This window comes from Rhinichthys klamathensis, unplaced genomic scaffold, assembly GCF_029890125.1.
Source record: "Rhinichthys klamathensis goyatoka isolate OS25496 unplaced genomic scaffold, OSU_Roscu_1.1 h1tg001043l_1, whole genome shotgun sequence".
Taxonomy (NCBI): domain Eukaryota; kingdom Metazoa; phylum Chordata; class Actinopteri; order Cypriniformes; family Leuciscidae; genus Rhinichthys; species Rhinichthys klamathensis.
In genome coordinates, this window is record NW_026607318.1 from 1 (window position 1) to 528,326 (window position 528,326).

At 38.4% G+C, this 528,326-nt stretch overlaps 25 protein-coding genes and 1 long non-coding RNA gene across 44 annotated transcripts; 15 read left to right on the forward strand and 11 right to left on the reverse strand.

Annotated features, from left to right (window-relative positions):
• The first annotated feature begins 67 nt into the window (after positions 1-67).
• On the forward strand, positions 68-3,475 carry si:ch73-14h1.2 (putative ferric-chelate reductase 1). 2 transcript variants are annotated; one of them, XM_056244665.1, is made up of 6 exons: positions 68-136; positions 297-489; positions 1,191-1,315; positions 1,523-1,617; positions 2,939-3,041; positions 3,147-3,475. In XM_056244665.1, exons 2-6 carry the CDS (start codon positions 297-299, stop codon positions 3,264-3,266), a joined length of 636 nt encoding a protein of 211 aa, XP_056100640.1. In that variant the 5' UTR covers positions 68-136; the 3' UTR covers positions 3,267-3,475. The 2 variants fall into 2 exon arrangements, with proteins under 2 accessions (XP_056100640.1, XP_056100639.1); XM_056244664.1 differs by having other exon boundaries at positions 2,939-3,475.
• A 1,504-nt stretch (positions 3,476-4,979) lies between these two features.
• On the reverse strand, positions 4,980-32,810 carry si:ch211-267e7.3 (ADAMTS-like protein 2). 2 transcript variants are annotated; one of them, XM_056244669.1, is made up of 18 exons: positions 32,491-32,810; positions 29,908-30,045; positions 27,925-28,000; positions 27,598-27,700; positions 27,124-27,269; positions 26,018-26,141; positions 25,436-25,516; positions 25,171-25,346; positions 20,483-20,915; positions 18,684-19,032; positions 17,287-17,390; positions 17,066-17,192; positions 16,708-16,921; positions 15,413-15,568; positions 15,143-15,313; positions 14,773-14,949; positions 9,735-9,879; positions 4,980-5,181 (listed from the first exon to the last, which is right to left on the reverse strand). In XM_056244669.1, the coding sequence occupies exons 1-18, from the start codon at positions 32,496-32,498 to the stop codon at positions 5,060-5,062; spliced, it is 2,850 nt and encodes a 949-aa protein (XP_056100644.1). In that variant the 5' UTR covers positions 32,499-32,810; the 3' UTR covers positions 4,980-5,059. The 2 variants fall into 2 exon arrangements, with proteins under 2 accessions (XP_056100644.1, XP_056100643.1); XM_056244668.1 differs by having other exon boundaries at positions 29,908-30,050.
• Positions 32,811-36,174: 3,364 nt separating this feature from the next.
• olfml2bb (olfactomedin-like 2Bb) lies at positions 36,175-45,096 on the forward strand. Of its 3 annotated transcripts, none has more exons than XM_056244671.1 (8): positions 36,175-36,685; positions 36,991-37,257; positions 37,447-37,554; positions 37,956-38,117; positions 38,541-38,730; positions 42,456-42,905; positions 43,015-43,191; positions 44,189-45,096. In XM_056244671.1, exons 1-8 carry the CDS (start codon positions 36,542-36,544, stop codon positions 44,785-44,787), a joined length of 2,097 nt encoding a protein of 698 aa, XP_056100646.1. In that variant the 5' UTR covers positions 36,175-36,541; the 3' UTR covers positions 44,788-45,096. The 3 variants fall into 3 exon arrangements, with proteins under 3 accessions (XP_056100646.1, XP_056100647.1, XP_056100645.1); XM_056244672.1 differs by having other exon boundaries at positions 42,459-42,905; XM_056244670.1 differs by having other exon boundaries at positions 37,956-38,114; positions 38,538-38,730.
• Positions 45,097-77,899: 32,803 nt separating this feature from the next.
• On the reverse strand, positions 77,900-82,183 carry dusp12 (dual specificity phosphatase 12). Its single transcript, XM_056244656.1, has 6 exons — positions 81,896-82,183; positions 81,363-81,476; positions 81,161-81,279; positions 80,916-81,003; positions 80,412-80,595; positions 77,900-78,074 (listed from the first exon to the last, which is right to left on the reverse strand). The coding sequence occupies exons 1-6, from the start codon at positions 82,159-82,161 to the stop codon at positions 77,925-77,927; spliced, it is 921 nt and encodes a 306-aa protein (XP_056100631.1). The 5' UTR covers positions 82,162-82,183; the 3' UTR covers positions 77,900-77,924.
• A 9,913-nt stretch (positions 82,184-92,096) lies between these two features.
• rxrga (retinoid x receptor, gamma a) lies at positions 92,097-108,016 on the forward strand. 3 transcript variants are annotated; one of them, XM_056244661.1, is made up of 10 exons: positions 92,097-92,254; positions 98,083-98,288; positions 101,670-101,808; positions 101,924-102,103; positions 102,230-102,390; positions 103,643-103,772; positions 103,869-104,001; positions 104,181-104,272; positions 107,271-107,376; positions 107,535-108,016. In XM_056244661.1, exons 1-10 carry the CDS (start codon positions 92,224-92,226, stop codon positions 107,680-107,682), a joined length of 1,326 nt encoding a protein of 441 aa, XP_056100636.1. In that variant the 5' UTR covers positions 92,097-92,223; the 3' UTR covers positions 107,683-108,016. The 3 variants fall into 3 exon arrangements, with proteins under 3 accessions (XP_056100636.1, XP_056100638.1, XP_056100637.1); XM_056244663.1 differs by lacking the exon at positions 92,097-92,254 and adding an exon at positions 92,524-92,624; XM_056244662.1 differs by lacking the exon at positions 92,097-92,254 and adding an exon at positions 96,575-96,685.
• A 3,793-nt stretch (positions 108,017-111,809) lies between these two features.
• Positions 111,810-120,892, forward strand: prg4a (proteoglycan 4a). Its single transcript, XM_056244686.1, has 13 exons — positions 111,810-111,889; positions 112,997-113,097; positions 113,178-113,294; positions 114,284-114,397; positions 114,580-114,633; positions 115,534-115,599; positions 118,033-118,302; positions 118,579-118,665; positions 118,749-118,888; positions 118,978-119,134; positions 119,220-119,327; positions 120,002-120,130; positions 120,268-120,892. The coding sequence occupies exons 2-13, from the start codon at positions 113,025-113,027 to the stop codon at positions 120,372-120,374; spliced, it is 1,422 nt and encodes a 473-aa protein (XP_056100661.1). The 5' UTR covers positions 111,810-111,889; positions 112,997-113,024; the 3' UTR covers positions 120,375-120,892.
• arpc5a (actin related protein 2/3 complex, subunit 5A) lies at positions 118,645-229,642 on the forward strand. Its single transcript, XM_056244687.1, has 5 exons — positions 118,645-118,655; positions 227,090-227,309; positions 227,860-227,942; positions 229,193-229,369; positions 229,455-229,642. Exons 2-5 carry the CDS (start codon positions 227,159-227,161, stop codon positions 229,515-229,517), a joined length of 474 nt encoding a protein of 157 aa, XP_056100662.1. The 5' UTR covers positions 118,645-118,655; positions 227,090-227,158; the 3' UTR covers positions 229,518-229,642.
• tpra (translocated promoter region a, nuclear basket protein) lies at positions 120,407-149,183 on the reverse strand. Its single transcript, XM_056244684.1, has 51 exons — positions 149,005-149,183; positions 148,411-148,515; positions 148,256-148,311; positions 148,061-148,157; positions 146,825-146,928; positions 146,537-146,701; positions 146,354-146,446; positions 146,183-146,263; positions 146,010-146,097; positions 144,156-144,296; positions 143,936-144,030; positions 143,623-143,820; positions 143,426-143,533; positions 143,093-143,313; positions 142,771-142,931; positions 142,556-142,683; positions 142,133-142,281; positions 137,136-137,298; positions 136,906-137,040; positions 136,678-136,818; positions 136,356-136,524; positions 136,107-136,279; positions 135,745-135,897; positions 135,530-135,646; positions 135,224-135,427; positions 134,285-134,475; positions 134,024-134,171; positions 133,601-133,738; positions 132,056-132,187; positions 131,760-131,890; positions 131,455-131,665; positions 131,214-131,360; positions 130,242-130,440; positions 129,378-129,574; positions 129,100-129,173; positions 128,817-129,007; positions 128,484-128,732; positions 127,975-128,123; positions 127,284-127,364; positions 126,986-127,189; positions 126,780-126,920; positions 126,519-126,609; positions 125,788-125,975; positions 125,593-125,664; positions 125,414-125,505; positions 125,218-125,327; positions 122,339-122,437; positions 122,079-122,238; positions 121,889-121,998; positions 120,975-121,070; positions 120,407-120,685 (listed from the first exon to the last, which is right to left on the reverse strand). The coding sequence occupies exons 1-51, from the start codon at positions 149,153-149,155 to the stop codon at positions 120,627-120,629; spliced, it is 7,056 nt and encodes a 2,351-aa protein (XP_056100659.1). The 5' UTR covers positions 149,156-149,183; the 3' UTR covers positions 120,407-120,626.
• Positions 150,064-156,880, forward strand: odr4 (odr-4 GPCR localization factor homolog). Its single transcript, XM_056244680.1, has 13 exons — positions 150,064-150,162; positions 150,239-150,376; positions 150,472-150,567; positions 150,757-150,863; positions 150,970-151,006; positions 152,132-152,269; positions 152,396-152,491; positions 152,579-152,638; positions 152,735-152,866; positions 153,321-153,408; positions 153,777-153,962; positions 155,472-155,588; positions 156,161-156,880. Exons 1-13 carry the CDS (start codon positions 150,064-150,066, stop codon positions 156,226-156,228), a joined length of 1,362 nt encoding a protein of 453 aa, XP_056100655.1. The 3' UTR covers positions 156,229-156,880.
• Positions 158,337-160,726, reverse strand: pdca (phosducin a). Its single transcript, XM_056244683.1, has 3 exons — positions 160,617-160,726; positions 160,304-160,452; positions 158,337-159,360 (listed from the first exon to the last, which is right to left on the reverse strand). The coding sequence occupies exons 1-3, from the start codon at positions 160,660-160,662 to the stop codon at positions 158,842-158,844; spliced, it is 714 nt and encodes a 237-aa protein (XP_056100658.1). The 5' UTR covers positions 160,663-160,726; the 3' UTR covers positions 158,337-158,841.
• On the reverse strand, positions 187,852-191,944 carry ptgs2a (prostaglandin-endoperoxide synthase 2a). Of its 2 annotated transcripts, none has more exons than XM_056244678.1 (9): positions 191,803-191,944; positions 191,547-191,663; positions 191,309-191,452; positions 190,558-190,862; positions 190,362-190,445; positions 189,705-189,951; positions 189,330-189,616; positions 188,862-189,009; positions 187,852-188,498 (listed from the first exon to the last, which is right to left on the reverse strand). In XM_056244678.1, exons 1-9 carry the CDS (start codon positions 191,861-191,863, stop codon positions 188,086-188,088), a joined length of 1,806 nt encoding a protein of 601 aa, XP_056100653.1. In that variant the 5' UTR covers positions 191,864-191,944; the 3' UTR covers positions 187,852-188,085. The 2 variants fall into 2 exon arrangements, with proteins under 2 accessions (XP_056100653.1, XP_056100654.1); XM_056244679.1 differs by having other exon boundaries at positions 188,862-189,005; positions 189,326-189,616.
• pla2g4aa (phospholipase A2, group IVAa (cytosolic, calcium-dependent)) lies at positions 193,209-209,055 on the forward strand. Its single transcript, XM_056244676.1, has 18 exons — positions 193,209-193,312; positions 193,543-193,633; positions 194,374-194,455; positions 194,544-194,692; positions 197,134-197,247; positions 197,372-197,409; positions 197,550-197,694; positions 197,804-197,940; positions 198,036-198,258; positions 200,076-200,190; positions 200,798-200,935; positions 201,716-201,805; positions 202,950-203,015; positions 204,428-204,667; positions 206,254-206,438; positions 207,503-207,692; positions 208,460-208,617; positions 208,712-209,055. Exons 2-18 carry the CDS (start codon positions 193,601-193,603, stop codon positions 208,841-208,843), a joined length of 2,235 nt encoding a protein of 744 aa, XP_056100651.1. The 5' UTR covers positions 193,209-193,312; positions 193,543-193,600; the 3' UTR covers positions 208,844-209,055.
• A 5,218-nt stretch (positions 229,643-234,860) lies between the features above and the next one.
• On the forward strand, positions 234,861-244,484 carry ivns1abpb (influenza virus NS1A binding protein b). The gene is made up of 15 exons (XM_056244677.1): positions 234,861-235,006; positions 236,599-236,747; positions 237,861-237,981; positions 239,222-239,394; positions 239,491-239,566; positions 239,652-239,825; positions 239,916-240,041; positions 240,800-240,907; positions 241,188-241,305; positions 241,615-241,839; positions 242,314-242,435; positions 242,518-242,644; positions 243,485-243,616; positions 243,719-243,892; positions 244,038-244,484. The coding sequence occupies exons 3-15, from the start codon at positions 237,871-237,873 to the stop codon at positions 244,292-244,294; spliced, it is 1,923 nt and encodes a 640-aa protein (XP_056100652.1). The 5' UTR covers positions 234,861-235,006; positions 236,599-236,747; positions 237,861-237,870; the 3' UTR covers positions 244,295-244,484.
• A 9,475-nt stretch (positions 244,485-253,959) lies between these two features.
• On the reverse strand, positions 253,960-264,272 carry rnf2 (ring finger protein 2). Its single transcript, XM_056244682.1, has 7 exons — positions 264,177-264,272; positions 263,253-263,365; positions 262,435-262,595; positions 257,840-258,055; positions 256,994-257,266; positions 256,675-256,846; positions 253,960-254,835 (listed from the first exon to the last, which is right to left on the reverse strand). Exons 2-7 carry the CDS (start codon positions 263,337-263,339, stop codon positions 254,734-254,736), a joined length of 1,011 nt encoding a protein of 336 aa, XP_056100657.1. The 5' UTR covers positions 263,340-263,365; positions 264,177-264,272; the 3' UTR covers positions 253,960-254,733.
• A 2,147-nt stretch (positions 264,273-266,419) lies between these two features.
• Positions 266,420-289,577, forward strand: niban1b (niban apoptosis regulator 1b). The gene is made up of 14 exons (XM_056244685.1): positions 266,420-266,617; positions 278,068-278,198; positions 278,331-278,459; positions 278,551-278,665; positions 279,053-279,217; positions 281,302-281,417; positions 283,736-283,840; positions 284,144-284,306; positions 285,272-285,459; positions 285,699-285,845; positions 286,106-286,216; positions 286,337-286,444; positions 287,806-287,917; positions 288,019-289,577. The coding sequence occupies exons 1-14, from the start codon at positions 266,563-266,565 to the stop codon at positions 288,987-288,989; spliced, it is 2,616 nt and encodes an 871-aa protein (XP_056100660.1). The 5' UTR covers positions 266,420-266,562; the 3' UTR covers positions 288,990-289,577.
• A 979-nt stretch (positions 289,578-290,556) lies between these two features.
• kifap3b (kinesin-associated protein 3b) lies at positions 290,557-329,283 on the reverse strand. Of its 2 annotated transcripts, none has more exons than XM_056244674.1 (20): positions 329,123-329,283; positions 328,542-328,673; positions 328,290-328,441; positions 328,066-328,127; positions 327,455-327,596; positions 327,112-327,211; positions 325,594-325,718; positions 325,399-325,497; positions 325,117-325,295; positions 322,423-322,585; positions 318,972-319,072; positions 311,723-311,831; positions 311,428-311,540; positions 311,072-311,237; positions 304,811-304,936; positions 303,254-303,352; positions 301,651-301,736; positions 297,802-297,967; positions 297,372-297,453; positions 290,557-290,941 (listed from the first exon to the last, which is right to left on the reverse strand). In XM_056244674.1, exons 1-20 carry the CDS (start codon positions 329,152-329,154, stop codon positions 290,857-290,859), a joined length of 2,319 nt encoding a protein of 772 aa, XP_056100649.1. In that variant the 5' UTR covers positions 329,155-329,283; the 3' UTR covers positions 290,557-290,856. The 2 variants fall into 2 exon arrangements, with proteins under 2 accessions (XP_056100649.1, XP_056100650.1); XM_056244675.1 differs by having other exon boundaries at positions 325,399-325,492; positions 325,589-325,718.
• Positions 329,284-359,424: 30,141 nt separating this feature from the next.
• On the forward strand, positions 359,425-364,972 carry prrx1a (paired related homeobox 1a). Its single transcript, XM_056244666.1, has 4 exons — positions 359,425-360,116; positions 362,632-362,807; positions 362,984-363,165; positions 364,157-364,972. The coding sequence occupies exons 1-4, from the start codon at positions 359,870-359,872 to the stop codon at positions 364,287-364,289; spliced, it is 738 nt and encodes a 245-aa protein (XP_056100641.1). The 5' UTR covers positions 359,425-359,869; the 3' UTR covers positions 364,290-364,972.
• A 28,751-nt stretch (positions 364,973-393,723) lies between these two features.
• Positions 393,724-403,335, reverse strand: mfsd12a (major facilitator superfamily domain containing 12a). Of its 2 annotated transcripts, XM_056244657.1 has the most exons (11): positions 402,740-403,335; positions 402,058-402,268; positions 401,803-401,935; positions 401,063-401,269; positions 400,776-400,868; positions 400,578-400,670; positions 397,142-397,312; positions 396,778-396,872; positions 396,499-396,629; positions 396,322-396,372; positions 393,724-394,895 (listed from the first exon to the last, which is right to left on the reverse strand). In XM_056244657.1, the coding sequence occupies exons 1-11, from the start codon at positions 403,008-403,010 to the stop codon at positions 394,819-394,821; spliced, it is 1,533 nt and encodes a 510-aa protein (XP_056100632.1). In that variant the 5' UTR covers positions 403,011-403,335; the 3' UTR covers positions 393,724-394,818. The 2 variants fall into 2 exon arrangements, with proteins under 2 accessions (XP_056100632.1, XP_056100633.1); XM_056244658.1 differs by lacking the exon at positions 396,322-396,372 and having other exon boundaries at positions 402,740-403,332.
• A 3,764-nt stretch (positions 403,336-407,099) lies between these two features.
• csnk1g2a (casein kinase 1, gamma 2a) lies at positions 407,100-428,930 on the reverse strand. 4 transcript variants are annotated; one of them, XM_056244644.1, is made up of 12 exons: positions 428,777-428,930; positions 426,108-426,845; positions 421,913-421,982; positions 417,273-417,421; positions 416,948-417,182; positions 416,587-416,672; positions 415,449-415,533; positions 415,216-415,361; positions 415,043-415,126; positions 413,497-413,598; positions 412,752-412,858; positions 407,100-408,449 (listed from the first exon to the last, which is right to left on the reverse strand). In XM_056244644.1, exons 2-12 carry the CDS (start codon positions 426,345-426,347, stop codon positions 408,395-408,397), a joined length of 1,359 nt encoding a protein of 452 aa, XP_056100619.1. In that variant the 5' UTR covers positions 426,348-426,845; positions 428,777-428,930; the 3' UTR covers positions 407,100-408,394. The 4 variants fall into 4 exon arrangements, with proteins under 4 accessions (XP_056100619.1, XP_056100617.1, XP_056100621.1 ...); XM_056244642.1 differs by having other exon boundaries at positions 415,216-415,364; XM_056244646.1 differs by lacking the exon at positions 413,497-413,598.
• A 4,321-nt stretch (positions 428,931-433,251) lies between these two features.
• LOC130079410 (uncharacterized) lies at positions 433,252-434,492 on the forward strand. Its single transcript, XR_008806452.1, has 3 exons — positions 433,252-433,352; positions 433,444-433,527; positions 434,136-434,492. It is a non-coding gene; the product is annotated as an uncharacterized LOC130079410 (long non-coding RNA).
• Positions 434,493-440,266: 5,774 nt separating this feature from the next.
• mknk2a (MAPK interacting serine/threonine kinase 2a) lies at positions 440,267-453,779 on the reverse strand. Its single transcript, XM_056244667.1, has 14 exons — positions 453,532-453,779; positions 452,951-453,124; positions 452,759-452,843; positions 452,472-452,573; positions 452,294-452,391; positions 447,734-447,813; positions 447,187-447,260; positions 446,178-446,282; positions 446,026-446,081; positions 445,695-445,790; positions 442,386-442,580; positions 441,753-441,917; positions 441,601-441,641; positions 440,267-440,810 (listed from the first exon to the last, which is right to left on the reverse strand). Exons 2-14 carry the CDS (start codon positions 452,999-453,001, stop codon positions 440,531-440,533), a joined length of 1,428 nt encoding a protein of 475 aa, XP_056100642.1. The 5' UTR covers positions 453,002-453,124; positions 453,532-453,779; the 3' UTR covers positions 440,267-440,530.
• A 1,690-nt stretch (positions 453,780-455,469) lies between these two features.
• znf414 (zinc finger protein 414) lies at positions 455,470-459,312 on the forward strand. Of its 3 annotated transcripts, XR_008806450.1 has the most exons (7): positions 455,470-455,504; positions 455,590-455,700; positions 455,851-455,956; positions 456,520-457,055; positions 457,758-457,828; positions 458,465-458,617; positions 459,082-459,312. XR_008806450.1 is itself a non-coding variant. In XM_056244659.1 (6 exons), the coding sequence occupies exons 1-6, from the start codon at positions 455,498-455,500 to the stop codon at positions 459,156-459,158; spliced, it is 990 nt and encodes a 329-aa protein (XP_056100634.1). In that variant the 5' UTR covers positions 455,470-455,497; the 3' UTR covers positions 459,159-459,312. The 3 variants fall into 3 exon arrangements, 1 of the variants encoding a protein (XP_056100634.1); XR_008806451.1 differs by lacking the exon at positions 459,082-459,312 and having other exon boundaries at positions 457,645-457,828; positions 458,465-458,542; XM_056244659.1 differs by lacking the exon at positions 457,758-457,828.
• A 609-nt stretch (positions 459,313-459,921) lies between these two features.
• Positions 459,922-470,071, forward strand: mllt1b (MLLT1 super elongation complex subunit b). Of its 4 annotated transcripts, none has more exons than XM_056244650.1 (12): positions 459,922-460,056; positions 462,033-462,217; positions 463,688-463,770; positions 464,301-464,444; positions 464,650-464,775; positions 465,991-466,599; positions 466,683-466,767; positions 466,854-466,962; positions 467,173-467,272; positions 467,370-467,444; positions 467,541-467,612; positions 468,208-470,071. In XM_056244650.1, the coding sequence occupies exons 2-12, from the start codon at positions 462,109-462,111 to the stop codon at positions 468,334-468,336; spliced, it is 1,641 nt and encodes a 546-aa protein (XP_056100625.1). In that variant the 5' UTR covers positions 459,922-460,056; positions 462,033-462,108; the 3' UTR covers positions 468,337-470,071. The 4 variants fall into 4 exon arrangements, with proteins under 4 accessions (XP_056100625.1, XP_056100626.1, XP_056100629.1 ...); XM_056244651.1 differs by having other exon boundaries at positions 467,370-467,435; XM_056244654.1 differs by having other exon boundaries at positions 462,033-462,213; positions 467,370-467,435.
• A 687-nt stretch (positions 470,072-470,758) lies between these two features.
• sap130b (Sin3A-associated protein b) lies at positions 470,759-488,931 on the forward strand. The gene is made up of 21 exons (XM_056244647.1): positions 470,759-470,855; positions 471,805-471,933; positions 473,165-473,430; positions 473,575-473,736; positions 474,433-474,556; positions 474,635-474,756; positions 474,847-474,971; positions 475,060-475,201; positions 475,296-475,386; positions 475,511-475,615; positions 479,491-479,632; positions 479,788-479,906; positions 480,019-480,291; positions 480,423-480,570; positions 481,282-481,386; positions 481,500-481,861; positions 482,080-482,301; positions 484,923-485,048; positions 485,157-485,260; positions 485,351-485,464; positions 487,651-488,931. Exons 2-21 carry the CDS (start codon positions 471,828-471,830, stop codon positions 487,807-487,809), a joined length of 3,117 nt encoding a protein of 1,038 aa, XP_056100622.1. The 5' UTR covers positions 470,759-470,855; positions 471,805-471,827; the 3' UTR covers positions 487,810-488,931.
• Positions 488,932-491,273: 2,342 nt separating this feature from the next.
• Positions 491,274-511,273, forward strand: myo7bb (myosin VIIBb). Of its 2 annotated transcripts, XM_056244649.1 has the most exons (47): positions 491,274-491,346; positions 491,512-491,613; positions 492,462-492,614; positions 493,748-493,932; positions 495,524-495,645; positions 495,720-495,862; positions 496,009-496,122; positions 496,371-496,524; positions 496,649-496,725; positions 496,850-496,969; positions 497,460-497,602; positions 497,856-498,066; positions 498,154-498,289; positions 498,374-498,543; positions 498,631-498,771; positions 498,865-499,023; positions 499,610-499,702; positions 500,211-500,305; positions 500,385-500,469; positions 500,572-500,790; positions 501,562-501,759; positions 501,993-502,280; positions 502,398-502,550; positions 502,981-503,055; positions 503,168-503,316; positions 503,433-503,559; positions 504,224-504,343; positions 504,427-504,600; positions 504,707-504,934; positions 505,040-505,207; positions 505,334-505,451; positions 505,900-506,026; positions 506,191-506,354; positions 506,817-506,998; positions 507,528-507,655; positions 507,805-507,950; positions 508,093-508,246; positions 508,333-508,488; positions 508,582-508,687; positions 508,770-508,883; positions 508,967-509,054; positions 509,162-509,268; positions 509,531-509,716; positions 510,160-510,276; positions 510,360-510,443; positions 510,536-510,655; positions 510,772-511,273. In XM_056244649.1, exons 1-47 carry the CDS (start codon positions 491,329-491,331, stop codon positions 510,862-510,864), a joined length of 6,510 nt encoding a protein of 2,169 aa, XP_056100624.1. In that variant the 5' UTR covers positions 491,274-491,328; the 3' UTR covers positions 510,865-511,273. The 2 variants fall into 2 exon arrangements, with proteins under 2 accessions (XP_056100624.1, XP_056100623.1); XM_056244648.1 differs by having other exon boundaries at positions 508,333-508,687.
• Positions 511,274-519,323: 8,050 nt separating this feature from the next.
• On the reverse strand, positions 519,324-526,357 carry amotl2b (angiomotin like 2b). The gene is made up of 10 exons (XM_056244655.1): positions 526,215-526,357; positions 524,639-525,373; positions 524,236-524,398; positions 523,320-523,521; positions 521,899-522,194; positions 521,555-521,742; positions 521,380-521,469; positions 521,103-521,272; positions 520,499-520,636; positions 519,324-520,305 (listed from the first exon to the last, which is right to left on the reverse strand). Exons 1-10 carry the CDS (start codon positions 526,253-526,255, stop codon positions 520,220-520,222), a joined length of 2,109 nt encoding a protein of 702 aa, XP_056100630.1. The 5' UTR covers positions 526,256-526,357; the 3' UTR covers positions 519,324-520,219.
• Positions 526,358-528,326: the final 1,969 nt, after the last annotated feature.

Here is a 528,326-nt window from a genome sequence, read left to right on the forward strand (position 1 = left end):
CAATAAGAATTTACACATTTACACATTTACACTCCTGTTATCAAGAACATATAAATGATAAATCCCTCCTCTTCCTGACACAAATCAGTGACATTTTCTGGAAAGCAACACAACATTGCTGTTTGGTTTTGTCAAGGTTGGTAACTCTTGGTTAAAATATTTAATGCTACAAAAATAGTGCACTTAACTTTATTGTTTTCATTAAAATGTCGATAATTGTCATTTGGAATATTTATATATGTTATCTATATGCTATTAAAATTGAAAATCCATCTTTTTGATTTATCCTGTTTTAGATGCATGTACAGTTTCTCATCCTGGTTTTTGGGCTAAATCTTCATGCTGTAACGGCATTCAGAAATGGACAGGTAACTGTGGCATGCATGTCTATGACTCCTGGACATGGGACTAACTTAAACTCTACATTAGAACCTCCATATACTGTCACCTCAGACGCCTCAAACTACACAGATGGTCAGGTGATCACAGGTTAGTGACAGCCATTCATCTATAAAAACATGTATAAATTACATTTCATTAAACACAATCTGCAAACACATGCTTTTCTCAGAAATAACCACTTTTGCGGTAACACTTTACAATAATGTTCATTAGTTAACATTAGTTAATGTATTAACTACCATGACCTGACAATGAGCAATACATTTGTTACAATATTTATTAATCTTTGTTAGTATTAGTTAGTAAAAAAAAAAAAATCCAGCTGTTCATTGTTTGTTCATGTTAGTTCACAGTGCATTAACTAATGTTAACAAATACAACCTTTGATTTTAATTTTAATAATGTATTAGTAAATGTTGAAATTAATATTAACTAAGATTAATTAATGCTGAAGAAGTATGGTCATTCTTCATGTTAACTAAGTTCATAATGTTACTAATGAACTTTATTGCAAAGTGTTACCACTTTTACTAACCTTTTTTGGCAATGATTTTTAAGCAACACTATAAAGAAATCTTTTTTTATATCAAATTGGCTGTACAACTAATTTAAACTTAAATTATACTAAACTTAAAGAAATCAAGTTGGATCTCGTAAACAAAAACAAGTTGAAATTAAATTATTTTGATGATTTTTTTTTTTCAGTGTGGAGTCTTGTAATCTTTTGTATTGGATGTATGTGTCAGTTTCCCTCAAGTTCACAGTTAACATCACTGTTTTATTGTCAGTGACACTACAAGCAAATAACACTGGATTCAAGGGCTTTCTTCTTCAGGCCAGGAATGAGAAGGGTCCAGTAGGAACTTTCACAGTCATAGGAAACAATACTCAATTACTCTCCTGTGGAACAGAGGTAAAGGAACAGTGAACATTCCTGTCATTTGCTCACCCTCATGTCATTCCAAACCTCTATGACTTTGGGAAGCTTCCTTCAGTAAAGAAGTTTTGGCCTTGCATTACATAATTATAGCTTAAAGTGACTGGATACATACATATAGCAAAGAAGGAATGAAGATAGGATTGTACTTGTTGATGTGAACCAGCATACTCTGTCTTTCAGGGCTCAGCTGTCAGTCATACTTTAAATGATGTCAAATCAACTATTGTGGCTCAGTGGAAAGCTCCCAACAGTAACAACACAGATATTCACTTCAGGTAAAACTTATTAGAGGCCAAGCACCAAAGGTGTGTAGGCACCTATTGTATCTGTTAGTGTTCCTCCTTCTTCTTCTTCTTCTTCTTCTTCTTCTTCTTCTTCTTCTTCTTCTTCTTCTGCTCTTGAGTCTATGGCAACTCATAGAACCGCTTGAGGGAAAATTATGAAATTTGGCACACTGATAAAGGACAGTCTCAACATTAACCACGGCAATTCTGGATTCTCTAACTCAATCCCTCAAGCACCAACTGACTTACGTTTACGCTAATAACTTTTGAACTGTAAGGCTAGTAAAAAAAAAAAAAAAAAGTTTTTCCTCTGATTGGCTCAAGAAGATTCGATTGCACGTCATGCAAATGATTTAATTTCCTGTCATGAAAATTCTTCTGCTATTTGGAATTTTCTGAGAAACCTTTTTCGAACTTGTCCAATAGGGTTCATCTGAAAAAATGGCTAAGTTTACTTATACAGTTTGCCCAAATAACATAAAATTTCTCCCCTTTAATTCACTGCAGAATACAGAGTCAAACGATTTTCCCATAGCAGCAATTTTGGGCATTGGCCATTTTGAGGATTGTCATAAAATGCTTTATTTTCTGAACACATTAGTGTATCGTTATGAAACTCATTATGTGTCATAAGGACCATGTCCTGAAGGTTCTCAAAAAGGTTCACCAATTATAATGAAATTTCAAATAATGCTAAAAGCTTTTGATTAATTTTGCCTATTTTAATGAAACTGGTCTTGGTAGATTCCTTGCGTCATACCGATCGAACTTGCTGTCCGCCATTTTGAATTTACTTTTTGAACTCATCCTAAATTGTTGGTCTGATTTTCAAAAATAAATACAGATATATTCTCAGATCATATTTAGACCATGCTGGCCAAATGCTATTACAAGCTTTTTGGTTGAACAAACCGTCCTTGAATAAACATCAACGAAATTGTTGGCATGGTGCCAATCTGATTCTGAGGCTGTATCTCTGCAACGCTTTGGCATATTGACACCAGACTTTGTACATGTCATTGTCTCCTCACACTAACCACACAACATCAATTTGGTTACAGCGGCACCTATTGGACAAAAGTGATAAGCAATTTAATCATATTTCAAGTGATTAATCATATTTCAAGCATTTTTAAACATTGCATTCATAATGCAGCAATTGAGGATTTTCACTTCCCTTGCCTCGTTACCTTTGAAATGACACACTGAAAGATGCTTTCAACAAATAATTATGATATGAAGTGCTTTTTTCAGTTAACTGCTTCTTCCTGCTGTCATTGCAAATGTAAATGGATTTAATTGTTTTTTGCAGGGCAACATTTGTGCAGAATTTCTCTCTCTTCTGGGTTGGTGTTCAAAGTGATTCTGTTAGATTTCTGGCAACAAATCCTCCAAACATGACAGTCTCCCCACCGAACGTGACAGTCACCACAACCAGAGTGACAGTCTCCACAACCAAAGTGACAGTCTCCGCAACCAACGCAACAGTCTCCACAACCAAAGTGACAGTCTCCGCAACCAACGCAACAGTCTCCACAACCAATGCGACAGTCTCCACACCCAACCAAACAACTGATGATAGTCCATCAATATCTCTCACATGGTGTCTTCTTTTTCTACCTCTGCTGGCAATTATTTAAAAAAAAACTGGACAAAATCCTTAATCCAATCAGTTTTTATAGGCTTTTAGTTTAAAATTCAAACAGGTTTATATTGTTGAAGTACAATGGTGTTAAAAAAGCTATTTTTATGGTCTCAAAATATATTACATTTTTCAATGATATGCTGATATTGTAATATAAATATTTTTTCTTTTAATAGGGCAACATAAAAGCCTCATTATACCCTACTGTCATATTTATATTTACAGTATATAATGAAGCTTGTATCAAATGTTAAGACTTATGTAGCCTGTTAAAGGAACACTTCGACTTTTTGGGACTTTAGCCTATTCACCTTATCCCCCAGAGTTAGATAAGTCCATACATACCTTTTTCATCTCCGTGCGTGCTATAAGTCTGTTTGACGCACCCACCGCTAGCCTAGCTTAGCACAAAGACTGGATGTAAATGGTTGCAGCTAGCATACTAATCCAAATAAGTGACAAAATAACGCAAACATTTTTCTATTTACATGTTGTGATTTGTATAGTCACAGAGTGTACAAAAAAAACAAAGTCACATGAGACACAGACATATTTTAACCCTAACCGTATAAATACTGGGAACTATATTCTCTGAAGGCGAAGCACTGCTACTTGGGCGGAGTGATAACCGCAGCACCTGAGACGCGCTCTCTGCTACTCACCACGGCGCGTCTCAGGTGCTGCGGTTATCACTCCGCCCAAGTAGCAGTGCTTCGCCTTCAGAGAATATAGTTCCCAGTATTTAAAATATGTCTGTGTCTCATGTGACTTTGTTTTTTGTACACTCTGTGACTATACAAATCACAACATGTAAATAGGAAAATGTTTGCGCTATTTTGTCACTTATTGGGATTAGTATGCTAGCTGCAACCATTTACATCCAGTCTTTGTGCTAAGCTAGGCTAGCGGTGGGTGCGTCAGATAGAGTTACAGCACGCACGGAGATGAAAAAGGTATGTATGGACTTATCTAACTCTGGGGGATAAGGTGAATAGGCTAAAGTCCCAAAAAGTCGGAGTGTTCCTTTAAATGTCAGTGTCTCGGTAGTGGGACATGGTGCACTTTTTTCCTATCAGATATTTTAGTAATCATCATAAATTAGGTATCATGTGAAAGCTTAAACACTCAAAACTTGAAATAAGACATTGCCTTACATGAAAACGGGCTTATTTTTAATCAACAACTTGGTTAGACATAGGGCTTTGATTTTCTAGCAATTTGAGAGTCCACTTAGTTCAGTACATTTGCTCTCATTCATTTTACTTCTGCAAGAGTGTATTTTACAGGTTAGTTACAAAAGCATGAATGTTTACAGTATGGGTGAACACAAGAGTCTGGATGTATGAAAAAAAGACAGCCCAGATCTCAAATCCGCTTTAGTTTTATTTCTTCTTCCAGTCCAAAAGTGGACACAAAATACAAACAAAAACAAAACAAAAAAACTTTGTACATACATATCATACAATGTGTTTAGAAGTATGTAAGAGCAGAATCAAGGCTTCTACAGTACACAGGAGGAGCCTGTACAGTTGTTTGATCAGAGGACAGTGTGTCTCTATCATCAGTAGACCCACGGCTCCTCCGCAGTCCAGTTACAGGAGCTGCCTTTCCTGGGACCACTTAAGGGCCAGTACCCTTTTGATATAGCACCTTTCTTTAAGGAGGGGTAGAGTGACAGCAATGAGGGTTGGAGGGCTGGACTGGTAAAGTTCTGGGTTCAGTGCGTCCAGTATAGGGAGGAGGGTCTTCACATTAACTGCCAGGCCACAGTGAAGAGCCAGACAGACTCTACTGGCTCTTGTTCCTGCAGGACAGACAGCAGGCCTTCCTGTAGTACCAGTGAGTGCACAACTTCACCCGCAGGACAAGGGCACAGTTGGCTGTCGCTTTATCCTGACAAGCATCCTCAGCTGGGGAAAAATAGAAAACAGACTATTTTAAAAGACATAAAAGATGTGAAACTTTATTTAATACAAATGAATGATGTAAGAATCAATACATTAATTATATAATTATTATAACTTTTTAAATGTTAAAATCACAATAGCAATAAATAAATAAAATGTTTTTTGCTAGTTTAATAGCAGAGAGAGTTATAAATACATAAAGTACATAAATTTCAATATTTACATTTATATTTCCCATGTAAGAATCAGTTTACTGTAATAGTAGAGAAAGCTATATAATAAATACATACATACATCCATTTAAATATTACAAAAAAATTCATGTAGAAAAACAAGAGAAAACTGTATTATAAATAAATACATTCGTTAATTCGTAAAAAAAAATTTGCTGGGAAACGCCAATCTTCTGATGAGCTAATCAGCTCAGCGCACCTGAAGCTCATCAGTCTTGCCTTTATATCCCGTGTGTTTGCTCTTGTCTTTTGTCAGATCGTTGTGGTGCTCATGTCTGCTGGTTCTCTCTGTTCAGTTTGTTGTCAGTTCTCTGTGCCAGTGTGTTTGCTTCCTGTTCTGGATTTTTTCTGCCTCACTGTTTGCTGGATTAGGCTACTTGCTGGATTTACCGATCAGCAGACGACGCTCGGCCCATTGCAGTCTCCTCTCTGCCAAGGCCTACAGTTCTCCATTTTCAACCCATGACACCTGACTCCATCTCTCTGATTATTTACTGTTTATTAAATAAACTGTTGAACTGCATTCATGACCGAATCCTGAGTTATTTCCTTGGCATAATTAAGATTTCAAAAGATTTATCTGTTTGTTTGGTTTATTATATAGGACAGTGTAGATGAGACAGGAAAAAAATTGGGAGGAGAGAGAAGGGAACAAGACAGGCAAAGGACCACAAACTTATAGTTTCTTGTAATTGTGACTTTCATTTCTCGTAATTGCAATCACATAATATCTCATAATTGTGGCTTTATCACACAATTTTGCATTTTTATCTTCTCACACGACTTTATGGGCCTCATTTATAAAAACATATGCACAGCACACCCAGACAGAAACATAGTGTCAGCCCAGATCCGGGCAGAGGTGGACAAAGTACACAACTTCCTTACTTGAGTGAAACTACAGATACTACTGGTCAAACATTACTCCGTTACAAGTAAGTCGTAAAGATCGATTTTTATTCAAGTAAAAGTACAGAAGTACTTAAAAGAGTTAGTAAAAAGTAAATGTCAATGCATTGTTGTATGTAATACTTACAGTACCTTATGCCTCTGAATCTATGCCTGCCCTCATATCAATATCAAATTTATTTCTAGAACACAGTTCCAGTAGTGGGATTGAATGTGAGATTGAATAAGTGCACTCAATAACGTCCACAATGGTTTCAGACACCCAAATGGTTGTTCCCTCAAATAGTGCCCTATTTTAAAAAAATGTTAGTCTTTTAGTATGAATATGTTAACCTTACTGTTATCTATAAGATAGTGTGCTCTAAAACAATGACAAAATTTGCATTTAGAAGACCAAATCCAACGTCAGATTGACATTAATCTCCAACGTTGGACAGGCGTTGTATTGTGGTTGAAAATGAAAATCGGGTTGATGTCAGAAACCAACATCCATCATTGGATGTTGACGTCAATCTGACGTCGGGTTCTGACGTCAACCCGACTTTCATTTCCAACCAAAATGCAACCCCTGCAACCAAAATCATCCCCTGACTGACGTTACTACTTTCTACCCAAGGACCTTGACAGAAATGTAGTGGAGTAAAAAGTACGATATTGGTCTTTCAAATGTAGTGAAGTTAAAGTAAAAAGTTTCCAGAAAAAATAATACTCAAGTACAGATACTCAAAAAGTGTACTTAAGTACAGTACAGTAAGTAAATGTACTTTGTTACTGTCCACCTCTGGATCTGGGCCACATCTGGTACATGTGGATTTAACGCATACCAGATGTGGGCCGGATCTGGGCCGACACTATGTTGCTGTCTGGGCAGATTTCAACTTAGAGTGTTGAAATCCACGTCAACGTTCATATTTATAAAAATGGTCTTTGAAGTGGAAAAGTTAATTATATTAATTAGGTGGCATTTACAAGGTGGAAATCTGAAATCATTCAGCTGCGCAACATTTTAAGATCATTTGCGATGTATAGATTTCACATTTGGAAGAGAGGCGTACTATGGAAGCAAATAAGAGACATAACTATTTGAAATTTAACAGCCACTGAATACTTAGTTTTGAAATATTTTATTTTGAAAAACATTTATCTGAATTTATTTGCTCTGAATTCACCCCTTTGAAATTATTTTACTTTGGAAACCATGTATCTGAATTTATTTGTTTTGTTTAAAAACTTGAATTTCAATTTTAATATTTTTCAATGCTCACAAATTCAGATACAAAAAAAAATCAACTTACAGAATTTCAGATAAAATAGATTCAGGTTGATCAAATTCGACTGCTCAAATTCAGATCTCAAATTCGACTGCTCAAATTCAGATCTCAAATTCGACTGCTCAAATTCAGATCGAAAAATTCAAGTTAAATATTCACATGGGAACATCCGGGCTATACCCAGGATAGGAAAAACAGCTGAGCCTGTGTAGAGACAGAGCGTATTTAAGCCACGCCCACACGGGGCAAAACAATCCAACCGTCTCCATTGACTTTGCATTGCGAGAGGCTGCCTCCTTATAACATATAACAAAAGACAGAAAAATGCATAAAAGCTGCTGTGTGACAATGTGTACAGCAAATAAGCTAAAAAAAAAACACACCAGAAATACAGTTTTATAAGCTTCTGAACATCAGCAGGAAGAATGGGTGTACATTTAATATATCTCCTCTTCTCAGGTTCACATAGGGTGGTGAAATAAGCAATCGACATGGTTAAAATTATGAATAATTTTTTTTTTTTTTTACAATATCATGTCGCGTTTTCAGTGGGCGTAGTTCTCTCAGAGTAGTTCGAGAAATAGTTGCGCTCTTTCTCAATTGATCCACTTTTATGTCCTGAAAACAAACCGTTTTTGGGGTCGACAGCGTATAAAAAATCATTTCTGGGTTATTTAGCTTGTTTGCTGTACACCTTGTCTCACAACAGCTTTTAGACATTGTTTTGTTTTTTGTTATAAGTCATAAATGACAAGGAGGCAGCCTCTCGCAATGCAAATCAATAGAGACGGTTGGATTGTTTTCCCCCCGGTGTGGGCGTGGCCTATCCTGGGTAGCCCGGATGTTACCATGTGAATATTTAACTTGAATTTTTCGATCTGAATTTGAGCAGTCGAATTTGAGATCTGAATTTGAGCAGTCGAATTTGATCAACCTGAATCTATTTTATCTGAAATTTTGTAAGTTGATTTTTTTTTTTTTTATCTGAATTTGTGAGCATTGAAAAATATTAAAATCGAAATTCAGGTTTTTAAACAAAACAAACAAACAAATAAATTCAGATACATGGTTTACAAAGTAAAATAATTTCAAAGGGGTGAATTCAGAGGAAATAAATTCAGGTAAATGTTTTTCAAAATAAAATATTTCAAAACTAAGTATTCAGTGGCTGTTAAATTTCAAATAGTTATGTCTCTTATTTGCTTCCATACGTACGCACATTTTCTGTGTTGACATTCATTCTCTGAATCACCCATAGGACATTTGAGAATTGATCGTAAGATCAAATGTAGTATGGAAAACATTTTATAAATGAGGCCCCATTTCCCATAATTGTCCCATAATTTCCAACCAACGTATAAGTTATATTTTTGCCATTTTATGCCTTTTTTAGAATCAATGAAGAGGAGAAAGGGGACCGGGACAAGCATAGAACCGGTGCTAAGATTTGAACTGAGGTTCAAATTCCAGAGGACTGTCTATTTGACTAAAAAACGTAACAGTGGAATGGCTGGAGTGTTTGGGAAACCTGTTTGGAAACAATCATGGTTTTTGCAGTACGGCTTGTTGCACAGAGATTACACACTTCCCCTTCATAAGGCAAGTCTTTGCAGAGATGTAGAGAAAAGTGCTTTAAGTAGATCTCGATGAACATCAGTGACTGCAGGTCTGTACCATGTTCTCCCAACTAAATCTCTGACTGAGAACAAGGAATGTCACTGCTGTCCAAAAACACAAAATTCGCTGCCAAATTGACAACATGCATGATGCACTTGCCCTGCAAAGCTTAAAAACAACAAAGCATTAATCTGGTCTAAATTTCACAGGAATTAGCTTGTGTTGTGCCAAGATAGATTCACATGTGCTTTTAATTGAGCCAAGCGTTTTAACACGCACTCGTTGCTGTGTTTCATTAAAAGGTACAGCGTAAACTACTTACAACTGGCATGATCAAATAATCGCCTTGCCAGAGTGCGTCCTTATAGCATCTTTCCAAATAAAGATAGATTGGATTTCTTTTCAGTTCTCTCAGGGCCTGTCTTGTTGAAAATCTGCTGTCCGTATCAAAGCTTAGACCATCTCAAGCTGGTCTGGAAACCTCAATCTATTTGTATTGTAGTGCTGTGGTTTGCTTTAACAGTACCTGGTGGCTCAGTGGTGCAGGGCTGCACCTCACAGCTCTGTCTGGCCTCTGGTCTCAGTGTTGAATCACAGCTATGGCCCAGTTCTTCTCCTTGATAACACTTGACCTCTCGCACACGCACTCCAATCCCACATGTCTTACTGCACTGCATGGCACAGACATACACACAAACACATGTGTGAGCGGCTAACATTTTAATGAACTATTAACCAGAACAGAGAAATCACAGCCTGTTTGCACTGATGACTTTCAAAGAGGTGCAAAAGCAAATATTTTCTAAAATGTTGGTCTTACAGAAGCCCTGTATAATTAGGCTGGGTTAGTCATGTGCATCAGACACCATACAGAAGTGTTTCTTAAAGTGCTGACACATTCATTTCAGGTCTGTTGTCCTTGATGCATGTAGCACTCCTCACATAGAAGTCACTTTTAAAACAAGCAGCTGCCTGTTGGTCAATGTGGCAAATTTGTGTGACCAACCTGCACATGAGCAAAATCATCAAAATTGTGGGGAACTTTTACACCGTCACATGAAACTCCAGATCGTGCGGATTCCTATTTAAATGACAGGATTTCACTCGCAAAATTACCCCAAGCAAATGTGACTGCACCTTTAGGAGGCGTTCACATAGGACATGTTCTTGAGCTCACAAGTGCGATTTCATGTCTCAGAATTGAGACTTTATTTCTCACAACTGCAACTTTATTTCTAGTAATTGCAACTTTTATCTCTTGTCATTTTAATTAAATCCCACAATATCTCATAACTGAGACTTTCTCTCGCAAGTTTGACTTTATATTGTCTCACAACTTAATTTCTTGTAATTGTGATTTTAAATGTCACAATTTCCTGTAATTGTGACTTTTTATTGTAATTGCAATAAAATTCTATACTATCTCATAATTCTGGCTTTATCGAACAATTTTGACTTTTATCATCTCACACAACTTATTTTTGCATAATTGCGAGTTTAAATCCCACAATTTGTTGTAATTGTGACTTTATATCTCACAATTGCAACTTGATTTCTCATCATTGTGGCTTTTTTTCTTGTAACCGAGGTTCCCTTTCGTAGTCACTTCGAGTTACGTCGAAATGATGACGAAATGGGGTTCGCTTATCATCCTCGAAGCCTATCATCTTCGAAAGGAATAAAACAAGCCAATGGCCAGGAAATGCCATGGGTCTGCGGAATTTGCATGGCGTAACTCTGCCCCACCGTGTGGGTATAAAAGGAGAACGCCGGCAATATGCAGATATGTTTTCACTTCTCTCCAGGTGTTGGTGTGATGGCGATTTCCAGCGAGTGCACATTCCCTGCGATCTGTGCAGTGATCTGCCAGTGTGTGTGTGGTCTCCCTGGTCGCTTCAACACTCTGCGGAGATTTAATCCTCTCTTAAAAGAGCAGTGCGTGGCACGTTTTTTTAAAGATGCATCGACCGTGCACTTCTGGTTGCGGTCGACTCCTATCTGACTCTGATGGGCACAAGTGTTGCTTTGCGTGTTTGGGCTTAGAGCACGCTAAAGCAGCGCTTGTGGATGACTCATGTTTTCATTGCGGGAAACATGGCCATCGTAACACTACGGTCAAGACTCAGTGATCTTGCAAAAGTGAGAGTCCCCTCATCCACACCCCGATCTACTGTTTCCACGGGAGCTGGTACTTCGGCTGGTGGCCAGGGTGACCTGAGGGTGACGGTGTGGCACCAACAACCGACGATTCGTCCTCGGGCCACATCCCTCCAGTGTTACAACCCGCAAGCTGTCCGGATGATATCCCGTGCTCGTCCTGGTCACATGACGCGGGTGGGCCGCGGGTGTCATTCGACGGTCCAGAGGAGGATGCCATGTCGATTGCTGCATCACTAGGTGGGCAGGAGTCCTCAGGAGATGACGATTCGGCATCGCTGCCGCCTTCGGGTGCGCCAGCATTGCCCGAGTCAGATCCCGAGCTGACGGCCATCCTTTCCCGGGCGGCCGTGAGCATTGGGTTAGAGTGGAACCCTCCACCCTGTCCCGAGCGCTCACGGCTAGATGATTGGTTTTTGGGTGCGGCCGCTGACCCCCGTCGGCGGCCAACCCCAATACCTTTCTTCCCGGACGTGCATGAGGAGGTCACGAGGTTCTGGAAGACACCCTTGTCTTCTCGTGATCGCTCGGCGACCTCCTCCGCCTTTCCTCCCCTCGATCAGGCCGCTGCTAAAGGGTACACTGGGGTCCCCATGGTGGAATGCTCTGTTGCGATGCAACTGTGTCCACAGAGTGCTTCTTCCAGTGGTGACCCAAAGCACCCCTCCAAAGCCTGTAGGTTTTCGTCTACTCTGGTGGCGAAGACCTATAGAGCCGCGGGGCAGGCAGCCGCCTCACTGCATGCCATGGCCACTCTGCAGGTCTACCAGGCCCAGATGCTCAGGGACATGCATGAGGGGAGGACTGACCCAGGGCTCTTTGATGAGCTGCATGCCGCCACTGACCTCGCCAAAGAAAATGACCGCACGCTCCCTGGGTCAGGTGATGTCCACTAACGTGGTCCAAGAGAGACACCTGTGGCTCAACCTGGCTGATATGCGGGACGCTGAGCGAACTCGTTTGCTCCACGCTCCCATATCCCAGGCTGGCCTCTTCGGCGGCGCGGTTGAGGACTTCGCCCAACAGTTCTCAACCGCCCAGAAGCAGACTGAGGCTATTAAGCATATTCCTCCCCGACGGACGGCTGCTGCCACTACCCAGCCGTCGACACAGAATCCTCAGCCTGCTCGGCACTGAGGGCGCCCTCCTGCGACTCCCGCCCCTCCCGCACGGCCCCAGCAACAGCCTTCACCCGGGCCGCGTCATGGAGGAAGCCACAGGAAGGCGCCACAGCCCTCTCCAGCCCTGCGCCCTGCTAAACGCCAGGCCAAGCGGCGCTCCTAAGATAGGCTGCTCAGAGATGGTCAGCAGTTCTTTCCAGGAGATGGTAGCAGGACCACTCCTTCCCCCGATGGAGGGCCGGGTGAGCAGCACCCTAATGTAGTTAAAGAAAGAACTGACATACCCATCTCTGAGCACACAGAGTTCTCGGATGACAGTGTGCGCTGCCCACGGGCCTCGCTTCTCTCGTCCCCCTCTGTCACAGAGTTCTCGGATGACAGTGTGCGCCGCCCACGGGCCTCGCCACTCTCGTCTCCCTCTGTCGCCAGACCCCTGGCAGAGCAGGCCCCCGTGGAACGCTGGTCCTTCCCTGGCCTCCTCTGTCAGGACGCGGCTAATGACCGTGCACCGGACCGCTATGCCACCCACGTCCGGGGCGGTCATTCCGCCTCGCTGCACCACCGAGGGGACGTCTGTGGTTCGCATGACCCCGCTGGTACAGTCCTTAGGAGCCTGACTAGAGCTTCCCAACCTGTCCCACTGGGTCACCCGAACCATCAGGCTCGGCTATGCGATTCAGTTCGCACGGTCTCCTCCCCGCTTCAGGGTAGTCCGCTTCACTATGGTCGGTGGCAATGCCCCTGTCATGAGACCGGAGGTCGCCACCATACTGGAGAAGGGTGCGATCGAGACTGTCCCTCCAGCCGAAATGAGGTCCGGCTTCTACAGCCCCTACTTCATTGTACCCAAGAAAACCAGTGGGTTAACCGCCTCTTGAACCGTTCCCTTCACAGGCTTCCGTTCAAGATGCTCACGGCCAAACGTATTTTCGAATGTGTGTAGCCACAGGATTGGTTTGCAGCGATCGACCTGAGGAACGCCTACTTCCATGTCTCCATTCTTCCTCGACACAGACCGTTCTTGCGGTTTGCTTTCGAGGGGCAGGTATACCAGTACGCGGTTCTTCCATTCGGGCTAGCCCTGTCTCCTCGCGTCTTCACGAAGGTCGTCGAGGCAGCTCTTGTGCTGCTACGGCAACACGGGATTCGCATCCTGAACTATCTCGACAACTGGCTGATAATAGTTCACTCTCGAGACCAGGTTTGCGAACAAAGGGATCTAGTGCTCCGGCACCTAGCTCGTCTGGGCTTTCGGGTCAACTGGGAAAAGAGCAAACTTTGCACCGTGCAGAGGATCTCTTCTCTCGGTATGGAAATCGACTCGGTCGCCATGTGCGCGCAGCTTACGAGCAAGCGCACGCAGTCACTGCTGACTTGCCTGAGACAGTTCGAGGGTAAGAGTGCGGTTCCACTGAAACTTTTTCAGAGGCTCCTGGGGCATATGGCATCCGCAGCAACGGCAACGCATTAAGACAGCGCTCCTGGTTGCTTTGGCCTCCATTAAGAGGGTAGGGGACCTGCACGGATTTTCTGTAGATGAAGCGTGCCTGGAATTCGGGCCGGCCTATTCTCACGTGATCCTGAGACCCCGGGCTGGATATGTGCCCAAGGTTCCCACCACTCCCTTCCGGGACCAGGTGGTGAACCTGCAAGCGCTGCCCCTGGAGGAGGCAGGCCCAGCCTTGGCATTGCTCTGTCCAGTACGCGCCCTCCCTCCGTGCTTATGTAGACAGAACGCAATGTTTCAGGACCTCTGACCAGCTCTTTGTCTGTTATGGTGGGAAGCTGAAGGGAAAGGCTCTCTCCAAGCAAAGGTTGTCTCACTGGATAGTGGACGCCATTGGCTTGCCAGCAGCGAGGTCGACCATGCCCCTTTGGTGTGACAGCACACTCCACCCAGACGTAACGTCTCCGTTCCCTACTTAGGGAACGAGGGTTACATCCGTAACCGAGACGTTCCATTTCTCACGGCGTGACTATGTCTCACAATAGTGACTTTATTTCTTATTTTAAACAGGCTTCCATAAATGACCAGTAGGATGTTGAACATCTACTCAATGGAAATCAAAATTATAACTGAGATTTTAAATTGATTTGTAATGTTTAAAAATGGCACACGACATTTTGTGTAATACATAGTATTTTGAACTACACTGCCACAGCATGAGCCTAATAAGTAAAAATCCCAATGAAAATGCTACATATGGCATAAATTGAATTCTATAGAACATATAAAATGTAATAATGAGTTTCCAAACCAGTTAAACTATAATAACCACTCCTAACCTGGGACCAGGAAGTGGTGAACCACTTGGAGCAGGGTCTCTCGAAACAGGCCACACTGTCTGCAGGCCTGAGGGATCTGTCACACATCCGTTCGGGGAACTCCTTGAACACACCACCCTCCAGCCCTGCACACACCACCTGACGCGTCTTCACCCCACGGCCACATGTGGCATTACACTGGGAATGTTCAAAACAAAATACTACAGTAAAAAACTCATTATACAAATAGTGTTGTTATCGTTCACTAAAACTAAAATCGAAGTAATTAAAAATATTGATAAATATTGTAATAGTATATAAATAATGCTAATAACACAGCATAGGAGATGGATGGGAAGAGTTAGCATTCATAAACTGCAGTTCAGCTCACCTGTTCCCACTCTTGTTCCACCCAGTGGGCATGGCAGTTTTTGTCTCCGCACGGATGCACCGCCAGCGGCTTGAGCTCTGGATCACACTGCCCATCAGAAATCACCTTCCCATTACTGTTCTTACACACCACGTAGCGTCTCATCCTGCCCTCCCCACACGGCCCTGAGCACTTAGAGAGGGAGAAACAAAGACACATAATGTCATGTTTAATGGACAATCTATTTGAAGTTTCTATGTGATATTTTACAGGATGTTTTCTGAAACCCACCGGCCCCCAGTCAGAGACGGTCCACCTGCGGTCACAAGGCGGCCCCTCGCACTCTCTCTGGCTGGCCGGTCTGGTGGATTCGTTACAGAGTCTGGCCTCCATGGAGCAGCGCACCTCACGGCTCCTCACCCCACGACCACCGCACCGCGCTGAACACTGTCACAATGAAAAACACTACGGTTACTGCCACATTCGGCTCACTATGGACACTTTTCATGGACTGTGATGACGCATTTCCACAGTTATCAACATCACACATCTAGTAAAGTGTTTAATAATTTATTTATTTTTAAATACACATTTATGACTCTAAACTTTGTGTTATATTACCTTGTCAGTAAATTACAAAAAAATTTATTAACGCTGCTGCGAGGGTGTTGTGATGGGAAATCTTTCTCTCTTCTGACTGCTGTAATCAATCTCTCTATATTTTTCCCTCTTATGGAAAGTCGTGGAAACACTATTGTGTATTTTTTCTTTTGCTATTGCAAATGCAAATGCAAAAATGATATTTGCTGTCTTCTCTCATTCACCGCTATAGAAGTTTACCCAACTATGACGAATTTTGCTTCTGAGAACGGAGATGTGGGTCCATTGGGTTTGAAAGGCACATCCCTTGTGAAAAATTGTACTGAATGTGAACTTTTAGTGTACTTCAAATCTTCAAAGTATATGCAGATAATATAATATTAATGAAATAAAAGACCACTTAAGTGTACTTAAAGAGAGTATACTTTTATGACTGTTTCTTAAAACACTTGATCATTACAAATATGTAGTTACAAATATTATTAAATGCATAACATACAGGTTTTAATAGATATTTAGTTAACGATAAATGTTTGTCAGTACATTTGGCAGTACACTTTAACCATATTTCAAAGACAATAGAAGTATTGTCAAATAAATGACTTATTACATAAAAAAAGTTGTACTCAAGTGGGTTAAAAAAGCTCTCTAAAGTTCAGCTAATTGCATTTAATTTAATTTTAAACTATAATACATTTTTATTTAATTCTAATTATCATGCAATTAAGTGTCTGAAAACATTACATTATGTACGCACTTAAGTATATTCTTTTAAAGTATATTATTTCTGTAATAAGAACTATTTTTCTCTTTTTTAATTTCCTTTCCACAAGGGTTTTCTGTAAAGCTGATTTGGAGCATACAAATAAACTTAATTGAGATCAATGCAACTAACTGTGCAGGCATACGTCAATTTTGGCATCTAATATTCAGTTCACATGCACATTTTAAATAAAGTCTTGAGACTAAAGGCTTTACACACTGACCTCAGACCAGTCTGAAATCTCCCACTGCGGGCCGCAGCTTTTGCTCTTGCAGGCTTTCCGTGTCATGGGCTTCTGCAGCTCGGCAGCCTGACACAGCTCATCATACACAGTGCTGTCGAATCCCGGTGCCATCATCTTCCAGCAGCGCACCGTGCGGAACTGAAACCCCTCCCCACATGTCCGGGAACACTCGCTCCAGCGACTAGTTTCCCACCTGCCTCAGAATACAGAATACCTATAGCATCTGCATCTATGGTTAAGATGCTGTTCCAAACATCTATGCTTAAGAATTGACTTACTGTATAATGAAGCAAATTATATTAAACTCAATTCACAGCATTAAGTGTCAGTATCAAACCTGGGCAGGCACTCTTTCCCTGTGCAGAACTCATGTGTGGGCTCCGGCCTGGTCAAAGCGTCACAGTAGCTCTCATCCACCTCTGACCCATCATACTTCACACATAAGGCATAAGAAGTGCTTATACCTACAGACACAGAGCATAAGGTCAGGTTCATTGTGTGTTTGCAAATGTGTATCAGTGTCTGTGTATATGTTTCTGTGTGTGCTTGTAATTTCACCTGTGGTACACGTTGAGCTGCAGGGTGCATACGCAGATACCTTCCATCTGTACATGTCGGACATGCTGATGTCATGATCCAGAGATTCCACCTCAAACTCATTACTGCCGGGGTAGGAGAAAAGAGAGAGAGAGAAAGGACAGAAAAAAGTTTGTGAGAAGTGCTGGTTCAAATGACTGATTCTTTTTTTTTTTTCAACTTTTGAAATGTCACAGAATTAAAAATTATGTATTATATACTATATTAAGCTTATACAGTGTTAAAATAATGTTTTTCATCAGTCAACATATTTATATTTACAGGGAAGAAACAAGTATATTTTAACAAGGAAATAGACCTTTACATACTATCATACAGTATAGACAAAATATGCAGATTTTTTTTGTTTTCACTTATACATTACAGTTATATTGTAGCTGTATAACTGTACAATTCTATACTGTACAATTCTTTTTTTAAAGTAAATAAATTGGTTTAAAGAAAATTGTGTAAATAGTTTTTTTTTGTAAAACAAAAAGGGAAAGTATAGAAAAAATTCATAAATAAAACTTAACATTACATTTAAAAATATATATATATTACATATATTATATTAATATATGTTCATTCTTTTGTGGTTGGGACAGTGAAAATATTGGCAGGCCAAAAAACAAAACAAATAAACAGCTCAAAAAAAAAATCCTGGCGTAGTTTGGAAAATTAATCAGAAATTAGTTATTTCGAATTAGTAATTTAATAACAACAAGACAAAATATGAGATTTCCACAAGAGTTTATATGCCATTTAACTGAATAGGGTGAGACTGGCATTGGTCAACTGAGTTCCAGTTCCAGCTCTTGGTCCTTTCCCAATCCTGTTCCTGTGATTCCTGTCTCAATTCAAACACATTGAATAAAGCCAGAAAGGCACAAAAATATAGCTTTAAAATAAATAAATAAAGCCTGTTGGTTTAGATTGCATAGGCTAAAATAGTGCACATAACTCATCAGACCTTGAATTCACCCACCCTGACACTTTTGTCGCTTTCACACTTATATGTATGTTTGCTTAAGTCTGAACCAGAATTTGAATTATTGAACTACATTACCATCAATACAGTTACAGCAGAAAATGTAAATCCCATGAGTTCCTGCATATCCACAATTTAAGAAAAGGCTCATTTATTTTTCATAATTTCATGTTAACTTGCCCTCTGAGAATAGAACATTGAAGGCTGGGAAAGGAAAAGTGTTCTACCTTTTTTCTACCCTAACACGCACATCTGTGGAAAGGATGCAGTGACGTTTGGAAAGATTGGTGCACATTTCCATTCATAACAACTCAAGCCAGACCATGGCAATAAATATGTCAGAGCATTCATTAAAAGGCTCAATCCTCTCAAATGCCCTCTGTCTGACCTCTCACTGTGGGGGGTCTGCACTGGCTCCACCTGGTGGAGCAGGAGGAGGTTGGACTGGTGCTTTGTGGAGTCATTAGTCCTGGGCTCCGGCTGAGGCTCTCCATCTGAACCGTGCATGTCCAGGCTGCCCGGGTAAATCTCCAGTGTCAGGCTGTTGTCCAGTGAAGAGCTGGAGTTGAGCTTGATGATGGCACAACCTGAGAGTGCAGAATCGTCTTTACAGGGCTGTCTGGAGCCTGAGGGCCATTGCGCCCCATCATAGAAGAGACTCTTCAGAACTGGCATAGAGGTGTGATTGGAGTCACTGGAACTAGACGAATCACCGTCAATCAAGTTGGAATCAGGACCTGGACAACAGCAAAGCATGCTTAAATGTGAAATCAGTCATTTAGTCCTTCGGTTCCCAACAGGGGGGTCGCGGCCCACAAGGGGGCCTCAGCGAGCTCTGTGGGAGGTCGCGTCATATTTTGAAAGGTTTGAGCAATGAGCATTAAATAAAAGTCCTTAACTTTTTTCTGTTCAAAATTTACAAAATGTCTATAATGAGCGAGTTCATAATGAATCCATTTTCCAATCCGTGTTTTTGCCTTATCCTGAACCACTATGGTACACCTATAATAAGTGTTTACATTGGGACTATTTTACACTGGTTCGGATCGCTGCCGCTGCGGAGTAGCCCAGTACCTGCGTGACTAGTCATAGACGTGCACAGAGAGATGTAGTTCTGGCAACAATGTTCTTCCGAAAGACGCATTATTCTGTTAATAAATGCAAGTTTATTATCGCTCGCTATAGCGCCAAAAGCGTAAAAAATAAAGCCTCACATTGATAAAGCCTCACAAATAACATGCAAGTATTGAGGCCCCAGACAACAGTCATTTAGTAATAGCCTATATTCTTTCTTTTTTTTTTACCTACACACCAGTGTGAATATTTTTGTTTTTGCATTTCAAATAGGGCCAATTTATAGTCTTCTCCTAGGCTTACGTTTTTAAATTACAAAGGGCCTACTGATGTTTTTGTTATTGTATTTTCAGTATTATAGGCTATTATTTGTGCATAAACATACCGTTTGTTTGGAAAAAAAAACCCATATTTTGTCATCCTTGTCATCCACGAATACTTCTATTCAGCGAGCAAGGATGCATTAAATTGATAAAAAGTTACAATAAACACATTTATTTTATAAAAGATTTCTATTTCAAATAAATGCTGTATCTTTAAAAATGTATCACGGTTTAAAAAAAAATTCAACATTGACAATAATAACAAATTATAATGAGTTCTGAAGCATATTGTGACACTGAAGACTCTAGTCCAGCTTCACAGGAATAAATTACTTTATATATATATTTAAATAGAAAACAGTTATTTTAAATTGTAATAATATTGCACAATATGAATGTGTATACCATGTGTGTTTTGATCAAATAAACGCATCCTTGGTGAGCATAAGAGACTTCTTTCAAAAACATTAAAAAAATATCTTACAGACCCCAATGTTTTGAAAGGTAGTGTATTTAATTGTACAATGAACAATGTTTGTTTCATATTGGCAAAATATTCCCGCATTTGCATCAATCATGAACCATACTGTAGTTCACATGAACAGAACCCCTTTTTCCGAACAGACCCATGGGTAATTCCCAAGCAAAACAGCTTTTACACAAATCAAACTAAACTAAACTTTACCCTTGTCTGCACCAAAACCTGTGTGAAATGCAGACCTAAAATGTGAAAGCAGAATGAAATGCCAACGAATGAACCCAAAAAATTTTCCCCCTTAAAATAACTTACCAAAACTGCCTTGTGCCTCAAGATGGTGCATTTCATCATCAAGCTCGTTCTGGAGGACCTCACTGGCAGGTCTAAACAACACCAGACCAGGGAGCTCACTGAAGTTTACAGAGGCCTGAAGTCCCCACAACAGCTCCTCATGGCCCACATGCACCTCCACGTTATCTTGGGCTACCAAAGAACTGCTCTGATTGTTTTTCTTTCCATATTCCTTTCGAGCCTCGATTTCATTATGAGTGGAGAAGAGCTCCGTAGAGGACGCGTTAACCTTCTGCTCTGCCGATGAAGGGTCTTTGGATGTCTTTGACATCAGATTGCTTATTTGAGGTTGCTCAGGGGTGGAGGCCATGGGAGGTGCCGCTCTCAACTCTGGAGCTCGAGGAACTGTGTATTCATATGTGATGTAAGGCATCTTTCCATTGAGGTTGTAATACTGCACATAAACATACAAAGAAAAAAACAGACTGTACTTAAAAAAGTCAAGCCACATTTATTATCGCTTTATAGATTGTTTTAAAGCAGCTTCACGTTATTAAACAGGAGAATAACAGTGTTAATGTAAAATTCATCATTTATGAAACAAATTCAATTTTAGCTGTAAAACAACTCTACAGATAGCGTCATTATTCAGCATAATTTAATTCAATGTTGTTTCAGTTCAGTAACTGCCAGGGCCCTATCTTGCACCCGGCGCAAATGACTTTGTACACTGACGCATGTCTCATTCCTATTTTGCACCCTCGCAAAGCGGACTTTTCCCTCCACAGACACACGTCGGTTAACTAAGAAATACACTTGCGCTCCCCGCAGAGGCGGTGCCAGGGGGGGTCTTGGGGGGTCTCAAGACCCTCCCAAAAAATGCTTTGACCCCCCATTTGACCCCCCACCCCCTTCCTGATTAAGAAAATATATATCCGGGATAAATATTTAAAAATGTTATCTTCAAACTACGCAGAACAATAATAATTAATAATTTATTCGACATACAAAATATATAAACATAAGAATCACGTTCCCTCTAAGCTGCGCGCGTGCGCGGTCGTGCACTTCTGATGCCGCGGCCGTGCAGAAAAGAATAATATGCCACGCAGAGGACTGACGCGAAATGTGTGGGGAAATCCATTTGATTGTATGTGAGAAATAATTGCAGTGCTCAAACTGGTGAGTGCAGTTAACAGGTTTCAAAGAAAGAGAATGATGTGAGCGCGTGTGATTGGCAGTGAGTCGTGTGTGCGGAGCAAATATCTCAATACGAGAGGCGACGAGAAACGCAAAGACATGTGAAATAAAATCACAATATCATGTTTTACAGAAGAGTGTTTTGATTAAAGTGGTGGAAATAACGGATGATGGACACAGGACGGTAACAATTACACACCCACCCGCGTGCAAACTCAAAATACATCATTAGTTTACATAGACTTAAATAGTTTCAGGCATGGTTAGATTAGGCTACTATAAAAGAGTTCACATATTCACTTTTCTTGAAAATATTTAGCTATTAGATCTAGCTATTTACAGTAAATGCTTCAGTTTGTTTTCATATTATAGTAATATAATATGAAAACAAATTGAAGCATTTAAACTGATATATTATATCACTTCAAATACTTCAATTCATTTTTTATATATTATATTAGGCATATATTTTATTATATTATAAGCCTACATAAAGAATCTCACAAGGGTATTGTTTAGGGCTCATTGCCATTAAAAAGTTTGAACCCCCCTGCTAAAGAAAATATAGGCTAGGAAATTCATAAGCTATAAACAATCATTTAACTTTGATGGTTTAATGCTGCCTGTACAATTAATTGACTGTACAAAAACACTTTATGGTTTTCCTAAACCATCTCAGTGTAACAGCTTAATTTTCTTTCATAATATATTATATTATTGTAAAGAATTGAACTGTCCTGCAGAAGATTTTGTAAATAATTTTTCATAGGATTTCTTAGTAAAGACTGGAAACAGAGGACACCGAGGAATTGGAGGATGAGGAGGATATAATTTTGTAAATATGTTTTCTGTCATGGGTGTGACTATGGCAATTAAAGTTCAAGCATATTGTTTGCAAACTGCAATTCATTAATTAATTAAAAACAAAGTAGTTGATATGCTGTGTTGTTTTTGTTAAGTAGCAGCAATATGCAGTTATTAGCCGTCTTCACTGTATTTTTTGTTGGTTTTCATGAGACCCCCCTTGAAATGACCAGGACCCCCCATTGCCCCCCCAATCAAAATTGTCTGGAGCCGCCACTGGCTCCCCGGGGTGGTTCAGCGCAAAGAGGAGGCGTGTTCCGGCGCAAACTTTCCCTCATGCTATTTTGCTGTTCTATAAAACAATTGCGCCACTGACCAGAAAAAACCTAGTCTAAAGTCAGTGGCGCGTTGCGCGTTGTTTATTATGCTATTTTAAGGGCGCATGCTTGACCATAATCAATGTAGCGTGTGCACAACGCGCATACACGTTGATTCTCTCATCTAAGCAGCAGTTTTCATTTTTGCAAATCATACATTATTACGATAGACAGATAGATAGACAGATAGATAGACAGACAGATAGATAGACAGATAGACAGATAGATAGATAGATATGTAGCAGGTGACATCAAGGGAGTAAAGTTGTGAATCAAGGGGGTGTGGTTAGCCTAGTATAAAGCTCAGTGGTAGGAACGAGAATAGTAGGTGCGTTTGTTTCTGGTCGGCGGAAATCGATCGACACTTGTGGTGTTCATATGCGAGAGGTTCGCCTGTGGATTTCTTTGGATCTTTGAGACAGGTATGAGTTGATTCGAATTATTAAATTGTTTTAATATGGGGTGATTGTTTTAATATGAATAATAAAGTGGTTTTAATGTTTGTATTTTCAGCTCTATGGAGCCCATTTGTTGCTCTTGTTGTAATTGAATTTGTTTGGGGTTTTTTTGTTTGTTTATTTGGTTTGGGTATTGTCTAGTCCGCCTGGGCGATTGAGCTGGTAATCGGGCCCAAAAGAAATGGGAAAGGCCTTTGGGGCGGACTAGTTTTCTTTTCTTTTTGTTTGTTTGTATATTGTTTGTTCCCCCACTATTTATTACTGCAGCACGAGGATGCTACTGGCTTAGTGTTTGAACAGAGGAACTACTTTTGCATGTAATTTATTTTGGATTAACTGAGTGATTCACAAGGTTTTGTTTGATGAATTTACCTTATGGTTTTTTTTATTGTGTTTTGATTCTTATTTTGCTGGGTGGTTTAGAGGCTCCTTCTGTTCGGGTAGTTTGTGATGAAAGCATCCTTGTGTGTGTGATATACTTTTTGTGTAAGCCAAAAATAAACCTTGATGATTTTTCTATTTAATGAACCTGAGTCGTGTTTTGTTTAGTTAACGGTGGGTCATGAGATAGATAGATAGATAGATAGATAGATAGATAGATAGATAGATAGATAGATAGATAGATAGATAGATAGATAGATAGATAGATAGATAGATAGATAGATAGATAGATAGATAGATAGATAGATAGATAGATAGATAGATATAGATAGATAGATAGACAATTTATTATAAAAGCATACATGTAGCTTACACATTTACCCAAATTATCATACGCCTGTTTAACAGAAGTTAATTTGGGTGGGTTTCTCCATCCCCAATGTCACTTCTCTGTGTTTTACGGCCCTGACGAGAACTTTGTTCTCCTCGGCTGTGAACCGCTCCTGGCGCGCGCCTGGCAAATCCGCCGTTATAATAGGAATCCGCTTTAGAACAAGCGCACCTGCTCTTAAAGGGAATGTGAGATGACGCTCTGATTGGTTTATTTCACGTTACGCCCAAACCACACCTATGAATAATGAAGCTACTTCAGACCAACCCCTTTTAGATTTGCGCCAGGCGCAAGAGGCATTTATCCCGCCGGGAAAATAGCAACAGCACCGGGATCCACCCACAAAGTTACTTGCGCTTTGACACTTGCGTTTCAGATCGTTAAAATAGGGCGTTAAAAGTCAGTTCAATGTTGATTCAATTCTGTTCAATAATAGTGTTGATGTTGCAAAGTTACAGTTATTATTCAACTCAATTCTGTTCAAATTTTGTTCTCATCCGATAGTGTCAGTGCAGTTAAATATGACTAAATATTAGTTGACCTCAGAATTAAAATATTTGAATAATTTACTTACCCCCACGTCATCTTTCTACAGTCGAAAAGAAATTAAGGTTTTTGAGGAAAACATTCGAATTTTTTACAAGGGAAACATTCGCATCGCAGAGCTAGTGCAAGACGAGCATTTGTGGTTAAAAAGTATGTAAATGTTAATTTTTTTTAGAAAATGACAGATCGTTTCGCTAGATAAGACCCTTATTCCTCGGCTGGGATCGTGTAGAGCCCTTTGAAGCTGCAATGAAACTGCAATTTGGACCTTCAAACCGTTGTACCCCATTGAAGTCCACTAAATGGAGGAAAATCCTGGAATGTTTTCCTCAAAAACCTTAATTTCTTTTCGACTGAAGAAAGAAAGACATGAACATCTTGGATGACGTGCGGGTGAGTTAATTATCAGGACATTTTAATTCTGAAGTGAACTAATCCTTTACTTGTCTTTAATTATACATACTACATACTGCTGTCTGAGATATTATCAGATGGTCACATATGAGATAAAATAAAAACATGGTTGTGATTTTTACATACCTATATACCTACCATGACATTCAGGGCCTGATGTGTGGGACCCTGAGCCATGATGTACTCAAAGCCATCAGAGAAGAGGTTAGCCGGCCTCCTATACTTGAACACTGTCCCAGCAACATGGAAGTTCTGTGGATTGTCAATCACACTGTTCCCATTGAAGAAGAAGTGACCAGCTTCATCAGAGAGAGCTAGAAGATAATGAAAGATACATTTAATCACTCTTTATTGTTCTCTTTGCCCAGCAGAATTTTGACTGATCCACCAATGAAACTCTGACCCAAAATATTTTCAGTTTTCCGCCGCTCTATGATTTGGATATCAGTGGCACCAACTGGTATATTGGTTAAGAACACATAACCTAAATACACAAAGACAAACGAAAACATTTTAAATTATTTGTTAAAATAATGCTTGTGTTTAATGACTGTGTCAAATGAAACATCTTCATTAAGGGATAGTCCATCCAAAAATAAAAATTGTCATTATTGACTCACCCGATGTCATTCCAAACCCATATGACTTTCTTTGTTCTGTAGAACATAAAAGAAGATATGTTGAAGGTTGAATGTTGGTAACCAAACAATTTCGGTTCCCAATGACTTCTATTGTATGGACAAAAAACAACAACAATGGATGTCAATGGGAACCAAATCTGTTTGGTTACCAACATTCTTCAAAATATATTTTTTTCTCTGCAGAAGAAAGAAATTCATACAAGTTTGGAAGAATGTGAGGGTGAGTTAATGATGACAGAATTTTAATTTTGTGGTGAACTATTCCTTTAATTTATTAAATGCATGGAAAAAAGGAAACTCTAAGGTCTACTCTAAGCAACCCTTAATGCTAACATAAGATATACCTAACTGTGTGATCCCTTTCCGGTAAGATCCTGAGACACGATAACAAGAACCTCCGTTTCCACCACAGACTCCACATTTGTCTATGGTTTTACTGGAATACAATTTCCCATCACACCCTACTACCTGCAACAAAGACAACAGAACAGTTAGCACTGAACTGAAAGTTTGCAGTGATCACTTTATGACACCAAAGAGCTTAAACCAGCCGGTTGCATAAACAGCTTAGCCTAGTCTTAAAATTTAGTCACCTAAATTTTTTCCTCAAGACTGGTCATAACTTTTTTAAGTAAGTTACATGAGATGGTAGATCGGTCTAATTTGAATTGGAAAAGTTAGATGGAGATTACCCGTTGGTTAACAGCAAGTTGGTCAAACTAGTTCTTCAAACATAGTCTTAACATAGTTGCTAAGTTTATGCAACAGGCCCCCTCCATCCCTGATCTCTATCCCATTAGGTCACACTTCCTTCTCATTTCCTCTATTTTTACATTCAGATTACCTTTGCTGCTATCTAACACTATTTTAAAGTTAATCTTTAAAATCACTAATAACTTAATAACACTGTTAAATGTAATCTCTAGAAATACTAAAATTAATTTCTAATTTTCTTTTTTTTATATTATAATGTTGTGATGCCTAAATACATGTGTAGTGAACCATTTTTATTTATGTCAGTTTTTTTAAATGTACACTATGTAACTGGACAAAAGTTACATAGTGTACGTTTAAATTAATTTTAATATTAGGGGTTAGTTATTTTAATTGTCAGCCTTAACATAAATAATTATCGGTCAGAATTTAAAATATTAGAACATAATCAATTTATATTTAAATGTTAGCCCAACAGATTCCATGTTTCCATGTCTGGCTTTATTATAAATGTCGAATAAATGTAAGTGTGAGCTTATTGATGATTCATGATTTCAACACAAAACGGTTAGCTGAGACCCAATGCTATCAACCAATAAAAATTCAATTGAAAAACTGCTTTTGCTACGATGTCAAGCATCCTACATATAGCATTAATGTAGCCTTCTTGCTTTTCAGGACCTTGGCTTCTTGAAACTTGGAAATGATCTTTGCACCAAATATTATTCTGACACACCTGACACTGTCTCTCGATGCAAACACCCTGGTAGATGCCGTCCCTGCAGAAGGTCCCGTCATGGGCAGGCACCAACAGCTGCCTTTCTCCTGTGGTTGTGGTGCACTGGAGGTCACATGGCTTATTGGAGATGTTGATGTAATCATCTGAACAGGAGGTGACATCAGCAAAACATCATTACGATCTAGGCTTTAGAGAATTCCTCTAGAGATAATAGGTCTTTATGGCATTGAGAGGCCTCTTTTGTACATAGGGGACTATGGGCTGAGGAAATAATCCTAAAGGGGCATCTGTGAGCTATAATAGAGCTGGCCAGGGGCCAAGACAAGAAATTCAGAAGAGTCTAGAACACTGAAAGGCTAAAAGATGGAGAAGGAGAGCAAATGAACTCAGAACACTAGAGTGATTTTTTTTAAAAAAACAGAGAGAGAGAGTGAGGTGGAAAAAGAAAACACTGAGAGACGTTTTTTTTACCCGGATAAAGTGGAACCCACTCATAGTGCTTCCTGCCGAAGGCTTTGGCATTGAATTGAGAGCACTGGTGCTGTTTGAAGCTGATTCTGCTGTTTGGGCACGGCTAGGCAAACATCCAGACAACAATAAAGACACAGCTCGTGAGCCAGGCAGCAGGTCAAACAGCCTGCAGATATTAGAGCTTCAAGCCAACAACATGTGTAAAAATGCACAGTTATGCCAGTTGGCCTGGATGGAGTATTCCACCCAGTAAACACAGTCACATTATTATGGGTTATAATTTAATTATACACAAGCATCTTTATGAAGATAAACTTTAGGTCATACCTGGTTAGTACACAGCTGATACTGTTTGGATGGTCCAGTGCAGAAGGAACTGTTGATGTTGTGGGTCGACGTCAGTCTGAAAACAGTTCATCTGTATATAAGTCCATCTTGATGGGACATAACATTTTTACTCATTCATGAAAGGATCTGCTATGGTGGACAACCGATCAATTAAATACCTAATATCAGCAAATAACAATAAATCTTTAATATGGACTGATCACCTTTATGGACAGGTATCCCTATAAAATAGCAATGTTATTTCAGGTGTTTTTAGTTTTTTTTTTTTTAACTACCTGACACCAGTATTGGACCAAACCGGTCAAGGCTGGGTTTTTTTTTTTGGTTAGCACTTATTTTAGTATTTATATTAGCCTATAGTTTTTATTAATATTTTGAATTAGCTTTAATTAATTTTTTTGTCATTTTGTCATGTGCTTTTGTCTCTTTTTTTTTTTTTAAATATTCCAATTTGGGTTAGTTTTCATTTCAGTTTTAGTTTCAGTTCAGTTTTAGCATTTATTTATTTCCAGTAAGCAATTTTAGGGCTTCATATCAAACTTATTGCAGTTAGATGTCAAGGCAAAATTGCTGTTTAGTTAAAAGTTGTTCATCTAATATTTATTGACTTTTGTGAATTGAAATAAAGCTAAAATAAAATTCAAAATAAATGTGTTTAATAGTTTGTGTTTTAGTTAACGATAATAACCCTACTGGGAACCTCAGCACACTAGCATCCCATACCTATGGTAACCACCATGCAAAACACAGCATGTGCCACTGGGATCTCTCTAAACGTATCCATATATGATTCTCCTCATCTTTCTAGCTCTCTCCGCTCCGCTCCCTCCCCCCACACACACACCTTTCGCTGCCTCCACCATACTGGGAAGTGCTAATGGGAGCCAGCTGGACTGGCTCAGCCAGGGCCCTTATCTTCAGTGGAATCTCCTCAAATTGTTTGACCATTTGCTTTAAGAGCCATTTTATAAATATGTTTGTCATTCTGAGCAGAATTCCCTGTGTCATGTGGGCCAGTGGATTGATTTTAATTCCACATGACATTCCTCTGGGTGCTCTGGAGGATATTAGTCAAAGGGGAATTCTCTCCCACTTCCCCCCTTTCTCATGTGAGGGTTCACTTGGGTTAGTCTGGGTTCTGGTATAGGCTGAGGAAGGGAAACTCTGTTTTATACACAGTTTATCTTCAATGGATGGGATAATTGTTCACTATTTTCTCTCTTTCTCTTAAGTAAATAATAAACTAAAATAAATACTAAGTGTAAATAAATTGATTAAAAAATAATAATAGTAATAATAATAATAATTAAAGTCCCCATGAGCAAAATTGACAATTCTTATTTTCATGAAATATTGTCGTATTCATTATTAATGATTTATCTATGCACATCATTATTTTTTAAATCCATGTGCTCTCATAATCTTTCTCTTGCAGCAACATCTCTACTCTTCTCTGATGATGTTTACTGGCGTGAGGGCTGGACAACCTGTCCCTCACATGAGATCACAGCAATAGCAAACCACAACTATCAAAAGATCCAATCAAAATCAAGTCCCATGTCCTACATTCTTTCTTGTTTGAGAAGCCGTTTGACCCGGACATACATCACAATAGGGCAGAAAAGACTTTCACAACTTAAAGTCATGCTGACTTTAAATGTAAACCAGTTACAGATCAAAATTGTTCATGATATCAAAGTAAAAACGTTAAACAGAGACTGAGCATTCAGGGCCAAATAATCCAACATTAAATTAATTTTGTTAGTTGATCGTGAGTGACATTACCCGGTGTGAAAAGTGGGTTCAGACCAGGGTCAAATTGACAGCTCTCAACCCATAGTGGAGAACCTTGCACAAAGCATCAGACTTGTCACTTCTGATTAGTACAGATTCAGAGGGTCTTTTTTCCTCGGGTGAGCTGGATCTGAATGAGCATGTGTGTACTAGTTAAGAGTGGGTTACCTCTGCTGCAGACAGTGACGCTCTTGAGAGCGCACTCCTCCTCCGCAGGTACGGGAACAGGTGGACCAGCTGCTCCATTCACCCCACCACTGAGCTACCTCGTCTGGCTGCCTCTGGAAATCCTCCCTCCCCTCACTGCTGTCCTGGCAAAGACAGAGACACAGTGCTTCACTGCTGCACACTTGCATGATAACATGGAAAATCTGTAAACAATGGCCATTATTGTCAGACACAACCACTTCTCTGTGTAACTTGTGGATAAAAGCTGTCATGACTCTCAAGGCACTAATCAAATGTTGTTGTTGTAGTACAGGTCTTGTTTACTAAAGTATGTTGGACTCAAGTATTAACTCAAGTATTAAAAACTGTTAAGACAAAAAGCAACTCAAGACATAAATAGAATAGAGAGAATAGAGAATAGAGAGCAGAATAAAAAAAAGAAAAATAGGACAGTAAGGAAAACACTTTGGCTGAAATTGGAAACAGACTGGCTGTCTATGAATTCAGAAACTCAGACAAGCCTAGAGACATTAAAGATGAGATAGACTTTGTTACTTAAGAGAGAGAAAGTGGAGGGCAGTTTTAGGGAAGAGATGGAGACGAAGGTGGATGGAGCCCCCCTAACGGCCCAGATGAAAGGGCAAGCGACTGTAGGCAAATTAAGCAGACTCCTGTTGTCTAGACAGCAGGTTAATCACTCCTCTTCAAGCCGTGCATCAGTGAACTTTAACACAGGCACGGCTCCTTGGAAAGTCTTGTGAAGCTCTCAAAGAGAAGAGCTGCCCAGCATGGTTGATCTCAAACCAGCTTTAATGGTCAACGTTTGGATTTTGGTATAAGGAGGCGGATTTACACAAAGACCATTTTCTTCCTAGAGCTTTATGCACCCGTTGACCCATCCTGAATAGTGTGCTGTTTAGTCCACAACTGACATTTGGAAAGTTATGGTATATTTTAGCATGAAATCCACTTATTTGAAAGTGACATTTTCACATAGATGTGCACTAACTGTCACGACTGAGTTTTTTCACGACTGAATCTTTTTAGAAGCATGGTTACAGTAGAATACGGACTAACAGTAGAATATGACCCTTAAAGCAAGAACACTGACTATTACTGCAGGCTTGTAGAAATGCATAATCATGGGATGTTTTGTAGTAGGCTACGGAGGTTTGGCAGCCCCCCTCTACAAACCCAAACAGCTTGGCTAGAGCCACAGTATCCCCCGCCCCAAACAGGGGATCTTAAGGGAATCTTGTCCAAACAAGGGTATGCCCATATGTTTTTTATCCGAATGCCCTCTAGATGTTTATATTCTAAATAGACAATAGACTTTTCTCCACTTTCTAATGCAGTCCTAAAATGGAGACCCCCTAGGGAGACCACATGGGCCCAATGAGTTTCGAAATGTCACTTCAGTTGAGTTTAGTCTGCTGATGCTAGAACACGGCGCCGGTCAGGTCGAACTGGTTATATTAACATTCTCAATGAGCATTAAAACATCTTTTAGTAACAGTATTGCTTTCAAACAGCATGTATAACGCCCATAAATGTTAGACCAAACAACTGAGCGAATAACAATGCTCTATTTATGGACAACCATAGGGATTCGTGAACGAATCGTTCTTTAGATTCGGATTTTTTTAGTGAAGCGGTAGAAAAACCTGTTACAAAACCTGTTTGAACCATTCACGAAACGGACTGAATCAGCGCCAGCGGTTCTCGAGTCAACATTGAAACCGCTCTATCGAAAATGTGGGGGAAAATAGTATGATTGACAGCTTTATAAACACAGATGTTGGTTTTAATAAATAACATCCAAAAACGTTTCCAGCCGAGCGATGTAAATTAATTTAAACCAGTTTAGTATAAATAGGCTACAAATTATATTTACGATCAAAACTACTTTTGTTTTGCTGAATAATGCCTGAAACAAAACGAACTGAACACAAGAAAATACACAAGAAAAAAGGATAATAGGAACGCGCGGTGACGTATGTCGACTGATTCAGACTTTTAACAAGGTGCTTTGAAAATAACTGTTCGAAAGAACCGATTCACGGAAATGAGTCGGACTACCCATCACTAGATTAACCTCGAATCAACTCATGCAACAGAAAGAAAAGTTGTCACCTCACCGGCACGGAGTAACTTTACAGAACAGAAGGCAAGTGAAAAAGACATTTTCAATAGGCAAATAAAAAGTGCTCACTATTTGATATTCTCGCGAATGTCTAAAACGTGCGTGTGGGTTAAATCGCGAAGAAAAAAAAAGTTATATTAATGTGCAGTTTTAATTATGAAATTCCAGACATAAAAACTCTGTCTGGGCTTTGATCTCAGAATCCAAATGAGCTCAAAACGCTGTATAAAAGAGCAATGCCGTGCTCGTGGACGTGGTCAAACCCGTGTTTTGCTGTGAAAGTTTGACGTTACTCCCGCCACAGAGGCTCTTCTCGCTTCCCGCATTTTAACCGGCATTTGTAACTGAGCGCTTATTCAAAGCAGCGTTAGTAGATCAAGCTTACGACTTCAAGCCCAAAGAGTGTTTCACAGCGATATACAAAAATGAACGCGATTTACCTTAACATTTGCACCTGCTGCTGTATTAATAATCCATAAGTGTAAGACAAAGTAGTGTAGAATATGTCCGAATCTTGCAGTCCAGAGACAGTACATGGTTCATTTGAGAACAAGGAGACCTCGCCCCCCTGATCTTAACCAAAGACTAAAGAGAGAGAGGGGCTCGCACTTTGAGGTCTAACGGTGAACCAAAGCCTTGATGCATTAATGGCTTTACAACCTGCTGGAAGAAAAGAAAGGGGGCTGGTCAGACCCACTGACTGTGATTGACCTTGTAGATTTCAAAGTACTGCATCCATCTCTATGAGGACCCAGAAACAGAAGTTTGCCTACATTAGTCATGTCTTAGACTTAGTGAACTACTACTAATAACAGGACAAAGGCTACTCACTCAGAATCACCTGGCATGTTTCAACATGATATCCTGATCACAGCCTGTCAGTTTTATGCTATTGCCATATTTTACATAATCAATTCGAGCCATAAACATGTGTAGAAGAAAATGTTATAAGAGGTTAAATCTTAAGGGGTTATTGGACCATTTCCATGCAGCAAACTGCTTTTATTATGCTCAATGGCTGTAACATGATGCTTACTTTCCCCTCGAAATGAACATTGTCAGTCACAATATGAAATATAGCCTATTTAAGTCTAAACATCAATATCTCAAGGTATCCATCTTTTGGATATATGATGCACATTAACATGCAAATTGAATATTGTATCATGATCTATTGCACGGGACGTACACTACCATTCAAAAGTTTAGGGTCAGTAAGATTTTTTTTCATTCATAAATTAATATTTTATCCATTAAGGATGCATTAAATTGATCTAAAGTGACTGTAAAGACATTTCTAATGTTACAAAATATTTCTATTTCAAATAAATGCTGTTTGTTTGAAATTTCGATTCATCGAGGAATCCTGAGAAAATATATATCACGGTTTACACAAAAATGGAGTACACAAAAGACTGGAGTAATGATGCTATAAATACAGCTTTGCCGTCACAGTAATAAATTACATTTGAATATATATTAAAATTGAAAGCAGTTATTTTAAATTGTAATAATATATCACAATATTACTGTTTTTACTGTATCAAACAAATGCAGCCATGGTGAGCATAAGAGACTTGTTTCAAACACAAAAAGTGTGCATGCCCTAAAAGTCCATAAAAATTACACAATCTTAGTTTAATTACCTTATTATTTATTCACCAGATTAATTATATTTAAACCAACACACAAGGCATTATATATCGTTCTCATGCCACCTTAAATTTAGGTTTCTGACAACAAAGGCATGTTCAGACACTCCGCCAAAGAGCCTTGTGTCCTTTCACTGATTTCCCTGACTGTGCTTTTCCATTTAAAAATAACAGCTGGATAACTAAAGTAAACCCACTATTCTGTTGCTATTAATTCCAATATATTATATTTGCTAAATAAAACATCAAAGCAATCCATCTAGCATAATAAGTTGCAGTCAGTTAACATTGAACAAGCATATATGTCACGCATTTGTGTGTGTGTGTGTGTGTGTTCCTGGTAAACCCCACGTTATGGGGACCAAATGTCCCAACAAAGATGGCAATATCCAAAATTCTTGTTCTTGTGGAGACATTTTTTGGTCCCCATGAGGAAAACAGCTTATAAATCAACAAAATCATCATAACAAAAAAATATGTTTTTTGAAAATGTAAAAATGCAGAAAGTTTTCTGTGATGGGTTTTAAATTTAAATAAAATGAATCTGAATCTGAATCTGGAATGTCCCCGTAGAACATGAAAACCCCACGTGTGTATGTGTATGTGTGTGTGCGCATGTATTTTTAGACTCCATCATTCATGACATAAAGAGAATAAAAACTCCACACTGGAACAATGCCAGCTTGTTGCAAATACTTGATATATGAAACAATAGACACCTGTGATAAAAAAACATGACTTTTGATTAAAGACCTATAGCAGCATACTTGTAGGTGTGAGTCAATGTCAAGAACAGCTTCAGTGCTGCTTCACACTGCTGAAGGGCATTGTGCCTACACAATAGACTTTTGTTTGGAGCTGCCAAACTAAAGGAATCTTTTTCTTACAGATACTGACATATGGACATTCCCAGTAATATAAAATGAAACGTAGATCAAGCATTACCAAACACAAAGAGCTATCTGTCAGGCATTTTAGAGACACCCTAAAATCACTTGTGCTGATTTAATGTTAGACATTTATGACAGTATTGGATTGGTATTTGTACATTTATTTTATCTGATGCAATGATGTAAAAGGAGTTATGATATACATCCTTTTATAATGGAAGCCAAAATTATACACAGACCACTTTTCTTTTCTTTTTTTTTACAAATTCAACATTTACAATTAAACTACAGTGACCCCAAAAATGTATTTGGACACTTTTGTTGCATTAGATACAAAATATCCAAGTGGCCATGTGATTTGCCTCAAGTTTACACAGGCATCCTAGACGAGTACATAACTGTAGTTAACTGCATGTTTCTAGAAAGTGCAAATACTTCATTTTTTTCTAGCCATTCTGAACTATATCTTTTGGTTTATTATCTGAAACCTATGAAACATTGTCTTTTTCTTAATATTAGTGCCCGAGCACCGATGGTGCGGGAACCCTCTTGGAAGTACTCTTGTTTATTTTGTAATGTTTTATCTTTCGGAAGTTTAGAGTTTTTATTCTTAGCTGCTCAAGTAGTAAATACTAACAAATTATATGCACTTTTTGGTAAGAATGGTTCTGCTAAGAACATAAATGTAAAATCTGAGGTCTCTGCAAAACATTGGTAACAGTGCTCTAGTCTGGTATAGGGTGAATTAAGGTAATACAGGACATTTTCCCCCACACTTTTGACTTCTGCAATTAACTGTTATGTCAACCCAACTCTTTATACTGTACAAACAATTTGCATCTCTTTGAAATTGTCAAAATTTATATACATAACTTTGGTCAAAATAAATGTTGTTTGCTTTTGGTAATTCAGGACAGTTCACTTTAGGACAGTCTATATCCCCCTAATTCAAGTGTGTGCATTGCGCATGTGTGTGTAAGAATGAGTAAATGAGTGAGAGTGATATGGAGGGGAGATTTCAAATAAATCATTAGTTGCATATACTGTTTTATAGTCATTCATTGGATAAGGAGGGATACCTGCATCTTTTTTGATAATATCATAAATATATCAAATGGATTTTTGCTTAATATTTTGAACACTTTTTTCATTTTGAAAAATAAACATATTACCCAAAGTTAAAATAACCAAGTAGTTTAATAATAATATTGTCACACAGGTAATTTGCACAATAACATTTTCCCATTTGTTTTGATACCTTGCAATTCGTCTAAATGGCAGTAGATGGCGTAAACGCTCTACTTCAGATGCAGCTTCATTGGTATTTGGAGACTTTCTGTCTGTAAATCATGATGTCTTTCAAAAATAGATAGATGTTTTTTGACTCATAAACAACTGGACAATATCTAAAACCTCTAGAGAATTATTTCATAATTAAGACATAATTAATTTCCACAGTGAAATGCTTTTGAATACTTTTACCATGAACATGCTATTGGGCATTTTAAATTATTTATATCTGTACTGTTTTGTTTTGTTTTTTTCTTTAGTTTTTTGCGTTTATTTATTGTAGAGCAGTAAAAAGTTTGGGTCATTGATCCAATGGCAGAACTCCTCCCTGTCTTCAAACACTGCTTTAGGTTCCTGCCCACTGACTTCTGTTCATACAGCAAACCTTTCAAATATCCATTCATCACTGGCTATCCAACACACTGAAGGTCTTCTTTCTGTCTGTAAAAACCATAAGCATCTGCTTTCACCAAACCAAGGACCCTTTTGACGTCACCAGGGGCACTTTTTACATCTTCATTAATTAATGGACCATTGATGCATAGATTACATGAAGAATAATTGCATTTTTTCTTGGACGAACAGACAAAGAAAATACTTCACCTTGACATCTTACTAAAATTGCTTTAGCAGCTCTTCTTGTCTGAAGAATTTTTATAATGGAATTATTGTTTTTGATTTTTTGCTGTGGCACGTTTTGTTTTACACGTGCAAGTGTGACGGAGCAACAGACTGCTGACAATATAGAAAACCGTGCAACTCTAGAAGATGAAATGGACAATCAGGAAAACATCTTAACACAGGTAATTTTTCTACATCTACATTTTTAAAAATCAAATGATTACATGAACATACTGTATGATAGTTAGTGAGTGTATTTTACATTAATAATAATATTAACAATAATTGTATTATATTATTAAAGAATTTGCATTACCAATTTATGTATCTACATGATATAATATATATGTCATGCAAGTCATATGTACATAATATAATCTATAAAGCACTATTTTGAAATATTTGAAAACTTTAATTAGGGTTAATAAGGGTTTTGTTTTTATTTATACTTTGTAAATAATAATGATTCCATTCTTGACTCTAATAGCTCATTGGGGACTATGATAAGGTGAAGACTCTCTCTGAGGGCTCAGACTGTCGGTGTAAGTGTGTAGTAAGGCCTCTGAGCAGGAGCGCATGCAAGCGCATTGAAGAAGGTCATGCCAAGCCTGAGGACTTCTACACAGTGGAGACAGTCACTGCAGGACCCAGCTGCCAGAAGTGTGCCTGCATCGCCCCTCCGTCCGCCCTGAACCCCTGTGAGGGAGACTTCAGGTTTAAGAAGCTGCAAGACGCCGGGCGGGACGATATCAAGGTAAAGGGAATCATCCATCACAACAAAAAACAACTGCACTGGTTTTAATAGATGGTCCCTAATAATACTGGATCAGTTTTAAAACCAGACTTATCCTATTTCTTCTGATGACTTGTTTTAGACTTAAATAAATGAGTATTATAAATAACTTATATTAACCCTCTAAACTCTTCATTTTAAATGTTTCAGCTTTCAACCATAATGGACCTGCTAGAAGGAGCATTTTATGGGATGGACTTATTAAAGCTTCACTCCGTCACAACAAAACTTCTGGAACGGGTTGATAATATTGAGAAAGTAGTGAGTTATATATATAGTACATTACATTTATTAATATTTTACACACTCAATGATAAATCAATAAATTAATTACCTGCTGTGGGGGCCATAACTTTTTTTATTAGTAAAAAAAGTGTTGTGTTAGTAAAAGGGAAAAAAAGTTAAGCTTCCTTTACCATATTAGCAGACCTATCCAGTCATGGTACATTAAGAACAAGAACAGGTTGTCACATTATTTATTTTCAATCATACTGTTCCCTAAAACAACAATGTTGCTTCTGTGCACTATTCAGTATTACCATGGCAACAGAAATCACTGTGTCCTTTCAAATGTTGCCACTGGACAAAGGGGAATTGAGTTCAGGTGGTTTAGGCGGAACTGCCACCCATGGACTATTGTGTTTACATTCTCCCTACAGTCGTTTTCCGGAAACTTGACAAAGGATAAAGTGAGCGTGAAAAGTGAAAAAGCGCAGGGGAAGGGGCCTCGCTCCAACCAGCGGCAAGAGAAGAAGAAGCGTCTCAGTGTGCTGGAGCCCTCGCTGCAGAAGAATGTGGCCGCTGCGTTTGCTCACACCGTGGTACAGATACAGGACACACTAGCACAATCCATTACAAATGCCTTAATATTTGTCTCACTTCACATAGATGGCAACTGCCAACATGTAACGAATACACACTGCAAATGTCATTTATAAAATTCATGCAAAGGGCAAAGCCACCAGTACTAAACCCTGCCCAGTGGAAACAGTGGTTGAATTTACTGTGAGCTTGAAGACATGTCAGTAGAGAAAATAGTCGATTACAGCCATACTACTTTCCCACAGCATGCTCAAGTCATTAATACACCACAAATTCCCCCATCTCATCCAGGAGATTTATGCAGCCACACAAAAATGGGCGGCTTGGAAAGAGACAATTAATGCTGCTTATTTGATGCAGTGATAATTACATACATTTGTGAAGATAATAATTTAACTGACAATTTCACTGTTCCTGAGCAGAGGAAATATGAGGAGAAGTTTGTTGGGAATCAGGGCCCCAGCAAGCCTGTGCTGAAGAGAAGCAACTCTGGGGATCAGGAGGAGCCACATAAACCTGTGAAGACCAAAGCTGGTCCCAATGGCATGGCCATCAGAAGCATGACCTTCTACAAAGCCAACACGATGGAGGAGAGTGAGGGGGAAGAGCACAGTGAGTGTCCAACCTCTCATTTTACTCACCAGAATTTTTTACTTTATTATATCCATTTTAAAAATGTATGCTGTTACACTGGGACCTCAAGTTGCAGCTCCTACGTTGATCAAAGATATTAGCAACTGAGGAAAAAAACTAAGAAGGAACAACAAGAAGTTCTTGTGTTTCAACAAGAAGCTAAATGAAAGTTCAACACTGATAATCACTCATTAGCATTACATAGTGACCCCCCACATTATTTTAACAGCAACCTTGTTTCCAGAAGTACTACTTTCCCTATTTATTTTATCCATAGGGTTTTCAAAAAACACTTCAGTAATGAGTTCTAAACCATGAACTAAACCAACCAGTTTTGAAATGAATCACAACATTACAAAATTCAATGTAAAACAAAGGTATATGAAAATCTGAAGAAAAAAAAAACTTAATGTGTACTTAATGTCTTCTATGAGGCAATGAATTACTGCAAATGATGTAATCAAATTAAAACAATATACAACTATTCATTTATTGCAAAATATTTATGCATATAAATAAACTACCATTCAAAAGTTTGAGGTCACTGTTTTTATAAGTCTCTTTATGCTCAGCAGGGCTGCATTTATTTGATAAAAAATACAGTAAAACAGTAATATTGTGAAACATTACTACAATTAAAAATAATTGTTTTCTATTTTAGTATATTTTAAAATCTTCAGTGTCACATGATCCTTCAGAAATCATACTTATGCTGATTTGGTGCTCAAGAAACATTTTTTATCAATTATTATTATCATCAATGTTGAAAACAGTCACTTTTGATCAATTTAATGTGTCCTTGCTGAAGAAAGTTTTAAATGGCAGTGTAAATGCATAAGAAATGTAAGGAGCCCCTAAAGGGACGTGGTGGTGGAAAGAATTTGGGATGGGAGACTTTTTTTTTAATCTTTTGCGTTCCCTCGCAAAACTTTTGCGTTCCCTCGCAAAGATATTTGCGTTCCCACGCAAAAACTGTTGTGAGCTCGGACAGACACTTCCTGTTTAATGTCCCGCTGGCAGTGTTTCAGAGCTCCGTACGGTAACAATGAAGCGTTTCATAGTGTTTGAACTTGGACTCAAATATAAAGAAATGCGGTCAGTGCTTAACTCAAGAAGTTCAGTGAATTTGGCAATATATTCACAGATTCGAACTTCCCGGATCAATATTCGTGAGAAGTTCGTCAATATTTAACACAAATGACACCTATTTACAATCATAGTAATGTAGACAACGAGCTACAGACCAATTTTTCTCAAAACGAGCTTTTAATATATAAATTGATCTCTATGAGCAGGCGGCTGAGAGACCTTCTGGTGCAATATACCCCCAAAAAAGTGACTACAAAAATAGTCATTAACTTCAATGTTACACACTGTAGTGTCACCAAATTCAGTTTACACATCAATGGTCTCCCACTGGTCAAACTACAACACTTAGTTTGGCAAGTAATGGCACATAAAAAATAAGTAGGCCTATTCTTTACACAAATTTGGTACGCAGCTAACATACTAGTTACAACCATAGCTTTTGCATGATAATTGCTTACTGAATTTGATGGCATTACACTGTATAACAGTGTGAAGTTATTGAATATGTTTTCTAATAACGGTGATTTTGTTTCATAATAAATAATCATAAGAATTATGCATTTTTTATCAAACTAAGTGTTGTAGTATGACCAGCAGGAGAGCAGTGATGTGTGAACTGAATTTGATGACAGTACAGTGTGTCACAGTGAAATTATTGAATATTTTTCATAATATAAAATGTGCAAAGGGGTTTTGCACTTTGCAGACGGTCCCTTATTCGGACTTGTCTCTCAACCGCCTGCTTAGAGACAAATTTGTGTTATAAAGCTCGTTTTGAAAAATATTGGGTTGTACTGTAGCTCGTTGTCTACGTTACTATGATTGTAAATGGGTGTCATTTGTGTTTTAAAAACGTTTTGCTCACGAATATTGATCTGGGAAGTTCGAATCTGTGAATATATTGCCAACTTTACTGCCAACTTTACTAAGCACTCACTGACCACATTTCTTTATATTTGTTGATAATATACATCTTCTATTATCCAAGTTCAAACTCTATGAAACGCTTCATTGTTAACGTACGGAGCTCTGAAACACTGCCAGCGGGACATTAAACAGGAAGTGTCTGTCCAAGCTCATAACAGTTTTTGCGTGGGAACGCAAATATCTTTGTGAGGGAATGCAAATATCTTTGTGAGTGAGCGCAAAAGTTTTGCGAGGGAACAAAGTTTCTCGGGGGAACAGAATATCTTTGTGAGGGAACATAACGTTTATTGTGGGAACACAAAAGTTTTATGAGGGAACGCAAAAGATAAAAAAAGAAATAAAATAAATCTCCTATCCCAAATTTTTTCCACCACCACATCCCTTAAAGGGGTCATCGGATGCCCATTTTTCACAAGTTGGTATGATTCTTTAGGGTCTTCATGTAAAGTTTGTAACATACTTTGGTTAAAATTCCTCAATGGTTGTGTAAAACAACACCTTTTTTACCTCCTCAAAAACAGCTCTGTTCACAGCAACCCGTTTCAGTGCATGTCTCTTTAAATGATAATGAGCAACGGAAATATGCTAATACGGGACAGTCCGTCAGTGGTCATGGGCGGAGCAAGAGCAATATGACATCATATTGCTCAGAAAATCCAAACGGCTTGATTATTGAGAGTGTTTAGGCTTTTTGAGGATTAAAAAAAAAGGAGTGAATGGATTTTTTTCATTGTATGGTGGTTGTGCAAAGACACATTTATATGCAAACACCATATAAAAGTGAATTTTGCAGCCGATGACCCCTTTAAGGGGCTCCGTAAAATGTGTCGGTGGAGAGAGACTTTTGCTCCATGAGGTTGGACAGACATTTGGAAAGTGTCAGATTTAGGATTTTTGCATTCCTTGTTTTTAAACGATCCAGCATTAACAAGTGCATTACATGGTGATGTGAGAGACAGAGTCAGCGTTGGATTATGCAGATGTATTTTGAGGTTATGTTTTACTATTGCACCGCAGCATATATTTTTTTGACGAATCAGCTTTTTTTAAGTTCAAAATCACTCTCATTGGTTGGTGCTTACTTCTTTACTGTTTTGAGCGCAATAAAGCGTACATTTTGGAGTGTAGTGTAACGTTTGGAGAGTGTGTATGTATTAAATATCGCCAAAATGTCAAAAATACAGTCAAGCATATTTTCATTTTCCAAATCCACGAGCAAAGCTGATGGTGTTTCTGATCAAAAGAGATCCCGAAGATGGAACTGCTAATACTAATCAGGATAGTGGGAGACACATGCAATGGGAGTTAGATCAGTCATATTCAGAAATCGATGTAATGAAAGGCAATAACGTCAAAAGTGAGAGAGAATATCACAGATCAACGGAATAATATTTGGTCTCAGCATAGCTATATACATGTAATTAGGGCCATGCAGAAAGATATGATGCTCTTATAGTTGTGAGATCACCATTTAGTACATGATACATTCCAGGAAAACTTGTATGGTCTTGTACTACTTGTAAGTTGTATGTATGGTCAGTGTCAGTCACAGAGCCTTTTCATTGCTGTTTTTGATCCGGCAATTATTCATTTCCAAATTAGGCACTGTGTAAGACCCATTATTTTCAGACTACAGGTGAAATTTCACTAACAAGTTCAACTTAAGCATTTTATGTTTCTTCTCTCAGTAGTTGCCACAGCACCACATGAGGTTGTAAGTGGCGATGGCTCTGTGGATTTAATAATTGAGGACGAGCTCCATAAGAAAGAGCCATCTGCATCTGTGACAAGACCTGGAACTCCTGCAGCAGTGACCCAGACACCCTCAATGAACCTCAACCCACAGAACGGAGACCCTTCTGCTGCAAACATGCCAAATGTGACAAAGCAAACTAAAGGAGAGACTGTAAAAGCCAAGAAGTCAGGCACAATTACAACAGCAAGGGCAATCCTGCCAACCGCGGTGACTTTAACTACCACAACGACACCAAGCACTAATACAACAAGCATTGCAACTCCTCTTGCAGTTCCAAAACAGCTGGCCAGTGTTACAGCACCCACAAAGAAGTCCAAACTTAGTTGGGATGAAGCTACGACTCAGACAAGCACACAACCCCCAAAGAAGACCAAAGAACAAGGTAAGCTTGAATCTAGATCCCGCTTTGATGATTATTAACTAAAAGAGTTTAGAGGGGCTGTATTATCTGTGATATATAGATTCTTCCCATCTGTTTTTATCGTTGACAGGGATCTGCAAGGACACATTAGCAAGCATTGCTGATCCTGTTACACACAACACATATGGTAAAAATGAAGGTGCCTGGATGAAAGACCCAAAAGGCAATGGAAAAGTTATTTATGTGACCGACTACTACTCTGGGAACCAGCTTCTGGAATTCCGTGATATGGACACCTTTAAACAAGGTACATATGACTTTAAAATGGCCATTTGAAACATACTGTACTGTATATTTTCGGACAGTGTAAATTAAAAAAAAGATTATTTTTATGGTTTGATTGGAACTGGACTGGTTGGAACCATAACTGTACAAAATAATAACAAATTTGCATATAGCCTACACTACTGTTTAAAAGCTTTAGGTTAGAGCATTTTTTAAAGAAATGAATACTTTTATTCAGAAAGGACTCATTAAATTGATCAAAAGTGACAGTAAAGACATTTATAATGTTACAAAAAATTCTGTTTTTAAATAAACACTGTTCTTTTGAACTTTCTATTCATCTAAGAGTCCTGACAAAAAGTATCACGGTTTCCACAATAAAAATAATAAGCAGTTTTCAACATTGATGATAATTAGAAATGTTTCTTGAGCACCAAATCAGCATATTAGAATGAATTTATGAATACATTACATTTTGAAATATATTAAAATATAAAACAGTTATTTCAAATTGAAATAATATTTCACAATATTGCTGTTTTTAATGTATTTTTGTCAAATAATTGCAGCCTTGGTGAGCATAAGAGACTTAATATTAAAAAAACATATAAAAAAAACGTACTCACCCTTATTTAGATTTTTTAGATTGAAACTTTTTCTCTTCACATTTATACATTGTAATACAGTAAACGTAATTTATAAAGTAATTTAACATTACTTTAGTAGTACTACAAAAAATGTATGGTAAAAGTACCAAAAAAAAGTACATCTTACAGATAATATCTTATTAATCATTTCAGCTACAGTAGTACAGTTACAATATTATAAAAAGCCAATTATTCAATTTTGAAGACAACATATCACAATATCATACTTTCTTTTCTCACATAGGACAAATGATTCTTTATACATGCAAATATACAGCTGCCTTTATATTTTACGAAGGGGGTCCCTTGCAACAGGATCATGATCGACCCCTGCAAGATATATGACATTTGTTTCTCTTCTTTTTCTCACAGGGCAGTTTAGCAACTCCTACAAACTCCCTTATAACTGGATTGGCACCGGCCATGTCGTCTACGGTGGCTCTTTCTTCTACAATAGAGCTTTTTCTCGTGATATAATCAGGTTTGATCTTCGTCTCCGGTACGTAGCAGCCTGGACCACCCTTCATGACGCAGTATTAGAGGAGGAGGAGGCCCCCTGGGGTTGGGGAGGACATTCAGACATTAACTTTAGTGTGGACGAGAGCGGGTTATGGTTAGTGTACCCAGCTCTGGACGAAGAGGGGTTTCACCAGGAAGTGATCATCCTAAGCAAGCTTCAACCCTCTGACTTACAGAAAGTGAAGAGCTGGAGGACGGGCCTGAGGAGGAACTACTATGGAAACTGCTTCGTCATCTGCGGCGTTCTGTACGCCGTTGACAGTTTCGAGCGCACGCATGCCAATATTTCCTACGCGTTCGACACGCACACACACACCCAGATGATTCCCCGTCTCCCTTTTATAAACAATTACAGCTACACCACACAAATCGACTACAACCCTAAGGAACGTATGCTTTATGCATGGGACAACGGCCATCAAGTGACTTACAATGTAGTATTTGCTTATTAACAGTAATTTAACACTTTATTAAGGTACTGTGTGCAGCACTTTCTGTGTAAAATAGTCAAATGATTGTGTCTTAAGTGGGTTGTAGATCAGTCTACATGACAAATATTTTTATGAATATTTCATCGTATCTTTTTTTTGGTCTGTTGCATGTCTTTTGTATTTGCTTTTCAAAGGATGTTTCTTATTCTCAAAGGGGTACACAAATATTATTGAGCAATTCGTGACAAGGTTCTCACTGCTTTCTTGAAGTGTACATGTATGTTGTATATAATGTAATTTAAAATAAACTTTATAGCAAGCTCTTCTAAACTTGTGAAGTGTCATTACCTCAGTCTAAAGTTATTTTAAGGTCAACATGAAACGTCATTCTCAAGCAACCCATTAAACTTCCATAATATGGTGTATTTTTGAGTGAAACATAATGAGACAAAGATTTTCATCTGAAATTGGATCGTCAAAGAAGGTTTTTGTTTAGCAGGTGGCTGGAAAGGAGAATATGACATTTTTATCAATCAAACATTTTTAACTTTGAATAACATGCACTGATTAATTTTGCACTAAAAGACTAGGAATGTGCATTAAATACAGATTTTGATTTCACATTGATCTCAAGGATTGGCTGATACTACTTTAGTATAGGCTACATCTGTATGTTACGAGAGTCCGCAAGCTCTACTGTAATCTCCCCTTTCCTCTGAGAAATTCCTAGGAAAACCAGCTGTGAAAGAGGAAGGGGCTAAACAGCACCTTGTGGAATTGATAAATATCACCATTACAAATTACTAGTGTTGGCACGCTACCAAAATTTCAACCGCTACCAATACCAGTACGTCACAGTTCTCTGTACGGATTTCGGTACCATAGCAAAAATATTGGAACTACTTAGTTTTATCTTACAATTTTAAAATAAAATATATGAACTAAATTAAATTAGTTAATTAATAATGATAATAATTATTAGTAGTAAATAACACTACAAAACAGCTCGCACTGAACCTTGAAGATTTTTTTTAAAAACATCTGATCGGCCATTGCATCTTGCACTAAACAGACATGTCAGTGGTTGGCAAAAAAGCTCAATGCTTCAAAAAATGTGGGAATATTTTTGCTATATATGCAAGCAAACAAACATATTTATTTATTTGCTGGTCTCTTTTCATTCCTTTAAACATTTAATTCCCTCAGCTGTGTGATAACTCAAAGGGAGATCTGTGATGTGAATATCAGTTATAATAGAAGGCTATTAATAGTTATAATACTTTGCAGACTCATTGAAAACTATGGTCTCAATGAAAACAGCATGCTCAGTCTTTCTCTTTACAAAACATGTGCAATCAGTTTCCTTTTTGGAAACCTTCCTGTGAAAGTTAAAGCTGCTCCATTAATGTCAGTCTGGTTTGAGAATATGCCTTTCTGAGTGAAAAAGACAAAACTCACTCAATACCTGACAGCGTTTGAGTGTTAGACAAGCTGAAGAAGTGACAGCTCTGATATGCCATTGACACTCACTCCACATATGACAACTGAAAGACAAGAAACACAAATGCCCCTGGTGGTTTAAATGGCCTTAAAGCATTATGAGAATGGTAGAAAACAAATTGGCTGTCCAGCAGGGCTGTGGGGAATCATTCAGACAACTACATATTAACAGGGCCCTGAATGGCGGCCACATCTGCAGAACTTTGGAGAAGTGGGATTTGAAACCCCAGAGGTCTCCACAAAGGCTTTACTTTGGCCAGGCCCACCGTCTGTCTGGGCGAGCTGACTGTGTCACGCTATACTCCAACGACTTCATATGTTCACTCACTCCAATGTCAGCCAACGCAGTCATTCATTCATGCTTTAACGTTGATGACGAGATTCCCTGCTCTTATTCTTTTGAGTTAGTTAATATTGGTCTGACTTCCTTCAGTTGGTTCAGGCTTTCGGTTGGATAACTCAGAACTCTTTTACCATATACCCCAGACACAAGACTTACGTCAACCAAAGTCCAAAATTAACACTCATCAAATGCCAAATAAGAGTAAAATTTGGCTTTCCCAAGTAAAGACAACAGAGTTACCCGCCAGTTGGCCAGAACTTCACCATTATGTGCTTTACCCTGTTAACTGTCAGTGTCCTGGTAAAGTGAGATACTTGGCATGCTGTTTTCTTGCCTTTTTTCCTTATCACATATAATTAGGTCATTTGAAAATCATTTGAAACACTAAAAATTCTTCCTGTGAAAGCCCTTTTGAACACTGGACATTGCGGTACTATGGAAACTGTCCTTAAAATCCCTTTAGTGTGCTCAATTTGTGTGATTAACTTTTGGATCACAATTAGGTTAGAACTGCTGTATGGCTTTGATTTTCTAGCAATTTGAGAGTCCAAATTATTTCGTAAAATACATATTTTGTTTTAAATCAAAAATAGTTCCCTAAAACTTAAAATGACTATTTTAACTAAAACTACACTTTCAGTGCCATTACTTCTGCAATAACTGAGTGTTGTCTTTAAAAAGATCAATCTTAGGTCTGTATTCCAAAGCATTCACAAACTACAAACATTTAGGATCAATGCTCTATGACAGGCTGTTAACAAGTCATAGCCTACTGATAAATGATAATCGGATCCTTAATGCAAGTGGCATGTGCGTGATTAAAGAAATCATCAGTGACTGTCATGACTTATGCATCTTTTCCCGCATTTTAATATTTAATATTAAAGGTTAATCCGACTTGAATTGGACCACCCAATTGAATAGGCTATTTGCCTAGTATATATCTCGAGAAAAAGTAGAGGAAAAAGCAAGCTGAAAGACAGAGAGAGGTGAACATTGAGAAGCTCCTCAGAGAGCTGACCCTTAACATATGAGAGGATGGCGAGGGGATGTTGTTGTCATGCAATGAGCTGGAGTGAGAAATGCTCCCGCTGGGCGTATCTAAGCCCATCATACATGCTCCCTCTTAAAAAGACATGTCTTCACAGTATGGGGACCATTGAACTTGCCTGGGTAATCCTCTGGAGCAAACAAAACATATAACAGGACAAAGACAGTAAACCCATGGGTCAAATTCAGCTATAATTCCCTAACGCACTTCAAATGCAATCCAAACGAATGAGGTTAAAAATGTCATGCAGAAAAACAAGGTAAGATGAGAGAGTGGAGGTCATAAATTTCGCCAGATTGTCAAGAACTTCTGGAAATACTCTTGGGGTTTTGACTGGTTAGGACTGTGGGCCTCTTCAAACTCAAACTTACCAGGTGGTTTTCATGGACCACTAATAGTTTTAGAATTACAAAAAGTGTATAGACTTTATAGACTGTGTGAAATGGCTTTACAATGTCCTTTCCTGTGTTGATGCATTTCCAATTGAAATAGGATGACGGGGCAGGACATACTGTATCAAATGGGCTTCTTTTATTTATTTTTAATAAGTGAAAAATCAATTTTCTTTTTAAATGGAATAGTTTACGTGTTGGTTTATGGAACATTTAGACAAAATATAAAAAAAAAACATTTTAGAAAAGTTTGCGTAATATGTGTTTCTTCTTGTATCATACTGAAACAGGCTTATATGGCTCATAAAATAGTGAGTATGGAGCTCATACTTGAGGAGTAAATAAAAATACCTACATTTTATTCTGAGGCCCAAACCGAGCCAAATCTCCAATTTGGTGCAGTTGCTGATATATGGCCAAAAAGTAAGAGGAAATTCTGATAGCTTGTCATATAAATAAATGAGGTCTTTATGACTGCATAGCCGATTACTTACATCAAATGCTTCTAATTATCAGTCATCACTCCCAATAATATGTCTTAGGAAGATGAAATTCAAATGCTTGCTTTTCTGATCAAAGCTCTGTATTGTGGAGGGCAAAACATAATGCAATGCAATACAATGATAATTGAGATATGTACAAATAAACACCCCTCAAAAGCCTGGTGTATCTTATTTGATAACATGATTTGTCAAAAAAAAAAAAAAAAAAAGATGTATGGAGTAAACCTAAGATGTTTCAGTCCAGTATGTACTCATCTTCAAATATTACTATCAATAAAAAAGTTAAAAATCAGTAAAGATTTCACAGCAAAAAAGCCACAGCCATGGACCATGATCTGGCACTTACTATTGCTAATGGCAGGTAATATTAGGGAATGGGACATTATCCTTCTGGAGAGCAGTTACACCCTTAAAAGAAAATACATTTTAAATGTGTATATTGTTTGTCGAATTTTGATGTATCCAAATCAATTTCACAATCTTTCTCTTTGGAAATTGGACCAAATATATGAATCCTCCTGCAATCAAAGGAATAACAAAGTGTGTTTAAATTTAAATGAGAAATATTCTGTTTAATATAAAATAATTTAAGTGAAAGAACACAATAGCAGAACATAGAATAACAGAACAATTCAGTCCTCTACTAAATCAATATGAGTTGCAGCAAAGACATTTAGCACATGTCACAAGACTTGGGAGAAACTCTGAGCAAATTACACTCAGACATTATGGAAAACAGGGTCACATTAGCTGGATGTATTTTCACAAATGCTCTCCAACAAAGCCTTTAGGTCCAGCTTTTATTTCCCACAGCAGCTGGGTTATTACCAAGCCAATGCGGTCCCAGTCTGTGCTTTCTATCACTGCGTCTGTTGAATATGTGTATGTGCTCTGGCCATTCAATCAGCCAGTGAAGGTTCTGGGAGCAGAGCTTCTTTTCTTTAGCTTTGACCCAAGAGGAACTGTATCTTGTCTCCTAGTACTCTGACTCAAAGATAAAACAACTGGTCATCCAGACCTGGACAAGTTTATTCTGTTTAGGCTACCACCGTGTTTACACTTTGTAGAAATATCAATCTACAAATGGTTTACTTAGTTGTCAGTTCAAAGTCAGCATGAAACAGAAGTTTCTTCCCTATTGTGACGTATATACCAGAGTGAAACGTCTTCTCAAACAAGAAATAATAGGGGGGTTCTTGATTTTGTCCATCAGGAATTGATTGAATGGTTGTGGTTTCCTATTGCTGTGATCTCATTTGAGTGACAGGTTGTCCCGCCCTTGTGCCAGAAAAAACCAAGAGATGAGGGGAAGTAATTTTCATTAAAGATTACAAGGGAACATATATATATTTTATTATTGATGTGCACTGATTAATCATTTACAATAAACACTGCTATTCCATAAAAAAAATCCATTTTGATTTCATGGTGACTTTAAGATGTAACTGTATGTTGCATAAGAAGTCAAGAGCATGAAAGAAAACAAGTATCCACACACATGCATAGAAACCTCAGAGGAACTGCCACTCCTGGAGACTTAAAAAGTCCAGAGACAGATATCAAGCATGGTGCTTTTCTCTCTCAAGTTCCCATGAGCCCCATTCTGGCATATCATCAGAAACACATTCGTCTGCTCATCTAGTAGTCATCGGCTTGAAATAATGCTGAAAATCAGGTCTGAAACTTCAGAGGAGCTGTCTGAATAGGGCTAATTGTGGGAGTGTTATCCCTGCATGACATTAGGACTCCTTTCACAGTGAGACTCAATGCTGATTTATCAGATTAGCATCAAGAGAATGCTTTTACCAAACCTCATCGGACTGTTTATGCAGCCATCAAACACATGGCATTCCTGGAGACCTTTCAGAGGGGAACTCAACACGCTGTATCTGTATTAGATCAGGCATTACAGATCATTCTTTGAAGTGAACACAATTATGCTCATTTGGGCTGAAAGGAAGGCATGCTTTTACCAGCACTAAGCACTGCAGGTTATAAAAGCCAAAAAAAAAAAAAAAAAACCTATAGCCAAAAAGTTTTATTTTCCTTTTCAAACCTTGGTTTTCAAACTGTGGACTTCATTGTGAAATTTTAGAACATTTCTGACATATTTAAGGAATTTTATTTTATTTATTTTCACATTAATGGAAAAAATCTGATATTGCACACTAAAAAGAATGTCTTCGTATTGTTATGACAACACATCCTCTGAGATTAGTGTGTCTAACTCAATAATCATTAAATATTACATCAATTGTACCCGAAGAACAAGCAAGTGTTAATAAATATATCACAACTACATTGAAGAACAAATTTTATTTTGTAAAATCTATTAAAGTAAGTCATAGAAATGTAGTAAATATAATATATGCACTAAAAAATGAAGAGTGTGAAAGTTGCAATCTATTGTTTTGCATTACACATTTAATCTCCATTACAAAAGACGTTTGCAACCATTTCATAAAACCATTCAGTCAGCATTCACATAACTCTCCATGTGAAAGCAACAAACAAAATATAAAATATTCCACCCTGAATGTAATATATATATATTTTAATTTAATGTTAATATTCCCACTAAAGTGACAAAGCAGTCATAAGTCATGACCATTTTCCACTGTCTTTCTGACCCTTAGAATTAAAAGGCCCATTTTGGCAGAGGGTACATGCCCAGTATAGTTTTTAACTCCCAGTCCAACAACAGCCTCTTCAAATATAGGCTTTGCATTGTATGTATTACATTGACAAGATAACAAAGCAATCCATTCCTAAACATTCAGTTCAATGTCAAATGACAAAATGTCAAAATCAGACTGAAATTAGCATACTCTGTATACAGTGTGTTGAAAATAAACTTTAGTCTCTTGTTTCCACATACTCATCTGCGCCTTCTAACCCTTCTAGCCCTTTATCTGAAACCAGATGTGTAGAGACTGAACAGGAAGGGGTCTGGGACAGTCCCCTGAGGGGCTTCTGTGCTGCTGACCATTCAATCAGCCTTACATACTGTATAAAAACCTGTTTCATGCAATGAACAGTTTTTCTAAAATGCAGTGTATCAGGGATGTTTTAGCTGGAACTGGGAAACATTTCAGGTTTGACAGAAGATGGATAATGCAAATTACATGTTTTACCTTCAGTCATCTGCTGGGAAGTTAAAATGGAAAGATGATTCACCGTTCTGCATGACAGCACAAAACAAAAGAGTAAAACCAAAGAAACTACATCGATTCAATTTTTCCATAACTGCAATGCTTCTACAGTCAATTACTTGTTACAGCAGCTCCAGTGTCCTTTTAATAAAGAACTAAAATAAATAACTAAATTCATAGTGTCTCAAGGGAATGACGTGGGCTGATTCTCCATATTTGCTCTTGCCTGTTTTTCATTTTTCCACATACCGTTTTTAAGAAATTAATACTTTTATTCAACAAGGATGAAAAGTCCAAGGATCAAAAGTGAGTAAATAATATTTCTGTTTCAAATAAATGCTGTTCTTCTGAACTTTCTATTCATCAAAGAATCCTGAAAAAAGTTCATATGATGTTTGATGAAATTGATTTTAAAAAAATGCTACTTGAGCAGCAAAAAATTATAAAACATATTAGAAAGATTTCTGCAGGATCATGTGACACTGAAGACTGGAGTAATGATGATGAAAATTCAGCTTTGCCATCACAGGAATTAATTACATTTAAAAATATATTAAAATAGAAAATAGCTATTTTAAACTGTAATAATATTTCACTGGGCAGTCTGCATTGCTTCCCACTCTTTGCCTCCCTCTCCAATAGTTGGGGCTTAAAGTACGGACCTTTATACCCTTGGGATGGGGGTTCTATTATTAATAAAGCCGGGTGATGAGGCAGAACGCCAGCGTATCATGCCCCTCTTTTACCACCCTCTCATGTTATATACAGGGGTTTCAGGGCTAATGGCTTCCTTCCTGTCTTCCTTAAGGGTGATACAAGGTAAATGGAACTGTGTTGTGGAGTCCACAGAGAATGCTTCCATTCCATTTATCTCCATTCCCAATCATGGTTGGGCTTCAAGTAAGGATGTACGTTCTCCCTTTGGGTTGTTTGGTAGTATGAGATGAGTCATGATTTGGTTTTATTAACAAAGAGTTGATTTTATTAACAAAGTTTGGGAGGAACACTTTCAAATGATCTATTCAATCAGCATGAGAAGAGGCCTATATATACGCAGTCGACTCACCTATGTTCCTCAACAGTTTTCAGCATCCCTCCACCAGCCCGTCTCCTCACACTTGCTTGGTTACTATCCTAACCAAAGATAAGGGGGAAGAACTCAGGGTTTGGGCCAAAATACAGAGCTCGGGGCCCTCTTCTTGAACAGAACACCAAATACGCATACTTGTATTATTTGTAAGGGTGAACTCGTGAATAGCCTTTTTTCCAGGCTTTCAGGCTAAGACCTGTCTGGACTTCCCTCATCTGAAGTCAGAAGTTTTAGGGGTTATTCCCTAAAAACCTGTGGAGACTGGCTTAGGGAGCAGATCCACTGTGCATCTCTTGCACAAGTCACATAGGATGTACCCTGCATGGTGTTGACACGCTTTTTTCACTCAGAGTCAATTAAGTGCTATGCTCACTCTGTTTGTGCATACTCGCAGCATAGGGGCAGGTATTTCTTTATCGTGGCGTCATTAGTAATGCACCCCCCTTTGCGCCAACATCTAGATCTCCTGGGCTGCCGTCTGCCAATGATTATTGGCGTTTGTTTACACATGCTCAGACATCGGTCACCCTGATGACGCGGCGTCTCATTCTCCTTCACATCCAACTGTGTTGCATTTGCAACCTGAGACGTTACTGTCCGATAATAAAGATACTCAAGTCTCTAAACATAATTATATTCATATTATTATTTGCATTATTATATCTAAAACTCATTGTAAGTCAGGGCACATACGGTGCAGCTGAATCAACACATGGTCACTGATCTGCAGAAATCAGGCCTCATCACATCCAGGATTTCCACTGACATTCCATGACCCTCTCAGGACTCTCCCGTTACACAGAAGAGGGGGATTCTTCCGTCTACAGCCGCTGGAGAATGATGTGAAGTGAGAACTACAGTGTGTGTGGGGTGATTAATGAAGTCACGGCAGGTGGAGGAAAGGACTCCCATGTAGAGGAGAGGAAGAGTGGAAATTTTCCAGTCTGATGATTGTGTGACATAGAAAGCTCAAACAGTCTGTTTAAAATGAGGCACAATCTATCTGATAGAAGTGAAAGAGTTCCCTTTCGTAGTCACTACGAGTTACGTCGTGACGACGAATGGGGTTCGCTTAGAAGCCTATCATATTCGAAAGAAATAAAACGAGCCAATGGCAAGGATATGCCATGGGTCTGCGGAATTTGCATGGCGTAACTCCACCCCATCGCGTGGGTATAAAAGGAGAACCCCGGCAATGTGCAGATATGTTTTCGCTTCGAAGCCAAGTGTATGCTTCACTCCTAAAGCCATCCTGAGATCTTCTCTTCCTCTTCGAGACGAGCTTCTCTCCAGGTGTTGGTGTGACGGCGATTTCCAGTGAGTGCACATTCCCTGCGATCTGTGCAGTGATCTGCCAGTGTGTGGGTGCGATCGCTTTTCTTGGTATGGAAATCAACTCGGTCGCCATGTGGGCGCAGCTTACGAGCGAGCGCGCGCAGTCACTGCTGACTTGCCTGAGACAGTTCGAGGGCAAGAGTGCGGTTCCACTGAAACTTTTTCAGAGGCTCCTGGGGCGTATGGCATCCGCAGCCGCGGCAACACCGCTCGGATTGCTTCATATGAGACCGCTTCAGCACTGGCTTTGCGATCGAGTCCCGAGGTGGGCATGGCAACAAGGCACGCTCCGAGTACCAGTTACTCCGACCTGCCGTCAGACCTTCACCCCGTGGATGAACCTCAGCTTTCTACGGGCCGGAGTGTCCTTAGACCGAGTTTTCAGGCATGTTGTTGTCTCAACAGATGCCTCCACCACGGGCTGGGGTGTCATGTGCAATGGACATGCTGCCGCGGGCTCCTGGACAGGACCCCAGCGCCTATGGCATGTCAATTGCCTTGAGTTGCTGGCAGTACGTCTCGCTCTGCACCGCTTCCATGTGTTGCTCAAGAACCAGCACGTACTAGTCTGATTAGACAATACCGCGACAGTAGCGTACATCAACCGACAAGGTGGTCTACGCTCCCGTCGTATGTCGCAACTCGCCCGCCACCTCCTCTTATGGAGTCAGAAGCATCTGAGGTCGCTTCGAGACATTTATATCCCGGGAGACCTGAACTGTGCAGCCGACGAGCTCTCACGGCTTCAGCCTCTTCCTGGAGAATGGAGAGTACATCACCAGTCGGTCCAGCTGATTTGGGATCAGTTCGGGGACGCACAGGTATACCTGTTTGCCTCCCACGACTCGTCCCATTGCGACCTGTTTTATTCCCTGACCGAGGGCAAGCTCGGCACGGATGCACTGGCGCACAGCTGGCCGCGGGGCCTCTGCAAGTATGCGTTTCCCCCAGTGAGCCTTCTTGCACAGACCCTGTGCAAGATCAGGGAGGACGAGGAGCAGGTCATCTTGGTTGCGCCTCATTGGCCCACCCGGACCTGGTTTTCCGAACTTGTACTCCTCGCGACAGCACCTCCCTTGCCAATTCCTCTGAGGAAGGACCTCCTTTCTCAGGGACGGGGCACTTCCGCTAGAGCGTCATCCACCAGACATGCCTACGCGTTGAAGTGGAACCTCTTCGTCTCCTGGTGCTCTTCTCACCGAGAAGACCCCAGAAAATGCCGATCAGTGTCGTGCTTTCCTTCCTGCAAGAGGGGTTGGAGCGAAGGCTGTCTCCCTCCACCCTGAAAGTCTATGTTGCCGCTATCGCCGCACATCATGACGCAGTTGAGGGTAAGTCCGTGGGAAAGCACGTGATTCTGATCATCAGGTTCCTGAGAGGAGTGAGGAGACTGAATCCTCCTCGCCCTCCTCTCGTTCCCTCTTGGGACCTCTCAGTGGTTCTAACTGCCCTGCAGAGTGCTCCCTTTGAGCCTCTGCAATCAGTGGAGCTTAAGTTCCTGTCAATTAAGACAGCGCTCCTGGTTGCATTGGCCTCCATTAAGAGGGTAGGGGACCTGCACGCATTTTCTGTAGACGAAGCGTGCCTGGAATTCGGGCCGGCCTATTCTCACGTGATCCTGAGACCAATGTGCCCAAGGTTCCCACCACTCCCTTCCGGGACCAGGTGGTGAACCTGCAAGCGCTGCCCCTGGAGGAGGCAGACCCAGCCTTGGCATTGCTCTGTCCAGTACGCGCCCTCCGTGCTTATGTAGACAGAACGCAATGTTTCAGGACCTCTGACCAGCTCTTTGTCTGTTATGGTGGGAAGCTGAAGGGAAAGGCTCTCTCCAAGCAAAGGTTGTCTCACTGGATAGTGGACGCCATTGCTTTGGCTTACCAGCAGCAAGGTCGACCATGCCCCCTTGGTGTCACAGCACACTCCACCCGGAGTGTGGCTTCCTCTTGGGCTCTAGCGCATGGCGCCTCGCTAACAGACATCTGCAGAGCTGCAGGCTGGGCGACACCCAACACATTCGCCAGATTCTACAATCTCGGGGTGGAGCCACTGTCCTCCTGTGTACTCGCTTCAACCAGTCGGTACTAGGACCCGCTCAGGTGTCTTCGCTTGCTCGCCATTCCACTCCATGGACTGGATACGTGCGATATTCTCCTCAGGTGAGTTTCCCCGAGAAGCCCTGAGTTCCTCCAGCGCTGTTGACGTCAACGCCAGAGTTATGCCTCCGGCAGCTTTCGCGATTAGCTAGGCGCCGCCATGTGCATGGTTCCCCCTCTGGGTGACCCCTACATGTGTATTTCCACTGTAAGCCTCTCTGAGCATGAGTCTTTCCCTTGGCAAGCCACTCTGCCACCCCTGGGGTTGAAATATTCCACCCTTCAGGCTGGACACCCCAGTGTCAGGCACTGATTGCATATTTCCACTGAGATATGCTTCCCAGTGTACCTTGGTATACCCCGTGCTAAGTAGGAGTCCTTCGTCCGTGCTAGTCTCACGACAGGGAGCTCAGACTTACCCAGGGCACTGGAAGACAGCCGAGGTGGCGTGATTGGACTGGGAACCCCATTCGTCGTCACGACGTAACTCGTAGTGACTATGAAAGGGAACATCTCGGTTACGGATGTAACCCTCGTTCCCTGAGTAGGGAACGGAGATGTTACATCTCCCTGCCACTTCCGCTGTACCGCTGGAACAGCCCAGTTCAGTCTTGGCTCCTCAGCGAAGAAACATATCTGCATATTGCCGGCGTTCTCCTTTTATACCCACGCGGTGGGGCGGAGTTATGCCATGCAAATTCCGCAGACCCATGGCATTTCCTTGCCATTGGCTCGTTTTATTTCTTTCGAAGATGATAGGCTTCTAAGCGAACCCCATTCGTCGTCACGACGTAACATCTCCGTTCCCTACTCAGGGAACGAGGGTTGCATCCATAACCGAGACGTTCTGCTGGCCAGCTGTGTGACACGTCACTATCTGCCTGAATGCATGATTTTGCTATATATTACGGTAATGTGCCTGCTGGGGCACATGAGAATGTTTAGCACGGATGGGACTGTTTTTCAAGCTTGTCTGTGATATGAACATGTGCATAAGATTTTTTTTCTTTCTCTCTGCTCCTGCCCTCATCCAAAAAGCAATGTTTATGCTGATTTTCAAAACTCCTTAATTAAGTAAGAAACAAGAGAAACTCTCCAAGCCTGTGCTTTACAGAGCATTTCATTGAGCTCATGTGGTGTTACAGTTGAGGACAAATGAAACTAATAGCTATAAAATATTCATTAAAATACTTTACAGGGTAAACTTCACACCTGCAAACTACAGAGAATTCAAATGACACAGATTAATTTCCAACAAATTAGTGGAAAGCCTGGGATGAGTTAAGAATGCAGTAAATGTCAGATGTGTAATTCTCACAACAAAGTTGACATTTCATATAGTTGGCAAAAAAAACAAAAAAAACATAAATGCACACCTGTGACTGCTGGTTGAATAGCTTAAACAAGAACTTACACCACTCAGGGTATCTGTTCACATCCGTTTTTACCAATTAAATCTATAAAAAAATTATTTTAATGCAAAAATAAGACAGTGGCTGTTCATGCAACTGGACTTCCTTGCACCAAAGTCTAATAAAAAGTCGATTTTAATTATTACAGTTCAAAGATTTTTAGGGATTTTCACATAAGTTAATAAGTGGTTTTGACAGATCAGCTCTCCCTATTTATCTGTGTTACGATCTTTTAAAGTCTAGGAGATGTTACGCAACATTTGTTTTATTAGCACTGCTGATGGAGGAATACGGTGGAGAGAAAACCATGACAGACTCAACTTGAAGAGAAACAAACTGGATTTTATTGTCACAAAGCCGAAGCCACTAGTTCCAGTTTGGAAAAATGAGTGTACTATTTACAATGTTTACAAATATTAAATAATAAGGGAAGAGAACCAAAAAGTGGCGCCAAAGAAAAGAACAGAATATAACAAAACAATCCTTATACTACACCTAATCCTAACCAAAGAAAAAGGTGAAAAGAAAACCGAATTCTTCGGTGCATCCGGCACCTAAATAAGCTAACTACTAAAACAAAACATACACAGAGTGGCGCTCACTCCTAACCTAGTGTATCTAACAAATAAACACTACGGGCATGATGTATACCGCGGCATACTGACCTGTCGTTCTCTTTCCCAGAGAGAGAGTCGAATTACAGGACCCCACAGCGTCACACTGGGATACACATTGAAACTATGATCTCTACAACTAAAACATACTGAATATCAAGGTACAGATAAACAAAGCATACAGCACCCAACTCATTCCACTACAAAGAGCCAGACATCACTATATGAATCTCCAGTCACAGGTTTAGTAACCTCACAACGCTACACGAGCTCATGGCCGCTTCCGAGAGATCGAATGAATGAAAACGCCATCCTTTTGAACCCAGCTGGTCAACTCTGATTGGCTCCCGGGCGCCGCCCCAACGATGAGTGACGTCCCGCTAGGCCAATCACAGCAGCCTGCCAGCCAAGAGTGAGCTAGAAACAGAAACAGATAATGAGCATATACTATCAACACGTGCGAAGTATACCAACGTGCACAGACTAGTGAAAACAAAACAAACCCCCACGTGGAACGTAACACTTCCCCCCCTAAGAATCAACTATATGGATTAACTCAACAAATAGTTGATCAAATGCATTCGCTCAAATGCCACCATAGGCAGCTCTAGACAGTGCGTCGGCTATTATATTATCGACACCTTTTTTATGCTTAATCACCAAGTTGTAACCCTGTACAATCAGAGACCAGCGCATCAAACGCTGATTCTGATTATACATGCGTGATAAAAAAACTAAAGGGTTATGGTCAGTAAATACGGTGACCGGAATGCTACTCGATCCGACATACACATCGAAATATTGAAGTGACATTAAAAGTGCTAATGCCTCCTTCTCGATCGTTGAATAATTCAACTGGTGTTTGTTGAACTTACGTGAGAAATAACAGACCGGATGATCAATTCCATCCTCACCCGTCTGAATCAATACAGATCCAGCACCAACAGAACTCGCATCTACATCAAGTTTAAAAGCAGTGTCGTAATTTGGTGCGGCTAAAACAGGTGTATTACACAAAAGATCCTTGATCGTACGAAAAGCATGTTGACAATCATCAGACCATAGAAACGCACGGGATGGACTAAGAAGCGCAGTTAATGGATGTGCAATTGTCGAAAAGTTTCTACAGAAGCCACGATAATAGCCAGCCATCCCTAAAAATCGACGGAGCTCTCGTCGAGTGGTTGGAGCAGGAAATTCAGCTATAGCCGTAACTTTCGCTTCTAACGGGCGCACCTCCCCTTGACCGACTTCCTTCCCGAGATACGTAATAGTGGCCTGCCCAAACTCACATTTGGCTAAATTTAAAGTCAACGAAGCTTTCTCCAAACGCTCGAAAACTGTTCGCAATGACGAAATGTGTTCTATCCAATCGGTCGAGTAAACTACTAAATCATCTAAGTAGGCATTACACTTAGGCACTCCAGACAGCACGATGTTAATAAGCCGCTGAAAAGTAGCCGGAGCGTTACGCATACCGAAAGCCATTACCGAGTACTGAAGAAAGCTATCAGGGGTAACAAATGCAGAAATGTCAGAAGCACGACTCGTAAGAGGCACTTGCCAGTAGCCTTTTAACAAGTCTAACTTACTGACATAACAGGCTGAACCGAGGTTGTCAACACAATCTTCCATGCGCGGTAAAGGAAAACAGTCGGGCACCGTCACCGCATTTATCTTTCGGTAATCAGTACAAAATCGCGCTGTGCCATCACTCTTCGGCACTAATAAGCATGGAGAACTCCAGGGACTACAGCTGAACCGAGCAAGTCCATGCTCTACTAGATACTCAACCTCATTTCGCATCACATCTCTTTTCGCTGCATTTGCGCGGTATGCATGCTGTTTAATCGGGGTAGCATCACCCACATTACTGTCGTGCTCCAAAACTGTAGTGCGAGAAGGTACATCATTAAACAAAGCAGGAAAATCATCAATCAACTGCATAATATCACATCCTTGTTGTTCAGATAAATGAGATACATGAGATGTAAGATCAGACAATACCTCAGAATTCTTAAGTCGAGCACATTGTTGATGTGTGTGACGAAGAACGGCTCCATCATCCTCCGGATCAGTGATCTCGACAGCAGCACAAGTGAACACAGGAGATGACACAGGAGATAACACAGGAGCAATGATTTCTTCTGCAAGTGACATATTCTGAACAGCTTCCCTACTGTAAAAAGTCTTTAACATATTCACGTGACACACTCGAGTCTTCCTTTTTCTATCTGGAGTTCCAATTACATAATCTGTAGTACTAAGTTTTCTTACCACCTCGTATGGTCCAGAAAACCGCGCTGATAAAGCAGACCCTACCATAGGCAGCAACACCAACACTTGATCGCCCTTATTAAAGGTACGCTGTACAGATTTACGATCATAGAGACTCTTCATTTTACCCTGAGCCACTTCAAGTGACTCTCTTGCCACGGAACAAGCTTGATGCAAGCGCTCACGGAACTTACTCACGTAATCCAGCACGTTCATTTTCGGGCTAGACTCAACAGATAATAGATTCTCTTTAAGCATTTTCAAAGGTCCTCTGACAGTGTGTCCGAATACTAGTTCAGCAGGACTGAATCCAAGGCTTTCTTGAACTGCTTCTCTGATCGCGAATAAAAGCAATGGTACCCCCTCATCCCACTCTTTCCCTGTTTCCATACAGTACTTTCTAAGCATTGACTTTAACGTTTGATGGAAACGTTCGAGTGCCCCCTGACTCTCCGCGTGATATGCACTTGCTACCCTATGGGAAATATTTAAACTCGACAACACTTGAGAAAAGATTTTTGAAAGAAAATTGGTGCCTTGATCTGTCTGCACAATTTTTGGTAAACCAAACGTAGAAAAAAACTTAACAAGTGCTCTAGTTACGACAGGTGCCGTGATCTTTCTCAATGGGATCGCCTCAGGAAATCTAGTGGCAGTACACATTACGGTCAATAAAAACTGATTACCGGTCTTAGATCTAGGCAAAGGGCCGACACAATCGACGATAACGTGCTCAAACGGTTCTCCCAACACTGGAATAGGAACAAGTGGAGCACACGGAATGACTTGATTCGGTTTGCCAGCGATCTGACAAGTGCGGCAAGTGCGACAAAATTGTGTGACATCAGTTTTTATTCTAGGCCAAAAGAAATGTCTCAAAATTCGGTGATAAGTTTTTTTAATTCCTAGATGTCCCGACAGGTCGTGATCGTGAGCTAAAGATAGAACTTGCTGTCGGTAAAATGAGGGAATCACGATCTGATACACACTACTCCATTCAGCATCTCCAGTCTCCGAACACCATTTACGCATCAATAAATCGTCCTCAACGAAATATGCAGTTTTTCTTTCTTGAGCTTTCTCTGTGGAAACAGCAGCAGCAAAGCACTTCTGGAGACTTTTATCCTGTTTTTGAGCCACAATAAGTCTCTCGCGCGTCACGCGCAGCTTTACACTCATAGTATCTGGAACATGCGCATTCTCAACAGCTTTAACGTCATCAGATACAACATCACTGATAAAAATAGGTGCGATAAAAGATGTAGCCAAATCATCAGCATCCGCTTTACGAGCTTGAGCCCGCGTCACTACACAAGTTGAAAATGTTTCTGGATATGACTGGGATAACTCATCAGGCTGTTCGAGCGCCACTGGTTTGTCGAAGACTTCCAGCAAAGGCATAATTTTTCCACCGGCTAAATCATTGCCCAAAATAATTTGTACCCCACTCACCGGTAAACGTTCACGAACAGCTAATTTCACAAAACCCGTACATAGTTCTGATTCTAAGTGAATCTGATGCAACGGAACTTGAACGAGACCCATCTCTATGCCCTGTACTAGAACATGACTGCCACAAAAAGTTTGCTCCGAGAACGGCAGTACATCAGCACTAATAAAGGACTGCATGGCCCCAGTATCACGGAGCATCTGAACTCTTACCCGTTCCTCAGAATTTCCCGCAACGGAAATTAACCCTTCCAACAGAAAAGGTACGTAACTGGAATCAGGCTTGTCGTTACACTCAATTTTTTTAGAATCAATCCGTTTCACAAAACCAGCACTCTTAGGTACAGAACTTGACTGTTTTCGTTTCAGTACAAAACATTCGGCAATTAAATGGCCAGGTTTGTGACAATAAAAACATTCTCGATCTTCCTTTGATTTTGGAGTACCTGATTTTGGTCGAGATGGACTACTCGAGCTCACTTGAACAGTAGCTTTCTCAAAACGCGCAGCAGCAAACACATTTTTATGCGTCAATGAAAACTCATCTGCCAGAACGGAGGCCTGAGACAAAGACGTCACTTTTTGTTCATTCAAGTAAACGACAACACGTTCAGGAATACAATTCTTAAATTCTTCCAAAAGAATTAACTCCCGCACGTCTTTTAAATCATTCACTTTACTAGATGTACACCACTTGTCAAACAAAGTGCCTTTCTCCCTTGCAAATTCAACAAAAGTCTGACTAGAATTTTTCTTATGACCCCTAAAACGCTGTCTATAAGCTTCAGGCACCAGCTCATATGCACGCAAAATCGCAGCTTTCACTACTTCATAATTCACGCTATCCGCTAAGGACAACGTAGCACAAACATCTTGAGCTTTACCGGTCAGCTTGCACTGCAACAGCAAAGGCCAAACCTCTTTAGGCCAATGGAGTATGGAAGCAATCCTCTCAAACACACTAAAATATGAGTCAACTTCTGTTTCTCGAAACTGCGGCACAAGGGAAATATGCTTACTGACCTCAAAGGTGGTTCTCACCGGCCCAGCCCCTGCCGAAGCATCAGCGGGCGGTAAAGGTTGCACAACTGGAACAGGTGTTACTTTGGCTGCATTCAATTCAAGTTCACGCAGCTTAATCTGCGTCTCCGCCTCGATTTCAAGTCTGCGGACTTCCAGTCGAAAATCCAAATCCGCTCGACGGACTTCTGCCCGTTCGCGTGTCTCCATCTGGAGTCGCGCTATACGAACCTTCAGTCGCGCATCACCTCCTATAGACTCATCTGAGTCCGGCGAAAAAGGTTCGAAGGGCGGCAAAACAGCTTTGGCTTCAGAACCCTCTACCTCAGCCGTCTCGCTCTGCTCCTCCTCCTCAAGGCGACTATCAGCACCAGGAAAAACTTCCCCACCACCTGCAGGCAACACTAAAACACCAAGTTCAACCAACCTTTGGGATACAGCAAACTTAATCTCTTTTTTAAGCCGCTGCTTCGAAACAGTAACCTGAACATGAGCAGCAATCCGCAGTAAATCATCTTTCCTACATTTATTTAACTGCTCAACCGTAGGTGCACTCAAAAAGGTGTCTAAATCAAAATCAGCCATTACTCTTATCAGAATCACTAACCATACAATCAACCAGCCCATCCACTAATCACTGCCTCGCGAATTACCACTCTACAAGGAAAGTACTGAACATGGTCATTCCACCACTCACATCAGCAGTAAATAATAACTCGGGAAACAAATAAAATATAAAGTTATCCCGGACGAGCCCCCATTAAATGTTACGATCTTTTAAAGTCTAGGAGATGTTACGCAACATTTGTTTTATTAGCACTGCTGATGGAGGAATACGGTGGAGAGAAAACCATGACAGACTCAACTTGAAGAGAAACAAACTGGATTTTATTGTCACAAAGCCGAAGCCACTAGTTCCAGTTTGGAAAAATGAGTGTACTATTTACAATGTTTACAAATATTAAATAATAAGGGAAGAGAACCAAAAAGTGGCGCCAAAGAAAAGAACAGAATATAACAAAACAATCCTTATACTACACCTAATCCTAACCAAAGAAAAAGGTGAAAAGAAAACCGAATTCTTCGGTGCATCCGGCACCTAAATAAGCTAACTACTAAAACAAAACATACACAGAGTGGCGCTCACTCCTAACCTAGTGTATCTAACAAATAAACACTACGGGCATGATGTATACCGCGGCATACTGACCTGTCGTTCTCTTTCCCAGAGAGAGAGTCGAATTACAGGACCCCACAGCGTCACACTGGGATACACATTGAAACTATGATCTCTACAACTAAAACATACTGAATATCAAGGTACAGATAAACAAAGCATACAGCACCCAACTCATTCCACTACAAAGAGCCAGACATCACTATATGAATCTCCAGTCACAGGTTTAGTAACCTCACAACGCTACACGAGCTCATGGCCGCTTCCGAGAGATCGAATGAATGAAAACGCCATCCTTTTGAACCCAGCTGGTCAACTCTGATTGGCTCCCGGGCGCCGCCCCAACGATGAGTGACGTCCCGCTAGGCCAATCACAGCAGCCTGCCAGCCAAGAGTGAGCTAGAAACAGAAACAGATAATGAGCATATACTATCAACACGTGCGAAGTATACCAACGTGCACAGACTAGTGAAAACAAAACAAACCCCCACGTGGAACGTAACAATCTGTCTATTTATCATAAATTAACATTTATAGTTGAATTCTTTTTGTCTTTTGCTTAGCATAAACTATAGGCAACAAGGAGTTCTGATTTGAAAGGAACTGCTGTGATATACTTTTGATTTGTATATAAGGCAGAAAGAGAATCATAAAACCAGGCCAAAAGGCTTTGCTGTATGTTCTGAGAACATTACGTGCTGAGATGAGACTGATAGATGATGTCATTACACAACAGAGTGATCTGTTTACTGCTGCTTGACAGCATGCTTATATATTCTCTGGTGTGCAGACAGCTGCTTACATGCTCTGAACAGGCCTACAAAAACACATCAAAATAATAAAGGGTTCCTAAGAAAAATGGGTCCAGAAGTAAGTGGACCAGTATAACCATACTTCAGTGTGAGGTTTCTTAAACAATACAGTTAACAGGGAAGAGTTTACACCGAGAGCTCTTGCAGCCATTTCCACTGTTAATTTTAGCTCCACTGTTGACAAATCAAACAAGTGTGGCTTTGAACAATAGATCTCATTGTTATAATGAATAAACTTGAATTGTTTACCAAAAAAAAATCACTATTACATTTAACCTGAAGGAGTTTTGGGATGAAAAAGAGAGAAAAAAGCAACAAGCCAAGGTGAACTTGTGACTTAAAAATGGCTATCATTGAGATTCCTGTACAGTATATTGAAGGTCTGCGGTGGCTGTGGAGTAATTTTGTGCCATCAGGGAGCATGCAGCTCTACAGCAGAAGGGCTGCCAAAACTAGAAAGCTGGGTCATAACTCAGTGAGAGACTCACATTGGTTATATAAGCAGGTCCTGCTCTTAATGTGTTCTGCACACTCCACTTCTCCATCACCCGCGTTCACACAGACCAACTGCATTACAATCTTCATATGTCACCTCGATGCTCACCAAATGCACCACTGACAATTAACACACAGAGACTTACCTAATCTATCTATCTATCTTACAATTTGATCATGTGCTAAAAGTGTATTTGGAGATGTGTAAGCTGTCTATAGGGGTACCATAAGTCAGGACGGTCTGGTGTTTCCTGCTCTGTTTAGATGAGCGTAAGGTCCAGCAGATGTCTGCTGTTATCCAGACTGTCTGTGTCCTGAGCATTTGAGGAACAGTTGCTCTCCAATGTAGTGAGGGGTGTAGTTGCAGAGAAAACCCACCAGGGAAATGAATGTACAGACAACACTGACCTTCAACTTATTCAAGTAAAATTCCACATATCCTGTGGAAAAATACAGTTTAGAGGGAAGAATTTACCTAGTCTAGTTTGTTAAGATAAAGCCAACAGATGAGTGGTAAGCAACAGTATATCAATATAATATCAGTTATATCACAATTATCGGCAACACTGTACAAAAAGGTCCCATTTGTTAACGATAGTTGATGCAAAACTATTCAATTAATCTAAAACATAAGTAAGCTTGGTAATTAAAGTCATCTGGAAAACTAGACTACTGTCACCTTTCAGCAACTTTGAAAGACTCTAAAAGTCAAGATGCTAGGTTTGCTTTACTCACACAACACTAGAGCACAACATCTTCTCTAGCTGTAAATATTAGTCTCGCGTAGCCAAACCTTCAGACTGACGGCAGAAAGTCTGAACTCCATAGCTGCCTTCATTGGCCAAGGACCACCTAGAGGGCTGACATGTAAAGCAACCATTCACAGTTCATTTTGTTCAGCATCATGTTTAGGGGCGTGAAAATGTAAAGTCTATCGCTGCGTCCGAAATCAAATACTTCCCTACTATATAGTATCTGAAAAACAGTATGCCAGCAGAGTAGTACTTCCGAATTTCATTCATACTACCCATATTCATATTATAGAGTATACTTTTTATGGTCGCAAAGTAAATTCAAACTCAAATGTAGTTCCTAGACAGTAAGGACGCAGCATAAGTCCCTACAATAACAGACCAAAGTGTAAAACTCTTGGATGTATTTTAAAGAGTCTATGCCATAAACTTCACACACTTTTGAAAATCCAGCGTTTAGTTAGTAGTTGATCATAATAAGCGCTCATTGTCACAGTTGTAAACACAACGGCTTTCTTCTTCCATAAGGGGGTTTGGCGTCACAGTGGCTTTGTTTCCAGGAGGACCGTTAAAGAACATGACATGTCTCCCAGAAATCCTGGAGAATTCAATTCAGATGACGACTTTGAAAATCTCAGACGTTCAGCCAACGGTCCATGGGCATGATGTCTGAAGCTTAGACTATGTACATATAGACAGAAGTCAAATGACTGACCTTTGGCTTTGAAGTAATCAAAAACACTCTTCTATTTGACTGGGGTACTTAATAAAACTTGTAATGGTAAACTCTGCAAGGTTTTGTTAATAAGCAAATACTTGGCAGTCAGCGAAGAGAGCCAAACAACAGCACTTGCCGATCAGCAGCACAGCCAGGAAAAGCTTACAGTATATTCGTTCTCTCATTGTAGTTTATTTAACAAACATTGGAGATGGATTGGAATGGAAGTGGCAGCTTGGGTTCGATTGAGCACTTTGGTTCTAAATATAAGCGCGTTTGTTTCATTGAGCCGCCCCTGGTTGACGTCTCAGCGTTCCGAGAAGCCTCAGCGCATGGAAAGTCGGAGCAGCCCACAGCACCGGTGGGCCAACTTTCCAGAGCATCCATCAAAAAGTGCTGTTTCAAAGGTGGCTTTTCCACACATTTCTGAGAAGAAAGAAATGAAAATATGACTTAACTCAAGCAGTTTGTTCACGGAACAACAGACGACATGCAGCATTGAGCATCTCTCATTCATTCACATCACGACTGGAGCAGACTATCAAGGAACCAAAGTCAGACTTGCTTGGACTTCTCTCAGGGTTTCCACTCTTTCATTCCATTAGCATTAACATTTCTGGCAGAGGACCCCCGGAAATCTGCCATTTGAAATCTGCCATATTTGCTCATGGAACTATGTTTTTGTGCTGCCATGTGACCAGTCACTCTGGAGCATCATGAAAATGACATCATGATAATGTTAACTGGTGGATGGTGGCATCATGAGAACACACAGACCCAAACTCTACTCTAGCAAATTTCCTGAGATGTGACATCAAAGGCAGAAAGTGATTCCAAGTCACTGACATGTCATTCAAAAACCTGATATATTATGAAAATTATCGTCTGAAAAATACTATTTTTTTTAATTGAACAGTCTATTGAAACTTTAGACATTATGTATATATATATAAGACATTTGCAAACATTTTTAGAGTTTATTTAGATGTAAATTTATATATAGGCCCTACTCTAAAAATGTCTGCATATGTCTTTGTTGTGTAGCTACGAGGAGTGCCATCTACATCTGAGCCTACTTCACCTTTAAGACAGCGAGTGAAGCGGCACCTGAGGCTTCTGATTCCCAGGACACATATTTCATCACTGGACTATAGTAATGAGACTTCCACGACACAAATCGGCACAAAGCCAAATGATTTTGTCTCATTATAACAGCAGAAACAACTTAAATTACTACGTCTTACTCCGTAAAGACATCATTAGAAACTATGAAGGGTCTATTTGTTTTTGTGTAAACTCACAAAAAAGCTAAAAATTGTGCTTTTGTAAAATAAAGAAAACAAACAGGATGCCGCTTTCTGCCGTCCTAGTTTCCTTTCTGTGAAGTTTGTGGAGCGTGTCACTAAAATTAATCAAAACTTGTCACAGTTTTTCTTTCGTTTTGTTAACCTGTAAGTTAAAGTTTCGTATGTTTAAGTTAAATATACCTATAAGTTAAAAAAAAATCATTCTGTTGTTCTCCATTTACAGAAGCACTGCAGGTGCATGATGACAATGTGAATTTGCATGTTCTGTTTTTTATACTGCTATTTGCACCAATGGCTGGCCGACTCCTGGCCACCCCACCCACCCCGATGGCCAGAATAAATTTTAGTAGCATCAGTTATGCATTTCATAAATAAGTCAAACATATTCTTTAGTAAAAGAAGACGGGGCATTATGTGTCGTGACGTGCTTTTTAAGTGCCAATGGTTACAGTATACTGTTACAGCAGCTTTTTGATGTGTCTTTGCCACGTTTTGACAAGCAGGGATGCAAACAGCGCGCTTTTCGGCGCCTCTCGCTTTTTTCACGTCAGTTTGGGTGACAAAGTCATCTGAAGTCATTCCATAGCTTAATGTGAGGGACAGAAGTCTATTTACATCATTAAAGTATACGGAAACTCGTTTTCCCTCCTCTGCGGCTGTCAATCATTCTCCATTCATATTCAAACAGCGCGCGCGCCTCTTGGATGCATGGTAAAACTCTCTCCAATATGATATATTCACATTATAATGCATGATCTGTAGATAAAAGGCTGTAGATTTGCATAAAATTACTTTATTTTGTTGGAGTTTGTTGTTGTTTTTAAACGACTCACTACCGTGTGCTTGCTAGATCATCACACACACATCACTAAGGACTATGAATCGGCATCAAACGCACAATAACTGGAATATAAAACTGAAACAAAGGAACAAATCGCACTAGGATTATTTTGTGCGCTCGACATTTCTTCGCTTTGTGACGTGAACTTTTAAATGCGCACTTATGCAGCGCAGCACACACAGAGTCACCATGTTGCTTTGAGCACATCATTCTGCACCCGCGATGCGCATACACACTGTGTGCGCTCTGTTTTTCATGTTATCATCGGTTTGCGCACTGAAATATTATTAAAAGCCAATATATTTTGTTATACCTAGCCTGCTCAATATATTTAAAATAAGCATAATTTAATTGTATATTATTTCTTTGTAGTGTAGGCTATATATGCACTTCTGAATTCTTGACATAATATAAAATTGTGAAATGTATGATTGCCTGATTGAATTTTATAAGAGATTTATGCACTCATTAAGTTTATTAAAAATTCATAGTACATTTATGTAATATTTAAAGGTGTTAACTGTAATCTTACACTGCAAAATAATAACTTAAAAAGGATTAAATTCATCACAATTATGTAAGTATCTGGAAATTTGCCGCGGGGCGAGGGCCCTTATATATATCATATATATATATATATATATATATAATATATATATCATTATATATAATAGAATATATATTAATAGGGCCCTACTAATATCATTAGTAAGCTAACATTAAGTATAACACAATAACCCAAAGTATATCAGTAGGAGTTTCCTTAAGTCTTTCTGATAGTTTTCTACAGGCCGGTTTACTACAACAGTAGAATAAAATTCTGAAATTATGATTTATAGTTTTGGTGTGCCACCCCAAGATTTTAAGTGGCCCCATCTGGCCACCCCTATGAGAAATTTCTGGAGGCGCCACTGATTTGCACATGTAAAACTGAACAAAACAAATGGGTCACAGACACCATTCTAATCAGGAAAAATATATATTGTGGCCCCCTCATTTTAAGATGAGACACCAAAAAAAATTAATTCTGGTATAACACAGCAGACTACTTACTGTACATAAAATGTATATAAATACCAGTTGTCACTCTATATATCCCAATAATTTTTCTTAATGAGATTATATTTAAATGCATAGTTTTATGATCAAAGCTCTGTAGTTTTTTATTGTGTATATAATTATATATTATATATTAAAATTGAAGTAAAAAAAACATGGCTTTTTTGTGGATATTTCAGTAATTTTATCATTTTCCATGAATGTAAAACTGTATTACTGCACCCTTTTCTTTCGGACATAGCTCAATGGCTTGTGAAAGGAGGAAATGTAACACCAGCTCTCAATGTTCCACAATGTTCTCTATGTCATCTGGTTGTCAAGCCTCATTACAACAATCAGGTTGCATTAAACCTTCCTGGATAGCTATATCCAGGAAGGTTCATTGGGCATTGGTGATAGAATCTCAAAGGTCGTTTAAGGTTCGTTTCATGTGGTCAATGTTTTCAGTTAGGGATCTGTGCTTGATGCAAAAGACTCCTGATAACTGGTTGATTACAAGAGACTTGAAGAATAAAGCCATGCACACAAATCAAAATCAGCTTGTACCGCAGGAAAATGCACAGCAAGTGTGTCTGACAGGCGGTTTCGACGAGTTCACTGATTACAGAATCTGAGCCTCCTGTATGATATGATGTGTGGCAGTGGACTCAACTCACAACACTCCAATGCGATGTGATGTGAGCGACTTACATGAAAAATAATTTGCATTTAGAAAAAAACAAGGGGTTTGAAGTCAACGTAAGTTGGAAATATAAGTCATGATGTCATGGATTTTATGTTATCATTTTCTATTCTCCAAACTGACCCTGAAAACTGTGGCCAGACAGCAGCTTAATGTCATACAGCTGGTTAATGCAACTGTCTATATTTTCCAATGTCTTTACTTTGCAGAATAAGTGTCCGAATATATGTAGTGAAACCAGAAATTTTGTTAATCGACAAACTACTATCGTACTAACACGTATGACAAGTTCCAGAGTTCTATTCTATGGAACATGTCACATGCAGCAGTGCTGTATACGTATGAAAAAAACACAGCTATTGACCAATCAGAATCAAGGAGTGGGAACTAACTGTTTTATAATGAAGGCCAACACATGTGCAGTGATTCACGTTCCAGCTGCTGCCATCCACTGTACCGCACAGCTGAGAAAAACAACACCTAGCAAACAAGTGCAGCTGCGGCAATGGAAAGAATGACATGCAAACATTAAATATACCTTAATTACCACAGCCTGTCGAAAAATAATTAGATACAACAAGCATTATAGCTGTCATATAAACTGTGGAAAAATTAGGTAATTTTATGTATTACTTAACTGGTTATCTAATACGGTCAAGTAAGGTAAAGAGAAATCACTAGATGGGGGACAGAGTATGTGAGCGGTGTGAAAGTGGAAAAATTACAAAGTGTTCCTTCCGCATATTAAAATAACTATATATATATAGTAAATATTGGAAATAAAATGTATATACCATTTATAAGTTTGGGGTCCGTAAGATTTATGATTTTAAAAGAAGTCTCTTATGCTCACCAAGGCTGCATTTACTTGATCAAAAATACAGTAAAAACAGTAATATTGTGAAAGTTATTTCAAATAAATATTAATCCATTTTAAAATGTAATTTTTTCCTGTGATTACAAATCTGAATTTTTCTTCAGTGTCGAATGATCCCTCAGAAATCATTCTGATGCTGATTTCCTGCTCAAGAAACATTTCTTATTATTATCAATGTTGATGAATAGAACGTTTAAAACAACAGCATTAATAAAATCATTTTGTAACAATGTACATTTCTTTGAAGAAAAAAAAACTTTTGAATGGTCATGCATATATAGAAGTCAAATATGCATGCAAATTTTACGATGGAGTGAACTCTGAGAGGGGTTTCTCTCAACAGTGAATGGGGAGCAACAAAGGAACAGGAAATGGAAAACCCAGAGCGGAGAGATTACACAACACTTTGGGAGGGGAGGACAAATTGCCGGTGCTCCACTTTACTCATTTGCTTTTGTGCCGAGGAGAAAAAGAAAAGGACTTAAACATTAAATTCTGTCCAAGAGTTGGTCTATAGAATAAACCATATGACTAGCGCCTCAGTGGTCCCCACTCTCCTGTCCATAAACAAAAAGTCACAAGAGAATGTCCTCGTGCAGCAGAAAACCCTCAGTCAGCTCATCTTCAGACCTGCTCTAGGGTCAGTTTGTGTATAGGCCATCTAATAGCTTTGGCTTTATAGCAGTTTAGGTTCCAACCACAATGTTGTATTTGGTTTCCAAAGAAACCTTTTTAAATCTGGGAGCACAGCCATCTGTGAGGTCTGTAGAAAAAAAAAAAAAAAAACTTTTCTGGAATTGGAATAAAGGACTGATATGTATGAGGAAAAACCATGAGCGATCATGCTCAGCAAAAAAAACTAATACGGTTCCTGTCTTGATCTTTGCCATATTGACAGCGGGTGCTGCAGAACCGTATTCTGCTTGCTTTTGTAAACACAAAACTATAGAATCTATGCTGTCCAAATCATAATTGCATTTTTAAATGCTAATTTGAGGTTGTGCAAGATTGCGGCTCTATTAGTTTCTTCTTTGCTCTGCTTACTGGAGCAAAACTTTTTAAACAACCAATCCTCAATTGAACACACTTTGCAAAGCCTCTCACATATCCTCTTCTGGAGATTCTGAGGCTGACCTGAAATGACCAATGACACAAGATCATTTTTACGGGATGTCTCTTTAGCCATTTAAACAAATGCCAGATAGCTAAATATTTAGACATAACTGCACTTTAAAAGGGGTGAAGGAGTTTTAAAGACCCCCCTAAAGAACCCCTTTTTACACACGCATTCAGAATGATTTGAATACTGAATCATTATTAATATACTGTAGTAGCACAATAACTAACTAAACCAATAGAAATGTCATGGCCACAAGAGTCAAGATTTGTGTCAGAAGAAAATCCTTTTTTTAGAAGAGAGATTTCATTCTGGGCTTTGACTTCTACCTCCTCAATAACCACAGCAACAAATCTGGCTTTCAAAGACTAAGATGCAGTAAATTTCGGGGGGACAGGGGGATCTGAGAGCGTTTCCACTGACCGCATCCTCCATTACAGATCAAACAGTCCTTAAGAAAAACTGGACTGGACTATAAGATTAATAAACCAAAACATCCAATATAAAAGGCAAAAATACACAAAGCCTGCAAGTTTCACTCAAATTACATGAATGAGTATTAGTTGAGTGTAACTGGTGAATTTTTATATAATATTTGCATACATAAACACATGTATACAAAAAAAATAAAACATTTTTAAAGAAATGATTTACTCTCCAAGGATGAATTACACTGATGAAATGTAAAAAAAAATGCTGTTCTTTTGAATGTTCTCTTCATCAAAGAATCCACAAAAAGATATTAATTGATGACATTACTGGCTTGTGATACAACTACATTGCATAACTGCTCATTCACAAGAGAAGACAAAGAAGGAATCAATAGTTCATGTTTAAGTCAAGTCAAGTCACCTTTATTTATATAGCGCTTTTTACAGATTGTATCAAAGCAGCTTCACAGTGATGACATGAAAATAATACAACAGGCAGGCAGTTTAAAAAGAAGCTTCTCATTGCAGATCCTGCTAAAGATAGAGGCAACAGATCAATTGTAAAATATGTGCTTTGATTCAATTTTCTGCAGCTGCAATGTGGCCACTTACAGTATGTGTTTTGGGATGAAAGAGTTATATCAATGTGACACATCTTAAAGGGAGCATTTGGAGACGTGGCATGAAGAGGTTAATCCCCCTGAAATCAATTAAAACTAGTCCAAGGTTGTTTCAGTTAAGACTGTGTGAATCATAGACATGCCATGTTTTTGATTCAGACTGCAAAGGAGAGCTGGCTCTAGACACATGGACAAAATGAAATCTGCTAGACATACTTGAGAATCAGATCTCCTCTTCTCTAGTTCAGCTGCATAATCGGATTAGACAATCAACAACATAACATTTAACATGTTAAAGGAATAAACTGCTAATTCACAATGCAAGATTGTCTCAAAGGAATAATTCAACCAAAAATGAAAATTCAGTCATTTACTCACCCTCAAGAGTTTCTTTGTTCTGTTGAACACAGATGATGATATTTTGAAGAATGTTGGTAACCAAACATTTTCTGCACCCCATTGACTTCCAACGTATAGAAATAGTACTATGAAAGTCAATGGGAAATAGTAACTGTTTGGTTACCAACATTCTTGCAATTATGTGTGTGTGTGTGACCCCATTGACTTCCAACGTATAGAAATAGTACTATGAAAGTCAATGGGAAATAGAAACTGTTTGGTTACCAACATTCTTGAAATTGTGTGTGTGTGTGTGTGTGTGTGTGTGTGTGTGTGTGTGTGTGTGTGTGTGTGTGTGTGTGTGTGTGTGTGTGTGTGTGTGTGTGTGTGTGTGTGTGTGTGTGTGTGTGTGTGTGTGTGTGTGTGTGTGTGTGTGTGTGTGTGTGTGTGTGTGTGTGTGTGTGTGTGTGTGTGTGTGTGTGTGTGTGTGTGTGTGTGTGTGTGTGTGTGTGTGTGTGTGTGTGTGTGTGTGTGTGTGTGTGTGTGTGTGTGTGTGTGTGTGTGTGTGTGTGTGTGTGTGTTAAAAAGTAAAGAAATAAACTCATACCGGTTTAGAACACCTTGAAGGTGAGTAAATGATGACAGAATTAAAACAAAAAAATAACCAAAAACTCATGTATAGCAATCTAGATCTCTGAAGAAGACCAATTTAGCAGTGAAGACAGTCCATCCATGTGCTCAACATCTGATCCATACACATGTGGTTTGCTACTGTTGTTACGCAAATGCATTCACTTCATAGATCTGCAAGAAATAGCAGGGAAACTGTCTACTGCTTGTTTGTGTTGCTACACGGACTCATCTGATCTGAGAAGAATAAATACTTGTCTTGCATGGTAATCATTTTCGTTCCACATTTGAAAACAATTAACATATGTTAGTCTACAATATTGGTATCATAGCATTTTATTTTAAGTCATTACATTTGCAAGACAAGTTAAATGAACATTTTGACTGTGATTACTTTTGAAAATGCTGACATCTAGAAAAAACAACCATTGTTTATTGATCTATTGATTTTAAATCTGTTTAAAAAGAGTCTTACGACTGATACACAAAGTAATAAAAGGCAAACTACACTACAAACTACACAACTACACTACACTACACTAGTCTTACACACCTAACCGATAGCAATTTCACAGTTTGGGCAATACAGCCTGTTCCATTTGTAAGAACAGCATCTTTTCTCATTTCCAGATGTATGGCATGTCTGTAAAAATGGTTATTTACACTAAATACTCTTGAAAGGAAAGAATAAACAAAAACTGGGTATTTAAGGCCAAATTGCTACTATTGAAAAGGTCAAGACTGTCACACACAGCTTAAGTGGGTCTCTGAACCAATCAGATGTCTAGCTTTTCCACACCTCCATCTCAGCTCTAACCAAGACCATGATTGCAACATCGGGAGTGGGTTGACCAAGCACACTTTCCTGGTTTCTCCTTTATATGTGATCTGTGTACCACATATAGCCTACTCCTTTACCATTACATTGATATTTAATGTTCCTGAAAACGCAAAAACAACCGCATATATCGTGTTAGTGAATATCATTTTGAGGAGATAGCCTACATTAAGTTTACTCGGCTCCTCTCTCAACTGATGTCATCTCTCTTGCGCAAATACACAGCAGGCGACTCTTCACACTTCACAGAAAGAGTTCAGGTCATTACATAGAGGATATGACCCTCATAAACACAACAGGATTTCACAACTCAATGCCATAACCACCCACAGTGAAATGCAGACTCTCTCAATGAACATCATACAAACATGCGCTGGGGGTCAAGAGGAAACTACATGCCCATGAATCTGAATTAGTGCTACATATCATACAAATACAAAGTACATGATGACAATTTATGGACCAAATTCTGTGGCAGCATTACATTTTTTTTTTTTTCTCATTTTGTGAGAAGCAGATTTAGCAAGTCAGGAGCCAGGTTTGTTATATCGTCCTCATACGTCTATCTAGTACTTCTCAACCAAATCAAAGTGTCTCACATTTCCATTAAATGATGATCATCTGTCATCATCTATAGTGCAGGTGTAACCAAGAACTCCTTAGTCTCCACTATTTTGAATAGCAAGCAAAATGTAGTCCAATGCAATTGCACAGTACTAGTTATTTGTCGCCACCTACTGGATAGAAAACCCACCTTGCAATACATGTAAGATCTTTGCTTATTTATGAATGCAAAAGTTCATCCAAATAAAAATTAAACTGGTTAAATTAACCATACATACAATATAATATATAAATATATTTATTTATTTTTTGTAAAGAAATTTGTACTTTAATTTAGCAAGGATGCATTAAACTGGTCAAAAGTGACAGTAAAGGCATTTATAATGTTAGAAAATAATTTCATTTCTAATAAATGCAGAAATATTAATCAAAGAATCCTGGACAAATGAGAATAATGATAGTTTCTCGAGCACCAAATCATCACATTAGAATGATTTCTGAAGAATGATGTGACACTGAAGTCTGGATAAATTATGCTGAAAATTTAGCTTTACCATCACAGGATTACAGTTTTTACATTTTGAAATAAATTAAAATAGAAAACAGTTATTTTAAATTTTAATTTCACACTATTTTTATTTTTACTGTTGATCGGTGTTGGGTGTAACTAATTACTAAGTAGTGCAGATTATGCAGAAACTGCTTCTGTAAATTTTATGATGAATCTTATGATTTTATTAGGTAAATTCCATATCCATAAGAGTAAAATAAATAATTCTAATCCTTGTTTGAAGGTTTTTTTTGGCCGAATTTCAGTTGTATACTGAGTCTCTCAAATGTATCGATAACAAAAAATGTAGTGATACAATTGTATTTGCTAAAGAATTGAAATGTGAATTATGATATGCTGTTTTTCTTTCAAGTAATACCGATTACTGGTTTCTAACTTTCTCTTAAGTCATTATTTTATTTACATAATAGATAGACTTATACCCTTTATTTATTTATATTATTATTATTATTACTCTTTCAATGTCCTATTTTTATTTGTCTCTTATTCATTTATTGTAAAACTTAAATTCTTGATTGTTATCTGTTTGGATGTAATGTTATTATTGTAATTTGTTGTATGTTATGTCTAATAAAAAATAAAAATAAATAAAAAAAATCCGATCACACGGTAATTCGTATGCATTTTATGAGGTGGCTAAATTGTACGACCTAAGTCGTACAAATTCGTATGAATTAACCACCTTGTAAAATCCGTATGAAATGTCCCGAGTTCAGACTGGTACAAACCAGTGGTTCTCAACTCCAGTCCTCACCCGCTGCTCTGTACATTTTGTATGCCTCTCTTATCTGACACACTCAGTTCATGGATTATTAAATTAGTTATTTTAGAGTAACTTACCCAACACTGCTGCTGATCAAATAAATGCAGCACTGGTGAGCATAACTTTTTATAAAGGCCCCAAACTTTTGAATGGTAGTGTAGATAAAATAAAACTTGTATATCAAAACATTTAACCAAAGTTACAATCAAAGTAAAGCACAAGTCTTTTTACCTGGTATTTCTGATATACAAAATGTTTTTATGTATTATTTCAATTTAAAACACTAACAATGACAAAGATTTCAGAGCATACAATACAGATCTTTATTTGTTGGTCATTTGAGTGCAGATATACTGATGTGTTTGATTTCATCCACTCGGTTCTTGTGCATCTGGAAGGCCGGTCTCACCCAGCGCCCACACGAACACTGTTCACCGTACCAGTTAAACGAGCCCAGCTTTGAGCTGCACTTGGGACACAATAGCTACAAGAGAGATATTACAAAAGCTTTTACTTTGAAACATTAAAAACACCAACAAAGAAACAAAATGGCATAGCCACTACAATCTCTAGCCACAACCTACCCACATAGAATATCATCCAATTATCAATCTTAAAGGTACAATATGGAGGATTTTTGTACTAAAATATCCAAAAACCACTAGGCCAATGTTACATATTTTGTTTAGTTGATTACTTACATATCCCAAATGTTTCCAACTATTTGTAAATCGTGAGAAAATTGCGATTTTAACCAAGGAAACGGGACGTGTGAGCATGGGTGAGGAGTCGCCAGTCAATGGCGTCATATCCGCGTTACCCTCGGTTTCCGCTCGTACTGCCATAGTAACCATGGCGACAGACGTGGACAACTGAGTTATGCCTAGCAGGATGCTCATGCTGTTGTTGTTTTGTTCAAACATTATGGAACATGGCAAGCAGACTTTGAGACAGAAAGAGGACTAAAACGAAGATCAACATCTTTCGAGATGGCGAGAGCTCCACGTCCGCGACTAACTTCGACTTGACAGAGACGCGAGTGTTGCATGTTACTTTATTAGACAGGTGAGCAAATGTACATAAAACGAATCAATGTTATGTAGTTCAACATGATGAAAAGTTAGAATGTGATCTGTATGTTATTTTAAAGCTCCAGTCCGTAACTTTTTTAAGTTAAAAATAATCCAAAATAATTATATAAAAAAAAACGTATTCTGCCAGTGGTCAAAACTATCTGCTTGCCATAGCTAGATTCAAAACGGTTAGCTTGTAATAATGATTTTAATTCCAGTGGTACTGGTGGGTTTCCGCGGGAAATTCGAGCATGTCTTTGCGTCATTACCTCACACCCGTACATATTAAAGAAAGAGTTTCGGCTAGCCGGCTATACTGCGCGTGACGAGATGTTTAGATGTATAGGCTTTTCTCGCAGCACTTTACATAATTAAACTTATGGCATCCAGAAAGATACAAACAACAATCATCAGTGTCAACTGGAGATTCAGCAGTTATAAAACCCAAAAGACTTCGTACTTCGGATTTAAGGTGGCTAGAGAAAGAGAAAGAAACCGTCTCATGCGAATACAAGGATTTAAACATCGGCTTTTGAAAAGTGCGTGAACTCCGTGTTTTGAAGGGGTTCAAAACGGAAGAAGAGACGGCTTTTTTCTGCTGAACAAGTAAGACATTTCAATAGTTCAATCGTGTAACAGTACGTTTTCTTAATTCACACAGTTATGGAGTTTCCTTTGTTGTGCCTTTCTCATTTTGCTATTATGGAGAATATGAATTCTGAACTACACTGCTAACCATAAAACACATTAAATTTAACATTAGTCACGCAATGCTGATGTTGTTAACATGAACAATTTGAGAACAAAGTAGGCTATAATTTGCACGGTTGCTGTAAATCGCGTTGATTAAATCTAACAAAGCTTATCATGTCGAATGCTTTTTCCCCCTTAGTTGGTCAGAACAAAAATGGATTTTACTTACTTGTTCAGAAGACATTTTCTTATGAAAATTCTTATGTTGGTCAAACTTTCAAAAAGTGAATCTGTGATTCTGTATGACAGTATCCACACAGCGCGGTGACTGACAGCAGCACTCGCCTCAAAACACTGTGTTCATCCGCGCTGTTTCATGCCGATTTACAACCCACGTAAAGATAATAATTCCGCGAATCACTGCAGTTACAGATTTCGAACAGAGAGATGGCGACAAAGAGGAAAAGATACGGACTGCAGCTTTAATGCTGATCTAGCTTACTGTCTAATACAGCCAACAAACAACCAAACTAACAACATTCAACACACTCAAATGCCGTTTAGTGTGATAGTGTAAGGGTTCGAGCAAGTGAAAAGGCGCTGCATTACCTCAAGTTTAATTCGTCTAATAAACTGACCTGTGTGAGTATTAATTCAGCGCTTGGGTGTAGTTCGGTAGAATGAAATGTCCGTATTCCTTTATATCCGCGGGAATCGTGTTGCGTGTGGCGCTGGTATACGTCTATCATTAGCAATCGCGCCCTGCTTCACACCACAGTCACGTTAAAAACATCAATGTTTTCACTCATCCATGAAAGATCCATCAGCTTGACGACAAGATCCATAATTCCGCTTAATGCTTTGCGACATTAGTATCCGCCTTTGTTATTGTAAGAGGTTAGCGACCCCTGGTGGCGAATAATCCTACATATTGTACCATTAAAGCCAATAGTTAAAAAAATATACTTGTAAAAAAGTAAATGGACATACAGGAACAACGTTTTGATCATTCTATTTAATTGTGTGTCCAGATGTGTGAAGCAGTCAGGTACTACCTGTCCATCCAAAACACCTAGTAAGGCCTGCTCCATCCATTGCACCGGCTCTATGAAGAAGGATGTGCACTGTCTCTGATTTTCAGCTGTAAGGCTCACTATCCTCGTCTTCTTATGAGAGAATGAAGAGGCTCCTTCTCCCACACAGTGACTGAGAATGCTGGAGTGACGGAAAAGTGTGCGTCTGTTGGGAACGAAAGAAAACAGCAGGTTAAGATACTTTAGTTGGTGAACGTCGCGCTTTCACAAAAGTACAACTTTGTTGATCCTGGAACAACATTCCAATCAACCAATTAGATTTGAGGTTTACAGTTTATGTCAAGTTTAGGCTTATAACCAGGGTTAGGTGCTTCTACATCAGTGTTATTCACCTATCATTTCCCTCTGATATTAGGGATACCTTAAGGGTAGGGGTAGGTTTAGGGTTAAGACTAGATTTTCGGACAGGAATGTTGTTCCAGGATCAACAAAATATGTTGTGTATAAAAAGAAATACAAATTTACCTGCACTTTCTACATCTGTATACAGCTTCTGCATTCTGGGTTTGTGCAGGGTCAACAGCGAAGACTTCTTTTGGCACATTTTGGAGCTCTGAATTTATCAAAATACATGACTTTAATATAGGCCCTTGTAAGTGTCTTTCATTACTGTATTTAATAAATATATAGACCAATTAACTATGGGTGTATAAAGCTGAAATTAACACATTTTTACCAAATATATTAAGCAAGTTTAAGTATGTCCATACCTGGATATTTCTCTGTAATTTTCTTCAATCTAAACTGTTTGTATAAGGGATTTGTGGTATCTACTTTACAGTCCATTAATTCATAGAGTGCCAGCTGGTCCAGAAATTCTTCATTCATTCTGAGAAAATGAGCGGAACGCTCTTCAATAATAATGCTCTTCACAAACGAGTAATCACAGGATAAATAATGAAAAACACTCACTTAACATCTGGTTTTAAGTTTTGGAGTTTAGAATATGCATCATGAAGATTCAGGTGTTGTGTTTTCATCAGGTAAGCAGTCACCACTGCCGCACTTCTACTTTGCCCAACATGGCTGCAAACAATCAAACAAATAAATATCAAGAAAAAAAAGTTGAATTCCAGGTTCTTTAAATAAAATAGCCAAATAGCAATAGAACAATTATATATATAATATTTATAAATATATTTAATAAAAACATTTTTATATATATATATATATATATATATATATATATATATATATATATATATATATATATATATTAGAAAAGACACTAGTAACACTTTCTTACAACTTGCATACCTATGAATAAACATTATGCTAAATAGGTCAGTAGTTATATATATATATATATATATATATATATATATATATATATATAAGATAATATAACTCATTTTACTTTATTAACATCAACAATTTATTACATTTGTGAATGCACTGTTATGTATTATATACTGTAATTAATCATAAAAGTTTTTATAACCTACCAATGCACAAGAACTGCTGGTGATTTGGACTCATCTTGTGTGCTGAGAGCGTCACGTATAAAGCTGACACAGTCATCCAGTCTGCTCAGGAGATCTGTGGACGCATCATCCAGAGCTCGGACAAATTTCGTGTCGAATCCAGCAGACACAGCAGGTTCCTCTGAGTCAACGCTGAGTATGTGTGTTACACCGGCGTCTGTCAGGCTCTGAGGATCCTTCACATCGGACACAGATCCGATGTAGAGTCCAGCCTCCACTCCTATCATGGTTTACTGGGTAAACACAACAACACTTCTCATATCAATAAGTGTAACTTCTTAACTAACGTTACGTCTCTGTTACTGCTACATTTCCAGGGTTATTATTAAACTTTTTTATAAATTCATAAGAGAGTATTATAATAGATTTGATTAATTCAAAGGTATTTCCCCGCAGCTCTAGAGCTATGCCTGTAATGTAAACATCAACGCTACTGAACTCACGTGTTACTTGCAGGTTGCTGAAAAAGATGGAGGTCCAGTAAAATAAAAAAGTCCGTGGGAAACAAAAATAACTTGTTAGTTCCGGACAGAACGCTGTTATATTATGGCTTCACGATGCCTCTAGATGGCGTTAATAGGAAATAAATACTTCGTTGACATTCCAATATGGAAAAACGTGGTGTTATTTGTTTAAGTCTTGTCATTCCTGTCTATGTGATTTATTTTGTTAAAAAAAAAACAATTTAAAAAAAACATTATTCATGTTATTTTTTCATTTGTGGACTTCAGTTGAGTTTGTAATCATTAAGGTAGCTTCTGGGGACACTTTTTAAAAGTATAGTTTAAACATAGGCATATATAATTGACATTAGCAAATAAAATAAAATAAAATAAAATAAAGGAACCCTAAGTCAGAAACACTCTTACAAACTTAAAATTGATCTACAGTCTGCTCTGTTTTTAGAATGAAAAAGAAAACTAAAAAGCATGTTCAGCCAGAAGTTCCTTGAGAACACAGGCTTGATTTATTGTAGAACCATTACTAAAGCAGTTTAAAAGAGAATTTATAGAGCTGTACCTTACAATATTAACTCAGGGAACTGTGCTGTATTAGATTTTATTTGAGCTTTAAATCTTTTTTTGCATCGAGTTCCCATGGTGTGTTCTATTTCTGCCCTTTTGGAAGGCTTTCGGCTGTCCTGCATGTGTTTAATGAAAGCCAAGACTATGACATTTAAACAGGAGTGAAGAAATTCAGTCCACTGCACCTCATGTCAGACACATGCTGTCATTTCAATTACATAAATGGCTGCTCATCTAGCCTATAGCATGTCATACATAAAGCATTAAAAAACTGTCTTAGTCATTCATGAACATTTCGTATTTTCTCAGAAATTTACTGAGATATTATAGACTACAGTGGGATTAGAAGTATTCGGTGAGCATGATGGTGGAGTATTCTCTATATGGCATATGATGTGATCTTGGTGGACACAAAAACAAGTCACTGTCCCATACAGAGCAGATGCCTGTGCTTTAATCTGACTGGTCCTCTCAGGACAAGTCCAACTTAGCCTCATATGGTCCCTCATGCAGAATCCCTGCCCAACCTGTTGCACGTATGTCTTTCTTGGGATGCACAGCATTTGTACATTATCACATGAATCCCCAATCAGCAGAAACACACACATTGTTCTCTTTTTTCTTTTGTAAGCAACTGTCATGGGATGATTAGGGTTATTGATTTTGATAAGAACATTAGAAGTTTGCACCAGAATCTTCGATTTGTCTAGACCCACAAAGGCAGATTTAGGATTAAGAGCTTAAAGCAATGCAAGGACTGATGCTTCCTATGAACATCTGTGTGGACCTTCTCCTGCACTCTTTGTGATTGCTTGAGACATTAAGAGTTCTTCCTTTGCTCTTGCAACAGGACATTGATAGGAAATGATTAGTACAGATCATTGTCAAAAGTTCCTCTTTGACTCAATATTTTCCATGAAATGTCATTTACACTCAATGATTCTTCAAAAAGGCACATACAAAAAGGCATATTGCATTTACATAAATATGTATGCATTTAATGTTAAACTTATATTTCTCACTACTAGTATTCATGATCATAGTTAGGCCAAGAGACCAGCTTTAGTTTTGTCTTCTAGGTGTCACATATTGTCCTTTGTCAGAACTGGTTTTCTTTTTCTCAGAGAAACCCAATTCTGTGAAGAATTGGAAAGACTGTTGAAATCTGGACTATTTCTCATTTCAGCCAAAGATCTGCTGCTCTGTGTTGAAGCTGGTCTCTTGGTCTTTCTTACGTTAGGCTTTCTTGTCAGTTGTTAATTTACTTAAAATGTATGTAAATGCATTTTTAATACTGAATTAAAAAAAACAGCTATCAAAAACAAGTCTGCAAACAAATGGTGTAAGACCATTCTCAGAACTAACTAACATTTCTGAGTATCTCTCTCTCTCTCTCTCTCTCTCTCTCTCTCTCTCTCTCTCTCTCTCTCTCTCTCTCTCTCTCTCTCTCTTATTAAATATTAAAATATTATTACAATTTAAATTAACTGGTTTTTGCTAAAATATATTTAAAAATGTAATTATTCCTGTGATGGTAAAAGCTGAATTTCCAGCATCATTACTCCAGTCTTCAGTGTCACATGATCCTTCAGAAATCATTAAAATATGCTGATTTGCTGCTCAAGAAACATTTCTTATTATTATCAATGTTGAAAATAGGTGTGCTGCTTAATATTTTTGTGTAAACTGTGATTTTTTTTCCAGGATTATTTGATGAATAGAAGGTTAAAAAAAACAGCATTTATACTTTTTTGTAATATCTATTAATTTCATACATGTCTTTACTGTCCTTTTTATCAATTTAATGTGCGTTAAAGTATTAGTTTCTATTTTTTTCTTTTTTCTTTTTTAATCTTATTTACCCTTAACTTTTGAATGGCAGTATATTATGATTTAAAAAAAGAAATAAAATAAAAAAACAGCTAAAACTTTTTTTTAACATTAATAAGAAATGATTTTAGAATGATTTCTGAAAGATCATGTGACACTGAAGACTGGAGTAATGATGCTGGAAATTCAGCTTTATCATCACAGGAATAAATTATATGTTAAAATATATTACAACAGAAACCAGTTAATATAAGTTGTAATAATAGTTCACTGTTAGACTTTTCTGTAATTTCTACAGTTATTTACTTTAAATCACCCAGTATTATACTGCTTTTTCTCTTTACAGTAAATAACTGTGATTTCCATTGCCTCATGGGAATTTTCTGTGACGTCAAACACCACATACAGAGACTTACTGTATTTTTTAAATTTGCAGTATACTACTGTATTTGACGCAACGGTCTCTCTGACTGGCACCATTCCATCGTGCTTTTTATTTCCTAATTTTTGCCTTACACCGCGTGTCTATAACAGTCAGAGGCTTTCTATATTGGACACATTGAAGCGACCGGACCATTAATGCAAAATGCTAACCTGTTTGTCAGAAATAGCCCGAGCGCTTGGACTCGGAGTACGTCAGAAATATAACAGCGCATAACTATACACTGTCTTGGATTTTTTCGTGTCGCGCCGAAACATCCAGTGTAATATTACTGGGTTCTGACTGTCTTGTTGGACCGCGCCGTTCGTGTCTGGCCCGGGGAAGAGACGGAATTCACTTCACCGAGAGAGAGAGACCAGAAAGCAAGGTAAAAAACATCTGTGTGTTGACAGGTTTGTGCACCCTAGTTTAACATTATACTCGTCAACATGGCAGTAACGAACTTTGCCACGGTAAACTGTGCTAACGTTTCATTTTACAGACTCTGTTAGATTATTAAATTGTATTTTTAGATTATTGAATTGTTAAAATACGCCAAGGCGCAACGCTTAGTTTACACTAACTAATGTGGAATTCTGTTTTGGTTAGGCCTAGCCAATGTTGGCCCACTGTTGAGAAAACATTGTATGTTGGCTAACAAGTTTTATGGCTAGCGGCCACCTTTCTAGTTTTAGCATTAATTTGCAAACTATAACGTATTATATATTATTTATTTCATGGAATTTGATGTTTACTGCAATTTTGTATGTGTTTAAAAGGGCAACTGCAACAAAGCGCCAGTGACGTCTAGCAAGATTCCTGAGGTAAGCCTAAACTGTAATTGAAATCTTTTATATATATATATATATATATATATATTGTCTTGACATAAGTTTGCTAAAATGATTAGCATTAGCGATAAGCATTTTGGAGCCACTGGTGCAGGTAGCATACAATATCTTATAAAATCTCTATAAAATTGGCCAACTTTATATCAAATAGGCTTACATCATGTCTAACATTATATTTATTACACAGCAAATGAACCAATCAGAAGATGGACCCTTTTCTATGTTCAGTCTCACCAGATTAAATGTATCCAGGTAAATATTGCAGTTAAAAACTCTCACTAATTCATTCAATGTAGCATTTTAACAACTCAAGTCTATATATATATATATATATATATATATATTTACATTATTTTGATATTTTATTAGGCAGAAGACTCTACCATTGCAGTCCCACCTGACCAGGAAGGTCCTAGTATCAGCGCACAGGTGGGTTAACGACTGGAAGGAGAACGATCATCACTCAGTGATTTCTTGCATGTGTCTTACTGTGTATTTGTCTCAAACAGGACCCCAATCACTGCAGACAAGCTGAAATGGGCTAAAACATCAATTTCAGTCTTTCTCTCTACGGATCTCAGCATTTTTGGACAGAATTTAGCATATGTAAGTATTCAAATTTAATCTGGCATAATTTAATTTAGTTCATCTGAAATGTTTGAAAAATGCAATTGACAAAAAGCTGTTTACAAATATATATATATTCTTAAGTTTTAGTAAAAATAATAATAAAAATGTAAAAAAATTGAACTAATGGAATTTTCTCCCTCTCTCTCTCTCTCTCTCTCTCTCTCTCTCTCTCTCTCTCTCTCTCTCTCTCTCTCTCTCTCTCTCTCTCTCTCTCTCTCTCTCTCTCTCTCTCTAATATATAGTGTTGGAACCGGGATCTCCTCTGAAGGACTGAGTACATTTGTGTTTGTGGACACGCATGCAGACCAGGGAGCATTCTGATGTTGTCAGTCAAGTTCTGAACAGGAACCAATCTTTGGAGAAGTTTGTTTATTCACAAAGGTGGACAAAAACATTGTGTTGGCTTTTTAAAGATTATTTTGATGACTTTTACTCCTATGCTGTGGAAAAGATGGAGGAGTAGACAGTCAGACATTGATAATAAAAAGAAAAGTTTCTTGAGCATCAAAGAGACTTCTAGACTTGTATAAGCTAAACAACCAATGCCTCTACAATAATTTTGTCAAATGCTAATGTTTTGTTTAGGATTTTATGTACTTTTTTTAACAATGTGTGCAGTGATGTACAGCACATAATGTGTTAATTTAACATGTTTACACATCTTTGTGCTAACCTTTCTGACATATTTACTTTGTTAAAATTAACACAAAACCCTAAACTCACCCACCTAATTTTTACACGTTACCCAGCAAAAAAGGAAGTTAGTTTAATCAATTGTTTAATCTTTTCAAACATGATTAGGTGAAATGTTTAGCTTAAAAAGTGTGCTATATTTATTTAAAATAAATTACAGTTAAACAATGTTATGTAATGCAAAGATTTGTGGCTGAAGTGTCCAAATATTTTTTTGTGGTAACTGTACGTACAATAAAACTTCCTCTAGCCTACACTACCTTTCCTCAGATGCACCTGGCCTTGGCAGCGTACTTGAATCCTCCCTGCAGTGCTCGTGATTGTTATTCATTCAAATGACTCTAGCAGAGCTGAAGCAGAACGCATCAGAACATTAGTTCTCCTCAGCTGGCAGCCCAAGACGTGTGCGTTCTTGAGGCACAATTGATTTTGCCCTGTTGCTTCCTCTTTAAAGTTCACTCGGGGTAGCCCTACTTCAGCTGTTTCTATTTCGGTGCTTCAAGAAACGAGAGCTTCATTGCCAAGTGTGTTCCTGCATTTGCCTATGTTGATTCATTTAACCATTGTGTAATCTATTTTTTGATCGCTGTTCTTTCCTCTTTTCTATTTATATGCATTTTTGAACACGTTACTGACACTGGAGAAAGTGTCCCATGATCATGCTGACAGAACTTTCACTTCACATTTACTATTGACTGATTTCAAAATTACTGTTTCATTATTATTCTCATGTTTTCCATAGTTTGGGAAAAAATTCGGTATCTCTATAGGCTATGTTAGTTTCAATCAATCAATCAATTAATCAATCAATCCATTTCAATTCAAGTTACATTTTATTAGAAACCAACAAATTAAAGCCAATCAAGAAGCCAAAATCAAAATCAAGACTTGAGAAACTCATCCGAGTCATCGGATTCGGACATGCACTCTTTACAAACCTTTAACCTCAATTTTTAATACCTATTCATTTGCCGGTTTTACAATGGTTTCCCCAAATACACTTCCCTTGATATATATTTTATACTCCTCTTCATGGTCGTGCATGTTGGCTTAAGTTTAGCACCAATGTGTTGATCAGTATGTCACGGGTCACGTCCCATGAGCTCCTCTGTCATTCAGCTTGAGTAAGATTTATGACGCACATCCTGTGGCGAAAGAGTAGTAAGACGCCTCTTGTGAGGTAATTCTGGCAGTCCTTTCTGGAGGTCAGCTCCAGCTCTCTTGCTTAAGTCTTTCTCTCGCTCGGTCACAAAGCATTTGGAGGAAATGTGATATTCTGACATGATACTGTGGATTAACTTCCGATAAAGTTTAACCCAGTTTTCGAGTTTTCGATAAGTCAAATTCATCTAATAACTCATTTGAAGTGCGAAATGTTTGGCTTTTCTTGTCTTACACGTTCTTGAGTGGCTGAATGTAATAATTACTATCATGTACACAAATAAGTTAGTGTGCAACAACATTGAGGTCCCTCATTAAGGGGGACGTCTGAGTTTACCAGTAAAAGCAATAAAATATAGTGATTAATGTTTTTTTATAGCTGTGAACCAAATTAATAAGTATAAAATTCAAGAAGTTTGCAATCATGGTTTTTATGCAGTACAGCACACAAAATTTAAAGCAGATCAACACGCTGTATTTTGTGATTTGTCGAATTGGTCTGCATCAAAAAGAGGTTTCACACCCCAAAATTGCAGCATGTTTTGCCTTTGTGCTCAGAGATTAATGACCTGTGAGATTGATGATATATGTCGTTGTTGAAGCCAGTGTGGTTTCACTCGTGTGTGTGTGTGTGTGTGTGTGTGAATGGGCGTGGTTTGTGTATAGGGACTGATTAAAACATGGTGGGGCTCTGTTAATGAGTGTTTGACAGATGGAGAACCACCCCCCAAACACACACAATCTATTCGATACGATCAGTTGAGCAAAGAGGAAGGTTGTTTCTCAAAACAGGTTTTCAATTCACTCGATCAGATAAAAAAGCTGAATATTATTACAAACAGGCAATAGTCTAATAGTTTAACGGAATATTCCTGGTTTGATACAAGTTAAGCTCAACTGACAGGACTTGTGGCATAATGTTGATTAACATAAGTATATTTTTAATTTACCTTAAAAAGTACAAATCTGTGTTATAGTGAGGCACTTTAAATAGATCTGAATGCTCACTGTTAAAATTCTCACGGTTTTAAAAGTATAGCCATAAGATGAACATAATATGTGTTGAAATGAAGTGTAAAAAATAGTTTACTAACCTTTTCTTTGCAAAGTTTCATCTAATTTTACAGCTTTGTTGTCGTAACATTGTAACACCAAAAAAAAACCTAACTATTTTACATCTCATTGATACATTTTGTGTTAGAGTTGGGTTAGGGGTGCACCTCCCCTAAAAAAAAGCCTACGTATGAATCAAATCTTATTAATTCATATACAAACTCATAAAATACCTCATGTCATTCCAAAGCTGTATGCATTTCGTTCTTTTGCTGAACACAAAAGATATTTTGGAGAATGTTGATAACCAAACAGTTTTGCTTATACAGGTCAATGGGAATAAAACATTCTTCAAAATATTTAGATGACAGATTATACCTTTAAGTGCTTTTATAATATTCTAAGCATTGACCAAGCATTCAAACATTGACCAAGCGCCATTTTTGCTTTTTTTTTTCAATGAGGGATGAGGGATATCAACCACAAATGCTGTTGATTGAGCTTAACTAAACTTTTAATATTCCTTTAATAAGAAAAGGATTGACAAACAGAGTGCAAATCACTTTATCAGTCCATAAGAGCAAGTTAGGGCGTGAGAGTCAGTGAGACCACTCTCGCATGGAAAACAAGCTTGAATATGCACATTTCATAAATTTGTGGCACATTTGTCTGGCTATGTGTGTATTTGCCACATGGTGCCCCCAGACACGGGCTGTTGTCTGAGGGAGAGATGACCAGACTGCTCGTTTCTCTCGGCTGGTCTCAGAACAGTGACTGTTAGGTTAAGGGGTGGGCCGCTCTGCTTTTAACTGGTGATAGATGATTGCAAGGGTGAGGTCTCCGACACTCTGCAACTGAATGGTCCATTGGCAGCCATTGTTGTGGACAAACAGCAGGATAATCCCGCAAGCCTTCCCTCAAATCTGCTGTGATTTAGGGTTTTTCTGGATCTCTTGACCACCTGATCTCCTTTAATTTCATAATATTTACATTAGCCATATAAAAAGCAATTACACCTTGCACGGTGAAAAGTGTTTGCCGTTCTCCTCATTAATGAAAGCAACAGGATTGAATACATCACCAGGAATCATTACGTCGCTCATGTTCGCACTGAAATCTAAACCTCATTCTTGTTACCCCCTTTTCAGCTCTAATATACTTTGCAGATCAGGGCGATTGTAATGCTCTGGAACATGTGGCTCCATTAGAGGGATAAAAGGGTGGTTGATAAATTGTCCTTTTAGTCCCTTTCTTTGACTCCACAAATTTACATTATCTAACAGGGAACAAATGAAAAGGCCCTGATTAGTGTGGAATGAGTTGGAAGAGAAGCCATTCATCTTTGTTAGCATCCCCCTGTGTTCTTTTATGTTGTGTTTTTACAAGGATGGGAGCCAGTGTGCTTTTTCCATTCGACAGCCCAGCTCATGGACTGACAGAGTGGTCATCACTAACGCTCTCTCTCTCTCTCTCTCTCTCTCTCTCTCTCTCTCTCTCTCTCTCTCTCTCTCTCTCTCTCTCTCTCTCTCTCTCTCTCTCTCTCTCTCTCTCTCTCTCTCTCTCTCTCTCTCTCTCTCAGTGTCCCCCTTGAACAGGAGTTCAACACTCTGAATGCCGGTGACTTCTGAATAACCTCCTGAGGTAGTGGGAGCTCACCCTTAAATGACCCCTCACTCTGAAGAGATCTTGGGGGGCGTCGAGGGGTCTTCAGACCCTCTGGTAGCCTTGTGGGGACTACTGAGTGCTTGGAATTTGTAGAATTTTTTTCCCCTCTCCAAAATCTCAAAGGCCATGGTCAGCAGATCTTGCACTAAGCAGTTTGTGGACAAAGAATATTATGATAATCCCCCGACCCAGTAAAACTGCAAACAAGAATGCTAATCTAAAATAATTACTTGGTGTTGATACAGGTTTAATGAAGCCTCTTCTGATTATTAGCCTATACGCTAGTAATTTTTTTGTATTAAACATTTTATTGTTTAGAAATTATGTATTTTTTTTCATTTGACAACCCTATGGCATCTTCTTGCTTTCAGTCCATATATTTATCTGAATGAAAACGTTTAAATGAGCATTCATTTTAATATCAAAATCGCTTTATTGACACTACACATGTGTTACAGTGTGCCAAAGTCTTTAGTGCATGATTCGCCAGCACTAGTCTGAGTATAAGACAATAAATAAAAAGAAGAAATATTATAATGAAGCTGAAAAATGTTAACATGTTTTAAATCACATTCACACAAAAACCAAAAAGTAGCATGTGCATGGTGTACAACCTATTGCATATTACAAAAAATACTTTGTGTGTGATGGTTTACAAAAATACTAGTAAAAGTATTTCAAGGTTTTTTTTTTCTTTTCTTTTTTCTTTAGTGAATCATAATACGTTATTATAAGAAAAAAAAATGTATTTCGTATAATTTTCATTTTGTGAATTGTACAGTTTGAGTAGGCTGTCATTGGGAGAGGTCTTGGCTTCGCCACCCCCTCGGTGGGGCCCCAAGTGTGCGCAGCGAATCCTCAGTCAGATCGCGGACAGCAGCGGGGAGATGCTGCCGTCCACAACGGCAAAACAAGACACTTTACGGGAAAACTGGACAGTTCTTTCATAATCGCCAAAACATGGATAATAACGACACATATCTGCATCTTAGTAAGTGCTTCGTAGTTTTATGTCTTATTTTATTCGCGGAAGTCTGTTCTGTTTTCTTTTCAAGCCTCTGTGTTTGAGTGTCCCCCCGTGCCGTATGTTATCTCAAGTACGGATTCTTCAGACGGACTTTGATATGCTCATAAATTGTACGTGCGTGAGTTATCGGCGCAGTCGTGTCATGTGTATTGACTTGGAATCAGTGCCAATGTTAAAATCAGGTGATAAAGATTGTGCCTCTCAGTCAGGGTCAGGGGTTGGCACTTTAATTGCGGTTATGTAATTTATAGCTTTCCAGAGCGCCTCTTGTTAAACTGTTTGCTGTCGGGTAGTTATTAATGGCTCTCAGTTGGTATCTGGACAGCAGTGTGTCGTGGGTTATTTATTTATTTATTAATTTAGCAACAGTTTGAATCTTAGAAGGTGTAGGCTAAAAAGAATACCCAGATAGGACCACCATTCACGGGTAGCCTATAGAATTTCAGAATTCAGAAAATCAACTATGTGGAAAATGTCTATTTTTACTCTTCTCATGCAGAACGAATCTCTACGTAACGTCACACGCTCGGTTTGTGTCATGAAGTGATGAAATTCTTCAATTCGTTTTTCACCGTAAAGACTTCACAATCTACCCTGTGCAGTAGCCTATAGGGGTTGTGAATGAAAATCATTATTTTGTGACATTATTAACATTTTATTTATTTATTATCATTTAAGGACTAAGAGGACGTTATTTTAACCACCACGAACGACTTGTTTGGAAATCCTCCTGAGAATGTTTTTTTAGCTACTGCTCTCTCAGCTTGTGAATGACTGAGGCAACTCATTTGTGTGAATTCTCAACTCATTAGTGTGAATTAAACTGCTGAAATATTATTCATCACCTGTGCAGTCAATCATTCAGGTCTCTGGGGTGAAAGTGTATGGACATTTCTCACAAAGGGCCCGAACTGCTTGTCACAGCACATAACATCCAGCCTGGAGTCATTCTATTGCCTTCATTAACACCCTCCTTGTTGTGTTTATTAATCTCACCCCGGATACCGTTGTTATTCGGAGGCAAATTGTGGACTATGAAGTCTATTTTAAGATTTGCTCTGGCTCTCGATGAGTTGCGCGCTCTTTTAGAATGTCATTCGCTGCCTCGAGCTGCGTAATTTGCGTTACGCGCGTGTCATTTCACGCACGGAGAATTTTCGCACGCACACGGCCACAACGGGGTCATGCTATATATATATATATATATATATATATATATATATATATATATATATATATATATATATATATATATATATATATAACTAAAACTAAAACAGTGGAAGTTGTCACGCTATTCATTTTATACAAATGTGTATAGGATATATAAGGGGCACAGAAGAAAAAAGAGAGCTGCCTACAGCTGCATATAATTTCTCCTAATATCTCCAAATTTGGAATGGACAAATCATATACATCTGATGATTCATGACTTTGGGTATTCTGAAAGAGAGAGGCCTTGGCAGGCCCTTCTGCAGTGTTGTAGTGTGTGTTTAGCTCATGTTCCAGTAAACAGTGAATAGAGGGCATGATGAACACGTACAAGTGTTGTGTCTTGGGTGTTTAAAGACCCTTTTTTCTTCCTTGTGTTTGTGGTGGTCTTTTTAGATAAAGGCCGCCATATCCTATTCCACCTTCACTTTTGCAACTAGCAAGTGTTGCCCTTCTCATGTTCTAAAAAGAAACATGGCAACCATTGCTAAGACTGACCTCTCATCTGTGTGTGCTTGCTGTTGAAAAAGTATGGAATGATTCAACATTTTATAGAATTTTACTACAATCATATAACACGCGCTTAGCTGTTTACCAAATCTGTTGGGATCAGGCTCTGCATGCATTTGCTTGCATTAAATGTAGATTGTAGCTATTCTAGACCAACACAAAAACACTGGAACGTAATGCCTGATCCATTAGATAACATTCAGTTGAAAAAGCCCCCTCCACCAATGGTGAGTACCTTCAACTGGGTTGTTATTCAGCTTGCTAATCTAATTGACAATTTTTCTGCCCCAGTTATGACAGTCTCTCCCAAGGACAGTCTCAGAGAAAAAACATGTTCTAGATCGCTCTTGGTTGTGTCACTCCTATTCCAAGGTCATTCCTAGATAGAAATTTATTTCAGTAGCTTCTTTACTTACTCATCTGCATCGCTTTCTGTGATATCAAATATCACGTTAAATTAAAAGCAAGTCCCGTCCCACATTTTTCTTGTTCGAGAAGCCATTTCACTTGGATATACGTCACAGTAGGGAAGAAAAGCCTATCGCAAACTTTTTTTTTTCATGACGACTGTAAGAATTTGAAAATGTTTGTCTTTGAAACAGTGATTGATAGACTGCCTATCAAATAGTTTTATTAAACACACTACCACAAAGCCAAACCAGCACACATTCCTTCCCTGACATTTAGAACTAAACCTTATTATCAGATTTTGGGCTTGCATCAATAAACCAGTTCCCCTGTGAGCCACAGGATGATAATCTCTTTAATCTGAGTAATCCAGCATCAGTCCGCCACACATCCCCAGGGGAATTCTTCCATCCAGCCTCACCCCCTTATTCATGGATACTTTAGGATCCAGCATATCTATCTTCCTGAAAGATAAACGAACAAATCAACTGCAGGTTGTCAAAATTGGGAAGAAGGTCATGGCGATAGCAAAACAGAAAAAGTCAACACTCTCATGGCGATTTGTAACTATTTTACGCTTTGACAAATTGGTGGCTAATTTGAATGAATTCGTACAACCTCATTTCTGCTTACACCCGACTGACAGTTATAGGTTTGGGGTGGACTTTCATCCTTCACCACCCTCTTTTTTTTGTACGTTTCCATTAGAATCACATTATACGAATTCATACAAAATCCCCACCTCATATTTTCTCAATGGATTGGGTTGGGAAAAGTTGTCCACGTTTGCATGATGGCATGATGTTCTCTGTTTGAAAACCAGTGCCAGTCTTGAAATATGTACAAAGCAGCAAGTACAATCAAATAACAAAGATGTTCTTACAAGGTCTTACTGAACGCTTAGAAAACACAATGTTCTCTATCCTAGAGTCAAGGTTTCTTCCTTTTTATTTTTTCAAGCTAGACATATTTGTTTTTGTGTTAATAGCATTGTTAAAATACTATACAATTGAACTGAGTCATCTCAGATTTTTTTTTTTTTTTACTTGTTCACTGAATTCTATTTTATATTTTACACCCTTATAAGTACTCCAAAAGAGCCCAGTTTAAAGGGTTTTTTAAATTAATTCAGTTTCTTATTGCTCCTAAAATCTAGGTTACCCACATTGCTACGATATACCATAAATTCTGTATATAAATATATATATATATGTATAAATATACATTATATATATTATATATATAACTGTATATTATATATATTATAGGTTTAATTGTGCAAAACTCCAAATCCTATCGAACCATTTAGCAATGACAGCCTCATGTGGCTTTACATGATGCAGCCATATGGTGTTCTGCATTGCTGAAGCAAGCTTATTAAATGTTTGAATGAATGAGTGTCGGTATTGATCTTTCATAATCTTCTCAACTAGAAAGCAAATTATTGCTTATCATTTTGTCACAGAGATCTGCTGAAAAATCAACAACACGTGATCACTTCTTATAGGATCCTTGACCATATGGATGTGTTAGGATTTCACTGAAGAATTGTACTCCGTATGGGGTTCATACGAATTTTTAAATGTTTTTTGAATGAAACCACGGCTGCATTTGATCAAAAATAGTGTTTCTTAAAATATATCATATATTCTTTTAATATATTTTAAAAATTTAATTGATTGTTTGATGGCAAAGCTGAATGTTCAGCATCCATTACTCCAGTCTTCAGTGTCGCATGATCCTTGAAAATCCATGAAATCATTTAAATCTCCTGCTTTGTAGCAGTTGTCTGAGGCTAAAAACACAGTAATGGCTAATCTTGGCTCTGATTACAGTGACACAGAACAGTGACACGAACTCTGCTGACCTGCTGAAGTTGTGTGTTTGAGTATCTACTTCCGGTTTCCTTTTTATCTGGCTTTACGGTGGAATCTGTTTTAATATCACGTTTCGTCTGATCTCCAACCAGCAAGAGTGAAAGAAACTTGATGTGCCCTTTGAACATATGCACATCCAGTCATTCCAAGGATAGCTGTTCCTTCAGATCAGAATGTGACATTTAGAAGTCATTAATACCAGCAGAATCTAGCCAGGACACGGAGACTAACAGGATTGAGTAAGTGTGGGTGCTGAGGATAGCTTTTACATGGTCATTCAGGGCATGTCACGGTGGCAGAGACATTTCTGTGTGAGGAGCAGGAGGCACCACAACAAAGATACACTTGGAAAACAGCCGGCCTATCATGCCTTTAAAATACAGTGAGAGTGAGTGAAAATACCTTGCTGGAATGATTTGACTGACTTTGAATTAAGTTTGTGCACGTGGTTGATTTAACATTTTACAGCGTGTGTATTGTGAAGGTTTGGTGAGGGTCTGCATCCAATCTCCATATTGCATGATAGACTCTTTATAATTTAAAAGCCCATGTTTGTTTTTTGGTGTTAGTATTTAAACAGAAATTTCAAGGTACTTATCTTAAAATAAACTTTGCTTATATAGGTTCATACCATTTTAATCTCTCTAAAAAAGGAGTGTTAACTCTATTAGTCGACCAATCAGGATTTTCAGTGACCAATGCCGACATCCAGAGAGATGATATAATGCCCATTTGCAGTATACATTTTACAACTCAATTATGACAAATGAGATAGAGTCCTATTTTACACATTATTTACTCAAAATTCACTTACAATGTTATCCATTGACAAGGCTATTGGTAGATATTGACACAGGCATACTGTAATGTTAATCTCCAAGCTTAGGTTAATTGTCGTTTGTTAATTTACAGACAATGAATTTATATTCATTTATATAATGTATAAAATAATGAATATGTGTACATTTTGCACCAAAGAGTGAGAGATCTGAAATTTGATGTGTGTCTGAAATTTGATGTGTGATGATCCATGAGTGCTCGCAGTCATTGCTAGTCACTTTTATGACCCCTATACTGTGCAAATGCCACCAACCATTACCCCATCACTGACACGGCCCCCAGATGTCTCACAGCATTTCTAGCATGAAAATGTCAAACTGTCATAACACATCTTCTGTATTTATATAGTGGATGAATAGAGAAAATAGAGAAATATGAACAGGTCAACCATGTATTCAAATCTTTTTCAAGGTTATGAATTATTATCCACATTATTAATCATTGTTAATTAATTAATTACAATTATTTTTGTTTAATATTTACATTTTTAATATTAATAGTTAAAAAAGATTATTTTTCTAACATAATAATGAAAAAAGGTTTATATTAATTTTCAGTTCTGTTGATGGCGGATACAGACCTAGCTAATAAAAATATATTCTAAGAATGTTTTGCTAATGTTTCCAATAAGAAATAAAAGTGTTATTTCTGAATGTTATCTGAATGTTAAGCATTTCCAGTGTATTAAATGTTTTAAAACAGTTTTTTTCTGGTTTATATGAACATTAAAGGAACATATCACCCAAAAATGACAATTCTGTCATCATTTACTCACCCTTAAGTTGTCCCAAAACTGTATGAATTTCTTTCTTGCAGAAGAATATGATCAGACATTCTATTAACGTTACTGGAAGAATGCTTGTGCATAACCTTCCCACATTGTTAGTCAAAGTTCTGAGAATGTTCCCTGTTTGCTGGAGACTAATCACCGTTTTCTGTTCTCAGGTTCTTCTTTGCAGGTAACACATGGTCACCTGAGCTCTCCTCCGTCCCAGCCTCCTCTCAGCTCCATGGTGTCCCACCATCACCCCTCCATCATCAACGGTCTAGGGTCGCCATACTCAGTCATCACTTCCTCCTCCCTGGGTTCGCCTTCAGCCTCCATGCCCACCACCTCCAGCATGGGTTATGGAGCACTCAACAGTCCGCAGGTACAGTCCAGAGAAAGACAGTGTCTATGACAGTGGTTCTCAACGCAGGCCTCAAAATGAATTAAAATGATTTTAAATAAGAGTAAGCTATTTCTGAAAAACGCTGTTGAAAGTCGATCGGACCGAGCACAACAACGCACTTGTAGCCAATCAGCAGTAGGGGGCGTGTCCGCTCATGATGGGGGAGGAGATAGAGTGAGCAAGAGACTGTACAAAGAGAGATGGCTGAAAGACATTACAATAGAGAAAAAGTCAGAGGAATATCTCTGGGAAAAGGACAATAATCAGGCAAGATATTTAGGACCTTACTTCAGAAAAGCTTTTCGCTTTATTTTCGCAAAGCTTTATTTTGCTTCGCTTCTGCTATGATATTTTTTTTTTTTTTTTTTTTGCTTCTGCTATGATAAATTGCTACTCTTGCATTGCGTGTATTTTGGGGGGTGGAGCAATGAAGAGAGGGGTGTGTTTTTTTTGGGTTGATTTCTTAAATCAACAGTGTTCAACAATGATTCTCAGAAATCACTTACTGCACCTTTAAAATAAGATAAAACAACTAAATCAAGATATTTCTATGTTAATTTAGCGCCTCAAAAACAGGGTTCCCACTGTCTAGAAAAACCTAGATATATGAGGTAGCCTAATTTTAAAAGTCAAACCTAGAAAGGTAATTTAAATGAATAAAATCTTAAAACTCGATGGGCATTTTTATAATGAATATTTTACTAGTTATGCCAAGCTAGTAAATCATGAGCACGTCATGTAAATTCATTGGTTAAAAACATTGGGAACACTGAAGAACATTCAGCTACTAAAACCTTTGGAATCCTGAAATTGTATTATTTTATTTTTTTTAATAATTATACTTGTTGTAGTTACTTTTTAAAATTACAGAAAGGTGTTCTCTTTATAAGAAGTTGAGAAAGAAAGAAAAACTAGGACTAGGGGGCCTTTGAATATTGTTGTGGACAGTTGAGCGCCTTGGAGTCAAAAAGGTTGAGAATCTATGAAAGATTGTAATGTTTATATCATGAGATGGAGCACAAAGTCAGCTTTTAACATCAGAAATGACAAACATGACATTTAATGATTCGTGTACTATAGCATACTAGTGCAAATTCTCCACGATATCCTCTCTAAAAGAGCACAACCTCTTTTCTTTGCTTTGGATAATTCGTGCTATTTCATGGAAGAGTTAGCGGAACATCCAAGCTTCTGATCTGAGAAACTTTCACTGCAAGAGGCAGCGAGGCAAATGCAGAATGCAGAATGCTCTTTTAATGCATCTCTCCTTTCCTCTGCAGGGCCTCCCTCCAGCCCGAGGGAGAACAGCCCATTCAGTTTAGTCTAGCCTAAAAAGAGCTAATGAAGCGTGACGGACAGCCCTAGTATAACCTTGGCTCACATGGAGAGAGATATCATTGCATCTTTGCTGCGCTACAGCGGGCGCAATATGCAACACTTCAAGAAAGCTGTGGAAACCTGCCATACTATTAGCTGTAAATAGTGTCATGTGTGAATGTCTTGCCTGAGAGTAGGGACGCCTCTATAGAGGAATGCTTCTCGTGAGCGAGGGCCAAGAGCTCTGAATAATATATGGGCTATAGGCAGCAGATTAAAGAGAGTGAATGTGATGGTGGCTGCTGTGCATCACCTTCCCGGCGTCTTTCTGCCTCACTGAATGGCTCACCGTGTCAGGATAGCGCTCTCAAAAATCAACATGTGTGTGTGAGTGTGAATGCGTGAGTGCAAGCAATTCTGCAGTGCTCTCCTGTACTCCAAAGCAAATGACGTTTCACAGTGAAGTAGCTCACCAATACCCACAGCTAAAAACACAATGACACTCTTCCTCCATGCTTCACTGTAGTAGAGATGCATTTATTATTATATTTCTCGGTAGATTTTCTAAGACACCGCTCTGGAGCATCATTTACTTGTGATTCATCACTCCACACACAACTTCCCATATTTTGCCAAAAACTTCATTCTGTCTTTGATGTTTATCTGAGACAGCAATGGCTTTTTAAGGAGTGCATTTGTTAAAATTTAGCTAATTTCTGACCAATTAATTGTGGTTAAGACTATTAAAAGCCTATTTTTTTTTTTTAAGCCTTTTTCCCCCCCTGGAGTCTACTGCCGAATATACTGACAAGTATTTATAGTGAGTAAATATGTCATGTATCATATTTAAATATATTTGTAATTATGCGCTTGTAATGATGAGGTTGCGATTTAATACATTTATATTAACTTCAATCAAATAACACACAACAGTTAAAATTATAATCAAGTACTTTACATGTGCTTTGTTAGTCAACACATCAGAATAAGTGTTCTTCAAACGCATGACAAAAGAGTATTAAAACATTGATTTACAATGTACTTTAAAGTAAAATGTTTATTTGACATTATTGCAAAGTGTGAGTTTTAAGAAACAATCTTGAAAGTGTGCTTTCTTTGAGAACACTTTTATTAAATTAATATTACTGTATCTCCAAGTACAGTTATTTTAGGTATACTTTCAAGATTTGAAGTACACTACAAGTGCACATTCAGTACAATTAAGCAGACTTCTTTTTCACAAGGGTAAACAAGCTCATATTCAGGTCTGACACTATTCTGGTATGGAACTATCCAGTAAATTCAAGTAAAGTTGAATTGTCAAAAATACATGAATTAAACAGCATTTGTGCAGCAGGTGTTGGTTTATTGTTGCTATCCTGCTTGTAGTTTGAGATTAGTGCACTGTTGAGTTGAAAGCTAAATACTGCTTCTTTGCAAAGTTTGGGGAAAGACAAAATTTTATGAAATATGCATTAACAATTGCACAGCTCTAAGTTTCATTAAAAATGCACATCCTGACATTGTAGTTCATGATCGACTTTTTAAGCTATTATTGGTCTATTAACCCGTTGGGGTTTAGTTGGTTTGTTTTCAATTTCCATTCCTTGACCTTTCTATCTCTCTCTGGGCATGCGTGTCTAATTCCATAACAGCCTTCTGATCTGATCTTGACCATCATCTTGTTTCGCTCATAAAACTTGCCATGCCAAGTCTTTGCTGCCCTCTACTGGTGAAGACAAAGTTCATTTTACACTTAGCCAAGTTTGATTGCAATTAATTACAACATTTAGCTGAAGCACTCTAAAGCACTCTGAAGCACTCTATTCCATTGTTGCAGTATGTCACATTTCGATCACGTAAACACCTTGAAAAATGTATACTAAAAAATGTATACTACACATGTCTAATAAGGCTCAAAGCCACAGAAAGGTGTAAATGAACATTCCCATTCAGCCAATCACGTGATTCAAAGAGGAGTGGGAAACCACACGCACAAACACAAGCTCACTCCATTGTTTGTTTCTCTGTCTTTCCTTACAGATGAACTCTCTGAACAGTGTTAGCAGCTCAGAAGACATTAAACCTCCTCCAGGACTGGCGGGACTGGGCAGTTACTCCTGCGGCAGCCCGGGGTCCCTCTCCAAACACATATGTGCCATCTGTGGAGACCGATCTTCAGGTAATGACCCTCATACTGCACACTAGTGCATTTTTAGCCATGCTGATATTCTCTTTGACTGGAGCCAGACTGAAATTGGATATGTTTATAGACAGATATATTTCTCTACCTACAGGGAAACATTATGGTGTTTACAGCTGTGAAGGATGCAAGGGCTTCTTCAAGAGAACCATCCGGAAAGACCTCACATACACGTGTCGAGAAATTAAGGAGTGTCTGATAGACAAGCGCCAGCGGAACCGCTGCCAGTACTGCCGCTATCAGAAGTGTCTGGCCATGGGCATGAAGAGAGAAGGTGAGTGACACAAATGAAAGAGACCTTCATCAATGATTTGTGCAGGTCATTTGAACCTTACTTGAATTTTTTCGCTTGTGTATTATGCGATTATTGTTTATTATGAAGTTTTTTTCGTGTGTACAGCGGTGCAAGAAGAGAGACAGCGGGGTCGGGAAAAGAGCGATAATGAGGTGGAGTCCAGTTGCAGCTTTAATGAGGAAATGCCAGTGGAGAAGATTCTGGACGCTGAGCTTGCAGTGGAACCCAAGACTGACGCTTACATGGAGTCCAGCACGGGCAACTCGGTGAGACACCTCATGAAGTCTTTTAGAAAGCAATATGATGTCCCTGTGAACTGGATTTCATTTTTACTTTTTAACATTATGGAATTCTGATAAATGTTAAAAATATTATAAAAAGCTTTGAAAGGTACAATACTGTTCGAACGTTTGGGGTTGGTGAGATTTGTCATTGTTTATCGAAAGAAGTTTTTTATGCTCACCAAGGCTGCATTTATCTAGCATACTGTAAAAACAGTAATATTGTGAAATATTATATCAATGTAAAGAACTGTTTTCTATTTTAATAGATTTTAAAATGGAATTAAATCCTGTGATGGTAAAGCTGAATTTTCAGCAACATTACTCCAGTCTTCAGTGTCACATGACCCTTCAGAAATCATTCTAATATGCTGATTTGCTGCTCAAGAAACATTTCTTAATATTATCAATGTTGAAAAAAGTTCTGCTGCTTAAATTTTATTTATTTTTTTGGAAACTGATACATTATTTTGATGAATAGAAAGTTCAAAAGAACAGCATTCATTTTAAATAGATATCTCTCCTAACATTATAAATGTCTTTACAGTCACCTTTAATTTGTCCTTGCTAAATAAAACTGAAAAATAACTTCAAACAGATATCTATTATGATTACTCATCCAGCCAAGAGAAATAATAGCCCACTTATGAAGTGTCACCATGATAGTGATGCTAAATGTATATATATTTTTAAACTGTCTGACCTTTAATCGCAGACTCAGGTGCACTACAGAAATATTTGTATTGATCAATATTTTTTATCTTTGTAAAATTTATTTTTTATCTTTGTTATCTTTCTAGAAATCCTTAAAAGAAGATCAATTTCAGAAACAAAAAAGTGTATAAGAGCAAGACCTTTTTCTTTTGCAAAGAATATATCTTGAAAAAAAAGTATTATTTTTCATATTATTTTTGTTATTATATTGTATTTTTAATTGATATTATCTTTTGCTATTATATATTATATAATATATTTCATATTGGTTTAATTTTTTTCACTATTAAATTCTTCTTGTTTTAAGGATGGGGTAACAAGATATTTTGCAGTGCAATATTAGGGTCTTTATCAATTTGACAAGCAGGAGAAATACCTCTTTTCAATCAAACCTCTCTAAATCAAATGTTGGCGCTGTCTTAAGAAACAATTGGGATATTAGAGAGAGATTTAATTTTAATCGTATTTTTCTTCCATATGATCAATTCTTTAATCCGTACGTATTTCTGTCTCTGATTCTCAGACAAATGACCCAGTGACCAACATCTGCCAGGCCGCAGACAAGCAACTCTTCACTCTTGTTGAGTGGGCTAAAAGAATCCCGCACTTCTCTGACCTCCCTCTGGATGACCAGGTCATCCTGCTTCGAGCAGGTCAGTATCCCTCTATTCAGATGTTAAATGTGTCTGTAGAATGTACCACACGCTCTAAGTGTGTGTGTGTGTGTGTGTGTGTGTGTTTGTGTTTAGGTTGGAACGAGCTGCTCATCGCTTCGTTCTCACACCGTTCAGTGACGGTTAAAGACGGGATCCTTCTGGCCACCGGCCTACATGTCCACCGCAGCAGTGCTCACAGCGCCGGGGTGGGCTCGATATTTGACAGGTCAGGTCGCAACACAGAATCCATCTCACCACCTCAAACCCACACTTAAAAAATGACATTCCATATGACCTTGTCCACTATTTTTATCATTTTAGCATCACTTAGATTTGACATTTCTTTATATTATTCATTCCTTGTATATCCAATACGCTAATCTAAAATCATAATAATGTTTACAGGGTATTAACAGAACTGGTGTCTAAGATGAAGGACATGCAGATGGACAAGACAGAGCTGGGCTGTCTAAGAGCTATCGTCCTCTTTAACCCAGGTAAAGACCTGTCCCGAGCCTTCAATTCTCAAAAACACACAAGGTCCAGACAATTTCAGACAGACAGATCTGCCTAAAGTCAAGTCACCTCTATTTATACAGCATGGAAACATTGTTTGAAAGCAACTTTACATGGATAAACAGGAAAATAATGATTAAATGATGCAAACAGAATTCATTTCTGCTGTAAAGCCGCTCTAAAAAGACAATTGAGACAAAAGTGTCATTATTCAGTTCAGTTCAGGGTTGATTCAGTTCCGTTCAATAACTATGTAAAGTTCATCAATTATGGAATGAGTTCAATTCAGCTATAAAGCAGCTCTGCAGAAAGAAGTGATGTCATCAGACTCAGTTCAGTTCTCATCCAATTGTGTCAGTGAATTTAAGTCAATAATATTGCTGCTTTATATAAATATCCAGCTTTTACCTAATTAGCCTAATGCGTTTTGAATTATGGGAGACTCTTCCAGTTTGGGGAAGGTCCACTTATCCGTCAGTTTGACTGAGTGAGCTGTCCATTTTGCTTCATGCTTATTTTCAGATGTCAGGAGAATAACGTATTTTATTGCGACATGGTATCACAAGAATATCTATGGCAATCTATGGCACTGCATCTTTTTTCCTCCTGATTATTAATTTTGTTTTCTCTTTGTATACCACTGTAACAATATGAAAAAAGGCAACCTATACTGCGCACTTATGGTCTGCTCTCTTAATTTAATTTGCGATATATATCCCACTGGAACGCACTGAGAATCTCTCGTTTTTCTCCCCAAATCCTCACGTCTCTCTCCAGGTTTGTTTCCACACGGATTCTTTAAAATGTAATTGTCTCCCCTTTTTACTTCTAATCCCTATTAACAGTGTTTACTGGAATGTTTCTGAAGCATGTAAATACAATATTTGTTATTGTAATGAGGTTAGTTGTTGTGGGAAGTAGGAGACGTGAACCGGCGAACCGTAACACTTTAATTCCAAAATAAACAAACACTTTAATTCCAAAATAAACAAACACAAAAATGAAAGTAATGGCGACAGCCCCTCCCAGGCCTGGTCCTCTCTCATCCTTCACTGTCGTCGCTCCTCATTTTATGCTTCTTCCGTGAGAGATACGAGACTGGTGCAGTGTGCAGGTGTCGTTTATCATCATTCACACCACCGGCCACCGCCGTTCTCTCACGGTTATCGGCCCTGCCCTGCTTGTCACAGTTATTTGTCAAAATGACGGAAAGCACTTTGAAATATTATCACTCAATACTAAAGTTAATGAACACTTTTGATTAAGGCAACGTATGTTACATAATATTGACATACTACCTGATAGAACACATACATCTCGGAGACGTTGATTTGATGTCATTTTTTTTCATCTGGAAGACGTATTTTTACACATCTAGGAGACGTTTTCTGTCAGATGTTAAATAGTCATTTAGAAAACATCTTTAAGATTTTTATGTTTTAGAATGTATGTAAAACTGACTTTTTAAAGATGTTTATCAGATGTTTGTACACAGCAGATGTTTTCCAGATGAACCGCTCTTTAACAGACATCTTGGAGACGTACGTGTGCTATCTCCGTAATATTGCTGCAGAAAGAATCAATCTTTTGGGGTAGTTTGTGGTCTGTTAAAAGTTCTTTGCTAATGCTTTTACACTTTAAAATTTCCTTTTAATGTCCGATGGTTGAAGGGTGAAGAATAATGTAATCTCATTGCACCCCGTTTTTGAAAATGCTTATTGCGTTAATTTCACTATTGTTATCAGTTTCCCATAATTTGTGTAAAGCGTCATGGGGCGTAGGAAAAAGGTGGATACAAATACAAATAAATGTCCCAATACAGTTTATTTTATCAGAAATAATGGTAACCGTTTACAATAAGGTCTCATTTGTTAACATTAGTTAATGCATTAGCTAACATGAAAAGCAATATATTTTTTTAAAGAATTTAATAATCTTTTTAAACATTAGTTAGTAAAATATAGCTAATGTTAACAAATAAGTTTTTTTTTTTTAAATGTAGTAGTAAATGTTGAAATTGCCATTGACAAAGATTAATACATGCTGTAGAAGTATTGTTCATTGTTAGTTCATGTTAAGTAATGTAGTTAACTAATGTTAATAACACAGTCTCATCCCAAGACGTCATATGACTGACGCTTTTGACCATACGTCAACATCCGACGTTTTAGGGTACCCTTTAACGTCAGTTAGATGACGATCCTAGGGCTCATCTAACTGACGCTTTACCTTTATCGTCAGTTAGATGACGCGGGTAGGTTTAGGTCTGGGGTAGGGTTAGGATTAAAGGGTACCCTAAAACGTCGGATGTTGACGTATGGTCAAAAGCGTCAGTCATATGACGTCTTGGGATGAGACTGGGCTAATGTTAACAAACTAAACCTTACTATAATGTGTTACCGAAATACTTTTTTTGCATCGCAATATATGATTTTTCTGAATCAGAATATAATGTTAAATTAATATTTAATATAATAGATTAATATTATTGATTAATATATTCTTATATTTTATTAGCATAATATATAATACTATTTTGGTCTCTAAGGTTACTGTTTGATGATTTAGTGCTTTTACAACAGCTTGTCAATGGGGCTGGACTTTTCTTCGACCATTTCTCCCCTCTAAAGGGTAAATGTTAGTACCTTTGTTAGACCTTTTTTGGTTACACTTTATTTTACAGTTCGTGTACTTACAGTGTTCTTACCCAAGAAAGTACTGATAATATACGGTAACTACTTGGGTTAAGGTTAGGTTTAGGGGTAGTACCTAGTTATTACCCAGTTATTATAATTGCTATAATAAGTACATAGTATGTACATGCGAAACAGGACTGTAAAATAAAGTGCTTCCCTTTTTATCTAACAGTGTAGAATGATTGAATAAATAAATGTCTTGTTCAGGCAGCAACATTCAGTTTTAAGTCAGGATGATGAAATGCATGTGTTCTTATGTTTTATGTAACTGTCCCTTTTATAGATGCGAAAGGATTGTCAAACCCATCAGAGGTCGAGGCATTACGGGAAAAGGTGTACGCCTCACTGGAGGCCTATACCAAACACAATTACCCCGATCAGCCCGGCAGGTAGTTCCCGCACTGCCACCTTGATATATTATTGATGCAACAGCACTGCTGTTCTTCTGTATTTTAAGACAGACTTTGGCTCTTTATTTGTGTAAATACATACAGTATGTAGGTCATGCGGTTAGTTGTGGAGTCTGAGTGTTTTTTTCTCTTTTCAGGTTTGCCAAGCTGCTCCTCCGTCTGCCCGCTCTGCGCTCCATAGGACTGAAGTGCCTGGAGCACCTGTTCTTCTTCAAACTTATCGGAGACACACCTATAGACACTTTCCTCATGGAGATGCTGGAAGCACCGCATCAAATCACATGACAAAAGTCTTGCTGCATGTAAATATCCCCCAGCGCACACTTAACCCCATTATAACAAAAAGAAGTTCTTATTTTTTACCAAGCACAATGTGAAGAAAAAAACAAACAAACAAACAAACACAAAAGATTTGTATTGGTATTTTTAAAGAAAGAGACACTGTTGAAGTAAAATGTAAGAGTACTGTAAACCTTTATTTTGTACATAGACTTTACCAACTGTGATAGCTGCAACAACAACTAAATGTGAAAATATTTAATTCAAAGCAACACTGTATAAACAGTCACCAGCAATGAGTTTAGAATTCTGTGAAAATAAAATAAAAAGTCTTTTAAAATGTTTTGTTCTTGCCTTATTTTAAAATAATCTTCAGTGGATGAAATGTGAGACATGCATATTTCCACCTTTAACCTTTAACAAACAAGCTATACAATTAGTGAGTTGTAAAATAAAACCCAGATTCACCTTCCTTTGTCTCAGAAACAAATTCACAACCAGTTTTCTTGTTTTATGAATCATGTTATTTAGGTTTTTGGTGTTAAAATATGTCACTGCCATTGTTTTGTCTCAAGATGCACATCAGTAATGTTTTTTCTAAGGCACGTTTATAAAAGCTACTTAAATGTCCGAATTGAACTAAGGCCTCCTGGCTTAATCTAAGCCTTGTCTGTGAAACTTATATTTTTAATTTATATCTAATTCTAATTATAAAAAATATTTATTTAGTGATTAAAACTCTTTACTAAACCAACTAAAATATGAATTTAATACGACAATGTTTCATTAACATCCATTTAATTATAAAATGAGCCCCAGTGCTGTAACTTTATATAAGTGAGGTGTCATAGTGTTGTTCGGGTCTGTCTGATTGTTCTAAATCAATTATTTTGTGACTCACTGGTTGGGAAACTACTTTCTTCCCCTAAAATTAAAAAGCACTTGTAAAATGTCTGGAGCGGTCAGAAAATAAACACCATTAATGCGTTTCTCAGCAGGCATGAATGAAATGTGCTTCTTTCATCTGTCCCTGTTGAGTGTCTAGACTGATGGTATTTATGGAACTGAAAATGCACTTTATGTGTCCATGTGTTTTGATAACAATGCCATAACAATATGTGATTTATATGATTTCTTGAATAACCATAGACATAAGACAAATGTAACAAAACAGAAACAATTTAGTCTCACCTGTGAAATGGCTGCATCAAAATTTGTATGTTTCAGTGCCATCAGTAACATGTCCTGCTCATTCACATCACTGGTGCAAATTAATGGCGATGGATATAACACACATGAACACTGGATTTAATTCATACTTGGTCCTAAAATACATTTTTACAGATTCTACCAAATCTAACATTCGTTATATGAATTTAATCCACAATCCATCTCCGTATGTGCACAATTATATAGCGAATGAAAAACCTTGAAATGATATCACTATTATATCAATATTACCCCTATATCTAGATTACTGTAGCTAAACCGAGCTCTTTATCTTGCCATTATACAGGAACATTACAGAGATATAACAAGTAGGCCTATAAATAACTACAACATATTTAATCCATTAATGGCTATTTTGTCTATTTACAGCTATTTCTAACACATACAATATATAAAAAAGTTTAGGGCCAGTAAGACTTTTTTTTTTTTTTTTTTAATACTTAAATTGTAATAATATTTCACAATATTTCAGTTTTTACTGTACTTTGTATAATTAAAGAAATGCAGCATTGAAACTTCTTTTTAAAAACCTTAAAATATATATTTTTTTAACCCCAAACTTTTGGTAGTTTATGTATTTGAGTTGTATATTTAAGAAATGTATTTAATAAAGTTATGTACACTGCACAATTTATATAACATTTTGAAATTCAGTTAATAACCATTTAGTGTCCCGATCACTGGTTGCAGCACAAAGGAAAGCTTCTTTTTATTAAACAAACTCAAAACTTTACAAAAGACTCTGGAACAGAACAACCAACATTTGTAATGACGAGGACAGACAGAGAACTGAAAGAAACACGGGGTTTAAATAACAAACTGAAACGAGATAATTAATCAAACACAGCTGAAACAAATTAACTCATAGTGATAGTGACCATGGAAACAAAGGAGTGGCGGGAAACTGAACAAAGGAACATATCAAACACAAAAACAAACTGAAAAAGTGACATTTAGAGCATCAGTAAATATAGGTGTTAATAAGTCTGCAAGATATACATCTTTGGCTTTGACGCGATGACTGAGCAATCAATATTACGATACAAACCTCACAGTATCTGTGTCAATAACATGACTAAATCTGTCAACCTAAGCTGTAATAGTGCTAGAACAACACTGATTTTGTGATGTGACACTCAATGATGTGGCCTAAACTGCCCTTAAATTGTCTCTTTCTAAACAAAAAACGAAAACCCATACTAAGCACATGATCTAAGGTTTTGCTTTTTTTCATTTTCTCAGACTATTAACAACAATGTCTGAACAGAGTCTGACTGTATTGGCTTGGATTGTTGGGGACATGTGGACTAATGCGTCTGAATAGTGGGCGTCCCTGAGGCAATGTTGACTTTTTGAAGCACAAGACCAAACCAGAGGATCGAAATAATCACTGCAGTGTGTTTGGAGGTGTGGTACACTGCTTTAACATCTGAAAGACATTACTTCAGAACAAAAACCACTTCCCACAAAGAGGATGTTTTCTCTCTCTCTCTTAAGTTTCTTCGCAGCACATGGCCATTTTATTGCGTCAGGAGCTGAGAGAAAAGCCGAAACATTTATTACATAGCACAATATATTTTTTTTAATGACTACATTGTTGGATTTGGTTTGATTTTGGGTATTAAGAGGTCATTACGCCACCGTCCTTCTCAGTTCGGCTTATGAAACAACCTCGCATACCTTATCAACCACCCAAACAATCACCAAACACTCAAATGGCCTTGACCTCCTACATAAAACCAAATCTTGGACCACATTGAGTGACTCATGAGAGTGAAACAAGAGAAATATGCTGGGCTTTTTGTTGATAGTTACATAGTTTAATTTGCATGACCACATTAGAAAGGTCAAACACCATCTGTGACAACTAAATAAAGTCTGGGAAAAGTGCAGGACCTCTGCAATGACATGGTTTGGTTTCTCTGAATTTGATTAAAAAGTTTCATTTTGACCCATAAGCTGACCGCATTAGGAACATTTATGCACTAAAATCCAGTATCAGAACCACTGGACACTGACATTTTAAAGCCATAATAAAAAATTACAAAATCTAATTAACCGCTCATCCCATTTGTGCAACATTGATATCCAAGGACATTTTTACAAGGGTCACTAACTCTTCTGTCAGTACTGGAGACAAATGCACTGGTGTTGTCACTTTGCTGCTGTTGTCTAGTGTGTGTGTGTGCGTGTGTGTGTGTGCGTGTTTCTGGTAAACCCTACTACATTATGGGGACAAAATGTCCCCACAAAGATGCCAGTATCTGAAATCCTTGTCCTTTGTGGGGACATTTTTTGGTCCCCATAAGAAAAACAGCTTATAAATCATAGAGTGATGTTTTTTGAAAATGTAAAAATGCAGAAAGTTTTCAGGGATGGGGTAGTGTAAGGGGATATAATATACAGTAGAAAAATCATTATGTCTATGGAAGGTCCTCATACAACTGAAGACACAACGTGCGCGTGTGTGTGTGTGTGCTCTTGTTTTTATTACATTGTGAGGACCAAATGTCCCCACAAGAATAGTAAAACGTGAAATCACCTACATTGTGAGGACTAGCCAATGGTCCCCACAAGGGAAATTGATTAATGAACATACTTAATGATGTTTTTTAGAAAATGTAAAAGAGCAGAAAGTTTTCTGTGATGGGTAGGTTTAGGGGTAGGGTTAGTGTAAGGGGACAGAATATACAGTTTGTACAGTATAAAAACCATTACGTCTATGGAGAGCGTCTATGGAGAGTCCCCACAAAGATAGTGGACCAGACATGTGTATGTGTGTGTGTGTGTGTGTGCATGCGTGCGTGCGTGCGTGCGTGCGTGTGTGCTTGTGTGTTAGTGTGTGTGGGAGGTTTGATCCTCTAGTCTGTACATCATCATGCTTTAATTGGGCTGCAGTGGTTAATTAAAGTTTCAGGCCAACAGGAGAAATCCAGCTGCCATACAATATAAAAGAGACAGAAGAGCCCAAGGACAGAACAAGGTGAGTCCACAAAGACGCTTCTTTTCGGTAAGTCTTTCTCCGCATACACTCAAAAAAATTTTTTTTGATGCAGTTCACTTTATTTAAACAATTCATTTTTCTTTAACACCATTGTATCAGGTTTCTCATTCAAACGTGATTTCTTCATGTTAAATTGTCTTAAAAACAGTTTCTTTTTTGCTTAACTCTTAACAAACGGTTGAAAGAAAGTTTCAATAAAGTAGTTCAATCAAAGACGACTTCAATCACGGCTTTTCAACGCAAAACTATAAAAACGTCGAATGTTTTGTGATCTTTCTTAGCCATACCTGTCAAAAGTTGAAACATTCAAATGTTTTAATGTTTTTGAAAGAAGTCTCTTTTACTCACCAAGGCTGCATTTATTTAATCAAAAATACAGTAAAGACAGTCGTATTGTGAAATATTATTACAGTTTAATTTTTCTTTATATTTTAAAAGGTATTTTATTCCTGTGATGGTAAAGCTGAATTTGTAGCATCATTACTCCAGTCTTCAGTGTCACATGATCCTTCAGTAATCGTGCTGATTTACATGCTCAAAGAAACATTTATTATTATTATCAATGTTGAAAACAGTTTTTGCTGCCTAACATGTTTGTGGAAACAATTATACTATTCAAACATTTGTGGTAAGATTAAAAAAGAGAGATATATTAATGTATTGACAGTAAAGACATTTATAATGTTACAAAAGATTTGATAAATGTAATAAATGCTGTTCATTGAACTTTATATTAATCAAAGAATACGGAAAAAAGAATCACCGTTTACACAAAAATATTAAGCAGCACAACTATTTTCAACGTTGATAATAAGAATTGTTTCTTGAGCAGCAAATCGGCATATTAGAATGATTTCTGAAGGATGTGACACTGAAGACTGGAGAAATGATGATTAAAATGCAGCTTTACCATCACAGGAATAAATTACATTTTAAAACATATTCAAATAGAAAACAGTTATTTTAATTTAATAATATTAAACAATATTACAGGGTTTTTTATTTATTAATTAAATAATGCAGCCTTGGTGAGCATAAGAGACGTCTATCAAAAACATTTCAAACGTTTCCCATCTTTTGACACAGGTGTTGTTTATCAGTGTGCACTGTTACCATGACTGGATCCGCTCTGGTTTCGTCTCTCCTGGCACTGGCCTGTGTTCTCCTGCCGCTGTGTGCTGCTCAAGGTGAGTCGGATACTTTCTAGTGAGGTCCATCGTGGTTCTGGTGAGTTCTGGTCGAATGCAGCATGTGTTGTTGTGTGCAGGCAGCTGTGTGGGCAGATGTGGGGACCCGTTCGCCCGCGGACAGGTCTGTAACTGTGACTACAACTGTTTTGTCCACGGCGAATGCTGCAAGGATTTTGATGACGTCTGCACCGTTAGTAAGACCCTCACCACCACCTCACAATAAAGTTGCTACTCGTTAATTTTTATAAGGCTAATAATTTACTTATTTATTAAAAGTTGAATAATAGTATGCTTTTTAACACATTTAAAGGGATAGTACAATTGATACTAGATTAAATGATTCAATTAATTACAAGAAAATATTTGGTGAACAAAATTTTTGGGTGAACTATCCCTTTAAAGGTGTTTAAATGTATGCTGGATACTTGTTTTTGCTTTAGTCATTTTAACTGTTTAACGTTTCTCCATTTTTAAACCTTCACCAAATATTTTCTTGTAAATAATTGAATCAATTAATGATGTAAAGCCTGTCATGAAATAATAGTTAGATTTTTTTTTTAATTTAACAGTTTATTGAATGTTTAGAAAATCTGTAAGAATTAAAGAATTATGAAGAATTTTGATTGTGCTTTGTGTATTGCATTTTAATGGTCAATTGTATGGCCAATATACTATACACCCCAGTTTTTTTCTGAGGCCCAAACTAAGAAAAAAATATTTAGTTATTCATATGACCAAAAATTAGGTTGTAATACAAAATCAGTACAGCAGATTGCACAAAATGCATATAAATATCAGTTGTGTCTTAATAAGATGATATTTAAAAGCTTAGTTTTATGTGTATTTAAATGCATTAAAAGCTCTGTAGTCTGATGTATCATTTGATATTTTAACTTTTTTTTTTTTTTTGATAATCAAGTAGGCCTAAACCTAAGTTGCTTCAGTCCAGTAAATGTTCATCTTGAAATATTAATAACAAAATTAAGTTATTCTTTATAGAAATCATGAAAGATTTTACTGCAAAAAGACACTTGTACCGTGTGAAATCATTGTGCACGATTGTGTAAACACTTTTTTTAGCAACATTTTGATCATGTTGATCATTTAGAGACCTTAGAAATGCATGTGTCATATATGATAGGGTAGGTTTGACAGGGTTAAAAGTGTTGTGTGTGATTGGCAGGGGACTCGTGCAGGGGTCGCTGTGGTGAGCCGTTCCAGCGCGGGAGACAGTGTGAGTGCGACTCTGACTGTGCGCTGCACAACACCTGCTGCCCGGACTACAGCCCACAGTGTGGTAGGACAGGCACAAGCTTTACACTACGACAGGGCTTTTACAGTATAAAAACACTACCTAACATAACTATATGCTACTTAGATAGCATTCATTCGAATTGTTATAAATGACATGAATGTCTTGAAAATGTACTGACTTGATCAGATACCAGTTTTATTTTAGTTTTGACTTATTTCCATCAGATGCTTTCTCCCAATTGCAAGCTGCAAGAAGCTCAAAACTGAACAAACCAACAGGTATTATTTTTTATGTATATTTAATCCTCTTTTTTTTGTATGACTATGACCTTTCCCTTTGGAAAGTTAACCATGATTTTACTACAAATAAAACCAAATAAACGTTATTGTACTGAAACCATGGTATCCATAGTTATAGTTCTATTCAAACATGGTTACTTCACTTTTACTTAAAAAAAATGGTTAATTTTGGTGACAGCTTGAGGGACCCCTTTTGATTGGCTGTAGATACTGTAAATTCAGGAAAAGGTCATTGCCTCAAGCTACAACATGTTAGACATTTACATTTATTCATTTAGCTGACGCTTTTACCCAAAGCGACTTACAATTGCTATATATGTCAGAGGTCGCACGCCTCTGGAGCTACTAGGGGTTAAGTGTCTTGCTCAGGGACACATTGGTGTCTCACAGTGGATTCGAACCCGGGTCTCTCACACCAAAGGCATGTGTCTTATCCACTGTGCCGCCATCACCACCAACACCCCCCCACCCCACCCAAAGTCAAAATTGTCTTCAGTCCCTCCAAAGACCAAAACACCAAAAATGCCTGATCTGAATCCCATCAGAGCTTACGAACAGCCTTCAGACAGTGAGAGTGAGAAGGAACGTACAGGTTTATTTAATCTGTGGAGATTAATTGCAAAGACAGACTGTATTTTAAAGATTACAGGTAACTGAACAGGATACAGACCAACCCAATCTAATGGGTTATTGAGATTTGTTCACTCGCACAAAAGTTGGGACCAGAAGATAAAACAGGACATATTAGTGAACGACAGTGGTTTATGAAACCGCAATCACCAATGGTGAGCCCATCTGACTGGAAGACCTGTAGCTCTCATTTTATAATAACTTCAGATTGAATAATGACAAAGTGTATTTTTATGTTGTGTTTTTTAGATTATACTCAGAAGTGTATGGCAGCGTGTCTCGCAGCCCAGCAAAGCCCAGATCTCATGAGAGATGGTAAGTTCAGAAAGCAGACTTGCATGTCTTCAGTGCCTTTATTACATATATTTTATACATACACACACTAAGATTTATTTGGCAAGATATTTTTTTCTAAGAAGTCTCTAGTGTTCACCAAGGAGGAATTTATTTGATCAAAAATAGTTAAAAACAGTAATAGTATGTGATATTACAATTTAAAATAGCTGGTTTCGATTTGAATAGATTATAAAATGTAATTTATTCCTGTGATGGTAAAGCTGAATTTTCAGCATCATTACTCCAGTCTTCAGTGTCACATGATCCTTCAGAAATCATTCTAATATGCTGATTTGTTGCTTAAGAAACATTTCTTAATATTATCAATGTTAAAATCAGTTGTGCTGCTTAATATTTTTTTTGGGAAAAATTCAGAATTCTTTGATGAAAAGTTCAAAAGAGCAGCATTTATTTGAAATAGAAATCTGTAATATTTGTAATATTATAAATGTATTTACAGTCACATTATGTATATATATTTTTGTGCAACTAAATAACTTTATGGCTCCATCTGAAGCTCCACCACTTCCTGCTGGTGGCCCTTCGCCCCTGGACATCGTCCTCTATGCTCCTCGGACACCCTCTGACACACCAGGTAACAGCTTCATGTGCTTGCTTTAAAAGAATTAACTTATTCAAATTAAAAATAAATATACTTTTAATGGGAAAGAGACAACTTTCAAATACATTACACATGGGATTGCATGGCTTAGGGAAGAATTTCAGAAACTTGGTGGGGAAGCACATTATCTTGTAATGGTTGGTTAGACTTGATTCAATTCATGATTCATAGGGTTTTGGCTGAATTCAAAAGCAATTTGTGCAAATTTAGAATGATTTTTATTAATTTCTTTATAATGTGTCTTGAGCAAGAAAAAGAAACTACTTTATTGCACCCAAAGTAATTTTAAAAGTCAGCATTAAATATATATAATTTTGCCGTCTCAAGTTTACCCTTGCAAAAAAAAAAAAAAAAAGAAGAAAAAAAAGGGGGACAGTGCTTTTTTATTCAGTTCTGGTATTTTAAAATAAGCTATTTCACCTAACAAATGTTTATATATATATATATATATATACATATACACTCACCGGCCACTTTATTAGGTACACCTGTCCAACTGCTCGTTAACACTTAATTTCTAAGCAGCCAATCACATGGCGGCAACTCAGTGCATTTAGGCATGTAGACATGGTCAAGACAATCTCCTGCAGTTCAAACCGAGCATCAGTATGGGGAAGAAAGGTGATTTGAGTGACTTTGAACGTGGCATGATTGTTGGTGCCAGAAGGGCTGGTCTGAGTATTTCAGAAACTGCTAATCTACTGGGATTTTCACGCACAACCATCTCTAGGGTTTACAGAGAATGGTCCGAAAAAGAAAAAACATCCAGTGAGCGGCAGTTCTGTGGGCGGAAATGCCTTGTTGATGCCAGAGGTCAGAGGAGAATGGCCAGACTGGTTCGAGCTGATAGAAGGGCAACAGTGACTGAAATAACCACTCGTTACAACCGAGGTATGCAGCAAAGCATTTGTGAAGCCACAACACGCACAACCTTGAGGCGGATGGGCTACAACAGCAGAAGACTCCACCGGGTACCACTCATCTCCACTACAAATAGGAAAAAGAGGCTACAATTTGCAAGAGCTCACCAAAATTGAACAGTTGAAGACTGGAAAAATGTTGCCTGGTCTGATGAGTCTCGATTTCTGTTGAGACATTCAGATGTTAGAGTCAGAATTTGGCGTAAACAGAATGAGAACATGGAACCATCATGCCTTGTTACCACTGTGCAGGCTGGTGGTGGTGGTGTAATGGTGTGGGGGATGTTTTCCTGGCACACTTTAGGCCCCTTAGTGCCAATTGGGCATCGTTTAAATGCCACGGCCTACCTGAGCATTGTTTCTGACCATGTCCATCCCTTTATGGCCACCATGTACCCATCCTCTTATGGCTACTTCCACCATGTCACAAAGCTCTAATCATTTCAAATTGGTTTCTTGAACATGACAATGAGTTCACTGTACTAAAATGGCCTCCACAGTCACCAGATCTCAACCCAATAGAGCATCTTTGGGATGTGGTGGAACGGGAGATTCGCATCATGGATGTGCAGCCGACAAATCTGCGGCAACTGTGTGATGCCATCATGTCAATATGGACCAAACTCCCTGAGGAATGCTTCCAGCACCTTGTTGAATCTATGCCACGAAGAATTGAGGCAGTTCTGAAGGCAAAAGGGGGTCCAACCCGTTACTAGCATGGGGTACCTAATAAAGTGGCCGGTGAGTGTATATATACACACACCACAAGAAAAAAACAACAGAATTTACACAAAAGACCCAGTTCAAAAGTATAATGTTACCGGATTTGATAATCAAAAAATTAACCAAACTGCATACATGGCTCCACAGGTATTGGTTCCAACCCGTCCGGTTTCCCTCTACCTGAATCCGGTCCTGCTCCTGCAGCTGGACCACTACAGGCAATGGGACCTTCCTCTGGGGCACTACAGGCAGGGGGACCTTCCTTTGGGAATCCCCTAACCATCCCTGTGCAGGTCTCCCTCTCTGTCAGCGGACAAGGCGACGGGCCGTCCAGCGGACCTGGCTCTGGTTCAGGTCGACCCAGCACTCCTACAGACATCGCCCAGGCCATGCCAACCAACAGCCCTGCAGGAGCTGGTATGTAAAACTTATGAATTTGTTCGTTCCTGAAATCAACATTGATGTATGAACATATTTGAAATTAGATGTATTCAGTATAAAAAAACAAAACTTTTTTCATTTAGGGAGAATGATTATAAAAAAAAAGGGGTAAAAAAATAGGTATTTTAACTTTATTAGGGCATAATTTAACATATACTGTCAATCTTTCATGGTATATACTTCTGGTTATTCAGTTAATTCAAATAAATAAAATCTGAATATATTTGAACCATTTTTCTGGGGTTTTTTAAGATGCAAACTCAGACCCTGATCTCTGCAATGGGCTTGCCATCGATGGAATGGTTACTCTCTTCAACGGCACCATCATAGTTTTCAGAGGTAAAACTTCTGTATATATTTTGTTGCGTATTGTGCCGTTTTTTTCTAAAGACACTAATTAAGAAAAATGCTTTCCTTCTCAGGTCACTACTTCTGGCTGCTGAACCCCAAGACCAAAAGGGCCGGTCCTGCTCGTAGAATCACTGAAGAACTGGGCATCCCGTCTCCCATCGACACGGCCTTCACACGCTGCAACTGCCAGGGCAAGACCTACATCATTAAGGTACTGAAGAACATGCAAAATGTTGCAAACCAACTGTGTGTTTGCAACCCCTAAAAAAAACACAGAATTGTAAATTTTCCTTCACTAAGGGTGACAACTACTGGAGTTTTGAGAATGGTGTTAAGGAGCCTGGATATCCCAGATCAGTGTCCCAGGACTTTGGTGGGCTCACCGGGGAGATCACTGCTGCTCTGCCAATCCCAGCCACCAGAAAGAGGCCCGAGTCTGTGTACTTCTTCAAGAAAGGTGCTCTCGGCCCCCTATGTTTGATAAGCATCATTAGAAATAACTAAAATGAGAATATTAATCATTATTAGCATTTTCTAATCAGGAGGCACAATTCAGAAATCCTCTTATCCCCCTGGAAGTGGACCAACTTGCAGTGGAAAGAAATCCAAAAATTCAGTCTACGCCAAGATCCGCCGTGCCAGACAAGCAGGTACTAAATGAACAAAGTACTAAATGCTAAATTGAGGTACTTGAAGATAATGGTCTCAACCAGTGCATTGAAAATAATAGCAACAGAACAGTTATATGCTACTATAGTATCCATTTTGAATTTAACTTGAACTTTTTCACTTTTCATTTTAATTTAAAGGATAAGTTCACTTCAAAATGAAAATTCTGTCATTTTCTCACCCTCAAGTTGTTTCAAACCTGTATGAATTTCTTTCGTCTGCAGAACACAAAAGATGATATTTAGAAGAATGTTGATAACCAAACAGTTTTTGGACCCCATTGACTTCTATAGTATTTTTTTTACTACTATAGAAGTCAATGGGGTACATCAATGGTTTGGTTACTGACATTCTTCTAAACATATTCAGTGTTCAGCAGAAGAAAGAAATTTATACATGCTTGAAACAACTTGAGGGTGAGTAGATGACAGAATTCTCATATTGAAGTGAACTAATCCTTTAATAATTTTATGTACCCTTTGTAATAGTTTATATATATATATTTAAAAAAGCTTCATTTTAGAAATTTGAGCACTTCAGCCTAAACTCAATGAATGAAAATTATTTTTAATACTATTAGTTTTAGTTAATGACGACAACACTGCAAACAAATAAATACAACCTCAAAGGTCATTTAATACGTCTCATTTAACAGAGATCCAGTTGTCGGGGGAGATCAACATCACACTCAAAATGAACGGCTTCCCGACCCCCGTGACATCAGCCATGTCCATGCCCAACCCCAAGAAGCCCGATGGTTTCGATTACTTTGTTTTCTCATGGCGTAAGTAACAATATTTTGTCTTGCAACAGATAAAAACTAATACTTGTGTGTTTAGAAGTTTAAAATTTCAGTCAGTTTCTTTGAATCGGTTCATTAAATCGGTATATATGTAATAACACAATCTCTGTCATTTACAGCTAAAGTCTTCAATGTCAAGATTAGCGGTGAGCTGCCTGCTTTGACAGCCCCTGTCAGCCATTCCTCTCAGCAGAATGACATCAGCAAGTGGCTCAACTGTGCCTGAAAGACCCGCACTAAACAAACACCACCTGCAGCTGCATGGCGAGAAAGATTCTCCATTTATTAGCAAAACCTTTGAACATAGCGTCAGGATGATTACTCTCAAAATATAAAACAACAAATCGAACCAACATTGAAAAGAAACATTAACCAAAGTAAAAAAAGCAGTAGGCTGATTCCGGGGTCTTTGAATAGTGTCGATCATGGGCGTGTGATCAGTGTTTCTGCTGGGCAGACGCTGTGAAGGCAGGCGGATTTAGAAGGGAGTGCCTCTGTTGAGTCCTCGACCCCGGCCTCCACGAGGAAAATCAATACCTATAGGATAACATTGAGATACCAAATTGAATCTCACTCTAAACAAATTGAAGATTTTTGTAGATTAAGTTTCTACAATAAAAAAAATTCTACAGAACAAACATCCAATTTAATACAAACTGTTGAATAATGTCCTGACAAATAAAAAGCTTCTGTATACATTTCAATTAACCTTTGCTTCAATAAAATAAAAGCTTTAAAAATACAGTCTGTGTGGTGTTACTATACAGTACGTGAGAGAGTGTGAGTAATGAGGATGAGTGACATGAGTGAGTACTGGGATCCTAACCTCTCCTGATGAGCTGGTTCCTCCGGGGCAGCTGGTGCTGAAGGAGGAGTCGGCTTGCAGGCTTGGCCTGACCAGTACTGCTGCTAGTGCTGGTATCTAAAGACAACGAGAAGCGGGGTGTTGTTGGTTTCATATAGTTTCACATTTTCAAGAAAAGTTTAAACAATCTCTCAAATGACAAAAAAACGTCATGTTTTTGTCAACTATTTTAAAGTAAAAAAAACAAACACTTTCATTACACCTTAAATACATGTGCAAACGCATCAAGATTTTAAAAAAAGCATTTTTGTACAAATAATACATACTCATAAATACCGTGATTTAGTTAAAAGTGGAGGTTTTATTACTATTATTTTTATTAATATAGCCTTGGGTGATACAATGATGATGACAACAATATGCTTTGCTTAACAAGTACAACTAATTTTACTAAACTACTTACTGTTTCTTTTCAAGAATTTCATTCTTTACTGAGGCTTTTTCTGAATTATTTCAGAAATTAAATACATTGGTTAGTTACACTTTATTTTAAGGTGTTACACTGTCATAATACATTTCAGCACTACATGTACTTACTTAGGGTTAGTTGCATGTAATTATGAACAATTTTAAGTAATTACTTTAGCAACTACATGTAACAAGGAAACTGTAAAAAAAAAATAAAAAAAAAAATTTGGTGTTACTTTAACTGGTCCTACTGACCCACTCAGAGAGGGATTTGAACCGTGTTCTCCAGCGTGGGAGGCGGCGCTCTAACATGGACGCTAAAGGCCGCAGCTTCTAGCGTCAGTCGCTCTTGAGATCAGGGGAGGGAGGTTTACACGCACAGCTCTTACTGGCCTACGACAGTTACATTGCCAATAGATTTTTTCTTTTTTAAATGAACATAGATACAAGTATGAAATGGTGTGTACCTGCGGAGCTGGATGTGGGCTCTTGACTAGTGGAGGGCATGCTGGCATCGTCGAGCGGCTGAGTGGACTCCATCTCCGACTGGCCCTCTAGACACGCCTCACTACTCGCCCTATACAGATAGCACAATTACTACAAATCCATTGAAAAAACTGAAAGAGAGGTGAACCAATAAACTGAGTGAGCACCCACCCTTCACTCTCAGCCTCAGCCACAAAAACATCATCTCCATCATCTCCCGGGACAGCTTCGCCTGGGGCGGTCAGACTGGCGGTGGACGTGCTCACCATGGGAACCGACTGAGAGGCTGTCTCTGACACATCAGAGGGGTGACTCTCTGTGAATACAGTCACTGTCCAGACAGATGAAAGTGGTAGGAGAACAGTTAGGTTTGACTAACAGACATGTATATCGACCAAATGAACATAACCTGACTTCCACCAGCTGCTCACCTGGAGCAGCCACTTGTAGAGGGGTGGTGGGGACACTCCTGCCTCCAGATTCTTCATCGTGAGTGGGCAGGAAGAGAGGACTTTCATACATGCCCAACCCTGCCAAAGACAGACACCCTCTTACTTTTATGCGACCCACATAACAGGAAGAATGCCGGGTCTTACCCTGCATTCACATCAATTACACTACTTACCAGAATGATCACAATTACCAATATCCAAATAGTAAAAAAAAAAATCAAATAAATAGGACTTATTCCATTTGACATCATGTAAAATCCTAAGCAAACTGAATGTTTTGCGGTCATTAAAGCAGTACATGGCTTATTTAGCATTATGGTAACACATTAATGTAAGGTTCTGTTTGTTAACTAGGCATGCATATTGGTCACCAGATGATATTTAAAGGGTTAGTTTACCCAAAAAATGTAATTCTGTCATTAATTAATATACGTATCATATTAAAATGTGATATTTTACAGCATTTACTGATCATGGTTAAAGTTAATTTATAATTATACTGTTCATAATTAGCACATGCTAGTTTACAATGCATAAAAATTGCGTATAACCAGTGGAGGACGAAGAACACAAATTGAGTACTTTAGTTAAAGTACAGGTACCCTCATAAAATTTTATTCTAGTAAATGTATTAAGTACACCTTTTCAATTGTACTCGAGTAAAATTACAAAAGTACTTGATTTTTACGTAATCAGGATTTAACAATTTTATATTAAAGGGGTGGTTTAATGCCCCTTTTTACAATATGTAAAACAAGTCTCTGATGTCCCCAGTGTGTATGTGAAGTTTTAGCACAAAATACCCCACAGATTATATATTTTATAGCATGTTAAAATTGTCCCTTTTTGAGGGTGAGCAAAAACAACGTCCTGTGTGTGTCCCTTTAAATGCAAATGAGCCGCTGCTCCCGGCACAGAAAGCGGAGCTTCAAGAGCTCGTGTGTTAGCAGGCAGCTTGCAGACATGCACTAAAATGTCAGAAACTGTTCTGCCTTTTATGTTCAAACCGAAGTCGGACAATGATGGAGAGACTCAAGAAGACGTAGAATGCAACAGGACGTTTCTGAATGGTTAGTTGAAGATAGTTAACACCACATCAGCTACATACATTCATCAAGTCATTGACTAGCATATTCTGCCATGATAATCTATAAATCACTAGTGTGAGAACTGTTGTAAGATGCCTACAGAGTAACATGCTATTGCATTTGTGTTACATACTGTATTGCAATAAATGTGAAAAGACGGATGCGACAGCTTGAGCAGACTCCCAAATGTGCTCTATACAACTCTTCCTCTACTCAAGGACTCAGCCCCTTTGTTGGGTGTTCCCAGGGGCAGGGTTTATATAAATTTTAGGGTTTGTGATGTCACTAACCCGGGAGGACGCTTGTGTAGTCCCTATCAGTCATTTGTTGTAGTCCAGGGATAGGCAACTCCGGTCCTGGAGGGCCACAATCCTGCTGAGTTTAGCTTCAGCCCTAATACAAACTCACCTGTCTGTATCTATTTAGTAATCCTGAAAACCTTGATTGTTCAGGTGTGTTTAATTAGGGTTGGAGCTAAACTCTGCAGGAAAGTGGCCCTCCAGGACCGAAGTTGCCTATCCCCGCTGTAGTCCTTAAAAAGTGATTTCTGTAAAAGAAAATCTCTCTTTGCTATGAACTTTGAGCGTTGTAACTTTGCAGATGTTGGGGTGGTGGGTCTGACATCATGAATTATGGATTGTCAAGTAGCCAGCACTAGTAAATAAGGAAGATTAGTGACTGCAGATACATAATATGTATTGATCTGCAAGTGAGAAAAAGCTTAATTTCATTACCAAAACATGCCATACACTATCAAAACATTAAATATATTAAAATATAAATTTAGGTTACTGATAATTCATGTGTTCACACAAGTGAAAAAACTAAATATAACACAGTATTTAAAAATGAGGGGGAAAAAAAATGAGCAGCTGCAATCAGATCAGTCCAATTTGCGAATTAATCATTCGGTGTGATTTGTGAACCGATTTAACAGGTTCCTTGAAAAAAATCAGCTCGTTCACGAATCGGGGAGCAGGTGACGATTTCTTCTGAGGAACGACATGTTTTAGGAAATCTAGTGGAGTAAAAAGTATGAAATGTAGTGAAGTAAAAGTTTCTCAAAATAAAAATAATCTGGTATAAAGTACAGATACTTGAAAAATGTACTAAAGTAGTAAAAATACTTTGTTACTGACTCCGCCACGGTGTATAACTTATATTCAATGTTAAAATGTACACTACTGCTCAAAAGTTTGGGGTTGATACAATTTGAAAACTGACAGTAAAGACATTTATACTGTTACAAAAGACTTTCTATTCATTAAAGAACCCTGAAAAAAGAATCAGTTTCCACAAAATATTAAGCAGCACTACAGTTTTCAACACTGATAATAATAAGAAATGTTTCTTAAGCACGGAATCAGCATATTAGAATGCTTTCTGAGGATCATGTGACACTGAAGTAATGTTGCTGAAAATTCCGCTTTGCCATCACAGGAATAAATTACATTTTAAAATGTATTAAAAAAGAAAACAGATATTTTAAATTGTAATAATATTTCTCTTACTCTATTTTTAATGAAATAAATGCAGCCCTGGTGAGCGTAAGAGAATTTTTTCAAATACATCAAACTTTTTGAACGATAGTGTATTAATAAATAAAAAATAATATAATAATAAATACTGTAAAAAATATAGTTCAGAGTTTCCACAGAAACTAATGTTTGAGCCAAAAAGACATGAACTGACCTAAAACAATCTCCGGGTTGTCATCTTGTAATCTCGAAAAAGTAAAAGCATCATTAACTGTGTAATGCTGGTTCTCACCTCCATGTGTGGCCAGATGGCTCAAGTCAGAATGAGAGGAGCTGGCCTGAGGCATCATGTCCTCAGGAGGGCCGAAACGGAAGCGAGGAACGCCAGCCACCTGAGGAGAACTGAGATGGAGAGACGCATCATTAACAGAGGTGTTTAATGATGTGTCCCTTTTTGCTATAAAGAGTGAAAAGCTTCTGTGACTCACTGAATGGCCTCTGCAAAGCCGTCTGTGCGGTGTGGCACCACAAGGGTGGGAGTGCTGGGAACCATTCTGTCATCGTCATCAAAGAAGTGTTGCTGTAGGAACCAAAAAGATGGTCAGAAACTCTGAAGGTCTAAAGACGTGGGATGTTTGCATTGGTATTACACACAAAGTTCACTCACCATGCTTCCGATTCCAGGCGTGAGCTGGGGTGCACGACTCATCGAGGGCCGCCTGCTCTGTCCTGGCTGCCTCTGTGGAAAATAATGGTAGAGTCATCAAAATTATTTAATAAAGAAATGGAGTATGTGAATTATGTAGTGACCAAAAAACAAATCAAAACTCTTATGCTTGAGGGCATGGTTTGTCGTCCATACCTGCATGATGGGGGGTCCAAGCTCAGGAATGGGGTGGATGTTGAGACGTGGGGGTGGGGTGTGATGCGGTCTCCGGGGGGATTGGGGCAAGCGTAGGCCCAGGGAGGAGGTGGTGGTGCTGGGGACTGGCTGGTGCTCTCTCACAGGCTCAGCAGGGAAGGACTCCAAGGTGCTGACACTAGCTTCACCTGTGAACAGAGTTAATTACTATTGCTAGATCCGATAAACATATTCTTTAGAAAGAGCTATATTCTACACTTTCATAATCTAGTCGTCATTGGATAACCTTTTTTCTATGATGGTGATCAAAGAATCCCGAAAATAAAATGCATCACGGTTTACACAAAAATATTAAGCAGCACAACTGATTTCAACAGTAAAACAAAAAGAAATGTTTCTTGAGCAGCAAATCAGGAATAAATTACATATTAAAATAAAATATAATAGCTGAAAACAGCTCATTTAAATTTAAATGTTTCCCAATATTATTGTTTTTACAATTTCGATATTTTTTTAAATTCCACCTTGGCGACCATAAGAGACATTTCAAAAACAATCTCCACAAACTTTTCAATGGCAGTGTAGGTACAGTAACATTAGCGACTCTGAGAAGTGAACGTGTTGTGTGTGTGTGTGTGCGTGTGTGTGTGTGCGTGTGCGTGTGTGCGTGTGCGTGTGCGCGTGTGCGTGTGTGTGTGTGTGTGTGTGTGTGTGTGTGTGTGTGTTTGTACCACTGCTCTGAGAGTCTGCTTGCTTCTGGATCGACTCAGATGCTTCTTGACTCTCTTCATTGTCAATGCCTGGATCATCTCCCCCATCACCCTGCCAACACACCAAAAACCACATCAAAACCACCATAACATGTTAAACAGTCAAACTCACTAGAATAATAAAAGAATCTCAAGTACTGTAGTAAATTAGAATCATCTACTAGCAAACAACAGTAAAGCAACTTAATCGTTGTCGTTAAGTGTTCTAAAAGTAGGCGTCACCTCTGCCTCATTCCCCTCATAGGCCTCATTGGCATCTGCACTCCCACTGCCTTCATTACTCTCCTCAGCTGCTTCTGCCATCCCTCCATCACCATCTTCATCATCTTCATCTTCAGCATCATCATCATCATCATCTTCATACTGCAGAAAGAAGAAAGGTTAATACATGTTGGTAATTACATAGCTTCTCTGAGAAACACACTGACCTGTCCAGGCTCCTCCTGCTCCTCCTCCTCTTCCTCCTCAGTGCCACTATCTGTCTCTATGATGATGACGTCATGCTTATACTCCTCGGATGAGTCGTGTCCGCTGATCTGAGTCTCGGATGGTTGGGACTCACTCACTTGATCCATTGGGACAGACTGAGACAAAGATTCTTCATCTCCCTCTCCTAACACGGGATATGCTTCCTGTGAGCGATGAACAGACATGATTAGTGCAATGGTGGTTCATTGCTGGGATGAATAGTTAGTTAAATGCTGTTAAGGGATAAATGGCTGGTACCTCACTGGCATCAGAAGGCTGCTGGACTTCTCCTGAAGCTTCACCCATAGCATCATTACTCTCCTCAGTACCTGAAGCATCCTGCAAAAAGGGCATTGTGGGATGACGTATACATCTAAAGAGTACATTTTCAATGGTCAAAGCACTATAACTACACAAGTGTTTCCTGCACTGCAAATGGAGCATCTACAACAAAGAAATACATTTTACATGAGCTGTGAGTTTTCAAAGACTGTAGAAAGATGTTTTGTCTGTTTATTTTATAATTACCAGACACATATAGTGTGACCAGTGTATCGGATTCAAAAATGAATGAGCACATTCCTTTTTCCTCCTAATGCATTCTCAATCTGACAACACCTTTTTCATCCCTGGTTCAGTTTTGACCCGGTGTAGTGTAATCTTCTAATAACTCATAACTTAATTTTTAACTACAAAAAGGCCCATAACATCATGTGCAAAGCCTCAGTTGATATTCAGGTCAAAATCAGCCCATGACACAATAAGTGATGCAATGTATACATTTTTTTTAAATGATTATATCTTTAAAAAAACATTCTAAAAAAAAAATTGTCTTAACCCATTTCCAAAGTATTGCTTCCCTACTAAAAACTAGTAGGATTTCTTTTTAAAATGATGTACTCTTTTCCGGGATTCTTAATAAACAAGCATCAAGGTATACTCTGCTCACCTCCAGGCCCAGTCTTCTTATGATGCGGAGCTTCTTAGTGATGGGTGGGTGGGTGGGGTCGTCCTGTGTGGAGTCGCTCACCTCGGTGGAGCTCTCCTGCTCTTCCTCTCGCATTCGTTTGGGCACAGATGAGCCTGCTGTCGCTGACACTGACAGAAGAATGGTACGTCAGTAAGAAACCTCATATTAATAAAGTGGAGGCAAGGGGTTTCTAGGGGATCAGTGTAAAAGTTCTGAGAAAGTGTAAAAGTTGTAAAATAACAATAAAACGTTAATAACCAAATCTGATTCATAATATCGTACTTAACATTGTGGCTCTTATTATTTGGTTACTAGTTAACATTATTTGGTTACTAGTAAAATATTTCTGACCAAGGCCAAAAATCAATGTTGCTGCAATAATTTTTTTATATTTGTAATAACATGCACAGATACATCATGTAGAGTAAGATTGGGAACTTGTATGAATGTAAATAGATGTTGACTTGAAATATCTTGGTTATTTGTACCTGTCCCAAAGACAGCAGTGGAAGTGGACGGCCTCTCCATCTGTGAGCTATGTACTGCCTCCATAATGGTCGTTGCTGGTTCCTGACTGGCCTGCTGCTGAGTGGGCTGGACAAAAGCAGTGGCTTGACTCTGCTGCAGGCTGAGGATTGGCTGTGTTGTCTGTATGTTAGGGCTAGTGGAGCGCACTGAGCCGCTGGTGCTGCCATAGACAGTCACATGCTCTAGTGGACCCTCTATGGATGGCAGAGCTGATGGGACAAAACAATGACAATTTACCACTTATGCACTAAAATAAATCATAAGATTTCATGAAGCCTGACCTCCAGCCATACCTTCCTGCGTTTCGACCTGTGTGGTGGGCATGACTGTGGCTGTGGGCGTGGTTACAGGAGCGGGTGTTACCATTGGGCGGATGCTTGCCCTAGGGGTGGACTTGCTCCCTGCAATCGGTGAAGGCTTGCTGGGGGTGGCAGCGACTGGTGTGGGCTTGATGTTAGCGGTGGGCGGCTCGGATGTACTGGCACTGGTAATAGATGAAATATGAAAAGACAATATTGAACACTGCTGGAATAAAATATTTATCCTCTTGAATTTCAGCTCTAAATGGAGAATTACCTTCCTCTGTCAGCCGCAGGTGTGGGTTTGAGAGTGACCTGTCGAGCATCTGATGACCTCTGTGCCTCCTGAACCTGGAAAGATCACAAGTACCTTGATCAATAAAGGACAAACGCTTAAATATTTACCTAAATCCTTTAAAGCCAGATGTCTCTGGCCAGATATATAAAACGTAATAGTTAAAAACCCATGAATGAAATGGAATACAGACACAGTATTTCTACATATATCTGTCAGAGTAAATATGGGCAGTGAGTACAGAGTTTGTGGTACTGTACCTTGCTCTGGCCAGGCTCCTGAGCTTCATCTCTCTGTTCTCCGTGTCTCTCCTGTTGCTCACGGAGTTCCCTCAGCTCTCTCTCCTGTCGGCTCAACCGGCCTTCATACTGTGACTTGAGTGCACTCATCCTCACATCCAGCTCCTCTCTCTGCTGCTTCAGCTCCTCGTTCTCTTTCGCCAGCTGCTCCTTTGCACCTAAACACACACATTTAGATTTTAAATAGAGACTTTTATTGTACTTAAAACTGTGCTTGTAAAACCAAGGGGTCTTTATCTTGTGCAAACGTTTGGGGTCAGAACAATTTTATGTTTTTGAAAGGTCTCTAATGCACACTAAAGTTGCATATGATCCTTCAGAAAACATTTCAATATAATGATTTGATGCTCAAGTAACAATTCTTATTATCAATGTGTGTTGAAAGCAGTTGTGCTGCTAATATATTTGTTAAAACCATGAATTTTAAGTTTTTCAAGATTCTCTGATAAATAGAAAGTTCAAAAAGAACAGCATTTATTTCAAGTAGAAACCTAAAAATAAATAATCTTACTGACCCCAAACTTTTGAATGGTAGTGTGCCATCCAAAACAGGATGTTGAAGTAGGATATATCAAAAGGCCAACCACCTTTAGTTTAAAGTAGTTTTTATTTTTTTATTGTGTATTTAATTTCCCCCCCCAAAAAAAGCATTATTTCAATTCAAACCATCACATACTGCTAAAGAAATTGATCTGTAAATGCCAAAAATGTATTTGGATCTTTGTCTTGTAAATAATGGTCATCATTTGCTAGACGGACTAAACTGCTTTGGACTAAGAATATCTGCAGGAATAATGTGCTTGGCATGTGTTCTGGTTTACTAACAGTTAAGCTGATTGATCTTCTGTTTGGCTCCCATGAAAGCTTTTTTGGTCTTCTCCTCTTTATCAGCGATCTGCTGTCGGAGCTGCTCCTCCAGGTTACCCTTCTCCTGTAGCTCTGCTTTTATACGGTTGAGCTCTGGCTGCACCTGTGCCAGCTGCTCCTGCAGGCTCTTCAGCTCCGCTTCACGCTCCTGCACCGTCTGCACCCAAACATCACCACATAAATGTTTTGAATACGCTGCTGGCAGACTCATTGAGTTATGCCCTTCATAAGGAACAATGACGGAGGATGCAAGAACACCTTCTTATTCAAACTCTTTTCCACAAAGGCCACTAAAGCCCAACAATAACTTTTGTCTCACTCCATCAAACTAACTTCACCATCTCAAAAGTTAATGAACAAACACTTCATTACTGTTTCACTTCCTGGAATAAACGCTTTATTACCATTATATAAAATGAGCCAAACCAGAAAAGCCGGACATCCCAGAGAACTGAGGGATTATACAATGTGGGTCTGTAAAAGTAATCAGGAAGCTTTAATTGTTGGATTTGTACTTTGGAGGGTTTCAATAAAGATTCATCTAATGCAGACATAAAAGGTTAGTTCCCCCCAAAATTAAACATTTCATTTACGCTGGTATTCACTAATAAACATTGATCAATACACATACAAAGAGCACATCAAAAATGGTAAACAGAAGCTCAAATATGCTTGCTTGAGATGTAAGAATCAATGAGGTTTGTTCTTGAGGTAAAGTATGGTTGAGCTTCCATTTACCAGATTTTTTGTGCTCTATGTGAATTAAATGTTTATATGTGCATAAAATTCTAAGTTAATTTTCCTATATTAAACGTCTCTTCAGAAGACATTGACTAAACCGCTTGATTCGTGTGGATTACTACTACAATGTCTTTACAAACTTTTTTAGATATGATTGTCAGAACAGCACACTAAGCCTTAAATGAGTACCTTCTGTATGCTGTCCAGTTGAGTTTCCAGCTCTGAGGATCTGTTCTGTGCCTGACTCAATGAGCTCTTCAGGTTCTGAATCTCCTGCACCGAGGCCTGACGGTCTTCCTGCTCCTGTGCTGGTTTAGAAGCAGCCTCTGCCACCATCTGTGAGAGAGATGTGACAGAGTCAGATTCTCAGACTCAGACCTTTTCAATGGTTAAAAAAAATTCTAAATGATAACGAGCTGTTCTGGTATACCTTATCATGCTGATCTTTGAGCTCTTCGTACTGAGTTTTGTAGCGACGACCTATCTTCTTGACTTGTGTGATGGTTTTGAGTTTCTCCTGGATGTCCAGTGTCTTTGCCTCCAGCTCCTTCTTCAGATTATCCCTTTCAGTGGTGACCTTCCCAAGGCTATCCTGCAGGTTCTGCACCTGGCTCTGAGCTGTAGTGATTGAAGCTTGGCTCCTGTTTGGTAGGTAGAAAGAAGACTGCTCTGTTAAAAAAAAAAAAAAAATCCCAATTTAAAAAGTTATGATTTAATCAAACTGCACAAACTGACCTGGCCACCTCATTCTTGAGTTTCCCCGTCTCCTCTGTGAGCTGCTGGATGCGTTTGAGATTGGCCTCTCTCTCAGAATTCAGCTTCTTACTTTCCTCCTGATCGCTGTCCTTCTGCTGACTCAGCAGTTGCTGCATGACCAATAAAATTACAGAGTAAGATACTGAGAACCACACTACTAGTCAAGTTTGATCATGCTTGACTGAATAAAACTAACCTAACATACTAGTATTTAATATTCTACATGTTTCATCCAATGTATAGAAGTTCATGCATGAGCAGTGAGATCCAGAGACCTGTGTGCGGGCCTTCAATCGCTTGACATCATCCTCCAGGAGTTTCTTCTCAGCCTGTAACATGCCACTCTTCTCACTCAGCTCAGCATTGGAGTCCAGCAGGGGCTTGATGTCTGCTTCCAACTTACGCATCTACAAAATGGCATACAATCAAAATCTGATTAGCAATGTTTAAGCAAATATACACCACTATACCTGTACGTGCACGTCAATCGACTTCTATATTAAAACCTATAGTTAAGCTAATCTGACTTCACTATTACTAATGGAGGACTGATGTTTTATGAATAATTTATTTGGTTTATGACAGCTATAGGACACTCAACTTTTTAGACTTAAACCCCCTAATTAACCAATTTAAAGACTTTTTAGTTATCCCACAGCCCCCTAGTGGACCCCAGCCCACTGGTTGAGAACCAGTGTTCCACCAAGTTGGGCATCGTAGTGATCTGTTGTAAAGTCTCTAATTACCTATAACCAACTACCTTGTTTCTTGAAATAGATAGATAATTAGAAATAATGTTAAGACAGTGCCTGTGAGGGAGATCAACTGTTGATCTCTGATGATCACTTTAACAAATAAAAAAGACAGGAAATGGTCTTAAAGGGATAGTTCACTTTGAAATTAATTTTTGGTATGTTTTAGCTTACCTCAAGGGCATCCAAGATGTAGGTGACTTTGTTTCCACAGTAGTTTCAATTTTGATATTTTTAGGTCAAACCGTTCTTGTCTGTCAGTCATATAATGCAGGTCTATGGTCACTTCCTCAAAGAGCATGCACAGAGAAGTCCAAATTAAACATGATTTAATGACTCGTAAATGTAAGTACACATTGATGGCCTAAGACACGAAACGAGCGGTTTGTGTGAGAAAACGAACAGTATTTATATAGTTTTTACCTCTTGTAAACACAGCCACGTCCAAGTGATCTGAGGGCGCCGGCGCTTCGGTCTTTTCCGGCAAGCGTGTACGTCACTCATTGTTTACACAGAACAGAGATTGTAGGTAAGACGGCTAATTAAAATGGTACTAATTTGCGCTTATCCGGAATGTTTAAACCGTCGTAAAAGAAAAAAAAGAAAAAAAAAAGAAAAAAAGAAACAATTGTATGAGTGACGTACATGCGCGAGAGATCACTTCCGGCGCTTGCCGGAAAAGACCGAAGCGCCCGCGCCCTCAGATCACTTGGACGTGGCTGTGTTTACAAGTGGTAAAAACTATATAAATACTGTTTGTTTTCTCACACAAACTGCTTGTTTCGTGTCTTAGGCCATCAATGTGTACTTACATTTACGAGTCATTAAATCATGTTTAATTTGGACTTCTCTGTGTATGCTCTTTGAGGTGGTGACCATAGACCTGCATTATATGACTGACAGACAAGAACGGTTTGACCTAAAAATATCAAAATTGAAACTACTGCGGAAACAAAGACACCTACATCTTAGATGCCCTTAAGGTAAGCTAAAACATACCAAAAATTAATTTCAAAGTGAACTATCCCTTTAATGAGTGAGGTATACAGTGTGCTCTTAAAGTCTTGCCTTGGCCTTAGTCTGCTGTAGTTCATGCTCCAGTCTGTTCTTTTCATTTTTCAGCATCTTGTTGGTCTCGGTTAGAGCACTCATACTATCCATCCGCTTCATCATGTCTTCCTGCTGTGTCAAGGTCTTTGTTGTCACCTGTAGATCGAGATGTTAACTGACTGCATGTTTTTTGTTTTGTTTTTTTCCAAATCAGATCAAGTTAGGTGAAGTGTTAACTTTCTTTTATGTTAAATGTTTTCTCTTGTGCCAACTAAACATTTAGCAACAACTAAATATATAAATAAAATAAAAAATAAAAATGTATAAAATAATAATAATGGACAAACAGATCCCATTTAGACACTCATGCCATTGGTTAAGCCAACCAATTGCAGATGGAGAGAACATTTAGGAAAACTGTTTGAAAACACTTTTTAGGACCTGTAGCTTTTCTCTCTCTGCATTGAGGCTGTCCTGTAGTTCTTTCAGCTCTCCCTCAAGGTACTCCATGCGCTGTTTATAGCGCAGGGTCTCCACCTCTGCCACTTCCAACCGGGTCTCAGTAATCTCCTTCTCCCGCCGTACAAACCTGTTGGGAATGAGAGGCCACATCATTACCATTCCTTTCATGTATAGTACTGCAAAGCATTTTGCCAGCATGTCATGACCCTTCAAAAGGGTCACGTTGCCATGGGGTTTTACCTGAGAATGTCCAGGATCTGCTCATGAGACTTGCCCTCCTCATTCAAAGAGATGTTCAGACTGCTCTCTTTAGCGCTCTGCTGCTGGGTGCAGGCGGTTATCTTGCTGCTCAGGTTCTCCATCTGCTCGTGGAGCATGGTGTTTTGCTTCTGCAGCTCCACAGCTCTCTTCTGCTCTTTAGAAAGTTCGTCCTGAGGAGAAAAATATAGATGAATTCAACCAAGTAAAAGCTCTACAAAGGATAGCGTTATTGAGATAGTCCACCCAAAAAATTTTATTCTATCATCATTTACTCAAGTCTTTCCAAACCTGTATGACTTACTTTCTTCTGTGTAACAGAAAAGAATATATTTTGAAGCATGTTGATAACTAAACAGTTTCGGTTCCCATTGACTTCCTATTGTATGGATGGACAAATACAATGGAAATCAATGGGAACTGACACTGTTTGGTTATCAACATTCTTCAAAATATATTATTTTGTGCTCAGCAGAAAAAATAAATGCTCATAAATTGATGTGTCGTCAGTGTGAGGTGACAATTACACATACAATGTTGTGTCAATATACCAAAGCCTTGCAGAGATGCAGCCTCAGAGTCAGCTTGGCACAATGCCAAAATAATTTCGTTGATGCATTATTCAAAAACAGTTTGGTCAATCAAAAAGCTTTTAACGACTTTTTGGCATCATGGTTCGATTATGATCTAAATCAATTTTAGTGAAAACCAGACCAACGGTCTAGGAGTTTGGAAAGAAGTTTTTAAAAGAAACTCAAAATGGCAGACAGCAATTCTGACTCAAGGAATCTATCAAGACCACTTTCATTAAATTAGGCCAAAATTAACAAAAAGCTATTAGCATCTTTTTTAAATGTAATTAAAAGTTTTGCACCAGCCGGTTCCTTTTTTTTTTAACATACTTCTGCCACAGGATCTCACCTTCAGTCTCTTCTCTTGCTGTTCCCAGCCCGTCCGACCCTGATGCAGTTCAGATGCAGCTTTCTGAGCCTTCTCCTCTAGCTGCTTCAGGTTCTGCACTGACAACTGCCCCTGTTTCTTGGCAGCCTGTAGGGCTTCCACATCCGCAGCATGCAGCATGAGCTCTCGCTCGTATTTATTCTGAGCCTCTGCAGCCAGCTTAGCCTTGGGCCAGAAATAAGACACAGGTGAGTAAACATCCAAGAAAATCAGTGGGTAGCTGTGTAAAGAAACAATTCTGATTTGTTCCAGGAGTGTCACGCCTACCTGAAGTTTGCTGTCCTGTGTGGCTCTCTGCTCCTGGGCCACCGCTGCCACAGCTCTCTGTAGGGCATCCTGCAGCTCCGTCTGCATGTCTGTCACGTTCCTCTTCAGTTCCTTCACCTGTTGTGCATCCAAAAGAAGGGGTTTCAATCTTTATAACTTTACTATACAGAACAGCTACAACAAACATTGACGTGCCATCCGGGTGTGTTCCTTACCCGTTCTTCAACGCTATCTACAGCTTTCATCTTCTCCTCCTGGAGCTCCAGCTTTTCCTTCTCTGCTTCTAGCAACCGGGCTTCCAGCTGCTGGTTCAACTCCCGTGCAGTCTTCAGCTGGCCGTCAATGGAAGTTCGTGCCTGCTCAGCCAACTAGAAGTAAAACATAGGACACATTTTAGTACTGTGGCTACTTGAGACTCGCGTTAAAATGGGGCAGTCGTGGCCTAATGGTCAGAGAGTCACTACTCCTAATGTGTGTGAACTTGGATTGGTTAAATGCAGAGGAAAAATTCCAAGTATGGGTTACCATACTTGGCCTTTACTCAAAATCAAATGAAAAGGTTAAAGCAGATTATCACCTGCTTCTCTTTGTTTACAGACTCCTCCAAGCTGAGCACCATGGATCTGTACTGCTCTACGTTGGTGGTGGTGTTCTTCAAACGCTCCTTCAGGTCAGAGTTCTGTTCTTCAGCCTGCTGTAGACGTGCTTGGAGCTCATCTACCTCCTGCTGAGGAACGCCAGGAGCTGAAACTGCACATAACAGGACAAATATTTACAGCACTGGAAATTATGACACTCACAACTCCATCCTCTAATTTCTGTTTACCTTTGGGTAATGTCCTGACAGGCTGTTTAGGTGCTGTGCCAAGGTTCTCGCTGTTCAGTTGCTGTCTCATGGAGGTGACCTGCTGTTCAGCAGTTCTTAGCAGCTCTTTAGTTTTCTGATGTAGTGCTGTCTGTGCCTCCAACTGCTTCTTAACCCCGAGCAGCTGAGCCTAGCCAATAGAATTGAGACACATTAACAATGTTTTAGGTGTAGACAGGTCCACTTGTGGGGTTGTATAGGTTAGATAAACAAGTTGTTTGATAAACAAGTTGAACATTGTGAATCTTCACTAACAAAAAAGGGAGTGAATTTACGAGCTTACATCTTGGTTGCGTTCCAGTGAGTGTCTCTGTTCCACCTCCTGTTCCAGTTTCTTCTTTAACTGGATAATCTCTTTCTCCAGGTGCTGGGTCTGGTTGTTGTAGCGCTGCTTGGTCTCAGTCTCAGAGCGCTCCATAAAAAGCTGTGATATAATGAGGAAATTAAGAATAAGGCCAAAGATAAGAGTGCTTTGACAGAGTTGGTTGGGGGATATGTAGACAAGCTGTACCTGAATGGATTTGAGGTTGGTGAGCAGGAGATTCTGGCCCCGCTGCTCAGTCAGGACGGACTCTTTCTCCTGGGAAAGTCTGTTCTCCACCTGCCTCAGAATGTCTCGTTCCTTACGGATATTCTCAACACGCAACTGGTAAAATAAAATAAAAAAAAGTTGACAAAATAAAACTGAATATAGAATATTAGATTGCTGGTGGTCCATAAAGTATTTAATTTTCCCCTCACCTCAGCCATGGTTAGTTTCTCATTGGCCTCCCTCAGATCTTGAGTCATTGTGTGAATGATTTGCTCATGTCTCTGATGAGTGGCATTCATCTTTTGATTCTTCTCCCGTAGGGCTTCAATCTCTCGTTGAAAACCATTCACATTCTCCTGAAGCATCTCGTATCTGCCATGGACCAATTCAAATTTTAAGAATTCAATGCTTTTCAAATCATGAGTTGGAATTTGAATTAAAAAAGCTTTTCAAAAATGTTCACTGTCAATTAAATTAGTATTTTTTTATAGCATAACGAACATTCCACCAAATTTTGAGATAATTTAATAAATAAAAAATTGTTGAAATCCAAATTCAGGATAAATTACAAACCTTCACTACATTCTGGGAAATTAAATAATCTTCCACAATGGTCCAAAAAAATTTAAGTTAATTTATAAAATATAATAATATCATACATATTCAAAACAAATTCTTATGACATTTTTCCCATAACGTTATTAACATCTTAATCAGTAGCGTCTCCTGACCATAAACTTAAGTAGGGCAGATTCTGGGTCTCACCGCTAGTTTAGGATAAACAGTTTGTAAGCTCTATATTCTAAATCGCTGAACACATGCCAAACACTTTTGGCAGAGGTCTAAAGTCCTTGCGTTATTCAGCCTCAAAGTGGCACTCTAATGTTGATTGACAGGCTCTAAATACACATGACAGAGGCATAGAATGTTATCTCAGAATTGCCTTAATGTAGTATTTTTGGCCTCCGAATGTTGTAGAGGAATTCCGGTGAGAAAACGGTAACATGAAAATAAGCAGGGCAGTCTCAAATCTGCCCCAATAGCTCTTAATTGGAGGGCGCTGCAGTTCCATTTTTTACCACAGATTTTCATTTCATTTGAAAACTGTAGGAAGTTGTAGAACTAGGGAGGGCTCAGGGCAGGCACCCTCTGCCCCGTTTAGTATCATTATACATTGGGGAGAACAAGTATTTGATGCCGATCTCTTCTGCCGATTTTGCAGGTTTTCCCACTTTACAAAGCATGTAGAAGTCTGTAATTTTTATCATAGGTACTCTTCAACTGTGAGTGACGGAATCTAAAACAAAAATCCAGAAAATCACATTGTATGATTTCTAGTAATTCATTTGTATTTTATTGCATGGCATAAGTATTTGATCACCACCAACCAACCAGTAAGAATTCCAGCTCTCACAGACCTGTTAGTTTCTCTTTAAGAAGCCCTCCTGTTCTCCACTCATTACCTGTATTAACTGCACCTGTTTGAACCCGTTACCTGTATAAAAGACACCTGTCCACACACTCAAACAGACTCCAACCTCTCCACAATGGCCAAGACCAGAAAGCTGTGTAAGAACATCAGGGATAAATTGTAGGTCAGTGGGTAAATTGTAGACCTGCACAAGGCTGGTATAGGCTGCAGGACAATAGGCAAGCAGCTTGGTGAGAAGGCAACAACAGTTGGCCCAATCATTAGAAAATGCAAGAAGTTTAAGATGACGGTCAATCTCCCTCGGTCTGGGGCTCCATGCAAGATCTCACCTCGTGGGGCATTAAAGAAGGTGAGGGATCAGCCCAGAACTACATGGCAGGACCTGGTCAATGACCTGAAGAGAGCTCGGACCACAGTCTCAAAGAAAACCATTAGTAACACTACACTGTCATGGATTAAAATCCTGCAGCGCACGCAAAGTCCCCCTGCTCAAGCCAGCGCATGTCCAGGCCTGTCTGAAGTTTGCCAATGACCATCTGGATGATTCAGAGGAGGAATGGGAGAAGGTCATGTGGTCTGATGAGACAAAAATAGAGCTTTTTGGTCTAAACTCCACTCGCCGTGTTTGGAGGAAGGATGAGTACAACCCCAAGAACACCATCCCAACCGTGAAGCATGGAGGTGGAAACATCATTCTTTGGGGATGCTTTTCTGCAAAGGGGACAGGACGACTGCACCATATTGAGGGGAGGATGGATGGGGCCGTGTTTGGAGGAAGGATGAGTACAACCCCAAGAACACCATCCCAACCGTGAAGCATGGAGGTGGAAACATCATTCTTTGGGGATGCTTTTCTGCAAAGGGGACAGGACGACTGCACCATATTGAGGGGAGGATGGATGGGGCCATGTATCGCGAGATCTTGGCCAACAACCTCCTTCCCTCAGTAAGAGTATTGAAGATGGGTCGTGGCTGGGTCTTCCAGCATGACAACGACCCGAAACACACAGCCAGGGCAACTAAGGAGTGGCTCTGTAAGAAGCATCTCAAGGTTCTGGAGTGGCCTAGCCAGTCCCCAGACCTGAACCCAATAGAAAATCTTTGGAGGGAGCTGAAAGTCCGTATTGCCCAGCGACAGCCCCGGAACCTGAAGGATCTGGAGAAGGTCTGTATGGAGGAGTGGGCCAAAATCCCTGCTGCAGTGTGTGCAAACCTGGTCAAGAACTACAGGAAACGCATGATCTCTGTAATTGCAAACAAAGGTTTCTGTACCAAATATAAAGGTCTGATTTTCTGATGTATCAAATACTTATGTCATGCAATGAAATGCAAATGAATTACTTAAATCATACAATATGTTTTTCTGGATTTTTGTTTTAGATTCCATCACTCACAGTTGAAGAGTACCTAAGATAAAAATTACAGACTTCTACATGCTTTGTAAGTGGGAAAACCTGCAAAATCAGCAGTGTATCAAATAATAATAAATTTTATTTGTAATGCGCTTTTCTTAAACCCAAAGCACTATAGTAAAATAAACAGAAACAAGGGCAATACAACAATTAAAGAAAAACAATATCCTGCTCACTTTCGACATCAAATAGTATAGAAAATACGAAAAATATTTGCTGCATGCTGCTGAACAAATTTACGATTTTTTATTGATTCAGTTTATATAGAGGTCTTTCTAGTGGACGAATATTTTGGTGGGGCACTGCACCACCTGCCTATACAAACGAGCCGTGGCTGATCTCAATTATAATATTCTGGGGAAAAAATGCTCACATTGGCCCTCATTTATCAAAAGTGCGTACACCAAATTTCCAGCGTACACCCAAACCCACGGTGACTTTGAGATTTATCAATATGGACGTTGGTGTACGGAACGCTCAAATCCTACGCCAGCTCAGGAGGTGGTGTACGCACGTTTTGTGTTAGTGCAGAAATGCGCAGAAAAACAATTCCTAACACCACAAAACGCACTGACAAACTAAAAGATATGATATATTATGACCAACAACAACAACATAGTAATTATAAACTTCAGTGTTTATTTTTGTGCAACATGGACTTCAATGTTTAATTTGTGTGACTTTACCAAAGCATTTGATTTGAAGCCATATGTATTCCTTCAGGCCTCGTTTACACTGCAGGTCTTGATGCCCAATTCTGATTTGTTGCCTATATCCGATTTTTTTTACCGTCCGTTTACACGTTCTTTAAATTGTGACCCATATCCGAGTCATGTGTTTACACTTAACTGAAACATCGCGCATGTTTAAAGGGGTCGTCTTGCTCAGATGGACGAAGCGCAGCGAGATCTCAGGACAGGTGGGAACATACAACATGATCTCATAAAAGTGAGTAGCCTATCTATAGCACAAATTTTATTTCTCATGCCATTTATAGCCTACGCCAAAAATAGTTTTTGCTTGCATATGATACGCACTGTAAACGTGCGTATTAAACGCCATAAAGCTATATTTTTGGCGTAAATGCCACGTGAAAAAATCGTGGCGGGCTTTAACGAGGAGCAGTGGGTCCGAAATTTTAGGATGAGCAAGCCAACGTTTGATATGTTGTGTCAACGTGTGTCCACATTCCTCTCCTACGACGACACAATGTTTCATCGGGCCATCCGTCCATCCGCAGATGCGCGTCTGGGTTTCTCTCGTCATTAAACCGCGGAGACGCAGCCTAATGCCTCGGAAAATCCGATCTGCCTGTTTACATGACAGTCGCATTGGCACATATCCGATTTACATCTGATTTATTTCCACATATGAACGAGGCCTGAAACCGATCTCGAAATATCCGAATGCATGCGTTTTTTTCCTGTTTACACTGTCATAGAACACATCCGATCTGTGTCGCATACGAGTAAAAAATCGGAATTGGGTCACATTTCACTGACAGTGTAAACGAGGCCTCAGTTGCGAGCCTGTGCGCTTTACCCTGACGTTTCAGGTGCGCACGGACTGGGTTCGGTAATGAAAGGCTTTCAATGACCAAAAAATAATTCAGACTGACAAAATAATAAAAAATACATTCTTCTTCTTTTAAATAATAATAATAATAATACAAATAAATAATAATAACGACGTTCTTCTTCTAAATAACAACAAGCGTCATTAATAATAAAAATCATAATAATAAGAAGAATATTACAAATTGTCATGCAATTATTAATGTGAATGAATGGTACTCCACATCACATCATCATCGTCACTATTGTACACCCCAATACATGTGACGCGATTCGAAATTGAATGCTAATTGTTTCAAAAGACGTGCCGTAAAATATTGCATTGTGATAGGACATTTCGGCTCCACGTCGGAGAAGTTTCTCTTCTATGCCGTCTTCCGTGTGTACATGGCGTAAAATGAGGGCGTGGGGGAAGCGGAGACTTGAATATATAGGGGCGTGCTATTCTAATGACGATCGTTTTCAGCCGCGGGATTTATCAAGGGCAGGTATTGCGTACACCTGGATTTCAAAGGTACGCACAGCTTCATAAATCAGGCGGTGAGAGGAGTGTAAGCATAATCTAACGCCAACATATACGCCCGTTTCTACGCAAGAATGATAAATGAGGGCCATTGTGTATGTGAAATGTTGATTGTAAATGAATTAAGATAAAAGCCACATGCAACAAAATGTTAACACGTAGCTATGGCTGGACTGCTCAAGTTAAAGTGAGGTAATAACATTAAACATCCAACTTAAATTCAGATTCCACGCAAACTGAGATATTTCAGACAAGTTGTGCTCACCGTTTAAAGGCGAACTCCAGCTGAGAGGAAAGTTTAGCCTTTTGTGAGAGCAGGTCAGACACTTGACCACGAAGCCTCTCAATCTGTTCATTCAGAAGCTTGTCGTTTTCTGCCTTCTCTTTTTTATATGTTGTGAAGGCATCATTAAGCTGAGGGGTGAAAACACGCAGTTTAATGGTTAATATTAAATGTCCAAATGAGATTTGTGCTATTGAGTCATTTTATAAGAAACAGTTCACCCAAAAATTAAAATTGTTCAAATTTACTCAATTTTATGTCGTTTCAAACCAGTAACACAAAAAGAACAGTCTAGCGGAATGTATATGCTGCTCTTTTCCATTCAACAAAAGCATACAGGTTTGGGAGAAACTGGAAGAATTCTCTCTTTAAAGTAGAGAACCAAGGTGAGTCAATCTGTCTAACCTGTTTAAGTGCTGCTTTAGCCTGAGTTGCCTGGACAGATTCTGAAGCTGCAGATCTCAGGGGTGTAGATCTGGTGGACATGGGTCCTGACCTGCTGGGAGTGGTGGACTGAGATCCAGCCTCTAAACCTGAACACAACCGCAGGACTTCATTTAACATTTCATCAAATGCCAACACAAAGGAGAGGCCATTTGGCCTAAGGGGAAAATTTTCACCCTGTGGGGGGAGCTCGACTCCGGCTGTCTGCAACAGGATACGATACATGTCTCTTTGTCGGATGGCAGAGTCAGCCAGCTGCTTCTGGTGGTTTTGCTGATCTTTGATTTGCTCCAGTTCCTTCTGAACCTTCTCCAGACTCTGATCCATCTCTGTTTGTCTGAAAGAGCAGATACTGATTTTTATTTACTGATCTTCATAGTGTTACTAAAGAATAGCAGGGCAATGTATATAACAGTTCTGGCAGATCTTCTCTAAGAGGAAATATGTGTATTTATTCATGTGGTCTATATGCCACTCCCAAGATCACAAGGTCAGTACCTGGCAGTCTTAGCCTGGTTCTGGTCCCTCTCTCTCTGCTCCTCCAGGTCTCTGATCTGGGCCAGAAGGTTCTGGTTCTGCTGCTGAAGCTCTTGGACGCTTCGGAAGGCCACCTGCCGTGAGCCCTGGACCTCAGAGCTGCTGCTCACAGCTGAGCTTAAGTCCTCACGCACCACCTGATTACCACGTGCCTCCTCCACCTCTACCAGCAGCACACTTACCTAAATCGTGAAAAAAATTGGGAAAAGTATGTCGATTTTGTGACCAGATTTACTGTGTTGTCTGAGCCTGAAAATAGGCATTTCATCTCAATGTTTATTGTAAGAAGCTTACCTGTTCAGACATGTCTGCTAACTGTCTCTTTGATCTCTGATTATCTCTCTCTAGCCCTAAAGCTCTTTTATTCGCTTCATCGGTCACCTTCTGCAGTCGATGGACCTCCTGATATACAAGAGAAAAGACAAAGACTAGCATCTACTGATTGACCATCATGTTTTTTCTCTTTTGCCGACTCTCATATATGTGCAAACCTTCATAGCTTGCTCCAGTTTGGCACAGAGGCTAGACATGGACTTCTGCATGTTCTCATATTCCTCTCTCTGGCGTTTCAGGATAGGAGCTTTGTTCTCCACCTCCAGAACTATCTCATCTAGAACCTTGTTCACACGCTTGCTCTCCAGTTTCTCCAGGTGCAGCTGGTCTTGTGCCTCCACAAAGGCATTATACAGCTGAGAGCAAATACCAACAAGTTACTTATAACGACAAACATAATATATTGCTGAAATCAATCGTGCTAATGGGCCAAAAAAAATTATTCATTATTTTGTGATAAACATTTTATACCTCCATTAGCTTCATGCCTGGCTTAACAATCTTGGCCACTGCAGCTGCAGTTGGCGAGAGGTTTGTCAGCTCTTCTTCTGTGAGAGCTGGAACACCTTTTGAAGTTTACAAATTCAGACTGAAATCTTGCACAATTACATGATTCAAGAATCTGAAAAGATTCTGCAGCCAAAAACAAAAACTGACACAAACTTAGGCAGGTTTTTTGTCTGTGCATTACCTCTTCTCTTAAAGTCTGCAAGGCGTGTGTTGGAGTTCTCCAGCTCTTTCTCCAGATTCCTGACCTTCTCATGTAGATCAGACTCTGCTTTCTCCCTCACACCCTGCAGCTCTGACAGCTTCTTCTCTGTACCTTTATTGGCTGTTGATAAAAGAGGCATTTGGCACATTTAAAACATTCACAGTGAGGTAATAAGATAATTTTCAAAACCACTCAAAACAAAACAGAGACAATAGATATGTTCAGAAAAGAATTTTGATATCACTACTCTATCTGCAGTATTTGCATACCATGCACAGATTTTGTGCATGCAATACCAGGATGGCCTTCTACATTTCCCAAAATGTGCAGTATACAATAGAACACACTATGTGTACTCAGGGAACTACACTAACATTTTCCACTGGTGGCACTTGCGCTACTTACTTTTTCAGTTACTAGCGCAAAACATGATTTGGTCGCACAAATTATTTATAGTAAGCTACTCTGGATAATAATGACCAATAATGAAACTGTATTGCATACAGATGTGCTTTTTATTTTACTTGCCATCTTTTAAACCAAATGCCTTCTTGTTTTCTTTAAAATTGGTTGGGATAGATTTACTGCAATAGAAAATACAGTAGGCCTACACAATAAAGTGCTAAATGAATTTCTTTTGGATTTCAACATGCTATTGCAGGCACAGATGGGTAGACTTCTGAACTCTTAAGGAAAAATAAAATAAATATAATCCACTTCGCGTGCTTCATACTGTCATAGTGAAGCTTCAATGATTTGTGTTTGAATTGTTTTGACGCAGTTACAAATTTGGACAGTCCTGAAGGCCCACAGAATTTACAGTAGGGCTGCACGATATTGGTAAAAAATGACATTGCGATATTTGATTTTTCTGTGATATATATTGCGATATAAAACCAATTTCAAACAAAAAGCTCTATTTGGAAAGAATGAATCATTCTAGAATGACTGGGGTGGTTTTGTCATGGAGTAAATCCACATAGAAACTAATATTAATAGAATGTTTTAATGTAGTTAACTAGACTTTAATAAATGGAACCTTATTGTAAAGTGTTTCTGATTTATGTCTCTTGAGTTCAGTGTTGGACAGATCAGTTGTTTTAACCATTCATTAAAGTGAATCGGTTCAAAGGAGTCATATTAGTTTGCGAATCGGACGTGTCATTAACGGACCACGGCACACGTTGTGTGATTATCCAGGCAGTTTAGGACATCGCAAAAGATTTGTCTCACTCTCAACACAGAAAACATTTCATCACTAGATAGATTTTTTTGTTTTGTTTATTGAAAGTGTGGTTTATGTCATATTTGTGTGGAAAGCTTTTCAGAGAAGATGAGGCAACGTTATTTTAGCACAATTCACAACCAGTGGTAGTTCAGGAAAAAAATGCCATCGTGTATTCTCAAAGATATTCAGTCAACTCAATTCATTAATATGAGCGAGGGCGGGAGAGAGAGCAAGACAGTGTGAAGACGGCGAGAGAGTGCGCGCGCGCGGCTTTCACTCTCTCTCGTTCTCTCAGTTAAACAAGCGCGAAGCCAACTTGATGTGTTGAATGCTCAGAGAACGTTATAAAACGTATTCTTAAAATACACATTTCTGTTTTAATAAATGCTCATAGTAAATCATAGCATATTGCCTAAAACATATAGGTACAAAAATAATCAAACGGTGATACATTTGCGACCCATTAAAAATTAGGGTCGCAATGGCATTTCAGGTCGCAGTGTAGTTCCCTGGTACTATTATATCCCACAATGTAATGTGCTCAACCTTCCTTTTTCAGTGTGATGAATGAATCAGAAAAAATCTTTATAAGGAATTGTTCAAACCTTCCATCGTCTCCTTCAACAGTTTGTTGAGCTCTTCAACGGCTCTGTTCAATTCAGCATTCTTGGCTTCAGAGTCTGCTGCTGCATTCTGTGAACAAACAAAAGGATTCAGATTTGAATCATACCACACATTAACGTTGGATGCTGCACAACAAATATCAACATTTACTGACCTTGTACAAATTACAGAGTTTAAGGTTAGCATTCAGCTCATTGCGGTACTTTTCCTCCATCGAGGCCCGTTGCTCTTTAGCCTAAAATATAAGACAAACAACGCACCTTGATTAAATTTCTCTTCTATGTCAAGTGGTGGAGCAAACAAGAATAAGAAGGGGATAGTGAACCTCTTTGAGTTTGTTCATCAGATTCTCAGTACTCTTCTGCATGTTGTCGTTGTTTTTCTTGAGCGTGTTCACTTGGTCCTGAAGTCTGGTCACCTGATTATGACATATATGATTGATGCAGACAGGTGATCTAATAAGAATACAGGCTAATATTTAAATACACATCTCAAAAATTCCTCAAACCTCTTCCTTCTTGGTCTCAAAAGAGCACCTGAGCTCCAGGACCTCTTTGCCCTTGTCTCTGAATACTGTGTACAGCTCGTCTGTCTTACTCTTCAGCTCTGAATTCAGCCATGTGTTCTGGTTCTGGAGAAGCTCCTTTTCTTGCTCCATTCGCTTCTCACGATGCTGATGAGAAAGAAACACAGTAAACCATTTAAATGTTCAAATAAAAATATGTAATCAAGGGTCAGATGTATTAATTCATCATATTAGAGACCAAATAACAGCTAAATGAGAGTCACTGGTTACCTGGATGGAAACTTCAGATGACTGAAGTTCATCTAGTTTAAGCTGGAGCTCCATCTTGATTGTGCTGGTCTCTGCGAGTTTGTCATTGAGACGTTTGAGATCCTCTGTATATTGACCATAAGAGACATGTTAGCAATTACACACGTCAAAAGTACAGGTACTTTGGTAAAAAAATTAAATAAAAACTCAACAGCACAAAACAATGAATATGTTCAGAGAAGAATACTACTACAATATGCCGTGTATAATATGCAAACTGTGCACAGATTTCTGTTTGAAATACAAGTGTGGCCATTTCTCAAAGTGTGCAGTACACATTAGAACACATTATGCGCTATTATATCACACAAAGCAATGTGCTCAGTCTTCCTTTTCCAGTGTGATGAATGAATCAGAAAAATTATCTGATGAAATTAACAACTACTTGACAATTTTTTTGACATGATAAAATAAAAGACATTTGCAAAAAAGGCCAATTTTGTATGAAACTATTATTTGATTGATTAAATAAAACTATGCATGTTGGCAATGGGCTATATGCACGCATAACTTCCGCGTTTGACGCAAGGATGCTCGTGCGTTTCCGGTTGGGGTGATTTAAAGCGGAGGAAAACCGAGGAAAACGGTATTATGGCAGAGTCTTCAAAATTTACTGTCCTCTCGTCTTTGAAACGAAACTTTAATACGTTTAGATGTAATTTTATATATAGTTATGTTTATTTAATATAATAAACACAGAAGCATAAACAAAATGAGGACTGTCTGTTTTGTCTGTTTTTGTGACTAACGTTTCTTTAGTATAGCAATAGAGTATAAAAACCAATATAAATTCTCGGTATAGCATTGGACTCTACGATCGGCGGAAGTAATCCAGCATCCTTAGACCTTCACCGGAAATACCGCCGTGCATAGAGCCTATTACCTCACTGATGAATTTATTTCTGATTGACAGTTTAGTTGAACAACAAAGAAATACTTAACTGGTACATTCCATTCCGTTTAAATTTAATTTGTTAATATAATTAACTTTTATAAAGAACTCTGAACAACAGCATATTCATTTTTGCAACAGTATCAAAATTGGTATGAAGAACTTCCACATTTCTGTACAGCAATAATACTATGTGCAAATAAAAAAGCCCTCTAATTCCTCAATTAAGTAATGAAAACAATCTTGACATAAAATTCCAATGTCAACCACAACCTTGATCACTGATGTAAAAAATAGTGCCATACCACTGAGGTTTTCCACTTCTTGAGATCTCTTCTCAAGCAACCGTGAGAGCTCTCGGTTTTCTGCCTCAATTTCATACTTGGCTCTTGGTGGCGTACTCTGAAATGCAAAAACATTGGGATATTTACATCATCTTTAACTGCTCAAAATATTAAGGCCCATACGAAGCATGGCAGGTGAGAAACTCAAATCGTTACCTCTTGCGTTGTTCCCTGCTCTTCCTCTACATCTTTCAACTTCTTAAGTTCCTCGGCTTAAAAAAAAAAAAAGAAGCACAAGCACACCCATGTTTTACAGCAGCTCTGTGTCAATACAATCCATATATAAAAATAGAATAAAGCATAGTACTTACTGAGACGGATGTTCTCCTCTTTAATACTATGATACTCTTTACTTTGGGACAGGAACTGCTCATGACTCTCAGCTAGCTTCTTCTCAAGATTAAAGTATTGTTGCTCTGTTGATTAAAAACAAACATCTGTAACATGTTTCACTGGGACAATTGATACCAACAGCTCTTTTGACACTTCATTATTAAGACTGCTGATTTAGGAATAAAAATACCACGAGAAGTGAATTAATTATGCTTTATAGATTTACAAGAGAGGCTATATATGCTCGACATTCTCTTTATCTCTTAACATAATTTTAAACATATTCTTTAAATGGAAAAGACAAACATTTTCTTTGGTCTGTCACTACATCTCAGTATTAATAACTAACGTTAGTTAACTATTTATACCAAAAACTTAAGTAGACTCAACTTGGTAGATAATTTATGCAGAAGATACAAGCCTCTCCAGAATAATCACCCAAACAACTTGTTCTTCAATCTGCATAAACGCGTTTATGATGCCTAAACATGCTGTCTAGTCATGCAGTACATTACTTTATAAGACACACAGCTGTTGAATGACTATCTGGCCCGCCTGCTACCGTTACTCACCGCAGTCTGCTTTATACCGCTCGTACTGAGATTTCAGTAAGTCTATTTCCGTCTGCTGCTCTGATAGAACCTTCTCGAGCTTGTTCTGAATGGCTTTCGGCAGTTTGTTTATCTCACTTCTCTCCAGCGTTTGCTGAAGAAGTGCCGCCATCTCTCCAGCTCACTGCAAGAGTTAGCATTAGCTAGCTACTGCCCCTACGTCATATGTGAGCGATACAAACTCAAGTCGCAAAGCAGCACGGACCTACGAGCATATTGTCCAATCAGGTCGCTTGAATTGAGTTGCGTGAGATTGATGCGACGATGCGTCACACGTATTGGTTCCACTGAGAACTCATCAGCTGTTTGGAGAAGGGTGCCTGATCTGAAGGTACGTTTGAAGGATTGTCTTTGCAATTCTTTCAGAAACATCGTTGTTACATTGTATGTTTCGTAAAACGTCATTATTCTCAATGATTTTATAAAAAAGTTTACTCTTGCAAATGTATTACTTATAGTTTTCATTCAAGACGTTCAACTCTTTCTCTTCTATATTTTGGAACTTTAACCATTTGGCATAATAATAATAATCTTTCCTACTGTACACATTATAATGTGTGATGCATAAATGTAATTTTAGCATTCAAAACCATTTATTTAATTTATTAGTGTTTTTTAGTCTTTTTTTTAGACAAAATACTATTTTAATTTTAATACTGGCGCTTTATTGGTTATCGGCCATAACATGGAAATTATTTCACACTATATTTGTCATGATCAAAAGGCTGACTAAATACACTTTTTCCTGTTTGTTTATTTACTGTCATTGAGAAGATTGACACTGATTTATTGATTAATTTGCTCTGGTACAGGTAATAATGATAATAATAGTAAAAATAAATGTTTCCTTAATAACTGCAATACCTGTCAGTGAAACTCTGTATAAAGGTATTTTAACATTATTTGGCATCTGTTTGGGAAGTGTAACATATGTTTTATAGTTATTTTACAGTTGCAACTTGCAAGCAGGTTAATATGACACAATATTGATATGTATTATTGTTTATGTGTGCGGGCAGAATGGGTAGGAGTTACTTTGTTGATGAAGCTGTGGAAAAATATCTTGGTGGTCTTCTGGCAGATCCCGGATCATGTGTGACTGGACTCCTGGCTGGTCAGGTGAGGAAACTAAACTAACCTATATTTAATCGTGTCAGTTCACAGAACAATTTATCCTAACATTTTCTTTTTACAGTCCTCTCCTCAAAGAGATTTTGTGGTGCTGGCCGTGCAGACTCCTCAGAGGGAGAGTGAGGGGCAGCTGAAGTCTTCTAGAGGAAGCGGCCCACTGGATGACATTGATGTGCAGTGGGTCACAGAACATGCCAGGCAGGTGGGTAGCCTGATGTCTTGCCACTCACACAATGGCTTTGAAATGTTTTTACAGTCTAGTTGTACAGGTAAGGATTTTGACTTTCTCTATTCTAGGTGTCCCGCATGTTACCAGGAGGTCTTTGTATTCTTGGCTTGTTTTTAGTGACCCCACCTGAACTCTCCAAAGATGCCCAAAACACATTAAAAAGGGTACTGTTTTTTAAAATAAATTTTATTTAATTAAAAAAAAAAACATTAATTTATTAATAATGAATTTTACTAATACTAATATACTAATAATTAAAAAATTGACTGGACCACATTTTAGCTTTTATTAAAGATGATTTTGTTGACCATCATAACTTCATCGCTTATTTTTGTGCTGATCTCTTTTTGTAGCTTATATTTGCCATGGATAAATGCATAAGTAAGGGAAGATTGTGGGAACTGACAGAGGAGGATGTGACGGATCGAGTCACCCTGCACATCTGCTCCAAAACAAAGAAGTATCCTGCACACTACATCCCTACATAATTTCCTCTGTGATCTGCAAGCATCACCCACTATAAATAACCTCAAAAGTTTGCATGATCCTTGACTTAAAATGTACAGAACTGTCTGCAAAACGCTTGATGTAAAAGATCCAAAGGTGAGAGACATTTTGGGTACTACAGTAGTATCGTCAATACGGTAGTACTCTAAGTTATGTTGTATTTGTGGCAGGTACACTATTTAAAACGTTCATTTGAACATGGATGCAAGAACATTACAAGACAGTCTTTTTGAGTGCTGTTACCTTTCTGCTGTGACCTTTACCTTACCTTTTAGTAGAAAAAATATAATTATGTAACTTTACTTAATAGAAACTCATTTTACATTTATTAATTTTTTACTGTATAAATTGAGTGTTTATAAAAGATAGATGCCTTTATCAATTTTAGGGTTCCTCACACGACGATGTTTATATTGGGGGGTCCGTGGCATCTAAAAGATTGGAAACCCCTGTTATGGAGTGTTTCCCGGGTCCCGGCGCTTCACTTCAAAAACACTGATCACAGTTCATTTTACAATTAGATGTTGCACGTCATTGTTTGCGCTGCGAGAAAGAGACTGAAAAGATTTAAAAAATCAGCAGCTTAAATATTACTTTTCAACATCATAATAACTTTATATAAGGATGTATTCTCGCAGGTTATCCTTTGCTCATTTGACAGACTCTGGAACAGATGTAATGGTTAGTTTCTAGAACATTTCTAGATCTTTGCAATGTCGAATGCAATTCCATTCATCAGCATAGCCGTATTTGCACACAGTTCTTATCAGTCATATCAATCTTAATAATGTGATACATTTATAAATTAATTATATGTCTTAATATACATACTGCCCTTCAGTCAGAGTTGGAAATATCAAAATATGGGGGCAAAAATGCCCTGGCTTGTATGAGTTGTTCTTTTATATTTATAACATGACAGTTCAGTAATATGACGCGAGCAAGAGTGCTGTTTTTCCGAGTAACAGCACATTGCAAATGTGATTAATTTTATACAACAGTTCAATAAAAACAAAAAGTTATTGACAGTTTTTTTGCTCTATTTCACTACCAAAAATAGTTCTAAACAAAGTTTGTTTTGAATCCGTGTTTTTGAACAAATCGGCCAAATCAATGATTCACTAAGCCTACTGAAACTGCATGGTATTGTGAGATGCTGTAGCTGGTATATTATCGTGAGATATGTGTATGGTATCGTGACAACCCTGTACTGATTTATAGAGTTCGGCCAAGCCAGCAGACTGGAAGTATCAGACATGTGTCTCGTCATCCTGGCCCATGTTGACCTGCTCTGTTGAGGTGGATTTGCAGATCCCTTTGACAAGATCTTCCTCTGATAACACAGACAAGTGCATGAAGGTGAGACAGAAGTCAGATGGGGTATATGAAGACAAGACAGTGTTTTATTTGTGAAGGATTTTGTGTAGATTTTAGATTTTCATACAGTGCATACAGGTTGTATCTTTCTTTGCCCCCCATGTCCAGGATTGTCTTACGAGGTGGGCTAAACAGATTGAGGCTGGTAACTGTCTCATAAGTGGCAGACAGGCATTAGATGACTCTGAACTCATCTCAGGACAGGTAAAAACAGAATTCTGTCATTTCTCTGTCATTTCTCTGTCATATTTATTTAAAATTTGAGATGAAGTAGAAATTTTTTTCTTTCAGAAAAAGAACCTAAAGACAACCCATCGTCAGACTTTCCCAGCACGGATCCTTGTCTCAGATGTCAGCTCATTTTAATCTCATCTCATAATAACGAACATTATCGATGGGATATATTTGTGTGTAGTCAAAGGTATAATGAGAATATTGATGTGACAGGAGCAGCCAGAGCTGGATGAGCGGTCCAGTGCTCTAGTTCAGCTGTGCAGTGGCTCCATGAGGGTTCGAGGGGTGGTTCACTGCAGGGCCTACATCCACAACAACAAACCCAAAGCCAGACATGCAGTACAGGTCATTAAAGCCTATTTTCAATGCTTTATGCTTAGGGATAAGTAATATTTTGGTACCATATCAGTTATAAGACGATATATATCGATATTAGATATTTAATTGTTAATGCTTATTTCCCCTCATTTTACATTTAAATTACCTTGGCGTCATCTGCAGTAACAACATCTTTTGAACACTAATACTTAAATATCTGTTAAATATAATCTTAAGCAAATCTCAATGTACATTTTTCATATCATATATTTAAGGTCGTGATGCCTGAATTAATTTCAACTAGCATTTAAAACTATTTCTGTTATTTCGTATTGGTTTATTATTCATTTATTTAGACAAAATAAGCCATAACATGAACATTATTTCACACAATATTTTCACGATCAAAAACCTGTTTATACACTTTTGTATTTGCCTGTTATTGATTGATGCTGATTTAATTTCTCCTTTGCACTGGTAGGCCATTAAGAGAGACATCATAAACACGGTTTCCTCCAGAGTGGAGATGTTTCTGGAAGATCTTTTAATAAGTGAAGGGAGTCGCAAAGGTAAAGTGATCCATCATGCCATACATATTGTCGTTGAAAGGAATGTCAACACAAAAATTTACATTCAATCATCATTTACTCATCCCCATGTCGTTCCAACCCTGTATGACTTTCTTTCTTATGTGGAACATAAAAGAAGATATTTTTAAGAATTTTGGGAACAAAACATTTAGAGTAAATCTTTTAAAAATTTAAGGTGACTTATATACATTGATGTTCCACAAACAGTTGCAAACATCAAACTGAGCACTAGATGTCAGTAGGGTGCCACCCTTTGTCCATGCCTTTGTCTTCAGTAAGTTTTGTACATGGTACAGAAATAAATGTATTCCTAATTCAAGACGTGAGTTCCCATATTGTTTCTCTAGGTCTGTGCACTGGACAACAGGCTCTTCCTCGGCGTGTGTTTGCCCCAATGCCCTTCTCCGGCCTGTCTGTGTGTGACTACATGTTCCCAGATGAAAGTACAGCTGATGTGGCCGATCGTCTTAAAGAGATGCTGGACTGGGAAACACCAGAAGAGGACATAGATATTAGTCTGGAGAGCAATCAGTGTATGTTTCCCATATTTCAATATGAGACTTTAGAGCAGGGGTTCTCAACTTTTGAACAGAGTTCAGCTCTAATCTTTCTTGATCAAACTCACCTGCCTTTAACTTTTTAGTATTTCCGAAGACCTTGGCTGTGTCTGAAAACGCCCCTATACCTTTAATAGGCACAATTTGAGGCGACAGCCATTTGTAGTGGGGTCCGAAACCATAGAGGACGTTGTCTAGTGCACTCATTCAATCCCACAATGCACCACCACAATGAGTGTACAACTGATCATGCTCAACGGCTACATAATACCCATAAGGTCAAGGTTTAATTATTTATAAAGCACATTTACAAGCAGTCACTACTGCCCCAAAGTGCTGTACAAGTACAAGAAAAAAAGTAAAACACAATAAATAATCAAAAACATTTAGAAACAACTAAATTAAAAACAAACACCATAAAGCACCGTGAAAGTCGCACGCCAAATTAATTCCTGCGTCTCGCCAGAAGATGGCGCTCACAGCTGAATCATCCATCCATCCATTCTCCAAACCACTGGTCGAATGTGGCTACAGCGTAATATCATACCGGCATAAATTCATTTTTAATTGATTATTAAATTGTTTAATTAAGGTTTATACATAGTTTCCATGACAGAGTTCAAGATCTATCTTTTTCATCTACTACTGGAGCTGCCAGTGTTCTATAAGTTTCAAACGATTAAACGGTTTTCATTCACTCCCTCAAGTGAAATATATTAGTGGAGTAATGTAGGGAATAGTGAATGAGGGTATAGTTGGTGATTTCAGTCCTTGATTAGCTTGTTCAGGTGTGTTTGATTAGGGTTGGAGGAGCAAAACTCTGCAGGAAAGTGGACCTTGAAGGCCAGAGTTAAGAACCCTTGCTTTAGGGATTAATTAATTCTCTCACTTTATTTGAGTGTCTCATGAAATTTCACTATTGTATTGGTTTGTATCACCTCGAGGCTTTTTCAAGTGGACCTCAGATCTGTTACTAGGGTATTGTGCAATGTAGAGCAAGTCCTTGCAAAGTCTTTGGGATTGACTGGATGACTGAACACATTGAAGGGACGTTATGGTTAAATGGTCAAGAATGTGTATAGGTGTGTGATTTACAGAATGCTAAGTGATAAATCTTTTCAAAAGGAGCACATACAGACACACCCTGCCTTGTTCCCCTCTAAAATAATAGCCAGCTACACCTTGCATCTTGTTCAAACCAGTTTAAGCCCACGAATATTTTCTCTATGTATGGTTAAAAGGAAAAACATAAGTGATATGTTTAACCGGAGGCTATAGAATGTCTGATCCCTTGTAATATCTGGCCCTTCGGGAATTTTGGATTATCATCTTTATGACAACACAACTCGGCCTCCTCCTTGGAAAGATGAGATTATTTTACTCTTGTTTTTTTCCCCCTTCTGGTTGTATTTCTCTCTCTTCGGTCCTACACAAGCCTACAATACCTAGATTTTTTTTACATGTTTGTGCATGTTTTTCCCCCAGTATTCTCGCCTGAATTGGAGATGAATGACAGCCACAGTGATGATTCCAGTAAACGTGTCATCTCAGAAGTTCAAGTTGAAAATCCCAAGATTCACAAAGCCCCTCAATACTATGCTGGTAAGTGCCTAATATTATTCATAATGATTAGTATAAATATTAAATCACTCTCTATTTCTTACTTCTTATTAATACAACAAATCATTCTCTTTGTATCATGGTATTAAATGGGGCTCGACAATATTGTTAATTATAATGATACATTATCTAATGATACAGTGTGAGTGACTCCATGTTCTTGTTAGTTGGACAGATGTGACCATATTTTCTTTTTGATTCCTTTTATTCTTGGAAACATTCTCATATTCCTGTTGGTTCATTTCCACCCACCTGATCTCTCTCTCTCTCTCTCTCTCTCTCTCTCTCTCTCTCTCTCTCTCTCTCTCTCTCTCTCTCTTCTCTCTCTCTCTCTCTCTCTCTCTCTCTCTCTTTCTCTCTTCTCTCTCTCTTCTCTCTCTCTCTCTCTCTCTCTCTCTCTCTCTCTCTCTCTCTCTCTCTCTCTCTCTCTCTCTCTCTCTTCTCTCTCTCTCTCTCTCTCTCTCTCTCTCTCTCTCTCTCTCTCTCTCTCTCTCTCTCTCTCTCTCTCTCTCTCTCTCTCTCTCTCTCTCTCTGTCTCTCTCTCAAACACACAGGTGTGGCAGTAGCAGCAACCATTGCTCTCCTTGCCACAGCCACATCTCTGCTGTATTTTAGTGAGTGACAATGGAAATAGCAAACAAGTCTGTATGAATGTACAAGTGAGTGTGTATATTTGTATAATATACTATATAATCTTTCAATATACTATAAAACTTTCAAATATAATCCTTAAAATTTGGACTATAAGTCTATTATAGGATTGTTATAATGTAAGATACACTATATGGCAAAAGTATGTGGAGACTCCTTTCTAATAAACAGGTTTGGCTATTCGAGTGAAGACAATCTTAATGTTACACTATATAATGACAATCTAGAGAATTCTGTGCCGAACACACTGTCTGACCTTACTGATGCCCATTGATGGGTTTATTCTTTTGCAATTGTTCTGAAATTAGACACATGAGCATAAATGAGGTCAGGTCAGGTCTGATGTTGGGTGATGGGCTTTTTTTTAGGCCAGTCAAACCATTTCTCTTCTAATTGTTGCCACAAAGTTGGAAAAAGAGTTATTTTTGTGATGAAGTACTGTGATTGGGATTTATACTTTAATAACAGAATAGACAAATCCGTTAATTTGAAAAGGTTCACATATTTTTGATAGTGTAGCTCAAAATATATATTTTTAAATAAGTTAATTGGGTAATAACATACCAGTGGCAGTTAACTAGAGGGCAAATTACACAATCATGTGTTTTGTTTTGTTTTGTTTTGTTTTTATAATTTTTTTCCTTGACAGGGGAATAAGATTTCTTACAGGTAACATGTTTTCACTTGTGCAACCTTAATAATAGATCAAAAGAAAAGCGTTAACTGTCATTATCCTACATGTCTTTGCAGAATGATTGTGGTTTTTCCAGTATTGTGCCATTTGTCATGTCATTATCAAACCAGTTTCTTCTGGCTTATGTAACCACTTAGCATGAAAGGCATACAGGAACTGACGTAATAAATTAATGTAATTAAATATAATTGCCGGAAACATTTTTTGTGTGTGAGTGTGTGTGATGATCAGCCATCTTAAACCTTTACAGACGAAGGACCCCCTGGTAGTGCATACCTTATGATTTTTACATTGCAAATCCAATAAAAAAAAAATCCTTGTAAATAAAGTGGCAAGGACAGTGAAACATTTAGGTGAACTTTAGTTTATATTTAATTTTTGTTTACTTTTTTTTTTTTCCTCAGTTTAAGATCAAAGCCTAATGGTTGTACCCCCATTCTAAAGCACCATCATGTGTATCCTTAACATAGTCATTCAGTTTTCACAATGATATGCTGACCTAAACCCACATTCACCTGCACCTCCAAACAAGCACTTGCATATGAATACTCTCTCAAACCCTCCTCAGTAATCCTGTGATTGTGTGATCTTTGAGTTAGCTGGGTACATGTCAGGACATGTTTTACCTGAAGTTTTAGTTGTATAGTCATGAAGACATAAAAGACAGAGGAGGGTTCTTGGCGCCTCTGCGTTCATTGAAGTCACCCGATTCATTTAGTGTAGCGTGACAACATGAAATCACACTTTTTCTGATATAATTTATTCTTTAAGCTGATAGCGGCTCGATACAAAATAGATGACAAGTACAGTGTCATTGTGTGGCAATTTGACTTTCATTCCAAATTGCTCCGTGTGACAAGCCTTACTAATTAAAAAAAAGATGGATTCTCCCGTTCTCTGCAAATCAGAGTTAGGGACATTTCAGGAGAGTTTCATTTCTGTGATGAATATACACTACCGGTCAAAATGTTTTGGTTCAGTTAGATTTTTGAAAAGTCTATTTTGAAATGTAATTTATTCCTGTGATGATAAAGCTGAATTTTCAGCATCATTACTCGAGTCTTCAGTGTCACGTGATTCTTCAGAAATCTTTTTAATATGCTGTTTTGGATCTCAAGAAATATTCAAATAATATTAAACATCGGGAGCGATGACATTGATAATTTAAATTTTGAAAACGGTTGTGCTACCTTTTGTGTAAACTATCATTTTTTTCAGGATTCTTTGATGAATTGAAACTTTAAAAGAACAGCATTTATTTGAAATAGGAATTTTTGTAACATTATAATAATATAATACTGTCACTTTTGATCAATTTAATCCATCCTTGATGAATAAAAGTATTAATTACTTTCAAAGAAGTCAATCTTACTGACCCCAAACTTTTGAATGGTAGTGTATGTTACAATTAATTACATTCAAAATAAAATATTCCATCTGCTTCTTCACAAACCATACTAACGTGCAATTTGTGAGTAAATATTTGTTTCCCCTGAAAATTATATTTGTGGGGCATTTTTGCCTTTGAGATAAATAGTCTGAGGAGAAACAGGATCAGGAAAGGACCTCAGTTTGGGACTCAAACTTGTCTTAGATGGCTCTGACAAATCAATCAGTTGTTTCACTTTCTTCTACTTTTCAGTAATCAAAAGCTACTGGAAAGGTCAAAAAGTCATGGAAACTCATTGGTAATGAAACGAGCATGACTGTATGACTTTGATAACCCTACGAAGAATTGAACTGCTGTAAATGACGTGTTCGTAAATGCCTTTAGGTGAGCGTGTTTTTTGGAGTCATGGCCCAGTAGTCACAGAGTCATACTCGATCTATCTCAGAAACAAGTCTGACAGGTTGACTAATATAATTCACTTCCACCCTTTAAATTTTCCTTTAGTCAACATCAGTGTTCTCTTCCTCATCGGGACAGGCTGCAATCTCTTTCTCTGGCAACAGACCGTACTCATTTAGGAAGTTCTCCACATCCGTGGCAAAGAACTCCTCATTCAAGTGCTTTGTGAAGCACAGGAAGTTGCCCAGCAGCTCTCCAGCCTTGTACACCAGCAGGGCGGGCAGAACGTCGTCTGAAAAACGCTCGCCCGCCCCGGTGGCAGAGGCTCGGATTCGGCAGAATTTGACGGCGGAATATTCTGCTGCCAGGCAGGTCAAGCAGTTGTTGAGTGCGTCACAACCTCCGATCCCGTCATCATAGATGTGCACCACCACTACTGTCAGGCGGTGCTCTTTCTCGATGACATCCAGGAAGGCCTCCTCGCTATCCAACTCAAACACGGCATCAAACTTAGGCCCGAAACTCAGCCGTCCGTGCATCTCCTGCATGCACTGCTTGCGATACTTACGCAGACACGCTTCGTCCTCTTCTTGGATCATCTCGTATTCCTGAACGCTCATCTGCGTGTGTGGTCAGACAAAGCAACATGTTAATAAACATTACAAAACGCTCACACTGTCAGTCAATAATCTGGACACGCTTGACTGGGATCTTAAAAACCATTTAATTTAAACTGTAAATTAAAAATAATTTTTATTTATAAATTATTTTGCCTATGTATGGTTTCTTTTTTCTACAAAACGAAATAAAAAAAATTATTAATGAATTATTTAAACCGAATATTGAAGGAAAAAAGAAAGAAATACGTGTATTTAGCAAGGATCCATTAAATTGTTTTAAAAAATCAATAGATTTCTATTTCTCATAAATACTGTTCTTTTGAACTTTCTATTGATCAAATAATCCTGAAAAAAAATTATCACGGTTTCCACCAAAAAAGAAAGCATAGGCTGTTTTCATGATTGATAATAATAAGAAATGTTTCTTGAGCAGTATATCAGCATATTAGAATGATTTCTGAAGAATCATGTGACACTGACGACTGGAGTAATGATGCTGAAAATTCAGCTTTACCACAGGAATAAATTACATTTTAAAATACATTAAAATAGAAAACAATAATTTTAAGCTGTATTAATATTTAACGATATTACTGTACTTTTTGTGTATTTTTGATCAAATAAATGGAGCCTTGGTGAGCATACAAGTCTTCTTTAAAAAATATTTAAAAAATCTCCCCGACTCCAAACCGTAGCGTTGCATCCAATACAATCAATTTATAAAGCACTCCCTCATGAAGATTTACTTCATTTTTTTTTTTTATCACTGCATGTTTTCATGTTATTTTATTATTTTGATGACTTCTACTATCATTTTAAAATGTAACAAATGTTAATCATATAGAATGAGTAGCTCTGATAGCCATGTGTACTTGGATTCTTGGAATTAAAATGATTTCCTCATTTTGTTGTTTAGATATCAGTTGGGTATTTTTTACAATACCTTGCGGCCTATCTTTCCATGGGTGTCGTCATTATTGGATTTGGGGTTGGACATCTGTCTGAGGAGCTCTCTCTTGTTGGGAGGGATGCTTTCATGGTCCTCACTCTCAAGTTTGAATTTCCTCCAGTCATGGATCACACCTTTGGGCCCTGAGTTGCAATGGATTGATGGATGAATCTAGTTTAAATCAGTTTCCAGGTCTGTAGTATAATGTAGCCTCTATATTACAGATAATCTTAGGCGTATCACAGCATAATGATGAAAATCTCCAGTATTATCTCATCATTACTGTATAATCAATAGATGTTTTTACCTGTTTGTGTTGCTGGTAGTTCCTCAATCTCAGGTGAACCTGACATGATGAATCTTCTATGGAGACCTGATGATAGATATTACAGATCTTATGCCCATTTTGTGCAACATCCTCTAACAAAATGACTTGAAGTGGTTGACATTTCCTCACTCCTTTTTATATTTCCAGACCATATGAGACGAACAAACAGATGGGAAGCTTTATGTTTACCATCGTTTACTGGTGTAGTCATTCTGATGTTATCCCGCATGCAAAGTAGATTTTATTTCTGTTGCATGAGTTCTTGACACTGTCAGGGTCTGTTACAATTATCCAGGTTGAGGTGGAATTAGCAGATTACTCTCTTATAGGTGATGGATAAGATTACAATCAGATTATATTGATGTGAGTAATGAGTTTGTTGCACAAGTGCCCACAGTGTTTCTGTTTTCTTTCAACAAAAAACACATTCTGAGACTGATTGCAGTGCAGTTGTAGCAATGCTTCACACACATACATCTGAATAAATGTAAAAACGCATGCAATCTGAAAAAAACCCCCCACTAATATTTATGTGGCCTTCTCAGAGTGCCTCCAATGTGTATGTGAGCAGCTGGTTTAAAGAAATGTGCTGATCCGTTACTACACTGGATGCTGTGAACAAGACGCACTCTGAAATACGTCAGAAATAATCTTGTTCAATCCGACTAATTGGCTCTATTTTACATATTTTCACTCCCATAAACAAATTCCATTACCAAATGTGCTAGTTGCAGGATTCATGCAAGCAAGTCTAAGGCCTATGCGTGTTTTAAGCTGGTTTGTTATTGCAGTATTATAGACCAGAACATTTAAATCATTGCATTTTAATAAAACATTATTAGAAATTATTGGTCACCAAGTTATTTTCATTTATTTTTTTATTTTTATTTTTATTTAGAAATGTGTCCTGTCTGAACCAGGGCTTGTATAGTGATGTCAAAAACAGCAAAAAAAAAAAAGATTCAATATATTTTTTGTGCATCCTATATATACAAAACTATCCCAGAGAACCATGTTTGCAGTGCTCATTAACCCGAGGAAGAGTTAGAGAAATATCATTCTTACCTGACCGTTTGCTGTGATTGCCTTTCTTTGCTGTGCTCTGTCTCGGATAATAATGTCTCTGTCTGCATGGGCATCATGGTTACATCTCAGTAATAATTTGGTGCGGTGTAATAGGATTACAGCAGAGGAATTAAACCAGCATGTCACAGAGAGAGATAAACTGACAAAATACAGGTCCCTCATTATTACAATAAGCTCCTGGCACTTTCCATACACTGAAATCATCCAACTTCTACTTTTTTTTTTCTTTCTTTTTTTTCAAAACAGTTTGAGTTTGCTTTTATAAAGATATATAAGGTTTAAGCACCTTGAACCTCATATACTGTTGTATCTGTTACTGGGTAGGCCCAAAGGGAATACCCACAATTCCTTGCCCTTTTGAATAGTTTATTTTTGTGTGTTTGATCAAAACATGGGGAACTGTGAGGGTGTGTACTTTTATTCATCCTTTAGCATGATAGGATAAAACATATATTAAGTGTTTTTGATTGTTTTAATTAAAAATGTTTTATTTTAAGTAATTATAGCATGATTAGTGTCCTTTTGGTTTGTTTAATTTTTGAATGTATTTACCAACTAAACAATTTTCAGAACCATGTTTCTTAATTACTGTACTTGTTTCTAGTTTATTCAGCCCCCTATTTAACTTTCAACAAATACATAATTTATTACTGTACTTGCTCATGAAAAGGGTTGATTTAACTTAAAAAATGTTAGTTTGGGTGAACAACCAGTCTAACTTGCAAATAGTTTGCAGCTGTTTGCTTTTTTTTTTTTTAAGTTAACTCATTAATTTTTACAGTGAGGGTCACTCTTATGTCTTACCATATTATTTTAATGAATCATTAAAGGCGTAATATTACTCATAAAGCCCCATTTTACCTCAGAGGTATATTCAATGATGTCAAAATTTTGAAATGATCTCTTAAAAACATACTCGGTTCTGCTTATTTCAATTCCAAAAAAGGATTTACTTCTTCCACACCTGAAAAAAAACAAATCATGGAAATGACTATATTGAATATAAATGTTTTCAGAAAAAAAAAAAAGATTTACAAATTAATTTATTTTCCTTATCCAGCAATTATAAATGAATGGAATGGTGTGGAATTTCTCTTTGTGTGTAATTTAATGTGTTTTTAATGGTAATCTTAATATACCTCACTATTTTATTGAAGTTCCTGGCTATTACATAGTGGCTGGTGTTGCCTTATGACACTTAAGCGTTATGACAACTATGTTTAGGTGAAAAAGACTTGATGTACTGACTGATATCCCCTCATGTCTGCACATGACTTTGGAGACGATTCTAACATGTTGTTTCATGTCCTTTTCTCTTGGCTACATTCCCTCACATTCTGCAACGGGACAAAAAACAGAGGAGTTCATTATTCAAAAAAACGGAAACACTAGTTAGCAAAGAAATTAGTTTTTCATCCATCACTAGATGGTGGTAAAATCCACTGAAACGTTTTGAAGGTTTGAAAGACTCTTTGCTTGAGCTGTATTAGGGGAAGCAGAGACACCTCCCCTTTTGTTATATTATTGGATTTATCTGTGCAGGGCAATCTGCCAACAAGTTTTTTGCACAGTCATTTCTTTGGCATATTTCTGAGCCGTTAACACACCCTTTGCTGACATACTTTGTTGAGGGGTGGGAAGGCTATAGCATTACACATTGTTTTACTTTTTCTTTTGATCCTTTAATAAGTCTACCATTATTCACTAAACAAATACTAGTCTCTTTCATGATCTGGATAACAGCTCTGCACTCTTTATTCCCTCTCTTCCTCAACTTCATGGGGTGCATGCTGGGGTCATTTTTAAACTGCACTGAAGTTGACATGAATGATGAACAGTTAACTTCTTTTGCTTTTTCACAGTCAAAAATGTGCTCATCCATACAGTAAAATTCTTTTTTGTAAAGAAATACTAAATTAATTTCAAGCATACGTGTTAGCCCATTACTTTAAAAGGTTTTCAGGACCATGAGAAGGTTACATTCAGTAAGATATGTCTAAAGTAGTGTGTATGAAAATTAGCCACATTTAATAGCCTTGTGTATTTTAGAATTTATAACCTTGTTTATCAATAAATTATGTAATGCTATAACAAACGTGAACATGAAAACCCTGCTTTGTACCTCAAAACTTATAACCTTAATAATGCAGGTAGGCCTACATAAGACATCTGTTGTCTTGTTAAATCTGTTGTTAAAACCCTGTTAAATCATTATTGTTTTTTTCTGTAGCTGGTTATGCATCAATTAGGTGTTTACCCTTTTTTCTGATGTAAATTATTTGTACAGTGTGTATAAGCTGCTTAAATTGCAGAACTTTTACTACTTTTACTCAGCAGGGATGCATTAAGTTGATTCAAAGTGACAGTAAAGACATGTTTATAATGTATTCAGAAGCCTGAAAAAAATGTATCATGGTTTCCACGAAAATGTTAAGCAGCACAACTTTTTTCCAACATTGATAAATGGTTTTTGAGCACCAAATCAGCATATTAAAATGATTTCTGAAGGATCACGTGACACTAATGACTGGACTTTTAAATGGCAGTTTATAAGTTCATATTTTCTAGCTCATTCCAACTGACCTTTCTGAAAGTAAACTACCCTCCTCCACAGCAGAGTGTGTTAGTGCCTGGCACTGCGTATATAAAGGAGTCAGACAGTCTGTTGTGTAAGAAGTGAAAGTTTTGAGGAAGCATGAATCTCCACTTTTACGACAGACCCAGCAGGGAAATTTGCTCTACTTTTCTACCACAGAAGCAAGCACATATGTTTGTTTCCCGTGATGACCTCATATGGTTTTATCATAACCTGCAGCGGAAATGACACTCTAAACACAACTCAGTCCTGGAAGTTCAGGAATGCTTACCTTTGTATGAGAGTGAACCACTCTGACTAAATCTGATATTCCCTCTACATAAATTGTTTTTAACTGGATATGACTAAGAAATATGCTAATTGTTTATGTTATGAAATTCAGCACACTAGGATCTTCAGACCATATAGTCAAACATTTTTTAAATTATTATTAGCATGGTACAGATGCCAAACTTTCTAGTTGGTTTAGACAATTTCACCTGAAACCCCACTCAATATACTGCTAATACTTTGTATAAATAGACTGCATAAAGTATAAAGTGTACGTCATTCAGTTTTGTGTGAAGACTACGAGACTGATATGAGACTACAACATATGACAAATTGATGATTAATACACAATAGAACTGATACAACATGACAAGCGGTGACAGAGCTGTCATTAACGCATACAGATCATCTAGATAATGTTGATTTTTACATATCCATTACACACCGCTGTGATTGTGAAAAGTATAACAGGTGAATATGTGCACGTCATTTAGTTTTGTATTGGCTTCACAGGACCACAACTATGACCAACTCATGATTAATGCTATATAAATCTGTCATTACAAGACAAGCATTGACAATTCTGGCATAAATCAATTTGGTTTATAAGGTGTGGGATGACATTAACATATTTTAATGCACATTGTCTAGACATACAATTTATTTTATTTTTTGTAAATGTTAGTTCTTACGTAGTCTTTGATATCACAATTTCTTATATACGTATCGGTTGCAGGTCACCAGCAGGTTTCATCTGATAATGAGATGAGTTTCACTGATTGTATGAGGTCTGATGATGACAGCGGACTAGACAGTTTTCTCAACACAAGCATTACACAATACTTTTTTAAAAAATCACTTTTGATCATGATGGTTCATATTTTAAATCATTCAGTCACATAATACAGATTTTCAGGGGTGTCCAAATGTCTAAGACCATTTTGACAATCTGAGATTTAAACCTTAAAAATTGAAGCCTTAAAAAAATAAAAAAATAAATAAAAGTAAAAAATCAAAAAGAAAAATGTAAGATTCAACAATATTTTTGCAATATTAAAATTCTGACATTCACATTATTTATAAAAACATTTTGCTCTTAAATTGTTATATTGATCATATCATTTATCATGATTTTTTTTTGTTAGTAAAAAGCAAAATAGAAGTTCTTCCATATTAAGGTCAGCTGGATGAGATCATTTGAGAGTTTGTTATTTACAGCTGAGTTTATATTGCTTTCTTATGTTAATACTTGACATTCAAGACACTCAAAATATGTTTTTGTTCTAAAAAAAATCACAAACTATTTATTAGAGTTGCTGTTTGGTGTTTATTTCATAAAGCTCAATATTGTTATATAAGCCTTGACATCTGAATTGAACAAACACAGGAAATTTGCATTAGTATCACCACCACACTGTTTATATACCAAATATACAGAGTGACGCAAAACCTCTGCACCTGTGTACGCATCTTCTATCTGTTTATATACATCCTCTTAAGGAACTGAAAACAGTTCAAATTTCATATAATCAACATAGTCACCAGATTAAGATAGTGGACAGAACCTTTTCCAAATTTCAGTTACTTTGTCGCTATTTTTTTTATTCTCAGTTCATTATGGGCATTTCTGATCTGATTCGTAGAAGTAAAATGCCTCACTGTATGTTTTAAATATTTGAGATGCTTAAACATCTGAAGTAAAGCAGGCTGAGTGGGTGTGTAGACCGGATGTGTTGTACTTGTAAGGGTGAATTTAATATACTATCAGAATCCTTCAGCTCAGAACCACAGATTTTTTCAATCTCTTAGGTAAGGCCTGTTGCCAAGGATACAGGGCTGTGTATTTGTTTTGAGCGGGGTGTAAAACTCAAGACGACTTCCGCTGATGATTTCACCTCATACTGTCACTACTCAGCTCAAAATGATGCCAAAGACACTGACAAACATTCAAGAGGAATATTGTGTCTCAACTTTTCTCTACAGTTTTGAAAAGTGAATGGGGTGTCTAGGAATGCACATATTTGCTTTAACGGCTGCTTTCTTTACTTCCCTGTAAAGAAAACAAAGAGAATCATCCTCAAACACATTTCTCCCAGTGACTCATGGTTTGCTGTAAACCGGACTGTAGCTCCAACTATTACTGTACTTGTCGATTTTGTAAACCCATACTCAAAAAAGCTGCAGAAGACTGAATGATTCACTAAACCTGGTGATCTGTGCGTGTGGAGCAGGAATTTCTGAATTAAGAGTTTTGTCTCAGTCTACGCATTTTGGGGTTGGCACTTGGCTTGGATGCGCAACAGACATCTGGCACAAAATGGGACTGGAAATTCCTGTGAATGAAAGAGATAACAAATGAGAGTTCAGACCACCTGTATTGAGGAAATGATTATGGACAGCCATCTTAGGCAAGAAGTCAAACTTAAAAAAAAAAAAAAAAAATACCCGCCTCACTTCTTAGGTGTTGATCTGTTGGTTATTGTATTTTAATATCTGTATCGTATTTTATATGTAAATAATGTTATAATGTATATATTATAATAATGAGGAGCCAAACAGGAAATAACTATATGTAAATTGTGAATATATAAATGTAATCTGAATATAAAGATACAAATCTGAATATATTTTTATAAGCCTAAATATATAAATGTAAATATAAATAATAAAGTTATAACTCCGAATACAGTGAATACATCTCATCAGTGGATGAAGAGTTCAAGGTGGAAACGTGCAGGGCAGTGATGATGTACAGAGACTCCAGCGATGAAAAGGTCAGAGGTGCAGGCATCACCACAAGATCAGGAAGCAAGTGGGCAGCTGATACATCAGTGGCACAGGCCGAAAGCATGCTGAAGTTGAAGGACATCATCGGGAACCCGTGACTGGGGAGATATTGACTCGGGAACAACCACTTCCAGCAATGGGGGAAGGCAGACCCAAGGCAGAGGATAAGCATGATCCAAGCATAAGCATGATAAGCAAGATCCCAGGTCCGACACCTGGAGGAAGAAGGGCGAAGGTCAAGGGCTGTTGAACTTGCATCACAAGTACCTCACAAGAGAGGTACGTTGGTGCACATACTGGCGGGGTGCAAGACTGCACTTAGCCAGGGGAGATACAGATGGCATCATGAGAAGGTCCTCAGAGTACTGGCTGACATCTTGGAGCAGGAGAGACAGAAGAAGACCAAGAAGAGCCTCCTGCAGGCGGCACAATCGTGGGAGATGAGGGTGGACTTGGGAAGGATACTACACCTTCCCCAGGTTGTCCAAACATTCTGAGGTCTGATGTGGTCGTATGGTCTGAGGAGGTAAAGAGGGTCATCCTGATTGAACTGACGGTACCGTGGGAAGACAGATGTAAAGAGGCCTAGGAGAGGAAAGCTACCAAGTACCAGGACCTGGTCCAACAATGCAAGGACAATGGGTGGCAGATATGGCTATTTCCAGTTGAGGTTGACTGCAGGAGTTTCCCGGCACAGTCTGTGTGGAAGATGCTCACAGCCCTGGGAATAGCAGGAAGGGAGAAGACAGCTGCTCGCAGGTTGGGGGAGGTAGCGGAAAGACCCTCTTTTTGGCTCTAGAACAGGCGGGAGGAGTTGAGCTGGAAGCCAGGAGAAGATAGACAGTGACTGGCCATCACTGCCGACCAGTCAACATGTTGAGGTTCAGGGTCGAAACGTCCGAGGAGAGTTGGACACCACCTGACGACATCTTGTCCTGGCCGAAAGCTACAGTCACAAGACAGTGAATGATGGTGTAAGCATCTAGATTTATCCAATTACAAATCTGAATATATAGTCAGTATCATAAACAGAATAGGTGACAGCAGATCCACAGATACAGGTTCTTCGTTGTAATGTGTAAACGCATCAGGTAAGCCAACAGAGAAAGTCTCTGAGTCACCACTTAGCTGGTAATTGAAAGTCTCTTTGTCTTTTGCAGGTTTAAGGGAATGAAGTTTGTCCATAAAAGGAAGATGAGGATGACCGAGATCTATAAGTATCCTGTAAGGTAACTGTAAGGGGTATACAGTTAAAGACCCAGAACCAGATATGAAGAATGAAGACCCGGAGTCAGAATTATAAAAAATTAAAGAAAAGTTTTACTGAAGATAGTATGCAGTTTCATCAGCAGAAGTCAGCTTCAAGACTCACACAGGAGTTCGTAGGCCGCCCCCCTTACAGTTACAAAGATCACAGCAGTTATACCATTTCCAAGGTCTAAGCTACGTCATTGCTTACAGGTTGAATGATTCTCATTGGCTAAGAAACATTAAGAGCCTAAACAATTTAACCCATGTGAGGAGATAGGGGTGCCTATCGCCATTAGTCAAGATAGTTGTCGTCCACTCATTGGATTTAGGTCTGTGGTGGCCTCGCAGGTTAGAGAAGGGCGCCGGGGTGTCTGGTCCGAACGTCCAGAACCTACATAGAATGTCATACGCACACACACACAAATAACAGACACTAGCAAATAACAGCTCCCATCAAGGCTGAAGAGAGTCTGAGCTCCTTATTATCAGTTAAGTATACCAAAACATAATGCTAAAACATTCACTCATTTGGGAGAAAAACAGATCACTGGCATTTACTCCCAAGGAAGGAAATATACTGGAAAGAATACATTTTAATACAACAATTAAAGTTCGATTGTAACGCTCAATATAGCTTGACCATATGTCCAGCGAAGAATCATATGTGTCCACGCTGCCTTTAGGACCCTCTACTGATACCAGAGAAAGAGACAAACGGCCTTGTGGGTTACGTGGCCTTCGTGTCCTGCGTGTACTACGTGCAATCTCAAAGTAAGATTGGAATGCACCTAAAAGAAACTGGTTACTTACATCCATGCATTTAAGAAAATATAATTTCACAAGCACAAAGAATATAAAAATTATTATGTGATAATGAATATATTTGATTATTGATTTTTATAAAGGAAGTATATAACCATTCAAAATGATATATGATTATATATGTATTTGAAGAGGCAAGGGATTTTGACCAACCCTTCAGTCCCCCGTTTTAGACCAATGTGGGGTCCAATACCGCCACGTCTGGTCTAACCAGTGAGGTCACTACGGAAGGGAGGAGTGGTGACGCATGCTCCCCTGACGGGTCACACTTGTCTCTTCACCTCGTCACGGACATGCTGGATACTAAAAATTCCAGTCCCCATTAAGAGGCTCTCCCACCTTCCACTCACAACAGGACATCAATGTCATTCTTCCTCAGTTTATCAGTCAGGTTAAAATTTTTATAAAACACATAACCGATTACGGAACAAGTACATATTTATTCTCTGGAAGCCAGGCTAAATAAGCAAGCAAGCACTGTTGCTGTATTCCTAGCATGGGCTAGATCCACAGTCACTACTCAGATCCTAAATAAAGACATTGTCTATAATCATGAATACCAGAATATATGCACTAGATTTTTTTATTTATAAAATTATGATTTCCAAATCCTTTTATTATAAACAAAGTTGGATGGTTAATCCATTATTTTCACTACCCCTTTTATAGACCCTTTAGGTTCAAAACACAATGGTTGTCTAACTAAAAATAAACAACAAAAAATAAAATATTAATAATTAAGACCCATAATAATCGATGTAAGCATTTTATAAACTTTTTTCTGAAATCATCCTTCAGTTTACGGTCATTATTTTACCACTAAAATATAGAATCGTTCCCCATTCTGCTTAATAAAGCTTTTGTTCATTCCTTATCTTTATATCACTTGAATCCCTGTCAATCATACAATGTCTAACCCTAACCTTTTTCATACCATTTAAACTTAATTTGACTTCCATAAATCCTATCAGAAATTGTATTTTCATAACATACATTTTTTTCTACTATATTTCTTCCATCTTGCCCTACATGCCAGTTCCTTCTGCATCCGAGTCTCTCACCACTGTCAGCCTAGTGACACTTAAAGTTCCCTCGTTAGGGAAATCATGGTATTTTATTAATTCTTCAATACTCTTGTTTTCTTATCATTAACTTCAACTTTATTTTTCATTATAACTACTTCTCACAGTATTTGTCTCAGTTCCACTTATCTTTACAGTTTTACAGAAACCAAAATATTATGTTACTCAGATCCCAGCCCACAGCCATATAGCTGCTTTCTCTTTTTACCTTTATTAAATTGTAGTTTTCTTAGACATCTAATGTCATACATACATTTAAGGGATTGAGAAATAAAAGCTTTTCTTTTTAGAAGTTATATTCACTCCTCCTTTGTTCGCCCTCCGGCCTTTCAATAAAAATGAGGGAGCTCACTCTGGATAATTTGGATAGTGACTTAGCCAATGTGTCACTTTGTCTCTCTGCCGTCAAGTCTATATATATTTTTTTTTCCTACGTTTAACCTTATGATCCCACCTAGTTGTCTATTTAAATTTAGACCCTCAGTTGAATTTAGACAAGAGTTGTACCCCAGAATGGACGGCAATCTTCTTTACAATTCCAATTTATATAAAATACTAATCCAGAGAGTAATTCAGTTCAATATCATAAATGACAAAAGCATTCATAATTACCAATAGCAGACAGAGCTGGAAAACCACTCCAATTAAAGCTCGTCCCATGTTCTGCATTGTCTTTTCATCAGATTGACTTAGAATTATCAACTTTTTTAAAGTTGGTCATTTCACTTAACCCATCTGTAATGATAAAACACTAATTCCAGAGGTTAATGACACAATATCCTCAAAATCAGGAAATAATAGTACCCCAAATTAATACATACAAGACATAAAGTGCTGTCACCATCATCCGCACTCATACTAGACACACATATGTTAACTGTTCATTTTTCTTTATATTATTGCTAAAAGATTTAAATTTTAAATAAGATTTTAAACTTCCCATTTTCCTGTAGCTTCTACCTAATTTTACATGGTCTCTTAACCAGTTTCAAAGCATGCCTGTTCATTATTCATTAGAATTTAACGAGGTCAGCTGGGTTGTTTTGTTTCATTATCATTATTTTGCTTCAGCTTGCTCTAGCAGGCCGATGACAGAAAGACAGACACAGTTACCATCCCTTCCTCCGCTCAAGCAGTCTCTCTCACTATAAATAAATTTCTAAGACTGTAACTTATATAAAATGTAATATTAAATTCGTTACAATAATCTTTGACCATTCACCTTTGTTATCCAGACTTTTCTTAAATCAAAAGCTGTCTTCATCTTTAGCCACCACCATGTCTAACGACCTTCAAGAGTTAAAACTATGTTATAGACATATTAGTTCAAAATCAACACTATGATTTTCCTTGCCCATAAGGCAACCGACATCAAAAAGTTTTATTACTGTCTCCACAACAACTAATGGGAATCACGTCATGGCCCCGACTGAACCCCGAAAGCCCATTCCAGTTAGCTCTTTATCTATAACCTCCATCAGGGTGTTGTCCCCCCTGGCATATTTTCAGACGCTTGTCACAATGAAAAACAAGACATACAACTAATGCGGTTTCTGGTGAGTGGTATGGAGGAGCTTTGTTTCTGGGGCAGACTGCAGTAACTCGTCACCGCTTCATCTCCCCTTAACGGTATAAGGACGCTGCTGGCCTCACAGCTCCTGCTCAACTCTCATACCTGTCTCACATAACACACCTCCATTCAGGAGATGGCCAGTGACTTTACGTGACCCCTCTGCCTTAGGTTGCCCCCTGTCTGGCCAAAGAAGGTCTTACCCGTCATAGAGATGGTCACTCGTGCCCACTGGTAACCGCTTTTTCCCATCACAGAATCTTTGACCGTTTTCTTCAACAAAATCTGTTGTTCTCTGGAGCTTAGGAAAGACACAATCAAGAGTCACCAGGGCCATTTGGACTGCCTAATAGTTGTAACACAGGGAGACAGGTTAATAACAACAGTATTTAATCACTTAAATCCATTAACCATCTTAAAAGCAGCAACCTAGCTACTCAGTGGATTTAGATCACAACCGTACATTCAGTGTACATTTCCGTCGGCCCCTCCCCCGTTTCATGGTGGGGACTAAGATCAGACAAAGAAGTTACTGGTCCTAAAATAACCTAATCAAAGATGTCACTACAAATAGCTTATTATCACTTATGACACCGACTCAGGTAACAGCTTTTAGCTGACATTGACTGAGAGAGAGACATTGAATGAGAGAGGGACTGGTACACTGCACCCTCATGAACGTCTAACTTTATCTACCATCTTTTAACTCTATCCCAGCTTAAGGCATCTTTGCCAGATATTACATACGGTTTCAAATAAACATATTATTTATATTTTTCTTTTGCCCACACATCAGGAAATTTAGGCATTACAAATTTCCACTCAGATTGAGTCTGTTGCACTGGCAGTTTCAGCCACAGCACACATCAGATTCAGATAAGCAAACTGTTTCATTACAGCCAATAACAAACTTATCTTTTGAAAGCAAAATATCAGCTTTTAGTTCTTTCATGGTCAACTTTTCAAGCTGTTTGTTTAATCAGCATTTAGCAACTGTTAATCCAGTACTGCTTCTGCTTATTTGTTCTTACATAAAAATAATTATTCTAGTTCTCAATAACGTTTCACATTTCTCAATCTCAATTTTAATTGTCAAGTTCTCAACCATAGTTTAATATTTGACTTTAGTTTTCTCTTGGAGTTTATCAATCTCCAATTAGGATTCACACTAAGTTTGACGAGGCAAGCACTCTCTGCTTGTGATACTTTTGCAGTTATTGTAAATCATCTGTGAGATTAGTCTCTCTATATCATCTAAAATCTTTTTAAAATGTTTAATTACAACACAATCATCCTTTTAGTTACTTTGATATATTTTGCAACTCACATTTGTTGGAGTCATTAATTTTACATCTTTAAGACTTCAATCTTTTGACCTTGTTTTTATCTCTTATTTTTCAGACGAAAAATGTCACTGTCGTCATTTAAACACTGATCTACTTTCAAACCAATATTATTACCAGAAATGTGTTGTCATTTTATCACATTTTTAAACACCTTCTCGGTGGGCATTTACAGTTACGTATTAAATGGTCCTGATGACCACCATTAAAACACTCTCTGTCATCTGGTGAATTTGTTTCAGCCTCAACTACAGCATCACACCCTTGACACCCAGCATGTCCCATTCAGGAATGCAAACAGAGCTACTGATTAAGCAGTTCTCTGTATTCTTTTACAGTCCACCAGTGGCTGATTTAATCATAATAGCCCAATCATAATCTTCATCATTATTATTGGCAGAACATAAATTTTCATAAGCTGCAAAATATTTTAAGTTGTTTTCACAAAGTGTCTGTTTAACTTTAGTCGCTTGTCGAGGGAAATTATCCCAGACCCAGAATTTCTTTCACTTGCTTCTTGTAATCATCGTAAGCAATACGAGGCTAAACATTTTAATTTTTCCGTTTCTTTGTTTGTTTGTAGCCAGTCAAGTTTTTTAAATTTCCAATCAGAATCAAAATCCTGACTACCATTTACTTAATCATTTCTGCTAATTTCTTTAAAGTGAGGGCTTTAGAGCACAGCTGCTTACAGCGTTTGCTTTTCCTGTCTCACTATTTGTTTCAGGACTGTTCAGGTTACTGATCAAGTTATTATATTTTTCTGTCATATCTTAATCATGGTTTATACTCACCTGAAGTTATTGCAGAAATGGAGGCGGCGATCTTTTAACAACACAGCTTGGCTTCTGCGTGATGAAACTGCAAAGTATACTCCAAAATCACAGTTACATATACTGGTCCATGCCAATTTGGGTCACAACTTTTAAAAAATGTTCTCTCGGAATCGTTCCTGATGCATCCCTGGCAAACAACCCTATTATTGTTAGTATCCCTAACTGCCTGATTCACTTCACTAAGTTCGGGGATCCCCTATCTGAAATGGAAGAGATTGAGCAGGTTTACGGTGCCACTGGACCTCTAGCCCAGGGACGTACTCTGCTGGGGTGGTGCTACACCAGTAATGCCCAGCGGGGCCCCCACAGAGCACGCTTCGCTTGCGCTGTCTACTGCCGTTACCCTTAACGACGCTCTCAGCGACTTCTTATACTGTCAGCAGTATAATTAACTTACTCCTTCACTCGCCTCATCGGAGTGAAGCTCTCCCGCTCTCCTTCAAAATCTCTTCCAGTCAGACAGCCCTAACAATTAATAAAAGCTTACTACCTTGTTTGTTGATTTGCCAGGGGTGTCACCGAGAATAATTGCCTGTGCATCCTCCACCATAACTGTAAGGGGTATACAGTTAAAGACCCAGAACCAGATATGAAGAATGAAGACCCGGAGTCAGAATTATAAAAAATTAAAGAAAAGTTTTACTGAAGATAGTATGCAGTTTCATCAGCAGAAGTCAGCTTCAAGACTCACACAGGAGTTCGTAGGCCGCCCCCCTTACAGTTACAAAGATCACAGCAGTTATACCATTTCCAAGGTCTAAGCTACGTCATTGCTTACAGGTTGAATGATTCTCATTGGCTAAGAAACATTAAGAGCCTAAACAATTTAACACATGTGAGGAGATAGGGGTGCCTATCGCCATTAGTCAAGATAGTTGTCGTCCACTCATTAGATTTAGGTCTGTGGTGGCCTCGCAGGTTAGAGAAGGGCGCCGGGGTGTCTGGTCCGACCGTCCAGAACCTACATAGAATGTCATACGCACACACACACAAATAACAGACACTAGCAAATAACAGCTCCCATCAAGGCTGAAGAGAGTCTGAGCTCCTTATTATCAGTTAAGTATACCAAAACACAATGCTAAAACATTCACTCATTTGGGAGAAAAACAGATCACTGGCATTTACTCCCAAGGAAGGAAATATACTGGAAAGAATACATTTTAATACAACATTTAAAGTTCGATTGTAACGCTCAATATAGCTTGACCATATGTCCAGCGAAGAATCATTTGTGTCCACGCTGCCTTTAGGACCCTCTACTGATACCAGAGAAAGAGACAAACGGCCTTGTGGGTTAAGTGGCCTTCGTGTCCTGCGTGTACTACGTGCAATCTCAAAGTAAGATTGGAATGCACCTAAAAGAAACTGGTTACTTACATCCATGCATTTAAGAAAATATAATTTCACAAGCACAAAGAATATAAAAATTATTATGTGATAATGAATATATTTGATTATTGATTTTTATAAAGGAAGTATATAACCATTCAAAATGATATATGATTATATATGTATTTGAAGAGGCAAGGGATTTTGACCAACCCTTCAGTCCACAAGACAGGTAAGCAGTCAGGTAAATCCATACACACGGTAGAGAGTGACGAGACCATACAAAGGATGTGTGAAGTCTGAAGTATTTATCGGAGTTCTTAATGAGCGTTAACAGGTGCAGCAGTTAGTATTTAGGTGAGCTGGAACGAGTGGGTGGAGCTGTAGGGTCTGGTACTGATGTTGTGGCTGAGTCTGTGAAAGTCAGAATATATCAATGTAAATCGGTTTCCTTCGTCGTAATGCATTTTTGGCAATACATAATTAATCCTGCTTTGTTTGTCTTACCCTGATTCACTATGGTTGTCACATAATACAGACATACAGAAATGACCAGAATCGAGGTAAAACTCGAACAGGTTTTTTTATTAGATGTTTTGGCAGGACCACAATCAATAAACAGGTAAGTGATGAATATAGAGATCTTAGATCAGTGGTGTCCAATCCTGCTCCTGGAGGGCCACTGAATCCTGCTGAAGATACACAGAGTCTCCTGGTCTTCGCTTCGGAATTTCCTACAGTTTTGGTGCCATGACCCGGATAGAGCTCCTCTCCTTACATAAGTCCAGACTGAATCTTTCAGCTAAACCATGATTTGGTGAGTGTTACTCTATCCAAAGAACATCTATAGACCAGTACATGTGGTTATTCTCTGCGCTGCCAGAGAAATGTTAACAAACAGCTACAGGGTTTTGTTAACAGAATAGTTATCCTCTACTTTGCTAGAGAAGAAGGCTCATCCTCTGTTAAGTCAGGGAAGGTTACAACTGTTGTAGTGTGTTAGAAAATTATCCTCTGCTTTCCAGGGAAGTTTTAATACATTATGATGCGTATTAACTAGGTTATCCTCTGCTTTGTCATGGAAGGTTAATAACAATTGCTCTGTGTTAACAAATTTACAAGTTTATCCTCTGCCTGTCAGGGACGTGTTTGAAGTATCCTGTTGTGATAGAAAGACATTACAAAATGTTGAGAATGAACGCTAGACCAACAACTGAAAAAAGTGGACTATCTCCCTTTATGGACAGGACAAATCATTGATAGGGGAGCACATGGACTCCATAGTGATTGAGTCGGTCATAATGGATTTGACAAAGAAATTTTATATTGATCCAGAAAAAGTATGGTCAAAATTAAAGAATGCAAAAAAAGTAATTGGTGCATGCATCAGAAAGAAAAATATGAAAGGCACTATCTGCTGCCACGGAGAATTTACTCTATCCATAGCACCAGAACAAATCCAACGTAATGCTAAGTTAGAAGAACATAACAAACAATTGCACACTTGAGTGTCCTGTCTCATGAAAAAGGTGGGTCATAACAAAGCCTCAATCAAATGTGACCAACAGTCAGATGAAAGCTATGCTGACTTACAGTCTTTATGTAAACTAGAGGACAATAGCAATACTGGTTTAATGGATAAATATGTAAATGCAGTTGAAGTGTGTGGAGCAAGACAAAAGACTCAGAGTAGGGTTGAAGGGGTTGACGCTGTTCCATGTGCAACCCCCATAGTGCCGTTTCAAGCAGTCAATACAACTCAGGTCCTGAAGCCAGAGAATTGCTGAGAGTTTGCCATCAGTACATGAACATTTTTCTGAGTTTAGGACAGAGTTGTTTAGAAAGATGCAACTCTATGACACGTGCTCAGCATTGGATGAAAGAGTGTAGGAAAAACAAAAAGAACATCAGAGAAATTAACAATGTAAATTGATTGAAGGGGAGGGGGGGGAGGGGAGGGGGGGCAGGATATGCTGTTGCTTTCTAGTACATCTGCAAGCTTATTCACAAGCTTTAAAGCCAAATTAACTCATGTCTCACACGGTACAGTGTGCACACCACCTACAGGGGCAGACTAGGACATGCAGATCAGTGAGGAGCCCAGTGAAGAACCGAAGTGCAACAGGCCTTGGGGGCCAACCCAGTGGTGAAGACTTCCTCACAGGTTTCCCCCTCTCAGTAATTTATACCCACCTTACTGGTCCATAGGTGTCAAATTATTTAAGACTATGTTAAGAAAAACACTATGATCACCATATTTTATATAATACGGTTAGATGTAAAACCACTATTCGATCAACAGACGAATGTAAAAGAAGTAGTCTATGCATGAATACTGCTGGTCTGCTGTTTCTTTGTTTTCTTGTGTTACAGGTATGTGTAAATGCCATGATGTCTTCATAACTGGCACCCTGGTTTACCCTAGAGCATAATCTCAGACATCCATGGACATGGAAGTCGGAGTCACAGCAGTATGGAGACGAGTTTGTTGAGGATCAGTGCCGATGGCTGTCGTGTCCATGAGGCCTTAACACGGGCTGATGAGGCTGGAACTTCAGGGATGCGTCATGGATAGTTCCAGGTGCAGGTCCACCATCTGATCTGGAGATGGCCGGGATCTGGGACTGGTTATTGAGATTTATAACCAGACACCAGCTTCTAGCAGTGTTTCTGAGGAATCTTAGCCCATTCCTCAGCAATGGCCTCCAGTTCAGTAACATTCGTGGGTTTGCGTGCTGCAACCGCCTTCTTTAAATCCCACCAGAGATTTTATATGGGGTTCAAGTCAGGTGACTGTGATGCCACTGTAGAATCTTCCAGGACTTTTTCTACAACCAAGCCTTGGTGGAATTTGAGGTAGGCTTGGGATCATTGTCCTGTTGGAAGGTCCAATGATGCCCACGATTCAGCTTTCTCACTGACGGCATGATATGACGTTTCCTCCTAGGATTTCCTTATACTTCAATGAATCCATCTTGCATTCCACATGCTGCAGATTTCCAGCCCCAGAGCATCAAGGAGCCACCACCATGCTTAACTGTAAGCAGAGTGTTCTTATCAGCATATGCTTCCTTTTTCTTCCTCCAGACATACCGCTGATCCATAGGGCTCAAAAATTCCAGTTTTGTTTCATCACTCCACAGAACAGAATGACAAACTTCTGTGGCTTATTGATATGCTTTTGAGCAAATTGGAGACGGCTTTTCTTGTGCTTTTGGGTCAGTAGTAGTGTACGTCTTGGAGTTCTGGCATGGAAACCGCATCCGTTTAGTACACGCCTTACTGTGTAAGCTGAAACCTCAACGACTGTTGCCACCAAATCTTGCTGCAGGTCTTTTGCAGTCAACTCTAGGGTTTTACTGAACCTGCCTTCTCAGAAATCTGGTTGCTGTTGATAGCTTCCTTTTTCTGCCCAGTCCAGGTATTGTAACCACTGTTCCTTTAACTTCGAACCTGCGAACTATGCTTCCAACGGTGTCTCTAGGAACATTTAGTGACTTCACTATCTTTTTGTATCCTTTTCCTTGTTTGTGAAGGGCGATCATATCTTCTCTGAACTTTTTAGACTTTTCTTTTGACTTAGCCATTTTTCTTACATGCAGTCAAACGTGACACTCAACAAACCTAGCCCGTTCATATATGTCATATGTTTTCTAGCTCAAGGACACCTGGTGCAACTAATGAAGCCCTTGCAGAGTAGTTAAAAGTTTAATTTTTAGTTGAATTTGTGGAAACCACTTGAAACATTTGTTGTGTTGAGCTATTTCAATTACTTCTGTTTGATTTGTTCATTGCAAACAGCTGAAAGTTTGTAAATTTTGCCAATAAACCTGATTTGCAATGGGGGTTGAATAATTTCGATTACAACTGTAACTATTTCAAGTTACATGACTGTAAAATGGGACTTTTGCTAACAAACATAAGCCCTAGAATGGAATTACAAAGGTTTAAATTTGCATTATGTGAGAGATATTAGAACTCTCAAAGGGGGATTGTGGGATTACACATTTAAAAATCTTTTTAAGATCTGCTGATCCTACGTCCTGACATAACATCACATGAAAAACTAAGGTAAACTATACTGTATTCGGCAATCAAGGTGAACATGATGGCATCAGTTTACTGATAGAGTTTCCAGTAAGGGGGTTTTGTCAGTCTGTGATCTTCCTACTGAGAGTCAAACTATGTATGAATGTTAAGTCTTCCTTCTCGTGACCAAGTGCTGTTCATACCATTTGGGGGTACTATTATCTACACTGTCATGGGTAATTGTCTGTATTGTCTTAAGATGCTTTTGTTTTAGTGGTCACTTCTAAGGCTGTGTGTAAGGTCAACACATTTAAGGACTGGCCACCGAATAAATGTACAGCTCCAGTCGGACTGCAGCGACCAACAGCACATTCTTAATAAAGAATCCTGCTGAAAATACACCAAGTCTCCTGGTCTTCGCTTCTAAATTTCTTACAGTGTGACAGTCGGATGAGTGAGATGGAACCTGGCGTGATCGTGACAATGGTAAGCCTATTATAGGTGTCTATATTTTAGACCTGTTGGTTTTTCGCAGGGAAATGCATACATATTTGAAATGTTGTAAAAGCGACGAGGAGGTGACGATTACTCAACTGGTGAGTAAAGTATTTTATTGAACAGATAAATTGCCAAATGTAGCTCTCTAACAGAGTTCACTGTAAAGCATTATCTATTGGTAGGTGTCATTTCATCATGGTTGTTGTAGCGCTCTGCTGGAATTTAATTTCAAGGAAGTACCGAGTCTATTAATGGGTATAGCTTGAGATCCTTTCCATCTGAAGAATATCTCTTAAGCCTAGTAGTTAATGTTTTATGAGCAGTAGGATAATATTCATCTGCACAGTCACGCAGAGCCGAAGCACAACCAAAACAATGTTCTTCCGCAAAATGAATCCAGTTTTGTTTTTTAACCACTACAGGGCAAAAAGTTACATAGGGTACCTTTAATTTATTAAAGAAGTAATTATGCCATTTATAATCACGTGATCCTGAGTGGCTCACCCCGCAGTAATTTGACATGTTTCCTTGAATTTGTTAAAACCCAATGTGAAATATCACTTAGATGTTTACACATTTTTATCTGTAAATAGGTATAACTAGTTCAACACATCTAAAACATGTCCATATCAGGGTTTCCTGCACAACCTCACCAGTATGTTCTGTTCGGTCAGGGTCTCTCTGTCGCACACACTCTTGCACTGCAAAATATTTGAGAAGCCTACAACGAACTGAGCCATTCTCAAAACACAAATATATATTTATATGCCTATAGAGAATATATGCATCGGTCACTCATTTACCAATTGTGTGTATGCCTGCCTGACAATGCTGCCTGACAATGCTCTTCAGCCATCATAGCTGAATGAGTTATATAAGAGAGTTGCTCATGTAGTGGTTTTTACGACATTTCGGGGAAAGCTATGGTCATCATCCAACAAGTATAAAAGAAATTAGAGTAATAACTGAGGAACTGAGTCCAGAGCCACAGTAATTATCTATCCTTGATGTGACTTTCCATTCTGGTCTGGTTTCTTTTTGTGAGTAATATATGATGTATCGTGTAATGTAATTTGTATTCATACTCAGTGTCACATTAAATATTTCAACCAAATATCCACTGTACTTTATTTTAAGCAATTTGCATCAATGCAGAGAGTTTCAGTGTAACTTTTGAAGTTATGCAGTTTTGTTTAACCTTGTTATAACCTTTGTTATGTGGACTTTTAGGTTAGATTCTGCCCTGTTCGGTTCCTGTTTCCTGTTTCCTGTACCACATGTTGTAGTCCTGTGTAGCTTTAGGGGCCATTTACACGACACTGTCTTGAACTAAAAACGGAAACCGCTGTCTGTATGCGTTAATGCCGTTCATTTATGACGTTTTAGGGGTCTGAAAACACACTGAAAACCCTAATAAGTTGATTGAACTCAATTGATTTGAGTAAACTCGTTCCCTCAATTTAATTGAGTAATGGGGTCTCCCAAAACGTGCATATTTAAGTGTACTTAACTTGGTGCTTATGTAGACTGTAACACTGAAGCAGTGTTAAAGTTAATGAGATAATTAAGTGATTAAGTGATATTAATCATAATTTTTAAGTCACCGTTGTGGAGATCAGTGTTTGGTTTAGTTGGGCTCTTGACCCTTAACTCATTAACTTTATATTTTGTTTGACGGCTGTAACTCAGTTGTAACCAGATAAACAAATAGAAAAGGTCAGCTGATAGTGGTGATTGTGTTTTAACATAATCATTATTTTATAATTATTGGAATTTAATCTTTGAAGTCACATAAAGCTGAATCATGTTCACCTGCACTGTTTATATTTTAAATAATATTTGTAACATTTAAATTTTAATCCAAATATTCTCTTTTAAGGTTGTTATCATAAAAAAATATGTAGATCATATTATTTTAGACACATAGATATCAAGAATCAGCCTGTGAATCTCAACAATGGTGACATAAAGCATGTTGCAGTGCATTTTGGGGGCCACCAATCAAAACTGGCTCCCATCATGCATTGCTGCATGAATAATAATGAGCTTATGTTCAGAGGTGATCCGTTTATCACCATTGCTGAGAATCATACGCTGAATCTTGATGTCGGTGTGTCTAAAAATAATATACGGTAATATGTATAAGAACAACTTTAAAGAAATTGTTTGCATAATGATGTAATCATTGAAAATGTTATGCTGTACAAGGACAGTGTTGTTATAATTAATAACATAAATCTAATTCGGAAATTGGGCTTTAAATGAGTTTAGGAATCAGGTCAAAAGATTGTGAAATAATGATTATGTTAAAACACAATCACCACCATCAGATCACCTTTTCTATTTGTTCATCTGGCTGTTATAACTGAGTTACAGCAGTCAAACAAAATATAAAGTTAATGATCAAAGGGTCAAGAGCCCAACTAAAACAAACACTTATCACCATAACGGTGACTTAAAAATTATGGTTTTCTCCTTCAGTGATTCTGCTTGTTAACATCAGGTAACTTCAATAATGCTCAATCATCACTCAATTATTCACTTAATTATCTCATTACCTTTAGCACTGCTTCAGTGTTCATTTAACACTCTTGAGTGTGGACTGATATAAACACTGAGCAGTGTTCATTTAACACGGGGGGATTTTGCTGTGTACTTAAATATACAAGTACACTTGAAATCAACACTAAGTTAAGTGAACTTTATTGTTTAAGTACATTAAATAATCGACTAAGTTTGGTGAACTAAACAATTTAAGTCAAGTCTACATAAGCACCAAGTTAAGTACACTTAAATATGCACGTTTTGGGAGACCCCATTACTCAATTAAATTGAGGGAACGAGTTTACTCAAATCAATTGAGTTCAATCAACTTATTAGATTTTTTCAGTGTTAACTTTCAGAACTTGTACAAATGACGCTCAATCATCACTCAATTAATCACTTAATTATCTCATTAACTTTAACACTGGTTCAGTGTTACTTATAACACTCTTGAGTGTGGACTCATATAAACACTGAGCAATGTAAATTTAACACTGGGGATGTACTGTATTATGGGTATTAAAGTTTATTTATCAAGTTTAAAGTATCAGATTTAAAAACAAAAATCAGTTTATTTCCATTACGATCAATAATTGTAATATAATGAAAGCCATTTGTTTTCTGGTAAAATAAGAATGACACCTTGCACTTGAAGAAAGCATGTATGAATGTATTCATTTCACAGTCAAGAAAACAACATCTGTGAAAATGACCTTTTGTAAGGATTAATCATGATTTTGAGCTCATAGCACTTGAAATCTTAAGTTTATGTATTTTGAAGGTAAATAAGTTATTTGAACTTATATTTTTGAGTGACAGGGCCAAAATGCTAAATTTAAAGTAATGTTTAGTCAAGTACACTTGATTGTTTAAGTAAAGACAGCATTAGGGTTTACAGTGCAGGTTTCAAAATGCAAGTTTTTGAAAACGAAAGGCCTACTCTTGTCTCCGTGTAAATTACAAAAACACATTTTTGTGAATTTGTGAAAACGCTGGCATCATGTACATGCTTATTACGTTATGTTCAGGTGCGTAGTTTTTCTAAGTGTGGAAGTTTGTCACTTAACAAAGTGGCATCGCCAACTAGGCCTACTACACTGACGGCATAATACAGCGCTTTTAGTTTTTCACGGATCTGTGTGAGCTGTCATTGTCATCTGTAGGCTACGCAAAAAAAAAGGAAAAACTTATCTGTTTTTAGTCTAAAGCTACACAGTTTAATTAGCTTTTGATTGTTCCCAGGTGTGTCTTGTAAACTTGGTACCCTCTGTGTATTAAATTCCCATGTTTCCTGTGTTAATTGTGAAGTCTTTCCAAGTTGTTACGTTGAGGTTTTCGGTTTTCCCGTGTCTTGTTTTCCTGCTTCAGTCATTTGTATTTTTGTTATTTCTTTAATAAACCTTCTCTGCAACTGGATCCTATTTCCCTTGCTTCTGAGTTTTACCCAACGTTACAAGTATAAAATGCACAGCTATCATCCTAAGCCATGCTGGCTCTGATATGAGCTGCTTTTATAATCACAAACATGCATGCACAGACACGCAACAGCTGTCATTCACATTCCTTCTGCACCCTCTTTATTTACTGGCTCGGTAATATTTTCCAAACTTACTGTTTCTATGGCAAGCCATTGTCCAACAGAAGATAATAACAGAAAACCAGGAATGTTCACACCTGATTCTTGGATTTAACTGATGGCAATTAATACTCACCTGTTATAAAACATGATGTGTTGCAATATATAAAACCTTAGTGTACAATAAAAGTGTTAGTGATTGGAAGATGAAAGTGGACAGGCCTTCTCAATATGTCGTACATTGCATTATTTAGCTTCAGTTTCAGATTAAAATGTACAATGTAATCAAGCAAAAATAAATAAATAATAATTTGAAACCAAAAAGAACATCAGACATGTTCACACAGACATAGATGAGTTATTTCAATTACCTAGTGAATCAGTTATTTCCTTTGACGATTTGCCCATTTATGTGTGAATGTGTACAAGTGGGTTGTATGTGTCTGCTGTGTTGCCATGGATATCTATCTATCTTTCTAATAACTCGCACCTGCAGTCAATAATTTAACATTAGTCGAAATCATGTGTAAATCAGTGTAAATATGCTTGTTGCTGTTTCACCTGTTTCTCAACTTTTTGTTATGAGTTATGTTAGATGCCTTAAATGGTTTATCCTGATTCTAACAGTAGTTTAAAGTTTATTTTAAAAATGCTGTGCTAAATTCTTTACTTTTTAGTATTAAAAATGAATCAATTATTGTTTATAAAATATATTTAAATGGATAGTTTGTTGTGTTATTTTGATTTTGATTATTTTGAAAATCTATTTATGTATCTATCTATCTATCTATCTATCTATCTATCTATCTATCTATCTATCTATCTATCTATCTATCTATCTATCTATCTATCTATCTATCTATCTATCTATCTATCTATCTATCTATCTATCTATCTATCTATCTATCTATCTATCTATCTTTTAGCAATAAAATTATCCTAAAGCAGTGGTTCTTCACCTCGGGGGCCATACAGAGCCCATAAGGGCCCTCAAAACAACAACGCGCACAAACAATGAATTGTGTTTTAAACGGTCTTTCATCACAAAACCAAAATATGTTGGAGCTCGGAGGAGAATAAACCACAACACAAATCAAAGACAAGAACCTAAGTGAGTTTACGTCTCACAATTCTGACTTTTTTTCATCAGATTATGATGATTTTTTTTTTCAGTGGCGGAAACAAGCTTCCTAGAGTTTTTTGCTTTAGTTTGAGCTTTATATAAATTGTATGTAGATGTTGAGAGTTTATAATCACTGTCTGAATTTGACCAGAAGTGCACGTTCCTCACAACAGGAGTTTCCATTCTTCCATTCAAGTCCTTCCATTCAGTCTGGACTGAACATCAATTTTGAATGATCTCATTCAATCAAACAAACACGCTGGAGACAACACTGCAATAAATGGCAACTTGCAGTTGTCCCCTTTCTAACACATACTCATTTTTTTGTATAAATGCATTTAGGTTGATTCAGTGATGTTAAATAATATTTTGCCTTGAATAAAATGAGTTAATTTAGATGTTACCATTTTAGGTTACTATTTTTTCAGTGTAGTTGCTAAGCCAAGTCCTGAGCTAAGTTCTGTCTGTAAGAATCGGGGCTGGTCAACGCTACACAATTCTTTGCCAACTTTTCTTTTCTAACCAGTCAGTTTCCAGCTCTTTCCTGATTCTCATACGTGTCCTGCATGTGGGTTTCGTAACCTGAATTGCATCAGCGATTTGTAACCCCAGCTGATGTTGTATAAATCCATGCCTTTGTGAATTTAGTCTTCCTTTCCCTAACATCCATTTCACATTCCACTGTCACTTAGGTAATTTGGCTCACCACACCAGTGATAAATTTTTCAGCAGGTTTTGTTTGGCATGCTGGTGCTTGCAGAGCCTTTCCTGAAAGTTCCCAGTACCACCCAAAGAATTGTCTCAACACAATGAAGCCTAGTTTCTCTAATTCATTTCTTTGATTTAGAACATTTCATTCTTTTTAGTTTATGGTGGGTGCAGTGCAATTAACTTTTTTTCTTGCCTGTGCTGATGATATGTTTCTTCCTGAGCCTTTGCTTCTTTCAAGCACAATAATGTAAGTTTCACCCTTTAATTTCCCTAACCTCAAATTATCCCTCATAAATGAGAAGCCATGAAGAAATGTAATATTCAATATTCTATTATGTTTCAACTACCCTCAACCACTGTATTGTTCCACACTTCCCTTTATCTACGTCTTAAAAATAAATCTTTCCTCTTCACACAGAACCTGCGGTCTTCTGCATTTGAACTTTGCTTGTCGTCTGGGAAAAGTAAACTCTCTTAGTTTTCTAATCAATTTTTTTCTTCCAGTTTAAGGCAACAAACCCCTTTCCCAGAAGAGCATGCAACATTTTCCTGCCCTACGAGCGCATTCCCGCACGTCACCATGTGCAGTTTTCTGTGTGTTGTTCCAGCTTGATTGTTATGGAGCTTGACAGTGTATGTTGGCTCTGGTCAATATGGTGGTGTTATTTTGTCTGGGTTCATTGCAGTCAGTATTCATCACATCATGCACAAGTTGGATCTGCTGAAGAGAATCACTGATTCACTGTGGGCTTTTTTTTTTTTTTTATGCAGCCTCATTTTTGGCAAACATACTGCTTTGCAAGTTCAGAGAGTTCAGCAGTTTCCCTTGAAAGACTTTTAGTAAAAGTAATGTAAGAAAAGATTTAGCAATTACAGCAATTACAGGGCCAAGCACAGTGGATGAAACGTCATAACTTTAGCACAATCCAATGAATTCAGAGAACAGTAGAACAATTGTTTTAGGATAATATATTCTGTACTCCTCAGAATACCCATATAAGACTCAAGTATCCATCCAATACATTTTGTGTGGACTTTTTTTTTAAGATTGGACAAAGATAAAATTTGCTGGACATTTTTAAATACACTATTGTTCAAAAGTTTGGGTCAGTATGATGTTTTTGGATACAGAAAATTGTGAAATTAATAATAGCTGTTTTCTATATTCAAAATGTAATTTATCCATGTGATGGTAAAGCTGTATTTTCAGCATCATTACTCCAGTCTTCAGTGTCACATGTTCCTCAGAAAGCATTCTAATATGCTGATTTACTGCTCAAGAAACATAATATTATTATCAATGTTGAAAACAGTTGTGCTGCTTAATATTTTGTTGACACTGATGCATTTTTTGTATTTTTTACTGTTCGGATTAATAGAAAGTTCACAATAGCATTTATTTGAAATAGATTTTTTTTTTATAAAACTACAAATGTCACTAAAAGTATAAAAATAATATTTTCTTGAAAATTGGACCCCAAAAGTATAAGACTTCAAGAAAATATATATATTTTTGTTTTTGTTATTTTGTTTTAGTTTGGTCTGGTTTGAAAGGCAGTGTATATATTTCTATGCATATGTGTATAAATAAAATGTTCATTGTGCAAGTAAGAATAATTGCCAAAAAAGGGACAAAAAACATATTAACACTTTTTTTTTTATTCAAGAAATGGCCAATACTGTCAACCGTTTACTGCCATTTGAAATGTGGATGCTCAAATAAATAAAAAAAAACCTCTACGTTTAACATTTCATGTAAAAAATCCACACTTGTAACACAAAAGCATATGAGAACACCACCTCGTGATATCTTTTTTCAAGTATGTGTAAAAATAACATTACAACGCTTGTAGCATGTCAATAACAATACGAAAAATCAGCAATAAATACATCATTGAAATAAATTATTAATATAAATAAATTAACAAATAAATATCAATTTAAAATATAACATCATGTATCATGGTGAAAGTAATGAGACCTTCAAAATCTTTAAAGCTCTGAACTCCGCTCGTTCAAGACAATCGTTGGATTAATATTATTTTCTGTGGAGTGCACTGAGCTTGAATTCACCTTTTCAGAACTCTGAAATTTCACATCAGGCACCTGAAAGGACACCATCGGACAGGGTCCATTGATATTCAAGCACACCAGCTTCTTGAGTGAGGCTGTGTTAACAATGTCAAATCCAACTTTCCCACCAAATGTGCTGGGCATCCAGTATTCAGGAGAACAAATAGCATTTCCCATGAGGCCTTTGAGAGAGTAGGGGGCTCCCATCTCCACAATCGTCTCCCCAAATACAGCGTTGGGTCTGGGTTTCTCCACAAGAAGGCCAGGATACAGCTCAACCGCATCTATGTGACCGTACAGCTTCTTCAGTTCGTCTGCCAGCTCCTTGTCTCCTGTTTTACCATACAAAAAAGTTACAGTTAAATAAGAGGTGTATTTTTCCTAATATTCTCATTTCTAAATCTTTATAAAAAGAATTGTTTTTCCATTTTTGCCATATTTTCGGCCTGTTCACACTAAGAACTATAACTATGATTGGCTGTCAATGTTTTTATTGTTCATCAACTGGAAAAAATCGTTCTGAGAGTGATTCCAACAATATAGTTCTTCTGTGTCATTATCATTATAGTTGTAGTGTGGACTTCCGTATTCTCGTAGAATTGGAATGATTATTAAAACTTTTTAGTTACAGTTATCCTCTTTAATGTGAACGGGCCTTTAGGATTGACACCAGTGATGTTCACGGTTTGTCTTACCCGTCATCTCCTCAAAGGACGAGTAGGGCTTCATGTTGAAGCGTTTCCTGTAGGCATTGAAAGACTGGTAGCGCATCTGTCTTGAATGCTCCAGAGCTTTAACAGCAACTCCCTGAACTGAAGCCGGCAGGTTGCGTCCACCAGCTACCTGTTCACGAAAACATGAGATAAATTAACAAAGACAGTAAAGTGAAGACAAAGAGATTTATGCACACTCATGTCGTTCTGACTATTTTCTTCGGCAGAACACAAAAGACGATATTCTGAATAACTTTTTGTGTCCATACTATGAAAGTCAATGGGGTCCAAATCAACATTGAACCTCACTCACTTTCATTGTATGAAGTAAATAACATTAAAATGTTACAAAATATCTTCTTTTGTGTTCCACAAAAGAAAGAAAGTTATGCAGGTTTTGAACAACATTAGGCTTCTCTGAGAATCTTTCTATCTATAAGTGTAACTCACCCTTCCAGCCGTCTGTTTGGTGAAAGACTCCACCAAGTTTCGGATGCCGTGTTCGGTCACTATAGAGTTGTTAAACACAAACTGGTGGTGGCCGTAGACCTGATCCTGGATCTGAAAGTTGTCGGGCATCAGCGGGTGCCAGTGATACAGAGTGTTGAATTCGGAAGCAATGCGGTTCTGGTACTGGAAGCGTTGATTGAAGAGAAGCTCTGGGTCAAACTTGAGCTTGAAGTTGTAGCCACTCAAATGCTGAACGTAGTCCTCAATCACGATTTTGATGGTCTCACCTGGAAGAAAATAATTAAGGAAATATTTAATCTCTCCACAAAAATCGTGAAGATTAGGAATGTTTTAGATGGTGCAACCTTGACTCACCAATCAGGATGAGACGAGTGGTTTGGAAGATTCTTTCGTCATCCCAGTCGGGATGCTCTTGCTTCATGATAACACATACACGGTTGTGTTCACGGAGCCAAATGGTTGCATACATCATCAAACCTGGAACCAGACCGAAGGCCTCATGACCCACAGCAAATTTATGTTCCTCCGGGACATGAGGAGGATAGTGCATCTCCACCTGGACATCTTTCACCAGCGGAGGGTACACCTCACCACCCACAACCTAAGGGTCAAATATGTTTTTTCATTAAATACTTTTTTCACATTTAACCAATACTTATGTCCATTTAAAAGCTGTAGTTCCCCTTAAGATTTGAATTTGGTCATCATTAACTCATTCTCATGTCGTTCCAAACCTGTATGATCTTCTTTCTTCTTAGGAACCTAAAATATCTTGATTAAAAGTCAATGGGGTCCAATGTTTTTTTTGTTTTGTTTTTTTTGTCCCTACTGACTTTCATTGTATGGGCAAAAACGGTTCTTCAAAATGCCCTATTTTATGTTCCACAGAAGAATAAAAGTCATACAAGTTTGAAAAAAATATGAGGGTGAGTAAATGATGACAGAATTTTCTTTTTTTGGGTGAACTATCCCTTTAAGTGCTGTTTCAATGTCCATTTGTATAGCACAAACCTGATACTTTAGCTTTCCATCTTTAAATAGACGAAGTTTGTGTTGTCTCTCCAGCGTCTCTCCATAAATATGCCCCAAGTCCACCTAAAACATTACAGAACCTTTAGAAATTGCATTATAGTTCCATATACACTTTGGATGGTTTGTAAAATTTTCTCTCCAAGTGAATTGGTTAATAGCTTTGAATGCCACTTACTCCATGACCCAAGGCTTTGGTGAAGGCTGGTCCTTTTTTAAAGTCAGACTTGAAGAACTGATGACTGAAATGCTGGGCGAAGAAAGCAAACATGAGACTGGACCTCTGTGGATCAGGGATGAACTGTTTCCTCAACAGCACCTTCTCAACCACCTGCTTTGCATTTGGGAGATCAGGCGTAGGGCAGTTCTGGGGCAATGGGGCGAGGGTGCGGGTGTAATAGGACAGGTTTGAATACGCTTCCCAGCTTTTGTAGTTATAATCTGCATTGTACGTCGGTGGACTGTCGACCAAATAGGACCTTGCTGTAAAACAAGAAAAGGGGAATATTACTTTGTGCAATTATTTATTCGGTGTTACCTATTTGGTAACACTTTACAATAAGGTTCATTTATTAAACTTTAGTTAATATATTAACTAACATGAACTAACCATGAGCAATACATTTGTACGAGTATTTGTTCATCTTTGTTAACGTTAATACAAATCCAGCTGTTCATTGATTGTTCATGTTAGTTCACAGTGCATTAACTAATGTTAACAAGATTTTAATAAAGTATTAGTAAATGTTGAAATTCACATTAACAAAGATTAACAAATGCTGAAGAAGTATTGTTCATTCTTAGTTAATGTAACTAATGTAGTTAACTAATGAACCTTATTGTAAAGTGTTATACCATTTATTCTTATTTTTTAAATTGCATTCAGTTTTACTATGAATCCACTTAAAAAGCAACATCATTCAACTTACATGTCAATATATAGCTCATTATGGCATCTCTCAGGTAAGAAATGTTGTTGATAATGTCCCAGATCCATTTATAATGTGTTAAAATGTAATGCACTATGTCTGGCCTTGGTTTCAGAGTTGATCTGATACGTGTGAGAAGCTCAGCTGTGAGGAAAGAAAGAAAAAAAAACAATTTTGAGTGCACACATTTTCTCTATGTAATTTTTTATCTGTAAATACAATCCATTACCAGACTTACGTGTAGTGCAGTTTTCACCATAATAACCTGTCCTGGTACAGTCACATTCATAAGCATCCGCGCCTTTGGATAAACATACACCCTGGTTTTGGCAAGGCTGTGTACAGCAAGGGTCGTCTGCAAGAAAAAAAAGTCATGACGTACAATTTTTTTAAAAAATTAAGATTGTTTCCATGCATGATTATAGGTTATTGCATGTAGAAAAATCAAACTGTGAAAGAAGCAGTCAAACATTGCTAAAGCTGAGTTAACTTACATCCTTCACCGGGAAAGATCCAAAAGCTTGAAAGTAGCACCAGGCAAACCAGTCTATTCATTCCAGTGGTTTTATCTATAATGTCTTACTCCGAAGCAGAGACGCGCACTCTGGTACAGCTCGTGGAATTCTGTGCGCCTTGAAGCGATCCTGCGCCTTTTAAACTGTTTGAGGGGGAAGTTATCTTGCGCAATTTCCAAGATGATTAGAAAAAAAGGTTTGTAACGTCAAACCTAACGACTGCATTTTTCCACAAGGTGCACATTCATCAAGGATTTATATTTGGGAAAAGGTAGCCATTCATTTATTATTAAAAAAATAAAAGTGATTAATGTAGTAACTATTGGTAAAAACCGTTGACAAATATATATATATAAAAAAATAAACCTAAAAGATTTTTCAGATTTACAATCTAGGCAATTCGGGATTTTTTTAATTGAACAACAAGTCCTACTCAAATGTTTATATAGCCTAATTATTTTTTTTGTTTGAGTTGGCCTACTTCCAAAATAGGCTGTATCTGTTTCGGGTAAAGTAGGCTAACTGTTTTATAGACATGGCTTCGGGTGGAAAAAAGGAAACATTTCTGCGTAAACCGTATGATAAAAATCAGACGATAACTTAGGCTACTGCATTGATAGCATACAGGCATTCCTTTCCAGCTCATGAGCGCCACCTAGAGCAAATGTCGCTATTCATTCGTAGTAATCTTTCATGGATTCTGAGTATGTGTTATAATTGAATTTTTTATTAAGAAATAAATCTCAAATGAAAACCTTTAAACATGTAACGACCTTTCAGATTTAGCCTACAGAGAGAAAAAAGAAACATAAAGACAACTAAGTCTAGCGCTAAAATAGCACCCATCGGGGTCCTTTTCATGTGTCCATCAGAGTTGAAATTTGAAGAACCGGGGCGGGGGAAGAGTTTGCGTCCGCCCAAAAATTTAACTGATTTTAGCGAATCGATTCGTTTGAATGATTAATTTCTTTGAACCGGTTCAGGAAACCCATTCACCAGTCATTTGAGTCATCATCGATCAAGTGATCCCCAACGGCTCTGGTGATCCCATGACGTTTTCTTGTTTGTGGTTAATTCATATTTTGTTCAATACTGATATTACCACTGATAATTCCGTTTACGTTTTAGTATTGTTTGTAGCCTATTTATCATAGGCTACTACTTGTGTGGTTTGATGCAGTCTGTCTAATTTAAACCCTGTTGGTGGCCCTTTACTGTTTTGCCAGAAAATCAAAATAAATGTGCTATGTTTATGGTTCCAACATTTCACCTACCTCATATTATATGATGATATATTCGACCATTCTCAGTCGAATGATTTACAAACGCTTTGCGAATCGGTTCGATCGAAACCTTACAATGAACGGTCTCAACTGAACGATTCATTCATGACACATCTTTAGTCCGCCCAGTATTGAGCATTCCTCCTGGCTTCCTGAATTGAATTTCTTGTCGGAGAGGGTCCAACATCACTGTACCACCAGTTATGGTAAGTTCTTGGATGTTTAATTTCTCTGTAAAGTCGTAAAACGTTAAGTATCCACGCGTGTAAATGACTTATGCAACAAAATCCTGCTTCAACAGTTTCTATCATACTTTCCTCTGAACTGAGAGCGAACTTTTGGGTCTCAAGACGTTGAACTCTGTTATTCGACAAGTATCATGTTTCAACCTCTTGTGCGTTTTTTTCTTTCTCTTTTTTATTGTCTAATTTGACAGTTGTTTTCCGGACTGTCTTGAAATAAAGTGCCTTCTTGACCTCCAAATTGCTGTCAGAATGTCATCCATAGACCCCTATCAGTACATCATAGTAAGTTACACTTTAACTTTAAAGCATCATGATGTCAATGAGAAACGTTTAGCTTTTTTTTAGAAAGTAGAGCTTGTTTAATTAAAATGAATGCATAACAGAAGCGTCAGGGTTCATTGGTCACTAATGTTAACATTTATGGTAACACTAAGGTTCATTAGTTAACATTAGTTATACTTATACAGCATTAATTAATAAGTTAATATTAATTTCAACATTTATACATTAACATTTACTAATACATTATAAAAATCAAAGGTTGTATTTGTTAACATTAGTTAATGCACCATGAACAATGAACAGCTGGATTTTTTATTAACTAACTTTAACAAAGATTAATAAATACTGTAACATATGTATTGCTCATTGTTAGTACATGTTAGTTAATACATTAACTAAAGTTAACTAATTAACCTTATTTTAAAGTGGTACCACATTTATTTATGTCATAATTTATTTGTTGTTTTTATCAATGTGCTTTACCTTTTTGAGACTCTAAGAAAGTTAGAAATGGAAAACTATAAAGCTTCAGTGGTTGGATTCATTTGCATGTGACAACATGCTGAAATGATGACATTAGAGACATACTGTATCTTCTGCTTAGCCATAGCCATAATTCTGTTTGGGAATAACCTGTTGTCTATTTCCTACTTCAGTAGTTAAATGAGCTTCCTTTATAGCCTACATAGATGCCTTTGCCACTCTAAATCCCTGCCATTGTGGATCTTTCAAATGTGCAGGTTGAGCATCAGTATTCTCATAGATTGAAAGTGATTGTGGTGAGAGCTGAAAATGTGACTAAAGGAGCATTTGGTGATTTATGTGAGTATATTTTTGTGCAGTCTTCTTGCTATTTGAAGAAACCCTCAAATGAGCATTCATACTTGAGTGATTATGTGTTTGTTCACAGTGGACACCCCAGACCCTTACGTGGAACTGTCAATTCCAACCACACCAGAGTCAAGGAAACGAACACGCCACATAAATAATGACATTAACCCGAAGTGGAACGAAACTTTTGACTTTGTATTGGATCCCAATGTACCCAATGTTTTGGAGGTGAAAAATCCATACTCTAAATTACTTCATGTGTATACAGTACTGTGCAAAAGTTTTAGGCACGTAACAGTATTGTCTCCACAAAAAAAAAAAGTTTTTAAGCCAGTTATGTATATCTTTTGCTGTAGTGTGTCAGCAGGAAATATCATTTTACATTTCCAAACATACATTTTTGCCATTAATTGTAATGGCATCTGGTAATTAACATACAGAAAAAACTGAGACAGACTAAATCCAGAAGAACTGTGGCAACGTCTCTAAGATGCTTTTTCCATTTCTTCATGTGATCACAGATTGACTCGATGATCGTGAGATCAGATTTCCGTGTAGAGCATACCGGCTGTTGTCAGAATGATCTATTTGCAGCAGTATCAGTACCAAGAGGGCGTGCCTTATAACAATAAACAATGTCAAAACCAAAGTCCATTAGAGGAGGACAGGAGGGGGCTTAGGGTGTGGTTGTTGGGCAGGAACACGGGACAGGCAGGGCCAGGGCGGAAACGAAGGTGGAAGGAGCCAGGGTGGAATACCCAGCAGGTAGGCCAGGACGCAGGCCCACGGCGGAGTCAAGGGAGGGATGAGCCATGGTAGAGGCTTAGCAGCTGGAACCAGGGGACGACTGACTGAGATGGAGCTGCTGGCTGTGGAGACCTAGGCGAAGATGACGAACAGAAGGGTGACACAAAAGTCCTGCAGGGAAGGGTGGAGCCAGGGTGTCAGAGAACTGAGACCAAGGCAGAGTGACTGAGGACCAAGGCGGAGCTGGAAGGAAGGAGAAGCCGAAGGGGTGGAGACACGAAGCGCAGCTGAAGTCCTGGAAGTCCATGAAACAGGAAGAGTTACGACTGATCAAGGCAGAGCTGGAGGGACAAGGAAGCTGAGTGGAGTCATAGGGAGTCAACGGTCCCAGGTGGAGCCGAGGTGGCGAGGAGCCAAGGCGGAGCTGACTGCTCGACAGACCGAGGTGGAGTTACGGGCCTGGAGCTTCTAGGCGTATCTAGTGGGTTGAAAATCCAGGGCTGGAGTGGCAAACACAAAGCCCAAGGCGAATCCAAGCAGATGGGTGGAGCAGGCGTAGGAGGAGCTAAAGGGCTGTGAGGAGACAGTGCAGGAAGGGGTTCACAAAAAGTTTTCTTGGACGATACACGACAGACATAAATTTCAGGACTGACCCTCTTGGTCAAAGCGGAACAGGCAGACATCTCACTTGGCTGACTAGAAACAGGCAGAGGGGAGGCAGGGCGGGAACACAAACTCTTAACAATGCGGTGCTGGGTGAAACTATGGCTGCGTTTACACTTGGCATTAACATGCGACCTGTATCCGGATGTTGTCCACATACGCATTGAAAAGACAAGTGTAAACGCGCTTCTGATCGGAATGTTATCCGATCAGCGTGTCCAGGATCGGAGGTAGTCGAGGACGCATTGTGATCGGATCTCAGTGTCATGTAAACGCAATCCAGCCATCGTGTCTGCATTCACAGGTGGACATCACACAAAACCCCGCCCACTGTCTTTATTCCCCCTCCTCTCTCCGGAACTGAGAGCTGTGTGGTTTTGCGATACAGTCGAGTGCGAAGTACATGTAGGCTACATCGCAAATATACTGAAATGTTTGCCTTCGCAGTTCGCACCGTAAAGTTGCAGAACCATTAATTTTCTGTAAAGAACGTGCATTTTTCCCACCACAGCTGGCAACGTTCTCGGACCCATACGTTTCTCTGTACCGTTTTTACACATTATTAGTAGCCTACTTGCAACCTCTTCATCCTCCTCATTTTGAGAGATTTATAAAATGTCCCCCGACTGAAAACTGTTTTTAAAAGAAAACCCACCACTTTAGGTCGACTTTGCACCGGAGCCATCCATTTTTATTTTTTATTTTTGCGGGAATGCGAGATCCGATCTGTTATCCAGATACAGAAGCCACTTGATGTGGACAGGTGTAAACGCACCTTGTCCTGATTGGCTTATGATCCGATCTGCTTGATCGGATCACGTGATCGCATGTTAATGGCAAGTGTAAACGCAGCCTAAATTAACAACGGGTGTAACACATTACCAGATCAATAAAAAACCATAGCAACTAACTGAAAACTAGGTCAATACTAAAACACATAGCAAGCCCAGACAATCCCTATATATATATACACATTAGGGGTGTAACGGTTCACAGAAGTTCGGTACGTACCTCGGTTTTGGGGTCACGAGTTTGTTACATTTACATGTCAGTTGTTGTTTTTTATAGTTTAAAACATAACAAAGTTATTTTTGTGAAAGGTTTTGCTTTAAAAGTGTGCCTATGCTGTTGTTGGCATGTACAGTACTGTATATGGTTTATGTAGAATCCATAAAGGTGTTGTATTGCAGTTTAGAAGTATTAGAAAATACATCAGCACTACTGTATGTTATAATACTGTTTGAATGCTGTTTTTTTAGATGACACTGATGGATGCTAATTATGTAATGGATGAAACTCTGGGCACAGCTAAATATTCCCTCACAAAGCTCAAAGTGGGGCATACAGAGCAAGTGGCCCTCTCTATCGGCAAGGTAAAAGCTCATTTTGGTTTACACCTTGAACCTGTTGTGAATTAAAATCATACATTAACTTGAGCATCATGGTTACTAATTCTAAGTGTCGTGTTGTTTACTATTATTCTCTGATTCTTGCTAGACGACCAAAGTGTTCCTCGACTTGTTCTTAGAAGTGTGGTATGTATTTTTATTCCTGCACATAGTGGCTATTTGAGTTCCCTTTTGTGGTCCCTTTGTGGTGGTTCATATTGATTTTGTTTTGTTGGTTTATCAAATAAGAATGAATGAGGGACTGAAAGTGAATAATTTTTGTACAGTTCGTCCACAGACTTGCGCTTCAGCATGGCACTGTGTGATCAGGAGAAGCTTTTCATGAAGAAGCGCAGGGACAGAGTTATGCTCAGCATCAAGAAGCTTCTCAAAATGGAAAACCCACGCTTCCTTCCAGCCTCACCGAGAGAGGTAAAGTCAAAAACCACACAAACTGCCTTATGAACCATGCTATACTAAAAAAAGGATTGTGTGGCTAGTGTTAGAGATCCTGTGTGATTTCAGTTCAATCTGTGCTCAGGTTCCCACTATCGCCATAGTGGGCTCTGGAGGGGGTTTCCGTGCGATGGTGGGCTTCTCTGGTGTGATGAAGGCTCTGTATGAATCGGGGGTGCTTGACTGTGCAACATACATGGCAGGACTTTCTGGATCAACGTGGTCAGTAAAAGCAGAATATTCAGATATTTAAACTTGCTTACACGCATTTGAAACCATTCCGAACACTTGAACAAATCTTGGCTATATTTCCACAGGTATATGTCCATGCTGTATTCGCACCCTGAGTTTCCTGCGAAAGGCCCAGTGGATATTAATAAGGAGCTGATGACCAGGGTCAGCAATAACCCACTCAAACTGCTCCTGCCCCAAAATGTCAACCGGTACGTCAAAGCACTGTGGAAGAAGAAATCGGCCGGACAGCCTGTCACCTTCACTGACATCTTCGGGATGTTGATAGGAGAGACTCTCATTCCTGCGGTGAGATACCGTGTGCAAGAATACAAACTGGGTTATTGAAAGTTCTTACTGCAGTAGGACATCAAGAGCGGCATGAACTGTGCTGCACTGTACTCTATTTATACACTGGTCAAGTACAAAGACTCCTTTGTTAGTTGTCTCTCTATTATGCATCCAAATGCAAATGGACCCTTCTCTTTTGGGGAAGGTCCCTGTAAATCAGGAAGATACTTCTCAATAAGAGAAGGCACTACTGTACACTACCGTTCAAAAGTTTGGGATCAGTAAGGTGGGGTTTTTTATTAAAGAAAGAAAGTAATTGATACTTTTATTCAGCATGGACACGTAAAATTTATCAAAAGGGACAGTAAAGACATTTATAATGTTCCAAAAGATTTGATTTATTTTTTATAAATGCACTGTTCCTTAAATTATCAGTGTTTCTTTGGCTTTTAAAAGGTTTTAAAAAGTCTTTATTACAGGGTTCGTACAGATACAGTAAAATTAAATTCCAAGACTTTCAAATACTCTTCAAGCACTACTTTTTGGTTTTCAAGGACTACAATCAGAGATCTTACTTGTCAAACGATATCTTGATTATCTTTCAAATTCTAAAAAAGATAAATAAAAATAAACTAATAAAACAAAATTGTACAAATAAATTGCAACACATGCAATGACTGTGGTAACTTTAACCATTGAGCTTTAACCATACTATGACAAAGCTATCGCTTTCCTTATTAAATGTTTTTATTCTCATGAATATATGATTGACCTGAAGAATGAAAGTTGTATCATGTATTTGAATATTTATATAAGCAATATCATGCTCATAGCCATGCGAAATGGCTCTATATCCACAGCAGGTGGGCTGCAGCGTTAACTTTGCGTGAAAAGATTGTTTTATCAATATAATTAAACAGGGTTTTCGAGGACTTAAATGTCAAAAAATCGAATTCAAGTGCTTCAAGCACTTTAAGTACCTTGTACGAACCCTGGTATTATCCTTTGCACAAATGAAGGCCTTAAAAACAGTCTTGAATCAGAATAGAAAGTCTTAAATAAGTCATGCACTGCAAAAATGAATATCTTCCTCAGTATTTTTTGTCCTGTTGTCCAATACAAATATCTAAACATCTTTGATTTACTTGAGATGCAACTGTAGTAGTCAATGAGTTATGAAAACTTCCCTTTGAATTAAGCTGATTTTTGAATTAAGCCAATTGGCAGATATTTGTCCTGGTTTCAGTCATAAACTCGCTTCATTTTGATCAATTTTACAGAAAACAAGACTTTATATTTCATGTAATTTTGCATCTCAAGTAAATGTATCTTGATTTAAGAATCTTTAGACAATTGCACTTGAAAACAAGACAAAAATACTGGGGACGTTTATCACTTTTTGCAGTGCAATCAGAAGGTACTGTAAAAGTTATTTCCATATTCTAGTGGTTGGGATTGAAGCTACTTTTGGATGGTAAAATGAATTAAAAAGTTATGGATATCTATGTATTTTCAAACTCTGAAGTGTTGCAAATGCAACTTATTGTGTTTCTCCCTAGACATTTACATTTTGAGAACATATAGACATATTGTTTTGTCTTCAATTGATTCCTTAAATTTTCTTTACTTGGTCTTAAAAAGGTATTAAAAAATTACCTTCATAAAACCTGCAGAAACCCTGATTATAATACACTTCTTGGTACCAACCTTTTAGAGAACGCTATGTAAAAAACATTGTTAATTTACAATTTTGACTTCCCTCCACCTCGACAGATGCTGTGTAAAAAAGTTTGATCATTACGCTTACTTTGTGTGTTTTTGCGTGTTTTGCACAGAGAATGGACACTAAACTGAGCGCCTTGCAGGGAAAAATTAATGAAGGTCAGAGCCCGATGCCTCTCTTCACCTGTCTGCACGTCAAACCTGATGTCTCTGAGCTCATGTTTGCTGGTAAGAAGAAAGTTCACATTAAATGGGCTACAAATACCAGCAAATAATAACATTAGAATGGTACATTGTATTGCATTGTCCGTTATTTATTGCTGTATGAATGTATAATTATTGTCAAAATGGAATGAGAAAAGACTGTCAATACTTGTCATGATAAACAAAATAGTCAAAATTTGTATGACACCTCCTCCTAGCCTCCATGGAAGCTGAACACTATCGATTTGTTTATATTTGCTTAATACTGTGGAAAACATGCAAATATTTGTTATGGGGCCTAATGATTGACCCACCGTGAAGTCAGTCTGAAATTACACAGCTCCTCTCATAAGTGTAGACACTATTTTTAGAGACTAGTGTACTAGTCAATGTGTGGGTAGGTTGTTTTCTGTTGAATGGGATCAGAGGATGTGACTAAGCAGGTGATGGCGGAAGTGGAAGTAATTGTAAGTTAGTTTTTGTCAAGCGAGTCACTTGCTGTAAATTACTCTTTGCATTTGAGTGGACTTGAGTCGTATAGTATTATTTTAGTAGTAAAATGTAATATTTTACAATGTCTTTGCATGTCATTTTTTCCCCTATTTTTCCCATTTTTTCCTATTTCAATCAGACTGGGTGGAGTTCACCCCATATGAGATTGGCATGGCCAAATATGGCACCTTCATGTCTCCAGGACTGTTTGGGAGCAAGTTCTTCATGGGCTGTGTTGTGAAACAATATGAGGAAAACCCCTTACATTTCCTCATGGGTAAGACTGGGATTGCTCTGTATTTTAACAGAAGGGTTTACTCATTTAGACTACCTCAATACCCATGTAGTGACAACGGTACAGTCACTCATGTACTTTACAATTACTCATACTTCCCATTGGATGTATTGAATATTCCTGATGAAACCCAAAAATGAAACTTCTTTCATAAATTACTCACCCTCCTGTCATTCCAAACTCATTGTTAATCTTTGGAAAATTCACATTCAAATTCATATGGATTAGGTTTAAGATCTCTTTTTGAACTTTTTGAAGCACCAAAGTGTCAGTTGCGTAGCTGTCAATGGAGGGACAGAAAGCTCTGAGATTTCATGTTTTTCGGGAAATTAACACAAAGATGAATGACATTTAATCATTTACAAGACAAGGTACGACCTTTGAATGTATTTGAAAGATTTTAGTTATCACATAAAGATTTTGAATTACTTAGCAACAGCAGCTGTTTAGTTGAAATGATGGTTCCTCTGATTAAAAAAAAAAATCTATTTAAAGCGAGCACTGAAATATGTCATCAAAAGGCTGAAAAAATAGATGTAGAGATATAATCATGTTTTTCATGCTTTATTATATATAACTCTTTATATAAATGTATCTTATGTTGAATCAAGATCACTAATCTTGCACAAGCATCTTGCACCCTTTTGAGTTTGAATATGAGCTATACATCAGAATATATAATCCATCATAATCCTGTTTACCGGTTCCAGGCATTGTTTGCTGTAGTATGTAAAGTGTTTGATGTAAGAGTGTGTGCTGCAGGTGTATGGGGGAGTGCTTTCTCCATCCTCTTTAACCGGGTTCTGGGGGTGAAGGAGACAACCAGCAGTAGCACAATGGAGGAGGAGATGGGTGAGTAAGATTGTTTCTCTTACTCTTCTAGCTATCAGAGCCAAAGAACTTGATGAAAGGTACAAATTGCACCATTTTTCAAGAGAACACAGATGTAGGACTATTTAGATTGATATCATATCATCGAGTTTCTATCCAAGAAAAGACGTTCTTGTGACGTACTAAAATGTGCCATTACTAGTTCTTCTAGTGCAAACGTACAGTTGACACTCATGAGTGCACAGTGTTGGTGTAGAAAGATAAGATTAACACACTGATCTACTCGCTATTGCTGTGTGACCTCAGTCAAACCCACTGCAAATATTCAAAGTTGAAGTACAGCAACATATAACACTAACAGATGAGTTTGTTCGGCATGTTCATGTTTATGTTGCACTTTGCATAAATACAATTAGGCTTTGAACTTTGATAAAATAACATTTTAAGACTTTAGGACTGTTATAGATTTTCTGCTCTGAGACTTTATTTTCCACCACATTCTCATTACTGTGATCAAGATAGTAATTCAGCACAACAAACACTATCACGATGTACACTAAGGGGCTGTTTACACGACACCATTTTCAACTAAAAACTTCAACTTTTTGCCGTTCGTTTACACGACAACGGCATTTTGGGTGCCTGAAAACGCAATGTTGTGTAAACGGGTTTTAAGATGCAAGTTTTTATAAAACAGTCTCCGTGTAAACAACAAAAACGCATCTCTGGAGACGATGACATCATGCACATGCGTATTACGTGTTCTGTCTATACTGTTTCATCGCCATATAATGGCCTGGCAGCAGAATACAGGGGTTTTTATTCATTTTTCACGGATCTGTGTGAATAGAGATAGTTTTGAAAACGGTGTCGTCTGTATGCGGAAAACTCAAAGGAAAAACTTCTCCGTTTTAAGCATATCGTTTTCATGTAAACGTACCCTTAGATTAACAACTAGTCTACAAATGTGTCATTTGGGTTTTTTTTGTATATAGCTGGCTGGCTATTAAGAATCAGGAGATCACAATGCAAAACAAAAACCTTATATATACATCTATGCAAAATTTAAATGCCTTTTTTTGAGGTCCACCCATAGGTTGCAACTTAGAACAGGGAAAAGAAAGAGGCTGCGTGTGTAACACTGTTTGTGTCTTCTGTTTTTCAGAGCAAATTAAGCCAGAGCATATTGTGGGTGATGATTCAGCAGATAATGATGAGGAAACTCAAAGAGGTGAGAGAGCTCTTTTCACTCTCTTTTACTTTTTTCTCTCACATACATGCTTAGTTCAATTCAAGGCACAGCAATAACTCCCCGCTGGCGTGTAAGAGTTTTGGGCCAGTTGACAGGACAGTCATTTAGGGCCCTATCATACATTTGGCGCAATGCAGCGCCAGGCGCGACGCAAGTGTTTTTTGCTAGTTTCAGCCCGACGCAGTTATCATTTTCACGTCCTGCGTCACATTGTTTAAATAGCAAATGCATTTGCGCCTATTTGTGCACCCATAGGCGGGCTGGTCTGAAAACGAGGTGTGTTCAGGCGCATTGTTGGCGCGTTGCTATTTTGAGGCAACTGAAATAGAACTGAAACCTGGTCTAAAGTCAATGACGCAACATTTTTTTTGTTATTTAAAGAGCGCGTTAGTAATGTGCGCCTTTATGCTGGTCCACAACGCGCGTACACTCTGCATATTACATACACAGGGACACGCAGCAGCACACAAACTAGCAAAATATTAAAAATAAAAGGATTACAATGTAAAAGATTAATATTGTGTACATAAAGATATGGTGGAATCCGGCCTGTCCCGTAGATGGTCTACTTGCGCACTTTAACCTCATGCAGATCCATTTGCTCTCTGGAGACTCGTTCAGTCTTTCCGCTTGCCAATTCCGTCATGTAAATAGCAAACCGCCTTGGTGTGAGCGCAACTGGCTTTTAAAGAGAATGGGAAATTACACTCTAATTGTTTATTTTGCACATTATGCCCAAAACACACCCATTACTCATTAATAGAATAGGGATAACCCTTTTTAACCCAACCATTTTTTCCCGTCGTTAAACTAGCAAAGGTGGATTCGGACACGCCCTAAGTGAACTTGCGCCCTGCGCTTCAGACCATGCGCTTAGATTGTTAAAATAGGGCCCTTAGTGTTGCATCATTACATCCCATGTTTATTCATCATGTACATGTTTTAATGCCTTAAACATTTGGTTTTGTGTGATATGCTTAACATTATATATCTATCTGTCTTATCTATCTTACTGTTTAATGTTTTGTCTATTTATTTATTTGTTCGTTTGTTACCAAGGTAGCATTATCCAACTGTCTAAATGTTTTGCACCATATGCAATCATGTAATCATTTTCCAGTAAAAGTGTGTATGCATTCATAACTTTCATGTCATAGTTGCATAATTTTCAGCTGTTATTACCCTAAAAAACGAATACATTTGTAGAGTTAAAAAATAAATGTATACAGTTATATAAAGCTATATAAGTATAATTTTCTGATGCATATAAAATGTTACACAAATATTTTTTTGTTTTTGGTTTAGTGAAAATATTGCCATAGTAGGTAAAAATCTGTAAAAAAAAAAAAAAAAGGAGCTAGAGTATCATTGTTTGTCTCTCTTTCTTCCAGGAGGCACGGAGTCCGCAGAGGCAGAAGATGAGCGGCAGCGTCATGCTCAGGCTAGCTGGGGTCAGCGCATGTTGACCTCCATTATGGGGGACAGCACCCTGTTCACCACACGTGAGGGCCGTGCCGGCAAGGTGCACAATTTCATGCTGGGACTCAACCTGAACTCTTCCCTACCCTTCTCTCCCTTCAGCAACCTCATGAGCCAGACCTCTGTGGATGAGGAGGTTGATGCTGTTACAGGTACTAATAAGGCTCAATCCCAATTCACCCCTTGGCCCTACCCCTCCGTTTTGCGCGTTCACGTCAAGGGGTAGGGTGTCCCGATTCTTGTTTAGATCGAGGGGTAGGGCTACATAGCCCTCGAAACGGAGATTTTTCAGAGGCACACTCCAAACGGAGGGCTACGAGAAAGTTCGCAGAATACATCGCGAATCACCAGCGTGATGGCTTCACAAACGGTTAAACATTTAAATTTAGCGCCAGATGACACCACCGTGCACTTTATTTACTCTTATAATAATGATATAGTCATTTAAATTAAGAAATTGTATAGTAAATTACCTTTCCGAAACAGAAAAGACATACATTTCGAGGAAGGAACGTTATAATCATCATGTTTCCTCAAAGTTAAGAGCAGCTGCGCTGATTGTCAGTCGTTGTCATGGAGAAATCCTGTAAAAACTCCGTAACGGCAGAGCCATCGCCGACGACTGATGACGTATCGGGTTCATGAAGGGTTGTTCCATTTCGTAGGGGAATATTTCAACCCCTTGGCCCTTGTAACTCTGTTTTAAGGGCCAAGGGGTACACTCGAAAACAACGGGTAGGGCCAAGGGGTGAATTGGGATAGAGCCTTAGTCATTTATCTGCCGCTTATGCAAATTTACATTTGAGCCAAGAACGCCCTGATATTATTATTCCTTTGCGAGGACCCCCTTCCTAGAACAGAAAGACTATTACAAAAAGAAAAGCCGCTTATTGTAAAGACTGATTTAACCCCCATCCCCCCATTGAGCAAGAAAGTGCAACAGTGGTGATGAGAGAATAAATAGAGACAGACACAACATGAGTTTTCAGTAGAAGTTCATATATTTTATCTTGATTTAAAAAAAAAAAGCACAATGAACAGTAACAATAGTGAAAACTCAAGCATCACCCTTCGCAAGATTTAAACCTTCAACGTTTTGGTCCAGAATTTTAAGTATGCGTTTAAAAGAAATGGGTGTGACGGACTGTAGGTGGAACAATAGGCTGAAATCTGGTCAGGTGCCACAGGACTTGATGATGGGCTTTCGAATATTATTTGGTGCCTGAGTGGGAGGAAGTCAGTCAGCTCAAAACTTCACATCTAAGAAATACCAACACACCCACTGCAGATTAACTTTTTTCCCACGGGTCAAATATACAGAAATACCTTAATACATCACAAAGGAAGCATCTTTGGCTCGTCAGAACAAGATCACTGATTGTGTTAAAATGAGAACATTGTGAGCGCTGTCTAAGTTCATGTGTCATTCTGTTTAGCTCGCTGATCAGTGAAGGCAGGGTCTCATCCGCTAATTACTGATAATAATAGCCCTGCATGTGTCTGTGGCTCAGCAGCAGTCTACTTCCTGTTGACAGTTGGGTGTGAGAAAAAAGATAAGCTCAAGTGATGTGAGTTGTATAGTAATGTTGAACAAATGATGACTGTTGCAAAACTTTCAACATAGAATATTCTTTACTCTCAAACAACTAGGTGAATGTTAGTGATGACATCCTGTAGTTCCTTTACAGGTCATTGCCACAAACCACAACAGTAACATTACAAAAAATCTTTTCTGCAGATCCTGATGAGTTTGATAGAATCTATGAGCCTCTAGATGTGAAGAGTAAAAAAATCCATGTGGTGGACAGCGGGTTGACCTTTAACCTTCCCTATCCTCTCATTCTGCGACCTCAGAGAGGAGTTGACCTAATCATTTCCTTTGACTTCTCAGCCAGGCCCAGTGACTCCAGCCCGCCATTTAAAGTGAGTGTCTGTCTGCCCGAGGCTTGTGCATGACATGTACATATGAAGAATAATATGAATGTATTCAAATGTGGATTTACATCAGACAAGTTTGTATGAAATGTCACACAATGCAGATAGATAGGAAGTAGACAGAAATTCTACTTTTATTGGTTTAACAGTTTTTGCCTTTAAGCTCAGTTGCTCTGGTCATATACACTACCGTTCAAAAGTTTGGGCCCGGTAAGATTTTTTAAAAATGTTTTTGAAGGGGTCTCTTAGGCTCAACAAGGCGGCATTGATCAATAATCCAGTCTTCAGTCACATGATGCTTCAGAAATCAGTCTAATATTCAGATTTGGTGATTAAGAAAATTGTTGGTTACACTATATTTTGACGTGTCATTGTTACAGTGTAATTATATTTAAGTAGTAATATTTTATATTTTATAATATATTTTAGTAATATTAATTAACAACATGTACTTACTCTAGGGTTAGAGTTGGATTAGGATTTGGTTGTAGGGTTAGTTGCATGTAATTATGCATAATTTACTGTTATTACTATGGTAAATACATGTAACATATGTAACGGACATTGTAAAATAAAGTGTTACCAAAATGTATTATCATTATTATAGAAGTCTTTTGTTGCATTATAAATGTCTTTTTTGCCACTTTTGATCAATTAAATGTATGCTTGTTGAATAAAAACATTAATTTCTTTCAAAAAATCTTACTGACCCTAAACTTTTAAATGGTAGTGTACATATATTTTTACTAAAACATTTTATATATAGAAAAATACTATCCAGAGACTTCTGTGAACATTTTAGTGAATATGTTTGTGGAAACATTTTTCTCAGCGTTCTTTGATTAATAGAAATTTATTTAATTTTAAAGACATTGTAAATGTCTTTACTGTCACTTTTGATACATTTTTTGTGTCCTTGCTGAATAAAAGTATCAATTTAAAACAAAAAATCTTACTGACTCCAAACTTTTTAACAGTAGTGTATGTTTCTCTGAGCTGTTTTTTCAAAAGTGTGACTGTCATCTAATTGTGTCCTTGTTTGTCTGTGTTAGGAATTACTGTTGGCTGAAAAATGGGCCCGTATGAATAAGCTGCCATTCCCCAAGATCGATTCAAAAGTATTTGACCGAGAGGGTCTGAAAGAGTGCTATGTGTTCAAACCCAATAAGGGAGAAAAGAACTGCCCCACCGTCATTCATTTCGTCTTGGCCAACATCGACTTTCGGAACTTTAAAGCCCCAGGTGAGAGCATGTCATTATAATATTACACATGCATTTTAACAACCAGTCAGTAAATAAGTAGTTAAGTCGTCAAGTTTCACTACCTTTATGAATTTATGTTCTTAACATTTTTTAAGTCTAAATAACAGAAACAGTTCTCATCTCATTTCAAGTCAGATATGACCTGTAATAAACTGTGGCTGAGCCATTCCAGCTGATTCAAGTAGCGGTCAAAAGTTAAATTGGTCAAAAGTAACAGTAAAGACATTTATAATGACCCAAAAGATTTCTATTTCAAATATTTGCTGTTCTTTTGAACTTTCTATTCATAAAAGTATCCTACAAAATGTTATCTAGGTTTTGACAAAAATTATTATTTTTATATTTTTAATTTTAATTTTAATTAAAGTTTTAGTAATTTTTGTGGGCCGGGGTGTTCATTTTAGTTTGTATTTCAGTTTTAGCTTTAGTTTTTTTTTAGCACATCAAGTTAAACTAAATGAAAAAGAGAAATGGTGAAAACTAGCTGAAATAATCTTTTTTTATTTCAGTTAATGTTTATTTTTTATTTCAAACAACGGAAATGTTTTTTATGGATTGAGGTTTAGTTAACTATAATAACACTGAATAGATGATATATAATAACAGTTCTTTTAATTTGTAATAATATTTCACAATATTACTGTTTTTCAATACTATTTCACTAATTAAAATTTGTATTATAGATCATGTGAACTACTTTGTAGAAAAGGTCAGATTTAATTGTTCTCTTTTCTGTTTTCATGAAGGAGTTCCTAGAGATTCAGACAAGGATATAGAGTTTGGCGACTTCGACATATTTGACGATCCAGCCTCTCCCTTCTCTACTTTCAACTTCAAATACTCCAACCAGGCCTTCAAGAGGCTTCATGACCTAATGGAGTTCAACACACTCAACAACATTGAGGTCAGTTCTACTCCTTCAAACTCTGATTCAAACACCTTCACAGCCGTTTTTGCAGTTCATTTTTGGTCTTCATTCTACGTGTTTTGTTTTGTAGGTCATAAAAGAGGCTATTAAAGACAGCATTCTGCGGAGACGAGAGAACCCATCATGCTATACGGTTTCCCTTTCCCTCAATGAAATTGAAAACAAGAAGTTCCTGAAACGGGATACCAGCTTTGCAAAATGACACGCCTAACAGATAGCTATGCAAACAGCTATACGCAAAAGCCTTCACATGTGAGACGGCATTGGTCCACTGGTGCTTGATGGGAGTCAGTGAGCAGATTCCTCAGAAAAGACTGGATTGACCTTATTACAGGGTCATTTTTATGTTGCATTCCAGAAGACTTTGAATTTTCCCACCTCTTACTTGAAATTAACCACTGGAAAGAATTAATAATTCACTGGATAATTTAAAGAATTATTCACTGGAATTTAAATAATAAAAATGACCACAAAAAAATAATAAAAGAGAAAATAAAAATAAAATCTCATTCAAAATAAGGAACTATAATCAAAAATAATAACATAATAATAACTATAAATATAAAAAAAAAAATAACAGAACTGTTATTTACCGTTACACTGTTACAACAAACTGCCGTTTGATGTCATTTTCAATATGGCGGCAAATAAAGCGACATTCAGTAGGTTATTTTCAAGTAGAGGTGCGACAGTTCTGTGATCCAGGTTGTCTGGATTGATCTAAAGGTGGGAAATGGAAAATTTCAATTCAAGTTATGCCACCTCTGGAATGTGGAATCCGGAAAACAGAATCTACAGACATATTTTTTTGTATGTGGAATAGATTTAAAAATGGTAATATGTGTTAACTGATCTGAGAGCTGAGAGTACTGCACTCTTATTGGTCACTGAAATTAGCCAAAATATTTAATAAACAAGCACTCAATGGGCAGGGGACATGAAACACTTTGTAAATGAGAACCATTCTGTGAGTCAGTGTGGACCATTTTCAACTTTATTTCAAAATTATTTATAAGTCACTATGTGGGCATATTCTCCACACCTTTAATGTTAAAATGCTTTCAATTCTGGCTGTGTGCTTCTCTACAGAGTCAAATACTGGCAGCTTTGTTTTCACTTAGTTAATACTGTTCTGAGAGTAATTTATGGTCTCAATGGTGGCTTGAGCTTCAGGACACGCTGTTCCTTATGTGTTTCTGCCGATGTGATTAGAAAACAATTTCTGTTCTCCGTTCGGTTCTACTGTGACGCACCTATGACCACTAGATGGTTGATGGTAAGCCCTGCCTTCAGGAGGATTCATCTCATATTTTAGCAAAAGATTCATTGCTTAGGAACTGGATTTAGCTGCTTTTATTTATTTTGCTTACAAATGTTGTCTCCTGCCCAAGGGGTGAAAGGAAGAAGGTGAAATGTCATCTCACACAGTACCCACGCAGGACTCCACCTCTTTGTGAGGTGTCTGGAACAATGACAAGATGGAACATGTTGTAAAAATGTCCTCATTTCCTGTTTGTATCAGATATTTGTGGCGCATACAATATCCAACTTCCCACATAGTCATTCCTCTGGTTTACATACTTTATGATGAAAGTGTACACACGATTATTTATTTGTATGCTTATTGTGTAGTTTTTTTTTTTATGTTGTTTTTAAATTCATTTTAAGATTTGGACATCTCAAAATCAAACATTTGAAATAAATGTCAATGGGAATAAAGTGATTAAGTAAAGCAGGTAAGGTCATTCATAAAACTGAACTGAGGTCAGTAGGATAAAGGTGGAAGGTATAGATACTAGAAAGACTGGTTGTGTGGTAAAAAATAGACCTTGTGTTAGAGTGCACTTTAACTCCAAAATAAATATCAACACATTCCTTGCTGTTTGTGGTCTGTACAGTTGGATTTGAAACAACTTAATTATGATGCTGCGAACACCACAACTGTCAGATCCTTTGAAAGTGGAGATGTACTGTATGTTTGTATGTTCATGTGTAAAAAAAACATAATTATGAGTGCCATTTACCTTTAAGTGATGTTACTAGCCCATGTAGTGTAATGTGCATTTAACATAATTAAAGGATCTCATACCAATGAATGGTCTGGAGACTATGCTTTCACTAATAGTTAATACTTTTTTTGCCAGTCCTTTAAACAAAACAAAACACTTTACTGTGAAAATCAAGTTTTTTTTAATTCTTTTAATTCTTTTTTTTTCTTTTTTGGCAAAAAGACACCTCATTTGAGGAAATGTCTAGTTGCTGGGAAAAACTGTGGTTGTTAGGAATTTTAAAATGCAAAACCTCAACTGAAAAGTACAGAAGCCCTGAACCGCAACGTAAAAAAAAAAAAGAATAAATCTAAGATTACGAAAATAAAGCCGTAGCAATACAAGATTAAAGTCGTACATTTTTTTTAATAAAGTCAAAATTGCCAGAATAAAGTCTTAATATTTTGAGAATAAAGTAAAAATTACGAGAATAAAGGCGTAGTATTACGAAAATAAAGTCATAGTAAAACAAGATTAAAGTCGTAATATTTTAAGAATAAAGATATATTGCGTGAATAAACGTAATTATTTCGAGAGGAGGAAATCACAGTATTACGAGAAACAGAGTGACAATGATAGAGACAGCATGGCTGTGGAGGATTTAGTCAATAATCTTAACCCTTAAAACTCATCTTTTATCACCAAAATGAAATATTTAAACGTTTGAATGTAACTCCCTTGCCTCATTTACTAGCTATACGTGGTCTTTGAATATGCAAATAAGCCCCGCCTCCACTCACTCACACCAGCGCAGAGATCCACTCGTTGACTAGTCTCAGCCTCAGACGTCACGCCCACGGAACGTTGGCTAAACGTCTGATGCATATGGTACACTTAACTGGAAACACTTCAGGAATGTCGAAGTCGTCATCTGATTGGTTGAATTTTATCGGATTTCCGGGGGGTGCGAGTGTCGCGTTTATTTTCGGTCTGCCGGGAAACAAAGCGCAGACGTGTGATTGCGGAAGAAAAACTGTTGTGTTTACATGAGTGACAATGAGCATTTATCAAGATCAGCTAAACGTAGGATTCTCAAAAGTATGCGAGGTTCACGGCGTAGACTCTTTAAGAGATGTCCAGGAGTTTTGTTTGAGGCACTTAGTGGAGACAAAAAGAGATATTTTAGCCTGTTTGCCGACGGGATTTGGGAAGAGTATTATTTTCCAAGCCTGGCCGACCCTTTGTCAGCATTTATAAGGATTCCCAGCAGATCCAACTTTACTAGTTGTGTGTCCCCTCGTATCTATTACATAGCTGTCAACCCTCCCGTTTTTTCCGGGTTTCTCACGTATTTTAGCTCTTTTCCCGCTGTCTTCCCGTTTTATTATTTTCCCGTAAAATATCCCGTATTTTTACGCTCTGATTGTGTGAGACGTACATGCTCGGGCAGATTCGGCTTGAAGTCGTTCATCCTCGGATGCGGCGCCGCGCGCGCTGTTACAAAAAAAGCTGTGCACACAGCCAAGCGAAATGGGGTCTTGCCGGTCTTGCGCACCCAACGCGTAATCTTTGCCGCGCTCGTGCGGACGCGTCAAGTATAAACAATTAAGCCTTGTTTATACTCGACGCGTCCGCAAGAGCGCGAAGGTGCGCGCGGCAAAAATGACGTAATTGCGGTGTGGGCGGTCGTGCGCGTTGGGTGCGCAAGACCCCATTTCGCCTGGCGGTGTGCACGGCACTTTTTGTAACATCGCGCGCGGCGCCGCATCCGAAGATGAACGACTTCGAGCCGAATCTGGCCGAACTGGTACGTCTGTACCAGGATGTTTATGATCCTTCTATACACAGAGACATTTGCATTGATGGGCGACCATAAAAGCCTCTCATTTTGTGAATAGGAACACATTTGCATCAAACACACAGTTTGCACTCTAAAGTAACTGCTTATATTTACAAAATAAGCCTACAATAGCAGAAGTAAGCCCTGCTGATGAAATTAAGGTTTAAACACTCTTCAATAAGGCTTCAGTTGTTTAACTAGTTTACATGCAGTGAAAGTACAATAAACCTACTGCATTTATTACTCTTTTTATATGAATCAGCAATTAATAAACTACTAATAAACGGCAAACTACTTCTTCACTGCTGATTCCTGGTGGTTTAGAGGAGAATTACTCCGAGTCGCCCCCTGTCGTTTCACAGAATAGCACAACGGCGAGCGCGTCGAGTATAAACGCCTCGTCCGTTTGGAGAGGTGCGCGCGCAGTCAGCGGAGACTCGCGCTCGTGCGGACGCGTCGAGTATAAACAAGGCTTTATACTCCGTGTCAGCGCGCGCTTTGATCGGTAAAGGAGCACAGACCTCTCCCTAATCATCTCCAGCAGCCCCCGAAGCACCACGTACCGTTTCCCTCGTAAGCTGATATTAGTATTTAAACATTCTCTGATAAAAAATGTTTAAAAAATGACACACTTTCTCTAATACACACACACACTGTCTCTTTCTCTCTCACTCATTTGTAGTTATAAACTCTTTAGACTTTTAATGATTAGTGCTTTATTTTTAAAGTTTGTGGTGGGTAATCGTGTAAAAAAAATCCCTTATTTTGGGGATGGATTCCGGGAAATCTCCCTTATATTCAATGTTCAATGTTGACAGCTATGATCTATTATGGAAGATCAAGTGAAATACCTAACTGTGAAGGGGATATCAGCCGCGTTTGCGGGCAAACATGAAACAACAGACGCTGACATCGCAGCTGGCCGATTCAGTGTTGTGTTCGGTTTTCTTCTCCTCCTTTGATTTTCTATGCTGACTGACTTGTTGCACGCCGGTCTGTCTGTTGTTGTGGGGACATTTCCACGTGACGCTGAACGAAACGAACTGTAATTGGTTGTTTGACATGTCGGTCAAACGGCCTTATGGGCGGGCCTTGGCCAAAGAAAGCTGCTATGAGTTCCAGACCTTCAGCCGTCAGTCTGAAGGTCTGGCTACGCGAGACTACTCGTTGACTATCACACGGTGACATCATGGTTAAAAGGTAGATTGTGAGGTCAGAAACACCAGCGATTTCAAACTGCGTTTTTTAGACTGTCTTTCTTTGGTTCACTGCCTTTTTAAGGAGAAAATACTCAGCAATGGTGTTGTCGTGTTGACTTATGAATTTGCACATGATTTGTCTTAAAACATATTAAAATCACCACATAGACATATAAATAACATTAAAAGCTTGATTTTCACCACAGGGGGACTTAAAATGCCTGGTAAAGTTAATTTATTTTTAGATGGGATTCACTTTGGAATTCTATGGAAGCTATATTTGCATTAGCACAAATAAGTTTACTAGAGGGCTGTACACAAAGGACAGTGGGAAAATTCCACACACAAAAAAACGTTTGTGCCATCCAACCTTTAATTCTTCACATGTATTTAACATAAAAATAGTAATGAGAAATGTTCTTAAATTTGAATTAAGCAGTGACTACTTTGCAGCTAATAGAGATAGCTCTTTTTTCCTGCAGTAAAGCACATTCCACAGACAATGCAGTCCTACACTTACTAGCGATAACACCAAAAATAGAACATTTATTCACAAGACCAACGCGCTAATCCACATGAAATGTATTAAAGTAAACTGTAACTGACTGTCATAAAACGTTGAATGGCGGGTAATGACGTCACTGCCATTAGGCTGAGGTGCCTCACGTGATCCAAGTTAGCTATTACGCTTTCTCCAATGGTAAGAGATCCTCTCATCTCCCTATAAATAAGACAATCTCTGGCCTGGCCTAATGATACAGTGCTATTGCCCACAATGCCCAGGGAAGAATTTCAAAAATGGATAAATTTGATGCCAAAGTTAATGAAAATTAAATAATGGGTTTTTATGGTTGTTACTGTAATACATACAGTACCTTATGCCTCTGAATCTATGCCTGCCTACCCTCATATCAATATCAAATTTATTTCTAGAACACAGTTCCAGTAGTGGGATTGAATGTGAGATTGAATAAGTGCACTCAATAACGTCCACAATGCTTTCGGACACCCAAATGGCTGTTCCCTCAAATAGTGCCCCAGATAGCACACACGTACGTCTGCAAGATGTCTGTTAAAGATCACTTCATCTGGAAAGCATCTGCTGTTTACTAACATCTGATAGACATCTTTAAGATGTCAGTTTAACATACATTCTAAATCATATTGTCACAAGGTGACAAATCCAGCGGAACCAATTTCCGCTAGGAGTGTGTTTCCCCCCCCGGGACGATTTCACTGACACACCGTGCTGGTTTGCTTGTTGTCAGTTGCCATGATAGTGGCAGCTGATTAGCTAAGCGGTACCAGGTGCGGGCGTTTGGTGTGGGGATTTGTGATTGGGAAACACGGCCTAGAGAAGCAGTTAAAAGGAAAAGGCATTCGGGTGTGGTACCCCCCCGGGAGAAATCGTTTCTTTTGGCAGTGGCTTGGATTTGCTGGGATCTTTGGAGCGGCTGTGAGGATCTGACTGGAAAGGGGTGCAACGGTGATTGTGGGAGTACAAGCTGGAACGTGAATTGGATGTGAAGTGAGGGTATTTTGGAGATTGAGTCAAGATTGGAGAATGTCATCACTCGAGAGAGAAAGATAAGTAAGGAAACACCGGATCCGTGTGAATACATGCCGTGTATTGAACTGAATGAGGAATTGTGAAGTGTATTGACCACAAATATAATTACCACCAAGAGTGTGAACTGATTCATCCGTGAAACCCTGATATCTTCTTCTGAGTGTGAAAGAGTGTTGAAGACGCTGTGTTCCATGCGGTGTGAAGTCCTCTGCATCTCTTCAGCTTCTGAGTGTTGATCCAGCGCAACAGTGGAGGGATTGAACAGTGGGTGAGTGCTGGCCTTATTGCACGAAGATTTGAGAGTGGATTGCGGTGCCTGAATTGAAGTGTCACACAGTATTGGACTTGACGTGAAGTTGCAGTGTGTGGATGTACACGTTTATTTAACCGCCAGTACTCTCCAGTTCACGTCCTCGCCCAGTGTTTGCAGAGCAAAGCCCTCAGGTTGAATGTGTATGTTCCATTTCGGCCACCAGGTCCTGTGATATGAGAGAGGAGTGTGATTGTCCTGTTTAACTTGTCTTGTCTATCTAAATAGAACGTTCCTCTGCCACCGCCTTCGTGTGTGCTGCCTGTTCGGAGGAGAGACACACCCCCGCCTTAGTGTTGCCGTGGGAACCACCCAGCCCAGCCGTAAGCCTGAGTCTCCATTATACGAAAGGATCATGTTTGTTCTTGTATCAAATGCTCAGTCTATTTAAGATTCTCCTGCCACTGCCTTCTTGGGTGCTGCCTGGTCGGAGGAGAGACACATCCCAGCCCTAGTGCCTGTGTGGAGCAACCCAGTCCAGCCGTAAGCCAATTCTCCATTATACGAAAGGATCATGTTCGTTCTTGTATCAAAGGCTTTGTCTATTTAAATAAAAGATTTGTCTGCCTCGGCCTTCTTGTGTGCTGCCTGTTCAGAGGAGAGACACATTCCAGCAGCAACGCTGCTTGTTCAGAACCACCCGCTCCAGCCGTAAGTCCTTACTTCACCGAAACAGAATTGAACCTGCAAACTTGTCTCTATCTTGGATTAGAGGGGACCCTTGTGTCTGGCTGGAGCCGTCAAGGACGGAAAAGCACCCGGAGGACCTCACACCTGCTGCTCAGTGACGCCCCGTAGGAGAGCACCCTACACGGAGGAGATCTGCCTACCCGACTACCTACCTGGCCGGCAGCGAGTCCCCCTCCTGGACTCCATCGCCCCCTGTGCCGGTCATCTACCGAATAGCTGACGCTTGGGAAAAACTTACCTGCTACCCACCTGTCCTGTGGTCTCTCCATGAGGACTCAAGGACTCTCTGTCCCCTCCTGGCCCGTGGCCCCGGCCCTGGTCTGCCCGGGTCGCTGCCCGCCTGTATTACGCCAAAAAGAGTCTTTTAGAAATTCTTCTTGTCTGCCTGGTCTCTGGTACGCTCCTCGAGGTGGTCCTGGGTTTGAGAGGTGGGCGCAGTCTGGCTTGGCCCCCCCGACCTGTGACAGATTTGGCGTAGTCGGCAGGGTCACCACCTTGAGTTGAGCGGCCAGAGACCAAGATGGCGGACGAAGAGGCACCTGTGGTGCGGCAGCCGGTCATGCCGATCTTTATGGGAGCCCCATGGGCCCAGAAGTATGGAGGCCCAGGATCGGAAATGAGTTTGTCGGCATGGAAGACCCAGGTTGAGTACCTGGTAGGACTCCAAGGTTTAAGTGCCTCCCAAGGAGTGCAGTTTGTTTTAAGTTCACTAGAGGGAGAAGCGAGAAGAGAAGTGCAAGCGGCACCGGAAGCAACGAGAACCACGGTTCGGGCCATCTTTGATTTCCTTACGGAGCAATATGGAGACACCACCCCGGTGGCTGTGCTGCGAACACAGTTCTTTAATTGTAAGCAGGGACCGCGACAAACTATCCGGGCATTTGCACTGCAGCTGAGGGAGCAGTTCTACCGGTTGAAGAAGAGACAGGATCATGGCCTGGGAGGTGAGGAAGTTCTACTGAGGGATCAGTTCTTACTGGGATTGCTGGAAGGTCCCGTACGCCAAAGTTTACGGATACAGTTCCGACGAGAGCCAGACCTTACTTTTGAAGATCTACGGAGGGAAGCCTTAGCACTTGAGCAAGATCATGCCGAGAGTGTAGTTCCTCCCCACTGCATGGCCACGAATGCTGCTAGTAGACCTCCGTCTCCCGTCATGTCTGATTGGAAGCAGGCCTTCCGTGAAGAACTGAAGAGGGATGTTCGTGATCAAATGTCCTCACTGACCAAATCCTTTATGGAAGAACTTCGCCGTTCCTTGTCTTTGCCGAGGGAGCGAGCCTATTCAGAGGGGAATCGACCTCCAGCACACCGTTCACTTCGGCCAGCCGGGACTCGATTCCAGTGGGACGAGCAAGGGCGTCCCATCTGCAATGGTTGCGGAGAGCCAGGACACTACCTTCGCCAGTGCCACTCTCGCCGTGCCTCACAAGGGGTTTTTTTAGTGTCACCGGCCACTGTGGGTCAAGTGGTCGGGACCTCCTCATCGGACCCATGTTCGTCTGGGACTTCCCAGGAGAGTTTGGTGGGGCGTTGCCCCGTGGTGATGGTCTAGGTAAATGGCCAGAAAGTACAATGCCTCCTGGACACCGGGTCACAAGTCACTCTCTTCTCAGAAAGTTTGTCTCGGGAGTTGTTTGGCGCCCAGGGCCGGCCCATGACATAAGCCCCATGGCTCACCTTGCGGGGAGCCAACGGCCTCGACATCCCGTACGTGGGATATCTAGTAACCGACCTGGAGATACATGGGATTGTTGTGCCTCAGAAAGAAGTGGTGATCGTACGGGATGCGTGCCTGGGGTCCCACCGTGCACTGCTGGGCATGAATGTCGTCTCGGAGTGTTGGGAGGAAATATTCCGGAATGGACCCAGTCGAGCAGCATCGACGTCGGAGGGCCGAGAATGGAGTCGTGTGAGAGCTGATTGTCGCAGTGGCGTAGGCAGAAATTGTATTTTGGGTGGGCCAGTGAAAATGTGACTGGGCCTATAGTTTTTCCTAGAAAAAAATGACTTCAATAATAATAATTATTGAAAAATGACTTCAATAATAATTAACATTAATAGACAAACTGAAAAAAAAAGTTACACCTTTATATTCGGCAAATCATCATGTTCAACCAACAGAGCTCAATAAAGGCTGGACAAACCAGTATAGACAATGTCTATTTTATTCTATTCAGCAGTGCAAATACAGTTCACCCGAAAATAAAGTAAGCTAAAATAATAATATCACAGTTAGATCGGCGGATAAACCCGCGTCAGGCTGACGGGGAGAGAGGGAGCAAGAAGCGGCCGGCGCCAGCACCTGACTAGTCTTCTCCTGGGGTAATGAGTCGGAAGAACTGGGCTGGGTGGACTCGGAAGATGAAGGCAGTGGCGTGTCTTCTTCCTCAACTCTTGCTTTTTTTCAAATAGCACATTAAAGAAAGTTGTTTAGCCATTATTGTGGCGCCGACGCCGCTGAGAGTTTTCCTGTCGGAACCCCCAGCAACCATAGCAACCAATAACGTTCCGGAGAAAGGCTTTCTACAACTTGCTTCACCAGTTAAATTTTATTCGGAAAACAAATGAAACACACACAGCAGTCAACAATTAATCAGGTATATATTAATATATTTTCATAAATACATTTGAATAATAAAAATAAACTAAAAATTTATTTTTATCAAACTTGCCTGGGCGGGCCAGTGAGTAATGTGGGCGGGCCAGTGCCGCCCTGGCCCAATACTGGCTACGCCCCTGGATTGTCGTCGAGTCTGCCTGGTGGAGTCACAGGGGAACCGCGAGGGCACCGGGAGAGTAGCTTGTCGGTATGCTCTGGAAATTCCAGCTCGGAGTGAGGCCGTAGTCTGGGCCAGGCTGCCTTCCCGACTTTATCGCCCAGAGGAGTGGGTCTTGGTGGAACCCCATCCAGATTGTTCCAAGGTAGAAGTCGCTCGAGGATTGGCATCTGCACGGAGAGGCCGGGTCTGTGTAAAGGTCAGAAACACGAACTCCTTCCCTGTCCACTTATATCGCCATCAGCGTTTAGACCGAGTTACCTCGGTGAAGGCACAGCAAGTTCGAGAACCATGGGAAATCAGATTCAACCGGGTGAGTCCGCCAGTAGTAGAAGTGGCCCTGGCACAGACAGATCAGCATGTGAAGGGAACTGGAGAGGGAGTCCCAGCCTATCTCAAGGGAGAGTCACTGTGGGGAGAAGGTCTGACAGGAGGTCAGACAAAACAGCTTCAAGGCTTCTTGTTGAAATGGCAGCACTTGTTTTCCACTCACGACGAGGATTACGGTCGTACCAACGCAGTCAAACATCAGATCCCAACTGGAGATGCTGCACCCAGTAGAGAGCGCTACCGGCCTGTACCCCCGACCCTGTACTCTGAGGTCCGCACCCTCCTTTGGGGAATGCTGGACAAGGGAATCATCCGTGAGAGCAGTAGTCCCTGGGCTGCACCCATTGTCCTAGTACGGAAAAAGACCGGCTCATGGAGGTTCTGTGTGGACTACCGGAAATTAAATCTGGTGACGAAAAGAGATGCTTTCCCGTTACCCCGAGTAGAGGACTCCCTCACGAGCTTGACACAAGCGGCCTGGTATTCCACTCTTGATCTAGCCAGTGGGTCGAGGATTGGCATCTGCACGGAGAGGCCGGTTCTGTGTAAAGGTCAGAAACACGAACTCCTTCCCTGTCCACTTATATCGCCATCAGCGTTTAGCCCGAGTTACCTCGGTGCTAAGAACTGAAGAGGGAGGGTATAGGGTGGAGGTGGATGAGCGGGACAGGGAGAAGACCGCGTTCACTACCCCCTTTGGGCTCTATGAGTGGGACCGGATGCCGTTCGGCCTGTGCAACGCCCCAGCCACCTTCCAACGGTTGATGCAGCGTTGCTTGGGCGGCCAGCTGATGGAGTCCACTTTAGTATACCTGGACGACGTGATTGTCTACTCCCCAGATTTCGAGTCCCACCTTCGGCACCTAGAACAAGTCTTTCGCTCTCTGGAGAAATACGGGCTGAAGCTCCAGCCAGATAAGTGCCGGCTCTTCCGGAAGGAGGTGAAATTCCTGGGCCATATAGTGAGCGCTGCAGGGATTTCGGTGGACCCAGAGAAGGTATCGGCTGTCCAGGAGTGGGCTGCGCCTAAGACCGTACGCCAGGTCAGATCATTCCTGGGCTTCGTCAGGTACTACAGGCGGTTCATCAAAGGCTTCTCCCACATCGCCAAGCCTATCAACCAGTTGTTAGGGGGCACTGGACGGTCCCGGGGCCGGGGATCTCCCTCAGTCCAGTGGGACTCAGCCTGTGAGACTGCGTTTCAGCGACTCAAGCAGGAGTTACTGCAAGCACCAATTCTGGCCTACGCTGACTTCACACAACCCTTCATCTTATACACCGATGCCAGCAATCTGGGTCTGGGAGCTGTACTGGCTCAGAAACAACGGGGCAAGGAAAGAGTCATCGCATACACCATCCGAAGTTTACATCCGGCTGAGAAAAACGACGCCAATTACAGTTCCTTTAAGCTTGAGTTGCTGGCGATGAAATGGGCGCTGAGCGAGAAGTTCAAAGACTATCTGTGGGGAGCGAAGGTGCTCGTCGTGACTGACAATAACCCCCTGGTACATCTACAGACCGCCAAGCTGGGGGCGGTTGAGCAGAGGTGGGTGGCACAGTTGGCCAACTATGACTATCAGCTGCAGTATCGTCCAGGAAAAGAGCACACCAACGCTGATGTATTGTCCAGACTTCCTGAAGCGCGATCTGTGGGTCAAACATCAGCGCTGAACGAGGGACGTGAGGAGGGATTGATGGTGGGCATCGTGGAGGCACCGGGCCAACCATCCGTCGAACATGTGCAAATTGGGGATGGGACCCCCAGCGTTGGAGGATGTGAAAGGAGGAGGATGAGGATTTGAGGCGGGTACGGACTTGGCTGAGTGAAGGGGCTTGGCCCGAAGGCGAGGAACGCCGGGCCCAGACACGGGTGGTGCTGGGACAGAAAGAGAGGCTCTTCCTGAAAGAAGGGGTGATGTGCAGGTCCCTCCTGGACTCAACTCTGGGCGAAGAGGTTTGCCAAGTGGTGGTCCCCGAAGGGCAATGTCATTCCCTGCTACAGGCTTACCATTCCAAATTGGGACATCAAGGGCAGGAGAGGACGTTGTCCCTGTTACGGCGGCACTTTTATTGGCCTGGGATGGAGGGAACTACGAGGACTTACCAGCAAGGATGTCCACGCTGCATGCTCTTCAAGGCGAGAAAGGAGGTGCGGGCCCCACTGGTGCCAATTCGGGCCAAGGCCCCACTGCACATCGTAGCTATGGACTATCTGACACTGGGACGACCGATGGATTGGATACAGAACATCCTTGTCGTCACAGACCTGTTCACTAAGTATGCCTGGGCCATTCCAACTTTGGACCAGACTGCCACCACCACCGCAAGTGCCTTATGGAAGTATGTCATTCAGCCATTCGGGTGTCCCGAAATACTCCATGCTGATCAGGGGCCCAACTTCGAGTCCCGAGTGATTCACGAACTGTGCCAGCTTTATGGGTGTAAGAAGACCCACACCACTCCTTACCACCCTCAAGGGAACGGAGGTTGCGAACGGCTGAACCAGACATTGCTGAGTCTCTTGGGGACCCTGGAAGGAGAGCAGCAGGGACACTGGGTGGACAAGCTCCCAATGCTTGTCCAGGCATATAACAACAGCGTGCATAGCACCACCGGGTACGCTCCAACCTACCTGATGTTTGGGAGACACACGAGACTGCCTATCGACTTGCTGTTGGGAGCCACTCCAGCGGAGGAGGGGGGTAACTTGACAGAGTGGGTGGCAGGACACCACCAGCGCCTTCACACCGCCTACAAACAGGTCTCAGGCCGGATAAATTAAGCAGCAGTCAAGAATAAGAGGCTGTATGATCGAACAGCCCAGGAGGCAACGTTACTACCGGGAGAAAGAGTACTGGTAAGGGACAATCGCCGCCAAGGGAAGGGTAAACTGAGCGACCGCTGGGAGTCCCAACCATACGTGGTACAGCGGCAACCTCGCCCAGACCAGCCTGTATATGCCATTCGTCCCGAAGGGAGAGCTGGCCCAGAGCGAGTGTTACATCGGAATTTGATCCGCCCGTGTCCCAATTACCCGAAACCAGTAGAGAGAAACCCCCCGGTTGAAACACCATCGATGCCCTTGCTGTTGGGTTGGGCAGTGGTCCCAAGGGGACTGGGCGCAGAGCCGCGCCAAGTAGATCCTGCCTCACCGCCGAGGCGATCACAAAGGGGTAATCGAGGCCAGCCCCCAACACGGTACGGAGACTGGGTGGCCGAGCCCCGTTCTAGGGACTAGAACGGTTTGGTGGGGGGGTATGTCACAAGGTGACAAATCCAGTGGAACCAATTTCCGCTAGGAGTGTGTTTCCCCCCCGGGACGATTTCACTGACACACCGTGCTGGTTTGCTTGTTGTCAGTTGCCATGACAGTGGCAGCTGATTAGCTAAGCGGTACCAGGTGCGGGCGTTTGGTGTGGGGATTTGTGATTGGGAAACACGGCCTAGAGAAGCAGTTAAAAGGAAAAGGAAAAGGCATTCGGGTGTGGTACTCCCCCGGGAGAAATCGATTCTTTTGGCAGTGGCTTGGATTTGCTGGGATCTTTGGAGCGGCTGTGAGGATCTGACTGGAAAGGGGTGCAACGGTGATTGTGGGAGTACAAGCTGGAACGTGAATTGGATGTGAAGTGAGGGTATTTTGGAGATTGAGTCAAGATTGGAGAATGTCATCACTCGAGAGAGAAAGATAAGTAAGGAAACACCAGATCCGTGTGAATGCATGCCGTGTATTGAACTGAATGAGGAATTGTGAAGTGTATTGACCACAAATATAATTACCACCAAGAGTGTGAACTGATTCATCCGTGAAACCCTGATATCTTCTTCTGAGTGTGAAAGAGTGTTGAAGACGCTGTGTTCCATGCGGTGTGAAGTCCTCTGCATCTCTTCAGCTTCTGAGTGTTGATCCAGCGCAACAGTGGAGGGATTGAACAGTGGGTGAGTGCTGGCCTTATTGCACGAAGATTTGAGAGTGGATTGCGGTGCCTGAATTGAAGTGTCACACAGTATTGGACTTGACGTGAAGTTGCAGTGTGTGGATGTACACGTTTATTTAACCGCCAGTACTCTCCAGTTCACGTCCTCGCCCAGTGTTTGCGGAGCAAAGCCCTCAGGTTGAATGTGTATGTTCCATTTCGGCCACCAGGTCCTGTGATATGAGAGAGGAGTGTGATTGTCCTGTTTAACTTGTCTTGTCTATCTAAATAGAACGTTCCTCTGCCACCGCCTTCGTGTGTGCTGCCTGTTCGGAGGAGAGACACACCCCCGCCTTAGTGTTGCCGTGGGAACCACCGAGCCGTAAGCCTGAGTCTCCATTATACGAAAGGATCATGTTTGTTCTTGTATCAAATGCTCCGTCTATTTAAGATTCTCCTGCCACTGCCTTCTTGGGTGCTGCCTGGTCGGAGGAGAGACACATCCCAGCCCTAGTGCCTGTGTGGAGCAACCCAGTCCAGCCGTAAGCCAATTCTCCATTATACGAAAGGATCATGTTCGTTCTTGTATCAAAGGCTTTGTCTATTTAAATAAAAGATTCGTCTGCCTCGGCCTTCTTGTGTGCTGCCTGTTCAGAGGAGAGACACATCCCAGCAGCAACGCTGCTTGTTCAGAACCACCCGCTCCAGCCGTAAGTCCTTACTTCACCGAAACAGAATTGAACCTGCAAACTTGTCTCTATCTTGGATTAGAGGGGACCCTTGTTTCTGGCTGGAGCCGTCAAGGGCGGAAAGGCACCCGGAGGACCTCACACCTGCTGCTCAGTGACGCCCCGGAGGAGAGCACCCTACACAGAGGTGATCTGCCTACCCGACTACCTACCTGGCCGGCAGCGAGTCCCCCTCCTGGACTCCTTCGCCCCCTGTGCCGGTCATCTACCGAATAGCTGACGCTTGGGAAAAACTTACCTGCTACCCACCTGTCCTGTGGAGAGAGTCCCCTCCTGGCCCGTGGCCCCGGCCCTGGTCTGCCCGGGTCGCTGCCCGCCTATATTATGCCGAAAAGAGTCTACTTACCACGTTACTTACCTGCACGCCGGACGGGCGTTCGACTCCTTCTTCCTCTGTGGCTGCCAGTAACCCGGGCCCTCGCAGTGAACCCCTCGGCCTCCTCCTCCCTGGAAAGAGAGACGAAGCCCGCATTAAGACTTTTAATTCTTGCTTTTATTTAATAAAGATTGTTACTTTTAGAAATTCTTCTTGTCTGCCTGGTCTCTGGTACGCTCCTCGAGGTGCTCCTGGGTTTGAGGGGTGGGCGCAGTCTGGCTTGGCCCCCCCGACCTGTGACAATATCTTAAAGACATCTTCTAAACGTCTATTTGACATCTGACAGGAAACGTCATAGACATATTGCAGATGAGCAAACACTCTAAAAAATACGTCTTCCAGATGTAAACACACACATCAAATAGACGTCTCTGTGATGTACGTGTGCTATCAGGGGCCCTATTTAAAGTTTTTTTTAAAGATATATAAGCTAGTGTGCTCCAAAACAATGACAAAATTCGCATTTAGAAGACCAAACCCAACGTTGAGATTAATGTCAGATTGACATTAATCTCCAACGTTGGACAGACGTAGTGTGGTTGAAAAAGAAAATCGGGTTGACGTCAGAAACCAGACTTTCATTTCCAACCAAAATCCAACGTATGTCCGACGTTGGATGCCGACATCAATCCGATGTCGGTTCTGACATCAACCCGACTTTATTTTCCAACCAAAATCATCCCCTGACTGACGTTACTACTTTCTACTCAAGGACCTTGGCAGAATTGTAGTGAAGTACAATATTTGTTGGCTGGAAACAAAAAATACAAAATAAACACAAGCAATTGGTTTGTCTCCCAAAAGTACGATGCTGGAAATGGTTACATAATATAAAAATAAATAAAATTATTTACAATTGGAAGTTATATTCTGCAGGATTTGCACTTTTTCCTCACAGGGTCTGCCAGTACTGGGAAGATGAAATCAATGTATCAATTCCATGGAAAGAATGTTTTAGATCAATTTATAACACTACTGTAGATTCATATTCAAGAATATTCCAACTAAATTTTTACAAGATAATTGCAACTAAAAAAAAGTTATATTTATATCACATTGAAAATAATCCATATTGCAGATTTTGTGAGGAAGAAGAGGAAGACCTATGGCACTTATTTTACTTTTGCCCAGTAGTATATACATTTTGGTCAAGTCTCCAAGTTTGGTTAAAGACAGCTAGAATGGAATTTACCATAACACCTCAAACTATTGTGCTTGTGATAAATACCATTTTATTAATAGGGAAAATGTTTATTTTTAAAACAAAACTATCATCATGCTTGCGTTTAGGTTACTTTAAGAATGTTATAAGGTTGCATCTTCTTTTAGAAAAGATAATAGCAGAAAGCAACAATAAATTAGATGAATATAACAAACAATGGAATAATATTCTATGTTTATTATAATTATATGAAACCTTTTCTCATGTATGTTTTTGGGGTATGAATGTGAGGATGAATGTATAAGCATGTAGTGTCTCTGTAGATTTGGGTCTGTAAATTTTATTTCTTATTAAATAAAGATATATAAAAAAATAAAAAAAATTAATGTACAATATTTGTCTTTCAAATGTAGTGAAGTTAAAGTAAAAAGTTTCCAGAAAAAATAATAGCCTATCAAAGTACAGATAGCCTAGTCAAAAAGTGTAAGTACAGTAGGCCTACTCACAGTGCTGGTCAGAATTTTGCTCCCTTGGTAAATATGATCAAAGATGGCTGTAAAAAATAAATATTTTATTAAATATTTTATTAAAAATAGCACAAATCTAACCTTTCATTGAAGTAAAATCAGGTGTCTAGGTGTCAGTGCCCAGGGGCACCAAAGAGCATCCGCCACTGCTCTGGGCACTTGCCCATGTGGTTAATCCGCCAACGTACACCCTGTTATCTCCCCTAACACATTGGTAGGACATTTTGGCATTACTTTTGTTAGCCAAAATGAATGGCATGGGCGCTTTTCAACTTTGGAAACGCATTAATTTAGCCTGTATCGCCATCTGCTGGACTGCTGGAAAAAATATAAATCCCAATTAGGCCTACTCAGTATTAACCAAAGACGACTTTGGTATTAGCTCGTGTATGACTAAAGTACTGGCCCGGTTTCACACACAGACAGAGCTTAGGCTAAATTAATCCAGGATTAGGCCTTATAGTTCAATTAGGGCATTTAAGTAGCTTTTATAAACGTGCCTTAGAAAAAAAACATTACTGGTGTGTGCATCTTGAGACAAAACAATGACACTGACATATTTTAAGATCTGTCTGTGCAAGTTGCTTTAAGTTAAAACAGCTCAATAATGCATTACTCTGGAACCATAGCTTAGGCCTTGTCTGTGATCCAGTAACACATCATCACTATAATAATGCAGCGCTGGACTACATTATTAAGAATAAAAAGAGTTAACTATTAATTTCACTGATTGAAACTAAAAAGAGTGAGGTTCAAACAACGTCCCACCCAAATTGTAAAAAATTACTAAACTGGGAGTCAATTGCTTTAAATTACACAATAGTATTAGTTCAGGGGTGTGCACACTTATGCAGTTATAAAGATTTTTATTTTAAAGGTGCAAAAGTTCTAATCTAACTAATTAAAATAAAAACTAAATGATTTGATTGGGTGACATGAGATGACACGTGTAGGTGTTGATTCCGCCCACAGACACTAGAGGGCTTTCTATGCGGAAGTCAACAAGCACCGAGCTGCTTCCTGAAAGTGCTGGGACTATTCCGCATAAACTGGCATTTTCTAATTGATTGATCGAACCAGCCATGTCGAAGAACACAGTGTCTGATCGATTCAGAAAGGTTGATATAGATGAGTACGACGAAAACAAGTTCGTCGACGAGGAGGACGGGGGAGAAAATCAAATAGGTCCGGATGAGGCTGAGGTGGATTCTCTCATCAGATCATATCCTTTCAGTCCATTTACTTTTATGGTTACTTTTCATAGATTTCCTGCTTACTTGTAGTATGGCGTTTTGACTTGTCGTTTTCTAATACACTTGATGTGTTGGCGTTAAATTTCTAAAATGTATTATTGTTGTACTCTCGTCCAGACATGGGTGTGGTAGTCAGTCGCTTCATTCATTTAAGACGGGCATATTTCACATTGTCATCACAAGTTTGCATTGCGGATTCAAGTATTTAAGGTCTTTTAAAACCGAAAAAATTGCGGCTATAATGTTTAAAGAGTGTAACTCATAAGGCTGTGCCTTATATAGATGTGGTGGCAATTACTTAGAATGGTGTTGTTGTAGAAACACTTCCGGATGCCATCGACTTCCGGTTGCAAGATTGAAATCCTGAAGTGGCTTTTTAATTCTTTATACTTTATAATAACATATAGTTTCCTGGAGCTTATAATGGTAGCATAGTGACAATTATAATTTAATGCATATTAGTGATGATTAAGAGTGAATGTTATTAGTGAGGAGATGTTATTTCAGGCATCCTGCTGTGCTTTCCTTAGTGCCTGATACAGGTAACTTGATGGGGGCTTTGCAGGCAGTACTGAAGAATCCACCCATCAATACAAAGAACCAGAATGTGAAGGTGAGTAAAAGTCAAATCACTCTGAAGTATGGGTCATGTTAAACTTTTAACATTATTATTCCCTACCAATGGTTTTCCCCAACACTATTCGAAGTCCCCGTGATTTTTCCAGTTGTTCATGATTTACTGAATAAGGATTAAACACTTTTTTTTTTACTCACATTTTAGACCTTGGTTTAACTATAAAAATCAATAAAAAATGCACAAAGAGTTATACACACTTATTAATTTACATGATCAGTTTTCCAGGTCTAGAAAAATATCATATTTCTAAACCTAGGTTACCTCATTTATTAAGCTTTTCACACACACAAAAAAAACAGTTGTATAAGAAATAGTTGTTTATTTTTATTTTTTACCTTATGCTTGTTTTGTCTTATTTAAATCAGTTTGCCCAGTTTCACAGACAAAGCTTAAGCTAGTCCCAGACTAAAATTTTTACTCATTACATCAGAAGTCTATTTACAGGCTTTACATGGTCACAGAAAACCTTAAAGTATTAGGGAATTTCCAATTATGATTTCCAGACTTGTATAAGTCATGAAAATTAATACAAATCTTGACAATTTTACTTATGGCTGTTTTAATCACAAATATTTGGCTAGCAAGTAATTGTCATACAAATAATTGCAATTAACAAATTAATTGGCTGTTACAGTGTAACATAATGCCCATACATCTAGATACAGGTTACTACTAGTAACACAAAATACATTTCTTTTTAAGCTAAAACCCAAATATTGATATTTCAATTTTTTAACAATTTTATTTATATAACACCATTAAAAACAACACAAGTTGACTAATGTGCAGTGCTTTACAACAATAAATACAAAACAAAGATAATGATAATGAATAACAATAGTAAATGTATATTAATAATAGTGCAAATAATTCTATTTATTGTATATATTTTATGTATTATAAATAAATATAGCTCATAATATTTATCGATGTTGATGAAGTATTGTAAAATATTTGTATGTATGTCAAATATACATTTAATGGCATTTCTATATTCGCTTAAAATTCTCTTGTTTGGATGGCCAAGATTAGAGGTGTATAATCATCTCAAATGACTCATTTATTGCCAAGGGTAGTTCATTATATATTTATATATATGTGTGTGTGTGTGTGTGTGTGTGTGTGTGTGTGTGTGTGTGTGTGTGTGTGTGTGTGTGTGTGTGTGTGTGTGTGTGTGTGTGTGTGTGTGTGTGTGTGTGTGTGTGTGTGTGTGTGTGTGTGTCCAGGACCGGGCTGAAGGCCTCGTGCTGAAAGTGCTCAGCTCTTTCAAGGCTAGCGATATAGAAAAGGCTGTTCAGTCTCTGGATAAGACTGGAGTCGATCTGCTCATGAAGTACATCTACAAGGGCTTTGAAAAACCCTCTGACAACAGTAGTGCCATCCTACTTCAGTGGCATGAAAAGGTAAACACATTTTTTAAAGGAATGGTTCACCTAAAAATGATCATTCTGGCTATATTCACTCGTGTCTGTGTGTCTGTCTGCATAGGCTCTCTCAGCAGGTGGAGTGGGCTCTATCGTCAGAGTGCTCACGGCCAGGAAGACCGTGTAATGTTCAGCACCTCAGCGCCGTGGCAGGGTTGGTGGAGGTACTGGCTGGCACAAGCCCTCGTGGTCTGGTTTCTGCCCACTCTGCCAAACTGTGGAGGATGTCCAGTCACTCACCTCTCACTTTTTTTTTAAAACCGATCAAACATTACAGTCCCATTTGGATTTGTTGCAGTGAAGATAAGCACCTTGGATCTGTGTTAACAGAAGGGTGATGAGAAAATGTTATTGTTGACCTCAGTAGATCTTAAGCACAGACATTTTAGCTATTATCAAAGGAAACGTCTCTTTACTCGTCCTCTTCACATTCTCATTCCTGTCCCGATGTAAACGTCTCAACAGAGCAGAACAAACAGTACATGTAATCACATGACTAAATCATTACGCAGTCATGTTATTGCAATCATGCATGATGGCACTCTGGAGTGTGTTGTTTTTTTTGTTTTACTTAAAGGAACAGTTGACCCAGAAATAAAAATTCTATCTTCATTTACTCACTCTCATATCACTCCAAATCTGTACTTTCTGTCTTCTGTAGAACACAAAAGATGATTTTTGAAAAAAACATTTGAGTCCAAACAACATTCCAAAGATGTTTTCTTTTGTGTTCCTCAGAAGAGAGAAACTCGTACAGGTTTTAACCAAAATGAGGGTGAATAAATGATAACAGCATTTTTATAGTTGGGTGAAGAAGTTAATCAAGCTTTAGTTTGTAGAGGATGTTCTCTTTACACTCTCTTCCTCATCAGAGCTGGTCTATGGAACACGCCAACATCAGTATTTGCTTTTTCCCTACTTGCATGCACTGCATAATGTATTAGTTCTAGAGTTGGTTGTTGAATCTAGCCTTGTTTGAATGCCTGTGCTTTCAAGAGGGAGATTTCCAGCTCATTTTGTATGTGATCAGAGTGCTTATTTTTCCTCCACAATCCCTTCAGGAATTCATGCATGTTTCCATCATATCACAACGGGATCACATTTTAAGAAACAGAAAAAAGGGAATAACTTTTCTTAAGTTGCCAAAAAGGTTTTGATTGTCATAATTGTTGATTATTATTAGTGTGTTTTTGTACTCTTTACAAAAACGATGAATTAAAAATTTTATAACGCTGAGTATTATTCAAATTGTCCAAGCTTATGTATATTTTGATCATATCATTTTTGAACTGTTACCAATCGTAGAACATGATGAGCATAATTTCTCAAGTTTGAACTCAAGACTTTATGTCAGGTGCTGATGATATAGCTAACCTCTGAGACACACAAGTGTTTGTGTACGCTCACAATTCCCACCAAACACAGCAGCAAGCACTCAAGCTGCAATGGAGAATTTTGCTTCCACTGTGGTCTATCTTTTCCATACTTGAAGCCATACATTAACAACTTGAGGAAGTCTCCACTTGTTTATTTGCGGCTCGAAGTGAATGTTGAGTTTGCATCACGCCAGTCAATCATTTGATTAAGTGCAAAAATTATGAACTAGCCTAGTTTACCAACTGCCTTATAAAAATGTTCCTTTTATATTGTATGGTCCTTTTGAAAAATAAATTAAATGAATACAGTCTTCTTCTTTTTTCATTTGTGTTGATTAAATGTGCAAACCCGAAGACCTATTTGAGGTGTGTAGGAGGAGATGTTTTCTACACTGTTTTTATATATTTTTTTACTGTTGTTCGTCTGGGGTGTTATTTTTAACTAAACCAAAACCATAGAAAACGTTTGTTACTTAAAATATATAGCTGAAATAAAAAAAATATATATACTTAAAAACATTTTATTTTAGCTAGTTGCCAAGGCAAAATTTCTCATTTTAAAAACTATCATTCTAAAAACGTAAACTTAAAAAATATTTAAATAAAATTAAAACTAAACATTCTAAATATTAAGAACTAAAATTGTATCTCAATGATACTAAAATAACACTGGTGTGTGTGAAACAAATATTGTTGCTTCTTATGTAGCGTGCAATACATTGGAAGTAGCTATCTTTAAAATGAAAATCATTAAATCTGAAAACGGTATAATTTCCAGATGGCAGAGAACAGTAAAATAGTAGAAACCGCTGAAGTAGAAAAACTATATAAAGTATGAAGTAGAAATAAAGTAATATGAAGTAGAAAAACATCCGCACCTGCAAACTCAGTGTAGATTAAAAAGATCATATTTGTCATATATTATATTCCAAAAACGGGTATCTTTGGGGGAAAAAAGTTACATTATGATACATTTTCAATATTCAGGCTGTGTACATATCCTACAGGACTTTCCACACTTTACTATTTTTGCAGCTAAACGCAAGAGATACTATGCAGACATCGCAGTATGAGAGTCGAGCACGTGCATGTAGTCCACTTATGCTTTTCATAGCAACCACAAGGGGGCGCTGTTTCCCTTGCACTTACATGCTTCTGTGTACTTTGATCATACCAGAGCCATCTCTGGTTCATGCAAAGACTCATATCATCTCATTTAAATTTGCAAATGTGGGTCACAAGAAGTGGCACCATGTACAAGTTCAAAGATCAATGAAGATGCTTGTGGAGTCTTATATTCTTAGAAAATACTGATAATGAAGTTAAAGATTTATGGGTATGTGATTTCATGGGAATGAATCACCCTGTCCTTATTCCAGGTCATTGATCTAAAGCTATAAAGGCATAACAAGTTTATTTTGATTTCTTAGAAACCAATGCATCCAAAAATATTGTAGAGAGAAGAGGTTTAAAATGACATTTATCTTATATAAGACTAAGAACCAGAGTGGGTGGATAACTATGAATTAAATATAGTCTTACAAAATACAGCAACACGCTGCTGCTGTTTGCATTAAAATGTAATCCAAATGATCAAAACCAAGATTTCAAACAAAAGGATTAAAACTTTTAAGTCTGTTCCCAAAAATAAGACCAGACTGTATATTTAATCACAAACATTTATTGATTTCATGAATAAGCTAAAGTCTGTTGATAACTTCTTTGTTGTAAATGGCAATGACATATTGTTATCACCGACATTTGCAAAAAGCTAATTTAAATGACAACATAGTGATAATGTTCTGACAAGTTGATTGTGCCTTGTCCAAATAAAATAAAAAAACAATATGGACAATAAAACCATGAACCATGCCTTCCTTTATATTTTCTAATGACATATTTTACATTTTATACATCTAGTAGCCTACATAATTTATTACATTTATTTTATTTAATACAAAATACCTGAATACTTAGTTGCTTCCAAACAAACATAAAAATCGCCAGTGTGTTTTTATAAATAATAATATTGTAACTTACAGCTGAATTTAATTAGAGCAATGACAAACTTGTATTACTAAAATAAAACTATTCCTGAGTCTTAGGAAGTCTTGATTATACAAGCGTGGCTCAAGACTATCTGAGAATTATTATATGCTGTTGTCATGCCACAGGTGCGTATAGATCTAAGATGGGTCACCTGTCAGAAGCAGCAGAGGGGCTTTATTGGCCCATTGTGTTGTACAAGGGAACTGGCATTGTTTTCTAACAAGCAATGTTAAGTGTGTGGCAGCTGCTATGGAGACATAAGTGCTCAACATTTTCACACAATTATAACTAAACTTAAATGGCTTGTGTAACAAAAGCACTTTTTACTGGTTCCATGTTTACAATGTAAGGGACAATATATAGTCGGCCTATCAGTATGGCAAAATAAACCTATGGGTGAGGGGTGCCTTCCTAAAATATAAAAGAAAAGAATTGGCTTTTATTTGTTTAATTTAATTTCTTATTCTACTAAAGGTAGAACTTATTTTTTTACAAACAAATTTTTTTTTATTAGAACTTCTCTTTATGCCAATAAAAATCATTTTAAATTACATTTATTTCTATAGCCTACCATTTTCATAATGATTATCACTTCCAAACCAGCTTTAGAGACATAGTGCAACACAGCCAATTCCAAGTGAGAAAGTTCAAGGTGACAGTGGTGCAGAAATCTACCAGAAAGATATGACACAAATACAAACTAGAAAGACACTGCAAGGGAAGAGATAAACACTTTAAAAAATAAACACAATAAAAAATAAAATAAAAAATAATTATTAAATTAAATTATAAAATTAAATTAAATCATTAAATTAAATCAAATTAAGACGATGATACTACTATTAAATTAAGATGATGATACTGCACTATTGTCTCTAAATTATAAAATTAAATTAAATTTAATTTCCATAGAGCTCAGTTTAAAATCGCAGAGTTTGTGAGTATTATTATTATATTCCTTGACAAAAAATTTTATCTTCCTCTCTATCACACTGAGATATATACGAGCCTATACACAATAATAACTGCAAATAAAAACATTCATCAGATTAATTGTGTATCTGCAGACTGTATCATCTGTGATGTGAGCTTAGTGACTTATGCTGTAAAAACATGGTTCAGCTGAGTGCCTTATGTAACCCATGCTCAGCTGAACAAGTTTGCAGAGATCCATAGAGAGAAGGCAAGAGGAGGCATGTCTGTCTATATTCATGTTTCCTTTTCTAAGTGGCTGCAAACCATGGAGACAGCAGGCCGAGGTGGAGGCGCTTCACTTGTGCCGATGACGAGGTGCTTACATAATACAGATCTCCACAGAAGAAGTGGAACAAAATGCAAAATGACATCACAGGGAACATGACATCTACTGCTAATTGTTTTGTACAGCGATACTCCTTACAGTCTTCTTTATTGGCCTCTTTTTTTAAAACTGCATGTTCAATTTGACCTGAAAGTATAGCCTACATTGAAATAAAATTAACATAGCTAATCCTTGATATTTTTAACAGAAGAAAGAAGAGAGAGAGAGAGAGAGAGAGAGAGAGAGAGAGAGAGAGAGAGAGAGAGAGAGAGAGAGAGAGAGAGAGAGAGAGAGAGAGAGAAGAGAGAGAGAGAGAGAGAGAGAGCTCAAAAACAATTTAAACCGTCATGAAAACAAACCATAAAAAGTAAAAGTAGCCCAACTAAAACGTTTTTTGATGATCATGAACTATCTATCTGCTACTGCTTCAAAATGTACCACCTAAAATATTGATATAGACAGTGTGGGGACGCATCTGTTCTGCTTGAATGAATTTGACTGTGTTCCTGGTGGGGGGTAAGAGCTGGGCTACTGTGATTAAAGTGAATAATGGTTGGTGACATACAGCCAATCATGCTCACTGCATATTCACATAAGGGTTCGGAGCAACGCGTTTCTCGTCATATAGATGCAGATACAATACAATTAATCTTTTCAGCAACATTACCTGATTAAATTATGATATTATAATAATAAGCACGTTAGAGATGAGCGCCATTATTTGTCCCTCCCAGTCCCATCGTGCTACTGTGCCCTCGTCATCAGTGACGCAGCATAGTTAAGCGCGCGCTCTTCGGTACATCTCGTCAACGGCGGGTCTTTGGAAAGATAATCACTCTTTTTTTCTAAGTAGAGATGATGTTCACGATCCTAAACAAACAAAGGAAATCGGTAAGACGTTTTTCTCATGTTGTGTTTTAAAATTAAAGCGTTTTTGTTGGTTATGGGAAGGTTAAAGTGGTGTTAAAAGTTAGTCGAGCTTGTGAACTGACTAGAAAAATCCTGTTTGTGTTGTTTGAGGAAAAGCCACTTTTAGTATGTTGCTACCATTATAATATGATAGCAACATACGGTAGCAACAAACGTTACCTGAACGTTTGCCCGACAGCTTGAATTTCGGTGAGAAATATCAATAAAATATTCACTTTTACTTATGAAAAACGGTAGTTTTGTGAATGGTTCATTGTAACGTTACAAAAGACTCGGCTTCTGCATGGTCTTTTACTGACTGGACCTCACAGATCAGAATCATAGCACTTTAACTGACCGTTTAACCATGGTCCATGACCAGTTTAACACCATGTTATGTCCGATTTCTAACACAGTTAAAGATGTATTTCGCTTAAAGATGAAAATGACAGATGTTAGGCAGACTGTTGTTATTGACCGACATCCTCAGTCACCATTCACTTCCGTTGAATTGCAAAATGATGTAAGTTAATGAAATTGAATGGTGTCTGAGGGTTTCGTTCTGCCTAAATCGTAATGCCATAACTCAATACGTTTAAAGTATCTTGTCTTTGTCACACGACTCGCCACCTTGCTCCAGACCTGTAATATGATGTTTATTTATATTGTACCTGTTTTGAATATAAGGTTATGAAGAGGTCACGTGTGTTTGTTTCGGCGGTACTGGTTTAATCTAGAAAGCTCAGTTCCTCCTCGCGCTCCGGGTCGCGTGTCTCTTGCGCCTTGAACAAACATTAAACCCGGAAATATGAAAAAAAACCCACTGAGCGCATTGTCAGTTTTTCTGGATCTTTTTTGTTTATGAACATTAAATTTAATGTATTGGGTTTAGAAAGTATTAGGTCTTAAATATCAGTTTTGTTTTCTAAATACATTTGCTGTCGTTTAGAGTCAAATAATATGACCCGAGAATATTGATGCATGTAAACTAAAAAATAGTTGGTGGTTGGTCCAAGTTGGTGGTTACAATTTTGTTAAACCCTTTTAGGGTTCCCACAGCCTTGGAAAACCTACAAATATCAGGGTGATTTAGTTGGGATTTTCCAGGCCTGGAAAAGACAGGGGGTTTTCTATAAGCAATACAAAGTTTTCTTTATCTGTAAAATATTTATAGTTGAAGTTTAAATATGCCAGAAATCTGAAACTACTGGAAACCTCAGTGGAATTCATTGGTGAAAAGGTGTGTAAACCCCTGACTATAACTGAACATAAAGGTCGGTAATGTCTTTGAAAAAAGTATCTTATGCTCACCAAGGCTGCGTTTATTTAAACAAAAATACAGTTAAAACACTAATATTGTAATATTACATTTTAAAATAAGTTTCCTATTTTAAATTGTTCCTGTGATGGCAAAGCTGTATTTTCAGCATCATTACTCCAGTTTTGTGTCACATGATCCTCAGAAATCATTCTAATATGCTCATTTCATTTGGTGCTCAAGAATCATTTCCTCTTATTAGCTGTTGTTGAGTTGTCATGGTTGAATTCAGTGTGTTTCTCTTTCACTTCTTTAGGTCATCATGCATAATCAAGGTTGTAGAACTTGTATTCTTTAACCCGCTGAGTGACATCAGACAAGATTGGTGCAGCCACTGTTTCTTCTCTGTTGAAAGGTCTACTAAAGTGCCTTAGAGCAAGACTGTTCTCCTGTTACATCTGTTTGGTAGGTGTGTCTTTTCACCAGACCTACATGGAATCTGTTCCACACACTTTCACAGCTTTCTGTTTAGGACATCTGCAGAATTTCAGGGTGCTTTCACACTCGCACTTTTGGTGCGCAGTGCGTACCCAGGTTCAATTGACGTCAGAGTTCAGTTCATTTGGATGATGTGAACGCTGTTTTCTGCAAACCATGCTCGAGTCCGCATAGGTGATCTGGGGTACGGTTCATGTGAACTCTGGTACGGTTCGCTGCTGATATGAACGCAATCGTACTAAATGAACCACTATTGATGACTCATGACTGCATTTGGCACCTTCTCCGGTGTCGTTGCAAAGCAGCTGCTGCTTTGATGCAAATGCACCATGGTTTCGAGTCGGACCCAAATACTATAATGTGAACACAATCCAGTGGGGGAGGGGAAGCAATTGAATTCTTGTTTGGACCAGGCAATTGAACCAAGTGTGAAAGCACCCTTCTTCACGTCATCCCCCTCTCCTTACATATTCATATATTAAAGGTGCTCTAAGCGATGTCACGCGTTTTTTAGGGCAAAAATTTTTTTGTCACATACAGCAAACATCTCCTCACTAACCGCTGGCTGCCTGTCCCCTGAACACACTGTAAAGAAACGCGATCTCTGTAGACAGCCCAGGCTCCACAAACAGCAACAAAAGCAAACTGCAGCGACCCGCTCCCTGAAACATAATAAACTATTCCAGCCAATGACCGACAAGAAAGGTTTGGGGGTGTGGTTTGGGGGGTTAGTGTGCGGATGAGGAGGAGGAAGGGTCTAGCTAGCCTCCGTTTTGTTTGACAATAGTTCGAACGTCAACAAGAAGTGACGTCACCCAGGATCGCTTAGAGAACCTTTAAGTATTTAGCTACTTTTGATGATGCCCTCAGCTTCCAATACAAGCGTAGTACTCCAAGCTCAGTTTAATGCATATCTTGTTTAAATCCAGACCATTACGCAGATATCCCCACATAGTCATTGCAGAAAATGTGGTACAAAACAGCACAGATTTCATGTGGGCCTCCTCCTCACATATTTGTAAATGCTAAAAGAGCAGTTCTCATTTTGCTGTTTGCCTCCATCCACCTTGACTTTGATAGATTCATCAAAATGACTCCCAACGGATATTTAATATTTGAAGATGAGAGTTTCCTTGATTCTACTGTGGTCAAGATGAATGCTTTGCGTAAAAGTGGCCAGTTTTGTGATGTCAGACTGTTGGTAAGACCCTCTTTGTTTCAGAAAAAATAAACATGCCTTGTGAAACTGTACACATGAATACATACTGTACACTACAGTTCAAAAGTTTGGGATCAGTAAGACTTTGTTTTTGAACAAGGCTGCATTTATTTGATCAAAACTACAGTAAAAACAGTTATATATATATATAGCTGTGTGTATATATATATATATATATATATATATATATATACATATATATATACAATTTTAATATATTTTAAAATGTAATTTATTACTGTGATGGCAAAACTGAATTTTCAGCATCATTACTCCAATCTTCAGTGTCACATGATCCTTCAGAAATCATTCTAATATGCTGATTTGCTGCTCAAGAAACATTTCTCAATGTTTAAAAGTTGTGCAACATAATATTTTTGTCAAAACCGTGATAGTACATTGTCAGGATTCTTTGAATGAATATAAAGTTCTAAAGAACAGTATGTATTTGACCTACCGGTATGTATCTTTTGTAACATTTTAAATGTCTTTGCTGTCACTTTTGATCAATTTAATGTAGAATTGCATGATTCTGGAGAACTTTATTTATTTATTTATTTTGCTTAAAATCTATAGAGAGATTTATATAGACAACAAAATAACATTGGCAAAATGTTAATTGCTGCATTCTATTTAAAAAATATATTTGATTTTGATGAATTAAAGTTTGGATGATTTGAATGAATGATTCAATGACTCGCTTATAAATACTTCACTTGTTTCAATTCTGGATGCATCAGCATTTTTGAACAAATCTCTTAAATTAATTTGTCATTGAAATGTTCATTCAAGTCACATGTCACCACCTACTGGTGTAACGATCTAATTGATCCAAAAAAAATTTACCGCTACCGTAGATCTGTTTTTATATCCAAACTATACACTTTTATCCCAGTACTTCTGTGATAATTTGAACTTTTGTAACAGAGAAATAATGATACTGTGTGTGTGGTTGAAAAGACTATGTGAAACTGTTTCATACCATGACAGCGGCTCTCTCTGTCTCAGCGGCAGCGCTAACGCAGATTTGAATGTTTGTTAAAGGTTTAATAGACCTAGTTTTAATCAAGATCACAACAATTAATTATGCAGCTCTAATTTAAAGCATCCTCATTGAATAAATATTCATTTCTTTCCAAAAGTATCGTACTGACCCCAAACTTTTGTATAAGGCTCTCTGTACCCACTCATAACATTCTTTATAATGGTGGTGGTTCTACAGGTCTGTGGACATGAGCTTATGGCCCATAAGGCTGTGCTGGCCTGCTGCAGTCCTTGCCTCTTTGAAATCTTCAATGCTGACTCTGAGCCACAGGGTGGGATTTCACTGGTTAAATTTGATGACCTCAACCCTGATGCTGTGGAGATCTTGCTGAACTATGCCTACACAGCCCAGTACATATATTCACTTGGCATTTAAACTTTTTATTACACATTTATAATGTCAAAGACATACAGGTATCATATATCCCCGTCTTCCCCTGTTGACAGACTGAAGGCAGATAAAGATCTGGTCAGAGATGTGTATTCTGCAGCAAAGAAGCTCAAATTGGAGAGGGTCAGACAGGTATGTACAGGCATTTACATGGTCAGAATTTTCTAATGTATAGACTACATTACTGTTCGCTGATATCCTGAATCCTATTTTGCAGATCTGTGGAGACTACCTGCTATCAAAAATGGACTCCCAAAGTGCCATTTCATACCGCAATTTTGCTAGTAGCATGGCTGATGGGCGGCTTCTGGGCAAGATTGATGGCTATATCCAGGATCATCTTCAGGAGATCTCAGAACAGGATGATTTCCTTAAACTTCCTCGACTGAAAGTATGTCTATCTAAAACCGGTTACTACTAAATGTTTTTTGCATTTACCTTTTTTTTTTGTATAATTCCATTCATAACTGTGTCTATATAGCTGGAGGTGATGCTAGAGGAGAACCTGAACTTGCCTGGTAATGGCAAACTGTACTCAAAGGTGATAAGCTGGGTGCAGCGCAGCCTGTGGAAAAATGGATATCCCCTGGAGAAATTAATGGAAGAGGTCAGTATTATGGCTTTATAGGTACCCTTTCCTTTCGCTTTGCTCATGTCTCCTGAATTTCTGTTCAAAGGTTGACTCGGGTTCCCCCCTTCCCCTGTCCCCAAAGTTTTGCCCTTAACCTTTTAAATTTTGCAGTACGTGCTCCTCAAAATACTGAAAAACTGAACGGTTTTCCAGGTGAGCCGAACAAACTAGATCAGTCTGATCTTCCCCCTTCGCTTTCGTTCCCTTGACTGTATTGACTTTGTGACTTAACATTTTCTCCCCAACAGGGCTTTTTGAACTATTATTAATTTGATTCTAATTGCTGGTCCTCCCCATTGATCTCCCCATATCTCCTGTAGGTTTAGTATACACACCAACAGCAGATTTGTCCAGCCCTGAAGAAGAATGCAAGATCCCAACCATCAGTGGTACTAAGTCAACCTACCAAAAGCCATGTGCTCCCATCTGTGCAGTGTTCCTGAGAGCGTTGCAGCTTTTTTTCCAATCCCACTGTGCAGCGATCATTTGTTTAGATAGCTCTTTGACCCAAAGTGAAGTAACTTATTGTAGGAACGATCTCTCCTTCCAGCAATTTCCACAATCACAGTGACATGCGAAAGGTCATTGCTCCCTCAAGGTCCAGGCAGCACACGGTTATCAAGGGCCTCCCTCATAGCAGCTGACTCTACTGCTTCAAGGAACAAGGCAGAACATTGCTTTGTTCTTGTTATGGAAACACCCACATGGGTCTTGTTGGTGTTTTGTTGTTGCAGGTGCAAACGCTGTACTACTCAGCAGATCACAAATTACATGATGGGAGCCTGCTTGAGGGGCATGCAGAGGTCTGCAGCTCTGAGGATGACCACATCCAGTTTGTGCAGGTACATGACTGGTTTTCAGTCCTCCCCTTCCAGTGCGCTACCTTCTCTGCTGTAAAATAGCATGGCTGCCATTTGATCATGTGTCAGGTGGTTTGCACTAAAAGGCAGACCAGTAAACCACCATTCGTCTTAGCTGTGTTTGCACTGTGGAAGACCCCTTAAATGGTGCTATTGGCACTGGATGGAATGGGTTTAAGCTTTGGCCCCAAGTCTGTATGCATGCAGTAGAGGTAGGGGTGAAGTTTGGGCAGGTTTAGAGCTGCCTGGTTTGGTTTTGCAGAAGAAGCCTCCTCGAGAGAGAGACGAGATGAGCTCAGGCGCCTCTGGCAGCCTCTCTCCCTCCATCAGCCAGTTCAACAAGCACGATTGGAAGTACATTGCATCAGAGAAGACCACCAGTAAGTCTATAGTGCTTCACCTATCTCTTTTCTTAAACTTTCATGCTAGAAAATTCCATAGCTGTTTATGCAGGGTCCCTATGGTTATGTTTCCTAGATCAGGAAATTAAGTTAAGCATGATTTCCATGCTTAAAGTGATACATTTCTATAGTGGAATTTTTATTTTTACTCTGCTCGAAAAATGTCCAGTTTGTGAATTTATTTATTTTTAAATTATTATTTTTGAAATCTATATCTACTAGAAAAATCCTAGATTTTTGTGAGAACCCAGTTTTTAGTGTTTAAATTAACTTAGATGTCTTTTGCAGACAATGCATACCTGTGTCTGGCTGTTCTGAGAGGCGTACTGTGTGTGATCTCCCTGCATGGCCGCACTAGTCCTCATACTTCCCCGTCTGCTACACCGTGTGTGCTGAAGAGCCCAAGCTTCGAGGCTCAACCAGAAGATCTGCAGGAGAAGCTTTTAAAGCCCATGCATTACGCTCGTTCAGGCCTGGGAACTGCTGAACTGGACCGCAAGCTCATTGCTGCAGGTATGTAATCCTTAAAGTCACCCTGTAGTCAATAATTTTATCCCCAAAACTCGTTTGATCACCAAAATTATATATTTAAAAGGTTTTTCCTGTGAGAGGGGGTCTTTAAAGGAAACGATACAACTTATTGCATTTTTAGACTTAACTCAATTAAGTTACATTTAGCTTCCAGTGAGAGTGTATTATTTCTCAGCTCCCTTCAAGATGCTTTTAAGCATTTATAATTTTACATATTTAAATCTCTCTTTTTTTTTTTCCTCTTTATTGTCAGAGCAGAACATGCACAGATGTCATGTGAGCTATATAATGTAATTCATGCAAACAAGTGTTGATAGTGGATAGTGGTGGAGCTGGAGGAGAACAAATACAAAAACAAAAGAGCCACATAGCAGCATGACACAACAAATTATCATAGATGGAAACAGAAGTAGGTCACAGGTTTGTGAAGATGTGATGTACATATTATCTGTCCAGGTGGCTACAACCGAGAAGAGTGTTTGAGGACGGTGGAGTGTTATGACCCAAAGAAGGACTGCTGGACTTTCATTGCTCCCATGCGCACTCCACGGGCTCGCTTCCAGATGGCTGTGCTAATGGTAAAGACAGTGCATGGTTTCCAATCCTAAAGTAGCATTGCTGGAGCTGCCATTAGAGCTGAATGAATGGTTATTCTCTCAGGGTGAGCTGTATGTGATGGGTGGCTCCAACGGTCACTCCGATGAGTTGAGCTGTGGAGAGATGTACAACCCCAAGGCTGACGAGTGGATTCAAGTTCCTGAGCTCCGCACCAACCGTTGCAATGCAGGTATGCATCACTTACTGCTGGACAATACAGTGAATATTTGTATTGGATGAGCTTTTTTTTCGTCCTAAGACCATGTCATTGTACTGCTTTGTCTGACTGAAAATTCTGTATCAAATTATGTAAGAGTTGGAAAATTTGGTTACACTACAGTTCAAAAGTCTTAAATGTATTTGAAAGAAGTCTGTAATGCTCACAAATGTTAAATACAGTAAAAAAAATTAAGCATCATTACTCTAGTAATCATTCTAACATGCAGATTTGGTGCTCAAGAAACTTTTCTTATTATCAGTGACAGTGTTGAAATCAGTTGTGCTGCTTAATATTTTTGTTGAAACTGATATACACTTTTTTTCAGGATTCTTCGATGTTCACACGAACGGCATTTATTTGACATATAAATCTTTTGTAACATTATGATGTTTTAGTGTCACATTAGATCAATTTAATGGGGGAAAAAAAAACTTGATACATTATCATTAAAAAATGTAGGGTCAGTAGCAAGTTTGATTCATTTCTTTGACAAGTTCAAAATGTCATTTTCCGTCAATCATCAAAACTGATTTGTTTGCTTTATCATTTTGTCTCCACATAAATATTACTGTACTTTATTATGTTACAGTATGTTATATTATTGTAATATAGTAATAAATAACATTTAATATTATGCGCTGTTCATTATTAAAAACAGGGGAAACGTAATTTAAATAGATTGTTTATCTTAAGACTGAAAAAAAAACGTCATTTTAAACTACAATATCATCAGTACTAGTAGGGACATATCAAACAGGAGGTGTTCTGATTAAGGGGTAAATAATAATTGCTTTTCTTGTTTCTTCTCAGGTGTGTGTTCCTTGCAAAACAAGCTTTTTGTGGTGGGTGGATCTGATCCCTGTGGCCGAAAGGGCTTGAAGAATTGTGACTCTTTTGACCCAGTGACAAAAATGTGGACCAGCTGTGCACCCCTCAACATAAGTATGTCAATTCACTTTTATGTTCTGAAATGACTTTGATTTGTATTGTACAAACCTAAATGTGTGGTTTACTCACTGTGCATCGTCTCTCTTCTGTGTTTAGGGAGGCACCAGGCAGCAGTGTGCGAGCTAAATGGATTTGTGTATGTGATTGGTGGCGCTGAGTCCTGGAACTGCTTAAACTCAGTAGAGCGCTACAACCCAGACAACAACACGTGGACCCTGGTGGCCCCCATGAACGTGGCCCGTCGTGGAGCTGGTGTGGCTGTGTATGAAGGTAAATGGAGACAAAATAGGAGGTGTATAGATTTCCATCTAGTCCAGCATGGTTATAAAGTCTCACTGGTAGGAAAATGACTTAAGCTTGTTCAATTCAGGACTTTTCTTCATTTCTTAATCAAGTTATTTCCAACTGCTTCCAGGGAAGCTCTTTGTGGTTGGAGGATTTGACGGCTCTCACGCTCTGCGCTGTGTGGAGGTCTATGACCCAGCCAATAACGAGTGGAGAATGTTAGGCAGCATGATGTCAGCACGAAGCAATGCAGGGCTGGCTGTGTTGAACGGTGTGCTCTGTGCTGTCGGGGGCTTTGATGGCAATGAGTTTCTCAACACTATGGAGGTGTATGACCCAGAGAAGAATGAGTGGAGCCCGTTTATAGAGGCATTAGCTAAGAATTGAAGGGTGTCAGGATCCCGTCCTCAATCTGACACATTATGTGATGTGATTGTATTTGACTGATGTTCATCTGTTTGTTTAGGTGCTGAGGAAATTACTCTGATAGATGCTCATATAGGGTTGCCCAAAGCAACATAAAGCCTTTGCATATTGCATAATTACGATGTAAATAAATGTCTTTTTTTTTTTTTTTTTCACTATCAAAGCCAGTACCTGGAGTAATATGGAGACGGTAAGGTTAATGTCATGAGAACAGGTTTATTAGTTTGTTAAAATATGAACTGTGGCAAAGGTTCACGACTTGCTGCAGTCAGGACGCAGTGCTTTTGAGTGATTTGACGATGATTATTGATGATGGCTTTGCTTATTGAAGATACAATCTATGTATAGTTGGAAAGTCTTAGACCACAGAATACTTAGCTAAAGCTCATCTTAAATGGAGCCACAATGCTTCAGTGGAATTGTATCTTTTGTCTTTTTATAGCATTTTTATACAACTTATCTAAGTGTCTAATATATAATACTGACAAGCATGCATTCAGTTATGAATGAATCTGTGCCACAGGCTTGTTTTTAACTAGATTCTTATCTATGTCTGCTTTATGCTAAAGAAGCCAATGATGATAATGCCACTTAACACCAAGTAATGTCTCATCTCATTCATTGAAAATGTTGTAAATGATTTTTTTGTTTTACTTTTGGTACAAAAAAGGTGCAAAAATTAATAAACCATTTCAACTTGGAAGACAAGTCTGCTTGATAACATGTCTCTCCATTGAGGGTCTTGAAACAATTACCTTGATACTTTTAATGATACAACCACATTTTGAAGTTATTTATATATAAAAAGCATCTAGCAAATCAACAGCACGCTAAAACCTTTCAGCGCTGTTTTGTCTGAGGGATTATGTAAGAGCCATGCCATTTTTCATAGTTGTGTTTTTTTACGTAAGACAGGCAGTGCCTGCGACTCGAGTACAGCATTTAAAGACCCTAACTCATAACATAAAATGCCTCAAATGCCTGCTCTTACTGACACTGCTATTTACAGACTGCTATTATACATGGTTCTTTCACTCACTTTATTACCAGGATGTATGTGCTGACAGTCGGCCCAAAAACAGGTGTGTGATAAACAGGAAATGACACGGTTAGAGCCCACAAAATAAAAACTCTAGAAGATGTGGTTAATTGTTCACCTCTCCTCTCTTTAACAGCCTTTGAAGGCTTTCCTCGGCTCTTGGAGTTCATTTGTTCCTCCAATGAGCCTCCAGTCTAAATCACACTTTATCTTTCTATAGATAACACTGGCCTATATTAAGTGCTTTCAGAAAGTACTATCAGTACCTACCCAGCTAATAATATTTGGTTCCCAGAACGTTCAGGGGACGTTATTTTATGGTAATAAAACTTAAAAAGAACATTCTTAGAACGTTCTGTGCTTGCTGGATAGCATCCTTTGTAATTTGCTTGGATTCGTATTGCAGGTCTAATCTATTGCATTCACACAGGCAGTGTTATTACGCCAACGATTTCTATAGGTGCCTACGCACTTTCAGTGCTTGGCCCCTAATAACACAGAGGAACAGTATCGAACGGAATCACTTTCAGAAAGATTTATATATACACTCACCTAAAGGATTATTAGGAACACCTGTTCAATTTCTCATTAATGCAATTATCTAATCAACCAATCACATGGCAGTTGCTTCAATGCATTTAGGGGTGTCGTCCTGGTCAAGACAATCTCCTGAACTCCAAACTGAATGTCAGAATGGGAAAGAAAGGTGATTTAAGCAATTTTGAGCGTGGCATGGTTGTTGGTGCCAGACGGGCCGGTCTGAGTGTTTCACAATCTGCTCAGTTACTGGGATTTTCACACACAACCATTTCTAGGGTTCAGTCCTGTGTGGGCGAAAATGCCTTGTTGATGCTAGAGGTCAGAGGAGAATGGGCCGACTGATTCAAGCTGATAGAAGAGCAACTTTGACTGAAATAACCACTCGTTACAACCGAGGTACGCAGCAAAGCATTTGTGAAGCCACAACACGCACAACCTTGAGGCGGATGGGCTACAACAGCAGAAGACCCCACCGGGTACCACTCATCTCCACTACAAATAGGAAAAAGAGGCTACAATTGAAGACAGTTGAAGACTGGAAAAATGTTGCCTGGTCTGATGAGTCTTGATTTCTGTTGAGACATTCAGATGGTTGAGTCAGAATTTGGCGTAAACAGAATGAGAACATGGATCCATCATGCCTTGTTACCACTGTGCAGGCTGGTGGTGGTGGTGTAATGGTGTGGGGGATGTTTTCTTGGCACACTTTAAGCCCCTTAGTGCCAATTGGGCATCGTTTAAATGCCACGGCCTACCTGAGCATTGTTTCTGACCATGTCCATCCCTTTATGGCCACCATGTACCCATCCTCTGATGGCTACTTCCAGCAGGATAATGCACCATGTCACAAAGCTCGAATAATTTCAAATTGGTTTCTCGAACATGACAATGAGTTCACTGTACTAAAATGGCCCCCACAGTCACCAGATCTCAACCCAATAGAGCATCTTTGGGATGTGGTGGAACGGGAGCTTCGTGCCCTGGATGTGCATCCCACAAATCTCCATCAACTGCAAGATGCTATCCTATCAATATGGGCCAACATTTCTAAAGAATGCTTTCAGCACCTTGTTGAATCAATGCCACGTAGAATTAAGGCAGTTCTGAAGGCGAAAGGGGGTCAAACACAGTATTAGTATGGTGTTCCTAATAATCCTTTAGGTGAGTTTATATGTATAAATAAATATATATATAAAAATATGTATGGTCGTAAACTCTTTTGTTTGATTTCAATTCAGTTGGTTATGTATGGCTCACAGTCCCAGAAGGCAACTTATTATGCAGCGTCTGTTTTTAGTTCAGATGAATCCCCTTTGCTCAAGCTGTTAAGCATCCACATCCCATGGGTGAAAAAAGTCATCCTTGGGACTCATTACTAACTATGCAGACTGTCCAGAGAGTAGAGGTGAAGAACATTTGTTCTAATGAATGTCTATATCAAAATTCAGAAGTGACATGATTATTACTAAGACTGCTTCCTTCATGGACATGCAGTAGAATATAAATATTCTGAAGAGTGTCCATTCAAGTTAATGTATAACAAATGGTTTACTGGAATCAGGAAATATATTCTTTGTTTAATGACTTGCAATATTTAGTTTGTTATTCAAATGTTTAACTAAATAGAACAGAATGATAACTGAATATTAAAATACAAATTTTCCTGAAATTAGAAATAATTATTGAATGTGAAAGTAACATGTTAAAAAAGGAATGTATTGTGTCACATTAGGACACAATTCCTCACGCTTTCTATGCTAGAAAATATTTCTGTCTGAACGTCATAAATCACATCTAAACAGATAAGCTACGTGTACGTGTGGTGAATGATCTGGCTTCAGGCTGTCACGTGATCTATAGTGAACACAGCGTTCCTCTGTGGAGTTTCTCTGATTTAGGAAGTCAAAAAACACCTTGTAGCAACAGCACACCAACAATTGTCCCAAATGGTGGCATGGTGCCCAGGCGATTTGGCCCAAGAGTTTCTATCACCATCTAAACAAAGGAAGAAAGTGTTGGAAGCATTCACATACAGAGCACCAATCACAACACAGCACATTGTGTACTGTTATCTAATTGGCCAAGCAGGCTTGATTCAGAACAGAGTGAAACTTTATTGAACAACAACAAAAAGGTTTTGTGGCTTGAATGTGAAGAACATGTGCTTACCAACAACGTTTGCACATGATAAACTAAACAGTCAGTCCAGGAACATGATAAAACTCTATCTAGAAGATAGATGGCAGCAGATGCATGCAGGGAAGGTTTAATCAGATAGTAAAAGAGAACCTTGTTTACACAGAAAATATTTCATCAGTTGTGATGAAATATTTCATTTCATATATATATATATATATATATATATATATATATATATATATATATATATATACACACAAGGAATTAATTAATTAATTTTATTAAAAAGAAATTAATTAATTCCTTGTATATATATATATATATATATATATATATATATACACAAGGAATTAATTAATTAATTTTATTAGCCATTTACGTTCATGTTTTTCTCTTCAGCATCTGGAAAAGGAAACTTCCGGAAACGCTTGGTCACAGACTACACACCACAACTGATTGAGTATATATATATTATATTATTTCATATATGGGCGGCAGAGGTTCACTGGTTCATGAAGGTTGTCTACAAACCGGAAGGTTGGTGGTTCAAATATGGAGGACCAAACCTGCAGAAATTAAAAATGAATAAATAAACAAATAAATATGCGAATAAATGTTAAAAAAGTGACTATTTATACTTGTATTTCCTTATTTATGTATAATTATTTTTTTTCAACATTTATTTATTTATTATTTATTTCCACTTTTATTTATTTTCACATTTATTTATGTCTACATTTATTATTTATACATTTATTTATTTTCACATTTATTTATTTATACATTTATTGCTCTGTATGGTAATGAGGGGGGCATGTTTTACCTCAGACATAGCAATCGTGCAATTACACAGCAAAAGTTCAGTGACATTTTTATTTGTGCATGGTTGAAAGCAAATACTGATACTGACATAATGACATACAATATATATGGAAAATTGAACTATATATTAACTACTGACAACTAACTACTCTACTTCTGAATAACTACAATATTCAGAAGTAAACAGTGTAGCTGACTGAATGTTTAGCTGACAGAATGTTTATTTTTAAACCACGATTTTTAAACCACAACCCTCTCTACATTTACATTTACATTTATTCATTTAGCAGACGCTTTTATCCAAAGCGACTTACAAATGAGAACAATAGAAGCAGTTAAACTAACAGTAGGACAACAATACGTAAGTGCTCTCTAATGTCAGAATGTTTATCTTTAAACCACAACTTCAATGTGTGCTTCTTTGATAGATATATTTAACGATATCTTTTGCATTTCTTATCAAAACAAAGTCAAACTTGGCACTGCACTTACTCGTACCCGTAGCAATACACCCGCCAAGTTTGAAATCCATCGGACTAACGGTTCGAGAGATATTTGATTAACAGGCAGACACACAGACACACAGACAGACAGACCTTCCTGTAATTTATAGATATATAATATATAGATAGATAGATAGATAGATAGATAGATAGATAGATAGATAGATAGATAGATAGATAGATAGATAGATAGATAGATAGATAGATAGATAGATACACATTTATATTTATTATAAATTTCCCCAGAAATTCCCAGAGATCAGGTAGAGATGGCTATATAGGAATATAAATATATATTTATAATTTTTAAAATAGAAACTTATATATAAATGTATTAATTTAGTTACTTACATACTAAGTATGTTGCTATGTATCACAGCGTGAACACTGTATTGATCAATCAACATCCAGGACCAAAATTTCATTCTGCATATTAGATGAGACATGGTCAAAAGTTTCTGGACAGCCAAAAATCATTCTAGTAATTTCAAAACCATGAACATTTCTGCTATAATTGCTTCTGCTCTGCTAAATGTTTTCCACTGGAAGCTGGAACATTGCACAGAAATTCTGACCACAAAATAATTAAAACAACAACACAAAAATCAGTGAATGGAGGCTTTAATCAGACAGGGGATGCAGTTCCTGTTCATCACTGTGTCAAAGCATGAATATCTGATTGTTCAGAGCAGTGCGTGAGGAACCAGCCAAAGAATGTTCTCAACTCAACCAGCCCTCAACTCTCCAAACACACACTTACACTTAAAGAAAACAGTTGAAATAAGGTCAACTGTTTTGAGTGCCAGGAAATATCTGCACAATGTTGCCATCTGCAAACCGCTGAGTGGCAGGCGGCGTCAAACTACGAGTCCTGACGACGTAATGACAACCGATTATTGACCAGCTTAAAATGAACATCATCAGCATAATAATAGGTTTTCTAATCTCATGCTTACATCTGTTTATGAAAGCCGTGAGCATCAGATGAACTAACAACAAGCAAACACATGAGCAGATGTCAACTAATCTAAAGTACCGGCTTATATACTTCTCACGACCAAGAGTTAAACAGACTCTTAACAGTATCTGTCAAACGTCAACACCGAATGGTCCACTCCACAGAGATCATTTTTGATCTGTGAAAATGCCAGAGTGCTTAAGGTTATATGGGCATACTGTCAGGGGCTTTTACAAATGCATTGGCCATCTTTTGATGTGGGAGGCTGCAGCTCTCAGCCCTTTCAAGGCAGCGGGGTGTAAGCGGCCCCTGCCATGACCCCGACCGCATTAAGTTCAAGACCGCCCTGAGAGCGCTAGTAAAAACACATTTCTGAGACTGAAAAGTGAGGGTCAGCGGCCTCCTCGCTGTGAGGCTGTAAAAATCCCATATCAAACTATGCAGAACTGACACAGACATGCACTGACTGTACATGAACCACATGGCCTGCCTGAATCTCTCTTCTTGACATGTAGGTAGGAGTAGGCCGCTAGGGAAATATCACAGTCTCTTAAGGTTCAGGGTGCAGGAACTGAGAAGGTAAGACAGATATTTGTAAATCAGTCCATAAATCGATGTTTCACAATATACAGTGTGCGTTGAAAATGATTTCGACATTATGTATTTCAATTGCATTAGAAAACAAAATATCAAACCAAGTGATGCTAGATCTTTTCTCAGACTCAGATCGTCTTTCCTGAGACATTTTGACCAAAAACTTAGTATCAAATTGATTTTTAGTGGCAGTATTAAGATATCTTTTCAGTTCTAGTAAGCACCGGTTGAGTTCATCACATTCATCACTATGTTAAACTGAGTAGAAAGTGTCCATATATCGTCGATCAGTAAACTGTATCTATTGAATTATTTGAAAGCTAAAAAAAAACTTGTCTGTAAAAGATTTGCTTGGATAGTTTGATTGTTATCTTTCTTTAAGTAAAATGACCCTTGATTTGATATTTTGACATCTAATGCATTCATACATTTTAAATACTTAAAGGAATAGTTCACCCAAAATGAAAATTCTGTCATCATTTGCTCACCCTCATGTCGTTCCAAACCTGTATAACTTTTTCTCTTCTGTGGAACAAGACAATATTTTCATAATACTTGGGGCCAATTAATGTGGACAAGAGTGTGAACAAAATTAATTTATGAGCCTCAAGTTACAAGGCAGCTATGAGTTAATAAAGCAAGAGTGAGTTTGATCAAACACTGATTTAGTCTGATTCATCATAAAGCTCATAGAATGAAAATGTACACACAGCTTGTAAATTGTAAAAGTGAGAGCAATTGTTTTTAATGTGTGATTATTATATTTGTAATATATCAAGAAGATGACAAACACAAAGAAAAAGATGCTGTTTGTGTTTCCACTGCCATTCAGTCATGAGGACAGGCTAAATGAATACGTGTATATAGTATTTGACCATGAAAAGCTGTATAAGCAGACAGCACGTGCATCATGTGTTAGAAGAACATGCTGAGCTCGTGGAAGAATAAGAGCTGGACCTGTGGACCACAAGACCTTGACTGTAATATATGCAGCACTGACTCTCTGGAGCAAGATGGGTAGGCTTTAATTCATTAAAAAAATTTCTCGGGACTCAAAAGCGCTTTTCATAGAAGGGGGAATCTCCTCAACCACCACCAATGCAGCATCCACCTGGATGATGCGACGGCAGCCATATTGCGCCAGAACGCCCACCACACACCAGCTTACTGGTGGAGAGGGGACAGTGATGAAGCCAATTGGTATATATATACTGCATACTGTATATGGGAATGATTAAGAGGCCATGATGGACAAAGGCCACTGGGGAAATTTGTCCAGGACACCGGGACACCGTTACACCCCTACTCTTTCGAAGGACATCCTGGGATTTGTAATGACCACAGAGAGTCAGGGCCTCGGTTTAAAGGGATAGTTCACTTTGAAATACATGTTTGGTATGTTTTAGCTTACCTCAAGGGCATCCAAGATGTAGGTGTCTTTGTTTCCGCAGTAGTTTCAATTTTGATATTTTTAGGTCAAACCGTTCTTGTCTGTCAGTCATATAATGCAGGTCTATGGTCACCACCTCAAAGAGCATGCACAGAGAAGTCCAAATTAAACATGATTTAATGACTCGTAAATGTACACATTGATGGCCTAAGACACAAAATGAGCGGTTTGTGTGAGAAAACAAACAGTATTTATATCGTTTTTACCTCTTGTAACCACAGCCATGTCCAAGTGATCTGAGGGCGCGGGCGCTTCGGTCTGCGCAAGCTCTGGAAGTGATCTCTCGCGCGTTTACGTCACTCATGTTTACACAGAGATTTCGGAAGTGTTACCTTTCACTGTGAATTGTTTTCTTTTACGACGGGTTAAACATCCCGGATAAGCGCAAATTAGTACCATTTTAATTAGCCGTCTTACCTACAATCTCTGTTCTGTGTAAACAATGAGTGACGTACGCGCGCGAGAGATCACTTCCGGCGCTTGCCGGAAAAGACCGAAGCGCCGGCGCCCTCAGATCACTTGGACGTGGCTGTGTTTACAAGAGGTAAAAACGATATAAATACGGTTCGTTTTCTCACACAAACCGCTCGTTTCGTGTCTTAGGCCATCAATGTGTACTTACATTTACGAGTCATTAAATCATGTTTAATTTGGACTTCTCTGTGCATGCTCTTTGAGGTGGTGAGCTGGTGACCATAGACCTGCATTAGTAAAACAGTTGTGCTGTGAAATATTAGTACATTATAAAATATCTGTTTTCTATTGTAATATATTTTAAAATGTAATTTGAACAGCTAATTTCCCCTATTTTTACATTTGAACATTGCCATCATCTAACAGTCACTTTTAGTGGATATATTCAAGACGCACATTTAATACTGTTAAATGTAATTTTTTACCAAATATCAAAATGAATACCGGTATCCATTTTCATGCTACATTCTTACGATGTCTTGATTCGCTTTTTTTTTTTAAATGACTGATTTGTGTTTTAGTTTTTGACAAAATAGTAGGCCTACAAAAAATAAATACATATTATTGGTCATAATAACATTAAAATAATTGTTTTATCATATTGGCCAGATTTTTATTGGTTCATCCTTAATTGATAAAATAGGTGGGTGGGACCATAGACTGTAGGGTGGGACACATCACCTTACTGTACAAAATATTTGTAAACATGTTCTGCCTTTAAGTTAATAATTGGTTATTTGTATTGTGATATGTTTTTACACCATGGCAGTTTCTTGACTTTTCTATTGTATCAATGGTCATAGCCTTAAATGACCTGAGCACTAGCGCCACCTACTGGGGGTGTGTTGTTGCTACTCCAGTGTCCCGGAGAACTTATTTAAAAAAAAAAAAAAGCTGTTGCTTGACACAAAGAGTGACACCAGGATTTGCATACATTTTTTTATTTTCCAAACAAAAAACGCTGTATACATTTTTTCCCCAAATAACAACATTAACTCAAAGGTATGCCAAGGATGTCAAACTAAAGTATTTCATGCTCTAAAAAGTTTTTCCATGTCTTGGATGAAGTGTCTATGAAATGCAACTATCAAAAACTGGGTCCAAATGTACAACTGAACTTATGTTTTTATGAAATGGTACTAGCTGAAACAATGGTGTCAATATACATTTTCCAGGTAGTTATTCTATAAAGTGATGTAGTATGTACAATCCCCGAAACATCTGACGACCAACACAGTAGTACAGACTAGTGACATGACGCGTCATGTGAACTAAGCCATCACATTGTACTGGTACACAGTGGCAAGATGCAGTCATGTTAGTGAACAAATGTTGCTGCTACAGGAGTGGTGGTGTCAGAAAATGCACTTAAAATCTCTTACATGTTCTCTTGAACGTCATTGGTCAAGTCTGATATTAAAGAACAGCGCCATTGGCTATGAAAGCCACCTTCCGACAGAGTCTTTCATGAAACACTCAGTATGATTTCCTCATGGTGTTACCGTTGCAATATCCATTTTGACTAAAATTTTGGCGTGTTGAAGGCAACGTCTAAGTCCTCTTGACTCAAAAAGGACTCAACATGAAACAATGAAATGGTTGTGTCAACTGAAAGGGTGAGAAAAAACAAACAAATCCACACTGGTTTGACTTCCATGGCCCTCCCACCCATTCCCAATGATCAACCCTGGTCTCGTTCTCATACAAAAAGACAATAAAAAACAAATCAAAGCAGCCACAGTTATTGAGGAGCCAGGGCTCCAGAGACTATTTTACTCCAGATGAGGAGGAACAGCAAGAAAAAAAGAAAGAAACAGGGAGAAGAGAGGATGAACCATCAGTCTGTCCCGGGTCAGCTCGGACCCTCGTGTCTCACAGGATTCATTTGTGCTCCTTTGTTGGGGCGAAGTACAACTCCATGGGCTTGTTGACTTTCCAGTACTTCTCGCTCACCAGCTCCAGGGAGAAGGAGCCATTCAGGACCTGTGAGGGGAAAAGAGACACTGTCATGCTGATGAAATGTACGTATGATACATGGTATTCATAGCTTTCACGTGATGTCACACTTGTATAAGAATGACCAAACTACACGGACAAGCAGATGCGCCAAGAATATGAACGTAACACTAAATTGCATGTTATGCATAATGTGGCTTAATGCATTAAAGATGCGGTCATGTTAAGCGTTTTCCCTTAGAAAACCATTATAAAGACAATGCTTATGCAATTTCGTGCATTGTGTTCATATTCTGGGCTCATCTGCTTGCCTGTATTTAGTGTGCATCATTCAATAAGGTATATACTGAATTTGATCTTTTAACATCAGTGTCTTAATACATTAAGCCACAATAAGCATTGTTCCCTCTTCTTTTTGAGGGTTTTAGAATGTCCCGCTGTTTTTAGTGATTGAAATATTGTGTTGGGTGCTGCATATGGATCACAAGTGCCCCAAAAAAAATGTTTTTGAGAGGGGATCTAAATATTTACGGCTTGAAACAGATGGAAAATTGACAGTGCTGTGCTACAGTTCTATGGATTTGCCCTCCAGGTCTCCAAGTCAGTCACATGACTGAAAACTATTAATTAACTGCATTAAAATTGTAATTGGTGTAACATCTAAGTAGCAGTATCAGATGTTAAATGTTTATCCTATCATAATATTTGTCAAAATAATCATATTTTGATTGCTTGACCATATTGTGCAGTCCTAGATGTCTTTAGTAGTGGTGCACGATATATCGGCCGCTGGTATCGTTCCGATGTCAAAATAGGGCCGATGTGAACAGGCCGATAATCATTCCTGTGTATTTGACGTGTGTGTAGATGTGAATGTGGGGGCGGGGAAGTTTGTTTTTGCACGAGCGCATATCCTGTCAGTTTAAACATCAAGCGCAACAAGACTGGAACTTGCGCTCTGTTTTCTGTCAGCCTTACTAAGACGTATTTTTGTCCCGCCAAAGCCTTATTTGACCAGTGAGTGATGTAGATGAGTGATGTAGATGACCGACTGCTGCGCTTGTTTAACTGAGAGAACGAGCAGAGAGAGTGAAAGCACCGGCCGCGCGCGCACTCTCACCGTCTTCAAACTGTCTTGCTCTCTCCCTCCCTCGCGCATATTAATGAATTGAGCTGACTGAATATCTTTGAGAACACACGATGGTAAAAGGTCGGAAGACCGAAGTTTTTTTTTTCTGAACTACCATTGGTTGTGAATTGTGCTAAAACGTTGCCTTATCTTCTCTGAAAAGCTTTCCACATATTCAGATGACATAAATCACACTTTCAATAAACAAAAAAAAATCTATCTAGTGATGAAATGTTTTCTGTGTTGAGACAAATCTTGTGCGATGTCCTAAACTGCCGGGATAATCACACAACGTGTGCCGTGGTCCGTTAATGACACGTCCGATTCGCGAACTAATGACTCCTTTGAACCGATTCACTTTAATGAATGGTTAAAACAACTGATCTGTCCAACACTGAACTCAAGAGACATAAATTGGAAACACTTTACAATAAGGTTCCAATTATTTAAGTCTAGGTAACTACATTAGTTAACATTCTATTAATATTAGTTTCTATGTGGATGTACTCCATGACAAAACCATTCAAGTCATCTGGTGAAATTGTTTTTATATCGCAATGTCATTTTTTACCAATATCGTGCAGCCCCAATCCTCACTATGTGTTTTCTATACAGAGATATCGGCATCGGTAAATATCGGTATGGGCCATAAGAGCAATATTAATATCGGTTATCGGCCACAATTTTCACATCAGTGCATCACTAGTCTTTAATATTAGAAGCGGCATCAAACTCACTGTGAACTGGTTGTTTGCTGTAGGGATGTAGATGGTGTACTGTTTTTCACTGGCTGCCTCTACGTTGATGGGGCTTCCTTCTTGGTTCTTGCGCATTTCCTCCAGAGCCAATCTGACAGCCAAGTATTTTGAGAGGTGGTCCACTGTGGCATTCCCCGAAGTCTTAATATACCTGGTAACAAATTCCACATTCAAACTCAGACTAAATCAAATTCACAACAGAAACTTGCTTAAAACACAGCTGAACCAACAATAAATTTGGTTAGGAAAAACGAATTAACTGCATATGTTGGTGAAAAGATTAACAGAGATGGCCCACCTTGTCTGCGCGGCGTCTTCCTTCTCCATCAGCGTCGGATGAGGGCGGAACACTAGCTCAATCTCACTGGCCCCGTCCAGAGCCAGGTCTCCTCCTCCGTTCTCTGTGGCATTGTCCATGTCCAGTCCCGAGTCGTCAGAAGTTTTGGTTCGTTTGATGCTGGGCCCGGCCTCTTGGTTACTGTGCACTGATGCATTGCTGCAGTGTGAACTGTCCCCATTATCTTCTGCCCCGCTGCCATTTTCGATCTGGTGCTTCTTCCCCCGCTGCAGTCTATAGTGCAGTGTATAGTAGTGGAAGTGGGAACACAGTAACAAAAGCAGATGAATGAAAAACAACAACAAAAAAGCAGCATGATCAAAGAAAGCTGTCTTAAGGCCTGTTCACACCGACCAAGGACGATAACTATAATGATAAGGATAAAGATATTGGTATATTATTATAGTTCTAGTCCATATCACAATTATAATAATAATGGTAATAATAATGTTACCGTTGAAATCACTTTTAGAACAATTTTGTTACAATAAAAACATTGACAGCAAATCAGAATTCATTTGACTTTAAAGAGCTTGAGCATCTAAAGCAGCAGTGGATAAAAATCAGCGCGAGATTTGAATAAATAGAACGTTATCGATATCGTCCACTAGTGTGGACGCTTATATAGTTATAGAGTCCATTAACGGAAAAACATAATATTTAATATCCAGTCAAGTTTCAATAGATTTAGTATTGGTATGGTAGCACTAGAAACAGCAAGCTAAATCTTTATGTCAATTATTGAATTCATGAAAATAAATATGTTATTAGAATAAATTTCACATGGATGTATATCAGCCATCTAACCTGTTCATGGCCTGGATTTTTAAGCCCTCTTCAATACTGTGGCTGAGCGCCTGCTGGTTGTTGTGCTTGCTGATGCGGGCCAACACTCTTTCCTGGTGGGCTTCGTACTCGTCTCTGCTGGGGTAGATCTTACTGATCAGGGCGTCAAAGTTGGGGTCTGGACGGAGGGAGCGCTTAGACACCAGCTTCTTCCTGCATGTTGGACACTCCTTGTTCCTGTGAACCAGAGAAGAAATGACAATTAATTAAAGATTACGAGGGCACATGCATTCAAAAAATATATATAATGATGTGCACAGGTAAATCATTTATTAGAAATACTGCAATTTTCTGTAAAAAAAAAAAAGAAAAAAAGAAAGAAAGGAAAATTCATTGTGACTTTTGTTTTTGATTAAAGATTATCGGGGTACTTTTTCTTTTTTAACAATGATATGCATTAACACTACAACATTCCATTAAAGAAAATTGTTCATTTTGTGTTTAGGGATGCAACGATTATAGATTGTGTTGGTACGATTATAGTCTGATAATCACAGATTCACGATTATCACTATTATTATTCATTAATTTCACAACAATGTATAGAATCACATGAACACTCTTTAGATTTTGTATGATGTTATATCTATTGCTGCCTTTTGAAACAGAAATAACACAGTAACCAAATAATACAGCACAAAATAAATAATCCCTTTGGAATTAAAGAAAGGTGACCTCTGCTCTGTGAACATCCATGTCAGTATGAGGGGAATAAACTGAACTGTTAGCCATAAGTATTCATTTTAATATTTCATCTAATTTTACATGTGGCCTGAGAAAATCATGTCTATTATTTTGGTTTATATAATTTTTGAAGTTTTAGTAAAAATTATAGAAAGAAATTGAGAACATCCCTCATGGAGTGTTACAGGGCCGGCGCCATGAGGGGGCAAAAGCGGACATTGCCCTCTCAGATCTAATTTGTGCCTCTCAGTTGCAATCTGTCCCCCCTCCCCCCCGAAACACGATTGATTTTAACCCATTTACGCATATGATCACACCGGTGCGATAGGGGTGTTGAAATTAATTGTTGCATCGATGCAACGCGGACATGGACGATTCTGCTTCGATGCAGTAATAGACCATAATCGACTTTAGCCCAGTGACATTTCTCTGACATCATTCGTCACATACACGCTTCTTGCGCTAGCGTAAAATGGCGGAGGGAGTTCTGACACACTCTGTCAGTTCAAAGCTAGACTAAAAACACATCTCTTTGACCTAGCATACACATAATACATTATAGACTTCTATAAATTCAATGTTAGGCTGCATAGATTAGGTCAGCCGGAACTGGGAACACTTCCCTTAAATCTTGATGTACTCGCTACATCATAAGAAGAATGGCATCTACGCTAATATTAGTGTCTTTGTTTATCCCGAGGTTTTCCCGCAGCCTGCCGGATCCAGGCCGTGTCCAGATCTGACGAAGGAGATTCGCCTGGACCCGATGACAATGCAGTGCTGAAGTATCCACTATCCTCTCCCTATGGAGGATCCCTTTCCCACTCTACAGATAAAGCGCTGTGAATTCCGGCTCGCGTACCCCGAAGTGATAAAATAAAACAAAATTCTGTATCAAAATTTATAGGCAAGAAAAGTAGTTTGTTTAGGTTGGGTTGTATGAATTACAAACCTGCGCACATATTTTAAAAAGCACATAACTATAGAATTCTGAATGAGCATGTGAACGCCGTCAGCGTTAATCACAGGTTCGCGTTTAAAGTCTGATCATTTCGACGGAGGTGAATCAATCAAAGTTAACTTTAGCTGGAAGTAACATTATTCAAGAACCGCTATAACGCCAAAACAATCTGTTACCTTAAATTATATGTTTATCTCTGTAAAGCTGCTTTGAAACAATTCATTGTTAAAAGCGCTATATAAATGAAGATGACTTGACTTGGAGGCGATACGCAAAAGCGAGTAATAAAAAATACTATTTTAACATTTAGAGCATGCGAGTGTGTGCGTGCGAGTCTGTATGCGTGTGTGCGTGCAAGTGTGTGAGTGTTATTGTAACTAAAGCACATTATGTGACAGTATCATGCGATTTTCGTATTATATATTATACGTATTTATTTATTGTTTATAAGTTCTAAATGGTCCTGTCATCTGCTGTGTTCAGACTCAAGTTGTGCTTGATGTTTGCTACATTCAGGAAGTGTACTTTCTTGGAGCAGAACAAATAAAAAGGGAGTTCATATATCTGACTGCTTGTATTCATTGACAAAAATGTAGCAATGTTCAGTAATATTGAAAATTGAGGATGAAACGCATTGTGATATCGAATTGAATCGTTGACTGAAGTCTATGGAAGCTGCAATATTAATTCTTTCAATTATAATTTGATGTTGTGTTTTATTCATATCAGATGCACATTGTGTATGAAACAAAGTTTATTCTTCTCCCATGTTCACTGGCCACTTACTTTTATGTATTATGGGGAAAATGGATGAATTTACGTGATGTAAATCCAACAGATCCTCTGAATTGCAAACTCATCACGTGTTATATCAACTAACATGACAATTATAAAGGTGTTTAAGCGACACAACGCATTCACTTCCACATATTTGACAATAGGAATATATTGTTTAATTCATGATATAGTTATGTTTGTGAGTATTTTGAATAAAAATGGAAAACCGAAATAAACGCGATAGCTACATATCTGTAGTGTGGCTGCATGACGCGTCGGCATGGAAATGATACGTTCTAAAATAACGGTCACCTTAAACTCACTCTGGGGGTTCAGCTAGAATATAGACTGCAGACTTCAGGCATTTCTGTGATGGAAATAAAGCTTTGCTATTTGGTTTCTCTGCCATAGTTAATCAAGTGTGAAGAGTAGTAGTAGCCTCCTCGTTTCTGATAAGCACGGCACTTTATGCTGGTGCACCGCTGGCGTAACTTTGTTTTAGTTTTTTTGTGCAAGTTGCAACAGTTCTGTTACGGGCAACAGAAACACTGTGTTAGCAGAGCCTTTACAATTAATTAACCGTGACGTTTTTAAGAGCGGTTAATCATGAAATCGTTTAATCGCTGCATCCCTAGTGTTAACTTTAAAGGGTTAGTTCGCCCATTTAAGACATGAAGTTGTATGCAATCCTTACCAGCACTACAGTGCATACACACTGACCCACTCTGTTGTCACCTCCCTGGTCAGAGTTCTGGCCGATGGAAGTTTTTCAATAAAGTACTCCCGGTTATTTTCCGGGGCCACAAAACTGTGCGTTTTTACGTGAAAAAATGATTTGCGTTTCAAAGCTTGATTAATTTACCACACAAAAAACACGCCGGTCAAAATTCATGTACCTCAGTTTTAATCGGCACTATTTTCTATCCATTTCTATCAATCCGCGCTGCTGTCAACGTCAACAGTGCGCACGTTCCGATCAGCTGTTCCATAGTGTTTACACAAATGATTTACAACGACGTAAAAAGTATTAAATTAACAATGGTGCGAACTTGTAAATTCCCAGGCTGTGACCACAAGGATGTGCCGCGATCAAAGTTCAGATTCCATCGTATTCCTGTTTCGAATATAACTATGAGACAGCTTACCGAGCATAATCTCCATCTGCTGTTAGTCGATCTCACCAGCAGGGGGTGCAAGCGCGTGTTGTTGATTTGGCTGGTTGCTATCGGCTACTCTGCGGGAGCTAAAATATCCAGAATAAAGGATTTTCGTGTGTGTAGTGCTCACTTCAGCGAAGACGATTACATCCCCAACCAAGGAGGAAAAGGAAAATTAAAGAGTTTTGCTGTACCAGTACCACGGGTAAGCTCTATTTACTAACTTTATGATCCCATGTCTAAACTGTACGGTAAACAAGCTGATGTTTAGACTCCATTATAAAACACGTGAATATAAAATATATATATTCTAATATAAAAACAGTATATAGGGATATTGGTACAATTTGCTGAGAAAACTATTTGATTGAACACACACACAATTGAGGTTTTGTGTTGCAATCAATAACATTGTCGTTGTGCTAAAATTACTTTCATCATCTGATCCGTCTGACATTGTGCTAAAATTGGTTTCATCATCAGAAGTTTCGTAGTCAGACATGTTGTCAGCGAGTCGCGCTATCAACAGCTGATCGGAACGTGCGCACTGTTGACGTCGACAGCAGCGCGGATTGATAGAAATGGATAGAAAATAGTGCCGATTAAAACTGAGGTATGAATTTTGACCGGCGTGTTTTTTGTGTGGTAAATTAATCAAGCTTTGAAACGCAAATCATTTTTTCACGTAAAAACGCACAGTTTTGTGGCCCCGGAAAATAACCGGGAGTACTTTATTGAAAAACTTCCAGCGGCCAGAACTCTGACCAGGGAGGTGACAACAGAGTGGGTCAGTGTGTATGCACTGTAGTGCTGGTAAGGATTGCATACAACTTCATGTCTTAAATGGGCGAACTAACCCTTTAATATAATTATACCACGCACACTCCCGTGGTACTATCATGTATTCGTTCACGCCACAAACAAAATGTACAATATAATATCTGAGCACATAAATCCTACGGATAACACAAACCCACCCTGATCTGAGTGCAGTGATGATGCAGTCGGCACAGAAGCGGTGCAGGCACTCCTTGGTGGTCATGGTGTTCTTCAGCATGTCCAGACAGATGGGACACATGAGCTCACTGTGTAAGCTGCGCGGGGACACGGCGATCTCCAGACCATCCGTGATGGCCTCCTAGAGGAGCACAACATCACAGAAGCTGCATTGAGGGTCGAAAACTAAGCAACATCTACCAAATCTGTCTCTCGCCAGGGTTTCACTAGCACATGGGTTTTTAGGTGCCATGGACCCCCATATATGATAATCCTCATGTGAGGAACCCCAACCCTAAAAAGATGCCTATCTATTAAAAACACAGAATTTAAATGCTGAAAAATGTATATTACAAATCTAAAATTAGTTTATATTAAGTCACATTATGTATATATATATATATATATATATATATATTGAACTATAGTAATGTAGCGGTAACAGTATAACTTATTTGTATTCATAAAAAAACAAAACATTTATTTTAATCTAATTTAATAGATTATTATCGAACTAATATTTTTTTATTTTACATTTTCACATTTTTTATTAATTAATTAATTTGTTTTAATCTAATGTATTTATTTACATATTTTATTCTTATCATTAAAATCGTATTATTATTATTACATATGTTTTACAGTTTTTCTCTAGACTTTTCCATGGACCCCCTGTCACTCCTTTGCAGCCCCCTGGGGGTCCCTGGATCCCAGTTTGAAAACCCCTCGCACTAGCATACAGTCAGAATCACACTTGGAAAACATAAATGTACAATAATTGGCATGTGAATTTTCTTACCTGTGGAGTTCTCTGTAATTCATAGAGACTAAGCTCCCATGTTTTGCTGAGGGGTTGAACCCCATTCGTCTGGACCGTCTGTGTCATATTTATACACTGTGTCTCCTTCACCTCTGTGAAAAACAGCCAAAGAAAACATTACTGACATAATATGAAAATCTACTATAAGAGCTACATGATGTGATGAGATACAGAATCAAAACAAAACAATAATAGCATGTTTTATGTCAAAATCCATACATGATAAAATATTTACGACTTATTAAAAACCTATTGAAGACAATGATCTTACAATTTTCAAATGTCCTTGTTTAGGACAAGGACAGCAAAGTAATTTCCATCATGATCATCTCTAACAACTGACATCTGAGGGATGTTATGGTCTGATGACGTTGGTTTAAGCCGAAAGCTGGCGCGTGATTACGTCCATTAAACTCTACTCATGTTTACTTCAACCATTAAGTCTGCATTGTTTTGTTTTGTTTTAGATCATCATACTATAATAAACCATTAATCTGTCTAACCCTGCAGTCACAGAGCTAGCAGGCTAAAATTAGCTTATGAAGGCACTTATAACTCTTTGTGTCACTGGATAGACAAAGCATCTTCCTGTACGTACAACGTGTCTTTTGAATGACCGTGCCTGCTCTGCAGCAACGGAGAACAAAAACAAAACAAAATAATCGGAAGAGAAAAAAAATAACGAGGAAAGGTTTTATCTCCTGCGCTGTCATGAAAACGTAGAGCTAACGGCTAACTCTCTCTGCTAATCCAGATGCTGTATTTACAGGCTGCATTAAATCAACTTTGAACTCAGTGTCGGCGAAATTGTGACATATAAAACCTTTTGCGCTAATGAAAACGTCAATCTCAACAACCAGAAAAAATATATATTTGAACAAACGCAGCTGTTTACATACTTACATTTCAATGTTGTGAACACTCTCCCTCTCTCTCCTGCCAGCGCGTTCTGCTGAGCTCAATATGGCGGATTCATTGGGCCCTGAGGAACTCTGGGAAATGTGGTATTTTTCAAAAACGGAGTCAGGTTTTACAGTCATCTACTTAGATACTGTGTAAAATGCAGTTCATCGTTTATTTTCTTAACTTTTCATCACGTTCATTTGAATAAACTTACGTGTCTTTTTCAACTACATTATACGTTAATAATATGTAAAAAAAAATAAAAAAAATAAATAAATATATATATATATATATATATATATATATATATATATATATATATATATATATATATATATAGAGAGAGAGAGAGAGAGAGAGAGAAAATTGACAAACTTGACTACAATTGTTCTGTTTATGCTTGCCCTTTGATAGACTAGCCACCTGTCCAGGCTGTTTCCTGAGACGCTGGGATACATTACACGACCCATCAATGTACGGTAGGCCTACAGATTGATGGATGGACCACAAGTGTGACTACAATAGCTTGACGTTTGACGTTTAAAAAAACTTAATTAGATTATTAACAGATTGACATAAAATTTGGTTTATTTGAATAGCATTATGGCAAAACTAAGCAAATTCCCGCCACAAATTCATGATTTGGTAAATAATAACTACATAAAAAGTCGTAATGAGGCTTATATGAGGGGAAAAAAGCTGAACTTCTGACATAAAATGGTAGACTGACATAAAAAGTAAATAAAAAAAAGAGAGATACTAAGTCATAATGGTATACAAGTCAATTTTAAGGATTGTTCATGGCTCAAAAAAGGTCTTCAGTGGTGGTTGATGAACAATTTATATATAGATATATTATAGATATATTTGATCTTATAAAGATCTAGTGAGTTATACAAAAAATGTGTCATAAGGTATGCAAAATCAAAACCTCCATGTCAATGCATTTAAATATGAGCCTCTTATGGATCTTGAGGAAAAAACTCCTGTACACTTCTCATCTTTCCTTATCTCTGTACATCAGGGCGTAGTCTATGTGCTCAATTAAAATTTCTTCAGAGAAGAGTAGGCTATTATTATTATTTTACATCCTAACTGAAAAGCATTAGCATTAAAAACACATCATAAAATGTGTTAAGTCATAGGACGCCCTCCTTCAGGGTCTCACAGAAGGTATAATCACTCGACTGACGTTAGTGGGTTTGGAATAAAAAACATGATAGCCTATTAATATGATTAATTGTTGTCTATTGACGCTAAGATAATGCTAGCTAGCCCGATGTGCACCTGTTGACAGGAGCGATAAATCCACCTAAGATCACTGGATAATCTTCTTGGGAAGGGCAATTTACAAACGCAAAGAATTTTCATCAAAGAAGACATTTTTATTCACACTGTTTTAATCGCCTTAAGCTTATAAATAAAGCGTATCATGCCGCCATGTGCAGCTGACATTAGATAATTGTTTCAATTCAATTTCAATTCAATTCAATGCAGGAAAAACCCAGCGAATTATGATAGCCTATTACAATCTCTAAATTATGAGATGTTATGTCATTATGACAATTTATCTCATAATTTCAACTTTTTATGTCTTTTATCATTATCATTTACCAAAACATTGTTTTTCTTTTTATGTGGGGGGCATTTACAAAACAGGCTTTCGCAAAACAGCATGGCGATGAAATATTTCTACAAGATTAAAACTGACGTGCCTCTAGGGGGGAGTAGTAGCCTAAAAACATACGCCTTTTGGATAACTTAAACTTATAGCTTTTAAAAAAAAATCTATTCTGCATAATTTACTAATTGCATGTGAAACTCCTTGCGTATATTTCTACGCACCTTAGTGCACATTTTGCTCTTCTTTTTTAATTGTGAGTTGTTTCAACAGGACGCGCCGCGAACGTTTTTGTTTTTTTTCGTTTTACTTTGTAGACGGTTTAGAGACTCAGAATAATCGAGGCTGATTAAAAGAAATATAAACTGCGATGTAGGCTACGTTCTATTCTACATTCTAATGCTATTCAAATGAAACAGTTTTTATGCCATATCTGTAAGTTTTTCCTAAATGACTTTTCTGGGGTAAAATACAAAGAGGTTTTGGAGATACATTAAAATGATTTGTAAATACATTAATAAACAAACAAAACAGTCTAACGTTAAAAAAAAATTCTATAAAAATGAGCAAAATATTGTTCGGATGTTGACAGAGCAGAGAGGATATAAGCGGGCGGCGCTGCAGTTTGAGGAAGTTTGAGATGCTTGAGTCACAGTTTATTTGCGCTCGTCAATATCTGACTGTCAAAATAGCCACTGCGCTTTAGAACAATCGGACTAACGGGAAAAATCTTCCGCTCGGGACCGGGACAAGCCACACTGCACAATGGGAGCATCCTCATCCAGTCTGTTGGACGAGAGTAAAATAAGCTACATACGAGGTAAATGGATTTTCATTTGGTAGCCTACTCAACAACAAAAAAAAGTCTACATAACGGGTGTATGTGCAACGTTAAGATTAATGATCATAATTGAATGGGACTTTCTCTCGTGTAGGCTAGACTTTATTTATCCGTGTTGCATTGTGCTTTAAAGTAAAATTCAGCGTCTTACCACTAAACGATTATATCATTATGTTAGTTATTGTAGGCAATTGAAATCCAAGAATAACCTCAACTTTACTTAAACACATCAGACATGCATTTGACAGCAAGCCTAGAGCAGGAAATGTCATCAGTTTCATGCAGTGCATAGCCAAACCTATACCACACGCCCACCACACCTTTAACCCCACCTATTATCAGTTACCCCACAGCTCAATGTCATGCAATAGCCCAGTTTCATCATCCGTCACTTATAGTTCAGGTTGCTGTGAATTTACATAAATACCGAGTAATGAACTGTGGAAAGAGTGCTGTTGTTCTGGATATCAGCAGACCAGACACCTAATATAAAGTGGCACCTCAACTTAATGGAGACTGTAATGTAAAATATTACCACAATTCCTTTTCACAGATTCAAATATGCATTCCACAGCTCTTTTGCAGCACTCTCTGAATCAGTGATACTGCCTTTGTGAATGCACTGATATGTGATTTCACAGGAATGTCACACATTCTGAGCACATATACTGCAGAGAATGGGTTTCCTTCCCCTGATGGGGAGCACAGCTGTTTCTGCATAATGGGGATTGTTTTGCTCTTATTTCATCTGGCCAGCAGTGAGCAGGAAGTATTTGACCAGAGTGGAAACTCATTCACTTCTCTTTATTGTTCAGTCTTTTCAACGAAATATTTACCCCCATTTTGTTTGCTGACTTAAAGTAGTGGATGCTGAATACAACTGTTGTGTTGCCTAAATTCTGCATAAGTAAAGGACTGTGAACTTCAGTTTATAAGAAAAGTGTCATTTAATAAACTGCACATTATAGAAATTATAATGTCCCCAGTTGCAATGATATTAAGGATACCTAATACAGCTGGACAGATTGTAGTGTTATCAAATCAGAATGACACTATTTATAATTGCAGACATAGTGACATCAAATTTGTGTGGTTCAGCCTGTGAACTATTAGCAGAATAGGAGTCTATAAACTGAAACAGAAAGGACTTCAGTCTTGGAGTGAATAGCGCGCTTGTGCTCCCAAAACTCAAGTTATTTGCCACGTCCCCTTTTTGGGCTTTGGCATGTATTTACTCAGTGCTGTCCAATGTATACACACACACAGGTTAAATGAGGATTTCAGGGTTTGTGCTGTCGTTAGAACGCTGCATGTTTGATTACATTTGTTTTCTGTCCAATAACAGTTAATTACTTGCCAGTAAACGTACTTCATGTGGATGGAAACATAAAGAATAGGCATAAAACAGTATAGGGGTGTGGGCTGACGTAACAGATGGTACAAATCAAACAACACCAGCATATAAAAGCTGCACAGAATATGTCCTTGATTATGATGCGCTATTCACCACTCCCTCCTCCACTAAACTCCTAAATGATGTCATGGGTTTTTGGCACTAACTTGGATTGATTTAGCTGAGAGGGGCCTGAAGTGCTCTGGATTCTCCTTCATATGCTGTAAATGACCCATATGCTGCTGCTTAGCACAACTGCGAAAGCCAAAAATGTATGATCATGTTTTTTTTTAGCTAACACTTTACAACAAGGTCCCATTAGTCAACGTTATTTAATGCATTAACTAACATTAACAATGGCCAATGCATTTGTTACAGTATATTTATTTATCTTTGTTAAAAATAAAACTCTTGTTAGTTAATGTTATAATTTAAGGTCCAATAAATAATATTAACAGATACAACGTTTGATTTTAATAATGTATTAGTAAATATTGAAATTAATATTAAATTCTTAAGTACATTTCATTGTTAGTTCGTGTTAACTAATGTAGCTAACTAACCTTTTTTGTAAAGTGTTACCCAAGAAATGACAGAATACATGCATACAGTAATAATTAGTGCTTTCTGCAGTTCTGTACATCCAGCCAAAAAACTTTGTCCACTATAAAGAACCTTTTGTGCAATGGAAAGATTCCATGAATGTTAAAGGTGCTTTATGGAATCCAATAGATGCCTCTTTGTTTTTAAGAGTTGTAGAATGACATTCTAATAACCTTTAGAATGACATCCCATAATAGTCAATGTATTAGTCACATAAAAAGATTATGCACAGTACTGCTATTTTAAAAATGGAGTGTTTTAGATTAATAGATGATGTAATGCTGATGATGACATGCAATTGACATCCAGTTTGTGTTGCTGTTTAGACTTCTCATCAATTTATATTCAGACTTTATATTTTGAGATTATTAATCCACATATAGCACGCTGTATAATGACGGCACTAAGTGTATCTTGTGTTGTGATGGTCTCAGCCCAGTTTTAACACCACTATATTCTGTGCCCACGAGGTATGATGGCATGGCACCTTGCTGAGGTGTCTTTTTCATGGGCTAATTCCTCTGAGAGGAATTCCTCTAATTCCTCCTTGTCCTCTTTGCTTTTATAGCATCTCTGCCATTAAAAGATAATTGTGCAAATATGATCTGGATCCACTTTCCTGATGCAGTGCTTGAGTGAAGCATGCCGTTCTGTCCATATGTCCTTTGCCACTTTCTCCGAGCCCTTCATTTAAAGTTTTCGGGGAATGGTCATGTTCACACTGTCCTTTCCTCACCATGTGGGAGGAAGATGTGTAGGGATTTCCATGACAGAAACATTCCCTTTTCACCTGTTCTATATAGTGAGGTTTAACATTTTTCAGCGTTTCTCAGTTGATTACAAATTGTGGCCAAACACCTTGAAGGCAGACTTGCAGATTGCCTTATCGCTTTAGAACACATTCAAATACTGCAGGACGTTCCTTCCAAGATTTGTTTAATTTAAAGAAAATAAATAGGGTCCATCAATGAACACTTTTGTTTTTTACCTTTTTGTACTGCTTTCTTGTGAAAACTTGCCACAATGGTGATTTTCAAAGTGTTACTATGTGGTTACAGTGAGTGTTTCAAGGTGTTCTGGTTTTTCAATACATTGATATGCTGTTGCTTGGGGGTTTCGGGTGATTACTAGGGCATCACTAGGTGGTTGCTAGGAATTTCCATGTAGTTTTTAGGGTGTTCAGGGTGTTAACTATAGGGCATTGCTATTCCATCTATCCATCCAATCATTCTCCAAAACCGCTTATCCTCTGTAGGGTGGCGGGGCTGCTAAATCCTATGGTTTCGTGTTTTTTATGGTATTCAAGGTATTATAGGGCCTTGCTATATGCTAAGGTTTTGTAGCAGGTGATTGCTAGGGTTTTCTGGGTGGTTATTGGTCCAAGTCAAAAGAGCCTACCCAAGTTTTTATGGCATTCTGGCTCAATATTTTTTTTTCCTGTTTATAGTCTGCCACACAGGTGACAAAAAATAAATGTAATCGCTTAGAAACATAGCAGCACACCTCTGCTCAACAAGACAAATATTGAGGTATCATTCATATATGCAGAAACAGAAACAAACTTGGACAAGATGTTAAGAGGTTTTGAAAAAAGCGTGTCTCCGGGTGTGTTTCTGCTGTTGGGAGGAGTATCAGTCAGTGAATCAGTTTGATTCTAATGGGAGGAATGAGAGCTTCATTCCGGGACGACGTCCCAAACCTCCAGAGGAGAACAGCTCAAAGCCTCTGACCCACACCCTCACAGATTCATGATTCTAGTCACACACTGACATACACTAAAACAAAACCGATATATGTGTCACTCTATCATGTCTTATTCTGAACTGACAGTAATGTTAAAGGTTTGTATCTCAACCTCATCACCTTATTGTTTTGGCTTATGGGAGTTAACAGAACACCACCTCTGCTCTTCATACAGTTGAGTCCAGATTTTTTTGGACTGATTTTCTATTTGAGTAAAAATTTGAGTTGAAATTTGTCTGTAAGTATTTGGAATGTCTCTCATTTGCTTTGAGATAGCAGACCTCGAGCTGCATGAACTCACAAAGTTTGTGTCACTGATGATAATGTTCTTCAGCGTGATTTTAAGATTATCCAAAGAGCATCTTGTATATTTATCTTCCTTTATATATTTCCATGTTTAAATCAGATTTTGTTTCTCAGGTTTTCACTGTGGCCTCAGACTTATAAGGACTGAAACAACCTCCTCATAAGCCCACACTGACATAATAATGTAGCTCCTCCAAGAACTTCTCACTTTTGCTGAACCACACGCTATTTTTTTAGTTTGGACTGGAAGGACAGTGGAGAGAGAGAGAGAGAGAGAGAGAGAGAGAGAGAGAGAGAGAGAGAGAGAGAGAGAGAGAGAGAGAGAGAGAGAGAGAGAGAGAGAGAGAGCGCTACAGATCTCAGATCTCTTCTGCAGGCCAAGAGGTGATGGGAAAAGCAGGCTCTCAGCTGGTCATCCAAACCACTGGACTTATAACTCTGCTCTGATATATACACAAGAGTTAGACAAGTGGTGTCCCCAGTAAAACATTGTAAAGTGCAGTAAAACAAGACAATAAAGTGTAATTAGTTGGCTCTCTAAAATTGTTTTGCAAGCAACAGAGCTGCACGCTCACTTTTAAAAATAAAGGTTTCAAAAGGTGGTTTTTTTCGCAGCAATGCCATTGGGTTCCCCAAAGAACCTTTCAGTGGTCAGTTCTTAATATACACTCACCTAAAGGATTATTAGGAACACCATACTAATACTGTGTTTGACCTCCTTTCGCCTTCAGAACTGCCTTAATTCTACGTGGCATTGATTAAACTGAAAGCATTCTTTAGAAATGTTGGCCCATATTGATAGGATAGCAGTTGATGGAGATTTGTGGGATGCACATCCAGGGCACGAAGCTCCCGTTCCACCACATCCCAAAGATGCTCTATTGGGTTGAGATCTGGTGACTGTGGGGGCCATTTTAGTACAGTGAACTCATTGTCATGTTCAAGAAACCAATTTGAAATGATTCAAGCTTTGTGACATGGTGCATTATCCTGCTGGAATAGCCATCAGAGGATGGGTACATGGTGGCCATAAAGGGATGGACATGGTCAGAAACAATGCTCAGGTAGGCCGTGGCATTTAAACGATGCCCAATTGGCACTAAGGCGCCTAAAGTGTGCCAAGAAAACGTCCCCCACACCATTACACCACCACCACCAGCCTGCACAGTGGTAACAGTGGAGTGGCATGATGGATCCATGTTCTCATTCTGTTTACGCCAAATTCTGACTCTACCATCTGAATGTCTCAACAGAAATCGAGACTCATCAGACCAGGCAACATTTTTCCAGTCTTCAACTGTCCAATTTTGGTGAGCTCTTGCAAATTGTAGCCTCTTTTTCCTATTTGTAGTGGAGATGAGTGGTACCTGGTGGGGTCTTCTGCTGTTGTAGCCCATCCGCCTCAAGGTTGTGCGTGTTGTGGCTTCACAAATGCTTTGCTGCATACCTCGGTTGTAACGAGTGGTTATTTCAGTCAAAGTTGCTCTTCTATCAGCTTGAATCAGTCGGCCCATTCTCCTCTGACCTCTAGCATCAACAAGGCATTTTCGCCCCCACAGGACTGCCGCATATACTGGATGTTTTTCCCTTTTCACACCATTCTTTGTAAACCCTAGAAATGGTTGAGCGTGAAAATCCCAGTAACTGAGCAGATTGTGAAATGTCTGGCACCAACAACCATGCCACGCTCAAAATTGCTTAAATCACCTTTCTTTCCCATTCTGACATTCAGTTTGGAGTTCAGGAGATTGTCTTGACCAGGACCACACCCCTAAATGCATTGAAGCAACTGCCATGTGATTGGTTGATTAGATAATTGCATTAATGAGAAATTGAACAGGTGTTCCTAATAATCCTTTAGGTGAGTGTATATATATATATATATATATATATATATATATATTCCATTTTAATAATCTAAATAACCTTTTTGCCAGTTGTGCAAGATGGATGTTAAAAGTTCTTCATGGAACCATCAATGCCAATAAAGAATTTTTATTTTTAAGAGTTGTAGAAATATTTCCAACACCTCTAAACTTAAGCCATTTCAGGTACTTATTTAAAACTATATTTTCAACTGAGAAACTGGTCCTGAAAAATGTTGCACTGAGAAAGCAGCAGTTCAAAGCAAACACTCAGTTTGCTTATAAATTCTGCATCTTTCTGTCATTTTTATGTTTTGGTTGTTCTGCTACATAAATGTTGTGTATTGGAAGCATTTCAGGCTGTCGGCTATTCTACATTCTGAAATATGTCCATAAAGAAAAACGTTTTACAGTCCCACTGTGACATCTGTAGATAGAGAACGGAAATCGCTATTCTTTTCTTTTTCAGTTTCAGATGGTAAGTCATTGGCCTCATCTGATGTGAAACCTTTCGTTTGATTTCACAGCTGCCTCGGAAGTTATAGCTGCACATGTGTTTGCAGGAAATGACTTCACTTCACAAATAACAAATACGACAGATTCTTTATTCTACGTTTCGACTTTGTCTGTAAAGAATTGTGCAAACAAAAGCAGTGTCAATGCAATGAGGTTTTCTCATTAAGCTTTAGGTCGTATGGTTGTGTGTTTGATATGTTGTTTCAGATCAAAGGTTTTGTTGTCCAAAAGATATTTGACATAAGGGTGGGTTACACTTGCCTTTCTTTCTTCTTGCTCTTTCCTGCATCAAAGGAACACACATATGTAGGGCGAAGGATAAGGGACATATAAAACAACAAAACTGAAGTCCCAGACACCATCCTCTGTCAGGATATCATGATCGGGGAGAAACTGGAGACGGGGGCTATTTAAAACCCTGTTTGTGAGTGGGGAGATGAAGGGAAGTTTAAGACCAAAGTTATAGTACAGATGTGCACATAGCCATTCTGCTGTCTGCAAAACAGTTGAGAAAACACTCTGTTTTTATAAATTGCCCAGGGAGACCCACATATCTGCTTTACTCATCATTGGACACAATACATTTCAAATTCTGTTTAACACTGACCATCTGCCCCCTTATCTGTTGTTTGTCTGTTTTAACATTAAGAAATATATAGTTTGGGGTCACTGAGTTTTTTTTTTTTTTCAAGAAATTAATATTTCAGCAAGGACATTAAATTAGTCATAAGAGTTTATAATGTTACAAAATATTTATATTTCAAATAAACGCCATTCTGTTTAGCTTTTTATTAATCAAAAAATCATAAAAATCCTTATCCTAATGTTATTTCCACAAAAATATTAAGCAGCACTACTTTTTAGCATTAATAATAAGAAGAAATGTTTCTTGAGCAGCAAATCAGCTTATTATTATTGTAATGATTTCTGCAGGATCATGTGACACTGAAGACTGGAGTAATGATGCTGAAAATTCAGCTTTACTATCACAAAAATAAATTACATTTTAAAATAAATTAAAATAGAAAACAGTTATTTTAATTTGTAATATTATTTTGCAATATTACTGTTTTTACTGTTGATCACATAAATGCAGCCTTGGCGAGACTTTGAAAAATATTTACAAATATTACCGACCCCAAACCTTTGAGCCGTAGTTTATACATATATAAACCTCAATACTATTTCAGCCTTTTCTCTGTTTCCTGCCAACTGACAGTTGAGGATGTATCTGCATCAATGCATCCTGCAATTACATTAGATTATATTTAATTGCACCAATTACCAAGAAAGGCCACATGCCATATAGAGATTCCATCATCACAAGCTGTTTGAAATCTCAGTCCACTAGCAGTCAGATGAAAAAATGCCGAGGACAAACATAAACATGTGTGTATTCAAAAAGCTGCAGAGGTTGATGTTTTCTGTAAGGACTTCCTGGGATGTGTAGTAGATTTGTCCTCATTGGATGCACTTTTGCTCTCTTGTACCTCTTCATGTTTCTAGCCTGTAAGATTCAGTGAATTTGGACAGTGTGGTACAATATCAACATGCTAAGTGCATTGTTGCAGCACTATTAGTACTGACTGTACAAAGGGACATGCTAGAGAGGTGTTGTGAGGTGTGTTGTTTTATAGCTTCCATGTCTTTTAGAAAGAGAATTAGCTGAGTTGTCCAGGAGTTATAATGGTCATGCTCTTAGCACAAGTGTGTTTGTGTGTTACAGGAAACCACTATCTCATCTCCCTGCTCTCGTCATGCAGCTGTCTGTTCTCTAACTCACTTTATTCAGTTCAGCTAGTTAAGTCCAATTTTATTTGTATAGCACCTTTAGAAACAACTTTACCCCAAAGTCCCTGAATTCAAATAATAACAAGGAAAACTCCCTTAAGAGGGCGGAAAATAAAAAGAAATCTGTTTAAAGCTAACTTTGTACTTTTTAATAATTTATTCCAAAATAATAACTAAACACATATTTCATGTAGGCTATATTTGATTTGTTTACTGATTGTTTTCGGATCATCGGTCATCGAAGCTCGTTATATTTGTACTTAGTTTATATACTAATGGGCGGTGAGATTCAAAAGTAGGAATTAATTATAGTTTTTGTATAATTTTATATCAGCTCCACTCCCTTTTAACCCAGGAATTGTCACTCCAAGAAAGACAGAATATTCTTGTTGTCCTGTGTATCTTTGTTACTTATGAAACTGCTGAGTCCATGCAGGGCAGAGGCAGAACAGAGAAATCCAGGAGACATGAAAGAATGCTCAGAAATGCAGTACAGACATACAAGACTTAGCAATGAATGACAGAATTGACCAGGCTTATATAGGGTGAACAAACAAAGTAAATGAGACACAGCTGAAAGTAATGAGTTCTGATGAGTCCAGGCAATGTATTATGGGGAATGAAGTCCGTAAGAGAATTTCAATAGTCTGTGATGGAGTGCCTCCTTGTGACACTCAATGGCCTTCCAGCTGGTGATCGTGACATTCTTCATATTGTGCAATTGTTAAATGAATTCATGGAATATTTAACCCAAAAATGAAGAATTTAAATAAGTCTCGTTTGATTGTTTATTTTGGAGAATCTGTTCTGCACAACAACAGTTATTGAATATTGAATATGTTCTGTCTGTTAAGCTCTAAAACAGGGCAACAAAGCACAATATTCCTCATGACTAATGTGCTATATTTAAATATTCTGACGTCATTTGAGAGGTTAATGTGTGGAACAGATAATCTTAAATTAGTTCAGATCATTGAGTCAGTCAGTTGAAATCGAGAATTGGGATTTCCGAACTGGATGTATGGATTTATGAATTGCATTTTCATGTGGTAAACTCGCAGTGAATCTTTTCTATATTGTTCCACTAAATTTAGACCTCTGATTAACACTGATTGTGCAGACAAGGCAGCACACTATAGTGTGGTGAAAATCGAGTTTTTAATGTGGTGTTTACTTTAAGACAAACCAAGTGCAAATTCACAAGTCTACACCATGGTGAGTATTTTCTCCTTAAAACGGCAGTTTACCAAATACAGTCTCAAAAATAACCAATCCAGTCAACGTGTGGGGCAGGGCTTTTCCTATCATACCTATCATGCTCTGTGGCCATTTTAACACAGTGAGAAAAAAAAACACAGACAGGAAAAATCATGGTATAACGGGTGAATTATATCATGTATTTTAAGATGTTATGATGATCTTTATGTCTTTTTCCATTGACTTTATATGATGTTCAAAGCATAAGGATGCTGATTTTTAGAAGGCCTGTCTGACTCTGAGATGGCAAACGGGAACATAGTTTGTGTAATATTAGCAACACATTATTAGCTGTTTGATAACGTAGTCAAGCAAAAGGCTAATATGTTCAAGTGTGTCCGACGTTGTAGAACTCTTCCTTTTCTTCTTCTGAATCAGTTTCTGGTTCAAACATATATGCCTTTTTTAAACTATAAGTGGACCACAAGTCAGTAGTATTCTGTAATTCTCTAAATTGTATTAGACACTGTTTTGTAAAGCTCTTTTAATGGTTAATATAGCTTGTCTAATGAGCACTGTAAATTATGTATTATTCAGCCACTGCCAGTGGCTGAGCAGAACTCTATCCAGATAATCAGAATTCTGTACTATTTAGTCCTTGGCAGAAAATAATATTTCCAAGTAAAGTCAAAGGATATTTTCCCTTAAAATCTTGGAAATTGGGATCCAAGCCCAAGAGCTGTTGCAAATAAAGTTTTGAATTTAGATTGCACAGTGGAAAAATGCTGAAATGGACTCAGGCCTGCACTCTGTGCCATGTTGTTTTGGTAGTGCAGTGAAGTGGTAAAGATGGCTCAGTCTTCTGGAATTAGTCACTGTCTGTGAACTCCCTCAGAGTCAAGAACAATAAGATGAATGTGCTAATTAGACCCCGCCTCCACTCACTCACACCAGCTCAGAGAACCACTCGGCCAACTCTACTCAAGTAAACGCTGCACAATGGTATCGCTGTTTACAACATCGGACACATAACGGTAATTAATATGATTAGCCTTTATCAACCCTTTCCAACTGTTATCAAACAGCTAATAATGTGTTGCTAATAATGTTACATGAACCATGTTCCCGTTCGCCATCTCAGTTTGCCTCCAAAAAATCAGTATCCTTAGAAACGCTTTGAACAACTCAGAACTTCAGTGGAGAAAGGCATATAGTTCACCGTAACATCGTAATAGACATCATATACATAATTCACTCACTATATTGCTAAATGTACATGATTTTTCATATCAACATAAAAATATACCTGGATAATCTGGCTTATCTTGAGACTCCTCTGCTTCAGAGAATAGTTAATGATATGCTAAAGCCCGCCCCCTCGTGACGGGATTGGTTACAAGGTAGTTTGTGACGTAAGAAACTCCGCAATGACTTTGCACTTCCCAGTTCCCAGCTGGCATTTTAACGTCGAGTCACTGTTGAATCAACGTCAGGTGCCAGTGTTGGATAACCGTTGAATTTTGTTTAGATTTTGCTGATTGCAAATTGGATGTTGGAACAACGTTATTTTTCTACTGATATATTTTAACAAAATGTTTAAAAGTCATGGTTGTAAAAATAATGTTGATTTGACGTACAACTCAAATTTTTTTGATATTTCTATGTTGAATCCATAGTGAGTCAACAACACAACTTCAACTATTTGGTGTTCAACGTTGTTTTAACGTTGAATTAATGTTTTTTCATAAACTGACATTATTTCAACCACATTTAAACGTTTAATGTCAGGTGTTGGTTTGTCTTAAAGCTTATTAAAAAACATAAACATATAAACAACATTAAAAACTTGATTTTCACCTCAGGGAAATAGGCATTAAAGTGTACTAAGGCCTTTTATTTCTTTATTTCTTCATATCTGCATGTGCATATTTGAAGTACGCTACAAGTGCACATTCAATACAGTTAAATGGCACTTGTTTTTCACAAGGGTAATCTGATCTTTCATATGTGTGTAGGCCGGACAGAGGCTGAGCTGAAGAACTTCAGTCCTCATTACAGAAGGCAAAGCTGTGTTGCCTTCTTTTGCCATCTGAAGGATGAGGTGGAGCAGCACAGAGCAGGACAGGCCCAGCTCCTCAAACAGAAGGTGAGAGCATAACTATCTTATCATGACAACATCAATTTATGATGCGATTTTATCACTTAAGATGTCAGTGTTATCTGATTCATGATGTTGCAGAGTCTTACTCTCACTGATTCTAATACGTTTCACTTCAAGGAGCCTCCGCAGGCTTCAGAAGTCCTGTACAAGGACAGCATGCTTTACTTTGATGACAACAGAAAGTGGAAAGAGAGATTTGTCGTGGTCCGTGCTGACTATAGCCTAGAGCTACATGATAGCCAGGAGGTCTGTAAATGTCATCTTTCATCATCGCCATGTAAAAGCTGCTTTTTTTGATAGAACATGCTCATGATTCTGTTATATTGTATGCATCCAGTCGTATACAAAGGGAACCCCTGCACGCCACAAACTCCTGCCAACAGGAGGCGCTGTATTGACCTCAGAGGAAAAATACACGGCTGTCGTAGACAAGGCCTTTCCCGACCTTAATGGTGAGTGTTTCTCTAGTTTACATCCTGATCTCTCTCTTCCTGTTGGAATGAGTGTCCTTATTTTGAAAGTTTGCTCTGTATAGTATGAGTGTGTGTGGTATAAATGACATGCTAAATTCGCCATGTTGTCATTATCATGTGACCTGCGTCAGTTGCGTCACTTCACTGGCATTCACAAATCCTCTCCCGTGGCCTCATGGGATCGTAAAGTGTCCATTGTATGCACACTTCAGAATCTCGTCGGAAGTATTAGGTCATCCGGGTACTTTTTGCCTACTCTTTTATGTATACTGTGAATTTGGACACTCTTTTGTCACATAGTGTTTTTCGCCTACTATATAGTAGGGAAGTATGCAATTTTGGATGCAGCCTTTGTGTGTTGTTCAGGTTCTAAGGAAGAGCCCTCCGTTCCTGTGGTGGCGGTTCCCGGTCCTCTTCCTGTATACCTGAGACTGCCTTACAGACGGGACTCGTTCTTCTGTTTCCAGCAGGAGGAGAAGCGGGCCCGCTTTGTCTCGATCCTGAACGACTGCGTTCGTCATCAGAACCAAGGTAGCAGATCAGCACTACCTCAGTCTCAGAGGCCACTTTTGTTTTGCGTTGTATGTGTTTGCAGTCTGTTTGATCAAATTCATGACTTATACCCACCGGGAAATATTTAATTCCTACAGAATGTCTATTTACTCATAATGAAAGTACTTCTTGATTTTGGTCTGACTAATTCTCTGTACACCCACCCAACTCAACCATAAACACATGCTATATTACAGTAGTGAGGCTGATCAGAGGATACCTCAAGCTGCTCTGCTCTCTCATCAGTTTACTACTGTTTTTCTTTAGTGGTCATGGTGATACACTAATAATATTCAGAATTGCAAAGCTCTCTTCCTGCGTACTTGTTGCTTAGCGGTTACGCAGCATCTGCAGAGCACGAAGATGTGTGCAATAATTTTCTACTTCGTCACACAACTGAAAAAGGCTCTTCACACCTTAATGCTTTAAATATTAGGTGAAAGGAGAGTTAACCACCTACACAGAGTAAAATCACACTGTTGTTAACACTATTTTAACATTAAACATAATAGTTTTGTTGTTGTTGTCTGCTATTGTTAGCTGAAAGTCAGATTAGAAAGGACTTCGAAATAAGTCTCATGAATTGAGGTATCATTCATCTTTGTGGCATAAATGCTGTAGGACGAGATATGCACCAAAGGCTCTTAGAGTTAAGGGTCAAATCCCAGAACTTTATTATAGAAAATAATAATAACAGTGATGATGCATTTAGCACAAATGACTGTATATATTATTAGTGTTGGGGAATCTACATCAAATCTGTAACTTGCCAAGATAGCTACTCATAATGTAAAGTAGTTTAACTACATTCACACCACCCTTACAAAAAGAAGCACACCTACATTTAATTTTATAAACTAAACTTAAACAGGTCAATTTTATTTATGTAAGTATATTAAAATCAATGTATTAGTAGTATATTTGTAAGTTTACTATTTTAATACTTCTTTTAGTTTATAAAAGTAGGCTATACTTAAGTGTTCTTTAAGTGTAACAGTGGTAAACTTCGAATACACAGCTAGTTTAGAAATTGTATTGCAAATGTGAACTGTCATAAAAGTGAACTTATAAGGTATAGTGTTAGTTTACTAGCTATATACTTCTAGCCCACATTTTAGTTTATGAAATTACACTTTGAAGTATACTCTTACTTTTCTTAAGTATATCTTGGTCAGAAGTTTAAGTATAAGTAAAGGCCTCATATACTTGTCAGTAAGGCAAGCCAAGCTTAGCATACATAAGTACAATTTTGTAAAGTATATCTCTAACAGCAATTGCACAATTAAACCTCTTTTTGCATTCTTTTGAAGTTAGTTTAGACTACAATTTAAGAGGACAATATCTTTTAAAATATGTTATTAACAATTTATATAATTTAAAACTATTTATTTATTAAGCAATAAAGGTTTTGATTGAATCCTGATCATGGTTACGATTATGGTAATAGTTTAATTTACACTAAATACAGCTAAAAACTGAATGGAAAATGTAAGGAAGAGCAGCATTCAAATATTTATTTTAAGAATGCACAGGGACTTCTGCACTGAAGCTCAAATCAGTGAGTCGTTTCTTTTTAAACCGGTTCATTTACATTAACAATCCAAATGAACCGACTCACTAAAACGAATCGTCTTCCCAATGCTTCTTATGTGTTTAAGGTGAGTGTGTTATTATTACCTCATATAAGTGCACAATACAGTGTCATTAAAAGTAGCAATGTAGCGTTTTGTCGCGCTTCGAAAAATGTAACTTATGAATGGATTTTTTTGAAAACGGGTACTTTTAAACTACCGTAAACGTAAAATGTAGTTGTGTTAGTGGTATTGCAGAAGTGAAAGTGAGATTGTTTATCCCTTATTTAACAGAACATGTCATTTAGGATGGGTTTCTCAGCTTTCTCTTTTCATCATAGCCTTTCATCACACTTGCTGATTCCAAGCCATTTCTGTGTCTTGGTCATGTTCCTAAAAAAAAAGAGAAGTTTCTGAGTAGCGCTCACATGATCCTGTATTACACAATGAATTCATCTGACAGAACTATTCTCCTCTCTCTATTATCTGCAGATTATCTGAAGAGTATGACATGTGAAGTGCAGGGTTTCCTGAAGGCTATTCACTTCTACAGGCAGGAGAAGGGCCACTATGAATCATGGGATATGCTGACGGGCCGTGACTGTGAGGTGGGCATTCTGGTCTATATTACTCACAACCAGAGTCCACTTCTTTTGAATGAATCAGATGAGTCATGCTTCTTTTTTGAAAAGATGAACAAATAGTCTGACTGTGGATGTCATGGTGTGGTCAGCAGACTGGTGGAGTCAGAGGCTGAGTGTGGACAGAGCGGCTGGTCAGGGATTTAGGAGTGTGTCATGCTGTTAACATCCCATTTGTGAATCATTGGACTGTCGTTTCATGCTTGACTGAAACCTTTGTGTTCGCTCGCAAAACTTTTGCATTCCCTAGAAAACTTTGTGTTTGCTCTCAGAACTTTTGTGTTCCCCCCAAAAAAACTTTGTGTGCAAATGCAAACTCTCTCAGGGGAACGCAAATGTTTTGCAAGCCAATCCAATAGCATTAAATTAATTTCCTCCTATCTCAATTTTTTTTTTATACAACACCATGTCCCTTTAGGGGCTCATAGTCCAGATGAAATTTGTTGCTTACAAATAATACCCCTTCTCAATATGTCACATGATTTGAAGTACTTTATCATTTATGTTTGTAGCACAGATGTATTGGACGTGTTTAGAATGAATCGAATAGTGATATCTGCCTAAGCAGGCACAACAAATTATTGATATGTTGTTCCTCATGCCAAAATTCCTCTTGTAATCTCCTGTTGTTATGAAATCTTGAGATCACAAATGGGGTCTTTTACAGGATGTCCTGTAGCCACTCAAGGAAACACCTCTGCCTTCCTCTAACTATTGTTGGGTCCCATTTGGAACCCTAATTTGGTGTACAAGGTGTTGTTGTGTAAGGGAACTGAAAGCAGACATGAAAATAGGCTATTTTAACTATCCGTCACTATCACAAAACAAATCCTGAAAAGGTGATCTGGACCAACACAATGTGTTTATTGCTCATCTACATAAATAAACAAATGACATATTGCTAACCAAATTATTATATTATATTACACTACCTTGACGTATATCGTTTGGAAGTTATGGTTCAGTAAGATTTTAATAGCCTACTTTTATTTAGCCAGGACACATAAAGACATTTATAGGGCCCTATCATACATCTGGCGGAATGCAGCCCCAGGCGCGATGCGAGTGTTTTTTGCTAGTTTCAGCCCAACGCAGTTATCATTTTCACATCATGCGCCACGATGTTTAAATAGTAAATGCATTTGCACCCATTTGTGCGCCCATGGGCGTGCTGGAAACGAGGTGTGTTGAGGCGCATTGTTGACGCTTTGCTATTTTGAGGCAACTGAAATAGACTGCGCCATTGACCAACTGAAACCTGGTCTAAAGTCAATGACGCAACATTTTTTTTGTTATTTAAAAAGCGCGTTAGTAATGTGCGCCTATAGGTACACTCTGCTTATTACATTCACAGGGACGCGAAGCAGCACATAAACATGCCAAATATTAAAAATAAAAGGATTACAGTGTAAAATATTATTATTACTATTGTACATAAAGATATGGTGGAATCCGGCTTGTCCCGTGGATGGTCTGCTAGCGCACTTTAACCTTGCGCACGAGCAGATCTGTTTGCTCTCTTCAGTTTTTCCTCTTGCAAATTCCGTCATGTAAATAACAATCCGCCAAGGCATGAGCGTTACTCATTAAGAGAATAGGGACAACCCTTTTAGACCATGTGCCGGCCATTTTTCCCGTCGTTAAACTAGCAAAAATGGATTCGGACACGCCCTAAGTGCAATCTAAGTGCTTTAATGCGCTTAGATTGTTAAAATAGGGCCCATAATGTTACAGAAAGGTTTATATTTCAAATCAATTCTTTTGAACTTTCGTATCATCAAAGAATGCATCAAGGTTTCCACAAAAATATTAATCAGCACAACTGTTTTCAACATTGATAATAATAAGAAAAATGTTTCTTGAGCATTAAAGGCAGCATATTAGAATGATTTTACTGTATTTTTGAGAAAATAAATGCAGGCTTGGCGACCATTAGTGATTATATTATATTATACATAAAAAATTTCTGTGGCTACAGTCAATTAAATAATGTAATTATACAAAAATTTTGATTGTAGAATAACCAATCAAAATCAAAAAGTTATGTAATTATTTTAAATGCATATTTAGTGACACATATTGGTAGACGATTTTATTTGCCTGATCAATACAACTCAGTATCCACGTCGGACTGCCACATCTGTGTGGTGATTCAGTCTGATTCATTGCTGTGACATTATAACAACCCAGTGATTCTCCATTATGAATATTTTGTGTCTGTGACTCAGTCCGGTATCATTACAACTCCATGGGCTTCTGTTGTGACTCTCTCTGCCTGCCTGCAGGTGCTGGCTAACCTGGTGATGGAGGAGCTGCTGCCCTCACTGCAGACGGAGCTGCTGCCCAAGCTGAAAGGAAAGAAGGCAGAGAGGAAGAGGGTGTGGTTTGCGGTCAGTGAGATCAGCCTGCTCCTCACAGCTATTCTTTGACACGCTATGTGGTGAATGTCACAGTCAGGCAACATTTTGGCTGGTCCATTCTGAATATATAAATCGTTTTTCTGGCCTCCACACCATCCAAAACAATTCAAGTTTTATACTATGAAACACAATTCTCTTTCACAGACTGTATCAGTTGGATGAGGTCACTGCTCTATAAAAGGACTTTTTGCCGTTAGTCAACATATAGACAATGTTCATGATGAAGTTGGGATTATGGTGGCCACATTTAGGATGTTTTTTTTTTTCTCTTAGACAGTGGAAGCGACCTATGAGCTTGTGCATGAACAACTGCGAGAAGGATTGGAGAGTTTGAAAAATGAGTGCAGAGATACCACCAAACAGCAGGAGGCGCTCATCCGCTCAGACATGGACCAGATCATCAACTCACAAACATTCCTGGAAACTAAATTGCAAGGTATGGACAGACAGTCTATACTGCGTATTTGCCCTACATACAGTGTTCAGTTACCTTCTATTATAAAAAAAAAAAAAAAAAGTATACTTTTATTCAGCAAGGAGGCATTGCATCACGGTTTCCACAAAAATATTAAGCAGCACAACTGTTTTTAACATTTAGAATCATGTGACTGAAGACTGGAGTAATGATGCTGAAAATACAACTTCGCCATCACGGGAATAAATGACCATTTAAAATATTTTAAAATTCAGTTATTACAGTGTTTCTGTGATTATTTTACTGTTTTTGATCAAATAAATGCAGTCATGGTGAGCATAACAGACTTCTTTCAAAAACATCTTAGCAACCCAATTCTTAAAATCTAAGCTACCTTTTGAATGGTATTCAGTATAGAATAATGTTGCATTTAAAAAAAATAAAATCCTTCATATCATAACACTCACACAAATATCATTAACCCATTGTATTTTAAGTGAGAGCACACCATAGGTGGAATGATATAGTTTATTTAATATTTAGTAAAATTGGTGAATCATTTTCTCCTTTTTTGCTGTCATAAATAATGTTTAAAGCTAAATAATAATTGGAAACTACATTACAATTCTGTGAAATGAGTTACATTTTTGCTAAAATACTGTGTATCAGCTAATGACTGTAATTCTCATTACATGCTTTAAAGATTCAGCCTTTTTTTATTTAGTCATACAATTTCATAGTTTTGCAAGTGCCCCGGACCACATAACCATAATAAAATCTTGTTTATTAGCAACCAGTGAATGCGTAAACATATGACCACCTTCAACCAGAGTATTGACTTACATTATGTTAAGACAATCAGCTTACACAAAACGAAATATTACCATATATCTGAACATTTTCATGCATGTAAATGTAGTCAGCGAGGCATGCCAAATCTTAACGTTGTACGGCACCCTTTTGACTTCCTTTCTGTTTGTGTTAAGCTTTAGCATCAGAGCCAGCCATGAAATACAGTTCAGAGAGCGTGGCCCCATACCTGACCTCTATCCTGGAGGAGCTGATGGGTCCGGTCAGCACGGGCTTCCAGGCCGTGAGGCTGCTGTTGGAGGACGAGCTGACCCGAGTCTGCAAGGATTTCCCTCAGGGGGGAGTCACAGAGGAACTTCAGAGCGTAAGAGACTGCACAACATTTAGAAATATGTGGTAATATGGCAAGTTCTGAAAATGAATATTTATCTGCTGATTTCAAACTTTTCCTGGCCAAGGCTATTGCACAACACTTGAAGCAAATCAGGTCAGTTTTTCCACTAAGAGGAAAGTGAAGTGTCAGACAGCAAAGCTGACGTGATTAGGTCACGCTGGAATAATGATCATCTGAAGTTCTCATAAGTCATGCCTGTCCTTTTGAAGGCTCTGCAGCAGGCGGGTCGTGACCGGATTGAGGACTGTTACCAGCACGTGAATGTCCTGAAAGAACAGCTCCAGGAACTCCGAAACCGCTTCAAGTTCTCCAACTCGACTCGAGTAGTCCACTGCACCCAGAATCAAATGCAGCAGGTGTGTTTCCTTGCTCTTGGCTGGGTGTTGTTAAATATTTCATCTAGCCTTCTGACTCAAGTATAATTGCATACAACTTTTTTTTTTTAGACCTCAGTAGTGGATATAAACTACTGGAATTATATGTGTCATATAGACCGCAAAAATGAAGTCAATGGAGAGCATTGCCTCATCTTGTCATGAACTTTGGTTCCCCCTACAGGTCAAAGTAATATAAATGAACTGTGGCGTGGCTGTTGTTTTGTTCCACTCTTTTTTAGTTGATGGAGAATGCAGTGTACACTTTTGAGCTCCTGCTTCAGGCTGCCTTAAAGGATAAACCTGACAAACAGGCCTCAGTCATGGAGAAAGCCAAACTACGCGTCCTCAAGGTAGGCTTTGCCCACATTTACAAAGTGTATACATGTGCAAGGCAGCAGTACAACTTCTTAGTAGAATAACTCCAATAAACGTGACATAATCATTATGGAAACTTTTGCATTTGCCTTTAGCAATTTGACTATGACAGCAGCACAGTAAGGAAGAAGATATTCCAGGACGCCCTGGTTGAGATCACCCTGCCAGCCATCAGGAGAAACCTGGCCCCCGGCTGCAAAACTGTACGCACTATTCAGCTCTTAACCAGTTTGTAAAAAAAAAAAAAAAAAAAAAAAAATTTATACAATACATCTTGTAGAGATATTCTAGCAAGTTCTGTTTCTCTTTAATAAATTCAAATCAATTTTGTTACACAAACTTTTTTTAGAGGTGGAAAAAATCCAATACTTGGCCTAAACTGTATACAGATAAAGCAACAGTAAAGGCCTGTTCACACCAAGAACGATAAATTGTTCTGTTTATTCTGCAGTTATGCTTTCAATGCTTGAGCTCTTTAAAATCTGCTGGATTCTGATTGGCTGTCATTGTTTTTATCGTTCATCAGCTGGAAAAATGGATGATTCTGACGATATTGTTTCTCTGGGCCGTTATTGTTAGTTTTGATGTGGACTCTGCTATTCTTTTTTTAGAACTACTTTAGAGCTGCACGATTCTGGATACATTTAGAATCATTCAAATGGAGATCACGAATCTCCCACGATTCTGACAACTAAACAAAACAACATAATTTACTAGAGGTTCAGACAAAATGTTAATTGTCTACTGACTCACTCATAAATACTTCACTTGTTTCATTACTCGATGAATCGGCGTGTTTGAATGAATGATTGACAAATACATTTTTTAACAGTAACTTTAGCCACCTACTGGTGTAACAATGTAATGGATATAACATTTATTTGAAGCGCCAAGTTACTTCTAAAAGGTGATTTGCTCTTTTGATCGCTGCTGTAGACATCAGTGTAGGCCTCCGAACTATAAACTTTTTTATCTGTGATAATATGAATATTTGTAACAGAAATAACGATACTGTGTGGTTAAAAATACTGTTTGTCAAGCTGTTTCATACCTAAACATGATAACGCTCTCTCTGGGTCAGCGGCAGCGCCAACACAGATTTTAATGTTCCGGTATTTTGTCAAAAGTTAATAGACACAGGCGAATCATTGTCATTTAGGAATAAGATCGCGTCTGTGTTTGAATCGAGATCATGATCTTTTAATGATTAATCATGCAGTTATCATTAATAGTTATCATGCTTGGTGTGAATGGGCAAAACTGGGAATCAAACTACACTGGCTGTGCTGTATGTATTTGATTCACTAAAAAGTACTGACTCTCATTAGTCATTATGGGAATCTTTCTTCACTGGTTGCACTGTGTTTGATTCTCTGAAAAGAACCAACTAATTAGAGTGATTCATTTGGGAATCGGACTATTCCGGATGCGTTTGATTCACAAAAAAAAGGTTCAGAGTCATTCATTTGGGGAATTTATGCAGAATCGACTGATATCAGGCTACCTCTCAAAAACAGCTGGTTTTGTTTGAATTGTTGACTGAATTTTTTTCTCGTTTCGGCAGGAGCTTCAGAAATTCGAACAATTCATCTTTGCAGATTACACGAACTTTGTTCAAGTGGAGAATATCTACGAGAACATACTACTCAACCTTTTGAATAATGAAGTTAACAAAGGTAAACTGTTTTAGTTGCTTGTTTTGGGTGTCTAGAGACATATTAGTGACTTCAAAAAAAAAACTCACATCTACATATTGGTCCATATGTTTGCTGTACAGTGGTGAAGGAGGCGGCCAGTCTGAAGAAGAACAACCTGTTTGCGGACAGTACTGACCTGCAGTGTGTTAGTCAAAGCAGCCTGGGTGACAGCCGCACACCGCCCCTCTCTGCCCCTTCCAGTCCACCCCAAGTGCTGGCCTTTAAACAGGCAGTGCAGAAGATCTCCTCCCCATCAGGAGGAGCTGTCAGTGAAGACACCCACCAGACACATGAGACGTCAGTCATTCCTACAGTGAAGATTACATTGTCTTCTCCAGAAGCTGTGGAACCTACATCACCGTTAAATGATGCTGAAAGCCAGCCAGATGTTCCACCGACATTACCTAATAATTCATCTCCCATTCTAGAGGTCACAGAGACGGATGTTTCCTCAACCAAACCCGAAACCATCGTACGTGCAGAGGATTCATCTTCTCCGCAACCAGAGACACGTTCCAAAGTGATGGAGGATGATGTTGCATCTGTTAGTTCAGACCAAGCACCCGTTCCTCTCGCTGATGCCTGTGAAACCCTAACTGTGGAGGCAGATGAGGAGAGTAAAGATGCAAGTACTCCACAGTCTGAAGTCAAAGAGGAATGTGTCCATACTGTCCAACCTGATCCTAGACTGACGGCCAATGCAGAAGTTCTCCCAGATGTATGTGTTGAAGGCACTGATGTGGACGCCAGTGTTTCCGATGAGCACAGTGTGGATAACAAGGTGTGCGAGTCAGCGCCATCTAGTGATGAGAATAGTAATGAAACGCAAGACAGTCCTGCAGTGGATGCTTCTCCTGCTCTTGACTCTGTTCCTGATGGTCCGGGAGGGGGCGCTGTTGCTTTAACATCAGAGCTGGAGAACCATAGCGGCATTGTGAACACAGATTCACCGGAGGAGACTGCTGACAGTGTGGACGCTATCAGAAATCTCATCATGGAGGTCATCGAGGTAGAGGACATAATAAGACCTTGTGATGAAAACCAGCCTTAAAAATGTTTGAATGAAAAGTTATCCAACTATCCAAGTTATACAACTATTTAGCTCTGCTAATAAAACCAACTACAGTGTTTCCATATCTATTTTTTTTATGATTAATCTAAATATTAACATTTAAAGTGACTTTTTGTAAAATACTTTGAGACATAGTCATGGGCCTATGTAAACAGAATTCAGTCTTTTTTAAACACTTTTATCTTGTATCATGTTAACAAAAAACGGTGGGTGTTTGTACCTGCACAGTTTTTATATAATGTTAAATAATTACATTTAATGTTGGAACTTTTTTTTTCTTTTTTTTTTAAACAATGTAAGGCTATTAAAATTAAATGACAAAAAAAGTAGAAACTACATTTTTAGATGGTACACAAATGTTTTTAGTGGACTAATTTATTCGTGTGCTATGCTGGCTTGTACAGACATCTCATTCTTTATATTAAATAACAGGGGATCATGCTGATCACTAAACATTAAACAATTATTTTGTACCATGCTGTAGTAGACTTTCTGAAAATGAGACACAGTACCTTTGTACATATGATTATCACAGAGAGTCTGTTAAATAAATTTCCACAAAACAGACAGTTTATCAGTGCATTGTTTTATTTTCTTCTGTTTGCAGTTAAGCACAATTCACATTAAATTGTCAAACTCACAGGATCATTATAGCAGCAAAGGCCAAGATGTTAGGAGGCACGTTTTGTGTCTGGAAATACAGAGCGGTCCTGAATTCATTGTGATAAATTAAAATTAAAACTAAAGTACAGTACTCTAAAATAACACTTAAAAATGAACAGACATGCTACATCTCAATCAGAAACATATAATAATCAAGTAAAAACAATTAGCATACATAAAATTGTTACAGAGGCAGCATTTAGCACCTTACATATGGTGTTATAAGATTCAAATGATTTTCACAGCAATGAATCCTGGACATGGTTTCAAAGGTTAAATAAAATACAAATAAACATGGTTAGGCAGTTAATTAATAAATATTGAATAACGTCTACTTGCATATGCAATCTGACAGACATAGCGTATAGTTTTGTTATACATGACAAGTAGTGCAAGATATTTTATATAAAGTGAGTAATGCTACATCTTTATGAAGCTGTAAATGCAGTTTATGGTCATCGGATTAATGAGAACTGGCTATTTAATAATCCATTTTACTGGCCGAAAGTTCATTATCATAACATGTCAGGATAAAATATTCAATGAATAACATTTTAGCTGCTTATTATTTAGATAATATGAAGATGACAACATTTAATCCAGTTCAGTGAATATACTTAAAGTGCACTCTCTAAAAACTACAAAAGTAAACTAAAGCTTTTTTTTATCAAAGTTTTTAAACTAAAAAATTTATAAATAAATAAAGACTATTCTGAAGCTAAATGTAACTGTCATTAGTGAGTTAGTTGTTTCATTGGTGCTATGTGGAGCATGCAGCACATTATACTTCACCTGTATGTGTCTCTTTAAAGATGAGACACACTGAACTACAGCGCTTTATAATATCTTTCATAAATAATATTAATACATTATGTAATATCTTATACAATGTAATAATGCTTAGCAGATTTGTGTACATTCAAAAAGTAAAAAAAAAAACAATTTATAACTAAACATGAATATAAAATATATAACATATGATGTACGTGAACTTTTGATTTGCTTAATGAATCATTTAAAGTTATTATAAAGCATCACCAAGCATTTTACTGGGTCTCGCTATTAAATCTGCCTTTAAATCCAAGGGTGGGCTTACATTTTGTGGAAGAGACTGGTTGGTTCACAGCGTTCGAGTTTTCAAGGAGATAAAAATGGTCTTGTAGTGAACTGTCACGCAGCGGCTCTATCTGCTGGATCCGTACCCGTGGAAGAACGGCTCATCAGGACGAAAGCCGTAGGCAGTGGCAGGACGTCCTTCAGCTCCATTACTGAGGAAAGAGATTTGAATCAAGTGAGCGTAAACTCCGATGATCATGTTACCATTAAAATGTTGCCTCTAAGAGTCACTAGATGGCCTTCTTCCATACATATGTGACCCTGGATCACAAAACCAGTCACATGTCGCACGGGTATATTTGTGGCAATAGCCAACAATACATTGTATGGGTCAAAATTATCGATTTTTCTTTTATGCCAAAAATCATTAGGATATTAGGTAAAGATCATGTTCCATGAAGATATTTTGTAAAATTCCTACCGTAAATATATAAAACATTTATTTCTGTGAGTGAATGCAGCACAATCGCGAACATAAATGGATTTTCTCAATGTTTCGATTTTTTTGCACTCTCAACAGATTCCAGATTTTTAAATAGTTAGTTTATAAACTATTTAGTTAATAAATATTGTCCTATCCTAACAAACCATACATCAATGGAGATTCTGGAATTTCAGATTATGTATACATCTCAATTTTTAAAAAAATTGACCCATGTGACTGCTTTTGTAGTCCAGGGTCACATATTATCATCAGGAGAGACGGTATCAGATGCATGTAGATCAATTTGTTAGATTAATGAAGATTCTGTATTCGTGTCAGTGCTGTGCCGATACTACACATTAATTTATTAAGCTTGAACGTTGTTGTAAATTTAAACATAAGTTAATATAAATTATATACAGTACTATAACTAAAGTATAATATTTGATATATTTTACACGCACACAGACGCACACAATTTCTATGAAAATCATTATCTAACTGGCTTTTAAATTCCAAGAATGACTTTTGAGAGCTTGAAGTATCAGGTAGAATAAGCTGAAAATTAGCCACAAACCAGTAACATTTTGCACTCCATGCAATAGTTTTGCAGCACAAGGGAGTATAAAAATGTGCTTATGAAATAATAGCGGTATCATTTATTTATCCTTTACAATTTCAGCTGTACAAATGATTATTCCTGAAAATTAAAAATATTCTTATATTGTTGGTTAAAAAAAAAGGTTTAATCTTTAATGAAATGTATATATATTCTCACATATGTAGATGTTACTAAAAATAAATGTAAAAAAAAAAGATCCATTTTGGTGGTGGTCCAAGAGACTGGATACATTTCATAACCTTATAACCACCAACATTGATTAATTGTAATAATTACGTTAAATGAAAAGTGTACAAAGAAAATATAATAAATGGATGCACTAAAAATATACAGACTTACAATCACAGAACAAGAAGCAACCAATAAAAATAAGACCGAGTCATCTTGTTTATGACCATATGAACCAGAGATATAAAAACAAGTTATCCAAGTATAAAATGAAAAAGGCAAGCTTTCAATAAAACCTGCTGTCCAAGATCCGTAGTAAAGTATGGGACGCATATTGTCCCATGTAAGACTGCCAAATGCCAAGATTTCAATGCAATGAGCTCTGCATGCCAATGTAAGCCATACCTCCTACACTACAGTATATGAGCCTATACATACTGGTTTAACATACTGCATACTATTGCCCATTGGCAGCTTACATTACAGGCTATGATATGTACAGTATCAAGTTACAAAATGATTTGCTTGAACAAAATATTTAAGTGTAAATAGACTGAAACTATTACATTATTCAAGTAAATCTGATGAGTCTGGTTTTGTTAAAACATAGCAACTAAGACATGATGTTTCATTTTTGACTGCTCTGGGTGTAAAGGGGAGTAAAACAGCAGAGGTGTGACACGTTCTTGTCCATCTTGTACCTCGACAAGGTTTTTACACTCATTCAGGATGAACAGAGCCAGGAAAGTGCTGCGGTTCTCGAAACAAATTGGCCACTGGCTCTGTCTGCTTCCCTTTAAACCAACAGCTTCGGGTCTACGGCCTTTAAATTATGAGCTGTTTGCTTTGCCCCTCTGTGTCCATATTACATTGTGTTGTTTTTAGCCTCATATGACCTCCAGTAATCAAATACAGCTAGCTCCCCTTAGCACCCCGACTCTCACACACTCTGCTGTATAAAATATGTCTTTTTCCTATTGGCCTGCCAGATCTGTCAGGCTGAATTTGAACAGCGGGTAAGAGGGATTCATGCACGGATCGACGCCACCCGTAGGTGCTCTGAGCCTCTGTTTTTGACTCCGACACCTAATTTTACCTCCTCACTTGGGCTTCCCTTGGAAGCAAGTTCTTCAGGGCCTGTGGTAATTTATAGCAACGAGTTATCAGGGTTAGTTTTGTGCTTCAACTTGATATCACGTCATTAATTAGGGGAAGACTAAAATGACACTATGAATGAACTCAGATAAGTTATCTGAATGAACTTCGGATAAGAAAACTAATTTGAATTTGAATTCATTTGACGATTTATCTCAGTCCTGCGACCGACCCGGCCTATGATCCGTAGCGAGCACATTCCTGACCAATTATGAGGCAGCCTGTCACCTCTTCCTGCACGGGGCTTCAAAACAGGGCAGTAAAAGCTGAGTGGGGGTTGGATTGACAGCTCATAGGGAGCCAGGTCGGCCCTGATGTTCTGGGGGGAAACGGCCAAAGGTGCCAGTAAAAAAGGCCCTTTTAACCAGACATTGTTTCATTGCTCAGAGGAGTGTGTTTGCACAGGAAACGGGTCTCAGCTCTTTTTATAAAAGGACGTTTCTCCTCCTTTTTTCCCCAAGTTGTTCTCCAGCCCGCGCTTTGATCTTGTGTTCCTGTCACGTCTCCAGTTACATGCCCCTACCTTGGCTGTGTCAAATGAACAGCACCCCTTTTTTTCCCCCTTCCTTTGCCTGATTGCGTCTCCACATCCCTGTTTTCTATTTTCCTCCTGCCTTCTCGTCCAAGCTCCCCAAGGCTTTAGGGACACGAAGCGCCACACTGCTTGAATAAAGGCGGATTTGTCAGTCTGATGTGTGCACACAAAAGACACGCACACAGAACTGGTTTAACATCTGCAGACAGTGTGTCCCGCTCATGCTCAGAGTGACCAGTTTTAGCTTGATCCTGCACCTCATCTGTCTGTGGGAATCAACAGGGCTCTGGTGATAATCATATTGGTTTGTAGGACACAATACAATAATATTGCAGTGCTTACTGTATGATTATTCAAAACGGTCATGTATTGTGATCTTTTACTCATTTGTTTCTCTTTCATCTGCATTGAATTTTGGTCAATGCGCAAAAAAAGAAAAGAAAAAGCATTGTATGTTATGTATATATTTTATATAAAAAGTGTATATTATATATATCCTGTTTACATATACAAAAAGTGTATATACATACACATTACATTAAATATGCATACATATCAATTTTTATTCATTATTTGATGCTTTTATCCAAAGCAACAAATTGCATTCAAGGTTTACCTCTTTGTTCCTTTAAATCAGTTAATTTATTTCCTGGGAGAATATATTGGTGATTTCTCCAACAATGTCAAACTGCACTTGAAATGCAACCACTGGGCTTTGATGCATATCTGCAATAATGAGATACTCTAACAACCCTTGACACACATACACTACCGTTCCAAAGTTGTAGGTTTGGTAAAACTTTATGTTTTTAAAAGAAGTCTGATGCTCACCAAGACTGCTTTTTTTAAATCAAAAACACAGTAAAAACAGTAATATTGTGAAATATTATTACAATTTTAAATGCATGTTTTTTATGTATTTTAAATTCATGTAATGTATACAGTACCCGTGATCAAAGCTGAATTTTCAGCATCATTACTCATCATTACTCCAGTCTTCAGTGTCACATGATCCTTCAGAAATCATTCTAATATGCTGATTTGCTGCTCAAGAAACATTTCTTATTTTTATCAATGTTAAAACAGTTGTGCTTTCAATTTGGATTAATTGAATGCATCCTTGCTGAATAAAAGTATTAATAATAAAAAAAAGTATTTATCTTACCCCAAACTTTTGATCATTAGTATTTGTATCAAAATGTTTTACTATTGTCGTCTGGTGATCTTCTCATTAATTTATATGCAAAAATATAAAGATTCTGCCATACAGTATGAAGAATGCAAATGACTACAGTTAAGCAAACCATCTGGATTTCATTTATACATAAATTAAAGAATTAAACTGTCAAATTTATTCAATGTAATAGTACATTTTTGATACTGCTGTACTATTTTAGAACCACACAACCATACATGGAGTGAATCAAATACATGTTTCAGGTTGGCACGTGAAGTCAAACCACTCCAATTGGGCCTGCGTTCACACACATCTTTTCACAAGCATCTTAAGTAAAGACGGAGACTCTATTTGATTATTATGGTAACCTCTGTCACTCAGAGCTGCCCACTCAAATTAAACCATTCATCCCAGGACCCTAATGTTGCCCCCCACCCCTCGGTGTATATTTGAAATGTATCACTTTACAAAGAGCCGCTGGAGAACTTGCCCCTCCATCTGGATCCCCGCCTCTATCCTCACCCACATGACAGCGCGGCGGCACTCAGCGCCACAGCCGTCAGTCCGCAAAGTGTCTAAATCCCCACCCAGCCAAAACAAACAAAGCATTCTCCATACAAAGCACACAGCGCACATTAAACACGTCCAGTAAAATCAATCGTATCAAGTACGCACTATCAGGGCAAGTTTAGACTACAAGAGTAAGTATGCACTATATCAGAGCTGCATCTCAAATACGAGTGGCGGATCCATTTCCTCACAGATCAGCTCTTTGGCAGCCTGAGATTCAATGTGACCACTGGAGTGGATGGAGATGTGAAATGTTATTTCATCTGTACGCATAAGTGTGTGTGTGCGTGTTTGCTGAGGAATGTGGACAATATATTTGGCTGCATGGGACTAAAAAGGCATGTTTATTTTCGGGCCATAGAGTTACTGACAGAGAGAAAGACAACATCAGAGTAATATTACTTGGTGCTTTGTTGAACAGCTGTACTTCAAATGATTAAACAACTTACAAAAGCCAAAAATTTGATTTTTTTTAAAATACTGTTCTCTGAAGACCACAAATTTAAACTGGTTTTACTCAAAGGTATCAACAACAACAATGGCCTGATGGTCTGTGACCAGTGTGCGAAAGGGACCATCACTTGCCCTGTTTTCACTACACTACATGTTCAAAACACCAGCAAACCATAGCCAAAATATTTTGCGATGTACTGCTATAGCACTATTCTTTTTTGTCCGTTTTTTTGGGCAAAAACTGAGATCATTAATTATTGGTGCTGTCAATTCATCGATTAATAAAAAAATTAACTAACGTACTCCAAACTACTTTTAACTCAACAAGGGATCCAAGAATGTGTCACTCATTGGCATTTCTTAGCAAATACACATATGTGCTTTTATTATTCTTTTCATTAATTGGCATATCATGTATATAGTTTTGTTTTTTCTTTTACATTAAATTAATAAATTAAGTGAACTGCATTACAATACATTTAATTAATTGCCAGTCCTACATATTTAAATTGATTTCCAATCCCAGAGAAGATCTGGTCCCCCGACTGAGCCTGTTTTTTTTTTTTCCTCTATTTTTTGTCACTAATGGAGATTGGGTTCCTTGCCTGTTGTCTTTCACAAGCTTAGATGGGGACACTTACTAGTCTGTAATATTATCGATTTGACTGCAAACTTGAACTTAACAGACCTTAGTCAGGTTAGACGCCATATTGAACTTTACGCAGATGAAAACGAGGCTGTGAGGGATAGACATCCAGTCTATAAAATGGCACACAAAAGATAACGGTCCTAGATCAAAACTCCAATTTTTTAAACTGTACTGAATATTGAACGTTTTTTTTCTGTTGGAAAGACGTTTCATCGGCTGAGCAATCGGATTGCTGTTAAACAACAATACAATCCTTTGAAAGCACTCTATTTTATCCCTTACAGACTCAATTTCATTAGTCAAAAATGAAATATGGCGCTACCCTGACTAAGGTCTAGTGAACTGAGTGATGACACCACTGTTTTTAGCAGAGCTGCTTTATAGCTTCGACTTTCATAATTTGACGCTTCATGATTTTCGCAACAACGACACTTGAACAGAGTTACTGAACTGAACCAACACTGAACTGACACGAAGTGAATAGTGACAATAATTGTCTTCTGTAGAGCTTCTTATAGCTAAATGGAACTCATTTTGTAATTGATGAACTTTACACAGTTATTGAACTGAATCAACACTGAACAGACTTCAGCTAGTGACACTGTCATTGGAGAGCTGCTTTACAACAGATTTGATCTCTGTTTGCATCCATGATTCTGTTATTATCCTGTTTATCACTGTAAAGCTGCTTTGAAACAATGTGTATTGTATAAAGTGCTATAGAAATAAAGGTGACATGACTATGATTTAAGAAAATACATTAAACAAATCATTTTGCATATGTATTTAATGTAAGAGAAGCTGATGAGGGTAACAGCTGCTCACTCACCAGGCGTTGAAGTCTCCATTCTGAGAGTGGAACTGGCTGTAGAAGTCTGGACTGAGGCCGGGCTCAGGGGGCATCATACCGTCTGTACACACACACACACAGAGTATATAGAGCAAACAAACGTATGAGACAGCGACCCAGCAGAGCCACTTCCACCCAGCAGCTCTCCTCATTTATCTTCCTGACAACCTCTCACTACGACAAGCCTTTGATGACACCAACCCGACGGACAATCGAGCCAAAATACAGCATCACAATTCTCGTGGAAAATCTGATCTAAATGTAAGGGTTTTAACTTTCCATGTCTGTCAGTTTGTGGCACAGGATGTCAATCAAGTCATGTCTGCAGACAAGAAAACATGGAGTGTCTTTTGTGGTCTCAGCCATGTTCCTCTGAGGGCTGTTTTGGTGTGTATGTGTGGTTTCTAACCAGTGCTGTAGAAGAGATCAGGCTGCTCTAGGGCGTCCGGGTCGTCTCCATACAGGTATGGCTCGCCATCCTCCATCTGTCTGCTTTCCACCATCTCCAGCCACTGCGAGTTATGCCAGCGAAACTTCTCACTTTGGATCTTCTTCCCCCACTCTTCATCATACTCCTTTGCAGAACACACACAAACACGTAGATTTATTTGCCTGAGATGTGTTACACCCCTCAAACCTAAATTATACCACACAGCTGTGCAAATTCATGTTTTTTTAAAGTTGTCAAAACAGGACTGGCATTCTGCATTTCAGCGCCAGTTCTACTTGAACTCCCCACAAGAGATTTCCAGTGAATATCAGAGAGAGAGGGTGCCATACACTGTCATGCCTGGCAATCTAACATTTACCGTTACACAGACTTCTAACAGCACCCGGACCCTCCGCAGCAGATATATTTCATCCCACAATGAGGGCTTCTGTCTGAGCAGGGTTTTCCCTATAGGCTGTGGCCACTGATGGAGCCACAGAGAAACAGACTCTGGTTTAATCCAGTGAGGTCAGTGATTAAAGGTGCAGAGCCCACAGACTGGATGAAGTGCCACACACAACACACACACGTCGCACACAGCCGTATAAGCTTTCTGCACAGCCAGCACTTTTGGTGAGATGGGGAATCAGTTGATTTTGTGCTATTGGATTCTTTTGTCAACGCATGTCAAGTGTGTCAGTCTGTCTACCTCCATCTTAATACACCTCTTCCAATGTAAGTGTGCTGAACTAGAGCTTTTTTGAGATGAGTGTGACTGTACAATCAGTTAAGTATATAATAAATACAATTTAATCAATTCACATATACACTACATTCAAAAGTTTGGGTGTCAGTCAAATTTTGTAACGTATGTTTTTGAAAGAGGTCTATTATGCTCACCAGGGCTGCATGTATTTGATAAAAAAAAAAAATATATATATATATATTTTTATAATTTTTAAATATTTAATATTATAACTATTTAAAATAACTTTATATTTTTTATATTATTTAAATGTAATTTATTCCTGTGATTTATTACTGTGATGTAAATCGTAACTCCAGTCTTCAGTGTCACATGATCCTTCACAAATCATTCTGGAAATGCTGATTTGGTGTTCACATTACATTTCTTCTTCTTATTGTTGTTGTAATCAGTTGCGCTGCTTAATATTTTTGATAAATAGAACAGAATTGATTTGAAATAGAAACCTTTTGCACATTTCTGGTCTTATTTAAGAATAATATTTTTTTGCAATATATTTTCATAATCTTTCATCAAAACTCCACCTATGACTTGGCATTTTGGCTGAGGTCATCAAGCCATTATTTCGACCCCTGTCTTCCAAACACAAGACCATTTTCCAATCAAGTCCTGATGGATAGAAAGTCCCACCTTTTGTCAGTTGAATATCTTGCTTCACATCACATTATGGAAGTAAAATGGGTAGCAAACAGTTTTATGTTAACCTTAATCCCAGGTGACTGAACCCAACATGTTCATGAAGGCATTCTCATGAATGTTGTTGCTATGATAATAATATCCTCTATTTTTTGAAGAGAGCATCATTTTGCCACATCTACCCTATCAGCATCTGTTTTCGCTACAGGTTTAAACAATATAAATACACTTCTTGAGTTCAAGGGATAGGATAGTTCACCGAATTAAACGATTGTACTAATGTACAATGATGGTTTTTGTATTTTACATTGTGTGATGGTTTGCCACTATATTACTTTTTATTGTTTGTGGAACATGGGTCCAAGACAAATTCCTCTTTGGGGACAATCAAGTGCATTGAACTTTTAAACTTGAAAAATGAAAGTTATATAGTTTTGGAGTAACAGGGTGAGTTTTTGGGAAAACGATCCCATTATGAAATCTAGTTTTCAAATGCTTTGTAGATACTAGTAGAACTAGATACTTATTAACTATACTAAACTGAAGACAATGAATGAATTTGTTACTCTCGGCACAGGGCAGTGGGAAACACGTCTAGCATCGTTTGCACAGAGCTCACCCCATAAAGAAAGATTAAAAAGTTAAACCATCTCTGCTGAGACAAAGTATTAGATGTACCAATACTAACTCATGCTGAGGTTGGGATTTTTTTTCAGCATTAGCTCTGTACAGTGAGTCAACAGAGGGGTGGAGGGTGCAGGAGGAGGGCTGCTGGGGCTCAGAGCTCAAGGCCAGCTCTCTGTCCCGGGGTCTAAAGGCCCACAGAGGCGCACTGCCGCCGCCTGCTCCGCTGAATGAAAATATGGATTAATCAGCCGAGGCCCCCTGTGGCAGAACCTGAGTAAATAAGCCCTGTTTCTCTTTTCTTTGCTGTGTCCATTCATCATGTGGACAGCAGCGCAGAACTGCGCGGGAGCCCGGGGCAAGAAGCCTGATGCAAAGCCCAGAGGGCCAGTGAGAATACACACTCACACAAACCTGCACCCAATATTTTAGAGTTCACCCAAAAATGAACAGTTTGTCATCATTTACCCGCCCTCCTGTAAACATGTACGACTTTCTTTCTTATGTGGAACATAAAAGAAGATATTTTAAGAAATGTTTTTTTTTTCTTTTTTTTCTTTGTCTATGACCAAAAATGTTTGGCTACAAACATTCTTCAAAATATCTTATTGTGTTCCACAGAAAAAAGAAAGTTTTGGAACGACATGAGGGTGAATTAATTATTAGTTGGGTCAAGTATTTATTTATGTCTGTTCTAGATTGATTTCCAGTAAAAAAATATTCATTGACGCATCTAGATACTTTCTCAAAAAAAGCAAAAACAAAGTCTAATCCTGCTTGTGGATGGCAAAACTTCCTGTAGAGTTCCAGCCCCAAATAAACACCTGAACCATGGTCTTTAGGATGACTAAAAATGAAGGAAAACCTGTACCACGAACCTACCCCCTAATTTCGTGATGAGCAGCATTTACAGCAAAACAAGCTGCTCTGAGACACTGAAAACAGAATCATGAGCTGCAGTATTTGTATTTGCAGCAAAACATTTTGCAGATGGTTTAGTAATTGATTTAGGGCATTTCATGATTCACGCGAGTCATACTTCTCTAGTCAGAAAATAAGGAAATCAGATGTTTGTTGGGGCGAGTTGGAGGTCAGTTCTACAAGGATGTAGATGCTTTGAGAAACATTTTGAAATCGGATCACAACTCCATAAATCAAAATGGAGTAGATGTTAGTTGACAATGTGCAATAAAAAAAGTTTTTCATATTTTTCACTTCATCTTTCTCTGTATGTTTGTCAATAGGAGATGATCTTAAAATATCACCTATGCTACCATGAAGTAAAAAAATGATAATTATAAAGTGGGAATTTGAAAAAACATCTTAATGAGCTTAAGTAAGTTTTCATATCGAATTAATCTGTAAAATTAATTTAGCTTGAGATGGAACAACGCAGTTGATAAACATGACTGCCTCACAGAATGGCCGATGAAAGTGTAAATCTGCATACTTGATACCAACGTCAGCCTCAGCTCAAACATGTCAGTCTGCTGAGCCAGAGCTACACATCTGCACTTTCTCTGTCACCACGGATACAAACCAGATCCCACACGCACGCTTTCATGTGGCCGAGGCTTAACGAGCAGGCTAATAAAGTGAATGAAACACTTCCCCAAACAAACCTGGCTCTCAGAGTTCACCACCAATTACTGCTATCTAATGTCAGTGAGTGAGCATTAACTGCAGAGATTTTATCGGCACTGTAAACGCACATGGTCGGCATTGAGCAAAAAAACACAGAGGTCTCTGATTCAGATTTGAGTGCAACCCCATGTGTAGTGGGGTTGTTTTAGAATACTTACGGCAATAATGTCCAGAGTGTTGTCACACACTTGTCGGATCTCCACATTTTTGTCATGCATAAGGTCGATGAGGTAAGCTGGGGCCTCTTGGAGATACGGTTAAGGAGTTCAAAAATTCACTGACAATTAAAGCCCAATAATTGCTGTGTTCAATCTCAATTACCATAATTACAAATCTTCAATCAGTTAAAAACATTAACATCTTGTAAAAACTCTAACCAAATTTGTGTTCAATAAATATTACATTTTGTTATAGCCAGTGATACCTAGTGCACCTTCTTCATTCTTAAATATTAAGTAAGAGCGTTGAAGTGTATTAATGTAAAGGTATTGATAGGGTTTCAGTATTATTAATATTATGAATCGATCATATTTAGTATTATTAATGTAGTGTCATATTTTGTTGTTAATAATAATAAAGCCATACATTTTGACCAATCTTGCAATAGAAACTATGTAAAGTAATTAGTTAAAAGTACGAGGGTGTCAACATCTCAACAGTTCATTGTAAAATTTCTTATATTTTATAATCTTATAATTACAATATAATTATAATTACTTATAATTGTCAACGCCTCTTCAGATGAGAAAGAGCCAATGAATGAGTATACGAACACAAGTGCCGAAATGATATGTAAATAAAACAATACCCAAGCATCTGTCAATGCAGCGTTGCCACATAATGCTTATCACGAGGGAAACAAATGTCAGATTTGTTATTGCATTGTTGTGATCTAAGATAAAAAATATTTTATGGCACGTAGTGCAAAAACATTTCAGATGTTGAATGTCATGTAATTGAGACCATTGTGTCTGGAGTGGGATAACAAAAAAGTGGCCAATTCAAGAACTTTCTTTTCTTTTTCTCTTTGAGAGGAGCTGTATATGTTGGGACGGTCCCTATCTTAGCCCTCCACCTCCTTGCCCTTCTTAAATATTGAGTAAGAGCGTTGAAGTGTATTAATGTAAAGGTATTGATAGGATTTCAGTATTATTAATATTATGAATCGATCATATTTAGTATTATTAATGTAGTGTCATATTTTGTTGTTAATAATAATAAAGCCACACATTTTGACCAATCTTGCAATAGAAACTATTTAAAGTAATTAGTTAAAAATACGAGGGTGTCATTGGTCTGGGTCTTATGTGGTCTGTTATTGGCCTGGATGTCGGTCTACCTCAGAGGCATCACAGTATGTACTATAAAATGTTTTGCCATGAAACCCCCAAAAATGTGCTTTATGTTGTAACATAATAAAAACATTATTTAATATGTCTGAATCAACCTGAATACTTAAGCTACACAAACGAAAGTCATTTTTACGGGTTAGATCAAGTAGTAATAGATCTGTAGGGTAACAATTGTATCTTGCCACTTTTACAGTGCAGACAAAACTTTTTTTTTTTTTTTTACATTCTCCTTATGTCTAGACGTGAAAATAAGCATGCATTCTTACATTAAGCTGCAGTATTAAAGACTGAAGAACCCAACAGTATCAATGCATCGGTGAACACAGGCCAAACAGATGTCAAAGACCATTTACAAAACATCTGCTGAGAATAACATACACTGAAAATCAATTTATTGTAACAAGGATACGAGTGTCCTTAATGATGACATCTCTGGTGGCCTGGTGGAAGACCATCTGGTAGAAGACGTAGATGATCTGACACACAAATTCATCGTCTTCCTGTTGGGCTGGAAACAGCAACACAAGCAAATGAAGAACATTACTCTGACCTCATGAAATAAAGTATTTTGCTTCATTTGAAGAAGGCACAATACTTTCCTTATCACAAGAATATCTGCACATCAGCATTAAGCTTGAAATGCAATACGGGAAAACTAACAAACACGCACACTCCAGAGCAGCTGCGCAGGCATTTCCTATCCAATGGTGCCTGTTCATGCGAGCTGATGTTCAAAACCTCCTCCAGTGGATCATGTTTATGTATGAAGGCTCTCGTGAGAAGCCGCCATTTGGCGAGAGTATCAACTTTTCCTCTGAAACGATACAGAAAGCTCCTATGGAGAACTGTGTGGTTGTAACGGCCCCCTCCTAACTTTAATAAAAGCCTTTATTTCAATTTTGATCTGGCTCAGAATGAACTCGTCCCCTGGGATCGAAATTCCTCTAGAAGAATGATAGCAAAGAGGGTTTAGCTGCTCCATGGGACCAGATACTGAATACCGCTACAGCAAGGAGCTGTACAAGCTTTGCACAAGCTACAAATAACATCACAGAGAACATGTCAACGCTTCTTCAGATGAGAAAGAGCCAATGAACGAGTATACGAACACAAGTGCCGAAATGATATGTAAATAAAACAATACCCAAGCATCTGTCAATGCAGCGTTGCCACAATGCTTATCACGAGGGAAACAAATGTCAGATTTGTTATTGCATTGTTGTGATCAAAGAAACAAAATATTGTATGGCACGTAGTGCAAAAACATTACAGATGTTGAATGTCATGTAATTGAGACCATTGTGTCTGGAGTGGGATAATAAAAAAAGTGGCCAATTCAAGAACTTTCTTTTCTTTTTCTCTTTGAGAGGAGCTGTATATGTTGGGACGGTCCCTATCTTTGCCCTCCACCTCCTTGCCCTCTTGAACATTTATTATTTTCATGGCAAGAAAAAACCCCGCCATCCGGATTTATTGAAATGAGGGCTCACACTGAGCAGAACCAGCAAATCTGATGCATACCATGAGCCTGGTGCTTTCCTGTTCCTGAAAATACTGTCACTTCCCAGCACGTAATGCATAAAGCGAGAACCAGCCCTCCTTGTCCCTAGCAGCCATGGGCTGTTTATTTATTCTAATTTATTCTAATTTAATATTAGTTTAGTCTCAATAAACTCTTCAAAACTCATTCCATCAGATCACATTAGGAAAGACAAAGCTTGCCAAATTGAAATATGGTACATGATTGGCTACAGACACGCAAAGCAGGGGGGCAGCTTTCGCGATTCGGCCAAACAAAAGTAGAAATCAAAACAGCACTGATCTTTTTTTCCAGAATTTATTTTTATGGCTAGCGATAATTATTATTATTTTTTTTTCGAGGGTTTGGAGATCCGTTTGTTTCTTTAAGCACCCATGCACTGGCTCAATGCTAATAAATGTGTGTAAATGTTGGCAGCGCTCTTACCATTTAGCAGCTCAATAAGAGCAGGAATGATACCGGACTTTGCCAGCATGACGGCACAGGAGTCGTCCATTGACACCGTACCGATCATGATCACCACCTCCAGGATCAGGTCATCCTCAGCTGAACCTGAAACACAGAGGTCAAAGATCAAATGGGGTTTAGTATGATGATAAAATTTGTATATCTTACTACTCCTACAAGGAACGCACATGGATGATTTACTACCTTTGCCAAAATGTGTAATATATGCACATATAGTAATACTGACCTACTATACAGAAGCTCCTATGAGACTTATCATGATCGGACTGTCAAAAGTTAGGCCATTTGTACACAAAATTGGATTGGACAAATAAGTATCCAGACATGAGAGAGAATGTGATGTAGCACAATATACCATACTGCAAATTAAAATGTTAGGGTTGCATACTGGTTACTGTTTCATATAGCAATTTAACAAAATAGGATTAAAACCTTATGGAAAGAGATGTCTTGCAGAGTATCTTGCAATACTCCATCTATATCTATTTTAAACAGCATTTTAAAAGATTCTACATACAGTTATACAAAGCTCATATTATTTGAGAGACGGCACAGACTATTTATACTCCTAAAAAATCATTAGTCACACCACAGGACCTTTTAAAGAACAGACGAAGGCAAAACGCTAGTTACGTTTGTAACTGTGGTTCTGTGAATTCCGGCGACCGCCGGAGGCAGTGCAAAGCACTAGTGGATAATCGCTGCGCCAGCTAGATAGATCGAGAAGAATATAACAACAAAGTCACATCATGACGCAGACCGAGACGCGAGGATATAAACCACAGCGACTCGGTGCCCAGCCTCAGAATGCTTTCTCGCGCATTCAGAGTGACGAGGGACTCTGGCGGTCATCCGGAATTCACAGAACCACAGTTACATACGTAACTAGCGTTCTGTTTCATTCCTACTGACCGCCAGAGGCAGTGCAAAGCACTAGTGGATGACGCATATCAACACGGTCATGAAGAATGCCACCCACCTGCAAACATCAGGGTTGCTCCAGAAGGACTGCAGAGCTCACATCATGGGAAGCAGCCACGTTAACCTTGTAGAAGCTGCCATGATTCGCCTTGTAACAGACTCAGAAGTAGAGGAAACCATAGCCTGGATGGCCATCGAGGTGCCACTAAAAGCACCCTGTGCTTGTATAGGAATATACGATGTAATGTTTCCCACAGAAGTGGAAATGGAGGGAACGCATACAACAGGCAACTCGGCCATTTGTGGGCTAATGCACCCTGTCCCAATGGGCTGGACGTCTCGGTTCTCGCGAACCACCAGTGGCAATGAGTGGTCATTTCCGATGCAAACAGGTCGACCTCTGCCTTGCCAAACCGTTGCCAAATCAACGGTACCACATCCGGGTGAAGTCTCCATTCCCCCAGGAGCAGCAGATCCCTGGACAGAGCATCCGCCACTTGATTGTCCAATCCCGGAAGATGAACTGCCCTTAATGAGGCCAGCCGGCCCTGAGACCATGTGAGGATCTTGCGAGTTAGCAGTAAAGACACAAGAGACCTGGTGCCGCCCTGATGATTCAAATGAAAGACCGTCGACGTGTTGTCGGACCGGACAAGCACATGACGACCCATCAGGTTTGGTAAGAAGTATTGTAGAGCAAAGCACACTGCCTTCAACTCCAAGACGTTGATATGTTCTAAGGCCTCCCTGGGTGACCAGTGACCACCAATTCCCCTCTGGTTCCACGTTGCCCCCCATCCTATTAGTGAAGCATCGGTCGTGATTCAATTCAATTCAATTCAATTCAAATTTATTTGTATAGCGCTTTTCACAATACACATTGTTTCAAAGTAGCTTTACAGAAAGTGCATTTCAGAAAGTGTGATCACTTCCCGACGGGAGGACACCACCCCTAGAGGCACACCAGCTTTCAGTAATGTTACCTTTTTCCAGGGTTTCAATGCACGGACACAGGCAGGCGAAACGACAATCATGCAATGGCGATGTCTCGCTGAATCTAGCCCTAAGCTGTTGCTCCACCTCTGAAGAGGCCTGAGGTGAAGCAAGCCAAAGGGGATCACGGATGAGGCGGCGGCTAACATCCCCATTAGTTGCAGAAGGACGCCATAAGGAAGTTTTGTCCCTTGACCGAAACGAGTCAATATTGTCTGTTTGTGCGTGAGACAATGTGGCAGACATTGTGATTGAATTGAGTGTTATTCCTATTAACGTTATGGTCTGTTCTGGGACCAGATGACTCTTTGTGTCATTCACAGTAAGGCCAAACCTCTGAATATGCTCCAGCACAATCCTGGTGTTGTGTAACGCATTTTGTCTTGTTGGAGCACAGAGCAGACAATCGTCTAAATAGGGCAGAATCCTCATGGCCTTGGACCAAAGAGGAGACAGGGCTGCACTCATTCATCTTGTGAAAACACGAGGAGCCAGAGATAGACTGAATGTTAAAACTCTGTACTGATAGGCTTGATTCTGAAAGCTGAATCTTAGGAACTTCCTGTGGTGGGGAGCAACGGGAACATGGAAGTAAGCGTCTTTCAAGTCTCCTTTCGTCACAGATCGAAGAACGTCGACTGTGCGTAACATTCGGAAAGGAAGAGACTTCAAGAACACTTTAGGCGTCTCAGGTCCAGAACTGGACAAAAACCGCCATCTTTCTTTGCAACAAGGAAGTACGTGGAGTAAAATCCGTCCCTCTGACTGAGGGGAAGAACTTTTTCTATGGCTCCTTTCAGTAACAGTGAATGAATTTCTAAGGAAAGGGCCATTGAACTGGTTACATCTTTTATTCCTGAAAACTTGGGAGGCCGGCGTCGGAATTGCAGAGTGTATCCCCTGCTCAAAGTCGACAGAACCCAGGGGTCGGACATTGAATTTTCCCAGTAATGGAGATGCTGCACAGTAAAACGACTGACCGCCGTCCCCATAGCTTCAAAGTTTTTGGCCTCTGCCTTTAGGACCCTTGGGGGTCGCTGACGTGGTCTCCCCTGCTGATGACGGTGAAAAGGGTGGCGTCCCTGGGCCTCCTCAGCCCCTCTATGTTGCTGTGGAGCCTGAAGCTGAGAAATGTTCTGCTGTCGCACTCGATGCTCTGAGCCCGGATAACGTGGGTGAGCCGGAGTCAGAGGCATTCTAAAAGGTGGTGCTCGTGGAACCGGAGTCAGTTGTCGTGTGCCTTCTGACAACTTCATTCTCTTCTCCAATTCCTCAGAAACATTGGGGCCAAAAAGATGTCCTGGTACAATTGGCAGTTCTCTCAGTGTCTTCTTACAATATTCAGGTAACCTTGCCTGAGCAAGCCATACCTGACGCCGGGCTGTTAGAAGGGTCGCTGAAAGTGTCCCAAGTTCCCAAGTCACACGACCCATAGTCAACAGAGCCGTCTGTAAGAACTGAGATGTAGAAGCGTCAACGCTCGCTGACTCTAATGTGTTATAGCAGGCAAGAAGCAGTTGGCAGATAGTATTCTCAGCTCGAGTTATATAGGCTACCGACTCGTATGCCTTCTTCAATAAAGTGTCAGTACATCCACATTGTGCACTCGGGCAGCGTACATTGCCCCTTAGAGCCTCATCTGGTGATACCACCAAAGCTACAACCGTCTGTTCAATTTCAGGTGCCTGTCCTACCCCAATGGAGTCAGCCTCAGCCATTGCGGCAAGAGTGCGGGCTGTCTTTGACCTCCTCCTAGGCACATTGGGACTGGTAAGGGCACTAGAGAATTCTGTCACAAAATCCTTACACGGTGGCATTGTGAACACATTACTATCAGCAGCTTGTCTGAAGAACCCATTGGTTTGAATGGGTTGGACAGGTGATTTGTCAAGACCCAAACGAGCCACCGCCATCTGCAGAACAGTCTGGAGCAGATGGGCCTGTGCCCGATGAATGTACAGACCCACCGCTCGAACCACCTGTAGCATATAGGTTAGAAAAAACATTGTTTGGGAGGGTGTGTTGTATGGCAGGTTCCACCGATTCTCCATCAAGAAAATGTGAATTAGACACGGCCATGGAGAGCGCGTCAAAATCTATAGCATGTGGGGGTTGGAAATCACTCTCATCCACTGGTGTGTTCTTAGTATGTGGGGCCGACACTGGGGGTTGTAAAGACTGAAGAAGACGTTTCATCTCCATCATTTCTGAAGAGAGAGAAGCTACAGTCTTCGATAACAAGTGTTCTGAAGTGTCTTTCTGTAGTACAGATTTCTTCTTGCTCGGCGGAGCGCCAGCAGCTGCTGACGCTTTTTTTGAGCGCGTCGCGGCTGTTGTGTGAGGCTAACAGGCGAGTTAATGTCTAACTCAGCAAGGCGAAGCTGTCTCTCTGACATCGGTAGCATACTACAATGCAAACATGGATCAGTCAGGGCCTCCTTCAGATGTTGAGCGCCTAAACATGATGGGCATCGATCGTGTCCGTCGTCGAGAAGAAGCGTATTCGGACACAACTTGCAACTTGAAACGGAGATGAGAGAGCTATGATCCATGACTCCTTCAATAACACGTCCTCGGTTAGCACTGTAGGCACTTAAAACTGTAATAACACCCACTGAGCAGTTCGAAAAAATCTTCGGATAGAACCGAAAATTCTATAACATGAAACGCTCTCACAAGTAACGTAAAAGTCAAGTCTGCCTTCGGATAGAACCGCGAGGCATTCAATGACTAGCACACTGACGAGTATGCAATGAATCTAAGATATGATAACTAGGGGTGTAACGATACACGTATTCGTATTGAACCGTTCGGTACGAGGCTTTCGGTTCGGTTTTCGGTACGCATTTTTGAACCGAACGGTTCGTTGGACCATTTTTCCTGCCGACCAAAATTTCGTTATTTCAAATGAAGGCGCGTCACGCGTGGCAAGCGCGCTCATAATGTGCGTGACCACAACATTGCCCAACATCAAATGGCAAATGTAATGTAAGCGGAACGAAACCACTCGTTATTGTGTGGTTGAAGGACCGTTTATCAGTTTGGACAAATACAGCGCGAGCCGATCTTAATCATCAGCACTGTTACTACACAGCCAAATCCAGTAAAGAAAGCATTTGAATTCGCCACTGAAGTAATAACATCGCTGCAAGATCTAGTGAGAAACATTCGCATTTCTCCGTTATTAACGGATCAAACAGCGCTGACGTGGAAACCAGGAAGAAACATTGTGCCATGAATGAACTATCCAGTGTCCACAGATCAGCAACATTCACCATGGGTTTACTGTAGTAACACTACTAACTGTAACCATGGAAGTTTGGCAGGAATAGTAGGCTATAATGCTATCAAGTAACATTACGTCGGTTTTATTTTGACATTATGAATACAATTGCTGCCCTCAAATGTTAATCTGAACTAAAATAAACCTTTGTTTATAACTACTACAATATTACATTTAATTTTGTCCAAGGAGCTGTTTTGTTTTATAAGCTCCTAAGAAAAGTCAAGTATAGCTCCATCATTGCTCAAAGTTAAAAAATATCATACTTTATGATGTTAGTTTTAATAAAAATATAATTAAAAAGATTAAATCAAGGAAATTTCTCTGGCATTTCTTTCTTTTTGCTGTATCGGAAACGTACCGAATCGTACCGAACCGAACCGTGACACAAGTGTATCGTATCGAACCGAACCGTGAATTTTGTGAACCGTTACACCCCTAATGATAACATAAATACATATTTATATAAAACTGATATAACGTTATAGGTTTGCGGTGAACGCAACCTAAGCGCGGTCGAAACCAGCTACCGGATAGTACCGTGAAGCACAGAGTATCGCCGACACAACAACAAATAATCGTATGCACTCACGTAGTGAAGAAAAATAATCCAAGATATCCGTCCTGATGATAGTGTAGAGCGCGCTGTCACAGCTTGGGAGGGCGAATCCTCACAACTCAGGTAAGCTGCACGGGACAGCGTGAAAAACAAACGACCTATCAAAAGCGAGAAAGCGAAAGAGGCTGGGCACCGAGTCGCTGTGGTTTATATCCTCACGTCTTGGTCTGCGTCATGACGTGACTTTGTTGTTATATTCTTCTCGATCTATCTAGCTGGCGCAGCGATTATCCACTAGTGCTTTACACTGCCTCTGGTGGTCAGTAGGAATGAAACAGAAGGTGATTTATCTGCACAGAACTATGAAAAACTTGTTACATGATCCTGGTACACCCGCCTGTTATGTGTCAACTACTCATATACAGTGTAGTACACTACACAAACAGGTACATGTTAGCTTTACCGGGTTTGAGGTGGTCTTTGAGGAAAGGCACCAGGTTGTACTCTTTCAGCAGGAGCTCCCAGTCCAGGTCAGGTATGGTGAGGTTTGCCATTGTACCCAAGCACTCAATAACAAACTCTTCTTCGCCCTCCAGCTTGATCTGAGCTGCCAGATCACCCACATAGTCCTGGAGAGTAAATGACATCAAATATCTCTAGGAGTTTCTAGCAATCATTTAACACAGACTAACTTCTTGTAATTTTTAAAAACTAATTTTACTAACATGCCAATGCTAAATGATGCTTTGATGTATTCAGTAAGTTTATAATGTGTAACTTGTGTGACTCTTCATGGAATGACAGAAATATTGTATTTACAATGAAGAGCTGTTTCAAGGGTCCATCGTGTTGTGAGATGTTCCTAATCATTTTCATCAGCAGCGGGTCCTTTAGTTTGAGTGCTCTTTTCATCAGCATCTTCAATCCATTACCTGCAGAGCAAATACTCAAATAATCAGTTTCAGACAGAGATTAATCACAAGTTTGATCAGACTTCATGTATTATTAATTACAGAAAGCAAAAGTCGCTGATGTGTGACAGTATGCTATATGACATGTAAACACAGATGTTTGTGACAGTGTAGTCTAGGGGAAATGAGATACAGGCTCTTACCCTCACAGATAATCTGAGCATTAGTCTTATTAGCAGCCAAGTTGATGCAGAAGGAAATGAGCTCGGTGTCGATTCTCTCTTCACCGTGTTCAAACAGCATTTGCATGAGCTGCTTACACACAACAAGATATCATTCAAAATGTCAAAATACATGTATCATACATGAAAACATTGAATCAGCATGCTATAAAAGTATAGCAGGGCTTGACATAAAAGTTTGGTCAGGACAGCAGAAAAAAATTATCAGGAACTTTGAGGTTGTCCAAACTGTCTTTACACTGCTGCAAAAATGGCACAGAATATATGCATTGACAGACTTTATTTTACAGAAGTGGAAAATGTATTTAAACAAAAATTGCCGGAAACGGTGTCTCAAGTGCTTAAAGGCACACGCTGATTAGCATGATAGCATGCTTAGAATGACTCTGATCCTTTTAGACCAGTTTAGTCCATTCACTTTGCTTAAGGTTCACCTACTGTATAAATTAGTGTGATTCCAAATGTGAAGTAGTAAAGAAATAGAACATAAAAATTTTATTGATTTTATTTAGATTATATTCAGTATAATTCTGATGATGACAATTAACATCGATATTTATATTTTAATAATAAACTACCAAAAATAATAATAATAATATTTTTTTATTAATAGTAATAGTTCAAATTATATTTAAATTATATTTAAATATTTAAAATTATATTTTAATTGTAATTTAAAAATAAATAATAATTAAATAAATTACATACATGTTATAACAACAACAATAAATAAATCCATGTTATTATTATTGTTGTTGTTGTAAAATATTTAAGAATAAGAACTAATTACTACTATAAGAATAATCACAAAGAAACATTCATCTGGACTGACACCTGTCTGACAGAAAAGTAACTGAAAAAAGCTCAATGTGATGCCCCAATAGTACGTGACAATGAGGCACATTATGAGATTTCCAAATGTCCTCGGAGAGTGATGTCACAATAGACCTATTGAAGCACAATTTAAAACTGAGGAGGATTGCATGTGGAGTATCGTGCAACAACCAGAGGGAAAACAAAAGAAAAGAAATAAATGATGAAACAGACGGTTCCTGACAGGGAGAAGTATTAGTGCTGTCAGTGTTGGCGAAGGGATTGTTATTTGTGTTTTTATTCATGAGCCAGAGAGAGTTGAGGCAATATCCCACAGTCTACTTTAATCAGGTCAACACAGCGGCTGATAATGGCCCAATGAGAGGGACACTGCAGGCCTATCTTAAGGAGATAACTGTACAGCGGCCAATGAATTGAGCATGTGTGGGTGAAGAGAAGAATGAGGAGATGAACAGATGAAGAAAGATAAGCAATGGGCACAGCCATGGTGTGGGCCAGTTGGATGTTAAACAGGAAGGCACAAACAGTCCAATGCAGGCTTGTGAAGAGGCACCAGTGAGCAATCAGGCCTCTCCCATACTGAGTATCACATAACTTGGTCCCAGGCCTTCAAATCATGCAGTCTAGACTCACTGGCACCTGCTTGCTCCTATTTACCAGCAATGGGAGGCCCTGCCTCGTACCCCTGAGTCATCCCCCCCACTCCCCCGTCTCTGAGCTCTCCATGGTTTCATAGCTCCATAACCCCTGCAAGCATTTCCTCACACACACACACACACACCTCACAGCTTTGAGTAATTATATCTAGACCCCTTTGTGGCAGAGGAATGAGTCCAATGCCGGGCCTCTCCTCGCCAGTTCAGAACCCAGAGCAGCGAGGCCGTTTGATCTAAATCCTCCCTTCCAGAAGAGGGTCCAGGCTAACTGCCAGAGCAGACCTGAGGGACACCAGATCTAGAGGCAGAACCCGACAGACTGACTTTAGCTATTGATGAAGAGTCACGGGAGTCTTCAAAATGAGGAAGAGAGAAGGAAAGAACAAAAAAACACAAAAGAATGAATGAAAGAACAAAAGAATAAACAACTGAATAAACTGAAAGGATGAACCACTGAAAGAAAGAAATAAAAACGAAAGAAGGAACAAGCAAACAAAAGAAAGGAATGAAGATAGAATTAAAACAAAATAAAACAAAAAAATGAAACACTGAAAGAAATAAAATAACAAAAGACCGAATGAAAGAAAGAACAAACAAACGAAAGAAATAATTAACAAACAAAAAATTATAGCAACAAAGAATGAAAGTATGTACTTAACAAAATTGAAAGACAGGACAAACAAAAGACCAAACAAAAGAATGAATGAAAGAACAAAAAAACTGAAAGAAAGAATGAACCACTGAAAGAATAAATCAATAAATAAATAAATAAGAAAGAACAAACAAACAAAAAAGAAAGGAAGAAAAAAAAAACTAGGGATGCACCGATACTACTTTTTCCAGAACAAGTTCAATCAATAAAGATACTTTTATTAACTCGATTTAATAGGCTATCCACGCTCTGTCTGAGAGGCAGCTTTCTGTATGCGCGCTTCGGATGTTTGCGCACAGAAAATTTCTTGAAAATGTCATGTGATTGCTGTACCACCTTCCTGTAATAATGTAGGGAGCCACTCGTTACACATAAATCATGTAGCAGTTCATGTTTTTACTTTTAATTTGTAAGAGTAGGAGTACACGAGCGCAAAAATAAATGAAATGAAAAATGAAAAAAAGAAAAAGAAAGAAAGAAAGAAAGAAAGAAAGAAAGAAAGAAAGAAAGAAAGAAAGAAAGAAAGAAAGAAAGAAAGAAAGAAAGAAAGAAAAACACTACATAACTCCCTGAGGAATCCCGCAGCTATTCTGACTGACATCATGCCACAACCGTCTCCAAGCGGATTGGCAGAGCGATTAGGTTGAGGAATTTAACTTTTTTTTTAACAAGCATCTGGTAGGCATTTTCACCCAATTAGAGAAGACAAGCATTTTAAAGATGACAACGCTCAGGCAGAAGTTATTTCAGAGAAATTGTACCCAGGCAATTGCTGGTGACCCCACAGAGGCCCCCTCCTATTAAATTAGCTCTGTTATCTCATTAACGCCATGTGAGAGAAAGACAGCACTACAATTAGCCCACTTTACAACACTGTGCGGTGCACACATGATACATACATGACACACACAACAGCAGCAAATAACATACAGTATTTGGAATAACAAAGTACAATTTAACTTTATGCAGTACAGTCAGGGCCGTCGCTAGTGGGGTGAAAGGTGGTGACAATTATAGGGGCCCCCGCTGCCCAGGGGGCCCCACAAAATCCAGCAGTTACACTATTTAGGCCCCTGTAGTATGAATAATTCTAATATTTATATTAGTTGTATGCCTGAGATTTAAATGAAAACCACAAAAACGTGCAATTTGGGTAAATATTTTTCCAAATATCTGCTTCTCTTACCTCCATAAAAATGGTTTAGTCCGACCTAAAGTATGTATTAATTATTCAGTCAGAGTCAGTGACAAACATCAGATGGACCCAATAAAATTGTAAGTCCCGCCCCAGCTCGTGAACAGAACCAATCAGAGTTGAGGCGGCAGCCTGAAGTTAACGATGAAATTGGTGGAAGAGCAGGAGACTAACTGACTGAAAAATGTCGGGGAAAAGAAAACAAATCAGGGAACCAGAAATGCCAGGAAAAGACGGAGAGGGAGGCAAGGAGAGTGGTTGTATCCCAGTCGATCAAGACGTTCTTAAAGACCGGTTATATATTGTTATTTCGCTGGGAATTAGAAAACTTCCGTCTACAGTCTGCCGTGTACAGTCATTTTTTATTATCGGTGCGCGCCGCAGTCGACCGAATGATTACGTGCAGTGGTCTAAATTCCTGTCTTTTTACAGTATTGTAACTAGAGTTTTAAAAAAATTACACGAGTCACGACGCATTGCATTATGCATCTGACCTGCCGGCTGATGATATTTAAAACATCGAGAAAACACGAATAAAACACACTGCACTTGGATGAATAAATGTATTCGCTTTATTTAATAATATTACCAGTTCCATATTATCTTTATTAAAAAATAAGACAATGAATGCTTTTATTTTTTGAATTAGACTGCATTCTTGTCAATTTTTTAAATGTTTACTTTTTGATTTATGAATTATAACAGACTGATGGGGGAAAAAACTTATTACTTTTTAAAAATTGGTTTTATTATTATTTAACAATTTCTTGCTTTTTTATTAGTTGTAATTTTTATATAAACATTTAACTTTTAAAATAAAGGTTTTACAACAACATCACCATCTTCTGTTATGTGGGCCTCCATGTTCATCGTGTGGTGGTGGCCCACATCAATATTTTTTCAGGGGGCCCCGAATCCTCTAGCTACGGCCCTGAGTACAGTATGCACATAGTGTGCAGTATACACTTTTTCTGTATGCATAGAATACCAGGATGACTACTAGGTGCATACCGTCTATATTACTTACAAATGTCTACAAAGAGGAATCATTACTCACCACATAACAGATTTTGTCCTGCCACATGTGACATACTGTACATACAATTACAGCTTTTAGAATCCTGAATTAGCAGCCAAAATCCCTGCAAGCAGTAATAACATAATGGTGGATTCAGCTTTAGAAAGGTACCCTCAAACCATCTTCCTTTCTGATGCGAGCGAGACTGAAATCAAAACTATTGTGTATAAATGTAAAAATAAATCATCTATGGACTATTTGGACATTAATATGAGATTAATAAAAACCCACATATGTAATGCTTCATTCCAAACTGGAACTTTTCCAGACAAAAAGAAAATAGCCAAAGTGTTACCGATATCAAAAAATATTGCAATTATAAATAAAGCTAAGTACGTTTTAAATTACAAGGCACTGTATATATTGTATTCCAGTCTTATTTTGTCATACTTAACTTATGGAATTGAGATCTGGGGTAATAATTAAGTTCCCTACATCCCCTTGTAATACTCCAAAAACGAGCAATCAGAGTTATTCATAAGGTAGGATACCTCGAACATACAAATATATTGTTTTTACGAAGTAACATGCTCAAATTTATGGACTTAATTGATTTTTATACTGCATAATTAGTGTGTAAAGCAAATCGGGTCCTACTACCAGTAAATATTCAAAAATTATTCATAAAAATAGATAGCTGTTACAATTTGAGAGGTTATGGCCAACTTAAAGTACCGGCTTTCAGAACTACGAGGAAAAGCATGTGTGTGTCTGTGTGTGTGTGTGTGTGGTGTCAGGCTCTGGAATAACCTGAGAGCCCAACTCAAGCAGTGCCCATTCATTTATCAATTCAAATCAAAGTATAAACAAGTCATACTGTCTAAGTACAGGACGGAAGAATATCCTTAAACGTGGAAAGGGAATTAGCTGCAGAGCAATCTATTTATGTTGTATTTTTGTGACTGGCAAACTAAAAAGATAATATAAGATAATAAAGATATTATAATATATAATATAATTAAACTATTTATAATTATAAACAACTGTGGCCATTAAATGCATTGAATTCATAACAATAAGGAACAAAAGAGCAAATTAAAAGATTGGTGACTAGTTGTTACTGGCAATGATGGGTTTTTGTACTAATTGATGATTCTTCTTTCCTTGTCTTGGAATCATCAGAATGGTTGTGAGTTAATATTGTTGATTGTATAGTCACTGGAAAAGGTCAACATAAATATGTGTCAATTGTCTTCTTGATTGTAGTAAATGTAACTACTGTTCAAATGTATAAAAGGCGGTAGGCGTCAATAAGCTTAAGCTTCTGCCTACTCCTTTTGAGCATCATATCCACGTTTTTATTTATTTACTTACTCATTGCGCATGTATCCTTCTTTAGTTTTGCCCACTGGGCTGAACCTTGTTACTATATAGAATTTTGGTGAACCCAGATGCTCAAATAAATAAAGAAATGAAATGAAATGAGAATAATTCGCTTGATAATGAAAATGATAAACAATGAATTTTGTAATCCGTTAGTCGGGTCTTTGTAGCCTGGGAAAACCCAGACAACTTCCGGCAAATTTAGATTTGCTCTGAAAGTTAGTCTGGCAAAGAGCTCATTCAAGCTCATTTCCAATCCGCCGAAATCGAGGCACCAATCAGAAACGTTGGGGCGGGCTTTACACGATGACGACAGCGCTGGGATTTTGAAGCAGATTTTGTAGCCTACATTACAAAGATGGATGCCGCCGTCGAACATCACTCGTTCGAATCAGCTATCGCGTCTGTTTTAAGCGATTTGAACGTGGAGATTCTCCGCCGCTCTGCATACGTCATCTCCTTCATCGCTCTGATTGGTTTTAGGTCTATCCGCGACGTCCGTTGGTGACGCCCCTCTGGAAATGATTTGTCTATGACGCTTTGCCAGACCATAACTCAGTTACAACTGAGAATGGTCTGGTTTTAACCAGGCTAGGGTCTTTGCACTGTGCATGGAGAACTTCCATCAGTAATGGCACTTAAGAAATGCAAAAAACATGAGCATTTCATTTTTGTCCCTTACAATTAAATGCCTCCATCAAACTAGTTTTTAACTCTAAAAACTTCATAGAGCCTGTCAATCAAACAAATGCCAATCATATGGATCAAAACCGTAAAAGCAGGTAAATTAGGTTTTAAAGTCAACTACTACTGAATATTTAACACAAGTTACAATTATTATAATACATTAAAATGTATTACTTTTTCATTACTGAAAAAATTTGTCTGATTACATGTAACGTGCTACTATGATAAGGGAAGGAAATGATGTCTATGTCCTGCTAGAACCTGTTCATTTCTCTTAATCTTTCTTAGGTTTTGCTTAATATTATTATTTAAAATAATTTATTTGGTCATTTAAACTGTATTGCTTTTTTTTATTTCTTTTTATCAAAACCTTAACATTGGGCAAGTTGGAGAATATCCAATTAAGGTTACACTTTATTTAAAAGTGTCCTTTTTACAATTATACAGTTGAAAGAATAATACAGTATAATAGTTATACAATTATTGTAACTATACATTTAAAATGTCTAAATGTATAATTAAGTACTAAGTAATATTAATTAACTACATGTTCTTACAATAAGGTTATTTATGGTTAAGACTAGGGTGTGTTTTAGGGTTAGTTGCATGTAATTATGCATAATATACTGTTATTACTATAGTAACAACATGTAACGTGTAACAAGGACATAGTCAAATAAAGTGTTACCCTAATTAATTTAGGAAATAATCAACAGAATAATGTTGATTATTAAAAGCCCTAATCTCAATAATCAAAAGTGAATAAAAGTGAAGAAGACTCAGACCTGAGGGATGCAGTCAGTATACGCGAACATGGATTTAGATTTGTCATCAACGCTGATGTGGTACAGGATGCGCATCGCTACGTGCTTGTGCGTGTCATCACCTACAGAAAAAAAAAATGAGAGAAAAAAAACCCTTCAGAGAGATTCACAACATGTGTAAACTTTTAAAGCGTTATCTAAATTGATCAGTCGTGGTCAGTTACACAATGTATTTATACTGGCTCGTGCTGAGAGCGAGTTATTTATCATAGAGTTTGGAGATAAGAGCATGTGGTGTATGCGATCACGATCCAAACTCATTCCATGGGGGAGAGAGAGGGAGCACAGATACACACGCAACCCAAACACTCACACTTCTCCCTACAAACACTCTCATTAATAACACTTTACGCCCTCCTACTCTTCCTCCCTAATGCTGATACTCCCCTGTGAGATAGGAAACACTCGGATAGATCAATGGTATAATCAGTCATTATAAGTCCAACCATGGCAGGTGGGACCCGAGACACCCTAGAACACATTATCACATCGGCGATTAGAAGCAGATGTGACCGCTCGGGAGAAAAAAAGTGAGGGAAAGCTGAGTAGGTAAAGAAAAGGAGAGAAGAGGTTTGCTTAGTTTGTTTAATTGGGGACACAGGAGGAGGCATATATTTTAGTGGCATTAATAAGCGAGGGCCGTCTTGGGCGGGCCCTCTGTGGCTGGAACATGTGCTTCTCGTTAGTGTCTGCAGACACAAATGACCCACGTCGCTGCCTCACCTCAGCGAGAGTAGGAGGACACGGACGGGCTTTACGACACCAGCCAGGTAGCCTCGTAAACTGTTGGAGTGTTAATGGTTGGCACAGTGAAAAAATGTGCAGCAATAATTGTTTGGTTATTATAATAATTAGTGTTCTGCGCATCTTTAACCTTTACTCTTTTTTGCAAAGCCTGCAGATAGCCTCTGTTGGATCCGCTGGTTCACCCATTTGCATTTGGTTTAAATCCATAACACTGCCAAATTAACGATGAGCATCTTTTCTTGGATATTAAGCCGTCGTCCTCATTTTTATGCTGGGAAAATGTTTACATCGGACATGAGCAATGGCGCGCGCAGGCGGAGTAGACGATATTATCGGATATCACGATATTTTTAAAGGCGATTATCGGCAAAAATAAATGACATATCGCCCAGCCCTAAAGCAATTAAGTCCTTAGATGTAATCACGAAAATGATTTCCAAATGCGGAGGTGTCATCCGAGCTGGTTAGCAAAAGAGCAGCACGTGATTGGCCTCGAATTACCCAAAATATTGTGGTTGACGCCTGACAAAGAGTACAGAAAGCGCTGTTGGATTGTTGTGAATGACTAAAAATGAAATTATTCTCCTATGACATGTGTGGCTGAACTCAAAATCACTGGGTAAATGTGTTTGGCTTAGCTTGATGATTCAGGATATCTGATAGAAATGGCCATATAATTCCATCATCTGCACTTGAACCAGCTGCTGCCAAAGCAGGTTTTTGCTTTCAATGTAACTGTATATTCTTTAGCTTGTATAGAAAATCATTCAGATGTAGATCATACAGCTCAAAGATTTTGAATCTTTGAATGCAACCTTAAATAGTCTCTTTCTAGTTTGATGATAAGAGTGTATAATGTCTAAAGATGACTTTAATTTGAAACCTTACAAATATAATTTGTCCATTAACCTCACTCATACAATTTTTATCCAATTTCTTGCTGGGCCAAAAAGGTTTATTTTAAATGGAAAAGAGGAAAATTATATTATCCTGTTCATTCTTAATATTATACTGCATTAAAAACGTAACATTCTGGGCTTGGATGAGATTGTCAGGATTTTTTTAAACCGGTCCAGGGATTGTGCAGGAAAAAGTGAGCAAAACAATAAGGAAAAAAAATAAAAAGGTTTCACAAAATGTATTTTTAGGGCAGTCAAAGTTAACTTATTAGCGTTCAAAGGTTTTGGGTCGGTAAGATGTTTTTTTTGGGGTTTTTTTTAAAGAAAGGAATACTTTTATTAAGCATGGATGTATTAAACTGATCAAAAGTGACAGCAAGACATTAATAATGTTAAAAAGATTTCAATTTTAAATACATTGTATTTTTCTGAACTTACTATTAACCACAAAATGTATCGCGGTTTCCACAAAAATATTAAGCAGCACTGCACAACTGTTTTCAACATTGAGAAATGTTTCTTGAGCAGCAAATCAGCATATTAGAATGATTTCTGAAGGATCATGTGACACTGAAGACTGAAGTAAAGTTCAGCTTTACCATCACAGGAATAAATTACATTTGAAAATTTATTCAAATAGAAATGCAGTTTTTTCTGGATTTTTCAGCAGGGAAAGCCATTAAATTTCAGTTTCTCCTGCTGTACTACCTCAAATTTTCTAGATGATAGAAACTCAGACACTGAAGCCTGGAGTAATGATGCTGAAAATTCAGCAATCAAATGAATAAATTATAGTTTAAAATATATTAATAAATTAAAATAGAAAACAGCTGTTTTAATTGTAATAATATTTTATAATATTACTGTTTTTACTGTATGTTTGATTACCGTAAAACTTCAAATAATAGCCGAGTCCCAAATAGACGCCTGTCTCTTTTACACGCCTGGTGTGGCTGCAGGTTTGGGTAAATAAAGGCCGGTCTCAAATAGAGGCCGGGTCTGTTTTTTAGTTTCGGGTTGTATTTAATCCTCTAAAACCGTCAGATCGTCCGCTTTTTGGCGGCCGCCAAAGCAATTTTTTGTCCCTCCAAAGCTTTTTTTGATCGATGAGTGATGTAGAATAGAATAACTGCTGCGCTTGACAGGGCGCGGACGAGCAGAGAGAGAGAGAGCGCTCCGGCCGCGCGCGCGCACTCTCACGTCTTCAAACAACACGAGCGCTGTCTTGGTCTCTCTCCCTCGCGCATATTAATCAAAATCAATTGACGACGCGATAGTAAAAGGTTGGAAGACCGCAGTTTAACGTGGAGCATTTGGAGATTTTTAGAGATTAGAGACATACACTCAATGAACAACATCTCAACACTAAATTATAAAGGCCTGTCTCATATAGACGCCTGTCTCAAATACAAGCCGGAGCAATTCGACGGTTTGGGAAAATAAAAGCCCGGGCTACTATTTGAAGTTTTACGGTAAATAAATGCAGCTTTCATGAGAGACTTCTTTCAAAAACATGAAAAAAATCTTACCGACCACAAATTATTTAACAGTAGGGTATATATATAATTGTTATTATTTCTACAAAGTTTCTCAGTGAGGGTTTTAGGCAATATCTCTTGTAAAACTACTGTGGAACTATATCTGATGCAAAGTCCTTGGCATTAAAATGTGTGAAAATGTAAAAAAAAAAAAAAAAAAACTTGCTGTGCAATTTAATTACAGTGGAACGTTGGTCCAATCTCATTTGTATGAAAGGTAAGAGTTACCCAGCAGAGTAGTGAGTTTGGGCAGTAAACCCACATGCACCATCTTGGTGCGCAGGCCCGTGTCAAAGGAGAGGTTGTGGAGGAGTCGCAGAGTGACGTTCATCATGTCTTCGTGTTCACATGGAACCAGACGAGCCAGCTTCTCCACCGTGTCCATCTCTGCCTATTACAAACGCACAAGTGAAGTACACGTAATACATTTTAAATTAGATGTCGAAAGAAACAACTAGGCCTACATGAAATTATTTAAACAATCTTTTCATTTTGAAAATCGCTTAGTCTGGAGAAACAAAGAGAATCATCTTCTTTTCTCAGTTGTTCCTACAACAGCCAGAAATTTTTGTCCAACATGTGTTTTTATGTACGTATATGATGAAAGATTTTCAAAGCCAATACTAGTCCATTTCTTTTATCTACAACAAGGATTTGATTAAGGGATACAGGAATAAAAAACAACTTCTGTCTTGATAAATGCACATTCATAGCCAGAGTAGATTGATTCCAGGTGGACTGACAGTGGAGCAGAGTAGGACAAGCAGGACAAAATATATACTGTATATCATGGACACAATTTACTAATTCATTCCCTTGTTTTAAGTCAATCGTGCACACTATATCATTTGTTTCATTGATTTAGTAATTCATGGCCATATTGTTCTAATTCATTCCCTCGTTTTGATTGAACTAAATCAAGGGAACAAATTATTACAACGTGGCCCAGATTTAGTAAAACGAGGGAACAAATAATTATATCATGTGCACGATTAAGTAAAAAAAAGAGAATTTTTTTTATTGTTATTATTTTAATTATTATATTATGCGCACGATTTAGTAAAACGAGTGAACAAATTATTATTTTGTGTGCATGATTTACTTAAAACGAGAGAACGAATTATTATATTGTGTGCACGATTTACTTAAAACGAGAGAACGAATTATTATATTGTGTGCATGATTTACTTAAAACGAAGGGAACGAATTAGTCAATGTATATAAATGTTTATAAATTAGAGTTGGGAATCGAAAATCTAATCGAATACTTGATGTCAGAAATCGGATACTGTTATAAAATAAAAATTTCAATTAATCTTATCGATTCCTTTGTGAGCAATTTAATTAGGGGTGGGCGATATGGCAAAAATATCATATCACGATTGTTTTCATGAAAATCACGATTCACGATTTTATCACGATTCTTTTTCATGTTGGTTTTATTATTTTGCAATTGACTGAGCATTACAGCCAAACTAATGTCCCTATTTTAAAAACAAAGCCTTACAAGGTAACAAAATATAAAATAAAAAAAGAATGGCAGACATTTAGGCCAAAATGGCCAAATAAGATAATTTTTTTCTGTTGAAAATAAAAGTTATTTTGAAGAATGTGGCTTACCAAACAGTTGTTGGTCCCTAGTGACACCGGCACGGACACCGGCACGGATACGGACACCGGCACAGATATGAACACCGACACGGATACGAACACCGGCACGGATACGGACACCGGCACGGATACGGACACCGGCACGGATACGGACACCGGCATCGGCATGGATACGGACACCGGCACAGAGACGGACACCGGCACGGATATGAACACCGACACGGATACGGACACCGGCACGGATACGGACACCGGCATCGGCATGGATACGGACACGGGCACAGAGACGGACACCGGCACGGATATGAACACCGACACGGATACGGACACCGGCACGGACAACGGCAAGAACACGGCATCGGATGGCACAGACACCGGCACAGACACAGGCACCGGCATAGATACCGGCACCGATATGGACACCGGCACGGATGGCACGTACACAGGCACCGGCACGAATACAGACACCGGCACGTAAACGGACACCGGCACAGATACGGACACCGGCATAGATACAGCCACAGACAACGAACACGGATACAGACACCGGCACGGAAACGGACACCGGCACAGATACGGACACCGGCATAGATACGGACACAGACAACGAACACGGATACAGACACCGGCATGGATACGGACACAGGCCCGGATACGGACACCCGCACGGACACGTCACGGATACAGACAACGAACACGGCACAGATGGCCGGATACAGGCACCGGCATGGATACGGACACCGGCATGGATACGGACACCGGCATGGATACGGACACCGGCATGGATACGGACACCGGCATGTACACGGAAGAATGGCAGACATTTAGGCGAAAGTGGCCAAATAAGATTCTTTCTTCTGTTGAAAATAAAAGTTATTTTGAAGAATGTGGCATACCAAACAGTTGTTGGTCCCTAGTGGGCACCGGCACAGACTCCAGCAAGGATGGGTAAGGACACCAGTATGGATACCGACAAACATACGGACACCGGCACGGATACGGACACCGGCATCGGCACGGACATCAGCACAGACACAAGCACCGGCACGGATACGGACACTGGCACGGACAAGTCACGGATACTGGCATGGACACCGGCACGGTTACGGACACCGGCACGGATACTGACAACGGACACCAGCACGGATACCAGCACAGACACCGGCACGGTTACAAACACCGGCACAGATACGGACACAGGCATCGGCAAGGACACCAGTGGACACCGGCACGAACATACCGGCACCGGATACACTGGCTAAGTACATTGTGAGATCAGAATTACAAAAGGTAATATATGAGGGGTTTTACCATGTCGTTCTTGTTCTCCAAGAAGATGCTGAGCTTTTTGAGGAAGGAGACCACCAGCACCAGCAGCTCCTCGTTCTCCCTCTCTAGAGACTTGACCAGCAGGTGCACAATATTCTTGTTCCTCATCTTGAGCTCTGTGCGGGTGTCCTCAGACAGGTTCAACAGCAGGTAGAACGCAACTAGAGCCATAGGGAGGAAGAGGAACATATAAACAAAGCTTAATGAATGATTCCTACTAAACTTGTAAAAAAATTAAATAAAATAAAAATTCACTTCCTGTACCTCGCAGCAGTTGCTCCTGTTTGACCAGGAGGCTTTGGTATTTCTTTAGGGTTTTCTCGTGCTCCTTCCGCAAGCTCTGGTTGTCAGGGTCCTCGTCACGTGGATATGTTAAGGAATAATCTAGTTTATTTAACATGTTAATTTAGAGATTCATTTTTGACTTTTTGATTAAAAAGCGATTGACAAAAAGGATATAAGCCTTGCTCTTCTTCTCTAACTCATCCTGCCACAGGTCATATTTCTTCAGCTCGTGTTCGATGATGTTCATGCACAGCGCGCCGATCTTATAGTGCGTGATGAGCCCGTGGAACTGAGAGAAACTGCAGGAAGAACACGAGTCGTGAGGGTCTGTCCTCCTTCGAACTCTACTGGCACATTCAGCCAGACACTGATGCATGCGATACAATCTGAGGACTAGACAATGGCTGGTATGCAGAGACACCGAGACGGACGTGCCAGATGAATTTCTTACTCTAGCCCTGATTAGTACATACACAGAACTGAAAGATCGGGTCAAACAACTCATCGTACATTTCAAATACATCCTTCAAACGTCAAAGTCATTCTAGCTTGTGGAAAGAAATTTCCACATTAGCCATCTGAAAATGAGAGCCAAGGAAAACCTTCAAATGAGAGTTCTTTCATAGCTCAAATAAATGCTGACAGCTATCTCAGTGAAAGCAGTAACCTGATCTGCAGCCACTAAAGATGTTTTGAGAACATATCATGGTTTTCTTACGGCTTTCAACCTTATACAAGAGCTATATCAGAATGATAAATGGTATGCAATCTGCTTCTTAAAATAAAAAATTAAAAGTGAAGGTAGCATATATTATATCCACCAAAATACCTCTCAAAACATAGTAAGAACTAGACAGCAAGATAAAAAATAACAGTGAGATGGGACAAAATGGACAAATATATCCATCTGAATGTATTCATAGGCCAACATTAGGCTGAATCCAAAAATATGCAGCCCTTAAATAGTGTAACTGACAGATAAATTCAACAAATAAATAAGCCAAATATCTACGAATTATACCACACAATAAAATCAGTCTAATGTCCCCACAAACAGACACTTAAAGATCATGATCTGATCATAACAGGAAAAATGCTCAGAGTAGGTGATTTAAAGTAAATGTTTAAAAATATGAATTGTGAAGCAATGGATTTGTTATTTGCAGTGTTTTTTTTCACCTCTCAGAGAGTTCACCATGCTGACAACACTTTAAAGGGATAGTTCACTCAAAAATGAATATTCTGCCATCATTCACTCACCCTCAAGTTGTTCCAAACCTATACGTTTCTTTCTTCTGCTGAACACAAAAGAAGGTATTTTGAAGAATATGGGTAACCAAACAATTGTGGGGCACCATTGACTTCCATAGTATGTAAAAAAAAAAAAAATACTATGGAAGTCAATGGTGCCCCACAACTTTTTGGTTACAAACATTCTTCAAAATATCTTCTTTTGTGTTTCACAGAAGAAAGAAACTCATATAGGTTTGGAACAACTCGAGGGTGAGTAAATGAATTTTCATTTTTGGGTGAACTATCCCTGTAAACATCAGCATGATTATCTGCATGCTAAAATTCTCCTTGACCAGTGTCTATTCTATTCTACTCTATTCTATTCTCTTTAAAGCATCACAACAAAATGAGTATGGCTGTTGACAAAAGGACAAAAAAAGCTGTAAAGGAATTGTGTACCTTGAGAAGCAGAAGAAGACGTAGACGATAATAGTTGCTAACTCCACACTGTGTTTCCAGTCCTCTCTCAATACCCGGGCCAGAGCTCCGAGTGCTGTCTCTGAAAAACATTAAACACATCACAAACTCACAAGCAACTGGATAATGATCGCTGATACAGATTAATCCAACACACTCCACCACAAAAATAAAAAATATATTGCAAGAGAAGTCAAAACCGCTACAATTGCTGCTGTTGTGCGGCAGTTCATGACTTTTCATATGTTTTGAGAAGGAAGTTTGTTATAGAATAATAATACTGTTGACAGTGAATTGAGGAAAAATCAATTGGTTAATTTAGTACCATTATGTAGGAGCTCCTCCAGGTTATCAGGGTTACGGGCCAAATGGAGGATCAGAGTGGACCCTCTGATCTTCTCTGGGACGCTGTCATACAACAGCTCTATGTATTCATCGATTTTATTAATATTGGCCTCCTCCTCAACCTGAAAAAAAAAAAAGGATTATGGAAAATTGGGAATACATCAACTTCAGTTAAAACTATGGCTATCAATCAACTAAAAAGTCTGTCACAGTTAAAGCATTCAGGAAACTAAATAATAGGACTGTTATGTAAAGACACTGTCCTTTATTGATATTAACATTTCTATCAAGGAGGTTGTGTGTGATATTTTATTTGTTGAGCTTCATTGTTGTTTGAATTACAGCATTCAAAGACTGTAAATAACTTTACTTTTGCTAGACACCCCATCAGGGTTTAGTTTATATACAAATTGGAAAGGTTTGTTCCATTAGTAGGTAAAAATGAATCAGTTTTCATGTCAAATTAGATAAACGGCATTCAAAATAAGCAGCATTTACCATTTTTAAGTAATCACTCGTGTTAATATATTCACTTTGTCAGACCTAATTACATAAAACTTCAAATGTGTTTGGGTGGGAAACAAAGCGTACTTCCATTCCTTCAAACGGCAGGAGTTCTCTGGGTTTCGGTGGTTTCTTTTCCTTCTTCTCCGCTAAGGACAGACAACATGAAACAACAAATGCCATCACCATTAAAATGTCATATTATATGATAAAAAATAAATAAATAAACAAACACTACTAAAAACAACACGATTGTGAGTAGCTCATATAAAAGTACATCTAAAAAAAAACTTTTTTTAAGAGGGATTTACATTTACTGCTGGGCTTCTTTCGGTTCTTTAAATACAGCAGCAGATGCTCCACCTCCGCCAGTTTTGATGGATGAATGATTTTACACTCTTCCACCACCTTCCTGGCCAGGGAGGAAATATCAGTGCTGGAATTCAGACTCCTCAGCCTGATGCTAAAGAACAAACATAGACACAAAAAAAAAGTTGAATGAAATGTAATAAACAGAATAGAGAATGTACAGAGTGTGTGCATACACCAGCTTATCTGCTTACATTTTCTGGCATTCCTTCTTTTCCTCATGCCTGGGATTGCCCGACTCTCCTAAAATGGATGCTTCCACCTCATAATACACCACTAGAGCCTTTTCTGTGGGATGCACATCTATATCACCAATCCTACATTTCCTAATAGACACAGGAGAGATCAAGATTGGATGTGACAGTGAGTTGCAATAAACATCGGCTGTGTCTCAAACCCTAGTGTGCTGCTGTCAAGCCTAAAGAGCACAAGAGCGTGCATCATAGGTGCAGCTCACTCGGGACGCGCCCAAAACACTACATAAATGTCTAGATGAGCAGATTGGAGACACTGGCATCACAACGGGATGGTGACAGTAGACCACGCCCATCTGCAAGTGGAGCGGATGAATTTGACCCAGATTTACACTACGACTATATAGAAATTATAATGAACTAATTCGCTTGGAAATAAAACCAGCGTGAGTAAATACCCAGATTAATAGTATAGTATACACGGATTATATGCAGTGTCTCTCCCTTAATACATGGTCATAATCGTATTAACATAACGCTGTCATACTGCGATGTACGTTTAGGTTAAATGTAATGGTTACCGCTGCAAATACTGCGAATCGTCCGGCTGCATTTTATTCCGTTCATGTGAAAGCGCGAGACGTCGGTTTGGCTGCTCTTCAGACTGTTGACATGAATGAGAATCAAAGCATCGTTCATCCGCACTGCACTGATCCGCTGTCACACTCACATCTGATGGGGCGAGCCGGGGGAACAGAAGCCTGAACTGAGCGCGGCCGCCACCTGTAGGACAGGAGGAATAGCAGGGAGTTTCCAAATGAACATGTTCTGTTTAGTTTTCACTTTTTCGCAAATTGCATCGTTGGAAAATAACATTTTAAAGGGGTCTCTCAATAAAATGCAGTATTTTTTACCCACATGTCATTTGATCACACACACACACACACACACACACACACACACACACACACACACACACACACACACACACACACACACACACACACACACACACTCTCTCTCTCGTTAATTTAAATAAAAAGCCTAAATGTAAATATGTAAATAAATAGTTGACCAGATTTAAAAAATGTTTGTGCAGGTATCAATTATTAGATTGTTGAATCTCAGTGATGACTTCTTATTTTCCATGTGCTTTTTTTAAGATACCGGTGTTGGTGTTATGGATGTGTAATTGTGTATGGTTATTTGTAATACTTTTATCAGGTGATGAAATGCTTATCGTGTCCACTCCAAATTTCCCTAGGGACAATAAAGTACAAAGTAAACAATTTCGTCAAGTTATATAAGTTGAACAATTTACATGTTTCCATAAGACAAAAAACATGCATTTCATTGGAAATTATGTATTTGGTTATATGCCAGTAATTTATTTAGATATGTGTTTTTATAGTAGGGAATATAATCAAATTTATGCATAAGTGAAAGCAGTTAGACTATATCTGCAGTCATAATATGATTGACTCTAACAGTATGAGTTGAGCTGGTCTTTTTTGAAAGTAATATATAAAGAATAACTTATAATGATTAATTCAATTTAAGGGTGTAGGACTTCCAAAAGTATAAATAAGTACATTCATAAAATAAACTTTTTGACCATTTTTATAATTTTCCTTTGTGGCTTTGCTTGTGTGCTATGTTGGCTATGGTCACCTATGTGTTTGTTCTGGCTGATTTTATGGATGGGTTTATATTCAGTGAGCAGTGATATGTTTGTTGACATTGCTGATTTCACAGCTATCTAACAGCAGAACTCATATATCCTGCTGATTTTTCTAGCTCTTCTCTGTTTTTCACTCCAAAATAGGATGATAGATTTTGTTTTTCCTGGCAAGTAATCCAAACCCATAGGTGAATGTTTAGAAAAACTTTTAAATGAGGAGTTTCCCCATAACAGTTTCACAAGTTTTGCTCTGACTAGATGACAGTGTTCCAAAAACAAGTCACCAGATGTTTATAATATCTTCTGCGCAATATAAAAATATGCTGTACCATAAACATCAGCCATTCGTATCTTTTATGCTGATGATCAGCTCTTAATTTCAACAGTGGACACCAATAGATTGTGTTACGTTTTAAAAGAGTGAGAGAATCCATAATGTTTGGGCCTAGTGAAAGCAATATCAACAGCATTGGGTGGCCTATATATAGTGGCGTTACTAAACTCAGCGGCCTATAGCACAGGGCAGCGGATATACTCTCTGCATGAGTTCCCACGGATTCAGTCTAGTGACCTTTACCAGTTATACTATACTATAATGATCTACACTGGCTCACGCATGTGAGTCATAACATTACCCAAAACCGGTTTACCATAATTAAATGTTTTCATATCTCATAATGAATCATCCGGTGGATCCATGCACCGGTCCAGTCAGCCCTTGAAAGCTGGCCAGCATTTTTTTTAGGGATATTTTCAGGGAAACCTTTTCTTTTTTTCCAGATGCATCACAGTCAGGGCTATACTATTACGGAGTTCACTGGCTGCTGATGTTGTTGAGGATTCACCGTATATAATGCTAAAACAACACATAAGAGTGCCCGCTCTGCTTACGGTTGTTTGCTATAGCACATTTTTGTCCCACCGCGAAACACGATGCTCGTTTTCCCGGCCCACCCTGCAAACCACCCTCTGACACATGAGAGCTGTCTAGCACGCACTGCAGCACACTGTAAACCCTAATGCTCAAAATAATTAATTGGTTTGAGTAGGACAAACTTGAATTAAACACATTAGTTCAGCCAAATTAACTTTTATGAGTATTTAGCACTTTCTTTTTCTTTCAAGTTCACTGAACTGATATATTTTAAGTAAACTGAACTGTTTCATTGTTTTGAGTTTTATGAAATTATTTATTTCAATTTAGACGAACTTAAGTTTAACTGAAACAGCTGGGATGTCTATTTGCAGCATGCTTTGCCGATGGCACTCGAAAGGGAGAGTAAATGTTAAAATTAAGTGTAATATAATGTTTTTTTGTGTGTAAGATTAATGTTATGTGTGAGATTTAGTAGGGATTCATGTTTTGTTATGCTAATTTAGAAGAATTTCTGTTAATGTTGGCTTTAGGATAGTTACCATCATGGTGACAAGTGGTGCATGCAGCTTGATTTGAGAGTAAATAATCCATTTATATTGCTGTGCTCATACAGCAAATGTTTCTGTATAACATACTATTGCTAATTTGTTACCATTTACTATGTTAGCAGATTAGCTTTTTAAAGCTAACTAAGTTTATACTAATAAAAGTATTTTGAGTTCTGCCAACTTATTTGGGTTTACAGTGTACTTCATAGAATTAAGTTATGTTAACTGAATGGAATTAGTACTATTAACTTTATTTACCCAAGTTATCTTAACAATAAGTTATTGAGTTACTTGAACACAAATAAAATATTTTTTTAAGCTTAAATTGTTTGAGTTAATAAACTTAAATGATTTAAGGCAATCGGTTTCCTCAAACGGTTTGAGTTGAACTAACTCATCAGGTTTTACAGTGCAGTAACAGCAAAGTAAAACAGTAATCTAACTAATTTGAAACATTTTGGGGTGATTTACAGGCAAAGCTGTGAAATATGACTTTAATAATGGCTACAATTGGCTCCACTGCAGTCTGTGTGAGAAACGCAGAAGAGCTCGAGAGCTTATGAAAAAGGCGGCACCGTTTGGCATATTTCTGGCAGCACATTTGTTATCAATGAAATGTGAAAATGACTGTGGTGTGGCTGTTACGGTTATTGCAGACTGAACTGTTGATGAAGTTGCTGTCCTGTGGTTCTGTTGTAATTGAGCTGAAGGTACTTTCATGTGTCAGACTGTGGTGTGTGTGTGGTGCCAGTGGGCTGACTGGATTGGTGCTGCCCTACATTTACAAGCCAGCTTGTTTGTTTCAGGAGTTCATAACAGTGCGATTTTACTGTTGACAATCTGCGTCAATAAGGCATTTAGCTATATTTAGTGATTTTACTGTTTTGACAGATTGAAAAAACATTGGTATACTGATCCTAAATGGAAAAAAACAAACATTTTTTTTATTAAAACAGAGCAACTTAATTATTGGCTGAACTTGTTAAAATTGTGCCCAGAACATTGAGGGAACATTTCTCAAACTACTGTGTGACCTTCAGGGTCATTACACTCACTTCAGAAGTCATTACACTTCAGAAGCTACTTTGACACTCGTTCGGTCCCCTGGCTTCCCTCTCATGTTTTATGCACATGCCTTGTACGACCCGTAGGTGAGCGGCATGCCACGTCTGACACCAATAATATCCATAAGGTAACAGAGCAAAATGAGATCAAACACGGGAGCCCTCATACTACACCACCACACCAAACATGTATACCAATTTAGAATGTCTCTTTGCTTTTTATATCACAATCACTGTTAAAAATGTAATTCTTCAAAGGACCCATTTCACTGTAACCTTCTGAAAACAATTAAATGAAGGACTGCTTAGCATGGAGGCTCCCCTTGAGCATTATAAGCATCTCAGCCACGTTAATCAGAAGAACAAACATGGCCACTGATCATAGTTCTGTGTGCAGATTTATGTCGGCGCTGATGTGGAATGAAGATGGGGAGAGTTTCACAATGTGCGCCTGCTCCAGAAAGAATGTTGTTCATTGTCACATGATGTGGGAGAAGACAGGCAATATCCAACAACCCCCCGATACCCCCTCCCTGCCGGGCGCACATCTTGCCCGCAGATGTGGTGATACCACAAACACTTCAAAGTGCCTCCCCTCAGACCAACTGATATTCTGACGCCAACTGTAAATGTCCTGGACACGCAGGGTGGAAAATATGAAACCTTTTAAATGACTCTAGACTAGAGGAACTCCTTGAGAAAAAGAAGCACTTCCATTGTGACTGTGGAAAAGTTCAAACAAAAGAGTTTTTCTATCTGAAGAGTCATTGTATGTATCTGAAAGTGAATTAGGCCTCTGTTGCAGGAAAAAACATTGGCTCTCAGTATTTACAGGGATAAAAAGTTGTTTTGGATTATGAAATTATGTATGTTTATGCTTTGATACCTGCAATAATGTTCAATTACACACACACACACACACACACACACATATATATATATATATATATATATATATAATGGATACACTGGGTATTATTATGTGAAAATGTTTTCTATTTGAATATCTGTTTTAATCTGTTTTAAAATGTAACATGAGTGTCACATGATCCTTCAGAAATCATTTTAATATGCTGATTTGCTGCTCAAGAAACATATTTCTTTTTATTATCAACAGTTGTGCTGCTTAATATTTTTGTGGAAACCATGATACATTTTTTCCAGGATTTTTTTAAGTTCAAAACAACCGCAATTAAATGTATTTAAATTTAAATCTTTTGTAACAAATGTCTATTGTCACTTTCAATCAAATTAATGCATCCTTGCTGAATAAATTTATTAATTAAAAAAATTGTACTGACCTCAAACTTTTGAATGGTAGTGTATATTATGGATATATATACCAAATGAAATAAATATCATTATTTAGGTTGAATTAAATAAAAATTGGAAACATTTTTTAGAATTCCAGTACTCTGTTTTCTTTCTCCTAAATGTTGTATTAGTCATCTCTACTTCAAACAGTATGTAAGTAAAGGTCTTTAAAGGTCCTTATGGTAGAGACAGCAACACTTTGACCTCAGCCACAAAACAACAACTGAGAGACCACAATTAGAGCAAGAGAAAACGCATCACAAACCAGCACAAGAAATGTCAACATAGCCTATTCGGTTCATCTGAGCCTCATAGTCTAGACAGAGAGTCTGCACAAAGCTGAGCATAAAACAATAACATAGCAACAGACAATATACAGTTTAGAGGTCATTATACAAAAACATTTGACCAGAATCAGAGAGTCATGTAATGAAACAATGCATTTCAGTTTATAAGCTGAGATATTTGGATCATGTCAGACCATGCATCTTCAATATCCAAAGACCTGAACTGCTATCAAATGATATTAGGTTTCTAAATAAGGAACTAAACATGAGAACTTTTCAGCCCTGACCTACAGAAAACATGACAGTAAAACAGGCACATGATAGTAATTCACACCTGATCTTGTTGGGAGATCCAGCCATGATAGATGTGTAAGTTAATAGGGAGTGTGTTTAGAGTGAACGTTATGACACCCCTGAAGTGGCCTGCTGGTATTGTACTAGTTCTCAGTTGACAGGCTCAGAGAGTTCAACTCCATATGGAACATATATCACTCAATCTTCCTAACTGCTGTTGCTGCTGCACTTATTAAACTCACTTTAACACATGGCAAGTGGGCTTCACGCTGCAAGCCTCTCGCACACTCTCACACGCTTACTCTTTGTGGTCAGCTCCATATATTTCACAGGCCCTGACTACTGCAGGAGGATTTGATTAGTGTGAGATGCTGAGATCTGTCATCTTTTCAAGCTTATAGCCATAGAGACATTTTTTATTTAATGATTTGCTTGAAGGGACACAATGCATACAAACTCAATACTGTACATTTAACACAACCAATGCTGTTTGTATCTATTTTTTCCCTTTATCTTATGGTACAGCCATTTATACAGTACCTGCTCGTTTCTCACCTCTCTTTTTCCTAGCTAAATCTATAGTTTACTTAAGATTATTCCCATTGTGTGAACGTTTTTATTGTTGTTTAGAGTGAAGGTGAAAGTAGCACACAGAAGGTGATGGTATAACCATAGCTCCTCTCTAAAGCTGAGTGTATTTATTTTCTGTGAAAGCTTCTAAAACTTGCTTACAAGCAGATCCAGGTGGATTTTCAGAACATTCAGGTTTACATGAAGTAAAATCATAATATTTTATAGTTGAAGCATTTATAAAATTTTATTTTATAAATGCTTCAACTATAAAATATTATGATTTTATAAATAAAAGAAATAGTATTAGTATATAATAGTATAATACTACAGTTTTTTTTTTTTTATGAAAATCAGTACACGGGATCTTAATCAAGCAACCAACGAGAGTTTTAGCTTGATGGCTTGTTGTTACTCATTCACACCGATAAAATTGAATGTTTAAAATAAATGTTGTGTCTATGCCCAAAAGGGATAAAAGAAGGTTTAATAAACAAGTAATGAGTTTATTCGTGGTTCACGACATGGTTCATGTCTGATTTGTGTCATCATTTGGTCATGGTCATCATATATCAATGTAAATGTGAAGAGTCTAAATGAATGTCAGTCTGGGACACCTGTGGCTAGTGCAGAAATGCAGTGGTGTTTTATTTGGATCTATTTACAGACCTCTGAAGCATGATTTTTAAAAACATGGCATATTATGAAATCTCGGTTTGAGTTAAATGACTCATTTATTAATAGCTGTGGTCCATTTTCACAGTGCCTTTAACAACTTAAACCACATCCTGCTCAGTGAATCAGCTGATGGAAATGTGCAAAACAGGATGCAGGACTTTCTACATAATAAACACCAATATCCATCATGAATAGTTTCATACCAAACACCTAAAAGCAACACCTCAGCAAAATCTAACATTGGTGACAAATTGACTTGTGCATTAATGTTGACGACATGAGGCTGATATTAGATCAGGGTTCACGGGGGACAATAGTCTGTACCAGCTGCTTATTTTCTCATTATCATAAATGATACTCAAAAGAACACATAACCTATTTTAAGCCCAGAGTGAAGGGGAGAAATGGGAAAAGTGCAGCCACATAGTGGGTTGCTGTGTTTGCCAGCGCTCTCTTGCTGATGGCAATATTGAAGTAATCTCAACCAGATGTTCATTAATGGCTTTTTAAGAGATCTCAGGGAGCGAGGTGGAGAAGCGGCCCAGATCTGTGCTCTGATCTCAGGCTCGCTTTCGCCGTGCCAAGGGCCCGGAGCTCCACAATAACACACATCATCTGACAGCTCCGCTCCCTAGCAACCGGCCTGTTTACATGGACAACACTCACCACAGGGAGGCTATTTGCAGGCTTCCCTCGCAAAAATATATCTTTCCCTACAATTATGAAAAAATGATGAGTTTACTGTAAATTGCCAAGAAGGGATTTTCTTCACTGGATGTGTCTTACTATACACAGACGCTCATAAATGAGGTTAATGAATGTGACATAATGAATGTGCTGCCCGAATCATGCACTGTTCCTTCGTTGGCCAGAGGAGAACTGGCCCTCCGACTGAGTCTGGTTTCTCCCAAGGTTTTTTTCTCCATTCTGTCACCTGATGGAGTTTTGGTTCCTTGCTGTTGCCTTGGCTTTTGGCTTGCTTAGTTGGGGACATTTAATATTCGATAATATTATTGATCTGCCTTACTTAAGGTGGACGTTGACGCAATTTTCTTTTAGAAACAAACCTTGTTATATTATTTTCATGTTATCACTGTGAAGCTGCTTTGATACAATCTGTATTGTAAAAAGCGCTATATAAATAAAGGTGACTTGACTTGACTTGACATCACTTAGGCCTACTCAAAAAAAAATATATATATATATTAAACACATTTTAATGGTTAAAGCCTTTAACCTTAGATACCTAATAAAATGAAATACATGAATCAGCTAGATTGCATTAGTGGTGGAGATTTTTTCACTGACTCTTTCTGCAGGTTAGCAATATCATTAAGTCCCACTCCGATCATATTTTGAGCTATTTTTAAACATTCCCAGTGGTCTTTAAATTATGATTCTCCCATTTTTAGCCAAAATCACAAAACATGCCGTTTTCTGGGACTTCGCTTCAGCAGAGCGGCAGCAGCTCATTAGCAATTCGCCTCTGCGTTGTGGGCGGAGCCGTTGGCACGGAGACGCCCCTCCCCCTGCCCGTTGCTGAGAGCTCTGTCTCTCCCGCTAGCTTACACCCCCAATACCGGTGGGGCAACAGTATTATATACACGTTAATTATTATTATCCGAAGTTAATCAAAGTTATCACCGATCATTATTTCACTCCAAGACGTCGCGTGTGGAGACGCCCAGTGGAGTTACTACGTCACAACTCCAGTCTATTTTAGCTGGCATTTTAGCGTCTGCTAACTTACTGATTCACAGCCATTTGAATGTACAAATACTTTTTCTCAAGATATGTCCTCTTACATCAGAAAAATGCCACAAGAACATGTTAACACCTAGAAAAACATTATTTTCATCGGAGTGGGTCTTTAGGCCAGTAGGTCGCAGCAACCGAACTGACTGACTGACTTAATGAGTGAGTCATCAACCCGTTTCCCACAGCAATCCCGGTAAATTATCAGAATGACTTTACCGGTAAATAAACAAATATGCTGTTCACACAACCAACGGCGTTCCAGCTTTTTACCGGTAAGAGACCATTCCCTCATCAGCTCCAAAATTAGCCTGGATGCCAGCCCGAACCCCGCCCACAAAATTTTTTGGTCGGGAAGGTCGGTCTGGACTCACTCCATTGAGTAATTATGATCAGTCAAAAAATGTTCGGGCCAATCAAATTGCCAGGGCGGGCTTTATACGATGATGGACAGATGATCTGCAGGGACGTAATCATCACGTTTCAAAGAGCGCTTAACTGGTTTCCCTCAGAGATGACTGCCGCTGGAGAACTGAGATGTATAGATTCCGCTATCGCGTCTGTTGTAAAAGAAATCGACAGCGCATTCATTTTAATAGACGAACAGAGAACTGCAATCAAGGCATTTGTCGATCGGAAAGATGTGTTTGTCGTCCTTCCTACGGGATTCGGCAAAAGTTTATTTTATCAGCTGGCTCCGATGGTCACTAAGAAGATGGGACAAAATGAAAACCCTGTGGTCATTGTGGTTTCTCCTTTGGTCGCACTCATAGAGGGCCAAGTAAAAGAAGCAACACTCGTTATTTCACTTCTTCCAGCGTGCGTGCATTTGAGTTCTGTAGTTGACAACTGTGCTATGCAAAGTAGTTGACTTACTGCGTTGCTCTCATTGGTTGTAGGTCTATCCAATTGAGTGCAGAGTTTTTTTTTTTCCTGGTTCGGTTAAGACACGCCTCATAATCAAAGCCCTATGGAGCAGTATCATACTCACATTCTGACTAGAATATGAGTATGACGAAGTCAGGCTACTCCAAAATACCTGTAAATTATGTGATGTCAGTCATCGGAAGTGATCTTTAAACGCCGAGCCGTTGTCTTCATCCGCCCGCATTAGAAGAAGCGCTTTAGTTCACTATCTGTTCAATCTGACAACATTTCTTGACGTCTGAGTGAAAGGCATTGGCCATTGGGGATGATCAAACAACGCGGCTTTGCTCTTAAATAGATCCAACTGAAGTGCCGCAGCCCGCAGCGCTGATGAGGGTCTCGAAAAAAGGCAGCGAGACGTGGCGCAACGGTCAAAGGTGATCATCTTGCGCATGTTTACATAGACTAGAACACAACTATTATATATATATATACAAAACTATTAAAAATATTAATGTAAACAGCGCTAAAGTCATCTCCATAAGAACTTTATTGGCCCAAAGCTGATTTCTTACGTAGCCTAGGTAAACGCGGTCTGACCTCGTCGTACGTAATCAATTATAGGCCTACCTCTTTTTTTATGGATGGATCATACCGGTAATCTTCATTCCGTGTGCACAAAGAGCACATTACTGGTAATTTACTGTTATAATTGCCAAAAAAACAATTTACTGGTATTTTTGAATATTCACACATGTTCTCTTAATGGTAATTTACCTGTAAAGACTAGGCCTATGTGTGAAAGGGGCTTGTACAGTCTTTAGGCTACTGGTAAATTACCAGCGTTACACTTTTTTTGCTAACCTTGCAGGCTTACCTTCAAGTGGCTTTGCAGCCACTCAATGAATCATTCATTTAACCGATTCGTTCAAAAACGCTGATTCTTGAGCCAAATGCTGAATTCGGAATTGAATTCTACTCTTACTATTCCTATGCCTGAAGTATATAGTAAAAGTAGCTAGAGTAGTACGCAGTTATATTCAAATTCAGCAATAATCATTTAGGCCTACTCAACCGATTTGACATATTATGCCTTTTCACAAGATGTAATATAAATCTATGGTGTGCCCAGAATGTAGGCTACCTGTGAATTTTCAGCTGAACATACTATACCCCCCAGATAATTTATTACAGCTTGTCAAATTTGCAAGAAAACACATAGAAGAAAAAACACCGGCAAATTAAGAAAACATCATCATTAGTTTTACAACACACGTGTGCTCCAAATACTCACAACCAAATACAGAAACTCGCTGCAAATAGCAGAGACCACAACGGAAATGTTTCCAGGGGACCCCAATAAGTGACGAACTACTTTTTTTTTTTTTTTTTTTTGCAAAACACATAGAGCAAGGGGGTAATCCATCAGCCGGAATTTGAAGCTGCCTTCGGGGGCCGCCATTGTAGCTGGCTATCACCTGCTGTTAGCATCCCATTGACTCCCATTCATTTTGGCGTCACTTTGACAGCCAATAACTTTACATCTGAGGCGTCCAAAGACTCCGTTTGTCCATTATTTATTTCTAAAGAAACACGACAATGTATAAAAGGCTCCATTACTTTGTATCTTACGTTATGGCCCCGTAGAAGCCATTCTTGTAAAAATAGGCTATTGCGTCATAACCACGGGACGCTCTGTTGCACAGTAGAGAAATCACCGTATAGACAGAAGTAGAAGCTCGTAGGCAATCGTTTACTGTCTATGAGGCAATCGGGTGGACATGGAGGCATAAAGTCAAGGGAGAAGCCCATAGATAGAGAGTTCATAAAAGCAACGGGACAAAATATTTCAACAACAGATTTGTTTCAGATTTCAATTCAGATTTGTCCCGGCACAGCTACTAGAAGGTCAGAACGGTTGCTCACGTGACAACTACGTCGTCAAGCTCAGTTTGAGCCTGCGCAGAATGCTTGGCTATCAGGAAGTGAGTGCCCATGTTGGGCTTCAACTCTCTCCGTTGAAATCAACGGGGTCGCTGTGTCCATTTCTTTTATTGTCTATGATATAGAGATGACATGACATGTTTATGACATACAACTTTGTATACAATATACAAAATGTATTAACAATATGTTCAATGTCATCACAATACAAATGAGAAAAGAAGAGTTAAAGTCCCCGTGAACCGGAAGTTGCAAACGACTTTTCTCCAGTGTTGTGACATATTTCCGAGAGAAACGGAATACCAAATGAGGCAAAATAGTGGGCGTGGCTTTTTTCCAACTAGCACCTGATTGGATCTAGAAAAGTAGGTGTTTCATTCAGCCTGTCTACTGTCAGTTGGAGGGGCGTGGTTACGGATGTTAAGCAGACACCCAAACCGTCAAACCTACATCAGGGAAGGTCCTCCAATGCAGAGGGGAGGGGAAATTTCAGATTTTGATTAAAGATTACGAAGCCAAAACATTTTTTGTGTGGATTGACTTGCATGGATGAATTGTTCACCACAAAACGATCGATTTAGACAAACAAAGTAAGTATGGTCAATTTTGAATTCATGGGGACTTTAACAAGGAGCTGAAAACAAAAAATAAAAATAAAAAATGATAGAGAAAAAGATCATGAGGGTAAAATATTAATCTATACATCAGTTATATTGTACTATATGGGTCATGTTATGTTTAAATAAGTTTCAATAGGTAAGAATAACAGGTAAGAATAGGTAAGAAAATGTTAGGTAATGCAGGGTCCAAAGATAAGATGGCAAGTTTTAAAGTTGAGACACTCACAGACAGATATAAAGCGCATATTTTAAAAACTTTTTGGTATAAAAAGTATATTTATTTGCTACAGTTATGTTAACAGCAATAATAAGACATTTCAGTCGTAAGAACAGCTATTCAGCTGATGGACGCCATGCTGCGTTGTCATGGGAACATCCCAGGTGAAAATAATGAGGAAATTACGTTGTCTTTCGTTGCTCCCTTCACCCAGTGCGTTCCAAACGGCTACATAATGGTACACAAGTGCTCTGCTCACTCCAAAGTTCCCACTTTCCAGGGCTTCTGCCCTTCGAAGGGAGTAGGGCATAGGGATGCTCACTTCCGTTTGGAATTTGCAATAAGCATGTCCCAGCCTGGTTCGTCACTTATTGGGGTCCCCTGGAAACATTTTCATTGTGGTCTGTGCTATTTGCAGCGAGTTTCTGCTTGGTTGTGTTGTGAACTTTTGCAGCGCGTTTCTGTATTTGGTTGTGTTGTGACTTGTGAGTATTTGGAGCACACGTGTGTTGTAAAACTGATGAAGTTGTTTTCTTAATTTGCGGGTGTTTTTCTATTTGCATGTGTCTCCTTCAGTTGCAGCGCGTTGAGCACTCTCAGCCACCGTAGGTTACACTGTCGCTTGCGAATGCGAAAACCAAATGGCGACACCGTGAATGGAAACGTGCAGATTAAGGGGCGGTAATATTATTATAAGATCCCCTTCCTACGTCAGAAGGGGAGTGAAATCTGATCGGTTTATTTTTTGACATGCTTGCAGTCAGAGAAATGCTTACCAAAACAAAGTAACTGGGTTGTCACTTTCACGTTTTCTGGGTTGGTAGATGCACCGGGGACCCGATTATAGTCAGAGTTTTCATGAAAATATCTTCTTTGGTGTTCCGCAGATAAACGAAAGTCTTACGGTTTTGGAACGACATGGGTGAGTAGCTAAATGATGACAGAGAATTGTTTATTTTTTGGGCGTGAATACCTTTAATTGTAATTAAAACATAATTAAATAGTTCACCAGATCAACAACCTAGCAGTGAACCATCAGAATTAAAAAAGAAAATTAAAAACAGTGAAATCATTTGACTAAATGTTTCTAAAGCACACTATACGTACAAAGACTTCCACTATTTTACTATTTTAATTGGCTAAGTAAAAATACACAAAGTTACTGGTTGTGTCTAAAATTACAATTAGAGTTATATTCTTGTTTATTGAACTGCTGATTTGATATTTTTACTGTTGTGGATATCATCACTCAACATGCCTTCATTGAACATTAGATGCAGTGCCTCCTACTCTAAAACTATCACTTATCAGAGACTTTTTCTTTGTTTTTTCAGAATCTCAGAGCTTTGCACAGGTTTATGGGTTTTGCAGTGCCAGAGCGCACTTTATTTGCTCCTCATGTGCACAGACTGCAAGCTCTAGTCTAGTGCTGTTGAGTCACTCTCGATGGTTTTGATCAACAGAACACCATGTACTTCCTTTGTTCCCTAATACAAACCAAACATGAACACAACTGAGCATTATTATGTGAGGGATGAGGTTTACATGCATTCCTAGTTAGACTTGGGCTTTTAAAAATGACTACAATCTAAATTTAGACCTTTCTTTGATCTACTCAGTCAGAATAAAACCCACTGCTTTCCACTTTTCACCAAACAACACATCCAACCTCAAGAAAATAGCATATAATTGAACAACCAAATTGGACTATTAGCATTGCATGATTTGGCTTGTTTGTGAATGACAGTGCGCTATAAGAAACACGACAAGTGGTTGCAATCATTTCTGTAATAAATCAGCAAACCTTGAGAGCGCAGGTATTTTCCCTTTATCATTCTGACTATATTTGACGCTGCAAACATGCACGACGCTGCTCTATTCGGCAAGTAGGCACCACCAGTCCTGCCAGAAGGCATTTAAGTCAGAGAGTCATGTTTAATGGCAAACTTGAAATGATTTCCATCATCTCTGCTGCTAGAGGCTGCTTCAGGCCTTCTTTTGTTCTCCTGGTTTGTAATGTGCATTGCAACAATTACGCAGCTATAATGTTAATGGTGGTGGGTTTATAATGGACGTTGTGCTGTTCCCTCCAGACTTGGGATCCCAATAGACTGAGATTACCTAGGCAAACCTCAGCACAGATGGGCAGTGGAGAAGTCCAATTGGTAACAGATGTGAGCCCCCTGAAATGCTGGCTTGGACACCACAGATATATAGGACCCCAAGGCCATCACAATATTATTGATCAACGACAAAAGCAGCATTTGTTGAATGTTAGAGCTGCATAAAGAATTTTGTAAAAACTAAGCAAATGAATGCCAAGAGTGCATTTTAATATTCAGTGCACTGCACTTAGGTGTGCCTATGTGACAAACTGGGTTGTGTATTTGGGTGAGGGCCAATCGTGTCTAATAAACATATGGGAAAGCATAATAAACTGGGGAGTATGGCTATGAGCGTTTGTTCTAAAGCCCCTGAGGTGAGCCCCTACACTCAATTACCTTTGTAAACATCCCACAGCCCACATTTCTCTCGCTCTTTTTCTCTATATGTGGCTGAGAGACTCACTCACTTGTAATCAGCACATATCTGGGCAAGAGTTTATTTATTGGGCTGAAGCATTTTGAGCTTTACTAAATAAACTAGCTATTAACCCTATCATCCACTTAAACTAATGGATTTAGCCAGTGTTTGCTTTTTCTGATACTTACACAAGAGGTGGCATTTTAATGGTGTTAAATAGATGAGACAAGCACACGGATGTTGTTGTGGATGTTATACTGCAGTTTCAGCCTAAAGGTACAGTCACACTAGCAAAAAAGAAAAGTTTTTTTGTCAATAATTTAGCAATGTATGAAGCACAGCTCACACAGATGTCACTTTCAAACCAAGCAGCTTTCTGTTCATGCAGTACAGTATAATATGCAGGGAAATATTTCGCCCTCATGTGAAATTTCTTATTGTGGATTTCTATTGATGACTGGTTCCCTTTCAATATCGCTCTCTCAACGTTGCGTCATCGATGACGCCATGGAGAAACAACTTTCTCCTAGAAATACTGAAGCCTGATTGAATCACGCTATATTGCCTTGCAAGTGCAAATGGTCGTTCAAGCGTGTGAATCTGGGGCAGCAATGCTCTCTATATAACAGAATCTTTCTCCTTCAGACAGCTGTTCTGACTTCAAGAAGCCGTTTACTGCTTGCCGATGAGATTTGCTTCATCCAGCGGTCGGCACTGGATTGCCGCTCTCCTGCTTTGCATTTCGTTATGACATTTTCTTTCAGCATTGAAAAGACCTGGCTATCCTCACTGTGAAGTTATGAGTGTCAGGATCCTTTGCCTCCATATCGCCATCATCTTTGATGATAAGCAGGCCGCTGAAGCGCTTACACCCTCCGCCGCCCAAAGGCCATGGAGCAGGAAGCAGCGTCAGCCAGAGGCAGGAGAGTCAGTCTCCGCATGCCTCGCTTCCACCTGAACTACTTGTGATTTTCGCCTCTGTCTGCCACACCCACGTGGAAGCCGTCCTTAAAGGAGAACTCCGGCGCAAAATGAACCTTTGGTCTAATAAAACATTGGTACCTAGTCAACCGTTCTCTGAGATTTGTTTTCATGATAATCGAATGTAAAGAGTTTTATCTCTAAAAACTGTTTAGCGTATAACGCTAGTAATGGGGGCATTTAATAAGTAAAAAGAAATCGCTAGTTTATACCACTAACAAGACTCAAAATAGCCCCACACCAACACAGTAACATAATGAGGGTCCCTACATGCAAAACGAAGCATTGAGAACTTTGTAAGTGTACAGACCGTTTAATAAGAAGATAAAGATAAAGACAGTCCACTTCGTGTATACATCTTTGGAAAACAGTCTCGACTAGTCAAACCACGAACGACGTGCTAAGTGAGCTGAACTGTATGAGGTTCAGTGAACTTCTGAACTGTATGAATGGCGTTCGTGGTTTGACTATGATATGTATATCTCATGTTCCCCTGCATGTTGGGCAACGGAGCCAATTGTGAAACAGTGAAGACTCTCAATAATAGAGTCTTTTTCTTCCTTACTTGCTGCAGAGTGTTGGGCGAACGGCCTTGTTTGCAACGTCATGGTGTCCATTCACCTGCTCAAAACAAAACAAAAAACAATTGAGCGAAATGCTTCTCTATAGGATTTGCGCCATCATGGGGACTGATGATGACATAAATATTGTAATTCAGAATTCATATTTGTTTTAGCTCTAGTGTATTTGATTATATTTTGTTGTATATTTTAGTTTTCACCATTAGAGTGATTAGTTCTCTTTGGTGAAGTATCTTCTATTTCAATGAATATATATTGTACAACTTTGTACAGGTGTCAGTTTGCTGATGAACAAGTTAGCCAAACTAAGAAACTTTTATATAGCTATTATGCTCAGCTTAACTTAAAATGAATGCCTCTTGAACTTGAATCCGCATATAAAAACAATATACTGTTTTTGAGTTGACAGAACTTATTAAATTATGTTTGATGAAAGCACATTCCAACTTGAACTGTGAAGTCTTAAAGTCTTAAATGCAACTGGGAGGGTGTTAACATTTTTAGTATCACCCAAGACTAAACCAACTGTTGTTGACAAGCAGTATCTGGGTTTAGACCCCGCCACAGGCCTCAGGAAGTTTTCTTCAACCCCAGATGTTTAGTTGGTGGTCAGACACATCAGCTGAAGTTACATCCACTGCTAAGCAGTTTCCACAGGACAGCGCACCCTAAAAGCAAATGGGAGGTGGTTCCAGGCAAATTCGTGGAAAACTTCTATACTGTGGTCACAACAGTTATTATATTGCAAGTTGCCAAGCTCAATTTCTAGTTTGTAAATATAAGCGATCCTTTAAAAAAAATAGCAGAAAAGACATATAATATTACAAGATAATATTGTGCCATACCTCTTTATGCTTAAGAGCACAGATATAGGACCCTGACTTTTTACTGTTCATATCACTTGATGCGTTTGTGACTTCCAGACAGATTTTACGTGTATGGGTGGTGGTGGTGGTGGTGATTTTTTTTTTTTTTTTTTTTTTACTTTTTCTGCAGGTTATAACGATACACCAGTGGGTGGAGACATCTATTGGGTATATAATACAGTATATCCTATTTAATCAATTACAATACAAATTAAAATAATATTAACTATAGGCATAAACATAATATCGTAGTGTTTTATATTAAAACTATAGGGCTGTCGATTTAACGTATCAATTTAATTACTTAGTTATGGAAAAATAAAATGATTTAACGCACCCACTCTGAACCCACTCCAGACCTATACGTCATTTTACATTTTATACAATTGATTGGTGACGAACATGAAGCAGGGCAACAACTCACTGCGTGATGTAGACCATAGAGTGCAGTTAGAATGCCCCTAAAATTCAAGATATAAGGGCAAAAAGGCCCCTGCATAATTTTTTGTCCTATATTTATATCTTACGATTAAGCAAATTCACACGAATAACGAGCGCGATATCACATGCTGTTTCGAATATCGAGTGTAAATGTGATATTGATTTTATACAACAGTTCAATAAATAAAAAGTTAACATTGTGTTATTTTAGACAAGATATTGTCTGTTTTTGCTCAATATTACCAACGAAAATATTACCTGTAAAGCAAGCAAAACTGTTGTGTCCATAAAAACTGATATTGGTATCCTTATATTGGCAATGCTGACCTTGATAATAGACTTGTTAAAAAGATTCCATGAAACAAATATAAATGTAATATATGCTTTCTTTATGATAATTCTGTTTATTTGTGGATTCAATTAATATTTATGGTTACAGATTAATTATAAAAAAAATCAGAAATGAATAAGCTGCTTTTTAAATCAAAACATTAATAAAAAGAACAAAAATATTAGTAATGGTTGGTTGCTTGTTGATAATTCCATGTGTAAGGTGAATTGTGTTCCTTATGCTTTAACCCAGAAACTGTGTAAACAATAAACATCAAATGAACATGAATTTCCTTGTACTAAAAGAACCCAAATTAACCCATTTATTTCAATACAAAAAAAAACCCTGTTAAATGCACCTCTCCACACTAAATTGATGCCATAATGTGGCATACATGTAGCATTTTGTCATACTACACAGCTGACTGGGACAAAAAAAGCTACTATAGTTACATTATATTGGCAACAATGATAAAATCAACAACATTTGGTCATTTTGAAGATCTCAGTTGATAAGATTTGAGTTAAGGTTGGCCGACCCTTTTGCAAGTCCTCTAAGTAACCTTCTTACATATGGTCTCACTAATTTCATCACCTACCTCAACTGCCTGTCAAATCTGTCTTCACCCCGGTCACATTGGCATAAATATAATACATATAGGCATATATATGACTCTCCAGATTGGACATGCTGAATATTTTGCATTCTATTGAGATCGCTACTGTTTGATATGCAATATGCAGGGATTCTGGCTGAACTCTGGATGAGCTTGAGTGCTTTTGTTTGGGAAAGGGGGCTCTGTGACTTTAGGTCAGTGGGAACAAGATATTGATAGGGGCACTGGGGTTTTGACAATTTCTGCAGCTGAGCATGACTTTAGTTTGATTGTGTATGAGTAAGTGCATTTGGGGCTAGATCAAGGAACCTGGCTTTTGTACAGGAAATGGAGATGTATTGGTCCTAATGGTAATTGAAAACATGAGGGAAGTCTCTGATGGCAACACACTCCCTGAAGAATGTTCAGCTTCCACTAACTGGTATGCTCAATTCATTCTCGAATGACAGTCCTAAGGCCAAACACATAAAACTCATGAAAGCCTTGTGTTTAAACACGTTTATACAATAGTTAGTTCTGGTCCTCAAATTTGATTCTCCAAGCACTGATATAGAGTGCTGCAGTGATGACATATTTTTGTAGGCCAACACGGAAGTTACATCACCCTGGTTCCCTCCACAGAAACCCAATAGGTTTTTTTTCATTGGCTTTTGGATTTTTGCACAAAATAAGCTCTGTTACCAGTAGAAGTTTATGATTCTTATGTATTATGGATCTTCACAAAAGAACACAACTTTTATCAATTTTGAAGCCTAAATACAAATGGCAGTTGTACAAATCTAAGACTATAAATGAACTGCATTCTAGTCACATGACTAGTAGGACTATTAAGCTTCTGGCAACTTTTTTTATTTAAAAAATATTTTCTATGAAAGTTTGAGTTAGTAGCCTAGTCTGAGCACGATTATACATAATGAAGCTGTTTGGCGTTATAATGGCATTAAGGGAATTTGCGATAGTTTTTCTTTCCTATTGTGATATCCGAGTGAATCAGCTGATCGAACAAGAAAAAATGTAGGACGGGACTTGATTTTGTCCATTGGTATATAATTTGGATCATTGGATGGTTGTGGTTTACTATTGCTGTGATCTCATGTGAGTCACAGGGCTGCGTCTGAAATCGTATACTCTCTTGAGTAGCTACTTATTTTGAATAAGTCGGCTAGCTAATTTCTTCATGACCACTAGAAAAGTATGTTCTATATAGTATGAATGTGTGCCTTATGAATGTAATCTGGACATACTACATTTGGCATGTTGTCAATATCATGTGACCTACTGTACCAGCGTCAGTTTCATCGCCTCACCGCCTTTGACAAATCCTCTCCCGTGGCCTCATGGGATAGTAAAGTGTCCATCATATGCACAGTTCATAATCTCGCCAGAAGTAGTAGGCCTAGATCATCCGGGGAATTTTTGTCTTCTCTTTTATGAGTACTGTGAATTCAGACTTATTTTGTCACATACTGTTTTTCGCCTACTATAGTGTGCGATTTCGGATGCAGCTGTTGTCGCCATCTCTGTTCGAAATCTGCAATTGCAGTCATTTGCGGAAATTATCAACTTTACGTGAGTTGTAGTTCGACACCGCACAGCGCGGATGAGCACAATGTTTGAGGAGAGTGTGCAGCTGTCAATCACCGCGCCGGTGTCGATACTGGCATCATTCTCTGCTGGCATTCAGAATCACAGATTGTTCTTTTTATGACCAATATAATAATTTTCACCGGGAAATGTCATCTGAACAAGTAAGTAACATCCACTTTTGTTCTGGTTCTGACATTGCAGTAAATCGCGCTGATTAAATCTAAAAATCGCTTATCGCAAAACCGTGAAAATTATACATTGTTCTCAAATTGTTAATGTTAACAACGTCAGCATTGCATGACTACATGTAATGTCCTTCCGATATGTATCCTTGTTTTCGCATGGGCCGGTTGCTTTTTCTGTAGCCACTCCGAAGTCCGAACGAAGTCTTTTCCATTTTACAACGGGTGAATCTGTTGTCACTGGTGATTGTCGTTTGAACCTTTCTGGATCCGCCATCAAATTGATAAGTTTAATTATATCAAGTGCTGTGAGAAAAGGCTATAAATCTCCACCTCCAGCATCCTCACACGCAATATAGCCTACTAGCCGAGACTCTTTTTTATGTGTACAGATGTGACGTAATGACGCAAAGACATGCTCGAATCTCCCACGGAAATCCACCAGTACCACTGGAATTAAAAACATTATTACAAGCTTACCGTTTTGAATCAAGCTACGGCAAGCAGAGAGTGTTGAACACTGGCTGGTTATGTATTTTCTCAAATATGTATTTTGGATCATTTTTAACCCAAAAAAAGCTAAGGACTGCAGCTTTAAGAATGTTCCCAATACTTATTAATTAGTGGTCACGTTTTATTAATTAAAATGAGGGAACAAATTAGTTCAACATGGCCGCGCGCTTTGACTCGGATGCATTTCCGTACACAATCGTGCTGTTGTCTTAAAATATACACAGAAGAGCAACTCTCTTGCTTGTGTGAAATTGCTTAATTGTTCCTTTAAATGATTAGTACACTTAAGAATTTAAATTCACAGATAATTTACTCACCCCCACATCATCCAATTCAGTCGAAAATAAATTAATGTTTTTGAGGAAAACATTCCTGGATTTTTCTTCATATAGTGGACTTAAATGGGAACCAACGGGTTGAAGGTCCAAATTGCAGTTTCAGTTCAGCTACACGATCCCAGACGAGGAATACGGGTCTAATCTAGCGAAACGATCGGTCATTCTTGCACTAGCTGTGTGATATCTGATGTGCCACACATTACGTAATCACGTTGAAAGGTCACGCCTGACGTAGACAGAAGTACCGACCACTCTTTACAAAGTGAACGTGCAAAGTCAAACGCCCTTTACAAAATAAATAAATAAAAGGTAAAACAACGATGTCGGACGATTTGATGGAGTTAGTCGCCCTACCAGAGGTGGACAAAGTACCTACACAACTTCCTTACTTGAGCGAAAGTACAGATAGGCCTACTACTTGTCAAATATTACTCCGTTACAAGTTAAAGTTGTAAAGACCGATTTTTACTTAAGTATGTCAATGCATTGTTTTATTATTGCTGCATTGTTGTATGAATACTTACAGTAGCCTACCTTGCCTCTGAATTTATGCATGCCTACCCTCATATCAATATCAAATTTATTTCTAGAACACAGTTCCAGTAGGATTGAATGTGAGATTGAATAAGTGCACTCAATAACGTCCACAATGGTTTCAGACACCCAAATGGCTGTTCCCTCAAATAGTGCCCTATTTAAACTTTTTTGGCTTTGACGTCAACACCCGACTTTCATTCCCAACCAAAATGCAACCCCTGCAATCAAAATCATGCCCTGACTGACGTTACTGCTTTCTATCAATCAATAATAATCAATAAACCTTTTGTCTTTCATTATCCTACACAGCTGTCTCTTACTAATCAGTGCCACCAAGCCCAGCAGGGGTCTCTCCAAGCGGCCAAGGAGTTGTAAAGAGCGCTGTCCACCCTGCTCTGGGTCTCAGCATCTCAAACTCACTGCAGATGTGGACAGCTGCAAGGTCAGGACTGGAAATGAAAGAACAAATTCAGAACAGAGGTAAGGGAGTCCATTGGTGGTTAGGAAAAAGGGACACATCCTCCATAGTAAGGTCAGGGTTGTCCAGAGAGCATGTGGCCTCTTTAAACACATCAGAGATGTGAATGTGCATGAGCGTAACGCACATGAGAGACATATGCAAGTACATCCATACACTTTGGCTATTTGCCCTCCTTGAAGCCTTTATTTATCTTACCTTTCTCCTGACCGAGTAGTGCAAGCAAGATCTTTGTAAATGTTAAAATTTGAAACGGCTAAAGGGACCTCTGAACTTGGACTGCTGTGTTTGTGGAGCTTGCTTGATTTTCTTTGACCTCTTGTCTCAGAGAATACCCGACTGGAAATTTCCTGTCCATAAATCATGTCGAGTTTCTTTCATGCTCAACATTAGATCGGATTTTTATAAAATGTTTGGCTAGAAAAAAAAATGTATCAAAGAATGTGTGTTTAAAACTTTGGGTTGTAATGCAATTCACAGTTCCTATTGCTTAAATTTGTTATTGTACAATGTTTTTTGATAGAATGAAATGAAATCATTGCAATTTTTCAGTTTTAGAACATGCTCATTTCAATTCTTTTTACAGACAATTGATAATGATAATTTGAGTAACAACATTTTATTTAAAATTATAGTTTAAACGCAATCATAAAATGTGTGTTCTTTCTGCAGGAGACAGCTCTGATAAATTCCTAAATTTACATTTAAAGCTGCAGTCCGGCATTTTTCCTCTTTGTCGCCATCTCGGTTTGAAATCTGTAATTGCAGTTATTCGCGGAATTATTAACTTTGCGTGAGTTGCACATCGGCATGAAACAGTGCGGATGAACACAATGTTTTGAGACTGCGAGTCTGTCAGTCACCGCGCCGATGTGGAAACTGGCATTCAGAATCACACATTCTACTTTTGGAAGTAGGCCTACAGTATGACCATGACAACATACGAATTTTCATCGGAAAATGTCATCTGAACAAGTAACATCCACATCAACTAAGGGGGAAAGCCTTGCAGTAAATCGTGCTGATTAAATATAACGATCGCGTCAAACCTTTCAAATTATACTTTGTTCTCAAATTATCAACATCAGCATTGTGACTACATTTAATGTGTATTATGATTACCCTGTAGTTCAGTTTCTATTTCTGTGCAGTCTAATTTCTAATTGTCATACCAATAAATTAATGTTTCTTTACTGGTTTTCTTTGAGAAAAAAGAAAAGAAAAAAAAACACGTATCTGTAATCCGATGCATATTTAAAACTATATATAATTTCGGAGGAGGCCGGTTTGGTTTGCTTGGAGTAGAGGTGAATTGCTCCCTCTCATAGCTAGCACAAAATATTTAGCTGCTACCATAATAGCTAAACGAATAAAGACAGGAAACTCCGTAACTGTGTGAATTAAGCGAACAAGTGTGCTACTGTTACACGATTGAACTATTGAAATGTCTTACCTGTCCTAAAAGAAAAAAAAGCCGTCTCTGCGTCCGTTTTGAACCGATGTTTATCCTTATTTGCGCGTGGGCCAGTTGCAGTCTCTTTTTTCTCTACCCCCTCCGAAGTCCGAATTATTTGGGGTTTTACAAGTGAAGTGGTGAATGTCCAGTTGTCACTGGTGATTGTCGTTTGAACCTTTCTGGATCCGCCATAAGTTTAATTATTTAATGCTGTGAGAAAAGGCTAAAAATGTCCACCTCCAACATCCTCACGCAATATAGCCGACTAGCCGGGCGCCTTCTTTATGTGTACAGATGTGACGTAATGACGCAAAGACATGCTCGAATTTCCCGCGGAAATCCACCAGTACCACTGGAATTAAAATCATTATTACAAGCTAACTGTTTTGAATCGGGCAAAAGCAAGCAGATATTTTTTAACACTGGCTGGTTATGTTTTTTTTTTTTTATTATTATTTGGGATAATTTTTAACCCAAAAAAGTTACGGACAGCAGCTTTAATGTTAATGTCTTCTGCAACAATTTCGACAAGTTTTCAGATTCCCAAGCGTGTAGAACTGCATCTGTTGGGAAGCTTGAACGCTGAGCTTCCAGTCTATGCTATATCCACTGTGTTTGCACTGCGCAGATCTAAAATATTTTGAAACCTAATTTCCTGTTTCTTGCTTGAATCCTTTCTGCTGCCATGCCAACATTCGCCTCAGGCTCCCCAGCACTTACATCCCATCATATTGGTGGAAAAGTTGGCTGCCAATTTGTTTGAGTTAATGGGTGATAGTTGATGAAAACACTCTCTGAAGTCCTGCTAGAGTTGGCTTGCGGAGGAGGAATGACAAGCTGCCTTTGTGTCTGAGAGTTTAGAAGTTTAGTGTTTAAAAACTTCAGCAGCGCTCGCTGCATCAGCGTGTTGATTTATTTCTTATTTGTGTGTTTCAGGGTTGGTTCACTCAGTATAAATAAACCTAAAGAGTGAAATGATGGCTTATGCATATCCTGGTCATGAAACAAAGCTTATTTTTGATTAAGTGCTCTCAAATGTTCATTAGCTGAGATTCAAAGGCTCATTCAGAAAGGTTACAGTGTGTTGAAATTATGTGGGTCATTACATTAGAGCTCAGTATATAAATCTTAACACCACCCTTGATGAACATGTGTTTGTTGATCTTAACAATGTTGTTATTAAGTTGTTGTTTTTTTAATGTGCATTGCTGATTAAAAGTTTGGGATCAGGATTTTTTATATATATATAAATTAATACTGTATTTAGCAAGGATGCATTAAATTGAAGACATTTATAATGTTACAAAATATTTCATTTCAAATAAATGCTATTCTTTTTCTATTCATCAAAGAATGTAATGGTTTCCACAAAAATATTAAGCAACACAACTTATTTCAACACTGATAATGTTTCTTGAGCAGCAAATCAGCATATTAGAATCATTTCTGAAGGATCATGTGACACTGAAGACTGGAGTAATGTTGCTGAAAATACAGCTTTACCATCAAACGAATAAATTACATTTTTTAAATATATTCACATTTAAACAAAAAAATTGTACCGACCCCAAACATTTGACAGGTAGTGTATTTCAATGAGAGTGTTTCTCACCCAGTGTTGTCAGCACTTCTAGAGCCGATGCTAAATATAATCAGAATATAGTCCGTTTTCAATTTTTGAATCTCGTCAATCCCAAATAATTAAATAATACAGTCTTTCTTCGCTAATATACCATATTTGCTTCTTCTCAATGTGCCATGACAAATTGATTTGACATTTGTCCTTAGGCATCGTTTCGGGAAAGAAATATGACTTTATGGATTTGGCCTAAATGTGTCTTTTGCCTTGACATACTACTAATGTATTCAGTCTTAGAAACACAATTATCATATTTTCATTGATGGGCTCCCTCCATCTTTTGCAGCCCATGTGTTTTCTATCAGAGCCCCTCATTGTGACAGCACAGAGAAATTCCTCATATCGTGACTAATGGTCATTATTACGGTTTCAGGAAATTTTATTAGATATTTATAGGCAGCGCTGTGAAGTTGGACCTTTGTGTCAACAGACTTTTTCAATGTTCCAATACACACATAACTTGTTCCCTCACCCAAATCCACATCAACTGTCTCACATCTCTGTTCGTGTTACATGGTTCTTTCCTGAAACCATAGGGCTCTGATTTCAGAACCAGGCCTTGCTGATAAAATCAGAATTAGACAAATAAGGGAAAATTGGATTAGCGTTGCAATCTGCACAGTCATCTTACATCTGTGTTAGGGAAAAGCTGAATCAGACCAACACCATACTCCTATCACGGCCTATGATCGCAGTTCTCCATGAGGACCTGCAATAAGGCCCTGCCATTGGCCCATCACTCAATAACTGGGCTAACGGCCTAACACTTCCCATTAATAAATGACTACTTCTCCTGGCCTCTCGCTCCTTCAGAGGTGATATTCATCACTGCTCTTAATTTTGTTTATCTTTTCATGCTCTCTCCCCTCAGCGATGGCCATCAATTAGCCTCTCTGGCCTTCATCTTCACGGCTTCAGCCCGTCGGACGGCAGGGTCAAGGGGTTAATATAAGAATGAGCCTAATTTCCAAACAGCTTTAAGTCCCATGAGGTCTCTGGAATGAAGGGGTGGTGCTTAAATGCTGCTCTCCAGGCCAAGATGACCAATATATTATGAACTAAGACAACCGAGACGATAGGGAAATGATCATTGTTGCTGTGTTTCAGCGTTGTAGTCGGGGATGTTGTTGGCCCTTTTGCTCTGCATTGCAGCAATGAGGTCAGAGAGTAGCAAAATACAAGTAAGACTCATCTCTGTAAGGGATCTGTTGTTTATAAGTTTCGAATTTGATCAGGCGTTGTCTTGGTAAAGTATATCATTTTTGGAGTGTTACTGCCAGTAGTAGGAACACATTTTAGAAGCTTTATCACCAGTTTTTAGTTTTCATTTATTTTATTTTATTTATTTAGCTATTTTTATTTATTTATTTATTTATTGCTGGCTCTCATTTAGTCTAATCTAATTATTGCAAATGTAGTAGTTTGCAAATGCCACAGTATTAAAATAAATGAGGGCTGAAGATTATTAAATAATTTGCATATCCTCATATTTTGGTTTTTCCAGTAAGAGACAATTTCAAGGCAGGTGTTTTACTTGTTTGTCTTTGTACTCATTAAAATAAAACTGCTAATGCAAAATTCATATATGAGCGTTTAAAAAAGTAAGCGATACGACGTGTAAATGAGACTATATGGCTGTTTTAACAGTAGTTCATCTTCATAGAGCAGCATTCCTCTGGATCTGCTTTTAATTTAGTGTGGTTCCTCTCCAGACAACTTGGAAAAGTGTGTAACATGAGACGTAAAAAGTCTGTGTGATAAATACAGAGGACTAACGCCGCTGGCCACGCATTAGTTATAGATTGTAGCTTTTGACACAGTATGTAAACGAAATGGGTTAAATAATTGGATTATAATAAATCATTAATAACTACTGGACATGTTTTGGTTTTTTTTCGCGCGGCGTAAGGGAAAGTTAGACACCTACACGTATATCTCTTAGGCTATATTTGTTTTAAGTTTTAAAGTCAGGACAGCTGCATCATTTAAGATGCAAGACATTTATTAATTTGAATTGCGGTTTACAAAATGTTTTGCACTTTGTTTTAAAGTAATGTCTAAGAAAACAAAACCGTGTTATAAGTCCACTTTTGCTAAGGGAGGCTATAAAAATTTAAACTCCAAATTAACTGATTTTTATAGTCACTCATGGACTTTTTAAGCTAAAGTTTGTTTTGTTTTTTCTTCAATGTGGGGCACATTCCGACTAATGTGGGTTTAGGCTATGTGATAGGTTGCACTGTTAGTTCTCATGCCATTGATTCTTTCCTTGCTGTGCTCGTTAGACAAAAAATAACGTGATGTTATGAGAAAATGTCCTGAAGCTGAAACAAATGTTGTGTAAGCTGTGCACATGTCCTATGTTTGTGATGCACACGATCATGGCATGTATTAAGGTTTCGGCACGAGGCCTTTTTACAAGAGGATCCTCGAGTCTGATCATAATAATTATCCTATAATGAACGCCAATTGATCCGTAATCGACATGTGATATGATCCTTGTTAACTTACAAATGATCCGTGCATAGCTGCTACAAAATGAAGTTGCTTTCATTAAACCTGTCCTGCGTGTTGCCAAAGGGGAACAAATTTAAATATTGTTTTAGCTAAATAAAACGAATTTGAATATTAATAGGCCTATTACATAGCCTACTGTGTTGATTCACCTTATTATACGTAGCCTACTATGCATTATGAATAAATAATAAATAAAAATAAATAAATTTGATCAAAAATATATCAGTCCAAATGTTTAAGAGTTTATGAGTTATTCTAACTTTATTCATTCATTCATTCATTCATTCATTCATTCATTCATTCATTCATTCATTCATTCATTCATTTATGTATTAGAGCAAATGTCATAGATGCTGGATTGCATAATGTTGCACGTGAAAGGTTTTTTTTGTAGGTTATTCCTAAATTCCTGAAATAATAATAATTAACCACAGTAATAATTTAGTTCCATTATTTACGACTTACTGCATAATATGCTCATATAACAAATGAAACTGTAGGCTACATTGTCCAAACTGTAAAATGTTTCACCTAAATTATGTAGCCTATATTGCTATCATGTTTAAAAATTATCTTACCGTATTATTAAAAATATCATTATTAGGCCTATATTAATGTTTAGATTCGGTGGTTGTTTCTAGGCCTACGGTTTTCACTTAATTCAACTTTCCATCTGTATTGGTTAATGCGATTGACAACCGACGACTCGCTTCAAACTTATAATGACAAGATGAAATATGTTTTGTGTTGTTTTCAATTTTTATGATCGTGTTGTTTTATTGTCAAATATTATTTGTTGCTGTCAGTGTGACCATCATGACCTGTATTTATTTCGATAATAAATGCAGAGCAAGTTTTGTCCTCCAAATAAATCTCACCACATTTTAATATTATAGCAATGACATGACTGTCATATTTCAATATAGGCTAAGTGCGTTTATTGTATTTTTTTCCTATGCAAACATTTACTGTTTTATCATTTCAGGGTAGATTATTATTTCTACTTTATTCAGTTCGCTTTACAATTTTACTTTTTATTGCCTACTTTTCGGGGAAAATATAGAGGTCAGGCGTAGACTTTTTATTACTGTAATTTTGTTTTAGTGCATAAATGTATTTCTTTATCCATATTCAGATTCTTCTTAAGCCCTGCTCGTGAAGAAAAACATGCTATGGAGGGTGATTAAAGCTTTTGTTTCTGGTAAACTATATGGGACTGGTTTTGTTACCCTGTATTCCTCAAATTTCATTTTTCAAAAAGACTCAAGGTTTCGATATGTGGCAGATTTATGGGCAGAGTAAAATAATAACAATAAAAGCAAAGCCTTGCGCTGGCACAGCTAGGGCAGCGAGCTGGGCTTCGAGGGAGAAATGGGATCTTGGGGAAAACTAATGATGAAGAAAGATCTCCTCAATCCAAGCTCCTTAATTAAATGCACGGAAAGAACGAGAGAGGCACTGCACATCTGGATTCAATCTGCGCCCCTTTGATGGCATCAAGTGTTCTTTTCCCAGACCTATAGGCTAGGAGGCTGACGGAGGCAGCATGGAGCCAGAACTCCTGTCATTGCGACACATGCAGAGCTCGATCCCCTCCTGTCGAGAGACTCTTTAAAAGCGCACGCAACGCTTCCTTCATCCTCTGCAAACCGATTCAAAAAGAACAACATTTTAGTGTCACATCATGGACTGAACGCACGATACCCAAGAGTTTTGCCAGTGTGTAACTTTGAACATTTTAAGTGTTCGTGTTAATATAGCTTAACATCAGTTAACAGCCTGTGATTTGAGGTTACAGACTATTTTATGCATGCAAAAAAGTGATTGTGATGAACACTAAGACATTTAGGCCTAAATCTGTTCAGTTCCAAGTGAAAAGGAACAAAGGGGGAAAATAATGATTTTCGAGATGATAAAAGGACGTTGGACCAAAAATTACGACAATGAAAAATAAATAAAATAATTTCAAGGTATTTTTTGACAAAATGTGCTCTTTCATAAAAAGGTCTAAACATTATTGATGTTTATGGGGGGGGAAACGCATGACAACAAAAATGGCGTCTGTTAGGCTACGCTATTGATTTGGATTAACAGGCCTCTATATGACAACAAAAACCTACTTCTTCTTCTTCTTCTTCTTCTTCTTCTTTTTAAAGAAATAATAAAACCAGAGGCCTGTCTAAATTTAATTAGACATTGTAGTCTTTGACTATATTTGACCCAAAATAAATATCAGTGACTTTTAATTCAGAAAGGTAGCCTATAGCCTACCATGGTCATCATTTGTAGGATATTTTTGTAAATCGCATTTTTGATGTATTTCTGAATAACTCGAATACTGTACCCGGACCACCCCCAAAAAACTATCATAACTATTTTAATTAATTTTATCATAACTATTTTAATTGACCGATTATTATTACGTTTTTCAGTGTGGATGTTAGGGGTTGAGAAAATAGATAGCCTTTTGCTTTGTTGAACGTTAGTAACGCCGACAAAAAAAAAAAACATTGACACGTAATTAGGACTTCTTGTATGTCTATCATCCCTCCCCAGGGCAAATGCTCGTGTATTTGGCTTGCAGGCTCCCCCCTCAGCGCCAGTCTGCGCCGTTTGAAGTACCGGAGAAAGGAGCTGAGAGAGGCTCGTCCGACCTCCTACTATTGGGCGTAAATCGTTCATCTGTGCCATCAAACATTTCTCGCCAGATTACTCCTTCCCTCACTCTCGGAATGAGAGGAGAAAGGCTCTGTTGCAAAAACTAAGAGGGAGTCGTCGGGTAGAAAAAGACGAAGACTTTGGAGTTCTATATTTGGAGATGTCTTTTGGTGATGCCTTTTTCCATAACGACGCATGATTGTCAAGTAAAAGAGCGATAATTACGCTCGTTTGGATCCATATGACATTGACCTACGGATGTAGAAATCAAAATCGATCTGTTTGTCGAATATAGAGTGATTGTGTGAAGTCAAGACTTAACCCATGTTGGTTAAAGGTAGATATCTTGGGTTTCGTCAGTTTGCGTCATGACTTCCAGCTATGCTCATGTAATGGACAGACAAGCCACGTTTCCTAACCGACTGGAGAGTCCGATCACCGCGAATCAGGATCATTTACAGGCTAAGAAGAACTTTTCCGTGAGCCACCTGTTGGATCTGGAGGAGGCGCGGGAGATGGTGGGAGCTCAAGCGGAGGAGAGCGCGGGGGAGGCGGGCAGGAGTATGCTGGAGTCTCCGGGACTGACCAGCGGCAGCGACACGACACAGCAGGAGAGTAAGTGCATGAGCAGAGCAAGATCCCAGAGATTCTTTCAATATTTAAACGTTATAACATTAAAGTATCAGGACGGATTCGTCCTAATTTAATAAGAATAATTAATGGCGATCAAGATTTCAACTTAAAAAAGGAAAGGAAAAAGAGCTTCACTGACATTAGCCAGCCAGCTAGGGTCTCCCAATTATTTAACAAGAGTAAATGATGAATTTGCACACGCTAATATTCTTTGGTATGCCTATAGCTTTCACACTATGACCTAATAGCCTAGATCGATGTGTTTAGCACCTTAGCGTGCCGAAAACGGCCCCGTTAGCAGATGAGTGACAATGAGTAGCCTACCGAAAGATGCGGGTCACTAGGCACCCATATTAGCGTTACAGAGGACACGAGTCCCACTCCCAACTCTGAATGCGTGCTTCATTTACTACCTGCGTTAAGTTAACAATTAATACATGAAATTAATAGTGTGTTGTGTTGTTGCTTTAAACAATAGGCTATACGTAAATAAAAAAAATAGCCTACAGCCAGGTGTAATAGTTTTCTTCGATAGATTCCATTAAGGTTTGTTAAAATAAAACAATATCAAAACAACTTTTTAAACTTTAAAAAGCAAAGTGATAATTTTGCTAACTTTTCATAGGCCTAGTGTAATTCTGCAGGTGTAAAACACTGTACAGTCATTTTACCAGTCGGACAGTTTCTATTTATTTAATATTTTCCCCCTAAATGAAGCCAACAGCAAGTGATCTCGGATCTGCAAATTCATAATAGGAAATAAAGGCCTACTAGATATTGTAAACCTTATAGAGCTATACGATTTAGATTTAAATAGTCCAAAGTTTCAATGAATTAGGCTAATTAGGCTACTTTAGCTACTGAATGAAAGTCAATAAATTGGTTAGACCGTTTACATTTTCCAAAGACTACTTGGGTAATATTATGTTTACCAAAACTGTTCGTTTAATTTGATACATTATGATTTATTAACATAAACCTTGTATATTTTTATGCTTCATATCCGTAAATTTAAACTTGAAACATTACGAAAATTATTAGGCCTCTAGACCCTCTTGCAAAAATTACAGTCTTGCTTGTTTTGCGAAAACTATATGCCCTAATGGGCTTCAACCAAGCCAAGAAAATTAAAACTAAACAATATTTCTAAACAATAATCATTTTAATAAATAAACGTAAATAAATATTAATAGTTGGGTGCGTGTAGGCTATTTCGTATGTCGGAGAAATAAAAGGCCTATATACTAGGCCTACCACACGATTTAAGACTCGAGGGCATTTAGGACTCGGCTATAGGCTAATTCCATAAATATACACGATAAATTCGAGATGATTTTCGTTGTCACCAAGCACACAGCTGTCACATGTAGAGCTGTTCATGCTCTGGGCCTAGTACTGATAACCTCTTCTTTCAACTTTCTTCTGACTTTACGGCCTTGTAGGAATTGGGGCGAATCAATTCGTCACCGGGGTATTTTCTCCCTCTCTGGGAAGTTTTATGGAGCGATTTAAGAACTGATTGATGTGGCCTATATCCAAACTAAGAGGAGTGAGTCTGAAACTGTTTCTCCCCGGACCAAAAAAAAAAGCCTATAGACATTATACTAATTGGCATTTTACTACTAGAAGAAGCCAGAATAATTTTAGAAAGAAAAGGCATAAGACAGAAGAAAATAGATTTCATCAAATACAACAAAATAAGTGGGAAACCGATACATGTAGTTTTATTTAATATTTTGGCTTATGTCATTCTATAAAACCTGATATTTTTTTATGTTCCATTTTTGTATGTGTAATATCATTTATATAAGATTATGCTAGACTGGATGACATACAAATATTACAACATATCAATTACTTTATTTAATAACATTTTCTTCCGTTAATAAAACCCCTAAAGTTATCCTCTAAAAAAAAAATTCCGCACTGTTTATAAAAAGCAAACATCAGAAACATTGTCAAAATCACATTTCTGAAAATATTTTATGTAATCATGAGGAAAAGTCAAGAAAAAATAATAATAATTGTGCAAATTTTTTCATAAATATGATTAGGGTCTGGGGTCATATTGACCCCCAAAAGAACATATGGGGTAAGTGGGTTTTATTAACCTAAAATGTCAGTTGATAATTTATAAAATTGGAGAAAAATTGCTGATTTTTAATAAATAAGGATCAGTGTTCTTGCTTACACACTCTTTAAGCTTTGATTGGGATACGGGTTTAGGAAGGATCATCATAAGTATAATTTGTATTAATTCTCCGACTGTCCATTAAACAGTTACAAACTTACAGTTTTTCTAAGAAATGTTTGTGACTTTTGACTGAATTTCCATTCGCTAGTTTGACTTAAGCGTAATCCTAAGAATTGAATATCCTTTTTCCAGGTTGTTAGGCCGTTTATTGAGTACAGACCTGCTTTAATGGGGATATTCATGTCATCCTTAAATCTGTGTGTGTGTGTGTGTGTGTGTGTGTGTGTGTGTGTGTGTGTGCAGATGAGCAACTCAACTCAGAGGAGAAGAAAAAGCGTAAACAGAGGCGGAATAGGACCACGTTCAACAGCAGCCAACTGCAGGCCTTAGAGAGAGTGTTTGAGAGGACGCACTACCCCGACGCTTTTGTTCGGGAGGATTTAGCACGCCGAGTCAACCTCACTGAAGCACGAGTGCAGGTTAGCCATGGTCTACAGAATGTAGTCGTGCTCACTGTCGTCACATCATGGGGATGCAGCAGTAGCACATCCTTGTATTTTACCTTCTCAAACTAAACACAATGCTCCATTATGATGATAAGGCTGCTCGTCACATTATGTATATGTCTAACTGAGCACCTTTCTTGATTTTCCAGGTGTGGTTTCAAAATCGGCGGGCCAAGTTTCGGCGAAACGAACGTGCAATGTTGGCCAGTAAAAATGCCTCGTTGCTCAAGTCTTTCTCAGGAGAAGTAACAGCCGTAGAGCAGCCCATTGTCCCACGACCCGCTCCCAGACCCAATGACTACCTGTCCTGGGGCAGCTCACCATCGTACAGGTTAGAAGTCCACCTCATTTTTTTTATTTTGGTTGTGCATAAGCTATACCAATATTCTGGGTTATGAAAGTGGACGGCATCTGCATAATGTTGTCCCTCATTTAACTAAAAATGTGAATGGAAGTAGTATACTTGTGAATAAATGTTTAAAATATTCAACTATCCGACCATTTCAAATGTATAACCATGCGATTTAAACATGAAATGTGTTAGAATGAGACCTGTGTGACCAGTTACATTTGACTCAAGGTCAAGGGTTCAATTCCCATGGAATGTATACAATGTAAATTTATACAATAATTGGTAGCACTTTACAGTAAGATTCCATTTGTTATTAGTTAACATGAACTAACAGTGAACAGTTGTATTTATTAACTAACGTTGACAAAGAATAGTAAATACTGTAACAAATGTACCGCTCCATGTTAGTTAATGCATTAACTAACGTTAACTAATGGGACCTCGTTGTTAAGTGTTACCCAATAATTGCTATGTCAGTAGCTTTGGATAAAAGCATAGATTTACTTCTGCGTAACTATTCTAAAAACTGTTTATACATGGAGCTGAATTCTGCAAATTCAACCTACAGAAATTACATCAGTGATACATACCCATCAATAAGAAAAGCAGTTTAAAGGATCATTTAGACAACTCTACAGCTTGAGTAAGAAGCATTTTTATGAAAGATTTCATACCCCTTTACATTTCTGTATTTTTTTTTTATTACTGTAAACATCCTTTTCAAACTAAGGGAGTGAAAACTATTAAAAGTATTAATTATTATTAATATACAATTATTGTCTTGAAATTAGAAATGTGGTGACACAAATGCTATCCATATAAAGCTTTTCATCAAAAACATATTAACCATTTTTATCAAAGTCAATTAAAATGAATAGAGACAGAACATGCATTTCTGATCGTTTTGAATTATCCATTATTAATGAAAAGTGTGAACTCTCATCCTGACAACCTGAATTCTCCCTTACAGCGCAATGGCAACGTATTCTCCATCATGCGCTAACAACAACACAGCCCAGGGCATGAATATGGCCAACAGTATCGCCAACCTGAGACTGAAGGCCAAAGAATACAGCCTGAACCAGGTACCCACCGTCAACTGAAGTGGACAGCAGGGCTGTCAGAGACTCTGAGCGATCCCAATGTCCCCACAAAACTGGCATATATGTTGTTTTCTGTCCTCCTATATGTGCTTTACTCTTATCCATCAATTCTACAAGGAAACGAGAACTTCTCCAAGGTACCGAGCTTTCCTGAACCAATGACTGTCATGTTCTGGGCATGTGGGAAAATGACATGTGGGAAAATTCAGTTTTGGAAAGCACAAAATGGAAACTTTTCTCTGTTCGCACTCACTGTGGCAGCGTGAGTGTGGTCATCCCGTATGAAGACTGTGGCTTACTATAGATTTCTTTCTCGAGACCACAGGGATTTGATGACCTCTGCGGAATCCATATACTACAATCTTGTGGACATCTGGGAAGTTTTTAGGATTTCTCCTTGGAACTCATAACTATGCACTGATGCCACAAATTGGGATTTGGATATTTTGATTATTTGGAACTGGCTGAAATTTGGCTACCTTATTAACGTACTCTAAAATCACTCTTCACTGTTTTCAGTTTAAAACATGCCAGGGTTATTTGTTCATTTTGGCATATTCAGAACTCTTGCCATATATGTAAGTAATGAATTTGGAGCCTTGTTGATTTTACCCATTTATATTGTCTAAACATATCTAAACATGTAATATTCCTTTTGCAATAAAGATGTCCAAGCAGTTTAATGGCATTGCGCTTCGGGGTTAGAGTGTCCTCAAATGTCTTTATGGCCTGCCAGAGAACACTTCAGCATTTGCAACAATTTGACCATGTTTTTTACCACAACTATGTTCAAGATTCACTAAGCATGTATATAGACTTTTCTTATTCTCTGGTTTGTTCTGTTGCTGGCAGCAGTTCCACGTATCAGACATCGATTCCTATTTCATTATGTACTTGAAGAGGTGTTTTAGAATAAAATTAGATGAAACGTACTCCCACTATTGGCCCATTGAATTACACCATTACGTAATAGAAGGAAAAGCAGGTGAAATCATCGGGAAACCCATGAGTAGTGAGAGTTAAAGAGTTAGTGTGTTTGTGGTCTCCTATGGATGGTTGTTACTCTTTCCTTCTCTCGGTGTGAACATCTATCTTTAAACTGTAAAATAACTCTTTGTCGGGACTCCTGGGGGTTTCGTGAGAAACAGTAGAAAGCGTTGCAGAAATCCCTGCGGCTCTTTTCCTCTCCGCCCGTTTCCAACTCTGTGCTTTTCTAGGGTAAACAAAAGCAAGGAAACTACAAAATGTAGCTAATCAAACTGGTCATTTACAATGTGACCCAAACACTTCTAGCACTGTTGTTCTTCCCCTGCCAGCTATCGTTCCATTAAAGTGCCTGTGTATTTGCTTTGGATTTGAAAGCGTTTTAAAGGTGGAAGAGAAAAATCAGCTGACAGGAGCGTTCTGAAAAACAGCCTATGCGTTTTACTACCTGATGATGGAGACTTTGGTGTTGCGTGGTGAACTTTGATTCCTTTAAGCAGTCTTCAGTTCATTTTTTGTTGAACAGGAATGTTTACTTTCAAAACAGTCTGTTTATGGCACAGGAAGCGATCGTTTGAGTTTAAGTGGCCTCGGGCTGTTTTTGAATGGCTGACACTGGCTTGTTTATGTACCTGATGGCTCCCTCGGTCTGCTGATTACATGTGACCTCAAGTGACCTTAGAGACAGTCAATTGGAGGAAGGGGGTGAGCTGGTGAGTTGTTTTTCTTTTCATCTGTCTCTTTCAGCTCTGTGAAAGAAATCTGTCAGCTGTCATCACTGTAATGTGCTCCAACAATTTGTTTACATCATGTTTTGCGGTATAAAATGAGATTCTCACACAGCATTGCTGAAAATCGTAGGTGTCCGTGCACTAAATTAGTGCACTTTATTTATTGTATCAGTTGATATTGGCTATTTTATTGTGCATGCTCATTTACTCAATTTTTACATATTGATTACCTTTGCTATTATCTAATGCTCACTTAAAAATTATATACACTGCTGTTCAAAAGTTTGGGTTCTGTGATTATTACTTTAGGATATTAATACTTTTATTCAGCAAGGATGCATTTCAAATGGGCAAAAGTGATAGTAAAATATTTCTATTTCAAATAAATGCTGTTCTTTTGCACTTTCTTTTCATCAAAGAATCCTGAAAAAAATGTCACTTTCCACAAAAATATTAAGCAGCACAACAGTTTTCAACACTGAAATGTTTCTTGAGCAGCAAATCAGCATATTAGAATGATTTCGGACGGATCATGTGACACTGAAGACTGTTTGAAAGTTATTGTATAAACAAAACAAACAAAAAATGTGATAAAGCTGTAGTGTTTAATGTAATCTTTTAGCAAATCTAATTATTTCTTTTTCATTTTGTACTTTTTGATGTTGTTGTTACGCCTATAAATTCACTTTTAGCATTTAAACAATTGATTTTTTTTTTTTTATTGTTATTATTTATTTAGACAAAAGAGTACAGAATGCAGGACTGGTCCCCCAAATTACTCTGCAGGCAGTAGAACGGTTTCAGTCAGATGAAGATATTCTTAATGAAATCTGAGAGATTTCTGACCCTCCATTAAACTACCAATTTGATACTTCAAAAAGTTCACGAAGAGATCGTAAAACAAATCGGTTACACTTTACAATAAGGTTCATTTATTAAACATTAGTTAATGTATTAACTAACATGAACTAACCATTTGTTACTGTATTTGTTAATGTTAGTTAATACAAATCCAGCTGTTCATTGTTTGTTCATGTTAGTTCACAGTGCATTAACTAATGTTAACAAGATTTGAATAAAGTATTAGTAAATGTTGAAATTAACATTAACAAAGATTAACAAATGCTGAAGAAATATTGTTCATTCTTAGTTAATGTTAACTAATGTAGTTAACTAATGAACCTTAAAGTGTTACCAACAAATCCATATGAATTGAGCGGTTTAGTCCAAATCTTCTGAAGAGACTCGATTGCTTTATTTGATGAACAGATTCAATTTAGGCTTTTATTCACATACAAACTTTGATCAGCGAACATAAACAGAAGCTCAACTGAACCTGCTTGACACGTGAGAATGAACCTCATTGGTTCTTCAGGAAGCTCAAACGTGCTGCGTAACAAGAATGAACCTCATTGGTTCTTCAGGAAGCTCAAACGTGCTGCGTAACACGAGAATGAACCTCATTGGTTCTTCAGGAAGCTCAAACGTGCTGCGTAACAAGAATGAACCTCATTGGTTCTTCAGGAAGCTCAAACGTGCTGCGTAACACGAGAATGAACCTCATTGGTTCTTCAGGAAGCTCAAACGTGCTGCGTAACACGAGAATGAACCTCATTGGTTCTTCAGGAAGCTCAAACGTGCTGCGTAACACGAGAATGAACCTCATTGGTTTTCGCACATCAAGCAAACATACTTGAGCTTCCTTTTACCACAACTGAAGTGTGAGTTGATGAATGTTTACATTAAATTCAATCTGTTCATCATATAAAGTGATCGTGTCTCTTCAGAAAATTTGGATTAAACTGCTCAATTCACATGGATTAGTTTTATGATCTCTTTATGAACTTTTTTTAAGCGTCAAAGTGTTGCATAGCTGTCATTGGAGGAACAGAAATCTCTCAGATTTGATCAAAAAGATCTTCATTTGTGTTCTGAAGATGAACGAAAGTCTTACGGGTTTGGAACGACATGACAGAATTTAAATTTTTGGGTGAATAAATAAATTGTTGCCTTAGGCTTTCCAAATAAATGTGGCAGCAGCTTCTTAAGAAGTCCAGATTAGGACCGAGTACATTCCCGATTGGTTGACCTCTCCCGAGTTAACAGTGATGGACAAGAACTGTTTCACAATGATCCGAGTTTGAGCATTTTCTTAAAGGATGCATCTATATTAAAATTCCAGTCATGATTCCATTTGTGATGCCTTTAATGTGGCTTCTCCCCACAAACTGGGCTCGTTCCATCCAATTTACAGCGGAATCTTCATGATCCAAGCAGTTCATGAGTCAAATACTTTCCAAATACAGCCATCCTCTTAGGATCTGCAATATACGGGGTGTGCACTTTGGAGAGGTAGCCATTTCCTATTTTGACGTTGTTGTTGTTTTTTTGACACTACCCTCTTTGAACCATTTATATCAAGCTCAATGGGCCTTGAAGGTTCCTTAATAAAGTAAGTCTCTGGTGGGAGGATTTTTAATGATGTATGCAGAAAGCTGGACGGATTCGTCACTGTTCTCGCGCCAACATCAACCAAACACCTAAGAATGAATTTATGACTAAAACATGCGTTCGGTTTATCCTACAATGTTCTCGGGTGGGCTGCTATGCTCGTATATGTTTGTTCACACTTTTGATTTCATAAGTAATGAAAAGTCTTTGCTCGTGTCCCAAGGAGAGTTGTTTGAGGAAGCCACAAGAAAAGAAAGAAAAAACAACTTTCATGTTGTCTCCTCTGAATGGGCGTCCATCTTACCTTTCACAGCCTGGGCTCGCTGACCCCAAGTGCTTCCAGATGTCGTCTATAGCTCTAACCTGAGCCCCAGCGGCCCTGATCATACGTCCACCCCACCCCCACATCCCTCTGCACCCTGCAGCCCACTGACAGAGCCTCCCCATGGATGGACAGCTCCACAGATGACAAGCGAGCAGCTCACCCCCATCAACCTCCACATCTGGAGCCCATTAGGAAGGAGACAGTCAGAAAGAGAGAGAGAGATTGGGGGGGGGGGGGGGGGGTTCAGTTTAACTAGTGTTGGCTGGAATTGCGGTTTGATCTCTCCTCAAGCCGTTACCTTTGAAAATGCCACTTTTCTTATGCATTATAGTCAACATTATTGTACTTTCTCTAGACAATCTTTGAGAAAATCAATACAATTACCATGCAAATAAAATAATTCTACTTATGACCACATGGGTTATGGCATCATGCCTAGACTTATACTGATAACATGCTACTTTTAATTCATCAAATACCAAACAGGTTCATCATCTTGGAAAAAAGTAGCTTGTTTCTTGAAGATGGCATTCCAGATTGTGGAAGATATGAGGTTTTGAATGTTGTTTTTTTCAGGGATGATGAATGCTGGAGATGAAATGCTCCAAAACACTGGTCACTTTCTCTCACACAGACAAATCAGCCCTGAAAATGACCATGATGATCTTTCCAGCATTGAAAAATATGCTCTGAGAGCCACAAAATAAGTCACTCCGGACCTGATGAGATTCGCTGGCCCAGCAATGGTCATGTCAGATCAATATGTTGTAGTTTAGTGCATATTAAAATTGAATTGTTTTTCTAAAGGTCTGTCCTCAAGCAACCTCTCCTTTCCTTAATGGAAGTGTTCCAAATTGCCTTCAGGAGAAGTTAGTTGAAATAGACATCTCTAGTTGATAATGCCCTCTGGAGCAGTTTAGACCCAGAACTCATTAAAGCAAACAATCCCAACATTGCTCGGCCAGTCTCTGTTCTCTCTGCTCTCTCCCAGAGGAGGAAACCTTCTGAACCGGCACCTCCCCGCATGGACCTATCTGACTCTCATTTCATCAGCATGACTGAACAGGGATGTGGCTCTCATGTTAGAGTCTGCCACGGTTCATTACTGATCACTCCCAGGTACAGACATTCAGGGCCAGTGAATGAGTGAGGTGAAACTATAAATATATTTTCCATATTGGTGGAAATATAGACTACATCTGACATTATTTATAGCTGTACGGGGCACACGGGCACTAAAAATGTCAATCTCTCTCCATTTTGGATCTTGTGTATCTGAAATAGTCGGATTAAATAATTGGAAAATTTTGAGAATGAACAGGTCAGTCAAATTCTTTAAAATAATTTACATTTAGAGACGTCAGCACTTAAAGCTGCAGTAGGGAGTTTTGAGAAAACGTTGACTTAGCCTTAAAATTTGAACAAGCACAACTTACAGGTCCCACCCCCTTGCTCTCTGCTGCGCTACAGCCCTCCCTCCACAGCTCGTCCTCCACAGCGGAGCCTGTCGTGAACTCGCAGGCTAGTAAACAGGGCCACCGATGACAGCGGATAAAAAGTTATATGGCACATTCACTAATAGGGACTAAACGTCAACAATATGCTTTACATTGACTATGGCCTGCCTATACTTTGACTACAAACTTGGTCCTCAAATCATTATGTATTTTGCAATAGCCTACATGTAACTTTATAACGTTGCACTCTTTCTATAAGTTATAAATAGCTAGTAAGATAACGTTAATATAACGGTAACTAACAATACAGTATGTAAGTAATTATTCTAGCGATATATAATGCTAGATAAGGTGTGCTAGTACATTATTTCAGCAACATGACGAGCCAGTGAATTAGCAGGTTTCAATTGTTGCTTAGCAGAGTGCGTGACATTTTATCTACATGTTATGCGGCTAGAGTTTTGACACCGAGTCAATGGGCTCTGTAATTCTTTCTTTTTCGCTTGTTTATCATCATCAGTCTTTTTCCTTTTTCACTCGAGAATTGGCAGTTTAGGTTGTTTCTCCGTCATAAGCACAGCTGCAGCACGCCGGCAATCTTGAGTTTGAACGACTGTGCAAGAGAGGGGTGTGATCAGCGCGTACACGAGCGCGATTGACACTGCTAAGACATTCCTCCTGGCTCTGATTGGTTGTTTCTGACCGGGAGCGTGTATTTCTTGCAAATGGCAATAGGACCACTGGGAGGAGCCAGAGGAGCTTGATTTTTACACAGATTATCTGTCTCATATTCTACTGTCAGGACATAATGACAGTTTTAGCAAATACATTTTTTCAAAAGTTACCTACAGCAGCTTTAAGGCATCATCTGTTTAGCTGACGATGAGTATTATCCTGAGATTTCGTTTTAATGGTCAATGCGATGGTACTCTATTCAATGCGTCAAAGATTTTTATAGATTTATATATCTCTAGGCCTATATCATTCTAATTAGGTGTTAACCTATTGTAATTGCTATTTGAAAAAAACACACAACTAAAACGCATCGTGCAGCCCAAACCGTAAGGCCTAGAGACTTGAAACTCGGCCAGATGGTAGGCCGCACTTTTGGAGAGAACCTATCAGAGTATGACCCCGATTGGCCCAATTTCGATTTGGGCAAAAAAAAAAAAATGTTATGGCCAATTCTGTCCAAAACCTACTTTTGCGAACTAGTCCCTGGTTTTCCGCCCGATCGGAACCAAACCAGTCTAGGCCTATTCTCTGGACTCTCTAGATCAAAAATTATCGAAAAAAAGAAATTGAAATTTTGCAATTGGGTGGCTGTAACAGGGTCATTTAGAAAAGGGGCGTGGCAAAATACAGTCAAAAGCCTATAAATCATAAATAAAAACTCAGAACTTCACAAAAATTGATGATATGTGTTATAACATGGTGAAGAAGCATTCAAAGTTTCATGGAGATCGGACCATAGGTGGCGCTATAACTGTTAAAAAGCTTCAAAACAATGTATTTCCTATGGTAAATTGCCTGTATTGGCTGTAAATGGTGTTTTCCATCTATTATGTCAGTGGTTAAATTTATGCTAAATAAAACTTAATGTCTTTTAATGCTTTTGTGCTTAACGGCCTTAACTGCTTGAACACCGCTAAATGCTGCTATGCAGCTTTAATTTACATATTATAGTAGTAGCAGTATTATATTATAGATCATTACATTATTATATCATATAGGATATATATGTATACCTTAAATAATATGTTCTATTTTACATTGAGTGGGTCACCTAATGTTGGCCTCCTTAATTAGATGACATGACATGTCAAAACGGCTCACTTTATCTCTGTAACTGACATTTTCAATCACTACAATAATGGCTGACAATAAATAGTTTTCTAGACTGAAATTTGGCTGCATCTGAAAGCTTAAGCTTAAAATGCTGCCTTCGGAGGATGCATCCCAAGGTAGGAAGGCATGTCCAAATCTAGTGTTAGCTTCACTTCCTGTCTCCTGAGATACCTTCATCTAATCGGTGTTTGAAAGCAGCATAGGTCACTGCCTTTGATATCCCACAATTCTGTGCTTTCCAGTCTGTGACAGTTAAATAAAGATGGTGTCTGGAAGTTGAAGTTGGTGGTCAGTTTGTGTAACGTTTTTGACCAACATTTTCCACTTCTGATGTCATTTCTAGCTAGAAATGACTATTGTAATTAAATATTTGCTTAGTTATCACCAAAGCTCGCTCTATTTTGCTGTATGTAGATCATTAAACCATTACGCTGCCTCAGAATTCTGTCTGAAATCAGTTTCGTCAGGTACCTTCTTGCGCAAATGCTGAGTCGTCAAAGGCAGTGAAGCAACAAGTCACTGCCTAAGCTTTCGGACGTGTGATGCTGCATCCACAGCACTGGATGTAAGTCCAAGATGGTGCTATATGGGCCAGCACAGCATAAACAAAGAATGACTGACTGCACCTTTAAACATATTTGTAAACCATCCAACTGCTCTGTGGCATGTGGACCAATTGAAATACAGTATTCCTTTTCTTCTCTGTTGCTTTAAATGGCGACTCCCTCTTTCCCCAAGTGAAGGAAACAACACTACACTAAAACTCCAGGAGAAGGAAAACAGGTTATGGCGGAAGACGGCATGAGAGAGTTTTTCTAACAAAGTAGCCACACCATAAATCTGCAGCACGGGCTTATGGAAGGAAGTAGTGATATTATACATCTGTCCCAGAGGCTTTGCACCTTCCTCCCCAGGCTGATTAAGTGGACTCCTTCATAAAGGCTGCTATTGTGCTGCCTTATCATAACTCATCCGTATATTCAATACAATCAGCCCCCTGTTGCAGGTACAAAATTCCACTGATTTACACGCTTAATTACGGACCTCACTGGACCAAAAAACTTGTTGCAAAAGGGAATTCGGCAGAATATCACTTTGTCGAGTTTGTTTTGAAAAATGTATTGAAAACCAATGATTAGATTATGGAAAATTATTAAGTAGGCCCAGGATAATTAGCCTGATGTGCTATAACTCAAAAGCAACTGAGATATGATAAATCAATAATCATTCTCTCCTAGAATGTATCTACAGAACTGATTCATTTCAATTAGTTCAACTTATTTTAATGAATGATGCTGTGAAGGATATTCAGTGTATTGTATTGTATTGTTTAATAACATACAGTATATGTATGTGTGTGTGTGTTTATATATATATATATATATACACACACGGTTTACAAATATATCACTTTTTTGGTTAGAATTGTTTTTTTTTATTACTCTGTTGTTGTGTGATAATTACTACAGGTAAATACTACTTTAAAGGCAATAATACTTTTATTCACCAAGGATGCATAAACTGATCAAAGGTGACATTTGATCAAAATAAATACATTTACAATGTCACAAAAGTTATATATATCAAATACATGCTGTTCTTTGAACTTTCTATTCCTCAAAGAATCAACAAAATTATTAAGGAGTTTAGCATTGATAATGGTAATAAGAAATGTTTCTTGAGCATCAAATCAGCATATTAGAATGATTTCTGAAGACACTGAAGACTGAAGTAATGATGCTGAAAATTCCGCTTTGCCAACAAAGGAATAAATTACATTAGAAAATAAAAACAGAAAACAGTTATTTAAAATTGTAATATTTCACAATACAGTATACAATATTTTTGGTCAAATAAATGCAGCCTTGGTGAGCACAAGTCTTCTTTCAAAAACATAACCCTAACCATATAGGCTAAATTTTGAACTATATATATAATTTGCCACCTTAATATAGTTTCTATTTCTTATTAGTTCTGTACCTAATAATAGCAAATTGAGCTTTTTTAATGAATGAATTTCAAAGTAACTTTGATATGAAATCAATTTAAGGAGTCAGTCATACTAATGAGATATTTAATAATAGCATAACATCTTGTGCCGGTGTGTGTTCTCTCCAAACAGGGTCTGGTCAGGAGGCCGTGGAAAATCTGCCTTCAATTTCCTTCTGGCAGCACACTGACAGCACGCGGAAGTGAACCCTGAAGTTTAGTTATCCAATTACCAATTATGACTAATTGGAAGTGTGGCGAGAAGATTTCCATGATGCGAAATGCCATGATCAAACACTTTAGATCTGATTAGAGTGAATCAGTCAGCACTGATTTGCATCTTCTACTGTTTAGTTTTGCACAAGTTTCAGCATCTTTTACATATAACTTTGATATGGTGATTTTTTCCCATATTAAAATTAAAGTTTTTTCTTTTATGTTGAGAGGTATTCCCAGAGACTCTCTAAGCAGCAAAATAAATTATTAAAGGAAAGCTTCCCAAACTAGTATTCGTAGTATGCAAACGTATTTATGTCATATGTTGACTTGTAACAGACTCGCCATGATATCATAATTACAGGAAAATCTCTGACCACAGGTTATTGATGACTTACAGTTTTTGTTCACTTTTATCATATTCAGAAAGGAAGCAGTTAGAAAGCCTGTGTAAACAAAAAAAATGATGTGTAGAAATTGATCTGGTTGATCTAGTAAGACAAAAACAAAACAAAATAATGCCAGAGTCATCTGTTTTAAATCTGCTGGTAATTGAGTTGGATAGTATTTTAATGATGTTCACTTTCCCTTTCTCTTTCTCTCCTTGCTTTTTCCCACTCTCTTTTTCCCTTTCACTCTCTCTTTCTCTCATTTGGTTTTGATTAGGGTTGATCAGGATCTCTGACTGCCAGAATATTTCACAAACACACTGGTGGGCAACCGCGGCAAGCCCTACAACTGGATTCCAATGTGTGTTTTATTTACATGCTAGATTTACAACATTCCCTAATTCATTTTCCAGTCCTCCCTAATTAGGGATACAACCTTGGGTTCTCAAGCTCTTGAAGTATCAGATTGAGTAGTTTTCAGGAAGTGTAGAAATACATTGATGTACAGAAAAAAAACGTACGTAAGTATAATACAAAATTTCTCAAAAATGTGCTAGCAATTCATAATTTTGGGAAAGAATTCAAAATAAGAAAAAAGGTATTCATTAAAAACTTAATGGAATGCAATAAAAAAAGACTACAAACACAAATCTTACATTTGCCTCCAAAGGATGGAACACATTCAAAGGCTTTTCTTTTCCTGAGAACTTGTGTTAGTGTTCGTCTCAATCTAATTCAAGATTATGTTGCTTGCCACTGATGCTCTTAAGAAAAAACACATACACATGTAGCATTGCTCTATCCGCACAAACGCCGCCCATTTGCAACGCCTATCTAACGCAATCGTTGAATTAAATTGCAAAGATATAGTTGTACTCTTGACTCAGAGTGGAAAGAATTCCCTCCCTAAATCTGGAAACTTTGACTACAATATCAAGGGGAATAACTGAAAGACCGCTTAAAGGCTGGAGAGAGAAGGCGTGGGTTTTTGTTTTCCATCATCATGCTAGTCCACAGAATGACTAAAGAATTTGATCGGTTGGCTTGTCCGCCACAGCACAAAAGGGCAGGAAAGAGGTATGAGGGAACTATTGTTTTTCCCACACTACAAATGTTAACAAACACTCTTCCGTGCCTTTAACTGTCTGTCTGAACCATATGTGCCACATGGTTTTTGACACATTAAAACACCACCCACAAATGTGTACACATACAAATGCACAATGTTTAAGAGGTGTGGGTGCTTTGAATAGAGCCGGTCTAAATACAATTCCATCATTCTCGACTCCATACTCCAAGTTATAAATACAATTAACTCCGCATAGAAGTTTAAAGTTAAACTGAGTTAAGAAAAATGATGTTAGTGGTAGAGAGGGGTTCTGAATCGTTCTCTCGTGCTGTGCTGTTTGAATCTGGCCCTTGTAAGCCGTGCCGTGCGCTGCACATCAGCACTATTGGTTTTCAGCCAGTCCTCAGTAGGGATCGTTGAGGAATGCTGTGCATTTCCCCTCTTGAAGCCCAGCCTGGCTTTAGCCTCATGTCACATGATCAGCTCCTCATCAGCCTCACAAACTCCAGCCAATGACAAATTATCCAAAGTGGGGCAAATATTAACACACCGGAGTGAGCTGGTGACTTTTTTTTTTTTTTTTAACTATAAACAAGTGGGCCCCTTTTTTCCTTCTTTAATGTGCAGTTCAGTAGTTTTTTTTTGTCTCTTTTCTCAAATGATGCATCGAATTTAAAATCTACCTCTATAACAGTCCAGTTTGATGATAGGAAAACAGTCAACATAGCCATGTTCACATTCACAATGTTATCATGCAGTTCCCTTTCAATATCAGTCTCTTGACGTTGCGTCATCCTTTGATGCTATAGGGAAACACCTTTTCTCTAAGAAATGCAAAAGCCTGATTGGAATAACGGCATTGCACTGCAATGGCGTTTAAGTGCGCAAATTAGGGGCGGGAATGCCTCCTATATAACGTGGTGCTGAATGACATTTCCTCAGAATCTTTCTCCTTCAAAATGCAAGACAAGCCATTGATTCATCTCCAAAAGTGGATCACACTTCACTGATCCCCTTGAGTGTTCAAGTGGACCGAAGATGGCCATTTAACCTTGTTTTATCTGCGCGGGACCTATCGGGTGTTTTCTGCCTCGGCCACGCAAAAGTCGCCATTAAGGGTTCTAACTGCGATGCCATGAGGGCCAGGACTCGGATACACCTTGTGCGGAATGAGCATCTGGCCTCCAACCCGCTGCACCTCCCCTCAGCCACTCCTTCTGAGCCATGGAGGAAGAAGCATCACCCCAGGTTGGAGCACGATGTGTTCAATGGTGAGCTCCCACTCTGCCGATTCATCCTTGAGCGCGAGGACTCCCTGCCTTCGCATATCACTCATCATAGGCGATGCTCACTTCTTCAAAAGACAAACCTGGCTTCTTATGCTCCCCTCATGGTAGTGGAGCTGTAAGCCGAGCATGAGGATTATTGTAGGCATTGTAGCGGCTGAATGAGCAGCTTGAACAGTTTTGTTCTAATTCAGTTGTGTTGAGTTAAACGCAGAGATTCGCTGCTTCCATTCTTGTTCGCACGATTACAGCGGCTGAGTGCTGTGTTTAAACCAGGTCCGCTACTGCGCTGGTCAAAACAAGCCCCCAAAATGCTGGTGTTCAACTAGGTCCGGTAGTCTTCACTGCTGTGTTAACATCGAAAACTTATGTTGAGAGGTATGTTGCAATACAATTTGTTATGATAATTGTATCTTATGCAGTATTTCTACTGTGAGACTACTAATTTGTGCGCTTGAATGCCATTGGCCATTGCGGTGCAACAACGTTATTTCCAATCAGGCTTCAGTATTTCTTGGAGAAAGATGTTTTCCATAGGATGGCGCAAAGTCTCGATCCCTCGTTTCAGGGAGGTTATGTTAGTGACTGGAGACATTTTATACAACATCAAGTTCCAGTACTCGAATCGGATTAGCAGATTCTTTACATAATCTCGTTCTGCAGGTTGCATCATTATACCAGTAGGTGACGACAATGTCTTTATCCGATTCGTTCAGAAACACTCTTGCACGATTGTTGTTTCTGCTGCTGTACATTCTTATGGAACTATTGCATTACTGTCTAAAAGGCAAGTTACTTAATATCAACCACGTTTATTGAACTCTTGTGTAAAAGCAATTTCTGATGTTCCAAACATCAGTACTGAAAAGCTAGCCTAAATCACCTAGAGTTGTCAAACCAATCAAATGAGGTATGTTTGCGTGCCAGAGAATAATATGGTACTATACTTTGAAGAGACAATTATTATTATGTAAGTGCTCTGCAGAGATCTCTGTAGGCTTTACCGACTCCATAATAGAGATGATTTACGGCTATGTGGAGTGCATGTTTCTTGTCCACAGGCAGGTCATTTGAACAGCAGCTGTCTAAACACAACACACGTGGTGGGTGTGACCGATCCAGTGGCAGCATGCTCTCTCTTCCTCTCTCACACACTCTCTATGTCCCTCTATCTCTCCTTTTCGGTCTCTCACTCGTTTTTATCCATTTGCCACAGCCACAGTGAATAAAACACGTCGGTTCCAGCCAGCACTGACACTAAATCACATCAAAGATGTTAGATGACACCGATATGCCTGACCAAATCAAAACTTCTCTTGTTGAATTGCTACAGAGTTAGATATTATCCAAAGCTTAAAAAGACTTATTTCATTATACATTTGTCTAGTTATTCATGGACATATTCCAGTTAATTTCCCAATGTTTTTGTTTGTAACATATTTTAGCATTGAATGTTGAATTCTGGCTTCAATTTGTAACATATGGCACCAACATGGTCCAAAAAGATTCTCCACAAATCAACCATTGGAAATATGACCGTGTTAGTCATTGATAATCAAGCCTTGGGGCCTGAATCATGTTAAAGAAGGGGAATGAATACATGTCATTCTTGGAAAGCACCCCTAAAGTTCATGTTTTTCCCAGGCTCTGGTGGTTAGAGGTCCAGTATGCTGAGATAAAGGAGAGCTGCCTCACTCCATGACAACTGACGTGGCATTGACAACTTGTTTTCTACAGGGTCTGTCACTGCCAATCACTCTCTCATGAAAAGTGGAAATAATAATAATTATTATTAAATAAATATTCTGTATGTTTATATATATTTTTAATTTTCTATATATATTTATTTTACTTTTTTATTTGTAATTTTAATTAAATACATTTAATTAATAATAATTTCCACTTTTTTGCTAAATCGACTTTAATTTATAAAAAACTACTTTATACGTTTTTACAAGTTCTCTAATTCTCCCATAGTTAAATTCTCTTACATGTTGATGAGGACATCTGTTTCAATCATTACATGGAAGGGAGCCTATAGCCTATTGCATTTCACAGATTTCTGCATCCAAAATCACATTCTCTTGAGGAACTTATTTTGAAAAATTACTTCACGGCCGCTAAAAAAAGTATGTTCTATATAGTATAAATGTGTGTAGTATGAATGTAATCTGGACATACTACATTCACCATGTTTTCATTATCATGTGACTTACCAACTTCAGTTGCATCACTTCACTGCCATTGGCAAATTCTCTCCCGTGGACTCATGGGATAGTAAAGTGTCCATCTTATGCCCACTTCAGAATCTCGCTGGAAGAAGTAGGTGTGGTGCATTTTTAATAGATAAGATTAATGATATTACTAACCATAAAAATCGGATTTAAATAAAGCATCTTATGATAAACTTTTATAACACTTCCCGTTTTTTTGTCTGATGGTGACTAATTTTCCATTCTAGATCTAACAATAAACCAAAATAAATATTACTTCCTTTTATTCAGGATGTAACCATCAGACAAACTTTCGATATGATCTAACCATGTTTCTAACATCTAACCTTATTTAACATCTAACATTTCAACAGAATGTACTGTACGAAACCAATGCAAAACTTGTGACTTTGAGTGCGTGCGTTTGATAAATAACATAGTTTGGGAAATTAAACTAGACAGTCTAGGTTTGAAACCTTGTGATTATGAAGTAACGAAGAACCCATCAAATTGTCGGTAAATTATGTAATGTATCATGTCATTTTGCCATACCTTCCTATACTATAAAAACTGTTGTATCTGTGTTTTCGGTGGGATTCTCAATGGGATTTGTCTGAGATCCACCGGCCATGCTTATTGCTTCTTTTTGGGAGATTCTCTGAGAACTGCTCGAGAACTCCCAGCCGTAATAAAGATGCTGTAGTCGACTGGAGACTCGCTGAAATATAGTTAGGGAGCGGATGCTGTAGTCGACTGGAGACTCGCTGATGTGTGAACGTAGCTAACGTCAAATATATATAGATGCACTAGCATATAAGTTATACTAGTATAGTTAGTTTTAGGGACCCAAATCTAAAATAGTTAGGTTTGAGGAAAAATCCATAACATATGGTCATCCGGGTACTTTTTGCCTACTGTTTCATAGTGTTAATTCTGACTTTTGTCACATACTGTTTTTGCCTACTATATGGGATTAGGGAAGTATGCGATTTCGGACACAGATATATGGTTTCTTGAATTATGGTGAACCTCAGTTAAGTTGTAGTTGCCTTGCAGCCCAAACCAGTGCTGTTTTTACACATTGTGACACTTGCACAGTGACTTTTGGAAACCCTGAAAGTCTATGTTCCTTCTGGATCGGTACTTCATCCACACTGATTGTCTCTGGATGTAAAAACAAACATTTATAGCCTTGACAAATTAGCTTGATGGATGATAAACAGACACATTTTTAAAGTGCCAGATGATGTAATATGGTGAAAAAAATGTATATAACCATTTTTTTAAAATAGTAATAAAACATTGGAAACACTGAGTGAACTGATCGATATACAGCGGACAACAATAAATGAAGATGACAACTGTTAAATGTATTGCTGATGAAGTTTTATCATTCACCTCTTTTTCAACTCATTACATGGGTTCAACCAACACATCTAAATGTGAAGTCAAAGTTTGAGTTCTTCAATATTTGCCGTGCTGAAACGGAAAAATTCTGTTTATTTAAACTTTAAACAATGAAACGTTCCAATTATTTAAACTTTGAAATATTCTATTTATTTGAACTTGAAACTATGAAACATTCTAGTGACTGTTACTTAGTTTCTGAAAAGACAAACAAGTAATAAATCAGAGGTTTTATGCACCAAATGTTTGATCAGAAGAAATTGTAACATTGTCAAAAAAAAAAAAAAAAAAAAAAAAAAAAAAACAGAACAGGGAAAATAAACTCTGCAAAGTTTCCATCTGTTTTAGGCTGATTAGTTTCATTAATTTAGGCCTTTTGTTGTAAACTCCTTTCTTTTTTATTTATCGGGTCTACTTTATCCATTTTGATTTCATTCTAACCGTTGGATTGGTTATGTTTTTGTTCTTTAACAGATTTTTTTTTTCTTTTTACAGCAACAACAGGTTCTATTTCCTGTTGTTGTTTTCAATTAGGCTGTGGAGTCTTTAAATGTCCCTTACCATTTAAACCTGTCTGATACATTCTCCATGATGTTTTTAATCATCGTTAATGAGTATGTGCAGTAAATGTTTAAAACCTGCTAGATGTTTGATTGCTGCCAATATGGATGTGATTGTGGCCTCTGGGATTTCCCCAAATAAAAACCACCCCAGCATTATTATCTCTCTGTGGTTTCACCTCCTGGATTTTACCCTTCTCTTAACCAACAGAGAATTACTTGCCATCTGACTAAAAGGTTTTAAAATGTCATGTTTTAACAGGAGAGGGAAAAACAAGCCTGTTCTTGTCAGCTGTGAGAATATGCCGAACAATAATCTGCCAAGTGTCGTCTTTTAAATGAGACCAACCGTAAGTCTTTAGTCCAAAGGGTTCATGAATTACAAGCGTTTAAGTTTGGGTAGTGCATTTTCACATCAATTCTCAAAAAGGGGGGTGACAGTTAAGAGGTTAAGTGCTTAAATTCCAATAACACATGATCAAGAAGACACTATTATCCAAGGTGTGTGAGCCTTATTTAAAAGATTGAGAATATATACCTTATGATCCAGCCAACTCACTATCAAAACACCTTTATATTCTTTAGATGCATGATGTTATTTAGAATCATTGAGATACAACTAAAGTTTTCACTAATATTTTTGAATTAGTTTTTATTTGTCCATTTTTTTTTTTTGAAAGTTTTTGTCATTTTTATAAATTTTTAAAATGTCTATAGTTTTATTTATTTTATTTCCATTTAAGTTATTGTAGTACATCAAGGTAAACTACATGAAAAAGAGAAATATTGCATTGACAGTTTTTTCTTCTCAGCGTTTATTTAAAATAAAACTTTTTTTGAATTTAAAACATGGCCCAATTTACCTGAACTCACTCATATTTGCAGTGCACCTGGACAATGCATTCATTGATTAACATTTTTATTGTGTTCTCCTACTTGACGCCCATTTTGGACAGAGATCTGTCATTTCTACACAAGGTTGAAATCAGGATATGCCAGCTTTAATAAACAAGCAGTTCTGGCACCACCCAATGGCCATTAAGAGAAAGTTCAACCATCCCTGTCACAGGCATAAAGTGCAAAAGAATAATAAATACCGGAGAAAATCTACACTATACTTGACACAACTGAGTATAAGTATAAACTTATTTATAAACTCGCCTCAAATCACAATGTTGCCTCAGCTTCCAACATAATAAAAGAAATGTTCAGTGAACTTGGCTGAATAAGGCAAGAATAAAACCTCTATTTACCCTCAAATGACAGAATATCTTGAAAAGCAGGCAGGGTGAAAGGAAGAAAGCAGTGATTAATGGCATCATTAGTAGTTTACGTTAGAGAGTGTTCCCGATCTTCAAGGAGTAGTCTAGTATTATTTCACAAAGCATATTAGACATACACTGACCTGCAAGGCAATAGGCTATATGCAAATAAAGCAAGTGAAAAGAATGGCTTTCCTTTAGATTTAGTCTTCATTGCAAACAGATTTGTGCCTAATGAGTAGCAGATTAAGCCATGATTCTGGTCTGAATTAAACAGCAGGAGTTAAGAGCTGCGGGAGGCACAAACTAATGTATTTTGTATGTTCTACTGTTACTAGGGCTTTTAATAGCAGTTCTGCTGCGCATATAATGAAACCAGAATACTATACTTAAGGTTTCACTGATAGAACTCATAGAGACCACTCACACAGAACGCGTTTTTTCATGCCACTGTTCAATGTAAACACGCTCTAGACGTTGTGCATGCGTCTCGTGCCTGATGAGGCGTTCTCAAGTTAAAATAAGTTAAACGCGTTCTGTGTGAAACGGCCCATAATCTTCTTGTAAAGTCCGAAAAAATAGGCTGCATCTGCACTGACACGCAACTTTAACACAACAGTTATTGTTTAAAACTCCAAGAGAAAAGTCATTGCTGCTTATTGTGTGCTGTGCAGTAGTGTCACTGAAACAATCTATTGTTGCACAATAACATAATGGATCATTCACAGTGGTTTCTATAAATGCTGTTCCAATTAGTGATAATTGCTCCTTAATAGGATACAGCTGAACGTATGGTTTGGATATATTTCCTAGGCTTCAAATCAAAGATGTTACTAATAAATGTTTCGGTTGGATTTTCCCGTGGGCATTTGTGAGTTGTGTTGTACATGACAGGAGATGAATAGATCAGAGGTGTAACTGAAATGCTTTTCACATTAAAAAACAAATTAGCTTTGGATAACCAAAAATCTCATATCCTGCTAATTTTTGCAGCCATACACATTACCCACACTGTTTTATAAAGAGAAATGACATCAGGAAATGTGCTGAAGCACAACACACTAGCAAAAAAAATTTAAATACCTGAGAGGCGGGAACGAGACATTGCATAGCTACACTGCGGGAACTCCTCCCTTTTCCACTTTTGTTGAAATCTTATCGGCTAATGCAAGCTTGGAACAGCTGGCCAATTGTCGGGAAGTATGCATACTGACAGGCTCGCGGGCAGTATAAAATACATGGGCGGGACAATTGCGTCATAATCACGACTGAACGCTGCACAGCTGATCGAACAGCGAACACGACGGCTAATGCAATGTCTTGTTCCCGCCTCTCAGGGAACCAAGGTTACGATAGTAACCGGAGACGTTCCCTTTAGAGAGCAGTAACTCTACATTGCGTAGCTACGCTGCGGGAACTGTATGAAATCCCGCTGTGAGAGTAGTGAAGATAAGCCTGGGGAAAACAGGGCCAAGCTACACCAGCCACGGAAGAGACAGACAGTCAGCCAATAGCCGCGCCGCTAGAAGTGCTCGCATTTGATAGGCGGAACTAGATCAATGAGACATCATCCCCGACCCTATCAAAATTTGCATACAAACACAATGAATAGCGAAGGCTGCACTGATCCAGGGCAGACACAACACAATAAGCACTCGAGCATGAAAGTAAACACATTGTCAACACCGTTAGCGGTAACAGCTGTATTAAACACTAGTAGCTACACAGAGTCCACAGCATAGCGGTAACCACTGCGTACAACTAGAACAGTTCACAATACATGAGTAAGGAACTTAACTCACCGAAAGCACTTGAGACGCCACAGACGGTACATCCAGCTTGTAAAATCTGGAGAAGGTGTTCTGAGAAGACCAGCCAGCAGCAAAACATAAATCCTGGAAGACATACCTCTAGACCAGGCCCTCGAAGAGGTAACAGCCCTCGTCGAATGAGCTCATATGTTAGGAGGGAGAACCTTCCCCTGGCACGCGTAAGCCAGCGCGACAGTGTCCACAATCCAGAGAGAAAGTCTCTGTTTTGAGACGGTTGATGTCTTCCCCTTAGTACAGCAACCAAAGCACACGAAAAGCTGGCCCGACTGAAGGAAGGCTGTTTGTTACAGGGCAAACAGCGCTCTGAGCGTCAGCGTCAAGTGAGGATGACAGCTCAGCAGATAAGCGGGCAGAGAAACATCCTGTGCTTTAAAAGTGTAACGTTAGCGAGAGACTTGCGAGAGACTTAGGCACGTAGCCCCGTCTCGGCCAGAGAGTAACACTGCAGTCGCCGGGTCCGAAACAGATAATATCACTGTCCATGAGAACACGTGTAAGTCTCCAATGTGCTTAGCTGAAGCAAGGGCATGGAGCAGAGCCGTTTTTTTTTTTTTTCAGGGAGAGCTCCTTAATAGCAAACCAAGAGCTTGAAAGGCAGTAAAGAAAGAGCCATCAAAACAACAGCTAGATCCCACGGCAGCACTGAAGGACATAGCCTAATACCCTTGCTCCCCTGAGAATCTGACCACCAGAGCATGCCTTCCGATCGATTGCCCGTAATCGGGGAATGAAATAAAGCAGTAGCCGCCACATATTCCTTCAGTGTGGGCACACACATTATTTTCCAGTCTGTCCTGCAGAAGTGCCAAACATCCGACACGGGGGGTAATAGGTTACTGCAGCGGTGTATTCAGCAGCCAGTGAGCCGGTAATGCTACCCGCTCGCCTGCACACAACCGCCGTTTCTACGGCGACCCAGAGAAATCTCAAGGGTATAACGTCTGGTTATCCGGCTCACGCTGTTGGTGTCCTAAGTGTAGAGAATGTGCCCACATCTCAGTGTTCACCCCTACACACACAAGCACGATACCCCCCGTGTCTCTCACACTCACAGAGCCCACTCTCATAAAGCTGGCAAATGCCGCTCGAGTGTTAGATGTAGGAAATGTGCCCACAATTCTGTGCTCACGCCTACTCTCTGCCCGCTCTGTCACACGGCCATAACAGCCTCATATCGATCAGGTTATGAAATGTTCCTATGTGGGATCTTTCTTTGGTCCTCGAGGCCCTGAAAGCATATCCCTTTGAACCGTTAGATTCCGTGGATCTAAGTACCCATCACTCAAACCGTTTTTCTGACTGCTCTATCATCAGTCAAACGTGTGGGGGACTTACACGCGCTGTCTGTCAGCGCTGCGTGTCTTGAGTTTGGACCGAATGACTCTAAAGTCATCCTCAAACCTAGACATGGCTAGACATGGCATGTCCCTAAAGTGATTGGCACTCCGTTCAGAGCGCAGATCATTTCTCTATCGGCTCTGCCAGCATCCGATAGCGAGAGCGATGTTAATCTCCTCTGCCCGGTCAGGGCGCTGAGGGCTTACATTACGCGCTCCGCCTCTTTCAGGCGCTTGTAGCAGCTTTTCGTTTCGTTTGGTGGGCGCACCAAAGGTCTCGCCGCCTCGAAAACAAAGCCTGTCCAGATGGATAGTGGACGCTATCGCAGCTGCTTATGCGTCAAAAGGTCTGCAATGCCCTTTGGGCGTCAGGGCTCATTCCACTAGAGGCATGGCCTCGTCGTGGGCATGGTCCAGCGGAATTTCAATTCATGACATATGTGTGGTGGCAGGCTGGGCCTCCCCGTCCACCTTTGTTAGGTGCTATAACCTGGAAGTTCCCGCCCTGCAGGCTAAACTTCTCTCAGTATAAGAGAGATGTACGTTCTGTCCAGATCTGATCGTGCGCAGACCACTCTCACGTGACTTAGCTCTCCTGGTTGAGCTGCACTATATTGGATTAATACGCTATATGCTTATACGGACTGGCGACGCCGCTCTGTATTCCCTATGACTGCTTATGTACTTGTGCCAGCCTGCGTTGCTGGCCGCCTTATTCCCCGCTTATCTGGGATCCCCGGGATTCCCTGGGACTCATGAAGTGGATGCTTGGCGCACACGGCGTTGACAAAGGGTTCCCGTAGTGTAAGCTAACTTACGCAATACGAGAGAACTTCTCGTAAGAGAACGTATCGGTTACCTAATGTAACCTCGGTTCTAGAAGAGGGAACGATCATTGCGTAACCTGCCGTGCTCGCGCCACGAGCGACTTTCGCTTCAGTCGATGAAAACCAGGGAGACAGCCTCCGAGCCCCGCTTATATACGCTAAGCCACGCCCATTCTGGCAGGCTAAGACACGATGAGGGCGCGAGCACCCTTCATTGGACGTGACGTCACGCCGGGCTCAGTGGTATGCTGCTGCAGTTGCCGCAGGGCAGCCAATGAGCACGCTAGACAGCCTGCTCTAGGTCTGCTAGCTGCTGCACTGCGTTGACAATGAATACAAAATTAAGGATAATTTTTTGCTTCAATATCTCGAAAAGATGAATCTTTCCCGTAGCGTAAGCTAACTTACGCAATACTCATTCCCTCTTCTAGAGAGAACCGAGGTTACGTTAGGTAACCGATATGTTTTCTCCTATAATGCCTGATGAGTTTGGAGAACACCTGACAAGAGATCAGAGACCATTCCTCCATACAGAATCTCTCCAGATCCTTCAGATTCCCAGATCCATGTTGGTGCTTCTCTTCAGTTCACTCCACTCATCAGGTCAGGGAACTGTGACGGTCATGGCAGAAGCTTCATTTTATGCTCCGTAACACATTTTTGTGTTGATTTTGATGTTTGTTTTGGATCGTTGTCCTGATGGAAGATCCAACAACGGCCCATTATAAGATTTCTAGCAGAAGCCGTCAGGTTTTTATTTTTTATCTGTTGATATTTGATAGAATCCACAATGCCATGTATCTGAACAAGATGTCCAGGACCTCCACCAGAAAAATATGCCCACAACATTAAAGATCCAACGGTATATTAAATTGTACACATGGGGGACTTTTTATCCTTGTGTGCACCAAACCCATCTAGCGTGTTTGCTGCATTTGTTTCATCTGACCACAGAACCCTGTGCCTGTGTTTGATTTTTTATTTTTTTTGGTAGGCTTCTGTTCTGACCCCAAGACTAAACTAATCTCTGCAATTCTCCATCTGTGATCCTTGAAGAGTCTTTGGCCACTCAAACTTTCCTCCTCACCGTGCATTAAGACAATATAGACACACATCCTCTTCCTGGCAGATTCGTAACATCTTTAGTTGATAGGAACTTCTTAATTATTGCCCTGATGGTCAGAATGGGGATTTTCAATTCTTGCTCTATTTTCTTACAGCCACTTTCTGTTTTGTGATGCTCAACAATCTTTTGATGCACATCAGAACTATATTCTTTGGTTTTACTCATTGTGATAGATGATTAAGGGAATTTGGCCTTTGTGTTTCGTCATATTTAAACTCCTGTGAAACAAAAAGTCATAGCTAGACAATTTCATGTTCCTAGTCCTCCTGGTAAAAAAAGGTAAATATTAATGGGAATATACTTCAGAGATATTTTACTCGTAAAAAATTCTAGGGGTTCCAATAATTGTGGCCAAAAACATTTATTTCATAATGTGATTTCCCCCCCACTTTCAATTCTTTTAGCCTACTTCAATGAAAGGTTAGATTTTTGCACATTGTTTGAATGAAAGATCAAAAGGATAAACAATGCAGATTTATTTTTTACAGCCATTTTTGATCATATTTACCAGGGGTGCCATTAATTCTGACCACAACTGTATAAAATGCAACGCTAATCGACACAGCCTGTATAGAATTTTTATTTTTATATAAAATTATATCTTGTCTGTCTCACTCTGTTAAGAAGCAACATGCAACCACAGAAGCAAGTTATTTCAAACATGACTGACATGTATAGTGTTTTTTAAGCAAAACATGATATTAATCTCATACATTTTAGTGTTTAAAACTATGCTAAGCAAACATACTAGCTATCCCTGTTGCCAAGAGCGATTGTTTTATTACTAATTTTGAAAAGTAAGTCCACGTAAGATCATTTGAATGTTTTTTAAAGCTGCAGTCCGTAGCTTTTTTGGGTTAAAAATTATCCAAAATAAATTGAGAAAATACATAACCAGCCAGTGTTCAAAACTATCTGCTTGCCTTAGCTCGATTCAAAACGGTAAGCTTGTAATGTTTTTAATTCTAGTGCCTACTGGTGGGTTTCCGCGGGAAATTCGAGCATGTCTTTGCGTCATTACGTCACATCTGTACACATAAAGCCTGGAACACACCAAGCCGACACCGACGAACTAGCGCTGATGAAAGCCGACTGTGTTGTCGCCTCTCGTCGGGGTAAAAAGCTGCACTTGAACACACCGAGAGAACTACAGCCGACTGTCAGCTAGAATGCGCGTTCTGCGCCTGCGTGTAAATGAGACAACTGTCTATTTCTGCAGATATATTCTCTATATTCGTCATTCAAAAAGGGAAACCGACGCTGCCGGCTGCAGATACACATACCATAAACAAAGCAGTGCGTGCTTACCGTTTTGAATATCAATCCTGCTAAACACTTTCTTTATTTCACTCCGCTCGTGTTAATATTGAAATATTCGCCAAGGAACACTAAGGTAAGATGACGTAACATAAGAACAGACTTCTATCTGTAGAGTTTTAACTTCTTTGCTTGCTGTTTTGCTATTATTCTCGTGCATTGATTCTTTCACTAAGCTGAGCAGCCAATCAGAGTTCCCTCTTTCACCGACGGCCCGACGCCGATTCAACATGTCGAATCGGCCGAAACAAAGCCGACGAGGACCAATTTCAGCCGACGGCACGGAACCGTGCGGAACACACCGAGGAAACTCAGTCGGCCGACGCACAAAAACTGCCCGACGGCCGACCGTCGGCTTGGTGTGTTCCAGCCTTTAAGAAGGAGTCTCCGCTAGTATAGCCTTTTTATAGCCTTTTCCCACAGGTTGTAAAATGTTGTAAAACCCGTTATAAAATGCAAAAGACTTCGTTCGGACTTCAGAGTGGCTACAGAAAAAAAGAGACTGCAACCGGCCCATGCGAAAACAAGGATATCGGAAGGACATTAAATGTAGTCACGCTAGGCTGAAGTTGTTAACATTAACAATTTGAAAACAAAGTATAATTTGCACGGTTTTATGTGATATGATAAGCGATTGTTAGATTTAATCAGCGCGATTTACTGGAATGTCAGAACCAGAACAAAAGTGGATGTTACTTAAGCCCCGTTCACACCGCCAGCGACAAAGCGACACGATCCCATTAAAGCCCCGTTCACACTACACGCGACGCGATACCATTCATTTCAATGGTGAGCGGGCGACTTCCGGCGACACGCGCGACAGCGACCGTTGGCGACTAGATGGGGCGTGTCTAGCGACGCGACAAAGTTGAGAAATTTTTAACTTTATGCAAATGAAGAGCGATTTTCGCGAACGACAACCAATAGGAGTGGAGCGCACCTGATCCTTCTCCTCAGCCCCTGGGCCTGCAGTGATGGATGGCAAGAAAGCTGATTCGATGTCTTTTGGATGTCATACTAGTCAACCAGTAGTGGGAACGCCCACTAGCGACCTCATCGCCAGCGCCTGGCGACTTGCAGCGACAAAGTCGCGTGTAGTGTGAACGGGGCTTTATTTCAATGGAGCGCTGGCCACATCCGGCGACATGAGCGACAGTGACCGTTGGCGACAGAATGTGGGCGTGTCAAGCGACAAGCGACAAAAGTTGAGAATGTTCAACTTTATGCAAATGAGAAGCGATTTTTGCGAGCGACAACCAATAGGAAAGAAGACTTTCAGTGGAGCTCACGTCACCGTCTCGAGTGCAGGCAAGACAGAAGAGTTCGAGGGAGATTTCACTGTTTTATATGATTTGACTGTAACCACAAACATGGATATAATAAAATGACGAATGGAAAAGAAACTGTCGACAGTCTCAGTGAGTTTAATTCATATACATTTATAGTTCGAGTGTTGTAATTTTATGATGCATGTTTAGCACTGCTGCAGATCATTTTACAGTTTCCCCTGCATTATGTTGACTATTAGGGACAAGAAAATTGATTATTTGTCAAATTCGAATGACGTTTTAGTAATTTATGACAGAATGAGTGAGTTTAATTTGTTGATTGATCAATCGTTAATCTAGTAAATGATTTAATCCACTGAACACAGCTGTTGGGAGAGTGTTTTTATATTACCACAGCAGTTTCTTTTGAGCCTAATTCCTAGTCAAATTAAAATGATATAGTTGTATATGTCACTTCTGATGGTATTTTGTGTAGATATATGGCCAGACGTGCAGTCAACCAATAACATTAGAGCGACAGCACTACGAACGCCCAAAAGCGACTTCACAGTACAGAGAATAGCGACATGTAGCGACAAAATCGCTGGCGGTGTGAACGGGGCTTTCCTTGTTCAGATGACATTTTCCAGTGAAAATTATTATGTTGGTCATACTTCCAAAAAGAATAATCTGTGATTCTGAATGTCAGTATCCACACCGGTGTTGTGGCGAATTTCGACCCCTGATTATTACCCCCCTAGCATTGGTTTAGGATTAGTTGTGGGGGAGGGGTTAGGATTAGGGGCAGGGTTGGGATTAGGCAATCAGGTACTGACTTCAACGAGAGGGGTAATAATTTGGCAGGGGGCCGAAATTAGGCACAACACCGGCACGGTCACTGACAGCCGCACACTCTCCTCAAACATTGGATTCATCCACGCTGTGCCGTCCGTGTCGAAGTACAACTCACGTAAAGTTGATAATTCCGCGAATAACTGCAATTGCAGATTTCAAACAGAGATGGCAACAAAGAGGAAAAACTGCGGACTGCAGCTTTAAGAAGCGCAAAAGCAAATAATGGTAAGTGAGAGGACTGATCAGAAAAATGTGGGATTAAAATAGTATGAATAAAAAAGTGTCAGTAAAACAATAAAGTGAGGTACAGGTTAACGTTAAATAAAATGTTTTTTTTTTTTTTGTTCTACCGAAAATGTGCCGGGAGCCCCCTGTTGCTATAGTAACGAGCATCTGATTGACAGATATATAATCCAATCTCACTGTTGTTGCTTATGTTGAGGTCATTTCAGCTTCGTACAAAGTTTGCTTCATACATTTAGTTTACCTGCATTGTTAAATAGGGCAAGATTTACCATTAAACTGAACTGTGTAAATTTTTTACACTTACATTGTTTTTGCTCCGTCCATGCAATAACTGCGTCCTTGTATGAGTCGAGTTTTCTATTTACTTCAACTGCTCAGTGCTCTAGTAAAATCAATGATAGGCCTATGACCCATTTCAATTTAAAATCAGAATATGATCATAGTTCACTGCCTCACTTACATTCACTAAAATATTGAAACGTTAGCATACTGATTCAAAACCGTTCAACCGTCCAGTGATTGACTGTCAAGTGTCAAAGCGCCCCCCAGCTGAACTGGAAGTTTTGATTGGTTTTGCACCCGAGTCAGTACCTGTCTGTTATTGGCTGAAGCGCTTCAGATCTGTCTGTTATTGGCTGAAACGCAGGGTTCCATCGCAGTAGTTTAAAAAGGTGTATGTCAAATGTCAGCTCGCCTTATTGCTCCGTCGGCACCTTTGTCAAAGTAGGCTACTTGTACTTTCGGTGAAAAATAAATGGAGCGAAGTTGAATACTTTATTTTTTATTCAACTCAAGTAAAAGTACCACAATTTAATTATACTCAAGAAAGTAGAATAGAAAAATCTACTCAAGTACTGTAACGAAAGTAGGCTATTTGTAGTTACTCCACCTCTGCCAGTGCTGGAAAGATGTTCTTCTCTCATATTTAGGAAAAAAACAATGTACACACAGCGAGATCCTTTGTTGTCCATTTAAAGAAATGTATATCTTAAAAAGCAGTGGATCTGTAACCTATGTTCCCGCCACCTGTCCGTGCAAGCTCTGTCGCGTGCATCCACCGTTAACTGCCCTGTCAATCATCTTGTCACAGATAAAATCTTCCATTCAATCTAATTTAATTTCCTACCGTTTCGGAGAGAAATGTTGTAGCACGTTGGTCTGCCGGTCGTGGGTCTTTCATGCGGAGACTTTCCTCATTAGTTTGCAATTAATATAATGATGTATTTAAAAGTTAATGGCTAAACATATATTTTAACATTTACAAAAGTTCACATGCTGCTGCAGATGAAATATAATGTGGACAACATTGAATAAATACATTTTCGTCAGGTTAGATACTGATAATTAATCACTCAAACCCCTTTATCTAAACCTCTTTACATAACCGCCTAGACGTCCGTCCTCCGTCATCACATATGTCTGTCGTTTTTTAACACTTTTTACTCGTGTTTGTAGGCTAGTTCTAATCGAATCCTCGTTGTGTACTTTCTTTTACTGTCTATGGTTGTGAACTTGTGGGATATGGATCTGCACTTCGGATTCTGACCATAGACTGTAAAAAATAGATTCTGACCAGAAAAAGTAGACCATCAATCTTTGGAATACTCATTTCAACATACTATGATTTGGGACGTACTAATTCTATATGAATGAATGAATGAATGAATGAATGAATGGGGCATTTATATAGCGCTTTCATATGTACTACTGTACACCCAAAGCGCTTTACAATCATATCAGGGGTTCTCTCCTCAACCAGCACCAGTGTGCAGCATCCACTTGGATGATGCGACGGCAGCCACAGTACAACGGCGCCAGTGCGCTCACCACACACCAGCTATAGTTGTAGAGGAGAGAGAGTGATAGAGCCAATTCAGTGGATGGGGATTATTAGGAGGCCATGATTGGCATAGTATATTTGAATACTATTAGTATTTAGGACGGATAGTATGCGATTGGGACGCACGGGAAGTTTAAATATCACGTGATATTATTAACAGGTGACCACACCAGAGCATAGACAGTAAAAGAAAGCACCAGAGCCATAGAGAGAAGCCATCTCTTGGCTCTAGTCTGGACCACACCTACACCACTGGTGCACACTGCCATCTAGTGGTTGAACAATCATTACATTTGGCTCCTACAGTAAAAAAACAGCAATAATGTAAAATATTGTTACAATTTTAAAAAACTGTTTTCTATTTTAATACTATAAATTAATTTTATTACTATACAATTATAAACTATAATTTTCAAGATTCTTTAATGAATAGAACGTTAAAAAAACGTTTTTAGTAACATTAGTTAAATATGTCTAAACTATTTATTGCATCCTTGTAGAATAAAAGTATATTAGTTTCTTAACAGATCTGCAATATACAGTCTTTATTACTTGGTTTTGTTTTTGTACGTCCTATTAATTATCACTGACACTGTATATTTAAGAAATAAACACTTTTATTTAAAAGTCAATTTAAACAAGACGTCAAAGATAATAAAATACAAATATTGTCTTTTTATAAACATCCTGGTTTTGCTGATTCCTTTCCACTATAATAGAATACATTTAATTCATTTCAGCTACATCTGAGCGACAGCTTTTATGAGTTATTTTGAGTGTTTAAAGTCCCAAGCATCACGCAAAATCAGCTGACCAGATGTATGTTACATTCACTCACACTGACACTGCATTCCTGCTAATGAGTAACTACTTTTAAAGACAGGTTACAATGATACAGATATGTCTGTTCACAAAGAACATTTATTCTGTTCAGTAAATCATATGAACAGACACACATGTCAGACACAATTGTCTTACATATTAAAACCATAATTATACATATATATATAAAAATATACAAGAATGGTTATAGGGGAAAATGCACATCATTGGCTCTCTGGTCCCTAACAGCAAAACCCCACATATCTCACACCAGAACATGTGCCTTGAAATGACAACACATGGCTTTATATCCCTGATTTAAAAGACCAATTCTTCCCTTTTTCATGAATTCCCTTATGGAAAAGATAAATGGATTCCTTTTAAGTGTTATCTGGAATGATGCATCCATCATAAAATGTGCGCAGTCTTGCATTGGCCTTACATAAATAAATTCCCTTATTTTCATAGGTTTGATTTAAATAACTGAACTAAATTTATAATCATAAATAAAAACAATGCTGAAATAATAAACATGATATAATGTGCATAATAAAAAGTTAGTCCCTTTATAAAGTGTCAGTCTATAAAGACTGCTGGGTTAAGTGAGAACTAAGGAATAAGAAACCATGATAGAAAAGATGAGCGATATTAACTAATCACGTCTAAAAATGAACTCACCACATCCTTGTAGTGAACCTTTATTGTAGAAATGTGTCAAGATATGACCGCTCTATTGATTTAATTAGCAAATATTGTCAGTGTGAAAGATTATTCTGAACCAAAACCTGTTTTTAACTCTAACCTTCACGACTGTAAGTGTAAACCAGAATTCTCTGCATCAGAGCTGAAGAATCTCTGCGTCTGCTGCACGTTCAGTCGACTGAAGGCTGTTCAGAGCTCTCAGAGTCCTCTCTATCACTCCCCATAAGACCAGTCACCTCAGGCAGATCTACAAAACCAATACAAACATTAGATATTTCATGTAGAAGTTCATATACACCATTGTTCAAAAGATTGGGGTGAGTCAGTTACAAGAATTTAAAACTTCTATTCGGCAAGGGCGAATTAAACTGATCAAAATCGACAGTAAAAACATGTATAATGTTACAAAAGATTTCTATTTCAAATGAATGCTGTTCTTTTGAACTTTCTATTTATCAAATAATCCCCACCCAAAAAAAGATCATGTGACACTGTAATGATTTTGAAAATTCAGCGTCTGTGACGTCACCCATAGACATTCTGAAGAACGGTTTTGAGGTTGTTTATGGGGGGTATGGGCGGTGCCATCTTGGAAAATCTTACGATATTTCAAATACAAATGTTCAGAAAGGATACAGAGGTGGTATGATGTGTTGTGTCAGATCATGGTCGAGACGTCAAATTTCAGGAATTCCACTCGGCGCAGCCCGTTATAAGCTGTCAATTACGCGCTTATTTGTCATACATTTTATATCTAAATACGATCTAAACTACCGAGTTAGAAAAAAATTCACCCCCCTCACAGTTGTCAGGCACTCGGGACCTATCCAAAAATACAATAAAAGTCCATGGGACCAACATGTAAACATATAAATTTATGCTGTGAAAACGGACATTTTAACATGCGGTCTATGGATATTTGCTCCCTTTTGGGACCTCTCTCTAGCGGATTTTCGATGTATTGCAGTTTTTCGCACTTCCGGGTAGGCTTCATTTTTCAGATTAGAATGTTGCCGCTTGGCTTTGCCATCACAGGAATAAATTACATTTTAATATATATTACAATAGAAAACAATTATTTTAAATAGTAATACTATTTCACAATATTACTGTTGTTGCTTTATTGATCAAATTAATGCAGCCTTGGTGAGCATTACAGACTGCAAAATCCTTAAATTATTACAGACCCCAAACCTTTGAACGGTAGTGTATAAGTATGAAATCAACCTTTTATTATCTGCAAAAAAAAAAAAAAAATCACTTTAAAGGGGTCATATCATTTTTTTAATATGAAAACAAAATCCACTTATATAATATTTTAGCTTTTTATGAGCATTTTCCATCTTCACCTTCAAATACGAAAGGTTTGGCAAACTTTCCCAAATTTTATCATTAGTTCTTCTGGGGTTTGGAATGGATTTGCTTAGAATAACTGCATCAAAGCACTTGGTTATCAGAGAAAAACTGTTGGGAATAAATCCAATTTATATGAATTGACATTTCTTACAATCCTTTATCTCAAAAACAGGGAAAAAATCAAGGAAACCAGACCTCATGATATGACCCCTTTAATTTAAAGGTGGATGATTGATGTTTCTGATTGTATTTTGAGGAGAAAGTCATTTAGCTCAGATTCCTAATTGTTATTTCAGATGCTGACATGTGGCCCTCACCCTTAAAGTCTTTGCTGTTTATTGAACTGTTCTCATGATCTCGCTTAGATACTGAAATACAAAACAATGTGTCAGTCATGAGGTGAAGATGTTATTGAGTAACACTATTAAAAAGAGGAAGTGCATGTATGTAACAAGTAAGACAGACATAAATTATAGTTTAGTCGAGTTTCTTACAGTGCACAATCTTTATAGGCCAGATAAGGATCGCGGAGAGGCTCAGTGCTGCTAAAACGGCCACTCCACCAGTGACGATGACCATGATATAGTGGTAATACCACACGCAGGCCGGACAGCATACCATTGTGCTGAATGAGAGAAATCACACACAAACAATTTTTAATTAAATATATAATAATGAAATTTTACTCTAAAAATCAAATTAAGCCATTAAAACAGTCTTTCTTACTCACTTTACATTCTAGTATGCATTGATGCATTCAAGTGCACACTTACCGGCAGGGGTGTAGCACCTGAATGATCATGACTCCCAGACCATTAGCCACCTTGTCTGTGAAGCTCATAGCTCCATAAACAAAAGCCCCGCTTTGCTGTCAGGAGGAAAAGAAAAGTCATTTCAGAAACTCAAAAACTTCTCTGAAAACAAATTTTAGTTTCCTGCGACTATTTTAACACTTCTGAAACTAGTCCCTTTGAAGCACATGCCTTTTTCACTTCTGCAAACATCTGCTTTTCTTACTGGTTCAGTTTTGTTACAGTTAAAGTTGTTAGCGCTTTAATATACACTAAATAAAACAACTGCTTGAAGCGGTTGCTGTACGTTTTCAGTTCCTCAAGACTGATTAATATCAACACTTACTGTCTGATCTCCTATGAGTTCAGCCGTCATGGCAAGAGACATCACCAGGATGGTGCCAGACCCAACCCCTAGCAGGACCGCTGCCCCATACACCTTCTCTCCCATGTGTGTGTCCAGCAGCACCCAATAGGAGAACGCCAGAATCAGCAACAGTCCCAAAAAATAGGTCATCTAACAATAAGAAACAAGGAAACTTTAGTATAAATCATATTGTATAAACTTCCAGTACTGTACATGAAATTGTCTAGTGAATTGTTTTTCCTTTTATTAATTTTCAGATGATCCTTTGAAATTTGGATGGGTGAGAACAGAACAGTCTAGAGCAAGGTTCTCAACTGGGGGCCTCAAGATGAATTGATATGACTTATAATAAGACAAAACAAACATTAAATAATCTACACACAAAAAAACTAAACCAAGATTTCTTATTTTGATTCAACCCTTCTATATATTTTTTTTCTTCGAATCGAATTTCTTCGAGGGTTCGAATTGTCTAGAAAAACCTGGATATATGTAGTAGCTTAATTTTAGGTGTCATTTCCTGACCTGGAAAAGTCATATAAATTAATAACATTTTATAATACATTTTATATATACGTCAAGCTTAAAAATATTTTATCAGGTAAAAATTGTGATGATGATAGGAGAGTCATGTAAATACATTAGGTAATAAGAATAGAATCTATGAACGATATTCAGCACTGAAAACTGGTGGAATCTATACATTTTAATTATAATTATCTATGTTACTTATCTACACTCACCTAAAGGATTATTAGGAACACCATACTAATACTGTGTTTGACCCCCTTTCGCCTTCAGAACTGCCTTAATTCAACGTGGCATTGATTCAACAAGGTGCTGAAAGCATTCTTTAGAAATGTTGGCTCATATTAATAGGATAGCATCTTGCAGTTGATGGAGATTTGTGGGATGCACATCCAGGGCACGAAGCTCCCGTTCCACCACATCCCAAAGATGCTCTATTGGGTTGAGATCTGGTGACTGTGGGGGCCATTTTAGTACAGTGAACTCATTGTCATGTTCAAGAAACCAATTTGAAATGATTCGAGCTTTGTGACATGGTGCAGTATCCTGCTGGAAGTAGCCATCAGAGGATGGGTACATGGTGGCCATTAAGGGATGGACATGGTCAGAAACAATGCTCAGGTAGGCCGTGGCATTTAAACGATGCCCAATTGGCACTAAGGGCCCTAAAGTGTGCCAAGAAAACATCCCCCACACCATTACACCACCACCACCAGTCTGCACAGTGGTAACAAGGCATGATGGATCCATGTTCTCATTCTGTTTACGCCAAATTCTGACTCTACCCTCTGAATGTCTCAACAGAAATCGAGACTCATCAGACCAGGCAATATTTTTCCAAGTCTTTAACTGTCCAATTTTGGTGAGCTCTTGCAAATTGTAGCCTCTTTTTCCTATTTGTAGTGGAGATGAGTGGTACCCGGTGGGGTCTTCTGCTGTTGTAGCCCATCCGCCTCAAGGTTGTGCGTGTTGTGGCTTCACAAATGCTTTGCTGCATACCTCGGTTGTAACGAGTGATTATTTCAGTCAAAGTTGCTCTTCTATCAGCTTGAATCAGTCGGCCCATTCTCCTCTGACCTCTAGCATCAACAAGGCATTTTCGCCCACAGGACTGAACCCTAGAAATGGTTGTGTGTGAAAATCCCAGTAACTGAGTAGATTGTGAAATACTCAGACTGGCCTGTCTGGCACCAACAACCATGCCACGCTCAAAACTGCTTAAATCACCTTTCTTTCCCATTCTGACATTAAGGGGGCTTTTACACTGGGCTCGTTTGCTGCAGTCCGAGCCCGAGCGCGTTTGTTCCCGGCACCCCCGTAGCGTTGGTCTGGTTTCACACTCAACTTGATTCTATCGAACCCTAGTGCGTTTGCGTGCATATTACGTCATCGCAAACGTGCACGGCGCATGATAGAAAACAGAACATGGGGCAATATTATGGTTTTTTTTTATTAATTCGCTGCCATTATGCGCAGTTGAGTGAACAATACAGGTTTACTGTGCGTGTGTCACATAAGGTGGCCTTCTGCTGCTTGCAAACGGACTCTTTTGAGGAGACAGTGGATTTCCAAATTTGGTCCCCTGATTTCACGCGCAATGCACGAATACACTGCAGGCTCACTCTCGCTCGTATCCAAGGTAAAATCATCAACACTATCATCCCTTACAAGTGTTTTATTTAACTGAATACATCACAATAAGCTAAAACGCATGCGCAGGTTACTTTACTTCCTGAACAAGTGCGCACCCGAGTCCGTGCTGCTTTCACATTCACGCGAACCTCGGCACGGTTCGGGAGCAACCGAACTCAGACCACCTCCTCCAGGTAGTCTCGGGTTCGGTACCCCAGTGCCCACCCGGGTCCCATGACAGCGTTCACATTAGCGATTTTTCATGCGAACCGTGCCCCGTTCCGAACTAAACTGCCAGTGTGAAAGCCCCCTAAGTTTGGAGTTCAGGAGATTGTCTTGACCAGGACCACACCCCTAAATGCACTGAAGCAACTGCCATGTGATTGGTTGATTAGATAATTGCATTAATGAGAAATTGATCTGGTGTTCCTAATAATCCTTTAGGTGAGTGTATAGACATTAAGCCATGTTTTTCAAAGTCATATACTCTTCATAAATATTATTCAACTCTTCATAAATATCAGGGCTACTGGAATTAATCTGTAACGTTTTCATTTCCAAATGCTATATATTGTGGCAATTACAACAGCAGTTTATTAAGAATAGAAGGGAAGTATACTAAACTCTGGAATAGCCTGTCTGATAATGTTCGGGGCTCAGACTCACTCTCCCAGTTTAAATCTAGATTCAAGACATCTCTTTAGTTTAGCCAAACAATGCATCTCATATCCTTGTACTCCTGATATATATCAGACTATATCAGATCGAACCCACATGACTATCTATTGCTTGAAATGTTATGAACCGCAGCTATGTTAATTATTTTCAATTTTCTTTTGTCTCTACCTCTGGATGCCCAAGACAGGAAGTTTTCTAGCACTGATGCAAAATAAAAATAAAACAGCCAAGGATGCACATCAGGTGTGTATATGACGCTGCATTTGTGTATTTAAATTGGCACACCTCCAACTCAAAGTCTGGGCTCAAATAAAAATTTAACGTTTCCTCACTGGTAATTACAACTTTATGGTGGCATTCATGTGTGCTCAACTCATAAATATGATCACACGTACAGTATATGACACAGCAATACTGACTGGTATTGCTAATCACATTCAACAATGGGAAGAGTTATTAATGTTTTTCTTTTCCCATACGATCCACAGCCGGGTGTCCTGTCAGACTCATAACCGATTAGTGGTGTACACACTCCTTATATTTCAATCAAAAGACAGAAATGCACACTCATACTCACAGATTTGCCTATTAGCTTGCTGAGAGGTTTCATGATAAATGAGGAAGCAAAGCCACTCAGGAACATGACCAGTGGAATGGTGGCTATGTACTTCTGCAAGACAGAGGGTCAAACAGAGATTACTGTCTATTTTCTTCAATGCTTTTGTTGCTGATGCTAATCTGGGTGTAAAGTGAAGTATTACTATAATTGTCGTACCTTTGGCAGCAGTAGTGAGTAGGTGAGGTACATGGAAATATATGTTTGTGATAGGTTTACTATTAGTCTGGTGGACATATAAAGCACAGCCACCTGAATAGAGCAGGGTTTAGAGAAGATGTTAAAGTCAGTTATAACAGACAGTTACTAAATACTGTTTCCTGAAGATTTCACACCACTGTGATTAAGTGATAACATTGTGTTTCAACCCACTATTCAGATTATTCACAAAAGCTGGGAATTAAATGCCATGCCAGTGAAGAGTAACATGGGTACTGGCTACTAACCTGGTAGAATGATGGCTGTCTCAGCCAATGCTGCCACTGCAGTGGATTAGTGGGAGGGGCCACAGTGGCGTTGTGAAGAAGTGACTGGCGCTCACCAGAACTAGAGCCATCCTCCTCCTGACGGGGACGTGCGCCCTTCTCCCGTGTGCCCAGGTGAAACAGCACCGAGAACAGAGCCCCAATGCACACCACTACAAGACTTAAATTCTGTGTGTGAAAAGATATTTCTGCATTAAGCTTGTCAGAGGTCTTTTGTCCAGACCTACATTATGTAACCTGCTAGGTAAATGTCAACAGAAGCAAAGGCTGAAAAGACTGGTCCATAAAAATCAGCTGAAAAGCATAAACCGGTGATTACATTACTTTAACAACAATTTACTACTCATCTAGAGAAACATCTAAGGGAAATGTTTTGGGTCATTTAACTTTTAATGAAATTTCCTGTAGCTCAAAGAGCATGGTGCATTCTCTTCCTGTAGAGCATGGTGCTAGCAAAGGTAAGGCATTATTTTTCTGCATATTGCATACATATAAAGTCTCTTTTCTGGTTCTGGTCTTGATTCTTGGTCTTATTGTGCACACACAATACCTTCAAAAGTTTAATCTACTTTTAGGAATACACTACCATATAGATGTTCACAAATATTTTGACTTTATAGGGTCTTTAAATTTAGGTGTCTTGTAATGCAGGATTAAATGAGCGAGAGTTCACCTCAGCACAATAAAAGTTCAGCACTCACTCTGAAAACGGGAATGTCAACAGGGCCAAGGTTTTCTGTAATGGCAGGATCATCTCCCTCCTGAGTCTGAAAATGAAACATCAACCAGGCCACTGCATACACTGTGATGTTAGCCATCACCGTAAAGGCATACCTGAGGGATACAACCAAAATACAATAAAAAGTTAAGACATCATACCGGTAAGTACAGGCAAAGTCCTCCAAACAAGCAACACAAGAATGTTTGATCATTAGCACAGAGCTGCATGAGTTTACCTGTATGCAGTGAGCTCCACTTTCTCATGCTCGCAAGACACCAGCTCGGGAATGAGGGAGAGATGGGAAATCTGGGTGGCCGCCCATCCAAACTGGAAGATGACGATGAAGGGGGTAAAGTAGGTGAGACTGACCCACTGTGGAGTGTTAGGATCACAGCCCAGGCACTGGTTAAATATAAAGGGGAAGGATAGGAGGACGCTGAAGGTCCCTAGTTGGGGTAAAATACAGTAGATGAGAATGTATATCAAATAATATGCATGGAATAAACCTTAAAGAGACACTTCACCAAAAATAATTGTGTCATCATTTACAAAATATGCAATGACATCTGTTTTTAAAAGTCATACAGCTCTGGAACAACAATGGTGATGACAGTGCAACATTTGCATTAATGTTTCCTTTACCACCATGAAACAGAAGATGTGATTAATTGTTCAATATGTAGGGCGGGACTTGTGGATGGTTGTTGCTATTGCTCTGATCTCACGTGAGTAAATGCCAGTAAACCCGTCATCAGAAAACACAGATGTTGCAAGAGGGAGGGGGAAGTTATTTTGATCAAAGATTACGAAGGCACATGAATACAAAACGATAATAATGATCTGTAGCGATAATTCATTTACAATAAATAGTGCAATATTCCATAAAAAAGAGTTCATTTGATTTCATGGGGACTTACCGACTAAATGCCATGTTTTTCTTTTCCCATACGATCCACAGCCGGGTGTCCTGTCAGACTCATAACCGATTAGTGGTGTACACACTCCATCCGCAATCTGCCCCACTAACAACAACACACCCGCATATGTGTTCTGAAAGCCCAGCACTGAGTGATAAAACACCAGCAGGTATGTAAACCACATCGAGGCGCACAGGTCGTTGAGAAAATGCCCCACTGAGTAACTCAGTCGTCTGACGGCGGGTAAAGAGGCTTCTGTGGAGTCCGGCATGATTAACGCGATACAGTCAATTCCCAGTCGGCTAAAAAATTATATTTCCGTTTATCCACCTCTGCATATTGTCCTCTCCAGCGCCGGCTTCATCACTGCAGAGAACGAGTCTAGTGTGAAGGTCAATGATTTCTTTCCATAACAGTTGTAACTGCAGTTCCTCCTATGGTTTTGGTCAGCTGACTTTGCAAATAAGTCACGATGGACGAGGCGCGAAATAAAACTTCATCATTCTCTTTCATCGATTGAGACTTACACTTTTAAATTACATATTGGTAAAGATCATAATGCAGCATGGTTAATGTTGAATTTGTCTGGTGCAAAAGAGCTAGTATAGCGTCTTGTTATTTTCGATTCGTGTTGTTATCACGTGCGTATTAAGCCACGCCCGCTCTCATTCATCCGACGTCTGCTTTTTAAAAGCGAGTCCGGTAAAAGTCCCTTTAAGATTTTTTTTTAGCTTTTTTTTTTTTTTCTTTTTTCAGGCGCGTATCAATATGAGGAATTGCGGGTTTACGCTTATTTTCACAATAAAACAATGTTTCACGCATTTGGGTTTGCTAGTGTTTGAGCAGTTGTCAAATATCACCACCTGCTGGTCGTGAAGCACACTACATATTCCTCCCGTGTTTTTCCCTTTCCTCTTTTGTGTGCGCACAAGTTTTGTTGAGTGTATCTCTCTCTCTATATATATAAGTTTTGTTGAGTGTATCTCTCTCTCTCTCTCTCTCTCTCTCTCTCTCTCTCTCTCTCTCTCTCTCTCTCTCTCTCTCTCTCTCTCTCTATCTCTATCTCTATATATATATATATATATATATAAAAGTTTTGTTGAGTGTATCTCTCTCTCTCTCTACATATATATAAGTTTTGTTGAGTGTATCTCTCTCTCTCTCTCTCTATATATATATATATATAAGTTTTGTCGAGTGTATCTCTCTTTCTCTCTATATATATATATATAAGTTTTGTTGAGTGTATCTCTCTCTCTCTCTCTCTCTCTCTATATATATATATATATATAAGTTTTGTTGAGTGTATCTCTCTCTCTCTCTCTCTATATATATATATATATATATATATATATATATATATATAAGTTTTGTTGAGTGTATCTCTCTCTCTCTCTATATATATATATATATATAAGTTTTGTTGAGTGTATCTCTCTCTCTCTATATATATATATATATATATAAGTTTTGTTGAGTGTATCTCTCTCTCTCTATATATATATATATATATATATATAAGTTTTGTTGAGTGTATCTCTCTCTCTCTATATATATATATATAAGTTTTGTTGAGTGTATCTCTCTCTATATATATACACTCACCTAAAGGATTATTAGGAACACCTGTTCAATTTCTCATTCATGCAATTATCTAATCAACCAATCACATGGAATTTAGGGGTGTGGTCCTGGCCAAGACAATCTCCTGAACTCCAAACTGAATGTCAGAATGGGAAAGAAAGGTGATTTAAGCAATTTTGAGCGTGGCGTGGTTGTTGGTGCCAGACGGGCCGGTCTGAGTATTTCACAATCTACTCAGTTACTGGGATTTTCACGCACAACCATCTCCAGGGTTTACAAAGAATGGCGTGAAAAGGGCAAAACATCCAGTATGCGGCAGTCCTGTGGGCGAAAATGCCTTGTTGATGCCAGAGGTCAGAGGAGAATGGCCAGACTGGTTCGAGCTGATAGAAGAGCAACTTTGACTGAAATAACCACTCGTTACAACCGAGGTATGCAGCAAAGCATTTGTGAAGCCACAACACGCACAACCTTGAGGCGGATGGGCTACAACAGCAGAAGACCCCACCGGGTACCACTCATCTCCACTAGAAATAGGAAAAAGAGGCTACAATTTGCAAGAGCTCACCAAACTTGGACAGTTGAAGACTGGAAAAACGTTGCCTGGTCTGATGAGTCTCGATTTCTGTTGAGACATTCAGAGGGTAGAGTCAGAATTTGGCGTAAACAGAATGAGAACATGGATCCATCATGCCTTGTTACCACTGTGTAGGCTGGTGGTGGTGGTGTAATGGTGTGGGGGATGTTTTCCTGGCACACTTTAGGCCCCTTAGTGCCAATTGAGCATAGTTTAAATGCCATGGCCTAGCTGAGCATTGTTTCTGACCATGTCCATCCCTTTATGGCCACCATGTACCCATCCTCTGATGGCTACTTCCAGCAGGATAATGCACCATGTCACAAAGCTCGAAACATTTCAAATTGGTTTCTTGAACATGACAATGAGTTCACTGTACTAAAATGGCCCCCACAGTCACCAGATCTCAACCCAATAGAGCATCTTTGGGATGTGGTGGAACGGGAGCTTCGTGCCCTGGATGTGCGTCCCACAAATCTCCATCAACTGCAATATGCTATCCTATCAATATGGGCCAACATTTCTAAAGAATGCTTTCAGCACCTTGTTGAATCAATGCCACGTAGAATTAAGGCAGTTCTGAAGGCGAAAGGGGGTCAAACACAGTATTAGTATGGTGTTCCTAATAATCCTTTAGGTGAGTGTATATATATATATTTAAGTTTTGTTGAGTGTATCTCTCTCTCTCTATATAAGTTTTGTTGAGTGTATCTCTCTCTCTATATATATATATATAAGTTTTGTTGAGTGTATATCTCTCTATATATATAAGTTTTGTTGAGTGTATCTCTCTCTCTCTCTCTCTCTATATATATATAAGTTTTGTTGAGTGTATCTCTCTCTATATATATATATATATATATAAGTTTTGTTGAGTGTATCTCTCTCTCTATATATGTTTTGTTGAGTGTATCTCTCTCTCTCTATATATATATATATATGTTTTGTTGAGTGTATCTCTCTCTCTCTATATATATATATGTTTTGTTGAGTGTATCTCTCTCTCTCTCTATATATATATATATATATAGAGAGAGAGATACACTCAACAAAACATATATATATATAGAGAGAGAGAGATACACTCAACAAAACATATATATATATATATAAGTTTTGTTGAGTGTATCTCTCTCTCTCTATATATATATATATATATATATATAAGTTTTGTTGTGTATATCTCTCTCTCTCTATATATAAGTTTTGTTGAGTGTATCTCTCTCTTTATATATATATAAGTTTTGTTGAGTGTATCTCTCTATATATATAAGTTTTGTTGTGTGTGTCTCTCTCTCTCTCGCTCTCTCTCATATATATATATAGACTATAGTCCATTTTTATACCCAGTTACAAACTGTAACTAGATACAAACTGAGATACAAACAGTTAGATTATGAAAAATTTACAAACTAATTCAAACATAAACGTAATAAGCTAATGCTTAACAACTTTTTAAACTTGCAAGTCTCCTCCAAATATTGTAAATATGTGAAATATAACAACTTATATCTGATGGCGAGTAGATTTCCCACTACAGCTGGCCATGTTTTGTTTAAAATGCTGCCCTGTGAGCTTAACAAAGAATGTATGAAGTCACTCACCACCATATCTAAACATTCACAACAAACACCCATTCAACATGAAACCAAGAAAAGAGGCCTAATCTTTCACAGCCTCTCAAATGTTTGTATCCCCCAGGGTACAAAAACTTTTTTAGGGTTAAGCCTTAACCAGTAAATCATGAACAGCTGGTTGAGAGCCACTGTTGAACACCATATTTAAGAACAGTTCATTCATGTTTCTTGACAGTCTGTCCTAAAGAGGTTAATGATTGAATAATCACAGGATGTGTTAATTGACTAGCTCTGTTGTATCTGCAAGGGGAAAAAAAGTGTCATTTGGAGGTATAAAAATATCCTGTTCTAGCACTATATAAACTACAAGGGTGTGCCACCTGCTCTTATGCCATTCTGACTGACAATGTGTGCTCAGTGAATTGTATAATGCAGCAGGTTAAGCGGTGTTTAAGGCACTTGCCCTGCAGCTACAAATGTGATGTGTTCTATGGCACCACAACCTGGTGACTAACTGCAACTGGCTGCGTTTCATCACGTGATGTTGACTATCGTTGAAATAACCGCAAGGGTTAACCACAACCATAAACTCAAAGCAGTGATTATGCACAGACACAAAATGTACCATCTTATGAGGCATAGAAGAAAAGCAACATTTAATAGGTATGTAAATCAATACACATCCTCACTCTGATAGGCAACCTCTGTTACTGCGTATAAACCCATAGACTCAAGTCTTAATGGAGCTTTGCTATGATACAATTTACAACAGTGAAAAAAAATCTGAGAAATGCCAACGGACTCCATTAGACTGGCATGGAGCGCACCGTAGAGAACAAACACTCTGAGAGGGCCATGGACACCCGGCCTGGATAGGAATCGTAGAGAGGGACACATTAGTGTTAAATGTTTTACTTGGAAAGGCACAAACTATGATTCCCAGGTAACTTAATCTAATGCGAAAAACAATAAAAGCACAATTTTGACCGAGAGCATCACTTTTGTCCCTTTGGGAGAGACCAGCCTGCTGTATAAAATGATCCCACGTCTGCCTTTATTTCTGTTGCTTCCTGTAAATGTCAATGCCAGAAATGCCAAACGGTTTGCTTTTTTCCCTCAAAAGTGCAATTCACAGAGGAGAGATCCCATGTATTTCTCTCCATCTCCCACAGTACCTGAGACCAGCCACTGTGCTACAACATCATCATCCACATGGACAGGAAAAAAAGAGTAAGTAAAAAAACAACGCAGAGAAAATAAAGAAACACTAAGAGCGGTTAAAAAAATGTTCACACATTCTACAACATGAGTAAAACTGTTCAACTCAGGGAGAGCAGATCTTCAAAACAACTTTTTAAATTACAAAAACAAAAAGGAAAGACAGAATTTACATAGGTTTTTCTGATTCCTGTGTACGTTTCTCCATAGATCAGTCAGCAGTCTTTCCCCACTTATTTTGATCCCATAAAAAAAAAAAAAAAAAAAACCATCATGGAGCACATCACTCACTCACTCATCCAGCCAGTGTCAAAGTGAACGGATGTCTGTGCCTGGTTGCCTTTTAGTCCTCAAATAATGGTTTTGCATGTCATCTAAAATACAAGTTTAAACAGTCCATCTGGTTTAAGTCACATAACATATATCATCTTGCTTCTGACCACTAGTCTCTTCTGGTTTCCCACATTGTACAAATATATTTATTTGTTCCACTGAATCGTTTCCTTACAAAGAGTGTCAGAGCCCAGAGTGCTGAGGTGTGTCCTCTGAGCGGATGCCAAAAGTGAGGCAGTGAGTTTCTGTTCTGATGTGGAGCAGAGACAGAAAGGGATGGAGCTCCATGTTTGAGCTCCAAAGTCCTTTGCTTTTATTTTTTTCTTTAAACGCACCAGTGACTTAACGTTTCAAAGATGTTCCTCCTCACTTGTGTCGCTGGAGCGCTTTCCTCTTCCTCCTCTTGAAAAAACAACAGCACCTGAAATGAGCGATAGAGTTAAAGACAGTTTAGCAATCTCCTCCCTTCATTCTCAAACTTGTCACACAGTCTAGTCGAGGTTTTGTTAGGCAGAGTTCAAAGCAAATTTGTTAACAAGAGATCAGACTGCACAATAGGGGATTATCACGCTGATACATAGTACTTCCGCATTCAGTGATCTTTGTGCACTGCCACTTCCGTTGAATCACCGATCACTCTGGCGAACTGATGACGGACTACACTAAGTTTATTTATACGGCATCCCTGGTAAATTAGTCTGATTCACTAAAGTGCCGGCTACAAACAAACGTGCTACCTTGTTTTATTTTAAAGTTTGGACCTTAATCCCGGCGAACCGCTTTAATCCACTTCTTCCTTATACTCAATTCAGTCGGGAATCCATGAGAACTTAAGTAGGGGTTAGCGTTGTTGGTTAGATTTACAAAGTGGAACAGAGCAGTGACATCTAGCCTTCGTTTCAGCCATTGTTGAACTGCGTCGGAAGTGGACATGCACAAAGTTGACAAATCCCGCCCATGAAACCCGGAAGCGTGATAATCCCCTATTGTGTGCAGCTACTGTACATGTGACTGATGCTAATGTAGCCAAAATATAAATACATTAATGCTACAACAGTGCTTTGACCCATTGAAGCCCATGGCAACTCAAACGTTCTTCCTCTGTTAGATGAACAATGAATTAACGGTAAAACTGAAATATTTAAAATATAATACATTTTATTATATAAAATGAATGAATCAATCAAAAATATTTGTTCTTTACATGTTTAAAAAGTTAAATGTAACAAAACAAATTAAATTAATAAATTATTTTTAATATTTAAATTTCATTTTTTAAAACAAAGCCACTAATTTAAAAAAGGGGCAGTTTAGATGATTATAAATATAATTTATTATTATTAAAATATACTAAGTGGTTAAATTAACTAATTAAATAGATTTTTAATATAGATATTTATTCATCAGTTTGAACAATTTTGATTAATAAACTGATAAATTCCTTTTTTCATTGGGCATTCCAAGCAATAAAACTATAACATTTATAATTTGTCTTTGATCATACACTATAAAATACCAAAAATTAAAATATAAAATTCTCATAAGCTATTATAGTACCATAGCAAAAAAATAATAGAACTATTTAAATATTTTAACTTTTTGAAATTATAAAGACCCCCTTTGGTGAAAATCAAGTTTTTCATGTTTATATGTCTATTTGGTGTTTTTAATATGCTTTAAAACAAACCCTGTGCAAATTCAAATGCAAAATTCACCATTGCTGACTCCTATTTTAGGAGCTATTTTCTCCTTAAAACTGCAGTTTACCTTGTAACCAATCTCGTGATGGGGGGGGGGGGGGGGACTTTAGCATATCATTAACTATTCTTTGAAGCAGAGGAGTCTCAAGATAAGCTAGGTTATCCTGGTATATTTTTCTGTTGATATGAAAAATCGGGTACATTTAGCAATATAGCAGGTGAATTATGTATATAATGTATATTACAATGTTATGCCTTTCTCCACTGGAGTTCTGAGTTGTTCAAAGCGTTTCTAAGGATGCTGATTTTCAGAAGGCAGCTGTCTGCCTCTGAGATGGCGAACGGGAACATGGTTTGTGTAGCATTTGCAGCACATTATCTGTTACACATTAGCTGTTTGATAACGTAGACAAGCCAAAGGTTAATAAAATTACCGGCGTTGTCCGACATTGTAAAGAGCGATACATAAGACGCATTACCATTCTGATACACCGCTACTCCATCTGAAAGCACTGAGTTTGAGTCACTTATAACGAGCATTTGAAAAAGCAACACGCGTCAAACAGCTTTCCAACAACATTTAATAACATGCTTTTACTCCAAACTCACTTCATAACGACAGTGAGCATCCTTCTGTGAAATGATGTGGCTTCTTACACAGAAAAAGGCAGTCATGTGTTTATTAGTCATGTTTAATCAATCAAAGCGTTTAAATCTTCTGTTTATACAGCTACAGCGATGATGCCCGATAGGGATTTCCTGTAATGATGTACGTTATCGTACTTCTGCGGCGGGGCATATTTGGCGTGTGTGTGTGAGAGTGTCCTCTAGCTTTTTAGATGAAGCAGCATTTACTACCGATCAGCCGTGCTGCACTGACAAGCTGCGCATAAAATAATCGCAGCCTTTGCCAAATCACGTGCGGTTTCGTTGCGATTAATTGTGAAGCCCTAGTTCAAACATATATGGCTGAATTAAAGCAGTATTACCTTGCCATCGTGTAGCGTTTACTACAGTAAAGCTGACCGAGTAGATCAGGTAGTCTGAGCTGGTGTGAGTGAGTGGGCTAATTAGCACATTCATGGTTCAGCGAATACTAAATGAAGCAATTCAGTTACATTCAAGCTATTTTAAGGCATGAAAAATTTATTTTCACAGGAGAAAATGTTTAAATGTAATTTTGGTGAGTTTTAAAGGATACAATTATTGACTACAGGGGGACTTTAAATATTAAACAAAGTCAATGAATTATTAATGCTAATAATAATTAAGTAAATAGCACATTAAAGCATTAGCATGTAGCCTTCAAATATTTAATTAAGTAAACATCGTTTTAAATGAGTTAGGTGAAAAGTAATAAAATGAACAACAAATAAACACATTACACATACTTGTTACAGAACAAGTGGCAGGTCTGTTAGTCTGCATATACACTTAATGCACACATCTATTTTGACATATCAGACTTTTTTGTCTCATCTGTTGCTATGGTCCCTCCTGAAACTTTGCAGTGTGTACTTAGCAGCATTGAAAATAAAACTTTCATTTAAACTGTGAATGGGTTATGTACAGATGGCACTATAATCAAGAGCGCTATTGAGCGCGTTCTAACTAATTTCTTAAACGCCTCTTGTTGGTCATTGCTACAATGCTTAATGCTGTAAAAAAACACATTGCAAATAGAAACCTTTCAGGCTCTTTACAGAGCGCTTGCACAAATGCGCATGACAGTCGCCTGTCAGCCGGTATCAGCTGGTATTACATTTTTTAAATTTCATTATCGACATGGCATCAAAGTACTTTTACACCGCAAAGCAATACACCGCCTTGCGCCTTCAAATGGTTCAAGACTCTGCAGCACGTGCCCTCACATATAATAAAAAATCTGCCCACATCACTCCTATCCTTCACCAACTGCACTGGCTTCCTGTCATAAACCGCATCCAATTTAAACTGTTAGTTCTAGTATATAAAGCTGTACACGGCCCGGCACCCAAATACCTTGTTGATTTGGTACAGCCATATGTTCCAACTCTGGCCCTTAGGTCTAGCACTGAAAACCTACTCGTGGTACCCCGGGTCAGACTCTCCACGGTGGGCGGTAGGGCTTTTAGTGTTGTTGGCCCTAAGCTGTGGAATAAGCTGCCCCCGAATCTTCGTGCGACCGACAACATCCGGACCTTCAAAAAACAACTTAAACTCATATCTTCAAGCTTGCCCAATAAATCAGTATCCTCATCACTGGTTTCTCTGTTCTTCACTTTTCCAGCTCTATTTGCAACATACTTCATCGTAATTGTATATTTTGAAATAATACAACATGTCTTTCTTTGATTCATGTCAATCAATGTATGCTTGTTTCCATCTGTTTTGTCTCTCATAAGCAGATGGCCTTTGTATTTGTTTGCTTGTTGTTTGTTTGCTATTTGTATTACATTGTGAAGCGAACTTGGGTTCCTGAAAGGCGCTATAGAAAATAAACGAATTATTATTACTTTTGACAACAATCAGAACTAAAACAGGCTGTGGCCCTGCTGTAGGCTTCTGTGCCTACCCCTGGCTTATAACGTATAAAATGAGTTAGCAAGTTAGTAAATTAATGGTAACAAGGTTAGGTAGCTGCTGCTTACCAGTTGACATTCGGCTCAAACATTTGAGTAGTTAAAAACATTAGATAACTGCAGAAAGGGCCAATATGAGACTAAACATCCTCATTCAAAATACTTCTCTAACGTCAAAACTCAGCGTCCCTGCACATAGCACTGCTACTAACGTTAACTGTTTCAGGGAGTGATAAACTTCATTCTCGGCTAAAGGAAAATACAAGAAACATTTTTTTCAAATATAATTTTCCAGGACAACAACCAGATTTTCCAGGACATTTGACATTTTACAGGACTGGAAAATTAGTCATCAATTTTCCAGGTTTTCCAGGACGTGTGGGAACCCTAAGGATGTGTATTATGCAAACATGTACTTTTAAAAACAACTGGCAAACTTAAGACTCTTTAAATTGTCCTTACTTTGTATCATCGGCCACCTCCACCTCAGCAGGGGCAGTTATGGGCGCGTTAGAGTGTCCCGCCGTAGGATCGTCTGTATTCACTTCTCCATTGGTCGAGCTCATAACCTGATGATTAATTTAAGGCAGCAGGCAATGTGTTTTCAATATGGACTGGCAAGGATAAGTAATAACAGAAAAACCACAGTACACACTGGGATTTATTTTGTCTAACTGGCCCTGCATATTTAACAGTTCATGTAACTCAGATTGGGGCTATGTAACCCAATAAAGACACTTTTTAAAAATAATTAACCTGTTCAAAATCAGGTTGCTTAGCACCAACCAGGAGGGTTAAGAGAGGGGGGTTATGTAAAATGAAAGAACCGTGCTTGGTTAGATAATGGAAATAAGCCGAAAATGAGTTTAGTTGGAATTCTTATTACACTAACATATTATAAAAGAAGAGTTACACTCTGGATAACTGTATGTACACAAGGAAACAACCATTTGTCTTGCTTAACTACTTATATACGATATAAGCAGTATTTTCACACTGAGGTCACTAGATGTGTGTCACTAGATAAGTGATCAGATGTGTGTTAGACAAGGGCGGAGAGAGGAGAGGAAACCATTTAAGTGTCTACAGCTGGAAGATGGACAGAGGTGTCTCAAGTGAGAGGACTAAAAGAAACAGAAAGACTAGAGAACAGAGAAAGGAAGAGATCGACACCAACAGCATGCAGTACTGCGCAAACACCCAGTACCTGGACAGAGCCCCCCAGCCTATCGGCCGTGAGGTGCGACCCTAGGAGCTCCCTGTTGGTCACGGGAGTGGGCTGGGACTCACTTCCTTTAGGTTCTGGAGACTGGCATGACAGCAATGGGGGAAAGGGGGTGGGAGGGTGGCAAAGGGCATAAAAGATGTTTTTGAAAGGAGGTGATGAGGGTGTAAAGAAAAAAGAACAGAACGAGTTTAAAGAGGAACGCCTTCCATGCACAAGCAGACTGCTCTAGCTAACAGGATAGAGGTGGAAATAAAAGTGTGAGTGAAAAAACAAAAGCACGTGACATGCAGAGATGGAGAGGAAAGCTAAGCTCTTATCTTTCACAAACAGCTCATATAAAATCTTATATTGTAACAGAGATTTAAAAGGACTGTGACCTAGACATGGAAATACCACCAACTAAAAGAATGACATTCAGCGTTTGAGGAAATGACAGATCTTCAGACTTGCAAAAAACTACTCTGGCTGCAGGAAGTTGTCTAGGGTCGGTTGATGAGTGAAAACAAACATTTACCACATACTGCTGACATGGGTTAAAAGAGTCATGAAACACTGAGATAACATTTTAAAAAACTACACTGCATTAAGCAATGTTTTACGACAAATAACCAAAGAAAACAAAAAAACAAAAAAAAGGAAACTAGTACTTAAATGGTACTCTGTCCCATTCTTCCTCTTTTACATGAACAAGGAATCACCACTAAAATTGAAAGTGCAATATTCAAATATAATAAACATCACTTTAGAAAATTAAGAAATCAATAGTAAGTGGAATTTATTTCTTCAAATTGACAAATAAATATGTTTAAAATTGCTAATGTGTAAATAGTCAAATGTAACAAAATAATTAATTAACAAAAACACTAAATGAAAAAAGCATAGTTTACACATGATTATTAATAGAAATTATTATTAAAAAAATATTAATAGTGGTTAAATTAACAAAATAAATTGATTAATTTTATATATGGATATTTATTTGTCAGTTTGAACCTTTTTTAATTTTAAAGTGGGATTCCAAGCAATGAAGCTAAAACCTTTATAATACAGGTGAAACTCAAAAAATTGGGTTAAAAGTTAATTTCAGTAATTCAACTTAAAAGGTGAAACTAATATATTATATTATATAGACTCATTAAGTGACATATTTCAAGCCTTTATTTGTTATAATTTTGCTGATTATGACTTACAGCTATGAAAACCTTTTCACAATATTCTAATTTTGAATTTGGGGTTTTCATAAGCTGTAAGCCATAATCATCAAAATTATAACAAATAAAGGCTTGAAATATCTCACTTTGCATGTAATGAGTCTATATAATATATTAGTTTCACCTTTTAAGTTGAATTACTGAAAGAAATAAACTTTTGCACGATATTCAAATTTTTCGACTTTCACCTGTAGGTCTTTGATCATACACTATAAAATTTCAATAGTAAAGAAAAAAAAAAAGAAAGAAAATGGATGTGTATTACACAAACATGTATTTAACATTGCTATCAACAGCATGAGGGTGTCTCTCACCTGGTTTTTGGTCTGTGGTTGTGCTTTGTCTCTGCTGCTGGGTTGCAGAGGTGTGTCACTAGGCATGGGTCCTATTGGAGTCGGCTGCATAGACATGCATAGGAAACTTAACATCCATGTACAGATCTTATCATGTACAAGCGGTTTATGGCACGACATCCAAATAGACTTACCAGCGGCTTACCGACCCAGTCATATTCATAGTCAAAGACATATCCATTTCTGTCAAAGAGGTCTGTAAAGAGCTTTCTCAAGTAGTCATAATCCGGTTTTTCAAAGAAATCCAGTCTCCGCACGTAGCGCAGGTAGGTGGCCATTTCTTCTGTGAGATGAAGTTAAAGTTAAGACAATGCACCAGAGGTAAGAGTGCACGAGATATGTGGCCATTTGAAAAGAACTCGCTTACCAGGGAAACTCTCACAGAGCACTTCTATAGGGGTTGCCCTTTTGGTATCTCCAATTTTCTGATAGCGCTCCTTAAGTGTGTCAGCCTTAATGAATAAAATGGGACAGAACAAATATTAGAACGTTTTAGGAATTCCATAAAGACATTTGTTTAGTATATTGCCATCTTTTAAACTAATAGTATTAGCAATTTATTTTACAGTCCGTCCTGTTCCGCATATACATAATGCATACTTACAAAAACTTGGTAATAATTAGTTACTACCCCTGAACCTAACCCATGTAGTTATTTAATATTATTCAGTACTTTCTTGGGCAAGTACACTGCAAGTGCACTGTAAGTGCACATACTGTAAAATACAGTGCAACCATATTAGTATTTCGACCAATGAAATTCCATGACCTCTCCTGTCATCCATGATTGAAAAAATAATTCAAAAAAGTGTATCCTATAAAGACTACAAAGGGCAATTTTTGAGAACTAAGACTTTCAGAAAAATGTACTTGTAAAAATTTTGAAATTAATATATGAAAAGGTTTTTTCTTTTCTTTTTTCCTGATATTTCCATATTTTCATTGACAGTGTGAACCATGTACTATGCAAATTAATTATGATTAGCATGTGACATTTAACAGGAAGGTCACATAGATTTGATTCTTTTTCCCCTTTAGACTATAAAACCAGATAAAGATGTAACCAAACACATTGTGATATTTTTTTGGGTCTTCTAAATAGGTCAGCTTATCAAGGCTGTATAGCTATTGGTTATTCTGCTGACTTTTCATGATAGTGACAGATAGTGAAGGCATGTCACTTTTTCAGACATTAGCTGAGTGAGATAAGACTCTCCGACCAGAAGGATACCATCAAAATACTGTTAAGAGTGAGAAATGAACAGAGGGGAAATTCTTACCATAGATTTGTACTTCTTAGAACAAAACAGCACAGAACTGATAAAATGCTTTAATCTCTCATATATACCATAATCTGAGCTTTAAATATTTAAAGAAATGTAACAGAAATAAAACAAACCACATTTTCTATAATGGTATCACACGGTCTTAGTTTTCGAAACAAACTCTTAAATCAAAATGTATGAAGGCAGCAAACATTTCTTTCACTCCACCTACTGCAATACCTTTAAGCCTTGCCAGGGCAGACTGCCCCGTAGAAAGTACATAAACATATGACCCAGCGCCTCCAAATCGTCCCGTCTGCTTTGCTCTACAAGAAAAAGACATGCAAAAAATTATGAAACTGCTAGGTACACTGGAATCTGTAGAATCTGGAGTCATAATTCACTGAGCAAATATATTTTTTATGCATTTAGCATAAGAATCAAAACAAATCTAAGTTTTGTGGTTGAGCAAGCAGATTTGTGTCACTAACAGCTAAGCTAGGTTTTAAGCCATACTTTAGTCTTTATCCCCCCCATGAAATTCTAATAACCCTTCCTAAGCCCTGAGAGAGCGAATCTTTTCCGTGTCTGCGGGACTTACCCTTCCCCAGGTGTGTGTTGATGCTCATGTAGCGAGCTGTCCCTGTTAAGCTCTTGTGCTCCCTGTAAGGGATGTGCTTTTTGGTCTCAGGGTCGATGTATTCTTTGGCAAGCCCAAAGTCGATGATGTGGATTGTATGTTGCCTCTTGGTCCCCGGCCGGCCCACCAAGAAGTTCTCAGGCTTAACATCCCTGTAGATCAGACTTCTTGTGTGCACATATTCCATCCGTGTGATCTATAATAGAGATGGAAGTCGTGTTAAAAAAATAAATCTATTAGTTTAAACATCTTTCTTTCTCTCTCATGAGTAAACGATTACACGGACCAGCTGAATTGCGATCATGAGGACGGTCTTTAGGGAAAAGGTTCTGTCGCAAAGGTCAAACAGGTCCTCCAGACTGGGGCCCAGCAGCTCCAGCACCATGGCATTGTATTTCCCACAAGGCCCAAAGTAGTACACCTGAGGAACACCCTCTGAACACACACATATATATGCAGTTAGAAAACAAATCCACAGAGTTCAGTAATATAAATACAAACTGGCAATTTAGCAGCTTTAACTTTAATGGTAAGAATTAATACAATTACGTAAAGACAGGGAACAATAATCTTATTCTTTTGTTATGTGGTGTTCAGCACTCAGTAGTGCTTCATATTGAGGTACACTACATTTGTGTATAACAGGCATTATGGGGCAACAGATAAAAGGTACGGACTCTCAAATCTATAAGGCAATATGTTTAACTGGAACATGGAGAATATCGCAATTCTTTTTATATGCGTTTGATTTTAATAGTTTTTGATTTTGATTATCACCGAACCTAAAGATACCGAACCTAAAGGCATAGGGATACATTCACAACCTGATTGGTATGCTTTTATGACGTATTGCATATTTTGAGACAGAACTTATGAATATCTGAAACAATGCTGTGTGCTGGGCTAAATGCGCTCGTTGTATTGTGCGTAGCCTGGATATGATAGTATTTTGACCAGCTGAGAACTCTTTAAGAGCTTATAAAATGTGTAAAGGAGTCAAGGAAACCCTCCGTCACACACACAAATGAAGATCTGCTGCGAGGAGACGAGATTCTGATGCCTGTACTGAACTGTGATGGGCAACATCGCCACTATGACGAGAAAAACCATGCTTGAGCATCCTGTTTTTGGTTTGTCTACATGTCTTTGGTCCGTGTTGCGTTCATATTACTCGAACCGCACCAGAGTTTGTTCAGAAGCAGACCGAGACCTATCTTTTCATCGGTCTCGCCTCGGCCTGCTTGTTTTGGTGCGTACCAGGGTTCAGATGGCAGCGTTCACACTTATTCAAATGAACCGCAGTAACAGAGCAATCACACAGGGTTCATTTTAATCGAGCCAAACGTGCCAAGTGTGAACACAACACACCCTAAAAGACCACACTGGTACACTAGTTTCCTGCACACTTTTTTGTGTCACGACTACAGTATGACAATGTTAAAAACGAGATCTTTCAATACCACCTTTAATTTAAACCTCAGGAGCAGAAACACTGACATAGTTGTGGAGTCTGATTCATTTAAGCTAATCACTCTTTCAAATTGTCCATTTCAATGAATAAGTGGAACAAATCATTTATCATCAATTAATAATATTCACATGAAGTCTCCATGTGAATGTTTTCAGGCATTAAAATGTTTTAGTAAAAAAAGCAGCAAAATTTAAATTGAAAATGATACTTAAATCTAAATCTTCATATAATATAATATATAAAATTTCCATATCTAGTTTACAACAATGGCTGTTTGATCAAAACAATGCAGGGCTCGCAAAATCGCTAGCCCGACGTCCCAGGGCTATTGTGTTTTCCAGTCGGGCTACCAAAATGCGTAACCGGCCTGCCCGACGGGCTATCTGAAAGTATAGGCCTAATCAAATTCCTCCCTTTATTCACATTATTGACTAGTTATTTTAAGGAAAAATATGGCCGCGCAAGTTTTTGATCATGCTGATTTATCCGCAGAGCAATTTCTCAAGAATCTCTGTGCCTGTTTTAAGAGAAACACATGAATCATGAAAACACATGAAGCACATGAAAAATTAAAGCTCCACTTTCACATGAATGCTTTACTTTGAAAAGTTTGTGATTGATGTTTTGACTCCTAACCAATTTTCTACATTAAAAATTGTCTTTTTATTTAATTGAAATAAAATAAACTTGCCTATTTGGGCTAGTAAAATTAATTTAGGGCTTCCAAAGTTTGAAGAGTGCCTGCCTGAAGGGCTACCAGTGATTTTGAAATTTTGCGAGCCTGCAATGGTTCCAAAAAAACACCTCTTTAAGCCAAATTCTTAATTCTTTGGACCAAATTCATAATTCAGATCAGAGGTAACTCAAAATTCCTGGGACACATCCGAGTCAAAAAAGGAGATTGCGTTTTTGCTGTAGCAGCTCCTAAACTTTGGAAAAGTTTGCCTAAACATATTAGAGATGATGCTACTGTACAGGATTTTAAAGGACAACTTAAAAAACATAGCTTTTCAATAGCTTTTAATCAGTCACAAAAAAAATTGTGTGTGACATTGTAAAGCACATTGGTCAACTTGTGTTGTTTTAATTGTGCTATAGAAATAAAGTTGCTATTGCTATAAACAGATATAAATCAAATATTTTTAAAAGGCTGGAAAATATAAAGGAACATTTAAGATACTGTTTTTTATTGATATTGCCAAGCCTTATTCTGGCCTGGTCACACTGTATCAGCAAAAAAAGACTACCCTGAGTAACCACGGACACATACAAAAATTTGATTCACAATAAACCTTCAGCATAGGAATGAGTGAATATTGAAATTGTACAGCGTCATGTTTTTCTAAAGCTCTCCTCATGAAAAATGCATAGCAGAATAAAAAGGGTTTGAGGCCTTAAAGGGATAGTTCACCCAAAAATGAAAACAGCAAACAGCAGAAGACTAACCCTTGAGTCGCACAGCGTAATGAGGAACGCGGTTGCCCAGCCCTGGGGTGCGATCCCAAAACCATAGTTGCTAACCTGTTAGCAACTTAGTTGGTTGGCAATGGGAAATTGCATTGCAACCAACAAAGTTGCTAACTTAGTTTTGGGAAACGCAGCCGTTTGTTTGAACCGCGAGAGGCGTCAAAGCTTACACTACTCATACATCCTACATCGTCAATAGGGGTGTAAATCGGACAGTTCATCACGATACGATTCGATATCGATTCTCTTAGCCAGCGATACGATTTTTGCCCATACTTCAAAAAATTCTTCGATACGATTCGATTACGATTCGACTCATGGCTATATCGATCGATTAATCGATATTTAGATATTTTGTGCTACTTTACACAACCAGTTACATTTTTATTAACTCACAAATGCAACCAAAATATATTTAACATGAATGTTTAATTAAACACTTTGAAAATCGCACCCTCTTTCCCAATTGGGACATTTACATCAACACAACAAAAATTGTAAAAAGAAAGAAAGAAAAGTAAATAATGGATGGGGGATTGATAAAAATCAATCAAGCTTATGGCAACAGTCAATAAAGTCTTCCAGTGTTTTGTGCAAACATGTGCAAATAACTGAGGTACTCTAGTTGTAGGAACACAAAAAAAAAAAAAAAAAAATTAACGTAATGCTATAGTTGCTCTTTTGGAGTTGTCTGGGTGAAAAAGTTCTTCATGGGGGGTGACAGAGGCTGTTTTTCGTCAGCCAAATTACTCTCCTCAATTCCATGTTTCCTTTTCAGATGCGTTGACAAGTTTGTAGTATTTCCCGAGTATTTTAGCTGGCACTGGCAATGTACACATAACATGGGTTTTATTTACCTGACCATCCGTTTTGAAAAATACAAAATGTTTCCAAACCCACGATTTGCATCCGACAGCAGTCACAACATTTTCTGCGTCTGTCTTTTCGCTGCTACAGCCGCTTTGTTGCTGCATCTCGTTCGCAATCCGACACACACAAGTGACAGGCAGTAACGAAAAAGAAAATGCGCGCTTTGGCGGAAATGGCGGATGTTACGTGAGGACGTGGAGAGACTGTTAAAATAAAGGTACCTCATATCGATATTTTGCGTGTGGCATCGATGCATCGTATCGTTAGACGTTTGATCGATGCATCGATACACCCCTAATCGTCAAGTGTTACTCTTTTGGCGCAAGTCGACTTGCGTACGGCCGTCTGCAAGACACTAGTTATTTTAATCGATTAAGTTTTAAATATGGATATTTTTCTTACACAAACGCATCGCTTCATTTCAGAAGGCCTTTATTAACCCCCCGAGCGGTTTCGAGCACTTTTATCAGGAATGGATGCGCTTTGATGGACTTCCAAAAGCAAAAACCCATTCACTCCAATTATAAAGCTTGGAAGAGCCAGGACATTTTTTAATATAACTCCGATTGTATTCGTCTGAAAGAAGAATGTCATATACACCTAGGATGGCTTCAGTGTGAGTAAATCATGGGCTACTTTTCATTTTTGGGGTGAACTATCCCTTTAATGCTAGGAACAGAGATCAACAGTAGTGAGAGATGCAACGCTTCAACCAGCAACCCTAGGCTTTATCTGATCTGAGCAAAACACTTAATGACATTCTTTTACTGATAAACACATTATGAATCATATAATTGAAATAAGCTACATGTTAACCTGTCATATCTTTGAATAAAAGTTAACCTTTTTCTGTCCTGCAAGTCTTATCAAACGTTGTGTAAAAAAAGACACAGCAAGTAGAGCAATCGATGCACAGGAACCACAGCCTGTGCTGATTAAACTCGTCCTCTGTGCTGAAAAGAGGATGTGGACAGGATGAGCTAAAAGAAACTCACGATTGTAAATAGGATGTGGACAGCATAAGCTCTACAACAAAAAACTGGTCTGAATATGGGTGCTAAACTGTGAGATTTAAAGTAATAAAAGCAAAATGGATAGAAGTACAGCCTGTTACTTACCCGAGTTGCCCAACTGTTTATAAAACCTGTACTCGAGATGGAGCTGGGGTGCTCTGGATTTGATTGGCTCCTATAAAAGAGTACAATTAAATGACAAAAACATAAGTTTTGGCGTTCATGTTAAGTGAAAGTAAAAAGCCAGTTTTAAACATTGGTTTTAGGTTCGCATGAAAGCTGTAAACCATAGTCAGATAACTGACATGGTCCTTATTATGGGTGTTTTGGGTTACGTATTGCAGTGGATCACTATAATCACCATAATCACTAAATAAGCAAAAAAGGTCAAAAGTATAGTGATGCATGCACAACATGATGCAAAATATTTCACCCTCAAACAAAATTCCCCATTGTGTGGAGTCCTATTGAAATTACTCGATTACGACCGTGACAATTTTCAGAACAATGGTAAATGTACCTTAACCATATTTAAAGGAAGTTGCCAAAACTACTAATTACATGACTGACTTCTATCATTAGGATATTGCTCTGCATGGTAGTCATCACTAAGGGTGGTCCATTTAGTTTTTACATAAATAATGTAAGTGATAGAATGTGTACGTTCGTGTTCAGTTAAGTGCAGGATCCAGGATTGAGTCATCTGTGGCATCAGCAGCTCTGAGCATGCAGAGAAAAGTGCTGCTAAGCAGGAGCCAGAATGGAAGAGCCAAATACATATATAAATAAATAAATAAAAACAGATTGCATAAAGGCCACAGGATGTATTAAATACCCAGCAGTGGAGAGTAAGAAGTACAACAGTGTTACTCTTTTAACATGCATTTCCAGCACGAGTTAACACTGACAAATGGTCATATCAGGAGCAACGTCAAGACCCCTTTATTTAGTACCAGTAATTGTATAATACTAATAATATAATTATGTCGCTTCTTCAGAGAGGATATGTGTCTAGTTTAACAGAATCAGTACCACAAGCCACATGTATTTATCGACCTTTCATGTCACAGCAAAATGAAAATCTGAAATTGATGTTGTAGTATCTCCATGAAGCTGCGTGTTTCAACAGACCTATACTTAACTTGCTTCACTCTTATAACAAAATGTTTAGCCACATTTTATTAAAGTGTGATTACAGTATGTAAAGGTGAGAGACCAAGGAGCTAAATGACAAAAATAAGCGTCTCACTTACACGATCACACATTTCTTTTAAAGCAGAACAGTTGGCAACATGGGAAATGTAATAATGAGAGAAATAAATCTGAGACTTCTGCAATGTGGTGAGACTCTAGAGAATTTGTAGATACACAGAATACATCTTACACACTCAACACTCGAAATTGAGGCTGGCGTTGCTCACGAACAATGTGGGTGGCTACTAAAATGTCCCTAGATAATATTCTAATCACTAATTTATCTTTCCCTATATGTATTTCTGATATGCATGCTTGAAACCAAATCCAATTAAAATACTGATACGGAGAAGCAATTTTTAAATTGTTTATGCATGGCTTGCATAACAAGAAACCAACAAAAAAGTAAATGTCCTTCTAAATGAGAAGGCCAGGCACCAGTTCCACACTGTGACTGACCAATCATAAAATTGGGGTAGGTAAGATTTTGTAATGATTTGGAAGAAGGATCTAATGCTCACAATTGCTGCATTTATTTGATCACGAATACAGTAAAAACTCTGAGTAACTTTTTAATTTCTATTGAAATATATTTTGAAAAAAGTAATTTATTCCTGTGATGGCAAAGCTGAATTTTCAGCATCATTACTCGGGTCTTTAGTGTCACATGATCTTTCAGAAATCATTCTAATATGCTGATTTACTGCTCAAGGAACATTTCTTATTAACTATGTTGAAATCAGTTGTGCATATATTTAAAAAAATAATAATAATACTATAAATGTCTTGTGTCAACTTTGTTCAAATTAATTTGTCCTTCCTTACTGAATAAAATCATTACTTTTTCCAAAAAATTAATGATCCCAAATTTTTTAATTAGTCATATACTAATAAATATATATATATATATATATATATATTCTCATAACATTCTATTTGGCGTTTATTAAATGTAATTTTTATACTGCTTTCAGCTACCAATAGGAGTAGGGCTGCAACAACTAATCGATAAAATCGATAATAATCGATTATGAAAATCGTTGTCAACGAATGTCATTACCGATTAGTTGGTCTGCTTACGTCACGGGGAGCGTTTACTGGTGATTGGTTGAAACGGGCCAATCAGGATGCTCTCTGTCTTACACGCGCTTCATGAGGCACACACGCGCACACACACGCAAGGTCTCTCTCCCTCCGTTGCTCTGCCCCGCGCTCGCGCTACACGGTTTGGAGCACAGTCTCTTCTGTCTCGCATGCGCGCTCTTGCTTGCGCGCTCAAATCCCGGGAGTTTGAACTAATTTGCGAGCATATCAATATGCGGGTGACTTCCAGAACTTCCGGGAGACTTGGGATGTCTGTATTTTGCGTCTCGAGCATCAGGTTGTGCAATCAGTTTGCTCGCAACATAAGTGATGGATTAAAATAGTGCTACCGCAGAAATATTAAATTAAAACGGTCTTTACAAAGCGAAGCACTAAATATAAAGGCAGTTAATAACAGCAACAGTAAAATATTGTTTTTTAGTCACTGTAGCCTACTCAGTGGTTTTCAGCGAATGTTTGTGCACTAATGCATCATTTTTCCTGTCTTTTTAATCAAGCCTGTTAGCTTGCTGCGTACCTCCATTCCGCTCTCTTTATATAGCATTTGTCTACTATTAAGTTTTAATTGTTTTTCAAACGCGATCTACTGCGGCTCTATGTTCACACGCTTGTTTTCAGTCTTTCTATATTTATTTTTTACAAATTATCCTTATAATTCAATTAATTTTAAATAAAAATTAAATGAATTATATATTTTAGATGTTTTTAGTTTATATCTTCACATCTGAACAACATGTCTGTAAATTTGTTTTAACAAAAATTGTGTTAAAACAATATGTTGGATATAAATGTTTTTTTTTTTACATTAATCATGGTTGTCAACTTGCCATCAGCAATTATCATTAAAAACAATGCAAATATTGATATTTGTAAAACTCAATGTGTGGCTTTTGCACTTTTTAAAGTACACTTTTACACATAAATACCCTAATTTAGGGTTTTAGGTAACACTTTATTTTACGGTGTCCTTGTTACATTTGTTACATGTACTTACTGTAGTAATAACAGTAAATTCTGCATAATTACATGCAACTAACCCTCAACCTAATCCTACCCTATTCCTATAGTAAGTACATGTAGTTACTTAATATTACTCTGTACTTAAATATATAATTACACTGTAACAAGGACACCTTAAAATAAAGTGTAACCGGGTTTTATTTAGTCATAATAAACAAAAAAATCGAATTGAAAATTTTATCCGATTAATCGAAAAAATAATCGTCCGATTAATCGATTATCAAAATAATCGTTAGTTGCAGCCCTAAATAGGAGTGTATTACTCTCAGCTCTTTTTAACAAATTCTAAGGACTTTCCCCCCCAAAATATATTTAAAAAGATCTAAAGATCATGTCTGATCTTGCCAATCGCTGATCAGAAATGAGAGAATTACATCTTGCAGCATAAAAGTATGTTTTACCACACTAAACCCGCCAACACATCTCAAAGGATTCCTGTTCAGCACTTCATGTTTTTACATGAATATGCTTATTTGCAAGTTCACGCATTTGTAAAATAAGTCACAATGACAGAGAAATATGCATCTTGAAGAGTCAATCTTTTGCTAAATAACAGAATATATTCCCCACCACAGGTTACTGCAAAAAAAGAATTGTATTGTGAAAAAAACTGTGACATTCTGCATATTTTTATGCAGATACATCTGTTGTAGAATGAAAAGTATTTGTTCAAGACTGCAGTGTCTGTTCTTTTGTTCATATAGTTCCAGTAAAAGCTGTGTGACTGTTGTCTCCAGTACAAGTAATTACATGGTAATGAGTGTGTGTAAAAAGGTATTTTTTTCCAGAAGGAACTGGGTGAACAAAGGAGAACAAGTACTGCATATTAATCTAATGTGGTTGGTTAAGCGTTATGAACTACTGTGTGTGTTTTTTTTTTCTTTTTGGAACTGTTTAACAGAAACACACACTGAAGGCAGCAGTGGACGTTCAGGGTTTAGCATTAGTTCCAAATATCAACACAATATTGACTGGCACTTACCAGTTTAATGGCCACATATTCATTAGTGTAAAGATTCTTCCCGAGTCGAAGCTCGCCGAAGTTCCCGCAGCCGATCTTCTTACCCACTCGGAAGTTAGGGCCAACCATAAGCACCCCGGAGTTGGTCCCGGAGCCTCGGCCACCCCCATGCCCTGTCCTGCTCCCGCCAGTCTTAGACATTCTCTTTCCTTCCTCCGCCTCACCTTTTCCTCCTCCTCCTCCTCTCTTATCAAAATCCATAAGCTTGTGATACCCCGGCCTCTCCACGATTACTCCGCTGCCATAAAATCACAGAGCCACCAAAACAACTCGCAACAGGGGTACGGGGAATGGGATGGAGGAGAGGAATTTAGTGAGAAAGAGAGTGAAGGGAATTGCTTATCCACAATACGGCTCTACACATGTAGATGAAACTAGACATGAACTGCTTTTATAGATGGGGGGTAAATATAGCTGACAATCCAAGGGCGATACAATTCAGGACGAAGACATCATACAGAAATCTTCCTTAAATCCAACCGCAGAGGAGCACGTTCCTCAGGAGATGGACACATGCGCACGACCCTAGCTGGTGAAAGTAAGGCGCTGTCTGGCATCGGTTTCCATCGTCTGCACCCCCTCCAGGTGGTTTTGAAAAGAAGGGTTAGGCATTCCTTGTGTCCAAGTACGAATGCAGAGCATACCAGAGTTTGCGTTTAGAGGAAACAGGCAGCACATCAGCAGCACACCTTAGAATATCTGGGGCAGAGAAAAGACACAATTAACGCTAAATAGTCTGCTTAAAAGTACACTTAGAGAACTGCACTCTCTTGGCACCTGTTCTACTATGGTGGTGAGGAAGAGACACTGTGCCTCTCATTTTAAGGGACAGTCCACCCAAAAATTAACATTCTGTCATTATTTACTCACCCTCACATCACATCATCCCATTCCAGTGACTATCAAGGGAGCTTTTAACACAACGAATTACAAGAAAAAGCCAGCATTGCACTATCACTGTTTCTATGAAACACACAATTTAGAGTCTGAAGATTTAAGGGACACGAAACCAGAGACCATCTCCCTACAGGAAATGTTATCTAGCATTTCTGACTTCCAGCTCTAAAAATAAATCCCTCAGGAGCTCGAGTTGAGGCCTGAGGTCGTGTGAAGACGAGCCGGAGTCATCTTGGACCGAGTGTCTTGGTTATGTTTTGAGAGGAGGGAGGCACCTCACCAGATGTTATGGATGATGCCATCCATGGGCTGGTTTATTTAACAATAGAGAATGGCCCCTAAAAAACGAATGGAAGAATTCATGCCCAGGAAACTTGATGAATGATGAATTGATGAAAGATGAATCGTTCACAGAGTTGCTCATCATTACAAGAGACATTTTGTCATAAGGCAACAAAACTAAGGTACTAATAGGTTACACACTGTGATAGAATGATAAAACGACAGATAGAGCAACAGATGGAACGATAGATAGATAGATAGATAGATAGATAGATAGATAGATAGATAGATAGATAGATAGATAGATAGATAGATAGATAGATAGATAGATATCAAGTACATATTCATAGCTTAATTCAACATAAAACATCTAAATTACTTTGCAACAAAATGTTCCTTATGATCCATTCAGTGGATCCATTGAAATGTTACATCGTAATATCGTGAATTATCAATGAAACTATTGAAATGTTACATCAAACCATTTTGTTATGATGAGCAAATATTAGACGTGATATCAGCCTAAAAATACAGGAACACTGTTTTTGTCTTTCTGCCTGTGGATTTGAAGCATTCATTCCACATCCAAGAATAAGATACCAGTATTAGAAACGATGATTACATGTTATAAAACTTAAGTTAACCGTCCAGCTAAGACTATAATTCATCGTCTCGTATCGGATCAGGCCTTATCTAACGTTATATGCATCGACAACAAAACTGTTTTACAATGCCAACAAATATGATGAATCAGGCCTGTAAGTTACACTGGCTCTCTCTCTGGATTCAGCAGCGTGTCTTATGAATGACCCATACTTATTAGGCCAGAGAAATAAAATAACGCCACAGTTTATTATTCGAAGTATTTCGATGTCTAAAGGAATAACCTGCTGAAAAAAACTGTCCAAATATGCCTGCTAGCCTCATGCAGCTCGCCACCAAAGTATGAGAAAGAAACTTGGGTTACTAAGATAAACTCTAAGACAAACATGTTGGTACATTCTGTTCCCTTTGTAAGACTACATCACATGAACGTAAAGAAAGCAATGAAGAGACGTTCGTGTGAATCCTCGAGTGTTGAAGAACCAGTGTTGTCAGTTACCCACTGAGTTGCCAACTAAGCAGCAGAAATGAGTGAACACACGGCTAGCGTGCTAACTAGCCCAAACAAGCTAACGATCTGTGGCCTGCGCTTCCGCGAGCTAACGAGAGTTACTAATTCAACAACACCAGCGGGTTTATGGAAAATAAAAGACAGCTTGTTATTATCTACAACAACATTATACATACGTCAAAGCAATGTTTGTTGACAAGCACATAGATTTTGTTCCCAGCCATTAACCGGGCAACTCCTTAATCCCGAACAGTCGAAATTGGTCTAAATTACGTACGCGGTATATTCCATAAATCGTTAAAGGAGGAAGATTTATCAACAGAGTAGACACTTTTACCTATATCTCTGTATTATAAGTCGACGACAATTCCCATTTTGTCGGTTTTAATGATCATTCCTTGAAGCCATTATCATTTTTTCTCCCTCTTCGCTGATGTCTCTTTAAGCCTCTCCGTACAGCTGGCGCGTTTCCTCCGCTGTCGCCGATCACATCAGCGAGTCTAAGTTGCAAAACTTGCGTAGTTGGGTTTGGAGAATACTGGGTCATAAAATTCCGCGCTCTTCGGAAAAAAATAATGCGCAGTTTCATTCAACGTAAACCTACGTGAGAAACTTAACCGGATGACGTAGAAACTGGCATATGAATAGCTGGTAGCTACTGTACGTGGGTCAGACTCCCTCAGTCATATTATGCAGCCTATTTTCATTGTTTTAGTACCCTGGATGAAATATAAAACTCACTTAAATGATGTTAGTTTTTTAATATTATTTACTTTATATATGGTCATACATTTATTTAAGTAGATTTGCAGTATGCCGTTCAAACGTTTGTACTGTTTGTACTGTAATTTTATCAAATAAATGTATTAAAGCGTGAGACAAAACATAGCCAATGTGTTACACAAGTTGGGTTATTTTCCAAAAATGTTGGGTAATTTCTAGTACCCGGCTGTTGGGTTAAATACGGTTTCCGCAGCGACGGTTCAAATGTGAACGTCCAGTGACAGTAACAGAAAGAAGATGCTGCAGCTTGATTATGAAAGTATGTATCTTAATTTTTTTTACACTCTATGATCTTAACACATTATATTGTGTACTGAAATATAACATTCTATAGATCGTTTGTTTTGTTCCGATACAGGGACTCTTTTGTTACAATGTTGCAGTTTCTTCTTGGTATGGGGCTGCGTTCCTTCCATGCTGCGTTCCAGTCATAGGTTCCAGTGCAAAATTGTCATGCCCTTCACTCGCTAACTTCCCTCCGTCTCGTTCACTCGGATGTACGTCATATGCTTACGTTGCACGAGTGCCCACTACTGGCGGAAACTGCAGTGGGCTGAATTGGAACCAATTGGAACCTTTACTGTCTATGATTGAAACGTCTTAAGCCCTTGTAATCAGCTATGGAGTTGATTTATTATTTAAAAAATGTTTCCCTTTAAGAATTTGTTTAATGCCACATCCAAATGTTTATAGATGTGTTTGGGTTGTTTAAAAAAAAAATCATATATCATAGAGTTGTGGTGATTAGAGGAGATCTGCGGTGACGTCACAATCGTGTTGCATTGTGGTATATGGAGCTGCCTGAAGTGTGCATATGAAGTAGACTCGCTCCCTCGGTCAAAATCGAGGGAGCGAGGGTCTGTCCATATAAACTTCCCTCGTCCACTTCACGAAGTGGAACGCACTTCAAAAGGGTCGGCAGGGTCCCCCGAGGGGAAGTGCTTAGGGAAGTTCGCAAGTGCGTGTCTAAAAGTGGACTGGAACGCAGCTCCCCTGTCGTATGGCAGCACCCCTGAAAAGTGAAGCCAAAGTGTCTCGATCGCCCCCCCCCCCCACACCCCTCCCACCCCCCCACCGGTGGCTCGTCCCAGTTTAGGTCATAACCCCCGCCCTCCCCATGAGGTCGAATGGACCCGATGGAAACTAAACAATCAAATTACACTTCAAATAAAAACAAAATTTCAAAGATGTTTTCTGTCATTTTATGTAGTTTTTATCACGCTGATTTAAGTTTAAGTGTATTTCTTAGTTCGTTATTTGATGCTATAAAAACAGGAATGTGACGTCATGATTGACAGCTGTGGTTGACAGCTTTTCTAAACGTAGTCACTGAGGCACCAACCTTTCCTAAAAATGAATCGATACTTTCTTTGAAATTAATCGCTACTTTCCTTAAAATTAATCGCTACTTTTCTTAAAAAGATTCGCTACTTTTCTTAAAAAGATTCGATACTCTCTTTAAATTGAATCGCTACTTTTCTCAAAAAGAGTCGCTACTTTTTCAAAAAGGATCGCTACTTTACTTAAAATGAATCGATACTTTCATTACAATTAATCACTACTTTTTCAAAAAGAATCGATACTTTTCCTAAAAATGAATCGATACTTTCTTTAAAATGAATTGATACTTTTCCTAAAAATGAATTGATACTTTCTTTAAAATGAATTGATACTTTTCCTAAAAATTAATCGATACTTTCTTTAAAATGAATCGATACTTTTCTTAAAAAGTAATCGATACTTTCTTTAAAATTAATCGATACTTTTACTAAAAATTAATCGATACTTTTCAAAAAAGAATCGATACTTTTCTTACTATCAATCGCTACTTTTCAAAAAAGAATCGCTACTTTGCTAAAAAAGAATCGCTACTTTCTTTATAATGAATCACTACTTTTTCAAAAAGAATCGCTACTTTTCTTAAAAAGAATCAATACTTTCTTTAAATTGAATCGCTACTTTTCTAAAAAAAAATTATCTACTTTTTAAAAAAGAATAGCTACTTTTCTTAAAATGAATCGATACTTCCTTTAAAATCAATCGCTTCTTTTTCCAAAAAGATTTGACACTTTTCCTAAAAATGAATCGCTACTTTTCAAAAAAGAATCCCTACTTTTCTCAAAATGAATCGCTACTTTCCTTAAAATGAATCACAACTCTTCAAAAAAGAATCGTTACTTTTATCAAAAATAATCGCTACTTTTTCAAAATGAATCGCTACTTTCTTAATATTAATCGATACTTTCTTTAAAATGAATCGATACTTTTCGCAAAAAGAATCAATACTTTTTTTATTTTTTATTAATCGCTTCTTTTTCAAAAAGAATTGATACTTTTCCTAAAAATTAATCGATACTTTCTTTAAATTGAATCGCTACTTTTCTCAAAAAGAATCGCTTTAAAATTAATCTGGATAACACACCTACATTAAAAATAATGGATAGTGCGGTGGCTGCGATATACGCAAACCAGCATCCATCGCCATGGTTTTTGGAATGACTTATCGCGCGAGAAAAAAAAAACGTTTTAGTCGCATAACATCGGTTAATGGAAACGCTATCATTTTGCAATAGTTTTTATAAACATTTAGAAAATATTGCAAAACTTTTGCACAAATCTGTAATGCAAACCCATCTACTGTAACCTTAACCAATTAAATTAGTGGATTGGGAAAAAAATCGTGCTTCCTCATTAACTTTGAAACAATAAGAAGCATTGAGAAGTCTTAACCCTCACATCTAAGCTTGTTCCATACATCAACTTGATGCAACCTGGACACATCATCAGTGATTTTACCTGGGATCACGGAGTGTTTCGGGTCTTTCAAGCATCATACACTCTCACCTAGGCGACCCAGCTGGGGTGGATCAGGCCCCAACTTGTGTCCAGGTAGCTCTACCCCACCTATGGTTCTCCTCTCCTTATCCACAGCCACCTTGAGGCAACTTCTGCTGACTCAGTGACCTCTTTAATAGCCCTTCGCTTACTGGCCCCTATGATGCCCAGGATGTTGTAGGCCCTGCAGAGAGACTGGCCAGCAAACCATCTGCATCCCACCTCAATGGGCTCACATCGCGCTCGCCACCCATTGTTCCGGCACTCCTCCACTAGCTCAGCATATTTTGCCCTCTTCCTCTCATTGGCCTCCTCGATGCGGTCCTCCCAGGGTACGGTGAGTTCCAAGAGAACGATCTGCCTGGAGGACTCTGAGATGAGTAACATGTCAGGCCGCAGCGTTGTAGTGGCGGCAGTTTCTGGGAATTTCAGTTGCCTCTCCAGGTCAACTTTCAACTCCCAGTCTTGTGCTGTTGCTATAGCAGGCCAGATGAGGTGGCCCTGGCAGCTACTGGTGGCTTCTCCCCAGCCCGGACATACTTTTTCATTTACATTTACGTGATGGGGAGTCACAAGATTTGCACTGCCACTGTTTGCAGGTGATGTTTCATTTAGATGACCTTTTCATTCAAACCTGCAAAATTATTTTGATTTGAGGGATTTTTATTGTTTGAACATATATCTAATTGATCATCAGCTGATAAAATACAAAGCCACAGCCTGAGTCATTTCCTATTGTTCATGACATGTGAGTTTCTGGCTCTCTGCAAAGTCTATTTCTACTTGAACCTCAACAGTTGGTCTCAGTTCCTATTGTTCATGACATGTGAGTTGCTCTCTGCAAAGTCTATTTCTACTTGAACCTCAACAGTTGGTCTCAGTTCAGTTCAAACATGTGCTTTCTGAAATTCATTTTGCTGCTGTTGATTCCATCATATATAAGAGGTAAGTTTCAGAAAAGGTACGTAGTAACCTTTTTTTAATGTATATTTGGAGAGCTACATGTCTGTAATTATTTCTTTTAGGTGGCTGTCAGACCAACATCAGCGTGAGTGGAGGGCAGAAAGTTTGCTCCGGTCAAAACTTTACCCTCACATGTCAGTTTGCATGCCATGGACCACAAAACCATGAAAAAGTGGTGAAAGATCAACAATTTGAGAACAGTCTAGAGTCTTCGTATAATAGTATCACACTCTCTATACATGTTCACAGTGCAAATAATAATCATACGGGAATATATAGCTGCCAAACCAAGTCATTGGATTCAATGAGCAGGGCTTATGTAAAAGTGGAAGGTAAGTGTGAAATTCTGGACCATTGAACAAATTTAAACTGAAAATTTTCGACTAAGAACGTTTTTCCTTTTTGTGTGTGTGTGTGATTCAGACTGTGATTTTCCTTCAAATTTATCCACTGTAAATAAAACATCATCCTCTCTGACTACCACATACCAAAGCTCTACACCATCAAGTAAGTTTCTCCAGTTAGCATATCTGAGACTTGATCCATCAGTATATTGAAATAAATCATATTAGCCTATAGAATTGATGTTAACTGCTTTATTGGATTGTGTACAGATCAATATGCAGGATAAACTAAATATGATTTACTGTTTGGTATAAATGTCGGTTGACAGTTTTAATACAATATTATTTAACTCTCCTAATTGTCCTGCTAAGAAAATGCTCTGACCTGTGACCTGTAACAAACAGTAGCAAAATAAACAAATAAAATAATAATAATAATAATGATAATAAGAATTACATGCACAACAAAAGGTTTTATATGGTCCCAAAGTGAATTATAATAGATAAAAAAAAAATTAAATTGAATATTGATGGAGTAACTCATTTTGTATAAGAAAATGTGAAAAGGTTCTGTAGCTGTCATTTTTCTTGGATAGTTTCAATCACTTTTGGCATTTCATAATGCATTTCATAACAACTTTACTGTTTTATTTTACTAGTGAATGCTGTGAATCTCAGACCCAGAATTTTAGATTTTGTGCATATCACAAATAAATCTCCATCTCTTGCGTCTACTGAATGTGTTTTTTTTTTTTTTCCTGTTTTTGTAAGGGATTTTGGATCCAGTGCTGATATGGTACATGCTGTTCAAGACAGGGGTTTTTCTCATCGGGTCAATAATTGCAGCGCTGAAAACTGTGTGCCAGAAGCACTGAAAAATGAACAGAATTTCTGTCAATTCTGTCAAAAAACTATGCTTCCAATAAATGTTCTCCATTCATTTTCTCTTGGATGCTGCTATACAGAATTCAATATTCTTCCAGTGCTGAATTTGTAAATGTTATCTAGTGCTCTGCCTCTGTGTTGTGATGCTCAGATGTGTCTAAATTCAAAACAGCTTTGTGAACTTGGCCGTTATCTCTCAGCATTTTTACTAAGTAAATAAATAAAACCATACGAATTCTCACAGATCAGATTTCATTTGGATCGATTGCATCTTTCCATCATTCTTTTCAATGTCTCCCATCTGGAAGACGGTAGGCCTATAAGGTAGGCTAGCCTACCCTTCATAAAAAAGACTTGTATCTAAACTGCTTTTATTGTCTTGATTTTCTATTCTAATCAATTTTCTAACCTTCAAGGATAGACAATTTGGATTTTAATTTAAAAATAGTTATGGCGTCTCACATTTTCATCATCACCTTAAAAAAAAAAGTTAAATGAGTTGGGCCTAAATGTTGTCCTTCGCCTTGTTACAACTGATTTTTATGATTTTTACCAGTGAAATTAATGTTTAGAAAAAAATAACGTCGGGATTTCAACACGTGGGGGAGCTCGTGTTTCTTTTAAACCTTGACTCTTCCCAACACAGCTCGACGCTCATTCCTGTTTAGAAATCCGAGTAAATACGATTTTTAATTGTCAACTATATTTATCAGATTATACTTTTGTTTTTTACTCTTACAATGGCACTGTTTCTTTTTGTCCTTAACCCTAAAACAGGCAACGTGTCTCACGAGATACATAGTTTTTATTGTCTTTTTTTGAGCATATAACTATTTTTTCATCAAATTCTTTTATCACTTATGACAGCCTGGTCTGTCTTGAGTAGGCTATGTTGGTCACATGATTTGCTTCAAATTTTTTGTGATCAATTAGCCCCGTCAGCCTGACCTAAATCCAACATGGCTGCTAGTGGTGCAGAACATTCAGTTTTTGAGATAATATTAAACTTACTTTTCTTCTAAAAAAAAAATGAATACTGTTAACATTAATTGTGAACATCTTAAGGTGCTGAAGGAGAAAATTAAGTAATATGTTGTTCATGTTGTTATTTAGCACGTTTTTTTTTTTGCAACAATAACAAATACAAAAACCAAGACAATAAAACACAATACTAAAGAGTACAGTACATAGGGTTACATTACAAAAAACAACAGAATATCAAGCTAGCTTAAATTATTGACACCATTGCAGAGTCTTACAGTAGAGTTTTTAGAGCCCTTCAACGAATTTAGATATATATATATCAAGATCTTTCTTAAAAATAAAAAAGGAAGGAGTTTTCTTTGAAAATTTACACTTGTGAATATAAAATTTGGCAAGAAAAAGTAGCAAATTAAGAACAAATTTAAAATGATATGGGTCTAATTTCAAAGAGTCACCAAAAAACACAATTTTTTGGCTTAAGTTATTTAGCACGTTTTGAAATGTATGTCTCCTGAGACATGTTGCCTGTTTAGGGTATACAAAAGGGATTAAACTAGCTCTATTTAAAATGCACTATTCAAACTTAAATGATTGTAATTCAAGAATGCTTTGGAATATAGACCTAATTTTGGTCTTGTTTTAAAGAAAACAGTCAGCAGAAGTGCTGAAGTGAAAGCACTTTAAAAAATGAAAGTATGAAAAAGTTAAGGAAGTTTAAATCTTACATTAAATCAAATATACTGTACTTAATATTTATTCTTTTTTTATAAAATATGTATTTTACTAAATATTTTTTACTATAAAATTACTTTAAAATCAAAGCCATATATCTAACCAAGTTGTGTTCCAAATTTGATGTTGATATCACAAAAATTGAAGTTCCCGTGAGATTTTGTTTAGGCATAATACCAAAAATAGCCACCGGGTGACTTACATTCCATTGAATTTAATTGTATGCATTCTGCCATTCTGCCATAACAAATTAATAAAATTCTGTCCAAATATCACTTCTGTCACAAAATATGGAACCTTGAGACTCAGACCTTTCTGACAATATGTGTTTTGTCAAGATTAGAAAAGGTTTTGATAATAAATTATGAAACATGACGATGCCCAAAAGGGGAGGAGCCCATTAAAAGAATATAGAGAACCGTTTTTATGGTAACACAACGTCCAATTTCAAAACGGGTTTCACAGGCTGAATCTTGAGTTCGTCAGCTTTCGAATGATATATAATTTGTCAACATTAGATCAGGTGAAGTATGGGATATAATTGTTTTAAACATACAGTGGCAGTAACAGTTAACAGATTAATGACTTGGTCCTTTTTTTATACCCTAATCAGGCAACGTATCTCAGGAGACACAACTCATAAAATCCAAAATATATCAATTTAAAAAAAAAAATCTTTTGGATATGTTTTATTTAAGTCCAGATGATATAAAAATGAAATGAAATTATTTTTTGCTTAGCATTTTCCACTCTTGCCTGTTTAAGGGTTAAAGTTGAAACTTTCTCTAAGACATTCTGCAGTCTTGTCAGCATGGCCTGCAGAATCAGAGAGTAGGGGAGAGTGGGGCAGAACCTAACACTTTCTGACTTTCTCAATTTGTGTAAATTCACTTGGGGTTCACAGAATTGAGTTCTCCCCACATTAATTTCACACATCTAGTACAATTATGTGGTTTTGTTTCATTAATACAGTGTATACTTTTTTCTTGATTTACCCTGAAAGAATGGAAGTGAAATGTGACAACATGCCCTTATTGTAACATGTGAGGGGCACATTGTGTAACATGACCATATGACAGCTTAAAATGTTTATCTGATCTAATCAAAAAAATATACAAGACCAACTAAAATATTTTCTTAATAAAATACACTTTTCCATGTAAAATAATGGCATTTTTAAAAAGGTTTTTTTTTTTTAGTTTGACAACAAACACCACAAAACACAGCTATACAGCATAGTTCAGAACATAATAATAATAATGAATAATATCTGAACATTGACTCTCAGTCTCATGGTTTCTCAATATAATTCATAAAAGTATAGAATAGAATAGCAAAGTTCTAATAGGGGCACATTGTAACGGAGTGTTACAACATGCCCCACCTGCGCAACTGGGATTTAAACCCTGCTATCTTCTACTAGTTAGCGAAGCATTATAGAACCATATCAACTGTTAAATAACATATTGGAGATTAAAATATCAGATTTATCTCATTTTAAATCAATACTAAAAACGTGATGAAAAATGTACTTTTAAACAAACCTTTAAAAAGTTTTAAACAATACGTTACAACTAGCCCTGCGTTAGTTTGTGCCCCGCTCACCCTTACCTTTAATTTATGTTTACGAAAAAAAGGTTACATACTAGCCTACATTAATGTTAATCACCATTAAGAATACTGAATACCATTCAGCATTACAATTAGGCCTACATATTTATCCCCTTGACTATCCAACAGTTAATAAATCCATATGCACCGACCATTATACAATAACATTATCTCTTCAGTTTTTCTAAGTGAAGGACTCACTGTGTAGGCTGAAAGCATTTACTGTAAGTAGTTATGACAACTGCATATTCAAAATAGAGACTTGCTATTATTATTAGGCTAAATTGTTCATTTCATTTGTAATCTTTTTTCTTTTGTATTTGTCCTTTTGTTTTTGTTTTATGTATTACTGATGGTTTCGACCCACTGTTGTGTATTGACAGTGAATCTGCTCTGAAAGAACAGATTAAGGGGTTGGGGGTCATTTTGGGGTTTTTATGAACGCACTGACAGGGCCACCCTCACAAAGTTTTGCTTAGGACCCCCATACATAGCTGTTTGTAACTGCCATATGAACTACATGTTATGGCATACTGAAGTGTTTATCAAAGCTGTGATGTAAAAATGATATCTGAGCGTGTGTACATGGACAGAAGTCCAGTGATGTTTGTGAGAGACAAACACATGAGAACAAGTAATTTGCGTGAATGATAACATTTCTTTTAATTTTCTTTTAACTTTTTGAAAGAGAGAAGACGACAAAAGAAAAAAAAGAAAAAAAAGAAGATCAAGAAACATCCACAGCGCATTGCTATGTGGAGTTATCAAATAAATATATAGAGGCCAGGTCCATATATCAATCTATCTGAAATGAGGGAGGACAAAAACCTTTAAAGGTTTTAAATCTTTTAAAAATATATACGAAAGCATCTTTATAGACATGAATGTTCTCCTCTAACAAAATTTAACAACTTTGGTGAGGCTGTTTGTTTGTCATCCTACAATAATAATCCCCTGATCTTAAGTGATCAATTATGAGTGTTTTTATAAGAAGAAACATCTGTAGTTGTACAATTTTCATGTTCTTTATTTGCCCCCCCCAGGTCAGATTAAAAAAAAAAAAAAAAGGGAAAAAAAAAATATTACACCCACATAAAAATACATTAATAACCACAAGAGGTACACCACTGGTCCCTTGAGTGTAGAGGGGGTTATATGAAAAAAAAAAAAAATCAAAAAAAAAAATTCAAAAAAAAAAAAGGGGGCCTTTCTCAGAAGGAAACACTAAACTCAGATTCCATCCTAGGTGGTTTCCATAAAAAAAAATAAAAAAAACTGTATATGCATTTCAAGAAAAAGTCTTACTGTAAGACAAACCACTACCTTAAACCAAAAACCTCAATGATAGGCTTTGCTTCACTCAGATTGAAAGTGTTTTGTTCCAGGTTGATCTGCATATTTTCTGGTTACATTACACAGTATAGGAGAAAAACCTATCAAACATTAAAGTGTCTACAGTCATCATAGACCGGAAATGTGGAACAACGCAAACAAGTAATATTTTAGAAGAAATTTTTTGATCTATATACATATATTGGCACTTATTGAGGACCAAAAACAAAGGGGGGGGGGGGGGGGGCGCACATTTTCTCAGAACACAAGTTAAACAACTTTTAAAAACCAATAGACAAACACTTTTAAAAAGGAAGATACAAATCTCCCTTCCTAGCGCACAAAAAAAAAAAAAAAAAAAAAAAAATTTAAAAAAAAAAAGGGGGGGGGGGGGGGGGGGGCAAAATATTATAGCAGCACGGCACATTGGTTTCTGGAAGTTTTTCTGCATATCCATTTACCTTTCTCTCAGAGGTCTGTCTACAAGCACAAAAAGGAGGCTAACAGAGGACTTAAGGTCTTTTCGTGGAATAAATCACCTTTATTCAAACAGTGAATGAAGTCATTGACAGAGCCCGTGTGTACACGAAATGTTCAATGACTAACTGAATGAATGGTGAAAAAGGAGTTGGAAATGCAAATGCTAGACTTCTCAGAATTTGCTGCAGAGCCTTGAAAATGCACCTGTCAATTCCTCAAAACCCCCATAGCATTGCATTTCAGGTCAAAAGAGGAAACGAAAATGGGGTGGAAATGTGATTATGGAACCAAATCCTGTTTTCCTTAGAGGCCAAGTACAGAAGTTGTGCCGCCTCCCTGAAAAAAGCGGAACTTTCCAGTGCAAGTACAAGACATGTTAAATGCCAATGAATTTACATAGAATGGGTCTTTCAGCTTTAAAATCTGCTTCGGTTGTTCATTCAGAAAGAGATCCTGAGGTTTCTGCAGAAATCACTGCTCAGATTTGCTTTTGGCAGAAAACAAGTGCTTTTACAGTAACAGTGGATTGAAATAAGTGAATAAGGTACTTGATAATTCAGGAGAGAGAACCCAGCACAACATGGCTGCAATTTCGGCCCTGGATAACTTGAATGAATTAGAAATTAATTTGCCATTTAAGTCCCAACAACAGTTGCTGCTTAATTACAGTCACAGTCTGCCATCATTATCAGTTACTCATCATTTGTGAGTTACTGAAGAAAAAGTACAAGTACAAAAGATTCGGATGCTGGGGGTCCCATGTGAGCGCAAAGGCAAACAGCAAGTGTTTTTCTAATGCTTAGAAATTAAATGGCTTCTGTGGGGTCCAGCTGTAGAGGAATGGAAGCAGCTTGAGTCCTTTGATTCTCGTGCTTTGCGTAAACATTGTTATATTGACAGATTCTTGGGGCTCTCAGACGTCAACAAGTCTTTCCAGCCACAACAGCCACATTTTACCCAATCAAAATTGTGTGCAGGGGGCCTTGGAGGTGCTTTAAGTGCTACAAACATGAGTCCTTCCCACAAGAGCTTACGACCCACAAAGTAATTGGGCAGAGAGGTCAGAGGTCAACACACTGCCTAGTTGAAGATTCTGATAAAGGTCGTCAGGGGTGATCGGAGGCTGGAGAAGGTGGTAGAGATCAGGCACAGTCGCCCACGAGCACAAGTGGGGCGAGGAGCTGGCGCAGTTCAGAAGCACACACCGGCCCTTGTTGCTGGCTGCCTGCGGTCTTCCTGCGGCGGGCCAGGTTGGACCCCGAGGGTGGAGACAGCAGCATGGAGCTGCTGGAGAAGAGAAGTGGGGAGGTGAACTCCTCAAGCTGCTGCTGCTGCTCCTCGCTCTCTTCCCTCTCAGCCAGCTGCCGGTTCATGGCTACGGCCTGCCCAGCAAAGAACGTCAGGTCCTGAGCGCTACCGCCCCTGGAGAAAAGACATTGATGGTCAGGATAGCATGAATATTAAATGATCTGGTATTTACAGTCAAAACTATTGCTGCTGGATAATGGGATTCAGAAATGTATTAAGGCCCTGATATACTGTGTATTATATAGGCCCTGATAGCAGAATTGGAGAACAAACTCGTGACAAAATCTGTTTGAAGATTGTTTTGAGGATTTGATCCCGAGAAGCTGTTAAACCCATTCGAACTACCTTTGGTCTTTGGCAATTACGTATAGGTAGGTGTGCTTCTAATAGAAAGTGACATGCACACTTTTTTCCATGTTTAACTTTTTTTTTTTTATGTTTAAAGCTGCTTTCTTTATAGCACCTTTCTTTACAGCACCATTTAAAAAAAAAAAAATTTATTTAAAAGGGACAGTGCATATTAATGGACATCTTAGCTTTTCAGCAATGTAAATATGCCAGAATTAGCCCAAAGGCTTTATACAATAGATTGCTTAAATAAACATGACTTGCACAAACTGATGAGCTCGTGCAAACATCCACATCCCTATGATCAGATTTTTTCTCTTCACTGCCGGTTTCTCACAACTGTCATTTTTGTTGTGCTTATTTTGTTATTGAGAGGTAAGTGCACAGCACGTATTTACATATTCATCTAAACGGCACTCGCAACAGTGTGGGCGGCATTGGGATGTTTGATTAACAGTATACCAAAACTCACGCATTTCAAACTTATTTTTACCCCCAAGCGAAAATTTAACTTTGCTGTGGGTACATCAGGGCATTTAATCTGCACTTTACCCACCTCTGATGGAGTATGGATGCAGACACAGTGTTTGGTGCACACTAAAAATGAAGGACAACAGAAATGAGTCAAATAAGTCAAAGCTGCAAATACATGTTAACTGGGTTAAATGAAGTCTTCAAAGTCCTAGAGATTGGAAGTAATGGACATACCCCTTTAACCCATGGGTGCTGCAGCACTTGGGCAGCACTGAGGCGGTCTTTGGCATCCTGCACCAACAGCTTGGTGATGAGGTCTTTGGCTGCAGGGGAGATGTGTGCCCAGTCCTTCTCTGGAAACTCATATTTGCCTTCCTGAATACTCTCAAACAGCATGCTCTGTGGAAAAATTGTAATGAATGGTATTAAACATCCAATGTGTAGTAGTAACATTATCAGGGATTCTTTTTTGTACTGTCAAGCCAGTGGTTCAGATTTTTATTTTCCCTGCCACAAAATTACTCAAATAAATGATTTATTCATTGATCGATTTCATCGCTCTTCCATTAAAAAAAAAAAAGAAAAAAAAAAAGGTTGTTACGACACCAAAAATGTAACCGCAGTAAAATTTCACACTTCTCGATTCAGTTCGATACCACCACAAAAACTACTAGCCTAACTAATGTAAAGTTAAAAAATGAAAGAAAAAGAAAAGAAAAAAAGACAGTTGCCCCAGGCCATCAAGCCCTGACTATGAAACAAGATGGCTAGACCAGGTCCTACTGGGTCTTTCCTACTACAATTCCACGGAAAGTTTTGAACTTTCAGTACTGCCAGATTTCCCAGCAAACTAGATGTGTGGTGTACCTGGCAGGCTTGGCAGGGCTCTCCCCAATCCCAACCACAGTCTGTTCCACAGCGACCCACAAAGGGCGGGTATCCACTTAGCATGATGTAAAGGATGACGCCAAGGCTCCACAGGTCACAACGCTTGTCGTAGATGCTAGCTTCTTCATTAAAGGCTTCCACCACCTCGGGGGCCATGTATTCAGCTGAGCCACACTGTAGGAATTAAAAATGCTTTAGTACATACTGTAAAAGTCCTCAGACATACAAAGAAAAGTCCACAAATCTCCCACATGGTTTTTAAATGCCACAAGTACACTATTGGGTAGAGCATTCAGGGTTTCACTTCATGTTTACAACATATACACTCATTACAACATCCCATCAGCATGTCCCTAGGTCAGACAACAAGTTCTGATGTAACAAGGTGAGCAACCTAGAGCTACATCATTGGTCAGAGCTATCAGCACTCCCTCAGCTTGGCCTCTCCTGTTTGTTTTCACCTGCAGAGGCATTATCAAGGTCATTGTTCCGAGTTAAGCTGGGGTGGCCTGATCCGATTCAGACCTGGGCGCGTCAGCGGACAACTGTTCCAGCAGGGACCACAGGCTGCTGTCTGCCCTGCGTCATGTGGAAACTAGGCCAAAAGGTTGCTGCTCGAGGAAAAAAAAAAAAGAAAAAAGGACTTAAGCCGCTCTACACCGGCTGGGGATAAACAAGCCCCAACCCTGCTTGAGTGTTACATAACACATATGAACGGACATCCTGAATGGTGCACTAATAATTAATGCAACAGACAAAAACACAGAGGAGGTTAGCAGTTTAGCGGGGCAAGCAGACCAGGAGTGCAGCGGTCTGGTAAAAAAAAGATTGTTATACAACTACTGCATGAGTCACTGATGCAAACGGAGGAGGCTAAATACATTATGCAGAGGGGGAGGAGACAGTGTCCTCAAATAGCATCCTAAAAATCAGCCTAGGCTGCCTTCCCTTTGACCCGAACAAATCTAAACCCAAGCCTTGATAACCTCGCAAGAACACTCCTTGTTCCCTCAAACCATCAGAGCTCTGTAAAGGTGTCGGGGCATCACTTTCAAGGAAACGAGATAACCGGCCAAAATGAAGTGTGCCGTGATAAAATGCCACTGTATACTTTTACCATAAGAGGTTTGGCCAGTTGATCTTATGACAAAATGCCTTTGTAATCAGAAGAAAGAACTATTGGTTAAACAATTGAAGCTGATAAAAGATCACCTGATTATGGAAGCGCAATTGGATCCCTTTCACTAGGGACACAGTTGTGCACCGTAATTCAACAAACCGAGAGTCCAGCAATGATCCCCAATTGTCAGTTTATTGCCCAGCTGGTTCTGCTTTCAGCATGACTGGGCCCTTACATAACACTCCTCTGTGCAAGGGGAATCTTAGGAGTATCACACAAAGCTGTCTGTCGCTTATGAGCAGCCCCACCCGCTTCCTCCCGTCGTTATAAAGGAAAAAGTGTTTCCAGACAACATGTAGGCTACAGGGTTAGGATTAGCAAGTGATGTACACAAAGACGTTATGAAGTTATCTTGTTTATATCAGTGACCTCAACCACTGCAAGTTATCGCTGGCATTGCATCAGTCTCAATAACTGCATGTTCTCAGATGGATTATGAACGCAATGTTATCATGGCATGAGAGGACTTTAGTTCTGGCAAAACCAGGGACTTTCCCTGGTCATTATTCTAGCAAGTAAAACCACAGTTGTGGGTAAAAAAAAAAAAAAAAGTTTTAAGTTAAAAAAAAAAAAAAAAAAGAGTTAAGAGGAAAATCAACCAGAGTATTTAAAAGGGATAGTTCACCCAAAAATGATAATTGTCATTAAATACTTGTACGGTGTACCCTTAAGACTTTTGTTCAAGCATGTTTAAGGTTCCGTTGAACACATTTTATGTACTTTATGCATGCTCGTTGGCCAATGTTTATGTGTGAATAAAAGCCTAAACTAAATCGGTTGATATGTATAATGCATCTTCAGAAGAATTGGATTAGACTGCTTGATTCATAAGGATTGCTTTTAAGAGGTCTTTATGAAAATTTTCAAGCATCAAAGTTTGAGGAATAACGGTCAATGGAGGGACATAAATCTCCATTTGTGATTTGAAGATGAACGAAAGTCTATGGTCTTGGAACAACGAGATTTGGTAAATTACAGAATTCTTTTGGGTGATCTAGGCCTTTCACCTATTATGCCACATGGACAAGTCAATGTTTCAAGTGAGTTATGGTATACAAAAGTTAAAAAGCCATGTAGAACTATGCCATGGATTTCTTCCTGAACATTCTGGTGCATTTATGATAAAAATTAAATTAAAAAAGTAAATGAAAGGGTACACCATCCAAGCTCTGACCCACCCAGTTCCAGTTGCAGAGTCTGCAGACATCAGGAAAAATAGACTGTAAAAAAACCACAAGCCTGTAGTAAAAGTTTGAGTGCTCACCACCAGGGTGCGGTGAGAAGAGGGAGATGTATTAAAAGATCTCCATGAGGAATTTTGTTTTTGCTCTCTGTACATGAAGGTATTCACATTAAAAGACCTTTGCCTGTTCCCTTCAGACTCATATGCAATTAAATCACTTAAGGTCAACCGTTCCTTGATCTGTAATCTTGACATAATTCTGTGACCTATGGTAACGCTTCACATCAAAACAGATGTTGAAACCTCACAAAACTCAGTTACTGGACGCGATCACATGGAGGTTTATTGGCTGTGGCTTTAAAGCAATAACCGTTATCTCCGTTGTCCTCGAGATCAAAATAAGAACAGCAGTGCAGTGAAGTGGCAATAAAAATGGCATTAAAATACTGACTAGTGACTTGATTTATGTACACTTATACCAGATGGAATGTAGGTGACAATGCATTCAAATGGAAATAAGTTCAATTTGTGGGCGTTTACAAGTTTTTAAACACCAACCAGCCTCAAAGCTCTTAATCAAAATGTAAAAAAAAAAATCCTACTCCTCTCCTACAATCACATGTCCTATAGCTCTTTGTAATTTTAACATTTTATTAATGAAAAATAGTGTAATTTCATTAAATAAAGTGCAAATCTGTTTAGTTTAGAGTTCAAATTATTATTTCATATTGATTCACTTTCAAATGATTTCTATTTTAATAAATATTATGTAAAATAAATATAAATGTCATTGCAGCATGTGTCATTGACCATCTTTAAATGAAATGGTACAATATCATATAGGCAATCAGCCACTCTGCTCTAAGGTATCAGCATTGGCCATCAAAAATATTGGTCGACCAATATCCTCCTAGGTTAAACTCACCGGAGTCAAGAGTTCAGGGGTGGAGATGGGTGAGCTGTCACTATTCAGTTTGATCCCACTACCCAAATCAAAATCACAGATCTTCACTGGAGAAATCTACAGAAAAGAAAAAGAAAATAGCCCCTTTAAATGTCATAGTGAAGGGAGTTAAGAGCGTGGTATTGAGTATTCCTATGGGTCAATTCAGGTTTTGTTCAACAGCTTAAAAAAAAACAAAAAAAACAACAACCTACTGTACCCAACATATTCATCAAAAATCTGGTCAGAAATGCAGTGCATGTGTGTTCTCCTCAGATGTCTCATGTCTCCTCATGTACAGAGAGAGACTCACCCTGTCACTATGTTCACAGAGGATGTTCTCTGGCTTTAGGTCTCGATGTGCCATCCCTAGAACAAGTAGAAGACATAATGAATAAACATCTATGTTGGTAATATATAGACTGCAAGGAGACATTGTGTTGTATCAATACTAAAGGTCCCAACCTTTGTTATGTAGGAAGTCCAGAGCACTGGCGATGTCCTGCACCACTATGCTGGCTTCCTGCTCATTGAAGTGTTGTCTTCGGTGTATGTGGGTCAAGATAGAACCTGAGAAAATGAATAAATGCATGAAATTTGCTGATATTATATATTATAGAATCTTTACCAAACGAATAGACAACAGTTTGAAAATTAAAAGTGCTCCAAGCGATGTCACGTTTTTTAGGCTGAAACATTTGTCACATACAGCAAACATCTCACTATCTGCTAGCTGCCTGTCCCCTGAACAAAGTTAAAAAACAAAACAAAAAAACAGGCTCTGTAGACAGCTCAGGCTCCACAAACGGCAAGAAAAACAAACTGGGCAAACCTGCACCACGAAACAAATAGTGTTCCAGCCAATAACTGATAAGAATGATTTGGGGGTGGGGGTTGGGGGGTTAGTGAGCGTGGAAATGAAGGGGGGTGTGGGGAGTGGAGGAGAGATGTCCTAGATAACGACTAACATTAGAATTATATTCTCTTGAATTTGAATATGGCCGACAAACGACCAAAGAGACGACGTTCCGATGAACAAATAGCAAAGAAGAGGGAAAAGGCGAAGGAACGTGCGAAGTCCCCGAATTTACATCGGAAAAGCCTGTTTCAGGAAGCACGGAAGGGAGGGGACGGGATGAGGAGGAGGGAGGGTCGAGCTAGCCTCCGTTTTGTTGGACAATACTTCAAACGTCAACAAGTGACGTCACCCAACATCGCTTAGAGAACCTTTACCTTTAAAAGTTTAATATCTTTCAGAGTAATTCTAATATGCTGATTTGATGCTCAAGTAAAATTTATAATTTATTACAAAACCGTGATACATAATTGAGTGTTCTTAAAAATAGAAATGTCAAAACAACAGCATTTAATTGAAATATAAATTTTGTAAACGCATGTAAACTTGATCAATGTAATGGGTCTTAGCTGAATAAAACTATTTTACAAAAACAAAAAATAAAGCCCACACACTTACCGCCTCTCAGTTTTTCAAAGACCAAATAAAATTTGTCCTCGTCCTCAAAGTACTCCACCAGTTCCAAAATGTTTCTGTGGTGAGAAAAGATTAACATTAGGCATTCTAACATTATGGTATCTTAAAGGATTTTCAATGATCTTCACAAGCTTAGATTGCAATACTGCTAACTAGGTTTTGGAACTATGTTGGCAGCATCTTAACAGTCATAAGACTCGACCCCACAATTGATTTTAATAGTTTGCCATCAGCATGTTGCTAAGATAAACGCAAAATACTCCAAGAATAAAGATGCACAACATAAACATTGGGTAAAGTAGTGCATTTCTAATTACATACAAGCTATTAAATGAAAACTTTAGTTTACAAACAGTTTTAAATTAAGTTTCTCTCCCCTTGTCCACCATCTTGGATTTATTTTTTACCCACTTAGCTTGTCGCATTAGATTTCTGTGATTGTTAAATGCCATTTTAGTGTCTGGCCAAAACGAGGTATCTTATGGAGGTTTGGGAAAGGACCAATAGTGTCACATAAGGCTTTCCATACCTGTGGCCCTGACACTGGTAGAGCATTTCCACCTCCCTGAAGACACGGCTCCGACTGTGGCCCGGCCTCTTCTCAATTATCTGTATAACATTAAAACATCATCTTAACGACCCAATACAAACCCAAGGAAGGACACAGAGTTCTGCAAGTCAAGGTCAGAACACAATGAGTCTGTTTTGATGGGCTATTTTGCTAACTAGAGACAGCCCTTTAAGTACACATTTGCTCTTAAGTGGCAAAACTCTCAGACATGCCCACGTCATCTCAGTATTCAGCACGAGTCGACAGTTCGGTGTATCCCTTTGTGGATCACCCACGCACAGCATGTGTGGGAGATTAGCAAGCACACATGACACGCCACTGCTCGTCAACAAAAGAACATCTCAGACCACTGATTCAGCAGGTCACCACATGGTCATCAGGCTTTACAAGCCTGACAGATGATCAGGTTTCACAACATTCAGGGCACCCAGACCATGTATGATAAACAACGTAGGGGCAGGTTCCTCATCACAAACGAAGAGTTGACTAATGGTGCGTTCAAGTCAAGTCGGAAATATTGTATTTACGAGTTGAACGCACATGAACGCCAACAAAAAGTTGTACATACGAGTCGGAAACTCTGGATTTTCTTTAAGCCCAGAGTTTACGAGTTGGGAGCGTGTCAGTGAGAAATGTGGCAGAATACCGCAATACTTAAAGGTATTTAGAAGTGACATTGTAAGGCTTTAATTGTGTAAGGCAAATTGCCTGCACAATATATAATAGCATTGTAATATAACAATGTGTACTGAAATTTTACAGAGGCTTCATAAATTAATTAAAAACTGAGCAAAACACACCTGATGGTGATGCACAGTCTTTGTTCTTCATTTTGTAGAAAGTTTAAAAACCTTACTGTTTTTTGTGTAGTTACTTAAAAGGTACACCACCATCTTGCTCTGACGAAAGTGACTTTAACACACATGAGGTCGTAAACATGACTTCCCAACTCGTAAACATAAACTTGAGGACTTGATCAAATTGTCAATTTGAACTTGAACAATTGACTTTGGAATAAATTAAGAAAATCCTTAGTAGAGCCTACCACGTGGCCCGCGGCATGCCACAAATTTTGTGGCCATCAACAACTGGGAATGTTGTGATAAGTGGGGTATAGCAGTGAATTTAATTTAGTCATGTCAAATCGATTAATCGCATTTAACATATGTTTACATACATGCATATATTGTTATTTTATATACATGTATATGTCTCTGTGTGTGCGCGCATTTGTGTAATATATATATATATATATATATATATACACACACACACACTTGTGTATACAATATCTACATAAATAAAAGTCTTGCAATTATTTGATCAAAAATACAGCAAAAACAGTAATATGAAATATTACAATACAATTTAAAAAATAACTTTTCTATTTGAATACGTTTTAAAATGAGATTTATCCCTGTGATGGCAAATCTGTATTTTCAGCATCATTACTCCAGTCTTCAGTGTCACATGATCCTTCAGAAATCATTGATTCTACTATGCCGATTTGCTGCTCAAGAAAAATGTATTATCATTGTTGAAAACAATGGAGTAATACTTTAATGGAATTTTTTTCTCAGGATTCTTTGAATAGGGAGTAAAAAAATAAAAATAAAAAACATCTTTTGTAACAAATGTCTTAATCACTTTAAGGAATTTAGCACAACCTTGATGAACTTTTTTTGTCTGAAAATAAATTAATACTTGCTGACCCCAAATCTTTTGAATGGTAGTGTACATTTTTAATGGGCTAGGGGTTACAAGATGTGATGCCCCCCTTAAAGGGTTAGTTCACCCAAAAATCTGTTCATCTTCGGAACACAGTTTAAGATATTTTAGATTTAGTCCGAGAGCTTTATGTCCCTCCATTGGAAATGTGTACGGTATACGGTCCTTGTCCAGAAAGGAAATAAAGACATCAAAGTAGTCCATGTGACATCAGTGGGTTAGTTAGAATTTTTTGAAGCATCGAAAATACATTTTGGTCCAAAAATAACAAAAACTACGACTTTATTCAGCATTGTATTCTCTTCCGGTTCTGTTGTCAATTCGCGCTCAGTGACGCTGCTGACGTGTTATCTGGTGCGTCCGTGTATTCGGGTTCAAATAAATATGGCTGGGCAAAAAAAAAATGCAAGTCTTCCTCTGTGTCGAAATCCTTAGACATGTTTGCGAAAATTGTTTTGTTTACAGTGTGTGTCTCCCTCAGACTGTGAACTAAGCTCGGGCGCACTGATAACACGTCAGCAGAGTCTTACGTCACTAGCATCACTGAACGCGGCTCGACAACAGAACCGGAAGAGAATACAATGCTGAATAAAGTCGTATTTTGTTATTTTTGGACCAAAATGTATTTTCGATGCTTCAAAAAATTCTAACTAACCAACTGATGTCACATGGACTACTTTGATGATGTCTTTATTTCCTTTCTGGACAAGGACAGTATACCGTACAAACATTTTCAATGGAGGGACAGAAAGCTCTCGGACTAAATCTAAAAATCTCAAACTGTGTTCCGAAGATGAACGGAGGTCTTACGGGCTTTGACGTAGGGAAAATTAACCCTTTAACTCAAAGCATGTACTGGTTTATTTGCCATCCGTCCCTTTGACTATTTAAAAAAAATAAAAATAAAAACACATTTACCTTGGCATTAGAGCATGTTATTTATAGGGTCCATAGATTTTAACTTGTGATGAGCATTTACATCACAGGAACTCAAAAGGTTAAGCATTAGCCAAACATTTTACACGATTCACGTCGCATGGTACGCAAATTACAAATCATTTAAACAGGGAAACTTCAAACTTTCTCCAACATCCAAAAATGCACCAGCTCATAGGACTCTTGGAATTTAACAATACTCCATGACATCAGCTATGTGGAGAACCTGCGGTTTTCAATTTTGTCTTTCCTTTGGCAAGTTACAGAACGTTTGCTAGGAAATGCCACATGAACTGTCCTGCACATGCCTCATTTAGCACCCTCTACATTACCTTTTCCATCAACTAGAGGTCAAACAGATGCAACGCGAGAAACCACACTGCGTTTTCAGATAACATGTCCTGCTTCACAATAACAACAATTGAAAAGGGGAAGTTTCTCTACTGAACAGGCACTGTAGTCATTTATTTTTGTTTCACAGCAGCAGCACAGTAGCTGGAAGGCCAATGTTCCAGAGAGAAGTAAACATCACACAAAACAAATAAAACAGCTTGCATGAACAAAGCTCAAACAACCGTGAATCAAAGCTAGTGTCCGGTATTTCCTGATGAGGGCTGAAACATTAAAACAGAGCCATCTGTCCCAGCATAAATCCTCTTTTATTCTTATGTGTAACACTACATTTAAGGCAGGACACAGTTATGTTCAGACTGCAGGCAAAGATGGCCCAACATTTTTTGCTCATATGTGACTCGACTGTTTTTCTCATGACCACATCAACAGCACAAACCACATGGAATCTGATCTTTACAATTCTGACTTGGGCCACTTCCATATGTGGACTGGCCCTAAATCAGATACAGGTCAGATGTTTTGCAATGCAACCTCAGTCTGAACAGTCAAAATGAAATTCATGCGTATTTTACGTCACTCTATATCAACAATTACTACAATTCTGCACTCATGGGAGTCAGATTTTACATATCAGACAGAATTTAAAGACAATTGCGAAAGGTAGTCAGTGGAAGGACAGTGATATATCAGAACTCACAAGTGTTACAGTGATAGCACATTTTTAAAAACTCTGCACTCTTTTTTTGCATTCTCATCTTTGTTTTTTAATATTGCCTGCCTGAGCATAAACTTGCTAGCTTCCGCGGCAGATCACTATAATTAAACGCATGTCCTCAGTGTTTACTTTCGCATGATAGCGTGCTGTGTGACGTCTTTTTACCGTTCTTTTGCACATACGGGTCAATCCAGGACCATGATCGGTTCACACTGGAATCTGACATTGGCCACATTTAAAACAACAATGTGAACAGCTATACAAAAATAAAAATCAGATCGCAGTGTGAACGTAGAGCCAAAGTTTGCTTGGCTGGCTGCTTTCCTCAATACATACACCAAGGGTCAAACACATCTTGGAGTGTTAATAAAAAACACATTTAAGAGAACATGCAAACAATGTGCACCTGCAATCAAAAGTTAAAATACAACTATTGTGTCAGAATTTACTTTAAAGAATCTGGTAACCACGCACACACGTTAATAATGTATTGCAAAGTTATGATATATTATATGGCTTAAAACAAGCCTTTTGATTTGCTCCCTCCTTCAAGCCTTTTTTCCCCTCATTGGTTTTACTTTAAGCCCATTATGCATTTCTCACTCAAAACTATGCAGCAATAATAAATGTGCTTGATGTGCTTGAAAACATCAGAGTGTCATCATGAGTGATGTCACAAGATCAGCTAAGATCACATTGCTAACTGCTTATACTTAGCACTTATTATTTGTTAGCCACATGAAAAGTGATGTGCAGTTTTAACATAAGAGGGTGCAGATACTTGCCTTAACTGCATATTCTTTATTGGTGATCAGATTGATGCAGGTCTGTACAACAGCATAAGCCCCTTCACCAAGAATCTCACTTTGCAGTTTGTAAACATCTGTAAAGAAATGAAAATTAATATTTACCCTCTATAGACAGTGAAGCTTAACTCCAGGCTTGAGAATAAATAAAGCTTGCCTTCAAAACGTCCAGAGAAACTGTCAGTGGCTCTGCATCTTTTCTTTTTCTTATGTCTTTTCTTGGCATCAGGGATATCAATGGGCTTGCTGGATGGCATGTCTTTAAAAAAAAAAAAAAAAAAACTTTTGTGCCTAGTCCATCAATCTAATCTACAATGAACTTTGCCTAACACACAAGGAGTTCTTGAGCAGATATCTCGTATCTCTACCTCCTCAGAGTTTGTCAACCATTAAGACTGATAGTAACGGTCAATATTAATGAAACCGTAGGCAAAATAGCTGTACCAGGCCTTGGCGAGTGGTCTATCTTGAAGGACGAGCCAAGATGGGATTCCGGATCTATGAATTCAGTCTTGAAAGGGTTTTGCCCCTGAGAACAGGAAGACAGGAACATTTCTTTCAAGTGTCACAAATTAAAGCTTGCAAGTTCACATTCATTCAGGACATTAAGCCATTTTCTGGCAACAAGTAACCAACCTTGAAGGACCGATGGAATCCGGTGATCTCCGTGATTTTGTTTTGCACCATGATTTCGAATGGTCAGATGATGACGTTCAGCTTGGTGCCTAAACCTGTGCAGTGGGTCCTTTAAATCAATTATTTGTCCCCTCTGATCTGATCACCTCAAGGTGGTCGCGCAACAGATGACTCCTGCAAACAAAGACAGACAAAAACAGCATCAATATGGGTTCAGATACTCTTCCAGGGACAATCTGGAGTCTCAGAGATACAGATGATGACCATAAGAGAAGAGAAAAGCTCTTGTACGGACTTGGTATTTTTCATATTTCAAGAGTCAGCACAGTCAGAAAGTTAACACGCAACAAAATAAACGAATTAAATAGCTATTAAAATCGAGAAATACCAACTGCCATGTCTTATGTACGTTTAAAATTGGTTATTAGTTTACAAGCTATGAGTAGCTATTTTTAATCAAGCTGACCGTGTAACCTACCTCTGAGCTGCATGTGGTTGCATTCGGAAAGTAATGGCCTGGAGTTTATTTATAGAGAGATCTCAGAATCATTTCATAGGCAGAGGAAAGGGTTTCATCTTACCCCGTTACTAGCCGTGAGGCGCCAGCGTTCACGTCGTTGCTCCAACCCACCGTGTAATAGAACGCTACTATGTGTTTGTCAATTGTAATGTAAACTAATCTGAGAGCACAACGCATATATAAGGTTGTATCCTATACTCCGCCCACTCTATATTCCACATCCAATCAAAAGAAAGTCAAATCAAAAACTCAGAACACTATTGGACATTCATTTCAGGGGCGGGGTATCATTTTCCCTACGTCATCTATTCAGAAACAAAATTGGACAGGCGCTTTAGTGCCAAATTCAGTGGACTTGTTTATTGCCCCATCTACTGGACAGTCAGTACTAGTTGCTGAAGGGTGCAATATCACAGCATTAGAACCCTATGTTCAGGTATTTAATGTGTTAAATCAATTACGGTTCCTGTGGTTAGCAGTCACATTTTTAAAAACGGATGATTGCAACTTTCTAAAGTAAAAAACAACCAAATGGGAACAAAATACCACCGTCAGGGGAAGAGAAGTGGTTTTCAAACACTATTTGTGTGTGTAATATAACGTAATTTATATTATTTTAAATATTTCTTGGATTAGAACAGCTGGTCTAGGCAGGCATGATGTGTGGATCACTGCAGCCATCTACTGGTCATCTACTGGTCATTTCGTTCAAGTATAAATACCGTAACGTTTCAAAATAAATTCGCAACATAATACATCACCGATCACTATTTTCCAGACACATTTAGGCTATTAGATCAATTAAAACCTAACGGGTTCGGCTGACTAAATATTACAAATTATGATATTCAGATGAAATTATAAAATAAGAAGAGCAAAGTCATTCGTTAAATGTGTTGAGATGAGACGAGATTCTGTGCCCTCTATGGTCAAGAGAGAAAAAACTGTATTCGAATCAAATTAATAATAGCCACTGCTAATAAGGGGTTGAGCTACATTAATTTAAACAAACAAACAAAATAAGCTTAAACAACATCAAAACTCAAATCTTGGGCTTGGAAAGCAACTGTATCCGAATTGTACTTGTCTCCTTTATGTGCCATGTCTAAAAGCTGTGTCAACAATAGGATTTCCCTTGACATTTTGGAGCCTCCCAGTTGCTCAGCTACAGAGAGGAATACATACAATAGCAGGAAAACCTTTCAGACTGCCAAAGTCATTGAGTATTTTAGAGAAACAAGTAGCCTAGATATTACAGTAGAACCACGAGCTGCACAAATTATATAGAAAATACCCTGGATTTTTTTTTTAGATTTTTTTTTTTATGTAAGTCATTTTATTAATCGCTATTTTATGGATAACGAACGAACTAAAACTAAAATCTGCTACAAAAATAAAAAGGAATTGAAAAATAGTGTAAACATCTTGTCTGTCATCACCAGTCAACACGAACTGGAACGGGAACGTATGTTCTCGCGATATTTAGAGATGAACGTATCGCACGTAGCCAGGCTGGAAATGCGATCTAGCTAGGTAAGTTAATAATCGATTTCATTTGAATTAACGTCTATTTTTGAAAAGAAGCTTTGAAAACCTCACGAAATAAATTCATAGTAAGTGTCATGATCAATGTGCACTATAAATAATTGCACATGTATACATTTATTCCAAGCAGATAATGGGATGTTTTGTTGTTGTTGTTGTTGTTGTCTGCTAGCTCGTGCGACCGCTGGCTGTCTGCGCACGTCCCTGATTGTTTACGTTTATGAGATGTTATATTAGTTTAGTCAGTAACGTCAATGGATTTATCTACTGTTATTGTTATTGATCAACTGTTATTGATCAAATGCATGCAGTCTACTAATTACTTTAAGTCTGCTCTTTGTTGTTATGACGTGCACACCCACATTAGAACTTATACGTGCCATTCACTGAAAGTGTGCATGACCATTAATGTTCTTCTATATCATATTTTATCTCGTTTATCTAGTCCGAAGGACCGACTACCTCAAATCTAAGAAATCACCATGGAAGGTATGTCAATATTAGTACTATCTTTTAATTTACTGTTTCAATGCATTGTATAGTCCCGTTTAAGGAGCACTCAATGTTCCACCAGGCTGTCAAATGTCCTGCTCGTTTTTTGGGTGCAAGAGGACCTACAACAGTCCAGAAGCACTGAATAGTCATCTTCAGGACCATCAAAAGAACACTGCCCAGTCTCTTCCAGGTATAACATCAACGTGCCTGTGACTTTTTTAATAGTGCACTTGATGGATGAAATGATTTATAATTGTTATCATTTAATCAGTTAATTTATAGTCATGAAAAGTGTCACATCAGCAATTTGGTGTCTAATGCACTATCCTTTATTCTTTAGGGAAAGCTTTCCTGTGCTCTCATATAGGATGCGATGGTTCATTCAACAACATGCAGCAGCTAATGGAACATATGAGACACCATTACAAGCCAAATTATTTTTTCCTGTGAGTTCCGCTTTGCATTTAGGCTTCCTTTCTTTATTAGTAAACTAAAGATATATTCATTTATAATTTTTTTTTAATATTTCCACTCTTCTGAGAATTTTGTTTTTTACTTTGTTGATACCTTTTAAAAGGTTTTTATCAAGGTACATTTTTTAGGAGAAACAAGTTGAATATGAATATTTTGAATATCTTATTTATTCTTATTTATACATTTTAATAGCACATGTACGATTGTCACCATAAAAATTGCCAAATAATCCGTCATGGCATTAAAAACAAACAAACAAACAAAAATGTCACTCTTTCTTGCCATTGTTTCAGTATCAAATAAAACAACTAGCTCATTTAGCAATTTACCATAGATGCCCTCTTATCTCAGACTGCCTTAGTCTTGTCTTTAAAAATGCTCTTAATCTCAGCAACCAATTTACAATTAAAAAAAAAATGTATTTGTATATTTTTTGGGTGATTTGATGTTTTTTCTTTTAGCATTGATTCACTTATTTTTAATATTATGTTTCAGCTTTATGCTTCCTCATTATCATTATGTCTGTGTCCTTTAGGTGCGAGAGCTGCAGGGCCAAACTGCGTTCTTATCGCACTCTCCTCAAACACCTGCAGACCTGTGCCAAGGTTGCTAAGAACAAGGCTGCAGTAAAGATAGAGACTGGAATGGCACCTGACGCAGAGCCCGCCAGTGTTCCTCTCACTTCTGGTGACATGGAACCATCTGGACCCCTCTTATCCCCAAATGTGCCAGAGGAGATGGAGTCTATGCCATCTATGCCCACTTTGGCAACACATTCAACACTGGCAAACATGCCAGAAAACAGTGCTTTCACTAACCCAACCCCTGCAGGCCCTGCAACTTTGCTCCTTGCCACTCTAAATCTCGCCTCAAACCAAAATCTTCCTTGCAAACCAGAATCCACCTACAGCCCTTTTCCACCCACTCTGTCTCCTGTTAACCCAGCCTTCCTGCCAGATCCGGGCCTACAGCAGCAGCAGAGGTCTCCTAGATCTGGTCCTCCCAGTCTGCCCTCTTCACCACCCCTGCCGTCATCACCAGGATCAAACGCTGTCTGGAGGAAGAACCAAGGTGAATGGATCTCATAAAGCTTTCCTCTGTGAGTGAGGAAAGCCGACTGAAAGCAAGTGTCATTGCTCACAATGGGTCTTATTCACTAACCATGCGTATGCACAAATTTGTGCAGGAAAACCTGAATTAATCAATAACTTTTATACAATTTCTTTCCCAAAATTTATTAAAAACAAGTGTAAGAACCACAAATCACACACAATCATATATATTATGTACATATATACACAGTGTGTTAAGATGAAATTTTTGATATTTTATCTCACAAATCTTATGTGTATATATGTGTAAAGGAAAAAATGGTTTGAGTGTGTTTTATGCAAATTACTAACTTTTGGCACGCATTCGCTCATTTAGAATATTCCATATTCATTAACATTAGAATGAGGTTAACAACAATTCCGTGTGCACGTGTTGTAAAATAGGTGAAACATTTCCTTGAGAAGTTCTCTTGTGTGCATAAGTATGAATAATCCTTGCAATTATTAGTGAATGAGACCCAGTGTTCCTTAAATCATCCTACATTTTAGACCCTGTTCACCTGTGTATTTTGCAGTTTGCTCAACTGATCTCACCTGCTTATCAACAGGTGTGAGTCCTTTTGAAAGGGAATTTGTAAGTCACTTGTGGGGGAAATGCCTAAGCCTTGGCCATGGCCACTTTGAGTGAACTGTGTTTTGTCATGTTGCACTGTCCTGCCAGAACCGCCCGGGCCCCTTTTGCACAGATGGAACTCTCCAAGCAGTCAGAGTTTAAGTAGAGATGAAGTCCAGGTGAGGCACAGAGAATCCACACACACATTGCTTGAGGGAACAATCAGATCTTCCCTCAAATGATACTTCAGATGCTAATTCTCCTCCCCTTCCCCGGCTTTAACCGGTTTTAGTGTTTCCCTGGGTGTGCCATCTAGCTGCACGACTCAGTCCACTCCCATCCGATCCTAAATGCATATGTCCACGGGCTTCACTAACATGTAATGAGACATCAGAGGGTCTGCTTTTAGGGCCGGTGTTCCTTTACTTCACTTTTTCCCCTTCCCATTTGCATTTGACAAAAAGCAGGTGGTCATTTCTGGCAAGAGATGGTGCTGTGTCATAATAGTTGATCATGTGTGGAGATGTTGAGAGCACTTGCTAATCCCTACACCTTTGTGCCCATGTTCATCTGTCTAAACTGGGTTTAATGATTTTAATTGTGTGAATAATATTGCTTTTGTATATGAGCTGATGCCAGTGATCATTGGAGTTCTTTTTCCAGCTCAAGTCAATCATGCAATTATCTGCTACTTTTACTGGTGAAGGTTTTCTGTTTCTGTCTACAAACATTCTCAATGAATGTATAACCATGAATATGATGATCTTTGAGTTGGTTTTGATTTTAATGCCTCGCCCATTAATTAAATCTGTCAGGTCAGTCCTTCAACTGCCGCATCCTGTGGGAACACACAAGAGGGCGATACAGCTGCCTACAGTGTGGCCACTGCACCCCAGACCGGGGGGAGATGACTGCTCACATTGAGGGCCAGCACAAGAACCCAGGGGGCAAAGTGAACGGTGATCCTGGTATGATTCCCTACTTCAATGTATAATTATAAACCTTGTAATGCACGCAATTCATTGGGTTAAGGCTGGAAAACACTACACGACTTTTGCACAGATTGTTTTGTCCTGATTTGCAGTCTGGACAAGTTGACCTTAGATGCCCAAAGTCAGCCAGCCTGCAGATTTTGGGCAGTCAGAGTTGACAGATTTCACAGAAAGTCATGTACTGCATATTGGGCACAGGCTATTCTTTTTTTTATTTAGCTTCACTCTGATTGCATCCAGTTGGATGATATCAAACAGGAGGATGTTTTAGAAGTGTGTTGTGTTCGGGGTGACTTGAAAGTCTGGTAATGATGCGTGGTGTTTTAAAATCTGTTCAGATTTTAAGTATTGTAGTGTATTCCGGCATTTAATCTTTTGAAAATAATTACACAATATAGTGACATCATCTCACCAGACTGAACCTTCTGTGCATTTTACAGATACAGAGATTGGCACTGCTTCTTTACTGGCTAAGACTTCACTGCACACTGAGAACTCAACTTATACACAACTCTAGCATGAAATGAGACACGAAACCTGATGCTTGACAAATAACTTTTGTGATCCCTTTTTATATATGCAACTCAATGTTTTCATTTGACTGTCTGTGTGGACTTCAAGAATCTCTATTGGTCTGGATGTTATAATAACAATTAGCACCAAGTTCTGCATGTCTTGTCTTCAGTAAGCATTTGTTAGTAATCTAGGCTTACAAAAAGTCTTGTTAGTTTTCATTAAATAATTTGGAATTGCGTAAAAATGACCTGAGTAATGTTGTACTATTATGTCACCTACATTTTTTTAATATCTAATTGCAGGAGGCTGTATCCATACAGTATCCAGAACAGTATTCATGTTTATAAAAAGAAATCTCGGCCACTTGTTATTGTGTAAGAATTAAAAACAGTTGTTTCTGTAGTGTTTGCTACCTGCAAATAAAAACCTGTTAGGAATTTTTTTTAAAGTGTGATGCGAGTTTATCTCATTTTAATACCTTACATGATTTTCTGTGGTGGAATGTGTTGCTTTAAGTATTTAATATTCTGTTTATAAATTGTATAATTTCACTTACGTAGTGTAATTAAATGTCTTTTTAAAATACTTTCTGAACTTCTCGAAAGAAAGTTAATGAAAACCTTTCCGTACATTTTACATTAAAGGGTGGAGTAACTTTATATGCTTAGTGTGTAAGCAAATAATTAAAGTAGAAAGATGTGGATGAGAAACACAGGTAGATAAAAGCCATTTTACTTTTATTTTAAAAACTGTCAGTGTCGCGGCCATTTGTTCAAACTGTTTAGTTTCTCCCTTCACACTCCATCAGATGTGTAAGAGCGAGGATGCACATTCAATCTACTTCAACGCTTTTGTAAATAAACTAAACCACCGGAACATAGGCGGCAATGGAGAACATGGTAATAAGACTTTACTGACACTGCCAGACAGCCATTAGAGAGAAATACGCATGCTTTTATCATTAATGTATTTGTAGTGAAAGAAGCGAGGCCAACGTTTTTCTGAAGATGGTCAGGATGCTAACTTAGCCAGCTAGTCACTCGTACGAGGCTTCAAGCAGGAAACCCCCGAAATTACATCAGTGTTTTGTGTTAATTTAAGTCGTGACGAAAATGTACTTACAGAAACCAATCTGTCTTTTTATAAACCTCAGCATTTGGCTTATAGGACAGATGGATTCTTGAGTTCCAACACTCACTAGCTGTCCGGCTAGTCCGGGGACTGTCTCAAAACCTAGTGAGCTGCCTACATAGACAGCATTCGTGGGCGTCATAGACGCGCGCGAACGTTCGAAAGCTCCCATGGCCAAACCTGTCTAGCAGGGGGGCTCGCTAGGTATTGAGACAGTTGAGAAAATTCTTCCATTGAATTACAAATAATTACACTTAATTAATTCAACAGCAACTGACGTTTTTCAATATAATTTTTTTCCCCAGAAGTCTCTTGAGTACGCTAGATGCAAGACTGACAGCTCATTAGATATGCCAAATTCCAGTGCTCTAATTGGTTTGATTTAGCTAATCATTGGCTGTACACTGTAGCTGTCCATTTGAATCCAATTTAAATTGTTAATTGCATTTCACATTATATTGGCATAAGGGTTAGTTTTAAAAGTGTTATTTTAAAATAATTAAAATAACCAAGTATATTCTATATATATTATGTGTGTTACATTTATATTAATATACCATGGGATTTTGATTGACCATCTTTACATTGTTCTTTCTGTCTGTCTGTCTAAAGCTGCTTCAGTCTTAAAAACTTTAACATTTCAAGCTTTTAATAATGTCTTCAGACTTTCTGTCCAGGCCCTTTCAAACTAGCCTTAAGCCAACCTTTGTCTTGAACTTTTAATTTTTACCTAATTATTTGTGACATGCACTGCTTGTGTAGTTTTGTATTCTGCAATAACTAGAAAAAAATGCTTTAGGCATGATAGGATGCAAACTCATTTAACATTGGCAAGGAATTTATTAACCACTGAGCAGCTAACACATACAAGTCTAACATTAATTTTTTTCCACACCAAGAAAAGCTGCAAACAATAAACCATCATGCATGTGAAGAATGTCACAGAACTGTGAGTTTCCATCTGCAGCTGTCAGAGAGAGAGAAAGCAGGTTGACTCCTTTTCGTCCTTTTTAAAGTGTTCACACATTGCATGTTTGGCTCTATTAAAACGAACCCTGGTGCAATAATTGCTCTGTTAGTGCGGTTCAGTTGAATAAGTGTGAACGCTGCCATCCAAACCCTGGTGCGCACCAAACGGGTCGAGACCTCTGAAAACGGTAAAAAGATGGGTCTTAGTGATGGGTCTGTGAACTACTGTTCACACTTGTAGTTTGGTTCGTTTGGTCTGGACCACAATAAAAATCTTCATTTGTGTGTGTGACGGAGGGATTCCTGATTCTGTTTTGACTCCTTCACACATTTTATAAGCTCTTCACGAGTTCTCATTTGGTCAAAATACTATCATATGCAGGCTACGCACTATACAACGAGCACATTTAGCCCAGCACACAGCATTGTTTTAGATGTTCTGTAAGTTCTGTCTCAAAATAAATAGGCAATACGTCATAAAAGCAGACCAATCAGGTTGTGAATGTATTCCTATTACTTTAGGTTCGTTGATAAAAATGCCAATCTGAACACTAAGTGTACCAGGACTAAATGTTTTTCTTTGGTCTGGACCAAACGAACTAAGCGAACTGAACAAGTTTGAACACACCCTCAGTCTCACTCAGATGTATATGTCACTCACTGCTCAAATATTGCAATTCAGCAGTGCTTATTATTGTTGTTGTACAACCTTGTTCAGAATAGAAAACGGCGTTTTGTCTTCTGGTGGATGACTGTTTTTTCCCTCTTATTTCAGTGCACTGTGCAGGTGAAACTGGAGCTGGGACACAGAGCCCAGTTAAGGAAGAAAGTCACTAACGAGGGCTTCACACATGACTGGATGGTGTTTGTTCGGGGCCCAGAGGCATGTGACATCCAGCACTTTGTGGAGAGAGTTGTCTTCCGCCTTCACGAAAGCTTCCCTAAACCCAAGAGAGGCAGGTTATATTTTGAGTCTACTTCATAACCCTGTAACTTTATACTCACAGTGATGTAGGTTAAGGTCCCTTTCAATCAGGATTAAGGAAATGGCTGGTGTTTACACCCATATTCTGTTGTGTTAAATCTGCCCTTTTTAGTAACTCATGCTGTTAAAATACGTTGTGTAGTTACAGCATGTGAAGTCCTAAGATCTAGTGTAATACGAAAGTAATTGTATAGCAACTATATTAACTAGTATTGAAACATGACCAACCCTGGCAAAAATTACGCAATCACCACACTTCATTTGCTATATTCTATGTTGGATTTCCTTCTCTCCATTGTTTCAGTTGGCAACTGTTGTGTTGGGGCCATCTTTCCTTTCAATTAGCCATGTGTCCAACAGCTTGATAAGGTCCGTTATTGAACTAAATCAACAACTGAACTGACTGAGCTGAATAATGACACTACTGTCTTCTGTAGAGCTGCTTTACAGCTGAAATTGAATTTGTTTCATAATGTTTCCTGTTTATTACTGTGAAGCTGCTTTGACAATCTGTATCTTATAAAGCGCTATATAAATGTGACTTGACTTGTAAGCACTCTTTTTAACTGCTTGTCAATAGGTATTTGGGTAACACTTTATTGTAGTGTCCTTGTTACATATGTTACATGTAAATGTAATTACTGTAATAATAACAACAGTAAATTATGCATAATTACATGCATCTAAACCAATCCATAAACCTAATTATATAGTAAGTGCATGTTGTTGTTAATTAATATCACTCAGTACTTAAATGTATTGTTACACTGTAACACGGACATCTTAAAATAAAGTGTAACCGTTATTTGCTTTAGAAATGCAAATTGCAAGGTGATTCTATCATTTTTTTCTTCAACATTGTGTGATTCTTTTTTTTCCCTCTATACTTGTTCTGGTAAACTATATGGCAAATATAATTAGTTTCTTATATGTTTTACAAAGGCAGATTGTTCCGCTATTAACCAAATTGATTTGTGTCATATCTGTGATTTGTTTATTTTGTACAATGTAAAAAAAAAAAAATGGATGTACGTCCTTTAAGTGTGGTGATTCAGTTTTTGTCAGGGTTTGTATTTTTAGTGTGTCCTTTTTTGATGTTACATTCTCAAAAAAGTGTTAACACTTTCTCTGGGGTGTTTTAAAAATATCTCCCTGTTTGTATGAGTGGTGTGATATGTCAACCTCTGGCTCAACCAATGGTGTGATTTTGGGGTGTGGCTACCTGATTTTAGGAGTGTTTCAGAAACCTGTTCGGAAAAAATAGTTATTTTTGCAATTCCATGGTGTGAGAAGTGGCAAAGAAAAGCACCCTTGACCTTATTGTAGCACATAGTATGTACATGTAGATAGTGATTCTGGTTTCATATTTCTGTTTCAGTGTAGATTGAAAAATGTATAGCTAAACATTAACTAAGTATTTTTCTTTTTCTTTTTCTTTTTCGCAGTTTGTAAAGAGCCCCCATATAAAGTGGAAGAGTCAGGCTATGCTGGTTTCCTCATGCCCATAGAGGTCTATTTCAAAAACAAGGTGAGCACATCACCCCTTATCTACAGCAGTATCTGCATTTTGCTTCTTTTGACGTGAATAACTGGTATTTCAGGCGAAAGGCATGAAAAGTCTGTCAGATTGTTGTGTTCGGTCTTTTTAGATGTGTTATATTTAAGCAGTTTGTTGCCTGTATTTGAAAAACATTGTGATTTAAGAGTTTTGCAATTTGGTAAAGGTAAAGGTCACACAACTAGGTGAACTTAGTGTTTGCACTGGGAGCTAACAGAGAATTGACATGAAGCTGTTGAACGGCAACAGAGAAATTGGAGAAGGTATAAATGGTAAGAAAATGTGAATTTGTATTTCACTGTAAGACTTCGTAGTGGATTATTTCTGGAAGTTTTCAATTTTCTCTCGTTTCCTCTCTACCAAGGACCTTATATTGACTTAACTTTACTGTAAATGTTTCACACACTGCTAGATTGAGGTTTGGGTTTGATACTGACGTTCGACTCAACGTCATTCTTTTTATCTGTGAATCCTGAACATGCTTGTCTCTTCAATCACAGGAGGAGCCTAAAAAGGTGTGCTTTAATTATGATCTTTTCTTGAACCTGGAGGGAAACCCACCTGTCAATCACCTGCGCTGTGAGAAGCTTACGTTTAACAACCCCACACACGAGTTTCGGCGCAAGCTGGTCAAGGCCGGTGGGGTGAGCAGGGTTGTTTGTTCTTGCTTTTTCTGAACCTCTATAATCAGCTCTTTTTAACAGACTGACTCTCTCTCTCTCTCTCTCTCTCTCTCTCTCTCTCTCTCTCTCTCTCTCTCTCTCTCTCTCTCTCTCTCTCTCTCTCTCTCTCTCTCTCTCTCTCTCTCTCTCTCTCTCTGTCTCCATTGGGGTGTTATTCTTGTCTCAGGCTATAGTTGTTCCTGAGGGAGTGGAGATGATGCCAAGGCCCAGTCCAGATTATCCAATGCTGCCGACTATTCCACTCTCTGCCTTCTCAGACCCCAAGAAGATCAAGTCCTCTCATGCAGTAAAGGTTAGTAAAAAAGTCATCCTTTGGTCAAAGAGTTACCGGTAAGTGTTTAAGGTTGATAGTCTTTTCCCCCTGTTTCACAGAAAAATTGCTTAAGTTTGTGCTGTTTTAACTGAAAGCAACTTGCACCTCATATCTTAAAATATGTCAGTCCCATTGTTTTGTCTCAAGATGCACACCAGTATTGTTTCTTTTCTAGGGCACATTTATAAAAGCTACTACCTAATTTGAACTAAGGCCTAATCCTGGCTTAATCTAAACCCTGTCTGTGAAACTGGACCTTAAGGTTTAATTTAAAAAATGTGCAATATTTTGCACATTTGGACAAAAAAGAAAGTTTTTGCTTCAAGGGATAGTTTTCAAGCCCATAAGACGTTCGTTCATTTTATTCACATATAAGCATTGATCAGTGCACATACATAAAGCACATCAAATATGGTACACGGAAGCTCAAACGTGCTTGCTTGATGCATGAGAACCAATGTGTTTGTTGTCACGTGACACGCAAGCACCTTTGAGCTAGAGGTCTAAGCGAGATCAAGAACTTATTTTTATTGATTCCTGCTAAAAATAAGTTATATTTCTTCCGAGTCACATCCGCAACTTTTATGTTTCGTCCTGCTCCCACCTGCAAAATCTCACAGGTAGAAAGCTACGCAGTTTGTCCTGTTCCCACACACACGACATGGCGCTTCAGACCTCACTTTGCTGCATTTGTCGCAGTAGGAAAAAGGAAGGTGCTTTCCGTTTCTGTCGCATACAACTGAAAAACATTGAGAATATCCAACAACCATGTGCCTGTAAACCTTTTTTTTTGTTGTGCAATAGAAGAATTACATTCTGTACCTTAAAACATAAAATACATTTCCACACACAAATCAGTACCTTCCCTCTTGCACTCAGCAATTCAAAACTTGTCCCATGTCGTACTCAGTTGTGTCGAGTTCTGTGGATTGCAGGAATGCAGACCTCTAATTTGAGCTTTAGTTAACCATATTTGATTATTAAACCACTCGATTCAACTTTTTGAAGCATCAGCATTTTGGTGGAGTGCACTTTCAATGGAGAGATTAAAACATCTCAGCTTTCATTAAAAAAATCTTCAGTTGTGTTTTGAAGATGAACGAAAGTCTAATGGGTTTGGAACGACAGTGCTTATCGGGTATTTTCCAAGCTGTTATGCATTTAAAGAACAGTCTTTTAAAACCTTCTTTGTAGGAGTCAAGTAAAGATGGAGGAAGTGGGAGCAGCAAAGGTCTTAAAGCCCATAAGGCAACCAAAGAACACAAAGAGCGCACGCGAAAGGACTCTGAGAGCAAGGCCACGTCCCGAGAGAGCGACCGCGAGGGCAGCAAGTCCTCACGAGACCAGTCTTCGTCCTCTTTTTCAAAGAAAGCCCCGGATGGCAGAGGAAAAGACGATGGGAAACCGGTACCAAAAGCAGCCTTCAAAGAGCCCAAACTTACGGTCAGAGAGTCCAAGATGGATGGCATGTCTCCAAAAGGTGGCGGAGCAGTGACAGGCGGAGGGGGTCAGCTGGACACTCGAACCCCGAGCAAGCGGCCCTCATCTGCCATGGAGTCTCCAAAGCTAAGTACCAAGAAACAGAAGAGGATGGGCTCCGAGGGCATGAAGGGGCCTGTGAGCGGAGGCTACAGCAGCAGCTCTCCCCGTATTACCTCAACAACACCCTCCACGTACCCCGAGAAGAAACCCCCGAAAGATAAAGGCCACTGGCCCAAGATGAAACCAGAGGTGCAGGAAGTGAAAAGGCAGCCCGACTCTGACGAATCAAACTCTGAGGATGAAGCCTCTTCTAAATCAGAGGTATGTTTATGTTTTTCCATCAGCAGAACAGGGATTTGAATGTATTCAAATGTAATAAAGCTCAAGGATGTTTGTTTTTTTAGCAATCGGCTCCATCCAGTCCATCAAGTTCCAGCTCCAGCTCCAGCTCTGATTCTGACTTTGAGCCACCACAGAAGCAAGGCCAAGGTACATGGAGTTTACTCACGAATGGTCAGTTTAATGATCAGTAGTGTGTCGCCTCATTAATGATCGTTAATAATGATCGTTTCCAGGGACGCTCCGTTCTATGGTAGAGGATATGCGCTCTGAAGGCTCTGATGATGACAGCAGCTCTGAGGTTGAGACGCCCATGAAAACGACTCCACCCAATCAGGACTCTCGGTTTGTACCATGCACTTTGTGTTTGATCCAGTATGGTCTTGTTTGAATAACTGAAATGTTTACTAAAAAGGATACTTGACAGTAAAAATGCAGACAAAAAGGATTTTGTCCACACTATTCACATCATTAATATGAACACAACCATGTTGTTACACATTGAATCCGATTTATATTCCTTTCACAAGTTCATTATGATTTTCTCCTTTTCAGTTTAAGCATGGACAGTGAGAGTGATGGCAATGAGGAGTCCCGACCTCCCAGCCAGGAAGCCCCCTCACCTCTACCCAAACTGAGCTCAGCAAACCTCAAGGTAAGATTGGTAAGATTGCATTGCGATGAACCTTCAGATTGGTTTGTATTAGTTTTATATTTGAATTTGATTTGAAATCATTGGTGTTCTTTGTCAGATGTTAGGAAAAAAGAGCCCAGACTCTTGCACCCGTGAGAAGATGCTCAAGAGGGGATACGACAAGGTAGGAAGGGTAAATAACTGAATCATACTCCTCAGTAGCTGAAATTCAGATTTTTATTGCACATAAAAATACAATGGAAGTTTTAAACGAGTGATCTGATTACAGGCTTATACAGAGGAGCTTGTGGACCTCCATCGCAGGCTGATGGCTCTGAGAGAGAGGAATATTTTACAGCAGGTTATAATAAGTTATTTCTGTATTTGAGTGCATTTTCTAAAAAAAAAAATTATCACATCACGCATAATACCAAACCTCCATTGAAGATTGATCAGTGCCTTATTTCAGGACACGTTAGAAATTATTAGCGTACACTACCGTTCAAAAGATAACTGTCTTCTATTTGAATGTACTATAAAATGTAATTTATTCCTGTGATGGCAAAGCTTAATTTCCAGCATCATTACGCCAGTCTTCAGAGTCACATGATCCTTCAGAAATCATTCTAATATGCATTCTAATAAAAAAATCTTTGGTGAAGAGAAAGTTCAAAATAATATAGAAATCTTTTGTAACAATGTAAAAGTCTAAAGATCAATTTAACACATGCTGAATAAAAGTATAATTTTTTTTTATTTTTTTTTAAGTCTTTCTGGCCCCAAACCTTTGAATGGTAGTGTATGTAAAAGGTATAATTATTGAAGATTTTTGGAAGTCCAAAGTGCCTCTCATTGGAAAACAGCTGATTTATGTTTGGCTCATGACACTTTTGTTACCTTTCAGGAATGATTGCTGTTTGCTGATTTTGATTGACACATTACTTTGTGTCTTTTAGATTGTAAACCTCATTGAGAAGACTGGCCATTTCAACATCACAAATACAACCTTTGACTTTGACCTGTTCTCCTTGGACGAGTCAACTGTACGTAAACTCCAGAGCTACCTGGAAGCCACGTCCACATGACACAAGGAAGCTGCTCGGACGTGATTTTTTTTTAGAAGTGTGAGAGAGGCCTCCAAACTGACTGGGGGAAGAGGGAAAGGAATTGAAAGCAACATATAAATGCACAGGAAACGAACAAAAACAAAGCGAACAAACAAAAAAAACTTTATACTGTAATAGATATAAGCAAACAAAAGGACCAGGGGCATGAATGGGCGGCATTCAGGGTTTATCTAATAACAGCACTGCGCGTTGCACTAAGAAACAAACTGTTGGCACAATACTGTCCAAAATGGACAAGATCTCGCATAGGCACCGTGGATGAGATACCTTATTACAAGTAGGTACATTTCAAGACTGGTTTTGCACCAAAGCTGGAACAGCTTCCCTCGCTTGGGCCTTTTTGCAGGGTCGATGACTGAAAGACTGTGTCCCTTCTCTACCCTGTCACTCATGTCTACCACTCAGCACAGCGTGGTGATATGGAAAGAGCCCAACTCGATCAAACCTTATCGGCATACTGTTCGTGTCTGCATAGCTTTGTAGCCCCATGTGTTGGATAAAGTAATACTCTCAAGCTTTGGTGATAGATGCTCCCTCGGATCAGCTAAAGGGGAAAAACTATCTGCCTTTGTAGTGCCTTTTTTAAAATGTCATGTTTTTGATTATAATTGTTTGTCAGTCTCTCATTGGTCTTGGGATGACCAAAAATGATCCGTCAACATTTGAAATGCCTGAAATTGACATTCAAAGCCCTTTTAAAGGCGGTTAAATACCTGTCCCGAGAGAACACTTGATAAAGCCGTTCTGCATGTGTGATCTGAGAAGGTCTTGTGCATTAATCTGTTTTGTTTTTTTTGACGGTCAACAACATGGTCAATTTGTTAAGCATTTAAAGTTCTTTTTGTAGTTTATTTAAGTAACTGTGCACTTTTTCTGGTCACTTCAGTGCTTTGTAATTATCTGATAACTATATTTATGAATATTTTCTCTTTCTTTTTTTCTTTTTTTTTTTTTACATAATATTGACTTGCAAAAATGTACAGATTTTTGTCAATGTTTTTAAATGCATCTATTGAAGTCATATTATTGATTATTCAATCACTTGAGAGAATATGCACACAGAATGAAGGGGGAAGGGTTTGTCTGTATTCCAATGGTGCAATTGGAAAAAGAGTCTTCTGTTCACCTGAAGTATTATACAAGTGAAAATGTATTTGTGTCAGATACGTATTGTCTGATGACATTGCTTTTTGAAAAGCATACCTGCTTGACATGTTATTCTTCATTGTCGATTGCCAGTTACCCTTTTTGATTCTCAATAATGTATGGCTATAAAGTAAACAATGTTTTCAGTGAAACTTTTGTGGCAGGCGTATGTTACATCATGGGTAAATAGCAGTGATCCGTGTTTGTGCATGATTATCACATGAATTATCACTTGCAGGAATATGCATACAACTTTCACAACCTTATATGTTTGCTTTATCAGCTATTCTCAGGAATACAGAAGATGCTCTTAATAAATCCATACAATACAAACCCATATAACGTGAAGCACAAGCTAGAAACCTCTTGTAGATCTCTTGGTTGTGCTTTCTTCTCTAGTGTAGTAGCATAGCCTTATCGGGGGAATGGGTTCATTTTACAGCATTATGTAAATATGTAACAATGTGCAATTACATAGGTTACCGTACACTGAAGGCTGAAGTTGTGGAACCATGATTAAAGCTCATTCTCCATTTAGTTTATATCAGTATGTGTGTTTATAGATTTCCTTTTTAGATGAGTCATTCCTACAATTTGTGCATTTTGGGATGAAAGAAAATGATTTTAAAAGTTGTATACCTCAATCTCATGTCAATGACAAACTTATTATTTATAGCAACATTTTAAACACATGACTGACAAATTGTTCCTCCTGTTATGAATAAATAATAGCCTAATAGACTGTTAAAGTCAATTGTAATGGGTTTAACTATATAAATGCCATAGCTTGCACTGGAGATTCCAAAGACACTACATTTTTCTTAAGTACATAAAGTATGTGGAATGAAATAGTTTAGGGTCATTATAAGTAGTGTAATATATTGTTTATGGAGACCCTAAAGGGATAGTTCACCCAAAAATTCATATTCTGTCATCATTTACTCACCCTCGAGTTTTTTTGAAGAGAAGATATTTTGAAGAATGTCAGTATAACCAAACAGTTGTGGGGCACCATTGACTTCCATTGTATGGGGAAAAAAATATTACGGCCCACAACCGTTTGGTTACAAACATTCTCCAAAATATCATAAATGCTCCACATAACTTCATACATGTTTGGAACAACTTGAGGGTGAGTAAATGATGAAAAGAATTTTCATTTTTGGGTGAACTATCCCTTTAAGGCACCATGCCAGTGCCACCTTCGAGGACTTTTGTTTTGAAAATCGGGACCGGAAGCGACATACTGAAGCTAGATTCCCGTTGATACCGATGGTTGATTTGCTTGCCGGGATACGAAGTGAATGGAGAGTACGGGCGTCGTGTTTACGGTAATGATGGGATTTTGCATTTGTAAACACAACAACCCTTTTAGGATAACCTATTCGACGTGTGCTCATGTCTTCAGTTGCAGGGTTACGACCGTTAACGTGCATTTGAAAGAAATAATCATATCATGTCTCGTTGAAATGACTCATAAGATCTTTGGGCTACTACTAGCAACCGTGACTGTTTTTTTTTTTTTAAATTCATTCTTAATCATTAAATGAACGATTATATGGTTATGTAACGTTACTAATTAGTATTTTAAATTCGACTACATATATGTTTGTAACATATCTACATGATAAACTCAGGAGCTCATCTAGGAACAAAAGCTGCTAGTTCTAACGTTAGTGTCCTGACAACCGTTAATGTTACAGTCAGCTGCAACCAGAAACAATAAAGGATTAAACGAGTTTACTTTATAATTTGTCGTTAAATTGAAGGTATTTCCCCTATTCATAACCCTAGTAGCAGCTAAACATATTTGAATGAGATGACACTATTGCGAGAAGCATCGCTAACCTGATATTTGTAGAAAAATACCTTCAGGTGGTTTATTTTAACTTTAATAGCTATTATTATTTGGTTAATATAAAAATGCATGCAAGGTGAACGTCTGAAAAAGCTGTCCCATGCTAAAGCTATTGACTGGATTTTTTGTAGATCATGTGGTGGTGTGAGCATTGCAGAGAATCCAGTACTATTCTGCAGCCAGTGTGATGTGCTCTTTGTTCGAAGTAAACGCATCTTCTCTATTGCACGCTGCATTATGCCCTTTTTTATGTTGTACCTTTTCACAGGGGCGTAGAATTTAGTAGGGACGTGTCCCTACCAATATCCAGTGACACTGATATATCCCTAGCAATATTTTAGATCAAAACTTTAAATATATTAAATATTGATGTCCCCGTCCCCACCAATTACAAAATCAAACCTACGCCACTGCCTTTTCAGGAAGAAAGTGAGAGGTCGTGAAGATGAGTTCTCAGCAGTATCCACGTCCAGGTCTGCCATCTGGTCTGGGACAAGGACAAACACCAGGCAGTAACACTACAGGACTTTCAGGAAGTCAAAAGAATACAGGTTTAAGATGCACTGACTTAAACAAACTAGTATTAAACAAACCAGATTCTCACACCAACACCTCTGTAATCTTAATTAATGCTTAACAGATCATTATAAATGTTAATTTATATAGGCTACATTGTAAGAAGTTTGTTTTTGAAAGAAGTCTTATGTTTTTCAATCTAATCATTGATTATGTTGATCCAGTGCAATAGAAATATTAATTATTATTATCAATGTTGAAAACAGTTGTGCACCTTAAAGGGTTGGTTCACTTCACACAAAAAAGAAAATTCTGTCATTAATTACTCGCCCTCATGTCGTTGCAAACCCGTAAGACTTTTGTTCATCTTCGAAACACAAATGAAGATCTTTTTAATGAAATCGGAGAGCTTTCTGTACTCTCCATTGACAGTTAAGCAACTACCACTTTGACACTTCAAAAAGTTCATAAAGAGATTGTAAAACTAATCTGTATGAATCGAGCGGTTTAGTCCAAATTTTCTGAAGAGACACGATCACTTTATAGGATGAACAGATTGAATTTAGGCTTTTATTCACATAAATATTCATCAACTCACACACCAGTTGTGGTAAACGGAAGCTCAAGCATGTTTGCTTGACGTGCAAGAACCAATGAGGTTCATTCTCGTGTTATGCAGCACGTTTGAGCTTCTCAAGAACCAATGAGGTTCATTCTCGTGTTATGCAGCACGTTTGAGCTTCTCAAGAACCAATGCGGTTCATTCTAGTGTGTTACACAGCACGTTTGAGCTTCAGCAAGAACCAATGAGGTTCATTCTCGTGTTACGCAGCACGTTTGAGCTTCGCAAGAACCAATGAGGTTCATTCTTGTCGCGCCGCACGTTTGAGCTTCCGCAAGAACCAATGAGGTTCTCGCGTGTCAAACAGGTTCAGTTGAGCTTCTGTTTATGTTCGCTGATCAATGTTTATATGTGAATGAAAGCTTAAATTCAATCTGTTCATCATTTAAGCTATCGAGTCTCATAAGAAAATTTGGACTAAACAATTCATATGGATTATTTTTATGATCTCTTTGTTGAATAGCTGCCAAAGGAGGGACAGAAAGCTCTCAGATTTCAGCAAAAAGATCTTCATTTGTGTTTTGAAGATGAACGAATTCCTTGCTGACCCTAAACTTTTAAACAGTTGTGTAGTGTACAACAAGCCTGTTTATGTCATTAAACACTTCACATCATAAATATTGACTTAATGTGGTTTCATTAAGGAGGACATGAAGACTCTAATCATGCTCCGCGTGAGCTGATGTCCAGTGGAGCCACAGCGTTCAGAGATGACAAGCAGGAGACGGTAGTGGTGCGACCCTACCCCCAACCCCAGACTCATCCCTTACCCCACGGAATAGCTCCGACTCTGCCCCCTCCTCTCCCTCAGCACCTCCCCATCCAGCCAGGCACATCCGTCTCTGTGTCAGCAGCACCATCCCACCTCCCACAGGGTCTTTCCCTAGCCTTCACTGAGGGTCCTCTGAAGGTACATGGGTTTGGGGCCTTTGATACTTAAAAAATCCCGTCAGTTTATAAAGCTGATCCCTCTTGTCTTCTCCCTGAAAATGTCAAATGTAGGCAAATGTAAAAAGGCAAATATTTGCATACATTACTCTTCTCTTTACTCCAGTCTGCCCTGAAGACGACCATGCCAAGCCGTGTGATAGCTCCAGCACCTGTGTCAACACCGGGCCACCTCACCCTCCCTTCTAAGGTGCCTGCTCATATCACCGCTACCATGGAGTCTACACAGGCCTCTGGTATTCCTGTGGCAACCATCAGTGGTCAGCAGGTTGGTATAATGCTTTTAGATAAATATAAACAATTTTTCTGCATTAGAAGTTACTTGGTTTCTGTGTGTGTGTGTGTGTTATCTATCCATAAAAATCATAGTTTACTGTAATTAATTGTGATTTTTTACTCATAACAAAAAATTTAATATGTATTAAATGTGTGTGTACACAATATACATTTAAAAAAAAATTATTTCCAGTTTTGAAATTAAATAATTAATATGAATAATTAATAAATAAATAATTTTATTCAGTGGATAATAGTAATAGTTAATTGTTTAATGTTGGATATTTTGTTGGACACTAGTTCATTTTAGATTAGTATCAAAAAAATATAATTAGGTGTTTTATTTTTTAAGTAAAAAGTTAAAATAAAAGATGGCACACGGTGGCATTTTGTTGCTGGTGTTTTGAATTTTTTTCTTTAAATTAATAATTTATGGAGTTATTAAATTCTGTCATTATTCTCTCATAATTATTTACCTAGATAAACATTTGCATAGAAAAATTTATTTATTTAAATTAATGCACATTCTTCAAAAAACATAGTTATAAAAAATATCTGATATATTTTATGTATTCTGAAAAAAAATTGATGAAAGGACTCAGTTAAGATGTCATATTTCCCCATGTGTTGGACTTGCTGTGACCTTCAGTTTGGTTTTAATTGTCTTGTTCTTTTTGGTCACAATAAGGGTCACACTGGTAACCTGCATCATCTAATGACGAACGTGCAGATCATCCGCAGTGGAGCCCCTGCGCTGCAGATCGGATCCTCCGCTGCTCCTCCGCATCCTTTCACCTCCCATTTACCCAGAGGTGAGTTTACGGATATATGCATCTCATATCAAACAAATTTGTGTTGGCGCATTAACTGATTTTGTTTTGTTATCACAGGAGCGGCTGCTGCGGCTGTGATGTCAAGCTCCAAAGGAACCACAGTGCTGAGACCAGCAGCTGGTCCGAGCTCCGTCACGGGGCAGGCTACAGTCCAGCACATTATCCATCAACCTATTCAGGTTAATACAGCGATAGATTTTGGGATCTATTTAAACACGGATTTGTTTACAAAGCCTGATGCATTTCATACATATCTGTTTGTGTTACAGTCTAGGCCTATAGTCACTACCTCTACGGCTGTTCTGCCTACAGTAGTGGCTCCAGTGAATGCCACCAGACCTCAGTCTCCCGTCATCACCACAGTGGCTGCCCACTCCGGAGACATGGTACATGGGTAAGATGCATCCACTTTAGATAAACCACATACACGGAATTTATTGTAGTTGAACTGTAGAAAATGATTTTGTCTTTCTGTATTCTAGTCGTTCAGCGGTGACGATCCACCCACCCCAAGCGACTTTGAGTATCCAACGCCCTCCACCCTCACGTGACACACCCACGCGGATCACCCTGCCCTCCCACCCTGCCATTGCTGCTCAGAAAGCCCTTCCTCACTCTGCACAGGTTGAAAGCATTCTGCCCTGTCCTTCTGGGAATATATAAAAAAGAAAAATACTACGCATTAGGAAAGTTATACCTCTTTTTTCCTCTGTCTTAGAAGCCCATTTTCAGCACTGTGACACCTGTTGCTGCCGCAACAGTGGCTCCGATTCAGGCCACCAATACTGCACCATCACCCTCTACAACAGGTGATAAATCTACTCTATACACCTGTGATTCAGAAGCATCTATGCACATCGCATAGACTATTGTGTTTACAGATGTATTATAGTACTAAGGATCTGATATGTTATTTTAACACCTTTTTTAAAGGCTCCACCGCCCACACTCAATTATCCAGTAGCAACATTGTCACCATGACGGTGGCTTCCCACTCCTCTCATGCCTCAGCAGTGACCACATCCACTATCCCTGTGGGTAAGTTACCTTTAGCTTAGTCTCAGCCTCAGACGTCACGCCCACGGAACGTTGGCTAAACGTCTGATGCATATGGTACACTTAACTGGAAACACTTCAGGAATGTCGAAGTCGTCATCTGATTGGTTGAATTTTATCGGATTTCCGGGGGGTGCGAGTGTCGCGTTTATTTTCGGTCCGCCGGGAAACAAAGCACAGACGTGTGATTGCGGAAGAAAAACTGTTGTGTTTACATGAGTGACAATGAGCATTTATCAAGATCAGCTAAACGTAGGATTCTCAAAAGTATGCGAGGTTCACGGCGTAGACTCTTTAAGAGATGTCCAGGAGTTTTGTTTGAGGCACTTAGTGGAGACAAAAAGAGATATTTTAGCCTGTTTGCCGACGGGATTTGGGAAGAGTATTATTTTCCAAGCCTGGCCGACCCTTTGTCAGCATTTATAAGGCAGATCCAACTTTACTAGTTGTGTCTCCCCTCCTATCTATTACATAGCTGTCAACCCTCCCGTTTTTTCCGGGTTTCTCACGTATTTTAGCTCTTTTCCCGCTGTCTTCCCGTTTTATTATTTTCCCGTAAAATATCCCGTATTTTTACGCTCTGATTGTGTGAGACGTACATGCTCGGGCAGATTCGGCTTGAAGTCGTTCATCCTCGGATGCGGCGCCGCGTGCGCTGTTACAAAAAAAGCTGTGCACACAGCCAAGCGAAATGGGGTCTTGCCGGTCTTGCGCACCCAACGCGTAATCTTTGCCGCGCTCGTGCGGACGCGTCAAGTATAAACAATTATACTCCGTGTCAGCGCGCGCTTTGATCGGTAAAGGAGCACTGACCTCTCCCTAATCATCTCCAGCAGCCCCCGAAGCACCACGTACCGTTTCCCTCGTAAGCTGATATTAGTATTTAAACATTCTCTGATAAAAAATGTTTAAAAAATGACACACTTTCTCTAATACACACACACACTGTCTCTTTCTCTCTCACTCATTTGTAGTTATAAACTCTTTAGACTTTTAATGATTAGTGCTTTATTTTTAAAGTTTGTGGTGGGTAAGAATCGTGTAAAAAAATTCCCTTATTTTGGGGATGGATTCCGGGAAATCTCCCTTATATTCAATGTTGACAGCTATGATCTATTATGGAAGATCAAGTGAAATACCTAACTGTGAAGGGGATATCAGCCGCGTTTGCGGGCAAACATGAAACAACAGACGCTGACATTGCAGCTGGCCGATTCAGTATTGTGTTCGGTTTTCTTCTCCTCCTTTGATTTTCTATGCTGACTGACTTGTTGCACGCCGGTCTGTTGTTGTGGGGACATTTCCACGTGACGCTGAACGAAACGAACTGTAATTGGTTGTTTGACATGTCCGTCAAACGGCCTTATGGGCGGGCCTTGGCCAAAGAAAGCTGCTATGAGTTCCAGACCTTCAGCCGTCAGTCTGAAGGTCTGGCTACGCGAGACTACCTTTAGCTCATCTGCTCTGGGATTATTTTTTTTCTATTACCACAGAAGTGTAGTTTTATTATCTAATATTGTAAAGGGGGTCGCACTCCAAATGAGAAGCGACACACTGTGTCGTACCACGGTTTGAAAAATTCAAACACATTGTTTTCAATGAGTGTATGCACTCCAGCGGTGCCACTCGGCATCTGTCTGTGGCGTCCAGCTTTGGCACTGAGGCAAACTTTGCAAATAGATTCTTCTGATCCTAGGCCAAAATCTGTAGACTTTGATCAAATCTAAAACCAATAGGCACAGTAAAGTAAACTTAAAACAAAAAAAAGCAAAAGTAAATCTTGCACTGTTTTCATTTTCCATGACTAATCTACAAGAGAAGCCTTTCTGATATAACAACTAATTCTGATTTAAAGGTTCTTGGATACACAGATTTAAAACAAAAAAAACTTTATTTAAAATTGCAAAACTCTGCATTCTAAAAATATTTTATTGTGAGCAATAAATTTCGACACTGACGAAGGCAAAGAGCCAAAACGTTTGTTAACTTTATCTCCGGTTTACAATAAAAGATTTTTAGAGTGCAGACCTTTTTTACATTTTTGTATTGATACATAGGTCTCAGCACGTAATTAGCCGGGAGAGCGCGGTGAGTGTGTTGATTAACTTTATTTTTTACAAAACATAGTTTGTTGCTAGTGAGTGACATGCAGGCTCAGCGTGTGCACAGTCAGATGAGCGAGGAACACAAGAAAACACTGAAAAGGTAGATTTGGTTGCAAAAAGACTCGTTAAAGGGGTGTTTAAATGAGTCGCTGCACAGATGAAATCTGCTCAAATTGGCATTTTTGTGATTTGTAACCAACAAAGTGTAGACACGGTGTAAATAAGATGTTCTTTGTGCAGTGTAGTCCGCTTCATTGATTAGTATAATGGAAGTTTTCACATGAGTGACATTTTCAGTGATTATACAGGAAGCGTTTTTCTTGCTTTTCGTTTATAATTCATTTACAATTTCAATTCAAGTTTTATTTGTCACTTCTAAGAGGACCAACATCCACGTACAGACTGCAAAGTTTCAGGAGTGACATGGATTTAAATGCAGTTGCGTGTGTGAGTCACTGACGAAATTGCGATAACTGGCAGTGGGAACCATAGCAATATTTTGGCGCCTAGCGACTGAATGAAAACCATGGGGATGCAACAGTTTAACATGTTTGGTGGTTCTATTTTTTAACCAAAGTAATATTAGGGACCATTTACACAACACCGTTTTCAACTAAAAACAGAATTTTTATGCATTTTGGACATTTTGGGTGCCTGAAAACACCAAATTTTGAAAACATGTTTCAATACCATTATTGTCTCCACGTAAACTACAAAACGTGAATTTGTGAGAACAGTGATGTTATGCTCATGCGTATTACGTGTTGTTCAGTCTATAGGCACGTAGTGTTTCTTTACAAAGTGACATTGCCAACTACTGGCCTGGCAGCAGAATACAGTGATTTTAGTCATTTCCACGGATCCATATCGGGATCATTTTGACAACGTTGTGGCCTGTACGCAAAAAAAACGCAAAGGAAAATCTTTTCAGACCAAAGACGCATTATGTCCGACAGTTGTACTGATTTTAAACAGCGTCCTCTCCTAAAGAAATAGGATCCCTCTGTATGACCTAAAGAATATGATCTTTAGTTCAGTTGCCTTGTTTTGTAATTGATGACATTAATAATCGCAATCACAATTTCAAGAGAAACAATAAACAATTATGATTTTTTTCATCATAGTGCAGCAGAAAAAAGCCAAAATCAAATAAAAAAAGTCCTGAGTAAATGTAATTTTAATACTTCCAAAAGTATTTTAAAAAGTTCCATGCAGATGCACTCCCTTGAAAAATCACACCAATCATTCTAGAATGATTCATTCTTTCCAAATATAGCTATACAAGTTATCTGGTAAAAAAAAATGTCATATCGCTAAATATACAGCAGTAAAACAAAATATCGCAAATGTCTTTTTTTTATATCGTGCAGCCCTAATTGATTTGATTCCTTCTCCATTTAAACAGATATGGACTGTACTTGTATGGCTGGAAATAGCTGCCTGAGGGCATAACAACTGTCTTTGCAGAGTGAACCGACTTGCTCTAAAATGACTTTAGTTGAATGCTGTAAAAATTTACAATTTGCATATTTTTAACAGATACTTTAGCAGAAACACAAATAGTTATATTTGAAAACCTACTGCACTGCCTACATCCTAACTAGATGGCACAACATCCTAACTATGATGCCTTTACATACTTGCAACAGCGCAATTGTTTGCATTGTTTTCCAGGAATGTTTTGCTTGTAAAATGGTTACATTTTTACCTGAAAGAATTATCTGTTGGTTTTGCCCCCTCTGTCACTTTTAGCTAAAGTCGTTCCACAGCCCAACACACACATATCACCACGTATCCAGTCCGAATACACTGGAGAAAGGGGCAACCTCATCCCCATCTCTGGTCATCGCTCCTCTCCCAACCCCATAACCATGGAGAACCGCACTGACAACAGGTATGAATCATTTCCATTCAATATATTGAAGAAATTATGCTCCTTTCCACCTACTTTACATTTGAAATGTGTTTTTGGCTGCAAACTGGCAATCTCCAGATCAGGTTCATTCTGTTTGCCCTGCTTTTAATAAGATGTTTTATGGCTCCCCACAGACAACCTGTTCCAGTGCAGTTTCAGTACTTCCTGCCTACCTACCCATCAGCACCATATCCACTGACTCACACTTACACCCCTATCACCAGCTCTGTGTCATCCATACGCCCTTATCCAGGTACCATGTGGTGCTTACATTCATATTAGATAAAGCTAAATGATTTTCCTGCACAGGAAACTTGTTCATTTTGGCTTTAGGTTATTAACATTTGTTTGTTGTGTGGACACAGTTACTGCTCAGGCGCCCAGTGCAGCCATGCCTGCTCAAGCCAGTGTAGGAGTTGCATCTGCAGTTCATCTGAACTCTATGCAGCTGATGACGGTGGACCGCATCACCCAGATCAACACTCAGAACATTCAGCCAGGTGCCATGGCAGCACAGGGCATCCAGCCCACTCCCATCCAAGCCCAGGGCCTCCATACGTCTGCTCAGATCACCACCACTAGCATTCAGCCTACACCAATCAACCAACAACAACCCCCAACAGAGTCTAAAGCTTCAGGTGAGGAGCCTCAGATCAGCTCTGAATCTTACATTAGGGTCCACCTTTAGTTCTTTGCATGTTTATACCAAAGAACTGCATGAGTGAAACATTAGTAGTGATGAGTGTCTTTCTATGGTGTTTTTCTTCAGTTGTACTGGCCGATGGTTCCACTCTAGTGGCTTGCCAGCCTGCCACCACTGTGGCCCAGACGCACAGTCAGAGTGCCAACGCGGCAACCCCCTCCCTTGTGACGTCCCCTCGACCCAGCATTCTGCGCAAGAAACCTGCCCATGAAGGGTAAACATGACAAACTCAATATTGTCATGTTCTTGGCAGTATTTCTCAAGTGTATATCTCATTGAGATGTCCTAATTACAAACAATAATTAAGAAATCATATTTTGGAAAAATGTTTCATTGTGGAATTATTTTCTTCCCAAATACTAATATCTGTAATTCAAAAAAAAAAAGTTTTCATTACTTAAATGCACTAATGAAAATCATCTTGTCTAGACACAATGATTTATAACATGATAAACAAATGATTTATAAAATTATAAACAAATGACACACTATTAATTACTACGATCTTGATTCAAGTACAACTTTACAATTGTACTTAATTTAAATCTTTTGTCACTCACATTGCAGAAGAAGACTAGCTAATTGCTTAATTATCATTAAGATAGTGGCCCAATGAAAAAAATAATTTTACCAAATTTTGGTACTAAAATGGGCATTATTTTCTTTACTTAAGATGTATTTGATTTATTTGCCTTTTCTGAATTTGGTGTGAATTATGACCTATACTTTTCATGTTCAGTGTTAGGAGTCAGTGTTAAAACTATCTTAATTATAGTTTTAATTTTATTTAACAATGACAATGCTGATGTGAATCTCCTGTAAAATGTTTCTACTACGGTCTTCTATATTTTGATTAGTAGTTTAACATTTTGGAAAAAAATTATTGACATTCTCAAGCTTAATCTCTCTCTTTGGTTTATTAAAGTGCTGCAGTTAGGAAGAACCTGATCCCAAGTCATCTCAGTGACTCCACAACCCCTAGAATTGATGGACACATCAGGAGTGCATCAGGATCACCTCGTCCTGCAGGGTATGAAGTATTCAAATTGATTTTGAGATAATTTATCCTTCTCTTTGTAGTATCACTTGGTCTTAAATTGCAGCTCAGCTTTACATACACTAAATCTCCAAACCCTTTGGCAGAGTAAAGTCCAAACCTGACATCCACATGAGCCTCGTTCCATCAGTAGCTGCGGCTATAGAGGTTATTCCTAGCCAGGGAAATGAACAGCAACCGCAACACGTGGGACCACCTCCCTCCCAGCTGGCCTCTCAACCTCTCCCCTCCCTCCTGACATCAGCCACGCCTCCCTCTCAACCCACTCCTGCTCTCTCAGCCATACCCCCTGCCATGGCAGTCACCCCGCCAATCCCCTCCATGGCCAATGTAGTGGCCCCTCCCACTCAGCCAGCAGCCAGCACCACTTCAGCATGTGCCATCAGCTCCACCCTTCCAGAGATGAATATTAAGCAAGAGGCGGAGCCTATGGAAACTACAAAACCAGGTGAGATCTTTATGCAAACGAGGTTTTACACTAGTAGTCAACCTATATATTAAAATTGAGATTAATTTATTCAACCAGTATTTTACAAACTCTTCCCAGTGCTACATTGTGTATAAACTGAAACAATGAAAAGAAAATGATGTGATGCACATATCAAAACCAGAAGTGTCAACTGATTTAACTGATGAGGCAGTGTCTTTCACCTCAAACTCTCTCAGTGGCATCAGGGCCAAACAGTGGTGCACAGATGTTGGCAGTCCCTGCTATAGACGTCACCCTGGGAGCCTCACCCAGAAAGAAGCCCCGCAAGCAACAGCACATAATTTCCACTGAGGAGAGCGAGATGATGGAGACCAACAGCACAGATGAGGAGAAATTCCCACCCAAACCCCTCAGCCTACGTGCAGAGAAACGCAAGTCCCCTCCTAAAGAATACATCGGTACGCTTCATTACGGTTTTTAGAAATTGAAGATGAGTTACCAAGATCTAAAAAGGTTCTTGAATCTGAGGTTCGATAATCGGAGATTTTTTTTTTTTTTACAGTTGGGACAATCAGGTTAATTATTTCATATTGTTAGAATCAACATAACTTAAATTCTCTACAACAAATACTAATAATCTACCGATTATGCCAAAAATTGTTCGATTTTATCCCGCTCTCACCCGAAACGTTCATGTTTTGTCCCGTTCCCGCCTGCAAAAGCCCTTAGGAAGGGGTATAGGCTGATTTTTCAATCCCGGTCTGGTTCGATTCTGTCTTGTTCCGACTTCTGCGTGCTGTCTCCCGCTTCCCGTGCAGATATCAGTATCTTCCCTCCCGCATCCGCACTCAGCAATTCAAAACTCGTCCCGCTCCGCACTCTGTTGCAGAGCTCTAATATATAGAACAATGTTTTGATTTTTGGAGAAAAATTAGAATTGGCATAAATTCACTAGTCAAGTTACCTTTATTTATATAGTGCTTTATATAATACAGATTGTTTCAAAGCAGTTTTACTGGTATAAACAGGAAAACAATTATTCCATGAATTCTATTCTGTTGTAAAGCAGCTCTAAAAAGACAATAATAAACAGTCATTCAGCTGAAATCAGTGTCCATTCAGTTCGGTTCAATAACTGTAAAGTTAATAAATTATGGAATGAGTTCAATTCATCTATAAAGCAGCTCTGGAGGAAAAATGATCCAGCTCAGTTCAGTTCTCATCCGATAGTATCAGTGCATTCAAATCAATGATATTGCTGAATATTGAGTGTCCCAAACTAAACAAGCCAAAAGGTGAAAGTGGCAAGGAACCCAAACTCCATTAGTGACAGAAATGGAGAAAAAAAATCCTTGTGAGAAACCAGGTTTAGTCGGGGGACCAGAAGAGAACTGCAAATACTACCATGATATTTCACTTATTTAAAAATGTAGTTTTATCATTTAAATAAATAATTAAAATTAGAGATGCACTGATTACAATTTTCTAGGCCGATTCCGATTTTTCATTGAGTTTGACCTGCCGATTCCGATTTCATCTTTTCTTTCATAGAACATTTTACATTTTGCATAGAATTTTTTTTAACACATAATCGCTATAAAATAGAACTATATAAATTACTCCTGTTATGGAAGAACCATTTCCTTCTTTTCACACGCAATATCCAACTAAAAAAAATGTATATATTTAGCAAACCAAAATTCTGTATGAAAACAGGTAATGGCAATAAAATAATATATAAATAACAAATTAAAATAAAATAAATATAGCCTTGCAGTATAAAGATATTTCTCAAAACACACACACAGGTCTATTGCAATCACTTGTACATCAATGGCAAGTTTTTCTTCACAAACAGAAGCATTTCTGCTTTGTCACCAGATAGTCTGTTTCTTCTCTCATCTGCCACATGTCCAGCCAGGCTAAACAAGCGCTCACTGTCAACGCTTGTACATGGTGCAGAGAGGTAAGCTCGGGCAAGTGGAGCAAGTGCAGGGAAAGATTGGGAAACTGAATAATAAAAACAAGTTTAAATGGGTACATTTTCTATAAATATTTGAGTCTTCATTTTCTTTTGACATAGCCCAGTCCAGTTCTTGTTAAAACACACTAGACATGCAAATTCTGTGCATTTTGGGCACTTTTTGTGTGAAATAATGTTTATTTTGTCCATCAAATGTGTGCTTTCACTTTTATTGAGCGTGAGCAGCGCAGCAAAAATAGACTCTGCACCGAAACCCGCACTTCACTTCTGCTCACGCGACGCTCCTGCTTGACGCTCACGCACTGCTCCTGCTCCCGGTGTGAATGCACTCATTGATTAACACTCCGCTCACGCTTGCGGTGTGAAACGGGCATAATTTACGAGGTTTCCTACATGTGCGTTCCATCCGTGTGCACGTGTGATGCTGATGTTGCGCGATGTTAATCATGCGCCGCCCGAGTGCATTTGACTGGCATAAAATCGGCATATGTCAGACTGACCGTCCGGTCGCCGGTCATGGCCAATCACGTGAAAATCGGCCAATTCCGGTCACCTGCCGATCAATCGGTGCATCTCTAATTAAAATAGTAAAATAATGATTTAATAATTGACATTAAATCATTTGTATCTACATTGCAGAAGGCTACTGCTAGTTGGGGGAAGATTGCCATGAAATTTGTGCCACAATGCAAAAAAAAAAAAAAAAAAAACTTTAATTTTAAAACAAATTTAAATATTTTTTTTCCACTTCTTTCTCTATGGAACATCTTAAGACTTACTGCCTTCTACCTGTGAAAGTCCAGTTGTCCACTAACCTTTGTTCTAAGTAGTACATTATGAAATGGCAATGGTGATGGTGTCGTAACATGATTGAACAGGGACCAAATGTAATAACATTGCTGGAATAAGATAAACCCACATAGTGATAAAGATCAGAATCATCTTGGCAGTTTGTAAGTTGTTCTGGTGGCAGGAATTGTGCGACTAGCTGTAGTTTTGACTTGTCACAAGTTGTGTAGTGATTTGTTCACTTTAAGAAACTCAGTTTCAGTACAAGACATTGTGGCAAAATTTAGTGTATCTGTTTCACTGCAGATGAAGAGGGAGTTCGGTATGTCCCTACCCGAGTTCGGCCTCCGGTCACTCTGCTGCGCCACTACCGCAACCCCTGGAAAGCAGCATACCACCACTTTCAGAGATACACGGACATCCGTGTCAAGGGTCTGTCTAGGCTCATCACACAGTGTCTTATTGTCCATTTTGCATTAATACAATAAATATAGTCTGTCTTCAGTCATTCATTAATACCAGTTTGTGCTATCCAATCAGAAGACAAGAAGGGAACCCTGCAGGATGTGGCCAATCAGAAGGGAGTGGCATGCAGAGCCCAGGGCTGGAAAATTCACCTCTGTGCAGCTCAGCTCATGCAGCTTGTAAAACTTTCTCTGAAGCTTTATTTCATTACCAGTAACTGGCATTAATTCAGTCAAAACAGTGGATGTGTTTTTATGCCCTCCCTGCAGACTAATCTGGAGCATGATGTCTATAGTCGTCTGACGACTCTCCAGGAAGGCCTCGTTCCGAAGAAGAAGGCCGGCGCAGATGATGATATTCACCGTATAAATGAGCTCATACAGGTGAGAGCCGCTGATCACTTAACCACAACCATCACTTTCAAATAGGTTATCAGCAAGATTAAAACTTTTGCTTTCTTAAATCTTCTGGAGATCTATCAGTATGTGCACAATATATTGATACAATGTCAGTTATCTGATATTAGATTTTTTACATTTTTATTATTATTCATTGGTTTCGATCAATGTTGGATATTACATGCTTATTTCCTCTATTTTTACATTTAGATTACTATAAGTCAGTATTGTGTCATTGCAAAACAGCAGAAAATTTTATAATTTAAATTGTATAATAATGTAATAACCCTGATAAATGTAATCTTTAGCAAATCTCAAAATGAATATCCATTTTCATCCTGTACATGATCGTGTGATGCTTAAATTCACTTGTAGCATTTGAAACAAATAATTTTAATCTTTTGTTTTATTTAGACCGAATAGTGTATTCTTTTAATATCGGCCCATTTATTGGTTATCGGTCATAACATGAACCAGAATATCTGTGCATCACTACTTTAAAAAAAATATTGTAAAAATGTTTTCTTAATACTCTTATTTTCTATACCAATTAATGGTTTAGTCATTCAGGCAAACTAAATTTTAGTCAATTTTAAAAATATGTACACTACCGATCAAAAGTTTGGGGTCATTTAAGATTTATTTCATGTTTTTGAGAAGTCTCTTATGCTCACCAAGGCTGGATTTATTTGATCATTAATGCAGTAAAAACAGTAATATTGTAAAACATTATTACAGATTAAAATAACCGTTTTCTGTTTTTATATGTATTTTAAAAAGTAATTTAGCTAAATTTTCAGCATCATACCTCTAGTCTTCTATGGAAGCTTGTTTCCGCCACAGAATAAAAATTAAAAAAGGTAATTGCTACTTTTTATCTCACAATTCTGAATTTTTTTCTCAGTCAGATGTAAACTCGCAATTGTGAGATGAAAAGTCGCAATTATCAAATGTTTTATTCTGTGAAGGAAACAAGCTTCCATAGTCTTCAGTGTCACATGATCCTTCAGAAATCGTTCTAATATGCTGATTTTCTGCTTAAGAAACAATTCTTATTATAATCAATGTTGAAAACGGTTTTGCAGCTTAAAGGGTTAGTTCACCCAAAAATGAAAATTCTGTCAGTAATTACTCACCCTCATGTTGTTCCAACCCCGTAAGACCTTCGTTCATCTTCGGAACACGAATTAAGATATTTTTGATGAAATCTGAGAGCTGGATCACTCCTCCATACTAGTCCATAGGCTTCTTCAGGGATTGAACTTGCCGGCCTCGAAAAGTTATTAAAGACATCGTTAAAATAGTCCAAGTGACTACAGTGGCTCAATCTTAAGTTTATCAAGCGACGAGAATAGTTTTTGTGCGCAAAAACAAACAAAAATAACGACTTTATTTAAACTATTCATTTCCTTCTCTGTGGGCCTCGAGTCAGTTCACTAGTGTAATAGCGTAAGCTTCTGTTGTTGTACGTCACACGCTTCACGCACATGACCAGCGTCGGCCAATAGTGAGCCTACGTGTGACGTAGCTCTACGGAATCACACTAGTTAACTGACTCGAGGCCCAAAGAGAAGGAAATGAATGGTTGAAATAAAGTCGTTATTTTTGTTTGTTTTTGCGCAGAAAAACTATTCTCGTCGCTTGATAAACTTAAGATTGAGCCACTGTAGTCACTTGGACTATTTTAACGATGTCTTTAATAACTTTTCGAGGCCGGCAAGTTCAATCCCTGAAGAAGCCTATGGACTAGTATGGAGGAGTGATCCAGCTCTCAGATTTCATCAAAAATATCTTAATTCGTGTTCCGAAGATGAACGAAGGTCTTACGGGGTTGGAACAACATGAGGGTGAGTCATTACTGACAGAATTTTCATTTTTGGGTGAACTAACCCTTTAATATTGTGGAAACAGTTTTATATATATATATATATATATATATATATATATATATATATATATATATACATTTTTCTTTCTTTTTTGATGAACAAAAATTAAGCGTTTATTTGAAATAGAAATCTTGAATTACATCAAATGTTTTACTGTCAGTTTTGATCAATTTAATGCATCTTAATTTCTTAAAAAAGAAAAGAAAAAATTCTTTCTGACCCCAAACGTTTGAGTGGTAGTTACACAGTTGATTTTAATCATAATACTGTTTCACTGCATAGGGCAACATGCAGCGCTGCAAGCTGGTGATGGACCAGATCACTGAAGCCCGTGATTCCATGTTAAAGGTGCTGGATCACAAGGAGCGTGTCATGAAGCTGCTCAACAAGAACAGCAGCGCTAAGAAGCTCAATAAGCTGAAGCGTAAGGACAGAGCGTGAGATGCACGGACTGGGACAGGGTTCAGCATGAGCACAGAACCTCCTGCTCCATGACCTCTAGCATGCAGGCACACTGCCCTGGCTCACTCGGTCTCTACCAGAAGAGATTCACTTCGAGTCCTGACCTGATGGCAAGACGTCTTTATCTGGCAAGCCCTTCCTCTCCCACAACCACAACATGCATCTCTAACTGTATCTTCACTAACATATGAACATCTTTTTTTTAAACAAGTCAACTCGGTCACAAAGAGGTCATTTTAGGGAAGTTATTGGATGTTGAAGATTCCATTTTAAAGTTGTACATAAGCAGATATCAGTAAAAGCAATGCTGTAAGTCTATAGATTATATTCACCACTTTTTCATTTGGGTGCCTTGAACGATGACCTGGTGTTGACATTCGTCTGTACTGTATTAAACACCAGATGGCAGTATTTCGTAATTGCCGTTCTTCACACCGAAAGGTTTCCATTTTGTATTGTAGCACTTGAAACAATAAGAATTGAGAAGCCATAACAACACCATCCTCGCTGTCCTAAATGAACAAAGACTGAAGTATTTTACCACATATGATTTGTGGGAAACGTTAAAGGTGCTTTGGTGAAATGGAGTATTGTGCCTTTCTGTGTGCCTCATAAAACATTGGGTTTGTTGTGATGGAAGCAGATGTTTTGTGAAGGTTAAATGGAGTCTGAATGTCTGAATCATATTACGTTCTCCCGTCACGGTCTGTCGATTTGTGAGGATTATTTTATTTTATCATCAGTCTTGCAAGCGCTGGCTTTCTAGGTTGGCTCTTTTGTCGGGGGTGGGGGGGAGGGATTTATTTTGTGCATTAAGGGTGGTGAGAATCATGTTCAGATATGACGTCAATCAGAATTTAGAGGAGAGATTTGTAAGTTAAACCTAAGTATATATATAAATATAAAAAATAAGCCCTCTACCATTTTTTTTTTCTGTCATCGTAAATGAACAATATTATGTTTATTTTTCCAGTTAAGTTGCTTGAAGCAGTGTCATTTGTGGCAAAGATAAAGCGTTGTATACTGTTTGATCTCTGTTTCATTTTGAATGACATTTCATGTTGCACTCCACTGCTGAAGTAAAGAAACTTTGAACATGTATCTGCGGATGTGTGTTTTTTTCTACAAAGTCTAATTTAACTCGGTAATCTAGATACTGATGTATTCCCTCCCCCCAAATCAAGCCACTGGTTACACAAAACCATGGTTTTACCATTGTATTTATACTTCTGTACACCATAGGGGGTGTTTTATTTATTTAGTTAGTTTTTAAAAAAAAATTATACTTTTATTCAAGGCAAGGCATGTTTATTTATATAGCACATTTCATACACAATGGCAATTCAAAGTGCTTTACATAGAAGAAATTAAAATAATCAAAACAAGTAAGAATAATTAAAACAGTTTAGAATAAAAAATCAAATAAAGTAGTACTGGTCCCCCCCTATCTGAGATGGAAGAGATTGAGCCGGTTAACGGTGCAACTGGACCTCTAGCCCATTATTCAGCAAGGATGCTGGTCAAAAGTTACAGGAAAGGCATTTATGATGTTACAATTAATTTCTATTTAAAATAAATGCTGTTCTTTTTTTGCTTGCTTAAATCCTTAATCAATTTCCACAAAAACATTGAGAGTTCTCAACATTGAGAATAAGAAATATTTGAGTACCAAATCAGAAGATTTTACATTTGAAAATACATTTTTAAAATAGAAAACAGTTATTTGTAAATATATTTCACAATATTACTGTTTTGTTATATAAAAAATAAAAGCAGCCTTGGTGAGCAAAAATAAATGGATATTAAAGCTTTATAAGGCTAATTTGGAAATCGTTTACATTATTTTATGATTTACTGACTGGTCAAAACATGTTAGTATGCACTAAACAACACAAAGAAAAACGGTAATATTGAGAATTCAAAAGCACTATTTTCATTTTGAAATATGTAAATAAAAATGTTTTATTAAAAATAATAAAAATGTAATCTATTCCTGTGATGCAAAGCTGATTTTTCAGTATCGTTTTCAGCAGTCACATGATCCTTCAGAAATCATTCTAATATGCTGATTTGCTGGCCAAAAAACATTTCTTATTATAATAAATGTTAATACTGTTGTGCTGATACATTTGAATCAGTTTAATGCATCCTTTCTTAATAAAAGTATTTATTTCTTAAAAAAAAAAAAAATCTAACTGACCCCAAGCTTTTGAACATGTATGTAGGTATAACCCAAATAGAGATTTAATTATTTTAAACAAGTAGTCCTTTATAGGTTTATAAAAAATAAAAAAACAGAAAATCTGGTGCTGCTTATTGTATTTTTCCCTTTCTGACAATACATGCCGTTTTATCTAGGTAATGAATCACTGTCCAAATCATCTCCTCGTCTGGTTGTCTTAGGGGCTGGTATTGAATGCATTTAGATAAGCAATCGGTTTGTAGGGTGTGACTACCTTTAGAGTTTCTACGCACTTAAATAATTGGTCCCACCTTTCTTAAAGTAATTTATAGTTTTCTCGAGTTAACCAGCTGGTTTGGATTGAGTCTTATCTCCATGGAGACTAATAACACAGAAAGGTTTATCCCTAAACATAATTAATTACACTTATCTAAGTGGCGGCCTCAATACTGAAGCTTGTTTTATGCTAAGCCCTTTATATTTATAAGGCCTAAAAAAACTGAAGGAAATAAAGGTGCATTTGTGTTGACCTTAACTGTACTTTGAAACCTCCTGGCTCCTGTTTTCATAATCAATGCGTGCAACATCATCGTCACTTTAGAAAACAACTGCTTATATGACGCCCAAACAATTCCATTGCAGGCTAGTATCTGTTCCCTGAGACTGTGTAAATGAATATCCTCTAGAATCTCACAGTTTTACTGCTTAACAGCCGCTCTGACTCAAATAATAAAACTGTCCTCTGGTACCATCTTCCTCTTGCGTGAAAAGTCCAAAAGGCACATGTGGAGTGTGGTTAATGTATAGGTGATTTGTTTGATAAGATGCACAGCATTTCAGATTTCACATGCAAATGTCTCAAAACCCTAAGAATCTCTTGGTTTTGAAGTCTTTGTCTAACTAGTGATTCACTGCTTGCTTTGTTCGCAGTTCAGCACATTGGAAACTTAAAGAGTGAAACTCTCAGACTGGTGATGACGTCCCTTCACTGCCCTCTCCGCTTGATGGTGAAAATCAGCACCCGATGGAGCAAAGTCTAGGGGCCATAAAGAGATGAAAACTAGGGGCACTTCCTTGTTGCGGTCACACAAGCGGATGGAAAAGTTATTATTAGACGCGTATGATTTTTAATTCCTTCTTGGAACTAGTCAGCAAGGGCGTGTTGTCCCCAGTTACGAAAAAAGATTGCCTTTCGTACAAGTCGTCGTTTTTAGCCGTATACGCTTCGATGAGGGTTACATCTCCAACCGGTTAATATATATTTTTTCAGGTTTTAATTTTAATTAGATGTCTTTGGTACAAAGAGGATTGTTCAAATGGTGATGTTAAAAAAGGTAATTCATTTTATAAATCTTAAATGAATTCATTTGTTTTATTTTATTTTATTTTACAGAAGTAATACATTTGCTTTTCTTGTGAACAATTTATTGAATGACATTTTCAAGGCTTTAGGTTGGTTGTGGGTAGTGTTTGGTTTTAAAATGTGAATCTGAATCTAGGGGGACTACTTCTGGATTGACTCCAGTATTGGGGTCCCTATTGGAGGATGTGTAAAGATCTCAGACAGTGGACAGTATTTCCTGATCGATGATGAAGGGAAGGTAAAAATGATGACGGAAGGAGAGACCGGGCTAGTTGTTACAGAGGCTTTTATCAGTGTGGATCAAATGCTGGTTTCAAATACTCAGTTCAAGACCCTCTTAAATTGAGTAATTGGGTATTTATTTGTGAAATCTGTCCTCCAAACTAAAATTCCACTGTAATCATTTTTTTTTTTTTACTGATCTTTGTGGTCAAGACAAGGGTATTTCTCATAAATGCCTTGTGGATCAAATTGTCACTTATGTTTTAAATATTAAAGCCTAGATTTTTTGAATTAGTCAGTGAAGATTATTAAATCTCAGCTGTAAAATAATTTTTTGTACTGTTATTAGAATTGAGAGAATCTTGAGAAGTGGAGATACTTGTTGTGCTTTTGATTGCACTTGGCATATTCAGTAACTTGTAGACTTAAAACGCTTGTTATTGTATGTAGTCTGCTGGTCATTTTACTATTTTTACATTTTTTTAATTGTGAAGCAAAATGTGCTAAATAAATATGAATCATTATTTAATTTTTTTAACTGAACTAAAAACCTATTTCCATTGTGACAACAGCCTCATAATGTGCCAATATGCACCACCCTTGTGTTGTTTCAAAAGTTTTTTTCCTGGAATAATTTTATTTATTTATTCATTTTTTGGTCAAGACTGAAAAATAAATGTCTATACAGAAAATGTATTTATTAAATATATCCTGAAAATATACACTGGAGTAAAAATGTGACAACTTGCCCCACTCTCCCCTGTATGCTAATGAGATATTACATCACAACGCATTCTTTTTTGTTGTAATTAATCTACACTTGTCTAATCAGATGAATCTCATGTTTTGTGATGGTTTTCTCAGGAGCGCCTTATCCCGGAGGGGGAGAGGGCCAGTCTTAAGCCTATGCACCCCACCTCAGTGGAGGGTGTGGATAACATGGTCAAACTGGGGGACCTCAGTGAAGCTGGTTTACTCAGAAATCTGCTGGTGCGCCACAGACAGGGTTTTATATATGTGAGTGGATTCATGTTACTTTATGGCATAACAAAAATGAACTGATTAGCCTCTGTAATCATCAAATGAAATATAGTGTATTTCCAAATTAGTATTTGATCTGAATTTTAACTAAATAAAATGCTGTGGTGAAAACCTTCTAATTGGTTAAGAGTAAGTTCCCCTACTTTATGCTTTGAAAATCTGTACTAGAGCTATTGGGACATTTTGTGTAATTTTACAGTAAAATACTGTTCAATCTACAGTTTTTAGAAGTGAAAATGAAAAATCATACAGTGAAAAATGTAAGTTGACATTCCCAGAAGTCCCTGTGTGACAGCTCACATTTGATAGTTTATGATTGAAATAGCTGTTTCCTCTTAGATTTTTCGTAAGTACATAAGGATCTACACATCTTATGTTTTTAAAGTAATGTTTATTGCATCTGCGTATTACCATGATGGTATTTTGTATGTATGCGTATGATACTGTGTGCACCTTTTATAAATATATATATATATATTAGTATTTACCTCAGCTTGTGGAAAAACTTCCTTGTGATGAATTTTTTTTTTTACCTCTTATGTTTTAAGGTGGTTGTTAGTATCTTATATAAATGGCAATTTTAGCAATTTTGGTATATTAACATTATTTCAGTTGATTAAATATACATTTTTACTGTAAATTTAAGTTCAATCTGTAAGGCGTCAGATGTAGCTTTCTTATTTTTTTTACATTAAACGTCTGGTAACCACAGCTACCAGTTTTTACTGTACATTTTTGTACAGTTCATTACAAGTTCAATTATGGTCATAACAATTTGAGTAAAAAAGAATGTCATAGTGTCGTAGTATTTTCGTTTGTCTGTCTTTTGCTGTAATTACAGCAGCACTTGAGCAGAACAAGTCACGTGATCAATGTCACAATTTGTTTTTGAATTTTGATTAGTGTCATAGAAATAGATTAGAATCTGAAATGCGTATTACTAATTTTTACATCATGAGGTTTCATTGTTGTAAATCTTAAAACTTTTTGTTGATTTTTAAAATTAAATTAGAAACCTAGGTTTTCAGATGTGGTCTCAGATGTTCAGATCCCGAGGTCTATATAAGCTGTGTGATATATTTCGTTTTTTTCTGTTGTGTGCCGTTTAGACTTATATTGGCTCTGTGCTAGTGGCAATGAATCCCTATCAGATGCTGCCCATCTACACAGCGGATCAGGTGCACCAGTATCACGGGCGTAAGCTGGGCGAGCTCCCACCACACATCTTTGCCCTCGCTGACAGTTGTTACTTCAACTTGTGCCGCAATAAGCGCAACCAGTGCTGCATTATCAGGTACATATTTGTTCTTTTCTTTTGAACATTGAGAATTGAATCTAATGTTTGTATTATGACAGTAGTAATTTTATATGGTTAGTATCTAAGAATGTAGAAGTTTAAAAAGTTGAATATGCTGCTTTTGTAAGGGAATGTTGTTACATTTAGTCACACATCATAACATGTGTGAGTGTTGTGGTCAATGTACAAAATAGAGTTCTGCTTGGGCTAATGCAGTAGAAACAGTGAATGTAAATATTATATTATATTCGCTAATGCAAAAAACAGTCAATGTAAACAGCCATCAAACCCAATAATGTAGAATGGCTTTAAGTATTCTATTCTATTTTATTCTATTCTATGCACTAATGCCAGAAACAGTGAATGTAAACAGCTATCAAACCCGATGGTGTAGAATGGCTTTGTTAATTTTTCTATTCTATTCTATTCTATTCTATTCTATTCTATTCTATTCTATTCTATTCACTAATATCAGAAACAGTTAATGTAAACCGCTTTCAAACCCAATGGTGTAGAATGGCTTTGTTAATTATTCTATTCTATTCTATTTTATTTTATTCTATTCTATGCACTAATGCCAGAAACAGTGAATGTAAACAGCTATCAAACCCGATGGTGTAGAATGGCTTTGTTAATTTTTCTATTCTATTCTATTCTATTCTATTCTATTCTATTCTATTCTATTCTATTCTATTCACTAATATCAGAAACAGTTAATGTAAACCGCTTTCAAACCCAATGGTGTAGAATGGCTTTGTTAATTATTCTATTCTATTCCATTCCATTTTATTCTATTCTATGCACTAATGCCAGAAACAGTGAATGTAAACAGCTATCAAACCCGATGGTGTAGAATGGCTTTGTTAATTTTTCTATTCTATTCTATTCTATTCTATTCTATTCTATTCACTAATATCAGAAACAGTTAATGTAAACCGCTTTCAAACCCAATGGTGTAGAATGGCTTTGTTAATTATTCTATTCTATTCTATTCTATTTCATTCGATGCACTAATGCCAGAAACAGTGAATGTAAACAGCCATCCAACTCAATGGTGTATAATGGCTTTGTTATTCTATTCAATTCTATTCTATTCTATTCTATGCACTAATGGCAGAAACAGTTAATGTAAACCGCTTTCAAACTCAATGGTGTAGAATGGCTTTGTTATATTATATTATATTATATTATATTATATTATATTATATTATATTATATTATATTATATTATATTATATTCGCTAGTGCCAGAAACAGTGAATGTAAGCTATCAAATTCAGTGGTATAGAAAGGCTTTGTTAATTATTCTATTATATTATATTCTGTTCTATTCTGTTCTGTTCCATTGTTTTTGCAATGTGTTTGTTTATTATTAGCTTTAATGGTTTTTCTTACAATCATATAAAAATCTATAATAAATATATATAGCAATGTGAAAGTAGCAGAGTTTGATCACACTGCAGCTCTGTCTCAATGGATTTGAACACATTTATATTGATTCATTTAGCAGATACTGTTGTCAATAGGGCCTTAAAAATCCTAGCAAACAATGAATGAATAAGAACCGCTTCTTGTTTGTGTGTGTCAGTGGAGAATCTGGTGCAGGAAAGACAGAAAGCACTAAACTGATTCTTCAGTTCCTGGCTGCTGTGAGCGGGCAGCACTCCTGGATAGAGCAGCAGATCATACAGGCCAACCCTGTCCTGGAGGGTAAGCACCGAACATGCTTGTTTTTATTTCAATCCTTTCCGTAGAATGCCGTCTCACTTTTTCATATCTTACAGCCTTTGGGAATGCCAAAACCATTCGCAATGATAACTCCAGCAGATTTGGGAAATATGTGGAGATCTTCTTTAATAAACAGGGTGTTATAGAGGGAGCTCACATGGAGCAGTACCTGTTGGAGAAGTCTCGTGTCTGTCATCAGGTGAGACCAAGTTGCACCCTACGCGAGGAAAGAAAAAGCAAAACAATTGCTTTTGAAAATTATGTTTAATATTTAATAAATACTGTAGTCTTGCATTTTAATGATTAAAACCTAGAAATTAAATGTATTCAATCAATTCTTTTAAGGCACCACAGGAAAGGAACTACCACATTTTCTATTGTATGTTATCTGGGATGCAAAGTGAGCAGAAGAAGACTCTCTCGCTTGGTAATGCATCACAGTTCAAGTACCTGACTGAGGTGAGCACTTCAATTCATGTTTAGTAGAGAGGATAACTGTAACACTTTGCTCGTGTACTCAGTAAATATTTAACCCTACGTTTTGGATTTTTGCAGTGAATATAAATGTATAATTTAATTGAGTCAGATACAATTAAATAATAACTATCATATCATTCATTAATGGTGTTACATCCATTGAGTGTTACATTCTCTCCTGCTATCTGTGGCATAAAGTACAATATCTGACTCCTCTGATGGTTGTTTAGGGTGATTGTTTGACATGTGATGGTCGTGACGATGCTGATGAGTTCGGACGGATTCGTGCTGCTCTAAAGATCCTCACTTTCTCAGACAGGGACTGCTGGGAAATCTTCAAATTACTCGCTGCCATTCTCCATATGGGCAATATCAACTTTAATAGTTAGCGTCTATAACCTTTCTGTTACAGTAATAATATGCAAACTATCTTTACATTAACAAAAGTTATTGTAGCTTATTATACCATAAATTGAAGTTTACTGATTTGCTCATAATCTTTTTTCAGGCACTATAATGAATAACATGGACAGCTGTAACGTTCTGTCATCGAATAATTTTTCGGTTACTGCCAAGTTGTTGGAGGTACAAATGCTTCTTAAGAGCTAATGCTGATTTAGCAAATCATTTTCAAGCTTTACTATCTTTTATGCAATCAAACATTTGGCTGCTGAATGTTTTTGATGACAGCCCTTCTGTCAATTTGCAGGTAGAAGATGAAATTCTTGAAAAGAGTCTCACATATCGCTCCTTCATGACAAATAGAGAGATAGTCACTAAAGCCCTCAGCTCAGAGCAGGCCATAGACACCAGAGATGCTTTTGCCAAGGTACACACATGCTTTTATCCAAAAGCCCATTCGGGGGATTTAACATAGATTCTGGATTAGGTACAATATACTGTTCAAACGTGTTTTTTTGTGTAAAAAAAAAAAAAACAAAGTCTGTTTTGCTCACCAAGGCTGTATTTATTTGATTAATCATACAGTAAAACAGTAATATTGTGAAATATTATTACAATTTAATTATTTGGTGCTCAAGAAATATTTCTTATTATTATCTATGCTAAATATAGTATTTTAGTAACGTTTTTGTGTAAATCACTGTGATCAGATTTTTTCAGGATTATTTGATGAATAGAAAGCTCAAAAGGGCAGAAATTTGACAATTGAATTGAATGTGTCTCTGCAGAAGAAAATTAATACTTTGTAAAAATAAAAAAATAAAAAATACATTTATGAACTAAAAGACATTCAGGCTTCCTTAATGCTCATTGTTGTTGCACATGTCAGTTAATGTTTGTCATATACTCCCTGACAGGCACTGTACGGACGGCTGTTTGTTTGGATGTTCACAAAAATAAACAGCGCCATTCACAAACCACAGACTGATGAGTCCTCTTACACGCGCAAGTACATTGGCCTGCTTGACATTTTTGGCTTTGAGAATTTTCCTCAGAACAGGTAAGTGTCTGTTGACTAAACTAGTTATTAGTTTAAACTACAAAATATACTGATAAATTAACATGGTTGCTCAGCAGGGGTTTAAAGTACTTCAGTAATTGTATTTTATTGGATGGATGGTTGGTTAGATGGATGGATGGAGTTTTTACATTTAATCATTAGATTTACATTAGTTTTTACCTATAGTTGTAAAATTTAGACACACTACCCATACTTTAAATATACTTTCTCTGTGCTTTTGCCCGCTGTTTAGTTTTGAGCAGCTGTGCATTAATTATGCCAACGAGCACCTGCAGCAGTTCTTTGTGAGTCACATCTTTAAGCTGGAGCAGGATGAATATAGTAAAGAAGGCATCTCATGGAAGCGCATTACTTTCAGTGACAACCAGAAAACCCTGGACCTGCTGGCCATTAAACCTCTCAACATACTGGCTCTGGTCGATGAGGAGAGCCACTTCCCTAAGGTCAGCTTCATAAGCTACATGGTCTGGTTTATATGCTTATAGATATTTTGCCTGTGCTCACTCCATGTTGTCCTGTTTTCAATGCAGGGAACAGATGCCACAATGTTAAACAAAATGAACCAAGAACACAATGGGAACAAACTGTATATCTCATCCAAGAGCAAACATGGCATGCATTTTGGGGTTCAGCACTTTGCTGGGCTGGTTTATTATGACTGTGAAGGTACAATTTATTACTTGAAAACATTTCCCAGTAGTTACTTTAAAAGCAAATTGTTTCTGGTCTGAAAGATCTGTATTTTGTCAGGTTTTTTGGAGAAGAACAGAGATGCCCTGAGCACGGACATCATGGAGCTGGTTCGGAAATCTTCCAACAAGTTGCTCAAGCAGATCTTTGAGAAGGAGATGAATACAAACTCAGTCAAAAACACTAACAAACTGAACAAAATCATCATGACGCCGAAGAACTCATTACGTGTATGGGACAGTTATGCAGCAGATTGACAGTGTTGACTTGATATTGACAACAGCTTTTTAATAAATCATATCTTTTGTGTCACACAGCAAGTAAATGATTCGAGGCGGCAGATATCTACTCTGAGTGGCCAGTTCCGCCAGTCTCTGGACTCTCTGATGAAGGCCCTGTCTCTCTGTCAGCCCTTCTTCATACGTTGCTTCAAACCAAATGACAAAAAGAGGCCCATGGTATCAATTCACATCCCATAAGTTACATGTTTTGTATTGTGTAGTCATCAGAACCCTTTTCAAATCATGTTTTTCTTTTGTTTTCCTTGTCAGTTTTTTGACAGAGAGCTCTGCATGCAGCAACTTCGCTACTCTGGAATGCTGGAGACCATTCGAATACGCAAGTTGGGATATCCCATCCGGCACACCTTTAAAGACTTCCTGCAGCGCTATCGTGTGCTCCTGAAGTCTGTAGATTGTGACCCCAACACTGTACGAGACAATATGATTATCTACAGATGTGATGCTCTAAATATGTGAATTATTTAATATAAAGTGATAGTCGAAAGTAGATGAAATTTGTGTCTAAGTAGGCATGTGTTAACATCCATAGCTGAAACTTAATTCATATTCTGATTTAAATATAGTATTAGGGTTATGGCTGAAATTGGTTGCTAGGAATAATGTATTTATGATGTTGATGCAAAGTGTGTCATTTCTGCACCACTAGAGTGCAAGTATAAGCAAAACGTAAATATAAATAACCGGTTTCAAACTGGTTTCCCTAAACACTCCCCCATCTGTCATTGGTCAGAAATTCAGGTAATCCTACCCCTGTCTTCACACCATTAGTTGAGCCAATGCTAATGTTGGGCCTGCTGGTGGAGATGCTCAAAACTGAGCAATGCTTACACTTTATGGGAATCAATCTAGGAATGGTTTACTTATAATTATCTACACATATTAAACTGACAGGAGAAACTAAAATAATAACACGCTTCAGTTTTAATGTTCCAGGTTGGCATAATTTGATACATAAAATCTGTGTGATACATTTGATCTGTTATTTGTTTACCAGGAGCCTTCTTCCGACTGCTGTGCAGCCATCTGTAGGGCTATGATCAAAGACGAAGAGGACTGGAAGATTGGCAAAAACAAAATCTTTCTCAGGGTACCTCAGGCATAATATTTCTCTAGTGTATTATAAGAATTTTACATCAATATATGTATACATCCTTGTAATATTAAATCAGCTTTCTAAAGGCATTGTTGCCATTTTTTGTATTATATTAAACATAAACCACTGTTCAAAAGTTTGGGATAAAATTAAATCTTTATTTAGAAAGGATACATTCAAATAATCAAAAGTGAAAGTAAAGACATTTATAATGTTAAAAAAAAAACGTTTATTTCAAGTAAATGCTGTTCTTTCTATTCATCAAAGAAATGTATCATGGGTTTCCACAAAAATATTAACCAGCGCAAATGTTTTCAACCTTGATAATAGTAATAATGCATAAAATCACCATATTAAAATGATTTCTGAAGGATCATATCACAGATTAAGAGCATAACATAAAAAAAAACAGATTGACCCCAAACACTTGAACGGCAGTGTATCTATAAATGTTCACATAAGACTAGTCTTGCATCATGTGTTTCTTTTCTTCCTGCTGCAGGATCATCATGATTCCTTCCTAGAGGTGGAGAGAGAGCAAGAGCTTAATAGGAAGGCACTTATCATCCAAAGAGTGATGCTTGCCCACAAGGATAGGTCCGTCCCCCACTGTCGTAATGTTTCTTATGCAGTTTTACAGCTTTATTCAACTAAATCATTCTTCATCCACATACAGAGGAGCTTTTGTAAAGAAGAGGAAGGCAGCTCTGGTTTTGCAGAAAAACTGGCGTGGCCACAGAGACAGAAGAGGCTTTTGCAAAGTAAGCTGTGCAGGAAAATCACATGTCTGTATGGAATACAGTTAAAATGAGTGTAGTGACATAATGAAACATGGCTCACATTGTGTCTGTTTTGCCTGTTAGCTCAAGCAGGGATTTGCTCGGCTGCAGGCCAAAGTGCGCAGTCGGCAGCTCCATACGGAGTATATGCGCAGACGGACTGCAGCCATGACTCTACAAACACAGACCCGTGGCTACCTCGCCAGGAAGGACCTGAAATGTAAAAAAAACGCAGTGATACTGCTGCAGGCTCAGACCAGAGGACTGCTGGCCAGGAAAACCCTCAAGAGAATGAAATCAGATGTGAGTTTATAGTGGAATGGACCTTCTTTGTAGTACGTTTGTAGTGTTTTGTTTTGTTTTATATACACTACCGGTCAAAAGTTTAAAATAATTAAGATTTAATTAAAACAGTATTGATGAAATATGATTACAATTTAAAAGAACTGTTTTCTATTTGAATATATTTTAAAATGTAATTTATTTCTGTAATGGCAAAGCTGATTTTTTTTATCAGCGATTATTCCAGAAGTGTCACGTGATCCTTCATGAATTTTATCAAAAGATTGAATTGAGCAAAAGTGACAGTAAAGACATTTATAATGTTACATAAAATGTATATTTCAAATAAATGCTGTTCTTTTGAACTTTCTATTCATCAAGGAATCCTGAACAAATGTACTGTATCACTGGTTCCACAAACATATTAAGCAGCGAAAATTGTTTTCAACATTGATAATAATAAGAACCTTAATTAATAATTGAGCACCCAAATTAGCGTGTTAGATTGATTTCTGAAGGATCGTGTGACACTGAAGACTGGAGTAATGATTGCCATCACAGGAATAAATGTATTCATATAGACATATCAACAGTTATTTTAAATTGTACTAATATTTCACAATATTTCTGTTTTACTGTGTTCATTTTACGGTGTTTCATCAAATAAATGCAGCCTTGGTGAGCATGAGAGACTTCTTTCAAAAACATTAAACATTGTATTTATTCCAAACTTTTGACCAGTAGTGTACTTCATTTTTTTATGCTTTTATTCATACCCTTGTCCTGTGTCAGGCGTTTTTGACTGCGCAAGAAAAAGAGGCCCAGGAACTGGCAGCACTGGAGCTTCAGCAACGCCTAGAGGAGCTGCTCAGAAATAACGAGGAAGCTGCCAAATCCCAGAATAAGGATGATGAGGAAATGGTGGAGAATCTCTTTGGCTTCATGAGTACATTAGGAGGACAAGAGGGCCAAGCTCCTGAGGGTTTTGAGGTTAGAGTCATCTTGACAGCAGAAGAAGGACACCTATTTGACAGGAACAAACACTTCCTGATCAAAATACAAAAAACCTGTCACCTTTTATTGTCAATACACAATCAATTAATGCATACTACACGTGCTATCAGTGATACTACTGTATACTGTACAATGTGAGATTTAGGAATTCAAAATCAATCTATTTCTAGGTTAATACTAACTTTGTCTATATGTTCCTAATGTTCTAGGATTTTGAGGCAGAGCCGGTGAAGTTAGAAGAGGTTGAACTAGTAGAGAGCCCTGTAATGGCGAGAAAGGCTAGGTCATTACCAGACAGCAGTGAAGACGAAATAGAGGATAAAGAGGAGAAGAAGAAGGAGGAGGAGGAGGAGGAGGAGAAGAATGAAGCTGAGGATGATGAGTTCGCTTTCTCTAAATTTACATCTTTACACTTCCAAGGATCTTCTACCCACTCGCATATCCAACAGAGACTGCGGAAACCCCTGCTCTACCATGAGGATGAAGGGGATACCCTGGCAAGTGTTGTTCTCATTAGCATCATGTCCACATTCAAAGCGAGGCTTGATAGTCAACTGTGTCTTGTATTGGCTAGTCTTATTTCTTCTCTCCGCTTTTTTTCCTATCTCCTCCAGGCCAGTTTGACAGTATGGTGGATCATACTAAGATTTATGGGAGATCTTCCAGAGCCGAAGCAAGAACGTGTTTCTACAATTGCCGACCCCATTCAGAGGAACCTCGGTCAGAGACAAGCACGGCGACTCAGTAACCTTGTTGGATTAGATCAGGTAAACAACCGAGACACCATAATAAACCTTCCTTCTTTATATGTACACCTATCAGATGTACAGCCTATATCTCGACTGCCTAACCTGCTGGAAAGACCAGCCTGTCTATATTATAACATATAATGTTATATGCTGGTTAGTGATGGTTTGGTATTAGTATATATTATATTGCAATAAATATTTTAATGTAAACGCATATTTAAAATATAGACTAGCCAATCATATAATGTTTCAGATGTGTTACACAGCCAGTGGCATAGAAGGTGACAACCAAGGGACCATAAATACAGGGAACAAAATACTGTTACAGATGTCATACAATAAAACTTAATTACCCAACATACTGTATGTAACTAGTGATTTTCTTATAGCATCATATTAAACAAAATGTGTGGGTTTATTATTTTTTTTGTTGGTCTTGTAATTGCAGAAATTTTTGAGGAAAAAAATGAAGCAGCAGAAGGGGACAGGGAAACGAAAGCCCTCAGCCATTCCTGAAGAAGAGGTGAAGTGTGGTTATATACACTTCTGAGTACAACACTGAACATTATCCGCAGCTAAAACATAATAACTGCATCACAGCAGGTTCTTACTAACCATTCTGATGTAATTTGCAGCCAGAAGAAGTACCACAACCTAAAATGGAGGCAGTTCAGGAGGAAGAGGATGTACTGTTTGGAGAGGGACCAACTTTTGATCGCCCAATGACATCCTTGGAAAAATTACACATTATTGTGGGATATGCCATTGTACGACAAGATATAAGGTTAATGTGATGGGGCCAAAGGTCATTTAGATTCTTCATAATGTGTGATATACTGCATTCCTCATACAGAGAGATAATGGTTACATAATCTTTATGACTTTCTATATTTTTTTCAGAGATGAAATCTACTGTCAGATCTGTAAGCAGTTAACAGACAATAAGAACCAGAAAAGTGTAAAAAGAGGCTGGATCCTTCTGTCCATCTGTCTGGGCATTTTTTCTCCTACAGACCGCCTCACTAAGGTATGAAATACTATTTTGATAAAAATAAACCTGACAAGGTGATCAGGACACTGATATGAAGCAGAGGAGTAATGTTTTGTCCTGAAGGGGTCTATTTTGCAACAATTTCTGCTGAACATTTTACTGCATTATATCATAGCACAACTATGTAGAAATAGGTTCTCTGGGACCATGGTCAATTACACAGTTTAATCATATTACAAATGCCACGACTAACCAATCAAGCCGTGTGATATATGGTATGTTATGTTGTGGTGTTATGTCGTGTTATGCTGATATATGTTGTTATTATATTGTTTAGTCATGTTAAATTGTCATATTATGTTGTGTTAGATGTTATCATTTGTTGTCGTTTTTTGTTATATTTTGTTATATGTCATGCTGTGTTTGTTGATAAGTTTTATGTTTTGTTGTGTTATGTGTTGATTTGTGTTGTTACTGAATGTTGTCATTTTATGTTATATGTTATCCATTATGTTGTTATATTTGTTATGGTGTCATGCTGTTTTGTGTTGTTGTTACGTTTTATGTTATGTTATGTTGTTGTTATGTTATGATATGCGTTTTCTATTCTTTTTTGTGCTATTTAATGTTATGCTGTTATTTTATTTGATGTTATATTATGTAATGTTATATGTTATGTCCCACAACCTTTTGACCATAGTACCTGGAGAGCTTTATACGCCATGGGCCAAGTGAATACTCCTCCTTCTGTGCGGAGCGACTGCAAAGGACTTTAGCCAATGGAGAAAGAAGTGAGCCGCCATGCTGGGTTGAACTACAGGTAGGCAATCCCTCTGTCTGAAATGATGAAGAATACTCCCCTTACCTTAAACATGACCAACCCTTCTTTCCTGTAACTGCTAGTCTGTGGAGACCAAGAACCCCATTGTAGTGGTTGTGGGTCTGATGGATGGCAGAAGCATCAGCCTCCATGTGGACTCAGCCACCACTTCTAAAGAGGTGTGCAATTCAGTTATCCAGAAAATAAACCTGCAGGACAGTTATGGCTTCTCCATATATGCTGCAATGAATGAGAAGGTTTGTAACATCTGAATGGCTTCAAGATGAATCTTCACTCGTAATAGTAACATGTAACTAATAAGCAATAGAAACAAAGTCTTCACATATGCATTTCTTGCTGCAGATGTGGTCTCTAGGCAGTGGCAGTCAGCACATCTTGGATGCCGTGTCTATGTGTGAGCAGGAAGAAAAGAGGCAGGGGAGAGAGGAACAGCACGCTCCTTGGCGCCTCTATTTCCGCAAAGAGATCTTCACTCCGTGGCATGACTGTTCATCTGACCAAGTCAGCACAGATCACATCTATAGGCAGATCATCCATGGACTCAAACATGGAGAATATCTGTCTGATAAGGTCAGTCCAGGCTCTGTGCTTGACCTGTTCATATAGCATATATGATTTTAATATGAATGAGATTTGTGATTTATACTCTGTTGTTGAAATATAATCTTGATCTAGGAGGATGATTATGTGCAGCTCGCAGCCAAATATTACTATATACAGCACGGCTCTGAAAGCAGTTTGGAAACTGCCCAGAAGATTGTTCGTGAGTGCATGAACATGACTATAATTGAGAACAAGTCTTTGGTCAAACTAGTGCAGTTGGTCAATTCTGCGCACACAGAGGTATATGCATATCTTATTATAAATATCATTGTTCACAATAGTTTGATTTGGCTGCAACAGAATTTGATTTGGCGGCAGTGCTAATTTGCAGAATAAAACAAGCAGTAATCCAGTGTAATTTCTCAGGGCCCTTACATAAACTCTACTACACCTGTCCATGAAGTAAAAGCAGAGATCGTCCAATATGCACAGCAGAAGTGGCCAATCTATTTCTCCAAGTTATATGAGGCTAACGTGGTTTCAGGTAAAAAAAAAAGAAAAGAAAAAAAGAGTTGTTCATAGTTATCATAGGAGTAGCTAATCCAAAAATTCACATTTTGTTGTCTTTACTTATCTTCATGTCATTACAAACCTGTATGACTTCATTTCTTCTGTGGAACACAAAAGGAGAGCTTTTGAAGAAAGTTCATGCTGCTCTTTTCTATTCTATGAAAGTGGATGAGACCATGGACTGTAAAAATAAAAAAGGCAAAATAAAAGTCTTCTGAAGCCATATTAGAGATTTGTAAAAGGAACCGACTGAAATTTAAGAAGAACAGCTTGAATCAGCTAGAATTAATTTTGCTTCCCACAGAAGTCAGACAGGTTTCTAGAGATATGAGGGCGAGTAAAAGTTGATAGAATTTTTATTGTTGGGTGAACTATCCCTTAAATGCATTGAATTTGGGAATTCACTGTTGCATTTTATTCAGGTCCCCCACTGCCTCAAGACCAGTTTGTAGCTGTTGTGAACTGGAAAGGGGTCTTCTTTCAGGACGAGACAGAAGCCGCATTTCTGCAGCTCTCTTATCCCGAGGTGTCAAGAATCGAAATGCTGAGGTAAAAAGTAACTCTCTTTGGAGAAGCACCTTAATTACACCTGAGCACTATGCTCCAAATATTATTTCTGCAGATTCTCAGCCTAGTTTGTGAGATGAACCGCTTTTAGTTCTTTCCTATTTCTGTTTCCTTCATTCCTTCCCTCCTTAACCTTTCTCCTACAGCGATGAAAAGTCTGGTGGGATTGTATGTTTGACAACTCCAAAGGGGATGTATGAGCTGAAGGTTGTGAAGGGAAACGAATTTGTGGAGCTGGTCAACATGTTCATCTTAGGGCTTAAGAAGAGATCCCTGTATGCCGTGGCAATACAGGACCTTAGCAGACAAGGTGCTTCTTTTACATTGGTTACTACATTGTGACAAACAGCAATTTTCCTTGTAGTATTTTCATTTGAGGGTGATTCTTCAATTCTATGAGCACTTTTGACTATTTCAAATCCTTACAAATTATGTGTGAAGGTAATGACATATAATGCTAATAACATTTTTCCCTTTTTGGAGAAAATTTGAAAAGAGGGGAGTTCAAGACCACATGTAGAAATTCTGATAACATTGATAATAAACAATTGATAATAAACTAGTAAAGTAAAAAATTAGACACTGAAAATTGGGTTAAAGCTATTATAATTTATTTTTTAATTTAAGTATTTTTAAAAATATTTTTGTCTTTAAAACCATCCAATGTGACAAAGTTTCCACTTGTTCATTTGGGGGTGATTGGGGTCTTCTAACCATTAAAATTGTCAAAATTGCTTGGATATTTATCTTTCTGATTTTTTCTTCCTTTCAGAGGATCCCACATTCCTGAGCTTCAGAAGGGGCGATGTGCTGTATATCATAAAGGATGGAGAATATAATTTTGAAGAAGGCTGGATCAAAGCGAGGAATGAGAGGACAAGTCAAACTGGAGCAGTTTCCTTAGATTCTATTCAGATTCTACCGATGTTGACTAGGCCTACAGAAGAAACACTGGTAAACATGATTGTTTCTCATTGATTTGTCAAAGAGATGACTCCTCATCACTGGCCATCATTGTGTTAATTTTTTTACCAGTGTTTTGAGGTTTTGTCTTGGAAATAAATACCAGAATAAAGCTAAAGAAAAATGATGGAAAGGCCAGCAAACATTGTGCTGTTCCTCACTGTATTTGACGCCTGATGGCGAAAAGTAATGACAGTTTAAAATGTTTAAAGTCAATTTCTTTAAAGAATGAATGTACCTTTAAAGTTTTTAAAATGCCTTTAAAGATTTTAAACTGGCAGTTTAAAATCTTGAAAGGCAGTTTCTTTAATTTTAACAGTTTAATTCCAAGAGTTAAAGAGAGAGTATAAAATTGATAAATAAAAATAAAATAAAGCAGTTTTGGTCCAGCCTCCAACCATTAAAAATATTTAGAAATTATTTACAAAACCATCAGTGAGGTTCTTTTCTTAGAGTGAAAAAATATGCTATTTTGTAAGTCAAGAACAGAAATGTAAATAGAGTCATTTCTATCCTCTAGAATTTGCTGAATTTGACCCCAGCACGGAGAAAGTCAGTGATGCCGGTGATGCCGATGTTGAAGGAGGAGCTCAGCACAGAGAGAGTCGCCCACATGTCGCTCAAGGAGTTCTCTTTCGACTATTTCAGGTGACAGTTGTACAGTTTGCAATCATCTCAACTGACATAAATGATAACTGCTCCAAAAAAGCAGCAACTTGTAAGTTACCAGTTTTGAGAACATGTCAGAGCTCCTTAAGTGATAACGTCATCACGTACCTCTTTTCAATGGCTCACAGGGAGTCAGGTAAGGAGGGTGGTCGTGGCAAGGGAGGAGCCAAAGAGAAACTGTGGGCCAACAGCAAAGAGCCTCTCAAACAGCCTCTGCTCAGGAACCTGCAGGGCAACTCAGAGCTCTGCCACCTCGCTTGTGACTCCTTCACAGATATCCTTCCCACTTACATGTTACATATCTACAATAACGGATTATGTATTTTGTAAATTATAAGTGAAAAAGACTTAAGTGCATGTGACCTCAGTAAATTTTAATGAATGATGCTCGCTGTTTTCTTTAACATGGTCTCTACCTATCCTTAAATATATGGGAGATTATCCAGTCAAGCATGTACGGACACCCATAGATCTAACAAACCAGATCTTTGGGCCAGCAACAGCGCACGTCGAGCTAAGAGATGAGATCTACTGCCAAATAATGAGGCAGATGACTAATAACAAACATGGGTTTGTCGACTGCTTTTAAGAACCCAGACATGATATGATGTGATGTCACTTTATTTGTTTTAATTGCTGTGTTGTTTTTCTCTCAGGTTGAGTATGGAGCGAGGTTGGCAGCTGTTGTGGCTGTGCTGTGGTCTCTTCCCTCCTAGTCAGTTGTTACTGAGGCATGCTCAACGTTTTCTGGAGTCCAGGCCCAGAGAGCCACTGGCCTCCACCTGCTTGCAGAGGATGCAAGCTATGCTCAGGTTAAACTTTACTACTCAAACAGATTGTTTGATTATTGTAAACATGAAGGGGCGAATGTTGAACTGTAATGCATTTTTTATTGTCCCGTACAGTATCGAGGGAAGGAAGTTGCCTCCTCACCAGGTGGAAGTGGATGCCATTCAGAATAACAGCACTCAGATCTTCCATAAAGTTCATTTTCCCAACGATACATCTGAAGTAAGGAGTAACATTTCAGTTTGAACTATCTTACACATTCTCATTTTCATCCGCCTTAAAAACTCTTTTTTTTTAATTTCAGATATTTGAGGTGACCACCACCACGAGGATCAGAGATTTAATTCGCAACATTTCCAAAGACCTCCGCCTCTCCTCATCCGATGGATACAATCTGTTTGTGAAAACAGCCAATAAGGTTTCAGATATGATTTCTTTTTTTTCTGAAGGTGATGTTTTAGGTCCATGCTAATCTTTGTATGTTGTATATGATACTTTCAGGTAGTAAGTATGGATTCTGAAGAGTACTTTTTTGACAACCTCAGGCAACTCACAGATGTCGCCAAAAAAGGAAAGAAAATCAAGGAGGGTGAGCTGTATATGCTAACATGCTAAATACTGTAATTAATCCAATATATATTCAGGTGTGTGTTATAATCACACTCTCACTATGATAAACATTGATCCTGAATTCAGCTGCTCCAACTATTGTCCCTTACCTGGTGCTCTTCATGAGGAAGCTCTGGTTTAACGTGATCCCGGGGAAAGATCTAACCGCTGACCTAATGTTCCACTTTCCTCAGGTATGTTGTCAAAACCTGTATGAGTTTCTTTCTTCTGCTGAACACAAACAAAGATATTTTAAAGAATGTTGGTAATCAAACCGTTGACGGCACCCATTGACTTCCATATTGGGAAAACAAAAAGGGTGTCGTCAACTGTCTGGTTACCAACATTCTTTAAAAAAAACATTATGCACAGAAGTGCAGGATCTTAGGACTCATTCCTGCAGCACTCTATTATGCAGTGCAACTTTGCCCAACTGTCTTCTTTTTATTTTCCCAGGAATTGCCGAAGTATTTGCGGGGTTACCATAGTGTGTCTAAGGAGGACATGATCAGTCTGGCAGGACTGCTGTTGCGTACTCAGATTGACACGGATAAGTCACAGTTTGTCATGATCCCTAAAATGCTGAAAGATCTAGTGCCAGCTGATCAGCAGAGGATCATGACTCCTGAGGACTGGAAAAAGGTGATCCTCACGCCTCTTATTTATTGAATACATTTCAAATATATGGCTCTATGCATTTTGACATAAACACACACTACCTTTCAAAAGTTTAGGATAAGTAAGATTTTATTATTAGAATGATTTCTGAAGGATCACGTGACACTGAAGACTGGAGTAATGATGCTGAAAATTCAGCTTTGCCATCACAGGAATAAATTACATTTTGAGATATTAAAATAGTTCACAGTACAAAAAACTTCACAGTACAAATGTTTCACTATTTCTGTTTTTACTCTATTTTTCAAATAAAATAAATGCAGCTTTGGTAAGAATCCTAACTGAGAGGAACCTCATAAGTGACATTGCTTCAGAATGTATAAAGTGTTAATTAATCATATATTTTAGTACCGCCTGACCCGAACATCATGATAAATGACAGAGTGGTTTTGGCCTTTGGTTTGCAGCACATGATCAGTTCATACAACAAGCAGGCAGGCATAACTGTAGATGAAGCCAAACTCCAGTTCCTGAAGACCATCTCACAGTGGCCTACCTTTGGATGTGCTTTCTTCGAAGTAAAGGTAACCAGAGCAACACTAAAAATACACCTGATTGCTAAAGAATGAGGTTGTTTTCTTGATACTGACTGTACTTTTGCTCCCAGCAAACATCTGAGAAGAGTTACCCCGGTGTCATCATGATATCAATTAGCAAACAAGGAGTTAGCCTCATCAACCCTAAGACAAAGGTATCGATCTGTCTGTATATAATACAACTATAATGTACTTAGCATTGTGTAGCATGTGATTTTGAAATGTGTTTTGGCTGGCTTGCCTGCAGGAAGTGCTTGTGATGCATCTATTCAGTAAGATCACTTCCTGGTCTAGCGGAAGCACCTATTTTCACATGACCATTGGCAATCTAGTGCAGGGCACCACTCTGCTCTGTGAGACCTCAATGGTAAATATAGCACACACACACACACACACACACACACACACACACACACACACAACTACAGCAAGTGTCACACTGCTTATATGTTAATATCCTCTCTGGCTGTTTGTTTCTTTCAGGGTTATAAAATAAGCGATCTCCTGTCCTCTTACAAGAACATGTATATGAAGGAGATAACAGTGGTGCGGCCCAGAAATCAATTGTTCTCTTGAATCAGCATTTAGTATGATCATTTTTTGGTAGCGTATTTCTATTTTTTATCTTTACCATAATAATTCTACTATAAATTTGTTTTGGTAATTTTGGTGTACTCTGTAAGTAAAATTAACATTTATAATTACTGTCGGAAATCACTTTTTAATATGTAAGTCACTATAGATCTGTCAGTGAATCAGCTGTTTAAATCATGTTTTTGCTTGTTGCGTCTTCTATGTGCATATATATGTTTTAAATAATAATTTTATAGGCTTAGATATTTATTATATTTCAATATTCCACCTTTTCATTGACTTTGCCTTGCAATGTTACACTAGGTGGCAGTATTTTTACAGTTTAATTCTAATCTATCTAATACTGCTTTGTAGGAACAACTATATTTAACAATAAAATGTAAAATTCAAATTGGTTTTGAATTTAATTGTCAGTGAATGGTGACTTTGAACAATTTGTAATTACTAATAGTAATAATTTCTACATATGTTCTCCGTGTAATGAGGAATTCCTTAGTATTTAGCAGTTTGTAGCATTTGCAGTTTGGTTACTCTTAGAAATAGCTTATAATTTACTATACAGTAACTGACTGACTCTCTTTGCACTAGACACATGGGTCATATTTGATCAGATATGAAATATTTGACTCTTGATGGTTTAAAATATGAAATATAGGGCATTTTACACTACTGTTCAAAAGTTTTGGGTTGACAAGATTTATAAATGTTTTTGAAAAATCTCTTTTGTTTATTGTTAAAATTTAAATGAACTGTTTTGTATTTAAATGTATTTTATTTATTCCTGTGATGTCAAAGCTGAATTTTCAGCATCATCACTCCAGTCTTTAGTGTCACGTGATCCTTCATTTACTGCTCAAGAAACATTTATTATTATTATTATCAATGTCTTTTGTAATGTTAGAAAAGGCTTTACTGTCACTTTTGATCATTTTAATGCATCTTTGTTGAATAAAAGCAGTAATTTCTTTTAAAAAGCTTTAAAAATTCTGCCTAACCCCAAACTTTTGAATGGATGTTTACATTTCTATTCTCATTACACAACTGATTTAAAATGCTTACAGGGTGTTATGCATGTTGGTCAGACTGCTCACAATGAATGTGTAACATTCAAATTTTGAACTGCAAGATTTAGATTAACATACTTTAGTTAATCTCACAGTACTGTTAAATTAGTTAAGACACGGAATATAACGTTAAAGTTGCTTTTTTCTTTCCAAATCCACTGAAACATGCACTGGCTTTTGGGATTTTCACAGCCTCTCTTGCCATTCTTCCACTAAACCAAAAATATCCTAGTGTGCCTCTCTCAACCCCTGGCCTCTTGACCAGCAATTCAGACTTTCCATGAAACTGAAAGAAAGGCTTGTGCTAAAACGGGAAAATCCTGCATGAATACTCCACAGCAATCATGGTAATCGAGAGCATGTTTTTTTTCGCCCTGATGCACACTTTGCCATGTGCTCACTATTAGCTTACCAAATAAAAACACAGGACCCTGGGCTAGTGAAAGAGACGTCAGAAACACAACACTTCACTGTGGGAGAGAAAAAACATTTCGTTCACGTGTCTAAAAGTGAAATGTATCAATTTCTCTATAGCCATGAGCTTCATGTTGTCTTACTGACATTAGCCTTATGTTATTATAAGCATGTTCTTGATATCACAACGTCATGGAGCAACGTAACCCAGGCTGACATCTGAAATCTGACATCTGGAGCTTTTACTGTTGAAACCTTATGTTTATGCTTCTTTGAGCAGTTATGGAGCAGTTGTATCAGTCAGCAGACCCTCCTTAAAAATATAAAGGATTTGCAGAAAAAGAAACAAGGATTTTAAAGGGATAGTTATGATTTACACACCCTCAAGTCATCCTAGGTGTATATGACATTCTTCTTTCAGACGAATACAATCAGAGTTATATTAAAAAATGTCCTGGCTCTTCCAAGCTTTATAATGGCAGTGAATGGCCGTTTCTGTCCATAAAAGTACATCTATCCATCATAAAAGTGCTCCACACGGCTCCGGAAAGTTAATAAAGGAAGCGATTTTCTGAAGCGATGAGTTTGTGTAAGAAAAATATCCATATTTAAAAATGTATAAAGTAAAATAACTAGCTTCCGGCCAAACGAACATACGGATTCCACTTAGACTAAAGCGCAACTTATGCGAGTAATGCGACATACTGCTGATATTTACACTACGCCATGACCCACTACGCTACTTCTGACGTCATAAGTTGTGTAAGTTCCGCTTGAAGGCCAATTTATACTTCTGTGTCGGGTGCGCGCAGTAGGTACGGCGTAGCATACGCACAGACGCGTACCACACGCCGTACCCTTCGCCGTAACCTGACGCGCACCTCCTCAAAAATGTACTACACGTCGCGACGACGCGGACCGCAAGATCTGTGATTGGCATAGACAGTATAAGAAATGGACAGAGCCATCTCATTGGAACTCAGTTGAGACAGTTGAAGCCCATTTTTAGCGATTTCTGAGCACTTCCGTTACTGACGCGCAGACTCAAACCGACTCAAACTAAGCTTGATGACGTGAGCAACCTGTCTGACAGACGTACTCTTCTAGTAGCTGTGCGTGAAAATTGCCAACGTTAATCTTGCAGAGACGGGGAACTTGAGCAAAGAGTTCTTTGGCGTGAGTGAGCAGGACTAAGTATTCCGTTGCTTTAATGGACTCATTATCTATGGGCTTCTCCCTTGACGGGGCGTCCCCCCGATTGACTGCGAGCTTCTCCTCGGCCGTTTCTCAATACCAAGTAAGCAAACTTCGGACTTGCGTCCTTTGTAGTTCGGACTTGCCAAGTTCGACTCAGGAGAACGAACTCCCGAGGACGAGAGGACGCGAGTCCGGTTATTCTGCAAATGGAACAGTGCGTTCTTGATCGCGTCACTCAGCACGCTCTGGCTACTCCGGTTATCTCTTTATGTATATTTTAGGCAACAATAAAACGAAATATGCTACAACTCTGCCTCTTTTCGTCAACAATAAAACGAAACATGTTATAAAACACCACCCTGCCTCTTTTCATTTAAAAATCTTAAACATAGTAGCCTAATGGCCATGTGGTTCAAGCAACGCGTACTATCTTCACATATTTATAACAACATGAACATGATCTTTTTGTTTTCATTTTAAAAATATGAAACATTATTTATTTTTATTGACATTTAACAAACAGAGACAGGGTTGTGTAATTTTATTTTATTGTACATATAGTGAAGAGAATGTTAAAATAAATAAATAAATATATATATATATATATATATATATATATATATATATATATTTTTTTTTATATATATAAAATACAATTACACAACCCTGTCTCTTTTTGTTAAATGTCAGTTTTAATGATCAATTATATCTACAATGATAAATAAGGCAAACAATTCAAACATAAGTAAGCTCTCTAATAGGCTACAAAGTTAAATAGCCTAAATATATAAAGTTATGAAACCTCACTTTGCCCTCAGCCAAAACGATTTTTTTGCCAAGGAACAAAGTTTAATGAGACCAAAGATCGACTTATACACAAGACGAATTATACGTCAAGTTTATCCACTAGACTAGAGACATCAGAGCCAGCGGCAAACGTCAGAAGCACTAGCCGAGGAAAAGCTGTTTCAGTCGGGGTTGATGAGCGTTGAACACCCGCGGTGAACGCCTGGATGTCACAACTCCGAAAACGTCAGATACATTTTTCAAATAGGCGCTATCTTTATAAATAAACCACAGATTTGAGCTTTAAACAACCACATTCTCGCCTGAAACACTCTTAAAAGTACATTTCATGACACAATAACAGTAGTATTTTCGATATTACGCGGGTTTTCTCCTCTGCTATTGACGCTTGCTGGTTGGTGCGAGATGCATTCTGGGATACCTGGCTGTCTCAAGTCCGCACAAGTCACCTCTCGATGCATCCTCGGTAAACGGGGCGGATCAAGAACACATCCGGGGATTTGAACTGGACTTGGCTAGATGTGAACTTTGAATTGGAACAGTAGGCTACTTGGGCAGTGACTGATGACGTTTCACAAGTCCACAAGAACACAAGTACAGACAAGAACGCATATTGAGAAACGGCCCTCCTGTCTGTACGGTAATTTCTGTACAGCGCGACAGAGAGTCGAGTGGTTATGACGCAATCGTTAGCCTATTTTTACTAAAACTGCTTCTACGGGGCCATAATGTAACATAGAAGGTAATGGAGCACTTTATACATTGTCGTGTTTCTTTAGAAATAAATAATGGACAAATGGAGTCTTTAAACGCCTCAGATGTAAAGTTATTCGCTGTCAAAGTGACGCCAAAATGAATGGGAGTCAATGGAAATGCTAACGCAAGTGAAGTTCTGCTACAACATGGCGGCACCCGGCCGGCTTCAACTTCCGGTCGATGGATTACCCCCTTGGTGATTGGTCGGCTTGGTAGCATCGCGTTTCCTCCTATGCATTTCCGGCGTGTTCTTCTGCACCGCCCGCCATTTTTAAATTCTAAGTAAAGCGAAACTGTTAAAAAAAACTAAAAATTTACCTTTTCCACCTCGATAAGCTCCAACTCCAACATGATCTGCTCTCTTTCAGTCGCCATTGCTTGTAGTAACCTAAACTCAAAACAGCCGCGAGGAATCTTGTGTTTATCCTGTGTTTAGATTCCTTGCCGCGAGGAATCTAAACACAGTGGAACATTAAGACCCTCCGCCGCCAACTAGCGTTTCGGCGCTGTACTGCAGAGCAACGCAGACCTAAACGCAGAAGTATAAATGCTCATGACGGCGTCGCCTACGTGCGTAGCCCACGCCGTACACTACGGCGTACACTCGACGCAGAAGTATAAATTGGCCTGGTGTAAAGCCCAATTTATACTTATGCGTCGAACTCACGCCGTAGGCTTTTGCCGCGGTCCAGGCAACCTGTAACCCGTGTTTTTCCAACCTTATACCCGTGAAAGTGCACTGGAACGGCAGTCAAACCCGTGACTTCCCACCCGTGAATTCGTACTAGATCGATGTACTCCCAGTTACGAGTTGAAAAAACACGGGTTACAGGTTGCCTGGAACGCGGCATTAGTGTAGCACGCGTACCCTGACGTTACAAACGCATCGCTTCGCTTCAGAAGGCCTTTATTAACCCCCCGGAGCCGTGTGGAGCACTTTTATGATGGATAGATGCACTTCTATGCTTCAAAACAGAAACGGTCATTCACTGCCATAAAGCTTGGAAGAGCCAGGACATTTTTTTAATATAACTCCTATTGTATTCGTCTGAAAGAAGAATGTCGTATGAGGGTGAGTAAATCATGGGCTAATTTTCATTTTTTGTGTGAACCATTTCTTTTTTTTAAAAAGGCCTATAAAGTTACCCTGGAAGAACTTTAAATTCAGTAATCGTGTTAAACATTATTGAACTAAACATATTTAACTGATATTTTACATTCATTAACTTTGACAGCCTTACAAAATACATTTTCTAAAATATTTTTTCTCGAGGGGAGAAGTTTTTCTGTGGGCACCCCTGACCCCTGCTTGAAAGCCACTGTATTAATTATCTATATCTTCCTTATGTGCATTACTTTATCGCTCAGTATAATTAAAAAGTGAGTGGACTCCATCTGTTTTGTTTTGGAACCTCACACAGGCTGGTTTTTTGGAAAGCCTTACGTTGTGTTCTGAACTGTCACATTATTCATGCCATTTAATTGATAAGGAATGCTTTAATGCATTCCTCTAAATAAATAGCAGCAAATGCAATCATGGCCAAATGCTGATACATTAAAACAGCAGAGCTGAAAAATGCACCCATGCATATGACTATCATTTGAAACGTTGTCATTCCTAACCATGAAAACACATCATGGTAGCTTTAGTCATGAACCGGGTATGTGTGGCACCTTGTGGTTTTACTGCTCTTCATCATTGCACTTGGACTACTGCAGTCACGAGGTATAGTTCAGATTGTGGTATAAACATGAAGGCAAGCCTGCTTTAATTCATTTGACTTGCGGCATGTTTCAGATCTATCATTCAGAGTCCACATTGAAGGTTATTCCATCCAGTCATCAATCAATGCTGGAAACGTGTGCGGCTGAAGTGATCAATCTACTGTCTGAGAGCACAGAACATCCAACCAGCATGTCAGAAAATGACCAGGACAACCTTTTCTTTTAGAAAACTAGTGGGTTTGTTTGCAAATTAATCTGGTTTTAAACATTGTTTGGTTCCTGACCAGACTGACCCAAAATTCATCTAACATCTAATGTTTTTTGTTTTTGACAAACAGCAATGTTCCCAACCGCTTTAATTCAGATTTGTAGGGCGGATTACTGTGGCCTCATATTTGCTGGCGTTCCGCATTTCAAGCTTCAGGAATGTGCCCTTTGAACTTGAAATGCTCCACGGCCCTCCATTTTGTTCATGTCGAGGAAAAAACCCAAGGTTAAAAAATGTCAAGTGCTTCTCAAAAGTCGAAAGAATGTTGGCAGCTTTTCTGGCTGTGAGGAGGAAAAGGCCTCCACTGCGCTTATAAACAAGATGAATGGCAGTGTATCACATGTTTCCCGGTTCCCATACAGGCTCTAACCACCATAAAAAAAATGCTAAACCTTTTCATTCCAACCAAGAGGATTTTCTCTGCATATATAAGCTCATCTGGAGCCAAGTTTGTTCTTGTGTTGGTATGAAGATCCAGTGCCACAGTGTCGTCATCATATTTGCCTGTTAAACTGTTATTTGGTGGAAGACGGTTTATAGCAAATATTGAAAGCACATATGAATAATGTCAGTGTTTATAGGCGAGGGTCATGACCTCCCCCACTGTTTCCTCTCTTTTTCTGTTATAAGTTTAAATGGCAATGCTGTTATGATTTATAAACTGCACTTAAGACGTTCTTATACTGAGACATGACAATCCATCACTGTATTTATTACTACTTTATATATATATATATTTTATAGTCTGACCTTTTAATGGTTCTAGTATGTTGGTTCTTAATGACACTGTTTTGTGTTGAATGTCTGTTTCAAGAACTGAATTTGAAAGAACGTGTTCTTAAAATGTCTTTTAGACATTTCTTAAAGAAATTTTTTTATCATTTAAGTATCATTTAACTGATCCTTCCCGCCTTACACTGACCAATCTTACATTCTGTTGTCATATTTTTATTTATTTATTTGTTTATTTCTTTTTAAATAATTTTAAATAAAATTTTAAATAAAATTTTAGAGAAATTGATTATTGAATGATTGCGAATGCCAGTATCCACCACACCGGCTCGGCGACTGACAGCCGCACATTCTCCTCAAAACATTGTGTTCATCCGCGCTGTGGCGTGCCGAGGCACAACCCACGTAAAGTTGATAATTCCGCGAATAACTGCAATTGCAGATTTCGAACAGAGATAGCGACAAAGAGGAAAAACTATGGACTGCAACTTTAAGTAGAATTAAAAACATAATCCATACCTTCCCCTTTCAAACACTTTATTTAAATGTTTAAATCGGCATTTGTAATAAAGACAATAATTAATTTATGAGCCTTCTTTTACAAGTCCATTTTCAAGAGGTTTTAACATGTTCAAAAGTCTGAGAACACAAGTGAAAATGCCTCATTTTGGCATTTTCCATTTGGTCCATTTTTGTTTCATTACAAATTATGGTCACACTTTAGTTTATGGTGTCCTTGAAACACTGTAATTATATATTAAAGTGTAATATTATTTAACAACATGTATGGTTAGGATTAGGGTTAGGATAGGAATACAAAATGATGCTGGATTGCACGTGTGAGCTGCCAAGTTTTCCCACAGTTCAGTGCTAGCATGCCTTGGCACTATCTAAATAACTGACTTACCAACAAACAACTTCCTCATGAGCAATGCAAGTCTGAGATGCCTCTCATTCATTTTTACAAAGATCAGTTAGTTAAAAACTTAACAATGCATATAATACAGAGTAGCCTTGTCCTAAATTTGGAAACAGACTGTGACATCAGCACTATGTTAAAAAGCATGTGACTACACTTGGAAATATTGAGTTGACTCTGTCAGTGTCAGTAGTATTCCCAGAATAGGAGACTGGATGGGTTAGTCAGGTGTTGGGTAAGTCAGCTTTGAGCGAGTTATCTATTGTTCTATCTCAAAAGCAGAATGTTTGTCGGAATGACTCAGAAGTCTGAGTCTAAAATGCGGATAAAGGTGAGCCTGAAGGAAATAGTGCGATGTTTTCTATGGTGAAATTTGAGCGCTGGAATGCCCCTCTGGCATTCATTTATAATAACTCATCTTTCTCGGACTGTATGTGAAAACCCGGAATAACATGATGGAGAATGTGCGAAATGGGATCAAATCCAGTAGGTGGTACTTGCTAGAACCAACAAATATTTCACAAGGGCTTCACAAACCCTTTCACAAAATCACAAAATGTTTTTATATATTAATAGCTTTATTGTAAATGTATGAAATGTTTCAGAACATTCACATCTTTCATGGATTAAATAGAAGAGGTCAACCCTTAGTCATGTGTTTACACAACTTTACTGAAATGCTCTTTGGCACCAGTTCCTCAGCATTACATTCCAACCCAACACAAAATAATTGTACAAAATATATATTAATATTTACTTTGAAACGACACCTTGACCAGCAAATGTGCCATTTAAGAGCGAACACATTCAAAAATAAAGTACAGGAACGCAAATTGTAATATAATACAACTGGTTTTCTCTCTGACAGAGTTCTCTTAGACTCTTCGGTCTAAATAAAGTTTTTGTCTCGCACAACGTGACAGCATGCAATGTAAAAGAATAACTTCGATGAAGGGTGTAGCAGCCATAAATAGAAAAACATGAGAAAAATGTAACCATTTATAACAATCAATAAAGGTGGGGTGGAAAAGATACATGCGAGAGCCTCAGTCTCAAGAAGAAAGTCAATTGAACTGGAATGTGGTGAAGTTACCACAGGTCTTCTGAGAGGAGGGACAATGCAATAGTAATGACAATTTAGGTGTTTGTGCCCGTCTTCCTGTACGGGACGGCTGTAAATACCAAAATTTCTGGATTCTCACCAGAAGCAAAAGTGTCAGTAATGCAGTTTACTATCAAAACATACCAGACTGGAGATGTACTTTAAAGACAAGAGCTCAGCTCCCTCTTTCAAATGAGATTTTGAGCAGCTCTGTTATTATGCTGGACTCTTTCTTCCCAACAGTATAGGGATGTGATGTCATTTAATATCTTCCAGAGTTCCTCATCACACAGGTATGATGTATTTATATTTCAGGGCAGTTTGTCCTGCATGCCTTGTCCAAGTGTTCTTCATCAAATGAAGATCTCCACTGCATCAGCCGCCACATCATCCAGGCCCTTAAAAAGGTCCACAGAAGATGGCGCTTTCTGGATGCTATCTGTGAAAAACAGTAACAAAAATTAACCAGTTATCACACAATGTTACTTAATTTGAATTCTTACTTTAAACTTTGTCTCTCAAGTAGCTTATTTTTTACTCTGAGATGAATAATGGTTGGCTTTTTTATGGTCATTTTTTAAGTTACTTTTTCATTTTCCATATTATGGAGAAACAACTAAAAGTTGACTCACTGGGGTTGGGCTCTGTGCAGGAGGCTTGATCTGTTGTCTGTTTCTCTGACAGGACTGGCTCAGGATGTCTCCGGGTTGCTACAAGAGCAAGAGTGGAATATGACGTACCAGCCGCCTGGTCACTGGATTGACTCTTCCCTGGAAAAAAGATTCATAAGAGTTTTTAAGATCTAATTCTACTCAGTTCATTTTGTCAGACACTTACTTAACTAGTAATTGCTAACTAGCAGTGAACACTATGCTTAAGTTATTTAGATCATCAGGGCTGTAGCTGGGGTATTTGAGGCCGGGGGCCCTAGAATCGTCACCACCTTTTGCCCCGCTAGCGACAGTCCTGCATACAATAACTTAGCTAGTAAAAGCTTGACTAGTAACTACTAAAAGCAAATGACTAGTAAAAGTTTACCTAGTAAATGCTAATTAGCAGTGAACACTAATGTCAGTCAGACAAGAACCTAGCAAGTAAAAGCTAGTAACTTACCTAGCAAAAGCTAGGAATACTAATGCTAATATTAATCAGACACTAACGTAACTAGTATAAGCTTAACTTGTAACGTTAATTAGCAGTGCACCATAATGTTAATTTTAGCATTCAGACACTAACCTTTGCCCTGGGCCATGTGTGTGACCGTTGAATGAGAGATGGTGATGGAGGGTTCAGTAGTAGCTGGGCGGAAGTCACCTGACTCTCCCTTCTGCTCCTGCTGCAGCTTCTGCTTCAGGATGCTAATCACTGTGTCCTTCTCCAGGATTTGGGTGTACAGGGCACGGATCCTGACAAAATATGAAACTTATGAGTCCTAAACAATCTTTCAATCCAAAATGGTTCATTAAACACAACTGAAATTTAATGTTAGATGCACTGAGGGTGATTCTCTTACCTGATTTCTACTTCCTGGTTTCTGTGCTCAGAAGATGGGAGCTCCTCAATGAAGGAATGACAGGGAGAATGGTTGATGATGGTTGTGTCTCTATGAAGTACAGGAAGAAAACAATAAGAAATTGCTTCAAAACTCAATATTTTCTGAAGAATTTGACACCGAACTCCTCTTTTACCTCTGAGCTGCAGCGGTGGCGGCGGCATCCATCGCAAACTCCCTCATGGTCTTCTCCTCCAGGTATTTCTGCTCCCAGCGCATCTTGTCAGCCTCCAGGGACAAAATGTGCTCTTCTTTTTCCCGCAAAAGCCCCTGCATTGTGGACACACTCATATCGGATGCTCCTCTGACTGGCTGAGGCTGACGCTGTGGAAAAAGAAAAACAAAGTTTAAGATTATTGTGATATGCCGAGTTGAAGTCTCAATCTATTATTAGCTTCCCTGGAAGGAAATAGTCCTGACCAACAATGTCACATCTGAACAGTTAAAAATAAAAAACAAAGCACCGTTTTGTCTCAGTACCTGCTGATTTCGGAGGCTCCGCAGTTCCTGCTCTAGCCGTGTCCTCAGGCGCATTTCCAAGCCTTCTCTTTTCTCACATGTTGATTGCAGCTGAGCAAGAGCCCTCTGCAAACGCTCAACCTTCTCCACATACGCTCTCTTCCTCTGCAGCTCCATCCACAGCTGCTGGCTGCGTGTCTGCGTGGACCTCAGGGTGCTCTCCAGGGCCTCGCTCCTGCGCTGCTGGTTCTCCGCATCGTTTCGCAGATGCTGAACCTCCTGCTCCAGATGTGCACACTGCAGCTGCTGTTCTTCATCTGTTAGAGAACAAAAAATGTGTGTATGTAAATTAAATTGAAATGAGCAGGTCAGATGCTTAGAGAGTCAAATAAATCCAATTTGTGGCCCCCACATGCCAAGTTTAAGTACGTCATCCATGGGTATTATTTGGCATAAAAAAGTGGTGGGGACGGTGGCGGTTTTTCTGTGCACATAACACATAAAGAACATAACAAAATTACTCAAATTTAAACAAAAATTGTTAAAAACTGAAAATATAAACGTAAGAACTAATTACAATTATTATTGTATAAATAATACTAAAATACTAAATGTTCTACAGCGGTTATATTATATTATATTTAGTTGTATTATATTATTATTATGTCTCTGTTTTGTGCAATTTCGTAAGTGGTGGTGACCTTTTGTTTTGACAAACTTAGTAGGAATGCATGAACTGAGGAAATGGTTGCCTTGAAGGCAATGTATGTTGCATAAATGTTTTCTGTACATACTAAGCCATTATGTCCAGTCATAACAGGCATAGGCATTTATTTATCTGAGGACGTGAGAAAGAGGCTGAAGGAATGTTTATGCAGGCCCTCTCCAGCACCACTCCCCATTGGCTTCCTGCTCATAACAAGGGGAATTCAATCGCAAAGTCCGGAGCGCCTCATTTACGCAAGCGGTTAAGGAATGCAGAGGGGAGGAGAAGCGACCCACTCTCCCTTTGACCCACATCTCAGAGCTTCAGATTGTTCTGTTTATTTCCCACCAATCACTGCAAAACTCATCATCGTCCCCGCCTCTTCCAACTTTCAGCAAACAGGAAGTGAGGCTGAGCAGAACATTTTGTTAATCGTCAATGTGGATCAAACGAGAGCATTGACAGTGTTTGGCAGTGGTTAACTGTCCCCTGGCATTCTCCCCCACAAAGCTAAGGTCACATCTGACATTTAATCCTCTTTTCTGATCATTCATCTGCTGTTATGTGACTGAAATTCCTGTGTTGGAACGCTCTAATTGGAAACACATTCCCTCTTTTAGCAAAATGACTCAACATAAAAACAGATCTCACATTTGTAGTGCAACTCTGGGTTAAGAAGTATCCAGAGCATGTGAAACAGTAATGAGGTTTAATGTGGCCGTGTTCATGAACTCACTCTGCAGAAGGAGCTTCTCAATAACATGCTGGTTCTGGTCAGCAGCTTCGGCTTCTTTAGCCGCTTGAATGCTTGAATGCTGCAGCCTCTTGATCTCAGCCATCAGCTTGTTTCTTAGCGCTTGCTCCAGAGTTTCTCTTTTTGCACAGCCCTTCATCAGAGTGTTGTAGGCCTCTGAGATCCTTTCGATCTCTTGTTCCAGCTGGCAGAAAAAAATAAAAAGTTAAAAACAATTAAATAGCATGTCAGATGTGTCCGTCTGAAAACGATGGCCTCAGAAATACTCAAAGATGGTTAGCAATGTTCTTGGTTGTGATTAAGAGCAGAGAACAGAGAAGCTGTTCAGGAGTGCCATATGGAAAGACCAGGATGGCGTTAACCATGACTCCATCATCCCAGGCATGTTTACACAAGGCAGTGGCCTGATGGGTAAATGCTCAAACCTGTGTAATTATCATTCTTTCAGAGTGAGCAACAGCTTAACTGCACTGATGTAATCCACTGGAAACACTTCATGGCCTTTTGGAATTTAGCCAAAGTGAAATGAAAAGCTATTTTATAGTTGTCATCACTCTCTGGTATATAAGTATAGTGTCTATATGTGTGTGCGAAATATTTATTTTATATTATAATAATAGTATGTATATATATATATTTGTATATATATGTTCTTTTCAGACAGATGTCCCAGATCATACAGATTGAGCCTTGCTCAAATGTCTCCAAAACTTAATTTTGTATCCATAGCCATTTGTATTCAATTTGTATTCAGAGAAATAGTGTTATTATATAACCTGTTGTAAACAGCCTGTGTTTTTTTTTTTATTATTAAACCGAGTTATCTTCAGATGGGTGTCCCATTAAGATCTGTATTTACAGTATTTACAGTACAGCTAAATATGTCAGGGTCTTTTACCTTCTGAATTCTGAGGGCATTCTCAGTGTGTCCCTCTAGCTCCTGTCTCAGTCTCTTATTCTCATTCATGAGCATTTCCAGTTGAATGCGACTGCAAGCTGCGACCTCCCTGTCAGCAGGGGGAGATGTGGAGAGCCTGTGGCAAACTTCTGGTGTTTGAAGTCTGGAAGTAGAGCAAGGTAAAAATCATCATGTTTGATGAAAAACTAAACAATGGGATTTAGTTCATCTAGAAGACAATCTACAATAGCATGAACCATATTGCATACTCAGCCATAGCATCAGCCAACAGACTGTTAGTCATAATGACACATCCAATAAAGTACGTCAGAACTGCAGGAAATGCATATAATGTGTCACTGTGGTTAAGTGTAAATTATGCAATTGTTCTGGTCTTCTCTACCTGTTGTGCTGGGAATGAAATGGTGGTGGTGCTTTGTAGCACTGTTCATACTCCGTGGCTTGTTGCAGAGGAAAGGGGTACTCGGTATAAGGCACACGCTTATTGTACTCCAGTCCTTGCTGGCTATATTGTAAGTGCTGGTCTGCATGATATCCATGTATCTGAGGGTAACTGGCGGAACATGTTGCAGGCATTTTATTGTGCTCCATTGAAAACTGCAACGGCCGCTCACTCAGTGACCGTGCGTGGCCTCGCTTCGGGTCCCAGCTGTCTTCTTCCTCACGGGGCATCTGCCTTGTTACACTATCCTCTAGTGAGCAACCCCTGTGCGGTTGGCACCACTGGGAGGCCAAAAACTGAGACTGGGCCTTGGCTTGTTCATAGGTGGGCAGCTCCTCGCCGTGGTGTGGGTGTGTTGTGTAGTTCTCAGAGTGCTGGTAGTCAACCTGGTGCTCCTGACCCTGGGGTTCTTGGCGGGCAGAGAGCTGAGGAGACTGGGGCTCCTCCTGGCTGAGGCTCTCAGATGAAGACTGTGGAGAACAAGCCCCTCCGCTGCCAGTTCCAACACCTCCTCCTCGTCGCAGGGCCTGCTGCTGGATGGCCAGGAGTGTGCGGGCATCTGTAGGGTTTCCATAGCGAAGCTGCTCTTGGATTAGTCTGTGCAGGACAGTCCCAGATGCCTCTTCACCTCTCATTTTATTTGATGAAGATGTGTATTTATGAACTGAACCGGACCTAGAGGGCAAGAGACCCATTAAACAAATGATTATGATTGTTTAAATTCCATATAGATAATAACAGATGAACAGAAAGAAAGAAAGAAAGTAAATAACCATGTTTAAACTCTCATAAGTTAAAGTACTGAATCATTTTTGAATCAGTTTACAGAAAGTGCAACTAGCACATTTTTAAGCAACAGTAACAAAATAAATCTAAACAAACACTAAAAAGTACACTAAAAATGTTGTCATTTTTTGTAACATCTGATTTAACTGGTTTTACCTAGGCTAAGTCAAATAATATGCAAATATTTATTCAACTAAAGAGTTACGCTAAAGACAATAGATACATGTTTTAGATAGGCCTACACTTTTTACAGTATGTTTGAAATTAATAATGATTATTTTAATAAAGCTATTTGTATTATTTATAAATAATTAGGGCTACAATAAGTAGGCTGTATAGCTATATTGGAACATAACTCAATAATAAACAAAATTTAAATAATACAATTTCTAAAATAAAACCAACACAACGCAACTTCACCAACAACTATTCAAATATAGGGCTATTGTTTTCATCCCAATAGAAAGGTAGCGCAGTGAGCGCACTAAAGGGAGCACAATATCTAAAATTCATTATTCCTATAACACGTGCCAAACTAATAAACGTCATAAACATGAAACATTTTTGTTTCATGGATCGTGCTCAAAGCCATTCAGATTTATCGGCGTCACATTTAAAGTTAACGTTACATTTATTTGGGTTTTCTGCCAATTAATGCACGAACGCGTTCGCTGCTATTGATCATTAAACTCCATGTCTGTAGTAGAACGAACATTGAAGAACAACTTACCAACTAACACTTTCATTCCACACGGATTCTGTTAATGGCATGTGTAATAATCCAAGTACTCCAATTTATATCTTCTGTTTGTGTTTTATCTCCTCGTTTTTTTTTTGTGCGCGCGCTTTCGGGTCTGGTTGGGTTATGAGCTGGTAGGCGCGCGCTCTGCTCTCATAAATAACTGAGCGCGCCTGGAATGATCGGAATGTGTGAGCTCAGGGATCAAAAGTGAAAAGAGAAAAAAAGAGCCATTTAATACAGCAGCTGCAGTTCCGCTTTCGTCCACCGGGGCTTTCACAACAGCTACGAGCGCTCAGGTTTTTTCACTAATAAAAAAGTCCTGTGATTTAAGAAAACGGTCCAGTTGTTGTGGTCGAAGGAAATCTATGGCAACATAAAGCCCTGTAGCCTATTAGGCCTACTACAGAGAGGCTAAGCAGTGATGTCACCTTAACAGAGAAAAGGTGTCAAAAGGTGTGACCCAATCTGAAAGGTATGCAGACGTGTTGACACAAGAATACAATAACCAGAGCGAGAAGATCAACTTTGTGTATTTAAGCATATGAAAAGTTATTTGATGCTTTCTCTGGGCACAGTTCTTTAGTTTATCTGTTCAGTCTGTTCTTTTGGCCTTCTGTCAAGTAAATTTTATTCAGTGTCGAGAAATTAAATTTTAGGGGTCTTTCTAAAGAAACAAAAAACATGTAGCACATTCACACACAGATCCAACTGAAGTCCATCTGACACCTCAAATCAGCATATCAGAATGATTTCTGAAGGATCATGTGACACTGAAGACTGGAGTAATGATGCTAAAAATGCAGCTTTGCCATTACAGGAATGCATTACATTTGAGTATATTAAAAAAGAAAACAGTTAATTTCAATTGTAACAATATTTCACAATTTTACTGTTTTTACTGCAATCAAATAAATGCAGCCTTGGTGAACATAAGAGATTGATTTCAAAAACATTAAAAATTATTTTTTGAAGAAAAACTTTTGACTGGTATATAAGAACTCTCATTATCTGAGCAGACGGAGAAGGTGGTGATGACACTTTTAAAAAAACAAAAACATTTACTGAATTCATGAACATTGCAAAAAACTGGACAGTATACCTTTGCCTTGGTCTTTCAGTTTATTTTATTTTCAGTTTATTCAATAGTCTAAAACCAGCAATTCGCCACCAGGAAACAGGGAGGTAAAACCCTGCAACAGCGGACAGGGTGGTAACTGCCTTGTGGATGAATCCTCAAGTTTCTCCTGACTAAAGCAATTAATAAATGGGAAAGGGTGGAATTCCACAGAGTTCGTTGATAGGAATGTTTAATCAGTCAGGCTGGACTGTACGTTGAGATCAAGCACCAGATATCCAATGAAAGAGCACAAGACAAAGAGAATGATGTTTAAAATAACTAGGGAAACTTTATTTGCTCCCTTGTTATGATATTGAGCAATCCACACATTCCCCTCTTGATTTGACTGATAGCAGGGTTATTTCCAGCTAAGTCTCAGACGGTGACTCAATGGGAAACATGCATGTTGTGGACATGTAACTACTTGATTGCAGGTGTGAATGAATGAAGCAGTCACAGGCAAGTCTGTACAAATCTGTGGAAATCTAAGTCGTCCTCAAAATCACTCCCGGAAGCAAATGGAAAGACATCAAAGCACCTCTTAGCAGTGTGATCTTCCATTTGACAGTGAGCTCTCTCACTTTGTTTTTCTCCAACAACCGCTTTGGGAGGCAAACTGGAATATCTCCATTCCTTCAGCCTCCACAATGATATCTTAGACCTCTGAGTTATAAACTGCTTTGAGGGCTGTTTAGAGGAATCACAAGACAGAAGACAACTCAAAGGAGAAAATACAGAGAGAATGAACTCAGAACAACAGGGATCAGATGTGGTTGTTTGGGTCGTGCAAAGCAGGCTCTTGGTATGGGGGACTAGAGAGGATGCTCTATTCTCATCACAATTATGCCTTTATTGGCCGCAAATGGCCTGGCATTTTTTCATGGCACATTTGTGATTTAGGATGCGATTGAAGCAAGAGCCACTGAGATAGCCTACAATGGACCAAGCTGTTTACGGACCTGCAGTGCTCCAGGCCACTTTAT

Excerpts from the sequence above, each read along its gene's own strand:
- amotl2b (XM_056244655.1), bottom strand. The coding sequence starts at position 526,255 with ATGCCATTAACAGAATCCGTGTGGAATGAAAGTGTTAGTTG. Across the intron at positions 521,743-521,898 it reads GGAGCCTCCGAAATCAGCAG|CGTCAGCCTCAGCCAGTCAG; the intron begins GTACTGAGACAA and ends CTTTTTCCACAG. Across the intron at positions 521,273-521,379 it reads AACCAGGAAGTAGAAATCAG|GATCCGTGCCCTGTACACCC; the intron begins GTAAGAGAATCA and ends ATATTTTGTCAG.
- kifap3b (XM_056244674.1), bottom strand. The coding sequence starts at position 329,154 with ATGCAGCCGGACGATTCGCAGTATTTGCAGCG. Across the intron at positions 325,498-325,593 it reads AGAGAAGAAGAGCAAGGCTT|GTGACGAGGACCCTGACAAC; the intron begins ATATCCTTTTTG and ends TAACATATCCAC. Across the intron at positions 322,586-325,116 it reads TGGAGAACAAGAACGACATG|GCAGAGATGGACACGGTGGA; the intron begins GTAAAACCCCTC and ends CGTTTGTAATAG.
- znf414 (XM_056244659.1), top strand. Across the intron at positions 455,701-455,850 it reads CACTGCCCAGTCTCTTCCAG|GGAAAGCTTTCCTGTGCTCT; the intron begins GTATAACATCAA and ends TTTATTCTTTAG. Across the intron at positions 455,957-456,519 it reads AAGCCAAATTATTTTTTCCT|GTGCGAGAGCTGCAGGGCCA; the intron begins GTGAGTTCCGCT and ends TGTGTCCTTTAG.
- pdca (XM_056244683.1), bottom strand. The coding sequence starts at position 160,662 with ATGTCAGGTTCACCTGAGATTGAGGAACTACCAGCAACACAAACAG. Across the intron at positions 160,453-160,616 it reads ACTACCAGCAACACAAACAG|GGCCCAAAGGTGTGATCCAT; the intron begins GTAAAAACATCT and ends ATTGCAACTCAG. Across the intron at positions 159,361-160,303 it reads ATGGAAAGATAGGCCGCAAG|ATGAGCGTTCAGGAATACGA; the intron begins GTATTGTAAAAA and ends CCACACACGCAG.
- pla2g4aa (XM_056244676.1), top strand. The coding sequence starts at position 193,601 with ATGTCATCCATAGACCCCTATCAGTACATCATA. Across the intron at positions 206,439-207,502 it reads ACTCCAGCCCGCCATTTAAA|GAATTACTGTTGGCTGAAAA; the intron begins GTGAGTGTCTGT and ends TGTCTGTGTTAG. Across the intron at positions 207,693-208,459 it reads TCGGAACTTTAAAGCCCCAG|GAGTTCCTAGAGATTCAGAC; the intron begins GTGAGAGCATGT and ends GTTTTCATGAAG.
- si:ch211-267e7.3 (XM_056244668.1), bottom strand. The coding sequence starts at position 32,586 with ATGTACTGTCTCTGGACTGCAAGATTCGGACATATTCTACACTACTTT. Across the intron at positions 20,916-25,170 it reads ATCAGGCCCTGAATGTCATG|TATTACAACCTCAATGGAAA; the intron begins GTAGGTATATAG and ends GTTTATGTGCAG. Across the intron at positions 17,193-17,286 it reads CAGCTCAACGTGTACCACAG|GTATAAGCACTTCTTATGCC; the intron begins GTGAAATTACAA and ends CTGTGTCTGTAG.
- ptgs2a (XM_056244678.1), bottom strand. The coding sequence starts at position 191,863 with ATGAATAGACTGGTTTGCCTGGTGCTACTTTCAAGCTTTTGGATCTTT. Across the intron at positions 190,863-191,308 it reads AATGAGCTATATATTGACAT|CAAGGTCCTATTTGGTCGAC; the intron begins GTAAGTTGAATG and ends CTTGTTTTACAG. Across the intron at positions 190,446-190,557 it reads CCAAAGCCTTGGGTCATGGA|GTGGACTTGGGGCATATTTA; the intron begins GTAAGTGGCATT and ends GTAATGTTTTAG.
- sap130b (XM_056244647.1), top strand. The coding sequence starts at position 471,828 with ATGAGTTCTCAGCAGTATCCACGTCCAGGTCTGCCATCTGGTCTGGGA. Across the intron at positions 479,633-479,787 it reads GAGAACCGCACTGACAACAG|ACAACCTGTTCCAGTGCAGT; the intron begins GTATGAATCATT and ends GGCTCCCCACAG. Across the intron at positions 485,261-485,350 it reads CAGCTCAGCTCATGCAGCTT|ACTAATCTGGAGCATGATGT; the intron begins GTAAAACTTTCT and ends CCCTCCCTGCAG.
- tpra (XM_056244684.1), bottom strand. The coding sequence starts at position 149,155 with ATGGCGGCACTTCTTCAGCAAACGCTGGAGAGAAGTGAGATAAACAAA. Across the intron at positions 142,684-142,770 it reads AGTCGAGCTCCCCCCACAGG|GTTTAGAGGCTGGATCTCAG; the intron begins GTGAAAATTTTC and ends GGTTGTGTTCAG. Across the intron at positions 133,739-134,023 it reads CAGAGAGAGAAAAGCTACAG|GTGACAACAAAGACCTTGAC; the intron begins GTCCTAAAAAGT and ends CTCGATCTACAG.
- prg4a (XM_056244686.1), top strand. The coding sequence starts at position 113,025 with ATGACTGGATCCGCTCTGGTTTCGTCTCTCCTGGCACTGGCCTGTGTT. Across the intron at positions 114,634-115,533 it reads AAAACTGAACAAACCAACAG|ATTATACTCAGAAGTGTATG; the intron begins GTATTATTTTTT and ends TGTGTTTTTTAG. Across the intron at positions 119,328-120,001 it reads CCGCCGTGCCAGACAAGCAG|AGATCCAGTTGTCGGGGGAG; the intron begins GTACTAAATGAA and ends CTCATTTAACAG.
- csnk1g2a (XM_056244642.1), bottom strand. The coding sequence starts at position 426,347 with ATGGATTTTGATAAGAGAGGAGGAGGAGGAGGAAAAGGTGAGGCGGAG. Across the intron at positions 412,859-413,496 it reads GGCTGGGGGGCTCTGTCCAG|GTTATGAGCTCGACCAATGG; the intron begins GTACTGGGTGTT and ends ATTAATCATCAG. Across the intron at positions 408,450-412,751 it reads GAGGTGGCCGATGATACAAA|GTGCTGTTGTTTTTTCAAGA; the intron begins GTAAGGACAATT and ends CGCTCATTTCAG.
- rxrga (XM_056244661.1), top strand. The coding sequence starts at position 92,224 with ATGGATAATAACGACACATATCTGCATCTTA. Across the intron at positions 102,391-103,642 it reads AGTCCAGCACGGGCAACTCG|ACAAATGACCCAGTGACCAA; the intron begins GTGAGACACCTC and ends TCTGATTCTCAG. Across the intron at positions 104,273-107,270 it reads TATCGTCCTCTTTAACCCAG|ATGCGAAAGGATTGTCAAAC; the intron begins GTAAAGACCTGT and ends TCCCTTTTATAG.
- myo7bb (XM_056244648.1), top strand. Across the intron at positions 497,603-497,855 it reads GAGAATTTTCCTCAGAACAG|TTTTGAGCAGCTGTGCATTA; the intron begins GTAAGTGTCTGT and ends CCCGCTGTTTAG. Across the intron at positions 510,444-510,535 it reads TCATCAACCCTAAGACAAAG|GAAGTGCTTGTGATGCATCT; the intron begins GTATCGATCTGT and ends GCTTGCCTGCAG.
- olfml2bb (XM_056244671.1), top strand. The coding sequence starts at position 36,542 with ATGGAATTATTGTTTTTGATTTTTTGCTGTGGCACGTTTTGTTTTACA. Across the intron at positions 37,258-37,446 it reads CCGGGCGGGACGATATCAAG|CTTTCAACCATAATGGACCT; the intron begins GTAAAGGGAATC and ends TAAATGTTTCAG. Across the intron at positions 42,906-43,014 it reads AAAGAAGACCAAAGAACAAG|GGATCTGCAAGGACACATTA; the intron begins GTAAGCTTGAAT and ends TATCGTTGACAG.
- dusp12 (XM_056244656.1), bottom strand. The coding sequence starts at position 82,161 with ATGATAGGAGTGGAGGCTGGACTCTACATCGGATCTGTGTCCGATGTG. Across the intron at positions 80,596-80,915 it reads TACAGATGTAGAAAGTGCAG|ACGCACACTTTTCCGTCACT; the intron begins GTAAATTTGTAT and ends CGTTCCCAACAG. Across the intron at positions 78,075-80,411 it reads TAGGTGTTTTGGATGGACAG|CTATTGTGTCCCAAGTGCAG; the intron begins GTAGTACCTGAC and ends TCTCTCTTGTAG.
- rnf2 (XM_056244682.1), bottom strand. The coding sequence starts at position 263,339 with ATGACACAGACGGTCCAGACGAATGGGGTTCAACCCCTCAGCAAAACA. Across the intron at positions 257,267-257,839 it reads AAAATCCAGGCCATGAACAG|ACTGCAGCGGGGGAAGAAGC; the intron begins GTTAGATGGCTG and ends ACTGCACTATAG. Across the intron at positions 254,836-256,674 it reads CAGCAAACAACCAGTTCACA|GTCCTGAATGGCTCCTTCTC; the intron begins GTGAGTTTGATG and ends TTCCCCTCACAG.
- mfsd12a (XM_056244657.1), bottom strand. The coding sequence starts at position 403,010 with ATGCCGGACTCCACAGAAGCCTCTTTACCCGCCGTCAGACGACTGAGT. Across the intron at positions 396,630-396,777 it reads CAGGTGCTACACCCCTGCCG|CACAATGGTATGCTGTCCGG; the intron begins GTAAGTGTGCAC and ends TCTCTCATTCAG. Across the intron at positions 394,896-396,321 it reads AAACAGCAAAGACTTTAAGG|ATCTGCCTGAGGTGACTGGT; the intron begins GTGAGGGCCACA and ends TTGGTTTTGTAG.
- mknk2a (XM_056244667.1), bottom strand. The coding sequence starts at position 453,001 with ATGGTGCAAAACAAAATCACGGAGATCACCGGATTCCATCGGTCCTTC. Across the intron at positions 452,574-452,758 it reads AGACCACTCGCCAAGGCCTG|ACATGCCATCCAGCAAGCCC; the intron begins GTACAGCTATTT and ends TTTTTTTTAAAG. Across the intron at positions 447,261-447,733 it reads TACCAGTGTCAGGGCCACAG|AAACATTTTGGAACTGGTGG; the intron begins GTATGGAAAGCC and ends TTCTCACCACAG.
- prrx1a (XM_056244666.1), top strand. The coding sequence starts at position 359,870 with ATGACTTCCAGCTATGCTCATGTAATGGACAGACAAGCCACGTTTCCT. Across the intron at positions 360,117-362,631 it reads CGACACGACACAGCAGGAGA|ATGAGCAACTCAACTCAGAG; the intron begins GTAAGTGCATGA and ends GTGTGTGTGCAG. Across the intron at positions 363,166-364,156 it reads GGCAGCTCACCATCGTACAG|CGCAATGGCAACGTATTCTC; the intron begins GTTAGAAGTCCA and ends TCTCCCTTACAG.
- si:ch73-14h1.2 (XM_056244664.1), top strand. The coding sequence starts at position 297 with ATGCATGTACAGTTTCTCATCCTGGTTTTTGGGCTAAATCTTCATGCT. Across the intron at positions 1,316-1,522 it reads TACTCTCCTGTGGAACAGAG|GGCTCAGCTGTCAGTCATAC; the intron begins GTAAAGGAACAG and ends TCTGTCTTTCAG. Across the intron at positions 1,618-2,938 it reads AACACAGATATTCACTTCAG|GGCAACATTTGTGCAGAATT; the intron begins GTAAAACTTATT and ends TGTTTTTTGCAG.
- arpc5a (XM_056244687.1), top strand. The coding sequence starts at position 227,159 with ATGTCGAAGAACACAGTGTCTGATCGATTCAGAAAGGTTGATATAGAT. Across the intron at positions 227,310-227,859 it reads CATCAGATCATATCCTTTCA|TGCCTGATACAGGTAACTTG; the intron begins GTCCATTTACTT and ends TGCTTTCCTTAG. Across the intron at positions 227,943-229,192 it reads CAAAGAACCAGAATGTGAAG|GACCGGGCTGAAGGCCTCGT; the intron begins GTGAGTAAAAGT and ends GTGTGTGTCCAG.
- niban1b (XM_056244685.1), top strand. The coding sequence starts at position 266,563 with ATGGGAGCATCCTCATCCAGTCTGTTGGACGAGAGTAAAATAAGCTAC. Across the intron at positions 279,218-281,301 it reads CGTTCGTCATCAGAACCAAG|ATTATCTGAAGAGTATGACA; the intron begins GTAGCAGATCAG and ends TATTATCTGCAG. Across the intron at positions 287,918-288,018 it reads GAATAATGAAGTTAACAAAG|TGGTGAAGGAGGCGGCCAGT; the intron begins GTAAACTGTTTT and ends TTTGCTGTACAG.
- mllt1b (XM_056244654.1), top strand. Across the intron at positions 464,445-464,649 it reads AGCTGGTCAAGGCCGGTGGG|GCTATAGTTGTTCCTGAGGG; the intron begins GTGAGCAGGGTT and ends TTCTTGTCTCAG. Across the intron at positions 464,776-465,990 it reads AGTCCTCTCATGCAGTAAAG|GAGTCAAGTAAAGATGGAGG; the intron begins GTTAGTAAAAAA and ends CCTTCTTTGTAG.
- odr4 (XM_056244680.1), top strand. The coding sequence starts at position 150,064 with ATGGGTAGGAGTTACTTTGTTGATGAAGCTGTGGAAAAATATCTTGGT. Across the intron at positions 150,864-150,969 it reads ATCTGCTCCAAAACAAAGAA|AACTGTCTGCAAAACGCTTG; the intron begins GTATCCTGCACA and ends TAAAATGTACAG. Across the intron at positions 155,589-156,160 it reads AGCCCCTCAATACTATGCTG|GTGTGGCAGTAGCAGCAACC; the intron begins GTAAGTGCCTAA and ends TCAAACACACAG.
- ivns1abpb (XM_056244677.1), top strand. The coding sequence starts at position 237,871 with ATGACTCCCAACGGATATTTAATATTTGAAGATGAGAGTTTCCTTGAT. Across the intron at positions 240,042-240,799 it reads TGGAGAAATTAATGGAAGAG|GTGCAAACGCTGTACTACTC; the intron begins GTCAGTATTATG and ends TTGTTGTTGCAG. Across the intron at positions 241,840-242,313 it reads CCGCAAGCTCATTGCTGCAG|GTGGCTACAACCGAGAAGAG; the intron begins GTATGTAATCCT and ends TTATCTGTCCAG.